At 35.7% G+C, this 576,716-nt stretch overlaps 47 protein-coding genes across 91 annotated transcripts in view; 20 read left to right on the forward strand and 27 right to left on the reverse strand.

Moving 5' to 3' along the window:
- Window positions 1-15,644, forward strand: part of LOC120782532 (trithorax group protein osa) — a 93,582-nt gene extending 77,938 nt beyond the window's left edge. The window contains exons 5-17 of one of the 10 annotated variants that reach the window (XM_040114860.1): window positions 2,233-2,389; window positions 2,498-2,998; window positions 3,108-3,854; window positions 3,949-4,127; window positions 4,193-4,447; window positions 5,808-6,024; window positions 6,645-6,875; window positions 7,419-7,598; window positions 8,851-9,010; window positions 9,209-9,413; window positions 9,486-9,567; window positions 9,648-13,364; window positions 13,426-13,576. In XM_040114860.1, coding sequence (XP_039970794.1) covers window positions 2,233-2,389; window positions 2,498-2,998; window positions 3,108-3,854; window positions 3,949-4,127; window positions 4,193-4,447; window positions 5,808-6,024; window positions 6,645-6,875; window positions 7,419-7,598; window positions 8,851-9,010; window positions 9,209-9,413; window positions 9,486-9,567; window positions 9,648-13,364; window positions 13,426-13,484 — 6,690 coding nt within the window. In that variant the 3' untranslated portion in view covers window positions 13,485-13,576. Of the gene's footprint in view, window positions 1-2,036; window positions 2,132-2,232; window positions 2,390-2,497; window positions 2,999-3,107; window positions 3,855-3,948; window positions 4,128-4,192; window positions 4,448-5,807; window positions 6,025-6,644; window positions 6,876-7,418; window positions 7,599-8,850; window positions 9,011-9,208; window positions 9,414-9,485; window positions 9,568-9,647 lie in introns of those variants that run through there. The other 9 variants (XM_040114861.1, XM_040114853.1, XM_040114856.1 and 6 more) reach the window with 9 other exon arrangements.
- Window positions 13,607-13,936, forward strand: LOC120782699 (forkhead box protein B2-like). Its single transcript, XM_040115099.1, has one exon. It carries the CDS (start codon window positions 13,607-13,609, stop codon window positions 13,934-13,936), a length of 330 nt encoding a protein of 109 aa, XP_039971033.1.
- Window positions 15,645-20,346: 4,702 nt separating the features above from the next.
- Window positions 20,347-21,215, reverse strand: LOC120766192 (protein KRTCAP2 homolog). The gene is made up of 3 exons (XM_040091553.1): window positions 21,104-21,215; window positions 20,736-21,039; window positions 20,347-20,680 (listed from the first exon to the last, which is right to left on the reverse strand). The coding sequence occupies exons 1-3, from the start codon at window positions 21,105-21,107 to the stop codon at window positions 20,557-20,559; spliced, it is 432 nt and encodes a 143-aa protein (XP_039947487.1). The 5' UTR covers window positions 21,108-21,215; the 3' UTR covers window positions 20,347-20,556.
- A 402-nt stretch (window positions 21,216-21,617) lies between these two features.
- LOC120766191 (protein kinase C) lies at window positions 21,618-31,122 on the forward strand. Of its 5 annotated transcripts, XM_040091550.1 has the most exons (15): window positions 21,618-21,765; window positions 22,886-23,622; window positions 23,694-23,892; window positions 24,206-24,399; window positions 24,462-24,519; window positions 24,579-24,691; window positions 24,839-24,912; window positions 25,592-25,623; window positions 27,966-28,036; window positions 28,116-28,403; window positions 28,474-28,887; window positions 29,525-29,752; window positions 29,862-30,114; window positions 30,171-30,310; window positions 30,388-31,122. In XM_040091550.1, exons 3-15 carry the CDS (start codon window positions 23,739-23,741, stop codon window positions 30,547-30,549), a joined length of 2,181 nt encoding a protein of 726 aa, XP_039947484.1. In that variant the 5' UTR covers window positions 21,618-21,765; window positions 22,886-23,622; window positions 23,694-23,738; the 3' UTR covers window positions 30,550-31,122. The 5 variants fall into 5 exon arrangements, with proteins under 5 accessions (XP_039947484.1, XP_039947482.1, XP_039947483.1 ...); XM_040091548.1 differs by having other exon boundaries at window positions 22,886-23,892; XM_040091549.1 differs by lacking the exon at window positions 21,618-21,765 and adding an exon at window positions 21,793-21,810 and having other exon boundaries at window positions 22,886-23,892.
- A 7,560-nt stretch (window positions 31,123-38,682) lies between these two features.
- On the forward strand, window positions 38,683-40,200 carry LOC120778012 (ras-related GTP-binding protein A). Its single transcript, XM_040109682.1, has 5 exons — window positions 38,683-38,767; window positions 38,832-38,980; window positions 39,052-39,269; window positions 39,325-39,491; window positions 39,559-40,200. Exons 2-5 carry the CDS (start codon window positions 38,869-38,871, stop codon window positions 39,989-39,991), a joined length of 930 nt encoding a protein of 309 aa, XP_039965616.1. The 5' UTR covers window positions 38,683-38,767; window positions 38,832-38,868; the 3' UTR covers window positions 39,992-40,200.
- Window positions 40,201-40,392: 192 nt separating this feature from the next.
- On the reverse strand, window positions 40,393-45,155 carry LOC120778019 (beta carbonic anhydrase 1). The gene is made up of 4 exons (XM_040109695.1): window positions 44,078-45,155; window positions 41,767-41,851; window positions 41,448-41,635; window positions 40,393-41,383 (listed from the first exon to the last, which is right to left on the reverse strand). Exons 1-4 carry the CDS (start codon window positions 44,168-44,170, stop codon window positions 40,982-40,984), a joined length of 768 nt encoding a protein of 255 aa, XP_039965629.1. The 5' UTR covers window positions 44,171-45,155; the 3' UTR covers window positions 40,393-40,981.
- A 1,531-nt stretch (window positions 45,156-46,686) lies between these two features.
- LOC120774309 (F-box/WD repeat-containing protein 11) lies at window positions 46,687-55,586 on the reverse strand. The gene is made up of 8 exons (XM_040103844.1): window positions 55,530-55,586; window positions 53,619-53,841; window positions 49,133-49,404; window positions 48,894-49,073; window positions 48,368-48,822; window positions 48,107-48,296; window positions 47,633-47,768; window positions 46,687-47,549 (listed from the first exon to the last, which is right to left on the reverse strand). Exons 1-8 carry the CDS (start codon window positions 55,584-55,586, stop codon window positions 47,524-47,526), a joined length of 1,539 nt encoding a protein of 512 aa, XP_039959778.1. The 3' UTR covers window positions 46,687-47,523.
- A 1,055-nt stretch (window positions 55,587-56,641) lies between these two features.
- Window positions 56,642-57,329, reverse strand: LOC120782144 (acylphosphatase-2). Its single transcript, XM_040114285.1, has 4 exons — window positions 57,171-57,329; window positions 57,104-57,120; window positions 56,885-56,994; window positions 56,642-56,822 (listed from the first exon to the last, which is right to left on the reverse strand). The coding sequence occupies exons 1-4, from the start codon at window positions 57,217-57,219 to the stop codon at window positions 56,708-56,710; spliced, it is 291 nt and encodes a 96-aa protein (XP_039970219.1). The 5' UTR covers window positions 57,220-57,329; the 3' UTR covers window positions 56,642-56,707.
- A 265-nt stretch (window positions 57,330-57,594) lies between these two features.
- On the forward strand, window positions 57,595-59,198 carry LOC120775793. Of its 2 annotated transcripts, none has more exons than XM_040106146.1 (3): window positions 57,595-57,832; window positions 57,939-58,358; window positions 58,420-59,198. In XM_040106146.1, exons 1-3 carry the CDS (start codon window positions 57,691-57,693, stop codon window positions 59,043-59,045), a joined length of 1,188 nt encoding a protein of 395 aa, XP_039962080.1. In that variant the 5' UTR covers window positions 57,595-57,690; the 3' UTR covers window positions 59,046-59,198. The 2 variants fall into 2 exon arrangements, with proteins under 2 accessions (XP_039962080.1, XP_039962072.1); XM_040106138.1 differs by having other exon boundaries at window positions 57,596-57,832; window positions 58,414-59,198.
- LOC120775786 (ubiquitin-associated protein 1) lies at window positions 59,186-61,571 on the reverse strand. Its single transcript, XM_040106127.1, has 4 exons — window positions 61,449-61,571; window positions 59,899-61,375; window positions 59,672-59,844; window positions 59,186-59,609 (listed from the first exon to the last, which is right to left on the reverse strand). The coding sequence occupies exons 2-4, from the start codon at window positions 61,352-61,354 to the stop codon at window positions 59,484-59,486; spliced, it is 1,755 nt and encodes a 584-aa protein (XP_039962061.1). The 5' UTR covers window positions 61,355-61,375; window positions 61,449-61,571; the 3' UTR covers window positions 59,186-59,483.
- An 865-nt stretch (window positions 61,572-62,436) lies between these two features.
- Window positions 62,437-64,122, reverse strand: LOC120770197 (KH domain-containing, RNA-binding, signal transduction-associated protein 2-like). Its single transcript, XM_040097442.1, has 6 exons — window positions 63,860-64,122; window positions 63,657-63,778; window positions 63,249-63,592; window positions 63,102-63,191; window positions 62,929-63,008; window positions 62,437-62,686 (listed from the first exon to the last, which is right to left on the reverse strand). The coding sequence occupies exons 1-6, from the start codon at window positions 64,017-64,019 to the stop codon at window positions 62,544-62,546; spliced, it is 939 nt and encodes a 312-aa protein (XP_039953376.1). The 5' UTR covers window positions 64,020-64,122; the 3' UTR covers window positions 62,437-62,543.
- Window positions 64,123-64,353: 231 nt separating this feature from the next.
- Window positions 64,354-66,102, forward strand: LOC120770182 (KH domain-containing, RNA-binding, signal transduction-associated protein 2-like). Of its 3 annotated transcripts, XM_040097429.1 has the most exons (8): window positions 64,354-64,469; window positions 64,530-64,710; window positions 64,771-64,892; window positions 64,960-64,993; window positions 65,048-65,303; window positions 65,372-65,461; window positions 65,613-65,695; window positions 65,916-66,102. In XM_040097429.1, the coding sequence occupies exons 1-8, from the start codon at window positions 64,395-64,397 to the stop codon at window positions 66,044-66,046; spliced, it is 972 nt and encodes a 323-aa protein (XP_039953363.1). In that variant the 5' UTR covers window positions 64,354-64,394; the 3' UTR covers window positions 66,047-66,102. The 3 variants fall into 3 exon arrangements, with proteins under 3 accessions (XP_039953363.1, XP_039953345.1, XP_039953354.1); XM_040097411.1 differs by having other exon boundaries at window positions 64,358-64,469; window positions 64,960-65,303; XM_040097420.1 differs by having other exon boundaries at window positions 64,359-64,469; window positions 64,960-65,303; window positions 65,931-66,102.
- Window positions 66,103-67,946: 1,844 nt separating this feature from the next.
- On the forward strand, window positions 67,947-71,465 carry LOC120770161. 3 transcript variants are annotated; one of them, XM_040097387.1, is made up of 6 exons: window positions 68,072-68,089; window positions 68,160-68,228; window positions 68,297-68,638; window positions 68,850-69,408; window positions 69,468-70,823; window positions 70,884-71,465. In XM_040097387.1, the coding sequence occupies exons 1-6, from the start codon at window positions 68,075-68,077 to the stop codon at window positions 71,180-71,182; spliced, it is 2,640 nt and encodes an 879-aa protein (XP_039953321.1). In that variant the 5' UTR covers window positions 68,072-68,074; the 3' UTR covers window positions 71,183-71,465. The 3 variants fall into 3 exon arrangements, with proteins under 3 accessions (XP_039953312.1, XP_039953305.1, XP_039953321.1); XM_040097378.1 differs by having other exon boundaries at window positions 67,947-68,089; window positions 68,160-68,638; window positions 70,887-71,465; XM_040097371.1 differs by having other exon boundaries at window positions 67,948-68,089; window positions 68,160-68,638.
- A 350-nt stretch (window positions 71,466-71,815) lies between these two features.
- On the reverse strand, window positions 71,816-96,995 carry LOC120770139 (HEAT repeat-containing protein 5B). 5 transcript variants are annotated; one of them, XM_040097357.1, is made up of 11 exons: window positions 96,813-96,995; window positions 82,370-82,783; window positions 82,007-82,154; window positions 80,434-81,908; window positions 80,064-80,337; window positions 79,017-79,049; window positions 77,513-78,388; window positions 76,475-77,443; window positions 74,440-76,405; window positions 74,000-74,014; window positions 71,816-72,915 (listed from the first exon to the last, which is right to left on the reverse strand). In XM_040097357.1, the coding sequence occupies exons 2-11, from the start codon at window positions 82,705-82,707 to the stop codon at window positions 72,587-72,589; spliced, it is 6,423 nt and encodes a 2,140-aa protein (XP_039953291.1). In that variant the 5' UTR covers window positions 82,708-82,783; window positions 96,813-96,995; the 3' UTR covers window positions 71,816-72,586. The 5 variants fall into 5 exon arrangements, with proteins under 5 accessions (XP_039953291.1, XP_039953282.1, XP_039953269.1 ...); XM_040097348.1 differs by lacking the exon at window positions 96,813-96,995 and adding an exon at window positions 88,819-89,743; XM_040097335.1 differs by lacking the exons at window positions 79,017-79,049; window positions 96,813-96,995 and adding an exon at window positions 88,819-89,084.
- LOC120770178 lies at window positions 91,644-93,039 on the reverse strand. The gene has a single exon (XM_040097397.1). It carries the CDS (start codon window positions 92,796-92,798, stop codon window positions 91,725-91,727), a length of 1,074 nt encoding a protein of 357 aa, XP_039953331.1. The 5' UTR covers window positions 92,799-93,039; the 3' UTR covers window positions 91,644-91,724.
- Window positions 96,996-97,360: 365 nt separating the features above from the next.
- Window positions 97,361-99,877, forward strand: LOC120779092 (vacuolar protein sorting-associated protein 45). Its single transcript, XM_040111257.1, has 4 exons — window positions 97,361-97,553; window positions 97,619-97,817; window positions 97,876-98,957; window positions 99,022-99,877. Exons 1-4 carry the CDS (start codon window positions 97,461-97,463, stop codon window positions 99,373-99,375), a joined length of 1,728 nt encoding a protein of 575 aa, XP_039967191.1. The 5' UTR covers window positions 97,361-97,460; the 3' UTR covers window positions 99,376-99,877.
- Window positions 99,681-104,525, reverse strand: LOC120779081 (nuclear pore complex protein DDB_G0274915). Its single transcript, XM_040111232.1, has 5 exons — window positions 104,155-104,525; window positions 103,949-104,098; window positions 103,674-103,876; window positions 103,413-103,612; window positions 99,681-103,356 (listed from the first exon to the last, which is right to left on the reverse strand). The coding sequence occupies exons 1-5, from the start codon at window positions 104,277-104,279 to the stop codon at window positions 99,946-99,948; spliced, it is 4,089 nt and encodes a 1,362-aa protein (XP_039967166.1). The 5' UTR covers window positions 104,280-104,525; the 3' UTR covers window positions 99,681-99,945.
- A 691-nt stretch (window positions 104,526-105,216) lies between these two features.
- LOC120779108 (3-ketodihydrosphingosine reductase) lies at window positions 105,217-106,949 on the reverse strand. The gene is made up of 4 exons (XM_040111292.1): window positions 106,674-106,949; window positions 106,379-106,600; window positions 105,714-106,282; window positions 105,217-105,648 (listed from the first exon to the last, which is right to left on the reverse strand). The coding sequence occupies exons 2-4, from the start codon at window positions 106,593-106,595 to the stop codon at window positions 105,451-105,453; spliced, it is 984 nt and encodes a 327-aa protein (XP_039967226.1). The 5' UTR covers window positions 106,596-106,600; window positions 106,674-106,949; the 3' UTR covers window positions 105,217-105,450.
- Window positions 106,950-107,238: 289 nt separating this feature from the next.
- Window positions 107,239-109,389, forward strand: LOC120779098 (methyl-CpG-binding domain protein 2). 2 transcript variants are annotated; one of them, XM_040111269.1, is made up of 3 exons: window positions 107,239-107,458; window positions 107,710-108,225; window positions 108,710-109,389. In XM_040111269.1, exons 1-3 carry the CDS (start codon window positions 107,331-107,333, stop codon window positions 109,197-109,199), a joined length of 1,134 nt encoding a protein of 377 aa, XP_039967203.1. In that variant the 5' UTR covers window positions 107,239-107,330; the 3' UTR covers window positions 109,200-109,389. The 2 variants fall into 2 exon arrangements, with proteins under 2 accessions (XP_039967203.1, XP_039967211.1); XM_040111277.1 differs by lacking the exon at window positions 107,710-108,225.
- A 128-nt stretch (window positions 109,390-109,517) lies between these two features.
- On the reverse strand, window positions 109,518-111,778 carry LOC120779115 (metaxin-1 homolog). Its single transcript, XM_040111306.1, has 5 exons — window positions 111,545-111,778; window positions 111,182-111,328; window positions 110,333-110,608; window positions 109,869-110,264; window positions 109,518-109,793 (listed from the first exon to the last, which is right to left on the reverse strand). The coding sequence occupies exons 1-5, from the start codon at window positions 111,623-111,625 to the stop codon at window positions 109,716-109,718; spliced, it is 978 nt and encodes a 325-aa protein (XP_039967240.1). The 5' UTR covers window positions 111,626-111,778; the 3' UTR covers window positions 109,518-109,715.
- A 143-nt stretch (window positions 111,779-111,921) lies between these two features.
- LOC120779120 (U6 snRNA phosphodiesterase) lies at window positions 111,922-113,482 on the forward strand. Of its 2 annotated transcripts, none has more exons than XM_040111317.1 (6): window positions 111,922-112,178; window positions 112,239-112,390; window positions 112,455-112,635; window positions 112,701-112,863; window positions 112,919-113,107; window positions 113,211-113,482. In XM_040111317.1, exons 1-5 carry the CDS (start codon window positions 112,039-112,041, stop codon window positions 113,102-113,104), a joined length of 822 nt encoding a protein of 273 aa, XP_039967251.1. In that variant the 5' UTR covers window positions 111,922-112,038; the 3' UTR covers window positions 113,105-113,107; window positions 113,211-113,482. The 2 variants fall into 2 exon arrangements, with proteins under 2 accessions (XP_039967251.1, XP_039967260.1); XM_040111326.1 differs by having other exon boundaries at window positions 113,234-113,482.
- LOC120779088 (dynein regulatory complex protein 11) lies at window positions 113,029-116,551 on the reverse strand. The gene is made up of 7 exons (XM_040111244.1): window positions 115,484-116,551; window positions 115,184-115,409; window positions 114,771-114,954; window positions 114,549-114,702; window positions 113,725-114,479; window positions 113,483-113,653; window positions 113,029-113,321 (listed from the first exon to the last, which is right to left on the reverse strand). Exons 1-7 carry the CDS (start codon window positions 116,438-116,440, stop codon window positions 113,156-113,158), a joined length of 2,613 nt encoding a protein of 870 aa, XP_039967178.1. The 5' UTR covers window positions 116,441-116,551; the 3' UTR covers window positions 113,029-113,155.
- Window positions 116,552-120,582: 4,031 nt separating this feature from the next.
- On the reverse strand, window positions 120,583-151,511 carry LOC120768256 (serine-rich adhesin for platelets). The gene is made up of 9 exons (XM_040094853.1): window positions 149,940-151,511; window positions 124,264-125,237; window positions 123,417-124,201; window positions 122,067-122,286; window positions 121,733-122,001; window positions 121,497-121,658; window positions 121,221-121,416; window positions 121,023-121,109; window positions 120,583-120,891 (listed from the first exon to the last, which is right to left on the reverse strand). The coding sequence occupies exons 1-9, from the start codon at window positions 151,417-151,419 to the stop codon at window positions 120,712-120,714; spliced, it is 4,353 nt and encodes a 1,450-aa protein (XP_039950787.1). The 5' UTR covers window positions 151,420-151,511; the 3' UTR covers window positions 120,583-120,711.
- A 27,924-nt stretch (window positions 151,512-179,435) lies between these two features.
- LOC120782757 (putative elongator complex protein 1) lies at window positions 179,436-184,440 on the forward strand. The gene is made up of 6 exons (XM_040115211.1): window positions 179,436-180,080; window positions 180,141-181,766; window positions 181,861-182,690; window positions 182,835-183,245; window positions 183,431-183,786; window positions 183,856-184,440. Exons 1-6 carry the CDS (start codon window positions 179,514-179,516, stop codon window positions 183,918-183,920), a joined length of 3,855 nt encoding a protein of 1,284 aa, XP_039971145.1. The 5' UTR covers window positions 179,436-179,513; the 3' UTR covers window positions 183,921-184,440.
- A 6,232-nt stretch (window positions 184,441-190,672) lies between these two features.
- LOC120782756 (mucin-17) lies at window positions 190,673-248,853 on the forward strand. 3 transcript variants are annotated; one of them, XM_040115210.1, is made up of 6 exons: window positions 190,673-190,935; window positions 191,675-192,133; window positions 234,203-239,029; window positions 241,351-241,447; window positions 247,112-247,746; window positions 247,989-248,106. In XM_040115210.1, the coding sequence occupies exons 3-6, from the start codon at window positions 234,645-234,647 to the stop codon at window positions 248,020-248,022; spliced, it is 5,151 nt and encodes a 1,716-aa protein (XP_039971144.1). In that variant the 5' UTR covers window positions 190,673-190,935; window positions 191,675-192,133; window positions 234,203-234,644; the 3' UTR covers window positions 248,023-248,106. The 3 variants fall into 3 exon arrangements, with proteins under 3 accessions (XP_039971144.1, XP_039971143.1, XP_039971141.1); XM_040115209.1 differs by lacking the exon at window positions 191,675-192,133 and having other exon boundaries at window positions 247,963-248,853; XM_040115207.1 differs by lacking the exon at window positions 190,673-190,935 and having other exon boundaries at window positions 247,963-248,853.
- A 1,796-nt stretch (window positions 248,854-250,649) lies between these two features.
- On the forward strand, window positions 250,650-251,332 carry LOC120766226 (peptidyl-prolyl cis-trans isomerase FKBP2). The gene is made up of 2 exons (XM_040091602.1): window positions 250,650-250,931; window positions 250,989-251,332. The coding sequence occupies exons 1-2, from the start codon at window positions 250,773-250,775 to the stop codon at window positions 251,247-251,249; spliced, it is 420 nt and encodes a 139-aa protein (XP_039947536.1). The 5' UTR covers window positions 250,650-250,772; the 3' UTR covers window positions 251,250-251,332.
- A 28-nt stretch (window positions 251,333-251,360) lies between these two features.
- On the reverse strand, window positions 251,361-252,621 carry LOC120766227 (transcription initiation factor TFIID subunit 12). Of its 3 annotated transcripts, none has more exons than XM_040091603.1 (3): window positions 252,509-252,612; window positions 251,803-252,383; window positions 251,361-251,731 (listed from the first exon to the last, which is right to left on the reverse strand). In XM_040091603.1, exons 2-3 carry the CDS (start codon window positions 252,055-252,057, stop codon window positions 251,411-251,413), a joined length of 576 nt encoding a protein of 191 aa, XP_039947537.1. In that variant the 5' UTR covers window positions 252,058-252,383; window positions 252,509-252,612; the 3' UTR covers window positions 251,361-251,410. The 3 variants fall into 3 exon arrangements, with proteins under 3 accessions (XP_039947537.1, XP_039947539.1, XP_039947538.1); XM_040091605.1 differs by having other exon boundaries at window positions 251,362-251,731; window positions 251,803-252,028; window positions 252,536-252,621; XM_040091604.1 differs by having other exon boundaries at window positions 251,362-251,731; window positions 251,803-252,028; window positions 252,509-252,618.
- Window positions 252,622-253,120: 499 nt separating this feature from the next.
- On the reverse strand, window positions 253,121-254,411 carry LOC120766515 (heme oxygenase 1). Its single transcript, XM_040092080.1, has 2 exons — window positions 254,063-254,411; window positions 253,121-254,012 (listed from the first exon to the last, which is right to left on the reverse strand). The coding sequence occupies exons 1-2, from the start codon at window positions 254,235-254,237 to the stop codon at window positions 253,312-253,314; spliced, it is 876 nt and encodes a 291-aa protein (XP_039948014.1). The 5' UTR covers window positions 254,238-254,411; the 3' UTR covers window positions 253,121-253,311.
- Window positions 254,412-255,152: 741 nt separating this feature from the next.
- LOC120779183 (dihydrofolate reductase-like) lies at window positions 255,153-255,969 on the reverse strand. 2 transcript variants are annotated; one of them, XM_040111435.1, is made up of 2 exons: window positions 255,778-255,969; window positions 255,153-255,691 (listed from the first exon to the last, which is right to left on the reverse strand). In XM_040111435.1, the coding sequence occupies exons 1-2, from the start codon at window positions 255,855-255,857 to the stop codon at window positions 255,220-255,222; spliced, it is 552 nt and encodes a 183-aa protein (XP_039967369.1). In that variant the 5' UTR covers window positions 255,858-255,969; the 3' UTR covers window positions 255,153-255,219. The 2 variants fall into 2 exon arrangements, 1 of the variants encoding a protein (XP_039967369.1); XR_005705611.1 differs by having other exon boundaries at window positions 255,599-255,691; window positions 255,774-255,969.
- A 608-nt stretch (window positions 255,970-256,577) lies between these two features.
- LOC120781310 lies at window positions 256,578-257,480 on the forward strand. Of its 3 annotated transcripts, none has more exons than XM_040113524.1 (2): window positions 256,578-256,822; window positions 256,889-257,480. In XM_040113524.1, the coding sequence occupies exons 1-2, from the start codon at window positions 256,810-256,812 to the stop codon at window positions 257,416-257,418; spliced, it is 543 nt and encodes a 180-aa protein (XP_039969458.1). In that variant the 5' UTR covers window positions 256,578-256,809; the 3' UTR covers window positions 257,419-257,480. The 3 variants fall into 3 exon arrangements, with proteins under 3 accessions (XP_039969458.1, XP_039969454.1, XP_039969448.1); XM_040113520.1 differs by having other exon boundaries at window positions 256,578-256,734; window positions 256,823-257,480; XM_040113514.1 differs by having other exon boundaries at window positions 256,578-256,706; window positions 256,823-257,480.
- An 877-nt stretch (window positions 257,481-258,357) lies between these two features.
- Window positions 258,358-261,546, reverse strand: LOC120782562 (structure-specific endonuclease subunit SLX1 homolog). Its single transcript, XM_040114896.1, has 4 exons — window positions 261,471-261,546; window positions 259,304-259,537; window positions 259,040-259,234; window positions 258,358-258,960 (listed from the first exon to the last, which is right to left on the reverse strand). The coding sequence occupies exons 2-4, from the start codon at window positions 259,526-259,528 to the stop codon at window positions 258,412-258,414; spliced, it is 969 nt and encodes a 322-aa protein (XP_039970830.1). The 5' UTR covers window positions 259,529-259,537; window positions 261,471-261,546; the 3' UTR covers window positions 258,358-258,411.
- LOC120782563 (mediator of RNA polymerase II transcription subunit 31) lies at window positions 259,677-261,560 on the reverse strand. Of its 4 annotated transcripts, none has more exons than XM_040114897.1 (4): window positions 261,471-261,560; window positions 260,692-261,071; window positions 260,372-260,461; window positions 259,677-260,312 (listed from the first exon to the last, which is right to left on the reverse strand). In XM_040114897.1, the coding sequence occupies exons 2-4, from the start codon at window positions 260,717-260,719 to the stop codon at window positions 259,780-259,782; spliced, it is 651 nt and encodes a 216-aa protein (XP_039970831.1). In that variant the 5' UTR covers window positions 260,720-261,071; window positions 261,471-261,560; the 3' UTR covers window positions 259,677-259,779. The 4 variants fall into 4 exon arrangements, with proteins under 4 accessions (XP_039970831.1, XP_039970832.1, XP_039970833.1 ...); XM_040114898.1 differs by having other exon boundaries at window positions 260,692-261,010; window positions 261,471-261,549; XM_040114899.1 differs by having other exon boundaries at window positions 260,692-261,042; window positions 261,471-261,546.
- Window positions 261,561-262,072: 512 nt separating this feature from the next.
- LOC120769105 (DDB1- and CUL4-associated factor 12) lies at window positions 262,073-264,644 on the forward strand. Its single transcript, XM_040095970.1, has 6 exons — window positions 262,073-262,912; window positions 262,975-263,127; window positions 263,187-263,588; window positions 263,654-263,869; window positions 263,940-264,128; window positions 264,204-264,644. The coding sequence occupies exons 1-6, from the start codon at window positions 262,616-262,618 to the stop codon at window positions 264,354-264,356; spliced, it is 1,410 nt and encodes a 469-aa protein (XP_039951904.1). The 5' UTR covers window positions 262,073-262,615; the 3' UTR covers window positions 264,357-264,644.
- A 190-nt stretch (window positions 264,645-264,834) lies between these two features.
- On the reverse strand, window positions 264,835-269,701 carry LOC120769095 (GRIP and coiled-coil domain-containing protein 2). The gene is made up of 6 exons (XM_040095958.1): window positions 269,524-269,701; window positions 269,359-269,452; window positions 268,956-269,251; window positions 265,659-268,898; window positions 265,478-265,595; window positions 264,835-265,407 (listed from the first exon to the last, which is right to left on the reverse strand). The coding sequence occupies exons 1-6, from the start codon at window positions 269,557-269,559 to the stop codon at window positions 265,337-265,339; spliced, it is 3,855 nt and encodes a 1,284-aa protein (XP_039951892.1). The 5' UTR covers window positions 269,560-269,701; the 3' UTR covers window positions 264,835-265,336.
- A 372-nt stretch (window positions 269,702-270,073) lies between these two features.
- Window positions 270,074-276,323, forward strand: LOC120773855 (SWI/SNF nucleosome remodeling complex component). Its single transcript, XM_040103003.1, has 3 exons — window positions 270,074-270,430; window positions 270,507-274,824; window positions 274,972-276,323. Exons 1-3 carry the CDS (start codon window positions 270,144-270,146, stop codon window positions 276,118-276,120), a joined length of 5,754 nt encoding a protein of 1,917 aa, XP_039958937.1. The 5' UTR covers window positions 270,074-270,143; the 3' UTR covers window positions 276,121-276,323.
- Window positions 276,324-276,417: 94 nt separating this feature from the next.
- Window positions 276,418-277,646, reverse strand: LOC120766667. 2 transcript variants are annotated; one of them, XM_040092301.1, is made up of 3 exons: window positions 277,411-277,646; window positions 276,952-277,350; window positions 276,418-276,888 (listed from the first exon to the last, which is right to left on the reverse strand). In XM_040092301.1, the coding sequence occupies exons 1-3, from the start codon at window positions 277,541-277,543 to the stop codon at window positions 276,431-276,433; spliced, it is 990 nt and encodes a 329-aa protein (XP_039948235.1). In that variant the 5' UTR covers window positions 277,544-277,646; the 3' UTR covers window positions 276,418-276,430. The 2 variants fall into 2 exon arrangements, with proteins under 2 accessions (XP_039948235.1, XP_039948234.1); XM_040092300.1 differs by having other exon boundaries at window positions 276,952-277,645.
- A 346-nt stretch (window positions 277,647-277,992) lies between these two features.
- Window positions 277,993-279,802, forward strand: LOC120766916 (pickpocket protein 28). The gene is made up of 2 exons (XM_040092662.1): window positions 277,993-278,389; window positions 278,454-279,802. The coding sequence occupies exons 1-2, from the start codon at window positions 278,014-278,016 to the stop codon at window positions 279,761-279,763; spliced, it is 1,686 nt and encodes a 561-aa protein (XP_039948596.1). The 5' UTR covers window positions 277,993-278,013; the 3' UTR covers window positions 279,764-279,802.
- Window positions 279,803-280,151: 349 nt separating this feature from the next.
- Window positions 280,152-286,864, forward strand: LOC120766818 (importin-5). Its single transcript, XM_040092533.1, has 8 exons — window positions 280,152-280,461; window positions 281,849-281,998; window positions 282,928-284,022; window positions 284,119-284,749; window positions 284,951-285,670; window positions 285,736-285,860; window positions 286,008-286,195; window positions 286,253-286,864. Exons 1-8 carry the CDS (start codon window positions 280,381-280,383, stop codon window positions 286,581-286,583), a joined length of 3,321 nt encoding a protein of 1,106 aa, XP_039948467.1. The 5' UTR covers window positions 280,152-280,380; the 3' UTR covers window positions 286,584-286,864.
- Window positions 286,865-287,354: 490 nt separating this feature from the next.
- LOC120766829 (uncharacterized protein C11D3.03c-like) lies at window positions 287,355-288,423 on the reverse strand. Its single transcript, XM_040092544.1, has 2 exons — window positions 287,690-288,423; window positions 287,355-287,603 (listed from the first exon to the last, which is right to left on the reverse strand). The coding sequence occupies exons 1-2, from the start codon at window positions 288,305-288,307 to the stop codon at window positions 287,412-287,414; spliced, it is 810 nt and encodes a 269-aa protein (XP_039948478.1). The 5' UTR covers window positions 288,308-288,423; the 3' UTR covers window positions 287,355-287,411.
- A 1,773-nt stretch (window positions 288,424-290,196) lies between these two features.
- Window positions 290,197-291,604, reverse strand: LOC120779726 (uncharacterized protein C11D3.03c-like). Of its 2 annotated transcripts, none has more exons than XM_040112101.1 (2): window positions 290,520-291,604; window positions 290,197-290,469 (listed from the first exon to the last, which is right to left on the reverse strand). In XM_040112101.1, exons 1-2 carry the CDS (start codon window positions 291,114-291,116, stop codon window positions 290,236-290,238), a joined length of 831 nt encoding a protein of 276 aa, XP_039968035.1. In that variant the 5' UTR covers window positions 291,117-291,604; the 3' UTR covers window positions 290,197-290,235. The 2 variants fall into 2 exon arrangements, with proteins under 2 accessions (XP_039968035.1, XP_039968041.1); XM_040112107.1 differs by having other exon boundaries at window positions 290,197-290,433; window positions 290,520-291,600.
- A 1,486-nt stretch (window positions 291,605-293,090) lies between these two features.
- Window positions 293,091-305,555, forward strand: LOC120766216 (annexin B9). Of its 5 annotated transcripts, XR_005704585.1 has the most exons (7): window positions 293,091-293,325; window positions 293,386-293,492; window positions 293,554-293,741; window positions 293,824-293,952; window positions 294,052-294,240; window positions 294,296-294,382; window positions 300,344-300,424. XR_005704585.1 is itself a non-coding variant. In XM_040091613.1 (6 exons), exons 2-6 carry the CDS (start codon window positions 300,395-300,397, stop codon window positions 303,135-303,137), a joined length of 975 nt encoding a protein of 324 aa, XP_039947547.1. In that variant the 5' UTR covers window positions 294,795-294,816; window positions 300,344-300,394; the 3' UTR covers window positions 303,138-303,618. The 5 variants fall into 5 exon arrangements, 4 of the variants coding, with proteins under 4 accessions (XP_039947547.1, XP_039947533.1, XP_039947541.1 ...); XM_040091613.1 differs by lacking the exons at window positions 293,091-293,325; window positions 293,386-293,492; window positions 293,554-293,741; ... (1 more) ...; window positions 294,052-294,240; window positions 294,296-294,382 and adding exons at window positions 294,795-294,816; window positions 301,196-301,678; window positions 301,746-301,971; window positions 302,027-302,208; window positions 303,084-303,618; XM_040091599.1 differs by lacking the exons at window positions 293,091-293,325; window positions 293,386-293,492; window positions 293,554-293,741; ... (1 more) ...; window positions 294,052-294,240; window positions 294,296-294,382 and adding exons at window positions 295,797-295,905; window positions 301,196-301,678; window positions 301,746-301,971; window positions 302,027-302,208; window positions 305,339-305,555.
- A 292-nt stretch (window positions 305,556-305,847) lies between these two features.
- Window positions 305,848-308,475, reverse strand: LOC120766207 (uridine 5'-monophosphate synthase). Its single transcript, XM_040091578.1, has 3 exons — window positions 308,041-308,475; window positions 307,477-307,984; window positions 305,848-306,753 (listed from the first exon to the last, which is right to left on the reverse strand). The coding sequence occupies exons 1-3, from the start codon at window positions 308,179-308,181 to the stop codon at window positions 305,939-305,941; spliced, it is 1,464 nt and encodes a 487-aa protein (XP_039947512.1). The 5' UTR covers window positions 308,182-308,475; the 3' UTR covers window positions 305,848-305,938.
- Window positions 308,476-319,182: 10,707 nt separating this feature from the next.
- LOC120766886 (zinc finger protein 84) lies at window positions 319,183-347,935 on the reverse strand. Of its 2 annotated transcripts, XM_040092632.1 has the most exons (6): window positions 347,869-347,935; window positions 340,405-340,952; window positions 329,104-329,244; window positions 320,677-321,530; window positions 320,510-320,606; window positions 319,183-319,858 (listed from the first exon to the last, which is right to left on the reverse strand). In XM_040092632.1, the coding sequence occupies exons 2-6, from the start codon at window positions 340,604-340,606 to the stop codon at window positions 319,716-319,718; spliced, it is 1,437 nt and encodes a 478-aa protein (XP_039948566.1). In that variant the 5' UTR covers window positions 340,607-340,952; window positions 347,869-347,935; the 3' UTR covers window positions 319,183-319,715. The 2 variants fall into 2 exon arrangements, with proteins under 2 accessions (XP_039948566.1, XP_039948567.1); XM_040092633.1 differs by lacking the exons at window positions 340,405-340,952; window positions 347,869-347,935 and adding an exon at window positions 329,443-329,598.
- A 1,195-nt stretch (window positions 347,936-349,130) lies between these two features.
- Window positions 349,131-358,130, reverse strand: LOC120768610. Of its 2 annotated transcripts, none has more exons than XM_040095381.1 (10): window positions 357,970-358,130; window positions 356,358-357,497; window positions 355,017-356,081; window positions 353,891-354,912; window positions 353,640-353,792; window positions 353,189-353,580; window positions 352,910-353,123; window positions 352,631-352,843; window positions 351,790-352,260; window positions 349,131-351,733 (listed from the first exon to the last, which is right to left on the reverse strand). In XM_040095381.1, the coding sequence occupies exons 1-10, from the start codon at window positions 357,992-357,994 to the stop codon at window positions 351,605-351,607; spliced, it is 4,824 nt and encodes a 1,607-aa protein (XP_039951315.1). In that variant the 5' UTR covers window positions 357,995-358,130; the 3' UTR covers window positions 349,131-351,604. The 2 variants fall into 2 exon arrangements, with proteins under 2 accessions (XP_039951315.1, XP_039951319.1); XM_040095385.1 differs by having other exon boundaries at window positions 356,358-357,644.
- A 298-nt stretch (window positions 358,131-358,428) lies between these two features.
- Window positions 358,429-359,816, forward strand: LOC120767039 (probable 39S ribosomal protein L45, mitochondrial). Its single transcript, XM_040092886.1, has 2 exons — window positions 358,429-358,593; window positions 358,687-359,816. The coding sequence occupies exons 1-2, from the start codon at window positions 358,549-358,551 to the stop codon at window positions 359,719-359,721; spliced, it is 1,080 nt and encodes a 359-aa protein (XP_039948820.1). The 5' UTR covers window positions 358,429-358,548; the 3' UTR covers window positions 359,722-359,816.
- Window positions 359,817-360,145: 329 nt separating this feature from the next.
- On the reverse strand, window positions 360,146-414,335 carry LOC120767038 (regulator of G-protein signaling loco). Of its 2 annotated transcripts, XM_040092883.1 has the most exons (6): window positions 413,573-414,335; window positions 411,022-413,510; window positions 362,925-363,839; window positions 361,859-362,854; window positions 361,517-361,793; window positions 360,146-361,452 (listed from the first exon to the last, which is right to left on the reverse strand). In XM_040092883.1, exons 2-6 carry the CDS (start codon window positions 413,494-413,496, stop codon window positions 360,659-360,661), a joined length of 5,457 nt encoding a protein of 1,818 aa, XP_039948817.1. In that variant the 5' UTR covers window positions 413,497-413,510; window positions 413,573-414,335; the 3' UTR covers window positions 360,146-360,658. The 2 variants fall into 2 exon arrangements, with proteins under 2 accessions (XP_039948817.1, XP_039948818.1); XM_040092884.1 differs by lacking the exons at window positions 411,022-413,510; window positions 413,573-414,335 and adding an exon at window positions 386,120-387,861.
- Window positions 414,336-419,866: 5,531 nt separating this feature from the next.
- On the reverse strand, window positions 419,867-486,112 carry LOC120777663 (protein tincar). 2 transcript variants are annotated; one of them, XM_040109120.1, is made up of 7 exons: window positions 485,100-486,112; window positions 482,828-482,943; window positions 464,948-465,182; window positions 439,157-441,721; window positions 436,251-436,671; window positions 429,048-429,882; window positions 419,867-421,236 (listed from the first exon to the last, which is right to left on the reverse strand). In XM_040109120.1, exons 1-7 carry the CDS (start codon window positions 485,521-485,523, stop codon window positions 420,274-420,276), a joined length of 5,559 nt encoding a protein of 1,852 aa, XP_039965054.1. In that variant the 5' UTR covers window positions 485,524-486,112; the 3' UTR covers window positions 419,867-420,273. The 2 variants fall into 2 exon arrangements, with proteins under 2 accessions (XP_039965054.1, XP_039965063.1); XM_040109129.1 differs by lacking the exon at window positions 419,867-421,236 and having other exon boundaries at window positions 429,720-429,882; window positions 436,306-436,671.
- Between the last annotated feature and the right edge of the window lie 90,604 nt (window positions 486,113-576,716).

A 576,716-nucleotide genomic window follows, 5' to 3' on the forward strand; every position in this document is an offset into this window, starting at 1 on the left:
AAAATTATCGCTGCGTTGTAGTATGCGTGCTCGTATATTTAAGTCGCCGCTTGCCTAACGATATCTTCGACGACGGTGAGCTTACAACGGAAAACAAAGAAAATCGAGTCAGTTTCAGCCCAGTTAGCATATCAACAGTCGGCATTCTTTTTACTTACACTGTTAAATTGTCGCCAGCACGTGTGTGTTTCGTTTTCTATATACATAGTCGTTACTCATTCGATACTCGCATTTCATTCGTTAGTAAGTGGACCACATACTCAGCCGGCACAGCTTATTTCCCTATATACATACATGCAGTTTTTGTCAATTTCACCAAAATCACTGTATTTATTATTTATTTTGAGTAACTACTACACTACGTATTTATATAATACCTTTTGAATAGACTTTGTAAATTTTTAAGTTTTCTCTAATGTAACTTTAACTGTTATTTGACAAATAACTTCTTCATCGCAAAACATCATTTTTTATGTCGGGCAATTCAAACTGTTCATCCGTCCAACTGCTCACTGATTTTACATATTTTTTATTGTCGATATATTTCCTGTGACGTCATCAGCGTCTTTTGCCGTTTATTCATGTTGTTGCTCTGCATTCCTTGTTATGATTTATGACTCGACGAAAGTAACAACCACCATACTAAGTGACATATCAGCCAGAACTGTCGAAGTCATGGTCACATCGAGATGGAAAAACCAAACAATCAAATAGTTTGATTGACTTAGCGCACCTCTCGGATACCTCAGACACATTGCCATTGCATGAATGACATACATACATATGTTATACATACATATGTATGTATGTACATAATATTTTCACTACCACTGATGCTTACTTTTGCGAATATTACATCTATGCTTTTCTAGTCTTTGTAATTAATTGCCTTGTAATAATTGACTCCGACGTGCTTTCAAATACTTTTATGATGTCCGTTTTTCTCTCATCCGAGGCTGGTTATACCTATTCACCGTTTTTACAGTTTGCTTACACATTACTTTGACCATTTTGGTTCGGAGATACTTACGAGTATATGGTGCTTATTTGGCATACGTAAATACTTGTAAATCTAATTATAATGCAAAAACGTCAGGAAAAAAATACAGCTTGTGCCGGCCGGCATTTTTATCTGAATGTTACGCGATTTAATGTTTCTTTTTTTAGGTATTTTTGAATAAATGAATTTGTGTTTGTGTGTTCTTTATATCTGTTCCAAACGCAAATTATATCTGATTGATTTTGATTATAAATTGCTCTCTCACTGCTTGAACTTGAAGAGAAGCTAACAATTGTTGATTTTACGAAATCACTTGTATTGCTTTTACTATGTTTGTAGTTGTTAGAGTTCGTATGCATATCAGTTTAATTAGTGAAAAAAGTGGGTTGTAAGAAATACAAAGAAAACCAATTGAATTTTATATGTTTATACATATGCATACGGAAACATATGTATGTACTTGCAAATATCTTTATTTACTATTTTTTATTATTTTTATTGTTGTTTTGTTTGTGTACTGTCGGCTTCTATTGACTTTCGGCCGTTATATAAACCGTTCTTACTAATATAATTCCGTAATCTTCTCAAAATTGTAAATTAAGCAACTAGATAATTGTGCGCCAAAAGCATCTAAGCAACTGACTCGTTTTCGGTTTTTTTGTGCCTGAGTTTATAGTTTGAACAATCAATTTTTATTTAATTGAAACATAAGTTTGTGATTATCGGTGTACACATGTATGTGCATATGACCAACCTATGTTACTCATTAATAAAGCCCTCATCGCTATTATGTATGTCGGTGCATAATATTGCCGTTGTAACCACTTGTTTCTATAATTTTCACTTTGTAGCAAAATAGTTTCTATGAAAATGAATTTTTTTAATCCAAAATTTTATATGAAATGACAGCAATGAAATACGGCTTTCGGGCGAAAAATCAATTTGAGAAAAAAACTATTATTCTGAATAAGAATTGTTGACAAAAACAAAACTCAATAAAAAATACATAGAAAAAGAATAAACCTACGATACAACACAATACATATATATAAAAATAAAAAAATAGAATAAAACGCGTGGAGAAACATGAATAAAATTCTGCCTTGGGAACATTTCGAAAGTTTGTACAAAGTATAGTATCCGTTTCATGTTGCAAATCTTTGTTACTCACCTTTAAAATATACACAAACTACTTCACCAATAATATTTTATTAATGTTTATTCTTTCACAGGAATTGATCGGCCAGAATAGCAACGATAGTTCTAGTGGCGGCGGGCACAGCGGCATGGGTTCGGGGCCGCCGGGAACACCCAATTCACAGCAAGTAATGCGTCCCACACCTTCACCAACAGGCTCTTCAGGTTCGCGTTCCATGTCACCAGCAGTGGGTAAGTGTAACACGGAAGACATAGAACATTCTTAAATACATATATGCATATGTATGTACATGTATGATCAACGTTACTAATGAAAACTTTTCTCTTATTATTGTGTAGCACAAAATCATCCAATTTCACGACCTTCTAGTAATCAATCGAGTAGTGGTCCGATGCAACAGCCTGGCGCTTCTGGACCTCCACCACCCCCGCCCCATATGCAAGCGGCGCAAGGTGGCGGTGGTCCACAGCAACAACAACAGCAGCAGCAAATGCCTGCACAATCGCAATCTCAGCAACAGCCTATAGGTGGACCTGGTGGTGTGCACAGCTCACCATCTGGTGTTGGTGGCTCGCAACAACAAGTTGGTGGTCTACCGCCAGGTGGTCCTGGCGCTCCTACAGGTCCGCAACAACAACAACTTCCGCCAAATCAAAGCTTGAACAGTATGTCAACACCACCTCCGCAAGGGGCGGGTGGTGGTGCGGGCGGTTACCCACCACCGCCACATATGCATGGTGTCTATAAAATGGGTGGTCCAGGGCAGAGTCCGGGACCAGGACCGCAAGGTTTACCGACTGGCTACCCACCTCCACAACAGTCCCAACAATATTCTCAAGGTAAGCAAGAAAAAAGTTTTTGGAATATATATTTTTTATTATAGATTTGATTTGGATTTTGAAAACTTATTAATATTGTTTATCGTCTCTCCAACCACTTTAACGATAGGATCTTACCCGCCTCGTCCGCAATACACACCCAGCGGTTACGCGCCCTCTCAACCGCCTTCAAATCAACCAACCTCCGCCAATAGTATGCCTCCCGGTGGCGGTCCTCAATATCCCGGTCGGCCAATGCCAAATCATACTGGTTCCGGTGGTCCACATGCGCAGTATCCACCCTATCAGAATTGGGTGCCACCATCACCACAAGGTGGTCCCGGAGGTGGCGGCTCACCAGGCGGTGCCGGTGCTGCGGGCATGGGCAATCATGTACAAGGCAAAGGAACACCTCCACCCGGCGGTCCACCACAGCCACCCGGAGGCGGCTCACCGCGCCCGCTCAACTATTTGAAACAGCATTTACAACATAAGGGCGGCTATGGCAGCGGTCCAGCGCCGCAGCAGGGCTATGGTAATGGTCCAGGCATGCATCCGGGTATGCCAATGGGACCACCTCACCACATGGGACCGCCACACGGACCTACAAACATGGGCCCACCAACAAGTACCCCGCCACAATCGATGGGTGGGGTTGGCCCTATTGGCAGTATGGTGGGTGTGAGCGGAAATGTTGGTAGCGGAGTAGTGTTGTCCGGTGACGGCGAACACATTTCACAGGATAACGGCATTAGTTCGTCGGGCTCATCCACAGCATCGGGACCACATCCGGTCACTTCAGTGGTGACAACTGGACCAGATGGCACACCCATAGACGAAGTTAGCCAACAAAGTACGCTATCAAATGCATCAGCAGGTGAGCGAAGTCACAGGAAAAAGTGCATGAATTCAATTGCTTTAAAATAACTATTTCAAATAATTGTTAATGAAATTATTATTGTAACTTACAGCTTCTGGTGAAGATCCACAATGCACAACACCAAAATCTCGTAAAAACGATCCATATAGCCAAAGTCATTTAGCGCCACCAAGCACATCGCCGGTTGGTCATCCCGGACATCCAGTTGGGCCCAGTGAAGAATATGAAATGAATTCACCCCCAAATTGGACGCGACCACCAGTAAGTCCTGTAAGTTGCTGCCTACTTTAAGAATCAAACAATTTCTAATGGTATTTATTATTAAATATTTACAGCAAGTTTTCAATAGCCATGGACCGCCACAAGAGACTTTTCGTACATCGTCTACGAAAAAATCCGATAGCCTGTGCAAACTATACGAAATGGATGATAATCCGGAGAGACGAAGTTGGCTTGATAAACTGCGTGCGTTCATGGAAGAGCGACGTACACCCATCACCGCCTGTCCAACAATATCGAAACAACCGCTCGATTTATATAGGTTATATATTTATGTAAAAGAACGTGGAGGATTCGTCGAGGTATGCAAGGTGCCGTAGTAATTCCTTTTACTAACTTCTTTTTAGATTCACTACCATTACTGCCTTCTAGTAGTACTACCAAATAGCAAAACTACCCACCACCACTAGTACCACTATTACTGTTTTGTACAACAACCCACAAAATTAGCATCTGTTAAATACTCGAAAACTAATACTAAAAACGAAAATTATGCATTGTGACAAATAATCACCAACATTTAGCTCTTTGCGAACTATTAGCAATAATCATCATATCCCAGCAATCATTGCCAACAACATCAACAACCCCCCTTTGCATTAGTCAAGTGTGTTGTGATTGTAATACTTAAAAAAACACATTTCATCTTATGGACAGGCTTATTAGACTAAAAAATGTCAGCCCATACATTCCAGCATTTAGAATATCACATATAACCTCAAATTTAAATAATAATGAACAGAGTCCTGGGCTTAAGGTGTACATATTATCTTTCTCTTTTTAAATCCTTTTAAATAAGCATGATTTTAAGCCTAAACTAAAAAAAAAACTTGTTCCAAATTTTGGTTTTTGCTTAACTGCCTAGAGAGTGCATGCAAACTGTCTAGTTTTCTTTTCTTTTTGCTAAATTATATGTTGATGTTTGTAAGTAAATGTTTTGCACAATTTTTGATGCACATACTTCTTCACTTGCTTCTTTTATTTAAAATTTCATAATGAATCTTCATCCAGTTAGTATTTAAAACGTTCGGTTATATGATCGAAAAACAATAACATTTTATCAATTTTACGTTTCAACTTTTCATATTGCTTTGTTATAATTTTTTTTCTAGAACCTCAGTGCTTTTCAGTATAGTGTCATAACACGTAAAAATGTCCATTATGCATCTCTCAAATCACTTTTAACTTACATAATTATATGCCATCCACAAATCCCCTTTCCTTCCTACTTAGTGTTGTAAAAAACTGATGAGTGTTGATTGATTTCATTTCCCACGGTATGTAAGTAGCAGTGATATTATTTTCTGCGTTCCATTAAAATCTCTAAATCTCCACGTAGTTTTTTCCATATATTTTTATAGTTTCTACTCTTTTGTATTTTCCAATATACCTTTTTTCGAACTATCTTACTAAAAACATATATTTTAAGTTATAATGATTATAGAACATATATTTTAAAAAGAGAAGCAGCTGTTTGTGTCAATGATCTATCATTGTTTGCTTGCAATTCTTTTTTTAAACCAATTTTGAATTTACATTTGTTATATTACATATTTTATATAGGTTATGTTTTCAATTATACTAACTATATATTTCTCCTTTGTTCTATAAATAAAAACTTCAACTTGTTATGTTACATTTCGGCAAATACTGAAACAAACAACACAAAAGGTTACGAAAAGTAAAACATGGAAAGATATCGCCGGTTTATTGGGCATAGGTGCCAGCAGTAGTGCTGCTTACACCCTACGCAAACACTATACAAAGAATTTGTTGACCTTCGAGTGTCACTTCGATCGGGGCGACATAGACCCGTTGCCCATCATTCAGCAGGTGGAAGCCGGCACAAAAAAGAAATCGACCAAAGCCGCTTCTGTACCATCGCCAGGTAAGAGAGTGAACATTTTAGACCATTTATGTAAACTGAAGAGCTGGATATAATTTATTAAAGCAAACTATTTTAGTATGTATGTATAATTTATTAGATATATTTAACTCAAAAGTATTGGGTAGTCGAAAAAGTATTTTCGTATTTCTAATTAAATTTTAACTTATTTTTTTTTTTTTAATTTAAAATAATAAATAAATAAACAAATATATATTGCCATTTTTCCGTTAGAGACATTATTCCATTAGTGTAAATCTTTCATCTTCGTTATTTTCACTAATTTTTGAACAGCTGTAACTTTTTTTTCAACTTTTTTGGTTAAATGAAGCTTAAAATCTCACCTTTCCCACACTATATGGTGTGACACAATGTCGTTGGTAGCACTGGAGATATATGACTGCAACGATATCTATTGACAAAATACGAACAGACTTTTTCGACTACCCAATATATATATATTCCTTATTAATTTCACTCTAACGAATATTTTATATAGTTTAGCTATAGAAATATTTAGAATAGAAATAGTTATCAATTTCATTAGTTTTACCGTTGTGCATTGTTTTAATTATAAATTTATCAATATTTTTCTTCTAAAAAAACCACAAATGAAAAAATTGGCGGTGCAATTGCGCTTGAAAATACAAATGCATCAACAATGTCAGCAGGTTCCTCAAATTCTCAAGATTCATTCCCTGCACCGGGCGCAGCCGCTAATGCATCGATTGATGGTTATCCAGGTTATCCGAGTGGTTATCCCGGCACAGCAGGGCCACAGCCAGACTATGGTGCGGGTGGTGGTCAAATGCAACGACCACCCTCGCAAAGCAACGCACAAACCCCACATGCAGGTAAATACAAACACTCTAATTTTTCGTGAATATTTAAGACCGTTATCAGTACCGTGCAAATACGCAATAATTTTTTGCACCACAACTTTTATACAAGTATCAGTTATAACTACCTCGTCATAACCAATAACAAAAAAAAATTGTAACTAACATTTCATTTTCCAACAAAAAGTATGTACAATCAACACGGGTCAAACTTAAATCAATTTCAATTAGCTATTTAAGGCAACAAGCACCAGCAATCCTTAAGTTCATGTAAAGCGTTTATAATTTATTTATTTTATATATTTTGTGGTAAAACTAAAAACAAAAGTTGACCGATTTTTTCTTTAATTTTTTATTCTTATTTTGCTAATCTCTAAAAACTTTCCTACTCATCACCAATCATCAAAATCATCATCACATCACCAAACCCACCATCACAATGAACATCTTTTTTTCTTTGAATACCATCCACATAAACACCTGCAACAACGAAAAAACAATAACCAAACCAAAATCATTGAATCATCACAACAATTCATCTCCATCACGCATCCATAGGTAATACTCAAACAGCAGCAGTTGGTGATAATATTAGTGTGAGCAATCCTTTTGACGATCCGGTTGTGGGTGGCGGTGGTAGTGGCAATAGTAGCGTCAGCAATGCGCCACCGCCGCCCCGTGCCTCCCCTTATCAACAGGGCGTTGGCAATGCTTACACGCCGGTGTCTAGAACGCCAGGTATTAATTTTTTCGATTATTTTTTTATTTTCTTGTGTAGTTTTCTAAAATTAGTTGCTTTTTGTTTTGCATTGTCCTTCTGTTGGAAAACAATTTTGATTATACAAAAATTTCGTACAATTTGAATATACACTCTCTACGAATTACTTTCATAATTTTGTATATAACTATTTTTTGTGTTTTTCCTTCAACTTCATATCATTGTTGGTCTCTTCAAAAAATATTATTTTATTTTCTTCTCCTTGTTATATATCGCTGTTCTAATATTAACTATTCATTATAATTGATACATGCATACCTATTGGCTTTTAGAAATTTTTCAGAAACGATATACACGTATATATGTATGTATATAACAGCTAGCACAAAACGTTAGATTACTTTATTATACTCGTAAGAAATACCCCAAACGAAAGAGAGAAAAACAGATTTCAAAAATTAAATTGTTAAAAAGATCCATAAATTTCCATAAATAGTTTCAATATTGCATGTTCTCCCCCCTCAAAAAAACATAAATAAATAAAAAAAGGAAGAAAATACATTAATATCCGTATCAACGAAGCTATAATATTTTCCATACAAGGCGTTTTGATCAGTTTTCATGGCAGCAATTTGGAATGGTGATTCGATATCGGCGGTTCCGAAAAATGAACAGAAAAAGACTTCTGCAAAATTTCAAATAGATATCTGAAAATTTATTGGACTAGTTGGTATGTTCAGACAGACAGGCGGACATGGCTAAATCAACTCAGCTCTTCGCGCTGATTTATTATTGTTATTACACCTTATAGGTTCTCCGACATTTCTTTCTGTGACTAACTTAATATATCATGTTCAGGGTATAAATATATACATATATATACTATATACGTGTTTAATATCGTTATTAAATCAAATCGACAACTCCCATCATTCTTTTAAAATTAAATTAAAACAAACTCTCGTGAATATTCCATTAAAACTAACTAACATACTGCAACATATAAATCGGACTAATAATTTATCAATTAGATTAATGAAACTAGAGTAAACAAATCATATGCATTTATAAGTGTTCCTTACATGGATTATTTATCATTCTATGTTTTCATATATTCTTTAATTGCACTTACATTTTCTCTTAAGCCATGTCTTATATTATATTATTAAATACATATATTCGAAAATTTGTACTACATCCAAATATCTCCATTGTATACCGCTTATTTACTTTTATTAAAAATAGTTTCCATATGTTCCTTCTTATTCGCAGGTTCCCCATATCCGGGTCAACCAGGTGCTTACGGTCAATATGGTTCAAGTGATCAATACAATGCCACTGGTCCACCGGGCCAGTTTGGTCAGAGCCAAGGACCACAATTTCCACCACAAAATCGAAACATGTACCCTCCTTATGGACCAGAGGGGGAAGCGTGAGTGCTATTTTCTCTACTTCTCCATACATTGATACCTAATAGCCCATATCTTGTTAACTACATAACAGATCAGTTATTACAAAAGTATTGTTTTCTAACACATTATCCAGAATAACTGGCTAACTAATTATTAGAATTTAATTGATTGTTCCGCATTATATGTATTGATTTCATTTCCCCCTTCCTACCTTTTAGTCCTCCACCTGGTGCAAATCAATATGGCCCTTATGGTAATCGTTCGTATAGTCAACCGCCACCGGGTAGCTCTCAAACACCTACACCGCCTGGTTCGGCGGTAGGTGGAACTGCTGGTCCACCGACTGGTGGTCCGCAAGCGCCAGGCGGCGGTTATCCGCCAGTTGCTCCAACTCAACAGGATTATTATAGGCCGCCCGATCAGGTGGGTTACGAAGTTTTGTTTGATATCAAAACGTATGTTATTGATTTTACATTTACTTTATTTTCACATTAGACGCCGCAACCACGTCGACATCCGGATTTTGTGAAAGATTCTCAACCCTATCCAGGTTATAACACCAGACCTCAATTATATGGTAAGTTCACTATTCTACTGATCTGTCAATACCCTTATTGTAAATCATAACTGATTATATTTTTATATTATAATAAATAGGGGGTTGGAGCGGTTCAACTCAATACCGTGGGCAATATCCTTCTGCACCCTCGCCACAAGGTTGGGGTAGTGCACCACCACGCACAGCCGCACCGCCTGGTGGCGGTCCACTAGGACCTCCAAATCAACAGTCATCTGCCGCAGTGCAATGGGAACAGCATCGTTATGGCCCCCAACAGCCTCCACCTCCGCCACAACAGCAGCCACCATACCAACAACAAGGTCAGCAGCAACAGCCACCACCACCACAGTGGGCACAAATGGCAGGCACTGCACAGCCACCACCCCAAGCGAGTGCACCTGGCACAGCGTTGAGGCCATCTAGCGGAGGTCCACAGCAGCCACCACAACAACGGCCCGGTATGCCACCACCACCCGCCCAGCAACTGCCTGTTGGCCCGACGTCCAGTCAAAACATGACAAAGCCACCTTTTGTGATGCCACCGCCACCTCAAGTTGGCGGCACAGGTTCTCCTACTTGCGGTCCACCACCATCTATAGCACCACCCAGCACAGTTAATGCGATGCCGTCAGTTATGGGCGCGCCTGTTGCTGGTGTGTCCAAGCCACCGGTCTCCGCCGTAAACGCTGTACCACAAGTCGGCTCTCCCGGCCTACCACAATTACCAGCACAACAGCAGCCCCTGCATGCTCAGCCACAGCAACAGTTTCCAACTCCTGCTGGTACCCAGATCATTAAAAAGGAGATTATTTTTCCGACGGATAGCGTTGAAGCCACCACACCCGTGTTGTATAGACGCAAACGTTTGGCTAAAACCGATGTTTGTCCGGTGGATCCATGGCGCATATTTATGGCAATGCGCTCCGGTCTATTAACAGAGTGCACCTGGGCGTTAGATGTATTAAATGTGTTGCTCTTCGATGACACAACGGTACAGTACTTTGGGCTGGCGCACTTGCCTGGCCTGTTAACTCTCCTTTTGGAGCACTTCCAAAAGAATCTCGCAGAGATGTTCAACGATAGCGACACGGACCTTGATCATCATAGGGGCGGCAGTCGAAATGCACGTATAGTACAAATCTACAACCGCAAACAAAAACATCAACAACATGGCATCAACGAAGTCGTCGAGTGTAACAACGATTACGACAAATACAAGTCGTTTCAAATGTCAATAGTCGATGATGAAGATGAGGGCATTGATTTAGGCCAGATACGTGTGCTACCAAATCCTGAAGAGAGAATAATGTTGCTTTCGCACACACCCAACTACACAATGATGTCGCGTAAGGGCTTGCCAGTACGTCTGCAACCGGCGGAAGAAGATATTTTCGTATCGAACAGACAGAAGGACTGGGATTCGGAGGAGGAGCCCATCTATGAGCAGACAAATGTGACTGAACCCACTGGTTGGAGTTGGACGTATGGTTTTGCGGATCGCAATGCCAAAGATGGCATTATCGACGTGTTCAAGTCGGAAATTATAAACATTCCATTCGCGCGTTTCATACGTGGCAGCAACGAAAAGAGCTGTAGTAACAGTATAGGTGCGACCAAGTCGTCAATGAAAACTAATGCAGAAGATGCGAATAATGCTGGAACCTGCGAAACAAGCAGTAAAATTGTGAAAAGCGAGCAAACGGAAGACGGAAGCTGCCCAGAGGATAGTAGAGTGGAGCATGCGTTTAACAAAAAGCGACGATTATTCAACAACAGCAACAGTAATAACAGCAGCAAATACGGTGGCTGCGATGGTAGCGGTGCAAAGAGATCTAAATTGAATGACGATGAAATTGCATTTGCGCAACCTGGTCTCATCAAAAAGGAACCCTCAGACGCTGCGCTCGTAGAGAATTCATCAACAGCAACTGATAGCGACTGCCGCGAGGTCGATATGGAAATTGAGTTACTGCCCCAACAACGTCTAGGTAATTGCGGCGGTGCTAGCGTGCCGAAAAACTTTGATCCAATATCGACAGTGCGAGATGCAGCACAGGTGTTGCAGCGACGGCGTGCATCTACGGTAGAAGAAGAGTGCTATACACGTGACGAAGCCAGTCTTTACCTGGTTAGTGAGTGTCAAGATGCGCTGGCGCGTCGCTGTATCTGCCTATCAAACATCTTCCGCAACCTGACATTTGTGCCCGGCAACGAAACTCTCTTAGCTAAATCGCGCCGCTTCCTCGCTATCCTTGGTCGCTTGCTGCTGCTCAACCACGAACACTTACAGCGAACGCCAAAAACGCGTAATTATGATCGCGAGGAGGACACTGATTTTTCAGATTCATGCAGTTCACTACAGGGAGAACGCGAATGGTGGTGGGATTATCTAGTTCACATACGCGAAAATATGCTCGTCGCCTTGGCGAATATTGCCGGCCATTTAGAATTGTCACGCTACGATGAACTCATCGCACGGCCACTGATCGACGGCCTCCTGCATTGGGCTGTGTGTCCAAGTGCGCATGGTCAAGATCCATTCCCATCTTGTGGTCCAAATTCTGCGCTTTCGCCGCAACGGCTAGCGCTCGAAGCACTCTGTAAACTTTGCGTTACAGATGCCAATGTCGATCTCGTTATAGCAACACCACCGCATTCAAGGCTGGAAAAGTTATGCGCCGTGTTGACACGTCACCTGTGTCGCAATGAGGATCAAGTATTGCGGGAGTTTTCCGTTAATCTGCTGCATTATTTAGCCGCTGCGGATAGTGCTATGGCACGAACAGTGGCGTTACAATCTCCTTGCATCTCATATCTTGTGGCGTTCATCGAACAAGCAGAGCAAACAGCTTTAGGCGTGGCCAACCAGCACGGAATCAACTATCTGCGCGAAAATCCCGACTCGATGGGAACTAGTTTGGACATGCTACGACGTGCTGCCGGCACGTTACTACATCTGGCCAAACATCCGGACAACCGATCGCTATTCATGCACCAAGAACAACGTCTGCTCGGTTTGGTGATGTCAAATATACTCGACCAACAGGTAGCACTGATTATATCCCGTGTATTATTTCAAGTTTCGCGTGGCACTGGTGTAGGGGGACCGTCGATGATGCCGTCACTGGAATATCGCTTCCAACAACGGCAAACTGAGGAGAAAATCACCGCAGGCGAAAAGCACAACGCTTCCGGTAGTATTGGCAGCAATGATGTAAAAGTGGAAAATAAAGTGGAAACAGCATCGACTGCCGCTACAGTAACAACAAATCCGCCACAATCTGCAGCAAATGCGGCAACAGCACACACCACACCTCATGTAGTAATAAGCGATATTAAAAGTGAGGAACTACCAGCAACTTCCAACGACTTGAACGATGCCAGCACCATCAACGCAAATGGTAACAACAGCACCAGCAGTGCGAGCAACCACAACACCAGCGACAATAGCAACGATCCAGCGTTCACGCACAAGTTGCCAGCAGCAGCATCTACGCCTACAGTGATGAGCAAGTCTCAAAACGCTTGTACCACTGTCGATGATAATAGTAATAGTAGTAACGCTCTGGCGCCCGCAGCGGCTTTGTTGAACGATGTCAGCAATAGCAGTACCAACAGTAACAGCTGCGGCACAGTAAGCAGTAACAGCAATAGTAACAGTATAAGCAGCGGCAACAACAACACCAACAGCAATATGCACATAAAAAATGCGATTGAGAACGCCAACGTGAATGCGCTAGGAGCAATGGCTCCTATGCTGGCCAGCAGTGAAACGAGTCATTTGCAGCCAAATCTGCTGAGCAGTAATGGCAGTGGTAAGAATGTGATCAGCGCACCTATACCCACTATTAATGCAGCACCACTTACGAATACCAGCAACAACAATGGTAATGGGACGGACAGTCGAACCAATGCGCAGGCATCCGCAGCGTTAACGGGTGCGCCGACGCGATCGCCACCTCCGCCACCACCACCAACGGCAAACGCAGCAGCAGCCGCGGCACCATCCGCACCCACAGCTCCACCAGCAACTACAACAGCAGCAGTTGCGTAGTACATGACGATGTTGCCGACGTTAGCAGCTGTGCCGGCAGTGTCAGTGCAACAGCAGCAGCAGCAGCAGCAACAAGAACACTTGCATATACATGAACAACAGCATCTTGGTGTGGATCATCATCATCTGCACCACCAGCAGCAACATCACTATGCCCAGCTGGATGGGCATTATCAACAGCAAACGGCGACGCCACCACCACCACCACCACAAACATCTCCGCAGCCACACTACCATCTGCCGCCATACCACTATCACTGGAGCAAGCAGCAATCACCTCTGCAGCCACCAACAGCACATCCTCAACCTCATCAGCCGGAAGATGCACACTAGATGTCTCTATAAGCGTGATTCGTCATTTATTACAACAGAACAACGTAGCATTCGTAGCGAAGTAGAACTAAGGTATAACGGTTATGACGTATATGAGCAAAGTCATGCTATAGTTCAATACAAAATGCGGAGATGACTTAGTTGTCACAGCGACGTTTAAGTAAAAAAAAAAAAAAACATTTACCATCCTCGCGTCGCTGCATCTCTCTCCGCCTACAGTTGTATATGCCTAGAGGAAATAGCAAATAAATTAAATATATACATATATATGATAATGGTGATCAACCTTGTAGATATAGTAACATGAGTAGTATTTAGTTTGTGTAAAGAAAAGTATGTCTCACTTTTTGTATTTTTATTATTATTAATATTATTTTTGTAATATTTTAAGATACTTCTAATTTCATACCTATGCTGGGATATAGAGTTAATAGAAAGAAATATCAAACAAACATTTGACAAAAACATAAACAAATATGCATTACTAACACATGACATAAAGCGACTTAAAGCAAGCTCTACGCTAATGCTAAAAGGAAAAGGAAAGTGGATTCAAGAGAACCAGACGTTATAACATAATGTATACAGAACCGTTGAAATCGAATAAAATTGTAAAGGCTTTCTTGTTGGAACGCATCCAAAGACCAACTATAGCGGTCCTGCATATCAAAAGCGCCGCGCTTTCGTTATAAAATATTTGCAAAATTTTTAATACATATTCGCAGTTTGTTTAGTGTTCGAATTATCAATTAATAGCAGCATTAATTTCGCTAAGGATGTACACATGTAAATAGCTCAAAATTATTGCTCTGACTCAAATCTAGTATTAAAAATCTGTAATAATTGCATATTTTCGATAGGTTTCCTTTTTTTCGTTTTTTTTTTTTGTTAATTTTAATCGTTTCTCGTTTCTCTGCAATTTGTATTTCGAATCACACATGTGATTGGGCGAAAAATACCTTCGTATGCTGTCTCGCACTGCGCACTCCCCCACAATAAAATTATCAAATCTAAGAAGCGGCATTGAGATAAAACTGCTCTAGTTATTGAAGGAAACTAATTAATAACACAATATTTCCATTATTTATTACAAAAATCTGAAAGTAACGGTATTAAGTGTGCACAGAACGCTACTAGCTAATGGTAATCTACGCATGTCAATCAAAATAAGAAATTTAACATTGTTTTATCTTTTTTCATTTTTTTTTTCTATTATTTCTTTTTTTATTTTTTGCACGTCTTGTTTCTGTTGTAAAATGTTTGTTATTGTAAACTAGAAAGTAAATTAATTTAAAATTTTAAATTGTCCATTTGGGGTACACTTTTCTCTTAAACCTGTAAATATGGTTTCTAAAAATGTTTCTCTTCTTAATTTCGCTTACAAACTGTGGCCCAGTCACAATCCCATCATATGAACAAGCGCACATGCCCTAACGAAATATCTTATATGTATGTTACTGAGAGCAAATTAAAGATTATACAAAATGCATTTCCTCAATATTGAGAACCAATGCAATTTAGAAAATTAATTTCTTTCATATTTATTGATGCTATTTTTAAAATATGATTCGTGTATAAATAGTGTGCATATACATATATACATATAGTATATATATATATGCAAGTATTTTTTGCATATTAACGAGCAAATGGAACTCCACACAAAATGTGCATGTAACATAATAATAAAGGAATAAATCTACAAAAACAATGAAAAAGAAATGCAAATGTAAAACTGTGCTTAATATGCAACATAAATGATAGGAAGAAAATTAAGTTAATTTCTATAGCTATGTCTAGCTTTTAACTTATTAAATTATATACTACTGTAAAACTACTAAAAAATGTATTGCAACACATAATAAGAGTAAACGATGAAAATAACAAAAACAAAACACTGCAATTTCAGCATTAAAAAAAATTATCCATATATATGAAAAATGCTTAAAAAATTAACCATAAAACAATTAATGTTAGATATGTATACAAGTAAATATATATAATTGTATATGTAGTAACGTACGTAGCTGTAAATCAATATTGCTTACAACTGATATAAATAAAACTAATATTAAATATTAATTGGATTTAAAAAAAAAACTGAAATGAAATCGGAAACGGAAACGGAAGCGTGATAGACGGTGTATAGTGTGTGGTCTAGTGCAATCAGCTTGCAAAATAAAAATGTATACATATGTATATATATACATAAATGTGAAAACGATAGATTGACAATTGCGGACGTGCGCTATTTGATTATACCGACACAAACTTACCAGAACTTTCATTATTAGGCTGAGTACAAGCGCAATTCGTTGGAGACTTTCATGTTGAATGAAAAGTGACTATTATTTGAGGGCTTTAGCTGTTTCATCGATCCAATGCGTCAAGTTGCTACAAACTCAACAGCATAAATACGTTAAGGCGGGATTTAAACAAATAAAACGGCTAGCGTTAACATTGATTGGTAGATTGTTGTTGTAAATGATAACTGTCGGTGGCTTAGTTTATAATATTTAAGATACATATGTACATACCATACATACAAACAAACGTAGGGAGTAAAACTACAAGCAAAAGAGCTGTTTGATTGAGTAAATGAACAAGAAAAATATGAACGCATGTAAGCGTGTAAGAAGCAGCAGCAGCTAAGCAACATAAACCTATAAGTTACCGAAGTACGCGCTTAAGAAAAATAAACGAAAACAAAAAAAAAAATATGATGTTATATAAAAATTGCAAATGAGAAAATAAATGAACTATGATATCAAGTAACTTATTAGTATTAATAATAAAATACAATAAAAGCATGAATGTGTTAGCATTAGTGAAAGGACTGCTGACTGCATACAGGTGTTGTTGGGTCAGTAGTTCATTGTGTTAGTAATACCTATGTGGATATATACAAACAAACAAGTAAGAAACATGTAATTCATGTAAAAAAGAACTACAACAACAAACAAAACAAAATACATATACTAATTCAACTAAATTTACTGGAACTAGAATTTGCGAATGAACGTATTTGTTGTTTAATGCACAAATGCGTGTTATATATACATTTATATATATCTATATATATATATAGTGCATACAAACTTACATAAATACAAAATATTAATAACTTCAACTTAATTTAAAATAAAAGCTGTAAATGTAATGATTTATTGTCAATATTTTTTTTAATAATTTATATTTTAAGTTATAATTTGTAAATGTTTAGCAGTAACATATTAACTTACATACATAAACTACATGTATTGTAATACACAATAAAATTAAATGATTAAATGCAAAATACAAAATACAAAACAAAAAAAAAACACGAATATTTATATACATTTAAAAGTACGTTTGATTAGTTATTGAGAAAATGGCGTGTAAAATCTTAACACAATAAACTACATACTTATGTGTAAAAAAAAACTAATTTTCTTACACTCAAGCTCTACAGACATACATACCCAAATAGCTACCAAAAAAGACAACTCCCGTTATACGATACACATGTATGTGCACCAAAATAAAATTATAACTCGAATACATTAAAATATGTACATGAATCCATATAAGTGCGTGTGTGTTGTAAATACTTTTTTGTATGTACATATGGATTTATGATAGCGCGCAGCAGCCGCTGTTTGTCATTCGTTTACGGAACAAACAACGAATGAAGTCTGATCCGTTTGCTGTACGAAGAGTTAGCAGATAGAAGTCTACACTCGTAATTGGAACCAACCCATATTTGTATTTTTTATTGATATTTTGAAAGTAATGTCTAACTAGATTTATGCTTTCTGCGTTGCTTCTTTGACGGACAATAACAACGGTTTTTGTTCGCTCGTTGAATGCAACAAATTGTTGGGGTAAAAGCTCTTTTTTTTACAATCAGAAATATTCTTTAAAATATTAAATAAATTCATTTTAGCTTTTCTGAACATGGCGCGGAGTGAGTAAAAGAGGATGTCACTGAAAGATCTGCACTAATGTTGAAATATGTAAATGAATCTCTGTGCTGCACTATATTTCTTAAAAATAATTATTTTTTTTAACTATGATGATAATGATATGATACTATATGTCTAGTGTGGTTAGGGAGATGTATGAAATTGATTCGTCATAATTGCGTAATATATTTTTTTCATCATCTCAACATTTCTGTGTGGGCGTTTGGTACTCTGAATGGTAAGCTAAATTTTATTATATTTTCATTATTGACAGGTGTAACAAAGTACATAAATACAATTAAAAAGTCGATTTTGTTGTTTATTGTTTAAAAAATGGCATATGTTTTCTTAATACTTGAATTGAATTAAATAATTGTTTTCTACTTTTTACTTATTTTTATAATATGCATTTTATTTTACAGTGTTTTTTGATTTTTAAATTTTTTTAGTTATTTTTTTTTTGGACTAAGGCTCGATTTGATGCTAACCGCGGTAACCGACTCGTGGAAACACTACCTAAAAAGTAGTAGCGTGGATGTGGTAACCGTTTATAAGTCGTGTTTTAATAATTAAAGAAATCAGCTGTAAAAATGTAAAGTATTAAAAACACTTACTTATAGTAATTATAAAACAAATTGAGTGTTAAAATGTTTGTATGTGTATTTTAAGAATATGTAATATAATAAATGTATAAAATGCATACGCAGATGTACACAATATATTTTTTATTAAAACACTTATTGAATTTAATTTATAATTGCGGCAACTTGGACGAAGTGCATTGATATTTATAACTTCTTCGAATTGTTAATTGATGACTATAAAGATTAAGGCGAGCGTAATAATATGCTTATGTAGCTGCATAAAAATTGATAAAAGGATATTATTGCATTTATATATTCGAATATGTTTATGAATATATGTAAATACATATGTACATGCATACATGAATAAATATATGTACTTACGAATTACCTAAACAAATATAGGCATTTGCTGTGGATGTGCCTCCTGACAAGCCACAACCAAAAGTATACAAAGCAAATTAAAAGTTAAATTGCGCATACGATGAGACAACAATATTTATAGCACTATAACACAAAAATATAAAATTGAAAAATATATACACATTAATACTCATACACATATGAGTAAGAACCAATAATTACTTTTAGTTATTTCAATATAATTGATTGATGTATTTTGCATAAATAGAATATTGTTAGTTTGTAAATCTATAAGAAAAAAAAAATAAATTTTAAATTAGATTATATAAAATAAGAAATATGAATTGGTAAGTCCAATACATTAGACAGACATATTCAACACTTGCTTGGAGAAGTACCTCCAATGGGCTTGATGTGAAAAGCTGAGCACTGGTCGTTATGGAGAAATGTTCTCAAGTGGTGTGTAATTTAATGCAGATATAAAAAAAAATAAATTACACAAACATTAAAAGCAGATTGAAGCCGAAGGAAATTTGACTAAATCAGATTGTGGCGATTGTATTTAGATGTAGTGGTTAGTGTTTTTAGTATTGTAATTGAATGTCACAGGAGAAAACACATGACAAAAGAAAATTTAACGAAAATTATGCTAATACATAATAATATTAAAATAAATAATTCACAAATCTTAATACATATATTCAAAATTCAAAATATGTAAACAAATAAATAAACAAAATATGCATTAACTGCTAAAAAACGAAACGCAGAAAGAATAATATTAATACAAATATTGTTAATAAAATTCGAGCATTCAAATACGAAGAAAATAAACAAAAATTTGAATGGTCTTAAAACTGAAATAAAAAAAAACTATTAAGTATACTAAGTATTAACGAGAGTAAACTAAACGATTATTAAAAGATGCTGGCATACTAATAAGTGCAGGATATACATACATACTTAATTAAATTAATGAAAAGTAAAATTAAAAAATACTTAATAAACTTAATTATAAAATTACAAGAAAAAAATAATATTACAAAATAAATTTGTTATCATTTATTAAACACCAGAAAGAGGTAAAAGTAATTATATAATGAAACTTAAGCAGCATGAGCAACACCATATTTAAGGGATATATGTATACATTTAAATCCAGCTACACCTTAGATGCTTGGTCGAGCGATATTTTCCGGGCAATGCAGGGTTCTCTGAGAGATCAGTTGCTTCAAACAGTTTTTAAATATTTGGGCGTTTTTATGACAAGGAGACCCTCGAGGATTTGCCGTTGCCTAACGAAATAAACCGTCATTCTAATTGTATATACCGTTCCCACGGCAGTGGGGTTTACTTAACCGGAACGGATTCGGATTTTTTTATCCAGCAAAGGACTGTCAACGCGGCACAATTCTGCCGCTACAACTAATTGAATATAAGTTAAGTCATATTCCATTAGAAGCAGCTGATTACACAAAGTAGAATACGTGATTTCCTAAATAAAAGATTTTATATGTCCATGAATGCCTTTTTTATATATATTTATTTAAATACAGAGCTAAAGAGCAATCGATAAATAAGATAATTCATTTCGGATTAAAAATATGTATCTGGATTTGCGCACAGTTCGAGTAGGGTGATAAAATCATTGCTCATATACACAAATTTATACATTTATAAATCATTGCATAATATTTCGAATTATTCTGGGATTTGTGGCCAACACTTATTTGTTTTTTTTGCCTCCACCACGTCGAATGGGAATTTGATCCGTTGCAATTGAGCCTTTGTTGTGGTATTTGTTTGAAATGCGATTTACAAAATATAAAGCACAGATGCAGAAGAAAACACTGAAATTTTAATAATATAAATGTTTGTCATATAATAATTAGCGTGAATACATACCAAGTAGTAGCACAAACACGATGAACCACACCGGATGCAACAGTCGCCAAAGTAAGGCAAGTAACAATTTCTGGTATAAATTTTGCTTGAAAATCATTACCAAATACAAGCATTTCCATATTCGAAACAGCCGTTAGGGCAAAGACAAAAAGCCACGAACCAATGAAGCCCCCAACGATTGTATTCATTTGAGTAGCTGTGATCCAACTGGAGTAAAAGCGCATAGTTGCAAATATCACCAAACTCAGTATACAGGAAATCACGGTCGAAACGAGATTACTGCTCCCACTCTTTGTTTCCGCACCTGATTTAGTGAGTATAAGGAAAAAAATTAACATCAGCAATAATTTAATGTTTAAAGGGCTTACTCATTTTTGTAATTATATTTGAACTTTTATTAATTCTTGAGAGTAGAACAGAAAATGTCTACGTTGAAATTTACCAAAAGCCGACACAAATTCCACTAAAAAATCAACAAACCACAGGGATGTATTTGCAGAAGCAGAATGTGGACCGCATTACATATGTCCGACAGAGTCCGTATAACAAAATTTGGTTTCCTCTTGTGCAAGTAATGACCCATAAAATCATACCTCGTTACATTATGCTTTAGAATGATATTAAATAAATATTTAAATTCATTTAAAATGGGTGGTACTTAAAGTTGCTCATCATATCTATATTTACATAATGAGATATGGTAAATAAATTAAATATTAATTATGTAGTCGAGATGTTGAAATAATAATATACATTTTTCGATATGCAATGTGGCAGCATTCAATTAATACAGGTAAACAGATGTTTGTTGCATAGAAAGCTCCACATGCATACCTGTTATAAGCTCCAATTCAATGGAAATATCAATTCCATTCATTGTGCTTTACTACACATTCGTTGAAAATCCAAAATCCATAGATGTGAAGAAAATTTGTGTATTTCATATTCAAAATTAAGTTTGTAGAGTGTCATAGAAACTAATATATACAAAAATAAGCACAAGTCCCTCATTAAGTGAAATACCAATGAGGTAATAAACTTTTGAATGAATTGTGCTGATAGTTGTGTTGAAAATGTGAAAATTTTTAGACAAATTTTATCAAGATATTTGCCATTTTCTGCTTCTTTCTGTACCCATTTTCCTCATATCGTGTATACCCCTCTCTTTGTGCAAATAATAAGAAGAAAAAGTTCTCCGTTGGAAAAGTCTTCCATTGCGAATTATAAAATTTGCGCTGGAATTTGTATTTGTGTGAAAAGGCAGCAGAAGTGAGCTAAATAAGAGATGTTGAGAAAATAAGAGTAAGATGAGATGATAATATAATTTCATACTACCAAAACTTGAAATTTACTTAAAATTTAAAAAACACTCACAAAAAATATATTTAATGTGAAAAAATGTTTAATGTGTGTATAGGAAAATATTTAAATATTATTAGTGGAAGAAAAATAGATGAAACCGTGAAGTTGAAAAATTAAATTATTTAAACTAGTATAGTACCATTTATTACTGTGGGATTTGTTTCAAATGTGCAAACTATCAATATGATAATAAATATTGAGTAAGGGAATGTGTGAGTAAATCACTACGCGCGTAAATAGGATGGGGAATTGGAAGTACGAGTATAATTCCTTCCGTTCTTTTTTCACTATGCTACCTATTGCTTTCTAATATACCAACAATAGAAACACCAAAGAAGAAGAACGTCAAAACTTTTAGAAGGCAGCTAATAAAGCAGAAAGAAAACTTACTACATGAATATCTAGTTCTCAGTCAATCAAGTTATCAAGAGCAAAAATAAGGCCAACAAACAAGACACCAAAGTATATGATAAAATGTAGAGACTGAGAAATACTAAGTATAGCAAATCTGGCTACAAAAGATCGAAGGAACACATGTACACACATATCTATAAACAATATACATTGGAATTTAGTTCTTTAGCAAATAGGTCCCAGACTCAAGAAAGAATTACAATTAACAATATTAAAATCAAAAATGCAATAACAAAAACACAGTAGCGAAAAATCCATTAAACGGAAGTTAATTTTTTTATTAAAAAAAGTCACTTCAGATTTATGCACAGAGAGAGGAATATGCTAAAACCCAACAGTTCACTAATTAATATGTATGTACATATGTCTTTTAGCAAATTCGAACTACAGCAACAATAATTGTGTATCAAAACACCATGATTTAATTCATTCATAACTACATAACAGAAAAAAAAATTATTAAAATATTTATACGAGAAGTGTTGCGAAAGGCGAACTTGAATTGACATTAAATGGGCGAAGTGCGCAACAATAGCACAAACGAACTGAAGCAACAACGACGACAGTATCATCAGCTGCAGAGGCATAAACATAAATGTGTAATTAGTTGAATTACACACACACGCACACAATAGAAAAATAAAATAATTTTTAAAAATTTAATGTTTTTGGAAGTTAACAGGACTACTATTTAAAGTGAATAAGCAAAAAGTGCATAATAAAGTAAAAGCGAAACATTTACCGCAACAAAAAAGTAGTTAAAAGCATTCATTTCAGGAAAATAGTATAATTTAGTAAATTTTGCAGACCGAAAAACGTTGAATAAACATTGTTGATCGTGTACCCAAAGGCGCACGCGCCCACTAATTTACACGTTAACAGCTAAATATTATTGCAAGTGTGCGTGTGTGTGTTTATATAGAAAGCTGTTCGAGCACACATTGGATTTCCGTCTCAGCTATAGTCATCTGTACAATCGCATAATCAGTTGCAAGAGTGACCAATTTCAAAATCCATACTACGTATTAATTTATGACGAAATATGCGTTATATTTAAAAAAAAATTTAACCAAATCATTTTGGAAGTGAACAAACGCGTCTTCTAGTCAAAGTGAGCAGAGTCCCAAAATTTTCGTTTCGACATCAACACCGTTCCCTCACTAACGCATAAATCTTCTACAGTCCATTTATCCTTACTGAAGCATTTGAATTAATATTACACACGCGATGTTTACTGGAAAATTACAACTAAAAGTGTGTGAGGCGATCGGTTTGCGACCAACCGACTTTCAAAAGCGCCACAATTTGACATTTGGAAAATTAGCAGATGATCAACCAATCGATCCTTATATTTCCATTGATGTTGATGATAATCATTTTGGTAAGAGTAATATAGTAATTTAGTTTCTACAAGCATTTGTTGTGGATTTTTTATTTAAGTTACATATTTAACCCGCAATATTTATTATATTTTTTTCTGCATTAAGTTTTAGTGCTCTGAAAAAGAAATTATTATCTCTTAGTCATTATATAATATATAATCGTAATATAAATCGCAATTGAAATAAAAAAAAAAAAACAGAACGAAAAAGTAGTAGTTAAAAACAATGAAAGAAGTATTTTTTTTTTTTAATAAATTGTTTGATTTTAACCTACAATTAAAACATCAATTTTATATTTTGAATTTTTGTTAGATCGCTCGACAACGCGGCCGAAAACATTTGATCCGATATGGAATGAACAATTCATACACGATGTGACTAATGCAAAGAACATTAACTTGACGGTATTTCACGATGCAGCACTTCCACCTGATGACTTTGTTGCCAATTGCCAAATACCTTTCGAAGATATTATGCAAAATGAAGCAGGTGTGCTTGATCTATGGGTAAGCATTATTATGCGTGCAACTATCTTTTCTTATTTAGTTTAACTATATTTACATTACAGGTGAACTTAGAGCCACAGGGTAAACTACATATTATAATCGAATTGAAGGACCGAGTTGGTATGTATTTTGCCAATTTATTTAATTAATTATTACTATTTTAATAGATATAATAATAGATTCGAATAAAGATGTGGCTGAAGTGGTTCAGGCGGTCACCCAAAACAAGGAATTCAAAGAACGCGCTGGATTCAATCGTCGACGCGGTGCAATGAGGCGACGTGTTCATCAGGTTAGAAGCAATAGAACAAGATAGAAGTGTTATTAGTTTTATTTTTTATAGTTGTTGTAAAGAAAGATTCACTAATTACGAAGTTGAAAATTTAATTGTTCAGCTAAAATAAATTAAATTATTTGTATATATACATATATTTATTAGGTAAATGGACATAAATTTATGGCAACTTTTCTGCGACAGCCGACTTTTTGTTCACATTGCCGCGAATTTATTTGGTAAGTGTATATGCTTAGCTTGATAAAAATAAAATCGAAATATTCAAAATCACACAATCATCCTGCTACAACTCTCATACCTTTTTATTTGTATATTCATACCAGTGAATAACTATATTGCTCTTACTTTTCACATTTTGGTTATTGAAGTATCATTGATAATTTAATTTGATCACTTTACCTTTAATATTTTTTATTATCCTCTTTTCACAACTATTTAGTATGTTAGAATGTATTTTGGGTAAAATTAGGAAATACTTTGAATAATTACATTTATATTTTAGTTGGTATTCTTATATTAAATGTTTTATGTTTTATTTGTTTGGTGAGAACATTTATATATGCATTTGGGTGTACTTTGGAGCAGATATACAAATTTATGAGTTTCGCTTCTAGTGACATATAATAGTTCATTCTCTGCTTTTTCATTTTTTCATCCGGTTGCAGAGTAATAATTTGTACCTTATTTTTAATGACGGGAAATATGAACTGCTTAATTGATATACATATATATTTTTTCAGTATTTACTTTCACTTCTGATTTAATACTGCGGGTTTTGCGTTTATGGCTCATTTTATCTATTTGATCAGTTTTTTTTTTTTTATTTTTGTACATCATCTCTTAATATTAATCTATATTCACATATATACAAGCTACGGAAATTTTTTGCCTTTGCAGGGGAATTGGTAAACAAGGCTATCAATGTCAAGGTATGTGTTCACATGCAGCAACAACAACAACTACATACCCGGTATTCGTACTCGTAATTGCATTTGTACTCGTTTTCCAAACTTTAAACAAAAATAACCAAAAGGAATCATTCGTTGAGTCTCGAAAAAATTCTCACATAGAACTTACATCTTACATCGTCACACACAAATATGAACATACATACAAGCAATAAATACTTAAATTCACTTATAAACACGTATTTACAAAAAAAATAGATAAATAAAAGTTGCCTTGCATTTCTAGTTGATAACTAATTATGTACGTATGTATGTGTTTGCTACATTCAAGCATAACAATCAGCTATTACACAAACATCTCATGCCCATATTCCTACATAAATACTACATATCCTTTACATGCATAATATTTTAGGCCACTCTACTCAAATTGAATGTTGATGGTGTTGATTTTCATTGTTCGCTGCTCAAGCTAGCTATATAAAAATCCGTTGCTTTCTACTTATTATTATTTGTATATATGTACATACATACGCACATAAATTGTAAATTTCACCTGTTATTGCTTTTGCATTTTTGCAACTCTTACTATTTTCCTGTTGACACTTTTGTTTTTTGATCCACCTGCTGAGTGACCTGCACTGTTGTCTAGGCATATTGTTGTTGTTGCTATAGTCGGTGTAGTTTTGCATTCAATCAATTTAATCATTAACCAACAGTCAATCAAACAACCAAACGTGCCAATCAACTAAGAAAACAAATGATAAACCACCATTTATTTATTAGATCCCAATGGCTTCATCTACCCCTGTCTCTATGTATATTTATTTTCATTTATTACATATATTTTAGTTGCACTTTCATTGATGTTTCTTATAAACGTTTCTATTATTATGTAAATGCATATTGCTTTGTTTTATAAAATTAATTTATTCTACAAACATAATAAAATTGCTTTAATGTCGTGTCCTATTCATATAATCACATTTTTTTATATATATAGTATGTACACACATTTTTATTTCTAATTAAATACAGACATAAAATCATATAGCTTAATTTGTGCTTGTTTATTGATAACTTGATAAGAAAATAACGTCTTAAACAATGTCATTTACTGTAAAATTTATTGAAATTGAAATTTTATACAATTAAATTATTGTGTTGTTATAGGAAAATATGTACAATAGTAAAAAAATGTTATGCGCCTGCAGGTATGCTCTATTTTGTTCATTGCAAAAGAGTCATGTCTCAGAGCCGATATTACTGTTATATGAAACGTTATGCAGTTAAATGTTTTATAAGGCATTGCTACATAACATAACGTTCTAAGCTATCCAAGGGAGACTCCTTTTAGGATCGACCTCTGTACCTAACCTCAACTGTACCTCAGAAAAGTTTTGGAAAGCTGTATACATTTTTGCCTGTTAGAATTGAGTTGGAAAGCAGGAATGGCATTATTTTTAATGCATCGTGTTTTTTAAGCAAGCAGACTCCTGAGTGTAATGCACTTTTATCACTGACAACAGTAGTTCATAGTGCGTTGCTTTTCAAGTCCTTTTTGATACAATTAATAAAATGTATATACTTACATATAGATGTTATAGAACCGAATTGTTTACACATCATTTTGCAAAGTTAAGTGTTTGCATTTTATAGTTTTAAATTTTCGCTCGTTTTTACTAACAAAATACATACATATACTTATGTGCAGTAATAATGCAGCTCACACATTTTTGCATATATGTAAGTGGTAAATTTTGTGTTTTAAATGTATAATGGTTGTTTTACCATATATAACGGTTGTAATTTATCAAGCCACAAATGGAAAATAAACTTAGCACAAAACAAATTAACAATATTACTTGAAAATTGTTTTTATCTACTACATCAGCACACATATTAAAATAAAAGTGTTAAAAGAACCCAACTAGGCTGTAAATTGGAAATCACAATATTAATAAAAACTAAGCATAAAAAATATATATTTTAATGAAATTATTAATTGAATTTTTGCTAAAAAAAACAAAAACTTTCACATTTTGTAATTACTATCAAAAATAATACTAATATTTCATAATAATAAATTGAAGGCATTCCAAATTTATGTTTACCTATGGAGGCTTTGTTAAATGCCTTTCAAAAAGAGAATAAAGCAGCCTTTTTGCGTGTTTTTGTAATCGAATCGATTAATTACTATAAATAGCAAAATGTGTGTAATATGTACAAAAAGTGTCCGATAACAACTACTCATAAATGTACAATATAGTTTTGTCATCATATCTCCTCCAATTTAACCTATACATTAAGCATTTTCTTTAAAGTTATTACTATATATATTTTTATTGCATTCACCATTTTAGTGTGCACCTGTGTTGTACATAAGAGATGCCATAGCTCCGTGGTCACCAAATGTCCAGGCATGCGCGAAGAGGTAATTAATAAAATTCCATCCGATTTTCTAAATACACAGCAATCTTATCACTAACGCATTTTCTTGATGACTTCTACAGCAAAACACCATGGAAATGGCACCAGCTGGTCAACGTTTCAATGTGAATGTGCCGCATCGCTTTTTAATGCATAATTATAAACGTTTTACTTTTTGCGATCACTGCGGTTCACTCTTGTATGGTCTGATTAAGCAGGGTCTACAGTGTACCCAATGTAATATGAATGTGCATAAGCGCTGCCAAAAGAATGTGGCCAATACCTGTGGCATAAATACAAAAGAAATGGCCGAAATACTCAGTTCGTTGGGCATTTCGCCGGATAAGCAGGGGCAACCACGCCGTTCCAAGGTCTGTGATGCATTCTAGTTGCACACAAATATTTATAAATAATACTTTTGTTTTTTTTTTTTTTTTGCAGTATTTAAATCAACCAGGCGGTGATGATAATTATAGTTTGAGCGATCGTAGCGATCAGGGTACGGAAAGCAGCACTTCCACACGAAGTTCGATGATATCGGAACGTTCGGTTTCAAGCGCTTCGACTGCCATGACCGGACTCAGCGCCATTACAGGGCAATATTTTGATTCTCGTCCAGGAAAGACTTCATTGTCGGATTTTAATTTCATCAAGGTATTGGGTAAAGGCTCATTCGGCAAAGTAATGCTGGCCGAAAAAAAGGACACCGAAGAGATTTATGCGATTAAGGTGTTGAAAAAAGATGCCATTATACAAGACGACGATGTTGATTGCACAATGACGGAGAAACGTATACTGGCATTGGCCGCCAATCATCCATTTTTGACAGCATTACACTCCTGTTTTCAGACTAAGGTGCGTACCTGAAAATCCCCGGGCTTTTAATAAGTATTTGCTAACTACAAAAAAATTGTAAATATTAGGCAAAAAATAATGTGACTATGTTCGAAAGGATAATTTATCTGTAAGAGAACGAAATGAATATATACACAAAACAAAAATCGTTTTACGTATAAAGAAACAGTTTCCAAAGATATTTATATTATAATAAGGGCTGCAAAGCACTACAAATTCAATGGTTCGAACCACACAGAAAATACTCTTACCAGTTCGAGAACTGATTTATGAGTATCTCTGAACCACGGCCATCGATTTTGTTCACGGTTCGGTTTAAAATCTGTAAAAAGAGGTGGTTCAGTTTAATTTAATCAATATATTAAATAGAACCCATCTCTTTGGATAATTTTAAAAATTTACTATAATACGTACTTCACAAGGTTAAGGTATTCTATCTGCATATTTCCTGCATATATATTTTCATGTTTTTTTTTTTATTATAATATCAAAAGCAGCCGTTCCAATGAGCTTTTCAGAAGGGAGGCTGCGAATAAAAGGCGGCTTTAATAATTGCACTAGCATTTTTTCTGTTGTCCTTTGAAAGTTTAGTCTTATTATATATTTATACACATTCGATATTTTATTGCGTTTTCAGGATCGTCTATTCTTCGTTATGGAGTATGTGAATGGTGGTGATTTGATGTTTCAAATACAGAAGGCACGCCGCTTCGAGGCCGCTCGTGCTGCTTTCTATGCCGCTGAAGTAACATTGGCTCTCCAATTTTTACACTCCCATGGTGTTATTTATCGCGATTTAAAACTGGATAATATCCTTTTAGATCAGGAGGGGCACTGCAAACTGGCCGATTTCGGCATGTGCAAGGTAATTCGCTTGAATTCCAGTTTCACTAACGTCCGATATTCATTTGAATTATATAATTATTGTAATAATTGTTGCAAACAATTAATTTTATATAACCTTTCATATGTAGGAGGGTATTATGAATGGTGTTTTAACAACCACATTTTGTGGCACTCCCGATTATATCGCGCCTGAGATACTAAAAGAGCAAGAATATGGAGCGTCCGTCGATTGGTGGGCGCTCGGTGTGCTCATGTACGAAATGATGGCCGGTCAACCACCGTTCGAGGCTGACAACGAGGATGAATTATTCGATTCAATTATGCACGACGACGTATTGTATCCGGTTTGGTTGTCTAGAGAAGCTGTATCCATTTTAAAAGGTATTAATTGAGCAAAATAGCTGGATTATGTTTTTTTTTATAAATTTTTTTCCAAGGATTTCTAACGAAAAACCCCGAAACCCGTCTGGGGTGCTCTGGCGATGAGAACGAGATACGTAGACATCCATTTTTTGGTAAATTAGATTGGGATGAACTAGAAAAGCGTAATATTAAACCACCTTTTAGACCAAAAATGGTATACAACAATTGAAAAATGTTCTAAAATTTTTTTTATAATTGCAATTTGTTTTTGTTTATATCTCACTAAAATAGAAAAATCCTCGGGATGCCACCAATTTCGACACAGAGTTCACGAAAGAGGAACCAGTACTCACACCGGTTCCCAACGATGTTATACGCTGCATTAACCAAGATGAATTTGCTGGATTCTCATTTGTCAATCCGAAATTTGGACCAGAGCGTAAAGTATTTTAAGTCGGTTTTTTAATGGGCACGCGCCCGAAGGGTTAAACTTTTATGGGAAAAAGCTAAGAAACAATGCAAAACTCTTGCAAATTCAAGAAAGCGACGAAAACTACTACTACTATTGTGTTTGTTCTTTTTTTATAATGTGTACGTATACACTCGAACATACACACATGTACACAGAATGTCACACACAGGGCCGCCAGTTGGAACAAATTTATTTATTTTTTTACTTTAATTATTTTTAATTTATGACGACATGGATTGCATGAGAAAAATGTATATGTGTGAATACCTGTGTGCTATATTGTTTATGCTGTTAATTAATGTGCAGCTACGATTTTTAAAATTGAAATTCGCGAAAAGTGAAGTAAAATGAAAAACAAATATGCTTATATTGTTAACGCAACAAACTCTACTCGTAGTATTCGTTAGGCAAATAATTAAATCTAATAACCAATAACCTTAGGACATTTGGTTGAAAATAACAAAAACAATACAATAACGAGCAGGAAACAGTGGTATGTAGAAAATATGAAAACAAATAACCAGGAAATAACTGATAACAAACAAAAAAAAATATTAACAATTTGCTAACTTGTGTTTAGACATCATTGAATATAAAGCGTGATACTAACATTGTATTATTTTTAAAATTACTGGCCATCAAAGGATTGTAAATAAAAATACTTCCTTTTTAAGAATAAAGTCACAGCTTAAGCATTAGCAAAAAGAAGCACTTTTCGTTTAGCCAACTGAAACCACTTAAGCTTCCACCAAAGATTTTAAAAATTGTTGCGGTTTTTCATGCTCATTGGCTAATGGATACATACTAGCATTACTGCTAATGTGTAGATTGTGTATTATTTAAATATTGCTTAAATTAAAGGAAGCAAAAAAGAGATCACATTTTCCAATCGAATTACTAACGTCAAATATTTTTTATTTCCATAAATTTAATCTACAAAATTTTGTGTAACCTGTTATGCTCTTGAAACATTTTGTAGAGAGTATTAATAAAAATGTTATGCTTTGAATTTATATATTTTTTTGTTTCAACAAAAGGAGAGGTCTATTTTTCCAATGTTCATAAACGATTTTCGATGACGAATAATTTTAAAATTATTAATGAAAACGCGTTCTAATTCCATAAATTTTTTTGTTTTTTATAAAACGTCTTCATTTCAATTGAATTGAATTGGCCAACGGTGGTTGAAATAAAAATTAAATAGATAATCATATATTTTTTCAGATAAATATAAAAATTCGCAATTAGCCACATGTTTTTAGTGCAAGTTTGTTTTTATACATCCATACATTCATATCTGTATATATATATGTATATTTTGTACTTAAATGTATATATGTATGTATATGTATGAATGCATGTATAACGACGTATTGAGAATTCGCTAACAAATAATGAGCATAAGCTGCTTGCCTTGCATTATAATATTGGTTACGTTCATGCTTATGTGTTGATAAACATTCAACGAAATGCATTTTAGTTAATGTAATTATTTTGTTTTACTTATTATTGTTAATTGATGTTGTTTTCAATTCTATAAAACATCGAATGTTAAGTATCATTCATCAATCTAGTCAAAATGAGTTTAAAAACGTACGCACATAGTAACACACAAAAACATGCATAAATGAGTAGATAATAATTGTTATGTAAATGCATTTGAAAAACCTACATATTAGTTGAACAATTTAATTTATAATTTTAGTTCTTAAAATTGCAAAGATGAATTTAGTTTAGCTTATTATTATTATTTTTTTTTTTTATTATAAGTATTTCCATTGCTTTAAAAGCCATATGAACCAGTAGAATTTTTTTCATTAGTATTCTCAATTTATTACAACAACTTGTATTGCAAGAATATAGTGTACAACTGCAAACGTGACGAACGAAATTTGGTGAAATAAACTGCTTATCTCGAACATTTACTACTCTTTCTTATCGTAACATTGTAAATCTCAAAACGCGTGTCAAAATTCAACAAAATAATTATTTGTTGCCCCATAAGTTTACGCATAAATAAACGAAGAGTGTTGCAAACAGTCGAATTTATATGTATTTTATGCTTTTATTTCGTGCCATGGCGAAACACTCTCCGTCAATCAGTTTAAAAGCCTGCAAGTACTAAATTTGTTCAACTTTGAAATCAAAGATATGCAATTTTGTCAAATATTGTGTGAAAAATGTTTATTTGAGAATTGTTAGGGACGGCTTCTGCCTCGTTTATTATTTAAAAGCATTATTTAATCCGCAGCGTTTTTTGCGTTTATTTGTTGTTTTTACCTACAATTTGCTTTTTAATTAAAAGTAAGTAATTACTTTACAGTGGAATAGTTGGCAGCGCAATGTATTTTTTCAACTACATATATTTTAATGTAAATACGCACAAATATAAAATGAGTTGAATTTAAAAAAAAAGTATTAAAATGATATTATCAATTGTTTGTTATCTTTTGGTGTATTTATAAAATACGGGCTAACAGTTTTTACCTAGTTTATTTTGTATATTCTAAGTACAATAAATAAAATTAAATATAAACTTTCAATTTTCCTCGCTTGCAAAGTCATTTATAACTTTTTGTTGTAAAATGTAATCAAAATTATTTTAAAATTTGGTATGTATTGTAAAAATTACATTTGTATATTGTCCTTTAATTGGAGACAGCGAAACGAAATAGTATCACGGATAGCAAATTGTAATGCCAATAATAACAATGCTATTAATAGTTTAAATAAAGTTTGTGAACTGCAAATAACTCAATAAGTTTGCATGAAAAAAATAGTAAAAATAATATTAAAAGGTAAAAAGATAAAGATAAAAAACAAATAATGCAAAAAATATATTTAATTTTATATACGAAGCATTGTGTATTATACAAAATTCTCAAGAAAACGGTTCCAGCAAAACAAATATCATTATATAATATAACATAATGAAAGTGTTTTAAAAGCTATAGCTATGTTATTGAACATAATAAAAATGTATGCATAGACAACCACACTTATGCGTGTATATGTATATACATGCATATATCCATGTGCAAATATTTTAGCTGAGACAGAAAACAACCATTTAGAACCATTGTGTATGTTGCGTCAGCACCTACATTACACATTTATATGCCTATATAGAATAAAAACCAAACCGCAACAAAAAACTATTAAATGTTATGCAAAGAAACACTATTGGGCAGTTGAATTGAAACGCAACAAACCAAAAATTATAATGTATGTTATCTAATCAAAAACCTGTTTAACTAAAAACCGCCGTTTAGCGGTTATGAATTTTAGGTTTTAAAGAAAAAGTAAAACAAAATAAGTTAATGCTAATCAATAATATGATAATAAAATAACAAAAACCGACATAAACACAGCTAACAAGCGTGTGCGACGTATGGAAAACTGTATCTTCAAACGTCAAAAATGCATCAAAACAGAATATGTATAATTTAAAACCAAAGACTCAAAATAAATACAACAACTACTTGCATACACATTTAATTATATAATTTTATGTACAACATAGCAACATTATTGATAACATATAAATAAATAAAGAAAAATAGATTTACAAAAAATAAGTACTAAAAACAGAACAAAACCATTACTTCGCACATAAGCGGGTGGCGCAAATGTATTTCTACATTATATATATATGTATATAATTTATATATATGTATGTACTTATATATTTGCACTGATTCAGGTATGATACAGCATCTTAGGCATTGCAACGCTCTGCAAAGAATTTGCAATGGTTCAGGGATAATGCTATGGCATGATAGCATAAAAATTGTATATGTATATATATTTTTATTTTTATTTCATTACTCCAAATTTAGTTTCAATGCATAAAACCATAATCAGTTTAATAGATTTGGCATTTTAACGAACGCAGTGTATGTTATGTATATTGTGAGCGCAGTTCATTAATATTTCTATCAGTTGTTTTCGTGTACTTGGTGAGGGAGTTATACAGGTTATGACTATGTAGAGATATCACAAAAGATTGAAAGCTTTCTAAGCGCTTGTAAAATTCAAAAATAAAAACGGCATCATAATGAAGTGTTAGCAAAAAATAATAGTAATTAATGAGCCTAGCAGCATAGTAAGCCATTCTGAAAAGCGGAAATAAATACTAAAAATGCTCGAAATGATAAAAAAACAAAGTTAGCAACATTTGTGTGCTAAAACTTAACACACGCACATACACAAGTAATTCATATGTTATATGTATATGCTAAAAGAACCAACCAAATATATGTAATAAGAAAAAATTAAGTTAAACGGTAATTGCGTAGATTGAACATATAGCCACGCTGAAAAGCAAAACAACAAAACAAAAATCTTAACAACCGATACTAGTAAATATAACATATACATACATACAAATATATGTGGTTTGAGGCAGTGAAAATTTGTAAAAATTCAATAAAAATGTAATGCATATGAAACTCAATTGAAAAATGTTAAATAATTAGATTATTAGGTAGATAAAATGTGTTGATCGAAACAATATAAATAATTAACAATGAAAGTGAGAAAATCGTAAACAATTGTCATTGCCGCTTTCTATGTTTGACAATTATCTAAAAAAAATCGAGAAAAACCTGAAGCTTGAAAAACTTCTGCGCGCCGAAATGTATGCAAACATGATATTTTTTATGTATGTTTTCTATTGATTGCCTTTGAGTAATAAAATTCTATATTTTCAGAATTTAACACATTTCTAAATATGCTACATATGTACATATATAAGTCAGATGATTTGAAACTTGTTGCTCCGTTTTTTGCGAAACACTTTTGTTAATCACATTCAATGAAAAAACAAAAAAAACAGTAAATTTATTTACTTCGAAATAGTTTTAGTTTGTTTTGGCAACACACAAACAATTTTAGCGAAAAGTTTTACAAACTCCGCCCTATTTCTATACGATAACATATCGCGTCAATATTATTAAATACATACATAAATAAATTTATACAAAGGTACCTTACATTAGCGATAGGGAAATATTAAACTGCGTTTTTTCGATACTCTGGGTTTGCTTTAAATAACAATAAAAGTAACGGTGGAAATCAAAGAAAATTAATATCGCTTCTTGAAAAAAATTACAATGTTGTGTATTAGTTTCAAAAGCGGGTTCTTTATCGTTTCTGTGATAAAGGAGAATAAACAACTTTTGAATTGCCCCAAAGATAAAGTTTGACTAAGCGATAATTTTTCATTGCGGCAAATGGAGCAGATTTTTTTAATAAATCAAAAAACAATTTTCCCTTTTATTTTTTATAAACAAACTCCACGGACACTGTCAAACCAAAGTTGACGTTTTAAAATCCACCTTCCAGCAAATAACACATTTTTTAAATTTATTGCATTTTTTTACTTTTATGTTTTGTACATCATTCCAATTTGATTCTTCAATTAGAGTGACGACATCATTTTGAACAAACCTCAAAAACGACATTATCGGTTGCTGTTTGTGTATTGTGCTAAATCTGGACATCAAACATTTTCCGTAAAATAACATAATTTCTATTTAGTGTTTTAAAAGATTGTTTGGATTTTTAACACAACAGTGCGCATTTGTGAGAAACTACATATACTAAAAAACATTTTGTACACACATACCTAAAAATTTTAACACATTTATTTTTGTACGCTCAGCTATGAAACTCTAAAACAAAATTGAGGGAATCAAGCAAGTTTAGTTAATTATTAGTTTTTCAAAAAAAAAAAATCGCTTATTACTCAAAAATTAACAATTGATTCAGAGAAAAGTTGGAAATTTACTGACGAAACAGAATAAATGATAAAAAAGGAAAAAATGTAAAACTTTCAAAAAATAATTAAAATAATTAAAAAAAAAACTAAAAAAATCTTGCTGTTATATACTTAATTTCTATTATTTATTTGCATACATTTTAATATCTAGCTAAGAAGTCTGAGTGCAGACGTGAAAACTTTTGTTGGTCGTCATCGGCAACTTCTCTTTTGTCTTGCTCATTGTATTCATATGAGCAACTTATTGTAAATATTAATTCCGCACCGAGCACATGGTTGTGAACCATGGAAAAAATTTCAAAATGAAAATGAATGCCGAATTGCGTAACAGCGAACTGTTACGAATAAGTACACAAAACGTGCCGCCCGAGCCCGAGTAACTCGGTGTCATTCGTCTCTTCTCGTTGCCCCTCCAAAGCCCCTCCTACAAACTACGAGTTTCGGCAACAGAAGTCTCCTCGTATGAACCAGTTCTAACATAATACATACATATTTACTTAACTATAAGCGCTATCATGTGCAAATAATTGCGAAAGTCACTTACTTTTCTATCACCAAAGCAGCATCAAAAATTTTTCATGTACCTTTGCCAACTGAAACAAAGAAACAATTAAGAAATATATAGAAAACTCGTACTATCCACTACTAAGAGTAAATACAATGCAACAAAGTAAAACAAAATTAAAAAAATAATAAGTGCAATATAGAAAAAAAATTATAAATAAAGAACAAATAACATAGCAAAGTAACTTAGCCAACTGAGAAAATATATAATAAATATAAAACGTAATAATATAAACAGATACATACAAACATATATTTGAAGCAACCAGCTACACCGATACATTAAACGCGTATTCAATACGATCGAAAACAAAAATAACAAATTGAAAAACTAACTAGAACATAATAAACAACTAGGCAAATAAAATTTACGTAATTAAAAAAACATTGATTTAAAGCAAAGTAAACAGTATTCTATCAAAATGGGGCAATGCAAAGTAATACGCTTAATTATTTTCACAAATATCGTAACAGTTACACCATAACCATAAATTATTTTAAATATTCTTAATAATATTTTTTTGTTAAACTCAAAGTAAGTGCTTAATTAAACTACAATACGTCCACTTTTACGAAATTTACCCAGTCCTTCCAACATTCTTCCGCTTTTGTGAATTATTGAGTTATTATTAATTTTTTGTTTTGCTTTGACGCGACGTATTCGTTCATACATACAAAAATGTATTTTAACACAATGGTTTTTTTTATATCATAGCTAATTTGCATTGCCCAAAAAAGCTTGAATATAGAAATACTTATTGAAAGCATACTTACATATTTATAAAACATATAGTAAAATTATTGTATGTGAAGTATGACAAGCAAAATATAAATATAATTATAAAGTTAATGTTAAATTAAAATAGTCGAAAGTCAACAGTTGGTACATATGTAAAAAACATTAATGCAAAAAACCATATGCAGAGAGACACGTAAGACAAACATAATAATTAACAGAAACTGAATTATAACATGAATATGAAAATGACTACAAATAAAATATATAAAAATAAAAATACATGCATACGTATGTACTTGTGTATTCTTGTGATGAAAGGGAGAGAAGAAGTTAAAATCATCAAAATAAGAGGCGTTTTAAAAGACCACCAACTTTTTTGTCAATTAAAATCTCATTTCTAACTCTGTGCCTATTGGGGTAAAAATGTTAAATAACTCGCTTTCTTCCAGCGGTTTTAATGCACCAAACACCTTAAAAACGTAAAGACCTTTTGTTGACGAAATTGTTAAAAAGTCAAAATTTTACAACTCGTAAACTGCGTTATGCCGTTATTTAAACCGGAACAGTGCTGCACAATTTTAGCATTCTTTGCCGTAATCATTTAGAAAAAAAAATAAGTTGCCTATTTATAGGCGCGTTTTTTTCATATTCATATAGAATTTCGTATTAAACATTTATTTCAGGAATTAAAAATAGAAATTGATAGATTGATTCGATGTTCCATACTACTATTCTCTACGAATATTGATCCTGAAAGCCAACTATTTATTAAATCACATATGAATTGCCCGACAGCGCTACCAGAGATTTCTGTTAAAATTTATATTGGTTTTACGAATGGACAAAACTAGCCGAAACCCTTATATGTAAGGACAGCATAATCCTTTTTCAGTCATGTGGTTATTTAGTTACAACCTGTTTCCATGAAAACTATTTCAATGTGTTATACTTTCGGGTAGCCTTCACTTTCTGCAAAGAATATTTACGTTCCAAACTTCAAAAATATAACGTCTGAAATAAATTCCAATCAGCTGTTTAGGTGTGCAGCTGTCAAAACAAGTACCAAACATTTATCAGACCATTATCAGTGTAATTGGGCAATTTTGACAATTTGGTAAGTTTATTTATGGTATTAGTAACTATATTTGCAAAATAAGTTGTTTTTGTCTTCACCAAAGGTATATTCGTTCATAAAAGCTAAAAAAATAATTCAAAATGAAGAAAAAGGTACTGCTTATGGGCAAAAGCGGCTCAGGCAAAACCAGTATGCGTTCCATTATATTTGCAAACTACATAGCTCGAGACACGACGCGTTTGGGTGCGACCAGTAAGTAAAATGAACAGATGCCAGTAACAATTTGCAACTAATAAAAAGATGTTACAATATTCTACTTAAAGTTGACGTTGAGCACTCCCATGTACGGTTTCTGGGAAATCTCGTACTTAATTTATGGGATTGTGGCGGTCAGGAGGGCTTCATGCAGCAATACTTCGCATCACAGAGAGATAACATTTTCCGAAATGTTGAAGTTCTCATATATGTATTTGATGTAGAGAGTCGTAACTTGGAACTAGATGTGCACTACTATCAATCATGTTTGGAAGCATTGTTACAGGTAGGCAGCTTGGATTTTGAAATAATCTCATTCGAAAAATATTGTTTTATTGAAGAATTCGCCGGAAGCAAAAATATTTTGTTTGATACATAAAATGGATTTAGTCGCTGAAGAACAACGAGAATCTTTGTTCAAAGAGCGCGAAGAGGATCTCATTAAGCTATCCAAACCGGGAAATGTTACCTGTTTCCGTACCAGTATTTGGGATGAAACATTATACAGGTAATATTAAACAGTAATTCAGTTTAAACTCAAATAACTTTAATATATATGGCATATTTATACATAGAGCTTGGTCCAGTATCGTCACCATGCTTATACCCAATGTGGCCGTATTGGAGAACTCTTTAACGCATTTCGCAAATGTTATTGAGGCCGACGAAGTGTTACTTTTCGAAAAGGCCACTTTTCTGGTTATTTCACATTGTCAGAGCAAAAAGAACCGCGATTCCCATCGTTTTGAGAAAGTCTCCAATATAATAAAACAATTTAAACTAAGCTGTTCGAAATTGGGCGCCAAGTTTCAATCGATGGAGGTACGTAATAGCGCCTTTGCAGCTTTCATAGATACCTTTACCAGCAATACATACGTAATGGTTGTCATGTCTGATCCAACAATACCTTCTGAAGCGACTTTAGTTAACATACGTAATGCGCGCAAATCTTTTGAAGAATTAGAGAATCCAAATAGCAACGCAATGAATCATCATCAGTATCACTGATATAGGATGTAAGTGCACTGCACTGTTAACGAGAGGATTTGAAATTGGGGCAAACAAGTGTGCAAATATGTACATTTTTTGTGATTTTCCTTCATGGTAGAGAAAAGAAGTTTTGAAATTTAGATTTGTAAACATTTATAATAAAGCTTGATTCGTATTGGAGCTTAAATTAAGTGTATAGAATTGGATAGAATTGTACATAAAATAAATATGCGAAAGTTATTGAAGAATAGTAAAACGTTTTGCTTTGAAGATAAATTATGCATAAGGTAAAATGTTTATACAATAAATAGTAACTACATAAAATATTTTCTTACATTGAAAACACAATTTAAGCTCCAAGACTGAAGAAGGTGTATAAATAGTTCTTTTTTAAAAACAATTTTAAGAATGTAATCATTTACCATCTAAAACAACGCAGCTCAGCTTATTTCGTTCTCTCGATTTTCAGTACATATTTTTTATAGTTATTAATTGTTGCTTATTGAAATTTAAAAAAAATTTGAACGCTTTTTATTATATAAATTTAAAGTTTACAGTACAGAAATATCTTTATACATACATACATATATGCCGCATATTTTTATAGTTACAATAATGGTGTGTAAAGCTATTATAATATGCTATCTTTACATTAATATAAGCGGTTAATAAATCATTTTTACAACTACACGACTTATTGTTATTATTTTTAATTAGTAATAGCATATATTTGAACAATATATATGTACTTTAGATGTAATTTCTGATCTATTCGGAATTAATTTCATAATGCATTTACACTTACATACTTACATATACGCATTTATGATACAGTAAAGAAAATTAAAAATTTGTAAATTCAAAAATTTGGCTAGTATTTGGTGCTGCATTTAAATACAACTTATTCAGATTCCTATCACAGTCAACTTACATTTGTTGATAACTATATGTATTTACGCTACCCACCTACATGCATATGGGCATTATATTATCTTATTATTACGGTCGTCATGAGTAATAGCGACGCACTTCTTCGGTCAACTTTCCAACTGTACTCTCATCGACCGGAATGAAACGTTTAGCACCGCGGCTAAAATAATAAACGTCACCAGTGTAAATGTCAAACCATAAAGCATGAATATGGAGATCATGTGATTCAAGTCGCGGCTTCAAGAAGCCATATGAAGCCACATTCGATAACTGCTGTAACGTATTGATCTGCGACAATTTATCTTCTAAGGCAAATTTATTTTCCGGATCAATATAAGCCACAAAGCGACGTAAAGGTGTTTCAGAAGAGAATATCAAAGGACCTTGCATGCCTTCCTTTTTCCAAGCTTTGAAATGATCAAGACTGCTGCTAGCGTGTGTCCACATCCAAGATCGTAACGGCGACAGACGTCTATTTAACTACACAAATTGGCAAATTGGTAGACAGTCACACATTAACAACTTCGGGCCAATATTAACTTACTTGTGATGAGTATTCTTCATCCTGTAGTTTATATAATAGATTCATTGCCTTACAATCGCTATGACCGCACACAATAATATGACGTATATCATTGATGACACAGCCCAATTCCAATGCAGCCGGCTCGCAGCTGAAGTATTCATCCTGAAAGTGTTGGGCATGCGGTATCACATTTCCTGCGTTACGTACTGTAGGGCAGATATGAGAAGAATGATAAAAAAGTAAATTAATGATATCGCAAAATACGCTTATATATATTTATATGGGTATAAAAAGCATTTATCGAAGGACTGTAATATATGTATTTTGTTGTACACACCTACAAACATATCGCCGACGTGCGTATCTGTGTAGCGGGTTGGTATCATACGACTGTCCATGCAAGTGAAGAAAACTGCCTTGGGCTATGTTTGACCCATGTGATATAAAAATAAAATAATTTAAAATAAATTGAAGTATTATTACATACTTACACCATTAAATATATCTTTAACTATATTAACTTGCAGACATACATATGTACATCTGTGGAAGTAATTTAGTTAATAAGTAGCTAAATTAAATTTCCTATGTACAAATATGTGCAAATATAATTATTTATTTCAAAATTGCTAAAAATGCAATTAAAAAATTATGTGTGGGAAAATTTAGCCGAACTACGAATTTCTAAATTGTATACTTTATAAATGTATTGCTTCGACTGGTAATTCATCAATTTTTAATTGCTACTTATGGTGTCATTTTTAAATTCTCACTTACATTACTTAAATGAAAAAACCTGTAATAACTAACTCCAACCGTCATAATTGGAAAAAAAAAACATTTTCCCCAATATGTAATTAATTCGTGCCGATTTGAGCGTGGAAGTTTAAAACCCTCAATATCAACTACATTTAACATAAACTTATAGTCTTATGATAATATTCAGTGTATTATTTTGAGAACTTTGTATAAAAACTGAAGGTGTGTAATAGCTACGGTACTCTTATACTATATATGCGACTTCTAATTAATTCATAGACCAGAAAATATTTGAAGATATAAATATTTTAATTCAACGTCTACCGGTTTTATCAATTTATTATTTAGTATTAATTTTACGTATGTACCTACATATTTATGCTATGATATCCAGCCAGATAATAAATTTGATACGGATATGGTGTTAAATAGATTAATATAGGCACATTGTCAGACGTATACATACATATTTCTACATTAACTACGTATGTATATGTACATACATATGTATGTATGTGCTAAGCGAAGATAACAAAAATAAGGGGTTATAAATCTTTTCCTGCTAAATTTTTTATACTTGAATCAGTGATTTTAATAAATTTTTAGTCTAGCGGTTTGCGTGCTGAAGATGAACACTTTTAAAAAATTGATGTCTATTTGTTGTCAAATATTATTCCCAACAACTTACCGAAGATGAAAAATTTTAGAACAAAGTTAATGTAGATATTATTAATTACTATCCACATGTACACAAAGAAATACATAACCGCATGTACAATAGATTTACTAACATAGGTGTATTTATTTCACGAATTGGTGCAATTTTGGTCTTACTTATCTACATACTAATGTATTTCTAATTAGGAATAATTAAGAACTGGACTCAGTTTTACACTTTCCAAAAGAATATACTTACAGTTTTTTATAGTATCCATTATATCTTTTGAGTATTTTCCAACAAAAATGACGGAATATCGACCAATTTGCCCTGTTTAATAAGTGCTTTGCGGCATACATACATATGTATGTACATATAATAAAAGATATTGAAACATTTTACCAACATCAAGTTAATCAAAACTCGCGTCTTATAAAATAACAACCAAACAATTGAAATAATATCTTTAGAAAAGTCTAAATTGTCCTTACAACATAATTAAACCACTTACTGATGTAAATACATATGTATGTATGTACGCATTTTGTATAAAGAAAAATATTTATCTAGCAATCATTTATGAAAACCGGATATTATTTACTTATTTTATTTCTTTAAAAAATTAAATATCTTTTCTTTTCAACTTAATGAAAATACGTGTATATATAAATATGTATATATATGTTATACCTACGTATAAACATAAGCAATATGTTAAGCATTGATAACATAAAATGCTCAAAACTTTCCAAAACGAACTTACATATTATATGTGAACATTCATACATACTATCTCATAAGACAACAAAAAAATTAAAAAGAAACTGATTTGATTGTGCTAGGTTCGAAAAATTATTGTTAATTTTTATTATAATCGAATTTTATTAACCATTCAAATCAGAACGGAAAATTTGCAAAAGAGATTATAATAAAAAACATGCTAGAATCGAATATATAAAACATATGTAAATATAACTATGTATATAAGTTATAACATGTTTGGTTTGGTAGAGGTCATGTTGCCTTCACATGCAAAATCATTTTGTTTATTAATACATTTATAGCTACACACAAATTATTGCAAACATTAATATCATTAATTTGTATGTATAAAAATATTGCGTTCACGTGCGACCAGCTGTGTATATGCATATACATACATATGTATGCCTGAACACGGTGTGTCTATAAAAATGAATTCATCTATGCTATGTACGATATTTATACATACCTCAGGATGATCACGAACTTTTTGGAATTCCTTTACCATCTGTTCGCGTGTCGTATTCCGATAACGCATAATGCCACGCAATATTCGCTCCATATTCAAACTATTTGATTCGACCTTTTCACCTTTTCACCAACTTCTACACATATATCCTTCAACACAGGTAATGGATAAACACACAAATTCACACATGCATATGTACATACAGTGTGGGTATATATGTATGTATAAATAATTCCTGTTTTCGTTGTTAGTTATTTACATTTACTTATTTTTTCGCCGCACTAAATTTATTTCGGTACTAATACGCCTTGTCATAAATATGTAGCAGAAAAGTTCGAATACTTTATCAGAAATTAATGCACTCGAACCTTTTGCGACACTTTCATAAAGCTAACTGAACTGTTGGACGCGTAGTCGCGATTCTCCGGCCTCGCGAGACGCTCATCATATTTGGTTTTGTTGTGTTTTCCAATTTCTGCACTCGACTGTTCGTTCTAAACGTTAACACTTTTTACTCGCTAGACTTCTTTCTACATTTTTATTTACTTCCATTTTTTCGTTTAGTAACGTCTGGAGAACAAGTTTTGCGTTGAAAGTTTAATGCTTTCTTTTCATTAATGTCTAGCAACTGTGAGAGTAATCGCATGTTTTGTTCACTACTACATTTCGCGGCCAGTCCACATTAATCTTGAGCAACTGTTCGCTTAAAGTTCACTCGTTGCGCATTTAGCGGCAAACTTGTACTCCTACAGACACAGCCACTAAGTTTAAATACTCGTTACCGATTCTAAACTAAACGGGCTGGGGTTGACACTCTTATACATACATACGTATGTATGGATGTGTTTAACTACGAGTGCAAAAGCTACAAAACAATACCGTGAGATAGTGAGAGCACTCTTTAACATTATCTAACTTAGCTCTGGTCAACAGGCATATACTTGTTCTCCAAACTCAGACGTCTAACAGAGCTTTTTATGCCATGCACAACAATTACAGTTACAATGTGAAATTCGCTAATTCGTCTAAAAACATTGTGTTCAAAATACTATTATTATATATTAGAACAAATAGTATAGATTAGATTAAATTTTGATAAATATTCTTTACAGATCAAAGCTTATGACTTAAGCTAGCCATGGTAGCCATAATAAGCCATAATAAGTAGCCATAGATTAAGGCATCAGATTTTCTAATTAATTTAATAAGAATCCAAGAAATATTTTTTGTTTTGCATTACTCGAAAAGAATGTATAGATTTTGCCAAACTATTCATTAAATATAACTAAGCAAAATTAGTTATAATGTAACAGCTAATTGCGAATATAAAAATAGAAATGAATATATCCGATTCAACAAGAACAACAAAATTGGAAAAGCCAAGCATCGACATTATAATTTTGATGTAAATTACTAATATCTCTGGGATCTCCATTGATTTAATTTGGTGTTGTTTTAATATAAAATTCCAAAAAAATTTGAAAATTCCAATTTTATAAAAAAAAAAAACAAAAGAATACACGTTTAACATATTCTGTATCACGTTTGAGCCTAAGCTAAAATCGAAACTAATCTCTGCAAAATGCGTTTGGCAAATCCGAAATTCATATATAACACAATGGAATAATTTCAATGTTAATACTATTTACTATAATCTCTTTAAGGGGTCAGTAGGGTAATCTGGCCTGTTTTTTTTTGACATTTTTTTTCATAGAAATTTTTATTCTGCAGTAGAACTTTTTTCACATATCATGAGCTATTATATCGTGGAGTGTGTAAACAATTTTTTTCGGAATTTTTCGATGACATCTGTCGGAGAAATCGCTGGGTGAATGAGATGCGTTTTTTCACTGGAGGGCACGATTTCTCATGTCTGGATTATCTGAAACACAAAAACCCAATTTATTCTTAAAAAGTACGTGAATGGTTATCGTCCCTACTAGAATCATGAAAAAATGTTGATAAATAAAAAAGTAATTAAAGTTTTTTTTTTTAATTTTTCCACATGTCTTTTTACATAAATTTTGTCAATAAATTATAAAAAAAAAAAATAAAGAGACGTTAGCCAGGCGTTTTGTGAACACTAAAAAAAAATTAAGCAAATCGGTTGAGTAGTTCGACCGGAATCAATCATGTCCTCTTCAAAAAAGTGTGTTTTGAGAAAAACGCGTTTCAAGTTTGAGGTGTGCACTCCGAGTGCTCCGAACGTCGAGCGGTATTATTATTTTTGGGCCTTTTTTGAAACCTTCCAATGGTAAAGTGAGTTTCTACATTAATTCTAAGGGTATAAGGGAACAGAAAAATCAAAACCAAATTTTTTTAAAAAGATTACCATACTGACCCTTTAAATAAAATAATAATAAAAAAATAAATAATAAATAAATTGAATAAATAACAAATTTAGAAAGAAATAAACAATAAAATAATAAATAATAAAAAACATATTCTAAGAAACTTCTATTCAAAATTTATATTCAAATTACGATTCTTTCCATTTTGCTTTAGAGCTAAGGTTAGATCGCAATTCACAAGATCGTGAATTAACCTATGCATAAGTAGTCCTATATCATCATTCGAATATTTTTCAATAAATTTGCAATTCGAAAAAGTATAGTATGTCTTAGTTCATACATTCAATTTATTTATTTCCTTTCTCTCTGCAATTTCTCGATATAATTGGATTTTTTGTATGTATTTTGTTCAACATTTCTACGCTAATTACAAATTAAAATTGTTTTACTTGTGTATGCTTCAGCTTAAATGATGATGTTGATGATGATGATGACGTCCATCTCCTTTACTTTTCTCCTGAGTAGCTAACGCACTCATCCGTTCGCCCATCGTTTCCACATCAACGTAACTTACAGTGCACTTTCGATTCGATTTTGTAATTTTACAACGCCTAAATGTCAATTTATTATAATAATTTTGTTAACATTTACCCAATAAATGATATTTTTATCAGTTGCTTCTCTTTTTCTCAATAATACTAAGCGTTTTAATAATGGTTATGTGTCAGCTGATGCACATATAAGCACATATTCATACATTATATATGTTCACTTCACTTTTAAGATCAACGACTTGTTTTATGCAATCTCTTATTTTTCTTCGCCTCAGTGGAACGCGTTTAATGTATTTTCTTTATATTTTTACGTATGAATTATTTTTTCTTGTAATCCTTTTGGAGATCAGCTGCCGCGGCAAGCAAACGACGATATTGTGTGTTTTGTTTGTAATTTATTCAGATTTTTTTGTCTACAGTTTCAATGTTACTGCAATGTACTCGGTTAAATTTAACACAATTAACATTTTGCTATGTTTTGATAATATGTTATAATGTTTGCATTAAATGTGCCCTTTATGATCACTTTAGCGTAAATTTGTCATACGTCAATTGCCTTATTGTTTTGGGTGTTATTCAAATTATAGACTAATGCGAAACGTTAATGTTCCATTAGTGTAAGTGCAGCTAAAATAAGAAGAAAGATAAACCATTGGTTAGCAAAATACTTGCTAGGAATGAATAATACACGCTCCAGAGGTGATTCTTACGTGAAGGTGGGCGACATGATGCATTTTCATTAGGTTGGAAGTTCAAAAAATCCCATATGAGAATGGTGTCATCGTGCGAACTGCTGACAATCTGGAATTCATCGAATTGCAAGCGGAAAACACGGCCAGTGTGCTCCTGAAAATTTAAAAAAAAAAACAAAAAACATTGTATTAAATACGTTAAAGAAAAGAATAATTAGAAATAGATGTACGTTCTACTATTACAAAAAAAAAAATATTTTTAATTTAATGGGTTTTTTATTTTTCACAAAATATCTAAGCTTCATTGTTATTCTTATTTATTTATATCATAGCCAAAAATATTCATTGTCCACAGCACTTTTCAGGAATGCCGACAAGGACGCGATAAGCAAGAAAATTTTTGTCATTCTTGTAATTTGTTGTAATCATTAACAATTTGCTGCCAGGCAATGAAGTGCTCAGCTATTTTCTTTCTAGGATATTTACACTTACCACCAAGGTATTCAAGCAAAGTGTGTTTGCCTGTGCGCGCGGATCTAACGCCGCAACCAAGTCCCAAACTTTTATTTTACCGTCATATGCGCCACTGACAATCCGTTTCGAATCGAAACGAATGCAACGTACCAGTTCATCATGACCCTCCAACACACGCAAACAAGCACCACATTCAATATCCCAAAGTCTGAAATAAAACAAAAATTAAAGAAATTTTACTAAATCGAAAAAGTATAACAGTATTGACTTCTAACACACCTGATTGAGTTATCAGAACTACCACTGACCACTAAGCGATCTCTATATTGCAGACACGCGATGCCGCGCTTATGTCCATTCAATGTGCGCACAAATTCACAGCTTGATGTTGACCACACTTTAATGGTGCGATCACCGCTGGCCGATACAATGTACTTCTCATCGAAATCCACCACATTAACGGCGGCGCGATGACCGACCAATACACGTCGCAAGGTGATTTCGCTGGGCGAAGTCATATCCCACACAGCAATCGAACGATCCTTCGAGCAGGTTACCATCATGCCATTATTGAAACGTAAATGAAGCACAGCTTCACAATGATGAATCAACGTGTTAACCATTTCGCCGGTGTTGACATCCCAAACTCGTACCGTCGAATCTGACGAACCGCTAATAATGACTTTATCGTCATACTGAAGACACAAAACTGAACCGGTGTGACCAGTCAAAGTCTATATTGAAATATATGTATAAATAATTATATAAAAATTTAAATAATTTGCATTTTATATTTAGAAGCTACCTTAACACACTGCAAGTCCGTGCGGTCCCATATTTTAATGGTATTATCACGCAGACCAGAAACAATCTTCTGATCGTCATACTGCAGACAATAAACACCCTTTGAATTCTCAGAACGGCAATTAATGCGACGTAACATGTGACGACCGCTACGCCAATTGTTCTCTATGCTCTCGATATCCTATTTAATAAAAAAAATACAATAGGTATGTGTTATACAGTAAAAGAGAGTAAACCCACCTTCATTATAGTGGGATATAGTTCGCGATAGAAAGAGTGTGGCCGGTGAGTAGTGCCTGGACGCGGCTTGAAGAGATATTGCATCCAACCTCGACGCTCTGCCAAGCCACGCCATAAAGAATCGGTGCGTGCTTTGCGCTCGATCAGCTTCTTCCAGAGCATACCTTCGGAGATAACACGCAGCCATTCTTTACATACCAATTCGGCGGACTTGAGCGAATCTGCATCCAAATAGGTGAGTATGTTTTCGGCAATGTGATCAAGCCCTTTCTCTATATTTAGCAGAGTAAAAAAATAGATATTTTAATTTAATATTAAATATAGCAATAGGGGTTAGGATTTTAAGAATTATAAGAATATTTTTACGTATGAGTTTTGTAAACCTTCGGTGATTACAAAAATTTAAATATGGCAATGTGCTTAATTCGCCTAGTTTCAGTATCAACGATGATTTCCCGTTTCACTTATTTACACATGCACAATTTGTATCACAAAGGTAGTAAGTAATGAAAATTACTATTATGCACTATAAACAGCAAAGGCAATAGGTGGCAATATGTAGTTGCATATACTACACATGTTGTACAGACTTGTTTGTGTGTATATCTTCCTATAAACTGTGCCGTATATGTGAAACACGTTAACCTAAAATTATACATATTGTGGAGAATATCTACATGTGGAGCAGCATTTCACCAATTTTACTCACACATACATTTCTACATAAAGTTAGACATCCAGACAGTGAACCGAAAACAGTGAATAACCAAGAAACTAAAGAGTAGACTTGACGCACCGTGCCTTCAGTCACATCACGTTTAACCCAATTCCATCTTTACACTTAGCTGTGCACTTTTTACTTTGTTAAGAGTCAGTTCATTAAATACGAATAAGATGTGAAAGTAAACCATACAAAGCTAAGATATATAGATGTTGGGGCTAAAAATTATATTTTCATTTTGTGATTAAAAATAGAAAATTGAAAATTATATTTTTGAATATGAATGAAGTACACAAACGCGAAAAAATATTAATTCTAAAACAATTTATGTTTTTTAATGCATAATTATTTGCTTGGAGTTAAAATTTTCCTTTTTTAATTGCATTATTTTTTTTAAATCCGATTTGTGGGATTAAAATTTTTAATTTTTTATTCCGGTATGTGAGATTATATTTTTTTAACCCCATATTTGCGATTACAAAATAAAAAAAATTAATTCAATTATTTTTTAATTCATTTTTGGCAACCCTGTGCTAAAATTGAACAAGAAATAAAACATTTCATAAATTTGTTTTTATGTATGCAGTTATCGTGAATACTTTATCACATCTGATTCATTCGCTTTTCATTACATGTGGTTTAAAAATATGCGCCAACAATACAATATAAAAGCGTCATCGACTGAGATATTCCATTTTTTTCATCATCACATAACATTTCAACTGTTATAATGCAAATATTTATATTTATTTAGAGTAACTGTTTAGAACTGTAGGCGAAAATTTGAGTAAGCCAATAATACACTGAAAGTCGTATGTCAAATTAGAGATTTTTTTCATAATTTATTAAGCAGAAAACAGTTTTAAAAAAATATGCAAATTGAACGAATGATGCTGTCCCTACATCGCAGTCTTACCAAATGTATGAGCGCCTAAATTAAATATGAATGACTGTTGGGGATATTGAAAAATCAAATTTTCCAATTTTTTGGATTAATTCATATTCAATATATGTACATTATAAAAATATATGAAACACAAAATCGCAATAAGAAAACGACACGAACATTGGATAGTTTAGAAGAGAAATCATTATAGACACATAGAAATTGAATTTAAAATATATGTAGGCTATGTAAATGTAGATTATCAGTTTGTGGTACGTTGCGTTGCAAATATTATTTTTGTATGCGAAAGTGAAGTGAAATTAAGATTACATCATCTACAGAAAAGTGAAAATATGATATGTAACACACACACACATACACACCTGCAGATACATACATATATGTATGATCATATGTATGTATATGTATATGTAGTATGTATGTACATATGTACATTTATATGTAGTATACGAGCATTTATGCAGATGACCACTAGAAGTGATAACGCAAAAAGTCATTGTCTGCGCATCCGGGTAAACTAGAGCTGATGTTGCTCAAAACTTTAAGCTACCGGTACAGACTCTATGCATGTCCGTTATATTCTGCACAACTCGGATGACTAGAGAAGCTTTTTAGCTTGATATTAGCAAAATGTAAGAGAAAGAATAAACCTGCAGTCCGTCCCCTACTCCCAATATAACCGAAAAGCTGGCCAAAATTACTCTTTTTCTTTTTTTTACCGGCTACCGGTACAGACTCTATGCATGTCCGTTATATTCTGCACAACTCGGATGACTAGAGAAGCTTTTTAGCTTGATATTAGCAAAATGTAAGAGAAAGAATAAACCTGCAGTCCGTCCCCTACTCCCAATATAACCGAAAAGCTGGCCAAAATTACTCTTTTTCTTTTTTTTCTTATTAACGTATTTTTTTTTACTTTTGATAAGGCACCTTTTTACCGAGAGTCTACCGGAAATGACGTCCTAATGGCGGAGTTTTAAATATTTACAATAACATTACTATTTCACAAAATCTTTTTAAAATACGTAATATTAGAATAATAAAAAGTTTTAATAAAATATTTAATTTTTTATATGGAAAAATATTAATTAAAATATGCCGTTTTTTGCATGACGAAACCCAAGTGACCCCGTATTTAAATTATTGTCAACACCTGAAAATATTTCACCGCTTTTGAACCTCACAAATTGGAAGAGTAATACCTTTACTCATTGCATTATTGGTTATAAGTACTTAATGTGAACATATGTATATGCATGTTCATATACATACTTATGTGCACATATCATGTACCCAATATTAAATACGTTCACATATACATACATAAATATGTATACATAAGTATACTTCATGAGTTTAATTACACAGCGTTAAGTTTGAAGTTTACTTTTTCTTCCTCCATTCGTTTTGTATTTCAAGGTAGCTATTATGAATTTTTCAGCGGAACAATGAACGATTTCCAAGTATAGAAATCTTTACTCATTGCATATACAAATGTACACAAAAGTTTATTTTTTATATACATATGTACATATGTATGTATAAATCAAATAACAATTCGGATCACTGACTAAATGCCATCAGTATATGAATAAAAATAACAACGACTTGCTAGAGGATCATTTAATGATGTAAACCCATTTGGAACCTGTTATTGCATACGAGAATAAAAGAAAGTATCACACTGAGAATATTTTCAGTACTTAGAAAGCAAATGAAAAAAAGAAAACTACGCAAAGGAAAAAGGTTGACTTTGGGTATGCGGAAGGCACAATAACTTTGCATTTTAAAGCATATTTATACAAATATCAGTACAACATATTCCCAATTATTTAGCTAAAAACTTCGGTTACATAGTTCTTGAGTTAAAACTCAATATTTTCTTTGTTATAGCGTTAGATTCAGTTGCACTCGAGCTGCATACGTATGTACCATATACATATATTGTACATACAAGAAGATCGATTGCAACAAGCAATAAATATATGTTATAATAAAGAGTATGTTACAAATGCGACTTAATCTATAATTGATTTTATATGAAGAGATATTCAGGACCAATTCTTGTTCTTGGTAAACAAAAGTTTGCTTGTAAATCTGGTAGTTGCGAATTGTTACTAGTGTATAAACGAAAATAGAAGATACATACATATGTATGTATGTACATCAGAAAACATTGCAATGCTAAACAAATTACAAAGCCCCAAGGTAAGTGGCATACGCGCACGCACACACACATTATAGGCACTTCACAATGAACGTGTTGCGTCAGTGGTTGCGGTACTTTTAGCAGATAGTTAAAGAGAGTGTTTTTATTCAAAATTTATATTAGAATTAAAAATAAATAAATGTTAAAAAAATATTACGTTTTTTAATATTGCTTTAATTCTGATTCATACATGTATATAAATCGATTAAGTCCGCATACTCTTGCGGTGCAAAATGTATATCATTGGTCCCTTTCTTTTTAAATAAGAAGCAATTTAGATTACAAACACTGCAAAAAGAACTTATGGGTACTGATTAGTTTCTTTCAATAAAACATTTCATTGATTTACTTGATCAAAACCCTTGACCTTGACTTACTTACTATATATGTATGTATATTTGTGAATAATGCACGATTTCTAAAAACTTCAGATTTTCCAAATATTAATCTAAACTGTTATTTTCAATTATTTCATTATTTATTTATTTTCTGAATTTCGATGTAATGTGCGCCATCTTAAATAAAGAAACTCTATTGCTCAACATATGTACATACATATGTATATAAATAAATTTCCTACATACATGGACATGGATTTGTGCATTGGTATATATCTTTAGTTTTTATAGTAATATCGGTATGCACTTACTCGGCAGTAATGTGATGAAATCACGCTGCAACATCGGTTTAAGGAACGCATTTATGTGTCCATGTTGGTAGTGGCACATGCGCGCAAGAAGCTGTTCCACGAATTCAACCTGATCCGCTTCGTTCCATTGCGAGAAGTAGGTTAAGCAGGTCTCACGTTCATTTTGAAATATTTGCGTTGATTCTTTCTTACGGACGGGATCATACAGCATTGTTGATGTGAACTATCATGATGTTTATAATTTTGTATGAAGATGTATGAAAATAGCCGTAATAAATTATCGTAGTCATTGATGAGCAGTAGGCAGTAGTTACCAAAGACAGTAAAACAATCAAATGTGATTTGCAAATAAAAAAGGGAAAATTTGGTTTTAGAAAATATCAAATAAAACTGAATGCACTAAGTAATTGTGTAAATTTTTACATTTTTATTTCACTATAAAATATAGAATTTAAATTTAAATATAGTATAAATATACGTACATATATATATTCTATATCTACATGCAAACATACTTATAGATTTCATTTGCAATCTTGCGACAAAAAAATACTAGATTAGTATATGTATGTATACAACTTTTTTATGAATAAATGTAAGGTATTAAACATATGGTACAACTGAACTCTTGTAACCTTTACCTTTTTAAGATTTTACAATATCCTCTAAATTTTATTTATTTACGTATATCATATTTATAAAATATATATACTTTTAATCAGTTTAAAATAATTAATCACATTTAAAAAAATATTAAAAAAAGTTCAACTCTAAGCTATAAGAAAATTTTAGAAAAATTAGCTCTTGTAAACTAATTGGGTTTCAGGTAGATACATATATTAAAAAATATAGCAAAATATATGAACCAATTGTAACTACATAAAATTAATATTCAGCAAGAAAAATTATATGTTCCTATCTATTAATTTTTCTTAAACATTGATGTCTAATTTAAGAACTTTTAAAGACTTTATTCTGTTTTTTTTAAGATATCATAACATCTGACATATAAAGTTGGCCGAAAAATGTCATACACCATTGAATTGAGATGAAAACGTGACATATTGTATACATCTGTATAATTTATTAAGGAAATTTCAATTTCATACTGTAAATAATGATATTTTAAAATAAATTAGATTTTTACTTATGACTGAATCTCTTAAAAAATACTGGTTTAATCTAATACCCGGATCAAAAAAGTCTATATAGCAGATTAACTAATAATGATAAAATTAAATGCATTACTATTATATGCATAAGCTAGTTTGGTTGGTTGAAGAAACAATATATTGGTAAACCAAATATTCTTATTGCTTACGACTTTGTCTAAATTATCGAATTTCTTAGGACCTATAATTTCAAATTTTATCATTACTTAGAGAGATATTGAACGAAAGTCAGGTATGAAAATAAATTAAAAAACATGTCACATTCCATAGTCCATTTACGATTTAAACTGTAGAATAAACTTAATACACAATAAGTTCTAGTAGCAACAGATGCACAAATCCCATTTTTGAACATAAATTGCAGAAAACATTGTATAGATTTTGAACATTTAAACCGAAATGATTTATGACTCCCTGCTTATTAACATAAAGTACACGCGTATATAACGAATAAGATGAATTTCAATAGACTTGAATTACTTGTGATCAATAAATAAGAGCAGCTTGATGGCTGTGTCATAAGCTAAATATATAATATTCACTATTTAATATGAATACAAATATATTAAAAAGGTTTCTACAATTAATGATTGTTAAATCAAAGTTTATACACAATATAATCACATATGTACATGCAATACAAGTTTATATATTATAGACAATATTAATAGTCAAAAGAACAAGAAATCAAATTTGTAAAATGTTTATATAAAATTAAAAGTGGTTAAAAAAAACTTACAGCTTGCGAATTTGAGTTGGTCTCGTCCATAATTTTGTCAGTCTCCATTTTAATCATTATTTCCTTTATAAATTTTTCAAAATCCTTTTGTTTTATATTTTTATTTTTGACACAGACACACACACATATGACTGTCGACGTTATTCCTCTTTCTTTTTATTTTCCATATGCAATAATAAGCAACGGGTAACGAGGACAGATAATTCAATTCCTACAATCCCAGCAAAAATTCGTTCACGAAATCCAAATATTATAAAAACACATGCGCACTCTTTACAACGTCTGCTTGTTTCACTCCCGCTTGTGACTATAACAAACCACACTAAATGTATTAATGCCTTTCGTCCGCTCTAACGCAGTTACAATTGACGCGTAGCACACAAAGTACTCGCTCAGATCCTTTGTTTGCGTTCACGAACGCACGTTTGTTAAGTGCACACGTACACCAGGAAACACAGCTAGCTCTCCCGTTTAAGCAAGCATTCAAGGTTTTTACCTATGCAGCCATTATTGAATGGGTTTACAACTTGCTCTTTCTCACTTGCACAAGCGCAAGTCATTTAGCAAAGTGAAGAAAACTTTGCGAGTAATCAATTCCGTTTTCGTATTTCTTGTTAATATAAATAAAGAAATAACTCACACTTAGTTCAACGTTTGATTTTACTTTCTTTCACTCACTTAAAGTGAGATTACAGAAATAAATATAATTACTCCTACTTCTCAAATTTTTTTTACGAAGCAGCAAAGAATAAGTGATGATTGCTCGCAATAAACGACACGACTGAAAAATTTACGTGAATGAAAATTGTAACCAACTTCGCTGCAAAGAAAGAAACATTCACAATAACTAAAGTAACTTAAAAATTATAAATGAACGTATTGTACTGTAAAAATGGATTTGTTATTTTCATACTTTTTTTTTAAATACAGCATTTTTAATATTGAATAGATCTTAATTTAAACTATGTGGACATTATGGCTTAAATATCTCTTGGACTGTCATTGTCAATAGTATCTTAAAAAATTATACTCCACAAAGTTGTGAATGGTCTGTAATAGTATTCCTCCGGCAGAAGCATAAATGCGTTATTTTTTTTAAATGACAAGATTTATTTTAATAACGAATGCAAATTTTTGCAATGCTTTAATTTCTAACCATTACATATATAACAATTGAATTAGTGACGAATTGAAAAATTTGTAAATGTGTAGTCCGGTAGTTTTTTCGGTTCACTGAAATCAACCTTTTCTATGCGACATGTCGGGCTTCCAGTTTTTTGTAACCAAACTTTCCTAATGAAGCCAATTTAAAAATTATAGGAATATACCACAAAATTGTAATGGTTTAAACTTACATTTGCTCAAAGGCTTCAGGGCTCCCTTCGATTTGTCCCTTAACGGTATCATGTGGCGTATTCATACACCATCCTTTCACTCCAAGAGATCTGGCTTGCCTTTCAGTATACTGCAATATACATACAATTTAAGCCTGGGATATAACTTCAAATGATAATGCTATTTTGGTGGTCACAGCGATTACGAGAATGATTCATTGCTCCATAACATTAACTTACCATTCGAAATGAAACACCTGAAACAAACAATAGTAACCATTACGTTCAAATTAAATCCATCAATTACCTTGAACTATGCCGTGAACTTCGAAATCACAACTCATTATTTCTGGCATTTTCAGATTTTCAGGAAGTTCAATGAAACGCAAATATAAAACTACTATAAATAGTTAATTTATTTTTCTTTTGGTTTTGTTTTGATCCGTTCGATTGTCAATTGTCTTTTATTGGCGCTTGCGCACTGTAATGCCAAACTTTTTAATTCAAATAAAAGGATTTGTAAGACAAATTATGAACGCTATTTTTTATTTCTTGTTGATTTTTAATTTGGATTAAAAATATATTTTATTTAGAAAAATTACAAAAATTCGAATGGTATTTAAGATTTCTTAATGATTTTTTCTAACATAATGGGGTATTTTCTATTTTTCATGCAAAATTTTTTAAACGGCAACTCTTTGGCCATGACATTTCAAAATAAAGCATATCCACAATTTTGCTATAGCTGAGGATTCGCCTATTATCAACAATTATTAACAGCATTGCGGAAAACTCCTACCGTTTTTATAAATATTCGAATATTTAAAATGCCTTCACTTTTTGCTGGCATATATTTACAAGATAAACCAAATGAATTTCTACCTTTAGATGATATCGACTTCGATCGTAATGTGAATTATTTAAAAGAAGAAATTGCTAAAAAGGTGCAATGCGATGCAACAAATTTGGGTAAGTATGTACATACTTACTATATACGAGCAACATTTCTGCCGATGTGCACATATGCTTATGATTTGTAATATATATGTACTATATACATATTAAAAAATTGCAGAGTTAATATACAAAGGTTTAGCTTTAAAAGATGAAAATAAATTATTGGAAATTATTTGTCCTAACGGAACGGTGCATTGTTTCAACAAGACAAAGCAACATTCGCCGTACGTTCCTCCAGAAGATGTGTCAACACCTGCGAATATCACACGTATTCACGAGCTTTTTAATGTAATTGCACACACTCAAATAAATGTTAATTCACGTGTCAATATCCTTCAAAAGGTATTGGCAAAGTATCCAGAATTTCGTCATAATTTAGGAGCGCAAGCTCTTATTAGAGATTCAGTCCTTTTTAATACACTTCATCATCCAGAAGTAGTTAAAAACATTTCTGAAACCTACCCGATTATTTGTGAAGCAGCTCCATTTATGGTAGATACTATTAAGAAAGAATTGGCTCGGAGCTCATCGACTACACGTAAGTGAAATATGTCTTATATTAATCTCTATACATATCAACTTCTATCATATAGTTTCAGAGCCGGCAACTGATTCAACCAATTCATCTGAGGAAGAAAATTCAATGGGTGCCAGCACTAGTAACGACCGACCTACATCAGGTTCGCAATCGGAGAATTCACGAATACGTATGATAAGCCGCCAGCAATTACAAGCTGCACTTGCCAGAATCGGCGTCGGTTCGGTAAATTCATTGTCCAACATTGCTCAGAGAAATAGTGATAACGTAAATGTAACACCGGCCACGGGTACAACATCAGAAGCCGCTGCTGAAACATCTGCATCCATACCCAATTCAACTAGTGGGGAGCGTATTTCATCAACAATGTTTCGATCAGAGTTGCAACGAGCTTTACAATCTTTGGGTCAACGGGTCAGTCAAGTTAGTGGTTCTGGTAGTGGTAATACTGATCAAGGCAGGGATTCACAACGAATGGACACAACAGAAACATCTCCTACTGGTCCTATTACGGGAGACGACAGTGACGAATTACCGCCCCAGTATCGCACGCATCAATATGCTAATGAATTGCGTACTATGGTTCAAATGGGTTTACTCAATTACGATGACAATCTAGTATATTTGACTATAGCAAATGGTAATATTGATGTTGCTATTAACCTCCTAATGGGGGCAATGAATTAATGATTTAAAAATAGATGAGAATTAAGATGTTTTTAGTTGCGTAATAATTAACACAAAACAACAACATTCTACTGCGAAAACAAAAGGAATATGTCATCCTATGTCAATGATATGTAGACTGCAAAATAAAATATTGTATGTATATTCATGTATTTGTATCTCTTTGTTTATTTATAGGAATACTCAATTACATTTGCGTTATTTATCGTTAATATTTTCGGTAAAAAATATAACGAATATATCATATCAGTGTGATTTTCGTTTTTTTTTTACATTTTGATGAAGTTTCTACTTTGTATGTACATTGAAAGCGGTTGATGTTTCTTAGTTCTCTCAATTATTCATACGTTTTAAATAATAATACATTACACACATAAACTGCATTTTAATACTAATATATATAGATGTATAATATAGGACCCTACAGGGCACGTGCAATTATGAAATTAAATATTCCAAGGCTTTCTCTTTATTGTTATTGAATTTAAATAGAGCCTCGGAGATTTTCGCTTCGTCGAAACCCAGATCCATCAATTCACTAAGTGGTATTAGATGTTCAATGATCTGTAATTATTACTTAATTAAATTATTATATCATATTGTATAACTCATTAAGCGTTATTTACCTTTTTATCATCCGTACCGAAAATTGTGGAAATTTTAGCCACTCGCTCCAACGGAAAGCCCATAGAACTAATATTTGTAACTAGTCGTTGTGCAGGCAGAGGCAATTTGTCAAAATGATTTGTCTCTTGTGATGAGTGTGTTACTTTCACAGGTGACTGCTTTGGAGTTATATCTGCTTCACATAAATATTTTTAACTTATTTTTATTAGAATATCTATATACCCACCTTCATTAAAATCCTTGACTTCAGTTTGTTTTTCTTCTTCAGAATTAAAACTATAGTAACGGGACCTACGTATTTCTGAGTTTCGAACCTCGTCACTTAACTCTTCCATTATATCTGGAACGCTCCTGGATTTTGAATCTATGTAATTGCTGGTGCTTAAAAATTGTTGATTCTGCAAATGTGATTCATTGCTGACATAAATCGGTTTTACATAGTTATTGGCATTGTTGCCAATACAGTGTGTAGAATTAACGTCAGCTGGATGATTTAGTAAATGCCTGGGACTACCGTAAACCGAAGCGCTACTATTATAATTGTGGGTATATAGGTAATTGTGATTGCCCAAAATTGCCGAAGAGTTTTCAGTTTGGGCATTAAAATTCAAATACTTCTGCGCAATTTCTTCACCATTATATAATGTATTGTAAGACGTTTGATAGGACTTTTGTTGAGTATGCTGTGCAGGATTAATAAGTGAATTGTATGGATGAAGCGCTGTGTTGCTATTATTACTTATACAATTCGTAGCATTAGTCATACTGTTATTTGCAATCATTGGATTTGGAATGTTTTCATTGCGCCAAGCCTGGTGATTTAATTTATCAAAGTCAACCTTTTTAAGTTCAACCCTATTGTTCTCTGCTGTAATATTTTTGTGAGTATTATCTTTGGTTGTTAGCTCAGATTTAATTTCTACTTCAATTTTCTCCATTTTTTCTTCGTGCGAAAATTGTTTTTCTTTATCCTCTATTTCCTTATTTTGGACATGCAATTGCGTGTTATGAAGCACTTGCGCTAATATATCTAAATCATTAATTGTTTTTAACTCAATATTATCAAAAGGTGATGATGTATCTTCTTCGAAGTCTTTATAATTAAATGCATTTACTTCTTTTGCACCGCTACAATTTTTTCCGGCCTTAGCATGTGTTTGCAAATAAGATGCTGTTATGCCATTTAATTTTTTGGAATTTTCACAAGTACTGGAAACAATAGTTGGTTGTAGTATGTTATGAAAACTGCTTATTTGCGGGGGTAAAATTAATCTCTCTTCTGTATCAGACTCATTTTTTTCTCTTCCAACATTATTTGTTTGCTTGTAATCTGTCTCATTATCCGAACCAGACAGATCATCGGTACTCGGATAATTTACCGCGCCTAGCATACGTTTATTTCTGGCTTCCAACTCTTGCAAACGTTCTTGCTCTCTTTGATCCTTTCGTTCACGGCGTGCCTCTCGCTCCTGCTGCTTTAAACGTCGCCACTCAGGCATTTTGGCAAGAACCTTTTTTTCCAACTGGAAGTCATAACAATATTGTGGAGCTTCATTATAATGCTCCGCTGGTAATTGCAATTTATGAACTATTGATTGAGGCAATTGATACAACCTGGGAGGTGGTTTAAAACTTTCCGATATTTTAACAGGAACTCTGTCCATATAGTTGAAATTGGACATTTTCCTCCTTAAATACTTTGTCTGAAAAGCAAAATACACATACATATATACCATATTTCAATAATAGCTCTTTGTTTTTCTTTTCTATTTGTACCTTATTATTGACATTTGAGAAATTGTTGAAATATATTCTATTTATACTGTTTTATTACTAATTATTATAAAAAACTTTTCCAAGTTAAGAAATTATTCGTTTTCTCGGAATAATCTTCGCGAAAGTGAATAAAACGAAAACAATGACAATTTTTTGACAATATGTCAGATGACTAGGACAGGGTTTACAACTTCGTAATACTAATTTGTTTTTTTTTTTTCAACTGAGGAATTTCTGCGTAAAGAAAAAAGTCCCATATTATTTTAAGCCAGTTAATTTGAGCTTGAATATTAAATATAAATTTCTCAATGATTCACACTTAAAATTGAATTGGAACTCCGAAATCTTTCCATTAGAACAGTTAAATCAAACAAATTATATAATTTTTATTATTTATTTGCAAAAAATAATACTGGCAAAATCTTTTATTTAAAAATATGTTAATATGTATAATATTCATAGGTACGTGAGGAAAAAAGCATTCAAATGGTATGTTTATTGTAATAATACTCCGTTAAAAACAAAACATTTTTTGTTATATAAAAATATATTTTTGTCTTTTTATAAGGTAAAGTGTTTCATGTTACCATATTACTTAATAGATCAATCAAAGCTTTAACTAGAATTTTTAATTTTGTATAGTTTATAAAAGTTTCGTATACAACCATATAGCTCATAATGGCTCTCTGCTTTTTATAGTTCAGTTTTATGAAAGGGAGAAGTTAACAATTGCTTTAAGTTATTGGTTTGTGTTTAAATGCTTTTAACCATTTTGGTAAATGAATTCACGTTTTATTTTATTGGACAATATTTGATTTATTTATTATTGTTTTACAATTGAACAATAATCTCTGTGCACTTTGAATATGCGTAAATATGTATTTTTTTATATTATATATATATATGTTTTACAGATTTGAAATATGGAGCATCAATAGCAACCAGATCTAATCTATTCTTACTTACAGTTTTGTCATATATTTAAAAAAAATTTATTTTATATATTATTACGATACTTTTTGATGACATATGATAAGTTAAATGTTATTAATTATGCTGTATATTTAATTCAATGAAAACTTGTTATACTGTTATTTATTTATATCTCTTTAATACTCCATGTGCAACGGGTCTTATTGCTGGTCTAACTGGAGCTTCGCGGAAACGTTTCATTTGAGTTCCGTATATAGAGGCAGTTGGTGGACGTTTATATGGCAAAGTTGTTGGCACAATTTTTGCTAAAATATTCATTAATTAATTTTTTATAAGTTATCTATTATATTATCGAAATTTTACATTGAAATGTTTCGTATAATTTATTAAAAAGTTATGTTAGTTTATTTTTTATATTATTTATTTTCTTTTATTAAAAGTTCTTGGATTTAAATTTATTGGAGATTCTAATCAACTAATTATATATATTACTAATAAAGTTTTGACTGCAATCACGATAATAATAAATAATAAACTGATATCTTACCTCGGGTATATTCGTAAGCCGGAACGATTGTACGTTTAGGAATACGAGTTTCATAATACTCCTCTTCTGATTCCTCCTCTCTGTGAAAGTATTCAAATTATACATTAATTCTGTTCAGATAGATATTTTACAAAACAAAATTAAAATCTCTTTAAAATATTGTTTATACTTACTTAGATGGATCAATCTGATATGCATATTGTTTTACAAAATTCAAATACTTGGATGGACCACTTGATACTATTTTGTTTTCATATATTGATCTGAAATTAACCAAATTAAATATAGTATTATTACATTATATACCTAAGTTCGGTTACTTAGAAAACTGCTTTGCGGTTTTGGGATCGATTTCCATAAGTTCACGAAGTTGTTCTTGCGCAACGTCGTCATTTTTGTCAGGAACTAGATATTTTCGTATTTCAGCAAGAGCGTATGCCACACGAGCGTAAGCTTCTGCGGGTGTTGCGACGGTGCTTATCTCAACAAATAAATCTTTGTTTAAATGAGAGTGTCGTGGATCGCCCGAATTACGCATTTCTTCTTCCTTAGCTCGATCGCGTATGGAATTCCGTCCCTTGATGACAATGCGACACTGAGTCTCTTCTTGCAAACGACGAAGTGAATTGCCTTTAGGGCCTAATATTTTTCCAGTAAAGTTGAACTAGTGAATTTAATGAATTTACATAAATGATGTACACAAACTATTTTTTATATTTGAACTATACCTTTGGGTATTGTTTAATTGGGACAAATACTTTTTGAACCAATTTGATAGGCTTTTGTTTGTAAACATCAGCATAATATTCTCTGCCAGGAATTCGGCCTGTAGTGCACACTCTTTCAATAGCTACGCGAAGACAATGTTTCAATTTAATGTTCCGAAACTATTTACGAAAATTTTATAAAAATGCATTGGAATACAACTAACCTTCCTCTATAAGCAACGCACACAATGGAAACTCATTGCTCAGTCTATCACGTTCCTCATTTAATTCATCCAAAAATTTTTGGGCAAAATTATTTATCCTTGGTCCATCGATCTCACCATCTTTTGTAACTTGGCTGACCTCATCTGAATGTTCCGACATTTTTCTAAATTAACACAATTTAAATTCAATTGAATGCTTAAAAACAAAATGAATTTATTGCTCCACTATGATTAAAATTGCTGTCAAATCTAAATTTTTGGAATTAAAATGGCGGATACGTTCCAAAAACAAAAGACAAGTGCTAACAATTCGTAAAACAACAACAGAGAACGTAAAATATTTTACGTTAAAAACGTTCTCGTTATGATGAACGTTCTCTGGCATTACTATTCAAAACAATATAAATTTTTCGATAAACACAAATTGATTTCCTTTAATTATAATAAAATTTTATAAAAAAAATAGTAAAATTCTTCTCTATTGACTTAATCCTAATTTCCAGTAGATTTTATTTAACAGAAACACTGTTAAAGTATGGAGAAGTCTGGCAGCATACCCAAATTGCCTCATTCTGATTACACTTGCACTACAAAAATATCCTTTCTAAAGGTACGTAGACAATTTTTCTCTAATATAATTTTGTATTGCAAAAAATTGTTTTTATAAAAGTTTTTAAGAAAAGAACAAGACATGGCTGAACATGTACATGAGACTAATAATGCACCAAAGGAAGAAGAAAATGAAACACCACGAATAAATAATTTTGCCCAAAAATTTCTAGCTGACTTGGATGAGGAACGTGAACGACTTGGTGCAGATTTTCCTTTGTGCGCTTTATTAATTGACGAAGGTAACTTCTTTGAAATCGTCTTGACATCCAAGTATTGAAAATTATTTTTGAATATTTCAGCGTTTGAAAGGGTTTACTCTACAGGACGTATACCAGGTAGAGAATATTATGCAGATGTATACCAACAAAAACCCATAAAAGTCACACAGAAAGTTTTCGTTCCTGTCAAGCAATTTCCTAAGGTACATTTGTCATTAAAAATTCGTGAAAATACTATTGATATTTTCTGTTTACCATATATTCTCATAGTTTAATTTCACCGGGAAAATTCTTGGACCCAAAGGTAATTCTTTAAGAAGATTACAAGAAGAAACTCAATGTAAAATTGTAATAAAAGGACGAAACTCAATACGAGATCGCACTAAGGAGGAAGAAATGCGCGAATCAGGAGATCCACGTTTCGCACATTTGAATCGAAGTTTATATGTGGAAATTAGTACAATAGCAGCACCGGCGGAATGCTACGCTCGTATTGCATACGCCTTAGCTGAGATCCGCAAGTATCTTGTTCCAGATAAAAATGATGATGTGTCACATGAGCAACTCTTAGAATTAATGGAAATAGATCCTAAGTCGGCAAAACAGTATTCGAGGTAAAATTATTTCAAAATTAAAAAAAGTGGATATATTTATAACGCTTAAATCTCTTTTCAATTCTCAGATCTATCCTCGACAAAAAGATGATGACTGGTCCTAGCTCATCTAAATTTTATAATCTTGCCCGTCATGGGGATCAACAGGGAATGTATCAGTAAGTATTATCTATTAAATTCGTTATCTTCAATTAATTAAAATTAAAAAAAAAAATAGTAAACACAGCCGTAAGGGTTATATTATACATATTTGAAAATCATATAGTTTTTTTAATTTACTACTTGTTACGATAAAAAATTAATTCGCAGAAATGAATCTGATGAGGAAGTTTACGAAACTAAAGTACATACTCGTTTAGTGACTCCCATCCATAATTATGGGTATGTTAAGGGTAAGTACGTTTTCAGAAGCACTTTTTCCATAAATGATTTTGTTACTAACATTTTAATATCTTACCATGGCCACTACTTATATATTGCGCTATAAATTATCTTATAATGTTTAATATCTATATTTTATTACTTATGACTGTGACAAAACATATAAAATTATATTATAATAATAAAAGCATTAATATTTATAAACGATACAAAATATAAAATAATTTAAAGTTATCCCATCAACAGCACCTTATAAACGTCCACCTACCGCCATATATGGAACTGAATTAAAACGTACTCGCGACACAACTATAAAATCATATAAACCACCATCATTTGGAATAATTAAGAAATATAAATAAAGTGTCTTAATAATATAATGTTTATAAAATGTGTTGCAAAACTCAAATTTCAAAACTATAACATGTAATATATATAATATATGCTTATGTTCGAAAAATAACTCAAAATACAAAAAAGAACATAATATATACTATTTGAAGTTAACTAACGTACATCTAACAGAACAAGGTAACATTATATCAATATAAACAATGTAAAATGAGGGAGATTATAATAGTTACACAACCTTTGAAAGAAAAAAATAAAATAATCAATTATTACCATGAAATAACATAACTTCGTAAAATTATCCTTAAAAAACTTAAATGTTTAATTTCGTTTTCTTTTACATGTTATTGTAAGTATTAATCACTTGATTTTGTTACAGAAATTTCAAATAAAACTCATTTGAACGTAAAGACAGTGTTTTATCTATTTTTGTCTACACTTTGAATTAGAAACCCCCAAAGTCAAGGTAAAGATGCTGTGTAAATACCGATATAGTTTTCTATTAACATATACGTGAAGCTTTTAAGAATTTTGTATTTAAAATAAAAGAAGTAAGGAAGAGCTAAGATTGGGTACAAGCGAACACCTGGAAGTTCGAAATTCTTTATATTAGGTATATGGGGGCTAAGGAAAGTATTGACCCAATTCAACATATTTGCAACATAGAGACATACTACTATCAGGAAAGGAAATTTCAAGTTTCAATTATATATTTCACATATTGACCGATATTTTCAGTAAAAAGATCTAAGTATAGGTACTGGGATTCCCATATTCGGCACCTAGAGGCTTGTCCAAGTTGGGTTCGATTTGGACAATTGTTGGTCATAAGGTAAAATACTTCAAAGGCACTTTTTGTTCAAAACTTTATTTCGTTATATTAAGTGCTTCTTTATTTATGCCACCCATTGTCCGATTTCGAGCCCTCTCGTTCCTTCTCGTGAGTAAAATTTATTGTATCTGGCGCGCTTTTAGTATTTTAAAATAAACCGTTATATGGGGAGTGGGCGGGGTTATCATCCAATTTTTTTTTAATTTGTCCACAGGTGCCTTATTCTACTGCGACACCCTGTGCCAATTTACAGTTCTGTATCTTAATTTAGTGTTTAGTTATGGCACTTTATAGGTTTTCGTTTAATGGCGTTTGGTAAGCGTGGCAGTAGTATATATTATCAATCATTATTATATATTGATCAATCAAGGTGATGAAAATTTAAAATCCGAGTGACTGTCTGTCTATCTATCCGTCTGCGCAAAAGATATTAAGATATCTTGATGAAACCTGGTACAAGTGGTTCTTGTTAAAAAAGTGAAGACAAGTTCGTAGATGAGATGTTATATATGATATATATATATATATATATATATATATATATATATATATATATTTATTATTATATATATATATATGTATATATTGTGAGGTTATACAAACAACCGTTAGGTGAACAAAACTATTATACTCTGTAGCGACATGTTGCAAGAGTATAAAATATTCGAAACTAGTACATTGAAAAAATTAATATTATTGCCACATCTTAGAAATTATAGACAAAGGATTTTGCGAATTTATAATTTTTAAATGAGCTAATCTTGTCAGCTAATTAGCAATTTAATAACATTAATACATTTTCAAATTAAAGGAATATGTATTGTATATAACAAAAGGCTGGGATTTAGAAAAGAAAATAGCTTTAATTCAACATTGATGTCGGTGTAGGTACTCGCTTAAGATTGTTCAGCTGTCGAATTTTTTATTATGTTCGCAAATGTGAAGGTTATTATGTTTTTTTCATTTAATATGCAAATATGCATATCATAATAAAAATGAAAAAAAAGAACACTTGTCTAAACGCAGTCTAAAGGAAATCTATTACTGTTGTTGTGAATTGCTTTCGATAACAAAACTTATCAGTTATTACTTAGGTGAATAAACAAAACTATAAACTTTTCCCTATAGTTTAAAAACGTTTATGATTAAAAGCATTGCAATAAAATAGTTATGATATCAATTAATGTTGAAAACTCTGCCTCTGAAGATGGTAGCGTTGAAGGTAAATTTAAAGTAATAATGTTGCAAAAATCGACAAATTCTCATGACAATTTCATATTATTTGTATATAGATTGGTCGGATTCTGAAATGGAGGAGGAATCCAGCGCCGACTATGCGGCATTCAGTGCCAGATACATGGGTGAGATAACAAACTTACTGGGTGTTCGCAGCCAAGTTAATTGTGAAAATGCATTAATATTGAACCAGGAGATGCAGCAACGTCTGCAAGAAGTGCGAAAACGTTTGCAGGTCTTATTACAAGTTGTTCAACAGCGATACCTTTCAAACGAGCAACGACTGAAAATGAATTTGTGCAAAAAAGAACGGGGATTTGGAATGCGCGGTGCCTACCTTAAAGGAGGCACTTTCTTTTTTAAAGGAAATATGTTTTTTAAAGACCTTAAATGTCGGAACTGTCCAAACAATCAAGATTACGAATATCGTAAGAATGTGGAAAACGAAATGTTCCCAATGGACTTTGAGTTATGTAGCCGCCATGTTTGGTCATTATTGGACAAAAAAGCTGTGGTCCAAGCAGTGAAAGAACAGGTAAGAATGTAAAATAAATAGTCCCTACACGATTGAAAAATAAAATACTTTTTTGAGTTCTAAACACACAATCGTGAACTTAGAGCTAAGAGTTTTTATTTTGAATAAAAATACCGGCTATCGGATTTAACTCATATCTATTTTGTACTTCATTGTTTTCTATATATGTATTTTGTTAAATACATTTTGAAAAGATTTTATCTATTTACAGGTAGTGGACTACTTAGCAGATCACCAAATTCGAGACAAAAGTAATAAATCGAAAAAACTCACACTAGATATAAGAGTTCACACAGAGAAGTTGGCAAATCTTTTAACACAAGTAGATGAAAAATTCCAGGTTGATTGGGTACAAGTGTCTGCACATAACTTAAACTATCGACATTCACCGAGCAGTTGTAAGACAATGTGGCAAGTATACTTGCATCCATCGCTTAAACGTAGCGCTTGGTCTGAAGAAGAAAATAAACGACTCTTACATGTAGCGCAAATTCATAATTATCAAAATTGGGACAAAATCGCCAAATCAGTTTCGAAACGTTCTGATTATCAATGCTTTATACAATATCAAACGGCCGTTTGTTTTATGGACACTCAACGTTGGGGTCGTTGGGATAAACGTGATGATATTAAGTTACTAAAATTAATAGAGAAAAAGTCCATAAACGGAGTAATCGATTGGAATGTAGTGGCGTCTTATTTTCCCCACAAACCGAAAAAATCATTACATCAACGTTATATATATTATTTGGATCCAAAGATTAGTCATGGTAAAATTCGTAATATATTATGTTTTCACAATTTTACAATAATCTTTGCATGCTTTCAGAACCATTTTCCCCTGAAGAAGACCTCATATTGTTGGCAGCGGTTAAAGAATATGGAGAAAAATTTGCATTATTTCCACGTACACTTTTTCCAAATCGCTCTATAACACAGCTTCGTATGCGTTACAGAAATACATTACAAACTCGTCATAAGCTAACACCCTGGTCTGTAGAGGATGATAAGAAACTTATGGAGTTTATAGCTGAGTATGGTACATCTGCTTGGCTTCGTTGTGCTGGAGCTCTTGGAAACCACAATCGTATTAGCTGTCGAACACGTTTCCTTACTATAAAGAAGTTTTTTGCCAAAAATCCAGAGGCTACACTTGAAGACATACCCAGAAAAAAGACATGTACAATGAAGAATAGCGTTATTACAACCCAAAATTGGGTCGAAAAAGTCGCAGAATTGCGAGAAAATCCCGACACTGTGCTTGTACCAACAAATCAGAAAATTAAGAAACTTAAAGAAAAGGTTGATAAGTTTGAAGAAGTGCTCAAAACTAAAGACCCTCCAAAATGCGAAGTGCAATCGTTGAGAAAAATTGGGAAAAAAGTACGGAAAATATCATATGTGGAACGTTTGCGTGCTGTTGAACAAATGCTCTATCATTTCTTTAAATATTCTTATAATTTTAGTTTAGGTGCTGATGTATGTATTAAACAACCAAATGAATTATTACGTTTTGTGGCAACATCACTCGATTTTAAGACGGACTCTCCACAGCCATATATTGCGAACAGTTCGCTATTACCGCATATTGAACGCCGTTGCGCATTTTATCTATATCCGAAAAACCAAATTGCAAACGAATCTGTATGTGAGTCCTTCAACTATATATTTCCACCAAGTTGGTCGACAGCAATGGCCTTCCGAGCACTATGCGTGCAATCGGCTCAGGTGCAATTAGAGGGATGTAAATCTGTAGATAACAGCTATGACCGCAAACCAAGTGAAAATGAGAAAAATATAGCGATACAGAAATTTCGTAAACGCATGCGTGCATTACTCTATCAAACAGCCCTATTAAGTCGTTTACAACCAACTCGATTTACCGAACTAATGAGTATCAGCACACCGCCTGTAACATTAACAGAAATAACGCCTGCAGATTTCAGAGATGATACCGCCACAAGTACAATTGCAACTTTAGCAAGTCAGCCGGCGTTGGATTTAACTTGTGTGAAAAACGAGTGTTCATCTGAATTTTTGGGTAATCCGGAACACTTTTCGGAGGCATTGTACAAACGTACTTCACTGGATGAGGTTTCGAAAAGTGAGAAAAAACCACGACGAACGTCGAAACCGGTTGGTCGAAAAAGAAAGTTACAAACAACACCATCTGAAACCACAACAGGTAAAAATAGAACCAAAATTATTAATGATTAATTATTAATGTCCAATTAAATATTTGCAGCAGTAATGGCGGTGGCCGAGAAAACTATGTTGTTAGACGTTGAATTTTCAGAAAGTGGTAATGCGTTTGCTTCTAAAGCAGCAAATATACAACCAGTTCTTTATGATATTAAACAAGAGCATCAAACTTGTGCTGCAGCGGCATCTAACCAAGGTTTAAACTCGTGCATTATGACACGAAATGGCAAATTTTCAGAAAGTCCGTCTTCAGAGCCGGCGGGGAAACGAATTCTAATTGATGCAAAACGTGATAAATCAGATTTCGTTGAGCCTAATATCAAAACTGAGCTGGAGCTATAGCAATACATAAATCACTAAGGACAAGGCGCATTTTCGGGTTTTGAACAGAATATTTGACTGAAGAAACTATGTTTTGATGAAATTTAAGATATATTCACAGATTAATATAATATTTTGCGTCTGTATAAGTTCTCATATGAAAATAATGTAATATTTTATAAAAGTCATTAAAATTGGCGCTTGGATTGAGATGTTTAAGTTTACGAATTGCTTTATATTTAAAATTCTGCTAAAGATTCAAGAAGTTGTGTTTTGCATACAACAAATATAAAAATTGAGAAGATGACTGTGTGTGTTATTTCTGATAGTATCGAAATTATTTTTTGTTCTTAATTAAAGACTAAGCTATTTGTATGGCTAACAAGGCCTCTCATACTACAAACTTTCTTAACAACCGATGGTAATTTTTATTGGCTCATCTAATTTTAGCATCGAAGGTGTTCCAAAAAATAGCACAATAAGTAATAAATAATAAACGGTTTTAAACTTATTTGGGTCATCTTCAAATTACGATCATATACAAGTTCTTAAAAATATAGAAACAATCAACCACTGATAAATCAGAACGGACATGTACAAGTACATATCTATTTGTAAAATACTAAAATTCCTACATTAAAAGTAATCGAACAATTAGTTATATATAGTTTATACTTTATTTAACTTTGTTATATGTTAATAATTGTTAAATATTCACATACCATTCATTTTGAATTTACAACTCTTATCGATGTGGGTTGCTTAATATCAATTAAGTTCTTTCCTTTCCATTTTTTCACTTTTATACAATACTTTTACACTTCTTTTGTTTAATAGTAATATTATTATGACGCTTCACCAAGAAGACAAAGAAAAAAAAAATAAACATAAATTAATAAAGTAGGATAGTACCTATTTTATATTGTATACTGCAGTATATGTATGTACGTATGTCTGAGTAAATGTATATTCGTACAAAAAAACTTGTGACGAGTTGTTTAGTGAAGTAGACGTTCAGGTGTTAGTTTGTATTTTAAAACTCATAACATTTAATCGAATATACATTTGTAAAATTTAAATATTTTAACTGACTAATATTTAATAAATTACTAAGACAAATTAATACAAGATTTTCGCTCGATTTCCACCGAACAAACATATATGTAATGGGCTCTTTTAGCTCTTTTAAATTTATTATGTGCTAATTTATTGTGCTAATACAAATGCCTATGCAATTAAATTTCGACATTCTTTAGCCAATCCCATATCCATGAGTCTGTTTAAATAAATTATATTTTCCAATATATGTATGTATGTATGAAAAAATATGCACATACAGTAAAGATGTAAAGGTTAGTTGATTTCAAGGCTGTAACTGTAATAGCAGAAAAACTTTCCCAAGAGTATATATATTGATTTACTTTTTTACTGGAAATTGCTGAAATCAGTTTTCAATTTAATAGTTGGCTTCTGCGGCTTGGCAAGACCGCCGCGCATCTGCAATTCGTTTGCTTTGTTGGCAATGTTAATAGACTGCTGCTGACTGCGAATGGCAGCTTCAAGTTTCTGGCGTAGTTCCAATGTTTGACCCATTAAAGTTTTGAACTCCTGCGGGTATTTGGGACCGATCTTCATCAGCCATTGCAACGCTTGCTCGTGCAAGTGCCGTTGATATTTCGGCAATGTTCGCAGTTTTGCCGGCTCTGCCAAGTAGTTTATGAGTACAGGAACCAGTAGTGTTAACATTTGTATGCCTGTAAGATGCATTAATATATAAATTAAAAGCAGTTAAAATAAATCACATTCTGATTGTATTGTAGCATTTATGTACCATAATTGTGTAAAATAGAATGATGCGTAGAGGAAAAGTGCTGTGATCAAGAGAGATTATTTACTAATAGTTGGTTTTATTTTTATTAAAAGGAAAATAAATAATATAAAAAAAAAAATAAAAGTTGGTTGTTGATCAACGTTAAATAAGTTTAAAGATCATGCGGGAGTGTCTTCAACTTGAACAAGAACTATGTATATAGATCATTAAAAAAATATAGTTTGATTGGCAAACTAATTGATATAGACATATACACGTTTTAGAAAACCACTCCTTTTATCAACAATTACACATGCGTATATGTATGTAAATATTACATTTTTTATTGATTTCGGAAACATAAAATGAACAGGAAATGAATCAAGGAATAGAGGGCATAAGTATTACTCAAGATTTGAAATATATTGTTTTCAATATGTGCGAGATTCTAATAGATTAAAAACATTTGTAGTTTGCTTCTATGAGTTGTTTTGCTAAGCAGCAAGTATTCGGCATTTTCTTTTATTTATAAAAAAATAGTGTTTTTCGTTTTGCTTACTGTTTAAATTTTGGATAAACGTAATTGTTAAATCAATGACAATATACATATAAAATAAGCGTAAAGAAAAATTCAATGTCATATAATTATTTCACTTTGTTGAATTCACTTTGGTTTTTACAATCTATTTACATGCAAACTGTGAAATAAGTGTATGCAGAAAACATAAAAAAACTAATAATAATAAATATTAAAGAAATACTAAGTTGAGTGTCAGTGCTGAAGGAAATCGAGATAGAGATATAGATAGAAGAGTACATGGGTGTTTTTAGCGCGTATCCAATTTAGTTTTGATGGAGCGGTTGTCAACTAAATATCGATAGTGTAAAATGGCGAAAACAAGTAGACATGTTTTTATTGTATTTGTACGAATATGCGGACCTTAAGCCTTATAAGTAAACATACAAAGCGATTTGAGGTGTGTGTGTGCATTGTTTTATTGAGCTTTTGATTAATGTATGGTAATTACCTTGCATCAAGTTTCCTATAGATTTTTAAACAAAAGTTACAACGGAATAACGGGATGTTTGTTTATATATATATATTTTTTTCAATTTCAATGGGAAATGGTTGAGAAATTTTGTTTTGCGTTTTCGAAGGGATAAATAGAAAAAGAAAGACATTTTTTATTTAATACAATGATATTTTCATAAGACATATTGAGGGCGATAGTGACTAATTACGAATGTTTCGGAAAAATTATTTAAATTTTTTTGGAAAGTGGAAGGGTCAAAAAGAATAAAAAAACAACAAACTCGGTGGCTTTGAACTAACAAGAAACTAAAATAACAAACTATTTGCTCAATCATGAGAAATCTCATTCGAATTTTCAGTAATTGAGGCCAACTAAAACAATTACAAGTACAAATCAAAGAAAAAATGTCATAAAAAGCATGCCAAGTCACTTACGATTCTGCGGTTCCGCCAATTCAATCAACGTTTCCACGGTCAATATACTTTCGAGCGTTATCTGCAGGTCCATGTCGGTGCGAGGCGTCTTCGCCGCATCCGCGTATAAGCCCTCAATTATGCGTGGAGCCAGTGCATGGATGTAGGGTGTAGATATTTTAAGATCAGCTTTTGCGAAAATTGAACGTGTTGTTTGTAAGCACTTTAACTTGACAGATAAATGCTCAGACTGCATGCATTGTCGGAAGTGATTAATACATGGATATTGCAGTGATGGTGTGGACACCACCGAAGCGGGTGTGTGCAATATAAAGACAGCAATGGCCAATAACATGGTGACCTCATCCACCTTACGTTCTTCCTCATCACCAGCAGTTTTCGTCATATCTATAACAGTAGCTAATGCGCTTTGTAATATTGTCATCCATTCGGCAGAAATCAACTCATGATTTGCCCAACGGTCGGTGCATACCGATTTGAGAGTGTGCAACGCCGCTTGTACAGATCCCGTATTCGCTAGTATCGTTGTATCGATGGCTGATTTATTGGCAATTTCTCGCATTATCGATGTGGTCATAAAGACAATGGTTGGCAAAATTGTGAGTGCACCTTTGGGTGAGCACAGCGCGGTTAGATCCTCGACACATTGCAGGCCACTAGCCACAAGCATACCATTATCTTCTGCCAATACTGAGAAGAATGATTGTGATGTATTACTTTTGGCGGCTAACTCTTGTTTGAATTGAATTGTGCTAAGTTTGCTGGCGACACTGGGATTCATTGAGGGTATTTGACGTACAAACACACATAAACAAACTTCCAGCACAGCATAGACGTGCGATGTACCCGGCGTGATTTCTCCGGATTCTCCACCTTCGCCCAAATTTTCAATTTCTGTCTGCAGTTGCGCATTATCCGTGTTTTCATTGTTTTTATTTTGAGTAAGGTTCTGATCACGTTTCAACTGGAGATCATCCCTGGCCGCATGTATCGTTTGTTTTAGTATTTCCATGCAGAGTAGCTGGACCAGCAGTTCATCGCGCGTTAATATTTGCCGATGCAAAACATTACAGAGTTCAATCGTCAATGTTTTGTTCTTAATCAATTGTTTGCGTGCCCAATCAGAATCGAAAATCGTGTAAAGTGATTGCAAACAACTGATGACATTCTTCGGCTTTTCCGAGGTACGGGTGCTGCATAAAGCTTCCATGCAAATACCGAAAATCATATGAAAACGATCGGCCGAGAGTGAACCGTGTGAAATGTTGTTATTGGTCTCATAAGCGGCGCCATCAACACCAGTGGCATTTGTATTTACATATGTAGCGAAACCTTCGTCCTTCAGCCACAATGAAGCCGCATACAATATGGGCGGCCAGGAGGACAAATAATGTGGCTTGGACGAGTTGATCGTATCAGTGGTGTAGAATGCGCCCCCATCGTGAGGCAATTGACTTTGAAATTCTGCAGGTAACAATAAGAGGGCGTGATCTTTCATAGCCGCTAGCCAATGTGTGGATAAGTTGCCCAATTCAGGTTTAACTAAATTAAGCAGGCTTTCGCCACGACTTTCAAAATCACCAAAATCACCACCTGCCGCCTCAGTACCATCTAGATCTATACCACTTGTAAGCGGTGTTATCGTATTCGATGAGGTGAGTTTTTTTTGTAGCAAAGAAGCTGGCGCAGAACCATTGCCAATCATAGCAACGATGTATACTTCAGCCCAAGCCTTTAAAATACTTAATTTCTCCAGTGTTGCCATTGATTCATTGTATAACTGAGTACTGTTTGTTTTCGTATGTAATTTATCTAGAGAGGAAACGAGTAAGTGATGTACACGTCGCAAATCGTTGAGGTCGCGTGCAACACCGGAACCAATCCAAGCAGAACAAACCTCACAAGCGGCTGCTGTAACATGTGAAGGGGTGTCTGGTGAAAATGCAGGACGGAGAGCAGCACCAACCTGAAATAACGTAAATTAATGTTTTTAGAATAGGTAGCAGTAATTATCGGATTTTAAATTAGTACTCACTTGTGCCTGGAATTGTTCTAATAGTAAATGACCAGGAAACTCTGGTTCTGGTACATTCGCAAAACGATCTATTATCTCCTGTAAAGTTCGTAAACCTTCCAAACGCAATTGATCAGAGTCTGAAGTAGCCGCCATGAATGACATACGTATCAACTCAGACAAATGCAGTATCAAATAATCGCCACGTGATTTTATCATTTGCATCTCCTTGGCTTGTATTAGATCAAGGTGTATGGGATTGGCTGCCTCACAGGTGGCTATAATTTTGCGTACGCATTGCGCCGCGAAAACGCGTGTTGGCCAACGTGGTTGTACGGCAGGATGAGTAGAGGTATTTTCCTCAGCGTGATACTCAGTCACATCATCATAATCTTCTTCCTCGTCATCGTCATCCCTTTCACTTTTATTAGCATTATCACTACTGCCGCTAGATTTGCTATTGATTGCCTCACTCTTCACACCGCTCGCTTCGTCCTGCAACGAGGTTCCTTCAACGGCTACGGTTAACACGTTTTTACACAAGCTCAACCAAGAACTTAAATTATCGGAAGCCAACATTTGTAGCATGGACGTTAATGTGTCATGTATATTTTTCAACATCTCGGCATCAGTTTCGGTGTCCAGCATTGCAAAAAGTACACCAGGCAGTCCATATTCAGTGATGATAATCTCTGGGCATTGCTCCTGTGTCATGTTTAGCGCAAGTTCGCACACTTCCTTGGCCTCGCGTTGCGAAAGTTGTCGTAAACAAGACACAGCAGCTTTGCGCAACATTAAATAATTGCTCGACAGAGTCTTCACCAGTGTCGGTACTAAAGAACTCAAATTAACATATTTTGGCCCGAAAAGGTGTAACTGTTGTAAGCAACCGGTTGCCTCGGCTTGTACCAATGGGTCCGTGTGTGCCTGCATGATGGCAGCGGCGCAAAGGAAGGAAGAACGCATTGCTCCTATGGTGCTGTTATTACTCTATTAAGAAAAAAATAGTAATACAAACAGTGATCTAAAGAAATATGCATGATTTATTTCGGCACACACCTGCAGCTCCGGACCAACCGTTGTTATGAGAGCATTCAAAACACGTCCTACACATTGATGTACATCCATATTTGACTGCGGCACGGTGAGTAATAATTTCAAGCACAAAGATAGTGTCGCCTCTACATAACCACGGAACATTGGTCCACCTGAGTCGGCTATTAGCGCCAGTGCATAAAGCGACCAAACTTGAACCACCGGCGATGAAGTATCCTGTGCTAATGCTAGCAATATGGAAACACTTGTGTTCAGATGATGTGACGAGCCCATGCCGCCAACGTAGCGATGTAAGCAACCCAAAGCGAGCGAGTGACCAGTTCGGGTGACAACATCACGTGCCGATTTCAATTTATCAAAAGAGTTTTGTGCCAATTCGGCGGTAAAGCGGGAGTCACCGACTACTTGTGCCATACGACCGATAGCCTCGCTAGCCGCACAACGCAATGTCGAATTCGAGCTAACCAAAGCAGCAATAACCAGGTTAGTAGAACTCTTCTTCACATCTTCCTGACCAATACCGCTTTTGCTGTCTGTGAGGCCCTTCAAACCGCTTAACAATGCGGTGAAAATATTCATCTGTACCGCTTCTTGACGACTACTCTTCGCTTGACGTATACATTCGGCAAAATGCTCAAGCATTTGCAAACGATGCTTATTAGCCACCTTTGGGAAAATTAAACCGAACAACGTAACGGACATATCGATAACAGCGACGCCCAATGGCAGAGGTCCAGGACACTGATCGACTTTGTTTCCTTGTATATTAGCAACAGCGGCAATTGCAGCTGTGCCTAGCAAACCACTAATTGGTGGACGATATAAGCAGCAGGGATCATGTTCTAAAGCACCTGAACCGGCAGCGCTGTTAGGTTGTAGCTGTAGGGACAAAATAACACAACTTGTTATAACGGTATAACATAAAGGAGATTTTTACAAAAAAGTTTTGTTCAAAAGAAACCTAAAAAATTTTTGTAAATGGGTTGATTATATTTAAATATGACTATAATTCAACAAAAACGATCAAACTTGAAGGTCAAGAATTTTTTTTTGTTGCTTTTAGACGCCAATTGATAAAAAAAAAAATACTCTTAAAGCAAGAAAAAATCTCTCTGGCAAATGGCCAAACAAGACGCTCCAGTGAAAAACACGTGACTAGAAAGAACTTAAAAATGTTTATACATTGCTGAAACAAACTATGCTGACAAATAAAGCGGGATTGGTAAATAATAATATATGTACATATGTAAATATTTGTTCATATGGACAAACTTAAAAGGATTTTGTGTTAATTAAAAGATGTATCACAAAACAACATAAAAGTATTACTAAACCTATCGAAAATATGAATATACATATGTACATATATGTGAAGATAAGACAAAATTAAGAAGGTTCCAAACAGTAAGAAAAGATATTCAAATTCATTCTACGCAAAGGATCTTAACTTTTATAGTTGCATATAGCGACATGAACGTTTAACAACAACAAAAATAACGACACTTACATGCTCGCCGTCGGATTTACGATTAGGTTCCATCTATTTTGTAAGATTAACACATAAATGATGGCGTACAGAGGCAGTTGTTGGTAGCAGTTGCATTATAATTGATATTGGTATTGGTGACGACGATAGGATTGTTAAATTGGTTGGTCGGTTGTTTATGCGTTGGTGACAGCAGTGTAAAGGAGGTGGAAGTAGTTATCGGTTGTTAGAAAATTGTGGTTATTTAACACGTAATTTCAAGGTGTTTTGCTTATTTGAAGCGTTGTTTTTGATTTTGTTTTAGTAAATTGTCTATTTACTTATATATGTGTATATGCATGTGTATGTGTAGGTGAGAGATGAATTTACGATATCACAAACAAATTCACATAGTATATATGCTTATTCATACACATGTACGTAGAAGTAAGTACAGGTTATTTTTTATTGCTTTTTAAACTGTGCTTAGGAAACTTTTCATTTGGTTTTTGTATACTACTTAATATTTACAACAATTCCTGTTAAGTCCTGTGTAAGTCGTAAGTCTTCCAAATTTTTTTGCAAAAAATATTTAATTAAATACTGCATTTGATTACTTTTCGGCCTAAAATTCTTTTATAATTTTGTTTACTTTTCTCTTGCACGTAGAAAATACTGAACATTATAGAAGTGGAATTAATCAAAACAAGAAAAACGTTAACTTCGGCTGCACTGACGCTATAAATTCCTTCATCGGTTTAGTTTTCTTTACAAGAACTTTATTTTTATATTATCCTGATCTGGATGATTTCTTCAGAGGTTGTAAAAAAAAACTGGGGACTGGTTCGCGTAAATGGACTCAGCAACACGTTTCGATCTGTGCGTTACAAACTTAATATACCCTGTTCAGGGTACAATTAAAACTAACTTTATGATTTCCATGTAAATTTTTATAATTTTTGTGTAAATCTTCATTTTCGAATAAAAATTTATAACCACAACAATTAATGGGAAAATAATAGCGGAAATAACTTTCGAGCCCAACCATTTTAAATGATATATATTTGCAAACAATATTAAATTAATCACCTGATCCTCAATAGTTCGATGATCTGTTTCTTGTAGCCAGGTGCCCAAGATTATGGAGTCATCACCATGACAGAGAGCCCGTAGTAAAGAGTTCGTTGTATTGGCTGGATTTTCGGAGAGTGTGAACTCGGCCACAAGCATGCGCAACAGATGTGTGTATGACGATTCCAAAGCATTTGGTGGCAGAAGAGAGAGCGTCTCATATAAGCGCAGACGCACCATAGCTGCGGACGCTTTCAATTGTGTACCATAACTTTTCAAAACAGACGAGAGACTACGTGTGCAGAATTAAAAAAAAAAGTATATATAATTTTAATTAGTTATCAACAATAGTATATAATTAATTGTATGCTTGTTAATATTTACTCACTTAACTAGCATTGCGAGAGCACTTTCGATGGGCGTTAATAGACGCCTTGTTATATCTTCTGTAACTAAATCTGGACAGTTCAGCAAGAAGCTGTGCATAACAGAGAGCGCACCAGCGCGTCCCTCCAAAGTAACCTGCCAGGTAAAAGCATCTCCACGTGCTTTTTCCGACTCGAGCTCCTTGTTTGAACGCGGGAATGAGTTGCGCCACAATAACAACATGCGCGGAAGCAAACCTTTCACTACTGGCGAACCAAGCGTCATTATAGCACCAATCAACAGCCAGCCCGCTTGCGTACGATTCAGTGACATGCGACTATTTTGCGATGCCGAGCGTAATAGCTCTTCAGCTGTGTTGAATACCACTTTTCCTTTGGTGTGTGGAATGCCAAGGGGTGAGTAGCGTACGCTGCCTAAAGTTGCAGCTAAAGCTGCACTATAACCGGCAATTGCCTCAGGTGAGGAGCGCATCTGTTCGATGGCGTCGACAAAACGATCGATGAGCGGCGTTATTTGGCTCGGCACCGCCACACAGAAACAGCGTAAACACCATGCTGCAGCCAGACGAGCCGCGGCACATGGGTGTACGAGCACTGCGCAAGTTGCATCAATAGAATTTAATGCATGATCATGTAAGAGACTCTGTGCTGTAGTGCCTAAGCCGAGTACAAGCGATCCCAACTCTTGTAGCGCACACACTAGTAAATGTTGGCTAAAAAGGGTCTCTTGATTGGAATCCTTTGCATTTTCCGGATTGAAATCGATCGAGTTCATTTGTTTGGCTATAATGTGAATAAGTTCCTTGCAGGCAGATGTCTGGGCTTTTTCGCCTAGCATTTTACCGATAATCGAACGAAGTATGAAGTTAATACATTTACGCGAATACACAGCATCGACGTGTGAGGAAGCGGCTTTGGGATTTGCCACCAAATCCAGTGCATGCATTAGAAATGTGCTTAGGTTTCGCTCCAACCAGACACTGCCCATGAATTGCACAAAAACAACGTAAGAATGTGTGACGCCAACACGCACTTCTCGATTAACGCTCGAACTTCCTTTAATAATTTCTCCTGTGCCCTTTAGGAAGGAAACACCTCCACGCAGAAAACCCGACATTAATATACCCAAAGCTTCATCAAGTGAGACATTCCGTGCCTGATTCTTTGTTGATATCGGTTGGCCTGGTTTTTTGTTTGCACCTTCTGGTGGTTGTTGCGTAAAAGCCAGCAGCGTTCCCAATAATTTAGCGACCGCGCAACGTACTTCATAATTGCTGCCATCAAAAGCGCGAAAACATAGCGTAGCTAAACTTTCGAGTTCGGTCTGGTAGAGGAATGGTGCGTGATTGATCATCTCTAGCACACATTTAGCAGCCGCGACACGAACGGCCATCACGCGATCTGTTAAGCAATGCTTAGTCGCTTTATAAATATCTTTGTGGACGTTCGAAATGGCCGTTCCCATACCAGCGCAAACCTATATAATTTGATTTGGTAAAAGGGGATAATACATTATTGGCAATTTAAAAGTAATAATGTCATTATTGAATATGCGTAGTACAAAGTGTTGCCTACCTTTTCCAATGTAATCATAATTTCTGCACGCGCTTGCGATTCTGCATTGCGTAGAGTGCGTATTAGTATTTGAACCGTCTCCTCGTAAGAACGACCCATCATACGACCGAGCTTCTCATACATGGAACCCAATACGCAAATAGCGGCACTAAGGAAGAAGTAGGATAGATTTTTCAAAACAAATAGAAACGATAAGTAAAAAAAGATGAATGATCAAGTGGGCGAAAGTCAACTATAAAAGACATATTTATTTAAGAAGATTCGATTTTTCTACGATAAAATTCCCATAAAATCAGATCTACACTTAAAACTTTCCAATCAACTCTAATTTCATTCAAATAATCACATTTTATAAGAACTCACAGTTTAGTGGGTAGATAGCTCGGTGAGTCGTCCTTGTTCTTTAATATGTCATTGCAAGCATTCACCGTATCGAACAGCATGAAGGTATCGCCCACCGAGAAGAGTGTCGCCAAGCAGCTGGCTATCAATTTGCGGGTCGGTGGACCTGGTGAGCCCTGAATGTGTTCGGTCAATTGTTGAACCAACTTCTTTTGACATGATTTTATGTCCGATTTTTGTGCAACCGGCAGCACTTTCTCCAAGTAGCGCAGCCATTCGAAAATGAAGACAGGGCGTTTCTGTTCTGGCAACTGTTTTAACGCTTCCTCATTGAGTGTGAGACTATGTGAGAGTTCCATTTCATCAATGTATGCTTCGGTACTGTTCTCACTATCAGCCTCGTTGTTGTACGTATCGTCGTTGCGAATAAAAGACCTGCAAATAAATAAAATAAGAGAAACACAAATTAATTATAATAAATAGCGTTAATTAATTAGAATATGAGAAAAAACTATAGCATTCTAGAATAATCAACTACAGATCAGAGCTGGTTTGTGCGCATACCATTCTTTCTACTCTACATGTATTGTAATCATATGTGTCTGTTGATCAGTGCTAAAAGAGGGATGATGTTGTGGTGTTGGCATTGCCAAGGCTGGGTTATCAATGTCTCGACAAGCATTGTTCATTCCGAAAACAAGACGTAAGTCATACAATACAGTTCTGTTTAATTTAAATTGTGATGCCAATTAAATGTGCTCGTATGTGTGTACACACATATGTACATATTCCATATGACTTCCATTTAGTCAGTTTGACCATATTTCGAATGAAAACTTATATGAATCATTGAAAGTGCGAATGAAATGAGACCAGAGTGAAACAATTTCGTATTCCATACATACAAATAAAATATATATCAATACTAGGAGCATAAATAAACACAATTGTATGTATATGGAGGTCCACCTCATTTTTTAAATTATTTTATAAGTTTACTTGAAAGAAAGTGAACTTAGCTGAGAATAAAAAACCGATTGTAACTTGAGATCTTTAGAAGGGCTGATACCAGACATTTCGAAAAAAATACATACATACATATGTATATTCATTTTGCTACTATTTTTCGTGATCTAATCACTTATTCACAGAACTGATGAAACACTTATCAAGTTTGAACGTAAAGCTGATGAAAAATTATTTTTTCGTTAAATTTTGTTAATAATAATAAACAAATCGCGCAATGTCTCTTTGATGAGTTTTTAAACGCGTCGCGGCTAGACACTTAGCATTTACAATTGTCGTCCTAGAACAAAATAAAAAAGTTGATTTGCATTATTGATTCCTAAATTATAGGCATTTGAACAGAAAATTAAATTTTTAGCCAATAATTTCGCAAGGAATTAGCCAAAAAATTTTTTTCAATCAATGGAAATTTCTCTACGGACTTCTATGCAAAATCCAATTCTAAAGATAATCTCAAAATTTTAACATACATATTTATCTTGCCAAATAGAAAAAAGTTGTTTCGAGGAAAACGCGTTTTAAGTTTTAGAGGTGGAAGAGAAGGTGGGCTTACTATGTATACATATACGCTTAAAGCCGTTTGAAAATATTATCCTCATTAAAAATCAACTTGAAACTTATTTTTATGACTATGAGGCATAGTACAAGCGAAAAAAAAAAACAAAAACTATTTTTAAAAATTCTACAGTGGCCATACACCTTAATCTTAATCTTAAACGCATTTTTCTGGAAACTGTGTTTCCAGGGTCAGTTGTCTACATTTCTCGCGAACAACTCAACCGGTCTTATGAAATTTTACACAAGTCTTCGAGATATACTTTACCAGGACGAAGGATTTTTAATTACAACTATTTGAAAAAAATCGAGAAATCATCATCAAAATTTGCATTTTTTTGTAAAAACGTCTGCCAAAAATAGTTTTCACTACTTCTACTGTCAACTAGAAGACACCTTTTTCGAGGGGCTGCAACGTCGTGATGGCGGAGTTTTGAATATTTTCCTTCGAAAATTTTTGAAAATCTTTGTAAAATTTGTTTAAATAAATCATTTCATTAAAGTCAATTAAATTTCTGTTTAGCAACTTCACACTATGTGTCATTAGTGCTCAATAGGGTTTAAATAGGGCGAGTTCAATCCAGTCAGGTCAATCCAATCGTTGAATTCTTAGATCGTTAAATGTATTGGCAAACTAAAAATAAAAATTCGAGGATCATATACGCCAGTATTGTATAGATGTTTTATACAAGATTTATATCCAATCTAAACTTAGCCATTTTGCACGATGGCATAGCGCTGAGTCATCCTGGAAGATTAGGTGATCCGTATAAGAATAATGCTCTTCAATTGGAGGTAACCACTGCCGCATATTTTTGTGTATTCCCAAATCGTTTGTCTTGAGGAAACTTAATTTTCCTTACTACACATTTATCTTGGAATTTCTCACTACCTGAACTTTTGTGAGCTTAGCAAATTTAATTTGCTTTCGTCAGACCACATAATCTGTTGCCAATCATTTTGATCCCAATTGTGAACCCCTTGTCGTGCAGCCTTAATTTTTTGTGTATAATGGCTTTTTGGCATGGCGGCTTCCATATAAACCCACATCTCTAAGCCGCCGACGTATGGTTTGGACACTTAAATCAGCTATGTGAACATTTTGTATTTCCGCTATTATAGAAAATGCACTTTTAAAGCAGTCGCTTAAACTTAACCTTCGAATAAGTTGTCTGTTCTCTCGGTTGATTTTTGAAGATGACCTGAACTCTTTTTATGCTCAAAACCATCACTTTTTTTTGGAAAAGGCGAACAACAGTTAAATGGCTATAACCAATCGATGGCAAAAAACCATGAATCGGGCTTCGAATTGCTTCCGCATCCACCTCCATATTTGGCCCCCAGCGACTATTTGCTGTTCTCATGCTCGCTGGGAAAAAATTTTCGTCAAATGAAGAGGTGATCGCCGAAATTGATGCCTAATTTGATGGAAAGTAGAAATCGTACTAGAAAAATAGTGTCGAAAAGTTGAAGGGTCACGATAATCAGTGTATAACCCTTGAAGGGAACTTCTTCTTGTTTACTGGTGTAGCGGTTATAGCCGAGTTAACAACAGCGCGCCAGTTTCTCCTTTTTGCTACGTGGTTCCAATCGGATATTCCAATCGAAACCAGGTCCTTCTCCACCTGGTCTTTCCAACGGAGTGGATGTCTTTCTCTTCCTCTATTTTCCCTGGCGGGTACTGTGCCGAAAACTTTCAGAGGTGGAGTATTTTCGTCCATTCGAACGACATGACCTAGCCAGGGTAGCCGCTGTCTTTTAATTCGCTGAACTATGTCAATGTCGTCGTATAACTCGTACAGTTCATCGTTCCATCGAATGCGATATTCCCCGTGGCCAACGCGCAAATATCATAAATCTTTCGCAGAACCTTTCTCTCGAATACTCTTAACGTCGACTCATCAGATGTTGTCATCGTCCATGCCTCTGCACCATAAAGCAGGACGAGAATAAAGAGTGACTTATAGAGTTTGGTTTATATTCGTCGAGAGCGGACTTTACTTCTCAAATGCCTACTCAGTCCGAAGTAGCACCTTTTTGCAAGATTTGTTCTGAGGTGGATTTCGAGGCTGACATTATTTTAGGTGTTGATACTGGTTCCAAGATAGACGAAATTATCTACGACTTCGAAGTTATGACTCTCAACAGTGACGTGGGACCCTAGTTGGGTGCGCGACGACTGTTTGTTTGATGACAGGAGATATTTCGTCTTGCTCTCGTTCACTACCGGACCCTGGAAAATGGAGTCATGTGTAGAAGTTCATACAAGGGTGGAGTGGCCAGAATCGATTATTTTACATATGGCTAAAGCAGTTCACGACTTCCGGTCCTAGACCAAGTATCCTCTGAGTAGCCAAAGAACATCCGTTTGAATGCGAGTTAAAGTGAGAAGGCGAAACTTACCCACTACAGGGTTGTGCGCTAGATTTGGGACCCACCACGTAAAAAACGTCCCCAAAGAAAAATTACCAACAGTCTCGGATGAGAGACTCCCCTTGAAGGGAACTATGTTGGATAAATAACAAGCAAATTTTGTCAATAAAAAATGTTGACTATGGTAGGCCGGGAACTTTTCAGTTGATTTGTTACATCAATTATTGCACATAAAGCGGTATATCACTTTCCCACATTCTTTTTTATACACACTAACAACCGAAACTAGAAACTAAAGTCCACTTTACCAACACCACACACTCGTAAAAACATCGAAATTGTTATGGATTTTATGATGTGTTAATATCCATATAATTATTCTTGTATTTGTATATAATTGTCTGATTATGAAAAAAAACATCTTGAAATGGAATTATGTCACTCACTTAGAAATGCTGATAAGAATTTTGAACTAAAAACCTTTTAAAAGTTGAACATGTCCTACTCACGTTAGCACAAGTAGGTGTTTATTGCATGCTAGTGCCCGCAGTTACATGCTTTTGAGCACATAAAGTGTTGACCTTTGACATGAGTAGTATTCAAGTACCCTTATGTACATATACATATGTAGAGTATATAGCCGAATGCATTATATATTAGGAAGCAACTCATTTAAAAAGAAACAACACCCTCGGAGACGAACACGTTGCAGCAACAACTGACTTTGCCATCAACTACCACTACAGCTTTTTCTGGGAGGGCAACATACAAAAAATAATAATAATGAAATAAATTTTAGTGAAAATCAACCCTAACTAACCATTGCAGAGTCCAAAACCTTTTGAGGCCAACATCAGTGCACGAACATGATAACAAGAATGTGGACGTAAACTGAGTGCTGTTGTATATAGGGCGGAGCATTAACAAAATTATCATTGCAAATGGTAAAGAAAACTACATGGGTAAAGAAATGCTAGAATAATTAATATAATTTTAAATTTAGGTTAGTCTGGTAGGCTAATGAGCCACGCATAGACCTGTTTTGGTTCTTTATGATAGCAGATGGTATACTCTGTGGCCTCACTATCGACATCTCTTCTGGTGCCTCATACCGTGGGGTCCACAAATGTTTAAAACGTAGTCTAGCCCATGCGGGACAAGTACACAAGAGACGCTTCATTGTTTCCCTGGTGCTTTGCTCTTGACATTTTTTGCAGTCTTCTCGATATCTCAGCTTCATTCAGCAGACTTGTGCCGCCATAACACAGTGTCCAGTGAATATTCCGATCATCTTCATACAGTGCCTTTTATCGACTGCCAGTGGGAATTTTGTACATTTCTGATCCACCGTTCCACACATAATTTTTGCAGTTTTGCACCCATTGCTTCAGAAATGTACAGAAATGGTACAAGGGCGTATTTCTTATATTAAAGAGTTCTTTTAATATTAAATATGAGTGTATGGAGTGTAGATTCTACCGATCTGTATTTTGTGTACGTATGTTGCGCTTTGGACAAGCTTCGATGAGGCGCTGCGGCACTTCCAAGATTTTCTCTAACGTTTTCAGAAGGAAGGAAGTTAAGTTTATAGGCCTAAACTCTTTCTCATGTTAATCTACAAGTATTAATAATTAAGCCGAATCTTTATGGTTATGCCACACTGGATCTCTAAATATTTGAGAAGGACTGAAAAAACACATTTTCCGTATTTTAATATAAATCTTTGTTATTGAATAAGCCAATACAAACATGCCAATGTATATTCCCTTAGTATAAGCAACATCTGGGATGGCCATCACTGCCGTTAGCGGATTTTGTTTTTTTTTTGGTTTCGGCTCATTTTTGGAGCGCCATTCACTAGATTGTTTGACAGCATCTCTTGTGCGACTTCTACTTTTTGCAAAAGATTCCGGTCTTTTGCGACGAGTCTAACATTGACACGCTTTACACCCAAAGCATTAACCAGCATCTAAAAGATGTAAAGATCTTCTGCAGACACGACGATTTTCAAGCACTTTCTTCAACTTTTTCGATGTTATTAATAAAGTCGGATGGACGGATTAGGAAAGTTTTCGATGGCTTAACGACATTCGCTGAATGCTTTGTAGCACTTAGTAAATGTCCCAACACATTTATGCAACATTTTGAACGATTCGGTGGTCGTAATTCTATTGGGAACAATAAATTTTAAGCAAACTAATTGTTTAATTTTTTTCATGGCCAAAGTTTTCGAGTAGTGAGCAAACAGCTGCCAAACACACACTAATTCGCAGATCGAGATCAAACTTCCCACAAACATAAAAAAGCAGAATTAATCTAAGAAAAAAAAATTTGTATCGATTTGGTTTGCAGTTTAAAATAACCTGTCCGGGACCAATTTGATCAGATTATATATACGTTTTTATGTTTACCTACCATATACTGTATAATACATCTACATTATTTGTGCAATATTTATATGCATATACTATAGATATGTAAATAATCAAATTTAATCTAATGTAGAAGTTCTGTACCTTCTTGCTTCGTTTATGACTTTGCGCAAAAATTGTGGCGTGCGGGCGAAATTCTGTAAATTCTCCATTTTCGCTGAACTACTGCAGATTTTGTATAAGATTTGATTTATATTAGATTTGATGGGTGTTGGCAAAGTAAAAATTTTCAATGTGCATTTTTTCACTTTATCACTCAATTCAACACTGATGGAAGTGTTTGTTTCAATCGATTTAAATTTGTTTACTTTATATACATACTTCCACTTAATGATTTTTGCCGTACCGTTCTATCAATATAATTTTGAAAATATAAATTAAGTGCTTAAAAATGGTCGAAGACTTTGTGGAAGACTTGAGCAAAAATTATATATGTATGTATGTATTTATTGCTTGCACAATAGCACACAGGCCGACACTGATTCACGGTCCATCAACTGCTTGTGTTTAGTCTCGACCATAAGCCCATACAAAAATGCATGCTATGTACATATGAATTCGGCTGGCACTGCAACTCGGACCATAACAATAACAATGACTGGAACGATGTTGGCGTAAATATTCTTTTTGTCGCAATCTCTTCGCTGTTCGTCTTTGAAATTTCACATTTTCTTTTCCAATGCTTACGAAGAAATCAATAATTAGAAACTATGGCGATTCACATGTAAAATGAAAATAAAAGTGCATTCGCGCACAAGAAGCATACAATATTGATAAATATTCAGTGAAATATTTGGTGTCTCATTTATATATGTACGTATGTAGGTTGCATATAAGAAGAAGGCTAAATTACGCACGGAAAACAATATTATTTATTTTTCACAAACTAAAATGCTTTTCATTGTTTTCCACACACTATATTTTCACTAAGTTTTTTTTTAACTACATTGGCACAAAACATAAACGCGATTTATTATTCCGATTCAACCGTCCGTTGCCTCTTGCATTGAAAAAATGACTGTCTCGCATTGGTTGCCTGTTTCGCGTAGCTACTTCGCTGTCCACTGTGTTCATTTGCTCGCCAACAAATGTGAGAGATTGCAAGGAAATATAGGTGGTGCGATGCCACCATTCCTTTCCGGGGCAATAGCTGCGGTACCATGCTCACACAGATATATGGTATAAGTATGTACGATCAAATATAGATAGCCTTGTATGTACATCTACATAGTTTATTTGTATATTATTGTCGCTAAAACCACTTCACATGTTCGACGATGCGAGTGTCGACAAAAAGTCAACCTATGTATGTATGAACACAAACATCAACGCCAACGTAGAATGTAATGTTTCTGATTATGTTCCACAAAACTATTTACATTCATAAAAGATTTAGGAGGCGGCGGCTGGTGCAGTATGGTGGTAATCTAACTTACATATTATGGTTTGGCAATGGCGCAACGCGGTGGTGTTGGTGGTGAGCGCGATGAGTGCGGTGAATGTGTTTTCCTCTCATGAGTGCTGGCATACTTTTGTGGAGCTTAAAAAGTACGGAGCGGCGAATGTCGGCAACTCAACGGCATCCGAAGGAAACATATCAAAGAAACAAAACACATCCGAACAAAGTGTTACTACAATTTTGTGTGTCATGCATTTGGGAAATTTCTCAATTCGTTCACCAAAATTTACCCAGTTGTAAAATATTTTATATTATGATGGAAACTAGACGTACGAGATATGTTATGACTCCGGCTGCTAATTCTATTAGCTTCATGTGCATTGGTTCTAGGAACATTTGGGAGGCAGTAGAAATGATTCAAATGAAGGTTCCTTTATTTTGAGAGAGTTACAACGCTCTTAAGGAAATTAGTATTACAGCAAACTAGATTAGTTGTTTCGTGTAACCGAGTCGAACTAATTTCAAACTACTTTATTGTCTTGCTGGGTGACCTACAGAATTGTAAATACGAATAAATATGCACCAATGTGTTTATTTAACACCGCGTCAACCTTTTATGGCATTTCTTCTTGTTTCCATTATACTCTTACATTTTCCAGTCCTTTTGCATTCCTGCTGCACAAGTTGTTATTGTTTTTGTTTGCTTTCATCTTTTGTTACCTTTTCTAGAGCAAAATGATTCAGAATATTATATGTGTGTATAAACACATACATATGTACATATATGCATACACTTAGGAGCGAAATTTTATTGCTTCTCCTTGAATTCAATTGCTGATAGCGGGATCGCACTCAAATATTTATTGTTATATTATTATATTATATTTATATTTTATAATAAAAAGCTTGACTTCCACAGAACATCGAGAAAGTGAACGAAATGTTTTTTAAATCTTCTCAAAATCGGTCACAGTTTTGAACACAATTCTAAGAAAATCAACAGAAAAATTAAAAATATACACAGCTAATGTCAAAGCGAACAAGACACACTTTAATTGACATATAAAGATCAAACCTCACACGAACAAAAACAGTTTACACAAATCGAACCAAAAATGTTTATTAGCTTCGATTTGTACTTTATATGTACCAAGTCAAATTTCATTTTGAGTATAAACTAATCCTCAGCCAACAAAGGATAATACTCAAATAAAAAGGTAATGTTAGAATGTATACATACAAGCCGAATCTGGACCAGAAAACCAGTACTGACAGTTTTGAATATTTCAAAACTATAATCTCAAACAAGATAATCATTTAATACTAAACAAAATTAATAAATAGCCCCCTGTTGGGCTGACCTTTACTTCCTAAGCAAATTTCTATTTAGAGGGCAATGTCCCTGCAGACGGTATGTGGATTTTTATAAGATACATCTATGCAGTTTAAACAGTAAAATTCCTTTTCTATATAAAAATAGATTCCATATTCAAATAACTTTAAACACATATACATAGGTTTACAGCCAATATTCCTTTAGGGAAATTTATTGATTTTATTGAATTATACATTAATGTTCTGCCCTTGACAATCAAGGCACAAATGGCATGGCTGGAATGTAGCGCAACTCCTTTGCAGTGACACTTTGGGGGTTAGCTAAATCCTTCATTATTCCTTGTAAACGAGAGACGACGTCACTACGTTGTACATCACCGCGATCGATCATACGCTTGAAAAGCGTATACAGTTGACGTTCCGCCGAAGCACTAGACAAATCGTGTAAGTCCCTTAACAATTCTTCCGAATAACCCTCGTATTTGCTAAGGTTAGCGGCTTTTGCATCGCGTTTTAGCAAATCATAAACCAGCAAAAATTCTACGTATGGTTTGGTTGGCGGTACACGTTTTTTACCTGCAGTCGACGTGGTTGACCAACGATCCACAGCATTGTCGCTATCGAATGCGGCTCGTCCGTAGTTGTCATCGTAAAGGCGCAAAAAATTGTCCAAAGACTCTACGTCGTTGGTAAATTCATCATGTTCTGCCTCTGTTTGTATATCGCGTATCAGTGCCAATGTCAATTTGTCGAAACCTTCAGTGTTATCACCAATTTCGTCAAATACCTCATAACCGACGCGTTTTTCAGGTTGCGGCTTGATTAGTGGTGATTTTATAGGTGCATACAAACCGGGTCTATGTGTGGGTGTTGGCGGCACTGTAGGTTTTGTAGGAGCTGCTGTCGTAGGATGCCACCAAATAGGCGGTTTCCACCAGCCAGAACCCGTGGTACTAACACCTTGTGACGGTCTGCTGGTAGTGCTGATCCAAGTTGGTCGGCTAGTTGTTGAGAGCCAGGTAGATGGCTGCTTGTTCGTGGATAACGTAGTGGTTGTTGTACGCATTGGTAGCGGTGTGGACGTGGGTAAAGCATTAAATATATTAGTTAATTCATCATCGTTCACTCTAAACGGCGGTTCGACAGTTGTCGATGATATTGGCTCGTACTGCAAATAGTCGATGTAGTAAGCGAGCGCTTGCATGGAAGCTGGCAAATAACTGGTGAGTAGATGTGGCGCAGCCCAAGTGCATGGCAAAATAACGTAGCTGACTAAAAGAAAGCACAACATCTGACTGAAAGATGACTTTTCCGAATACACTTGTTGCATACTTAGTTACATAAATTAACCGCTTTCGTGTTACTCGGTAATTTCATTCATTTTTAATGATTGACAGCTAAGTACGACGAAGAAAGAAATATTTAAAATTTCAAATTTTAAATGTTCGATTTTAATCTTATTAAATTATGGCGCGTCCGAAAAGTTCCAAGTACGAGTATCCGAAAGCAGTTTACCAACCAGACTGAGCTCTGATATTGCCGTTTGACGCACGAACAGAGGTAAAATGCGTCGCTCAAGTTCAAAACCTCTTTTGTCACTACAACTACTTGTATTAAGGTGAATGTTTAAATATTCACACACACATATGTATATAAATCTGTATGGAGTATAATTTCGTGGAAGTTAGGCGCAGATGAGAAAGGTGAATTTTTGATAATCGCTTTGTTCTTGTGTACTGATTCTCTTAGAAAGTCTGCAAAAGGCTGCTACAATCAGCGTATTGACTGACCAAACCAGTTAATGCGTATGTTTTAAAGTTTATTTTAAATTGAAAGTTTTAAGGGCCCTTTTGTGTGTTTTACGACATGGATATTAATCGCATGCTCAGTTTTATAGAATTTATTAATATATATTTTAGTAATAACTTTCAAAATCATATATCGTTACTAATTTTTGTCAATAGATTAAAATTGCATCATTCGATGGTCTGAATGAAGAAGAAACGCACTAAGTAAGTATTAATAAAACTTTATATTTTTCGGCCATTTGGTGATTCAAATTATCATATTATCAAATCAGTATAGCTTAAAAACTTATACTGTACATTAATACAAAACGACTTAAGTCGATATGCCAAAAATATTAAAAAATATTCTTAATATTTTTATTCAAAGGTTAAAATACTCTCTTTTTATGTCTTCATATTTGCGAATATACATACATATGTATATATACAAGTATGTTTGGATATTGAAAAACTTGCCAGCATCACAAAGGAAAATAAAGAATAAACATTAACAACAAATTTTGAATATTCAGACGAAGCAAAATAAAAAATTCTTTATTCAATGGATATCAGTAAGATTTAATATACAATTGGGGTACTCACAACCCGTCGTAAAGCATCGTAAAATTATACATTTTTACACTTGTTTAAAAAAATTGTTGCTGGATTTCGTACAAAAATGAGTTTACACTTACAATTCTTTCTATTTTCAGAATTACACCTACTATTTACCGATATATGTTGTAGTATTAAATTAACCGGAAGTGCAAAAATTTCTATAATAGGTATGAATTTGGGAGCAAGGGGAAGTATTGGCTAATTTTACTCACTTTTGACACAAGGTAATGTTGTAATCGGCCAAAGGATTCTCTTCATTTTTCGATAATATGTCTCACAGATCAACCAATATTTTCGGTAAAAATAAAAATTCAGCCATAAGCAATGGTAGACATAAGAAGTATATATATAGAGCCTAAAAAGTTATGGTTCGATTTCAACACTTTTTAGACCTGTGAGGGAATATCTTTAAAACAATATTCGTGCAAAGTTTTATTTCGATAACTTCATTGATTATCGATTTATATGCTGTAAATTCTAATGAAATTTAAAATTATATATCTGGGAAGTAAGAATGGTGGTTCTGTATTTATTTAGTAAATAATCCTCCTTCTTGAACTAACTGCCGGTTCTGCGACTTGGAGCCTGAAACACCGGAACACCTGCTGATCGACTGCACATCAGTGTGTAGACGCAGGATTAAGGCCCTCGGATCCATGTTTCCGGACAGGGATTGCATCGACTCACTAGCACCCGATAGAATATTGGACTTCATCAATGTGCTGGGGCTAGATGAGGTCATGTGATTTAGGAGAGGGCACAATAGACCTAAGGTCGCGGTGCATTCCTCATCAATAAATCTAGTCTAAATAATCCTATTTTTATCGTACATTATCTTATAGTATACAGTGTAATAAACATTATCTCAAATTTTTAAATCGAAATTCAAATTATTACGGTCGCTACAGCGTTTCTTGCAGAAAGGGAACAGAGTGGGGAACGCTACAACTCCAATCTTATCGTTTTTCTCGGAATGGTGTTTTTTAAAACGGTCTCTACTCTCAAAGGAAGAGTTTTGAAGATATTTAGTTTCGATTTAGAGAGAACATTTTTAACGTTCTTCGCTATCGCGGTCTCTACTCTCAAAGGAAGAGTTTTGAAGATATTTAGTTCCGATTTAGAGAGAACATTTTTAACGTCCTTCGCTATGGAAAGCTTTTTTTTAATCTTCTTATTTTATATAAAAACCGTCGAAAAAAGGCTAAATTCGATAGTTTTTGTTACAACCAACCGTTAAGTGAACAAAACTACTATACTCTTTTTAACATTGTGCGAGAGTAAGAATACATAGCGAAGGCATAGTTGTCGAGGTATTAGGCTACTATAATTTGTTCACGTAAGTCATCATTGAAATTCATCTTAGACTATTCTATTGTGTTGCGCATAATTTTTTCACTTTTATTTGATGACCGAAAAACACGCGATAACTATTTTACTAATGTATGTATGTATGAAGTTACCGACTGGGTGGATATGCCTACTGCAGTATACATTACGTTAACTAAGTAAAAGCAAAACATAAGATATGTGAACACACGAACCAGTCAGGTAACCATGTTATTTAATGCTAGTCTTTGTTCTGGCTGAAAAGCATTCACACCACTATATACATATACACGCACGCATGTAGCATACATGAATATATTGCCTACAAATGGGTAAATAGGTCACTAGACAAATATCTATTTTTGTACCCTGAACAGGGTATATCAAGTTTGCCAAGAATTTTGTATCAACCGGAAGGAAACACCGGGTATCCTTTAAAATATGTATCACATATTTGGTCTATCTTTTATTACCATATACATATACGCCTGCCATACAAACTGAACTATTAAAATCATATTCTCGTATGGAAAATGTTTGTATTTAACTAGGTATCTTCACGAAATTTGGTATGAAGAAATGGTTTAGATCGGACAATTATAGCATATACCAAGTTGGCATACAAATTGACCGATCAAAATCAAGTTTTTGTATGGAATATTTTGTAATTGTGAAAGGTATTATATGTAACTTCGGCGCAACCAAAATTAGCGATTTCATTAAATTTCAATATTATATGCATAGAATTGCATGTAACCGAGGTTGTGTTGTATAATTAAATATTCTAGAATTAAATAAGGTCTTATTGGTTTCATTTACAATGACAAAAATATTGAGTGTGTTTATATAATTATTGTGACTCTATGGTAAATATTGTGCTATAAGATATTTAATGATCATTTGCTACTGACAAAAGTTTATTCAACCCTGATGATTCAAATGATTTAGAGACTGGTTTAATGAGTTGCGCAACCTACTTTTTATTATAACTTTAAACATTGAATATTTGGTGCTACTTGGACCTGTTACATTGTGGAGAACTAATTAATGAATATATTTACTTCATTTTTAAGTTTCTTCCTTTGCAATCACCTAGCAATTTCTGGCTTTAAATAAGTGGTGGATTGAAAAAGGTCTTACACTTTTTTATACAATTTCAAGTATACTACTGTAATTAAAATTAAAACTCACCCATTTTTCTATTATTACTGGTTTTGATAAATTGTTAACATTTATTAATATCATGTCTACTTAAGATTTTTAAAGTTATAATTAATTGCCGTAAACAATTATAGGAGTGACATGCTTCTTATAATTTGTGTATGCATTTCTTTAGAAATCTAATTCACATCTTTATTTTACACATGGTTCTAAATATATAATAGATGACGATAGGATGCGATTTTTTTATTTATATACAATTTATCAGCTGCTTGAAAGCGTCAGACCATAAAATATGTGGGGGAGCTCGTTGAATACATACTTATGAATGTTACGGCCTATTGTAATCCTATACAGCATACAATCTTTGATATTGATTTATATACCATTAAGGGTAATATATAACATACAATCGATTTTATTATATTTGTAAACACAAAAGCTAAACTTACGTTGTTTTACTCCGTGATAGAATTTGTTATGGTACACTTTCCCTGCTGTTATTTGTATTCACTATTAACCTGCCAGCACGGCACTATATCAATCACTCTTGTATATACATTTAATTAAGTATTAACGTTACATCCTTCATACGTTATTAAAATGTGACTTTATATTTTCTATTTAAACAAAGGTTAATTTCTTTTTGCAAGTTAATAAAATAACTAATATATTAATTTATAATAAAATGAGTTTATGATAGACACAATTAAGTTGGCAGCAATGTTTGTTGACATTCAGAGATATACAACTATAATTATGGTCGATTTGTTGAAACTGACAGCTGTTTCAGCGTGTTGCCATTTTTTCCTTTTCAACTCAAATACTGGAAAAAAATATTTCTATAAAAAATATTAAAAGTTGATTGAAGTGAAAGTAAAGTTATTAAAGTGACGATTCTCTTGCCTTCATACTTTACTAATGTGATGAGAGCAACGTTAAAATTTGTTTTGTATTAATTTTATTTCAATATGATTTCATTGGTCTGGTAATATTTACAGATAAGATTTGTGTTATTTAGCAAGGAACATTCTTTGTACATCTGAGAAAAAATTAAAATTTACGGATTAAATTTGCATTTGAACAGAATCTTTGCAATAATGAATTTAATTACAGCCATCAAATTGTACGTGGAAAAAATGTGTAATGAATCAGGGCCGGGAATGAAGACTATTTTGCTGGACAAAGAGACGGTATGTAATTGCAGATTGGTGATACTCAATAATTTTCATAAAATTTATAACTTAAATATCTGTAGACAAGTATAATATCAATGGCTTTCAGCCAATCGGACATGCTGCAACGTGAGGTCTATTTATTCGAACGTCTTGATTCAGGTCGTTCTAATGAGCGCATGAAAAATCTTAAATGCATTGTATTTATTAGGCCTACTAAACAAAACATACAGCTGTTAGCCGATGAACTCCGCAGTCCCAAATATGGTGCATATTTTATTTGTAAGTAATGACATTGTATAACTTATTTGGCTTCGACTCATATAAACTCAATCAATAGATTTCAGTAACATCATTCCACGCACCGACATTAAATATTTAGCCGAGTGCGATGAAAGTGAATCAGTACGCGAAGTGAAAGAAGTATACGCAGACTATCTGTGTGTAAACCCAAATTTGTTTTCACTCAACATTAATAGTAGTATGCATCGTCTAAATTGGCTGCCCGACGCGCTTGGTCGCACAGTACAAGGCGTGTTAGCCGTATTATTATCTCTTAAACTCAATCCGGTTATACGATATCGCGCTGGTTCAGCTGTATCGCAAACATTGGCAAAGCAAATATATGAGCAAATTTGCAAGGAGTCGAGTCTTTTTGATTTTTCACGCACCCATGAGAATGGTGCAGCACCACCATTACTGCTTATATTGGATCGCCGTGACGATCCTGTTACGCCATTGTTGCATCAATGGACCTATCAAGCAATGGTCCATGAACTATTAAATATACATAACAACCGCGTTGATCTCTCCAACATACCGGGTATACCGAAAGATTATAGAGAGCTCGTTTTATCCGGTGATCAGGATGAGTTTTACGGCAATAATATGTACGCAAATTTCGGTGAAATAGGTTCTACAATCAAAAACTTAATGGAGGAGTTTCAGCGTAAAGCTAAGGATCATAAAAAAGTGGAGAGTATAGCTGACATGAAGAATTTCATTGAAACATATCCACAGTTCAAGAAAATGTCTGGTACGGTACAAAAACATCTCTGCATAATGGGTGAATTGTCAGCACTTACTACTAAACGGAACCTTTTCGAAGTATCCGAATTGGAGCAGGAAGTTGCCTGTAAAGCGGAACATTCGGCACAGTTACAGCGTATACGCAAAATTATAGCCGATGAACGCATATCAGTCGATGATGCTATCAAATTAGTGGCGCTTTATGCATTGCGTTATGAACGACACGCCAATTGTGATACATCTAGCTTATTGCAAATTATTAAAACACGTGGTGGGAAAACAGCAATCGTGCCTAGTTTAATTGAATATGCTGGTACGCATATGAGGCAAGGAGAAATATTCAACTTGGTGCGCATATCTGATGCCGTCAAACTAACCCGAAATTTAATTAAGGTTGTAGGCAATAATTTCGAAAACAAATAACAATTTGTAATGTTACTTTTATTTCTTTATGTAGGGCCTAAAGGGCGTGGAAAACGTTTTCACACAACATACACCACTGCTCAAAGAAACTTTGGAGGAAGTTTTCAAGGGTCGTGAACTAGATCCTATGTACCCCGCCATTAATTCTGAACTTGTGCCATTTCGTCGTCCACCGCAAGAGGTGGTGGTGTTCATCATTGGCGGCGCAACTTATGAAGAAGCCCTTGCAGTACATCAGCTTAATAATGCCGGTTACAAAGTGATTTTGGGTGGCACCACAATACACAATTCAGAAAGTTTCATAAATGAGGTTTTGAACGCCACCGATGGTATGCAATTTAAACACACGAAAACAATGTTAAAATACATTTCCAGTGATAACTATTAAATTATGTTGTTGGACCCTCCAAAAGGCTGTATATAATTATGTTCTATGTATGTATGTACAAGCATATGTAAACATGTATTTATTAATTCTATAATATTCCTGTATATGCTATATACAATTTACATCTGTATGACTTGTAATCTTATTAGTTATTCGTATTATTTATTAACCTACTATAAGATTGATCGTTAAAATTGGCACCTTTAAAAAGTAACCACAAATTTCCAATGAATGGTGAATTTAGTTAGAAGCTACACTAATTATTCTCCCTAAAAATTTTCAGTCATTCCCATGAAACAACAATATTTTTATTTAGAAGTTGTATATAGTCGCATTTATTGAGTTTCCTTGAGCTTTGCTTTTGCTTGCCTTCATATTTTTGAACAATCTTGCTGTAACGAACGTATGTGACTCTTATATTTTTAACTTATATACCATTAATAACAAATGTTTTCCAAAATATGTATTATTCAATTATTTAAATAAATATAAGTAACCGTTATTTTTAGCTATGGGATGATAACATTAATCCTTTTGTCAATTACGAAGTCAAAACTGTTCTTATAGTTACTAAGTTTTCTGCAGCCGACGTGTAGCGCGACGTATGGGACGATCTGTTGCTGCAGCACCGCCAGCAATCTGACCTGCTCCAGCAGGTGCGGCGGGCGGCGCAAATATATTTGTCACAGTTGAAGGTGCAGTAGGAGCTGATGCACCCGCTGAGAAACCAAAGGTCGTTGCGGAAGATTGCAGTGCACCGCCGAAAATGCTACTTGCATTTGCTGCTGGCGGCGCTGGGGCATTACCGGAGCTGCCGAAAGAGAATGTTTTGCTAGCTGGCGCTCCTCCCGTGCTGCTGCCGAAACTAAACGGTGCTGCGGTGGCGGTAGCAGTTGTACCGCCGTTTGTTGATCCACCACCGAATGCGAAGGGTGTGGCATTAGATGATACTGCTGGCTTATTTCCCATTGTACTAGTGCCGAAAGAAAAGCCTCCGGCTGACGGCTTGTTGCCGGCAGCGGCGAATAGATTCGATGAAGTGTTGTTGTTATTGACCGTTGTAGTGCCGCCGAAGCTAAATGTTTTATTCGTTTGATTGCTATTAGCACCAGTGACCGCACCAAACGCATTGTTGCTGCTGGCGACGTTTGTGTTGCCGCTCGTTGCACTGCCACCAAATATAGATTTTGCGGTATCACTGGTACTTGCGGTTGCACTACCAAAATTAAATGGGGTCTTCGCAATGCTGGTGCCGGCTGCAGACGCTGATGTTGCTGCACCGAATATATTGGTAGATGATGTGTTGCTGCCATTGATTGCACCAGCATTGGACGCTCCAAAATTAAAGCCTCCAGCGGAGGCATTGTTTGTGCCTCCTGTTGAGGATGTCGGTGTTGATTTATTGGCATTGCTGCCACCAAATGCAAAAGGAGTAGATGCTGCCGTTGTTGTAGTGGAGCCGAATGCAGGTTTCGAAGTTGCTGCACTGCTAACGCCACCGAATGTTGGAGTCGCACCAAAAGTAAATGCGGCCTGCTGAATTGGGTGGGCGCTTGCTGGTTGTAAATTGTTAGCACCCGCAATGTTGTTGTTGCCAAATATCTTGTTATCGCCCGTTTTTGATGAACCACCAAATGCAAAAAGATTACCGTTCGAAGAATTTGTGTTGATTGCGCCACTCTTTTCTTCGCCACCGAAGTTGAAAGCCGACTTATTGACGTTGCCGTTTATTGTACTTGTAGTAGAGGTTGTTGTGGCCGCTATTTGATTGTTACCACCAAAAGAGAAGGGAGTGCTTGCAGTAGTGGTCACAGCAGTTGACTTTTGACCTCCAAAAGCGAAAAGATTAGAGGCAGTTGCAGCATGAGCTCCGGTGTTTGCTGTGGTAACAGCAGCGCCACCAAAGGAAAAAGACGGTTGTGTTGTTGGCGGAGAAGTGTTTTGTGCGGTACTAGTGGTTGTGGCAAAAGCGAAGGGTTTGGCCGCATCTGTTGGACCTTTAAATGTATTACTCGTTGCATTACTACCAAATATACTTCCTGATTGCGCTGTAGACACAGTTGGTTGGACTACCATCGATTGTGCCGAAGTGGTCGTTGCATTAGTTGCGGCGCCAAAGGTATATGTGCCAGTGCCGATAGGGTTGAAAGCAGTTGCAGATGTCGTACTTGCAGTTAGGGCTGGTGCTGCAATGCTGCCACCAAAATTAAATGTGGGTTTGACAACTGTTGCGCTTGTACTAATAGCGTTTGCTCCAAAAGTTATTGCTGGTTTTGCTGCTTCTGAAGAAACTGGCGTTGCTGTTGTTGTCATAGAGTTTCCAAAGTTGCCAAATGCGGATGCATTTGTAGCTCTTGCTACCGTTGTTGAAACTTCTGGTTTCGTTGTTAATCCAAATTTAAATCCGCCAACACTAACCGACGAGGTAACAACAGCAGTTGATGTTACTGGTGCTACAGTTGTTGAAGTGGGCTTAGTGGGGGCTCCAAATGAAAATCCCTGAAGTTGGGGCAAAGTAGCGGAAGCTGTCGTGGTGGTTGCGGTTGCGTCATTTAAATTAAATGTAGGCGCGGATGAGCTTACACTGCTACCAAAATTATTCGTAGGTTTTTGCGGAGTTAATTTTAGACCTACCAGTGGGGATGCTGTTTTTGTAGCGGTACTTGTTGTACTTATTATTGGGGACGCATTTGTTGAAGCTAAGCTACTGCTTTTAGCTGGTGCCGGTGCCAATTTGAAATCGCCAAGTATTGAAGTTGTTGTTGTAGCTGTCGGCATAGGTAAGCTTGGTGTGGAACTGCTTAATGAGACCTCAACAGTGGATGTTAAGGCAGTACTTTTTGTAGTATTATCAGATGCCGACATAGGTGGAATCAATACACTTGTCAATGTTTTAGTAGATTTATCTGGATTTTTCATAGTGAAATTAGCCGCAGTATGTGTCGAGATTGCTGTTGCCGTAGAAGCCATTGGTGTCATCTCTTTACTGACGGATACATCTTTTTTTATTGGGGTATTTGTTGTGCTACCTGAATTCTTATTGGATAATTTGTCTACCTCATCGTACCCCTCTTCGCCTTGGTAAATTTCTCCACGCAAACCACTTAGCATCATAGCTAGTTTTGACTTTTGGGTGCGTTCTATCAGTGGATTTTTCTTGTTTACTATAGAAGAAATTTTTTTTGGTTTCACGAATTGTATATCAGCACATTCGTCATCATCTACAGTAACAGTATTCTCTATTATTTCTCCACTATTACCATCTGATTTGATAAGTTTTGTCGATTCATTGTAGTTACGATTGAATAATGTTACTTTCCTTTTTTGGGTTTGATTATTTAGCAACAACGGTGGTTCTGACACAGTCCGTTTGACTGTACCTCCACTTTCCGTCAATCTGTCAGTACCGTTTTCTATAATATTATGTACAGGCGCAACGCTATTACTTTGAGATGAAGGTGTCGTTGGTATAGGCGTTATTGGTGTATTACAACTCAAGCTCTGCGTTAATTGATGGAATCGCAGATCGGATTGTTGACGATGCATTTTCGATTTTTGTGTCTCATACTCTTCTGTACCAGATGGTGGTGACCGTTGTTTGTTTGAACGTTGTTGCTCATAAAATTTTCGTTTATTTGCATGTATGAGACTTGAACTCAGAGAACTGGTTATATCGTTATTCAAACTACACAATCGTTTCTTTGCTAATTGTTCTGGCGAATGTTGAGTTTGTAATGGTAAACGTACACTTGAAAATGTAGTTCCACAAGCGCTATTCATGTTTTGAGTATGGGATGAAGGAATCACTATATGCTCACGCTGCCTTTTAAAACTTTGTGATGGAACGTGAATTGATTGAGGATTCATGTTATGCATTCCCACGCCACGAACTCCAAGAGAAGCACTTAAGGGATCGTACGACGTATCGTTACTTTCGCGGCTACAGTATTTTTTATTAACGTCATGTATTCCATCAGAATCCTGGAATAAATATACTTAATATTGTGAGTTAGGTAAGTTTTAATGTATAGGCTTACATCACTATTTATACGTTTGCGTGAGATCTCTTTCAGAACATCTAAAACACTGCGAGTTGGTGCCAGCTCACTCTCTGTTGGAGGTGGATGCAAAATAGGTCGGTTTTCGCTTGATATTTCTTCATCGCTTTTTTGAACACTAATCACAGAATTCGATCGAAGTAAACTTGACAGTGTGTTGCCATAAAAAATTGATTTTTCTAAAAGCAAATATACAATTTTATTAGCCTCTATTAATTTGAATTACGGAAAAAATCATACTTGGTGGGGCAATCCGTGTCATTGCTACATTTTGCTGTGTTGCGCGGTAAGGTAAATCAGTTTTCTGAAGTGGAGCTATTGAATATTGGCCAGATTTGCTGCACAGATTACTGGTCGACTTACTCCGATTCAGACGCGAGCTACTTTCGTGATATTGTATAATACGAGACACCAACCCACGACTTTGAACGTCTGCATATGTTCTAGAATTGCAAGAGTACAATGAATAAAATAAGTAGTATTGAACGTATAACATTATTAACAAGAATTTTTACCTTGGATCAATTTTACTCAGGTTCAGTCTAGCTCTCTGTGGGCTGGTTGCTGTACTTTTGTTTGCACTACTGCTGTTTAAACATATGCTTGAATTACTACGATTTTTTTGACTAATAGGACTACCTCCCCAGCGAAATTGATTTATAGTGCTGTAGGATAAAATATACCATTAAATAGTTGTATTGAAAATGCTTACATTTCTTACCTATTTCTCTCAGTAATAGCACTTGTGGTGCCATTCAAGTTTACACATGTTGATTCTGCAATTGGATTGGGTAAAGTTGACATATTTAAACTGAAACGCCTGTCCATTGCTCCATTCTTGTCCATGACGCACTCGTAAAACTAGTTTTTAATTTTTCTCTAAAAATAGTTTGAGGCGCGCAATACTCGCGCAAAAGAAAACATACACAATACACGATTTTTTTATATTGGAAATATTTCACTAACGCCAATAATGTGTAAAATTTAATTGTATTAAACTCCTTGCACAAATTTCGCAAAAATTCGAAAATTCGTCTTGCAACGTGATGATCTTAACAGAGAACGTGAATTATAATATACGTTCTCTGGTCTTAATTCCAAAACGTCAAGGAGGCAAAGGCGTCTGGCATTGCCAACAATACAATTTAAATGAACTCGTATTATTTTCCCAATTTGTTCAGAGAACGTAAATTATGATATACGTTCTCTGGTCCGCTCATGGAGTTGCCAGCTTATCAAAATTATTCACGCAATGCAGATTCATGGCCTTGAGTTAATCCGGATTAACTGCGCACTTAATCAGATCCAAATTTGAAGGTGACAGACGGCAGCAATGCGAGTTTGAATCTCTCGTAAACAGCTGGTTGTTACTTTTATAACATTTTCAATGAAAATGGATAGAAGATAAACACTGCGGTTGTGAGCGGACCAATTTAAAAAAAAAAAAACATTTTTTATTTAAAAAAATGTCAACGCCTTATTTTTAAAACTGCACCATAATATAAAACTTCTTGTTTTATTATTAAAAATTTGAAACAACTGTTGCTTGTTTTTCATTCACAATGCAACATTTTTTTTTTTAATAATTTTGGCAACGACATGCAATTAACTCTCTAAAATTTTGCGGATTAAATGGGAGTTAGCAACGGAGTTATCCTTCCCTAACTCCTGAATTAATCTATTAGACGAATCGGGCGTTGCATAACAAATATTTACGATGAGTTTTTATAGTTTATTATTCTATATTTTATTTTGATTGGATTTGTAAAACGGATAATAAATTATAAGATTTCATTCTTTGGCTTATATTATAATATTGTTATAAAAATCGTGTTTTTAATAATTTGTATAATTGCAGAAATGGATAACGTAAATGATGAATTTTGTTTTTTTCGAACTGTCTTTATAAAGGCACTGTACAGTTGTAACTAATTAAGCGTAATCTTAAGTATGTTGAATTAGTTAATAAATGCATGTATGTTAAAAATAAATATTAATAATGTCAATAATGGAATCATCAGTCTTTTTTATCCTTTGCACAATTCTTAATTACCCGTTCGAAGTGCAAGTGTAAAAAGCAACCGACAATACGTAGGGGTCCCAATAATAAGGCATGAATTAGATTTTGAAAAAATCCACCCCAACGGAAAAGACCGCCTCCCAGTAATGTAAGGAACCAACTCTCAGCCCCTAAAATCGAAATGAAGTTACCGCGCTAAAAAGAAAATAAAAAATAATAATGAAATGATAAAGCGCAAAATGTGGTTCTTTCGAATTTACCAAGGCATCATTAAGAATTTGTTTCGCCACTTGTTGTGGTTCCGCCAAGCCTCCACCACCTGATATTATTTTCGTTTCTTTCGGTTTTGTTTTCTCCTCGTTTTCAAAACCAGGTGTATTAGTATCTGCAGGCAAAGCTAATGTTACCAAAATGCCCAGATGACGCGTTTCCATTGCAATGGTTTCAGCCATACCACGCACAGCATATTTTGAAGCCGTGTAGGGTCCGTAGCCGTAAATACCGAAAAGAGCTGCTAATGAGGACGTAAATACAATGATACCCTCTCGTGATTTCTTCATTTTAGGCAGGACATAACGCGTGCAGTTATAGCTGCCCCAATAATTGATATCCATAAGTTTTCGCGCATCGTCCACTGATATATCCTCATACACACCACAAATAGCCATACCAGCGCAATTAACCAACATATATATATCTCCTAAGCCCTCCTCAACTTCTCTAAGAGTATTTGCTACATCGTCATAATTTGAAGCAATATCTAGGCAACGATACTGAAATTTTTGATCTGGCACTTGGCGTATTACTTCCATTAGCGCCACTGCGCCACCTAACAAGATAAGATAAAAATTATTATACCTTGTAATATGTGTCTCTATATATAGATTAAACCAATAACTTCTACGGATAGTATAATTAAACCTACTGAGTAATTTTTGGTCACGAGCAATTACGGTTACATTAGCTCCTTTCATTGCACATTCCACAGCTAAGCATAGTCCAATGCCTCGAGAGCCTCCAGTTATAACCACATGACGTCCCACCAGCATTTTTGGTCGTTTACGCATGACGAACACATATACACCAACATGCGCCAAAACGGCAAGTGATATCCACAACCATATTTCCAAACTTAATTCCATATTGTCTAAAAAATAATTCACAAGTAATTCACGTGATAATGTCGTTAAATAAAAAATTATTAAATAGTTTTTATTCACCTTTAGATCTTTGTATTTAACCTTAGGAAAGGAAGTGAAAATGTGAAAACACTCTCCTCAGAAATTAGAAAGTTGTTGATTTCGTTTTTAGCATTTACTTCGTTTTCTGCTGCGGGTAGCTTGCCAACAGGCTAGCATTGAAATATCGCTGAGGAATAAGAGAAACTTATATGTTAACTCAAATCTTTCCACTGTATATATCTTTCATATCGAAATTGATAAAAAAATAAAGTTAATTGGAAAGCAATAGGAAGTTGTTCTGGTTTTCACTATGAGGGTAGAGGCGTTGCCACATACTGTTTAAAGCTATAATATTAATATTGAAATCACTCTATGCTAACTTAATTAAGGTGAACGATTTGACATTTGTGTAAATCTATGAGAGAAATGAAATTCTTAATATAAATTCCATTTTGTAACTAAATTGTTACAAAAAATTATAGCTTTGATTTATTTATTTAAAATCCTTCTTTAGTGTCAAGTCACTCTGTATTTGGAAAAATCACAACCAACTTAACTGAATTTTCGCTCTGTATATTTCATAAGAGAGAAAAAATAGAATAATTTTGACAACTTGAGGGGAATTTTTCGCAGACGCTTTTATTGCTAATCGAATTTGTAGATTTGTTTTATAAACATTGAAAGCATTTGGTATCAATGAATTCGAGTATTACAATTGAACGTAAGCGCGTAGATTGCAACTCGTTGCCAAAAGGTTGGCAAAGAGAGGAAGTTCTTCGCAAGTCTGGTATATCAGCTGGCAAAGTCGACGTCTACTATTACAGGTAATATAGAAAAGTTTACATTTTGTAATTAGTTCAGTAAAAAATGGTCTAAAATAATTTATTGTATCTAATTATCACCAAATCTCATCAACCCTCAATTCACCCTCTACACCTGTGCAATGCACGTCCCTCTGCGCTTATACACTAAAACAAAATATTCAACAAAAATCATGTATACAAATAAAATCCCGCACGCATTTCACATCCCATTAATGCCTCGTTGTCCTCATTGATAATGTGTTAATAAGCAGCCCGACCGGTAAAAAAATTGAAAGCAAGCCACAATTAGCACGATGTCTGGGTGATGCCATTGACATTGGAGCATTTGATTTTCAAAGCGGCAAATTCGTACGTCATATGCCACCACCATCTATTTCGCTTTTCCGTTGCAGTAGCACAAGCAATCATAGCAGCGGACCTAGTGGCGGTGCAAGTGGAAATGATAATACTTCAATGCCGCCACCGCCACCACAATACAGTGGCGGTAACACTTTATCCCTATCCGTATGTTCCTCTCCAAATTCTTCACAATCAACTATTACAAATGCCAACATACTACAACCACTAATGCCAACAACAACATCTCATACATTAAAGCGCAAATTCAAAGCGCAGTCCCAATCCCAATCTCAAATTCAGAACCAGTCACAGACCCATCAGTTACAAGGCATGCCTTCAAATGTCATTAGTAGCGGTTGTGCCCCATCGAGCGCATGTGGTGCTGCAACTACATCAGCAGCGAATTCACGCCAGCAATTAGAATTCAGGTAGTGCCGAAAAGTAATTTTTTTTATTTAATATGATTGAAGATGAATATGAAATTGTTATCCGTGTTGAAGTTGATTAAAAAATCGCGTAGTACTGCATGTTCATTATGTGTATTCTTTTGTAATAAGTGTTATTAATTTTGATTGTTCGCCAATCTGCCGGTATTGACAAAGTCTGAGAAGAAAATCTAAATTGAAACAATAAATTGGATACAATTTTAAAATTTAATTTTATTGGCAGTTTTTTACGAAGTTATGTCCTCACCCTTCGCTGCTAGGGTGCTTTTATCTGGTTCGCTGCTAATATTTGCATTATAGTTTAAGTGTTTTTGTTATATTGTTTATGATGCATTCTCTTATTGCATGAACCTAGTCAAATTACTCTGTGAAATTGATTTTTACTCTGTGTACAGATATCTAAGCATCCATATGGACTAAAAACACACAAGTTTCAGTAAAACTAATGTTCTACTTTTTTATATAGTCGCACACCACGCACAGATGCCTCTCTGGTGCCACCTATACGACAGACTGCATCGATTTTCAAACAGCCAGTTACTGTAATTCGAAATCATGAGCCTACTAAAGTCCGTAATGACAACACTAAACAGGCAAGCGGCCAAGAGAAACCAAAGCAAATGTTTTGGGAGAAAAGATTGGAAGGTTTACGTGCATGCCATCCTTCCGGTGAAGAGTTTGATGATATTGTCCTACCGAAGAGTATACGCACCATCGGACCGAATGTTAATGAGCAAACAGTGCTACAATCATTGGCTACAGCTCTTCATGTGCTTAATGTACCAGTAATGGGTCAAGCATCCACAAAGACTGAGATGAATAAAAATGCAACAGCATTTTTGAATCCTGAACAACCGCTTATGCAAGCAGTTTTAGTGTCGGATGACGACATACGGCGACAAGAGGACCGAGTTAATGTGGCTAGAAAGAAATTGCAGGATGCGCTTAAAGCTTGAATTAACTGTTCCGAATAGTAAATCTTGCTCCCACACATACATACATAAGTATAAACTAGAATAGTTTTACTAAGTTAACGAAGTAGAATTTTAAGCGGTATCTCGTAAGACGTATTTAAATTATGCGCTGAAGCGTTCAAACTATGTCTTCGTATAATAACATCATATAAAGAACTTTTTACAAATCTAATTGCTTCCTTTTTCTTTTTCGAAGTTAGGTGAATAACAAGGACTTTTTGAAAGCAGTTATGATATTCATACTCAAGTATATCCTTCAATACTTTTGTGGATTTTAAAAAATTTAACAAACATTAAAACTACTTATAGAATACATCTTCCTATTCTTTTATTAAACTAAAACTTAAAAAGACTATATTGTATAACAGTTGGCGGTACTTAAATGTTTTCGGTAGAATGAGCTGGAGAAATCTTACTGAACATACTTTATCATAGAAATTTGGTAGGTGCACGCATATTTGCTTTTTGGAAGGCAATTTTTTTCTAATAACTTCATTATTAATCCATTTCATCGTCTTCCAATGCTTCATCATCCTCATATTCTAAGCCATCGTAATAACGCCGGGAATTCGAAAACTAAATTAGAAAAATTGAATATTTGTATTGGCATTAATGCGCATATAAAGACAGTAATGAAATTAAAGAAGATACCTGCTTATAAACGCCACGCCAAGCGGCAAAAGTACCCATAGCCACGACTGCACCAATTGCTGCCAAGACCTTGGTTTTCTTTTCGGACTCCAAGAAATGCCGTTCTGTTGCTGTTAGTAGGGGATCATTGGATGATTGACTTTTAAAGGCTTTCAGTGAATTGAATCCTTCATTTTTGAAAATGTCTTTTGTTATGCGATTAATAAAATTCACTAAATTTTGACACCCTTTTATGTGATTTTGTAGTGGATTATTGGGCAGTGTGGCTTTAAAAAGTACCGATAAGTACGAATAAACGATAGCATCGAATTCACTAAAGACATCACCGAAAAACCATACTTTCTTTCCTAATTTTTTCGAAAGCAGATTGACACACTTTTTCGCATTTGTGATGAGCTGTGAAAAAAAGTAAAATTCAAAGATTGTAGCTTTTTTCATAATAAAACTATTAATGGCATACATACATAGTCCCCATCATGATTTTCCAGCTTATCGCGCGGGTCAAAACCACCCATCACCATAACAATATCACAGGCCTCCCTCTGATAACTGCTTGGGTAAAAGAAATTGAAAGGAAACATTGTTCTTTTTGCATACAGACTGCGCGTAGTATCAAAGTTGTTGGGTTCACCGAACATAAAATAATAGTAGTATGAATGAAGGTTGGTGAAAACCCAATTGGCATAAGCGGGTGAAAGCAACTTGTGGTTTTCTTGCAGATTGGCATCTATCGGGTAGCCCTATTGTGAGTAAAAAATTGCTTTTAAAATATTCAAATAAGTTTAAAAAATATCAAACGGACATATTATTAAATATACATTATTACTCTGTTCAAAGTTTTCGATAATTCCAATTATATTATTAATTTATAAATTGATTTTGGCGAAATTGTAATACCACAAAGGATTTTACTGTATTCAACGTGAAAGAATTTTAATGCGTGTATAGGGCTATAATTAGCATTGTAAAAATTTAAGAGCACCTGTTAGAGATCAATGATCGAATGTATTTAAAAATATGTGCCGAGATTTTGTTTTTAATTTTACTCATATAACCAGAATTTCTTCGCTTTATTGATATTATTATTTCATTACAATATTTAAAATAAACATTAATTTTAACAATGTTTATTACAATATTTGTAACATTTCCATATATTTGAGTCAATATGACTACAAACAATGAACAAAACAATGTATATTTTGGCGCCATATATTCTAAAACACCAACTTTCCACTTATGCTAACACTTAACACATTGCTTACTCTTAATCACTGCTACTTTTTGTTTGCTTTCTGCTACCCACAGCTTACCTCTTTATCCAAAAGCTTCTTGATTTCTCTGTAGCCACAGAACCTTTTGTTTCCAATCTGTAAGTACGGTAATTTACCCGTGCTAGAGCGTATGGGATTAGCATTTGTTTCGATTTGCAGTGGGCATCGTGTGAATTTAACTAAACACTAGAAAATAACAAGTAAAACATATGCAAGAAAGTTATATACATTCATTCATATATAAAATGAAACTATATTGAAATATTTGCTAACTTCTAGCGATTGCTTGGTAAAAGTTAGAAAAAAGCACAACGCTTCGGTGTATAGTCAAGGTGATGCAACTTTTTCAAACTTAAAAGCAATGGAGTGATTGTCTGTGGGCGCCGCTGTTATATTTCTTACCAGAGCACGTAGGCAATCAAAGTCAATGGACGGCAGACCCCACTCTCCTTTATAAACATATAAAACACCTCCTAAGTGCATATCGCAAATTGTCTAACACACGCCAACCCTTTGATAATGCATTTACGATTGGAAATATATATAAATTTTTTAAATTGCTATCACTAAACAGCTAAATAAAGAATTTGATTGGTAACTTGTCTTGTAATCGTACGCGATTGGATGAGTACCGAAAATTTTGCTAGGTTAAGACGAAACGATATCAGCTGATTTTAATCAAAAAGAAAACGGAATGAAGAACAGTGTTGGAAAATGCGAGTTTTTTGCAATATTGCTGTATCCACAATTCGTAAACATCCGTGACATAGAATATATATTGAGATGTATGTATAAATCTACATTTTCTGCAAAAGTGAACACCAAATGTGAAAATTTATTAAATTTGTACTTTTAAGGAATTTAAATATAACTTACTTCGTGACCTACTTTGAATAATGGCATTAGTAAATTATGATAGCAGTTGCTCATCTGACGAGAGTAATGATGATTGCCACAAAACATCGAATCGGATAGAAGAAATCACAGGACCAAAATCAAAGATAGCTAGATTGACGCAGCCTACCGAACTAAAGAGGTAAGCTTTTCGGTTATTTATAATTATTGTAATTACAACCTTAAGTATTTTTTTACATAGAACTTTACCTTGTGCACTGTCCTTGTTAGGTGTAAAGCCTGCAAACTCTGTGCCAAAGGAAGCACATTTAGATAATCCAGAAAAGCACAATGGACGCATACGTAGTTTCAAACATGAACGTGGGAATTGGGCGACCTATGTGCATATACCAGGCAACCAATATTCAATGATATTTCACCGTACAATGGATAACAATTTAAATTTTAATTGCTCTAGTGCGGTCCGAACAGTTGGAAGATATCCAGGAAGTAAGTCAAGACGTATTGGCTGATGTCATAAAAGATTTACATGCAATAGAAGATCTACATATAAGCTTAAGTCGGACGGTTGTGCTACAACATCATCACATCGATTCATTCGTCGAGTCGCTAAAAACAACATTAGAAATTAATGCGAGGTAGTTTAGAAGAATTTTAAGCGGATTGGATGTAAGCTAAGTTATTTTAATTTTAAATTTTTAAGATTTTCTATCAGTTTGCGCCGCTTACACTTTTACACCAACGCTGAACGTACACGTACATTTATTGCACTTAAAGTTGATAATATGCACTACGATAAAGTTCATAAGCTAATGGAGAAAGTGGATGTTGTAATGACAGAATACAGACTTCAACGCTTCTATGAAGTAAGTGGGTATTTAATCGAGTATACATGGTATAATCATCAAGAAACTTTTGTAGGAACCGTCGTTTCACATTAGCTTTTTGTGGTGTCTTGGCGATAAAGTCTCCGTGCTAAATGAATACTTGGATACTCTAGAGTCAGCTATAAATGTGGTGTTGGGTGAAAGTAATGTATTCAGTTTATTTATTAAAGAAATCATTTGCAAAAGTGGTAATAAGGAGTTCATTTTTAAGCTTAAGTGAAAGGTAAGTAGAAATAAATATAACTGTATAAAAATATTTTACTTTTCTTGTTCACTTTTTCTTGCCATTACTGCTTTGTTTGGCATTTTTTTCCTCTTCTTCCAAGCGCGCTTCCTCCTCCATCTCCAGCGCACGTTCATAGCGTCGTCCAAGTGGTGTTTTAGACCACCAGTTGTCAAAGGCTTCTTCCTCTTCGCGGTATACTGGATCACGCATACTGAAAAATGCAAGTTCTTTAAAAAATGTAATTTATTAACTATTTACATATACATATATATTCATATTTATAAATTCGTTTATGTGAATGAATAAAAATATGTAGATGAATTGAATATTTAATTTTGTACGCTCTGAAATATTGAAGTACAGAATAATAACCTCAAAGTGTTTATTATTTCGGCATGCGTTAGAGGTTGCGTACGAAGTTGCAGTTTCCGCTTACACGTTAAGACTTCCTTTAAGCACGAATCAATAGCGCCAATCGTATAGCCATCAGAGATCTTTGCCAAAACACTGTAATCCAAAGTAGATAAGCCGCCTGTGTATTCACTAAACCCCACGTAAACATAAATATCAATTAACTTCGTATTGATAAAATCTTGCATTCTCAACACACTCACTTGCCTAGCGCCTTCCAAGCACTCGATCTTGCGCCATAGTCAGGTCGAGGTATATAAATGAAACGATTGTAAGTTTGTTGTAGGAGTTTTTGGTCCGCTTCCCAGGGTAGATTCGATGTGCCCACGAATAGTACACGATCCTCTGGAGCAATAGTCTTTATTAAACGTGGTAAATCTTTCTTTAAGCGCTTAGGGTCTGTACGATCCGTTTTGGGCACTTTTTTCATGAATGGACGCTCTGCATCGCCCATATATATAACTGCTGGTTGCAGCAAACGCGATACCTTCGAAACCAAATGTATGAGCATTATTAGACCGGATTTTCCTGGGTATTTGCCCACTATATTGGCGGGTGTTAGATCAAACAGTACAGCACCGACTTCAGTGCAGATAGCATGCAGCAGCGCTTTCTTGCCCGAGCCACGTGGACCAGCTAGTAAAATCGAACGTATGAGTGGGCAGGAATTGCGTATAGGCTCTGAACCCAGTGGCAGTATACAGTATTCGATGAGAATTTGACGAATATCTCCAGCGGATGGGTTCGTACCGGAGCGTTCACTCAAAGCCTTATCGCCTATATATTGACTGAGACGGACTTCTGGATATTTGCGTATAATGCCGTTAGTTACCAGCTCCTCGTAAAGTGATTCAGTCGTACGATCAGGGGTAAGATCTTTTTCCTTTTTCTTTTTACTTTTTTTACCTGAACGCCGAGTCTTTTTGCTGCTCTTTTTGGCCTTTTTGCCAATGGCAGTCTGAATGATAAATTAGTACAATTGAAAAATGTAACTGCTTTTTAAACAAAATATTCGTATTTTATGTACCTGCAATAATTCCAATTCCTGTCGAATTAGCTCATCGACAGTGCGTCGACACTCTAATTCTATTTCTAAATATTTTTCATTGTAAATCATATCATCGTATTGAGACTGTGAGAGATTGCCGCTCTCATCTTTGTTTCGCCAAACTTCATTGAACCTAGTTAATATTTTTAAGGCAAACAGTTTTTCACGGTATATTTTTTATTAACTTAATGTTGGACCTACTCTTCAATTGTAGTTTTTATATCTGCGAGAAACACAGATTGTCCTGGATGAAAGTTTTCTCCATCCGCTTGAGTGTCATTAAAATTCAAGTCGCCGCTACGAGCCGGTGATTTCGATTTATCCTTAGTTTTACGTGACTCCTTCGAAGAACGCGCCGAGGAACGACTTAGCTCGCTTTCTGTACCTATCGTAAGCCAGTAAAAAATACACAGAAAATAAAAGGGTTTAAGAAGCTTTAATCTAATCCGTTAGTGTTTCAAGTAACCGGATTTTAAGAGAGGTGGTTACAGACGCAAGGCCGGCATGCATCGGTGCTAAATGCACTCTTCCGGGAGTGCCATAAATAACCAACCTCTTAAACTCGTCCACTATTGGCTTTGGTTGGGATTATATTTTGTCCTCAATATCCGTACCTGGTCGACTAAATATATGCAGTGATCCTCCTTGTTCTTCACTCGGGAATTCAGGCAATTTTCCTGTTTTTTCATAGCATTCCTTTATCCAGGTTCGTAATTCATCGGTTATATCTTCGGTAATTACAGCGCCCTGCTTACATTTGATTTCCTCTCGCACGGTGACTAGAGACGACTCGAGCTGTTGTTTATAAGCTGATTGCGTTGCATAGCGACGTTCATAAATCTAAGCGAAAAGAAATGTTCAAATTCAAACCTACAACCCATTTTTGACAACAGCAACACTTTTGTTTGTTATACCTCATTTAACTTTTCTTCCTTTTCTGCTCGTTTTTTTAGCATTGCCGCTGTGGGTGGTACCATGCCGATCAAAATCATTTCTTCCTGCTTTCGTCGACGCGTTATACGTCTCGCCGTATGGCCTCGCCATACTTTTTGTATTTTCATTGCAGCTAATAATCCCAAATCACTGCGCTCTTTTCCCTTCTCCTCAGTCTTACCTTTATCTTTTAGCATTCGTATCTCTTTCATGAAATGTGCCCGAAGTCGACCCTGACGTGCTCGCTCATGCATCTGCAATAACCGTATGGCTTCGATTTCGGTTAGTTTCTCATCACTGGGATGCTCCTCTAGCCAACCCAACTTGACAAGAATTTCGTGCATGATACGATTGCGTTGCTCGATCTCTTGACGACGCTCTCGTAGAAAATACCGTGGAATATGCAATTGGGTATCGTCAGGTGTTAATTGAAGTCGTAGGACAACTTCATCATTGTAACTGAACTCCATTAAATCAATATTTACGAGATCGTGCTTGAGCTCGATAACGCGTCCCAAACAAGAGTCGAGTAGCTTACGCACTAAGAGGCGTTTTTGTGGCTGTATCATCTTGTCATAGATATCCTCTAGTCGATTGGCGATACCAATGTAACGTAAATAGAACTCAAAGACTGTGGTTTGTATGAGTTTCTTTGGCTCGGTCACAGTTTCCACATCCGGCAGTGTTGATGCCAATGCGGCCAGTGCAGTCTCGAAATTCTGACCTTGTTGTTCGTCGGCAACTGCCAGAAGATCAATTTCATGATGCGTTTGATGCCAAAGTTCATTATAATAGTGATTGGACATGGCGCGCGTTAAGAAGATAAAATCGATACTTGAAACGTTGTACAGCACAGTTTGAAATGTAATGATTATGAAAAACTTAACGCCGCTAAAAGTCGAACTTGTTTGGTAACTAAAACGACTGCAAACGTCCATGACAACGATGATAACTAAGGGACTTGACGTTCATTAATATAGGGTAGATAATGCTTTTTCCTTGCCGAAATCGGATGGGTTGTAAATAGAACTTCATCCATGTACTTTAGTATCCTTGTCTAATTAACAAAGCTTTCTTAAATCTAACTATTTTTATCTTTAGATATCATACATAATATTTGGGATTACAAAAAGTCCAACTAAACTGATAGGATCCAATCGTTGCAGTTTTTACATCTAACCGTGCAGACTTCCGGGCAATAAACTTTCGAAGAGGCGGCAGTAGCCAGTACGGTATAAAGCCTTTATGATCGCTGAAAACCTATCTTCTTGTGTACATATATAAACAAAACATTTATCCACTTTTCTCCCAGATTTGTTTCACAGTACCCTTACAAGGTAATTTTTCTAAAAATTCGCATTAAATGGGTAATTTCGACAATATGGCGAAAAACAAAAATTTTTAGTATTGACCGCTGAGCGCGACGATCGAGACTTGGAAAGAAAAAAATCCTGGCATGTAGTACGACCCACTGCTTGGGTCTTTTGTATACGCTCAGTAAGTTACTATCAATAGTGCAAACTTCCGCCTATATGTAGAAGAAGAGGCAAATTTTAATCATTTTTGTTTGTTTTAATTTATTTGAATTTTTCACATTGTCACTGTCATCATATTGAATATAGTTATTATTTTGTGTATTATTGTTTTAGTTGTATAATCTAAGCAATTAATTTAATATTAATTAAACAATTAGTGAATTATTATGATAGTGTATGTAGGTATGTATATATGTGTATGTATATAGATACTTGTAATTTATGTATTTATAAATGTCTATGTACTTCTACGTACTCATGTAGGTTTGTATTAATTATTATTTATGTATTACACAAATGTTTTATATCATATATTATATGTATATATGCATGGGTATATAATTATTGTTTATGCAATGTTCTCTTTATTTTTACTGTGATATTTACTTATGTATCTCTTTATTTGTTTTTCATGCGCATTTTGTTTGCTATTCCCTCACCGTACTACACACATTCTCTAAAGTAATATTGTACGGATGCTTACATACATATATTTGGTATGTGAACATGTTTTATTTTTGCTTTGTAATCCAATTTTTCCACAGTTCAACTGGAAAATATTTAAAGATTCCGTTTGCTTTAAGAGTGCTAATGAATTAAGAGATTTTTCAGATAGTAAATAGTTTTAGTTTAGTTTTTGGGAACAGATGCAATTGATTGTCGTAATTATTATTGTAAAATATAATAATTAAAGAGAGTCGAACGGTTTCGGCGTTTATATTTACAAGCACAGAAGGAGAGAGTGGGGGAGTTCGGGAACAATTCAAGGCAGGCCTGGAGCTCTCGCAGGGCCCGGTGCTCAGCAAAAATTTTTTGCCAATTATTTTCTCCAGTAATTTTCTACAATTGCTATAATTTCATAACAATAGTTGCATTTATTATAATTTAAAATTATGCTCCTCCAGAGCTCTCACAAGTCAACATCAATTAAAAAATAAAATTTATCAGATCTGCATCAATGTTTCTTCTGGATGCTTTACCCGATCATTATCAAGTTATAATTTTCTCGCATGTACCATCAACAAAAAATAGATCTATGGTAAATTAAAAAAAAAAAATTTCTCTAGATAAACAAAACATGAAGTCCTCCCTAGACTCCGATTTTCTCTCTACGGTCTATTAGACCTTTTACCAAAATATAGTTTTTGTTTAATGTAATCCAAAAGCGTACAAAAACTTTAATATCTAATGTAAATTTAAAAAAAAAAACAGTATCTGAAAGGTAAAAATTAAAGAAACTTTAATTTTATCGCACAGAACTCATTTTTCGCCTAACTTAACTGAGAGCTGCTCAGCCATAAGATCAGATATATATTTATACATACATATGGTATTAGTGTTTATGTTACCGATTTTTAAAGATTTAATGCTGAATCAAAGATTTTATACACATTTAAGATGCAATGGAATAAAGCTATGGAGTAATTATCATTCATAAAATAAATTATAAGACAGTGGGTATAACATCAATTAATAATGTAATGCTCGAAAGAGCAAATATGAAATCCGTTAGTTGTAAATCATAGTATACATCCATATATAATTATATATTTGTTTAAATCAACTGCATTTGTTCCAAACAAAACGTTTAGTGTTACTGAGAACACAACTTTTAGTTTGTATTGTAATTGTGTAGAACGTTACGGAATCTTGAGAAGTGCAAATTTTATGTAACGCTATTAGTTAGTTGTAAATAGTTTAATTTTGACTTTTAAATGTTTTCTGTAATTATTTAAACTGATAATTTTGAAATGCACTTCTGTTATGTTGTCTGAGAAACTAATCTTATGTGGAGAGTGTATCATTGTTTGTATGTGGTATGAAATATCTTGTTATAATACCTTTCCAAATAGTTAGAATAGTAGTAAGTGTAAGTTATGTAGATGCTGCCAGCAATGCCTTCTGTTGTCCAAACAATGACTTGAAACACTAAATTACTGAATTTAAACTTTCGTAAAAACAATTCAACAAATACGTGCACCTAAGTGAAATGTGTTATGTACATAGTTTGTATAATTATACTCTTAACACGTATAATTACATAAATGTTTTAAATTAATTAATGTTAAATGAGTAGTTTGTATGATCATGATATGGGGATGAGTTGTAAGCAAATATGTATATTTGTGTGGTTTTTGCCGTCGTTGGAAACTCTTTACATAATGTAAATATATTTTTCTTAACTATATTCATATAAACTGAGTTAAATTATGTTTTAAATAGTTTCTCACTTTGCTTGTTTCACAAGCAACGCATTAATACAAAATAGCAGAGTTATACGAGTATAACTTGAGCGAAGAGACAAGACAATTGAGAAAGAATACGTTTTTTTTTTTTAATAATATTAGTAGTAACTCCAAGCAGATGAATTTATAAACAGCTGGGTAGCGATCAGCAGCAGTTCGAAACAAATTGTTGAGTACATAAATTGAAATCAGAGAAAAGGTTTCGAAGTTTGAAATGGTTTTGCGTTGTTTACACAGCTATCTAATTGTAATTTAATATAAAATGTTGTTTATCGTTTCGTTTAAAATTCAAATTGGCGTATAATTATAACAGTTGAGCAATATATGTATGTATTTCTATATAGAATCAAATTTTTTTATGTCAAAGATTATTAAAATAAACTTTAGTTGATGTGATTTATAGTCCTTCCTTAAATTTGTATATAATTTATTTCTTCTTATTTTGAATTATGAAAAAATTCTGTAGTATTTGTTTAGACTTTTGTGTGCCTGTCATGTGCGAATATTTGAGTCATCATATACCTGTAATTCTTTAATTTTACGTGAACTGCTTGTTAGCTCATTTCCTGTTGTCACTTCAAGTTCTCACATATTCTCTTCAAACAATAAGTTTTATGCAAATTAACATTTTATTACATTCATGTCCACAGGTTCACATTAATATTATATATTTATAAAAAAAAATATGGATTAAACAAATAGTGTATGTGTGTGTGTTTGCTAATGTGTCTTCGTATAAATAACGTAAGTAAACTTAACATACAATTGTCGTAGCAGCAGTGTTAAATAGTAATATAGTAGTAGTAAATAGTGTTGTAGTACAACATAGTTATTGTAATTAGAAACTAAAAACAAATATACGCATATAAATAATCATAAAAACTAGGCAAATTTTTATATTTATGTTCTATATTATTATTTTTCGATTTAGTTTTTAAATTTATGTTTTAACTCACATTTAATTTGTCAATTAGCTGCTATCGTTCAATTTTCACCGGGTACGCACGTGCATTGGCGAATCGAGCGCCATCATTTGCCTTTTATTACACATTAGGTATTTATTACAATGCCGTTCAAAAGTGCGCTACCCAGCTTATTCTTACATTTTCAACTTAATTAAATTGCAAATATATTTACTTAAAACAATACAAATAAAAACAAATAAATTGATGAAATCTAACATTTTACAATTTTATGCTTACCAATAAATGTCCCTTTCTTTTAATTTTTAACCTGCCTTAGTGTTTCTAACCTTAAATAATATTAATCATAATTCATAAATATATATGTATGTGTGTGTGTGTGTGTGTTTATTACTTGGTAATTTAAGTTGCTCACTTCGATTGGATTGGATTGTTTTAAATGTTTGCTGTTTGCAGTTTGTTTGACTGTCACACCCTACACTCGTAGTGCATTGCAATTATGCTCTCACGCTGGTGTAGTATTCTTCAGGTGCAGCAATTTAACTTTCAGTTCAGAAAATGTTGGACGTTTCGAGGGATTCAAGTCCCACGCCTGCCGCATCATCTCGTAGATTTCTGGTGGACAACCCTCGGGTGCCTCCATTTTATAGCCAACTTCAACGTGTTTGACGACGTCGTTGAGGGGCTAGGTTACAAAGAAAAAAAAATAAATAAACATTAAACAACTCTTAATATTTGAAATAACACATGATTTAGGTTTTTAGCTTAATTTTGTTTTGGAAAAAACCTTGAATAAGTTAAATCATTAATACTTACTATGCGGGGGTAAGGAACTCGACCGAATGAATAGATTTCCCATAACAAAATACCAAAACTCCACATATCGGATTTGTTGGAGAAACGCTAAAAGTACAAATGAGAAAATTGTGTGAATGCTTGTACATGTTGAATGTTACTTAAAATAGACAAATCTCATTCACATATTACTTAATAAAATAAATAATTTTTACTTACACCATTCTTGAGCGCTTCAGGCGCCGTCCATTTTATGGGCAATTTGCCCACATCTAGATTATAGCATTCTTCGCGCGCCAAACCGAAATCGGACACTTTGGCAACGCACTCTTCGGAAATTAGTACGTTGCGTGCGGCCAAATCGCGATGCACGACTTTTTTAGCTTCCAAATATTCCATGCCGGAGGCGGTATCGCTGCGCAGAAAAAGAAAATTGTATATTAATAATATAGCTATGTGAATGATGAACATATATGACATGCATTGCATACTCACTAGGCAAAATTGATTTGATCCTTTTTCGTAATATGCTGCCGTCCACGCGAACGTAGATAATCGACCAGCGAACCTTTGCTCATATACTCCGTTACCAAGTAGATGTGTTTGCTTGTAAACACCAATCCTATGAATTTTACCAAGTTTTCGTGCTCTAATGTACTGTTGAGTGGAAAAAAATGAAATAGTTTCGTGTTAGAGGCAAACACCAGCATTTAATTTTTTTATAGACATACGTCATAACAGAAGCTTCCGCTAAAAACTTTTGAACAGCGCCCTCATCTTTAAGCATCTTAACGGCGACTTTTTCACTGCGCAGTATACCCAACATCACATCGCCGAATTCGCCTTTGCCAATGCTTTCGCGTAGCTGCAAATCAGCCTCCGGTATGACCCATCCCTTATCAAGGAAATCTTTTGAATTAATGCAGAACTCCTGTCTTCCTTGTTTGGGTAAACATTTGATGAGTTGTGTGCACAAGCCATCGGCATCAGCTTCATAATGCTACAATTTTGGACAAATAGTCAGTGCGTAAAATTGAAGTGAGTTAATTCAAATGTCTGTCTTACCGCAACTAATTGCCCCAGATTCTCAAAATACTCTTCATCGTCGATGGTTAGTTTATTGCCCAAATATTTGACACGATAATGTTCCACTTTGCCCTGAAAGCAGACGCATAGCGTATAGTCGCCCGGGAAGTTCGTCGATTCACGCACCAGAAAGAGGCCGTCTTCGCGTGGTTGCAACAGATGTTCGGCTTCGTCGCGTGTTATGCTGCCATGGAACCAACTGATCGAAGCATATAATTAAGTATTCGAAAAAAAAACACATTTTTTATAAACAAATTTATGCTGGGGGAAAGAAATTAGGAGTAGGAATTTCTATAACACTAGTAGCAACAGTAGTTAATAAGGTAAATGTTGCTACAACAAAGACAACACTACCATAGATTTGGCTTACATACGGGAAGACAATTAACAGCGATTCTTGTTGCCTTTTATCGCGTTTTAGGTATTTTCTTACTTTTGACTTGGACATTTTGGTATTCTACCCTACCAAAGAGGGAGCTGAAGCTTAAATGCTAAACAGAAACGATATTACACTATATACATATGTACATGATTTTACGTTTGCGTATGCCATTATTAGTGATAAGATACAGAGATAGTATCTGAATAGGAAAGTGTTGTAGTTGCTGTACAAAAACTTTTCAAATATATGACGGTCCTGCTATCAACTTCCCAGCACCAGGGGTTGTTGTTGTTGGTAAGAAGTCATGCCCACCAATTATATTTAATGCGATGCATTTTATGCCATTAACAGGGTATATTAAGTTTGTCACGAATTTTGTAACACTCAGAAAAAAGCCTCGGATACCATATAAAAAATATATATTAAATGATCAGCACGAGCTGATTCGATTTAGCTATGTACATATGTCCGTCTGTCTGTATATAGTCCATCAGCTTTTAATATTTCGATCTGAGATTTTGCACAATGTGATGTTTAGATACACAGGATCCTTGGCTTGCTATCTAAATTTTGATTATGTATGTATATATAAATACATACTTACATAACTATATATTGAACAAAGCCAATAAAATACATATGTGCATAATGATTGCACAATAATACAGATAAAAAAGAGATAAGCGGATGACGTCCACTTTATAGGTATTCAAATTTAGTTAATATCATATTAATAAACGAGCGTTATTAGAGATTTGTGAGTAGAGGGGTTTTCGAGGTTTATCTTAACGTGCCTTTATAATAGTACTCTCCGAATAGCCAATCATTTTGCTTATCGCTACAATAAAATTATAATTAACTTATATTTTATTTATTGAAGCTCTACCGCTCATTTCAATAGCAATAATAATGAGCCTAAGTCGATTGCCTTGCATTGCATTACTTACGGCATTGCGTTCAGTTTAACCTCACATTTGCGTTGAGGTTGTAAATGATGTTGATTCCCGCCTCCTAAAGCGTTAGTGGGTGAGTGCAAAGCTGCCGCTGCCACGTTAGCATTACTTGCCCAGGCATTGCCCGCCGAACTGCCACTATCAAAACTGTGCAAAGATGTGGACATGCTTGTACCAGTTAAGCTACCGCTACCAGCAGCCACACCACCAGTACTACTACTCCCGCCAGCTGTGTTCAGCGATATCGCCGATTGCGTTTGTTGTTGGCTGCTCGAAAGCGATGTGGGCGCTTGTGTTTGATGCAATAGCATATTGCTACTGTGCAAACCGACGCCCAAACCGGCCACATGGGCGCCACTTTTTGGTGGTAAGCCGCGCTCATGTAACGATAAGGCGGCACTATGCTGCGCCGCATTCAATGAGGACGACATCAGATTATTGTTACTATTGCTGGAAGCATTCGCCAGCAACTGCAAGTGCTGCTGTTGCTGTTGTTGTGTGACGGCGGCCACCGCGGCGGCTGTCACACCACCCGTGGGCGCACAATTACCAGTAGTTGGTGCAAAGGTGGATAAAACGTGTGCATGTGCATGCGGCTGTGTCGTCGGGCCGGTCAATTGTGCCGTCTGCTGTTGTTGTTGCTGCTGATGATGATGATGCTGCTGCTGTTGTTGTTGATTGGGTGATTTTGGTGAATGATTGCTACCAACCGCGGTCGATATTAAATTATGACTATTAAGTGCATGCGAGGACAAATGGATTGCGTTGTGATGTTGACTCTGAAAAGTATAAACAAAAACAAATTACAATAATTCACACTAATATTTGCTACAATAATTACCACATTGTTGTGATGATGCGGCGGAATATTCGGCGGTACAATGTGAGGCTGCGATTGACTCAGCTGCTGTTGATGCAACAAATTGGCACCAACACCGCTAGAGTTCGCCAAACCGATGCTCCCCGCACCAGCAATGCCGCCCCCGCCTGTTCCCACGCCAACGCCAATTCCTAGGCCAGCGCCACCCACACTGTTACTGTGATTGGGTTGCGGCGCGGGTCGTTTATTATGTCGCAAAGGCGCTGTCGGCGGCATTTGATGCCCGGTGGATTGTAAAAACCATGGATCGCCTGCTGAATTGGCCGCCACTGTCACAGATGGTTGCGAAAAGCCGCGATGATGACCAACCACTGTTGTTTGTCCGCTATGCTGGGTCGCCGTGGCGTGACTGTGCATCACTTTTTTATTGCTCGCTTTTGGCGAGGTTGTGAACGCAGACGACGACGCCGGCGTGACAGCCGTTGACGTCGCTGGCGTTGGCACTACACCAGTTGTTGTACGTATGCACGCTAATCCAGTTGCCGCAGTGGCGCTACCAACGAGTGTAGCGGAATTCTTTGAAGTTGGCGCTTCACTGCAAACGTCGGCGCTGTTGTGGTGATATTCTAACGCAGCAGTATTATGTTTGCTATTATTGTGACTGCTATTGCGGCCACTCAGTTGCTGCCCCTGTTTAAGCTGTTGCACTGTCTGTTGTTTGATTTGAGGTGTGTTTGGCTTTTGCTGAGTTGCTGAGGTTACTTTGGTCGTTGGTGTTCTACTGTTTGTTGGAATTGGGGTGTTTGCGGCAGTCGCTGTTACTTCGTTAGTGCTACGGCGGGAATTTGAAACTGCTGCTGCTGCGCTGGTGAGCTTTAAGCTAGTTATAGGCGATTGCTGTTGTTCTGTCTGCGCCTGCAGTTCCTTAAACGAGTGCTGACTTTTACTATTGCTTTTTGGGTGACGATTTTCTTTCGAAATTAAAGCGTCCTCGTCTGCAAATATAAAATAGAAGATAAAATTTTCAAGGGCTGTACAAATAGTTATTAGTTTTTTGTTGGCTTAAAATGCTGAATGATTATCCGATATTTGTAAACACTTTATAAGTCGTCTAACATCGTCGAAGGTAAAGCTAACCACACACTCTTTGTTGATTGTTTATTTTACATTTTCGTTGAAATATACTTCTATTATATTAATTTACCACAAAGAAAAATAAAAGCCTACAACAACAATATTATACGTATTACGTAAAAAGCACGGAAATTAAAACACACTCCCAACTGGTGGCTTCTCGTCGTTCGACTGCCGTCCCACAGCCGCGCTAATAGCAATGTGATAATAAAATTTCAAGTTCAAATGCGAATTCTCTGCGCTTTTGATATGCTACTGTTATTCTCATGTATGATTATTTTTTTATTTGCAATTTAATTTCAATTTGATTCACAATTTTAAATGAATTCAAATTAATGCGGCAGCTGGAATTCTATTTACGCGACTTATTAGCTGAAAGCGTAGCATTGTTAATGGGTCGACTGTCACGCGGCCAGCCAGACAGATTGTAACGATGTGAAGCATCGTAGTTATTTGTGTACGACGGACAGCTAGGTGGTATACTCATATATACGTGTATGTAAAATAAATGAATGAGTAGTTTAGAAAATTGTTTGCGAACGTTGATTTTTTAGCATTTTGTGCGGAGCATACATTATTGGTTTTAGCAATTAATTTTATTTAGTCCTTCTATCACAGTGGCTGATAATTAAGTACCAAAAATTAATAATTTGAATTCTAATTGTTATTTGAAAAGTTTATTAATCAATTTGTCCCTTAATCCCTTACCCAAGCTTAAATTGAATCGTGGTCTTTCTAGATATAATTGTGCGCTTTTACGCACCTGGGGTGGATCCGGACAGGTAATATTGATTAACAATCACATATGTATAGTTTTGGATTAAAAAATAACTTTAAACTCCTACATATTTAAGATCACCATTATAACTAATTTATCTATTTCACAGGACCAGTCCGAGTCATATTTGATCACAGTATGCTTATTAGTATGAGTTTGGCAGCTGATAAAAAATAGAACAACGAGTTTGCTTGAAATTTTGTGTTTTCAGTGGAATCACAAGTCGTTGAAAATGTTACAGAATAAGTATACTTTATCACAAAAAGTATTTGAGTGTCACAAAGTATTCAGTGAAGGCCGTGAAGTAATCGATAGCTTGCCTCATGCAAGTCCTCCATCAACCTCTGTCAATGACGTTAACATCGAAAAAGTTAAAGGAATGGAGCTTGAAAATCGCCCTCCTGTCATTATAGATATAGCAGAGGATTTCAACATTAGTTATGAATCGATTGAACACATGCTGCTATGGGTGTTTTGGGTATGAAGCGTGTCAATGCTAGACTCATCCCAAAAGATATGCATTTTTTCAGTAACGACGTCTGGTCGAGGTCCCAAAATAGAGGCTTGTCAACGAATTTCTGGCAACGGGACGTGGGTTTATGAATATGATGTTCAAACTGTACACCAATTGAGCAATGGCGCACCGAAAATGAGTCAAAAGCGAAAAATTCTAAATTCACTGAAAGGAAAGGCCATCCAAACCGAACCTATTTACTACTGTATATATAAAAGTGTAGAGAAAATTTGATTAAGCGTTAGCATGTTCAGAACTATACATATTTAACCGATATTAAAAATTTTATTTAAAATGGAGGTTAGAGCTAGTCCGTCCGTTCTCTATATGAACCATATCCGCTAATATGATTATCTTATATGTGCCAATTAAAGAGTGAACAAAAGTTTTAATAATGAAATGTGCAGCTTAGGTCATTGTATTTTATTGCCTTCAACTAAATTACTAGAAATATGACTCATATTCCCTTCAGACACTGATAACATTAACCGCTTTAGCGAATATACGTATAAAAACAAAAATAACGAGAGAACTTAGTCAGTAAGAAGATTCATATTAACTCAAATAATTATAATAAACTACAGCCACATAAACAAAGATAGCACATCTCTACAAAGTGTAATAATACTAAAGTTATGTCATTCATATTCTATACTCAACGCATATGAAACACTCATCCATCTTATTGTTGCCGCGTACATGCATACTCATTGTCGTGTTTAACTTGTTAAATTAACGCCAGCGCATGCGTCCAGTGTACGAAGTCAAGGTCAGATGCTGACAATTCTCAAGTGATTAATTGCATTAAATGCACAACAAAGTGGATAAGTGTTAGCCAATGAAACAGGCAAAGTGTGCCCATACTATTTTTTTTCACATTTATTTACGTATTTTGCTCCGCCATCACAGAACACATTTTACGAGTGCGCTGTGTATTGTTTATCACGGAGTTTTTGTTATTGTAGCAAGTCCCTACTAGAAGCTGTCTTTGTCCAATTACGATTATACATATATAGATTCAGTTCAGCAAAAAAAGAAAAGGGCTAAATCAAAGTGAGAGTAGAAAGGATATGTAGATCATTCTGATTAATTAATTTTCTAGATAAATTTTCTCGTAACCGCTTAATCAGAAAAATTTTTTCACTTGTAGATAATTCTAAAAAAATTTAATAATAAAATATCTTAACATAATTTTCGGAAAGTTGAAAGTCGTATTTAAAAACAAAAAGAGGCTTAAAGTATGGGTATCACACTGTAAGAACACTCATAAGACTAATTGCATGTGCAAAATTTGTACGGTGAGCAAGTGCATATGCTTTTCAAAATAGCTGTCGGTAAAAAATGTACTTTTGAGAATGTTGACTCAGCTTGAAAAGACGAGCAGATGCTGATGTATGTATGTATATTGTATTACAATATTCTTATCTGAAGTAAGTCTTACACATTTTACGAAGTCAGCATATTATTACGAAAAAAGTAAATTAATTGCAGATAATAATCATGAATATAATGATTAAGTATAGTATTTAGTAAACAGATACCAAGTAAAGAAGCTGAGCCTTTGAGAGACACTGAGCTGCTAGTTCCAAAATAACCCAGGAAATTTGAGAGATAATTAAAAAAAAATAAAAATAAATAAAAAAAATAAAAATAATAATAAAAAAATAAAATAAAATAAAATAAATAAATAAAACTTGAAATATTTACAATTTTAAATAATAACTAATTCATATAATTTTATTAATATACATTCAGAAATTAAAAAAAAAAATTAAATGAAATTAATGCTAAATAATTACTGAAAGGGTATAAAAAGATCTTTATACTGATTTTAATCGGTTATTTTATATACCATGGCAAATTTCGTGAAGATATCTTGTCAAATAAAAAAGTTTTTCATACAATCACTTGAGGACTAAGTTCCCGTAAAATAAACAGACGAGCATGGTAAATCGACTCAGCTATCGCTCTGATCATTTACATGTACAGTGGTTAGTTTAGAAAAAGTGTATATATTTTACCAATAACCTTTGCAAACCGTCGATTGGATATGAAATTATAAAAATTTGGTATTTTTACTTTTATTTAACGTTTTTAAACAAAAAAATTTCATTCATAAAAAAAAAATAAGAATACCATTTTGATTTCAACTCTAAAATTACGTGGACAAAACATATGCAACTTTTTGGAAACAATGGTAAATAATAGGATTTACTAATATTTTGTTCCAAATCCATAGTTTTTTTATCACTTCCGCACATCTTCTCGAGATTGCGGCAATTAAATTATCTATGATTTTCATCAGAATCGATTTCCAAGCTTCTTGAAGTCCTTTAAAAAGTTCATTGCTATTTTTAAGATTAGTCCTATCTACGCGCCTGTTAACCAGCTCCGTTAAGTTCTTAATAGGGTTGAGGTCTGGTGAATGTGGTGGCCTTTTCATAACATTAACGTTGTTTGCTTCAAACCAAGACTTATACTACTTTAGCCGAGTGCTTTGGGTCATTGTCCAGTTGGAAGTCTCAACGGAATGGCATTTCCCATCTAGCATAGGGCAATAATATACACTCTAAAATACATTTGAAGTCGTATTGATTCAAAATTCCATTAATCTTATATAATGGCTCGATTCTGTTAGCAGAAAAGCAGCCCCACACCATTTCATTTCCTCCACCATGCCTTACTGCTGTCTTGCAATGACGAGGATCATATTTTTTATTTACTGGCCTTCACACATAAGACATTCTATCACTGCCTATTAAGTTAAACATTGACTCATCACCGAATAGAACCGTTTTCCACTTACTAATTGGCCAACTTAGATGCCCTTTAGCGAATTTCAAACGCTTAGCTTTTTTTTACCGAAACCGTCGATTTGTACTAGAGACAACCGCCTCTTAGGGAAGCTTTTAAGAGGCGCCTACGTGCACTTCTTGTGGATATTTGCAAATATAAATCTTTAATTATTTGTGGTGAGACAATTTCAGGATTTTTTTCGCTAGTTTTACTATTGAATTGTCTGTCCTTTGGCTCGTTTTGCGAACGCGACCGCCTCGGTGTATAACAAAAACTTCTTTTGTTGTAACGATTTTTTGATTTTTCGTGAAATTGTGCTTTTGTGCATTTCATATTTTATAGCAATGTTTTTTTTTGTGCCATTCCTTTCTCAAATTCAGAAATAATTCACTTCCAAAGTACAATTCCAAAATTGTCTCTCGCCATTTTCAATAAACAAAAACCACGTTTCTTTGGCGGAATTAACAAAATAATTCATTTACAAAAACTAACGATATTCCATTATTTATAATGTGGAGCCACAATGGTAACAGAAAAATACCGCTATAATAGTGTTACTTGAACTCAAACTCGGAGTTGCATATGTTTTGTCCACGTAATTTTAGAGTTGAAATCAAAATGGTATTCTTATTTTTTTTTTATGAATGAAATTTTTTTGTTTAAAAACGTTAAATAAAAGTAAAAATACCAAATTTTAATAATTTCATATCCAATCGACGGTTTGCAAAGGTTATTGGTAAAATATATACACTTTTTCTAAACTAATGTATTAGTTGCATATGTTATGGCCACCACTGTATGTATGTATACTCTATAGGGGTTTATCAGAATTTTGCTAACCACGCGGCAAACTTAATATACCCGCTTCAGGATTTAATACAGTAAACTTAAAATAATTTCAAAAAAAACCAACACTTTCCCACAATAGAGTAAGAATAAAAGAACAAAAAAAATAAATAGTTTATATATATATATTTTTTTTGTTTTTAATTACAGCGCTTCCGCTTCCGTTTTTCTCTACTTTAACAGCATAAAATGAATGAATTAATTATTAATGATAAATTAGTAATATCGAATGTATACATACATATATGTATATACATACATATGTACATATGTAAATTAGAGCAAAAATATATAAAATCGATTTAAAAATTTTTTACATCAATTCTATTAACACCATAATATATTTAATAACAGTAAATAGCAAAGAAATTGAGATGTAAAACTCTTTAAACGACGCTCTCATAAGAAGAGGCACTTCAGCTTACGAAGCGCCAGCAGTTGATTCCTATGCAGTGTCATTCGCCTGTCGCTTACATTCTGCTTGCTTGGTGCTACAAAGCTTTGCTGGCGTTTAAACACAGCTTTGTTGTTGGCTTTGAGTAACTCGCTGACTAGTTGGATGACTGCTTGGTTGGCTGGTTACTCGTTTGCTTGGTTAGTTAGTTAGGTAGGCTGCCTTGCGCTGTGTTGTGAACTTCCGCTTCGTTGACTTCCCTTTGTATGGGAATTTGAATTTAAATGAAGTTTTCGCCCAAACCAGGCAGTTTATACTGCCCATGTACCCATATACATACATACATATGTACGTAAAGGTGTTTATATGCATGTATTACAGTGTTTTAATGAGTTAATCCAAAAGTTAAAGTGCTGTTGGGTTGACTTTTACACCAAAATAAACGTGATGTGCGAAAAGCAACTAAGAAAAAGGTTTCCGCCCGAATTATGTCATTTTCATAAAATTCAATTTGAGCGTTCTCATGATAAAACATATTTCAAACATTTTTATACCCTGAATTGTGTATGTCAAGTTTGCCCAGAAGTTTGTAACCCTCAGAAGAAAGCGTTAAAGATCCTATAGAGTATATTATATCATTGCTACGAATTGAATCTATTAAGCCGTGTCCGTCTGTCTGTCTGTATATCGCGAACTAGCCATTCAGTTTTGAGATATCGATCAGTAATTAAGCATATGTCTGTTTCTCCCCAAGAAGCTATATTATATTATTTGGTGCGCAACTAAGTTCTCACTGTTTTTTTTAATGAAAACGAAATTTTATTGTAAGGAAATGGTTGCAAATGAATTATTCGAGGTATTGCTCATTGTTGGTCACAATTTTTCCCATCTTTCTGGTAAAGTTCGAATACCATTACATTAAAACTCTTCATCTTGTAATGCTATCGAAGAATCAAGCTATTTTTCGATGTCGTCTTGTGAGTACAATTGCTTCTGAGCCAGACCATATGCCATCGAACGGAATAATTAATAATCGGACGGTGCAATATCTTGGGAATAAAGTGAGTGGGGTAGGGCTATTTAAACGTTTGAACGAGTTTGGCAATGTCAGGCCGAGCGTTGTCGTACAGAAGAATCACTTTTCATTCCTCTCCTGGTTGAGGTAATAGGGAAAAACAGTTTTTTTGTTTCTGAATCATTTCCAGTGCATGCAGTCCCTTTTAAATGGCTTGCGTGTGACTCCCAATACTATAGTAAGCTTTTCTTGCGCTTGACACGGATCCTCATAGAGCAACGTCGTCAATTAACCGTCTTCGAAGGATTTTGTGTTCATAAACTTTTTGTAGTTGGTGTGCTTCAGGCGCCAATTCCTTTGACTGAATGAAAAAAATCAGCACTTCCCGCAAATGTCGATTGTTTTGCAAAAAATCGGACACTTTCGCACAACCAAAAGTATATGACACAGAAACAAAGTCACTAATGTGGAGGCAGTTTATTTTTCAAATATCTACTCTAGTAGGTCAAGTTTATGACGTTTAGAATATATCAAAATCATCACCATCATCACCACTAACTGATCGCGCAATCAATTAACTTAGTTTCGTACCTCATACTACATACATATAGCATATAGTTGCCACTGAATTTTCAAATTTTAGTTCTTGTATGGAAAAATTTTTTAAATGACAAGGTGTAGTCCAAGGCAACAGTATAATCTCTGGACAAACTGTTCGGATTGAAACTGTATGGCATATAACTGCCATACACAATGAACGTTCAAAATTAAATTCTTGTATGGAAAGGTCTTTTATTTGCAACCGATGTTAAATTTTTTCTCGTTTTTTACTTACTCCGTGAGAGAAATATAAAAAAAATTGTTAATTATTTTTGTTCAAATTTTATTTATAATTCAACGACAAATTATTTTGTTTATTTCCATTCAGATACACAAATATCGTAAACATGTGATGAGTCAGAATCGTTGACGGAGTCAAAGCCATTGTTAGAGCCGTGTATTTACAAGTAAGAGTCAGTCAGGCAGCGCCATATTTTAAGTGTGCGAGTACAATAAATAACATTCGCACGTACATCATGAAGTGTGACTTTAAGCTCGACGCTTTTCGGGAGCGACGCATATACACAGGTACATGGTGCAATCGGTAGAGGCAGTTAAGGTGTGAGTACACGCAAAAAAAATTCACGAATGTCGCAGTTAATTCAATTGAGTCTGCAAATCGAACTCAAAAGTCATGACATTGGAATTTATTGAAAACAAAAATTCATAGTTGGATAATTAGAACAGAAAAATTTGCATTAAAAAAATTAGCAATTTCGATCCAAGTGAAGAAATATAAACCTAATGATTTTAGCAACTTTATTAGTTGTTATTCTCCAGCAATCGAACTACGAACAGATGTTCAACAAACGGAGAGCACTTGTGGTGCAGTCCTGCGCTAATAACATGTTTTCCGACGCATGCCCAATATTGTTATCATTCTTTCTTAGTTAGAAGTTTTTTTTCGTGTTAAAAAAGTTGCAGTAATCAGTACTATAATTGATTTTAAGTCTTTTAGTTTTAAAAATAAAAGAAAAAAGATATTTGTATTTTTATTTGTCATTTGAACCATTCACAATAGAAAAACGGACCTTAAATGTCCAAAATAAAACTTGGTAGCATTGAAATTAACGGATAATCGACTTTAATGATGTATCCACAAACTGTCTTGAACGAATTCAACTCGGTAACTCGTTGCTTTTACTTGTGATTTGTATGACAAAAGAACGTAAGCGAGCAGAGAAATGGCGAATCAAAGACAGCTATTATGAAATATTCTACATAAATTTTATTATTTGAATTTCATTACATGATGTTCTTGAGAATTGTTTACGCATGGACTTTTGTACTTAAGGGGTTACATGAATTTACGGGTTTCAAAAAATCTAATTTCTTTATTGTCTTATTAAATTCTACAACACCTCTAGAATATTGTCCTAAATCAAGTTGATCCGTGTAATAGTTTCAGAGATACTGCCTTGAGAACTTGTGCGCTCGAAGCTAGCTAGGCTAATACCATGTTCAGACCGACACTTAATCACACGATTTCGGCTGTTGAATGGATTATCCCACTAATCTTAAAAATTTATCAAGACTTCGCCATACAAAAATTACAGTTCCAAATCACTTCATTGAAATGATTTGAAACTGATCCACGCTAAATCTCTCTGAGCGACTCTGATTTTGCGCAATCTACTTGTCAGCACTGGCAGTCTGTTACATTATCACAGCTGATTTAGACACTGCAAAGGGAAAAAAATGTAAACAAACAAATTTTTTTTAAAGCAATGAATCTAATTTCATCTGAAAATCGACTTAACAAATGAAAAAATGCATCCATTACTTCTATTATATGGAAAATATTAAAAAAAAGTCGTATTTTTATTTCAAAATACTGTATGACAATCTTTTCTTTTGATAAATATTAAGCGATGTGGATACTTGAATGACAATAACAGCTGTTTTTTGATCTTTCTAACGCCAGTGAGAACACTGTTGGGTTATGAAATGCTTAAATATAATCTAATCTTTTAAATTTTCGGTCTGAACATGGTATAAGTGTGCCGCTTTTAAACGCGTTTTCTCGAAACTGTATTTTTGAAATCGGTTGAAAAATTTTCCAAAAACTACTCACCGATCATCATGAAATTTTACACAGGTCCTTGAGATACAATTCTTAAAGACTTGGACGAAGAGTTTTTCTCGATTCCAACTATTTGAAAAAAAATGTCGCGAAATTTTCTTTTATTTTTGTAAAAATGTGTGCCAAAAATCCAATTTTAATTTTTTTTCTTCGTCCAAGTTCTAAGTTAAGGTTTTAACTAAAACACGTATTTTTTCACTTTAGATGATCCTGTAAGGAGTTATTCTGCCAACGCGGGCGCATCTTTTTTACGAGGGGTCACTGGAAATGGCGTCGCAATGGTCGAGTTTAAAGTATTTAAAAAAAAAATTGTTAAAAAAGGCTGTTTTTTACCCGAGGAAACCCATCGAACCGCTTAAGGAAGAAGAAATGTTGATCCGTTGAAAATATTTATAAAATTTATACTCCATACAATGAACTAATACTTATTTAGTCGAAGAAGTGATGCTAAATTGGATTTTTTTCCAAAATATTTGGATGCTATTTTAAAATTATTACGACAAAATCAACTATGTTTCAAAATTAATAACAATGACAGTTTTCGTGTTAAAGTGCATTTGCAATTTAGTGTTGACTCATCAACTCAGTCCATAATTAAAATTGAAAAATTAAATTCAATACACCGACATGCATATAAGCACACATACATATAAACGTATCTGCATCATTTTGTATGGCCCTTCATTGTCATATTTTCGCTAGAAAGGCTGTTACGACAGCGATATACTATAAACTCGTATGATAATGTGTGTGCCGCTCCACACGCTCCACGATTTTGCAATCTCGTACTTCTAAATATGGTGAAAACTAATTTGCATGCAAAAGCGATCGCCGCAAATTCAAGCACAGTAGCCACCATTGTTGTTTTTATTGTATTTTTATTTTTGTTGTTGCTCAATTATTGTTGCGCTTTGCATTCATTTAGAATTTTAATTAGAAATTTGATCGAATCACTGCTTCTCTTTGATGAAGGCACATTTACATATGTAAATACATATATGTACATCTTATAGCTACTGTGCAACGCAACATGAAAATGAGCTGTAACATCTTAACTTAATGACTTGAACACTGACAGGCGGCGAGTGCCTTGCGGTATTATCGATCATATTCCTCTTGGGCGCAAGTGTTAAGTGATTGTAACTCAACCACTCTTGATATATGGAAAATGAAGAGACAGAAATTAATTCTGCAAGCATATTAAAAACAGACATTCTTAATTTAAATTTTTAATTGATTTTTCGTAAGATGGAATTGCACATATTTTTATTTTGAATACGCATTTGCTTATAAATTGTTTCTCATAAGTGTGTTATTCTAAAAATATAGAGTGCTGAATAAAAGGTAAATCATTCATGTTGATGCCCTAGTACCATTTGATCAAATTTGATACGGACTGGCCCATAAAAATTGCGCGCTGAAACGATTCGATAAAAAATCGTTTTCTTCATTCGTAAAACGATTTCTTATATCTCTTCTTCTTAATTGGCGTAGAAACCGCTTAAGCGATTATAGCCGAGTTAACAACAGCGCGCCAGTCGTTTCTTCTTTTCGCTACGTGGCGCCAATTGGATATTCCAAGCGAAGCCAGGTCCTTCTCCACTTGGTCCTTCCAACGGAGTGGAGGTCTTCCTCTTCCTCTGCTTACCCCGACGGGTACTGCGTCGAATATTTTCAGAGCTGGAGTGTTTTCGTCCATCCGGACAACATGACCTAGCCAGCGTAGCCGCTGTCTTTTAATTCGCTGAACTATGTCGATGTCGTCATATATCTCGTACAGCTCATCATTCCATCGAATGCGGAATTCGCCGTGGCTAACGCGCAAAGGACCATAAATCTTTCGCAGAACTTTTCTCTCGAAAACTCGCAACGCCGACTCATCCGTTGTTGACATCGTCCAAGACTCTGCACCATACAGCAGGACGGGAATTATGAGTGACTTATAGAGTTTGGTTTTTGTTTGTCGAGAGAGGACTTTGCTTCTCAATTGCCTACTCAGTCCGAAGTAGCACCTTTTTGCAAGAGTTATCTAGGCTGACGTTGTTGGTGGTGTTTACGCTGGTTCCAAGATAGACGAAATTATCTACGACTTCAAAGTTATGACTGTCAACAGTGACGTGAGTTCCAAGTCGCGAGTGCGACAACTGTTTGTTTTTGATGACAGGAGATATTTCGTGTTGCCCTCGTTCACTGCCAGAGCCATTTGTTTTGCTTCCTTGTCCAGTCTGGAGAAAGCAGAACTAACGGCGCGGGTGTTAAGGCCGATGATATCAATATCTACTGCTATCTTAATGGCTCCAATCTCGGCCTGGAAGATATTGTCCCTTTTCTCCAACGGCTTGTTCCCACCCACAACTCCCTCGGTATATGGATAGAGGAGGAGCCGCCAGAGTTCGGTTTAGCGACTCCATGATCCAAGTTATCAGACCCGTGCATTTCTAGGAATTCAGCAGCCTATTCTTTTACAAAGTCTAACAATAACTAAGAAGAAATGGCAACATCTGCAGGACCCAGAAGCTTTAATTCCAGCAGACTGTTATTACTTTTATGATAATATACCTTTTGAATAATTAGTTATTTCATAAATAATAATTAAACATTATCCTCATTTTTTAGCTTGAAATATTTACATTTTTTCTAGTACTTATGTACATATTAATAATAAAAATTACATGAAATATGAAAAATTTGCAACTGTTTTTATTTAAAATTAAAAAAAAGTATTAATATTCAAATTTTTAATTTTATACAAATTTAGATTGATCATACGTTATTTTGTTTCAGAAATGAAAATTCAAAATAACGTAAGACACCTACTATAAAATTTGCTTAATTTTTTCATTATTTTTTTCTAAAATATACTTATAGGTTCATGTTAATTCAGATTTGAAAATTTTGTTTCAATATCTCAAGTGGTTTTCTTTTTATACGGTTTTTTGCTTCTCCTGTAAACCTACGAAAAGTGATGTTACGTTATTTTGCATTTCAGGCGACGATATACATATGTATCTACCCCAATATCCATAATAGACTTACAGGCCTGCAAACTTTAATTTTTTTTGTGTTTAAAAAGTCTACAATGCGTGATTCTTATTTCTGAAAATTGCAAGCGATTTTTGGAAAACTGTTACGTGCGATCGTGCTTGTTGTGTTTTCTTTTGCAAGTGTGTATGTACATATATTAGTTTTGTGAGGTGAGGAACATTTGGCAAGAATTACATTTGCTGTTGACATATTTGATATACATATGTATAACCTTATTAGGAAGTTGCCACTTTTTCTCATTATTGCTTGCTTACAATTAGCTCAAATTATTCACCCTTTAAACCTTTCCGAGTCTCACGGAAACACACATTACAACGCTGTCGTGTTCAGTACTACACTTAATGATTACTTACATATATATATATTTACATATAAACACTATTACTTATGAGGAAGCCCCTACAAATACACCAGAAGCGACTGTAATGAGTTGTGTGAAATTCGTAAAAATAAAAACAAAATTAATTCATTCGTTTCTTGTCAAATTTATGCACCGCAAGTGAATCTGCATTAAATCGAAATAAGGAAGAAAGAGCAAAAATAGCATATAATACAATTAATATGTACTTTTTGCATTATGTTTGCTTATATGCAATGAAAAACAACAAAAACAACAACGCACATATGTACATAAGTTTAACGGCTTTAGGTAGCGAAACATTCTGCCGCCAAGCCGAGCACCGTTGCACACCGTTGCATACCAACCGGAAGAAGAGTGGTGAGCGAAAACATTTTTTGCAACAGTGAACAGACGAGAACGTGAGAACCTTTGACAGCAAATGCAACAATACGAAACACAAGCAACACAACAATAGCGTGCCTATATACACAGTGGTGGTCATATATTTGTGGATATTCGAAATCTATGCTCCTAAAATTATTTATTATACCCTGCACAGGGTATATTAAGTTTGCCACGAAGTTTATAACACCATGAAAGATTTCGGACTTCGGAAAAAAATCTGCATGACGAGCTAAGACGATTATATACGCGACTAGTGCCTCAGTTTTTGAGATATCGATCTGAAATTTTGCACACGTTCTTTTCTCCGTAATAAGTTGCTCGTGCTCGGAATCGCCGATGTCGAAACTCTATAGAATATATCTGCCATACAGACTGTTCGATTAAAATCAAGCCCTTGTTTCGAAAACCGTTTTTTTATTTGTTAGGTTATCTTCTTAATATCAGAAGGAATTGTTCAAATTGATTCACTAAAGCATTTAGCTGCCATATACATAAATTGATCGATCAAATTCAATATAAATATATTTTTAAACCCTTTTTTGCTGTAAAAAATTCAAGACTTTTCTTGTTTTTTTTTTATAAAATTTTATGAAAATATATGTTTTTATTGTTCAAGTTTTATTGTACAAGTTTCACTCAATGATGCAAAGATTAAAAAAATTGTCTTGTGAAATAATTATTACATCTCGACGTATTTACTGGTGTTCCTGAATATATTAACGCAACTGTTCCGTCCACATTTTTCTGTATGTGTGCCACAAAGGCAACATTTGCTTTTCTTGTCATGTTGTTGTTGCCCTTTAAATTAAAATGTTGTAGACTTACCAGTGGTATGGAACCACAGGTATTTACACAAAATGTGCGGAAAAGCTTCTGCCGCCGGGAAGCTAGGTGATGTGGAAAGTTGCAGCGCAGCAACGTGGCAGCTCATAAAGTTCAAACAATATCTGCATTTTCTTATTGCTCTAGATGTGATTAGTTTTTCCTTTCCAAATACGCCTAGCTTTTTCCACAGCAGCTACCTTATGACCGCGAACACCAAGTTGCACATTTTTCAAGAAAGTTGTGAGGAAAATCAGTTTCACTTTGAGTGCAAAAAAAAAAAGGTTGGAATAATAAAGACCATGCAATACTATATAAAATGAATGAATGAATTTAATTGTATGGTGAAATGGAACAGAAAATTGAAAAAGGGCCGTGCCGTTGTACGCCTCAGCTGATGCATGCGATTTCAATGAAATGTTGCGATTACTTGCACATTATACCACTTTCAATGTTCTTTGTTCACTTATAGTTGTTGTATTGTTAACGTTTTTTTAGTGTAACGCCTAACCACAAGAATAACCGCTAAGCTAAGCGAATACCTACCACAAAGAACGGATGATGTTATTAAGACTAATTATCGCATGCATGATGTGGTAGCTTTTATTGCTGTTTTTACTTGACAATTGTAGATTCTGAGTATTAACTTTTACTATTTAAATGAATAAAAACTAAAAGTGATACAGCCACTTTTATTCAGTGAGAAATATTTATATGATGATATATTATAATTATTTGGAACGCGGGACCGACAGCTAATAATATACTGATAGATACAATTACCCTATATTGTCAAAAGTATTTTCAATATTTTACAAAAGGTCCGAATAAAATTACTCAATCCATACTTAAGAAATAAATTCGCAAAAAAAGTAATTTTTTTTTACCATGAAAATGTTAAACATTTTGATTTCTTGAACGGTATTATTTTTATTCAAAAGTATGCGGATCTTTTTTGCAATTTGTTGAAATTTACTTATATCAGCAATTTTAAATGGAAATGCCGTTTTTCTTTCAAAATTTGTCATTTATTTAAATTCCGTGCGTGTGTATATACTTCATTTTTTAATTTTTAAACAATTCATTTTAAAAATAAATTCTAGCCTCTACTCATTTCCTAGAAATTTTGTAAGTTTATTAATTAACAATAATCAGCCAACTTAAATTTTTAATGCGCGAAACAATTTTAGCTAATAATAAAAACACACAACCGCTGTTGATGGATTGCGAAATTAAAACTTTTCGTTTTTGCGTAGATAATTGTTACGGAATCTAATTTGATCTGCTAGCCTATTGAGATCATGCGGGTGTTATTAATTTTTACGGGCGTAATGGTGTCAGAGGGGCTTGGAAAAAATAAGATAAAATAAAAAGCAATAAGTGTATGCATTAAAAAATTAAAAACTCATTTGAGAATTTAAAGAAAAAAATAGGAATTCGTGTGATTTTTCAATATTTCGTAAGTTAAAATTGGGGAAAAAAAAGGTAAAAATGAAAAGCAACCAATTGCTATGTAACGAATTGGCACTTATGTATTCAAGTCTTTCGCACACCATATTAAAATCAGCGCCCAACGCTCACTCTCTACCCCCGCTTCAACGCTATCGCCTGCTCTACGTATTAAACATGTAGCTAAATGATAGGCTATTACACGAGTGACCGTACAAAAACAACAATACACATAGTACATATAAATATATTTGTTAACAATTCATTCGCGGTATTGCGAATGAGCGCCCAACAATTCCCTATCCTACAATTTACTCCACGCACAGCGGCGTAATTTGATTGCTAAATCAAATAACTTATAAGCAACAAACCAGCAAACACCACCCGACTTGGTCGAACGGTACAATCAACCGTTCATTGGCATTCGCGTAGAGTAGTCAGCGCGCGGTATATAACTCAGCGGCTGAGGTGGATTGCTTGCGAAACAGCAGCATTTATGTGCGTCCATTGGGTGCTACCTTACGTGTTGCCAGTTTGTTTACATTCATAAATTTGAGTTTATGTGCGTGCACAGTTGTTCAGCCTTTTTATTTCTTGCTTTAATTTATTTACACTTTTTACTATTAGTGTTTTCTTAAGTTTTCTGTTTTATTTTTATGGCCCGCCCGGCATTTTTTCCCATTTTACGTTCGATTTTCGAAATGTTACAATGGTTTCACATTAAGTATTTGCTGCCGCAAGTGATCTTCAAATAGATAATAATGATAATTATTTGTATATATGTATGTACACATGTGCTCATGTGTGCAGGTGCCTGTGTGCAAAAGTAATAAAAATTTCGTGTAAGCATTATTCTCTATCAATCAATCTTCTATGGTGGCGATTAACGCTAAAATTGTAAAGCTGGCAGTACTGGATAGGCGTGTTGGCGATGTTAATAAGTGAACATAGAAAGATCTTAGACAAAATTGATTGCAATGGCTTTGATGAATCAAAAAAAATATTGAAGGATGGCAAAAAATATTTCATAAGTCGTTTTGCGCTTTGCGTTATCGGTGATAGTTGCCTTTGCTAACCATGTCTCAAAAATATGTACATATTTATAGTATATGTATAATAGTGGATCCGACCACTCGTTACTGTGGTATACATTTGATACTATTATTCATATAATAAACTATTCAATACAGTAAAAAAATTTATTTACGAATAAAAGCGAAAACATATTATTGTCGGTATAAGAATCCAAAGGATTGTACTTGAGTTTTAATTTTGAATATGTTCATACAAATAAAATTCATTGGAAAAAATAACGAATTCAAGACTACTTTTTCAATGTCTGGTTACCAGCCTTTCTGTTCAGTTAACAGCGTTATCCGCTTAATAGATTGTGCTTCAATAAACATTAATAATGTGTGTTAATAGAGATGCCCGCTTAATAGAGCGTCCTTATAATAGAGCTTTCACTGTATTTTTTATTTTTGAATTATTCTTACTATCCTATCTTCTAAGTGTGCTAAATTTTACTAAAATCGGTTCAGTAGTTTAGGAGTCCATCGCGGACAAACACCGTGACTTAGAAATACACAATTTCAAGCAATTTCTTCAATTTTGTTTTTCTATATAAGAAATGATGATATTGATATCATCGGCCTCAACACCCGCGCCGTTAGTTCTGCTTTCTCCAGGCTGGACAAGGAAGCACAGAAAATGGGTCTGGCAGTGAACGAGGGCAAGACGAAATATCTCCTGTCATCAAACAAACAGTCGTCGCATTCGCGACTTGGCTCTCACGTCACTGTTGACAGTCATAACTTTGAAGTCGTAGATAATTTCGTCTATCTTGGAACCAGCGTAAACACCACCAACAATGTCAGCCTAGAAATCCAACGCAGGATAACTCTTGCCAACAGGTGCTACTTCGGACTGAGTAGGCAATTGAGAAGCAAAGTCCTCTCTCGACAAACAAAAACCAAACTCTATAAGTCACTCATAATTCCCGTCCTGCTATATGGTGCAGAGGCTTGGACGATGTCAACAACTGATGAATCGACGTTGCGAGCTTTCGAGAGAAAAGTTCTGCGAAAGATTTATGGTCCTTTGCGCGTTGGCCACGGCGAATATCGCATTCGATGGAACGATGAGCTGTACGAGATATAGTATGCGACGACATTTCGGGACATAGTTCAGCGAATTAAAAGACAGCGGCTACGCTGGCTAGGTCATGTTGTCCGAATGGACGGAAACACTCCAGCTCTGAAAGTATTCGACGCTGTACCCGCCGGAAGAGGAAGACCTCCACTCCGTTGGAAGGACCAGGTGGAGAAGGACCTGGCTACGCTTGGAATATCCAATTGGCGCCACGTAGCGAAAAGAAGAAACGACTGGCGCGCTGTTGTTAACTCGGCTATAATCGCGTAAGCGGTGTGATAAGAATGATATGAGTGCCAGACCACAGCGGAATCGCAGGAAACATGAGCTAGCAAGAAGAGGCACCCTAGAACCGTTATCGGTAGAATGGGATCGGATCTGTGCTCCCGTGTCCTGTTCTATTACTGCTGGGCCACAATTTTTACATACGCTGTTGAAAAGGTCTTTTGTCCCAAGATCGTTCGCATGAGATCTAGTGATCTCTTTGCCCTCAGTAAGGCAGCCTTTCCCTAGTTTTGGGGCTTGTAACACGCCATTGCCCTATTGGCTTCCACGCAGTAAGGCTGGGAATCCTACCAGACGCCATCTGCAGATGCTGTATGGAAGAAGATTAGGTGGAAACAACTCAACACTTCCTTCTTGGCTGTCTTGCGTTAGGGAGGTCAGGACTTAATCACTTGGGGGCGCATACCTTCAGACATCCCACCGAACTAGCGGGAAGCGTTTTGTTAATTTATAAGTTCGACCACAGGAGTTCTTCTTTTCTATGGTCTCACAAAGGACTAAATACTATATATGTATATAGTAGTCCACGTTCGATCAACGATGTAGCCTAAACTAACCAACGCACATTGAACTTAATCACTAAAAATAAACATAAACAATAAATGAAGGCTAGATATAAAAAAACACTCTATTATATTTACATACATACTTGAGTGACGATACGTTATTTTGTTTAACGAAATCAAGCACTTGATGATACGTTTTTTTTTGAATTTTTAATATAGCTTGGGTATTTTTGATCGCAGAAGCTTAAAATTTGCGACACTTATGTAGTATGATGTGGTGAATCGTAATCAGTAAAAAACTCATTTTTGAATTTTTTGATGATACGTTATTTTGCATTCAGGTTATTTCAAAGATATTTCAACTATATGTATTTATACATAACAGGTCAATTCAAAAAACTGCTGGCCTGACACATAACACATAATACTAGGAGATGGCGAACCCTTTCCCAATCGATAATGATGGAGCGGACGTTCTATTGACCGACCATGAAGAAGGTGGAATGTCGTTACCCGTCTGAAAAACAAAAAAGCGGCGAGGAACTGATAAAGAGCATTCATCAGCTTCTTTGTAGAATATGGTCGCACGAAAGCTTACCCGACGATTGGAATTTAAGTGTGCTCTGCCCAAACCACAAAAAAGGAAACTCCACAATCTGCGACAACTATCGTAGGATAAGCCTCCTAAACATCGCATATAAGGTTCTATCGAGCTTATTGTGTCAAAGATTAAAGTCCACCGTCAACAAACTGATTGGACCTTATCAGTGTGGCTTTAGACCTGGAAAATCAACAACCGATCAGATATTCACAGTGCGGCTTCTTCAATCTGCTTGTGGAGAAAATAATTCGAGTTGCAGAAGCAGCTGCTCGCGTACCCGATGATATCGATATCATTTTCCTCAACAATCGCGCCCTTAGTTCTGCCTTTTCCAGAATGGGTAAAGAAGCAAAGCAAATGGGTCTGGCAGTGAACGAGGGCAAGACCAAATATCTCCTGCCAGCAAACAAACAGTTGTCGCACTTGCGAGGCATGGATGGTGACAACATCTGATGAGTCGCAGTAACGAGTTTTCGAGAGAAAGGTTTTGCGGAAGATTTATGGTCCTTTGCGCGTTAGCCACAGCTAATATCGCATTCAATGGAACGATGAGCTATATGAGATATACGGCGCCATTGACATAGTTCAGAGAATTAACAGACAGCGGCTCCGCTAGCTAGGTCAGGTCGTCAGAATGGACGAAAACATTCAAGCTCTGAAAGTATTTGACCCTGTACCCGCCGGGGGGAGCAGAGGAAGAAAAGGACCTCCACTCCGTTGGAAAGACCAGTTGGAGGAGCGTCTGACTTCGCTTGGAATCTCCAATTGGCACCACATTGCGAAAAGAAGAAACGATTGGCGTGCTGGGGGCCTATTCTGTAACTCGATTCGAAAATCAATTTACTCGAATTCGGATTTTTTATATTCTGTAACTCGATTTTCGGATTTTCAAGCCAATTTTCGAATAAAATATTCGTTAGCTTTTGAGTTGTAGAAAGCAAAAACGAATATTGTACGTATTTTTTCTGGCACAGGGTGGTACAACTTTCGCATAATGATAAAGTAGATCCGAATTTCGAATAGAATACATTTTCGAATCGAGTTCAGAATAGACCCCCTGTTGTTAACTCGACTATGACCGCGTAAGCGGTGTCTAGGCCAGTAAAGAAGAAGAAATTCATATTAATACATACCAATAACTATAAATTAGTAAATTTCTTAGATTTTACATTTCTCTCAATTGCTTACCTGTAAAGAAAAGAAAGTAAAAAGAAAATTTATAAATAATGTTCGAAAATTCTATTAACTAGTATTATAGTTCATATTTTATTAACATATACATATGTAAATATATATATACATACATATACAATATATCATGCAAGATTGTGCCATTTTTAGTTAATGGCGAGTATTAAGATCTTCATTCACAAGAAATAGTTTAGTTTGGTGAAAAAACGGTAGTTTTGATCGAACGACGAAGACAAAATATTCATTAATTTGAATTCCGAATTCAAGTACAACAGTACTTACACAATTTTTTTGAAACGACTTAATAGGTCAAATGAAACGGTCATCTATTGAGGATACTTTGAAAAAAATAAAATAAAAACTATGAGTTTTATATAAAAGTTCTGTAAATATTTACAAAACTATTAACACAAGTTTTTCTTACATCATGACATTAATTCCAACGTTCTCCGAGACAATATTTTTACTCTAATAGTTAGTGATCTATACCCTTTAGATCAAATAATGTGGAATTTTATAACAACTATTGTGTATTATTAAACATACTATATACTATATATACATACTATATTTTTTGCATAATAATTGTAGTCAGTAGGTGGCATATAACACATAACAATTGACGATTCGCACTGTTGCACAACTAAGTCAAGTCAAATCAGCGACAGATCAAAGAAAGAATCATAACGCTTAATATATGCGTATGCACATATGTATGTATGTATATAGTATGAACATATTACTAAATCTCGAGCAATGATATGCGATATGACGGTGTAATTGAAGAAGTCACTAGTCATAACTGGGTAAACAACTAAGTCATTTTAATAGTAGCAGGGAGGTGATTGGCTTCTCTTGCAACAGCAACTGCAGAAATACAAACAGCGGCTGTATATATGTATGTAAATATAATACTATATGTATATGTACATATTTATGGTAACTACCATATGGCAATAGATCTACAGTAAATAAAGCAACAACAACTATGTCGATGATATCGATGATGAAGCCATCAAACCAACAAAGCCAATGAACTGCAAATAATAACGAAACAATGCACATACACACACACACACATGGAGATGTGCATAGAACTGCATGCGAGTTGGCATAACATTATAAATGTTACAGAGACATCCATAGCACCGCTTGTGGTGACGAGTGCGTACAGAAAAAATGTAAGTTTTGCATTGCGTACAATTTTATATGACAATTATTGTGGCATGCGAGTCAACTGTTGCCACTTGTGTGCTGCTTTGTTGTTTCTCCTCTTTTGTTCATTGCAAGAGTGTGTCAAACGATACTAAATTGACGCAAAAACTGTCACACATGTGAGTAATAAAAGCATAAATACCTACATAAGATGCAAAAATCACCTAGTTGTATAAAATTTATATATGTATATCAGTATGTACTATATGCGCGTATGAACGCATATTTTTATAAGTACCGGTGATGCTTTGGGGTTTACAAAAATAGTTTGGTGGTGTTCACTGGCTGCATCTGTGCAGTATAGCGGTGCGTATACACTACTATGAGAAAAAAAAATAGTAAGACTTTCCTCATAATTTTAAAATGCTTTACTAATTCTTCAAAATCTATGACATGCCCCTCAAAGTAGTCACCCAAAACACTTGTGACAGCCTTTAACGCGCGTAGAGTTTCACGTTTAATGTCTTCAATTGACGGTTTCCCCGGAACGGTCGTTTGAGTTTGCCGAATATCCAGAAGTCACAAGGAGCAAAATGAAGCGAATACGATGGTTACGGCAGGATGCGAAGGTGCATTATCGTTCTGAAAAAATCCAAGAGTTGTCGGGCCATAATTCCGGCCTCCTTCCAGCTTCGCGCAAAGTACGTATAATACACAAATAGTATTTCCTGTTGACAGTTTGGCTAATCGGAAGGAATTTGGAGTGCATTACACCTCGATAGTCGAAGAAAACTGTACATAACCTTGATTTTTCACCTGCTTTGGCGTGGTTTTTTCCGATTTCGGCTCACCTTTGCCACGATATTCGGCCGATTGATCCTCTGTTTTCGGGTCGTAAGCATAGATTCAAAACTCATCGCCAGTAATAATACGTTTCATGACATCTTGGTAGTCGGAAAGCATTGTTTCAAAGACGTTAACGCAACTCTGTTTTTCGAAAAAATTGAGTGATATTGGAATCAATCGTGCTTTCACTTTTCTACGCCCAAATGATATTTGGAAATGGTTTTCACTGATTCTTCCGATATTACAACGATGCCAGTAAGATCTCTGACTGTTAATCGTCGATTCTCAAGCGCCAGTTCCTTTATTTTATTGACGTTTTGATCATCAGTTGCTATTGATCCTGGACGTGGTTCGTCGTCAACGCGTTTTCGACTCTCTTTGATTAATTTGTACCAATCAAAAACCCTGCTCTCGACAACAATTATCGCCGAAGGCCTTTTTGAACACTTCGAACGTTTCGACATCAGAAATTTGAATCCTCACCCAAAATTTAATGAAACTTCTTTGTTGAATAATTTCACTCATCGAAAAAATTGCCGAACGCACTTTATGTACCTCAGAAAAATCATTTGAGATAATGTTTATTTTGATATGACATGAAGCACAGAAAGTCTTACTATTTTTTGCCCACAGGTTAAGGTTTGCTATATAGGCAATCTTTTAAAGCAGTTATTGAGCTAATTAATCTTGATATGAACTATGATAACATATCAAATAACGATTCGAAATTTCTGCGAACAACCTGACTACCAGTTATGTTCTATAGTGTTCTTTGAAGAAGGTCTCACCACGTAAAAAAAACCCTATGAAAAATTTTCAACAGTCTCGGATGAGAGACCCCCCCTTTTGATGACGACCATGGTAAACGAAAAAAATGGATATTATTCATATGTATATAATATATTTTGAATAGATAATGAGAAGAAAACAATAGTTTTATGTCTCCGAACTATGACAACATAACATACATATGATATATGTTTCGCGATTTTAAATTCAAGAAAATTGTATAGACGATTTTTTTTAGAAAATATAAGTTTTTTTAACTTTAATACTTTCATAACCATGAGACTTTCTTAATGAACTCGCAAATGACAAAAAATAACTGCTTTCTGCTTATGAATAATTACGGTATGGTATTTGCGTGTGTTATGGCACAATAATTAGCTGGAGTTGTACAAGTATAAACCATTTGCTTGGAGGCAAAATTAAAATTAATAGTCAGACCACTGATGGGAAGTATGATGGAATGAGTGACGTGTGTGATGGCATTACATAACATCGGTTTTTACGATGCATATTTCAACGACATGCAGTTGCGTTGCATTTTTAGGACAAGCATACACACGCATATAAATATATAAACTAGTTTGGTATAAATAAGATAAAAATGTTACTATTTACAAACAGTTATAAGTTAACTGTTATATGAGTTATATTACAAGTTCTATTACGAAAATATTTCACCTCCATAAGTCAGTGTGTAATGTAATTCCCAAATAATCGGTATTAAGAATTTCCGAAGAGAAAAGTACTATAATACTGAATTGAAATCTATGATTGAAATTTAATTTTGTTTTTTTGTCGATACTTGCGTATCTGTTCAAGTCGTGAGAATTTCATTCGATATTAAGTATCCATAAAAAGTAATTTTTAGTGAATTTTTCTGACAATAGGTAATTTGATTTTAAAGAACATATTATCGGTTGCGTGTTTGAATTTTTTTTTTTTAATTTTAAAGAAACATGAAAAGTCGATCAATACTAACATTGTTTTCTTTTTTCAAAAAAATGTACAAAATGTTGCATTTATTCTGCCCTATGCCCGGGCTGTGGCAGTAGCGTGTTCTTTTCTCAGAATATTGCCTTTTATTAAGATAAAGTGCAACGTTTTATAACTTAAGAGTGAGAGTTGGCCAGGCGTTGTTTATTTATCGTTATTGTTAGTTTTTTTAAACAAGTTTTTCTACTAATTATAATAAATTAGTCAGTTTTGTTAAGAGCAATAATGTATATTCGATTTTTTTGTTCATTTGTCACGTAAAGCTGTAACATTTATAAAATGTTGACATATAGTGAGGCAGCGGTATAAAGTTAACTGGGAATTCGAAAATACATATTTCTATTATGGGGACTAAAGTAATTATTGATCCGATTCAACCCATTTTCGACATATTATTATTAGAAAAGGATTTTCTCCGAATTTCTAAAATATATCTTTCAGATTGACCGATATTTTCTATAAAAAATTTCTCAAATGGAACTTTGATCCACATATTCGGTATCTAGAGATGGTATTCGGATCCTGATACATTCATTGGCTTGATTTGCAGTCTGGAAAGTGAAAGAATTAGATGGAATTTAAAATTCGGTTAAATAGGAAGTAGGCGTGGTTGTTGTCTGATATAGTTTGTTTTCGCATTGAAACATAGGATTGTGAAGGGAACATTATATACCAAAATTTGGTCGATATTATTCGAGTAGGTTCTGAGATATGACTTTTTACCGAAACATAAATTGCTCTTATATCATCCAAGACGTGAAATTTTAATGCTTCTCGTGTTTTTAGTAGTTTATAATGGAACCGTTATATAGGGAGTGGGCGGGGTTATCACTCGATTTCATCCGATTTCGCAGAGTCGGTTGGAGTACTTAAGAGATTAGAGACATAATCTTTGAAAGCTAAAATATAGATGCAAACGTATAGATTGTTAACACATTGAAATAATTAATAATACTAACCAAACCAATCGTCACTCAAAGGTCCGGTTATTTGGCTTAAAGCATCAGCTGATGACTTATTATAATCTGCAAACTCCAGCCGATCATTTATGGCCGCCAAAGAAGAACGACGCTTAAGCGGCTCTGACTGCTGCTGTTGCGCACACCCACCATCCACTATATCAGCGGAATTTTGACTACCATCTACCAGATCACCATTTGCGGCACTACGATAAAATTTACGCGCTGCACGTAGGAAATTAAAGAGCCGTGTTGTATCGGCGGACGACACACTACCGTTGGGCGATACGCGTTTCGTTGACACACATTTCACATGCGCCTTCGGCTTGGAGTTCGCATTTGAATTCCGCGACGTAGTGCAGTCGGGCATAGAACTTGAAGAAGAACTCACTTTGGCAGTATACACGCTGCAGTTAGCGCTTTTATTTTTTTGGTTGATTTTTCTGTTGTTGTCACTTTGCCTTGCTACGGCTTTCACTGGAGTGTCATCACCACCGTCACCGTTAACATGAGTGTCTTCATTATTGCTATTATTTACTGGTGGTTTGTTGGCGCTATAATAAAGGTCTGTGTGCGCCTTTTCGCAGACGGCAACCGCAAGTGATGTGTCACGGTTACTGTTTTTATTGCTTTTTTGGTTGTCATTTTTGTCGCCGTCCGACGGTTGTTCATTGCTTTCTCGTCGCACCGCTACCACCTTGGCCACACCTGCCGCTGTCGCTGCTGTTGTTGATGGGGGCGCGTTTCGAAACTCTTTATGGGGCGTAATACTACTGGCGCTCCGGGTCAACGTAACGTGTTCAGCAGTATGTGCGCGACGCTTCTGTGCGCTATTAGCATGCTCATAACTGCCAACGCTGCCTTTACCACTGCTGCCGATGAGGGCCTGTTTGCACCAATAAATGTTGCTGTTGCTGCTGCCAGCGACGCTGGCGCCTGTGCCACTGTAATAGTAACGGCGACGCGAATCTATCGCTTTGCCGTGGGGTATCGACTTAACAGTTTCAGGCGTAATGTATTTGAATGAATCGCGTGGACTGGTTGAATTACTGCGCCGCTGACGTCGTTGGCGCTGCGTTGCGTTGGAGTTCTGTGAGTTGCTGGATGAATGCGACGAGGATGAGGATGTGTTGGAGGAGTAGGAGTTAAATGCAGTGTTGTTGTGTATGTTGTTGCAGCTGCTAATTGTCGCCGATATGAGTGCGACTTTCGGTGAGTTTGTTTGCCTGAAACTCTGCCGCAATCGGTGTTCACACTCGTTGGAACTAGTGTCCGAGTTGCTTTGATCGTCGCTGCAAATGGCGAACGATGTTGCAGTCGTTGTTGTTGGTAGCGATGTTGGAGACGTGGGCAAATGTTGCGCAATATTGTTTGTATGCGTACGATGATGCGCAACAGCGTTGCCAGACGCTGTAGGCGTAAGATACGAATTGGATTGTATGAATACACCGTCACAAGTGATTTTTATTGTTGTCACCATGTTTTAAGCGGCATAATTAAGAAAGTTAGCGAAAATACGGCGAATTAACTGCAACACAGACCTTTTATATATGTATAAAATAGTAAAGCTTGCAGCTTGTTAAGCAAGTTATTTCATTTAAACTTTTTTTCAAAAAATAATAAGAAATTGTAAATTCTAACACTTTTAAGACGTACCCTAATGAAAAGCCATAATTTCGCTTCACTTCATACATATGTATATGCCAATAATATTGCTGGTGTCAATTAAATTTTTTATTTCTGTCACATTTTCATTCTTGATTAGCGGCACAATATAAGAAGCAAACTCTACAACAATTACAAAAAAATATTAGCAGCAATTCACTAAATTAAGGTCAACAGCCGATTGTAGGCGGAAACCGCAAACTAAATGGACTGCTACAATTCTGACGACGGAAAATTGCCAAAAAAAAATGCACCGTTAAATACGAAATGTTATGCTCTGCGCATTAGCGTTTATTATTATTACTACTTCTGTTTTTTATTTTCTTTTACGAGTATATTAATCTTTTCAACCTCAAGGCACATACTTCGATTTGGAATTTCATTTACAGATTTATGTTTTTGTTGTCATATCCCTTCGATTTGTTACTGCAGCATTTTGTGCAAATTGTGCTAAGAATATGCGAACAAAAAATATAACACGAGTACAGTTTTATAAGTCCGAAATTTTTTCAACTGATCCAAGAATAATTTTGATTGCAATTTCTGTTAATTATTCTCTCCTATAGTAGACAGTAAGCTAATACTTCAAAATACCAAATACCTCTAGCGATTTCAATTCTCTTAAAGGGTTTCACTCAGCTTAAGTTGTATGGCTAAGTACAGATACTCCAATAACAATTCCGGGAAGAATAAAATATTATATTTTGGAACCAAAAATATATTATAATATAATATAATTATAGATATATATTTTTATGAATCGTTTAGAAATACTTCTCAGAATTTGCTGACGTTATGCGTTATCTGCACATAGTTTATTCATATATACAGTACATATCGTAAGCAGTGTTTAACAAAAATAATTAAGGTATCCCCTGAACCCACTGTTAGCGGACATCTATAATTTATCTTTAAGCCTGATCGGAGTACCGCTAGTATAACACCACCCATCTGCTGTAATTTAAACTAAGCTAAACCAACTGTTTAAGTATAAAATGTTTACTATTTTACTAATTTTTAAAACATGCTTGCTTTTATTCAACTATAACTACATAAGCTTGTGAGTTATCAAAGAATTTGAAGAAAATCTGCCTCAAGTCATACTTTTATGAACTTAAACAAAACAAATACTTTCTCGTCGAGAAAAATATCACCTATGTGTCGAGCTGTACTCGTAACAAATTCAAAAAACGAGCAGAAAAGCCTTTAATTAACGCAAATAAAGAGATTTTTAACCGCAAATAGCCATTGAAGCCAAAGCATAAAGCGACCGTAAAATAAAAGTCATCACAATGCATTTAATTGAGGTTTTAACGAAAGAAAAACAAGAATACACACATGCATATGTGTATGCATAGTCAGAACTCCCACACATGGTCAGCAAAAATTTTCGTTACAACAGAGCAGAGCAACATTTATAGTGCGCCAATTAGTGACAATTCTATTTCAACGCCACTTCCACTACTATTTTCATTATTTGCAGTGATTCTGCAAAAATAGAAATAAAAAGGCAAAAAGAAATAAAACGCCAAATTCAATTTCTATAAGTTTGTAACTAAAATAGAATCACAGAGAAACATGATGGCAAGCCTAGAGAAATGTACGAACTTTACAATGACGACAAATGAACCAATCGACGAATAAAAAGGTTTATTATGAGAATAGTTTGTTCCACATACGCCCTGGCGTACAGACGCTATAGCAAGTGCATGCCTAGGTATTTTTGGATGTGTGTGTATATAGTAAATATATACGACTTTTTGGCAATAAAAGCACGGGCACTGAACAAAGGCATGAACTAATTTATTTTTGCTTTCCGTACACATACACATATACATAAATATATGTACATATATGCACAGTTTACTATATGATAAAATTCCAAATTCAAAATCTACTGAATTATAGTAAAAGTAAAGGAAATCAAGCAAAGCAAACAACATTTACAGCAGAGTGAAGCGTAGTAAGTGCAAACATACATATGTATGTATATACATATGTAGCGAGAAAAATATATGCAGTAAATACGTAGTATAAATATGCCTTTCATTTTTTATACAAAAGCATTTAAAATAAAAAAAATTTACTCGCAAAAACATTATTTTAGTAGAAATATTCTCAAATAATTATTTATTTTACAGCCGAGTCTAATGTCTTATAGTGCAAAAAGACTTTTTCCAAGTCTAATGCTGCTAGAGTTGAATTTCGTAGCAATTTCTTTCCTCTGCTCAACTATTTGTCGTTACTGTATATTAGTAAAATATGTATGTGAGCAAAATTTGAAATTCTCTTTTAATTACAGAGATTCCGTCGAACGTTGGATTACATGCAATTCGTTCAAACAAATACATATATATACATAAAACAAAAATCCAACTACAAACGCATACATATAAATAAAGCAAGTCTGTCTGCCAATTACTATGTGAGTTTTAGCCTATTCAAGTCAGCCAACGAGTCACCCAACCAATGCTTTCGTCTTTTTGGTATTCATGTGATCATGCGCAATTGTTATACATACACAGGCGCATATATAAATATATACATATGTATGTATATATTATTATTCATTCAAATTACGCTTCAAAATAGTATTGCATTACTAGCGTTAGGATGATACCCACCCAAGTCTGGGTTGATTTTCATGCCAGAGCGTTTTGGAACACCTAAGATGGCAAAATAAACACGTTGTATGTATGTACGCATATGAATGTGTATATAAAATATTTGAATCCACACGTATATACTTGTAAATACATATGTAATTGCATTACAATTGAAAATTCAGGTGCAGTACGTGTTGGATTTGGATATTTTCCGTTTTTCTAGGTTGGGAAAACACGATTCTATCGACGTTGTAAATTGTGTAAAGAGTATAATTAAAAATGAGAACATTGCCACTGGCGTAGAATGTAAAAGAGTGCACAAAGTACACATTATATTGATATACATATTGTATATAGGTATTAGGGTGGGTAAAAAAAGCAAATGTTCTTTTCGCGTTGTATTCAGGAAATATGGGTTGATAGACTACTCTAAAAAGGCTTTCCAAGTATGAGCTCTTGATTGTAACGCGAACCATTTTCTTTTTTCTTTCTCATTATCAACCGCTTCCAACCGCTGGAAAAATTTTTTCGTTTCATAGATTTCATAGGTAATTGAATGCTCGACATTTTTTTCGTAAACTTAACTGTTTCAAAGACATTAACGGTTGAAGTTTGACTATTTTAAAACAAATTTGTTTTTGTCTTTTGAATTTTATAACTCAATGAAAAAAAAAAAAATTTATTGCAAAGCTCATAGCCTTCTGCTCTACAAATCTGGCCACTTATTTTTTATTTTTTGTTTATATAATTTATTTTTTATTTTGCGCTTTTTTTTTTGATTTTTGACGAGACGATGAATATAACGTAAGCGCTTAACTTAATCGAAAAATTATACAGACCATTTTATTTTACTTGGAGACCCTTTTTTAGAGGTGTCTATCAACTAATTTTTCAGAATACCAAGCGAAAAAAATAATCGCTTTTTTTGACCCACCCTAATATACACGCTTTAAGCATACATACAAGTACATTAATATGTATTTTATTCGATGCGTGCATTTTTTGGCACGGAAGTCAATGGGAATCGGGCTTGCCTTCAAATTCAATGGAAACGTCACAAGCAAACTAAATCAGTTTGTGGGAAATTCTTTTGCAAAACGAATGTTATAAATAAATTAAGATTAGCGTTAACAATGTTTGATCACAGAGAAAACTTCATTGTCTTTATTTTTCTCATTTCGCTCTGGTCACGAATAATGGAACAAAATGTGCTTTCTAAATTAGCACATAATAAATCTTGAATCATATTTTGGAATTCTGTATTTTTACCACATTTAACCTCATTGTCAAAAACCTACGAAGCTTTGGAAGGAAAAATGTTAGGAATTTCAAAAATTGTCTGATTTTATGGCTCTACATCATGTTCAAAACTAATTATCTCTTCACTTTTGAATTATAAATACGGCAGTTGTTATTTTTCAAAACATTCTACATGCAAAGCCGCAATGACAGCCTTTTTTTGCAGAACGCACAGAAATTTCATATATTATGCAAGGATTAAGTGTAAAGTAAATACACTCCATAAGAATATAAGTAAATTATCCCATTCATGACTTTTAATTATATGGAAGAATTCGAGTAAAATTGCACGAAAATTATGAAAATCAAAAATATGCATTCAAAAAGGTAGTTATTTTCCAAGAAATTCCTCACATATGTACATACATATATATTTCAGGTGTAATGTATATATTAATCAAATTTGCCAATTGTAAATATTTATGCAAGATTGCCTAAAGGTATAAAAAAACAATGCATAAATTCAAACATAGCACAAGCACTAAAGTAAGTGAAGATAACTTGTATGTAGGCACATAAAATTAAGACAGGTAAAAAATTACGAGCAGTCATAATATACCGTTAAAAGCGAAAAACTTTACTCCAAAGCAACGCATATTAAAAGCTGCTACGTTAATTACCGTAATTGAATCATGAACAACTTTACATTTTTCTTAGTTGAAGTGATGTTAAAACTATATTCAAAGGTTTTCGATTGTCTTCTTTTTTAGTAAAAAAATTTCCTTCTGGACTAATTTCACAAATTCAAAATAAATTTTGTATCAATTAATAATAACTTTCAAAAACATTTTTTAATTTTTTAATATTGAAAATGGCAACGGAGAAAAAATTTAAAGCCAAGTAGCTCGTATGCAAAATTTCGGTCATTTTTGTATATATAATACAAAAAAAGGCAAATTTGACCCGGACTGCAAACTGATACAATTATCTTGCAACATTGGTACAACTTTGTTTAAAGTTTGATCTTGATCTCCACCTGCCAATTAGTGTGTGTCAGCTGTTTGTATATTATGATGCAAAATGTTTGTCCAGCGATTTTTTGCTTGAAATTTTGTGTTTCCAATGGAATCTTCGCAAATTGTTTAAGAGAGTCTACTTTATCAAGAACACATGTATTTCAGTGGCGCAAAGCAACGAGTGAAGTTTGTGAAGTCAACGAAAACTTGCCTCATGGGAGTCGTCCATAAACCTGTGTTAAAATATGCGGCGATAACAACGAAAATTAAAGAAAAAGTTCTTGAAAACCGCTGTTTTGACATTAGAGAGATAGCAATCGATCTCGACGTCTGCAATGGATCGACTTAAGACATTTTAGTTAACGTTTTAGGTATAAAACGTGGCAATGCTAAAAATCATACTAAAACACCTGAATCTTTTGTAAAACCGACGACGAGTAGAGGTCGCAATAGAGATACCTGACAAAGGAGCTGAGGACTCTACAGTTGCCAAACGTATTATTATTGATGGCGAGACGTGGGTTTATTAATATAACGTCGAAACTGTCTAACAATCCAGCAAATTACACAAAATTGTCATCGAAACAAAATTGAGGCAAAATTTGCTGAAGGCATTAAATCCCAATCGAGTCAAGTCAAAACAACAGCCGAGACTTATAACATGTATATCGATTGTGTTGGCTCAGAAGTCTATACTGTAGTCGATAATAAATATTTGTATTAAAAAACTGTAAATGTGTTTTATTTCTCAGTCCGGGTAAATTTTGATCAGACGTTAATTTTGAACATACATATACATTTTGTGCTTATTAAAGGAAGTTTATTCGGATAAGGATATTAATATTAGAAAAAAGAACGCAATTTCCGGCAGCCGGTGTACATACAATATAACGTGCAACGCCCACTTAGTGTAACGTGGAAATATTGCATAATCAGTACAAGAGATTTTCAGGTTTAGCAATAAGTTCCGGTGCGTGGTTAAGTTTTTACAATAATTTTTCAGTAGAAGTGGGAAAATATTATATTTTTAACAACTCTAACAAATGCATGACAAGAAACAATTATTTAAAATTTATTTCGACACACAACGAGCGAACAAACAAGGTAGACGGGCTTGAAACCGATTAAATAACAAGGAAAGAAATATACCAAAAGCGAAAAACAGAGGTAAAGAGTGAAATACGAAGCGAAAGATATGAAAAAAATAAACAAGCAGTGATAATTAATCAAAAGTGAATAATCAGAAAGGCATAAAAGTGACCAGAAGGTGGAGATTATTAAATAGCACGAGTTAGCAAAAATTTAGCATGTGAAAAAAACAGACGACTACAAAAAAGCGTTGGGTGTGAAATGGACGGACATGTTGGGATCGTGGAAATAATAACAATAGTGATGTGAAAATGTAAAAAAATACAATAACAAATGGCCAGTGTGAAGTTGGAGTAGCGGAAAAGCAAAAAGAAGACCAACTGGTTAGTTGTTGCCGGAGGATATGTGCAGCCTACACTATATTTCATTAAGAAAACGTACTATTATGCATATGTAACGTTTGCGCATGCGCATTCGTACGTTACTAGTTTTCTCCGATTTCATTTGTTGAATTGTTATCTTTTTTTCCCGGCTGAAACAGTTTTTCGTTTTGACGAACGTCTGGCTGTCAGCTGAGCAGTCCGCTGGAACAGTGAAAGTATTGTTGCAGGCACGACAAAATTAAATTTACGTCTGTATGTTAAAAAGTTAACTTTTGCAAAATAAAATTATTTGATTTTTATAAAAAAAAGTCAGCTTCTGACTTCCAAATCACATCACAACGCGGCGTCAGAGTCACCTAAGCACTGGTCAGGCACGAAGCCTGCCTTCTTTTTTTCCTCTGAAGTCAGCTTCTGACTTCCAAATCGCATTACAAAGCGCCGTCAGAGTCACCTAAGCACTGCTCAGACACGATGCTTGCCTTTTTTTTTAATAAAGCCAGTTGGCAGCCAACTTAATCTGAAGTCAGCTTCTGACTTCCAAATCACAACAGAACGCGGCGTTAGAGCAACCTAAGCATTGGTCAGGCACGATGCCTGCCTTCTTTTATAGGGCCAGCTGGAAGTCAGCTTCCCCTGAAATCAGCTTCTGCCTTTCAAATCACATCACAACGCGGCGTCAGAGTCACCTAAGCACTGGTCAGGCACGATGCCTGCCTTCTTTTTTTCCTCTGAAGTCAGCTTCTGACTTCCAAATCGCATTACAAAGCGCCGTCAGAGTCACCCAAGCACTGCTCAGACACGATGCTTGCCTTTCTTTTAATAAAGCCAGTTGGCAGCCAACTTAACCTGAAGTCAGCTTCTGACTTCCAAATCACATCAGAACGCGGCGTTAGAGCAACCTAAGCATTGGTCAGGCACGATGCCTGCCTTCTTTTATAGGGCCAGCTGGCAGCCAGCTTCCCCTGAAGTCAGCTTCTGACTTCCAAATCACATTACAAATCGCCGTCATAGTCACCTAAGCACTGCTCAGACACGATGCTTGCCTTTCTTTTAATAAAGCCAGTTGACAGCCAACTTAACCTGAAGTCAGCTTCTCACTTACAAATCACATCAGTACGCGGTGTTAGAGCAACCTAAGCATTGGTCAAGCACGATGCCTGCCTTCTTTTATAGGGCCAGCTGGAAGTCAGCTTCCCCTGAAATCAGCTTCTGACTTCCAAATCACATTACAAAGCGCCGTCAGAGTCACCTAAGCACTGCTCAGACACGATGCTTGCCTTTTTTTTTAATAAAGCCAGTTGGCAGCCAACTTAATCTGAAGTCAGCTTCTGACTTCCAAATCACAACAGAACGCGGCGTTAGAGCAACCTAAGCATTGGTCAGGCACGATGCCTGCCTTCTTTTATAGGGCCAGCTGGAAGTCAGCTTCCCCTGAAATCAGCTTCTGCCTTTCTAATCACATTACATCGCGCCGTCAGAGTCACCTAAGTACTGGTCAGGCACGAAGCCTGCCTTCTTTTATAAGGCCAGCTGGCAGCCAGCTTCCCCTGAAGTCAGCTTCTGACTTCCAAATCACATTACAAAGCGCCGTCAGAGTCACCTAAGCACTGGTCAGGCACGATGCCTGCCTTCTTTTATAAGGCCAGCTGAAAGTCAGCTTTTGACTTCCAAATCACATTACAACGCGTGGTCAGAGTCACCTAAGCACTGCTCAGGTACGATGCCTGTCTTTTTTATAGAGCCAACTGGCAGCCAGCTTCCCTGAAGTCACTATGTGACTTCCACATCACATCACAATGCGGCGTCAGAGTCACCTAAGCATGATTTATAGAAGTTGTACTGAGGAAGCTCTCTTACTAAATGTACTTTTCGATGCCAGCCCATTGTAAGTATAAGACAAAAAAACAGTTGATTAAAGTCTAAGCAGTTGAGTAAAGATTAAGGATCGAACACAAGGGAGAAAATTGCCTTGCGTAATATTTTTTAGACGATGATAGCTAGCATCTTACATAACCGTTCAAAGAAAATCAGACACTCTTACCTTCGAATCTTCCAGTCCGTCTTAAGGACCATTCGAAACATATTCTCTTTTTTAGAAAGAAAATCGCAACTAAGCCCTGAATTGTTTTTCTTCATGTCAAATGAAATGTGTGTTAAATGTCTATGATATGCAGGAAAATAAGATTTTCATTTCATTTAAAGAGCCAATCACTGTTGTTTTATGCATTGATAGACTTTCCGCATTATTGGCTATATAATAAGATAATTGCTCGCTAAATCTATGACAGATAAGTATGACAAAACAATCGAAAGCAATGGCGCAAATTCAAGATGACACGCAAACCGAAAACGCTGCCAACCCAACGGCGATTGCGGCAAATGGTAGAGTCACAGCGCAAAGCCACTGCAGACGATCATTAGCAGCAAACATTCAAACAAAAAGCGTTTAGAGTAAGAAAAACATATTTAAAATGCTCGGCGCATAGTTGGCGCTGCAAATTGTTTATTAAACTGTTGGTGGTGGCGCCGCCGCAAAAGCCTACATTTATAACTACCAGATTCGTATACATACATATAGTATGTGTGTGTGTGTATGCAAATATGTAATTGAAAAACAAAAAGCTTTGCGGGAACGTAGCTTGAAGCCTCTGACCGCTGAGGCACAATGTAAAATTCGTGTAACTCCCCTCTACCGATTGTTGCTTTGGCAAAGTGAAGAAATCAAAAAAAAGTATTGGAAGAAATTCATTGAATACTACAAAATGCACAGCGCAGTAATATCGACGTTGAAGGCATGCCAAAGTCCATAATGATTGCTAGACTTTCACTTGCCGCTAAAAATGGCGGGGTGCAATGAGTGTTGCATTCAAACACATAGCGAGCTCACGGCAAATGCTGCTGAGGATTTCATTCGTATTTCTTTGTTTTTTTACGACTAATATTAATTTTTTTCAGTTTTTTCGTTTGGAAAGCAACAAATTTGTCAAGAGTTAGCTGTAATTGCTAGCGCAACGTGACGTGCAACAACTGTGGCTGTGGCCACAAGAAAGTTGCAACAAGAAAAGTTGAGAGGTGAGTTGCAAAAAAAAAACAAAATAGTTGTACAAAGCTGGAAGCTCGGAAAAGGTGGAGAGTGCGCGCAAAGGGGAGGTGTATAACTGGAAAAGTGGTGGGCCATCAGGTAACAGCTGGTGAAAACCCGTTTGCTTCGTTGTTGTTTGCAAAAAACGATATATTAACAAAAAAAAAAAAGAACACGCCACAAAAGTATGAGAATGACTAATCCAAGCGTGGTAAAACTATAACGGCAACTTGAAAATAAATTAAATAAATAAATAAAGGAATATACACACATACCATACATATGTATGTGTATATACTATACCATATGGAGTAAATATAAGGAAGAAGGAATTAATTTTAAATAGTATCGGAATATTTTTTTTGATATAAATAATTAATATTTTTCTGAGGTGTTGAAGAATAAAAAAATCGATTCGAATAATACAGGGTGTCCGAAAATTATTGTAAGGTAAGAAAAACATTTTTTGCGTATTTATTTCTTAAATATGGATTGAGTATTTTATTCGGACCTTTTGTACATTATAGAATAAACTTTTGACAAACTAGGGTAATTTTTTCATGCAGAAATATTGAAGCATAAGCCGGTAAGAAAGCTTCTCGCAGAACGTCTTGAGAAAAAACACCGGCGTTCACCATAACTCGGCTGGAAATTATCCGAAAATAAAAAGTCAAGAAAAAAATTAGTCAAATTATAATCAAATCTTCCCCCATCGTTCCCAGATATTTTTTTTTTTTTTTTTCATTTAAAAAATTTTGGCGACCTATTTGTAAAAAGGCAAAAATTAAAAAAATGGGGGGAGGTATTTTCTATGTCAAAAATATGTACAAAGTTTGAAAGGTCCGAATAAAATTACTCAATCCATATTTAAGAAGTACTATTAATTCGCAAAAAAGACCATTTTTTTACCATGAAAACCTTTCTCCCCCTTAATATTTGAAGTATTACTAAAAAAAATGTAAAAAATAGTACATTTTCATCACGATTTTTTTTAACATTGGGAAGAAAAATACATATGTATGTATAAATACAGTCAAGCCGGTATAATACCCCAAAAATTATATAGCGATTATTTAAGTGAGAACAAAAACGGCACATTGTTGGAGAAATCCAATCAAATCTAGATAAGTTTCAATTCATTTTAATGTAATTTGGGTCTATTAACTCAGCTGAAATTGTCTATAGTTTTTTAAACTTGGACCGGAATATCTTTAACCGTTACAGATTCATCGCGATTGCTTATTTTTTATATATTGAGATTGTGAGTTTGTTTCTATTTTTACGTCCCGAAGAAACGACGCCATGCACTTGTAAAATATATTAATTTCAATGGTATAAAATTTTAGTCGAATATTTTTCACTACATTTGACCAAAACTCAAGATGAATTTAGTTTTAGGTCACAAAAACAACTCTAATTATATAGTCAATTGATAAGTGATGAGATGAACTAGAATATATGTATGTACATACACAAAAAAAAAAAAAAATACACAAGCAAAGCAAAAAAGACTTTACTCCACAAACAAAGAGAATCTTTTTCTCCAGTCCCTACAACCTTAAATAATCGTCGCTGTTAAAAAACAAGTGAAACAATCATTAGAAATGTAACAAAAACCGGTGCAGTTGAGAATATTCCCTTTGCAGTTGTTATCGAAAAGCGAATTTCGATTTTATATTTCCAGAAATCTTTGAACTCTACACAGCGCATATTCTTGACACAATTTGTACAAAATAGTGTCAAAATTTTCGTAATAATTTTCGGTTTTTCAAATATGACTAACTTCACACATTTCATCTACACATATTTTCACGCGCAACATACGATCATTTCCAAATCGGTTTAATTGAAGCGCATTGTAGTTTCAATTTCATATATTTTTTAGCACTTGACGCCTATAAAACCATAATTATAGTACTCATACAATTAGTTTGAGTGCAACACTTCAGTTGTTTGCTGTAATTGCGTTCCGTTTGCGAATGCAATACTATCGCGACGCGCACGAGCTTCAAAATCGACTGAGACTTAAACAGTAACCGAAATAAGCAAGCAACCAACCAAATAGCTAACCAAGGCGTCCAGTACGGCAGCGCACCTTTCGAGTTAGCAAGCAAAGTCTAAAGCTAAACCACCAGCATAACAACCGGTCGGTTGGCACTCTCAAATGCCGCTAAATGACCGACCGACCAACCTACCGATCGATCAGCCGCGCCGCACACATGTAGAGCGAACGATCAACCTACCGGCGGCGGAGCATTTGACCGATCAGCTCAGACGAGTGACTCAAATCTTACCTTTTACGTGCAGCCATCTCGAAACTCGAACTCAACAACGCGAGTCTGGCAAGCGAACGCTACCTACAGTAAACTATAAATGGAAGTGGAAGTAAAGTAGAGTAAAATGTTTACTTTTTCAACAAGCAAGCAATAGCAAAACATCACAAATGCGCTCTTGCGCTCAGCGCTCCACAATGAGTAATGCATATTTGGTTTGACAGCGCTCGCTTACATTTTATTAGTCGACCATTGCAGTCACTTGGCTCTTTGAGTGTGCGGCGCCTTGAAGTATATGAGGAGGCAGACCGGCGGCGGTGTCTTTAGGGATGGCTTAGTCGGCGAAGATGTGCTTACTAAGAGTGCAAAGCTCGTGCTGTATGTCAGTTAATGAGTTATCTTACATCTCAGGGTTGTGGCAAAGAGCTCGGTAGATGACGGTAAGCAACTGAGCAAGGTGTGATGTTTTTATATTGCGAGAGCATTGTTGTGCTCGAGTATCAATATTTCTATTTTCCCCCGCTTTTTGTTTTTTTTTTTCAATTTTCGCTTAAATGTCTTTGACTCAGTTTCAGTTTGCTGCAACTGGTTGACAAACAATACGAGTTGTCGATCATTTTAAATGTGCAAAATTTTACATCGTAATGGTGTCATACCAAAAAAAGACGCGACGAATTGTTGCGCTCCTGTAATATCCCAAAAAAAGCCACTTCAAGTTTAGTGAAAACATTTTGCGGGCAAAATGTGGCGGCTTTATTCGATCGCTGAATTAATTATGGCTGAACGCTGGTTAATTGCTTGCTTGTGAACGCGCAATGAATGCTCAGAAATAGGTCAGAGGCAGAGGCCGAAAATAGTGATAGAAGTATAGCATCGGAAGCTGGTTTTGTTCCAAAAGTATCGTACTTAGCTCAAAGAGATGTGAAGAGATCCAGTTCTTGTCGATGTAAATTTAAAAGTGGACTGTGATAACATCGTTGAGAGAACACCTCAAACGTCAAAGTTATGTTCAATTTTGTTTGTATTTTATTTGATGACAACAAAACATGAGATTATTAAAAAAGTTTTTTTGCAATATTCCGCTTGTCAAACATTGATTAGATTACAAATAACGATCACAAAATGAACATATGCTTTAATGCGAAAACGTGAAACCATGCATCCGTAGATAAAAAAAAAATGTATGAGATAGAGTGAGAAGTTTTGTGAATCGTATGTTTTTATGTCCCAAAGAACTTTAAGCAATATCTGCGTATATTTCGCCCACACTATTTAATAGTCATAAGGCAGTTATTTATACACATTAATACAATATTAATGAAATTTACAATTAATCTCTTGATTTATGCATAATTTTTAACTCACTTATATTATTATTTATAATTTACAAATTATTATAGCTGCTGCTGGCGCAAAATTGCGTCGGAAATTAAGAGATAAAAGTGTAGGCGGCTGTAAATATGAGAGTAAACAATTATTGACTCATAAATGACGCAGAATTCGATTGCGAAATGACGCATATGTCGCCGGTAATAATTTTATCGGCAATTATTAAAATTTTATTCCATTGTTTTCTGTTTTCCATCAATAAATAAATTGAATGAGAGCAAATAAACGAATTAATAGTAAAAATATGTAAAGCAAGCAAGTTCAAAGGCGAATTAGCTTTGTAAAAAAGCGTAATGTATTTGTATGTAGTATGTATGTATGTATATTGACATTTTTATTGAAATATTTTTAGGTTCAACTTTCAGCAGACACAAAAATCTGCCAAATTAAATTGCATGCAACTATTCAAATTCATTTAAGCTACAACAAAAATTGTTGTTGCTTTATACAAATAGTTGTCAAACTAAGCATTTCCCATTGGCCTAGTCAATAAAGTGCCATATTTTATTCACTTTTCAACTTTTTTACGTCTGATTGGAATTTCGGCTACATTGCCAAGTGAGGCGTAACACAGTGCGTCAACCAAAGACTGCTATATAGACTCACAATTGATTTACCATATTGACAGATGTAACGGCGTAACTAAATGCTATGTATATATATGCATATGTACATACATATTTGCTTAAAAGTGGATTTGTGAAAAGTTTTGATTAAAAACTGTGCTCTAACGCCAAATGTGTGACGGATGTACATATGTTGAAGATTCACAGCAAACATATACACTTGTGAATATGTGTGTGTGAAAATTGCTGACTATGCGAAAAAGAACAAAAATAGCGTATATACGGTGGGCTGAGGCAATAGCAGACAGTATTTTCAATTTGCGCCAGTGCCAGAAGCAAGGCGGCGTTCCACAGTTATTGGCGCAAAAGTACGCTAACAGATGAATATCAAATCAAACAAGCGACTGATAGAAATGCTTAAAACATTTTCATTGAAAAAATGTATGTTATTAAATACGAGATTACATATCGCCACTAAAGGGCAAAATAACGTAACATCACTTTTCATAAGTTTACAAGCGAAGGAAAAACTATATCATACAAACCACTAATATTGAAACAAAATTTGAGTTTTGGTTATAAAATCGTTATATATTGGTTATCATACACTCATTTTGAAATAAATTAGTGTTTTCGTTATAAAATGGTTATATATATTTATATATGTACATATATATATTATTATTATTTATATACATATGTATATATGTATATTATTATATCTGATTACGACTTTCAATTTTTTTAATGATATCTTTTCTCATATCTGGAGACTCTAGCAACCAAATCAAATTTGCTTCAAAAAGTGCTTATATCCCCGTTTATCATTTATTAAAGTTGCTGAATGAATGAACATATAAAAATACTGCTAATATTGTAAACTAAGTTTATAAAAAAAAACCAAAAAAATATTATTTAGACGAGTTGAAATAATACACTAACCGAAATGAATCAAACTGAATTATTACAATCAAAAAAAAAAAACAAAAACTCGAACAACACACGCAAAATGTTCCTCAGACAACATGTATGAACATGGCTTTAAAATTTCAAAGTAAATTTTATATATTTTTTTTGCCTTTTCGTATATTATATTAAGCATGCAAAGTGAGTTTAGTTTCTACCAGCCAGCCGCCAGTGCATAGCTAAGTTATTAGTTAAATTACCAGACACGCGCTATGAGTAAATATTTAATTTATTTGCGTAGGCCTCGTGCCTCACTCCCTCCAATTGCGGGTGGTGGTGTGACAGCCAACGCCTTAAATGCAGTAATTTTGCAATGACGAATAGGAATAATTAAACAATATTCAAATAGAGCGCGGGACTCAATGGGAGGACGACAGCAGTTGACCAAGCGGTCAGCGCATTTTTGTTGTAAGTTTTTGTACATATGAAACGGATAGTGTTAAAAACTAGCGTTGTTTGCACTGCACTATTTGTGTTTGGTTTTCCCCACTTTTATTAAAAGCAATGAGCTTTCGCATAGACAGACCTCAAAACTGCATTTTTAGATTATAAAGGCATTTAGTGCGAGTATCTAAATATGTGTAATAAATGCAAGCATATGTGTATGTATGTATGGATGTATGTATGTAATTGCCGGTGAAATTAATATCAAAGTAGTTTGGGCGGGTCTGTTGTGCCGCTTGGTCGGTTGGAACTGACGACAGTCTGCCGTGACGGCAATTTGATGCGTTGTTCGTGATTTTTTCATTATGATAGCGGCTTCAGCTATGCCGCAAATAAAGTTTCCTTTTTTTACATTTTTAATATGATCTTTTTTCTAAGAAAATTTGTGCGACAACAACGTGCAAAAGTTAAAGTGAATGATCAAATATGGCGTGATGTTAATTAGTAGTTGCACATCGACTATGAGCACATACATAGGTATGTGTGTACATTGGGGCGGGTAAAAAAATACGAATGCTTTTTTTTCGCTTGGTACCCTGAAAAATTGGTTTTAATTATTATTTCTTTTTGATTTTTTTATTACTTTTTGTTTTTTCATTGATTTTCGACGATGGATAGCTTGCAAATGCTTAACTTAATCGAAAAATTATGTAGACCAAATTTGTAGAGCAATAAATTTTCAACAATATAGTACTACTACTTTCTATTAAATATTTATATAGACAACAATATACTTTTTCTTACAAATAGGAAATTTAATTGTGGAGAGTTGATTTTTATTCGTACTCCCATCTGATCGAGTTTAACTCGGATTGATCCACATAAATTGCGCGCGCAAACCGAATTGATAAATATTTTTTTCCTAGCTTAATTCAACTTTTTTATGCGTCCGTGGTTTGGTCTTTACATGTCAATTAGAGAGTGTTTGACAGCTGTTTGCTAATGACACGGAAAGTTTGTCTCACGATTTTACAATGGAAAATTTGAACAACGAGTTGTTTGTAATATTTGTGCTTCGAATGGTATCACGGCTAAGGAATGACTGAAAATGTTGCAGAAGTATTTTGGAAAGAATAACTTATCAGGAATGCAAATATTTGAGTAGCGCAAAAAATTCAGTGAAGCTCCTGAAGTCATCGAAAACCGCTTCATGAAAATTATACATCTACCTCTGTTAATAACAGTAACATTGAAAAGATATAGATTAAACAAGCCTGAAAATCGCCGGGTTGGCTTCAGAGAGACAGCAAGGATCTCAACATCAACTATGGATCGAATCAACAAATGTTGGTTAATGTTTGTATGATGCGGATTAATGTTGTGCGCACCGAAATACCAGAACCTATTACAAACACGACCTCGAGTAGAGTAGAGAGAGATGCTTGACAATACAACTAACCATCCTACATTCATCAAGCGCATCATGACTGATAATGAGACCTAAACTGAGTGAAAATTAAAAAAAAACCGGTAAAAATCAAGATAATGTCCATTGCTTCCTTTGGTTACACATTGTCAGGTTAATGCTTCAAAATCGACGGCAAAGTTATGCAAACGAAAATATGAAATTCGCAAAAATAAAAAAAAAAATATTTAAAAAAAATATAAAAAATATTTAAAAAAATACAAAAACATAAACAAATGAATCATATTACTGCATGAATTTAAAAATAAATGCATGCTGAAGCAGAATTATGTGACAACTCTGACAGCAGTTGCCAAAAATAACAACACGATAAAAGCAAGCTATAGCAACAAGGCAACCAGCCAGAGAATGGAAATAGCCAGATAAAACAAGCAGATCAGGAACAGAAAAAAGTCTTAAATACTGAACCACTGACGTCACTAAAAATACTCACGGCTCCCAAAAGCAACAGCAATAACAACAGCATCAGCGGCAAAAGCCATCGCTGCGAAACTATAAGGAAACCGCCAACAGCACTTAAAAATGCCAACAACGACAACAACAACAAAGGAGGTAAACAACAAAGAGCATACAAAAATCGTATCCATTATGGGTGAGATGAAAAATGGAAAAGGAATCGTTAAATGAGAACGGGAGCAAACAGTCACGCTCCCCAAGCAGGAGCTATTCCTATACTATGTAGCACAAAAACACAAACACCACTATTAATGGAATACGAAAAGAAAAAATGCAAAGTGCCACTAGCGCTGATCACTAACATACATATTTACGAATGTTTGGATGTGAGTACAATCGGAAAGCCGTAAGACAAGTTAAAACCAAGCAACAACAAAATAAACTAAATAGGAAGAGGCAAAGGAATTCGTGGAGGAATTCAAAATGGAGCACGTAAACGAAAATAGCGCAACGTTGGGAGAGTCTATTGGCGTATACTATGGAGAAAGGGTCAAAAATTTGCGTGGAATGTAATATATTTGGTTGTGCATATATGACAGCTTTAAAAAAATTTAAATTTTTAAATATTATATAATATAATATCAGCAGTACTTTTATTTTTTTTTTTAATGTCTAGAAAATGGTAAATTTGAAGGTAAGGTGATAATGTAAAATTCAAAGCTTTTAGTGAGTTATAGTACACTTTATAAGCAGAGGTTGGAAGAGTTGGAATTATATAATATAAAAATTCATCGCATTATTTTTAAATGATCGAATTCTAAATTTTAAGATATTTTAAAAGAACGTATGAAGAATATATAATATAAAAATTGAGATATTTTGATGAAACCTGGTATGCGCGTTCTTTGGCAACAAAACGTATACATATGTTCGTAAATAGGCGTAAACAGAACACTGCCACGCCGATTAAACGCCAATAACCGGCGTATCCACGCTCTCTAATAAGTTTAATCTGGTGAAAATTCGCCTTAAATCCCATATAACTACCTAAAGGTACTTCGCTGGCTTTAATCCTTACAAACTGCAAGAGCATGAAATGTTCGTTTATACCCGAACTTACCTCTTCCCTACTTGTTAGTTAGTATCTATAATTTAATACTAAGAAAAAAAACAAAAGGAAAGTTTACTGATTGCCATTCATTGGGAGTAGCCAGAAACCATTCTTTTACATATGGGTCAAGCAGCTCACTACTTCCGGTCTTAGACTATGTATTTTCTGGGTAGGCAACGAACATCCGTTTGAAGGCAAGTTAAAGTGAGAAGGCGATCCATACCTAGCCAGGGTTGTGCGCTGGGTTTGGGAGCCGCCACTTTAAAAACGCCCCCAATGAAAAGCAATAAACAACATCGGAATAGAAACCCCCCTTTTGATGACGGCCATGGCAAACGCATTAAGGATAACGATTTAAGGGCATGCGCCTGGAATGTCCGGTCCTTTAATTGAGAAGGTGCCGCTGCCCAGCTGGTTGAAGTGCTCGTAAAAATAAGGCTGACATCACCGCCGTCCAAGATGTGAGATCAACAGGACAAGGACTAAAACGAGTAGGTCCGAATGGACGAAAACACTCCAGCTCTGCAAGTATTCGACACAATACCCGCCGGGGGAAACAGAGGAAGAGGAAGACCTCCACTTCGTTGGAAAGACCAGGAGGAGAGGGACCTGCCTTCGATTGTAATCTCCAATTGGCGCCACCTTGGGAAAAGAAGAAACGACTGGCGCGCTTTTGTTAACTCGGCTATAACTGTGTAAGCGTGTCTACGCCAGTAAAGAAGAAGAAGAAAAGATACAAAACATATTTTTCAGAAATCTTATTTATCTGGCAGCTTATAACAAATGTATATAAAATAATAATAAAAATTAACCCTTCAGTACAAGTTTACGCTTATAGCATACAAGGAGTTTTGACCTAGGGGACAACAGGTGTTAGAAAAATATGTCTACCATAAACACACACATGTCTTAAGGCTCTTCCAAACTTCAAGGCATAAAGGCAACAATTTACTCAAATCGACGATGTGCCACATCGGATTTTTACGCCCGCCACTGTAGAAATATTTAAGGTCATGGATACATACTCGCTTAGTAAATACTTATTTAATAGAAACAAATATTACAGAATAATTGAAAATCGTTATTTAAAAAGAAATTCTCATCATCATTAAATATAGTCAAACGCCCTCTCTTGGCTATTGCAGGTCATTAAGGAGCTACCAATAACAACATGTAATCACACACATCTCCGTTGAAGGCGATGGCAGCCAGGCAGGCAGCCAGCAATCGGTATGAAGGAATGGGCAAGCGCAAATATTTAAATGTGACGGCTGCCTCATTCGTGAGGCTAAAAATAGAATTTTCAATAATGAACAAGAGGAGGAAGAAAAAAGAAGAATGCAAAAAATGCCAAGTATAAAACGAAAAGGTTAAAAAACATTTTCAGAAAATAACATAAAAAATGTACAGCACAACTCGTGAACTTAAAGTACGAAAGAAGGGAAAGTGGACAGACACAACAACCGGTGTAAACAGAAATATTGGCCGCATTGGTTGGGTGACAGGTAAAGCATAGTATCGGGTGATTTTTTAAGAGCTTGATAACTTTTTTTAAAAAAAAAACGCATAAAATTTGCAAAATCTCATCGGTTCTTTATTTGAAACGTTAGATTGGTTCATGACATTTACTTTTTGAAGATAATTTCATTTAAATGTTGACCGCGGCTGCGTCTTAGGTGGTCCATTCGGAAAGTCCAATTTTGGGCAACTTTTTCGAACATTTCGGCCGGAATAGCCCGAATTTCTTCGGAAATGTTGTCTTCCAAAGCTGGAATAGTTGCTGGCTTATTTCTGTAGACTTTAGACTTGACGTAGCCCCACAAAAAATAGTCTAAAGGCGTTAAATCGCATGATCTTGGTGGCCAACTTACGGGTCCATTTCTTGAGATGAATTGTTCTCCGAAGTTTTTATCTCAAAATGGCCATAGAATCGCGAGCTGTGTGGCATGTAGCGCCATCTTGTTGAAACCACATGTCAACCAAGTTCAGTTCTTCCATTTTTGGCAACAAAAGTTTGTTAGCATCGAACGATAGCGATCGCCATTCACCGTAACGTTGCGTCCAACAGCATCTTTGAAAAATACGGTCCAATGATTCCACCAGCGTACAAACCACACCAAACAGTGCATTTTTCGGGATGCATGGGCAGTTGGCCACCAAGATCATGCGATTTAACGCCTTTAGACTATTTTTTGTGGGGCTACGTCAAGTCTAAAGTCTACAGAAATAAGCCAGCAACTATTCCAGCTTTGGAAGACAACAATCCCGAAGAACTTCGGGCTATTCCGGCCGAAATGCTCGAAAAAGTTGCCCAAAATTGGACTTTCCGAATGGACCACCTAAGACGCAGCCGCGGTCAACATTTAAATGAAATTATCTTCAAAAAGTAAATGTCATGAACCAATCTAACGTTTCAAATAAAGAACCGATGAGATTTTGCAAATTTTATGCGTTTTTTTTTTTAAAAAGTTATCAAGCTCTTAAAAAATCACCCGATACATACTTCGGCGATGTGGCGTTGTTGTCAATATGCAGGCGAAGTATGTAAATGCGGCGGGTAATAAAAAGGTAAGTCGAAAATAAACACACGCATATACATACATACATGCATTGTAGACTTATTTGTAAATATATATGTACATATGTACATATGTATATGATTGTACCTTTCTGAATAAATGTGAGAGAAAGAGTTCAATTTCCAATGTGACCTGCAAAAAGGTAAACGAGCCGCCGCACACTGGACCAAAATATATAAAATAATATAATAATTTTATTCAAACAAAAAAATTAAATTATTTCATTATTTCTCATTGTGGGAAGTAGATGACAATATAAATGGAAATCCGATAATAAAATGTTTTTGTTTTGTGACAATAATTTCAAATAAAATTTAAAACTTAATATTAATTGTTTTACAATTTTTTTACTTTAATGACTCTGCAAATATTTTTAATATGATCAATAAATTGTCACAAAAATAATATTACCGAAGTATCCATATTTCTTTTATTGACAAATATCCTTTATCTTAAATATTATTTTTCATTTTATTTTTGTTTTCTTTACAAAAATATAATTATCAGTTTCCGCTTTTACTAACATTTGGCCCACTATGCGTTAGCTTCGCAGAGAGGGAAGTTGTGCGACAAATTTGCACGCCCTAAAAGCTCTTCAGAAAAGACACCAGCAGCAGTAGCAACCAACGGCAACATTGTTGCGGGGCGCACCGGTTGTAAGTTGTCGGTCAACGGACGCTGAAAGCCGGCTGTTGGATGCCGGTTGTTGTTAATGATGCACGCTTGGACGAACGGACGAGTGGTTGGACTGTGGAAAAGTAGACTACCAGACAATTTGGCAGACGTTATAGTAAACACACTCACACATGCACATATGTATATATACATATATGCATATAAAATATCAATACATATGTACATATATAAATAGACATACATACATGCAAACATATACATATATAGATCATGTATGTAGTTGGTTGAAAGAGGGTGAGGGCCAGAAGCTAGTGATAGTGACTAGGACGAACATAAGGCTCAGTTCGTCGCATGCTTTAATGCACACATACTACCTACATATGTGCATATGTATGCACAAAAGTAGGTGTGTGCGTCAAAGGTGCCGATTGAGTTGCATTGATGGCCCGACTGCTGTTGGTTGTGTCGATTGTTTTGCTTTGTGTTGTAATTATTTTTCTTAATTTTTTCGTCGCTTGCTGCCAACAAAATGTTGCACGTTGCTCTCTGGCTTTATTTAAGAGGTGCTATTTAATGTTTAGTTGCTTAAAATGTGTAAAATTATATTTCTACTATTTTTGACTGCGATGTGGGTGAAAAGGAAGCTACTTTTAGTGTGAATTGCAAAGATACGAGTGTCTATATAAGAAATGGATTAGATATTTTTAAACACCATCATCACTAACTCGGAAACACGTCAACGGAACGGTTGAAAATGTTACAGAAGTATTTTGGGCACACTACTTTAACACGAACTCCAATATTGGGTGGCAGCAATCTAAAAATTGTCTCATGTGAGTTGTCCATCAACCTCTGTTACAATATACGATGATAACATTGAGAAAATAAAAGAAACGGCGCTTGAAAATCGAGTTGATGGCATTAGAGAGATAGCAGAGGATTCTAACATCTCCTATGAATTGATTCAACACTCTTTAGTTAAGGTTTTTAGCAAGAAGCGTAGCAAAAACCCTGAATCTTTGGTAAAAACGACGTCGAGTAGGGATCGCATAGCAGATGCTCAACAACGTCGCAGAGGACTCTTTATTCATCAAGCGTTTCATTACTCTTGACGACAAGTGGGGTTATGAATATGACACCGAAACTGTTCAACAATCTAGGAAATGGCGCTTCAAAAATTAGCCGAAACCGAAAAGAAACCTCAAAACAGGTGTTTGAAAAATTGGTTTAAGCGTTACATTGGCTCAGGAGTCTATTTTGAAGGCGATAATAAGTATATTCCTCAAAATACCTGAATATTTAGTTTTTTCCGGCTCAAATTTGATCAGATGGTACACACTTCTCAAATGAAAAATATATATATAATTAAAGTGACGTAAAAGAAGAAGAAAAGATAAAATACATACAAATTCGTAGAACATGAGAATAAAATTAAAAAAGAAAGCAGAGAAATTAAAATAGAAATAACCAAAAATGAGCAACAAAACCAACGCACAAAAAGTGGTGAAACGCTTAACACCTTAGGTCTAGGAAGCGCATAGGAAAAATTATGAACCTTTGAATTATCAAACAAACAACATAAACACCAAGAATACGAGCGTTCAGATCAAGATAAGTGGGTGTCATAAAAGAAATTACCCTGCAAGCACACGACCAAGGTGGTAAGTTATTCGACAGCTGTTTGGTTGGATGGAGCAAGTGGCAGGAGCTCTATATTAAAAATACTTACGACTTTAATGTGCACAATCCAAATTTAATCAAGTTGTCACTTCGCACATACATATATGTACATACAATATATACATGTTAATGTGTGTGACAGATATTTAGCGAGTGGCAAAATGGCAGCAGCGACATTTTTCTAGGCTGTCTTTATGAAGTGCCCAAGATATGCTCACAAACATCATACTTGCACTTATACATGCGTATTTGAATATTTACGACCTGTATATTAAATGCATCGTTTGCAAGGTAATTTTAATAAAGTCATGCATACATATGTATGCATGTATGAAAGAAACAAACGAAGCGTAACTATGAGTTGACATGAAAGCTGCAGTATTATATTTGAACAGAAATGCCCAGATCATGAGTATAAAATTAAAACAAAAAACCATCCGAAACACGTTTTCATACATTAGCTTGATTTTGATCGTTCAGTTTGTACGACAGGTAGTCCGAATTGAACAATATGTTCGAAATTTCAATATTCTGATCCAAATTTCGGGAAGTTATTTGGCATAATGAGAAAATCGCTTGTATACAGACGGATGGCTAAGCGGACATGTCTAAATCGCCTCAGCTTATCACGCTGCTCCGGCCTCCGTCTTCTTATCCTTCTGGGTGTTGAACTGCATGGTATAATATTAATACACCCTATGCGGGGTGTAAATAAACTTTTTAGACAAAATATATATTTCGATAGTTTTTTACATGTCGAATTGCCGGTTCTGTCTGAAACACTAGAACAGCTAAATGACTGCACAGCGGTCTGTAGGCGTAGGATAAAGGCCTTTGGATCCATGTTTCAAAATATCAGATCGACTCAATAGCACCTAGCAATATTGGAATTTATCAACTTGCAAGGGCTAGGTGAGACGTTGTGACTTAGGAGAGGGCACAATAGACCCTAGGTCGGGGTGCAACCTAATTTACTTCTCTTATATAATCTAGCTGATACCAACAACACACATCTGAAAATTTGAATTTATGCAATGAGTCAAAAAGACTGTATTTTTAAAGTTGTTAAAATAATTTTTTTATAATCCACTGTTTACAAATACTAACTGAAACATAAAGATGCAGTGATTTAAAATTGTGCATGTTTTATTTGCTTTTTCATGCCTCTTTGTTTGTATCGTTCTGAGCTATGTGTTTTTGTGTTTAACACCATTCATGGGCAGGTGTATAAGCCGAGCTGGTTTTGTTGCGGTGTTTACACTTTTCCATACATACAAAATATACACACACAAGCTTGTTATTATTATTTTTGTATGCCACCATCTCTGCAGTTATTTTATAAAAATTGCACACATATTTCATTACGATTGTGAAACGTAGCGAATATCAAAAACAAATTTCCAACATTTGGTTGTCGGTAATAACTGTTAAATAAAGGAAATATTAAAACGAAAATATTTTTACGAAACGTATTTGATATGAAAACTACAAACCAAAACAACATTTGTAATACAAATTTATTTTATATGAACCGGCTGAACAATGAGTTCACACATACTTTTCACAAATGTGTAAGAATATTCATAAATTAGTCCATATAGTTTATCTATATTTATTTTTTTGAACATACATATTACGCACAATTACTACTGGGTTCATGTGGTCAAATACGAGCGTTACTACTACATTGTATGTGATTTTTGTTGCAGTTGATAGTTGCCGGTCTGCTAGGTGTGTATATTTTCTGTTGTGAATAGTAAAAACAAAGCTGAAAGTACTATTTACTAAGGAAATACTTAAATACTAGTATATAAAACTCCAATGTGTGTGTTGATGAGCGGTTAACTGCTGTTCAATGGATATGAATTTGTATAGTCGATTTACAAAAAAAATTTAAAAATTCATAGCATCAAATTAGGGTAGTCAAAGAACAATCAATCACCATCATAATCATTACAGCCAACCAAAATTTGGTATTCACTATTCAGTCATAATCTACGTACAAATAAATGAATGAATATATGTATGTATGTGTGTTCACTTACATTACATATGTGTATGTACATATGTATGTTTATGGTACAACTTCTTTGTATTCACTTTTGCTTTTTGTTAAAAAATTTTTATTTTTGTTCAACATGAATACTATTTCGTTAAAGTCCACACTATATGCTTAAATATGTTATTGTTGTTTTAAAGTAGAAAAACAGTGGGTATTTAGTATAAGTTAGTGAATGGGACACTAAAAGATTTTGACAACGCCAGCACTCGGCGAACAATAATCACAACATCTTAAGTGATCAGTAGCATTTGAGCTCATTAACACGAAGAAGCTGTTAAGCGAACTGGTTAGACAACTTTTTTACTATTTGTGAAACATTTATTTCCAAATTTTTTTTTGTCTTATAAAAAGTCACTTGACCATATTGGCACAACCTCATTTATTTTTGGTTACATTTGATTTTATATTCGTCTTTTACTTTAAGTCAATTATTATTTGTCTTCATAGGCAATAAAATAAAATCTAGATGACCTTAGAAAATACCATCCAGTTTTTCTGAATTAAACCATTGAATCATAATAATAATAAATACAAATTTGCATATACATACATACATATAATATGCTATATAAACACATAAATAATAAAGAAGTTTATTTTACACAATAACGAGAGCTTAATATTTATATATGTATACATAAATACAATAAATCCCTATATTATTAAATATCAATGTATATTTATTATTAGCTAATAAAACTTTTTATATTGTTTCGGTGAAATGTTTGTAAATATTGGTTATATGGTATCTATAGCATTAAAATGCAAAAATACAAAAATAAAATAATTTAAAGCACTTTTTGAAACAAAAACAAAATATAATAAATGTATATAAAGTTACCGAAACACGAAAAGTATAACAAATTTTTATGGACAATGTCAGAAACCAAAATGCCATAGGCGCGGCGCACCCAGGAAAACATACAAACATACTTATGTACAAATGTTATGAAAAAAAGGAAAAGCAATTGCGCACAGAGCTATACGCACTTTCCCTTCAGTACCATATTTCGTACGTATTCACTATATACTACATCCTGGATACACTGCCTGCCACCCAAGAGCACATGAACGATATTTCCGTCGTCAGTGCGTAAGCAGACGAAGATGTAATGGTTAAAAACAAAAAAATCTACTGAATATTCTTACAATCCACTACGAAGCTTTCGTCGTTATAGCATCCTGTATTGAGCTGTTATGACTGTTGTTGTTTTGTGGCGAAGCCACATTTCGAAACTATGCAATTTTAAATGTACATAAGTATGTATCTTGGCTTTAATAATCGTATGTCACTGACTCTAATGAATGAGTCCCGACGAAGTTCATCGATTACTATACACCTTGCACATAACTATTGGGTCAATTTGTGAACTTATATATAGGATACGCTGTTATTATAATTAATTTGATTTTAATATCCTGCTTCCAAGAGAACTAGTTACATCTTTAACCATATGGAGGTTTTTTTATTAATGTCACTAGAAGTGATTTTTACACAGCCCGAGCATTAGGCAGATGTTAGTTCGAGTACTTTCACCATATGTAGGGTTTTTCTCGAACTTTTCAACGCGCTAAAATATAGAATTCTTCAGGAATATTTGGTAATATTTGAGTTGTTTCTGTCGCATATTATATTCTTTGTTAATATCTTAATACTACTGAACTTACCTTATTGCTTATTTGGTGTTATGATTTTGGCAACAATTAATAATTTCCCTGTAAATTTTTTCTTGGTTGACAGTAGACCTTTAAAATATTCTTATTGGCAATTTATATTTTGTTCGCACTAGTGCTTATATATTTTAACAATTAGAAAACACTTTTCCAACACACTTTTTACACTTACACTGAATTGCTTTCGCTGTAAAACTTTTGCGTATCTTTTGCACTTATCATTAAATTTTTTGCTGTCGTTGTGGAATTTTTCACATAATTTATTTTTTACTTTTTTTACTTTTGCATTCGCGTTACCGTCTCGTTTTTCTCGTTTATTCGCTCTACTCTTCACGTCTTCATTGCTGCACACCTTACAACCACGGATAATTACAAGTGGAAAAATAAGGTAAAAGAAATTGACAAATACTAGGCAAAAGACGGCCCACAGAAATTCTTGGTGCCACCTTCTACTTGGAATTTAACAAATATATTTAGAGATTTCACACTTCGCTATGAAATTGTCGATATTTACAATTTATAGTTTAGGCAACACAACACATTAAATCACAATTTTATTTTATTTTCGTGGCGTTATTGCGTTCATAAATTCACAGAAACAAATATTTTAGTGCCGTTTTTGGGGAAAATACTTACACGCCTCCAGTATTACCAACCATACAATATAACCCACCACCTATCCATTGGATCATTGGATCCAATTTGGTAAAATGAAAGAATATAAAGTGGATGGTGGAGAAGGTTTATGTATGAGCTGAATATAACTTCCACAAACGGGACTAATAAAAATATTTGAAAATTTTGAATTGTAAATAAAATTTAAAAAAAAATTAAAAGTCAAATCTTACAACGAAATCAACTAAATAATAAAAAAGGTCTTTGTAATTTTTAGAACTGGGAAAATCTGCAATAAATTGTCAGAATAAATTATATAAATATGCCGATATTAATGAAAAAGTTAAAAATGTAGAGATTACTAAGGTTCACAAAAAACTATAAATTTTTATTATTAAATGAACTTAAATGTATTAAAATAATTAAACAAAATAACTTTAATTGATATATGAACAAAGATTAATCTTGGCAATTATGTAAGCAACTACTTCCCAGTAGATGCTGCAGTGTGTAAAGCTGTCAAACACCTGATGTTGACAGCTGTGCACGTTTCGGTCATGGTAAATATCTGTGCAATGTTTTTGGCGGCCATTATTCGTCTTACTACATTTATGCCAATATATTAAGTTATTGTTTTTCCAAATAATTTATAATTAATTTAATAATTTGTGTTAAAAATGCGTAATCTGAAGTTGAAATCGTGCAAACAATTGAGTGCCAAGGTGCACAATGTTAAACATATTTTATTGAATCCAAATATAAGCCGGAAGGAAACTGATGAAGTCGTCCATGTACTTTCCGACGATAAGCTTTATGAGATAAAAACAGTCACAGGTGATATAAAGGAGATCGCCGCAGTTCCTGGAATTGTAGGGGCGGAGTACTTAGCGCTAAATGATGAAATATGTCTGGCCACAGAAGCGGGTGAAGTGCTGGCTGTATCGCCCAGCTCTGGTGCTATTAACGAATGTACATTTTGTGATGTTGGCTTGGAGAAGATGTCATGGAGCCCAGATCAAGAAGTTGGCGTTTTTATAACAAAGGCAAATACACTTGTTGTTATGACGTGCACTTATGACGTCATAAATGAACATAAGTTTAAAGAAAATTGTGATCCTGAAAGTCAGTTTGTTAACGTTGGTTGGGGTAAAAAAGAAACGCAGTTTCATGGAAGCGAAGGTAAAGCTGCAGCTAAGCAAAAAAGCGATTTTAAACCACCGGAAAATGTAGAGGAGCTATCGAAGGTTTGTAATCATTAAAATTTCAGATAGTTAAATATTAATTTGATGTTTTTCTACTTGAAGAATGTTGAAATTACTTGGCGCGCTGACAGTAGTTATTTTGTAGTATCCTTTGTCAATAATGAAGTTGGACGTATGTTTAAAATTTTCAAAAAGGAGGGAGAATTAGCATACATTTCGGAACGTTTACAAGGTTTGCAATATCCGGTAGCTTGGCGACCATCAGGTAATTGGATCGCAATGCCACAGATACTGCCCAATAAAAGTACTATCTCGCTTTTCGAGAAAAATGGTTTGCGGCATCGTGAAATTACACTACCATTCGAAATTGATGAAGAACCCATACAGTCTTTACGCTGGAGTAACGATTCAGATATTTTATCTGTTGAAACATTAGATGCGACCACCGGAAAAAATTATATATATCTCTATACCATTGGCAATTATCATTGGTATCTGAAGCAGGTACTTACTTTTGAGCAAACGGACCGCATTTCACACCACTGTTGGGACCAGCGTATAGGCGAGGAAAAGACTTTGCACATTTGGCTAGAAAATGGTCGTTATCTTATTTATCGTTGGCATTTCGATTTCGATCGCTTTGAACGAAGCGGTCTTGTAATTGTAATAGACGGTCCAAAACTACTGTTTACCGACTTCTCGAAAGCGATTCCACCACCGCCGATGTGTAGCAAAGAATTTTACGCAGACGCTTATATCAATGCTGTTGCCATAACGGAAACCCACGATGAAGAATTGCAATTGTACGTTTACGACGCCAAAGAGCAAATTCAAGTGTTTCATGTGATCAACGGCACTTATACAATTTCCTTAGAAAGGATCTGCTTTTTGCAAAGATCAGAACCGAAACTTGAGAGACACTGGTCACCACCGATTGAGCTTGGTAATTTCTTTGTGCTAGACGAAAAACATCTCGTAGCTACGGCAAATATTGCTGAAAAGAGCAAAGTGTTTCTGCTTCAGTTATCGATTGAGACGAAATCGTACAAGACGATTAGCACCTTAAAGTTGAACAGCGGAGCTGTTTGTAGTTGCATGGGCTTTGATACTTTGGAACAATTCTTTGTGCAAACACTAAATGGTAAAGTGCACCAAATATCGATACACAATGAGTCTACACTAAAGCTTGACAAGGTTTACCAACAATTGGACCATGGTGCATTGGCCATGGAATGGTATCAAACACAGTCGGCGCAAGCAGATTGTCTCATTTCATTGTTGCATAATCAGCGTTTGTATATTGACAACGAATTGATAGCCGGCGATGTGACTTCCTTCTGCTTGGCCGGCAATTACTTGGCCTATACAAAGTTAACCGAGTTGAATTTCATATTGCTCGCTACACGCCAACATGCCTATAAACGTAATATGGAGCGTGGTGGCAGACTGGTGACCACTATAGCGAATGATGCGCGCGTCGTGCTACAAATGCCACGTGGCAATTTGGAAGTCATTTGCCCACGTGTGCTCGCCCTGGAGATCATCGGTCAAATGCTCGATAAACAGCGCTATCGTGAAGCGTTCAACATGCTGCGCAAGCAACGCATAAATTTGAATATTATTTGTGATCACAATATGATTAACTTTGTGAAAAATGTGGACGTTTTCTTGAAGCAGATAACAAATCCGCAATGGCTAAATCTTTTCCTAACGGATCTGCAGAATGAGGTATGTTTATTTGTTATTTCTTTGTATTTGTAAACTAATCCAGTTTGTAAACTCATGTATTAAATATATGTTTATTTTCGCTTCAACCCCCAAGGACTTCTCCAAAACAATGTACGCCAGCAATTATACCGCAGCACAACAAACATACCCAGAAGACTTCAAAATAACATCCAAGGTGAATTATATCTGCACGTTATTGTACAAATATATGTCAGAAAACGACCAGGAACGTTTTCGCTTGCCCATTATTACGGGCTTTGTGAAAATAGGTAAGATTGAGGAAGCACTGCTGCTGGTTTGGGAAGCTAAGAAGCAACAAAATTTACACGCCGCCAAATATGTCGATAATTCCATGCTGGGCTCGGCCGAAGAGGCGCTCAAACATCTGCTCTACTTAGTTGATGTAAACGAATTATACAATGTTGCATTGGGCACATACGATTTCGGTTTGGTGCTTTATGTGGCGCAAAAGTCGCAAAAAGACCCCAAAGAATTTCTACCTTTCCTTAACGAACTGAAGCAGTTGGAAATGAATTATCGTCATTACAAAATCGATCTGCATCTGAAGCGTTACGAAAAGGCATTGGAGAATATCGCTAAATGCGGATTTGAGAAATTCGACGAAGCCTTGGAATTTTTGGACCGCCATCGTCTCTACAAAGAAGCTTTTAAATACTATAACTTGGAAAATGGAGATGATTTGACTGAGCCAGAAAAGGAAAGTCTACGTAACTGTCATATGCGCATCTGCTTGGCCTATGCGGATCACTTGCGCGCAGAGAACGATCTCGCTAGTGCGAGTGTTATGTACGAGCGCGGCGGCAATCTTGCGCAGGCGTTGCTCTGTTCCAAGCACATATTGGAATGGCGACGTGTGCTGATGTTGGCGCAAAAGAATGCAAATGATTTAGGCACAGTGGCGCTGTAAGTAGTTAATTATAAACAATTATTTTCTATTATAATAGTATTATTCATTATTGATAATTATATATTTTTATAAATATTTTATATATTTTTTTAATAAATATTTTATATTTTTTATAATATATAAAATATTCGTACACCTAGTTCTATGTTGCCAGCCCTACTTGAACACGGGCAATATCAGGTTGCGCATGAGCTACAAAAGACTTATGGCACAAACTTTAAAGAAGCAATCAAATACCTCCTGAAGGGTCATCTCTACTTCCAAGCGATTGTTGAAGTGAATTTGAATAGCGGAGAAATTTCATTATTAGAGGAATATGTCAAGCCAGAGTTACTCGCATACGTCAAGCAACTACAACAGCAGTTGTCGGATGATGAAACCGTGTTCATTGCACACAAGGAACGTTTGTGTGAGGTTCGCGTGCTTGCGCAACAAAGGCGCGATGGCCTCTTTAATGGCCATGAAGTGGCTGCTATTGACGAAGCCGACTTACTCTCCGACACTACTAGTATGCGCTCATCGCGCTACACTGGAAGCTCTCAAGGCACCGGGTGAGTTTTCAACTGAATTACAAACACTTTTCTCGTTTTTAATTTCATTTTCATGAAATTAATTATTGTTCAAAGCTGCAATGCGCAACATGATTAAGTTTTCGTTTCATAGATCATATTTTTATAATCAGTACAAGCACATTATCTTTTAATTTATATTAATTTTTCTTATTTTTTTCCTTCAGCAAAACATTCCGTTCGGCCAAAAATCGCCGTAAGCACGAACGTAAATTGCTTAGCTTGAAGCCCGGCAATCCATTCGAAGACATCGCACTCATTGATGCGCTGCACAATGAAGTCATGAAGTTGGTCAATCAGCAGGAACAGGTGCGTGACACATGCAAAGCCTTAATGGAATTACAAATGGACGAGCCGGCATCGTCGTTACAAAAGCAATATGCACAAATGCTCACACTGCTGCAAGACTCCTTCGATACGATATGGACTGAAGAAATGGCCAGTGTACATACTATGCAGTACAAGCCATCACCAACCACCGATTACACACAGTTGCAAAATGAACAACGCTACGCATTGTTGGGTAAGTGCGCCAGAGATGCAAAGTTGTGTTTTATTTCAAAATAAATAACAAATTTCTGTCTACTCACAGCTCCGCAAAAACGTTTTAAGCCGCAAATAGACATTATCGATTGGATGTGTAAAATACTTGCTTAGACATATACATACATACATATACCTTACTACTGCATAAATTATAATCTCAATAATAATAATAATTATAATATAGTAAAACACATTTAAGCTGCATGCACACTATGTCTGGCCGGGCAGCGTGTAATCGCCTGCCTAGTGTGAAAAAGCGTAAAATCTTTAGCAATTAATCAAATATGTATTTACAAGCAAAATTTGTATGTAACAACATCAATCAAAAGCATTCAATTATTGAAAAGGTATGTATACTCATGCATATGTTTGTAGTATTTGCCTTATATTTTGTACATATATTGTTAATAAAAACCGAAAGTGAAATTTTCTTTAGCTAAATGCAAAAATTTATGCAAACAAATTTATTTTTCAACGAAACACTTTTACACTTTTGTGTAAACTTAACTCACATTGATAGAGTGCGCCATGCGAGTTTAATTATTCAACCGTGAAAAGTGTTTTCAGTAAGTGGTAGATAACACATTACTTTTAAAAAGTGGTAACACTTTATCAAACCCACCTCAAAAGCACTTTCACCAATTCAATGGACATTTATATCGTTTTTGAATAAAAAAAAAGAATACCCAGTGTTGTTGTGACAGCAATTATTCCATTTTTTATTAGTGGTAATATGTATATGTTGTTATCTGAGGAGAGCTCCAGGAAAAAGGGTCATCGTTGGGTCTGAAACAGAGGAGAAGTAGTGTTAGGTGGAAAGTAAATTTCTTTGCTTGGCTAATTTTTACGGGTGTAATCTTGTTCAGCGTGAATCCGATAAAAGTAAACAACTTATTTGTCTCCAACAGGTTCTTAGTTCATCCTTCCATCTTTCATAGTTAAAATATAATTTTAAACAGTTTGTTGTAAAGACGTCCCTTTAAACAACAAATAAGCGAAGTAATTGGTTGAAAATTTATTAAAATTAATACCATCTAAAAGAGGATACTACAAATTCTACCCTTGAGGATATAAAAAGACGAAATGAGTTCTTTGGTCTATTATCCAAAGATTTGTTCATTACATAGAATGTATGTAGACCATTGACATGACAAGGCATTTGGTAACTCTATTAACCCTTTCCGATATATCGGCTCTGGCACTTTTCGCAAGTACAGATGGGACTAAAAGGGTTGCATTTTCTACATGTTTTCCTCACTATATCTACAATACATACCGGGCTTTCCGGGATTTTTAGTTTTTTTTTATCCAAAATGGACTTGATAATTTTAGAGTTGCAGCCTTACCCCGCCCAATTCCTCGAAGAGACTTTATAGGTTGTCAAATCCTAAGTGATGTAAATTTTTGTCCATTTTCTTCTTTATTGGCGTACACACCGCTCACGCGCTTTTAGACGAGTTTACAACTTTGACGCCAATTCGAGATACCAAGTGCAGTCAGGTTCTTCTCCACCTGGTCTTTCCAACGGAGTGGAGGTTTTCCTCTTCCTCTGCTTCCCCCGGCGAATACTTTCGGAGCATTTAATCCATTCGGATGACATGACGTAGCCAGCATAGCCGCTGTCTCTTAATTCACTGAACTATGTCAATGTCGTCGTATAACTCGTACAGTTCATCGTTCCATCGAATGCGATATTCGCAGTTGTCAATGCGAAAAGGACCATAAATCTTCCGCAGAACCTTTCTGAGTGATGAGTGACTTGCAGAATTTGGTCTTTGTTCGTCGAGAGAGAGAGAGAGACTTTACTTTTCAATTGCCTACTCATTCCGAACTGGCACCTGTTGGCAAGAGTTATTCTGCGTTGAATTTCGAGCTGACGTTGTTGTTGGTGTTAATGCTGGTCCAAAATACACGAAATTATCTATGACTTCGAAGTTATGACTGTCAACACTGACGTGGCAGCCTAGTCACGAGTACGACAACTGGGTTTGTAGAACCCCAGCGGATGTCTGAGTTCAGTTAGTGCAAATGATCTCGTTTACAAAGTAAAGTTGCTGGGTATTACAACGGTATCAACGTAAATTTTGACTACTATTTACATTTTTTTTAAGTTTAAGAAAGTTTATATAAAGGTCGGTATATGATTTCACCGTTGTGTTCAAAATATATCACCTAAACATATTTTAATATAGGAAAAAGTCTAAAATTTGTAGCTGAAATCTCGAAAGTTTATTCTCTAAACTTCCTGCCTTCACCATACTCTCAAGACATAATCAAGATAAAAACTGTTTCGAAAGCAGAATACATAGATTTCATTTTCTCCCATACAACTCTCTCTATTTTTAGGAAAAACTTATACTTATGTACTTATGTATATCTACTAAAAAAAAAAAATGTAACCAACCAATTTTATAGGTGTTAGGCCTTCAGAACCTCCACTTCCTACCATTTCGTCTCGAGAAGTAATTTTTAGATTTACAAACTCTATACCAAGCGTTTACCGACAAAGTTTTAAAATATATAAATATTTATTTCCACTCGCTAATTCGCGTTTAATGCACACTGCTAAGCACCCAAGCACCCCGCCTGTGGCCGCTGGAAAAAAGGGAGGCGGGTGAAATCACTGTAAATGCAATTATATTTCTATTAATTGTGAAGCATTGAAAACACAAAATCTCTTTCACGGTAACACACTGGCTTTTCAATAGAAATTCACTTACATACATACATATGTACGTGCCATCATTATCAGTTTGCACTTACATACACAACATACATGATATTTTCATATGTACAAACAAATATCTGTGCATCGCTATATAAATAATAATAACTTTTAATCATGGAACAATTAAATGGTTTGATTCGAATGAAGGGGCGTCAAAGCGTGATTAAGCAATGGAAGAAAAAAACGCCCTCTAAATTCGTTTACATTGTTTCGTGGTTTAGTTACTGTCGATTTTTGCCTATATTAAAAGAGAAATTTAGTAAAATACTAATTTTACTATTTAAATTCAATTATTTTAACTTACATATGATGTTGCCAATTTACCGCAAAAAATGGCAGGAGAAGTTATCTAAGGAGATGCTTACAATTCTATTGTAAAATGTTCACCTCATCATTGATATGCCGTTAGTGGGGATCTCTGAGTTTATTTGTTGCATGCGTCTTTACATTATCTCCAAAATGTGTAATGATGAATTTCATATTGAATATTTGAATCAACGTTCCTCAAAATATTACTTGGTGATTCGAGTCCACAAGCTACAACCATAGTTTTGTACATGGGTTCGATGGCATGTGCTCAAAAGTAAACTGCTATCTTTCCTCGCTGCGCGGAACTTAACACTCTCTACCACTAAATCCACAGCGACCATATTTACAAACTGGACGAATGAGTACGGTCTTGACCTTAATATTGCAGTCGATGGCGTTAAGATTCTGACTGTCAATAAACCTAAAATTTTAGGTGTGACTTTCGAGAGTCAGTGCTCCTTCACTCCTCATACGTCCGCGATTATGGCCAAAGTACATAGCCGCAAAAGAAACCCCAAGTCGCTAGCCGGCAGTACATGGAGAAAGCACAAAGAAACGTTGTTGGCAACATACAAGGCTATCGGCCTAATTACGCCGCACCAATTTCGTTGTAGCGGCGGAATTCTGCCGAGTTGACAGTCCTTGGCCGGATAAAAATCCGGGTCCGTTCCGCTTACGTAGAGCCGACTGTCGTGGGAACGAACCAATATCGTCGCTTGAATGCAGTGAAACGCAGACGAAGAAGCTCCAAACTTGTCAGAAAACTGCACTCCGGACTACGACAGGATGCCTCTTGATGTCTCCCAAAAAAGGGAAGAAAACTTTCTCTTTAAAGGTAAATGCTCTAGCAAATATAACCGATGCTCAATGCAGAATATGAAACCTTCTTAATTTATAAAGGCTTTTTTGTGGCTAACAAAGAAAGGTTTCATCATTTTTTTTATCTTATATAAAGTCTTTAATATTAGATTCAACCTTACTGAGATTTAAGGTACATAACTGACCTTTGGCGTATGCCGACGATATTGATATCATCGGCCTCAACACCCGCGCCGTTAGTTCTGCTTTCTCCAGGCTGGACAAGGAAGCACAGAAAATGGGTCTGGTAGTGAACGAGGGCAAAACTCCTGTCATCAAACAAACAGTCGTCGCACTCGCGACTTGGCTCTCACGTCACTGTTGACAGTCATAACTTTGAAGTTGTAGATAATTTCGTCTATTTAGGAACCATCATTAACACCACCAATAATGCCAGCCTGGAAATCCAACGCAGGATTGCTCTTGCCAACAGGTGCTACTTCGGACTGAGTAGGCAATTGAAAAGTAAAGTCCTCTCTCGACGAACAAAAGCTAAACTCTATAAGTCGCTCATAATTCCCGTCCTGCTATATGGTGCAGAGGCTTGGGCGATGACAGCAACCGATGAGTCGACGTTACGAGTTTTCGAGAGAAAAATTCTGCGAAAGATTTATGGTCCTTTGCGCATTGGCCACGGCGAATATCGAATTCGATGGAATGATGATCTGTACGAGATATATGACGACATTGACATAGTTCAGCGAATTAAAAGACAGCGGCTACGCTGGCTAGGTCATGTTGTCCGGATGGATGAAAACACTCCAGCTCTGAAAGTATTCGACGCAGTACCCGCCGGGGGAAGCAGAGGAAGAGGAAGACCTCCACTCCGTTGGAAGGACCAGGTGGAGAAGGACCTGGCTTCGCTTGCCACGTAGCCACGTAGCGAAAAGAAGAAACGACTGGCGCGCTGTTGTTAACTCGGCTATAATAGCGTTAGCAGTGTCTACGCCAATTAAGAAGAAGAAGAAGAACTGACCTCTCACCAAACTGTATAATAGAAGTAAAATTTTCATAAGTAAAATATCGTTTCGAGTAATGTAACGTATTCATAATCAGTATTATCTTGAAACAACAACCTGTTCATTCATTTAGCTGGGCTCTGTATGATTGCTCAGCCCAACTATGCATGAAATTATCTTAGATACAGTGCGGATCATAAAAATAGTATTTATAAACCTCGCGGTTCCTGCCTAAAAAATCTAGAAGGGCAACATTTTGGACGTTCAGTTTGTATCGGCATCTCGATGTGAGAAAATGAAATGAGAAAGTTTTCCATACAAGTACTTAATTCCGATCATTAAATTTGTATGGCAGCTATATGCTATAGTAATCCGATCTGAACAATTTCTTCGGAGATTGCGCCATATCTTTAGACAATACCCCATTTCAAGTTTCGTAAAGATATCTCGTCAAATGAAAAAGCTTTCGATCCAAGTACTTGATTACGATTATTCAGTTGGTAGGACAACAGGTTATATAATGGTCCGACATCGGCGTTTCCGACAAATGAACAGCTTTTTGAAAAGAAAGGCAGTGTACAAAATTTCAGGTGGATATCTCAAAATCTGAGAAACTAGTTCACGTATATACAGGCGGACAGGCAGACAGACGGATATGACTAAATCGACTCAGCTCGCAGACATGTAGGTACTTATGTATGTATATTGAACTTATTTATACACATTTGCATTTAAACTGGTTTCAGTACTTTTCGCGAATGCACATCTCATTCCACCTTTAATCTGGGCGTTTGTTTGCTCACACAGCGTCCGCTCACATGGAATTTCCTTTTTTCACCGGATTTGGTTTTTCACAGTATGACACTCAAGAGCCCTTTCTGATGTGCCATAGTAGTGGTGTCAATTGTCACCTGTTGAAGGAAAATTTCAGTGAGGAGTGAGATTTTAAAAGACATATCAACATACATATGTATGTATATAACTGTTGTTTGTTTTTTTTTTCGAGAGACCGCTAAATGGAGTCCCACTTAGCACACAGCAGTGCAAGTCGAGTGTTGAATTTTGGGCTATATTTTTAATTTTTTCTTCCACAGGAAGCTTGGCTTCGACTTGTCTCGAACAATTGTCAGAGTTAACAATAAATACTCTTCTAGAACAGTCAAAATTGCTAAATGTCTATAACAACATGTCCACTTGGTTTTGGGTCTGCCTGACCGGCCATCTTTCTCTTAATTTATCTGTTTTGCTGCCGTTGCTTTAGATAGGCACCATCCGACAGCTCAGCGTTTGGTCTTTTGACGCTTCAATCAATTCAATTAGTACACTGATCCGAGTATTGCCAAAGTTTCTTCCAGTTTAAAAATGGTCAACGAGACTAAGATCACTAAAATATGGCCTTTATCGTTATACTAATTATGAATCGACACAGAAAGAAAAGCCTAGTCCTGCCAAAGAAAAATTCAAAATAATCAAAAACTATCATCGTACGGGGTTTTGAAAGTTTTGAAAGTTTCAACCCCAGATGGCGATCATAATATTACTTTTTGATAAATTCTATACACACCGGAAGCACTTTCCCTTTTCCTGCAGTCAACCCTCTAATATCACACAATTTTTAGACGAATTAACTTTGGATAACTTGCAATTGCAAATTGCTCCACTGTATTGGGCATTACAGCCAGCAAACACTTTTCAGCGTATTTGCTGGGCGATCAAACAAAAAAGCACGTAAACAAACAAATTGCTCCAAGATGGAGCACTGCAGCCCGTTGCAAAGTTGTTCGACACGCTCTCGCCCATCAATATCAAACACGGCAAACTAACAACAACAATAACACACAGAAATCAAATTTTGGAGCCATAAACAAACCGCTCAGCAATTGGCGCTGAGTTGACGTGTGAGCGAAATGAGCGTCAAGTGGTGTACGCGCCGACCGCTTTGACTGCGTCTACCTTGGATATCAGCGACGTTTTGGCCTCAGCAAATCATTTGAGTGTGAACATCGGAGTTGAGCGGTTGTGTTTACTTGCGGTTGCGCGCGCGTTTGCAATTTTCAATACTCTACTATTTTCGAAATAAAACCAAATCAAGCAACAGACACCAACAAACACGCATAGGTGCAGTGTATGTGTTTTTCTAAAAGAGGTTAAAACAGAAAAACTGCCGATTTGCGAGTTGCGGTGTTTATTTTCGAAACGAAATCGAAAGCGAAGTGTAGTGCGCTTACAAAATAAGAAGAAAACGTGTGGAATTTGTTGTTCATTGGAAAAGGTAAAAATCAAAGATCACATGCGTTCGCACTTAGGTGTGAAAATGCGGGAAATCTTGCGATCTAGCAAAATATCGCCGTTGAAGTGCGAAAAGTGTTGAGCAATTCCAAAAGCTGCATGTTTACATGTGAGAATCTACGGCCAGTTTCGCGAGTTTGTGTTAAAAATCATTTGAGCAATCACAAAATACTAATTGTAATGCTCATAGAAATGCAATTAAGTATAAATTGCAATAGCGTTATGAAGTGTTTGTAAGAAGTTTGGATTTCGCACTTATTTTTTTTTATTTTTATTATCATTATTTCTTTTTGTGTGAATAATTTTTGTATTTGCGCTCGCTATTGTTGCTTAATATTATTATTATAATATTGTGAGTTTTGTTTTCCACAGCGAACGTGTTAATCAAGCAAATATTGTCATTTCACAATTCGCTGGATTCGTCGATTTTTCTAAGCTTCCTTTTTTTTTGTTTATGGTTGGTCTATAGAAAGCTAATGTGAGCTTTTCAATCTAACAATTTCATGTAGTTTTGTGCTCGATTTCATTGTAATTTTTATTTTCACTTTGCATTGAAACGTTTTCTTTGTGTTGAACGCGTTTTAGAACACAAATTTTACTTCTTTATATATTTTGTCGAAAGAGTAAAATTTTTACTGTTATAAAAAAACGTATTGAATAAGCAAAAAATTAGAACAACAAAAAATAAGAATAAAAATAAAAATGAAAAAATAAATACAAAGTCACACACGACAATGAAATGAGTTGAAATGCGTACAAACAAACCGAAAATGGAAAGTGTCAATTATTAACGTTTTTGGCTAATATTGTAACCGTTTAAAGCGGTGCTTGCGTTACTTACACACGCATGTAGGGCAACATTATGCTGCGAAAATAGCATTGAAAATAAATAAAGTAAAATACAAGAAAAATAAGAAAATAACGGAAAACCGCAGGTTATGAAAGAGATTTTATTGCACAAAAGTTTTACTGTAAAAATATCAAAGTTATTAATTTTTACATAATCAAACAACTTCAAGCTGCAAAACACTTTACGAATTAAACTTAATTGTCAACAAATAATCAATCTTTAAACAACTGTTTTATTTCAACACATTTGTGCACGGATTCAATATTTAAGCAGCAATTCAATCGCTCAAATCGACATATGCGAATTTTGATAGCATTTTCCTACGAAATTGGTGAGTTTAGGTTTTGAAAAACTCGCCTTTCTTTATATTACTATTTATGTTATCGATTTGTAATTAAATTTTGTATTAAATTTCGTAATTTCTTAGTGTACATACATGATAAGAATAGCAATCAATATATGGATTATGCCATTTTAATTCTTCTTAAGTTCTTTTATACGGTTTAATAAGGCGTATAGAAGAGTTTATACGGCTTAATAAGTCGTATAGAAGAGTTTAAGCCTAATCCGAAAAAATATTGAATTTTTTAAAATAAATTTGCTTGTTGATAGCTGAGAAGACAAAAAAAATTTCGAAGTTAGGTTCAAATATTTATAAACAATTTTAAGTAATTCAGACTCAAAAATATTAACCATAAAAGATATTAAGGGGTTACATGGGTTTACGACTTTCAATAATCGCTTTTTTTATTATCTTATTAAATTCTACAACGCCTCTAGAATATTATTTTAAATTTTCAAGTTGATCCGATTAATAGTTTCGGAGATACAGCCTTGAGAACTTGTGCTAGCTACGCTAAGTTCGCTCTCTTTAAACGCGTTTTTCTCGGAACTGTGTTTTTGAAGTCGATTGGCAAGATTTCTCGAGAACTACTCAACCGATCTTCTTGTAATTTTACACAGGTCTTTGAGATACAATTCTTAAAGATTTGGACGAAGGATTTTTTTCCATTACAACTATTTGAAGAAAGAAAATGTCTCGAAGTTTTCACTGAAATTTTAATTTTTTGTAAAAATGTCTGCCGAATATCCAATTTTAATTTTTTTTTTCTTCGTCCATGGTTTTAACTAAGTCACGTATTTTTTCAATTTAGATGATCCTGCTAACGCTGGCGCATCTTTTTCCGAGGAATCACCGATATGAAATATATCTGAAATATTTTTTTCTAAAAATTTCAGAGCTTCTTTGTTGATAGTGTATGTTTGCAACATTAAAAAATTCCAAGAAAATATTTCACTTTTTGTATGAGAAAAACATTGTTGAAAATAGGCTGTTTTTATCCGAGGAAACCCATGTAACTCCTTCAGAGTCTCAACTAATTTTAGACGTTGATTTCTGTATACAATCTCCTGTAATTTTGATTGGCCATCCAAACATGGCACTCAATATCCATGCTTTTGAACATATCCGGCAGTTTTTTAACGTTTTAAAATGACTGCTTGAGTTACTGCCGAATATTCTGCCTGCGCTTCTTGAGCTTGTCTACACTGTAGACTCTACAGCCTCTACCGAGTAATGGCTGCCAGTTCCTCATATGCAAACATTTTTGGCCGCCCAGAACATCGACTTTAAAGCCAAATTCATCACTTTTAAATCGTGCAAACCACTTTATTAAAATAATGAAGATGTAAAATCTTCTATCCGTAAAAACACTTTTCCAGGCACAAAGTTCGACATATTTGAATGAAAAATAGTTATTGTCGTTTACGTTTCTAGTGAGTGATAAATGCTGAAAAAGACGTACAAGGACAGTAGAAATTTACTAATAATCAAGTTACGCTCCCCCTCTCTTGGCAAACCGCGCGAATACACCTATTTATAGACCCAACATTTCAATTAAAACTTTTTTGTCTAGCGCTGCGAACCCGTCCATTATGATTGACACCTTAAATTTTCAATCACCACAAGCTTCCTCTTATACTTAAAAGTTTTTGCCATTTCTTTTTAACCTGTAATAATTCTAAACTATTTATCTGAAACTAGAATTTTTAGTAGTTTTCGAATAAATAGCACTAAAACCCCTTTTAACACAATGAATTTGAAAAAAATATTTATAATTTCATACGAAATGGCAAAAATTATAAGTGTGCGTTTGAAACATGTTTTTTATGTCTTTACACCCTTGCCCACTAACTCCCGGCCATATAAGTGAATGTCGCTCTCTTGGAATTGTTGCGCGTTCGGCTTGACTTCACTCTGACGCTTGTTGGCTGTCAAACTGGCAAAACGACTTTCAACATCACTGGCATTTGCAGACCTCAACATGTTGAATATTTATTTATGCATTGTTATTGTTTCTTACTGGTTTTTCTATTAAGCTTGTATTGTTTTTGCTTTTATTATTTAAGCGTTAGTATAATTTATTTTCCTAGTTTTTTCTTGGTTTTGAGGGTTTCTCGTTTGTTTTTACTTCGATGCCGTTTACTTTGTTATATTTGTTATATTTGTTGTCTTATTAGCCGTTTCTTTTTGCAAGCAAAATGTGGTTGTTTCTTCGCCATTTACCATGCTTGGTGGCGGTGAATTTGTATTGGAATTATAAACGATTTGCGAGTAGGAAGTTAGAAATTATTTAAAACGTTTAACTGGCGCAGAATTGATTTATGGTAATATTATTATGGTCTAGTGAAATCTTATGGTACGTTTGAATAACGTTTCTTTGTGTTGCACAATGGAAGTTAATAATAAAATGAGCGAAATGTCGCTGATTTATTTAAACAAAGTCTGAGAAAATTTGCTTTTATGAAATTTCAAACATATTTTTATAACTTTCATATTAACCTACCTTAATTCAAGTTACTCCACATCTAACTTTTGGAAAACTTATCTTACATATACATTAACATTATCTATCACTTTTTAAGTAGAAAAAATGTCGACGCACGGCAGTCATGGCTACGTAGCCGGAAAGAACCCGGATTTTTATCCGGCCCGGTATCAACTCGGCAGCATTCTTTCAAATTACTTCAGAGATGTTTTCTGTTGCTACACCAACGTCAAACTGATGTTTAAGCAGCCTCTGTTTGAAGTTCCAAACATTAAAATTGTTAAGCCTTTTTCTTTCCTCAAAAAATAAAAAAAATAAAATAAAATAAATAAATAATATAAAAAATACCATTATCTTATACTCTATATTTTCGTCACAGAATTATTATTAAATTAGGTTTTAATTACGCTGTAAAGGGTAATCGTATGAAAAGCTGCCTTTTTTGGTTTAAAAACGCATAATTTTTAACTAAATACAGAATCTCAAAGTTATTTAATTTAGCCTGAACGCATTTAATACATAAGGCATATGGAAACAATGGAAAATTATTTAAAATTCTGTAGTTCGAATCATCTGACGTCTGATAAACGTTTATATTTTTATTTTGACAATAATTTTTCCTTACAACCTTCTTTTTAATACTAAATTCTGCAACAAATTGACGACGAAGTACGTTCAGGAGGGCCATCAACACCAACTGATGAGCAACACGTCAATAAAATGAAGGAATTGGTGCTTCAGAATCGACGATTAACAGTAAGAGATCTTACTGGCATCGTTGGAATAGCGGAAGGATAAGTGAAAATCATTTTGAAAAGTGAAAGCACGATTGGTTCCGAAATCACTCATTTTTTTCGAAAAAACAGCGTTAACGTCTGTGAAATAATGCTTGTCGACCACCAGCATGTCATTAAACGTATTATTACCGGCAATCAGTCTTGGATCTGCGTTTACGACCCGGAAACAGACTACCAATCAGTCGTATATCGTGGCAAAGATGAGCCGAAGTAAAAAAACACTTCAAAGAAGGATATGGTGCACTCCGAATTCCATCCGATCGGCCAAACTGTCAATAAGAAATACTATTTGAGTGTTATGTATTCGTAAAAAGATGTCGGAATTATGGGCCAACAACTCTTGGTTTTTCAATTGAGAACTTTAAGTTATTAAGAAGTTATTCCGGAATTGACTTTAACAACTTTTTCGAGGACTGGAAAAAACGTTGGCACAAGTGTATTGAGGCCAAAGGACATAGATTTTGAAAAATACAAGATGTGTTCTAAAGTAAACAGGACTTTTTGAATCTAACGCCCCATCTATATGGCGACTGGTACGTTAGAATCTGCTATCTTTATCGATTGCCCAGTGAGAATTTCATGACATTTAATCGATTGGAAGTGAAGTTATTGCGTTTTAAATGTGTTATCGGTGCGAAAATGAGCTTCGAACAAAGAGCCAACATTAAATTTTGTTTTAAAATTGGTAAAAGTTTTACCGAAACGTTTCAATTGATGAAATAAGTTTATGGCGATGATTGCCTATCCCGTAACAGAGTGCACGACTGGTTTCAACGTTTTCAAAGTCGTCGTGAGGATATAAATGACGATCAACATGTGGGCCAATCAAAATCCAGAATCACCGGAAATTCCATCGAAACTGTGCGTGAATTCATAAAAAATCAGCCGAAATCATTGTTGAAATTCATGGAAATGGAATTGAACATCTCCAAAACATCGATTTATCGCATTATGACCCAACATTTGGGCTTTCGAAAGGTGTGTGCACGGTTTGTTCCGCACAAATTGACTGACGACCAAAAATTGCTCAGAATCCAACATTCGACGCTTGTGACCGATTATTTGACCAAAAATCACATTTTAACCATTAACCACTCCCCGTATTCACCTGATATGGCACTTCGCGACTTCTTCCTTTCCGGAAAAATGCATTTACTCGTGAAAGGGAAGCGTTATGCAGACGTAGAGGCTATTCAAAAGGCTTGCACCGGCATACTGACGGCCATACCGGCCAACGAGCTAAAACCCTCGTTCGACATGCTTTTGAACGTGCAAAAAGCTTTATTGAAGCAGAAGGAGACTATTTTGAGTAAAATAAATTGATTTTGCCGAAAAAACCATTTGTTTTTTTTTAACCCCTGTTTACTTTGGAACCCACCATGTAAATTAAGAATTTTATAAATTTTTAACAAAGTCTTACTATTTTGTGCTCATAGTAGTATGCAACGTCAATATCATAGTGCCAAGCTGCTGAGAGCATGAGTAAGCTTTTCTTTATGTTTTTCTATGTTTTTTTTCTCTTTCATTGTAATTCTTTTATGGCTTGAACGTGTTTTGAATAGTAGTGTCCATTCGTTGAAACAACTTTACGTTTCCTCTTACACTCGAGCCACCAGTGATTGGCTGAGTCATCGCAACATGACTACCAACACAAACAAATAGCGCACAAAGGTACATGTAATATTCTACCTGATCTTTGAGTGCGTATGTATGTATATAGTGATCTATGCACCTATGATCTTCGCACTTAAATGCCTTATGGACTTTTTCTGCTAAAGATTATTAGAATATTTTCATAATTTTGGTAATAACTTTTTTGGCTGTTTTCTGATAATAATGTAACTCGAAGATGAACATTATTTGCTATTTAAGATCTCATTTATTTATTTGTATTTGTTAGGAAAATTAACTATTTGAGCTGAGTAAGATATTTATATTTTCTTTTCTTCGATTTTTCTACCAAAGTCATCTGTTGTTTAGAATTTAAGCGAATTCTTGAAAAGGGTAGATTTTTAAAAGCATTTACTTTGTTTATTCTTCATTTGAAAATAATCCTGCAAGGTAATTAAAATTCTGCTTTGACTAAGCTTTTATCGAAGCATTTGTCAAGTGATCTTTAACGCGCATAACTGCCGACAGTGTTGCCGTTTGCATTTAATTCTATCTATGTGATTAATTAAAACCATATACAGTTAGGCACACATTTTTCTTAACAGAAAACCAAATCAATTGAATTTACCAAGATCTTAATAGTTTTGATTTAAATTTAATGACTTAACATTGATTAAGTAACGTGTCTACGTGCTTCCACGCTTCATTAACCGTTTGAATTGAAACCGCAGGGATTCATTCGCTTTGTTTTTTTTTGTTGATCTTGAAATTCCTGTTCATTTATCATATTTGCTTTTGCATTAATTTTTTTTTATTTTTGGTTCGACAGATCCGGGTATTTTTTTTAGCTATTTTAGGTTTGCGATTTAAGAATTCTAAATTAATTAATTTTACTATCTTTTATTTTCTCTGATTCCATTTGTGCTATTAATTGCATCGTTGCTTGTGATGTTTTTTAAATTTATTTTCCTTTTGATATTTTCAAAAAATTATTTTTAATATTTTTTTATGAACCGGTTCTCAAAGTCTGCAGAATTACTAATTTCTATTTAAAGAAGAAGAAAGAAGAAAGAGTTTGTGCTTAATATATGTATGTTATGTTTTTAATATATACATTTTTTCTAGAATTAAAATTGTGGAAAATGGGATTTTTTCAAACTTGTGAGCAATTATGCGAGTTTAGATTTTTTCTTTTGGTAGTTAAATTAAATTTTTTCATTTGTCACTTTCTCTGCTTCAACGTTTTCAAAATTGAAAATGTCCAAAATGCTATTGAAATTGAAACATGAAAAAATACACAATACAAAAGATTCTTTCTTCTTCTCTTTCTTCTTTATTGTCGTAGACACCGCTTACACAGTTATAGCCGCTCCAGTCGTTCTTCCTTTTTGCTGTTTGGCGCCAATTGTAGATTCTAAGTTTTTTTCCACCTGGTCTTTTCAACGGAGTGGAGGTCTTTCTCTTTCTCTGCTTCTCCCGGCGGATACTGCGTCGAATACTTTTAGAGCTGGAGTGTTTCCGTTCATACGTACGTCCCTTAATTCTTCATAGTCATAGACGGAAGACACGTCGGCAGTGTTTTAGACTTGCGTACGCTCCGAGATCCTAACATCGACTCGGACCACTATCTTGTTGCAAAAGATTCTTTACAAGAACTTTATTTTGAATCTGAACTATTTCTACGGAGATAGTACCATTACTTTAGACAATAATCGTTATACAATTTTTCGAAGATATCTCGTCAAATGAAAAAGTTTTCAGGATGTAAAAAGGTCAATACGAATGAAATGTACATTTGAACAAGTAAGGAAGCGCTAAGTTCGGGTGTCACCGAACATTTTATACTCTCGCATGATAAAGTGATAATCGAGATTTCATTATCCGTCATTTACATATTTTTCAAATACCGTATTTATATAAAGTTTTATTCCGCTTTCATCATTGGTTCCTAATGTATATACTATTATACAGAGAAGGCATCAGATGGAATTCAAAATAGCGTTATATTGGAAGACGGCGTGGTTGTAAACCGATTTCAGCCATATTTCGTACATGTCATCAGGGTGTTAAGAAAATATTATATACCGAATTTCATTGAAATCGGTAGAGTAGTTCCTGAGATATGGTTTTTGGTCCATAAGTGGGCGAGGCCACGCCCATTTTCAATTTTTAAAAAAAGCCTGGGTGCAGCTTCCTTCTGCAATTTCTTCCGTAAAATTTAGTGTTTCTGACGTTTTTTGTTAGTCGGTTAACGCACTTTTAGTGATTTTCAACATAACCTTTGTATGGGAGGTGGGCGTGTTTATTATCCGATTTCTTCCATTTTTGAACTGTATATGGAAATGCCTGAAGGAAACGACTCTATAGAGTTTGGTTGACATAACTATAGTAGTTTCCGAGATATGTACAAAAAACTTAGTAGGGGGCGGGGCAACGCCCACTTTTCCAAAAAAATACGTCCAAATATGCCCCTCCCTAATGCGATCCTTTGTGCCAAATTTCACTTTAATATCTTTATTTATGGCTTAGTTATGACACTTTATAGATTTTCGGTTTTCGCCATTTTGTGGGCGTGGCAGTGGGCCGATTTTGCCCATCTTCGAACTTAACCTTCTTATGGAGCCAAGAAATGTACCAAGTTTCATCAAGATATCTCAATTTTTACTCAAGTTACAGCTTGCACGGACGGACGGACAGACAGACGGACGGACAGACAGACATCCGGATTTCAACTCTACTCGTCACCTTGATCACTTTGGTATATATAACCCTATATCTGACTCTTTTAGTTTTAGGACTTACAAACAACCGTTATGTGAACAAAACTATAATATTCTCCTAAGCAACTTTGTTGCGAGAGTATAAGAACAAAACTATAATACTCTCCTTAGCAACTTTGTTGCGAGAGTATAAAAAGAAAAATATGAAAATGTACGAAATTGCGAAAAAGTTAAAATGATTTTTTTTACTTTTTATCTCAAATTTTACAGCTAAAGCGTTTAAAAATCGAGACAAATTCAAAAATTTTCAAATTGCTGATATTTTCTCTATACATACACATACATACATATGTATGTGAAAATAAAAAAACACTTCTTAAATTGCTCAGCTTCGTGCCAAAATGACACCTCGACCAAAAGTTCCAAGCGTTTTTGTGTATATGTGTACTTCCTTTACCTGAATTCTTACGAATCGCGCTTTATTCTTTTATACAGAAGTGACCACAAACACACTGCAATTAAGAAGAATAAATAAAACGAAAAAAAACGATTAAGGTAATGTTAGCATCTGTGTTTGGCGCTACTACCAACCTGTGGACCTCACCTTTGCACGCGTTTATTTCACATAATTTATGGCATGGCGAGCGACTACTTGTATGTGTGGCTTATAGTTTGGTTGTTCTGTTGACTAGTATTTGCTGCTGTAGTCTGACTTGTCGGTATTTTAGTTTCGTCTACTTATTACTACTTTTCGTCTTGGACCAAGCTACATTTTATTGCTGCCTACTTAGCTATATTCCACTATTCAGTCAGCTCCGCAGCTTAGGTATCTGTTGTGCTTTGTTTCAATCTCTTTCTTTGCTTCGCATTTAAATATTCTCGTTATTTTTTTGCAGAAATATCAAATTCGTTTGTTTTTATGCCATGGTTTCTAGGTTGATCTCTTTTTTTATTTGTTTGTTGTGTTTTAGCGCTGAGTTTTGCAAAATTCCTCCCTCGTTTGTTGTTTTACAATTTTCTTTATAGTATTTCCTTTTAGTTTAGGCATTAGTTAGTGTTTATTAGCAGTTAAAAAAAATTATCGAATGAGCAAAAAATACAAAGTTTTACAAGTGAAAAAAAACGCAAATTGTTTTTGCTTAACACTAGCATTCATGTTGATTTTACTATTTTCCAATGAGTATACGTTCTTGTCCTCACTTTCTTTTTAAAAGTTGTTTAAAAATGTGAGTACTGGAGAAGGTATTTGACTCAAGATTATATACTTTGATTATATTGAATTTTATTGTAGGAAATTTCTGGCAGATGATCGCTATCACTCGCTGCGATTAGTTTCTTTTGCATAAAGACATTATTCACAACTCGTTATTTCTATTATGCCAAACATCATTGCTGAGCAACGCACCACTCAGATGATTTTCTTAAAAAAATCGTTATCGTTTTCAAGTTGTTCCAAAGTAAAATCAGACAGTGGTCCAATGGCTTCAGTTTTTGCAAGTTCAGCTTCAGTGCAGCAAGTTCAAATCCTTTCTCAAAATCCCGCAGGTTGAGACAGTCCCAACTCTTGAGAACGTCTTGTCGTCGCAGAATCTTTGCAGAAACGTGTTTTATTTTAATTGTAATTATTCAAAAGAATTTTATTTGTAATGAGTACTAATAGTACTAACTAAAGTTTCTAAGCCTGTTTGGTACTTATGTACATATATGTATGTACATAGTATGTATTCAGTTTGAATTAAAAGTACACACATATGTATAACACACTCCAAACGTAATCGCTTCCGTTACCAGGAAATAAATGAACTATCAGGTTACAAACTGACATATACATACATATGTATGTATGATAATAGCAGAGAAAACACTTTAGACAATATTTTTGTTTTTACACAATAAATGTTGTCGCCACTGCCGACTTGGCATATATTTAACAAAAGTTTCCATGTCAATCGTTAATTTAATTAAATTCAATCAGTGTAAGTATTACTTGAGTCCATTCAAAAGTTGAGGCTGCAGTTTTTCGTGCGATGTCCAATAAGAGCAACATGTCCACACATAAGCAAACGAGTAATCTTAGGTCAGGGCACCTATGCGTACATGAAAAATATGGAGCAAATAGCGAAGAAAAAATCCAAAATTCAATTTTAACAACTTGTCTTGCAGTGTCGAGCAATTGAATTAATTTGTTACTCAATTTTATTGTACAATACTATTGTGTTTTATACATGTATCATTTTACCAAAGCTATAAGCTATTTTTGTGAAGTCTGCAAATTTTTAGTGTGTCTATTTGTGTTTATTTACTGTCGTATGTATAAACTAAAATCAATTGTCATCAGACCCACTGTCTACGGGAGATGTAAATAAGCGTACATACATTATATATATACATGCATATGTACAAGCAATTTGTGTCTCTGCAAAGTCCAAATCATGATTACCCAACGACTAATGCGCTTAAAGTGCCCCTTTCAAAAATTAATAACCTCAAATTAGTTTACAACCCTGCATGGACATGTTAATTGTGAATACTGCTGTCAATTTAGTTTGTTTTCATTGCAGCAGCGATGAAAACTAAGCATCAAAAAGCAATTTTAAATGCCAATTGAATTGCCACAATTTGCCAACCTTTCAATTAAATTGCATTCAAAATGAGAGAAAAAACACAACAATACTACTAAAAATGCTAACATACTTACATACATATGTACATATGTATGCTGTTTTCTGTGCTGATGGTAAACCAATAATGACTTCGAAAAACCTTTTTCTTACATCTTTTTTTGCAGCAATGATAATAAAAGTGAAGCAAAAATAAGTGTGATAAATATGAAAGTTTAGCCACTGACGGATCGCAAGTCAGGATATAACATCCATTATTTGTGGGGTTACCTTTTTCAAGACTTTTCTGAATGTTTCGGCCTTTATCTGATGATAAGATTTTCCCTTTTTTATCCTAGAGTCCTTATCTGTTAATAGATTGCTTATAAAAGCCACACCAAAAGCTTCGTCAGGATCGGGAAGGACCTCTCCGAGCCGTTCGATACCAAACGAGGTTTCAGACAAGGCGACTCCCTATCGTGCGACTTCTTCAACCTGCTGCTGATGATATTGATATCATCGGCTTCAACACTACTTTCTCCAGACTGGACAAGGAAGCAAAACAAATGGGTCTGGCAGTGAACGAGGGCAAGACGAAATATCTCCTGTCATCAAACAAACAGTCGTCGCACTCGCGACTTAGCACTCACGTCACTGTTGGCAGTCATAACTTTGAGGTTTTAGAAAGTTTCGTATATTTGGGAACCAGTGTAAACACCACCAACAATGTCAGCCTAGAAATCCAACGCAGGATAACTCTTGCCAACAGGTGCTACTTCGGATTGAGTAGGCAATTGAAAAGTAAAGTCCTCTCTCGACGAACAAAAACCAAACTCTATAAGTCACTCATAATTCCCGTCCTGCTATATGGTGCAGAGTCTTGGACGATGACAACAACTGATGAGTCGACGTTGCGAGTTTTCGAGAGAAAAGTTCTGCGAAAGATTTATGGTTCCTTGCGCGTTGGCCACGGCGAATATCGCATTCGATGGAACGATGAGCTGTACGAGATATACGACGACATTGACATAGTTCAGCGAATTAAAAAACAACGGCTACGCTGGCTAGGTCATGTTGTCCGGATGGACGAAAACACTCCAGCTCTGAAAGTATTCGACGCAGTACCCGCCGGGTGAAGCAGAGGAAGAGGAAGACCTCCACTACGTTGGAGAGATCAGGTGTAGAAGAACCTGGCTACGCTTGGCGCCACGTAGCGAAAAGAAGAAACGACCGGCGCGCTGTTGTTGACTCGGCTATAATCGCGTAAGCGGTGCCTACGTATACGTCTATAGTATTGCTTATAAAATAATATTGAACACCGTCAATGATCCACCGACACTAGATAACCGTTACAGGCAACAATCCTACAAAAGTCGGGTCTAAGTAACCGAACGGAGCAGTATTTTTATCTGCTCAAGGACTCTAAACTCTGCCCCATTCCTCGAAATTGCTTCAGGAATGTTTTCTGCCGCTACAACAACAACCGTCAAATTGCAGTTTCGATAGGGTTAACTGACACAACCAGAGTAGGAGATAACACGCACAGTTGGTTCTATGTACATTGTGACATAAAAGTATCCAAAAATTGTAAATAAATTGCAAAATATTTAATTAGTCGAGTCGAGCAAAAACGCGTTTCATACCCACACTACCCACCAAAATAATTCGAACGAGCTCGCGAAAGATCCTCTCAAGCATCTCTCTCTTGTACTTACCTGACGATTTTTAGCACCATATCGTTCACTTTTTAATATTTTCATCAGCTGAAGAGGTCGAAGGTTGTCTGAAAACGAGACATGTCTTCAACGACCGTCTTTGAAGGCTTTTACCGCTCGTAGACTTGTGTTTTTGATTAAACTGAATCACCATAAGCCTTTTTCTCAACAATCGCATCGATTCCGCACACGAAATTTGGTTAGAAATACAAAGTTTGAGACAAATTCTTTTGTTCGATATTTTATCCATTGTAAAAATCACAACGCACCACTGAAGTGCACCGACTCGAGCAGCTGCTAAAAACAAACTGGTTGACAGAGTGCGCTCATACTATTTGGTATAGTAATGAAGGAAAGTCCTACTTTTTAAATATCATTTATTCGAGGAATTTTATTAAAATTTCCGGGCGTTTTTAGACTTAATGTATATGTGTCTTTCACCGAAATGACTTTTCCAGTTGTAACTACTTGGAGAGAAGAATTGGCAATGATGCTCTGAAATCAACACTATTTATTGATTTTTTGCGAAAGATTGCTTACTCGAAACTCGTTGCACGTTTTTCAGTCTTGCTTGATGAAAATATATATTGTTTTTCCAAATAGAATCACTGATTGGAATATATACATATATCGTCACTTAAAATGCAAAATAACGTATGACCTAAAATTCAAAATTGGGTGTTTCATTGATTACGATCCACTACTTCAAATTAAATACAGTGGACCAATAAAGTTCACATACACCTAGTTCTATTACATTACGACAAGTTTATTTGTTATAAAATGAATAAATTTTGTGGTTTTTTCCATTCCATTTCAAAATATGTATATTTAACATTAAATTTAGCATATCAAAATTTTTTTTTTTACACAAGTTATGGTTTGGGTATATATGGTATCATCTGAGATTGGACAATTGGACTTTATTAGTAAAAAAATAAATAAGCATATGTATCTGAACATTTTTAGAAAAAAATTTAAATTTTAAGTATGCCTAAATCGGCTGTTAATAGCGGCCATTTCTATTTACAACAGGATAACGACCCAAAACACCCGTCTTATCTTGTACGTGCAGGGTTGTTACGGAATTAAAAATAACTCCATAGGTCCCGCAATCGCCATACATTAATCCTATTCAAAATATCTGTAACTTTTTGAAAAATCGTATTCGAAAACATCGAATTTCATCAAAATAAGGCCAAAAACCTGGATCATGGACTTAGTGAGTCAAAATATCCGGAAATAATACTAGAAATTGAGTGGGGAGCATACATCGATGTCTTGGGACAATAATAGCAACAAAATGTAGGCAAAAAACTATTGTAATTACTTTTGATTTATATAAATAATCATTAGCGTACGTAAACTTTTTTGATATAAATATGCCCATTTTTAGCTTTAGCATTAATTTTTTTTATTTGTGTAAAAAAAAAAAATATTTTGATATGCTAAATTTAATGTTAAATATACATCTTTTGAAATGGATAAAAAAAAACACAAAATTTATTCATTTTATAACAAATAAACGTGTCGTAATTTAATAGAACTAGGTGTATGTAAACTTTATTGGTCCACTGTACATATTGTATAAGTACATACATATGTCCAACATTTTAAGCTTCTGCTCTCAAATATAACTGAGTTTTAACCAATATTTAAATTTAGTTTCATTCATGTTCTATTTTATAACGTGTTTCATTCTTTCGGCTGTAAATTTCAGAAAATGTTGTTACTTTATTTTGCGTTTCTGCCGAAACTCCCAGCTGAAAAGTTGCCCCTGTCAATTGTATATTATTTTAAGAACTATTTTATCAACACTAACCGTCCACTTCAGAAACGGATCGTTTTTATTGCGTTTCAGCAGCGACTCGCAGACAGGAATTCCGTGAAGTTCTGTTAGCTCGTGTGGCATCCATACATCAAGCTTCCTTCTTTATAAAGCCGTATTCAAATGGTTCCAAAATTTCTGAAAATAAAGACTAAAATGAATTTCGTGTTATTTTTTAACAAATTTTTTCATAGAAAATTTTCGCTTAAAAAGCCACCAACGAAGATAAATGATAAATGAAAATCACATCTTCGGTTCAATCGAAAATCAATCATTACTTATGCATACATATATACATATGTATGTATGATGACTACATCCATTTATGCACATGATGGAATGCATAAAACATAATTTGGGTGTAAACCACAGCAGATTTGCCTTGGAAATGATGCAGCGCTTACACACACCCTAAACATGCCATGCATACCAAGCATAACTTGGCCAACAACAATCGAACGCTTTGGGCCAATTTGAATACGAAATTGAGCGAAGGTTGGTTTCTAAAAAAATAATTTACCTTTGTGAGTATGTGTCGTGCATGTACATACATATGTATGTGTGTTCAATACTTCTTCTCTATAGAATGGTTTTCAACAGGTTTGGTTTTGGAGAACTTCAACATGATTCAACCTTCTTAGCGGTAATCCATCACAGATTGCCAGTTCTTTTGAAGTATTTTTATTTACTTTTTTTCCAACCTGTTCATTTGCTTTGTTATTGTTTCGTGTTGCATACTGAAAATAAACAGAAATGTGCATTTCTATTATGACAACAACAACAGTCAAATATAATGAGAAAAGTTAGCTTTGATTGCCGCGGTTCGGGATCCCGATATGTCAGCAATTGATTCAAATGCAAATATAATACTCGTACAAAAATTGACGTATGTACGTGTGTTGCAGATATTTATCTGAGCCAAACAACGAATTGTATGGAAATCACACTTGAACTTGCTGATTGCCCCTTTTATTACAATCTATGTACACACATACATACATACATACATACATATATGTATATATTTAAATGTTTATATCGCATGTTTGTGTGCTGAACCCCAAAAGGCACCCTGGCACCCTGCGCACACGTGCTTTATAATTATCACCATTAACTGGGTGGGAGACTAATTTTACGTGTTGTTTTTAACAATTTGCATATAAGCATTTGCCATAAACATACTTATGTTCATATGTATATGTATGTACATGTTTATCACTAATACTTTATTTTGTCTATATTTATAGATATAAACATTTATACTCGTATAGTACATGTGTGCAAATAAAACCTTTTCCATATAAAGTATATTTAATTTTTACATTTAATCACCTATTAATCGGCTTGGCGTTATATGCTGCTTGCCTTATTGCTGACACTTTAACACCATGTGTAGGTGGGTGTGGAGCTTGACTATATGTTATGCTATGTTATTGTTTACAAAAATTCGCGGCAGCTGTCAATTTAGTGTTTCAGTTCCTTGTTGTATGCTTATAACAATTACTGCTGCTCGTTAATAAATACGAGTATACTTATTATATATATACATACATAAACTACATAGTACATATGTATGTTTACTTCACTTGCATGAACATATGGCTTACGTGTCTGTACTCTCTTTTGCATTGACAGTTCGACAATAATGTGGGTGCGTACATTGCACCGACCCGTTTGGCGATTGCTGGAGACGCTGTTGTAGTGCTTGAAAAGCGCCTTTCGTTTATTGAACGGCAGCTTCCTTAGCTGATTCATAGGCTTGTAGATGGCAAGTGCTCCATATTTCCAGCAACTGTTTTAAAAAACGAAAATTCGTTGCTTACAGCTCATTTTAATAAAAAATATTTAACAGCACTTGAGATTCTTTCAGCTTTGTATTGAACGTTGATAGTTTCCGGCTTAATTATATATAAAATTTTAGGATTTTTTTTTACTCTTTGATTAACGAAGGGAAGATAAAAATATTCTAAATTGTGTTCATATAAAATAAAAATATGAATACTCACTTAAGCGAAGCGCTAGTTCGCTACGTTATGTTTTACCATTTCCTTTTGTTCGCACGTGGTTTGTAATCACATTTTGTTTTTGTTCTCGAATTCCACTGTTGCTACCGGAAAAGTTGTTGTTATAGATGTATATATATAAATACCTATATTTCGATTTTGTTTATAAAAACACCAACAATTTGTGGCTATAAAACTTCTCTTTGCACAAAAGCAATTTGTTTACAGTAAGTTAAGTGTGTCGGCGGCATCACATCTCGCGAGGTTGTTGAATAAATATGGAGGGAAATGGACTTTTTGTGCAAGCGGAGCATTTCGAAATGAATTAAATGTTTTCCCAGTGCGAAATATACATACATATTAGGGTGCTTCAAAAAATTTTTTTTAAATTTTTTTTTTCAACTCTTACCCCCTCAAATGTTAATGATTGACAAACAAAAAATCCTCCCTCAAGCCAGGCGCTGTAGCTTAACTTTAAGGGGTCGCTATTTTTGTTTTTAGGTTCCCATACATTTAACATAGGAATTTTCGTTTTTTTTCGTTTTCATTCAAACTAAAATTTCACCAACTAATTTTCGTTTCTCAAAAATAACGATCACATATTCAAACTTTAAAAATTATCTCAAATAGCCGATTAAACATAGTGATTTGAAATTTAGAATTTTTTCAATAAAAAAAAAAGTTTCTGAGAATAATAATTTTGTCGCGGGAATTTACAATAGCGACCTCTTAGAGTTAAGTCAATCACTAACATTTAAGGGGGTAAGAGTTGAAAAAAAAATTTAAAAAAATTTTTTGAAGCACCATAATACATATGCATATGTTATAGAGTATTTATACTTATACCTTGAACAGGGTATATTAAATTGTAATTTGGTAAGGTGGTAGGACTGTCCTTTATTACGGTGCCAAATATGAGCGTGATCTGTCAACCAGTTTGTTTACAGCAGTTGCTTAAATTGGTATACCTCAGTAGTGTGTTGCGATTTTTAAAATAGATAAAAAATATCGAACAAAGAATTTATTTAAAATTTTGTATTTCTAACCAAATTTAGTGTACGGAAACTTTGCAAGGGTTGGAAGAGGGTTACGATGATTCAAAAACATAAGCTTAGTGTTAGAAAGATGTCAAGAGAGCTCGGCCCTGCCAAAAAGTGTTTATGAAAATTGTTTCGAGGACTGGAAAAATCGTTTCGTAAAACGGTACTATCTTTCCGAAGTTTTTCAGAACGGACCACTATATCTTAGCTGCCATTTAAACTGACCGATCAATATCAAGGCAAAGTTCTTTATGTACCATTTTATGCTAATGCACTTAATGTATCATCATAACTTCGGTGCAGCCGAAGTTAAGGTATTTTCTTGTTTTGTTACAATTCGTAGTTTGCTGAATTAAAAAACCATTTTCCATTCTAAGCGCCAAATTTGATTGATGAATATATGACAAGATAAAATATAGACAGTATTATTTACAATATTTTCTTATGCGCGGCTACTGCTATCATAATCATATTCAAAACACGTTCCATCTTATGGGTTTTGCTTTCTGTAATCACATGTTTCGCTTGAATTGGCTTTTATATGCATATTCACACATATGTATATCGAGTGTATAATATTGCATTTCAACAAGTGCTTCTCAAATATGCAAATCGCTGATATTGTGGAAAAGATATACCCATACGCCAACCACATGATATTTTAGGTTATGTAAATAATTTGTGTAATATTTTTCTACCTGCGCTTTTCTATAGCAATACGTACCCGTACTCGTGAGCACTTAAGCTTAAGCTTCCGATTGCTTCGAATGTGCATATTAACAGTTGCATGTACATATGTATATACATGCATACATACATATGGTGTGTACATATGTATATACGGCTGATATGCATAAATGCACAATGAGTTGCATATTCAATCAATTTCTATCTCAGGCGCAATCATAATTCAATTTATATTATTGACCACATACTACATGTGTATGTATATGTATACATATGCGCAATATGTTTCTTTTGTATATTTTTGTTTTAGTGTATTTTGCATTTTCCTATTAAATTATTAAATAACAAAATGGTAAAAGTAATTACGAGTCGTGACGCTGTCAATCAGTAGTTACATACATACCTATGTATGTTTGTATGTAAATAACATTATTCATTCAAAATAAGCAATTTTGCACCTTATTATACATTTATATTATCTTATTGGCGTATAAAATAAGTTTTCCTGATGTTCAGGCATCGAACTGCAAATCGAATATTTTTTCAATTGACATTTTTTTAAATATTTTTTATGCCTTTTTATATGCCTCTGTAACATACCCTTCACAATTATTTCCTTAAATATTTCAGGCTTATTATATTAATAGAACTGAATAGTAAGTCATCTATTTTAAAGAACCTACTTCAAAACACATATTTTACCGAACCAAGCAAAGCAAATACATATGTGAAATGAGACAAAATTCAAAAATATACCATTAATTAATAAAAAATCGTTTAATTTAATCGTTTAAATTTTCTTTAATTTTTTATGTTTAATGCTTTTGGAATAATTGTCTGTACAAAAAAATTAAATTTGCTCAAATTAGCTTTAGTTTTTCTACAACACGTTTTCCACCTCAAATTTATTATCTCGGACCTGCGACAATATACTTGTACATATGTATACCAAGACTTGCTTGACGTTTTCATTAAAATCACATCGCTGATAAAAATAATCCGGTATGTACCAATTTTGATAGTTGCAATAGGTTTGGTTTGTTTAACAGGTTAGAAGCAATTCCTTGCAACATACCAAACACTTTCGAATATAGCGCCTTCTTAAATACAAAAGTTTTCTATATGAGGATTGAAGTTTGATCGGTCAGTTTGTATGGCTGCTATATCCTGTACCGGTCCGATATCGGCGGTTCCAAAAAATGAGCAGTTTCATGGAAAGAAAAGGACATGTGAAAATTATTAGATCGATATCTTAAAAACTGAGGGCTAGTTGCGAATATACAAAAAGACGTGGTTAAGTCAACTCAGCTGGTCATGCTGATCATTTATATGAGTACATTTTTTTTCCTATAAAATCACATATGAGAGAAATGTTCTACGGATCATTCTGAACAACTTTGTCCAAGAGACTATAAGTCTAAAACTTCTTCGACGATTCCTTCTGAGTGTTACAAACTTCGTGGCAAAATAAATTTACCTTTTTCGGAACATAAAAATACAAATATTTGTATTATTTCTCTATTCAAGGTCAACATATCTATTATTACAAGTATATACCAAAATTTAAAAAAAACGACGACTTCCTTTCTCTTCCATTTTCACATTTTCACATCTACGACTATTGCTGCTCATATTTAACCGAATATATCTCATTATTTCACAAACCTTAAGATATGCTTGTGCAAAAATATGTACATATGTACATATGTATGTATTTTTTAGCTTATTTTGCTACTTATTGTGCGCCTTTCATGAACAAACATATAATATAATAAAATTACTACTACATACATATGTATATAATTGGACAAAGTTGCTCACTATCCTTTCATCTTATTTCGCTGGTCATTAACCAGCGCTAGGTCAGAGTCTATTTTAGTCTTAATTCACATTTAAAGTATTTTTTATATGATTTTAAATGATATAATTTGAAGCGTAGTTTAACGTTAGCCTAGCTAAACGTTATAAGTTTTGAGAATTAAAACGCCACAAAAAAGGTTTTAGTGCGTAAAGCCCACTTTAGTACTTTTTGTGAACTCATAGATAGTTAAAAAATGAAATAATTCGAAGTATTTAAACCAATGGTATTACTGTATTTTAAAGAGAATTAGTCTCTTCAGTGATGGTTGTGTGAAAAATTAAAGCCGGCCGTCAACTGATTGTAGCTCATCAGTGTGGCTTTAGGCCTGAAAAATCAACAATTGATCAGATATTCACCATGCGCCAATGACAGAAAATATCTGATTCCATTAAAATATTTAGTGTGTTTCTTTTTTGTCAAAAAATATTCCAAATTTTCGAGCTTTTTGAAATAGAAATTTTGACAACCATGCTTTAAATTTATGTTCCAAATTAGTTTTCCAAAAAATGATTTGATGGACCACAAAACGCATTTATATCCGTTCACAAATTAGCAACTACGTGCTATACTATATATGTATATACATATGTATGTGTATTTGTGCACGCTGGAAGAAAATTGCCGAATTTTGCGTGCAATTCAGAGTCTGAAGAATTTTGTAATAATATTGCGCATTCTCCACTTGTAAAATACCCATTTTACAGTTTTATTGTGTTATTTTCCATTTAAATTCACTTCATATAGACTTTGTATGTATAATTTTTCTTTTAATTGCATAGTAAATATTAAAAAATATATAATTTGCAAAAAACCCCAACGAAGATTTACTGCGAATGCGCCTTGAAATACTAAAAGAAATACATATATTATTTCAACTATGGCATGGCGATATGGTAACAATGGGTTTGGAGCAGAGCATGACGAACGAAAATAAATAAGTATACATATACATATGTATGTAGGTACATAGATATGTACCCAAAAGTGTCACGATGTTGACGAGCTAACTAACTAACTAAAATCCAGCGCAAATTGGTAATCAGATTTATAGTGGCGTGGTGCGCATGCGCAGCCAAACTACTGCTGCCCTCACATGCAGATACACTATTTTTATATAACAGCAATGTGCAGAAATAAAGCAGCAATAATTATATCAAGTTAAATTTCATTAAAACCATTTTTTTTTTTATTAAAGCAGATACATATGTCTCTGGATTAAAACACTTCTATGATAAGGGCGCACAGCCCTTTTTTGTTCAAAATTTATTTTTCCACAACTTTTTCTTTGAAAGTTGTTCGATAAAACCAAATGTTTGCTCAATTTTTCATCTTTTTAATAAGTGAAAAACAAGAAAAATCAAAAAAGCAGTACTTAAAGTCAAAATTAAGGGCTCAATTTTTCAGAAATTTATTTTTTTAACATAAAAAACAAAATATTCATTTATCTGGAAAGAAAGGAATAATATAAAAAGTTTTAAATGAAATATTCTAATACATACAAATCTATGTATACAAGGTGCGTTCCATAGTAAACAGGACTTTTTGAATCTAGCGCCCCCTGGTGGCGCCATCTATATGTCGACTGGTGCGTTAGAATCTGCTATATTATCGATTGTCCAGTGAGAATTTCATGACATTTCATTGATTGGTTGGGAAGTTATTGCGTTTTAAGTGTCAGTATGTTTGTGTTATCGGTGCGAAAATGAGCTTCGAACAAAGAGCCAACATAAAATTTTGGTTTTAAATTTAGTAAAACTTTTACCGAAACGTTTTGATTGATGAAACAAGTTTATGGCGATGATTGCCTATCCCGTAGCGGAGTGCACGAGTGTTTTCAGCGTTTTCACAGTGGTCGTGAGGACGTAAATGATGATCAACATGTGGGCCAATCAAAATCTATGATCACCGGAAATTCTATCGAAACTGTGCGTGAATTCATAAAAAATCAGCCGAAATCATTATTGAAATTCATGAAAATGGAATTGAACATCTCCAAAACATCGATTTATCACATTTCGACCCAACATTTGGGCTTGCGAAAGGTGTGCGCACGGTTAGTTCCGCACAAATTGACTGACGACCAAAAACTGCTCAGAATCCAACATTCGATCGACGCTTGTGACCGATTATTTGACCAAAAATCACATTTTAACCATTAACCACTCTTCGTATTCACCTGATATGGCACCGTGCGACTTCTTCCTTTTCGGAAAAATGCATTTGCCCATGAAAGGAAAGCGTTATGCAGACGTAGAGGCCATTCAAAAGGCTTGCACCGGCATACTGACTGCCGTACTGGCCAACGAGCTAAAACACTCGTTCGACATGCTTTTGGACCGTGCAAAAAGCTGTTTTGAAGCAGAAGGAGACTATTTGGAATAAAATAAATTGATTTTGCCGAAAAACCATTTGCTCTGTTTTTTTTAAGTCCTGTTTACTTTGGAACTCACCTTGTATAATACCATATAAGTATACCAGTTGGATAATACTATTTGACTCAAACCTCATATATTATAGAAACATGAATGTTTTCTCATTTTCTGAGACGTTAAAAATATCTTTGCTCATAACTGTATATTATTCGTTTACCTTTGCATTTGTTTTGCAAGCCGTCCGTCGAACTTACCGTTCAAATGTCAGTGTAGTCAAGAGTCAAAGATACTGTCGAGGGAATGAATGAGTCATCGGCGTGTCTCTTTTAAATAGTTTTGTTGTCTCACAGACAGCATACACATTAAGTGACGGTTCGCATGCGCATACGGAGATTACGTAAATTTCGTAACAAACAAATGAAATACTTTAAAATAGAGACGAAGTAATACGAAGTGGTGCACTATACATACTGAGTTTGAGTTAAGCGTCGAGCATAAAATAGCTTCACAATAGCAACCACAACAACAACATTACATTAACAGTGACGCGCACGCTTGTAAATTATAAATCGACTTATAAGTAATTTTATAAAGCCAACTGCAGCTTTTGCTGCGTGTGTGTATGTGTGTAGTACCCGTGTACCGTGCATTTACTAATGTACATACATACATTTGTAGTTATGGATGTGGCGGCGAGTGTTGCTGCGCCGACTTTTGGTGTTTTTGGTCGCCCAATCCCATGTTCGTTCATATATTTTGAGATTGTTTTTGTTGTTTTATGCATGTTTGCATATCGAAATTAGCGGAAAATTGCACTATTTATAAGCCACATCAGTGCTGGAGGCACATAAAAGTAAAAGTAAAAAAAATATGTATATAAATGTATTCAAACCGTATGGAAAAAAAATAATTCAACTCAAAAGCCAATGACTCATTTTTGTTGAGTATCTGTGCACGCAACAGCTGATCTCCGTCTGCTCTTTACACGTTTTATTTGGTTTGTTTAGGGCATTGGCTTGCGCAGGCGCGACTGACACGACGAACTCTTGAATTAAGCATATCGGTAGTTTGAGAGGTAAATGTGCTCAGTGTTACCTTGACTATTTTCGGTAGATTATGAGCGAAATATTAAAAATGAAATGCCCACAATTGGAGAAGTACTTCCGTCTTGCCAATTTATTTCTTTTGTATGCGTTTTTGTTTTGTTTTGTTGTTTACAACTTCTAGGTAAAAAGCCGACTTTTATTTTGAGTGATTTAAGCTTGATTTTCCCCAAAGCCGAACATTTTTAGTTGTAATAGTTTTACGTTAGATATCAAAAGAGTTCTATGGACGATTAATATTCGACTTAGAGGCTGACTTTTCTGATTTGTATTTTATATTGTGAAGAGAATACTCAGAGATTAGTTTATCTCCTGCCTGAATCTTACTCTAAACTTACACTTTTTTTACATTTATATCAGTAATTTTTTAGGGGGTTACAAGGATTTACGGGTTTAAAAAAATCGAATTTCTTTATTGTCTTATTAAATTCTACAACACATCTAGAATATTGTCCTAAACTTTCAAGTTGATCTGTTGAGAACTTGTACGCTCGAGGCTAGCTAGGCTAAGTGCGCCGTCCTTAAACGCGTTTTTCTCGAAACTGTATTTTTGAAGTCGGTTCTCGAGAACCACTCAACCGATCTTCATGAAATTTTACGCAGGTCTTTGAGATACAATCTTAAAGACTTGGACGAGGGATTTTTTTTTCAACTACAATTATTTGGAAAAAATGTCGCGAAATTTTCACTGAAATTTTCTTTTTTTTTTTGTAAAAATGTCTGCCAATACAATTTTCAGTTTTGTTTTTCCTTCGTCCAAGTTCTAAGTTAAGGTTTTAACTAAAACACGTATTTTTTCACTTCAGATGATTTTATAGGGAGTTATCCTGCCAACGTGGGCGCATCTTTTCTCCGAGGGGTCACTGGAAATAGCATCGCAAAGGGCGAGTTTAAAATACTTTTTCCCAAAAATTTCAGAACTTCTTTGTTAATAGTGCATGTTAAAAACAATAAAAAATTCGAATAAAATATTTAATTTTTTATGTGAGAAAAAATTGTTAAAAAAATGCTGTTTTTTACTCGAGGAAGCCCATGTAACCCCTTAAAAGGCGATAAGACATTTTTTTTTATTTTATACGACCACGCACCACCTGGAATCGGATCTACTAGGAGCATATTACTATTTTTCAAACCTCAAATTGTTTGCGGTTTTTATTATCAAAAATTGATGACCTCATCTAGGTTATTAAAAAAACAGCAAGTATAACTTTATAAACCAATAAAAATATATATTATTGTTTCTTCCGTATCCGAGGAATCCAACAACAAGTAATAAGCTCTAATAGTTCTAAAGCTTCATTTTCTTAACAGCAATCATATATTTCAATGACTTTCTAAAACACAACACTGTGTGGTATCTGTTGTCATTGCTTCAAACCGACGTGCTGCATACGACTGAACTTAGAGGTGAATGTATGCATGTGTGTGTAGAAGTGAATGCACCAATTGCGGGTTTGTCTATCTATTATGCTGGCTGTGCGGTAATAAGATGCCATCACAAACACTTTTACTTTCAGCAAGCGGCATCTGTTTTCATTCGAGCACCAACAGTCACTTCTCGCCGGAGAAAATCTGCAGTTTCAACTGCAATTGTTACTTGACTCAGACAGCAGACAGGAGACAGCAGGCGATGTGGAAATTTTTCTTCTAAATAAATAACACCGAAAGTGTGTTTTCACATCACATCACATCACTTTACTTGCCACGGGCATACATTCACACAATATATGTATTCATATGTAGGTATGTTTGTGCGTGCAAGTGGTGAGTGCCCCTAGTTTACTGGTTCATTGTTTGATAATGTTTTGAAACTCATGCTCAATGTCTTCGCCGCCATAATCCGCTTTTGCACTTGTTGTACATGTTATGTGTTTCTAATTCACCAACAATTCAACGTTCTCACCCTTCCGTCAACTATGTATATGTATGTATATAATTGTAGTTGTTGTTTAGTTTCAATTGCGTGCAAAGACTTCTTTTGTTGTTACCCCATCTTGACGGCGATGCTGATGCTGCAAATTATTACCGGCTTTGAGAAGCTCCACAAGCTCTTGGACTCTTGTAGACATTCTTGGCACTTTTGTACATGCCTATGTTAGTATATGTGTCTGTGGCTTTAATATTTACTGCTGATGTTGGCATCCGCCGTGTGGATCGTATCTTCAATCCGGGCAATTAGCATCGGGTTTTTGCGGCAAAGTTGTTGTCTTGAGAATTGTTTGTGGTGTAAAGTTAATGCGGTCACAGGTGATTCATAATCATTTACGGAAATTAAGAGATTGCGTCGGTGAAATACGTGCAGTTTTGTTTTTATAATATTGTGGGAGTTTCATTTTGCTTCAGAAAGTGATTATCTGCTTGGGCAAAAAGACTAAATAGAACAACTAGTTGGAGGTAGATTGAAGAATAAATGATTCTATCATATCAAGTATGAACTAGCTTTTGCGTGGAGAATGATATAATTTTACAAAAAGTTTTTGGCGATTTTTATCATGTCAAATTCAATCACTCATCATCAATTGATAACACCATTTCTATATACAGTGAAATTTCTCATTACGGACAGTATTTACATCCGAACACCTCCCATAACCGGATTTCATAAACATAATGTTTTCATTAATTTTCATACAAAACAAATTCTTATAACCGGACATTAAAACCTTCCAATGGCCGGAGACTATATTTCGTTCAAATTATCCCTGATAAACGGACTAAATTTCCAAACAGGTGTAAAAAAATTTGTATACAATTTGTGGCTCCCGTTTTTTTATTTCTTATTAATTTATGAAGTCCTGCCACAATTTTTTAAAGAACAATACGCAAAATGATCATGGCAAACATATTGACTTGAGCTGGTAGCGTGTGCTTCGCGGTGGCTCAACAGAAACTAACTGGATAATTGTGATTCATTCACTCCTGCATGACATTAGCTCGCATTCATTAGTTTAATAGATAAATATATAATTCTGAGTTACAGCTTCTAACTGTACGAATATATTTTAAACTCTCTCTTTTGCCACGTCCCCATATGTGGACAGCTCGCATAACCGGACAAAAACAATTCGCCGATAATACCAGACTTTTTCAAAAGTTCATAAAGGAAATTGTTTTTTTTTATCATGTGCTGTAGTTATCGCGAATTTAGAATCGCATGATTCTTCCGGTCGTGAAAATTCACATATGAATATCTGTGGTAGCAACAATCTAGAAACAAGTCGTGCTAAGTATACAAAATTATAATATTAGTAGCAGAAAAAATAGACACGTATGTATATAAAAAGCTTGCATAAAAATCAAGTTTTACAAGCGTTGCTAGAAGGTTATTCTACAGAAAACTTCCTCTTCAATAAAACAAAAAAAAAATTATTCCAGAAAGCCAACAAACAGTTTTGCGAATTTTCTGAAGTTTCAAAATTTTTCTGTTGTCAGAACTTTTAAATTATTTAATTTTGCATATTCTATAAAACGCATTCCAGTCGGTGGAAGCGGTTTTTATTAAAGTTTTCCAGGTAGAGCAGACTAAAAAAATATTGGTAGTCGAAAAAGTCTTTTCGTATTTTGTCAATAGGTGTTGTTGCACTCGTATATCTCCAGTGCTACCAATCACATTGTGTCATACCACATATAGTGAAAGGTGAAATATTAAGCTTCATTTCACCAAAAATAATTAAAAAAAAATTACAGCTGTTCAAAAGTTAGTGAAAATCATGGGGAAAATTTTGAAATTTTTGTATAAAAAAGGGAAGAATGCCCTGCAAGCCAGCAATGAAATCTGTTAACTTTCCGGAGACGATGCTGTATCAGCTCATGTAGCACAAAAAATGGTTCGCTCGCTCCCGTTTTGATTTACACTGATGGAATAATGTCTCTAGCGGAAAAATGTCGACCAAAGTGGTATATATTTGTTTGTTTATTATTTATTTATTAAGATAAATATAAAAAAATAAGTTGAATTTTTTTTAGAAATACGAAAAGACTTTTTCGACTACCCAAAATATGAATGAATGTTAAGTGCCGGTTCGCGTTACGCGGCATCAATAGACTAGCTAAGCATATTTAAGTGTTTTATATTTTATATGAAGAATTCTCATCTCTAACTCTTTTTAATTAATTGATTATATGTATATGAGAGTAAATTGCTTAAATTTCGTGTTCGAATATTCGCCACTTAAACAATAAAATTTCAATTTCAAGGGATCTTTAACGTGCGCTAATCAAATGGATTTCTAAACATAAGTGCAGACATGCTGCATCACCCTTTCTTTCCCAACCACTTAAGAGATTGTTTCCAGCTCCCACATAAAAGTCTCTTGAGTTTTCATTGTTCTAAACGCTAAACGCTAAAGTGCAGTTCCATTAAAGACCGCAGACAAGTGCTCTTAAATTGTCAGTAATAATAGGCTTTTCCCTTTCGTAGAAGTAATTTCTTATGCGCCAACGTTTTTCCCACGCATATTATTTCCATTCTCAAGCATCTGTAACGAATACATGTGGGTGATAATGTTTTGACACTTTGCTTTTGACACCTTCCGTTGCTTCCGTATGAGCGGGTCTCTGTTTTGTGTAAATTCATTGTTTTATCAGAAAAAAAGGTGTGAAGTTGTTAAATGCCATTGAAAGTGAATGTCAGTGACTTATTTTTTTATATTTGTTTATATTATGTATAGCGTGGAAAAGATACAATTTAATGCTGTGAGAGTTCATGAAGTGATCCAGATAAGATCAAATTTGCAAGGGATTTCAGTAGAAGGTGAAATTACATACATAATTAACAATTAGATATAGTTATTAAATATATCGATAATTTTGACACAAGCTTATCAAATAACATCATCGTATAATAAGCAAGCAAAAAAGAAAAGGTCTATTGAATTTGCAAGACTTAACTTTATTGAACACAAAATATTTTTTATCAAATATTTTCTAAATTTCCCAAATATAATAATACTTTACATTATTTATGAATTTGTTTATTTTTATCTATTTTCAGGTAAGCGATCCAATACTGTTCATACTATGTATTGGTTTTTAGGAAAATATACATATGTATATACATACATAACTACTTATATGACATTTACTGCACTGTAATTACGGAAGTAAAATCTTTGTGGAATAATATCCCGAAAATACTAACCGAGGTAAGGAGTAAATTATCTATTTTTCTAATAGCAAAAGTGGTCTCCCTACATAAAATGGCTGATAAATTTGAAAATGCGCTAGCCATTCGGTGAGTGCTTAATATATTATACATACAAGGTGCGTTCCATAGTAAACAGGACTTTTGAATCTAGCGCCCCCTGGTGGCGCCATCTATATGTCGACTGGTGCGTTAGAATCTGCTATATTATCGATTGTCCAGTGAGAATTTCATGACATTTCATTGATTGGTAGGGAAGTTATTGCGTTTTAAGTGTCAGTATGTTTGTGTTATCGGTGCGAAAATGAGCTTCGAACAAAGAGCCAACATTAAATTTTGTTTTAAATTTGGTAAAAGTTTTACCGAAACGTGTCGATTGATGAAACAAGTTTAGGCGATGATTGCCTATCCCGTAGCAGAGTGCACGAGTGGTTTCAACGTTTTCAAAATGGTCGTGAGAACATAAATGACACGTTCGGCTTGCTTTTGGACCGTGCAAAAAGCTGTTTTAAAGCAGAAGGAGACTATTTTCAAAAAACCATTTGTTCTTTTTTCCCCCTTGTATATGTATGTATATATTTGTGGATCATTACAGGTGCAGAGTGAGAACCTCGTTAATATGCAATGGTACATAATAAGCGCCATATTATTATGTACTATTTATGTACATCAAACAAGTTTATTTTCGTTTGCGTTAATATTTTTTCACTTATTTTTTCGGAAATGTGAGTACTTATGTATGTACATTTAAAAAAATTATTATTAGTCCTAACTCGACTGTCGTTAATTTGACATTTCGTTGGAATTGCTATGCTAAATGTTTTTGTGCGGAATTTTCATGCTTTTATTTTCACCTCTCTATACATAACATTGCAACACAATAACAAATAATTGCTCGAAATGACTAATTATGTTAGAACCAGGTCAAGGTTTTTCTATACATATGTAGGACATTCGTACTCTGCATAGATGAGCAGCTATTTCCTCAGCGCTTCCACAATCAAGAGCTCTAATGTTGTCAAAATTTCAAAATAATACTGGTACTATGGTTATCGATAAAATTAAATAATAAAATAAGTGAACCAAAGGCTACGCTTATATTTGAGACGTACATATATATTAATATCTAAAAAAACAAAAATAAGGAAGAGCAAAGTGCGGGTGTAACTGAAAATTTTATACTTTTGCAACTTACATGCAGCACAGTCGGGTAAATACCTTCAGGTGTTGGCAATAGTATATAAAATTGGTCCGAGTATGCCCATCTACGAACTCGACAACGTTGCACAGATGGATAGACAGGATTTCAACTCGACTCGTCATTCTGATCATTTATATATACTTGTAACCCTACATATATACCGATTAGTTTTAGGTGATACATTCAACCGTTAGGTTAACAAAACATACTCTGTAGAAACATGTAAAAAAAAATCGAGAGCTGACATTTTAAGCTTACTAAAAATGGAGCCTTACACCATAAAAAGTTTGTGCGTGGAGACACTTTGTCAATTAAAAAATGGTTTCCATAAAGGAACTTGATTTTCATCGGTCAGTTTGTATGACAGCTATATCCTATAGTGGTCCGGGCGGTGTTTCCGAGAAAAGGGCGTGTGTAACATGTCAGATCAATATTTTAAAAATTGAGTGACTAGTACACCTATGTATATACAGGTAGAGAGATAGACGGACATGGCTGAATCGACACTGCTCGTCACTGTTCAGGGTACAAATACTAAATATATGAATACTGTTAGCTCAAAGATGATAAAATTATGTCTGCCTTGCTTTTAACTCTTACCTTAAGGGATATTAAAGCCATGTTCGCCAATAATTAGCAGTTTTCCATTTATTATTATTTTTAAAATACTCCTAGCATTCACATTCAATATTATATTATTGTAGTGTAACAAACTTATGTAATAATTGATTAAGTCGGTGTGCGAGCTTGAGGTCGGAAATTCCGCAGGAAAACCGCAAACATTTAACATTCATGTACATAAAATACCAGATAAAATATTGCGAGCAGAACAATAAAGATTTATCCAAAAATACCATTGAAATGTACAAAAATTATTTCAAACATTAAAAATCAGAAACCCACACAAAAAATTACCATTTCCGGCAATGTTTTAATATCCATAAGAACTTTTCACATCAAATTTAAATGAGCGATTTTGTTAAACGTCCTTATCAGCTCCGAAAATATACATATGTAAGTATATATACCACAAACTTACAAATAAACAAATATACTGCTAAACCCTCACACGCTTCAAAAAATGTAGTTTCAACTATGCATGAAACTCGAAAACGACAATTTATTAAATAAAACTTTTAATTACTGATTATACCGGGTTTTGCAATAGAGATGATAGTTTTCTAAGTGTCATTTCGGCCATTTTGGTTATGTCATGATCTGTAATTTTTTTTTTCATTATATTCACTAATGTTTACGATTTCATCATGGAAACATATACGCAATAACAACGTTTACAGATCATTCAATTTTATTATCAAAGTAATCGTTCTCTAATTGCAAGTTTCGTGCGCATTTGCCATTTTATGGTCATAATAATCTTCCACCTGTGCTCGCTATTCGTCGAATTGTTGAAAATTCTGAGCATATATTTTCTTTATATTAGCCAAATGCCAATAAGATAAAGAACGGCTCGAAGTAATAAAATATTGCTGCCGTTCAGGCAAGTGTTGCTGAAGACCGCAAGTTGTCGATTCCAAAACGTTCTTAAGAATTGGAACTGTCTCAACCACAACCTGGCAGATTTTCAGAAAGAATTCGGACTTGTAATCGTATATCAAAATGGCACATCAAGTGTTAATTGAGCCCGATAGGGCTGCACTCCTACCTGTAATCGTATAAATTGTTTTCACTCAAGAATGGAAGCCATTGGACCACCTTAAACGTCGTAATTTTGCTGATTTTGAACAACATGATCAACATGAAAACGATAACGATTTTTTTAGGAAAATCATCTCTGATGAGGCTCACTTTCACCTGAGTGGTGCGTAGATAAACAAAACTGTCCACTCTGGTGCGAAGAAAATACACAAATTATTCATGAACAACCATTACATTCACCTAAATTGATTGGATTCATCGATTACCGTTACTGTCAATGCACGTACAATAAGAGAAATATTTTGAGAAAAGTTTGGAGTTTCGATTATTTCAAGAAATTGTGACATTGAATGGCTTCTAAGTCCAGTAGATTACATCGTCTGTGATTATTTGAAGTCATTGGTCTTTGGCATTAAACCAGACTCTGTTCAAGCTATTCTATTTATGACAACATTTGGATTTCCTTGACAATTAGTGAATTTTTCTTATTTAAACGAATCATAGCACTATTAGTGGTAAACTCTGTGCATGCTGAGATCATAGGCGGTCTAGCAATAATACGCTCTCAGATGTTGTAAGTGACGCCTCTACTTCGTCGATGGTTACCAACACAAATTGATAGACAGCCAATCAGCTCAGACTGAAGGCATCACAAAAGATCGAGTGTTTTATATCCTGCATGAAGTGTTGGGCAGTAGAAAGAGAAATGGTTGCAGAAAAGAGTATCACTCAAATTTTTCTCTTGTAGGATTAGATTAGATTTATCAATGAGGAATGCACCGCGACCTTAGGTCTATTGTGCCCTCTCTTAAATCACAAAGACTCACTTAGCCCCAGCACATTGATGAAGTCCAATATTCTTCCGGGTGCTAGTGAGGCGATGCGATCCCTATCAGGAAACATGGATCTAAGGGCCTTAATCCTGCGTCTACAGACTGCTGTGCAGTCGATCAGCAGGTGTTCCGGTATTTCAGGCTCCCTGTCGCAGAACCGGCAGTTAGTGCAAGAAGATAGGCCCATGTTATACAAATGCCTATTTAGCTTGCAGTGGGCAATATAAAGGCTGTAGGCTTAGTACTTATCGGACCTCTTTTCCATATAATGCAGTGATGTCATATTAATATTTTATTAACCTTAATATCCTCTCACCTGACAAATTGCTTATTCTTTGCGTAGCACCCAACTCATTATTTAGCTGCTTAAAATACGGAAAACTCTGACCATCCCTAAACTCTACCATCAATATACTCTTTTTATCGCATGCCATTAATAGTTGCGTGGAAATATTAGTTTCCTGTTTGTGATAAAATGAAACTCTATTATTAACCTATAGTATATTTCTATATTTCGTGAAAGTTGACCAATATCTATATTATGTTGTTATTTATTGTAAAGACTGCTTTATTAGAATAGAGTTAATGTTAATCATCTGTTCTCACGTCAGCTAAATTTGTTTTATCTGTGGAAAATGTATGGATGTGCGTATATGTGCGGTTTTGATTTTTGTGAATGCGTATTAAGTAGGTCAATTGGCCAATGACTATCCCAAACATTTGTTATAAATTAGCAATATTAAATGAAGAAAGGGTTTTACTTCCGCACACACACATACCGACTATAATAAAATAATTCTATAACTACTATATTAAGAGTTAATTCTCAACCCAAAAATATGCTAATCGCAGGACATAAAAAGAACATAATTAATTATGTGTTCTAAACTTATCATAATGACATAGCATGATTACATGCATACCCATAATAAAATATGTTCTGAATATCATAATAATATGTCACTTATTATTATTATTACCAAAAGGTCTTCAAGTTTTTTTACACTTTTTTCCAGATATCGTAGAAAAAATGAAGTTCTAAATCACTCCATTTGGACTCCTCCTAATCTCTCGAAAAAGCAGTTTAATTCTGATTCTTTAAACTGTAGTAAATCTATTATGTGTATGTTTCTTGTGCAATCAATTATTTGCTAGATTTGTTTAGATGCATGACTCATAGACAAACGAATACCCATTAACCCACCTAAAAAGGTAGAAAAAATATGGTACTTGTTGCATTTAGCGCGCAACTGAAATCAAGAGTCAACTCACACACTGCACGCATGTGCAAAGTGGGCAAAAAAGCAAATTTACTGCATAAAGAATCGCCAAGAATACATAGTGGGGAAGAGAATTCGGTTGAAGAATGAAAACAAAACAGAGAATGATCTTGGCTTTAGTTGTTTGACGCAGGTATACCCTACAAAATAAATTTAATTTAGGCTAGCGCTGAATTAAGTACTAATGCCTTTAGAAACGGTATATTTGTTTAAATTTTTTACATTTCATAAGTTATATGCTGAATCTGTTTAAAGTTGAGCAATTCTTTCGAAAGATATGCAAGTATTTCCTTCATGGTTAAAGTTTACAACGCGACTAATTTTCCTCATTCGTCCCTTTTGGTGATTCTGTAATGGTTTTCTCATAGTATCCACTCGATTATATAATTTAATAACTAACTCTATAATCAGTACACCTTAAATACCCTACAAATCTCTTAGCACAGCAATAGCAAATTTTTTATTCAGATTTTTTGAGTAGTGTTATAATTCCATCCACCTCAAACTTATCTGTTAGTTATTTTAAAAAATATTTTCTTAAAAAAAAACATTTCCTAAAAATAACGTACATACATATATGGCAAACAACGTTTACTTGCTCAGCTATTAATTTGTATAAAAATTGTTTCGAAACTATTAACCTTCCTTACTGGCTAGTATTGTAGATCGGTACTTTAAGGCTTTATGCTCATTATGTGCTATTACAATAGCTCTTTGCCAGTTTAAGCATATAATTATACGAACACACTCGCTCATATGTATGTACACACTCATAGCTCATACACTTTACAAACACACTTTTTTGCTACACTTGATGACCACGTTTGCTAAAATGACGCCACACTAATACAGTTGAAACTGCAATCAAATTCATTCCACTCCACTCCATTCTACTACTCCACTTTTCGCGTTCCAATTAAGATGATTTCATTTAGAATTAAGCGCGCTAAGCATACCAGCAAAACTCTACATATTGTACCATGGCTCAGAGCATAATAAAAAATAATAACAGTTGTAGCTGCAAAAACAAAAACCATAATATCTACAGTAGATACATACTCGTACATACATAAGTACATACTTATGCATAATAACAAATTGTTCCGTGATTGCTGGAAAATAAAGTTAAACTCCATGCTTCAGCCAGTCACTCGGATATTCAATGAATATTTGTATAGATTTGTGCGGAATCATCGCAATATTTATGGACGGAATCAAGAGAGGGTACAGAGCAAATCCACTGAACGAACACCACATAATCTGTAGATCATAATAAAGTATATACAAACATACATACATATACTTATGTACATGTTCATGTATGCATACAGCAATTTTGCAGCCTGCATATGGCCGACATCGAGATCAAGATCAGCTGCATTGTGAAGCAGAATGTCGCTGAATGTGACGATGCGAAAAACATACAAATGCAATGTGCTATACATACTTACATATGAATGTATGTAAATGTTTGATAGCTAATGTGTGATTTCACTTGATGCGTCACCAATAGCGCAAATGCTAATTCGAGGAGACAATTCATGTACATACATACATGTGTATGTTGAATTTATTGCAGAAAATTTGGCTTATTTTCACACTGAAGTGATATTTCAAGTTATCTATACTTGTATATTTTTATACCTTTAATAAATTAAGTTTGCCACAAAGTTTGTAACACCCAGAAGGTAACGTCGGAGACTCTATAAGATACTATATACATATGTTTATACTCAATGACCAGCTTGACGAGCTGAATCGATTAAGCCATGTCCGTCTGTTTCTAGGCGAATTTGTCCCTCCAAGAGCCAAGTTGCTCATTTGCGGGAACCGCCAATATTAAACCACTAAAAGATATACTTAGCTAACATTCAAACTGATCGAACAAAATCGATATAAAGATATTCATAAAATTTTTCTTGTTAAGTAACCTTAATTTGATCTGAAAGTTCTTTATACGAAACAACGTGGCTAGAAAGAATTACATATGCTAGCACAATGTTTTTAGTTTTCCGATTTTTTCTTGCTTTCATAAACGTTTAATCAATTGAGTACATATCTCTATTTAGTGTACACACATGAAACACGTAAAACTCAGTTGCAAACTATAGCGTTAACCAAGTACAAACTATACAAATTTGTACACCATACATACATACATACATGTGCATAAGTAAATACTTGTAAACATATTTAAGTTTTTGACTCCAGTTGTGACTTTTGTCGTTATGGTAGGCAGCTTATTAGAGAGAGACATTGTGCCTAACTTCCAGAATTTCTTGTGGTTGTTGAACTAAATCAAAACAAAAACCGTTAAACCGCATCGTACGCACTGCCGGTGAAAATCACACACAAGTTTAACAGCTGAGAGACATCGTGCAAGTATATTGCGTGAAACACGTAAATAATGAAAATCAGTTAGGCCCGCCATTTCAATGACATCGTGTCCAGAAAGTGGTATTTTTTCAACAGTGTCCATCCAAAATAAATTTCCTTGGAATTCTACCAAAAGACCCCTCCGTTTAAAAAGTAGAGAAATTACCCTGGTTTTGAAGGTTCAGCAATGCTATAAAGGGTACCTGATTTCACTTGCACTTCAATGTTTCGCTTCCAAAATATATATATCTTCTATTTCAACATAAACTCAAGAGAAAAAAGCAATTCTTATTTATTCACATAGGCCTTTAATGATTTATTCCATACATTTTATTTTCAGATAAGAATTTTCGTTATTTTTAAGATTTTAAACGTCGGTGATTGATTTATATTTACTTACATCTTCTTCTTTATTGGCGTAGACTTCGCTTACGCAGTTATAGCCGAGTTTAAAACTGCGCGCCAGTCGTTCTTCCTTTTCGGTGTTTAGCGCCAATTGGTTCAAAATGTAGCCAGGTCTTTCTCTACCTGATCCCTCCAATGGAGTGGAGGTCTTCCTCTTCCTTTGCTTCCCTCGGCGGGAATAACTTAGCCAGCGTAGCCACTGTCTCTTAATTCGCTGAAGTATGTCAATGTCGCACAGATCATCGTCCCAACGAATGCGATATTCGTTCCAACGAATGCGATATTCGCCGTTGCCAATGTGCAAAGCATCATAAATCTTCCCCAGAACCTCTCGACTTGAAAACTCGTAACGTGAACTGATGGCCAGATGTTGTCGTCGTCCATGCCTCTGCACCACATAGCAGGACGGGAATAATGAATGACTTATAGAGATTTGTTTTTGTTCGTCGAGAGAGGACTTTACTTCTACAACTTCTTCTTACAATTATAGCAATATCATCGGCGTACGCCAACACTCTTATAAAAGACTGTGCCTTCTCGTTTCAGCTCTGCATTCAAAAGGGGAATCTCTCATCCAAGGCTGTTGTTTCCTTTTCATTGGAGGCGTTTTTTACCCAGCGTAAAAACTTACTTTACCCTGGGGAGGAATGGTTCGCCTTTTCACTTTAGCTTGCCTTCAAACGGATGTTTTTTGGATACCCAGAGGATACTTGGTCTAAGACCGGAAGTCGTGGGCTGCTTGAACCATATGTAAAAGAGTCGTTTCTGACCATTCCCAAATTAAAGCCGCTCAGAGAACTTTCCTTACTTACTTTCGTGGGCGAGAGAGCATAATTCAACTCATAATCCTTTGTAAAGTACCTACCGAAACTCGAATATCGTAACTCAGATAGTTTGACTAAGAACTGTCATTGACAACAACTGTCATCAGAACCATTTTATGTAAACATTTAATTTTTTGATAGCTCACTTGGTACTCCTTACGGTATTGAGTCAAGCTTGCAAACTACAAACTCTATCTGTGTAAGTTGTCATATATTTAAAAAGAAATGTCAACTCCGACTAAACACCTTCAAATAGAGATTTCTGGTGCTCACCAAATTGCTGTACTTCAAGATCGGAAAGAAAGAGTAATGTTGTCCTAGACCACTTTTCATACACTTTACTATAATTTTGACAGTTTCCGTAGAAGAAAATCTAGCTCGCATTTTGTCAGTATCTCTAGACCTATGGTTGATGTAATATTCTTACATGTAATAGTTGTATCATACGAGTAGATTAGTATGCATTTTGCACGTACATATGTACATACGTGTGTACATATACATATATAGCATTGCACAACCACTTTAACTCTCAAACGAATTGCAAGTGCAGACGTTATGCTATGCAACATTGAGTGGAACTAATGGCAGGTTGAAGGTATAATGAGCATAAACAAAAACAAAAAAAATTGAGTTGCAAAAAAGTCAACGAGAGCTGAGTTACTTTTTTAAATTGTAACAGTCATGTGCCAAATATTGGCAGCTCTAACATGTGAGCATAGAAATGCTAAGCGCCTCGAGCATTGCTCACTTTATAACGATTTTAAGAGGTCCAGATGGCAGAAGAAAAAATAGTGTTGTTTACTCAATTCATCATTTAAATGTAATAGATAACAAATCATTTAATAATGACAACAATTTAAGGCGCATCTGTTTTCAGGTGGTAAATTACTTTAAAAAATCTAGAAAATCTACTTTAAATAATACTACGAAAGCGTACCCTATCGTATAACTAATATGTATATGTTATAAAAGCCTAAAAATCCAACAATTTTTTTTAGTATCATATTCACTCAATCGTCAATCGAGAAAATTGTAAGAAAAACCTTGTCGATCAGATAATCAATCATTATAAGTATTACACCGATTTCGATGAAATTTCCTAAACGTGTGAGAGAAAGAGACAACAATAAGCTGCTCTCTTTAAAAGGTGCATCCCTTTTCAGTTTATTCTATTAGCCAAAATAATACTTCCAAAAAAACTTAATCACAATTTTTAGCCTTTAAAATCACCGGATGCTAAATCGAACACAGAGCAATCATCGTTCAGCCGTTACAATAACAAAGTGCACGTTTCATAAGTTCAAATTTTCCAGTAGGGAAGAAAAGTGTATTATAATATAATCGCATGTGTGTGTGTGCCTAAATAAATGCTTGAACACGATCGTTCATAAACCGCTCGATTTTGTTTAAGCCTAAAAGTATGCTACAAGCTTGTGAAGTTTAATTTCTCACACAAATAACATTCATTCTTTATGAACGTTCACTTTCTTAAGGCCAATGCCAAACATATTGTGCAAATTAACAAAAAAAAGTCAAGCTAAAAGCAAATGTATTTGTATGTGTGGAAACGATAAATGACTGGCTAAATATTGAAAGTGTTCCTTATCAATAGTAAATATGTTGTAGATAAGAAAATGAAATAAATAGCTTATAAAAGTTTATTAAAGAATTCCTTCAGTGAAATTAACAAAAGTTAATATTAATTACCTGAATTATTATCAGAATGCGTGAATCCACGTAATTTTTTCAGCCTTCTTCAATCATATATTTATGAAAATATGTAACGTTTTAAATACATACATATGTGTACATATGATGTCTGCATCAAGCTTATGTATGTATGTATGTATTTATGCACTTACCACTTACTTATTACACGCATTCTATTTAGTTTATATTTTTGCTGTAATATTTTTCGAACTTTATACAATTTAGTTCATTAACCCACGGTTCACTCAACTTTGAACTATGCTCATTGTTCTAAACTAAATGAGGAAGGGTCAAAGTGATAAAATGCATATGTTCTGACGATATCTAATAATATTTTGTAGGAAATGTCATTGTCATTTATCCGTGTATGCATGTCCATTTTGCATGCATTTTTAATAACAAATTACATACATTCATTTCCGTTTTCATGTTTATCTTTGGTTAGTATCTTCGCTGAAAACGCGAGCGGCTAAAAGTAGGAATTATTCAAACTATAACAAATATGTTTTCAGCCATTAATTTCATGTCAATACATTCATACATATCTGTATGCATTCGAATGGCGTCAAGCGGGCTTGTCACGTAGCTACACACAGACACAGCAGTATGTACGATGTGCATGTTTTTGGTATTTTCCTGGCATTTCATTCTTGATCACCACTACCGGCGAGGCATTAATGGGTGGATATACTTTTACACATTTCTATTGGCATGTGTATTTTACTCTTTAGTTATAACTTGCTTCATGTCAATCAAATTTTATACCACTATAACGATGTACATATACATACATACTTATGTATAAAATCTAATGCACTCGCTATCGCAGTTCATTGGCGTCATCATCATTACATATCATTGCCACCCCTCCATAGTCTCTATAGTTAATCAAATGCATATCATTCCTAATAAAAAAATATTGCTCTCTTTTGTGTTCGTTTACATTTGGCAGGCAATAGACTAAATGGCGCCTGCAGTGTTGAGTGTATAAGGCAAATTTTCCTAAAGGCTCACGCAAATCTTTCTTTCACTCAAATACTAATATGTACACTCATACACTTTAAATATGTGTGTCCTGAATAAGGTGTAAATTGTGTGCATAGTAATCAAAGAACCAATAACTTAATGCTTTATTTTAACGCTTCACTCTGTCTATATATCCATAATATTTGAGATATGATAATGAAAATCTTAATGTTGAAAATTTAAATATCTATTTCTTACCGAGATTTGTATCATTTTGACTCTGTTCACTGTCACACCTATTCACCTACCTTTTTATTTACTACTATATTTTGATTACTAGCACAGTATTACCAAAAAATACGAAACCATTTAGCAATGAAATATAAATATTTCCTTTTTACATTCAATGTTGTGATTTCGAAATGAAGCACCCTTTTTATTTGTGTGTAAAGTTGGGGCATTAAATACCGCTGATGAAGGTAGCCAGATAACACTCCTGCTCGTGTTTGGGTTTTGCCACACCGAAGAAACATTGGCATAAACAAATATTAGGCTAATGAACCCAGTCGATTGGCTTTGCAGTTACCTAGATATGAGTATATATTTACATATGTATCTACAATGGTAACTGTAAAAATTTGAAAAATATACTATATTTAGAATTGAATAAGGGCATGTGTATAAATTTGTCTATAAGACATTCAAAAAATGATAAAAAAATGGAAAATTTCTCTGCATAAAGCCTTAAAGAGATTTTGTTAGTTTAGAGGCATAAATTTGAGGTACTTATATATTTTTGACATATTTCTCTATTCGTTATTTATTAACATTACAAGAATACAGGAAAAAGTAAAAAAAGTTACAAATTTCAAAATTAGCAGTTGATAAACTAAGGAGTCCGCAGCTCAGCTCCTGGCAATCTGAAGCAAACAAAAAAAATATTAATCTATAATAGAATGTCTCAATGTGGCAACAAAGGAAAAGTTTGAAAAAGTTTTTTTTTCACAATATAGCGACTGCTTGATGGTTGTAGAAAAGTCTATTAAAAAAAATATCAGAAAAATTGGTCCAGTAGAACCTATCGTTTTGAGAAAGATAGTTTCGAAAAATACGCGTTTAAGGGTTCAGTTCCGTCCGTTATCTCCGCAAATAATTTGATTTTTGAAAAATCCTCTTGTAGTCATATTCTTAAAAAGGGTGATCCATTTCTAGATTCCCTACTTTTTTAAAGAAAAACACTGAAAATTCAAACTTAATGGGGAATGTTTATTATTATTTGAAATAACATACATTGGCATTTATTTTTTGAAGATTATCTGTTTCAAATGTTGGCCGTGGCTACGTCTCAGATCCATCCGTTGAGTCCAATTTTCGATGACTCGTTCGAGCTTTTCTACTGGTAACTGGCGAATGACACGCGTGATCTTTTGCTCCAAGGCGTGAATCGAAGCGGGCTTGTCCACATACACTTTTGACTTTACATATCCTCACAAGAAAAAATCTAATGGTGTGATATCACACGATCTTGGTGGCCCATCGACCAGTCCAAAACGTGAAATTATCTGCTCACCGAAGTGTTCTCTCATTAAATTCAATAATATAATATCGCCGATATCACGATTTTCAATTTCAGGCATCAAATAGTCGGTTATCATGGCGTAATAACGGTCGCTATTGACGGTTACGTTCTCAACGGCATCATTCTTGAAGAAAGCTGGACCAATGATTCCACTGGACCCACAAACCACACCAAACCATTGGTTTTTGTAGATGAAATGGCAGCCCTTGAATCTCTTCAGGTTGCTCTTCATCCCAAATGCGGCAATTTTGCTTGTTTACATACCTATTGAGCCAGAAATGGGCCTCATCGCATAGAACAAAATTTGGCTCGAAAACGACGGATCTTCTTGGAACTTCTCAAGATCTATGGGCGAAGCGATGTCGCTTGGGTAGATCGAACGGCTTCAGTTCTTGCACAAACTGTATTTTGTACGTTTTCAATTTATTATCTCGACGTAAAATGCGCCAAGTCGTTTCATACATCAGTCCTAGTAGATGTGAACGGTGCCGAAGCGACTCTTCGTGTACACTATCAACTACGGCTACTATATTTACTTCACTGCGTGCTGTACGTAGTCTATTCGGTCGAATATTATCCAATAGTACTCCTATTATATTGACCATAAGTTGACCGCAGCGTGAAACACTTTCTTTACAGAACGCGAATTTTCATAACATAGTTGAACGATTCGTAAACGTTGTTCAGACGTAAGTCTTTCTTTAATGAAATGCCAAACAATACCGAACAAAAATAACATGACAGCTTCACATGACTCACGCGTGATCTGTCAAAAAAAGGCTATTAAAAAAGTAGCTCTATTAGGACCACTGTTAGATAAACTTAAAAAATATACAAAAAAAAATATTTTTTTTTTATTGCTGGACTATAATACCTCTTAAATATCGCGGGCATAGTAAAACATTTAGAATTTTAGAATGTAGTATGGCTAAATCTATAATTTTATAGTGAAAGTCATGTCGTACTTTTTATTAGCTTACACAGTACGTTCTTCTGATAAATGGAGCTTTCGTATATTATGTAATGGTATAATACAAAAGAGTTTTAGATGTTTATTATATTGGTCCTCAACATGCGAAATGATTTTTTGGATCAGGTCCTCGTCTTGAGTGTGCAATCATTTATCATCAGCTCATACCAACTTAAATATTTTTCCATTACTTAAATATTTTTCCAAACTTATAGTTAATATTATGTTTTGTGTAATCCACCTTTTCACCCATTAAATTAAAATAACTGTTTTCTTTTATTCACAGTCACCATAAAGGCCAAAGCGTTTTAAAGCTTTTAATGAGGCAAATTCGAAATTAATTGGAAGAAACGGCAGCCAAAACTGCGAAGCGCATGCGCAGTCAGACTTCAACGCCGCGCTTCGGTCTACAAACCGGCAAGTGAACAGCCAAAATGGGAGCATGGAATGTCAGCAGGCAATTGCGAAACACTCAAAGTCAACTACAACAAAAGCGGTAAAAAACCAACTGTAAATAGAGGGTAATCAACAATAACAAAAACAATAGAAAGAAATATAAACACACATTTTTCGAAACTAGCAGCGCGGGTGGAAGAACAAGCAAACGAAAATTGTACTTGAAGATTTAGTTAAAGCGAGTTTAAGTTACTCGCTTGAACTTCATTACAAACTTAATAACCATCATTAGCACGTTGCTTCGAAAAAAAAATATAACAACAATAACAAAAATGATAACAAATTCGACAAACATACTTTATGAGGCGCTCATTTTGGCATTGATTGCACAAACCTTCGCAGGCGTTCTGCCACACACACCACTGCGGCGACACTTGAGTCGACGTGCAATCGATGACGCCACGCGAAGTGTGGAATTCACTACGAGTGACCATGACATTGCAGCGACAGCCGTTACTGATCCGAGTGATCCGAACACGACGAGCATAAGCGGCGATGAAGTAGGCTTGATTAGCAAATCAGCAGAGGGCGAGAGTGGCAACGTGAACGCAAACGCAAGTGCCAGCGTCAGCGCCTTCGAAACCGCCGGTAGTGAAAGTGAAAATATACAATCGGTGAAAAGCACAAAGTTGCTGCCCGCGTTGGGTAATCACGATGCGAGCACAGGTGAGCACAAGTCAGGCGAAACCTTGGTGCTAAATCGAGTGGAAAGTCATGAAGCGGAGAACACTAAGGAGGTGATGAAAGAGAGTATGATAAAGGTGAAAGAAGGGATCGCTAATGATTCCACAGGGCATCATACTGCAAGTGAGGTCACAAATAAACCAGCGGACACGCGAGAGTTGAGCGAAGAACAGCAAGAGTTGAATACCGGGCGTGCAAAGCACGTTTTCAGCCAAGCTGATAAGTGGTTGGGTAAACCGATGCCAACTGTAAACTTAGAAAAGCATATCAAAAATGGTTTGGATGAAATGACGTTACGGGAGAATGAGGAACGACAGGTCAACGCTGTATCTATAGATGATAAAACTGAGCAGCCAGCAACAACTGAAGAAATCTTAAAAGATTTAGAAGATATAGCTGTAAAGCTTAACATGCCAACTACGCATCGCACTGAAAATGTCAACAGCATGTTGAAAAGTAAAGTTGAGGGTGGGCACGATGCTTTTGGTTTGGAAGAATCGATGGGTCGTTCAATGGGAGCTGTGCATAGTAGCGAAAATAAATTAGAAGTAGCTTTTGGTGAAAAGCGTATGGGCGACGAAATTGAAGCAACAAAAACTTCAATGTTACAAACGAAAACAAATGTGGAAGGAAATACAAAAGTTTCTGAACAGAGTGACAGTGATGTGCATTCCAATCAACAAAGAACGGAGGCAGAAATAACTAAAAATCCAATAGAAGTTAACATTAAAACAAATGAAGCCTCAGAGGCTGAAACTGAATCTCTTGTTGGTATAGTAACGAAACCTACAGTGACAAAGGAAGAATCTCAGATAAATTTGCATATCAATAACACTTCTTCAGCCGAGAAACGGGCAAAATTCTTTAATGACAATACAACTAGCTCTCAAATGAATCTACCGGACGGACCAGAGGTTTGGTCCTTGGCGGGCATGAGAATGGTGCCCAAAGCACCGAATATCAATGGTACTCCTTTGTTAGACAATAAAAGCACAGACCTTCGTTGGCAAGCAAATGAAATTTTAACCACCGAACGAACGATGAATGTGAGCGATTACAGTGAGAAAAATTTGTTAGATTGGACCAAAGTAATGGGAATGCGCAGCGAATTGGAATCAGAGGGTACAGTAGGAAAAAATCTGCTGACAGGAAACGCGTTAGAAGAGGATAAAATTGATTCAGTGAAGAGCCCAAAGATAGAATTACCTCTTCAAATGGCTGAAAAATGGTTAACAGATGGACCTTCTAAGATCAACGCTAGCGTAGAGAATGTAATTGCAACTCATCAAACTACCGAAGGGTTTGCGATGTTGAATGTCGGGCACGAATTTAGTGCCACGCAAACAATGAATGAAATTGATACCACTCACACAGTAACAAAAACAACAGCGATACCTACAATTACCACCAACCCGCCCACCACACAAACAACACTTTCAAGTGACTCCCCCTTATCAATTGATAATAATGATAAACGCGCTGATTTCACGAGTACCGTTGTGACAGCAGGCATTAGAGAGCCGTTGAATGAGTTTTCGACGATGGCAACTGAAACATCTGCACCGCGCACAAATGCTGAGATGGCAGGTGCGGAAAAAATTAACGCGACTGAGTTGAGTACACAACGGCAGCCAAGCGAAGATTTCAATTTCATTATTACGTCAACGACGCCAGGGGCAATGTTGGACGTAGCTGCTGGCGTAGCGACTGAAATGCCAATATCAAATGAAACAACTACAAAACAAACATCAACCGCTACAGCAATGTTAGCGGCGCTCCCAGTTGAGCAGTCAACCTCGACGACGACGACGACGACGACACCACCCCCGAGCGACGTCAGCGAAGCACCAACGCGTTGGGATAATGCAACAGCACTGGAAGCGCAACCTGAGACGACAGAAGCTACGCTGCTGAGTAATGTTGATGCAGGCGTTAGCAGTACAAATGTTGATATGAGCAGCGGTGATGGCATGCACAATGTTACACTTGAGCAGCAGTTGAAACGAGAACCCGAAACTGTAACCGAGACTGCGAATGCGACCGAGGAGCAAGCTACATTGCTAACAGTTAGTGAGCAATCGACTAGCGAAGTGAACGGACCGACAAGTGCAAGCGAGAAAACATCGTCCGTAAACGCGAGTGCGAGTACGGAGACGGTTGAGGGTATTGCGACGCAAAACGAAATCCCAAGCGTTACCACGGTAACTACCACAGAAAGTAGTCATATTACAGAAACAGCACCAAATACTTTAATAAACACGGAATTGTCAACCGATTTGGTAGAAACAAATGCCAATGCAAAAACAAGTGAAGTGCTTGCCGTAACAACAGCGGCAACAACAACGGAAGCTAGCCATATTGGTAATGAAGTGGAATTAGAAGTACGCACTGAGCACATTACGGACGCAGCGGAGGGACCCACCGACGCAACGTCAGCTACGACGTTGAATAGCGATACAGGTTCAAGTACAATTGAAAAGCTAGAAGAGACGGTGACGAACATCAACGAGACAAACACAACAGCAAAAACTGTGCCGTCCATAAATGAGTTATTAGTGCCAGTGAACAAAACAACAACAACATCGCCAAGCACAACGGAATTGCCAATTACGACGCCACCAACGCAATTTGCAGTGGAACCAGTTTTGTATGCGGCAACAACCCTTAAAAGCGACGAAAACGTAAACGAAGAAACGACAACGACCGTAATCCCACTGGAAATAACAACAGTACGAGTACAAGCAAGTGGGCCAGTGCTCGAGAATAGCACTACTACCACCAACACGTTAACACCTGTCGATTTTCGAAATCACACAACAGTTGCGGAGGGTACACATGACACAGAAAGTTCAATTGAAACGAATGTCATCGATCAACTCGACAAGACGACAGTGAAAATAACTAGCACAGCTACCCTAGCACCAACCACTGTTACCGATTTAGGGGTCGCCAAAGTGGACGGCGGTGAAAAAAACTCAACTGAAGCGTCTCACGTTGTGTCAGTATTTGATGTGAGCAATGCAACGACATTGCCCAGTGTGCAGGAGGGAGAAACAGCAACAGCTATCCGTACAAGCAGCACCACTATGGCTACGATAGCCATAAACCCGGATAGCACGTCAATGCCATCAATAACTGGAGTGACCAACACAAGTAATGTCAGTACAACCACCGAACCACCGCTAATAAATCTGCTCGATGAATCGACGACGGCGGCGTCTACCACCCAAATTTCTATATTAAATCAACCGCCAACAATTACCTCCAGTATTGCTGTTAATCCGCAAGAAGTGTACACAGTATACTCCACTACCGAAGCATCCACCAGCACCAGCACCAGTACTGCCGCTATATCTCCACTAGTGCCAATAATAACCACCACAAGTAGCCCTAGTCCTCCTGTGGACTCCTCCACAAATGCATATATTCCCAAAGTGGCCAGTACGATTGCCACTCTCACAACAACGATGTTACCTCCCACATTGCACGCCGCCATTGGTGGTGGAAACAGCGGCAGCACTCCTAGTCATGTGCCGGGTATGATTAATTCCGATATGCGTCCTAACTCCAGCGAAGCCAATGAGACGGATGTGAATGTCATCATTGCCATTACGGTCAGCATAATCGGGGTTGTGGCGCTAATATTACTTGTCGCTTTCCTCTATTTAATGCGTAAGCGCCAGAAGCAAATGTCCTATGGTCAACGTTGCCGACCGGTTAGTTTAGACGCCTACAGTCTGGACAATGTCTCTGTTTTGGGCAGCGTTCGACGTAAGGGTGCACTGCGCGCCTCAAAACGCTCCTATGGCAATATTGCATTCGATGATCCTTCACTGCGGCATAATGCGCTAAGCGCCAGTGAATTAGGCAAGTTTATAGAGCGTCGATCTAGCATATTTGAAGAATTCAGGGATGTACCACAAATTATTGCGCGCGCAGATGAAGTACCAGCGGGCTGTGAAGATAAAAATCGGTAAGTTACTTTCGTCTCATGACGGTGCTAGAATTCTCTCACATACACATATTTAAATAGCCGATATGTGTTCTATAGTTTTACATATGATATGTATACCTATGTCACATGTGTACTTTAGGAATCTTATCATTTTAACATTGAAGATAAGAATTAATTTTTAACTTTTGGTCAGATATTACTCAACTGTGACATTGATCGTTGCGTAGCCCAAAGTTAAGAGAGAAGGTTAATTGCTTTAAGGAAGTGAATTTTGAAATATAATTGGAGTTATGTATATGTAGTTTGGAGAATTCAAGTTGGCGTAAAATTACAGTAAAGGGCTTGGTAAGCTTTTTCAAAGCTTCAGAAAAGTTTCGTGATAGAATAGAAAAGATTACATTCTATTAAATTTGTTGATTTTAAGAACATCAAAAATTTCTAACTCAATCTTTATACTTGAAATCTTATCTGTGCCAGAATATTTATCCAGGCGAGTAGATCAGTATATGGTGGCAAAGAACTATTTACTCTAGGAAACTTTAAATTCTGTCGAGAAGTATCCGCTCGCTCTCAAATGGGGAGTTGTTTGTATCAGATTTACAACTCCATCTCCGTAAATTTTAATATTCTATCTTTCCCCATTACTGAAGTATCACGCACCCGTTAGCTAATAGTTCACTGAGCAATTTCGTGGCTGTCGTTCAAGTATTCAGGTAGTAATACTTCACAAACGTCATAGCCATATGGTTCCATAAATTTAAATTTCCCCCAGTATAGTACGAACCCTAGTGTAGCTAAATCAACCGACAGTTACTGAGGTCACTCCATGTCTACTTACTTTCACGAACATTTGTGCATTCACTCCTATGCAAATACAAATAATATTTATAAACTCAGCTATGTTCACAACTTCAGAGCGTTGTTAATCGAGTACATAATAATTTCATACAAACTGCTCGAGCTCACATTCTACAAATGTTTTCACGCCACATTTAAGCTCGTATAATCTAATAATATTTGTATGTGCTATATGTACCATATAAGGGTGCTCATGAGTGGGTGTATCATAATTAGGGTGTGTCGTAATTTTTTGGGGCTATGTTTGGGTATTACCGAACATTTCATACTGTTGCAACTTACCAAGATCAAAGCCAGGCAAATACCTTAAGATGCAAAACGTCAGCCAAGAGGATCTGGGTCCAACCAATTTTATACTATACAACTCATACACTGACCGCCATAATCGGATTGTTAGAGTAACGAAGATAATTTTATGTAATAACATGGTCATTTTGGTAATTCGTAGACCAATTTCACATATTTTTGGCAATAAAAATTTATCCAACGTTAAGTTAATTTTGACGAAAGTTTGAAGATCTTATGTTAGGTATATAAGAGATATAATTGATCCCAACGTTTCATCAAAGTTCCTAATATTATGTAGGCTAGGCCAAGTTTTCGCGGAATTTTATCCATTTTAGGCAAAAAAAAAATACACTGTTATGAGTAAAACACGTTCTCTCAATTATACTACTATAACTAACAGGCCGATATATGCGGCTTAAAGTCACCCAAAAGTTCGAAAATGTTTATAAGGAATAAAGGTACTAAAGTCGAGCAGGTCCCGAGACTTCACCTAAAAGAAGGCGGTGCCACGCCCATTTTTCAACTGTCTCATACCATCTCGGTGGTAAAATTTAATGTCTGGAGTTTTTGGTTATTGACTTATCGCGCTTTTAGTAATTTTCAACAGTACCGTTATTTGGGGAGTGAGCGGGGTTATGATCCGATTTCATTTATTCGCACGCTGTCAATTGGGGATCTTATATTGGGCGAGTTTGGTTATTTTGGTTTGATATGTTTGAGAGATATGTACATTAAACCTATTAGAGCGGGGCCACGACCACTTTTTCAAATTTTTAGCACTGATACCCCTTGCTGCGATCTTTTGTGCCAAATAACAGCTCTTTATCTTAATTTGGGGCTTAATCTAACTCGATTAGTTTTATACCTTTAGTTGAACAAAACTATTAAACTCTGTAGCAACATGTTGCAAGACTATAAAACATAGAAATTACATATTTCGCTACGCCCTAATATATACACATACATATACTTAATGTGCACGTAGCTCGGTATAGCACCGTCTTGAGTCATCACAGTGTTTTTTCGTGATTTTAAGCAGTTAATTAATTAATTGAGTTTCCTTGATATCATTGCCAAGTGTTCTAATGATTATTGTTTTCTCTCTTTGTCTTTCTCGTTCTCGTTCTTGTTTTCTAATTTCTCTGTGCTGGTTGACTGTCTGTGCATTCAATTAAACAACGCAACGCTTTTAGATATGCCAATGTAACACCGCTTCCTGAGACGCGTGTCGTACTTCAGCAGCTTGGAGATGATGATAAAACGGAATATATCAATGCAAATTATGTCAGAGTAAGTAAAAAATTATGATTAACTATCAGCAGCATACATCTAGTCAGACAAATTTACTATATGGTCTGATATCTGCATACTTACATACACATATTGAATGTCAAAAGACGTCACTTTACTTTTACATTTGAGGAAATAGAAATAAAACAGATTTAAATGTAATATAAATGAACTAAAATTGATATTACGAATCTGAAATATTTTGTATTATAAATAATTTAATAAAATATGCTATTTTATGTAACTCGTTTACAATATTAGAATGAAATGAAAGGGAAACTTTGGAAATGAGAAGCTAAATAACGATTTCATTTCACTCAGGTAGACCCTGGCGTATGCCTTGGTGGCGCTTTCAAGTTCTAATCATAAGTGGCTTGCTTGATATTTGCCTTATTTATTCGGTTCTTTATGGCACCACAGAACGTCACTTCTCGGCGTCAATTCACGCCTCGAGCTGACGAATTGATATTACCGAGATGGTTGATAATACAATATAATTATCAAACTTTGTCGCCTTGCGAAATCAACAGTCTATTAAATCATACGTTAATTACCAGAGAGCCCAATCAGATATTTCTCCTCAAGTTTCTATGAGTTTCTTAAGACTAACCTAACAAAAGTACTTGCAACTCTTTTAGACGTGTGCTCGGTCATTAGTTTATTATTCATCTTATGCATATGAATACATACATACATATGTATTAGTTTCCATAAAAATTCTTTCATTTTATTGGAATTTCAGGAAGAGGGTACTTATTGGGGCAATATTCCGATATACAAACTTGTTTTGAAGGCTCAAAGTTGTATATATAAAAGTATGTTTTTATGAATAAGAATATGCAAGTAAAGAAAAACACGTACAATTTTTTGATTTATATTATACAGGGTTTGTCCGGAAAGCAATAGGATTGAGTCGATTTAAAAAAAATGTATTGAATCAATCGTTACAATTCTTTAAAAACTTTCAAAATAGGCACCTTCAGCATCGATCCAGAGCTGCCAACGCGATTTCCAAGCATTGAAGGCTTCACGAAAGGCATTTACTGGAATAGCCTTATCAGGCAAGGAAACAAAAGAAAGTCCGGGGGGGGCTATATCTGAGCTGTAGGACGGCTGCGAAAGCGTTGGGATTCAGGCCTTGCTTAGGTAGTTGTTCACAAGAAAGGCGCTGTGAGCCGGGGCGTTGTCGTGGTGGAATATCCAATCGGCTGCGATGTCTTGTCGGACCCGATGGACCCTTCGTTTGAGTCTCTTGAGAACTTCTACGTAAAACTTGCCGTTGACGGATTGTCCAGGAGAAACAAATTCATGGTAGACGATGCCTTTGATGTCGAAAAAGACAATGAGCATCGTTTTCACTTTGGATTTGCTCAAGACTGCTTAATCATATCAAACGTCTCTGTCGCAGATTTACCGGGTTTCACACAGAATTTAATCGCGTACCTCTGCTCTAATGAGCACTGCATTTTCGGCTCGCACCACCCACAGAAACACGTCGCGCGAAAATGTTTGTCCTGACTCTGCAGGTACTCGGAGACAACTGACCAGCCGCTCGTTCGTTAGCTAGAAACGCCCTATACCGAATCCACCGGTGCGCGCACGTTTCGAAGTACAGTTGCGGTGGAAGAAAATCAGTCCTATTACTTTCCGGACAAACCTGTATAACACGATTATACACCAAATCTTGTAGACGATTTTGGGTATTATACATATGTATGTATTTCAAAATCCATAAAGCATAAAACAGATATCTCTCTCTCTCTTTTAACTTATTAGTGTTTTGGATGTTTATAAAGTCAGAGAGTAAATATAACATGCATGTTCCAGAACGGTTTGATTTTGTTGCGGAAAGCACGAACAGTCAGAGGTAAAACTGTTCTAGACTCTAAAAAAGATTGTTAATATGAAATTTCGGGTTCTTGATATACATATCTAATCAAATTTGGCTCGACCCGTTTACACTGCCGAATCGATAAAAAATATACGAAACTGAAAAACTTCGGGGAACGCGTCATGTGTCAATTGATCCAATATATAAATATGAGTATCGTCGGACAAATTGTTATCGTTGTAAACAAACAGCTGCAAAGAACACTAACAGCCATATGGAGATCAAATTTCACACGAACATATTATAAAATATCTAGGAAATTTTTTTTATCGATTCGGTGGGAGCGCGCAGTTTACATATGTATGCATTTGGGCCAATCCGGGTCAAATATGATCTAGAGTGAATATGTACTTTTGCTAGGAAAAAATTTAAGCGAATTATTGTTTATATGTACATGTACATACATACATATACATATAATCAAACATTTCTCTTTTGAAGGGGGATCGCTGTGCAGGCACTGAAGAGAATGTAGTTTGTAATCTTAGTCCATAATTTACAGTTTTATGATAACGATTTATAGTCTTTGTTACACTTGCTTGTACATATGTATGTATGTACTTACAACGAGCATTTCGTTTACTTTTGCATGGTACACTCGTTATCTTCGTGCACACTGTCTGCTCATACATTGCTACATACATATATAATTATGACTTTGTGCGTCGAGAATGTCTGTTGTTTGTTGTTATTGTAGTTTAAATTTTACCTTGTGTATTATTGCTTTTGTGATTATAAAAAGCAGTAACCGCAAAATTACGCGATCATTTGATGTTCCAATTGTATTTCTTTTTCTTTCTTTCCTTTTTTACACAAGCTCTAACATACCTATGGGACGTACATACAGAAATATATTACAGCATACGTTATGCTCATTTTAGGAGATTGCTTTTTATTTATTTCATCTTAATGCACCTAGTTGGTAATATTTTTATTTATACATACATACATATATACGGTGACAATCTAAGCTTAAAATATAATTTGAAGTGCGTTAACTTACTTACACAACTTCCTCTGTTTGCTGTGAGTGCCAAATTCGGAGCTTAATCAAAGGAGGGAAAGATGAAAGATAAAACCTCGCAATGGACTCAGTGTAAAACTTGAATGAATCGAAGGCGAATAGTGCAAAGCTTGGATGAATCAAAGTCGATGAGTGCTAACAAGTCGCAGTTTTTTTCCCAATGCTTAATCCAATTTTCCATACCGAATTTAGTTTTCTTCGGTTTCGGCTCATTTTTGGAACACCATTTACTAGATTGTTGGACAGTGTCGACGTCAGATTTATGAACCCATGATGAGTCATCAGTAATAATCCGTTTGATATATGTATGTAGACTTCTCGGCTTCGCCGTTTTCGACCTCTACTCGACGTCTTTCTGAAATGATTCAGCCTTTTGGTATGAGTTAAGCATTGATACGTTTTTCACGCAAAACATTAACCAAACTGGTTTGAGTCGATCCATAAAAATTTTTGAGGTCTCATATAAATTTTTCGATGTTATCGTCATTCCCAAAAGTGAATTCACAACTCGCAAGAGGCAAGTTTTCGCTGACTTCACGATCTTCACTGCATGCTTTGTGGCACTCAACTAATTGTGCTCGTGATAAAGTAGACTCTCCAAAACACTTTTGCACATTTTCAACATTTTCATATAATTAAATTAACATCGGAAGAATCAGTTTAAACTATTTTGAAGAAAAGTGAAAGCACGATTAGTGCCCAAATCACTAAATTTTTCGAAAAACAGCATCACATTAACGTCTGTGAAACAATGCTTTCCGACTACCAGGATGTCATCAAACGTATTATTACTGGTGATAAGTCTTGGCTTACGACCCGGCAACAGACGATCAATCGAATGTCTTTCCAAAGGTGGTATTTTGACAGTTTTCTTCGATTATCGAGATGTGGTGCACTCCGTATTCCTTTCGACCAACCAAGCTGTCAATAAGAAATACAATTTGAGTGTTATGCATTCTTTTCGCGAAGCTATTCGTGAAAAGAGCCCGGAATTATGGGCCGACAACTCTTGGTTTTTGTACCACGATAATGCAACGTCGCATTCTGCATTAATTCTTCGTGAGTTTATCGCCAAACTTTGAACCAATATTGTGCCGTAACCACCGTATTCGCCTGCTTCAGCTCCTTGTAACTTCTGACTATTCAGCAAACTCAAACTACCGCTCTGAGCAAACCGTTTTAAGTCAATGGAAGCCATTAACGTGAATCGATACGAGCATTGAAGGCTTTCCGGAAATTGACTTAAGCAACTGTTCCGAAGATTGGAAAAAAGGTTGGCACAAGTGTATTAGGGACAAGGGAAATGACATAGATTTTGAAGAATTAATTAAGAATTTTATAATTATGAACACAGTCTTACTTTTTTTTGCTCACAGTAGTATGGTATGTTCGTAAATTTGTCGTAAGATCAGTAGTCGGACTCACAAACAAAAACAAACTTAATTGACTTATTGAGTGATACGAAGTAGTTATACATACATATGTTCGCATGCCAAAAGGTCAACGTACAAAAAGGTGTAGTGATTTGGCCGGAAAATGTGGGTGTCTTTGAATGCATTTTCATAGAGCAGTAATTTTTCAGCGTATTTCCACGCATAGAAAACATTTAATACTAATACTTAAGTAATTTATAAATTAATTTTTTTTTTTTAACAATTGCACATAAATATATAGTTTGCAGAATTAAAGGGCGTTGATTAATCAGCTCTAATGTCAGTGATTGTTCATTGGCGTTTGTGTATTTGTCGCACTTTTGGTTTAAAAACCTCTGACAAATGTGACTAAAAATGGCGTATCTTTTCAATTTACATTTACTTTAAAAATACAACAACACATGAATGAATCATTCGTTTTTATAACTGGAAATCTGTTTATAATATTTAAGACATGTACACATACAACATATTAAATGTGCACATGTGTTGGCTTATATTTTGATTTCAGTTGAAAAAGAGTTCAATGTAATCAGACGTTAATTATTCGGTTGAAATTTGTGACATAAACAACAAAGATGATCGAAAAATATTATTCGCCAGTTATGAAAGTTAATCAATTATTTTATTAAACGAACTTGTTGCATTAATTAAAACGTATTAAACACACATGTAAATTCAAATTCCAGGTTATTCCACTTTTTCTTTCTGTCTATTATATTGAACGGTAAAGATAATAAACACATGAAATAAAAAAATTCGGTTCAGTTTCATGATTTATACCGCTGTTAGATGATAATTGTTTAAGCTTAATTGAGTCCATTTGAGCAACATTATGATTAGTATTGGGTACATCATCTAATTGATCTGTCAATCACACAATCACTCTTCCAAATTCTTTTCGACATAGTTATTTTTTCCCAAAATCCCCTTTTTATATTTAATCTTTTGTCTGCCGAGATATGGCCGCACAGAGAAAAGCATCCACAATTTTTTGAATAATATTGCTATGAATATTATTGCTATACCAAAAAATGAAGGGTCAGATCAAATATTCATGAGTGTGATATACATAAATAAGGATATGAGGTTCAGTGGTCATAATATACAAAGATGTCGAATTGATAACATCTATAGTAATAAGTAAAAGCATTGGAAAGCAGTTTTTTTATGATGTTTCGACGATTTATTTCAAATAACTGCTTAATTTCGCACTATTATATTTATTGTTACTTCTTAAACTCTCTAGTATGAATTTATAATATAATATATTATTATAACTAAATACCAAACAAATATATTATCTCAATCTGCAGGGCCCTAAAGACTCACCCAATTACTACATAGCCACGCAAGCGCCGCTGGAAACAACAGTTGCCGACTTCTGGCGCATGATTTGGGAGCAACAATCGCGTGTAATTATACAAGCAACCGATCTCTATGAGAATGGTATCGAGAAGTGTGCCGAATACCTGCCACCATCTGTCACTTTAGACAATCACACAACATACGGCGATTTCCAAATAACACTTAAACATCGCGAAGTCAAAGATAAATATGCCATTTCAACACTGATGCTTAAGAATACAGCCGAGAATATGAGTCGTGAACTCACGCATTACTGGTACAAGTGGCCGGAAGCAGGTGTACCCAACGAGGAGGCACCCATTATAGCAATGTTATTAGAGGCGCGCTCATCTCTCAAAGGTTACGTGAACGAAGCGAGAGAGAAAAACTCGAATGCAACACTTAATGTAGATGGTAACGGTCATGGTGATATAGTCCATAATGGCAATGGTACCACGGTTATCACGGTAGACGATGATGTACCGAACAAATTGGGAACGGAACGTGTAAGTGGCGAAGGAAAAGAAAGTGGCGGCAATGTTGAAATAAATGGCAATGTTTCGGGTGTGGATAAAATGAAAGGCACAACGTTGAAGAATCAAGGGTACGTTTGTTATCTATGTCCATGTATTTAATAATTGACTGGTTGCGTGTGTTGTGTTAACAATATTTATGTTTAGCAAAAAGTTTAACAGGAACATTTGTTGTGTCCCGCCATAGCAGAGTTTTAGCAGCCTCAGTTTATTTTTATATTTGTTAATGTTTCGTGTTCGTTTTGTACTACATGTTTGTTTTCTACTTTATTTTTTTCTACTTTTAGTCCCTTAACGATTCACTGCTCTCCAGGTACTGGACGCACCGGCACAATTATCGCCTGTGACATGGCCATACGCAGTCTGGAGACACCGAAGCGTTCGGTTGACATTCCACAAATCGTTTATTATGTGCGACGCGGGCGTGCGAGCGCCGTTCAAACCAAGGAACAATACGAATTTATTTACAAGGTGGCGCATATGTATGCGACAAAGATCACAAATCTATCAAATGATAATTGAGATCGCCAGTAGCCGATTTATGTATATCATCGGCTATATAAATCATCGTCCGATATAAATGCATAAACTATATAGTAAATACATATACTCGTACATTGAAATTTACATCTGATATTCTAAGTGAATAGTCGCATTACGCTGCGAATTTAAATATACTTGGTGGGTGGTCTGTCACTACTCTAGTACCCCCAATAGTCAAAAGATCTAATACTATATGTATGTACTATTAATATATTTGTATAGAAACATATCTGGTATAAGTATGCCAATCAAAGTATTTAAATACTGCTGTTGTATGTGTTGTGGATATGTATGGATATTTAAGTATCTTGGTATATACCATTCATATCTACATAGCTTTCTCCACCTAGTGAATTTAATTTCTTGCACTTTTACTCCGCTTCTTTATCCATAAATTTGTATTACTTTTGTATGTATGTATATCTTTTTTTAAAGAAAATTATGTACAATTTATTTTTATTTATGGTATGTAAATGCGTGCATCGCCTTAACTAATAATAATGCTATTGAAAATATTCCTCTATTATTGTGATATAAACATACATTTTAATTATTGTAAATTATGTTTTGTTTAATTAGGTTGTAAATAAATATTAAATACGATTATGTGAAAACGCAGTTAAATAACTGCAGAATCAAATGTAAAAAGTAATAAAACTAATTATATATATTGAGATATTATCTAAAAGAAGTTATAAATAAAATCATATGAATATTTCTGAGAATTGCAATTATTTTTATTTTTAACGGTCAAAATACCGAATTCATAAGTATTATAATTGTAGAAATTTTCATTTGTCAAACGTTCGACCAAGTTTTTCCTACTTTCCCTACCGATGTTATTGTTGTTGCTGTAGCGGTTAAAAACATTCCTGAAGTAATTTCGATACATAGTGCCCAATCGACAGTCCTTGGCTGTATAAAAATTCCGTTCTGTTCCCCTTACTTAGACCCGATTGTTGTGGGAAAAGGCGTGAATACCGATTCTACATGGCGATCATAGTTATCTACACTACAAAACTAATTCCCACAACAGTATTTTCTAGGGGCCGGAATTGACACGGATTTTATGTGGCCTAGAGTTGATGTATTCAAAATCTAACCCTGTATCAGTAAGTAAAAAAAATTCTACATAACTAAAAAGAGTAGATGTGTAAAAGTTTTCAGTAAATGTTTTTTGTATAGTTTTTGGACTATTTTGGCAATTGGTATTCGCAGAAACTATGAACTTACCATGCTATTTGAATAGACATGAAAGCTCGAGTAAGCATCTAGGTGTCACGAAAGTTTAAATCTTATTATATGGAATGAGCATATATACATACTTACATACATATGTATGTATGTACCCTACCAGACAACGATTTCAAAAGGAGAAAGTAGTTACATATATAGTAAATAAATAAATAACATTGTTGCGAGAGTATAAAAAATGGAAAAGGATATACATATGTATGTATATAACGAAATTTAAGGGTTCGGATATTGTTATACCTTATAAAAAAATTTCGTTATGCAGAGAAGACGTATAACGGCTAACTTAGTAGGTGTACTTCAATACTAATTTATTTCACAAAACATAATTTTAATGAAATACATACAATAAAATATACGAAGCGTTTTAAAAAGTCATAATCAGTTAACTCACCTTATTAAATAAAAAAATCGAATAACTCATTTAATTGTCTACATGTACATATGTATGTATGTATATAAATCAACAAATGCTGGCCACATAATACTTAAAAAATATTTTTATAAGGTGGAAATGAAATAATAAAATTATTCACATAAATAGTCTAGATCGCCAAATTGGATGTAACTCCTTCCGACATCGCATCAAACAGGGATAAATTTATCTCAGACATCAAATATAACATAGTAAAAGGAATCTCTTGCTCTTGCAAGATGGCAGATTGCAAAAAACCTATACCGAAATGTACAAGGCACGAGAGCCCCATTGCAGAATCTAGTGTTGTATGAACGGCTGATTCGGTCAATTTATTGTAAATGACTATTGTGCATGACTATTGTGAATTGGCGCACCTTCTGCATTCATTCTTAACAAAAAAAAAACTGTAACAAATCTTTATAATTTAAATAGAAATCATAAAATCTATTTAAAATTTACCTTCCTCAACAATTTAACGTCAAAATATGTATTTAAGTAAAACACAGGGTTGCAATTATTTTTTTACGTGTCATTGCACGAGAATAAACATGGGTTTTGGTCTGGCATATTTCACAGCCATTGCAAATAATTTTCTGCGTGTGTTTGTTGTTGTGCCGGTGCAAGGGTTTTACAAGAGCAAGAGAATACCCCTAGTGTAATTCAGGGATGCATTCATATTTTGCGCTACCATATCACACTACTTTGGCGGTTTTAAAAATGGCAGCACTACTAATTTGTTTATCAGCTGTCAAAATTCTTATCTACTACAAATAACTACAAATCAGCATCTGCTGCGTGGAACAATTTACTTGCTATATCTATATATTTTACAATAATACAATATTCATAAGTAATTAACATTATAATAACATTCAACTAAAAATGAAGTTTTTCTTAATATTACTTACATTAACTGTAATAACCCTGAACGCTTTTTCCAAGGAAGATTCGAAACCCACGATAAAAATTGGTATTAAAAAGAGGGCGGAAAATTGCGAAGTAAAAGCCCGTAAGGGAGATACTATTCACGTTCATTATAGGGTACGTTAATATAATTATGTAGACTTTAACTTCTCTTTAACATGCGTATGTTTGTAGGGTACGTTAAAAGATGGTACCGAATTCGACAATAGTTATGATCGTAATAAAGCGTTTTCTGTGAGACTTGGAGCCGGTCAAGTGATAAAAGGATGGGACCAAGGGCTGTTGGGCATGTGCGAAGGTGAAAAACGTCGTTTGGTCATACCGCCTGAATTGGGTTATGGCAAAGCAGGAGCTGGTGACAAAATACCCCCAGATGCAACATTGGTATTTGAGGTTGAATTAGAAAAGATTGATAGACCAAAAGTTGATCTATAAAATCACTATTAGCTGAATTTAAATTATCTTAATAAAATACTATCTTTCGAATAAAATCAGTTTTTATACTAGTATGAACAAAATTTGAAATGTATTTTCATAAAAAAACTTAAAAACTATTTTATGTATTTAAATAAAGATTGAAAAGTTCAACACTCATTTTAATACTTTTTAATTGTTTTACGTATAAGTGCTAATCGTTGTTTATGTGCCTCTGTAATAGCTGCACGTTTATAGGGCCGCAACTCATCTGTACCGAATCCAGGTATCCACATGTTCCATTTTCGTTCTAAATGTAGTTGAACATCACGCACTTCCACTTTTGAAACCTTTCTGTGTTTCGCAAACGCACAAGTTGCCTTTACTGCGTCCTCCACAAAATCATCTGCAATTTGTAGCAAGAGTTCTTCAACATCTTCATCAAGTTGTGCGGTGACATCAACTTCACGCACTAGTTCAAGTAATCGCGGTTTCGTTAAAATCTGTTGTCAATTAAAATTATTATTAAGGTTTTCTATAATAAACTTATTTTATTCCCAAACAATTTACTTACGGGTTGATTTTCCGTTCCTCCACTTGTCTTTCCTCCACCACCCCCACTGCCACCAGCTGTTCCATTAGTAACTGAATTTCCAGAATTCGCATTTTGTGTGCTACCGCTGCCACCACTTGCCGCATTATTAATAGAAGTACTTCCAACAGAATTAGAGTTTGTCAAAGGACTACTTTGAGAGGGAGATGCCATAATGAAGTCCTGCGAGTCGTCGTAAGCGCCGTTGCTATCGAAATTTGTAAAAATATCCGACATTGTATGTTTTGATTTTTTTTACCAATGTATCGGATATGAGGTAAGACAATATGGAATTACCAGAAACCAGTCCAGTATTGAGGGGAAAGCTGGACTAGTGTTTTTAGTACTTGGATAGGCAGTTTACAGGAATTTTCATTGACAGGAGTGCATAGAGTAAAATATAAAGGTAAAACAGTTCTGTGACAAAATTAAGATGCTTTGTTCCAAATATGTGGTTGTTTTAAATTTTGTGTCCAAGAAGTTTTCAGTGAAGTAATCAGTTGAAACGTGTGTAACTTCGTTTGTAGTTTTGGTTTTAAAAAAATGTGCTAATTATAGGCACGCTATATTATAAAATTAAAATTTATATTAAATTAAAATAATAATAATAGTAGATAGACTAATGGGAGGGAGCTTTAGGAAATAAACTATATTATTCCTTGTGTATTTTTTTTATTTGGCCACTTACTTCACTAATATTTCTCAAAATGCTCACCACAATAATATTTTTTTTATTAAAAATGTGTTTACTACGAGTTATTACATTCTTCACAGAGAACTAAATTGTTTTCTATTGTACTGTCAAAATATAGTTCAGATAATTAGTTATCTTGATATCAATATAGTCCACAAAAGGTTGCCAGATTTTGAATGGCTCATATCTAAATAAACGCGGTGGCCACATTGAGGGTTGAAAAATTCGATTTTGACAGCACGTTAAGAATAAATTTTGCTTAAAAATTTATTTACTCACGATGTTTAGTTCGTGAACAAAAAGGTATAATTAATAAATTAATTCGTTTTAAAATTTATTTCCTTCGTACTAATTTTACAATTTAAGGGAGTCTTTGGCGTAAAGTTGATACTTTATTTAGGGATGCCGCGTCGGTGTAACGCGTAGCTCAACGCTTTTGAGTATGCGAGTAAGATATGTATATCATATGCACTAAATATTTATATGACTTGCGAAATTTTAACATATGTATTTACACCGTTAAAAAAAAAGCGATTATCATATATGAATACCCATATATCCTATTTAAAATAATTACACAGAAATAAGTTTAACAGGTTCTTGTTATTCAAGATAAAGTCGAGAACGTTTATTATTATATATATTATCTATATAAAGTAGGGTTACATAATTAAAATTTAAATTTTTAAGGGACAGTTAACACCTACTATTTTTTATGGTTATTTTGTATTTTGGAGCACTAAACTATATACATACATATTTTTTATCTTTACCAGTCTATACAATTAGTCCAGCTTCTAACGTTTAGCTAGTTTTAAAGCGAAATATACACCCATCACAAAAACTAAAACCATTGCTAATTTTCGTAAATTTGCACGGTTAACACCCTTTATAGAACGAACAACATCGCCGTTGTAAATAAAAACATTACGGCTCTCTTCTATAAATTCGGCACGTAGGTCGTCATTAAAATTTCCATAATTATCATTGAGTACTTGTCGTAATTTATCCTTCAAAACTGAAATTTTCTCTGGAAAATATGTTGCAGCACATCCCTCTGGGCAAATGGTAACTTGGCTAGGCATTGGACGGTTCTCTAAATCGTCAACTTCCGGGTTTGAATTAGGTAATTTCACTTCTTCCTGTTCCTCCTCAGCTTGTTTACCAAACCAAAGTTTTCTCTTAATCATTCGTTTCTTTTGTAGTAATTGACCGCCAGACATTAAAGCCATATACATTTGATAAGCGTACGCAAACAAGAGTAATTTATTTTTTGCATTGACTTCTTCTAAATGATCGATATATTTTTTAACACTCTCCCTTGGTTCGTAATTATCTTTCCAATTTTGGCCAAGGAAATACGCCAAATCTTGTTCAAAAGCTGATTTGCGATGAAGTTCTTTGGGAAGTAAGTTTTCAGGAAGATTTTCCTCCAAGAATTTATAAACTTCATAAAATGCTAATAAACCATCAAACCAAACAGCATCGTCCGATAGCGCTGAAACAAAACATTTTATAACAAAGGCTACTTCATCCTATGAGACTTACCTAAAGCAAATTTTGCATTCACGAGCACATCACTAATTTTATGCACGTCTTTCGTGGCTTTACGCAATTCCTTCGTAAAAGTCATATCTACAACAGGCTTTGTAGCAACATCGGCATTTGTTTCATCTGGTGTTAGTTTTTGTTCTGAAGAAACTGTTTGCGACGCAGATTCCATAATTATTTGATTGCTCGATTTGCTTTTGATAACACACTTCTAACGTAATCTTATACAGTCGTTTTTGAAAAACAAGCAAATTTATTGAAATTATTTTCTCCAAAAATTAATTGATAGATAAGGAAGAACAGGAATAAACACATTAATCAAAATACTTCACCATCTGTGTTTTATAAGCACTTTGCAAGTGCTGCCGGGCAAATTAAATTTACTTACACAAATAATATTGAAAGTCATGTACATGTTAAATTGTTTAATTTTAACAATAATAGTAGGTTTGATAATAAAAAAACAGGAAGATTAACGTTATTAAAAATCTCAAAAATTAATTATCTTACTCTTAATATGCAGTGGCACATCATATTAAGAAATTAATTTTTCAAGTTTTATTATATGAAGGTTCCGGATACTTTACAACACCATGTATTGGCAACGCTGTTGGTGAATCTTTTCTAGGGTGAATAACCGGCAACTTACAATATTTGTTGACATATTATTTTTATAAATGGGCCAACATAGATAGTATTGAACATATACGTATAAAATTAAGTTATAAATATTTAGTAACGTTTTTGCAAAGACGCTAAATAAAATGATGCAAAATAATGCACTCTTTAACTTGTCGCGGAAAAGGAAATTTCAACTTGTTGTTGCCTTAAGTTTGATTTCAAAGTTTCCCCTTCCTTTTCAGGAAATAATATAAAGGTATTGTTTAATATTATGCTCATTACTTTGCATTTGTTTTTAAATTATTTCTAACCAAAGGTGGCAGACTACGAAATACTGCAATTAGTCTACAACAGAAAGATACTTTTGAACATTATTTTTCTCAAATCAAAAGATACTCGTTTTTTTTGTTCCATAGCTCTGTTAGCTTATATGTATATTGTTAACAAATTAGAAAAACACACTTAATTTTTATTCATTATCAATTATTATTGCTATCAAACTTAAAATATACATTTTTAATTAACTGTAAGGATTACTTTTGGTAAATTTTGTATTCATATTGCACACCATTTTCCTCCTGTACACCTAATGGCGTCTCCGGATCCGGTCCTATTTCTTTGAAACTATTTGGTATGTTAGGGAAAAATATATCACAGTTAAACTTTTGTTTAATGTTTGTTATATAGAGACGATGACAGCGCGGTGAAGACATAGCTTCTCTGTAAACCCCACTTCCGCCAACTATCCAAACATTTTCAATTCGTTCTCGCAAATCTCTTTGTTCCAATCGTTTCATTGCTGACTCTAGATTAGGAAATAAAAGCACATTTGTTGGCAGATCGGTTGGCGATAAAGTTGTACTTAAAACAACATTAAAGCGGTCTGCAAGCGGTCGTTCGTGTTCGGGTATACTTAAATAAGTAAGCCGTCCCATTATAACAACATTATGCTTTGTGATATCACATCGTCGTTTTGTTGTTTGTGTAAAATATTCATATTCCGACCTTGAATGTATAAAACAAAGTACATGAAACTTGTTAATAATTGCTTTTAAATATATAATAGAAAAGAAATATATGCACATACACACTTTAAACTCCATGGCAAATCACCGTTTAAACCTATACCTGAGTTCTCGCAAACAGCGGCGATCAAATTAAAATTCAACATTTCAATTAAAATTTGTATTTTCCTGATGTTATACTTATAAAGCAGTTAAATATTGCTTTAGTAATAAAGTGATTTTGCGAACTAATCACTTGTAACAACCGTTCACTTCAAGTTCCTGCTGACGAATAAGCTTAGCTTTTGATATTTTAGAAATAAATAATACACGATAAGTCATTCTAAAAAACATGTTTTAGAATTCATGGCCAGTTAGAACAACAATTGCAAACTATGTGAGAACCCCAGCAGGAAATTCAAATTTTACTATAAATACATATAGCTTGGCGAAATTGGCTATAATAAATTTTTGTAAATAGTTTACTTTGGGGGAAAGTAGGGTTAATCGTGCGAAACAAGGTTTTTTTCGACAGCAATCACTCTGGAGCGTTTCGAAAAAAATCTCGATGGATTTTGAAATAAAAAAATAAAAATTATAAAAATATAATCGCTTTCCCTACTACCTCCTACTTTAAAAACCGTTATTTTAATCCTGTAATGTCAAACATTTGTATGTAATACATTCATATCTGTATGTATAAAATTAATTTACAAGAATTTTGAGTTAATTCATTTAACTTCATGAAAAGTGGATACTGATTACGTGGCAAATTTTAAACAATAATAATGTATATTTTTTATTATTATTCCTACTTTGTATGTATTTATCGCTTTCAAGTCTCAAAAGTTAAAAAATATTGAAATTTTAAATTTCTAATTCTCATTTTGACAAAAGTTGTAAGAAAATGGAACAAACTATATTTACATAATATCCGGAACAAAACATATTAACATTTAGCAACTAAATTTCGCGTACACTTTTGTTGTTGGCGACTAATCCATCACAACGCTGCTGTAAGCTCTTTCATTAAACTAAATGCAAGTTAGAGGATTATATTCAACTATTCAGTCATTCTTAAATAATAAATATATTTCTATTCTTTGAATTATTGCGGTTATGATAACAAAAGGTGCATAACTCAAAATTGCTTACCCATCGAAAATGTGTTCTAAACGGTGCAAACATTCCTTTAAAGATCGATTACCCACTTGTGGCATAGAGCGCAAAGCACACGAATGTCCAATACCATTACCTGCGTGCATATTACAGAAAGATGACGCTGTTGACTGTGATAAGTGCAGGCCACCGAATGGTGCACATCAGCATATATGCTTGTGCAAACCAGATCAGCCAGGGTCAAAACATTCAAGTCAACATGAAACGTCGACTATATCAGAATCTCAGTCGCCACAACAACAAAGTAGCGTAGAATTTCAGCAATCAATTGAAAATACGAATAATGAGCCTCTTAACGGAACTAGCAGTCGTGAAAATACAAACAATCCGCTGTCTACTATAAGTTATAACAAGCAAGAGAAGATTTCTCCAGCACATATAAGATACATGGACGAATGGGAGGCAATGGGCGTTATGTTGGCAACAAATGGTCGTGTTTGGGGGTTAGAAGATAAGGGATTTGCACGACAATACAAGGCGGCCTTAAGCGCGGTAAATACTAAATTTGAAGAGGAAGCTGCCAATATGGCTGGACGTTCAACTTATTAATGTCAATTATAGTAATATTATATCGTGAACTTAAGAGATTCGATATCTTATTGCTTGTGCTTCGATGAATATTACCTGATAAAGTAAACATTAATATAGCCAATATTTAGTAATCCTTTGGAATATGGAGTATAAAAAAATATAAAAATAGCAAAACTTGGAGCTGATTTAGAGAATAATTTTAAATTTGGCTGAAAAACTCCCGTTTGAAATAAAACTTTATTGTAGGAGAGTGCAGTTATAATTTTTTGGAAGAAAATCACAATAAAAGCAAGGCTAAGAACCCACAATACATAAAATATTGATTTACGGAGGAAATAAGAATTTCAATTTGTTTCGATTTTTTTACTGAATATTTATGATTCCATTAAGATATCCAAAGTGACGAGCCCCTCATAGCTTCAAAACTACTGCACTGATCGTTTTGAAGTTTTGAAGACTCTTTTTATACGTAATACGCTACGAGGTAAGGCTGGAGAGTTTTTTTTTTTCAAACCTGTTAATATTTTTTTATTACACATTACAATAACTAATTAACCGATTTTTTTTTCTTCAAAGGGTTCTCAGAAAGTAAAAAATAGAAATTTAAAAAAACAGTTTAGCGTTACTTGGAAAAAGCGATTATCTAACGATATAATTTAGAGATCTTATTGTCGTATGTTTTGATATTTCTCCATGACAATTTTACAGAATATTCTTCAAATATTGTACTACAATGTGCCATTACTTTTTAGAAATAATTTTAACTGTTTCATAAAAATAATCATATAAATGTGCTTTGTTTAGACGAATTAACCCTACTCTATATTTTTGTGTATATATTTATAACTTTATATGAGTACATATAAAGTAGATATATGTATGTGTGTGTAAATATAAATTTATGGTTAATTCAGTCTTTTCGAGGCTAAATAATGGTGTGATTGAAATAAAAATGTACGTGTTTTGAAATTTAAAAAACATCGCTTTATTTTCCATTCAATTAAAAATTCATCAGTCGCTCAATTCATATATTTCATCTTGATCGCCACTTATATTTTGTATATTTGCTCCCTCAAGAACGGGAGTTTCCATAAAATCAAACTTATCGAATTCAGTATTTTTTTTAGATTCAGCACTTTCACTCTCACTATCAGATTTACTTACACTAATATCACTATCATCATCATATTCATCGTCCTCTTCAATATGTTCCACACCACTTTGTTGAATCTTACGCTTACGCTGTAGTAAAGCGACCCAAGTAAATTTCTCCTCGCACAACGGACATTCACCCGCAATAGGTATGTAATGTCCACGATTGTTTTCATCGGAAGATAATATATAATTGGCTAAGCAAATAATGTGACAAGTGAGCTTGCATAATGAATTAATGCATCCAATACGGGAACGGTCAGGGTCCTCAATGCGATGCATACACAAGTGGCATTCGGTTGCCCAAATAGCCTTTGGTGGTTCCTCGTCATTTTTAGGTCGGGTGGCTTGAGATTTTGGTAGTTGAACGTGGCCGCTTTCAATTTCCATATGAAGCGGTGGTTTAAGCTAGTAAAGAAAATTATTATTATTTTTTATTTTCACTCGTTATGCTATATAATTGAAATAAAATTGTGTGCGTACTTACTATGAAATCACATTCGTATTCTCTTTCTAACCAACGAATTGTGAGTGGTAATCGATTCCATGGGCCCACATTTAACATACGGCTCAATATTCGAAAATTGTACTGGAAATGACTTTCTTTTGGATATTTACGTCGCAACTCCGAATATTGTTTAAGCCGTGTAGAAAGTGCCGGTTGCTGCCACGCCCACTCAAACTGTAAATGATTGTAGCATCGGTTTTTTTTATTTATATTTATATGGTTAAATTTGACATTAATATTCACCTGCAATGCTGAAATATTATTTGGAAAACCATGTACTATCATAACCATGCGCCAGGGTCCTTTGTTACTGGTGCGTTTGGCACCACCAAAATCTTTACCACGATTATGCTGGTTTATACGGCGTTTGGGGTTTACGGTGAAACCAATATAGCAGCGTCCATTGTAGCGTTTTTCAGCACTTTGACTGCAAAGCAAATACACCCCATAGAAAAACGAGTTACTCATGCTGAATAACTAAAATAAAAAAAAAAAATAAAAACGGGCCGATCTAAAACAATAGTAAACATTCTCGACATTAAATTTCTTTCGTTCTTTTTTCGTTTCAAAGTTATTAGGTACAAAAAAGTATGGGATACAATAAAACAATCACACGTAAATGTTTTAGATAGTAAAGCTTTCTATATTATTTAAAGTTTACAATGACTAAATAAATTACTAACTAATGAGAGGAAAACTATGGAAATCTAGAAGCGATTTCAGTTATTACTATTAGCGGCGGTATTATTTCCATTTGGTATGCCCATTACTGCATTGCCAACACTTTGCTGTTGTTGTGCTTGCTGGGGTGGCTGCTGTTGTTGTTGTGGGAGTTGCGCATTATTCACCAAGCCATTTTGTAAGCCTGCATGCGCGTTACCAGCTCCCTGCTGCTGTTGCCCCGCTTGTTGCTGTTGCTGATTCTGTTGATTTTGCTGCGCATTTTGCTGCTGTGCATCCATTGCAGCCAAATCGGCAGCATTCATTTGCCCGATACCATTGACACTATTAAACATTTTAATACGCTTACGAGTATAATGTTGCCACTGCAATATAGCTTGATCATCGATGAATTTGCAACATTGCGAATTGACAATCTCACGGCGAAAGTGTTCGTATTGCAATAGATCAAGAAAATACAAACACATCGGGTACATTAGATATTTGGCATACTCGGGTTCTTTCCAATACTGCAGGTATTTAAGATAATTGATAAATGCTTGATCCTTAAAGTAACCTCGTTGAGCTAAAACTACAAGCGAAATTTTATTGTTATTAATGTCTTCATCAGAATGAAATGCATTTACTTACAGTTTAAATAATTGGGATTAGCCAGGCACTGTACGAATTCAAGTTCAACTTGCCATCGTAATTTTTGTTGATCCTCTGATTCAATAGCCGCTAAAAGGGTTAAGAAAAATTAATATTTTTTACAATCATTTTCGGAAACTTTCAATAAAATATATATATGTATATAGTGTAGATATGAGGGTTAAGATGTTATTCCAAAAGTTATTGTGTTGACATTTTTCGATTTACTAATTGTCAAATCAATGCGAATCTCAAAATATGTATGTTTTTGTTAAAATTATTAATTTGTATATGTAATAAAAAATTAGCAATTTACTTACTCTTACCCTTTCCATACATCTTGGCCATGGTGCATGGAAGGGCTCGGTTCTGTTTCTTAATGGTGTTGTTTCTAAATGTCAACTGTAGAAGCGCCTTTATTAAGACGCAAACATAAAGTAACCTTGACCGGAAAGTTATATTTGGTTGTGGCGTTGGTGGAAGTTGTAGTAGCAGTTGTTATATTTGGGTGGTGGTGGTGTTGGAGAATGGTGACAAGTGATAATTGTTGTGGTACTGTTGGGCGTAGGTGTGTGAACGTGGCGATGAAAATGCGATAGTAATGTTGGTTGGTCGGGTGTAATGTTCTCGAACACAAATCTATTTATATCAAGTTTTTGAGCTGTATTTTCCTAAAAGTGTATATCTCCTACTCGACTAACTGCACGCACAATTAACGCATATACAAGTGTATTATGTGGAAAACAAATTAAACATATATATATACAATAAATAATTTAAATTCAAAGGTTTTAGACCGATATTGCTTTAGCTAGACTTAACCCAAGCAGGGGTCATTACATACTTATAACGCGTTAGCCAATGTAATAGTATTATATTTACACTCACTCTGAAGAGTTATGAAAATTGGGTAATATCAATAAAATCAATTCAAACATTAACTCTTACAGTAAAAGGTATAAGATAAATACAGGAAATGTAAATGAAAAGCACAGAATTGGCGGCGAGATACAAAGTAACTCTCGCCATTTATATGAAACAACTACTAATTTATCAAATTATCCACAAAATTACACTTTGAATTTTTAATTTTACAAACCGTATGCGTTCATTGCCCAAATGCAGCAAAATTGTTTTAAAATTCCTTCCCTCCTCAATATACAATTAAATATTTTTCGACGGAATGTAAAAAAATCGTAGAACTGCCGAAAACTAATATCAACAGGAAAAAACTAAAGTTTTGTCAGAGGTAATTTTGGAAGTTGCCAGATTGCATTTTAAATCTACATGTCTTAAACATGAAGAGGGCTTATAGCCCTGACAGACGAGCAAAATTAATGCGCCTTAAGCAACACTAATGCGCATTGAAATTTTATGGTGACAGACGGCAGACTTGTGCATGTAGACAGCTGATAGTGAAATTTGTTCATTTAATAAAAAAAATAGTGAAATAAAAGTGTGCGAAAAAGTTAAGAATATTGGAAATGTGGATAGCAAACTGTGCGTTGTTTATTTTCTGCCATCTAAAAATATTAAAATTTGTTTTGGTTAATATACTTGCACATAATTAGCAATATAAAAACTGTTTACCTCTGAAGCTGTAAACGCAAACAAGGCGGCAGATTTCAAGCGACATCTGTCAAAAAATAACAAAAATCGGCCATTTTTGAGCAGTGTTGCCAACTTAAATTTGGTAAATTCAGCTAAATGCACGGAATTCTTGTGCATTAAATGTAAACTAAGCCCGCTAATGTATATTAGCGCTGTCGTCTGTCAGAGCTATTACAGAGTTTCGAAAAAAATTAAATTTGCTAAACAATATCTGAACCAAATTCAATATTTTGTAAACTAGTTTAGTTATGTGATAAAAACAATGAACAATAAAATTTTTGTAGAGCAGGAATAAAAATAATATCACGCCGTGTAAAATTTATGAATTTGAACCAGTTTACAAGACTGTAAGCGTGGCATTATGTCAAACTTTTTCAATTACATTACCCTTTATCGTTTTCATTACACACTGACATTCGTTTTTCATTGTCGCAGAGAAAAAGTATCATACAGAGATTTTTACAGCGACCGTGGTAAACAAAAAATATATTTTTTATTTCGAAAACTTTAATGTGTTTCCGTTGTTTGAGTGTTAAAAAAAGTATATATAGATAGCGCTCAAGCACTATTTCTGTCTGCTGCTACCAGAAGGGTTCAAAAGTCATACGGTGTGGTATAGTAACGACAGCAAAAATGTTTGAGATACGTAACAAAAACACTATGGTCTTTAGTTCCATGGTTAAAACTGTGCGACATAGTGTAGTAGGTACCCATCCTTCTTGTCATGTACCAGCACGTCTGGAAGAGCGACGTGCTAAGGCGCGAGCCCTACGCCAAGAACGACGCCGAAAACCCGACAAACCTGACGATTTCGTTACTTACGACGATTCTGGTAGTGATGAAGAGAGTCCACAGCAACAAGAAGAGGTGTTGAATACCTCATTCAATCTATGCGATTATTTACGTAGCAGAGAGACAGGCTTAAAAGAGGTTTGAAATGAAATACACAGAGTTTATCTGAGAAAGACATTCATAATATTTTATATATTCAGCAACGCAGTTTCAACTTTGAGAATACTAGCCGCTATGTGTTGACGCATGATATGCTACGAGAAACGCAGATACATTTAGGTTATATCAATAAGGTGTTTTGCTCCAAATGGTTAAGTAATCGTCAAGTTGTTTTTGGCACCAAGTGCAATAAGGTGAGTAACTGCTAAGAAATTACATACTTGAGTCCTCATTAATTTGTATGAATTTGTAGTTACTGGTCTACGATGTAAATATGCGCCGTGTGGATGCGATTCCAACGCTTTCCAATAATCGTGCAAATCACCCTGAGGTCCAAGGTGGTTTACATGCTATCGAAATCAATCCAAGTCGATCATTCCTCGCCACAGGCGCACGCAACTCGGCCGATATAGCAGTTTATCGCTTGCCGACACTAGACCCAGTTTGTGTGGGAGAAAACGGACATCGGGATTTAATAATGGGCATGTGTTGGTTAGATGATCAATTTTTGGTGTCTGGCTCTAAAGATTCACGTCTGTCATTATGGCGTATAAACGAAGATCTCATGGATTTTCCGGATGGCGGTAAGGAAGCATGTCCTACCTTCGCCACCATTAATCCATTATGTGTAAAAGACGTACGCACAGCACAACGGGTATAAACAAATGCAATTAAAAATACGTTCATACGAACATATAAATAAATTGTAGTATTTTTCAGATTCGTTCACTGTGTTTCAACAAAGAATTCAAAGAAATTGCAGCTCTTTCTCTCAACGGTTATATACATATTTTCAATGCTGAAACATTCAAACAAAAGTTATCACGTAAACTGCCGAATTGCCAGGATAATGTGAGCATAGCTTATCACAGTGATGGGCTCTATGCTGTCGGCTGTCGCTCATACACCATTCTGCTAGACGCACGAACACTACAGGTGAATTTCAACAACACAGTTTCATATTTATTTATGTCTTTAAATAAATACTTTTATATATTTGTATTAGACAATCAAGAAGATCACTTCACGGTACAATGGATGTGGCATACGTGCCACCACATTCGAAGGCAATCTCCTAACAGTTGGTACCGGTTTGGGTATGCTGTTATTCTATGATATTCGTGCTGGTAAATATTTGGAAAGCAGCGTCAATGCTTCACGAACAGTGGCGCTCAAATGTAGTAAAGGTATTGTGGTGAGTAGATTTTTTGTATATTCGAGTCATGTACTACATTTATACATATACATATGTCAAATTTATATTGTTTAGTATCCTGAAGATGAAATGGATGGCTTCCAACAGGTGAAATATGTGCCAGCTATTTATACGCATTGTTACGATAGCACAGGCATGCGACTATTTGCTGCTGGTGGTCCCCTGCCTGCTACACTTGTCGGCAATTATGCAGGTGTTTGGCAGTAATTCCGTAAAGCAAACAAAATATTTAGCTGTAACTTAGCTTAAATGTTCAGATACTCGTATCTGTGTGTGATTTTTGGAAGTATTTCCACATTTATTTTAGAGAATATTTTTAAGATGCGATTTGCAACCACTAGGCCAATATTTTATTATTGCAATCGAGTGTTTTACTTTCAGCAATCAATAAACCTAAGTCCTATCATTTAGCATTAGGTTTTCTTAAAAATGCTCGGATTAGTAAAAACTTTTGCTTATAAAAAAATAATAAATAAAACTATATACAATTTATTTTAAATTTATTTATTTATTTTTTTCATACTATCATTGCACTATTATAACTCTGAAATGCGTAAATAAATGGAGCCCATCCACAATATAAATTTTAATTGTTTTTATTGACGTAATAACATGTTTATTTCTGTCCATTACTATATACACATATTCACTACTTTCTAAAAAAAGTTTAAATAACGTTTAATAATTTAACACTTTATTTACATTTGGTACATTTATTTAATTTTCAATCTATTGGAATAATGTTTGGTTGGGTCTTTTGATTTTTAGCAATATTTTCGAAAAATAATACGTTATACAATTTGTAAGGTTCTTCGCTTTTATATGTACATGCATGCATGTAAATAATAAAAGTATTGTTGCTTAAAGTATTTACATTGATAATTCCCTAGGATAAATACATTTCTTTAGTATGGCATAATAATTTTGCGTATACCTCTACATATTTAAAATATAAAAAATTGCATTTATAGACACTGACACAGAGTAATGGAAATGAAAACAAAAATACTTTGAAAGCAAATAAAAATGGCTTCAATAATTATGAAAACATCAAACTTGTGGTCGTCAACAATGTTTTGTGTAGGTATTTACTGTCTTCCGATATTTTGCATCCTTATATTAATTCAAAGCCCGCAATACAAATTATGCTCGAATACTTAAAAATATACTGTACAGTTTTTTCGATTTCAATTATTTCCACCGCCTCCGAAAAGTGGTAGAAAACTTCCCCAACCACGTCCTTGTGTTTCAGTGGGCACTGAAAATGATGCGTTAACATATTTATGTAAGTAATTTGAAATGCTTATATATGCATATAATTTACTTACATTTTTGTCCTTTGGCCACGCAGTTCAAAACGTCTTTTTCTTCGCGACTAAGTTTTAATATGGTTTGAAGTACCGGAACTAGACGTACACGCTCGTCATTATTAGTCAGCGTAAGGAACTGTAAGAGAGATTTTAACAATATGAAAATTACAACTGTAAGCAAACCTATAAATGCACTTACCTTCAGCACGACGTTCTTCAAATATTCCGCATTGTGCATATGCTGTTCACGTTCGACGGCTCGTTCTTGTCGCCGCAACTCTTCCTTTAACATATCATTCATCTGTGTTAATTTTGCCAAATCTTGTTCATTCTCAGCTAAAAGCGCTGTAAGATGGCGCACACTACTCTCTTGCATCGCCAGCAATTCTCGAGTTAAATGTAGTTCCCCCTGTAAGTTCTCAGCATTGTTATTGCCGGAATTTAGTTCGTTCCAGCCCAGGCTGTTGCTGCCAATCGTGGTAACGGTGTCCGTTTGGAAGGCATGCATTGGTGTGTTAAGCAATTCGTCTAGCGGCATAAAATCGTGTTGGGAGCGTCGTGAGCTGCTGGAAATCTTTCGTAGTGCTTGAACTTTACTGCTAGTGATAGCTATATTGGCCTCCTCCGAGCCCTCTGCATCCTCACGTTCGGCAAGCATTAGCAACTGATTTGAACTCGATTCGATGTGTGTGGGTGTATGCATGGAGGATGCATTTACGTTTGATAATGTAGCTGCACCTACAGTGGGCGGTACACGCACTGTTTGGCTCTGTACTGCTCGAAGCTCGTCGATTTGCTGTTGATACTTTGTTTGCATATCTTGCATTTGCTGTGCGTGACACTCATGTGCTGTTTCCAATTGCAGCCGATGTGTGCGTAGGGTCTCCTGATGTTTTTGCAATTGCAAACGTTGCTCTTGCACTAGATGGTCATTTTGCTGACGCAACTCGTCCTCCAAAGCGCTTAGCGCACGGGTACGGCTCTGCAGATTCTCGTTGTCTAAATACAAGTCTGCTATTTGTTGTTCTAGTTCGACTAGTTTTTTAGTTTGCGCCGTGATCGTCTGTCGCTGTTGCTCTTCGATGGCTCGCGCATGCGTTAGCTCCTCTGCTAGTTCACGCTCACGTGTGGTGTCGGTATTCTGTTGTTTTCGCAAAACGGCTTGTGCCTTTTGTTTATATTCAGCATGTTCGGTACGCAAACTATTCAATGAGCCTTCGACGTTTTGCAACTTAATTTGTGTTTCTTTAAGATTCACTTCAGTTTGGTGTAGGCGGTGCTCCAATTTCTCCTTTTCATTTTGCGTTAATAACAAGGCGGCGGAGCTCTCAGCAGAGCATTGTGATATTTCTAGCTTGATCTGTTCGAGTTCCTGTTTTAAACTTTCTTGTGACAGTTCCAGCTGCTTTCTGGCCTCACCCGAGACCTGCTTGGCATGTACCGCATCCTTCAGTTGCTCCTGCAATAGGTCAACTTGTTCCTTTAGTTCCTTCGCATGTAAGGCTTCAGCATCTTTTGCTGACTCAACAATTGCTATTTCCTTGCGTAATTGTGTAATGGTATGTTCTTTGTTGGATAGCAGCGCATTGAGCGTCTCTAGTTCACCGGTTTTAGTTGCAAGTTTTGTGGTTGCTTCCATAAGCGATTTCTCTGCTGCTTCAATTTCTAAATTAAGTACATTCGCTTGCTTGCGGGATGACTTCAACTTTTGATTCTCCGTTTTTAGTGACTCGATATTTTTTTGTTGTTCTTCATGCTCTCGTTGCAAAAGTTTTAGTTGCTTATGCGCCTCCTCCAATTCCGATTTCTTCGCAACATGCACGGACTGCTGTTGCTCCATTTCTGCCAATTGTCCAGTTTGTTCCTGCAATCTTTTCTTTAGTTTAACGGCAAGACCACGCATTTTATTGTACTTGTCTTCGAAACTATCGTCGATTTCGCGCAATCGCGAGAGCTCTTCGGCTCGTGAAATGGTCGATGTAGAGAGTACTTCGCTTTGTGCATCAGCGTTGCTGCGCAGTGATTGCAATTCCTCATTGAGTGCTCGCAGCTGCTCGTCGCTCCGGCTGCTAGCAACTTCGAGTTCATGTGTTTGTTGGCGAGTCAAATCGATTTCTCGTGTTATTTCACGTACTTGCGCCTCCTTTTCTGCTATGGCTACATCCTTTTGCAATAGTTTCTCATCAATTTGCTTCAACTTTGTGTTGGTTTTTCTCAGCTCATTTGTTAGCTCCTGTTGCTTTTCTTGTTGACGCGAAATGACATCACCGCGAGCTTTCAATGCTTCATTTAATTCGCGCATTTCGCATAGTAAATCAGCGTGTTCACGCTCCATTTGTGAATATCGTTTTTGAAGTTCTATATAATTTTCTTCGGTGAATTTAGTTGACTCTTCTGACTTATGCTTTTCACTTTCTTGTTGTTGTAATTGTTCTAATAGCGAAATTTTTTCCTCTTCAAGCTGTTTTAGTACGTCTCGAGTTTGCTGTAAATCCTTATGAACTTGCGTAGTTTCACTTAATTTTTTATTCAAATTATCAACTTCGATCTGCAAGCGCTGCTTGTCCGATTGCAGTTCCTCTATTCTTTTGCACTCCTCAATTAAAGAGTTTCGCTCAGCTTCTAAAGTATCCAAGCGCACTAATAAATCATTATGCAAGGTATTAACTTCACCAGCCTCTAAACGAGGTTCACATTTCTGCCACTGGGTTTTTAAGTCAGAAATCTCTTGATTAAACCATTTTACTTCTGTTTCGTGTTCCTCCTTTTGTCTGTCATTATCTTGGTCTTTTATTTTGTCATTTAGTGAAACAATCATATCCTTTAATTCCTTCTCTTTCAATTGTGCCTTTGACAAAAGCTTGTCCTTTGCCATTGAATCCTGACGCACACGTTCGCATAGCTTTTCTAATTCTTGCAATTTTGTGTGGAACGGTTCGACACTAAAATAATCCGCCGATGATAGCTTAGTTGTAGACTCATAATTCAATACATTATTTGATTTTAATTGTTGTCGAAAATCTTCATTCTCTTTTTGCAGTATATTAACTTGAGCGAATATAAGTTTGGAAGCCTCCACTATCTCGATTTGCCACTTTGATACAGCTTCAGCGTATTCGTGTTGTGTTTCCAGCAGTACGCGTTTACATTCCTTTAGATTTTTCAACTTACGATGAATTTCTACAAAACGATCCTTCAAAGCATTAAACTTAAGCCGCTGTTCCGCGTTGATTTCTTTGGCTCGTCTGTACTTGCGAGAGAGTTCCTCTAACGACAGTGTAACACTATTTTCGTGCTCTTTGAGTGCTTTATTTTCTTCTTGGGTAGCGGATACTGTACTCTGTAAAGCGGTGTTAATACTTTCTGCTTCCTTCAACTTATTTACCTCAAGTTCAAGCAATCCCAAATGCTTTTTTTGTTCCATCCCCAAAATATTTACCTATGTTACAATTGCATGAAATTTGGTATAAGATTTCAGTAGTTTACTTCAACTTACTTGCTTTAGTTGATCCTCCATGCGGTCAATATCCTTCAAAAGCGATTCATTATCTTCATTAAGTCTATTCAACTGTCGCTGCAGTGACTCGTTTTCGATTCGTAATTTGGTTACGACCTCCTCGTCTGCTGTACTTTTCTTTTGAAGATCACAGAGCTCGCTTGTTAGCTTTAGTTTTTGTTCCGTAAATTGCTCGAGCGTCTCTTTCATAATCAGAATCGACTTCTTGTCAGCCTCTTTTTGAGTTTCACTTTCCATCAGCGCTTCTTTCAATTTACGATTTTCTTCCGCAAACTCTGTGAAATAAAAATGATGACGTAGTTTTTATTTGTGCGACGAGAGCCACATCATATAAAAAATATAATAATTAGCCCATGACAATATTTGTTCGCTGTGTACCAACCATCTTTGGCTTGTTTGGCTTTTTTGGCGATTCCTAGAAGTCCCTTATATTTATGAATCAATTCTTCTTTACTCAGGGCATCAATGGGATTCTTCTATTTTGCGTAGAAAGGAAGATAAACAAAAATTTATTGAAAATTACAACTACAATTGTATGTTGACATACCGACTGCCCAGGAGAGATTACAACCTTTTCTTCCATTGCCAGGATATGTAACGATATCGAAGCCGATTTTGTGAATTTTTTATCTTTTGGCTTAATATTTTGATAGCCGTTTAAGCAATTGTAAACTTCATTGCCCAATGATAAATTTGGTAATTTCTAAAAGCAAAACTAAAGTCATTTTTGCTACTTCTAAAATGTCATTAACAGAGGGTTACCAAGCCTAAGATTAACGTATATTAAATAGTGTTTCCGCAGCTAATAAAATATGTTATAATTCAGTCATTTTTAAAATAAATACATTTACTGTATGAATTTCTCTTTTTATATAGAGTATTTCGACGATTTTAAAGAAAATTAAAAAAATCGTGCATAAATATGTGTGTGAACGTCGTGTTAGGTAATGTAGTTTGTGTGTAAAATTTGATTTCTTGTGGAAAAATACATCCCTATGGCTTCTTCGAACAGTTGATAGTGATTAGTTGGCAACGCTATTAATTGAGAAAATATATCTTGTTTAATTTTTCCGCGTTCGTAGTTTTATTGATATATTTTTTAAAAATATTGTTTATAAAACAATTTATGTGTTACACCATTACTATTTCTGAACGATAATATCAACTATGTCTGTACAAGAATCGTTGAAAGGTTCAGTGCTTGTAGGGAATGACGCCAACAACGCACCGGCAACAATTGCAAATGCAGTCCCAAATGCATGTCCTGCTAATAATGGAACACCTTTACGTATAAAAAGTTTTCATATAATGGGTACACCAGCAACAAATATTGATGCAGCTGTGTCAGTAAATCCAATTAATACCCCTAATAACATACTTCCCAAGGGGAAAACTTTACCCAAAGCTCCAGACGAATTTTATCGTGACCTACAACAATTTCATGAGAGGCGTGCGTAAGTACATTTTTGGCAAACCAGGCAACAATTATATCTCTTACAATAATAATAACATTTTTTTTTTAAATTTTAGTACACCAATTATGTACACGCCGAAAATTAGTGGGCGTGAAATAGATCTCCATCGACTTTACAGTGAAGTGACTGAACGCGGTGGTTTCAACAAGGTGAATCAAAGAGATGAATGGGATGAAGTCTTGCCAGTATTAGAAATTCGCGATAAATGCGTAAATGCTACTGCCGCAGTGAAGTATATATACAGACGGTGTCTGGAAAAATATGAGAGGCAGAACTTTTTCGGCGAAGATCCAGATAAAATGGAAGCACTAGAATCTGCAGATGCGATGGAAGGTGGTGGTCGTTCACGAAGTCGTTATCCGGCGTCTATTTATTCAAGCAATAACGTTAATACCAACGTCAATGCAGTTCCAATGGCTTACAATTATAGGCAACATATTGTTAATATGGATAGACGTCGTACTTATAAATTCTCTACCGATCTTCATAAACAGTCACCTTATGAGAAGCTTATGCTTTCTCTAATTTCACCGCTTCCTAATGAGCAAGATTTTGCAATAAATGTTTGCTCATTAATGTCAAATGAAAATAAACACACACTAAAGTTGAACGAATATCCAAAACTTTTGGATGTGCTTCTGGCTCATACGGGAGTGTTTCCAGATTACACTTTGCGCAAATTGTTTCAACATGTATACACACAAGTACGCGAGCATTCACTTTTCAAATTTTGGCGCGACTTATTACGTGACAAACCACAAATTTTAGATTTGTATTCTGATGAACAAGCAATGCGTGATGCTGGACTAATAAATGAAGAAGATACCGAAAAGGTAAAAAAAATTGACGACGATATGGATTTGGATTTCTTAAATTTGGGACCCGGTGAAGGCACACAAGAGTATGTAGGCCAACGTATCCAGCAAATTGTTGCAATATTTCGAAATCTTAGCTTTTTTGAGGAAAATATCAATGTATTTGCAAAAAATCGATCATTTATGCGTTTCATAGTGATGGGTGCCAATATACGCTGGGGTAATTTACATAACCAGATATTGGATATAGCCGGCAATATCGCCACTGAAATAGAACTGTTAGATCCATCGACGGACGACGTCTCGCGCAATTTATTAGTTACACTCTGTAATGGCATTGAAAGTATGGATCGCGGTGTAATCATAAACAGTTTAGAGACACTTTACAAACTCTGTCAAACCGATGGCAATGAGGAGCACATTAACAAGTGTTTAAATCTTAAGTTTTATGAAAGCATTTGTCAATTTCTTTGTTTAAATGATATCATGCTTTTAATATTTACACTTGAAACGATATACGCGCTAACTTCTTTGGGGACACGGTCATGTCATCTTATAATGCAGGTACGAGGTATTGTAGACCAGTTAGTGTCTTTGGTCACTGTCGAAGCTCAATCATATGGGCCAGATGGTTGTATTTTGATGCGAGTTGTAGAAACAGTGCCAGGTAATATGTTGCCAATGGTTGCTCAAAACATCGCGAATCTGCAAAATGTCACAGTTTTACAGAAACCACCACATGTGCTTGTGCCAACATCTCAATTGCCAGCACCACAAGCACCCGTACCTATGCAAGTGATGTCAACACAAATGCAACCTTCACATCCGCAACTGACTACTGTGAAAGTGCCACAAGTTGGAACTGATTCCTCCCAAAATCCACAATCCATGTTGGTGGATCAGACAACTACGATGCAAACAGCAACGACTGTACAGCAACAGGAAGCATCGACAGTACAGCAGAACGTAACGAATATAGCTCAAGTACCAACTGGTCCGACCCAAAATTTTACACACGAGGATGAACAATATGCTTTGGCATGGCTAGGCGCTACTTTTGAGCGAGTAACAACATCAGATAGTCACGTGGAGCAACAAGAACTCTATCGCATGTACTTAGCTCATTGCCAGAAGTTCGGTAAACACTCTGTTGTTAATCATTTACAATTTCCTCGTCTTGTACGCTTGATATATACGAACAATGTGGGTCCCATGTCGGCGCGTCGTAGTGATGGTACGGAATTGTCAGGTTTTTACTACGTTGGTATACGATTGCGCGCTCAGCCATTACCAATACAATCCACCAAGTTACCTCAAAATCAGACTCCAACGGCTGGAACAACGCCTGCACGCAAACTGAAGAAAAAACCCAAATTGCAACATGAACCCGATGTTACATCTGCGGATGTTACAACTCCTACACTGACTTCGACTAATATAACCACATCAGCTATCCAAGAGCTATCTGATTCCCAACCTAAAATTGTTGAAGAAACTACTACATCTACTGCATCGTCTGAAACCACATCCACCAGCTCTACTGGGGACACAACTTTGTTAGTAGTGCCGACATCAACTTGTTCTACATCACCATCGTTGTCTTTGCAAAACTCCTCAGATTCAGCAGTGCAACCTTCTTCTTCACTGATTAAAAGTTTATTGGCCAGCAAGGTGACACAACGTCAGCAAAAAAATCAGAAGGAAATAAATACTGGCGCCAACAGTAGCCAGATGTCGTCGATTACTTCGACAAATGGCTCAGTGAACGCTCTTACGCAACAACCAATAAAAGTTGCCAGTACGGCTATTAGCGCTTTAGTGAATAATCCTCTAATGCAGAATACTCCCGTGAAAGTTGGGCAGACTACCATTAAGCCGCTGAATCCCCAAGTGCCCTTGGAAAAAATGCCATTGCTTGAATCAACACCACCACCATTGGCACCACTTAGTGGCAATAATGTTGCAAAGGATGCAAGTGGACGTCCAGTAATTATTGCCAATCAAATGCTGGTAGAAATACTTGATAAAAAAGGTGGAGAACCACCAATGCCCAGCACAATTATTAAACGTAAAATGGAGGAGGGTTCAGAACCAGCAAAACGAATAGCTTTGGAACCTATAAACTCCAAAGAGGATCCCCAAGTAACACCATCAAAGAACGCCGCTAATTTATACGCAGAGATGGCTGCGTCCATATTAGAAGACGAGGATTTAGAAGACATACCACCACTACCAGCTGCAACAACGACTTCATCAACATCTACTATCTCAACGCAATCAAAATTGAATGAATCTATTCAACAGCAACAAATGCTAATTCCAGCCAAAATTCAACAGGCTAACCTGCCAGGTGTTCAGCGTCAGCTAGTCTTTCAATCAAGTCAGCCACCTCAGTTAAAGCTGACCGCCCACGGCGGTGTTGCGCCTTCTAATCAGCTGCCCACAGCTATGGCCACCATAAAAACAGATCAAGGATTACAAACAGTACCGGTTATTTTACAACAAAAGCCACTAGAACAGGCACAACCCCAACAGTTGATACAGCAAGTAATCACACAAAATATACCGCAAGCAGCACCGCAGCAACAACCAACTCAGTATGTGCTTGCCACAAATCAACAAGGTCAGACATATCTTGTGGCACAACAACCGCAGCCACAACCACCACCGCCACAACAAACGGTGTTAGTCACTCAAACGCCGCAACAACAATCGGCTGGTACAAAAACAATTATTATTCTTCAGCAGCAAACGATGCCCGGTCAGCAAACACATCCTCCGCAACCGCAGCTCATAACAGGTGGTTCACCAAAGATGATCATGAGAACGCCACAGGGTCAAGTGTTAGTAGCACAGCGCCCTCAACCGTCGCTGCCCGCATCAACAACACAGCAGTATTTCATAAATCCACAAACGGGCACTGCCACACATATTCATGTCCCGGTTACCGGTAGTGCCATTACTGCCAATGTTTCGAGCAGTAATCAGTTTCTACAACGCAATCAAATATTGTCAACCTCTCAAGCAACTACTATCGCCCCAACGCAAACGAGCTCTGGACAGATTTCACCGTCGTTACTTTCACAGCTGAACCACATTCCAGCTACGATTAAACTTCATCAACCACACATGCCGACAACAACTGTACCCTCAGTAAATCAACACCAGCCAGCAACCATTTCGCGTATAGGTAAAACAGTTTCCATTGTGCAGTCTACACCAGGCTTGACAGTATCACCTTCGCCCATACAAATACCGCAATTGCAACAGCATCAATCTATTATACAACAACACATAATATCCGGACCATCGGAAAAACGTCAAATGATACTTGGTGGACGAGCTATTGAAATTAAGGAGACAGTAATTACGCAAGCACCACCACCTGCGCAACAGAGTCAATTGAACTCTCAAACGATTATAACGAAACAAGTACTACCACAACAACAACAGCAACAGACGCCACAACAAATCCAACCAATACGCACAGTTGTTGAACAACAGCAGCATCCATCAATTATTCAACAGAAGTTGTGTTTGCAACAACAGCCACAAAAGGTAACATCGATTTACATATATATGTACGTGTATGTGTTTCAGCCGAAAAAATTAAATGCCATCTCATAATATATTGCTAATCAAGCTTATTTGTATTTAATTTTAATCAATCATTTTTAATTTCCGCAAAATATATATTATTTTCAGGCTGGTGAACAAACCAATATAATGCACTCTTTGCCAATCAAATCGCCGACTGCATCTCAAAGTGTCGTCCAACAATCAGCATCACAGTCGCCGCAACCATCCAGTAATGTAACTGTTGTGCAACAAATCAAAGCGCACACACAACAGCAAATTGCACCATCAGTTGTTAACAATAAAATGGTTGCTTCGGAGCCACCCCCTCTAACTCAGACTGCACGCACAACCAATACTAACCAACCGCAACCAAAGGAAGTTTCCAAACCCAATGAAGTATCAAATAATTCTGGCCATACAACAACCACAGTGGCAACAGTTACACCAACAGCACAAGCTGTGTCAACTTCAAGTACAACACCACCAGCAACTACTGTTCCAACGCCATTGCCGAAACCCACACTTCCGATGCCCCAACTGCCGCAAGTTCAGTTGCCACCTGGTGTGGCAGCGGCCGCTGCAGCCAATGCAACACCACCTTTAGATCCCAACTGGTTATATGTTTGCGATTGGCGCAACTGTCCGCGCCGTAAATACAAATCTAGTAATGATTTGCAGCATCATGCCTTTACAGTGCATTGCCCGGATCATCTGGATCCGGCTGCGGAAATTTTCTGCCAGTGGGGTGTGGGTCCAGGTCTTTGCGATGGCATACCACGCAAACGTTATTCACTTATGACACACATAATAGATCGTCACTTAACGCCCGATTGTTTACATGCCGCTGCTCAACGACGAGTAGCAACAGGCACAGTCAATTTGCAGCCGACTCAATCACCGGTAACTATAGTTCGGAATGTTGAGGCGGCACAAGCGCAGGCGCAACGTAACAATACCGCCTCGCCGGCGCCATCGACATCATCGTCCTCATCTGGTTCACAACTGTATGGAATCGGAGTCGCCACTAGTTCAGCTATGAATGCTATCAAGCGGCATACAGCGGATTACGTCAAGGAGGTAATGGATGAAAATGAAGGTCCGGTAACGAAAAGCATAAGGTTAACCGCCGCATTGATATTAAGAAATTTGGTTACCTATACCAGCACAGCGAAGCGCAATTTACGGCGTTATGAACCGCATCTATCCAATATAGCGTTGAGTAATGTGGAGTCAAGTGGCGCGATTTCGCACATTCTTTTCGAGTTAAATAATTAACCCTATATATGTATATCCACTGTAATAGAGTTAGTTCTACATAACAATCTTTTACATACATACACAAATACCAAACATATTCGAATATTATTTTTTTATATTTTAATATTTAATATATGGTGAAATGATATTTCTGTTTATAATCAATGTAAACATAATGGAAACATTTAGCCTTCCTCAAAGTAAAAACTATAATAAATTACATAAATTCTTTATTATTTGTTAAAATAAAGAAACAAAATAAAATATTTTGTAAGGCTTAAATTGAAACTACAATATATTTAAATAAAATCTTATCTCCGAATTTTTTTTATGACAAATCCAAATCAAGTAAGTTTTGTTTAAATGTTCGTAAAATATTTTCATAATTATTCAATTTCTCCATAAGTTCCACTTTTTCCTGTATGTAATACTCCTTAGGCATTTGTACGTATTCTTCACCCTTAAAAATGAAACATGTGACAGCTCCCGAATTCACCATGGATTCCGAGTTTATTTTTGGAGAGTCTTGTTGTGTTTCATTTTCTTTTCGGATTTTTGATTTAACACATTTGTTAGTATCCTCACTTCTTTTGTTTATTTTGCGTTTGGAAGCTTTTATACCATTATCGTTAGTGTTGTTAAAGTTATTAAACTTGGATGTGATAACTTTAGAGCTAGAGGGTTCTTGGGTTTCATCGGTGCTCGAATTTGTTATGCGCCTTTTGATACTATTTGGTTTTAAACCCTTGAAGGAAATCTCTTTTTGTCCTGGATGTCTTATTGTACCTATAATAAATACAAATTACAATATTGACTGATTTGAATTTTTTTTTTATTAAATTAATTTACCTGATAAATGTTCCTCTTCATATACTCTATCCACTAAAAATATGTCTTTCACTTCTGTCTGTACATCATCAGCATCCTTCATTGTTGTTGTGGATTCAACACAGTATTCTGCTTCTAAGTTATGATCTACTCTGTCATACTCCAGCAATCCATCTTCATCATCATCCTCACAACCACTTTCTTTAACTCTAATGAGAGTAGAACTATCATTTAAGTCACCATGTATTGAAAACACCATTTCTGTGTCTAAGGCATCAGCTACTTTCACCAGCCCAACTTCACATTCCCTTTCGATATTATCCTCGCCTTCCTCCATATCAGCGATTTCTTCGTGATACGGAAGTGGCACCGCTGTGTTTGTCAACATTGTTCGCCGGGCGTTTCTTACAATATATTTTCCTTCAAAATGATCGGAACACATTAGCATTTGTGTTTCCGGCAATCCATCGGTAACTTTACCTCTTTTCATCCATTGTTCATATCGAGCGGGTTCTTTTGGGAATCGAAAAAGGGTAAATTTTTTATTGCCACAAGGAGCGCAATCATATGTGTAATTTTCGCAGCCTTTATAAACACAAGCTTTGTAGGGCATTATAGTAGAAATATTTTTACCTCCGAAATTCTTTTGCAAAATACTAAACTGAATTATTTGACAATTCACAGATGATAAACAAACACTTTGATCTCGTCGCTCTCTATTTTGTAGAATTTTTTGCCTTGCCAACTTCGCTAAACGTCATAAATATTATACAGCGAATGTTTTGCCATATTTACACAGTTAAAAATATTTAGCTTATTAAACTTGTCGCCCTTTACTTTTATTTATCGTAATAATCGAAATTAACAAAGATAAAATTTGGATCTTGTTTAGCAATATACAAAAAAAAGTTTATTTCGCATGAAAAAAAACAAACACATCTTCAGTGGGAGCTTCCTGCACAAGAACAGATAAAAATTTAGTTTGGGCACTCTATGGCAGAGATTATGTGTTTGTTTTATACCGTTACCGTTCATTTTAATAATTATTTTTATTTTTTCATGTCGTAAATTTTATGTTTTAAAATGAGCCTTATGAACATAAATAATAACAAAACGCCTACACTAGATTCAAAAGGAATAGATTCGGATCGACAAATACCACATTATGAAAAACTTGGGAGAAGTATTAAACAAATATACTTCGAGTACTGTTCTAACACATCTATTCATGGCATACAATACTTTGGAGAACGTCGTCCTTTAATAGAGAAATTTTTCTGGTTTTGCGTTTTTTTGGCTTCAATATACTGTTGTTCAAATTTAATACACAGTATTTATGTAAAATGGAACGAAACTCCAGTGATAGTTAGTTTCTCTGAAAAATCGACACCTATTTGGAGCATTCCATTTCCGGCGATTACTATATGCTCTGAAACCAAAAGGGTTCCCAGGAAAGAGGGTTTGTAGTAAATTTCTTTAATTCTATAGTAATCGAACGATGATGATTTTTATTTTTGTTATAGGAGTAACTTATGGCGAGTTCTTAAAAAGCTTTCGGGAATACGTAAAGGCTCGGCGTTATTTTATACCAAAAAATATTAGCCGTTCGGATTTGGAAGAATTCCGCACACTTCTTCATATCTGCAATCCTCAATTAGTAGAACACGGTACTCCAAAAATTTCAACTGATCTTATAGACTACTTCAGAGTTTTGGAAAATATGCAACCGGAGTTCAATAGATATTTTTACTATTGTAAATGGTTTAGTCATTTCGGTGAATGTGATGAACTTTTTACACCTACTTATACAAATGAGGGCATATGTTATACATTTAATGGTCTCAACGCAACAGATTTGTATCGGGAAGATACTTTTCAATATCAGCGAGTTGGATTTAAAAACTTTTCTGAGCATAATCTAATTCTAAAGCGACCCCTAAAGTGGTCCTTGCAAAATGGATATGCAATTGATAGTGGGATTAAAACGTATCCGGCACGAGTTTTAGGAGCAGGAGCGCGAGCTGGATTTTTTATTGCATTGCAGAGTTTTCGTCAAGAGGTAGATTATACGTGCCGTGGTCCAATACAAGGCTTCAAAGTATCACTACACTCACCCGATGACGTTCCACAAGTTTCAAATCAGTTCGTGCGCATTCCTATGGGAAAAGAAGTGGTAATTGCTGTTAAACCAAATATGATCACAACGTCGGCAGGTATTGCAGAATATCCCCCACAAAGACGTCAATGCTTTTTAGAACATGAGCGTACACTGAGATTCTTTAAAGTGTATACACAAAATAATTGTGTATTGGAATGTTTAACAAATTTAACCCTGGCCAATTGTGGGTGTGTGAAGTTTTCGATGCCTCGCACTTTAGAAATGCCAGTATGTGCGGAGAATAAAATCTCCTGTTACGATAGAGCCGAAGATGTATTGCTTTTACGGGAATTTCGACAAGGTCTTAAAGAATCCCGTTTAAATTATTTAGGCGCCACACAATGTAATTGTTTGCCGGCTTGCACTTCACTTGCTTACAATACTGAAATATCACATGGAAATTTCGACCTAGAAGATATGTTAAAAGCAACTGGTGATACTTCATTCTTTGAAGATTTTCCTGGATCACAAATGTCTCGTCTCTCTATATACTTTAAAGAGCATCAGTTTATAACATCGAAGCGATCTGAATTGTATGGTGTAACTGATTTCTTGGCTAATTGCGGAGGTATTTTTGGTTTATTTATGGGCTTCTCTATACTAAGTTTGGTTGAACTCTTGTATCATATATCACTACGTTTATGGAGTAATATGCAACTTTTAACAGCATCATAATGTCGTAATTTTTTGTTTTTATTTTAGTAATGTTGTTTATTTACGTCATTATTATTACGTTTTAATAACATTTACATTTCTTTTTATTTATGTAATATTATTTATTTATTTGCCTTCAAATTATTATTAAGTTTTATTAACTTTTACATTTAATAAAGCAATACCAAAAATGAACTAAATTTAGTTTTTTAAGAATAAATATATGTATGTACAGTGAAAATATTTTAATTTTCTTTGTTGAAAAGGTTCGAATTATCTACACACTTATGTATATATTAATTTTGACACGGCAACTCCTACATGTAACGAATGAATTGAATTTTTCGCGCTCGTTTTCCAAAGCACAACATACGAACGAGCGGGCAATTTGTGAATTCGTCGTTTCTTTTCACCATTCGTGCGCTGTAGTGTGCGGTTCTGTGCGTGCTTTTAATGAGATTTTATAATAAATAAAGGAAGGAAACAGTTTTCCAAGTGAAAAAAAATTATTTCCAGTCCTGATATATTGTTATTGAATATCAGAAATCGTTGCTTTACAGGACTTTAAGTTTTCGATCAGATTTCAAAGTTTACATAGTGTCAGTGAATAGAAGGAATCTTGTAAACGGAATTGAGTCATGGCCGCCGACCAAGTGCAATTTCAGCAACTCTTAAATTCGTTGTTGTCCACGGACAATGATGTGCGCCAGCAAGCCGAGGTGGGTACAATAAATTACATTAATAATTTCTTGACTACCATATATGTAAGTCTAGAAACATTTCTACTCGCTAATAATTGTTAACACGAGGTACATGTGAAATTAATAAAAATTCTCGTTATTATTTATTGCGCAGTGTGGCGCTTCCTATAAATTGAGGAAAAGTGGAATCAAATAATTTGCACCGATCAATGCTAATATACTTATATACATACATATATATAATACATTCACATATACTCCTTGCGCTTGTAATGTGCATATTGTCATTTACAAACATACGTTATGCTGGAAAATATATATACAAATATGCATTTGGAATATACACGCATATGCCTCGGGTTTTTTAAATTTGCACTTTGCAGTCTCTAGCGTATATCATCCGCTGCAACGACCACGACAACGAACGAGTGTTAAAAAGGAGACAATTTAGCAAAACGTGTTTTCATTATGCTACACATGTTTTCGTTATTTTGGTTATATTGTTCTTTCCTTCTCTTCTACTTATTTAAATATTTTCCTAAAATACATAAGTATGTAGTTTGGTTTACGGGTTTCAAAATCCTTAGGATATGAGTGTACCATTTCGTAATTGAGAATATTGGGAAAGGCAATAAAAGTGTAGATTAAATAGGAACATATAATATCTATTTGGTCAGAATAGTTATTTTTTTTACGTATTGCTTTAGATGGCAAATTCGTGAAAAATGGATTACACATACAGGTACATTCTATTTTTGACAATTGAATATGCGCAAAAATTTGCAATAAGTGAAGAACGGAAGAAAAAGCAATACAGACAACCAATCATAAAGGTGGTAGTGATATATTTGCAATATTGGTGACTAGGATGAATGACGAGGGCTTATGGCATGAATTAGAATCTAGCGATTATATGAACAAATTTCATTTATTTTTAATACATGTGCCAACGCCCATTTTAACCATAAACTGAGATAGGAATCTGAATAAGTATATTGCGTCTCCTATATATATGCTTATTATTTTTGAATATTTTCATAGACACGTTAAAATTTAATGCCTATAATATTAGTAAAAGTGGCTGCAGCCGTCGAATGTCTAATGGCAAAATTGCTTATTGCTTGATTAAGCTATGACCTTGAAAAATGCTCTGGGTTGTCGGAGAGGCTGGTGTGCTTAAACGGATTTCACACGACATTGTTTGTACATCGCATTACTTATTTTGTTGCAGTAGTTACAATCTAGGACAATACATACCCTTGTGACCTCCTTTATACTAAATGCATAATTTAGGTACTTAACTTTAATTTTTTCAGCAAGTTAAATTATTACAATAATAAATTAAATTATTTGCGTGGTTTTTATATACATTTTTAAATTACTTAATAATTTTTTTTATAAATAGGATGCTTATAACAATTTGCCATGCGATGTCAAAGTAACACATCTTTTGGGTACAATCCACAATGGCCAACAATCGGAAGAAGCACGTCAAATGGCGGCAGTACTTTTGCGTAGATTATTTACATCTGAATTTACGGAATTCTACAAAGAGGTGAGTTATTCAATATCGAAGAACTACTTAAGCTCTTGCTTTTATTATTGACTTACGTTGGGATTTTGATGAAATGATTGGTGTGACAAACTATTTATCTATGTAAACATACACCTGGCGATATGGATATGATAATTTATATATGAATAATTGTATTTGCATGCATACTCATACCTAATTTTAAATGAACAGGTGATATATGTAAAAAAATGTAATGTAATTGATGCTTATATTTTTGTTAAATATTCGATCATAGTTTTTCTCTCCATGCACCACTGTAGGCTTTGTTATCCAATAACTATAGGGTAGTAAAGTTTTAATCCTTTTACAAACGGATGAAGACAAGCTTTTATGTTCGAAATAAAATTGGAAGTTCCACAGTTCATTTGGTTAGATAACCGAATGGCAGCCATCGGCTGCTTAAAATAGGTAAATTTAATTAATGTTTGACCAAAGGCTGTGCAAAAAAAGTCCTGCATTGTATACAGAATAGATCCATCTTAATATTTCTACTACACCTATCTATATAATCGGAGGATAATTGGTTTCAAACAAAATTGCATCTTTATTTTACTAACGGACAACATAATACGTCGGGGCTTAGATCATCAGAAGGTAGAAGGTCACTAGAAATATAGTTTCAGATTATTATAATTCTTTCAGGTGTGCGCTCAATTAATAAATACATAGTAGGTGATAACAATATAGCTATTACAACTATATACCTACACATATATGTATTTACGATCATACTTAGTATATGAATTGAAAAATAACTTAAGGCGACGTGTCAGTTTTGTTATTAAATTTAACTTTGTATGGTATAGGAACTCCCGACTATATAATTTAAAATGAATATTGCCTGTACAATGTTTATTTATTTATTAGTTTTTAGTTGAATAACCTTTTTTCCATTCCACTGTACATAGTTGCCGCAAGAATCGCAGGCTCAGCTGTTGCAGCAGATTTTGTTAGCAGTGCAGCAAGAAGTTACACCGAATTTGCGCCGCAAAATCTGCGAACTGGTTGCCGAAGTCGCACGTAGTCTTACCGATGAAGATGGAAACAATCAATGGACGGATATCTTGCAATTTCTGTTCCAGTGTGCTAATTCACCTTCGGCCCAATTACAAGAATCGGCTTTGCGAATTTTCGCAAGTGTTCCATCCATCTTTGGCAATCAAGAGGCACAATATTTAGATTTGATCAAGCAAATGTTGGCCAAGAGTTTGGAGCCTACAGCTGATGTGGAAGTACGCTTTCAAGCTGTACGAGCCATTTGTGCTTTCATACTGCACCATAGCAAGGATGGGGAATCTAATGTATTTAAGCATTTCTCAGATTTATTGCCACGCATGATTATGATCACTGCTGAGAGTATTGAAGCACAAGATGATCAGAGTTTGTTGAAGTTACTTATCGATATGACCGAAACATGCCCGAAATTTTTGCGTCCCCAATTGGAGAACATCTTCGAGATGTGTATGAAAGTTTTTGGTGCAACAGATGTAGAAGATAGTTGGCGTCATTTAGTTTTGGAAGTAATGGTATCTTTGTCGGAGAATGCACCAGCTATGGTACGCAAGCGTGCTGATAAGTACGTCTTAGCATTAATTCCGTTGGTATTGCAAATGATGACCGATTTGGACGATGATAAGGAGTGGGCCACATCCGATGTGGTAACCGATGACGACAATAGTGATAACAATGTCATTGCGGAGTCATCTTTGGATCGCTTGGCTTGCGGATTGGGCGGCAAAACAGTGTTGCCTCATGTCATGAATGCATTGCCGAATATGTTGGGACACGCCGATTGGAAGCAGCGCTATGCCGCACTTATGGCAATTTCGGCCATTGGTGAAGGTTGTCATAAGCAAATGGAGGCCATGCTGGACCAAATCATGGCAGGCGTATTGAATTTCTTGCGCGATCCTCATCCACGTGTTCGTTACGCTGCTTGCAATGCCATTGGTCAGATGTCTACAGATTTCGCACCCACATTTGAAAAGAAATTCCACGACCAGGTGAGTGCATTAACAATCAATCGCAAAAACTTTGTTTTGAAAAAAGAATTTGTAAATGAAAAAAAATATCGGTTAATTTAATCTTATTTTGTGTAGGTGGTGCCGGGATTGTTATCTTTGCTCGACGATGTGGAAAATCCTCGAGTACAAGCACATGCTGGCGCCGCTTTGGTTAACTTCTCAGAAGATTGTCCAAAACACATTTTGACTCGTTACTTGAATGGAATTATGTCGAAGTTGGAGACAATTTTGAATTCCAAGTTCAAAGAGCTGGTAGAGAAAGGCAACAAATTGGTGTTGGAACAAGTTGTCACCACTATCGCATCAGTCGCAGATACTTGCGAGAAGGAGTTTGTCACTTACTATGATCGTCTTATGCCATGCCTGAAGTTCATCATACAAAATGCCAAGTCCGAGGATTTGCGTATGTTGCGTGGCAAAACCATTGAATGTGTCAGTTTGATTGGTTTGGCAGTAGGCCGTGAAAAATTCATCACCGACGCTGGTGATGTTATGGATATGTTGTTGAAAACACACACCGAAGGCGATTTGCCTGACGATGACCCACAAACATCTTACCTAATAACCGCTTGGGCTCGCATGTGCAAGATTTTGGGCAAACAATTCGAACAGTATTTGCCGTTGGTAATGGGACCCGTAATGCACACCGCAGCTATGAAACCAGAAGTAGCTCTACTGGACAATGACGAGGTGGAGGACATTGAAGGTTGGTGCGGTTTCTTTACCCCTACGATATGGGTTCGGTCTTCGATTTTTCATTTATCTAAGAGTCTGAAATCAAATTTCAGCAGAATAAAAATTTTAAATGTATATTTATAACAATTTAAATTTGATTTTGAATTATTATATTTTTCTTAACAACTAATAAAACCAATCAACTACCATTTTTATCTATTGATTCTCTCAGATGATGCCGAATGGTCGTTTATTAATTTGGGTGAACAGCAAAACTTTGCTATTCGCACTGCTGGCATGGAGGATAAGGCATCAGCCTGTGAGATGTTGGTTTGTTATGCACGTGAATTGAAGGAAGGTTTCGCTGACTACGCCGAAGAGGTGGTGCGCTTGATGGTCCCAATGTTGAAATTCTATTTCCACGATGGCGTACGTACTGCGGCGGCCGAATCATTACCATATTTGTTGGATTGTGCTAAGATCAAGGGTCCCCAATACCTAGAGGGTATGTGGCTCTATATTTGCCCCGAATTGCTGAAAGTTATAGGCACAGAACCGGAAGCGGATGTACAATCAGAGTTACTTAATTCATTGGCTAAATGCATAGAAACATTGGGTCCAAATTGTTTAAATGATGAATCAATGACACAAGTATTGGAAATTATTACAAAATACATGGGTGAGCACTTTGAACGTGCCGACAAACGTTTGCAAGCCCGTAACGAGGAGGACTACGACGATGGTGTGGAAGAGGAGTTGGCTGAACAAGACGATACCGATACATATATACTTTCAAAGGTGGTGGATATATCGCACGCACTTTTCCTGACCAACAAAGCACAATTTTTACCCAATTTCGAGCGTATTGCACCGCACTTTATAAAGCTGCTTGAACCGAATCGCTCATGGTCCGATAGGCAGTGGGGCGTTTGTGCATTTGACGATGTCATTGGTAAGTGTTGATTATATTTATTGTGAGTACAATGCTCTATAAGTATTTTTCCATTGTTTGTGCAGAGTTTTGCGGTCCAGCATGTGCTGCTTATCAACAGATTTTCACACCGGCCTTGTTACAATATGTTACCGACAAATCAGCCGAAGTCCGCCAAGCAGCCGCCTACGGTTGCGGTGTATTGGGACAGGTAAAATGCAACACCGTTTTTAGTAATGAGTACGGAGTAAAAACTGAATTACTGAATTTTTAAAAACAAAAAAATTTAAACTTGGCATTGCAACTTTTTTAAACCAACTTTATAAACAAAAAAATTTTAACTTTTTTTTTTCCTCAGTTTGGTGGTGAACAGTTTGCTGTTACATGTGCTCAAATCATTCCGTTATTGGTGCAAGTTATATCTGATCCAAAAAGCCGTGACCACGAGAATATCAATCCCACAGAGAACGCTATTGCCGCAGTTTCAAAGATCCTGAAATATAACAGTAGCGCCATACCCAATGTGAACGAGATTATTAATGTTTGGTAAGCATTTTCATAGATATATATGAAAAATATTTAAAATTATTTTTATTGTAATAGGTTCTCTTGGCTGCCCGTAACAGAGGATGCCGATGAAGCTCCACACATTTATGGCTACATGTGCGATCTAATCCAGGCCAATCACCCCATCATATTAGGAAACAATAATAGCAATTTGCCACGAATTGTATCAATAATAGCCCAAGCATTTGTTACAAAAGTTGTGGCGCCGTTGAGCGATATCGGCACACGTATGCTGGGCATAGTGAAACAAGTGGAGTCCAATCCAGAAGTATTCCAGGCATGTGCTAGTATATTGACACCTGAGCAACAATACGCCCTGCAGGATGCCTACCGGGAATTGGCTGGTGGTGCACCAGCAACTGCATAAAGACAAACAATTACGGCAAATCTATTGACATCTGCTGCTGATGCTGTAGATAAGTTCACAGTTATGTATGTGTAATCAAAATAGAAGCAAAAAAGAAATGAGTAACAACTCACATTATATATAACATATGAAATCGGAATTCAACAAAAAACAACTATTCACATAACAGTTAAAAACTTGACCTGTATGACATCAGACGTAAATTTGCGGTTTTGAATTTAGTTACGAAAATCACATAAAGCTTGAGAAAGTGGCAAGTCCGCTTTCAATGAAACGTTAAATACTTATTAATTAATTTTTTGAAACAACAAAAATCATAATATAAATACGACTTTATTATGTATGTATGTATATGTGTATTAAAATATAAATAAATATACAACTATGTATATATACATATATATAAATATATACAATAATTGCTGTAAAATTTCTTTTACTGATTGTACGTCTGAAGTTTTAAACATTGTTTCCATTTTTTTCGTTACCGAAAATTAATGGGCTCTTCACAGCTAGGCGACTTGTATGTTACCGGACTCTTCGTGAAAACTTCAGGCCCGGGGAGAATTGTCCTCGATCTCCTCCACTCTCTCCTCTTATCAAACCGCCGTATCTATTATAAATGATCGAAATTGAATTCCCTTTGTATAAGTAAGCACGCATTAACTACATTGAGTTAACGTGTATCATTTGGCTCAAAATAAATTCCTGCTGATAGATGCACTTTTATTGAGATAATTTTATTTAATAAGAATTAAAATCACCAAAGCGTTTTTTGGAATGATAACAATTTTTTTTATTAAACTTTTGTAAGACATTTTTGCAAAACTATTGCTTTTTGCGAAAAACTTCGACCTTTAGCGGATGGCAGACATCATCAGGCACCTCTTCGCCAACCGTTATAGATACATCACCTTGCGGGCAAGCACTTAATGCAACCAAAAGATTCATATCAGCAATAAATTCAATATAATCTCCTTTACGGGCTGGACTGGGCTTACAGAAATATTGTTGAGTATCCTGAAAATTATGATAAAAAAGTAAATATTTGAACGGCTATCATATGCAAGAAAGCATTGCTTGTAACAAAACTGTTCTATACTCACTCTCGTGAAACCTGTGCACATAAAAATGTTCCATACATCATGCACATCCTCCTCTTTCAAGTCACGTTCCTCGATCACCGCTTTCGTTAGCGAACTGTGACAGCTGCCCACACGATCATTGCCAGTGATCAATTTGTATGTATAATCATCACAGCGCGTACCAATCACATCATGCAATGAACCACCATCCTCATCAATTCCATAGGCTGCCAACGAGTCATAAACGAAAGTGGCCATTGGCCTTAAATAAGGTAAATTGCTCCACAAGCGATCGTAAACTTTGAGATGTGTGCTGTGTAATTGACGTGTTTTGCCCGAATAGAAACGTTCTTTGGTATTATCCAAGTTCCAGAAATTCACATCGCCCACCTGTGAGCCCTCGCTCACAGTAATGCGACATAAATCGCCGGCCTGCATGGTCCATGTGCGCGCACTGCGCTTTGGGACGACCACCGTCTCCACAATCTCGCCAGTGAGCGCCTCAAAACGTTTGTCGTCGTACAGCGTTTTATCGACCTGTGCCGATGCAGGTTTATTATAACATATCAAAGGTGAGTGTTTAGGAAAAGTACGGTGTTTAAAACCGCGTCCACACCAACCACCATTGTTCGCCGCCATATTTGGGAATAATATGTCCACTATACCTCAAGCAATTAATTACTTAGCAATATATGTATTCTACGCGCAACTTTAGCGATCAAATAGAACTGCGAATTCTAATCAGTAAATGCTAGATTTTATTCATTTATAAGCAAAATTCAAAGAGAGCAACTTATTTAACAAGTGAGTGTTAGATTTTATTCATTTATAAAAAACTTGAAAGAGAGCAGCTTATTTAACCAGTGAATATAAGTTTGAGCATAGTCGGAGTTGATAAGATAAGATACATACATATGTATGTAGATAACAACTGTACCGCGACATTAGGTCTATTATGCCCTCTCCTAAATCGTAAAGACCCACCTTGGTCCAGCATATTAACAAATTCTAATGCCTGGGATAACAGAGTACGAAACTTAAATTATTGTAGTATTTATTTATTCGAATATATAGTTACATATATACATTGGGACAAAAAAGCACCCGGAAATTGTAAATAAATTCCCCAGGTAAATGATATTTCAAGAAAATGTATTTTGCTAAGGTGGTGGGACTATCTAATTATAATGGGTTTGATTCTTAAAATGAATAAAAATATTGAACAAAGAATTTGTCTACAATTTTGTATTTCTACCCAAATTTCGTGTGCGGAATCAATAAAAAAAGTATGACCGGTACAAAACCTTCAAAGACGGTCCAGAGATCGTTGAAGACATGTCTCGTTCAGGACGACCTTTGAAAAAGTAAAGAATATTGTGCTTGAAAATCGCAAGAGAGCTTCACATCTCTTGCGAGTTCGTTTAAATGATTTTGGTGGATACTTTGAAATGTCCCGATAATGTCGCTTTTTTTCAAAAAGAGTACGATTGTGACCGAATTTACAGCCAAAAACGCAATAAATACCATCGATCTACCACCGTTTTTCCCAGATTAGACTCGAAGTGAATTTTTCTTGTTCCTCAAACGAAAAATGCCGCGTTTCCCCATTTTCAATGGATCGAAGAGATAAAACAAAATTCGCTGAAGAAGCTGAAAGCCATCGCGAAAAGTGGTTCGATAACTGATCGTTGCCATAAGTGTATTAGATCTGGTGGGGATTACTTTGAAGGCGACAAAATAAATATTGATGAATAATTAAATATTTTGCGTTTTATTTACAAATTTTTTGGGTACTTTTTTGTCGTAATATATGTATATACCATATGTATATATGGAGGTATATACATACATACATATGTACGCGGATTGTTTATTAAACAGAAAGCTACTATATAAACTGGTATGCCTTGTTGAATACACAAACAGCATTGGACAGCTATGAAATTCAATTGGTAATTACGAAATATGATAGAGATCGACTAACTGATCCTAGATTGTATTTATAAACATACATATGTATACTATAAATATGTGTATAAATGTACATGCATACGTCTTTACGAATTGGATAGATTTTATGGAACTGTGTGATTGAATTGTAACTTCTGAAGTCATCTATAAAGTAAAGGATAATCCAAAAATAATATATAAAATTAATAAATGATATTACACATATTTAAAAAAATACCGCTTTTACATATTTGAGCTACCTCGTTCTTACTTATGTTGTTCTGATAGTTTTCACCTTTTCACAACATGAAACAGCTTTTGCATCAATTGATCTTTACAAATCTATACTTTGGCAAGAAGAGAATAACCAGTTTTTATGATGAAATTACTACGAAATGGCTTTAATTTGGTTTGAATAGTATATCAAAAACAAAAAAAAGCAACTATGTACGTTCGCAGAAAATGCTTTATTCTAAAATGTATGTAAAAACATATTTTATATAATTTTTGTGCTAAGCAGGTATCTAGAGTGTATTTTTTAAAATATATGTACATACATACATATATTCCAACATATGAACATACATACATATGTACGTCTAAATGGAAGTAAATTGTTAATTATTATTACTTTTGCGAAAAATTTCAACTTTCAGTGGATGGCATATTTCATCAGGTACTTCCTCACCGACCACTACTGAAACATCACCTTGTGGGCAGGCACTTAGCGCAATCAATAGATTAATTTCGGCAATAAACTCGAGATAGTCCCCTTTACGTGCTGGGCTGGGCTTGCAAAAATATTGTTGAGTATCCTGAAATTTTTGACAAAATACCAATGATTTGAACGGCTATCATATACAAGAAAACATTGCATGTAACATAACTGTTTTATACTCACTCTCGTGAAACCTGTGCACATAAAAATATTCCATACGTCATGCACATCTTCCTCTTTCATACCACGCTCCTGGATCACCGCATTCGTTAGTGAACTGTGACAGCTGCCCACACGATCTTTACCGGTAATCAATTTGTATGTATAATCATCACAACGCGTACCAACTACATCGTGCAGCGCACCACCATGCTCGTCGATGCCATAATCTGCTAAGGTGTCGTGGACGAGTGTGGCCATTGGTCTCAAATAGGGGAAATTACTCCATAAGCGATCGTAAACCTTGAGATGTGTACTATGCAACTGACGTGTCTTGCCCGAGTAGAAGTGTTCCTTGTTATTGTCCAAATTCCAGAAATTCATATCACCCACCTGTGAACCTTCACATACAGTAATGCGACACAAATCGCCAGCCTGCATTGTCCATGTGCGAGCGGTGCGCTTTGGTACGATCAGTGTTTCGACGATCTCACCTGAAAGTGTTTCAAGCCGTTTGCTGTCATACTCTGTTGGATCAACTTGTGCTGAAGGCGGCTTATTGTAACAAATTGTTGGTTCATACTGTTTAAAGAGGCGTTTTTCCTTCGAAGTACCAACCATTTTTTTGATTTTTCAAAATGTCTTTAAAATTATAACGGCTACTTTCGTAAACACACACAGAAGTTGTTTAACGTACAAACACTTCTTTTCTATGAACACGAAACTTGGACGGTCTCTATTTATACCTTGTTTAGGTATAATGCCGTTATGTATTTTCCCGGATTTATGTAGTTCAACATGAGAGTATTTGATAAAACTATTTACTGATAAAAGCAATCTCGTGAGCGGTGTCATAAATATTAGCACTTGAAATAATACGCTCCAAATTATAGAGGGGACAATAGAGAGGTGCCAATTTGATTCTCTGCAAGTTGTAATTGTATATGTATATAAACCTTCAAGAAAGCGCATGCATACACTATTCTACAATGGAAGTGTCATCGAGCCGTGTCGTGGTCCGATCTGAACGGTTTCATGGAAGATTGTACCGCAATAATATGTGTAAATGGAAGATTGGTCTAAGTAATCGGAATGGATCCGGATTTTTATCCTTGAAATTATACAAATTTCGTGAAGATACCTCATCAAATAAAAAAGTTTCAATACAAAGACTTAATTCCGATAGTTCAGTTTGTATGGTAGCTATATGCAGTATTGGTCCGCTACCGACTGTCGTGGGAACGGACTGTCCACTTTGCAGAATTCTGCTGCTACATCAACAAAATTTTAAAATTTGAGATCGACATGGCTAAATCGACTCAGCTGGTCACACTGATAATTTTTATATATATTTTATAGGGTTCCAAAAGTTTCCTTCTGGGTGTTATAAACTTCATGGCATATTTAATATTATGTATCCTGTCCATGGTAGAAAAACTGATACGTGATATTGATCCAGAAGCGTGAATAATAATGTTGTGTGATGTATGGAATTTTTTCACGTGTACAAATTTTGCTATTGTTTTGCCCGAATTTTCGTGAATACTTAATTACTCATCAGTATTTTTGGTCCAGTTCAGCACGTAAAGGATACTGCCTTGAGTTTATTGACGAAATTAATCTATTGACTGCGCTGAATGTCTGCTCACAAGGTGATGTATCGATAGTGGTTGGTCCGTTTCAATTTAGTTAATTTTTGATACTGAATTTCTAGGTTCCATCTAATATTGAGATTATATCCTTCTGGCATAGTTTCAATCTCATCATTCGTCAGTAATAATTCTTTGCCACTGTTGTCCTTCATCCTTCAAATGAAATTTCCTAAGATAAGTAATTACAAAAAAAAATTGTAGACAAATGAAGTGGAATTAAGAAAATAACGGTAGTCGCACTAAGGAAAAAATAATTTCCTTTGTGTAATTCAACGTATGACAACATGTGAAGTTGCTATTGCTATTTTAGAATATTTTTGATAAACACTAAGATTGGATTACCGAATAACTTATAAATAAATCATCCAAATACAGAATATTATGCACATATATATATGTAAATATATGTTTATTAGACCGCAAGAAAACTAAAATTATAACCTGCACATTTCCGGACATTTTATCACATATTTGTAAATATTTTAAAAGTTATTGGAAGGCAATGTTACCAGTTCGACAATAAATGAAATTTGTGCTTTGTATATTTACTTTATGGACAAATAAATTATTATTATATAAAAATCACCAAAAAAATAGGAAATCACCAGGAAAACGTTAATGGAAGAATAATTGTCGGAATCGGAAACAAAAGCACAGAGTTGTATTAAAACCAATATATGCGTGAAAAATTGGCAACATGTTAGTGAAAACTAGTATATGTTTCTGATTATTCCTTTTTTATTATTCTTTGCTTCCTTCCTATTTATAAATATTTCCGATTTTTGCATTTATTTATTAAGAAATGAAAATTTTTACAAGTTAAACATTTGCTTTAATATCATTACGATTCGATTACGTTATGCGCTTTATTCCAATCCAAGTATAATAATATTAAAAAGCTTTACAACACTGTTGTTGCAATCAGCTGATCATAAAACGCAAACAAACCGGCACCCACCAATTGTAAATAAAACCGCCAATTTTCACAATATAAATTTTCTTTAAAAGTAAAATACGATGTTTAAAATAAGTTGTTTTGAGATATGGCGACAAGAGAAAGAAATGCCACGCATTATAACTCTTTGTAAAAAATTAGATGATATTTTAGAAGGTGGCCTTGCAGCTGGTTTGATTAATGAATTTTGCGGTGGACCAGGTTGTGGAAAAACACAAATGTGGTAATATTATTTATATAATTTGTATTCGAAAATCGACAAATTAATGATTATAATAAACAGTTTGCAGCTTTGTATCAATGTGCAATTTCCACGAAGGGTGGGTGGTCTTCAGGGCCAAGCTGTGTATTTGGATACAAATCAAGATTTCAGTCCTAATCGTTTGCGAGGTAAAGAAAGCTTAGGTTATTGTTTGTCATCTTATCGTTACTAAATAAAAAATTAATTCAGAAATTGCGTACTGTGCCGAAAAACGCTTCATTCGTGCCTTACCCAGAACTGGGGTTGACTTAGGCACGCAATATCCTTTTACAGTTAATTCAATACTGGCAGGAGTAACTTATATGTACTGCAAAAATCATATAGTATTACAAACAGCAGTCGAGAGTCTACGTGAAATGCTAATTAATAATAATGAGGTGCAAATAATTATTTCCATATTCTTAAACATATTTAAGTTTATGAAATTATATATTATACATATGTATATAATTTTGATAGATAAAGCTGATCATCATTGATTCGTTCTCCTTCCCTTTGCGCTTAATTGAAGATGTGGCAGAACGTACTGGAGTAGTTTATAATTTATTATCTCAGCTACAGCAGTTAGCGACAGAATATAAAGTAGTAGTAAGTGTCAAAATTTAATAAAAAAAAACAAGGAATTCAACCAATATTGTTATGCATATATGCTTAATATCTTCAATATAAAGATTTATTTTATTGCAGGTGGTTATAACAAATGAGTTAACAACGCGTGTTACTGGCAATGATTGGAACATATTTCCAGCATTAGGCGACAGCCACGGTCATAAAATTAATCAGCGCATCATTCTTAGTAAATGTATTCAAGAAAATTGTTTCGTTGCATTGATAGAAAAGTCGAATATAGTACCAAAAGTAGCTCTACCTTTTGTGGTAATTTGTCGTTTTTAAAAATTCGTACGTTAAACTAAAGATTTTTTACTTTTAGATTAAACAAAATGGAATTCGTGATGTATCATAAACAGCAAACAATTTTTAACTCTAGCTAGCTATAATCTATTATTTTTGCAAAGTGGTAAGTGTACTAGCACCCATCATATGATTATTTTTACCTTCATGATTAATTGCTGTGACGTTATGAAAGTCAATTACTCTATAGAATTCCATAAGTGTATCATTGTAATTTAATGTAAAGCGTTTTAGTTGAATTCCAAAACGTCTTTGTAAACACTAACAGCGTATTCAATGTTTATTGAGATTTAAAGTTTGTGTGAGTACGAAACTATTGAGAGACGCGCTCTCTATTAGTTTAAAAGGCAATTTATTCTCAAGCTTATTTTAATGGTTATGATTCATCCATAGCGAGTACACATTTTTTAAATTAAACTTAGTAAATCATTATAGTTGTAAGAATTTTTTCAAGTGATTTAACGGCGGAAATAACGAGGAAGTCTGAGTTAGACTTACAATAATAACTATCAGTAAGTTTCTAACATTGGCTAATCTCAGGTAAAATAAGATATGCTTGACGTATATTTCACATATATACATATATATGTATATTTCAGAATTTTAAGATATTGCTTATAAAAAAATTTAGAATAATTTAAACACTATTTTAAAATTTGCCATTGTTTTGAAATGTGTATATTAAAGCCGTTTCTGCAAGTATGACATATTGCTCGATTTTTGATTTTCTCAAAATATATTTCAAAAACAGGCATTTTTAAACAAACAATAATAATAAATATAATAAACAAACTACCAAGAATTAATTTATTTGCATACATTTATCCATACATGTACACTATGTATGTATGTATTCATAAAATTGGCGCCAAGAATGAAATACAAAACATGAATTTTATCTTTAATATTTCAGTATTCGGGAATGTTTTTAAAATACAAATCTTAAAAACGCACATTCATTAATAATTATCTCTTTTAGTCTTGCACAATTCAATCTCTATGGGATACACTATTTGTATTATCTACATATGTATGTTTATTGGTGTTGTCATTAGTCATATTGTTATTGTTTTTATATTTGTTTTTTGTTGATTCACCATGGCTTTATTGCATGACGTTCTTATGGAAACAATCGTGTTGTGAATATGTGCGCTTAAATTTAAGCCAAGTATATGACGTTATTTAGAACAAAGCTTCTAATTATTAGAAAGCTCTCGATATTTTGCGCAACAACAAAAAATAAAAGATGTTGTGCCTTTGTTATAGCCGGCGTTTGGAAATGTTGCTCTCTTTCAGTCAAAGAAGTTGAAATATTCAATTGGAAGAGCATAATAGGTGCGAGAGAGAAACTGTAGAGAAAGAGGGTATCCTCCACTCTGAAAATCATTTACAAATTAGCATTTGCTGTACATGTCAAACATTCAAAGCCGGTAGTGGTTTGTTGTTAGTGCAGAGCTTATTGACTCTTGTTAGCTTACGCTCCCCCAACTGATATTCACCTACTTTTGTGCACTTCCAATGCTCGCGCGAATAAAAGTAATTACATTTGTGCGGCGCATTTCAGTCTACGTTGAGGCGTTGAAGCAGAGAGTGTACACAATTGGCAGTACAAAAATACATTCGCTTGTGGTAAATAGAAATTTATTAAAAATAGTTTAATGTTCAACTTTCACTTTGTGTAAATATACGTATTTATTTATTTATTTGTGTGCTTTTTTTAATTCTTACACACAAATTACGTCTGCAGTGCATTTAAAATGTGTGAAATGAGAGAAAAAGTGTAGTGAATAACTGTGGTTTTGCGGAGAATATAAAGTTTTACTTCAAGATTAACAAAACTGGGCGCGGTTTTTGATTATTTGTAGAAAGTAATTTTATTCTCCAACTGTTAGTTTTTCTATATTTTTATTTATTTTTTGTTAAAAAAGAGTAAATTAATTCTTTTTTTCCGAAATTATATATATATTTCCCATTGGAATGAATAAAATCAAGCGCTCTACCAGCAGCTGATGACATCATCATTCCAACTAAACACCAACATCATCACCGCCAACATTTGTAAATAACAACAACAAAGTGTCTGAATACAAAGGTTAGCAATATGATAATTGCTAAACAAAACAAACTAACGATGTAATTACAATGAATCAACTGAAAACATACTCACTGTATAAAACAATATCAATTAAAAAAAAAAATATTCGTTCATATACTTGCACCTAAAACCTACATACATCCATAAAAACAGAAATATGCATATGTATGTATGTATATGTGATTGTATACTTAAGAATCACTAAAATAAGTATGCAAGAAGATTTCTTCTGGCAGTATTTGCCAACGGGGCAGTGCTGTTTGCTGTCTATAGATAAATAATGTATTAAAAAAGGCTATAGAAAGTTCGATGTGCATAGTACATGTATTTCAGATATGTGTCTACACAAGTGTATATGTAGGGGTATACATTTACACATAGACAACTTAAATTATAGCTTTTATAAAGCGGCATCTGTTTAAGATCGTGTGGCTAAACAAAATGTACTCGGCATACTTTTGCCTATAGAGCTTAGCTGAAGAGCGTTTTGATCGCCGCAAATGAGAAAAAATATTGCTGGGCACGTCATATATGTACATATGTACATACGTATATACATACCGAGTAAATGCAACGGATGTGAGTAATAAAGCGGAAATCGAAAGTCACAAGTTCATTATTATATATTATATTATAAATGAACAATTTAAATAACAACATAAATTGCATTTTTTAAACCTTCTCTCCTCAAACTTTCAACGCTTGTAAGATGATTAATGTCCATAGTATTTAATAATCGAGCTTGTTATAATTTAATGCATTTTTAGTATTGAATATACATACTATACATATTATATACATACGTATATTTATATACATAGTTCTGTTAGTTCAGGTGAATGCTTTTTACAGATTTATTCACTTCCACGAATATTTTCGTTGATCATATGACTCAGTGCAGCGCAATGAAGTATTTCTGTACATACATATATACACATTTATATATGTATGTATATGTGCATACCTGTGTATATACATACATATGTATGTGTGCATGCATATTCATGTTTGTTTGTCAATGATTCATTATAACAATGTACACATATGTATGTATAGTCATCGATCTTACTGAGAACTACGATAGTCCTCAGTAAAATATTATGTGGTGTTAATTTTAGTTGTTGTGTTAAATTACAAAAAAAAAAAAAATGCTAAAAAGCTATATCAAATTATTTACAAAGTTTAAAAGCTACAAAGATACGAAAAAACATGATTTTAATTTATTTTTGAAATGCTTTTTGACGGTAAGACAACAATCAAACTTTCGCTAAAAAGTTTTACCATTTCTCCTCCTCTTTCTAAATAATCTTAATTGAATAACTCGCAATTTAATTATTAATTATTAATGCAGTTACTGCTATTTTTTAACACATATATTAATTCTAATCTTGATTTTCGTTACTGCCTTATTGGCGAATTTTGTGCAAAAATATTCCATACACAAACATTCTAATTAACAAAGCGAATACATAACATTCATATGTACTTGCATAAATACCTGTATGCAAATTCACTTGAATATATTACTAAATAGCTGCGTCAATTGCCAATGGCTTGTTCGCTCTAAAAAGCTCACTTGGATGATTTTTACTAAAATTTTGTATTCTATATTTGCTTTTCTGCTTCAAATTTCATTACAGTTATCTAGCTTAAATATCACACCTATGTGATCTTTCTTAGGCAGAGCATTATCTGACCATCATGGTGGTTTGCCCTTACGATCAAATATCCCGCTTCATGTGCGCGGTCACAATTGTTGCAATCAAATGTGAAAACAGGGTTTTGTTTTTTCAGTAGCTCAATCCAAATATTTATAAGTATATAGATCTATACATATGTGCATATGCAAGTACCTATACAATTTGCCGGCTGTGAAAGATTTTGTTGCTTCGCATTTTGAGCGCTTCATTCTACTACACGTATGTACATATATACTTTCACATGTGCAATACACATAGTATATAAATATATATACAATGCTCGCCTTAGAAATGCAAACCAGTTTTGAAATCAAAGCATAAAAATTTACAAGCAGCAAGCTTCTTCGTCAGCCACGTCATTGCAAGCTTTATTCTTGTTAGCTTTTATTTTAACTTTCGTATATGCTTTTTGTATTTATGGTGTTTTTTCACATCTACATACATATGTATATTTTTATAATTTCTTTAAGGCTTAGTATTCAAATCTCAAAACCCACTTGTCTGCATTCAAAAGGCAATTCCAATTTTTTCTTCGGTTGCTTTCGACGCACATTCTTCTTCAAGTTTGCTCTCTGGGCGTGATTTATTTTGCTAAATTGCTTATAAAGCGCAGCGTCAAGAATTTTAATGACGTGTTCACGAATAGAGCCTCTTAACAGTCTCTTAACAAAATGACCTCAAAATTAATTCGTTTCGCTAGAATAATGGCTTTTATTGTCGCTCATGACAGTCTTTTGAGTATGATCCGTCCACCCACGTTAGTACCCCTCCTCTTATAATAATAAATATAATTGCACATGTACATACATATATACATATGTATGTATGTACATATATAAAAAAACATACACCTTACTTATTTGCTGGTTGTTTAGTCGAGCGCCTCTCCCAAGTTTGAAGGCGCCAATGTATTTTTGATAAGTTTTTGTGAGAGTTTTTTCAAGGCTACTTTCTGGTATTCCTATGTCTGTCGGAAAATATATATAAGGATGTGTTACATGTCTACCGAGATTTCAATTATCCAGACTGTCGCCGCAAACCGACGTATGCGACATTTCACTCATTACACGCCCATAGATGGACGCGGTGTCCTATGTACTCGTTTATGAATATATTTGTATACCTATCTGGTACTACATAATATTAACCTACAATTATACAATTTGAATGTTAGTTCATGCTTAAGCAAGTATATAGTCTGCCCAGCCCATATATACACACATACGCTGCTTGTATATATGTATAAATTCTGTATACTGACCCGAAAAAACTTTCACTTTCAACTTTGAGTCCCTATTACAATGGCTGAGCAATGCAAGTTTGATGTTTGACCAACTTTTTACTAATTCCAGAAAAAAAATATACATACATAATAAATAAATACTCATGGTCGTCAAGTGACTGCGGTTTGGCGCCATCATTGGAAGCAAGTGCGATTTGTTTTTGGCACTCAAAGGACAGATTGCGACGCAAGTTAAATATAATTTATTGTGTCTAAAGTAGCGTGTCCTTGTTGAATGAGGGTGTGTTCAATTGGCTGTACGCGAAATATTAAGTTACTGGCTTACATAGATCGGTGTGTATGTTACATAATTCTTGTTTTTCTAAGCCGTATTCTGCCACTTTTTGGTTTTAGTTTCTGTTTTTGAATGGCGTCATCGTTTTGTGTACACAACAATTTTTCTGAAATATTATGCGTATAGGTACATACATACGAGTATGTTTGTACTGTTTCAAATGCCATGGCGTAACACGCTAAAGCTAATAAAAAAGTGCGGTCAGGTAAAATGTATGTATGTATGTATATAAGGGTTTATGTTTAATAACATACATATGTACATACATATGTATGTACATATTCCTGATTAGATTAATAAAGCTGATGTTTTTTTTTATTTTTAGTTTACAATATTTTTAGCATTTTTAGTCAAAATGACACATTTCTTTGTCTATTTTTTGTTTTTTTTTTAATTCGGTTTTCAAGAAGGAATTGTTTAGAAATCAATTTTAATAGTACAAAAAAAAATTATTTATTCTGACGTTTCGAAGTTATATTGAACAAAACGTTCAGAAGGTGTTTTGGTTACGTGCTAATTACTTTATTACAGTAACTTATATTGAACAAAACATCTTCTGAACGGCGGCGTCATTGGGTCGCAACACCATCTGAACGTTTTGTTCAATGTAAGTTACTATAGTAATTAGCATATAACCTCAAATATATAGTCTTATGATATTTTAATAAATGATTTTATTTTCTATTTCATTTCAGCGTGATTTATTACATTTTTAAGTAACTAAATAAACTAAGAAACCAAACAAAATGAGCTCCGCTGAATATTATCCATTCAAGGTGAGTTTATGATTTACTAAATTTATTGTATGAGTCATAAATTAATTTTTATTATATACACGCAATTTTGAGTGTACTGAGTAATTGTTTAGCAAAGGTTATTTATCGTAAATTTTTTATGTTAGGGTATACAAATATTGTACAAGGTTTTTTTATGAAGATTATCATACATTTTATAAAAGTTGTGATTTCGAAGCATAAATTGCAATTTTATCGGATGAGAAATCTTTGCATATTTGACTGCACGCACAAACGTAGAAAAAAAATATATATATTTCTTATTGGTATATGTGTGTATATAAATCTGTAGGTATACCAAAATATTTCGACTTTCATTTCGAAATCCACGTAACTGTAATAATAAAAATTTTCGTAAATATCTATACAAGTTTAAGGCTCTTCTTAAATTATACTTCTATTATATTAATAATGAAATTTCGCTAACAAAATAAATAATGTGAAACTGTTATTATATCCAATTGTCAGATTGTAATTGAAATGGATGAAATATGTTTTCACAACTTTATGATAATCTAATCAGTTAGTTTGACGACAAAGCCTGTTAAATATTTGCAAAATGATAAATCCGCGCAGTTAATTATTATCTCTTTTGTTTAATAAATTTGTCTTATCATACCGCAACGATAATTATACATATATTGTACATATGTATGTTTATGTATGTCTATGAATAAAATACTTATTGACTGATTAAATTATGATAGAAGAGTGTTGTAATATTATTAAAACTTTCTCAATTTTCTTTTATAGTGCACACCCACCGTCTACCCCGCTGATCCTTTCGATCCCGTCGAAGATGCAGCCATTCTACGCAAAGCCATGAAGGGTTTTGGCACCGACGAGAAGTCCATCATCGAAATCTTGGCACGTCGCGGCATCGTGCAACGTTTGGAAATCGCTGAAGCTTTTAAAACTTCCTACGGCAAAGATTTGCTTTCCGAACTGAAATCAGAATTAAGCGGCAAATTCGAGAATGTTATCGTCGCATTGATGACACCATTGCCACAATTCTATGCCAATGAATTGCATGACGCCATTTCGGGGTTGGGTACCGATGAGGAGGCAATCATTGAAATTCTCTGCACACTTTCCAATTATGGTATTAAGACCATTGCACAGTTCTATGAACAGAGCTTTGGTCGTTCATTGGAGTCCGACTTGAAGGGTGATACCAGCGGACACTTCAAACGCTTGTGCGTATCGCTGGTGCAGGGTAACCGCGATGAAAACCAGGTAAGTTATAATTTTATTTAGAACGTGATGTTTATATATGTATACACGTTTCCCAAATTTCTTTTAGGGTGTTGATGAAGCCGCCGCTGTTGCGGATGCACAAGCTTTGCATGAAGCCGGCGAAGGTCAATGGGGTACCGATGAGTCCACATTCAATTCAATTTTGATCACACGTTCGTACCAGCAGTTGCGACAGATCTTCCTCGAATACGAAAATATCTCTGGTAACGATATTGAGAAGGCGATTAAGCGCGAATTCAGCGGCTCCGTGGAGCGGGGCTTCCTCGCAATCGGTAAGTGAGGTGTTGCAGTAAAATCTTATGATTGCAATAATATTTGTTATTGCAGTGAAATGTTGCAAGTCGAAGGTTGACTACTTCGCCGAACGTTTATACGAGTCCATGCATGGTATGGGTACCAAGGACAAGACGCTGATCCGTATTGTGGTCAGTCGTTCGGAAATCGATTTGGGAGATATTAAGGAAGCATTCCAAAATAAATATGGCAAGAGCTTGGAGTCTTGGATCAAGGTAAATGAAATGTTTTTATATCTATTTCTTTAATTTATTAGTGAAGCTAGGACTTTGCAGTGCTTGATTAAAAAAAAATATATATATTATTTTGTACATAAGTGTAAATATTAGCATATCACTGCAAAGTCCGGTTTATTTAAATTTATTTTTTAAATAGTTTTTTGATTTTACTAATGGGTTCTATTACTTTTAAATCAATCGGTGTTTGTATGACTTTTTCATGTTTTGGTTATGCGGAATCAAGATTGCATGCTTACTTTTTTATTATTATTTCTCACTCATATTTCATATTTCCTAGTGGCTCTGATAGGCAGAAAGCTTCTTGTATAAAAGAAGTTGCAATGCAAATGAGAATATACATATAACTTTTTTCAATGAAAAATTTAGGTACAAAGTCAGTTGCGTCATACCATAGCAATTTGTGAAAACATTACTGCAATCCTATAACCTTAAAAAATTAAAACATCTTTCGAAATTTTTGCGCTATCAAATAACTTAAAATATTTTGTACAAGTGTATACTAATTTGTGCTTAAATTTGTTATGCTTGACTTCCTTTTTTGAGTAGGTTGTTGTTTTTTTTTGCTTGTTGACATTAATGCCTAATTTTCTAAAAAAAAACTAAAAAGATCTTATAAAATTTTGTTAAATGCTTGCTAGTTGACTTCTCTTTAATGTGTGTGATTGCAAATTATTTAAAATCTATATTTTTTGTGTAACTCTGCCCATTTTCACGGTGATAAGAAGATAGCGTAGAGAAAAGATTTCTGGTTCAACACACCACAAAGAAAACCCGTTTTTAATCTTAATTATTTATTCGTTTCTGTTCAAAATCCGAATTGAAATTAAATTAAAAACATTCGACTTTTTCAGGGCGACACCTCTGGCGATTACAAACGTGCCCTATTGGCTATTGTCGGATTCTAAGACCGAAAATAGACTTTCAAAGAAAACAAATAAAACTGAATGTATTTTTAATTTACTAAAAGTACCTAATGATGAAAGAAATATTGTATAAACAACGGAAGTCAAACAAGCGAAATGCAAATGGCGGTGCTGTTCACCGTTTATCTCCTAAAAATATGCCTTATAAATGCACGTCAAAGCGCACATAAACTTACTCGTTCATACATATAAAATCTCAAGAAAACATTCTCAACTCAACTACCTATTTATCTACAACTTAATCTGCCTATAAATATACAATACCGTTGAAGTTTGAATAATTGTTGACTTTTGTAAAGAAAATAGCAAAAAGTGCCTGTTTAGGCATTAAATGTTATTCTACTAGTGTACCATTCACACTTTTTTACGTCGAATATTATTGTGTTATGCATCAAATCTCAATTGTTATTTTTATTTATATATTATTCCACATTAAAGAAACATATTTTATATATGAAAATCATTTGCGCTCGGTTTTCCTTATATATATACTTAAATTTACATATGTAGTTGAAACAAATGCTTATGAATAAATGTGCATTTCATATACAAACGAAGTGAGAACTATTTATTTATCTCCAACATACCACATTGCAATTGACGCTATCAATGCTAAACTTTATCATGCTTATCTAATCAGATCGTAAATTAAAGAAGAGTCGCTAGCTTAATAGTCTGGTGGAAATGATAGAAAACGGGCTAATAAGCACAAGGTACTCAAAGGTGGATTTATAGAAGCGATACAATTAAGCGAGCGTGGATTAAGAAAAATTAATCGTCAGAATACTAATATATATCGGGAATTATTTTGCCTATTGCATATTATATATCTAGTTAAGTAAAAATTTTCACCCCTTTTTAACAAAGTCATTCAAACAAAATATTAAAATGCGTTTAATCGGGAGTAAAGTCTAAACTAACACCATTCTTTTTTGGCATAACTATATACATATAACTGGGTACATATAATATTTACTACATACGTGCATAGGTATATTACAAAAATATTTCCAAAGTGGAATGTATTCGAAAAAAACATATAACAAGCAAACTACATTTAAATCATATTTGACTTTCCATAAAAATTATCGTGATATATATTAGTAACCTGCATTAATTTTTTCTGAAGACTGCAAAATATTAAGAACAATAATTTAATCAATTACTGACAGCAAATTTAATACATATATGATCGTAACTAGGGCTGTTGTAAATACTAAACACTGCCATTAACATTTAATAGTTGGTTATTCAGATCATTTTGGCAAACATCAAATTTCGTATACTTTTTCAAATTATCAAATTTATAATTCACAACACTTTTTAAATTTTTGCTTGCGTTGAGCAAACAAACGCACCCGCTCATAATTATTAACAAAATTCACCCAAACTCTAATTAACTTATATAATTATTTTAAGCAACCTTGTAACTGTTTACAACCTTGAACAAATATTTAAAAACTTCTCTTTGCTTCTGTCTCTTCTTCTCTCTATTAACTGTCTTTTTGAAAACACTTCATCCCACCAAATCCACACTAATCTGCAACGTTGTGTGCTTTGCAGGAGGATTCACAGTCCGAGATCGGTTTTGCGCTTGTCACTATGGTTGCCTGGTAGAATGCTTGATGTTTACTGTAGAACTACATACTTACATATGTAAAAGACAAGGCGAAGAAAGCAGCATAGTGCAGCTCGAAGAAGGCTTTGCATTTAAGATTATCTGATAAGCAAAAAAAAAATGCCAAAACGCCTTTATTGATATTAACAAGCTTGTGATTTTAAATATCTTGAAACAAAAAATACGAACAAAGTTCGACCAAAATATGCTTTAACTACTTATAAAAGTTTTCAAAATTATTTCTTGTATGTATAAAACATATTGCTTTTGTATTGAGGACTTTGCATAGAAATGTCCTTCTTTTGGAGGTATATGTAGATAAAATGTAAAGCTTAAAGTATTGTTTTAAAATTTTCGACGAATACCTTACATTTTTATGTTGTATGTATTAACTCATTATTTCAAACTTTTTTACTAAAAATATATTTAGTATATTTGAAAACTATATTTTCAAGTGCAATAACCGGTTTCATCAAATAAAGTATTATTCGTGAACAAATAAATAGACTTTTAATTAATGTACAATTTTGAACATTTGTCATGTTTCTTCTTTTAATCTTTACAGGATGACGTGAATGGTGATAGTGGCTATGCTTTAAGCACTTTGGCGTCTTATTAACATGTGCCCTAACATATTTAACTAGTGGATTAATTTTCCTATGGAGAAGTACTTCTACTCATCAAACAAACCTATTTAAACATATTAGTAAAAACTCGGATACGTATTGTAATATTATTATTGTGCTTCCCTTTAAATTGAACAAAGAAGTATTTGCCCAATAGCCTTTCTGTGTTTTATTGTAACAAATCAATCATTTTGGGTGAAAGATTTGCCTAACTTAAGAGCACTCTTTACACGTTTTTTTGGAAATGATTGCACTTTCAAAATCCGCAGTCATCATTGGATCGGTTTTATATAATTTTAATAACTTTTACTTTAAAATTTTCCATAATTTTTAATATTGTAACATAAAATTCCTATAAATTTATGATTTAGACGTTTAAACACTATCATTAGTGCAAAACCAAATACTTGAATTTCCCATCTAACAAAAATCATAATTAAAAGACAGATTTATCAGATTTTAATTAATAATTATTTGTACCCTCGTCATAATTATAAAAGGTAAGACAAATATTTAATATAGAATGCATTAATATGATACTATTTCGCTATGCGATCAGTATATGCTGCCCAAAGCCGATCACGGTATAGAGCTGCTGCTTTTTCAACACACTTAGCTTGTAAAATTCCACGTCCCACCACACCGATATCGGCACCACGTTCCTGCACTACATGCTCGGGTGTTTGATATTGCTGCCCCAGCTGGTCGACAGTATCATCGATTTTTACACCCGGTGTAAGTTGAACTAAACCAGGGAAATGGAAGCAGCTGGCCGATTGACACACAACACCAGCAACAAAATCAATGTCTGCGCCTTCAGTTGCAATCTTACTAGCCGCTTCGGAATACTTAGCATCGATTAAACTGCCTGAATTAGACAATTCGGCAAGTAAAAATACGCCATGTTTTCTTCCATCTGATGCACTGTCAGCAAGACCGGCTTTGAGTCCTTGCAATATGCTACGACCTGAAAGTGCGTGCGCTGTAACTAAATCCGCCCAGTTCGCTATTTTATATACGCCTTTGCCATATTGAAGGGACACCGTATTTCCAATATCGGCAAATTTGCGATCTTCCATTATTAAGAAATTGTGTTTATCAGCCAAGCAGCGTAACTTCTGTATAAATGCTTCATCAAAATCCTCTACGATGTCAATGTGTGTTTTAAGCACGCAAATATAAGGCCCACAAATTTCAGCAATATTAAGAATTTCATCAGATTTAGTGAGATCAGCGGCAAGGCAAAGGTTTGTCTTTTTGCTAGCCATCAGATGGAAAAGCTGCTTGGCTAGCTCAGATTTCGCTAAGGTGGCGCGATGCTCGAATGAAAGCTTAGTCTTTGAGAATTCATTAGCTGAAAGTAAGAAAAGGGAAAAATCATAGTAAAAATATTTTGAAATAGTAATACATACATTTTTAATAAAAACTCTTTAGCAGTGTTAGTAGTTAACGTTACCAGAACGAAAGAGCATTTTACCTGATCAAGAACAATCATCACTGCAGCATTCCGCAAACAAATAACGGTTATTAGATACAATGACGATATCAACCAAAATTGCTTCGAAACAATTAACCAAATATTCTAAATCTAATTAAATTTTGCAAAGTATTAACTCATCAATCAGTAAATATCTGAGCGCTACTAATAAATAAATATTATCATGATAATAAAATATATATCCAACAATTGTGATAAGTTATATCAATATATGATGGTGATGATGATAGACATACATATGTATGTATTTTGGTTTTTTCACGGCTATAGTAAAATTACTGATAATTTTTTATATTGAGATTAATTTATGTATATATCGTATATTAATGATGCGCAAACGTTTTATTATATTTTGTTGGCTATGCTTTCAATACTAAATTGATATTAATAAAACCCTTTGATATCTTAACAATCTGGCATATAATTTAATGAAACAAATTGTAAAAAAACAAAATTGCTATTAAAAGGATCTACCCAAATAATCAAATATATACACAATTTACCAACCGATTATATCAATACAACAATAAATAACCATTTTTTATTTGAATGATTTACTTTTTCTGTATGTTTACTCACCAACTTTACTCTGTGGATTTACAAACGATCCATCCCCTTTAATTTGATATGCAGCAATATATTTTGCAACTGCATCCACAGTGTCGCGTTGAATCTTTCCTGCATCGAGCAACGTGTTAAGAAGAAAGGACAGCGTAAATAAAGAGTGCATGCGCACTTGCTGTTTTGCGATATTCATCGCTCCCCCTTGCTCTCGATCAACAACCACGACGGCATCGGTGACAACAATACCTTCTTTTTGCAAATCGCGTACTGTATCCAAAACACTTGAACCAGATGTTACGACATCTTCAACAATTAGACACGTGTCTCCTGCATTGTAGAGACCTTCGATAAGCTTTTTGGTGCCATAATCTTTTGCTTCCTTACGTCGCACCAGCATAGGGGTACCTTGCTGTACGGAGACCAAAGTGGCCAATGGAAGAGCTGTATATGGGACACCACAAACGTGTTTCGCCGTCAATTGGTGCTCTTTGATGTGGGCGGCAATTAAATCCGAAACTGTTTTCTATAAACAAAATAGAGGAAGTTATCCGAATGAATGTATATTTAAATAGAACCTACCATCACTTCCGGATAGCTAACAATTACGCGTAAATCAAAGTAAACAGGTGAATTAATGCCCACTTTCATTTTGAAATCGCCGAATTTGAAAGCATTGATTTCATATAATTTTATTGCGAGAGCCTTTCGTTCATCAGCCATTTTAGTGAATTTTTTTAACAGGTGTTGAAATATAATTGCTTAATATTAGTCGCTTTTTAAAGCTATCACAAATGCACGTTTTTGGAATGGTTGAAATCACGCTGCCGCTGCGATATCTAATAACGTATTGACGACTCTTATGAGCGGTGGCAAACAACTGTGAGATGATGTTTCCAACCGGCCTGTAAAGCTAGCATGAGTAGGGTTGACATTCCTCAACAATAGTTGCAGACCAATTTCGTAAGTATTTTTTATAACTAATGTATAATTATTTAAAACTGTATTGCGCTTTGTCTGTTTGTTATAACACGGTTTATTAAAGTATTTTCTTTACTAATTTGTTTAAATAAAAATCCACTATCTCCAATATAAAAAGATGATTTGGTAACTCTGTCTTGTTATCAAGGTGTTGTCAGATTAAACACTCAATGTGTTCGTAAAGTTAGGCGAATTTAATTACAACAGTGTTAGTAAAACTGTTTAAATTTTAAATTTCGTGAGCTGTTCTTCATGATGTATCAGCTTAATCGAGAAAAAAAAACTTTAAGTTTAGTACTGTTGTGTTATCTTCAATTTTCAATTTTCTACGGATTCAGCTTATAAATCTGTTAATACTTCCTGTTTGGCTATTTGTTTCGGTTCTGGCTAATTTTTACTGTTTTTACTGAGTTGTTGTTTTTTTTCAAGATATGATACGCGCCTTTTCCAACAAATCTTTATTTCTATTTGGGGAAGTATAATTTGGAATTATTATATAAACGTCTATAATTTCAAATTCCATTTAGTGATTAGTGAGTGTTTAAAATTAAGTGTTCAAAAAGCCGCTTCAAATGTTTCTTTAAAGCGCTTTGAGATTTTTATTCCTTGAGCAGTATATATTAAGTTTGCTACGAAGTTATTAATATCAAGAAAGAAACACCGTGTCCCATGTAAGTCACCTTGTGACTTCAAAATTAAATCACATTGAGGCATGACGCCTGCTTTACTTAGTATATAGCGACAGAAGTAGCCAGTTTCTCCTGAAGCCAACGTATCGCTTGCCAATCAAATCACAGCGATACGCGAGAATCACCTAAGCACTGACCAGGCACGGCGCCTGCTTTACTTATATAGCGGCAGATGGCAGCCAGCCTCTCCTGAAGCCAACGTGTCGCTTGCCAATCAAATCACATCGATGCGCGAGATTCACCTAAGCACTGACCAGGCACGGCGCCTGCTTTACTTATATAGCGGCAGATGGCAGCCAGCCTCTCCTGAAGCCAACGTGTCGCTTACAAATCACAGCGATACGCGAGAATCACCTAAGCACTGACCAGGCACGGCGCCTGCTTTACTTATATAGCGACAGAAGCAGCCAGTTTCTCCTGAAGCCAATGTGTCGCTTGCCAATCAAATCACTTCGATGCGCGAGAACCACCTAAGCATTGACTAGGCACAGCGCCTGCTTTACTTATATAGCGACAGATGCAGTTAGCTTCTCCTGAAGCCAACGCGTCGCTTACAAACCAAATCACATCGATGCGCGATAATCACCTAAGCACTGACCAGGCACGGCGCCTGCTTTACTTATATAGCGACAGAAGCAGCCAGTTTCTCCTGAAGCCAACGTGTCGCTTACAAATCAAATCACAACGATACGCGAGAATCACCTAAGCACTGACCAGGCACGGCGCCTGCTTTACTTATATAGCGACAGATGGCAGCCAGCCTCTCCTGAAGCCAACGTGTCGCTTACAAATCAAATCACATCGATGCGCGAGAATCACCTAAGCACTGACCAGGCACGGCGCCTGCTTTACTTATATAGCGGCAGATGGCAGCCAGCCTCTCCTGAAGCCAACGTGTCGCTTTCAAATCAAACCAATCGATGCGCGAGAATCACCTAAGCACTGACCAGGCACGGCGCCTGCTTTACTTATATAGCGACAGATGCAGCCAGCTTCTCCTGAAGCCAACGTGTCGCTTTCAAATCAAACCAATCGATGCGCGAGAATCACCTAAGCATTGACTAGGCACGGCGCCTGCTTTACTTATATAGCGGCAGATGGCAGCCAGCCTCTCCTGAAGCCAACGTGACGCTTTCAAATCAAATTGCATCCATGCGCGAGACTCACCTAAGCACTGACCAGGCACGGCGCCTGCTTTACTTATATAGCGACAGCTTCAGCTCGAAACAGTTAAAGTCTATTTGAAAGAACTAATGGTAGATTATAATATGGCATTTGAATAATATTCTGTTAAATTTTAAAGGGGAAATTAAAAAAAAAATGGCAAAAATTATTCTAGGGCGTCTCGAATTTGAATTGCGGTGCAGCTCATAGCTCGGTGTTGGATCATTTAAAATCAAAATTATATTGTTAGATAAGCGCTTTGCCACTGGGTCCTTTGAAGGAAAACCTAATTTTGTGCGATTAAATTGGTTAAAATGTTAATATATACAAATATTAAAGAAATAGTGTTTTGAATTGCAGTAGTTATTAAGTTATGAGGGGCACCGACTTTGAAAACGTGAGTTTTTGTTTTTTAAAAACGCTTTAAAAGTTTGAAATCTGATGCGAAAAGTTCATAAGTCAGGCATCAAAATAGCAATAGTAGTATATAAAAAAAGTAACTTCGTCAGTTTTGCTTGAATCGACTTTAACACAATCTTCTTGAGATATTATGCTCACTTAAGACAATTCGAAACCCTACTCCACCCTTGAGTGTTAACATTTATCTACTTAACTCCTTCAAATGTCGATTTCTGACACATTCTTATATAACTAAAAAATGTATCAAGCGTTGAATTGTCAATGAATTGTCAACAGCTTTTCTGGAAATAAAAACGCCTGGCATATATTTGAATTGAAATGATTATATTTTATTTGAATATCTTGACTTAAGTTTAAATAAAATATTAATTCAAGTACAAAGTTATTCATAATTTAGTACAATACCGCACATTAGCTTGTTTCGCTCAATTCTTTTGTGTAATTATTTATATGCTCATTATTATATCATTTGCCTTACATTATACACACCTTTCATTTTTATGAAATACTTTGAAGTAATTTGTTAAGTTAATAAGTTTAAGAATTATAATATATGCATCATCCTAAACATATTTCAGTATCCTCATTGCTGTCAAATAAATACGCGCCTTCCGTTTACTTGCTTGTATGCAAGTCTGCTTACTTCCTCATAATTTCTAATTACTATGCTTCATAAACGTTGCTGGTTTTTCTGAGTGAGTCCAATTGAAGAATTTATTATGTAATTGTTGCTACACCAATACTATATCACCATTGTCGTAAACTATCTTTTATAATATTAAATTTTTTTCAAAATTTTCATTTCTAATTTAATAAGTGAAAAACAGCTGCTGTAAAGTGAATTTAATTTTTATATTTTTCGTGAATATTCATTTAACCAATGTACTTATGTACTCGTATGCATGCATTTCTTTACAATAATACAAGTATTTCATATGCTCACTGGTTTTCCTAGTGGCGAGCATCTAATATTTCATTCTTCCATATCGTTTGATTTTACAGTCCATATTTTCATAAAAATAGTTTTGTTTTAATCCTACTACGTACTACCAAGTCGTCTTTTGTTCGCAGCTTACTATTACATACCTACATATATATTAATATTTGAAAACCTGATCAAGGTCATGACGCACTCGCCATACGCTACACCCTATATCTTTCTGCATATAAAAATAAACTACTCATTTCAGGTCGTTTACAAAAATATTATCTTTCATACCGATTGTTATCAATTTTGCCATCCAACTACTTTCTAACCTTACAACTGTTTGCTCAAACGTAAAAATTATTTAAACTACTTTATATTATAGCAAGTAGGAGAGTAAAATTAATGCAAACAAAATTATAGATATTTTGTAAAGTCTAAACATTCCTAACACAATATGTGTAGACATTATCTTAAAGGTGTCTTATTTAACGCTGAAATCAGCGTATTATAACCAAAAACCAAAATTAAAAGTTATTGAAGGCAACTAATGGACTAGCAGTATGGTGTAAAAGCATTTTTAAACCTAAAATTGTACATTTAAAATATTGACATATTTTTGTCAAATAATAGTTTACAATATAAACGTGAAAAAAGCTAAAAAAGCAACAAGCATGGTATATGTATTGTGTTAGTCCAATGACCTAAGCATTCATACAAGTGATTTATGTATACATTCTGTGTCACTCATACGACATGGTGCACCGTATGAATTTATGTATACATTCTGTGTCGCTCATACGACATGGTGTACTAACTTAACTGCGTATAACTTTTAAAGAAATGGTTTCACAAAAAATTAATGAGACCTTTTTGAAGAAGTTTTCAGAATGGAAAATATTGTATGAAAATATCATTCTCTGTAGGTTTATTTGCCAAAAAATATTGCAAAAGATCAAAAAATTAAATGTTTGATAAAAATAAAATAGCTTAGCCAACGTTCATATTGAAAATAAAGAGCTTTGTTTGGTTTTTAGAGCAAATGCTGAAGCTTCAGGGAGCGTTTGTAAAAAAAAAGAAAATCAACTAGGGTAATAACGGTTACCGTAATATGTATTTATAATCATCACTGAAACCTACTAGGCTTACTAACGGCAATGCTGCCACTGCTTTATGTAGTATTTCTTATACCTCAATATTTTAAGTTGCAGGTGGCACATAGTTATGCATGATTAAAGTAAACTGCACTACTACTGTCATTCAGCAACAGCAACAAAAACCGTAAACACCTTGCAAAATTCTATCGTATCACTTTTAAGCCCCAAACACAAACTTCTACAACTTATTTTTTGTTTTTGGTTCCTATCCGAATATATACCAAAAGAGTTAAGTTACATATAGTAGTTATACGAATGTATACATACATTATCTATTTTATCACAAAAAATTGAAAATATTTTAAAGCAAAACAAGATTTGTAGTTCAAATTACAATAAATTTGCTTTATCTTTTTTTTAAGTTTTTTGTTTGCCATACAAGAGTACATAAATTATTTAATAAGTATTGTGCAAAATTTTGTGTGTGTGAAATTGTTTAAAATGTTTTAATTTCATATGTAAGCTTTGTTCGCATTTTGTTTGACGCTTTCAAATATGCTTGAGTTGTTTTTTTTACTTTTAAGTTCTATCTGCTTACTACATATTTAAAGTTTTATATCAATTAAATGGTTTTATAGTTTCTTCCGGTGCTTTCAGTTTTTCTTTTTGAATTTTTACGTTTTGTTATTTCAAGTATTTTAGACATATATTTTCATTCTCGTTAAAATTTGTTAAATTTAAAATTTCGTATAAGCAATTATTATATTTTTGTTTTGGTTTTTGTTTTTTTTCCTTTGTTTTTTGCTAAAATATTGCATGTCTTTTATTTATTAAATTTTTGGAGGCTCTATCCCTGAGTTCATTTAATTTCTTTGTTGTTGTTTACTTTAATTTTATTTTATTTTTAGATTACATTTTCGCTTAATTATTTTATATTAGTTACACATCAATCAAATACAAATGAAAATGATTCCGTTTGATGAGCGTGCTTACGAAAACAGTGTCTAGTGTGCTTGCTTGATTCGATATTGTGTGAAACTCAGGTTTTAGGCAACTCACCGTATTTATTTGAGAACATATTAAAATATTTGTTACGGTTTTAAAAAGTGGTAAAATTAGTGATTAATTAATTCAAATGATCTTTGTTCCGCTGAGATCGCTGGGTAGCTCAAGAAGCGAAGGAAATGTAAGTAGTAGTTTTTTATCTATAGTAAGTATATTATATTTAGATGAGTCACGCATTGAAAAGTTTTAAAGATCAGTTTCAAGCAAAATGCAGGTAATGAAATTGATGAAAGATGTCTAAAAAAGTAAGTGCATTTTATATTAAAAAGTTGTTGTGAAGAACCTACGCATGTGTATGGCAAGTTGTTATAAAGGAATGCAAGTGTTATTATTTTGTTTCACGAAAGTTTAAATGGAAGCGCCTAGAAGCTTTTATTTTCCATTTTCTTTCCAGTCGCTAGCTGATTCAAGGTGAAATATGTATAGCGTGTATGATTTGAGCGTATGTAATGTATGTAAGTCCATGGCCAGCAATAAATCATTTTGTTGTAAACTTTAACTATTTTCAGTGAACAAACTTCTTTTTTATATTCTTTCTGGTTTTTCTAAATAGTGATTACATCAATTTAATGCACAATTTGTACTTTTCGCATGAATTTGCCTTCGTACATCTAAACGTTTTCGAATTTCATGGTTTTCTATTTCGCTAACGTCTTTATGTTTTTATATGTAATTAAAGGGAGGTTCACACTGTATTGCTGTGCAATTTATTTCTTGAATCATAAAAACCATGATTCAATTATTCAAGGCTGCGTCGATAGCCTAAAAACAACAAATTGTCAAAAATAATTGGATCCATAATGTCAAAATCAGCCGTTTGTTTTTGTATTGTTTTTTGTTTTTTATGCTTAAGAAATAATTTTTTTTTTAATTTTCAACCAATGAAAAGGCCTTTATTGAGTGATAACTGAATGCGAATAGATTGTAAATTACCCAAAAGTATCAAATTCTGAAAAATCATGAGAAGGGCAAAAAACAACTAATTTTGATATTATAAATACAATCATTGCTGTCGTAAGAGGAAGCACGCTCCATATCGACGTAACTTTCTATAATTGATTCATGGTAAAGACAGAACAATACAAAAGAAAACGGCTGATTTTGACATTATGGTTCCAATTAATTTTCACAAATTGTTGTTTTTGGGCTATTGACACAACCTTCTGGTTGGAGCGTTGAAAAACTTATTTTCGAATTATAAAAACAAAGCAAACACTGATTTTGACATTTTTAGTTAAAACATTTCTGAGAAATTCTTATTTTTGGGCTATCACCACAACTTTTGCTATATTATTGAATCATGGTTTAACTAGTTCTCGATTATTTCATGACACTTTGAAAGCTTCAAAATTAAGATAAAAGAAATTTATTTTTATGTAGTTTTATGAAAAGTTATGTTAATAGATGATTTGCTCGCAAAAAAGTTTGAAATTTTATCCCTCCTAAAAAAGTATTATTTATGATACTGAAAAACTGCTATTATAAAAAAAAGTTCCCTTAAATGTTTATACCTTTGTATTTTTAGGATTGACTCTATTAGTTACGTTATATATAAAAATTGTCTGTTATATTGGTTATTATTCAGTGATCTATCAGTTAATCGTATTTATTGTAGTTATACCTCAGTATACTGAAATACGCTTGATTATTTGTTGACCACGAATATGATTTTGCTAACTCTTTGCAAGGAGTAGGCTTTTACGAAGTCTATAAATGTATTTATTTGCAGCATTTGTAACTTATTAGTGTGTTAGTGTTTTATTTTATTGTTATACGAGTACAAGTTAATTATGAGCGCTGCTGAGTCAAATGCAATTAATTTGAACAAATCTTTGCTGTCACTTGAAATAAGTGTTTGAACTTTAATTCGCATTTTGTTATATGCATGTATGTATGTAAGTCTGTTATGTATTATTAATTATATAGTTTGATGGCTCTCTTACATGGAAACAACAACACGTTCGGCACTTTGAAGCGCATTTATTCATGACCGTGTGTTGTTTTTTATGAAATTTCCACAGCACAAACATACAAACACTTATATAGTATGTACTTAGTCGTTTGTGCTCAGTACACTCTTGACAAAATTTTACATTATAGACTATTTTGTTTATTCACGGTTTGCACGTTTGTTAGTAGAAAAATAATCGCCGTAAATTTGGTGATGTTTTACAAGTTTCATTTATATATTTTTTTACTGAATTAATTTGTTTGTATTTGGGAATTTTTTAGCTTAGTTTTTTGTATAAATACGGCTTAGCTGGCTAACTTACAAAAAATAGATCTTTATACGCTCATTTGATTAAGTTATAAATATGTAGTTGATCTTACATTTCTATACTTTGTATGAACTTGAATTGAACTATATGTTTACTGCAAAATTTGTATTTCAAGTATTGTTTGTTGTATTTGCTTCTTATTGTTTATTGTTCAGTGGTTATTTATTTATGATGTGCTTAACTGTATTAATGGCAATGTTTGTATAGCTTATTTATTTTAATCTATTTTATATATGTATGTATATAAATTTGTATCTTATTTATTGTATATGTATGCATGGATTTAGTTGAATTTGAAAATTTGTTAGTACTTGTCTTGTGGTTGGCAAGTCGAAATACATTTAATTTGAATGGTAAATTGAATTTGGTCGGTAAATACTACTTTTATTGGAGTTGTCAGTTTTCTTGTCAAATTTAATACCGTTGGAGCAGTCAGATTGATTACGATGAACAAAATATAACATGTGTTGATAAAATGAAGATTTTGTGTGGCTCGGCTTGTTAAAAACAATTTGTGCCAGCGAAAAGTGTTTTTACTGGAATAACTATTGCAGCTGCTGCCCCAGTGCTTGCTCAATATGATTACTTTGCGTACAAAGTTTTTGTAATTGTAGTCGAAGAAAATCTTGATTTGTCGAAAGCGCTGTAAATGTTTGGTTTAGCGCACGACAAAGTCGTAGAGGCAATTATGTTTATCATTCCAAACTTCAAGCTTTAAAATATCCATTTTTTTTGGAAGAATCGTCTGCAGTAGTCTTATAAGAATTAAAATACATGAATACATAACAAGTGGATCAGGATTCTGAACAAATAGTGGCCAAAGAATAATGAATCAAGAAAAAATGTTACTGTGCCAGTGAGATAAAGAAGTGCCCATAGTGTCGAGGATATTGCTGCCGCTAGCTCATCAATTGAGGAAGACACAAATTAGCCTCTCACACGCCGTTCTCAAGCGTTGGGCATCTCTGTGACGTCGTTGTAACGAATTTTGCGAACATATTCTTAAAAGATCAGATTGACGCAAGAACTGAGACCACTTGACCACCAGAATCGTCATATGTTCGTGAATTGAGCTGAGCAGAAACTTGAAAATGGCCTGGATTTTCATCGAAAAATCATCTTCAGCGATGTGGTTCATTTCTGGCTGAATGACTTCGTCAATAAACAAAATATGCCTTATTAGTCAGGCAGCAACCCACACGTACTCCATGAGTCATAATGCAATCCGAAAAAATGACGATTTGGTACTGTTTATCACTTATTCCGTGATGATCAAGACCGGAACGTTACTGTGAACGGGAATTGCTACCGCTCAATGATAACCGATTATTTTTGGTTCGAATTGGATGATATGGACTTGGGCAATATGTGGTTTTAACAGGACGGCGCCACAAGCTAGACAGCGACTGTCATAATCGATTGGCCGCCTCGGTCGCGCGGTTTGACGCCGTTAGACTATTTCCTTTGGGGCTACGTCAAATCTATGGTCTATGCCAAGAAGCCAGCCATGATTGATGAACTTCGTACGAATATCGAACTTGAAATTGCAGCAGTATCGTCCGATTTATGTTTGTCGTTAATGGGTTCAGCGTCTGGACTTCTGCAAGCAAGATCGTGGTGGCCATGCAAAAGAAATCGAGTTCCATACATAATGGCATCGAATATTTCTTTTGTAGCGCTCTTATTGAAAAACCTGTTCAGGGTATAAATATAAAATAGGCAAGTCCGTGTAGGCACGTACATATATATTTTCGGTGTACCGGTATGAAATGAGCTTTAAGATTCAAATATGTTAGTAGGGAACATTTGTTTTGGATGAACACTAACTTTTTCCCGTTTGCTTGGCATGACATCTGTCAAACACATTCAATAACCTTACAGTCATTGAACAAACAACATCAAATTTTTTCATTGAAGGTACGTACATACTTGCTATAATTGAATCTAATGTGAGTCTTGCTTAAATAAAACTTAGAATGTTAACTGTCCTATATGTAGGTATGTATGTTTCGATATTTGGTTTGGTGTGTGGAGCTCCAGCAGTCAGTCGGTCAGGGTGTAATTGCGTGGCTCGAAAAATAATGTTTTAAATTTTTAAAATTTTTTTCTTCAATTAAGCTGTTCATAAAAAATCCTAAACTAGAAATATAGTAATTTTATATGTTTCAATTGTATGCGCGTATGTACTATATACATAATAAATGCCGTAGATACTTGACTGTGTTACATATTTTAATGCTTATTTACATTAAATTTTTGTATGTATGTGTATATATGTATATGTACATCCATTTACATGTGTACTATACATACATACGTAAATGTTTAGATTAATTGTTGTGCCGTACAGTGTAAGTCTTAGCAGTTCTAATACAATTTTTAACTCAATTACAAATTGTTTGCAAATATGTATGTATGTATGTATTTGTGTATACTTAATATGTATATATATATATACTTATGTTTAACCCAAAGTACTTACTTCGCGTTTTTTTTATTTTTTTACTTAATACTTAATTAATACTTGATTAAATATGGAAAAACTTGAACAGAACAAAAATTAGGTACAACAGAATTGAAAACAAAATACAAAAAATATACAATAAATTAAATTGCACGTGATTTATTTTTTTATTTGTAATACAAAAACTAATAATATTTGCTTCAGTTTTTATATTATTTTTACTTATGTATGCACATAAGTGTGTCTACTAGCTATTATGTAATATTACAATTGTAATTTTTATACTCACTCTCACTTATAATTGTATTTATTATTAGCGATCGTTTGTTGTCTTGTCTTTTATTCATTTTTTATAGCCAAAAAAGATCACAGATCCTCAAAAATAAAACAAACAAAATTATTCACTATCATAAAATTAATTTAGTTTTTTGCTTTTTCTTTTTTCTACATACATATGTATGTGTGAATAAATGCGCGTACAATTAAGCACACATGTACCTATACATATATGGTACATATGTATGTCTGTAATTATTTGCGCGTTCTTCACCATGAGTTGCTATTCGTCTCGTTAAAATATTGTTTAATAATATTTTTTACTTTTTTCAGCAAAAATAATATTTTTGTTTTTAGTTTTCAGTGTGTTTTTTTTTTGTCTTCCTAATATCAGTATATATTTTAAATAAATATTTTGTACATCGAAATTGCTATTTAACGGTTTCAGTTATTACTAGTTGTTGTTATTATTGGCGTTCAATTGCAAATGCGACGCCGTGTTCTACTTTATACATATCCATATGTATGTATGTAGCTTTGTGCGATTGTGAACGTTATTATTCTTTTGCACAACTTCTCTTTCTAACATTCTTCAACCTTTTACCAAAATAGTTGTAAATTAAAATAAAAAACACTACCTTCTCATGATTAATTAGAAAAAAATTCACTTTCTTTCGCATACTTGCTACTATCTTTCAGCTTCTTTTTACATCGTTTAAGGCTCAGCAGGACAATTGATAAACATTCAGAGAAACTTCACACTACACACACATTGACTGCACCCACTAACATGAGACGCGGTTTTGTATAAGCGCGGTCATGGCAGTTGATGCCTTCAACATGCTGTAGCACGAGTGAAGTTTTTTTGAAGATTTACCAAAAGTCCTTGTACGAACCTCAGGAGCCTTGTATCGTGTTGTTTTGAGCAGTGTTTCCGGTGCCACTGCCGCCATTTACATTCTGCGCTGATACTTCCGACTTAACGCGACGTGCAATGTGCGATCGTGTATGCTTGCGCAGATGATCTTTACGGTAGAAGCCTGCAATGAAGTGTGAAAAGAACATATAAACGTACATTAGATTGGGTTAGGTTAGATGGCTGAACAAAGATCGCATGTGGACTACTATATGTAGTCCTTTGTGAGGCCTTAGAAAAGAAGAAGTCGAACTATATATTAGCAAAACGCTTAGTAGGCAGTACAAATTTGCACATGCGTTTAATATCGATTCCTGCCAGCTCTGTGGGATAGCAGAATGTATGCGCTCCCAAGTATCTTGACCTCCCGAACACGGGACAGTCAAGAAGGAAGAGTTTTAGGTTAACATAAATTATTTTATTTTGCGGAAGCTTCAATAATTTTAGTATTTAGTATTAGTGTTCAGGAACTTCAGTATACTCGATTCGACAATACGAAATGCTGATTGAATTTTGGTGTAATTAAAATACGATCAGCACTTTGGTGAGATTCGTTCTTCAATAATTATATCTGCTGAGGGAAATCGCCAGACCATTCAAATAAATGTGCGTTTTGCTGACTTTTTATTGTTTGAGAGTTTCTAATATATTGTCCTCTTACTACGTGGACTCATTGAGTTGTCGAATTACAAAAACTCTAGCACATACTTAACATTATAGTTTCTAATTTAAATATATAGTTTTTATTTTTTTTCGAATATGCATTTTTCCTTACCTTTGCCACACTCGACGCAAACATGTTTCTTTTCCCCGGAATGTATGACAATGTGCAGTGTTAATTGCTCCTTACGCTTGAATGACTTCATGCAAATCTATTGCGTGTGAAAAATTCACAAAATTAAATACAATATTTTAATAAAGATCTTTCTCAAATACACTTACATTGCAAACATGTGGTCTATCCGGTATGTGCGATAGCTTGTGACGGGTCAAATGATCTTTACGCTTCAATGCTGCATTGCAGATGTCGCAAACGAACCGCCGCTCTACGGCATGTGAGATAACATGTTGTTCGATTAAACTACGATCGGGATAGGCCATCTGACATTCGGGGCAGCAATAGAGCGTAGAACCATCCAAAGCTTTAATCTCACGTATCTCACCCGGTTTCGGGCGTGGCTTCTTCTCCTTTGGTGGCTTCTTCTTTCGGGTTTTCTTGCCAGTGGTCGTTGTAGTACCACCGGTTGAGGTAGTCGTGGTGCCAGCCGGTGCAGTGCTCGTAACCGTGTTACCATTCGTAACCGTACCATTAGTGGTGGGTTGACCATTGTTTGCTTGTCCATTGACATTTGGATTTGGTACATTGCCATTAACAGCCTGATGTAGAGATGCACCATTATTTGTATTATCTGTCATATTGGTCATATGGCCAGTATGATCCATGCCAACAATACCGCCATTGTGATGTGTAGCGCCATTTGCTTGCTGATTGGACGGTGGAGCGAGTGCGACACCGCCGAGTGCCAGACTCAAATTCGTGCCATTCTTGAGAACATCACCCTTAAAACCCGATGGTGATGTATCCAGATTGCTCAAATTTAAATTCCCTGAGTTGATTTGAGAGCCGACAATACCTGAGGATTCCTTCTTTATTGTTTCGGAATATTTGAGGAAGTGTTGTATTGAGATTGGCAGTGTTGCGGATAGCAAATGAGACGAGTAATCAACGGTGTTGGCAGTATTGGCCAATGTTTGCCACGACTGATTGACATTTTGCAAAATTTGTTGATTTAAAACTGGAAAATTGGCGCAAGGAGATGAAACATATAATTAAATGTTTGTTAATGAGACGATTCTTTATTATTAAATAACGAAATTACATAAAGCATATTTAAAACAATAACTTTGAATAATAATCAGTTTTCTCCGCCATTCGATGAGCAAAGTTTAAATCTTGAAGACACGAAAATTATCAATCCCTTAAAAAATTACATCAGATATATAGCTGGACTCGAATCAAAAGACCTACTAAATCGTTTACAAAAATGACTTTGAGTAGAGTTTGCAAAAGAGACGCTTGACAATATAGCTAGCGCAACGAATAACGTTTTATAAATATGAAGGTGTGACTGTCAAACAATCTAGAAAATGGTGCATCAAAAATGAGCCGAAACCGAAAAATTCAAAATTCATCGAACACACTGAAGGCCATACCGCGAGGCTTATAACAAGTGTTTTTCTTCGTAGATTTAAAAGCTGCTTTTCACAGCATAAATGGGACCTGACTTTATGCCACTATATCTGAATTTGGTATCCTCGCAGAACTAATACGGCTGTCTACCAAAAGCTCAGTCAGTATTGAGAAGGACCTATCCGAGTCGTTCTATACCAAACGATGTTTCAGAGAAGGCGACTCTCTATCGTGCGACTTCTTCAATCTACTGCTGGAAAAATATATTCGAGTTGCAGAGTTTAATCGAGCAGGTAGAATCTTCTATAAGAGTGTACAGATGCTGGCGTACGCCGATGATATTGATATCATAGGCCTCAACATCCGCGCTGTTAAATCTAGGGGTCTTGTAGTGAATGAGGGCAAGACGAAATATCCACTGTCGCTTGGCTCCCACGTCACTTTTGACAGTCATAACTTCGAAGTCGTTGATAATTTCGTCCATATTGGAACCAATATTAACACCAACAACGATGCCATCTTCGAAATCCAATGCAGAATAACTCTTGCCAACAGCGAAGTAACACCTGGGTAGGCAATTGAGAAGTAATGCCCTCTCTCGACGATCAAAGGCCAAACTCTATAAGTCACTCATTATTCCCGTCCTACTATATGGTGCAGAGGCATGGACGATGACAACATCTGATGAGTCGAAGTTACGAGTTTTCGAGAGAAAAGTTCTGCGGAAGGCGGTGCATTGCACATTGTCAACGGCCAATATCGCATTCGATGGAATAATAGACTGTACGAGTTATACGACGATATCGAGAGCGAATTGAGAGACAGCGGCTACGCTGGCTAGGTTACGTCGTACCAATGGAAAAAAACTCTCCCGCTCTGAATGTAATTGACGCAGTTCTCGCCGGGGGAAGCCGAGGAAGACCAGGTGGAGAAGGACCTGACTTCGCTGGGAATCTCCAATTGGCGCCACGTTGCGCAAGAAAGAAACGACTGGCGCGGTGTTGTTAACTTGGCTATAATCACGTAAGCGGTGTCTACGCCAATAAGGAAGAAGAAGAAGTTTAACCTTATGGCATTTTGCCAATTTAAGGGGCTATACCAGTGTGACACTTTCAAAATTTTTTTTTTTTGCTTTTTCGATAGTTTATATATTCAAAAATATCCTGTGAAATCGGCGAGGTCGTATCTTAAACAGTTTTTGAATGGCAGCGTTCTAAATAGCGACCGCTCAGAGGTGCAAACATATATAAGTGAAACTTTAAACGCGTTTTTCTCGAAACGACATTTTTCAAAATTGCTGACATTATAACTCAACGAGAAATTGACCGATCGACTTCAAATTAAAACTGGATATAGTTGAATACATTTGCTATACAATAGACTACGATCTTTTTGATTGGTTGAAAATTGTCAATTTGGCATTAAAAAAACGACCATTTTTTTCGTAAAAAAAAACGATTTTTTTTTTTCAAAATTACGCCATTTTCTTAATTTTTGATATTTTCCAAAGATCGTAGTTCATTGTATAGAAAATATATTTAAGTTTAATAAACATTTTGAATTTTTTTGTTTCAGCTACTCAATCGACCGGAATCATGCCAGCAGTTGAGGCACTTTTTTTTCGGCACTTCCGCAGACAGCACATAACTCCGTTATTTTTCAATATTTTTGTAAAAAAAAAATTTAATATAGCTAAAAATATACCTTATTACGTCCATAGAATGTCGAAACATTCAATCTAGTACTTTCTTTTAAAAAAATTCACGAAAATCGGCTAATTTTTCATGCGTCACACTGGTATGGCCCCTTAAACCTTTCTAAGCTGTTTTTTTTCTAAAAATTTCTCAAGTTGTTTTAGTCTGAAAGTTATATGGAAAACAATAAAGCATTATGTTTGGCTTAAAAACACTGAGATCCCTCATTCATGCCGGTTATAATTATTCATTTACTATAAGGAACAATCATTAAGCCGTAGTTAAAAATATAGAGTAGATTTTTAATTGAATAACAACAACAAAGGTGCATCTAATACGGGCTTCATTCAATAAGCCTTACGAAGTATTTTCCAACATATACGAAGGTATAAACAGGATGCAGCAAATGTGAATAACTTCTATGACACTTACAGATTCATATCGATTATTTATTCCCACCCAATACCACACCAAACAAATGGTTATTATCCAACTTTGGAATAAGTCAATGCAAAAGCGAAACGAAGTATTACGAAAAAGGACAAACAAAATTTAAAGGGCCATACAATTATTTGGGCAACCTACCCCAACAAAGAAAGGCTGTGGGGTTTTTATTCGCCTACAAGCATAAGTCGCTACACGTGTATGCGTACAAATGGCTACCCAGACTGCTGACGCTGCTAAATTGGTTTGGCACAGCGAGGATTTTTTCCAGGGTATTCAATGCAGCCATGCTTTCAATATGTAGGACGCATGTAAGCAAGAAAAATCTATATATAAATAGCACTTTTTATGGTCGAAAACTTATCAACCCTAAAACCAACGTAAGCAAGTCAGGATATACAGAAATAATTTAATAATTTGGGATGTATATTTAATAGAAATTTTCTCTTTGGACAGATATGGTTGGTACATTGTTTAGCAGTAAAAATATGTCATATTATATTACAGTAAAACGCAGCGGTTCGAGCAAATGGAAATGGAAATTCAGCATATATGTATGGTATTAAATACCATAATAAGGATTAAAGTAAGGCAGCAACAGAATGCGAGTACAAGAAATATATTTTACTCATTCCGTTGTGTCTGGTGCATACCGTTACATACGATTGTAGATCAAGAGGTCAGACATAAAAAATTGCTGGTTTTTAATGGAAATGTAAACGGCCACAAATAAAGTGTGTCAGAAATGTTAAATACGCAAGCAGACAAACGCTTATATATATACATACATACAAAAATAGATATATGTATATGTAAAATGTGTCCGCAAACAAACATTCCATCTTTATGCTTTTGTATAAAAGATGGTGTGAAATCATATGTAAAAGCAATTTACTGGCACAGCTACAACTCCGTTAGCATGTAAATGGCCAAAACCCCACTTTAATGGATTTCGTCTCTATTTAATAGCCACCTAGGCAAAAGGCGACAGGAATCGAGAACCAAAATTCCTACCGACCGACAATACCGCATTGGATTTGAACCATTTTGCAGGCGGCCGAAAAACGAATGCTTTTTGTTTAATGAATAACGGACTTGGCTGCGGCTGTGGTGTCGGGGGCAGTAATGTCTCCGGCGATTCAGCTACTACTTATATATATGTACATATGTATATGTAAGTACACATACACCCATTTATACACTCATGTAGGCGCTGCTGAACGAAATCCGAGCCATAGCAACTGTTGGGCAAGTTCTGCACTGTTGTTGGGCAGCCTTGTGGCGAATATGCCATTAGGCATTTTCGGTAACTGGCAGGCGGGCTTAAAGTAATATTTAAAAATAAATGAATAACGATAACGTGCGGCCTTGAAGTTTTTCTCTTATTGCATACAGTAGATCAACGAGATGTTTGGGTGGAAACGGAAATGGTTTGTTATAGGGAATTCGTAATAATAATTCTTAGAAATTTTCAAATAACCTTATTAAAAGGTGTTTGTTGTTGTGAAAGTCTTTTGATTTCATTTTCAGTATGTTTACGGAAATAAAAAACTCATTAGTAAAATTCTAATAAAGTTATAAGCTCTGCTCTGAAAACTTGTTAGACTATAATAGTACGAGTATAAGACGCCTGTGAAAATGTTGAAAAAAGAAAGAAATTCATCGTAGCATGAAACCCAACGGAAACGAAAGGCAAAATAACAAACATTAAAGAAAAAATAGCTTATGAACGATTTCAGGTCGGGAAAAGGAAGAGGTTTTAAGGTTTGAAAACGGTTTATCTCGATTTCCGGAAGAACTGCAAATCCTGTAGAAAAATATTATATGACAATGCTGGAGGTGAAGAAAATATCTATAACTCTGGTATATAGATTTTTTCAAAAAACCCCACTACTTTTGTGAAAAGTTTAAATAACCAAGATTTAGATTTTTTATCTTTATATGTGATGTAAGCTATCGAGTACCTACATATGTACCAAATTTACTGTATTTTTTTGTTTTTTTATTGAGAATGAAACCTTATATCGGCTTAAAATTGAAAAAACCCTTATTTTCAATGAAAAATTTGTAAGTCAAAATTTCTTTATGTTGGCTTTATGTTTACGGAAGTCTTTACTTTCTGGTAATATAAAATTATATACATACATTATATTCCTCAGAAAATTAAAAAGTATCGCCCTTTTGGTTTTCAAAAATTATCTACCCTAGTCTAAGTCGGATAAAACTTTCCATATACTATATGTTTGTGGTGCCGTTAAAGTAGAAAATAAAACAAGTAAGGAAGGGCTAAGTTCGGGTGTCACCGAACATTTTATACTCTCGCATGGTAAAGTGATAATCGAGATTTCATTATCCGTCATTTACATATTTTTCAAATACCGTATTTTTGTAAAGTTTTATTCCGCTATCATCATTGGTTCCTAATGTATATACTAATTATACAGAAAAGGCATCAGATGGAATTCAAAATAGCGTTATATTGGAAGAAGGCGTGGTTGCGAACCGATTTCACCCATATTTCGTACATGTAATCAGGGTGTTAAGAAAATATTATATGCCGAATTTCATTGAAATCGGTCTAGTAGTTCCTGAGATATGGTTTTTGGTCCATAAGTGGGCGAGGCCACGCCCATTTTCAATTTTTAAAAAAAGCCTGGGATCAGCTTCCTTCTGCAATTTCTTCCGTAAAATTTAGTGTTTCTGACGTTTTTTGTTAGTCCGTTAACGCACTTTTAGTGATTTTCAACAAACCTTTGTATGGGAGGTGGGCGTGGTTATTATCCGATTTCTTCCATTTTTGAACTGTATATGGGAATGCCTGAAGAAAACGACTCTGTAGAGTTTGGTTGACATAGCTATAGTAGTTTCCGAGATATGTACAAAAAACTTAGTAGGGGCGGGGCCACGCCCACTTTTCCAAAAAATTGCGTCCAAATATGCCCCTCCTTAATGCGATCCCTTGTGCCAAATTTCACTTTAATATCTTTATTTATGGCTTAGTTATGACACTTTATAGGTTTTCGGTTTCCGCCATTTTGTACCATCTTCGAACTTAACATTCTTATGGAGCCAAGGAATACGTGTACCAAGTTTCATCATGATATCTCAATTTTTAATCAAAGTTACAGCTTGCACGGACGGACGGACGGACAGACAGACATCCGGATTTCGACTCTACTCGTCACCCTGATCACTTTGGTATATATAACCCTATATCTGAGTTTAGGACTTACAAACAACCGTTATGTGAACAAAACTATAATACTCTCCTTAGCAACATTGTAGCGAGAGTATAATTATATAATGAAGAGGAAAAAATTTTAAGAAATCCATGTCCAACGTGTATGAAATGTTTTAATCTGCTGCTAGCAATCGAGTGCGAGAATTATGGGAGATGAGTTTGAAAAAGTGGTCTAACGATGCCAAATCAGAGACCTATTCACGGACAGATTTCTTGATAAACGGTCACAATCATTTCGATTCCGTAAAGTGATCGTTTCACGTCTGAATCAACGGTAACTTTATTGTCATCTTACGTTTTGAAGGGTATGCAAGAGAGAACATGAATGCTTTCGAGATCCAAACAATAAATTTGTAGCAGAAGGCGAGTTTTTGAAATAAATTTTCATCACTTTTAACGTTTATTCGGCATTAGTGTTTAGAATCTCAACTACAAACTCTCTCAAAAATGAAATACCTCTAAAAAATATACGCGGATTCAGCTCAAAAAAATATATACCTTTACATTCCAATAATATCTCGTTTGTCTATATATATATCTTTAAAAAGTTGAAAATAAAAACTTTACTGCTGATATGTTCTCATTCGCTTGTAAAAATTGTTAGAATTAGTTCAGTACCTAATAGGTCGACAGATAAAATCGGTCAATTTTGTTAAAGTTCGAAAAGCAGATTTGTTGTTATTTGATATCTCTCAGCTTTTCATCCCGAATAGCCATTTTTAATATCAGTTTTGTATGGAGATATTATAGGTATTATTTCTATCTTTTCATATGTATGTATATGTACTACACATATACCAACACTTTGCATATATTTGCACAAATATATATACATACATATAGATAATATGGTTTCGGTGCAGAATTCACGAGATTGTTATTTTATTATGCATGTTTTAATTGTGAAACAGAATATTTTCCTGATTGAAATGCAGCGGTGAAGACTTGACATAGGTTTTATATTTAGGGATAGACTTGCTGGTTAAAAGTAAAAATTTATTTGAGCGTTTATGCACTATAATTATTGGGTAGTCGAAAAAGTCCTTTCGTATTTCTAATCAAACTTCAACTTATTTTTTTATATTTATGACAATAAATAAATAAACAAATATGTACCATTTTGGTCGACCACTTTTTGCTATTTTTCCGCTGGAGACATTATTCCATCAGTGTAAAACTTTCATCAGTGTAAATCAAAATTTCCAAATTTCCAGAACGGCAGCGAGTGAATCATTGTTGTGCTACACGAACTGACACAGCATCCTCTACGTAAATTTCACAAATTTCATTGGTGGCTTGTATGGCATTCTTCTTTTTTTATACAAAAATTTCAAAATATAGCGAATTTCTTCATTATTTTCACTAATTTTTGAAAAGCTGTAACTTTTTCCAACTTTCTCGAATTTAATTTTTTTTGGTTAAATCTCAATTTTCCAACACTATATGGTAAGACACAATATGATTGGTAGCGCTGGAGATATACGACTGCAACGACATATATTTAAAATATACGAAAAAACTTTTTCGACTACCAATGTTTAAAAAAAACTGGATATTTCGCTTTTTTCGGTCTTCTAACTCTATATGACCCCTTAAGCTTTTTACTTTTTTTACTTTAAACTTTTTTTAAGAAAATATTGCCAGATTTTCAAAATTTTTTGCAACCCAGCAGCAATTAATTTCCATAGTTACTATAATTGTCAAATATTCGCATCATCTGTTTCATTTCCTTTGAATTTAATTATTTATCCTAGATATAGAGTTGCTTGCACTATGTGTGTATTGAGTAAATGGATTACCTTCTTCGCGGTCGCGTTCGATTTTCGGATGTATCTTCCCTTTATGGTCCGTGGAGTTGAGAAAATTCAAATCAGTTTGCGGCTGTGAATATGGTATGGATATATTTTGTCCGTATTGCATTGTGTTATTGGCGGCCGAGACTGCAAGTAGAAATAAATAACAGGAAAAAATCGCATTAGTTAAAGATAACGATAAATGAATTTGCAAACAAAAATGACACAAATGAGAAATGGAACAACATTATAATAGTAAAATAGAAAACTTCAAAGGGCGCGGTGTAAAAGTAAAAAGTGCTACAGCACTACACATACAACAAAGTAATACTTGTATTTTCTCACACATTTTATATATAATATTTTATTGATGAATTTTGCCGTGCGCTTATATCGAATTGATTACTTTATTACCAGCAAAGAAATTAAATTTTAATTTAACTAGTAAATTTAACTATATCTTTATACTATATTTGATCACAAAGTGAGTTTTATTATGCGAAGCATTCACAGTTGAGTCTATGCGTGTGATTTTAAGCACCAGCACCACCGTTCGGCGAATGACTGACTGGCTGTGTGAGCGGCTGGTTGGTTCGTTGTTTGGCTGGCTGCCAGGCTGATTGTCTAAGGCTCGCCAAATATAATATTACACACAACTGCTGTGGCTGCACAACGCGATTACGCCCCTATGCCTACAGTTCCTACAAAGCCTCAAACTTCCTACTTCACCGTTTATCTGCTGCCGCTTGACGAACGACTGTACGACATGGGAGACGAAGCAGACATAGTCGTTGAAGTAGAGGTCGAGACATATACCAATATAACATGGGATAGAAACGTGCATCCCTGATGCTACGGGTTGCCAACAGTCTGAGACGCTTAAATGGGGCGCTATGACGAACGCCTTTGCAGTGAAAGTTCAGCTGTTGCGGTACGGGCCCCCAAACTCAAAAACTGAATACATTTTCCTCTGTACGTATGTATATCTGCTCACACGTAGGTGCAAATACATATAGTGGCAGCCACGTGTGCTGATACCATTTTACGTACATATTTATTGTGTTAAGAGATACGTGAGTGCGTGCGCCTCGTTTTTCGGCAGCCTAAATTCAGTCGATAACAACAACGATGACGAGAGCGAAGTCGAGTACGACGCGTCGTATCGCAGTCACGAAATATTTAACCGAAATCCCATACGCTCCCTCATTGCCGGCGACAATTCGTAGAGCACAGACAGCCGCCTACAACTTTGTTGTTGCACTTCAAGGCAAGCTATCAGCTGCCGCCCTATACCGGAACCAAGGTTTGGCAGGAACCGATCGGGCATGTTGACGGCGCATACACATATCGCATAGTACAAGTCGAACATATGTGTTGTACAGCCGATTTCGGCTGCTTTATATCTGCATATACATGATTTTCTGTATCGGCTGCTTGGCGGCATGTTTTTTAACGTACACACATACATACATGTGTATAATCTATACGAATGCTTGTATGTATTCACAATATTTATGTGACTCGCTGTGACAGCCAAGGCCATTCGGGCAGTTGACGCGTGTCTGCTTACAGATAAGAGTCAGTGTGTTTGTGTGTGTGTGTGTAAGTGAAAGCGTGGCACCTATCAACAGCGCTGACCCGAACTGGCAGTTCGACGGCAGTTGGGTAGCAAATGTCGCTCGTCCATAGGCACATAATATATACTATGTATGTACATATGTATATGTTTGTTCAGTGTCTGCCAGAGCGTCCCAGTGCTTTTTTAGCGTTTGTAGCTGAAAAACTGAAATGTGTGTATAATTCCATCAATGTACATATGTGTGTGTGTGTTAATATTTTTGCATGAATGTTGCAGAATTACCGTTAGTATATAGTATATTAGAGGAAAAAGGAAATGAAAAAGCCGGCTGTTTGGCGCAGACGTCGGCGAGGAGCCGATATCTAGGCACTGCTGTGTGTACCGTTTCAACGAATGTTACGTATACGCATTGTGGTACAAGCGACGATGTTCACAGTGCCAACGCGCTCGGCTTTCGGGCGGTTATACGTCTGTATGGTGATGCCATTCATTTAGCAGCTATGCGTAGACCTTGCTTTTCATTATATTTTTTGCCAATTTTGATATTTTCCGGTATTGCTCAAGCTGCTGTTGCCAATTGCAGATATTGCTTGGCGTTTGAATTTTCAGAAATATATAGGGAAGTATGCTTATGTACAGAAAACGTGTCGCCGCACACATGCTGATATACACAAACTTTTATACTCCTGGGTTGCATAGACATAGATTTATACACACACTGGTATAAATGTATAATTTATGTATCTTGAGATGTCGCGTCGGCTCATATGTTTCACGGAAGTTTTTAATATTTCATTAGCAGCTGTAATTTTGGTGCAGGGTTGCTTTTTATCCTTAAATAGCACAAAATATCCTTGTATTACAATAATTCAATAACCTGTCGGTAGTGTCGCAACGTTATACAATTCATTCCTAATTACATAGATAAAACAACAAATACAAATTTCGTAAATATAGAAGGCTGGAAAAACACGAATATTTAATTCAGCGTTTTCAATTGATTTATAGGTGCGTGTATGTAGTTATGTGAATATTATTTATGAATAACTTTATCTGTTCTCTATTATATAACGTAAACGAATGGCAGCCAAGGTATCGAAAATTGATTGCTTTTATTAAAATTTTATTTTTAAATCTGTGATATGCCTAGTTAGTCGCAAGAAAAAAACAATAATTTTTTAGAATTCATCACAGTGAAATTTAAGATCAATGAATGTTAGAAAAACTATGTAGTTGGACAGCAATCATGCTCATAATTTTTATAATGATCATACTAATTTCTCCACCCTAATAAGGCAAGTTAGTTATATGTGGTCTAGTGCTAGTTTTCATCCGATTTTATTCATTCTATGAATATGCATCGTTATAAGAAAAACCCGCTTTCTCAATTTTATTAAGATAACTCACATATTGGCCAATATATGCGGTATAAGGTCACACGGAAGTTCGAAAATCTTTTTATTAGTTTTGTGGGGCTACAGGAAGTATTGACTCCATTTAACCTATTTGTAGCACACAGACATACTACTATCAGAAAAGGACTCTCTCTGAATTTCAATTATAAATCTGACACATTGATCAATATTTTCGGTAAAAATTCCACTATAGGTACTGCGGGCCAAATATTCCGTACTTAGCGGCTTCAACAGTTTTTGTTGGATCTGAACAATTTTTTCTCATAAGGTAGCATACACTAAAGGTATTATTTGTGAAAAGTTGTATCCCGTTATACTAATTGCTTCTTGATTTGTACGCTCGAAAAAATCAGATGGAATTTAAAATTGTTTTAAATGGGAAGTAGACGTGGCTGTGACTTGCCGATTTCGCCCATCTTCACTGTAACATAAGAATGTCACGTACCAAATTTAGTTCAAATCGGTCGGTTTTCACATAAAAGTGGACGGTGCCACGCCCATCGTCCAATTTTTCTTGCTACGCTATCACCTGTGCTAAATTACAGTTCTAAACCGTAATTTAGTGCTTCGTTATGACACTTTATGGGTTTTCGGTGAATAGCGTTTTGTGGGCGTGGCTATGATCTGATTACACCCATCTACGAATCGTAATGTTTTTGCCAAGGAACGCGCATACCAAGTTTTATTAAAATATCTCAATTTTTACTCAGGTTACAGCTTGCACGGAGGGACCGACGGACGGACGGACGGAGATACCCGAATTTCATCTTGTCTTTTCATCCTGATCATTTATATATACATAACTCTATATTTGTCGATCTATATTGTCAACGGCTTGGAGGGAAATGCTGTTGATTCAGTCCTTGACTTCGAGGCAGCTTCGGTTAACTAGATCCTATTGTCATGAGAACGAAGTGTTATGCCAATATATTAAAGTTAAGTAGATAATGACTGGCGCGCTGTTGTTAATTCGGCTATAATCACGTAAGCGCTGTCTACGCCAATTAGGAAGAAGAAGAAGATGTTTACTTTGTATTAGTGAAATTATGAGACCTTTCAGAACTTTTAGTACCAATACCTATCAGATACTGAATTTTAAAGTGTTGTTTATTATTATGATAATAACAAATATCTACTCTGAGTCAACTGAAGAACACTTTAGGGTTTTAAAACATTATGTAATTGGTAGAATGGGAAAACAAAAGTTTTCCTTCGATTTTAATCCCATTCCGCTATAGTGCCGAAGCGTTCGGATCAGCCACCTTCAGCACGCAAAACTTTAAACGAGTGTTTTTTCGAAACTGAATTTTTCAAAGCGGACGGATTTTAGAGCGCTCTAAACTAGTTTAAACTCCTTTATATAAATTATTTTGAACAAACTTCATCTTATGAATATAAGTTTAAGTCATTATACAGAAGAGGTAAATTTTTTGAGAATGGACATACATTTGTGCTCAATGCATGCAATGTTATATGTTCTATCGATGATAATTACGAAACAATGCTGATAAGAAAACATAATAAATCAAAGGTGAAGATAACTAAAAAATGTGTGCCACAAATGCAATTACAAATCACTGAAAGGACACGCGCACAAAAACAGCGAAGACATTAAATAAATTGTGTGTCAAAATGTGTAAGTGTTGGACAGAGAATATATGTAAATCGAGTTAGGATCAAACCAAAAGACTATCAACGGATACAGAAACAAACACGTAAATATAAACACACTTCTCAAGAATATCTACATATCAATTTTGGCCAACTTTATTTAAAATATGTAAAGTGCGAAATTAAATGTCTGCGCGAAAACAAAAGTTTTCACTTGTTTACACATTGCCGCATATGAACCAATAAAAGTAGTGTCAAACAAACAAACATTGAAGACATACTGTCCCGTCTTTGCCAGACAACAACAGGAATGTGAATTTTCCAAATACGAGTACGGGTACTAGTACGAATACGAATACAGATACGGGTATACGATTCTGCGTACGAACTCTGAAACGCTACTCTACTTACGGAACGGAGTCATCGGCTTTGGCATAGTGGAGCAGCAAAAGCAAAAGCAACAAAACCAACTCCCATTTGGATGACATGCAAACTAGTAGCTTTTCACTTTTCACTTCACTTTCACCAAACATACTCGTACGAGTGACAAATCGCCACTCTCCCTTTGCTGACTCGATAACTGTGCATCATGATGAGCACAAAAAGCGCGCAAACGCTCACTCTCCAACAAGTGTAAGCGCTGGTCACATTATCAGAATGAGTGACAAAGTGAGTGATGTGTAGAGAAAGAGAAAGAGCGCGCATAGAAAGTGAGTGAAGGTACGTGCGCTTAGCCTATATATCAAATTACGAATATATAGAGGAGGAGATAACTCGGTGAAATGTGCTGAATAAAAGTTTTGCATTCAGCAGAAATGAGTATATGCGGAAAGTAAGAGTATTTTCGTGTGTGAGTATCGTGTTAAGAGAGTTTGAGTATTATACACATGCATAGGGGTGATTGCGTGTGAGGAGCTAGTTGTATTAGCCACCCCACACGATTTCATGACGAATAAATTAAACTCTTCTCGGTAAATTTCCAGTTTGAGTGAAAGTAGAAATTAGTAAGGGTAGCAGCACAAAGATAGTGGCAATGCAGATAAGAGAGGGATTATTAATACTTAGAGTAAGAGTCATGTAGGGAAAATGTGGAAAAGAGTATATGAGTAAGGTGAAAAAGAGTGAGAGTGCGAATAGCGAGTGTGATTAGTGAAGGTGCAAAAAATAGCGGGTGGTTGAGGTAAAGAGAGTAAGAGTGAACGAGTAGTTTGGAGTTTGAGTGATTTCACGGGAATGGTGCTTTCCTGTAGGGGTAGCTGATGTGCGCGGACAATTTTATACTACAAACACATACATGTGTACACAATACATATATGTATATTCATACATACATCGTGAATGTTTGATTATAGTATGCAAACAAGTACTCATACAATTACACACTACGCTGAAACGAATACAAGGAGGGAGCACGTGTGTGCGTATATGTGAAAAATTTGATGTATGTATAACACAACCCTCGATATATGTAGTTGGGGTTGATATGTAAAGCCGGCCGGTTGGCACGCGCCACATAAAATCGCAAGACGTGAAAAGTTAAAGCTGAACACAATCGAATGGTGCAGCGCCCGAATGTATGTTAAAATAAAATTAATTTAGCAAGATAATATAATTGCACAATTAGTTTTTGGTGCCATTGCCAATGTTCTTAGGTGAAAATTACAAAAAAAAAATATTTATTTTCACACAGCTGCATATGTATATGTATGTATATGTCATATTAAGTTATAAGGTAACATATAATGTAGCAAACATAAAGTTTTCATATAATGCTAATATTTATCAAATAATATTTTTAAATATGTATACAAATTTTAATTTATTTTTTTTTTGAAATCCTAAAATACACTAATGTATTGAATACAAATGATTCAAAACTTATTTGATGTTGAAAAAAATCAAGTTAAAGAGTATTCACTTTTATGGCCTTCGTCTCGAATTCATCCATTTATTTGCTTCTACTCAGACATTTCAGCCTAGACTATCAACTTTAATGGTTTTCGCAAAAACAAAAACTTGTTTGGGGAGGAAGCATATGTGTGTATACACATGTTTGTATGTATGATGACTCAAACTTACCAAAGCATATACTATTTAAAAATGTATGTATACATATGTATATCTACTCATATGCAAGGAAAATATACAAGCCTACAAACAGAAGCACCATCATCATGATCTAAGTGATAATCATTTTCCCAGCCCTTCACTTGTACCTCGTTGGCGTAGTGAGAGCTCCAACGGAAATGGGGCTCCATCGCTGCAGCCAATGGCTGCATTGTGGGTTGGCTGCGTAAGCATACACATACACATACACAAACACATATGTATACAGCGCAGACTAGCAGCGACGCTGCTAAAACGTCAAAAGCGGTGGTGTGTTTTCGCTTTTTCTCTTTTGTCTTCCTACCACCCTATATAGTTGCTTTTGTAGGAACTTTTTCTTCGCTCAACTGCTGCTTTTTGTTTATGTTGTTTATGTGTGCATTGCAACGGTTTGCCAGCGTTTTGGGAGAGGTCGATCGCCTCGCATGCAAGCGTTGTGCTTTTACTCACTACCCCACCACCCCCTTAGGTTAGTAGCAGCGGTCGTGCACTTCGCTTGCCTCCTTCTTGCTTTTGCACAGCTGACTCTCCAACTTCTTTAAGCTGCATAAAAGTAGAAGCGAGCACTAAACAAAACTGAGCTCGTCTTAATTTTTCATACTGGCGTACGAATTTTTGTTTTTGTTATATTTGTTATACAAAATTGTATTATCAGCATAGTGCATAGTTGTAATGATAATTGTGTGTACACAAGCGCAACAAAAACAACAACCAATCACCACAAACACCGTCGCCTGCAATTAATGTATGCCTAACCCTCATCTCGAAAACTGTCTCCAACCCCAATGTCGTAGTCATTGCCGACATCGCCATCATCGTCGTCGTCATCGTCATCGCCGGCAGTAACGAAAAATCAATAAAAACTCCATTAGTTTAGTACTTCAAAATGAATTTGTCGGCGCTGTTGCTACCATTTATAATCTTTTACTCAATTCTTTACTGTTTTCCATGTTCTGGTAGAGATTTTATCATATGGCCGAGTGTCACCTTTAGTGAAAGCTGAGTTTAAAAACAAAATATGGTTGGAAGTAGAAGTTCTTGTGTGTGAGCGTGAAATATTTTTAACACAAAAATTTGAATGAAATTAATTTGATGTACATATATTCCTCGGCTATAACCGCGTAAGCGGTGCCTACGCCAGTAAATAAGATATTTATTAAAATTTGAGTGAGTTAAAAGAAAATATAGTGATTATAAATACCATTTATTTACTAGGTACTCCTACTATATACTTTCACAATCAAAACAAGAATTGATGTTGACTTCAGTTTTACTGAAGCCAGAATACCCTTCCCAAATAAAAGAGTTTCCATACAAGAACTTGATTTTGTTCATTAATTTTTGTGAAGATAATGAAATAAAAGTTTTCCACAGATATACTACGTCAGAGCGATATCTCAAAAACTGAGGGACTTGCATATATACTATAGACAATGCACAACCTGCCAAAGTCGGCCTAACCTCACGGTGCTTTTTTAAAGCACATAGATCAATACAATGCGTTGGTCTGCGCCCCAAATAATACAAAATGTTTTTGCACACATTTTTTGGTTCCAATTGGTCGGGTGGAAGGGACACCTTTTCCACCTTGGTCGGGTTCAAGGCCGATCTAAAACCTTTGGCGTGCTGTGGGTTCGGCACCCGGCCACAGTGCCACTCCACACTGAATTGAATTTTTCAACTCTACCTGCCTTAAGGTTTAACACAGCCAATACGAGTCTCACCAAAAGGCCAAACCCCATGAGCAGATTGGTGCGAACTCCAAATGCTAACTGCTTCCCGTGGTACCAGATTTAAGTCCCCGTTTAGACCTTGTAGCTTTTGCCACTACTAGTTGAGCACCTATCAAACTCAGTGACTGGTGGCATTTGTCGCTTGAACTTCAAATGTCTTTTCATTAGAAGGAATCTCATTCAAAGTCTTAAATATCAGTTCGAGCTGGTATTATAGCACTATTTCTGACAAAGCCTATGCTGAAATTTCGAGACAAACCAAAAACTACAAATATAGTGCATATGGATTTTTATCGCCATTTAAGACAGGCATAGCTTACTGCGGGCAAATTCTACCCCCTGCTCGCTGGGTTAACAGACAATTGACAGACAATTGGACGGACGGACATGGCTAAATCGATCCAGCTCATCACGCTGAACATTTGTACATAGTACATGTGTATACTTTATATGGTCACCAACCTTTGCTCTAGGTGTTATAAACTACGTGGTAAGCTTAATCTACGCTGTTCAGGGTATGAAAATGCACCGTACTGTTAATCACTCCTTTAAATATGCCATGGTATTTCTGCAATAATTTCTATAGAAGACATATGCATTTTATCAGGTGAAATAAGACTTCGACGGCTTCTGCTTTTGCAAATGATAATGTAATTGACAGCCCTTGGGAATTATAGCCAAAAGAAACACTAACATACCTCCACCTGAGTAAGAATAAAATATTTATTGCTCAATATGTGCAATTAATTGCCTGACAATATGCCGCATGCAGCGCGAGATCAATGAACTCTGAGCTGGGCTGTGGTGCTGGGAGCAGAGGAGTCGCAAAGCACGAAACAACTAATCGAAAGAAGGAAAGGCAAACGAAAGAAAGAATTTGTGCATATGTACGAGTGTACGGTATATTGGTCCGTGTGCATAAATTTAGCCTACACGCACATACATATGTATGTACAAACAGCTTGCGTTGCTATGACAATGAATTGAATTATGAAATAGCAGCATCCTTCAGGAAGTCACTTTCGTTTGGGGTGGTGTAGTCGAGCGCGGTGTGGGCGCACGCGAATAAGAAAGTGACTTCGTTGCAAGCGCGAAAAGCGAACCGCGTCGATTGTTGACACGGTGTGACGGGGGTGGTGCACTAGAACTTGGTGTCGTTGCAGGTGATTGACTGATTGACGATGGAGAAGCGTATGGTTGACAGTTTTGGAAGTTTGCGACGGTTTTCAGGCATGATCAATTCTTTGATCAATTATGAAAGCTGAAATGTTGTTTGAATAGAGTTGGAAAAGTATTTTTCTGTTAAACGCTTTTCAGTGGCTGTCAAAATTCGAAAGCTCAAAGACATAGCATATAGCGCAAGTGAAAAGAATAAAGGCAACTTTAACAGCTAACAAACACTGACTTTATTCCTGCACATTTTTACAAATACAAGATATATGTAAATATGTATATGTATATACACGCGAATACATAAAACTGTAAGGAAAATCAATGCCGCGGCATGGGCAAACAGATGGCAATAACCTGCATGCAGGGGTGGCAAATTGTAGTCAGGCAAAAGCGAGGGCTTTTAAAGCAGTGACAGCCGCCGTAAGGGGGCACACGCAATACTCACACACAACACCGTGTGAAACTCTGAGCTCGAACAAGCGAGGCAAACCGCGCCAATTTGTATGCAATGCAATTTCAAAAGCAACGCCGCCAAAGCGCTTTGCCGTCAAGCAACCCTGTACACAACCACAGTTCACGACAGCATGGGGGATGGTAGTAAGTGCGGCGCTGGTGGCGCTGATGAGTGCAGTGCAATGGCCGTGCCGCCTGTGTAGCTGGAGCTGGAGCTGGCTTTACAGCTGCCGCCAAATTGTGCTGCCACACTGCTGCCTGCAAAGCGCAGTTTATGGAGCGGGTTCCGGTACTGGAGCTGCCATGGAACCCTACAACGCTGTACACCTAACCGATTGACTTCTGTGCCTTTGCCGTGTTATAACTCCACTTTGCAACGTTTGAGCTGGGGTTGCGCTTACGTTGCAAGTTAGTTGGTGTTTTTTATATTTTTTTTAAATACTTTAACCACGCCAACACATATACATAATTACATGCTGATACATACATGTGTGTATGTATTATATATGTAAATGTATCAGTACATTGGCGTCGCGTTGTGCGTATTTTGTTTCTGTAGGTGTGTGCGCGCGTGTGCTTTTTTCCACTCCGTGCAGCAAACTGGCTTGGGGTGGCAAGGTAATGAGTCAAAAACACGTAAAGCGTGTATACGCGCACAACAAAAGCATAATTTATAAGCGTGCGGCCAAAAGTACTTTGTAGCGCTTGTTGGGGTGAATGTTGCCTTTTATGGGTGTTAGTGGAAATAAAAAGAAAATAATCAATATCAAAATAGCCAGCTCACATTAGTTTTGCTCGCTTAAGCGCTCACTGCGCAACCATTATTTTGCATGTGTGTTGTGTGCTTTTTAATAATTTTAATGTACATATAGTAACCTAAAATGCAAAACAACGTATCATCAAAAAAATCGAAATTGAGTTTTTATTGCTAACGATGCACAACTTCAAATTATATATATGTAGCATAAAATTTCCAGCTTCAACTGGCAGATATAACCAATATATAACCAACATATAACCATTATATAACCAATTTATAACCAAAACTCAATTGTTGTTTCAATATGAGTGGTTTCTATTATAACGCTTTTGCTTCGCCTGTAAACTTATTAAAAGTGATGTTACGTTATTTTGCATTTCAGGTGACGTAGACGTATGTACATATATACATATGCATATGTATGTACATATATACATATGTGTATGTATATAATTGCTTACTAGTAACACTACTCACCATTTGGTATATTTTGATTGAAATGATTGCCGTTGGTCTGATAGCGTTGCACATGATTATCGGCGACTCCCGCCGTTGCATTGCCATTGATACCGGTGGGCGTGGCAAAGGCGCCAGGTGGACCTTGTGTGTCGTGTCCAAATTTGGCCGCAAACTGATGTATTCCGGAGAAGGGACCACCGAACGCGGAGAAATTCATCATGACACGTTTACAGCGAGTTTGTGTCAGTGACGAAAAATGTTAATAGTGATCACTTCTTTATTTATACAGAGCTATAACTCTTTGGAAATTAATAAAAAAAAATGGCAAATGATTCGGATTGGCAAGCTTGCTTGGGTGGGTTGCGTAAATTATTGCTTATCCGTTTTGGCTTTCACTTTTCACTTTTTGCATTTCTTCCGTACTGTAATTACACAATTTTGCACATTTGTTATAATTTGAGTTTTATGATATATTATTATTATTAAGCTTTGTTTTATTTGTTTATTATCACTAAGAAATATTCGTTTTATAGCTTAGAAAATGTTCTTTTATTGCTCACTTCACACTGTGTTCGAAAAGAAAGAAAAAATCGGGCAATTTACACACAGCCTTCACTAAACATCAACATTCTGCTGCCAATTCACACACCACACCAAGTACAATTGCCTGACAGCGTTGCGGATGTCAGTGACAAGTTGGCTATTTGGCTATGCTTTGCTGCTGCTGTCGCGCCTCTACTGTTCCAACCGCTGCTTATGCTAGTGGCATATTGAAGTGCTTCAACTTTCATTTTTCGCGAGCGCACAGTTTGGCGGCGATGATTTAATCACGGCAACACTAACACTACTGTTTAAGCGGCTAAAATGGGCCGCGACTGAAGACACCATACAGACATAAACTCACATGCACATCTCTAGTGTGTATGTATGTATGTAACTCTGTCATATATTTACAAGCACATATGTAACGAAAGACATATTTACTTATGTAATTATGTACACCTACAAATTCAATGTATATGCGTATGTATGTGTATAAATGTGTATATTTTTTGTAAATGTATGATTGTGTGTGTGTGTGTGTGTCTCGCTGACAACTCAGAATAGTTAATGCGCGTCCACTGTGCGTCCGTCTGTGGCCGCAACGCACGCCCGTCTACTAAGAGCACAGTGTGAGTCAGCTGAACCTGCTGAGGTGTCTCCGCTGCCGTTTAAGGGTGAGCTGTTTGCTGTATTACTGCAGCACTTCTATTCTCCACCCCCCTCTATGCAATTATGCAAGTACACACTTACTTGTCTATGCAATCTTACGTGCGCCTGGGGGTTGGTGGGTGGCGCTGTACTTGTAGTCGCGAAGAAAATAAAAAGAAACAGAACAACAATAACAGCAACAACAAAACCACTTTTGTGTGTGTCTCTGCAGTTAAGTTTGTGCGGAAAGAAATTATATTTTTAACTTTCAATTTCTGTGAACGCCGCGCGGTGCTGTTGTGAAATTGGCAACTGAGAAGTTGACACTAAATTGCCAGTGCCACTGGTTTTGACTATGGGACTCTTTCTCTCTATACACAATGTATGTTTGTCGCTACCCAAAGAAATCGGTTCCAAACTAATACAACGAGCGCCATTTATTGCTGTATTACACGACGCAAAAGAAGTAAAAGCTGAAGGACTAACGGATACTAGCGACCAAACATGGATGTAGCACAAATCGAGACAACTAAGTAAAAGCTATCGTCAGCAGTAAACTGCTAGCTGGCGGTATACAATAGCAAGCATCGTGAAGTCAACACAAACAATATGTAGAATAGCAATAAAAAGTGGCGAGTAGTGTTGCCACCTTGGGGGTGGGAATATCGATAGCCATGCATTTGTATGTGTGTATATGTCGTTAAATGTATGTAAGTCTGTGTGTATTGGAGCTTGGTATGCCTGCAGGAAAAGAGTGCATGACTTTTTTAAAATATGATCAGAAAATCCGAGTGTCGGCTTTTTTAATGGCTCAATTCTATAATTATAGTTTTTGTTGTGGATGGTTAATAGAACGCTCAGTCCATGTCGCAACCACTCCACTGGAACAACAGAGAACAGTAAATTCTGAGAGATATACAACCATTTTTTCGCCAGTTGTTCTCCAAGAAATCAGGAAAACCAACCACCGAAGACAATGCGAGCTCTCAACCATCGGCTGAAACAATTGCTGTTTTGAGCACTCAAAACATTGGTATGATGAGTCATCCTCCATATAGTTCTAACTTGAAACCGAATGATTTCTTTTTAATCCACGTTCGTAAAAAATAAAGTAAGCCATCTGAAAAGGCGGTTGATGCGTTCAAAAGGCATTTTTTGGAGATACCTCAATCAGAGTGACAAAAGTGCGTCGACAATTTGTTCAAACGCATGCAAAAGTATAAATCTTAATGGAGAATATTTTGAAAAACAGTACAGCGATTTTCGATAATAAAAATTTGTTTTTGTACTCGAATCCCGAAGTGCTTATGTTTGTCATATGCGTATAATTCGAAAAATGGAGGGTCCCAGAAATCTGAAGTTTCTTAAAAAGCCTGTAATTACTTAGTCTCGTTTTTTCTTGAAAGTTGTTTTTTAACCCGTTCCCAAACTATACTCACTTATTGTGGTATGATTGTTCCTATGGGGTCCTTTCAACTACCACCCAGTAGACGACAATGGTTTGTTGTTTTCCTGTTTCTAATGCTTTTTCTGCGATATCGGTGCAGGGGTAGAAACATCGTGAGATGCGGTATAGACAGTGTGAATGGTAGAGTATAGAGTGTGCTTGATTTGCTATGCTTTCACTAATTTATTATGCCCTTGGTTCGGCGTTTCTAAAGTGAAAGTAATTAAATGAATAAGTCTTATGCCAACATGAGACCAAATAAATACATATGTACTTACTTATGCGATAAAGCCAAGCTTAGTTGGGTGCTAAAGAATCAAAATACATACAGATTTTATTTTACATTGATATTGTTTAGAAATTTCTAAATGTTTCAGGGAACAAATAGAGATAACCCTTAAAAAGTGCTGAGCTTGCGAATTTGAAGTTATATAAAGTGATTAGGTACCTTACAGATATTTAGCGTGACCCACTAAACTATAGCCAAGTTTACAATTAGCTAAAAATAACATTTACACAAGTTGCTCACCATTTATTCGTCGAATAACCTATAACTTCTTTCAAACTTCTTCGATCATAAGGTCATCGAGAATAAGTCCTTATATTTACGGTTTTCACAAGTCTCATAAAGTTATAAGTAATAACGATTCGAAAACTTAGCACTGAGAATTGTAAATGTGTAAACTCATTTTTGAATGGAATCCAACAACAATAAGTGTAAAAATTGATTTTACGATGCTTTACGACGGGTTGTGAGTACCCCAATTGTATAATTTTATAAAGTATTTGCTTTGAAAATTTTTAAAAATCTGTTTATTTAGTAAAGATCATAGTTTCCTTTTCATTGCAACTACGTTTGTATGTATGTATCTCTCAAATTTACCCAGTTTTCAAACCCACTTCGGAATTGTTTAACACGAGCTATGTACATATGTATAAACTAATTTAGATTCCCAAAAAGAACGGAACAGTGAAATTTATATAAAATTAGTATATTGGAAAAGGAAAAAAAGTCTTATAAACGGGAAAGTTATTGAATATGTTAGACAGATGTCATGCTAACCACACAGAAAAAAAATTAAGGCTCTTTATCCGCACATTAGTCCCGAGCCGACTGCAGTCATTCATTTGAACCCATATAAGATCAATAGAGAGCAATTTGTCGTAAATGGTATACATTTTTGGTCTACAACTTCAGGTGGCGTCGCTATTCTGCTGCTTGCTTTTACTTCCCTTACTAAATGTCGTTGTTTCTATGCAATGTTGTTGCTTTTATTGATGTCTTTTGCTGTTGTTATTTTTCTGTTTTCCATTTCGGGGGTGGAAATCGCATGTGAGGCGCAATCTACATGAAAACCTCGGTATGTATGTATGTATGTGCAAGACTAACGGGAAATGTTTCACTTTTCACTTGCTACGCTGTGTATTGCTGCTGCTGCTAAGCGGCAGCGACATGCGAGCATTTTGTGGAATGGGAAAGGGTGCGCTTACTCATTCTTCGCGATGTGGTAATTACACTGGGGTGAGACACCCATACAAACAATCATATTTGTGTGTGTAATTGCTCGTGGTGTGTGTGGGGGTTGGGGTGGCTTGCACCTATTATGTGTACCTCTATTAGTATGAGTATAGTGTGGAGACTCTTCTAAGTCATATGATTTAGTAAATATGTTTGTGTAAGTGTGCTATATGTCTCCATATATTTATAGGGCTGCTATATTTGGCTGCAGGTACGTGTAATGAATGCTCTTAGTGCTTGCGCCGAGTAACCCAGTGAGCTTTACTCGCACACTTACTCACTCACTCACTCACTTGAATTGGTGGTGAGTTAAAGAGTGAGTATGTTTGAGTGTTACTCGGCGATAGAATGAGTACATTGAGAGACTGTGTCAAATAGCTGTTATGTGGGGAGAGCAATGGGCAACAATTCTTTTACTGAAATTCCTCTGCTTGCTATTAGAGTGGTGAAAGTTTGAGCGATTTAGTGTGATGGAGAAACGAGCAAAACAAATTTGTTATGTCCACTCTTACTCTCAATGCCAAAGTGTTGCTAGGAAGTTGATAGAGATGTGTTTCTTCATTACAGATTTTTTAAAAAATAAGTTTGGTATTTTAATGCTCCGTACTTTTGGAATGGTACGAATACGAATATATTTTGTGTTTTGTTTTAAAAAAAGTGTATTTATCAAAATCTCGGCGCCAGTGAAGGAGAAAGGACGGGAGATCGGAGACAATTTCTACCGGGTCGGGAGTTCGCAGGCGGACTCGGTGCTGCAAAAAATTTTTGAACCCTTTATGCTCCTGCAGTATTTTCAGCGGTCAACATTAATTAAAAATGTTTGTTCAGATCAGCATCAATGTTTCTTATGGACTTTACTGGATTTATGATTATCAAATTATCATATTTTTTCCAGAGCACTTTTAAATTAAACTTTTCTCAAAATAAATCACATAATCAGTAAATTTATGGATCAGGGAACTCGCATCATATATCCTTCCTGGAACCGGTTTTCTCTATGTGAAGTGAAAAGTTTCGATGTTAAAAAAGTGTGCTGTCAGTAATGAAACATTGAGTTTTACATACATACATATGTATACAAGTATAGACTGATCTAGTTTAGGAGTTTCCCAAAAAGGAGGGCGTCAGAAGGAATGAATATTATGACGTTGTTGTAGCAGTAGCAACGAAAATTATCTCAAATTTATACTAAAAATTCTAATAAATGTTGATTATTTTAAAAATACAAATTAGTGTTTTTGATACTACGCTTTTAAGTACTTTATGCTTCGGCACTTCGGATCTCTACATTTCGACAAACTCGTCTTCGGTTATAAAATTATTAAGGGGTTACATGGGTTTACGGGTTTCAAAATATCGAAAAAAAATTTTTATTGTCTTATTAAATTCTACAACACCTCTAGAATATTATCCTCAAGTTTCGTAAATACAGCCTTGAGAACTGGAGCGCTCGAGGATAGCTAGACTTTTTTCGATTACCACTATTTGAAAAAAATATGTCGCGAAATTTTCACTGAAGTTTTAAATTTTATGTAAAAATTTCTGCAAAAACTCCTTTTTTTCCTTCGTCCAAGTTCTTAGTTATGGTTCTAACTAAACACGTATTTTTTCACTTAAGATGATCCTGTAAGGAATTATTCAGCCAACGAGGGCGTATCTTTTTTCCGACGGGTCACCGGAAATGGCGTCGCAATGGTCGACTTTAAAATATTTGTTTCCAAAAAATTCAGATTTTCTTTGTTAACAGTGTATGTTTGTAACAATAAAAAATTCTAATAAAATATTTAATTTTTTATATGAGAAAAAAATTGTTGATAAAGGGCTGTTTTTTACCCGAGGAAACCCATGAACACCTTAAGTTCTACTTTCGGGTTGACTCGATGTTAAGGGGTCAGTAGGATAATCTGGCCTGTTTTTTGACATTTTTTTTCATAGAAATTTTTATTCTACAATAGAACTTTTTTCACATATCATGAGGTATATCGTGGAGTGTGTAAACAAATGTTTTCGGAATTTTTTGATGACATCTGTCGGAGAAATGGCTGGGTGAATGATATGCGTTTTTTTCACTGGCGGACACGATTTTTCATGTTTGGATCAGCTGAAACATAAAAACCCAATTTATCCTTCAAAAGTACTTGAATGATTATCGTCCCTACTAGAATCATGAACAAATTTTTTTTTTTTAAATTTCCCCATGTTTTTTTTAGATAAATTTTTTCATAACATTGTCAATAAATTATAAAAAATGTAGGGACGATAGCCAGGCGTTTCGTGAACATTTAAAAAAATTAAGCAAATCGGTTGAGTAGTTCGACCGGAATCATGCCCGCTAGTTTAAAAAAGTATGTTTTGAGAAAAACGCGTTTAAAGTTAGAGGTTTCAGGTCTGAAGATATTGCTATACAAACGATCGCCTGAGTATATTCGATGAGTTATCTTAACTTAGGTAAACATAGTGGCTTTGTTAGACAAATATCTGGAGGGATCATTTAAAACTGAAGAATTTGTGCCTTGGGGGTGTAGTATTCTGCATTACTTACGAATTTTATGGGTAGATCGTCATGCCGACTTCTGATGGGGTTTATTTCTTTAAGGGGTATTGACAATGGATATTTATACTGATATATTGCACTGAGTGAAACTATGTAAATTACTCACACAAACACATTTCCGAATTTTAAACTAATAATTTTAATTTTCATATACTTTGAAGTCATTCTCGATTTAAAACAATTAATTTGTTAAATAAATAGTGGCCCAATCTTTAAAACCGAAAGTTTTTATGAAAGTAAAACCATTTCAATTAGCATTTGTACTCGGCAATGAACTCGCTAGAGAGCAGTAACAAAATACGCAGCAGGATACAGAGAGACTGCGAGAGAGCGAGTGTGTGAGTGCGTGAGTATATAATTGCCATTGAAAATGACTGGAGTTCTCGTTTTGGAGGTAGTAAGATCTAACGGTATATAATAGTATTAGTAGTTATTGTTTTTGTCTTTTCCATTTTATACACTTTTCACTTTGAAAGTTAAAGCTCGTACTAGTTGGTGTTTTTGTAATTGTTTGTGGTACGTTGTTCCCACTGACTACATATGTACATATGTATGTGTAATAGTAAATGTGCGCGTGACCCCATCGTATGTGTGTGGCGGCGCCAACGTATCCTTGTGTTTATGGATTTCTTGCCTGGAGGGTAGCTTTTCACTTTTCAGCACAAACACAGTCATGGAGACAAATGCACACACATACATATGTACAAGTATGAAATATGAATTTACATACATATGTACATACATATAGTTATGTACACACTAGTCACTTACACACTTCTCTTAGTATATACATATGAATACTGAGTTCTTGTTTAAAGCACATTTATTGTTTCTTTCCCATTTTATTTGTTGTTTTACACTTCTCTGTCATTTTAAACTTACTAATAACTATTTATTTGTAAACTATTTTAATTTTAATTTAAAAGCATTTTATCATGTCTGCAGACACGCTGATTTATTAAAAACACATTATAATTCACAACAATAGCAATAACCACATATCCGGTTGCAGTTACATCCGCTAATTGTACCGTTACGTCTTGAAATTGTTGTCGTCGAGCGTTGAATGGCAGCTGCCGCCACGTTCATGACGCTTTGTAGTGGCAATGCCAGCTTCTTGGAAACGCGTCTCTCGCTCTCACTACGTTCGACTTGCGCCTTTAGGCGACTTCGTTTTGGGTGGTGGTTGTTTACATGTTATGTTTGGCGAGCAGGTTGTTATTTTCCGCCAAACGTTGACTTTGTCAAATGGTTGTTAGGGTAGGCGATTGCGCGCATGTGCAGAGAGAAAAAGGTTCAGATATTGAAAATTAAGCTTTTAGCTAGCAAAGTTTTCAACCAAAACTATTTTATAGTAAAATTAAAATTCTACGATTTTCGAGAGTGTTTCAAATAAAAGATCGCAATCGTGAAATTGCCACAACAAATGTTATCTGATGGTTCATTAGCTTGTGTGTGTGGAAGGACATAATTCGACTTTATTATCTATAGAACATTGAAAAAGTTCGAATAGGAATTAACTGTCTGAAAAACAATAAAGCGGCGAGGCTGATGGATTACCGACCGAGTTATTCAAATACGGCGGCGAAGAACTGATAAGGAGCATGCATCAGTTTCTTTGTAGAATATGGTCGGACGATTGGAATTTAAGTGTGCTCTGCCCAATCCACAAAAAGGGAAACCCCACAATCTGCGCCAACTACCGTGGGATATGCCTGCTCAACATCACATGTAAGATTCTATCGAGCGTATTGTGTGAAAGATTAAAGCCTACCGACAACAAACTGATTGGACCTTATCAGTGTGACTTTAGACCAATCAACAACTGACCGGATATTCACCATGCGCAAAATTCGTCAGGATCGGGAAGGACCTTTCGAGCCGTTCGATACCAAACGAGGTTTCAGACAAGGTGACTGCCTTTCGTGCGACTTCTTTTACTCTTCGTGTAAAAAATTCGAGCTGGAGAACTGGTTGTATGGTCTTAGGTTGTATGCATTTCCGCAATTTTGTATATGAAATGAAAGACACAATCAATTGATACTCTTTGGTATTAACCATATTTTATTTGATACATTTGGTTTTCGCAACATTTCCTTATTGTTTTTTATAGTATGAGTTGCAGCAATGATTTTCATTTTCTACATCGTTTGTAATCATATACTTTAAAGGCAATTGAAAAGCAATTAATTTTTAGACAGAGCTGTCGCCAGCTCTACATTAGGTAAATAAATTATTAACAAAAAAGGAATACAGCTTTGTAATAAATATGCAGAAAGCTAAGGATTTTTTTTGTTGATATATGAGGATGGGTGCAATCAAAATTAATTTTTCATAACATAAATCATGATTGCTTTTGACTAAATTTTATGCAAAAATCCAAAATAATATTTTGTGCATTGCGGAAGCCAAAAACTACAAAATATATACATTTTTGAAGGAGCGTGGGGAAATACGCAACAGTGATTTTGTTTTATGTTTAAATTTCATTTTTGAACGGAAGGCAACACAGTTTGCTTGAAGCAAAATTTAAGCTAGGAATTCGAAAAAAAGTACGCATGTAATTTATAATAGACAACTCAGAAAAGCGGGAAAATTCGTCAATTAAATACTATAATTACTTTTAAAGACAAAATATGTTAAATAATTAATAAAAAAGGAAATTAGTAAGAAAATTTCAGCATATAGTAGGATAGTATGAATATTTTTTTTACGATTATATACGAAGTATGAAAACTTATAACATTTGACAAGACATATGTAAGTATGTATTTTGTATATCTGTATAATAATACCATTCATGGATGTATTGCATAGATTTGTTTTTCAATTTAGAGCTTATATAACTTATGCGGTATACATATTTATATATATATATATACGTATGTATATATAATTATACTGCGAGAAATTACGTGCAATTCAAGAATATCCGCCACATGAGTACGATAATATTATTACATAAACTTTGCATTCCCAATAACCCACTTTCTTTTTTCCTTCTTTGCTTTTGCTGTATTATACATAAATATATATTGATATATTGTGAGTTCGAGTATTCATGTATCATTTATGTATGTTTGCATGTCTTATATGCTTTGTAAGTTTGCAAGCAACCTTCGAAGAATTAAATAAAAAAAAGATACATTATACTACAATATTTGTTCGCAATAAAAATTGCCATTTGAGAATTAATTATTTCGCTAATATTTTTTGTGCGGTTTTCTACAAGTGCATTTTATACGCCCCAGCACGCCCACACACACAGTTGTGAAAAAATATACCAATTAAAAAGTTTGCTTAAGCAAATAAAAAAGAAAAAGAGAAGCACTTAAAATATACATATATTGGAAAAAATCACAATATGAAAGCATTAAAATATGTGAAAACACATCAACTGCAATTGTATGCCTAACTTATTAAATACAAAAAAAAATTATATTCATATTTTTTTTCTACATTACATATTTTATATATAGAATTCGAAATTCAAAAATATTATATTCAACAGTTTCTCAATTCAACTTACATAAAAATTACATTTATTGATTATCGATAAATTAATAAAAAAAATTAACACGCGTTTGGTGTAAATATTGTAACAAAAAATAAATATTTACGTAGGCTTAAATGAATATATCACGATTTACTATAGCATAAACTTAATTTTAATGGCGATGTTGCATGAAATGATAAAGTTTCGCTTTGACAATACGACACTAGATGTATGTATGTCTCTGATAACACATTTGCGTACCTACCACAGAGTACTTTTGATGAAGGGGAACCATAAGTTTATAAAAAAATATATATATATAATTAAAAGGGCGCGTAAAAGTCTGCGCTTTCACGAAAAAGTTCTAAGGCAGATTTAAGAAAATGTAGCCCTAAAAAAAATCCATTCAGCATTGCTCAAAAAAATTTTAAATTTTTTTAAATTTTAAAATTTTCTTGATATGCGCATTTTGCGCAGATTGACGAGAAAATTTCAAAATGTTGAAAAGTGGCATATTTCATGGTATATAGCACTTTCTAAACAAACTGCTTTATTAGTTTCCTAACAGTTAAACGAGTGCAGATAAATATTTCAATAATTAACGAAAATTATCATAAGTTAGCACTTTAAAATAATAGCAGAGTATTCAAAAACATAACCGTACATTATTTTACAATTTTCACTTGTCAATTCATCACAATTTCATAATTATTCACTTCTTAACTCACTGCATCTCCTAACTATCTTCACTTATTAGTTGCAATAACTGTCCGTTTCACTTGTGTTATTATGTGTTTGTTTTTGTATGCATGCAAATATGTAGTTCATATAGTAATTAAGTTTGAGTTAAGTTTTGAGAGTACGAAAGCTTTTATAATGCTTAACTATTATTTACTGACACCTTTTAACCTCATTCAGCTGCAAATTTGAAAAAATACTGCTCTATTTGTTCTTCTCCACATTGCAGATTGTCTGCTCCAAACTCATAATGATCGTTTTGTTTTAAACTTCTCACAAAGGATAGCCCATGGCTGCGGAGAGTAGCGGTTCCCACGCACGATTTATATCCATGTACAGCGTGGTACATTGCTCAGCTATTAAATCGTCCTCATCCAACACCGTTATTGGAAATAAATCATTCTGAAACATATGAAAATAATTTGTACGTTTTTGAAAGACTTTCTCATTCCACTTACATTCTTTGCCTGCCACAACTGCTCGAGCAGTCGTAGGAAACGTTGCATTTCCGAGCTGCTCGCAAAGAAGATCACCAAATCATCGGTGCTGTCGCGCACCTCCTGACAAGAGAACTCCAGCACACACCACCATGTGTCATTGTGCGATGGTATTTTAATGCCCGTCATTTCTTTTATATCCGCACAGGTGAGTATCTCTAGACCAGAATCCTTCCCATACACACTATACATATTGGAGTAACGCGTTTCCGTTTGCTTAGCACATTCTGTCGGCATTTGGCGTGAATAATTAGTTGTTGTGGCTAATGATGTTGCGTTCGTGGTGGTGGCATTTGTAGAAGTTGAATGTGTGGTATGGTCACCGCATGTGGTTGTAGACTGTGATAGTTGGGAAAGTTTGGTAGGCGTTGAATTCACTGATGAGCAAGATCTTGGTGCAAAACGGGTTGGTGTACTCATTGCTGAGCTTAGCTGTGAAAAATATAAAATATGTAAAGCTTTATTAAGTAGTCATATTAATTATGACTAAAATATTTAACTAAATTTGGAATTAAATTTCAAATACAACTTGGACTTTATATAAGAAAAAATGGTACACTTAAGATCTAATACTACCCGGACAGGACCATATAAACTGGACGTGCAAACAGAATTGATAACACATTTTTCCCCCAAAATTGTTAAGATCTTTTTATAATGTTCGTGTGAATTTTGATCACCATATTTAAAAAAAAATGATCAGTCCGGGGCAATTTTGATCTTGAGTGTAACTCCGTAAGCCATCTAATGAACTTATTATTGCAAATAAGTGAATATGAGAGTGATACTCAAATTTCCTTACCAGACTGCCTGTTTCGCCTGCTGTTAGACTGCATTCATCATTGACGCGAGCTATAAAATCCTTGCCAGAACTTGCTACATTTTGAGTATTCTCTGCATCAGGCTTTATTTGCTTTAAGGGCGCCGAAAAATCTTCACGCAATGTTATCAAATGATGTTGTGTCACAACTAGCGTGCAACCAAGAGTTTTATGCTTCTCCTGCATTTCGAACAGCTACAAAAACAAAATGTTCAGTGTCAGAGCAACACTTTCGAGTTAAAAGCCAAAAATTTTACTTACGCCACTCGCAGTTTGCAGCAGCGCTTGCAACCATTCCGAGGCAACATACTCATCCGGTGCGGCCAACTGCAATAGTTGGCCCTTCAGAATAATCTCGAAACAGTGTGGTCTTCCAGCTTTGAGTGAACGACGCGCACCTTGACATTCAGCGAGTGCCACAGCCCAGCTTGGTATTTTCTGTGTTGAGTCATTGAACATGTATAAAACACCAGCCCTAATAAACCAAATGAACAAAACATTTAGTAAAACAGGTGGACTAGAGACAACGCCGTAACTTACTTCAATAAGAAATAACCGGGATTCCAGATATGCCTGGCGCTATTACTCGCCTGGTGTTCTTTGATGCGTCGATGCATAAGAAAACCTTTAACGTGCGGTCCCAAGGGCTCTTGCTCATTACCTAGGACGCCAGCTGGCACATTCACCACCGCATAGTACATCCAAGTGTCTGTAGCACCAACCGATGAATTCTCACGTACAAAAGCTTGTAGTGGTGCGAGATGAGCAAACGACAATTGTCCGACAGCTGGTAACGAAGAGCCACTACGACGCGCGCACATCTCCAAATTTGCTACCAAACCATCAGCGGGATATGGGCCACCAGCCAATAATACTTGTTGCATATCGCGTGCGCTATTGCTGAGTAACACCGTATTGCCAAACGGACCCATCTGAAAGTGTGATAAAGTTTAAGTGATGTCATATTGGCTATCACAAATTTCTAACTTACTAATATCACATCCAGTTCGACATAGGCGAGCACGAATTTCGAACACAAACGATTACGCACCAAATCCGTTACATACAATGTGCGATCGGTAAGGAAAACCAAAACCGGGGTCATATAGCCTTCACGACTATAACCGGTGTATAATTTGAAGACCTGCGTATTATTTAAGAAAATATATTAGTTATTTGTGATCTATTTTATTTATTTGAATATTTGTTGTGTTTGACTGACTCGTTTTAGCGCCAACTCACCTTCATAAGTTGCTCGGCAGGATCTCTTAGTATATGTAAATAGTTTCCATTAAATATATCAATGGATATTTCACCTATACCAAGTTCAAAGCGTGCCACATCGCCCGGTAGGTTATCGATTTGTGCTAATTCATGCCGTGGCGAATTCGCACCCGACATTTCGATCTCCATCGCTATCTCCGCGTTTAAATCATCAATTAGTTCATAATTCTTTGGCTTTACACCTGGTACATATAAATTGCCAGAGAATAGTTTCTGCTCACTACGTAATTTGTCGGCAAAGAAATTATTCTTGCGTATCGAAGATTCGAGTATCTTTTTCTGTGTAACATTACGTAAGAAGCGATTAATTAACGATGTTTTCGCATTGTTTGGTTGTGGTGGCTTCAAGAGATTCGCATAGTCGCTCATCATTTGCCTGTCACTCATCTCACTTGGATAATCTACGATGACAATGTCACTCTCATTTTTATCCGTATCCGTTGTTATGGTTATAATATCATCAAATTCCTCGCTGAGTATGGTGCTTTTCGAATCGCGTCCACAACTACCGCGTACGCCTATGTAGCCACCACCACTGCCAAGAGGTGTGCTGTTTGCCAGGACCGGAGTGCTGCCTAAATTGAAGATATCCGGACTGAGCAATGTTGCTTCGGGGTGACAAAGCGCCATATTTCCATTTCCACCGCTACCAAGACTTGTGCCATAGCGTTGTGGTTGTGTGGCTAAATTTCCGCCACTTGAACGCTTCTTCAGTGGCGAGGGTAAGTGACGCTGTTGTTTTTCCACGTTGCCGCGCAAGTCTTGCCCTATAGCCAAACTATTGTTGCTGTTATTGCCTACGCTGCCGACGTTGAATGAAGAACAGGTGGTTGCTTTCGATTGAGTCTGCGGTAATGAGCATGCACTAGAATTGGTCAACTCGGATATTGTAGACGATGAGATCGTGTTTGGCAATGGATGTTTAGGGGGTTGTTTTGGTTCGGTGACTTCTTTGAATGAATTGTTTTGAATTTTAGGTGCTGGAAAAAACATGATGATTCAATTTGATTTTTTTGTGATAAGTATGTTATATAAAAAGTACGAAATGGTTCTTAAATTATAATAACAAAAAATGTGTACTTACAATAATTATCAGCGCCTGCTCTCTGTGTATCTTCCACAACGTTAGCAACATTTTTAGTCGCTGAAGCTGAAGATTTCTTAGCGTTAGGTGTTGCGGTTGAATCTTTATTAAAACTGCGAAAGAAGTTCGAAAATGTTTTTGCTATGGGCGCAGCACTGAAAGCACTACGCAAATGATCTGGCTCCGGTTGTGCAATGGGCGTTTCGCTTTCCAGTAACAAGCTCGACGCAATACTTCCAGGCGTGTTACTTGCTGTGTCCAAATCAAGCTCGAGCATTTCATTTGTGTCGTAACAATATGACACACCTGTGTGCTCGAAAACTGTGCTCTCACAATTAACAATAAATTTGTTGCGAAATTGTGACGGTTGCTCAGCAGCCGCCGGCAGCTGCTTTGTTGCGTCAAGATCTGTAGGTTTATCAACGAGTTGGTTTTGTGTGTAGATACCCTCTAGATCGGGGCGTTGGTCTGCATCGATTTCTTCCTGCCTCTGCAACACTCGACCGGGTGGCTCCGTAGTAGCTGATTTTTCTGCGCTACTTTGACGTGTCGGTGCATATATCTCTTCGTCATTCTTACGTCGCAATTGCTCGTCGACATTGTGTACGAATTTTTTGACGCCCTGCGACTTTTTAGAGCCATCAAGGCTTTTACTTAGAAAAGGTTTTTGCTTAAGTGGTGGAGAAGGCGGTGCAAAGAATGATTCAGCTAATGGTTTTGCTTTGTGCTCCGGAGTGGCTTGTTCCAATTCTGGTACGCATTCGACAACTGACTGGAGATCTTCAGAACCTTCGGGTACACCGCGCTCTGGAAGCGGCATTGTGAATATACTTTTTAATGAACCAATAATCATTTTGCTACTGTTGTCGATTAATTGATTCATATCGTGCACATTAAATTTTTTGACGCGTGTACTCAGATCCTGTTCGTAGATGATATTTGTGTTCCGTTTGGGTTTCTTTAAGCAACTTGATTTCGGTTTTTTCTCCTTGTTCCACACCGATTTTTTCGGATTATTTTCATTTAGGTTATCAATGTTCGGTTCAGAGAAGTAACAGTTATCACCTGTTGATGGATGAAAATTTTAAGTGAATTAGTTGTGTACAATGATATTTTACAAAATAAGATAAATAATCAATTTTACCGGACACGTAACATTTAATTCCCCGTTGGAAAAAAATATTTATGGGAAAGTTTTATTTTTACTTTTAGATTTAACATGAAACATAAATTTTTCTCCAATTGGCTTTTACCATGTGCGTCTGTTATATAATACATTTATGTAATTTCCGCTCAACACTACGAGTAAAGCAAATATTCTTAATCAAATTAATGACTCACCAATTATATTATTGTTCGCGTTACTCATGCCAATACAGTCGCATGAACTGCTCTTCGCTTGCCCATATTGTTGTCTATTTGAGTTTTTATCATTTTCGTCCGAGTCCAAACTGGAATTTGAGCTAGAACAAGAGCACCGATACAACACCTGTTGACCCTCAGCACCATTACCTACACCAGCACCATCAGCAGCACCGTCACGTACTTTTGGCATATATTCAAAAACACCAGAATTATCATATTGTAATGCTTTTTGCTCCTCCATATCATAAACATCCGAGTTGCCATAGTCTAGTACATCGGAACATGCATTACGATAAACCACACATCGACGTCTTTGCTCGCATCTATTTTGATCCGCTTCATCTTCATGCGCATGTGCACACAGTTCTGACTGTGCAGCTGCGCCACCTGCAGCTCCCGCATCTCCTTCCGAACACCAAGAGTAACGTCCTGATACTCCTATATGTTGTAGCGCTTTGCGGCCAGACTTATATGTAATGAAGCCATGTTCAATATGTATATTGTCGGTGCGAGTATTTTTGAGTATGTCTTCATGAAAGGATACTCGTTTTTTGGGCGCTTTAGGTGTAATGGATGTCTTGCGCGCTTTACGCCGATATACAATATTTTCAGTAGTATCAAAGGTGGAACAGGTGCTTGTAGTCATTGCATCTTCAATGGGAACATTCGCTTCTGAATCGTTCGTTGTGTCGGTTGTTGTAACATTGAAGTTTGTATCAAAGCCGGCTACAATTTCCTCAAATACTGCGCTAACGAAATGACGTTCCTTAACTGTTTGCATCGGAGCTGCAACCACAGCAACTTGTTCACGATTAGCGCTATGTTCTAGTACATTGCCTGATTTGATTTCTTCAAATTCGAAACCAGTTTGTGAGGTAATTGATTCAACCATGAATTCGCTTGATTCAGAATCCAGCAACTGCACTCCGGAATCACTTGGCGTTGTGTCATCCAAGGTGCTATTCATGCTCGAATTCATTTTGTCAAGCGTCGAAGAATTGTCGTACTTGCTGACAGATTTACTTGCTTGCCCCTTTCGATCAAGATCACCGACAGCACACAACGGCGATTCCATTACAACATCAAAAGAGGACGGTGGTCGCTCCACTAAAATTTCTATATGCAGTTTAAAAGAATAATGTACAGGAAAAATGTATACACTTGTGTATGTATATCCACTTTATTTGCGGGTTTAATAGGATGAATTTTTTTTTTGAGAGTTTTGAAAATATATCCAATTCGAGCCAATTATTGTAACATGATCTTAAATAAAAGAAAAACATAAATAGCATCATTACAAATTAAAAAAGTGATTTATTTTGGTTACAGTTGCACTTTTCGCAAAAATCAATATCAACTTGCACCACACCGGCAGCGAGTAACACACACAAACAATAACAAAGGATCTATTATTTGGGATTGTATACCCATTCTTTTCAATATAAGATTTACGTACTCCATTACAGGAACCAACAAGAATTACTATTGCTATTGTGTGCTTGGACCCACCCGCTGCCTCTAGCCCACCCACTTTTTCATTTCATTCAAGTCGATATTCACTTAGAAAGTTGCAGCCTTTGTTCTTTACCTTCCAATTGCTGTGGGAAATCCATGTTTCCGTGATGAATTTTATCTCGACAAATAAGAGTGGGTGTTTCTCTATCTTTTCACAAGAGTTTTTATTAATTTATTTATACCAATTTACAATATTTTACATTTTTCTGGAGCAACACAAATTTTATTGCTGCGTACTTGAACTGAAAATTGTGAATACGCAAATCAATAATCACCGATGCTTCATCTTGCAAATTTCAATTATTCACCGTAGATATACATATGTGCTGAACTTGAAATTTGTTTTATAAGCGTCTTGTTAAATTTCAATTTTATTTAAGTATTTTAGTAAAGAAAGGTAGACATTTTACCAATTTCTTAATATATTAAAATCTATACAATAGTGAGAACGAACTACTCATGTACGTTACAAGTACAACAATTTCAAAATATACAACACTAACCCACAGCTGATTTTGACGTCTGATATCTTGCCCAAAAGTCGAATGAGAATTGGAATTGGACGTAAAGCATATAATTGGTGTTGTGCAGTTAATTTTCTTGAATAAAAGGGGTTTTGAATTAATTATACCAACGTTGAAATAACTATATAATGGAGCTCGCAGCCTCAGCACGTTGTGGTATTAAAATGTTGCAGGTAAACAAGTGCACTTATTTTTTTATCTTTTCAAAAAACATTGTGTCATAACCCTATTTTAAACATACCTATATTTTGTTTCCTTCATAAAAGCTTGTACAACCTCCGGCTATGCAAGCATTATTGCAAATGCAGTCTCAGCAGTTGCGTCACAGGCAAACGAAACACTGGAATCCGAAATTCAAAAAGCTGCGCGCACAAAAATTTGTTAAGTTGGACTTACCTAATTTTCATGAGAAACCTGGCGATTTGACGCAAGAAGAAATACGTAGTCGTTTAAAGGAACGTGGTGTGCTACCACCTCGTCCTTGGCTCGAGCGCCCATTCCATATTAGTTGCACCGGCGGTATTTTTGAAGCTTACGTACCGCCAGAGGGTGATGGCAAAAAGTCATTCATTTCTTCAGTGGGTGCCAAACAAAAGCTTGAATTTCTCGAAAAGAAATCGAAAAGTGTTATGGCAGTACGTAAAATACGCTCATATGAAGAGGAATTCAGCACTGATGACTTCGCTAGTGAAGCGCAGGATATTTATATAGCAGCGCATAATCAAATGGCAGCGAAAAATAAACATCAGCTACGTGAATTCGTAACCGAACGTTGTTATCCAGAAATGATGCATAATGTACGTGATAAGACCATTCATTGGCGTTTCTTACAATCGTTGGAACCACCACGTCTAGTGCATGCTCGTGTTACTGATATCGTTAGCAAAGAAAATTTATATGCACAAGTTACGGTGCGTTTTCATACACAGCAAATGCTGGCTATTTACGATCGCTTTGGTCGTTTGATGCATGGTAGCGAAATATTAGCTAAGGATGTACTGGAATATGTAGTCTTTGAAAAGCATATTTCCAATGAATATGGCAAGTGGCGTTTACACGATAAAATCATACCAGATTGGTTGCCAGCAAAGGAACCGGCACCAATTACCTATCGCGTAATTGAAGAACCCGAAGAGGCAGTAGAACTTCTTGCTGAAGGTGATAAGAAATTGGAAGCAGGTGCAGAAAAACAGAATCAAGAGCATTTGGATAATATTGAATCGGCCGCACCAGTGTCGGCTGTAGAGGGTGCAAACGAAAACAAAGCGGTTAAATCGACGACGGCAAGTCCGTCCATTTGATTGTACTATTTGTTGGCAGGTTTAAGAATCAAAATGCTGGATTATCGAAAAATACAATAAAAGTGGTTACTGTACTAAAATAATGTACTAACGTATTTTTACAAAGTCTGGTGATTTCAATATAACTTGTCAACAATCCAAACAAAATCCTCAATATTTATTCGCATTGCATTGCATACTTTTAGGCGTGTAAATTCAGTTAATAAGTTCATACCACAATCGTATACAAATATCTGGCATATATTTAGGCGCTATAATTTAATACACAGCCTTTGCTGTAAATATATATATTTTTTTTGCATGTTCTCTGACTTTTGCATAAGAAATTTGAAACAAAATTATCTTAGATAATTGTATATGTGCGCATTTGCGTTCGGCTTAAATAAAAAAAAAACAAGCATTGTAAAATGAAACAGTTTATTTGTTTTTTTTTACAAATTGTGGTTTTATTCGTAATTTTGCAGTCTACATTGTTTAATTACTATTACAAAAATATTGTTGTTTATGAATTTAACCTTATATTTAATGTCTAATTAGAATTTGGGAAATAACCGTTATATACCGTTTTCAACAATTGTTAAAATATTGAATTTTGAAGTTCGTCTACATTCATAAGTAGATAATCTAATAAATATATACACATTCTATGTATATATTCCATAAATTAAAATATCATAATTTGATTATTTACAATTAATTGTAAAAATAATATCAGTGGAAATGAGAGATGCAAAATAAATAAACATTAAGTGTGCATGTTATACATAATATGTAACTACATACATATATACCCTATATAAAACTATAATATATATTATTTTATTATCACTTAAAAAACACGTGGAAAAAGGGATTGGCCAAAGGGGAGAATGGAATAGGGTGTGGAAGCCATTATATAATACATCACTTTCGCTCTCACTCTTTTTTTCGCACTTTCTCAAACGAAGCTGCTACTCGGTTCTTCTAGGTAAGCACATCGCGCCGATGTAGGCTGCTCAGCGGCGATGCTTAAATGCGTCTTGCGTGGAGCTATTTCATTTCCTGCAAAATGTTTGCTCGCAACATGTAACAGCAATGGAGCGTCTTCCGCAATGGTTGTAACGCTATTAGTCAAGCCCACTGTTGTATAGTTCTTAGGCAATGGTGTGGGTAATGTTGGTATACTCGTTGAAGGTGTTGTGGGCGTTGAAGCTGTCGATGAATTGGACATACATGTCGCAGCACCCCAATTCGATGGCTTAATGGGCAACACTTTCGGCTTAGGCGGCAATGGTGGTGGACCTTTGCAACTGTTAGTTCCCACTAATGCAGCAGCGTATTCAGATTCTAATGGCGTGGTAGTTGAATTCGCTGATAACGGCGTCGTGGGCTGGGTTTGGCGAGCCTCAACAGCGTTGAGTTGTGCAGACGCGTCTTGTTCCTGCTTTGCAGATGACACTGTTGCGTTGGCTTTCAGTTTATTTGTTATGGAAAGACGTGGTGCGGGTTGTGGACGTTCTTGCTGTGTTGGTTGTGGTGCCGTTTGTGCGGGTTGTTCCTCTGTGGCTGCAACTGACATGTGTGCGGGTGGTTTGTTTATGGGGCTGAGATTAGCGCGCGCCTTACGCAACTTCGAGGCGTTGAGATTCTCCTTATTCTTTAAAAAATCGGGCAGCTCAAAATTAATTTCAGTTCCACGTTGATCTTCTAAGCGTGCGAGTTGTGCGCGCTTCAAACCTTCGAGTAGTTCATCTAAAAAGTGTATAGAAATAGTAGTTACAAAACTAATTTCGCTTCACTTTAGATTTTTACTCACCTTGATTTTCAGCTACTCGCTCGGGCATTTGTAGTTTCACACCCGCTTTTAATTTAGCTATGATTGGCTTCTTTATGTCCAACAATGCAGCGCTCACTGCCGTAGGAGCAGCCAACTGACCATTACTAGCTGTTGTGTGGCTGCTTTGGTTGGTTTCCTCCGAATGCTGACTGCTTGTGGAGCGCTTCTTCAGCTTCAGTTTGAGGCTTTGAATATTGTTGTCACGACGACGTATGCGTTCGAAAATTGATGAAGTCTCCGAAGCGCAGTCGTCAGACTAAACAAAAAAAAAAGAATATATTATTATGAGCTTTTTACTTCGGGTTAAATTTTCTAACTCACCTTAAGCGAAGCGTGTTCGTTAACTTTGTCATTATGCGTCGTCAGTGGCTGTGTTTTTTCCGCACTGGCTGCTTCTACCTTCACTTGCATTAGTTCGGTAAATACTTTGTTGGTGATCTCATCCAAGGCACTTTGTGTGGAATGCGATACTGGTATGCTACTGCTACTAGTCGAGCGCAAGGCTCCGCCGTTTGTTTGCTTCAACGCGGTCGGAAAGGACACACTTTTTGTCGATGTTGAAGCCTTTGCTATTTTGGCCGCGCAACCATTACCATTTTGATAGTCATTGCCATGTAGTAGTGGTGGTGGCTTCAACCACACCGCTTGCAAACGCTGACCGTCCGCGTGTGTCACAGTTAGCGACAGATCAACTGGCTCCTGAGTTTCGCGCATCACCACCTGTACTGCATCTATATCATAGTTGTATTTATGCAGTATGGGACACACTACCTCTTGTAATTGTTTCTTGGGCTTACTCTTCACAGAGATTACTTTGCGATCGGGCAAATCCATTTTGAAGGCGACGCGCTGCTCAATTAGCACATCCTTGCCCACGAGTGTTTGTGATGAAGTTTGCAAATCAATCGATTTGGTAGTACCTTTCGCCACTACATCGTAATATTGATAGCTTAGACCACGTTTCTCCAACAAACGCTCGACCAGTTGGCCAACCGTTTCGTTGGCGCGTGCCTGCACCATAGTCGTGGAGGCATCACTCAAGATAACGCGACAGGTACCGGGTAATATCGATGCACCTGGCAAGCCATCGAACGAGGAGAGCGAAGAGCGGGAGCTGTGTATGTCGTGTTGCGAGTTCTGTACTGGTGCCAATTTCAAAGAATGACTGGAGAGTGGCACCAGCTTATTGGTTGTAGCTTTGCACTCAGCTGGCGCGTCGGCGTGGTCACGTGGCGCTTTGCTGCTGCTCGTTTTACGGTGCCATGGTAGTAAGCTCTTACGGCAACGATCCTCGGCATTGCTGGCCGATTTCTTGAGCTGTAAATAATAAATAAATAAACAGAATTTAATATATTTTTTGCGGCAATGAAGCTCTAAATGCGTTCACCTTCGATACGATGCTGCTCACTGTGACTGGCTGATGCGCCGGCGTTCTAAGCAATTCATCCAAATCTTCCGCTTTATACGGCAACGGTTGACGCTTCTCCTCCGCCTCTACGCAACTCTTATACATATCGGAACGTATGAAACGCTGATAGCTGTCAAATTTCATTAGATTAAAGATTTGCTTCTGTGCGGGTGCAAAAATATCCGGCTCCGCGCTCTCTAATTTCTCTTGTGTGAGGTTGCGCGCCTGTGAGTCTACATTCACTGGCTCCAAAGCGCCATTAGCCAGATGTTTTGAGAATATGGCCATTGCTTGTGTAGTGCGCCCATCGCTACTTTCCAGAGCACGATAACGCTCGCAAGCAGTCCAAAAGTATATATTCTCGGCGGAAAATTCCTTCTTCAAAAACTCGGCGAAGGTGTGCATGCCAGCAGGGTCTTCAAGCAGCCGTTCAAAAGCTGTACCCCAAGCAGTCACACCACCAACACCGTTATCTGCAGCTGGTGCCAACGTGGTCTTCAGCTGTGGTATCTTTAGCTGGTTTATGCAACTGCTAACCTTGCTGTTGCCACTATTGCTAGTGGTGTTTGTTGTTGCAAGCGTGGCGGCTGCCACTGCATTCGCATTTCGTGTGGCAACTAAGGCTGCCGCCGACGTCGCTATCTGATGCTGGCTATGCGTCTGCTTGAGCTCATCATGGCAGTCGTTGTGATGCATGGACTTGATATAGACGTCATTGTCGGATGCGGTCATCGATGAGGAGCGTCGCACTAGTGGACTGAGATGCTGATGCTGGCCGGATTGCTGTTGCAATTGCAACTGTTGGAGGGCGCGTTTGTCGGTGCGTGGCGTGCGAAAGGACGATTGACCCCAGGCCCGACGGAATGGTGAGGCATTAGCGGGGAGATTGGAATTCTACAAACATACAAAGGGTAAATCAGTTATCATTATTCGAATGGTAATATTTGAGTATATGTAGATGTGTAAATATATATGGAAATGTATGTACATATATAAAAGTCGGCGAAGATCGGTAAAGTTCATATTTTGGTTCATACTACAGGAAGTTCTTTAAGAGAATTTATTTCAACTATAATCAAAATAAATCGGTATATTTTTTGGTATGTCATCTTCATGATCATAAAATTTACAAATCGTGCGTAATACAATCGTGTTTTTCAAAGATCCCATGCTCTGCTGTCGGCAAGAAAACCAGATAAACTCTTGAACTTTGTTGGACATGTTTTTCTATTGTAAAGATGACAAAATAACAACACAACAACAGAAGAGAAGAGTGTGGTGAAAATATGTGGTAATCGCAGACAACTATAGAAAAATAGTTGGGGCCAGAGCAAATTGAGTGATATCGCGCACAAATAAAGGTGCAGCGACAAAAAATAAATGAAAATAAAAATATGAAAACAGTAAATTAGTTTGAGCTGTCAAGTGTTTGCGCAAATATGGTCATAATAATTACATACATATACACTACTACAGTGCGTTGCGAAATAACTGTAACGCAGTGAACATGCGTATATCTTTTATTTAAGCAGGCGCTTGAACTACATTTTAAATTTCAAAATCCGAAATTCTTTCAAAGAGTGGTCAACCAAAATGGTACATTTTTGTTTATTTATTTATTAATATAAAAAAAATAAGTTGAAGTTTGATTAAAAATACGAAAATACTTTTTCGACTACCTAATATTTAGATAACTTACATACTTAAAATACCTTTTTTGCAAAATTTGTAGTTCAAAAAATATGTCACTAACATTGAATATAAATTTCAATTCCACTTGCACATTTTTTGCGCAGCACTGTATTTCGTACAAAAATTTTGAAAGTTTTTTAAGCTGCGACTCATCTGTCAAGCAACGATCAACGAAAGCACAAATGGTTTTCCAAATCTAAGTACATGAAGTCAAACCATAACAACAACAAATTGTTAATATTAAAATCAAAACTATCGTTGTAAAATAGTGGAGTTAGTGCCAAAGTTTGTACATATGCATTTATATGGAGTAGCTGGGCTAATAACACGAGCGTTGCATGCAATATTCGGCAAAGCAGACCATGCAACAAGTGCTGTTTTATTGCTTTTACGGTCCAAATATCTTATGATTAAGCAAAATTGATGCGCTTATAGTATATACACACATATTTATATACATTATCACAAAAAAGTACCCGGATATTGTAAATAAAACCCAAAATTTGAATTATTCTTCAATATTTAGTTTGTCGCCTTTAAAGTAATCCCCACCAGAGGGAACAAGAAAAAATCACACGCAGCCAAATTTGGTGAATACGGTGGTTGATCGACGGTATTCATTGCGTTCTTGGCTTTAAATTCGCTCACAATAGTGGCTCGATGCGACAGTGAATTATCATCGTGTAAAATCCATGGATTGTTCTTCCACAATTTTGCTCGTTTTCGCCAGATGTTCTCACGCAAACGCCACAATTCGGACAAATACAACTCCTTATTGACCCTCTGCCCCTCCAAAAAAAAAAATCATGAAATAAAAAATTTTAGAAAAATTCTGTGTTCGATATTTTTATGCATTATAAAAATTGCAACGCACAACTAATGTGTACCGACTTAAGCAACTCTTGTAAACAAACTGGTTGACAGATCGCGCTCATATTTGGCATAGTAATTAAGAATAGTCCTACCAACTTAGCAAAATACATTTTTTTGAAACATCATTTAACCGGTGAATTTAATTACAAATTCCGGGAGCTTTTTTGTTACAATTTTATATGGTATATACATATATCTATAAATATGTAATTTCAAAAGAAACAGATGAATCGACTACATCACACCTCGTTCTCCTGCGCACTCGCATTATTATCAATAATTGTAATTCACTGCTGAAAATTCACCAGCTTTTCACTGTGAGGATTAATGGCAGATTTTTTCATAAAATCATCCACGTTTGCATGTCTGTAGTTACATACTGAAGTATGTATGCATGTAGATAACAACAATTTCTAATTTCCATTTCATGTGGTTATGCGCATCGCGTGAAGACATAATTGAAAGCAATTAAAAATAACAAAAAAAGAGTCTCACATAAATTCCTAATTGGTTTGTATAGAAATTTTAAATAAAAGAAGGCTCCGTTACACCGAATTGTCACTAGACGTTTGTTGATGTTGCAGAATGAGATTGAGATAAGCATGAATAGTATTAAAATAAAGAGTTTATGATGTCTTATCATTTTTTTATGAAACTTTTTCGGCAAATGTAAGAAACTTTTCGGAAAAAAATCGAAATTGGTAAACCACATAACCGCGTTCAAGGGCTCTCGATGAGTATATATTAATTTTCTTTGATTCAATTTGTATATCGAAGTCCTTTGATTTTTTTATATTTTGATCCGGAATTTCGCGTCCGGTTACGTTTTCAGATTTAGTGTACCAGACATACAGTTGATATAAGAAATGCGCCTGTGAAGGGTATTACACTATATACAGCCGTAATTAAGTTGTTTTCTTGTTTCAATGATGTTATTCTTATTCACACCTATTTATAGTAGCCGGAACCAAAACACAGCACAGTAATAATCGTCTGACTAATTAGTATATCATTAGCTCTGCTGGCATCCGACTGGTTTTGGACGAACTTTTCCAATTCAAACAACAATTTCGACAGTCTACTCACGAACAACACTGTTATATTTGTACCATAGTGTAGATGTTGATGCTCTGTAAAGAGTGATTTAAAGGAAATAGGTTCTGACTGACATTCACATATCAAACTCAAGCACGAATTTTCACGATTACTTTCCAAATTTTTGCTAAGTTATGTAATTTCGGCACGTAAAGATGGCTCGTACGTGTTTGTGATAACACTGCCGAATTCTACCAAAATTTTAGAGCAAACATTAGGGTGGTATATATTTTTTGTAGCTTTCTTTATTTGCGGTTAGCAGCCATATTAGGTGGTCGTGAAACTAATCTATATTAATATTATAAAGAGGACATAGATTTGAAAAATTCTTTCACCGTTAAGAAGCTACACTTTCTCGGGTGATCTTCGGCTAATTATATATTTAATTATATTTTCAAAAAGGATATGGATCTTTACTAAAACGCCCATAATGTAACCCAAAGTGTAAAAAATTACCCAAAAAATCTCGTTGTTCGTTGTTGTTGTAGCGCCAGAATTTGGTCGAGTTGACAGTTCTTGGTCAATGTCAAGTAATAAATGACAACCGGTCGTGACCGGAATGGAATATTATTATATATAACAGGTGATCCAAGTAGAGGTACTTTTTTTCAATAGCCGCTTTTGACAGAGTACGCGTGAGTCGTGTCCAGCTGTCATGTTATTTTTATTCAGTATTGTTTGGCATTTCATTATGTCTGAATAACGTTTTCAAATCGTTCAACTTTATTACGAAAATTCACGTTCTGCAAAGAATGTGTTTCACGTGCTTCGCTCAACTTATGGCCAAGATAAGCGGCCTACTGAGCGTACTATTCGCAACACCATCACCCATCTTGAGACCCAGCATTCATTATTGGATAATAATATATTAATATTATATAACGCAGTGAAGAAAATATAGCAGCCCCAGCTGAGAGTGTACACAAAGCCCGTGGAGAGTCCACTCGGCGCCGTTCGCAGCAACTCGGACTGACATATGACACGATTTGGTGCATTTTACGTCGAGATCTTAAATTGAAAGCGTACGCAATACAGCTTCTGCAAAAACTGAAGGTAATCACCTTTCCAAGCGACAGTTCCAAGAAGATCTGACGTTTTCGAGCCAAATTGTGTTCAGCCCTGAGGCCCATTTGTGGCTCAACGGGTCTGTAAACAAGCAAAATTGCCACATTTGGGACGAAAAGCAACCTGAAGAGATTCAAGAGCTGCCATTTCATCTAAAAAGAACAACGGTTTGATGTGTATTGTGGGCCGGTGGAAACATCGGTCCACATTTCTTCAAAAATGATGCCGATGAGAACGGCATCATGATCTCGGAGACATTTGGTTTCAATAAGACGTTTGAGCCTGTCGGCCTCCAAGATCGTGTGATATCACACCGTTAGATTTTTTCCTGTGGGGACATGTAAAGTCTAAAGTCTCTGCGGACAAGCCTTGGAGCAATCATTCGCCAGTCGAAATGCTCGAACGTGTAATCGAAAATTGGACTCAACGGATGGACCATCTGAGGCGTAGCCGCGGCCAATATTTAAAAGAGTTAATTTTCAAAAAATAAATGCCAAAGAATGTTCTTTCGAATGATATTAAGCATTCCACATTAAATTTGAAGTTTTTGTGTTTTTTCTTAAAAAAAAAAAATTAGCGAACCTCGAAATGGATCAACTCTTATTTATTGGTCAATATGTGGAAGTATCTTAATGTAATTTAGAGGGAGTCTTTTATATATTGCAGAGGGGGGTATTAAATAGACCAAAAACTGATAATTTTCTTGCTGTAGCGATCGTTCAATTCTCTTGGACGACTAAATACGTAGCCGCATCTACGTGACTCAGACACTTAACTTTCTATATAACAAAACTGAAATATATTTAACCTTGGCCTCGTAAATACAATACTTCCGGCTTTTGTTTTTATTTATTTGGCATTTGTGAAATGAAACGAAACCGAATTATTAGAGATCATTTCATCTCAATACTTTTGAGAATGAAGTACTTTGCTGACAATTATTTCTGGAAGTTTTTATTATACTTTATGGGTATACCAGTACTGGTAGTAATATCGAGAGCAAGTACACTGTAATCTCTGGAGTTAGAAACGAGTAAACTTCTTCTTCACACTTCTCAAAGTAACGATTTCGAGCAACAATATCCAGCAATTGATTGTCTGTATGTATGGAAGTGTAAGTATATACTTATTTGGGAATTTACGCTGAAGTTTCCGCTTGACACACGACCGACTCACCAAAGGGCGGTGCGCTAGTCAATTAATTGACAAATAAACGATTTTAAAATATTTGTACTGTATCTTCAATATTTAACTTTTGCATGTTTGAAGACAAAGTGGTTGAAAAGCTACAAGCCAAACTCGCTGAAATCCACGACTTTAGCGCACTTAAGCCGCTGTTCGCTGGCACGCACTCCAACTCGCTCTCCGCTGCGGCACTATCGCACGACCGACCGACAAACTAGCAGACTGACTAATACGCGAGCTTAATGCAGCATTGGGAGCGATCGCTGTCAGTACACATATATACACATTTAGTTTAGTAAAATTGTTTGTTTGGCACGGCTGAACGACTACGACGGCTTTTGCGAGCGAGCGCAATGAGTTGAGCGTCAAGTGCGCGCCGAAGGAAAGTGAACACAATTGAGGTCATACAATATTTATGTGCTAAAATATCAGTATCTGTGTGCGTTCGTGTATATGTATATGCGTGTATGTGTGCAATTGCAGTAACAACAGCGACAACACCACAATATGGCTGATGATGATCATGATGATTGTTGCTTGCTGGCGCATTGGCGCTGGGTCGGCAGAGTGGGCGGCATAGCGCAGTGAAGAGCTAGCAGCTAGCACTGTGACATTTTGAGTACATGAAAAGTGTATGAAAGTCGCGCTTAATTGAAAACGCTCAGCCATTTGAGTGCATGTTGCTTAGAAATAAGCAATTCGGTTGGATTATTGTGGAGTAGAACATACCCATACATAAATATGGGTATATATTCAGAATAATTTAAATTTGGGAGCGTCAACTACATATGTACATACAATATGTATGTGCGTGTGAGCGTGCACTAGCTAATAGGGGCGTTTGAAAATGTGTGTAAAAATGCGGCAAAGTGGAGCCAAGTCACATGCAATGAGAAAATGAAGCGAGAACATTACAAAAACAAGAATAATTCATACAACAAAACAATAAACCAAATCGCTGTGGTAATTGCAACAATTGTTCGTCGCTTTGACAACGCACAATTTGTTGTCATCAACATTATACAAGCAAGTAGTTGTAGCTGGTGCGGCTCTGAAGCAAACGCACAATTGTCAAACCATGCTAGCGGACACAACAACAACAAGCATACAGCGAATAATGGGCATAAATGCAAATGCAAAGCTCGTGTCTACGTACTGTACACGCTGGCTAATTGCTGGGAGTGTCGGAAACCTGCAATTTCGTCACAAATAACTTAAATTCAAGCAGCAAATTATTTGAGGGATGACATGTCTTTATGAGTTTCAAAAAATCTATTTTTTTTATTGTCTTATTAAATTCTACAACACCTCTAGAAAATTGTTCTAAATTTTGAAGTTGATCCGAGTAATAGTTTCGGAGATAAAGCCACGAGAACTTGCGCGCTCGAGGCTAGCTAGGCTAAGAGCGCCGTCTTTAAACGCGTTTTTCTCGAAACTGTGTTTTTGAAGTCGGTTGTCAAAATTTTTCGAGAATATACTTCACCGATCTTTATGAAATTTTGCACAGGTCTTAGAGATGAAATTCTTAAAATTGATTTTTTTTCGAATATTTTTTTTTTTTTACAAATATTTGAAAAAAAATTCTCGCGAAATTTTCACAGTAATTTTTATTTTTTGTAAAAAATTCTGGCAAAAATGCAATTTTCAGTTTCTTTTCCTTCGTCCAAGTTCTAAATTAAGGTTTTAACTAAAACGCATATTTTTCACTTTATATGATTCTGTAAGGAGTTATCCTGTCAAGGCGGGGTCATCTTTTTCCGAGGGGGTCACCGGAAATGGCGTTATAATGACCGAGTTAAAAATCTTTTTTTCCCAAAATTTCAGAATTTATTTATTAATAGTGTATGTTTGTAACAATATTTATATGAGAAAAAAATTTCTGAAAAAAGATCATGTAACCACTTAGGGTTTCCTTAGATAAAAAAACAGTGTTTTTTTAGCAAAACTTTTTTTGCTTACTGTGAGATTAAAAAAAAATATATTTTGATCGTTTCTAACTTTAAAACTAACATACTAAAATCGATATATGTATTTTGATTTGATCACTATACATTTTCCTTTATGTTCTGTGTATATTTCTTCATACAACGACCTACCAGTTTTTTGATCTGATCAGAAGTCGAACTTGGACAGGTCAAAAAATTTGATTTTTCATTAAAATCGCCAGCATTTCGGTGGTTCGAAATAGCTTTTATACCGATAGTTTCTTAAGCAAAGTCGTTCACAATGATTCGTATAAGATTACTCGCTTGCGCGATTTTATAGAAAAAACTCTGAACTAACTCTAATGTGTAGACTCATTGTGCGGACAATATTTTTTAGTAGAGAATTTTTTTAGGTTTCATCCAAGGAGAAGGCTGGAATCACTGCCTAACGCGTTGATGCAATCTCTAAAGAAATTGTCCAGATCGGTTCACTATAGTAGCATATACATACATATGTATGTATCTGCCATACAAACTGAACGATGGAGCTTCTTTAGACATTTTTTTCATTGACGAACTATCTTCATAAAATTTAGCATGGGTTATTATCCATGGCAACGGAGCACAATGCGTAGAGAAACTTATAGCTTTGGAGCAACCTAAGTTAACGTTTTATTTTATGGAAAAAATTTGAAAATATTTTTTTAAGGAGTTACATGGATTTATGAGTTTAAAAAAATTGAATTTTTTATTCTCTTATTAAATTCTACAACACCTCTAGAATATTGTCCTAAATTTTTAAGTTGATCTGAGTAATAGTTTCGGAGATACAGCCTTGAGGACTTGTCCACTTGTGTCCCATTTTTTGAAACGACCTCAAACGATCTTCATGAAATTTTACACAGGTCTTTTAGATACAATTTTAAAGACGTGGACGAAGGATTTTTTTTTCGATTACAACTTTTTGAAAAAAAAGATGTCGCAGAACCCACCACGCAGAACTCTTATTCTTGAAATCTACTATTATTTTGATTTAATTTTCAGAGCGGAAAAATTTTGTCTAATATTGACTTTTTCTATGCTAACTTTTAATTATAGTCTTCGATTTTTATTCTAAAAAAAAATATTTTTATATTCGGTATTTGTAGGTTTTTCACATTGACACCTCTTTGAAATAAATAAATATTCGTGCGAGCGGTTTTCTAGCATATTGCTTGTGAATTTTGCTGTAAGTTTGTTGGCTGTCTTAAAATAGAGGTGGTTCGCCTAGACTGAACTACCGTTTGATAAGCTTGCGTCAAAATCGAGCTTCCTTGCAGCGGAAATAGGTTACAAGTTATTACTTTAGTCGAACTCTATTTGAAAAGTCGATAGTTCAAGTGACTTTCCAATCAAGATGGATATATTCATATTAAAATAAAATTTGAGTTTTGGTTATAAAATGGTTATATATTGGTTATTATATCTGACAGCGAGTTTTATTTTTGTTTTTTGAAGATATTTTGTTTTCCATTTAAGATGACGATATACATATGTATAGCGTTTACTAATTTGCTTTCGCACAATCTACTATTCAAAACAAAATTATTTTTAATTATTATTTTAAGCTCGAGCATATAGTAAATTACGCTCGCGACTGTAGACGCATGCAAACTGGTTGTAACGCTAGTAAATTCATTTTCTATTTTATTTGAGACAGCACTTCCCGCAATTTTGAAGTTGAATGATTTCAGCCGGGCAAAGAGAAAATAAAAATATGACAAAAGTCAGCGATGAGCAAAGTCAAAGGGCAACGCGAACGCATGCGAATATTTATGCGTACTTATGTTCATACATACAGGCATATACACTTTTAGTGCGTGATGTTTTTCATATGAATGGCTCTGACTTGTTTAACCGGAAGACAAAAAGTCAGCACATAAAACATAGCGCAAAAAAAAATAAATAAATAAAGAGATGAAATTAATGCCGAATAATTAAACAGGAAAGCACGAATGTTAGCTAAATTAAGTAACTTTAAAAAAATTTTGTTAAATAGTAAGCTTGGTGGCGAAGTATGAAGAAGGAACGCACGAGGTGGTGCTAAAACTTAATATTATAGAAAAATAATTTTTTTTTTTGAGGTTAGATATTTTCGACTAATTTTACTAATAAAACAAGAAACACAGCCATAACTGCATAAATAATATTATGTTTGAGTGAGAGTGGTCAGCGACCCCAAGGTTTATTAGTTTTATTCAATAATTGAAAAGTGTTTCACTGTGCCAATAAAAGTCAATTATAATAAATGCATATATGTTTGCTATATTTCTACAGCTGCACATAACTACATATACATACATACATACATACACAAAATGACTTCTGACGCGTGTGCGTCCTATATGTATGTATGTATATGCACGGGTAAATCTATCCGACATAGAACTGATTGTGCTCGTTTGTCGCTGGTGTCCAACGGTGCCGCTGTTTAGATTTCATCCGGACAGTTATGCGTATGGCTGCTGTCGCTCAGTTGCTAACCCAATCCGGTAGGCTATTAAGAGCGTTATCATACTAGCATGGCTAACCAAGTAACTGTGCGTCGTGATTGCAAAATAATGCCGCATTTGCCACTCTCTGGTCCCTTCTCATCCGCTGCCGTGTATAAATCTGCGCGTATGTTTGTATGTGTGTGTGTACGTACGCCGGATACGCCTGAGTGGACAATGGACTGTATTGAGGTTAAACTCATTATTACTAGCATTAGCTTTGTTATTTTTTGAATTATTCGCATTTTTATACTCCGAACAGCCCATCACCCGCTTGAGACCCAGCATTCATTATTGGATAATATTCGACCGAGTAGACCACGTCCAGCACGCAATGAAGAAAATATAGCAGCCGTAGCTGAGAGTGGACACGAAGACTGTGGAGAGTCGATTCGGCGCCGTTCGTAGTAACTCGGACTGACGTATGGAACGACTTGGCGCATTTTACGTTGAGATCTTAAATTAAAAGCTTAAATTAACAGCCTATGCAAGAACTGAAACCGCTCGACCTTCCCAAGAGACATCAAAAATGATGCCGGTAGGAACGTAACCGTAAAAGGCGACCGTTACAGCGCCATGATAACCGACTATTTGATGTCTGATATTAAAGCTCATGATCTCGGCGACATTTGGTTTCAACAAGGCGGCGCCACTTTCCACACATCGCATAAGTTAATGGATTTATTGAGAGAACACTTCCGTGAGCAGATAATTTCACGTGGTCGGTCGATTGGCCACCAAGATCGTGTGATATCACACCGTTAGACTTTTACCTGTGGGTGTACGTATAGTCTAAAGGCTATGCGGACAATCCCGCTTCGATTCAGACCTTGGAGCAAAACATCATGTGTGTCATTTGTCAGTTACCAGCCCAAATGCTCGAAGGAGTCATTGAAAATTGAACTCTGGGAATGGACCATCTGAGACGTAATTGCCAAAGAATGTTTCGAATGATAATAAATATTCCCCATTAAATTTGAAGTTTCTGTTTTTGTAACTTTTACTTTCCTTATTTTCTAATTATATTTTAAAATAATGTAAACTGAAGGATAAGGCATTGCCGCCAATGCAAATAAGTGCCAAAAAAAATTAATATAAACCTTGAAGTAAAGAGAAGCATTTTTATAGTGGAAGCGCTGCTCGATCTCGTCGTGCTCGTGACATTGCGAGTGTTTCACATTTGATAGTTTTTTTAACAGCAATACACATGGACATATGTACATATATGTGTATTTACAATTATATGGTCGACAAGTTTTTCTTAAGATTGTGGGTACATGTTAGGGTGGTCCTATATTTGAGCAGACAGTCAAACTTTGCATCCAAGCGGAACTCTTGCGTTCGACATTTTCGGTTTCACTCACTATTAACACTGAATTAATGATTGACGCCTTAACACTTTCTAATCGGTAACAAATATTATTTATGTATGTATATACATGTAACTAAATACCTAAAGCAAGGTTGTGACCGAAAAAATCGCTTATCTGCTTTTTTAATGACCAGAATACAGACATATTCACAAGTCACTGAGATTTGAGACCGAAAAAAATTTGTTGAAATTACCATGAACTATCTGGATATGACTAACCAAAAGGGCTAAAAACTCAAATTTGAAAAAAAAAATTCAATTTCAGAAAAAGGCCCTTTTTTATTCCTTTCAATCCAGAATCAAGTGTGATTTTGTAACATTTTTGATATTTCATAATGCGTACGCTGCACATTTCTGCACAACAACATTTTGCTATCGAACACTTGTTGTTTGTAAGGTTTCAGTTCTCAGCGTTCGGCGGTAATTCGACGCCACAAAGCAGAGTTTGCTAAGAAGCCCATGCAAATGCACGAGTGTTATAAAACAAAGAAATGTAATTGCATGTATGTATGTGCATATATGTGAATGTGGGTAAGTTGTTTTTGTATAAATACAAAAACAATGGCAACAATAATTAATTGAAAATGTATTAAAAAGCTAGACAATATGCAACAAGTAAGCCCAACAGAAACAAAGCGCTTAAGAAATGTGTATATATATATGTGTGTGTGGCTATTCGGTGGATAAAAAATGTCTGAGAAATAAGGAAATGCGACATTGCTGGGAAAATATGTGCACCGGTAGTGAAGTGAAGCGGCATTTCTGTCTTTTTACATATCTACATATTTATGCAGATAGTAGGTTTGTGTGTTTGCAAAGCCAAAGTATTTTATGCTATGCTTTAACACCTTTCTTGTGTGGTTTTGCTAACCGATATGCCGGCTTTTTGCCAAGATGACAATCCAACAGTGGCTGCTATTATGCTGTAATTTGAGCCAAGCGACAAATTGCTATTGTACTCTGTGTATTGGTACTCTGTATCTTTAAACACATAATGTAGGTACTTTAATTAACTTTAAAGCTCATGTAATACGCTACAAGCAGTGAAAAAACAATGCTGCTTAAAATAAAGCTTATGTAATAAACATTTAGAAGATTAACTTTTGGGAGTTACTGTGCTTTCGAGTTTCAAAACTGTTATTTAGATCAGCAGTGTGGTTGAAAAATAGGTGAAATTTGTGAAAGGGTTGCAGTTTGTAGTATTTGTTGGAACATATTTTCTAAAGAAGCTCTGAGCGTCAAATTTTAGATATAAGTAAACCCTTATACATATATGTAGGTATATACTCTACAATTAATCTTTGTCCCTTCAATTAAGGTATTTATTTCTTTGTTTTGCTTTCCGAACAATAAATTGTCGTCATTATACGTTATATAAGAACATGTGTATAATAATACTTAAAATATATGTCATAAGAATATTTCTCTATAGAGGTAATTTAGTAACAAACTCTTAGGAAATAGTTGGTAGCATGTATGCATGTCACTCTCACATACTCATGTTTCATCGGCAGTTATAATGTTCTCAATGAATGTGGGATTGGAATTCGCACGATCAAGCATGTCTAAAGAAACCTGTTTACGGGACTCTTTTTAAAAAAAATTCAGCTTTATCGGCACGAGTCGAGCAAGGACGCGTTTCATACCCAAAATATCCACAAAAATCATTCGAACGGACTCGCGAGAGATGACGAGCTCTCTTGCCATCTCTCTAACACCTGCCTCACGATTTTCAAGCACCATATCCTTCACTCTTTTTTAATATTTTCATCAGGTCGAAGGTCGTTCCGAAAGAGGCATGTCTTCAACGATCTCTCGACCGTCTTTGAAGACTTTGTTTTTGATAAAACTGAGTCACCGTAAGCTTTTTCCAACATTCGCAACGATTTCGCACACGAAATTCGGTTAGAAATACAAAATTTGACACAAATTCTTCTTTCTTATTTTTTATCCATTTTAAAAATCAAACCCATTATTGAGCTGCACTACAGCAGCTGCTGTAAATAAACTGGTGGACAGATCTCGCTCATATTTGGCTTTGTAGTTAAGGACAGACCTACCAACTTAACAAAATAATTTTTTTTTTGAAATTTTTTTTGAACATTGTTTTTGAAATATCATTTAATCGCGAAATTTAATTACCATTTCAGGGGCCCTTTTTATCACAATGTAAAATATCAAACTTTACAATGTGTTTTCGGCAACAAACAAACACATTGTAAAGTTTGATAAATATAGTTTAAAAACACAGAACAAGTAAAAAACTTTTGTATACAAAAAACCCGTACTGACACACTTGGTTTTCGAAGGATGATTGACACCGCTTCTTACAAAATTCTCACTGTTATTATTTTTTACAAAATTCATAGTTTTGGTGTCTTTTACAAAATCCAAATTGAGGGATCTCTTTGCAAAATTGTACATATTTATTTATTTATTAGTATAAATATAAAAAAATTAAATTGAAATTTGATTACAAAAACGAAAAGACTTTTCGACTACCAAATATAATTGAACAAATTTTTCAGTGACTATAATAACTTATAAATATAAATATGCATGTATGTGTATACCGATGCAATATTATTTTAGTAACGGTCAATTTTGTTATAAAGATCCAACTGAGATCAGATACCCACGCCTGTGTGCGAGAATGACACACACAGGCTCCCATAAACGCCAAAAAGGCGACAAGAGCAAGGCAAGGCAAGGTTTAGCTATACTTAGGCATAATACTACACACACATAAGTATGTATGTATGTACATAAATGCATATATGTAGATACTGGTGAACCGTTCCCACCTTGGAGCACAGGCTATTTGCCGGCTGTCGGTTGCCTGTCGCTAATTTCTATTTATTTCGCAGACCACTGAAGATTTGAGTTGCAGTTTATATTTACAAGTTTATATACATACATTCATATGTATGCGTGTATTTGTGTAGATACATACATATGTATGTGTACATTTAGTTGTATATCGCCTTTTTGATTTTTATTACTTATTTCAGTGTTATTGTGTATTTAAATGTTTCGCACGCTGATGAAATGCAAAATGAGTGGTTACGCAAAGTCTTTATGAGAATTGATGACTGACTGAGTACTAAACTGACTGAATGCCTCAACGATTGTGGAGGATCGCCGTTAACGCACACCAACCCATTTACATTTGTGTGTAAGAATTTTGTCGGCACCGAATGACGCCGCTGCTAAGTCATTGACGATTGACGTGAATGAGCAGTTAACTTAAGGACAGTGTCTATTAGTTCTTCATTACATTCTTTCTGCATTTCAAGAACTGCAAGTTGGCCAGAATTATACGCATACGTAATGTAATGCAAGTATTTAGTATGTAAATAACTGCTCATGTATAAAATATTGTAAAATAAATAAACAATGAACTTTTCTTTATTTCTCAGTATTGCATATGGATTGTTATTGTTATTGTGGGCTTCTTAGAAATAAACTGAAAACGATTTGCTCAGTGCCAAGTAAATGCTGATAGCCATGAAATTGCCTAGCGAGACCATTGACGTTTGGGGGTAACAAGAAGTGGCATAGTGCCTCAACTCGGCAGTGTCTTGTCGTGTTAGGTCCCATAGGTACCTCTATTTTAAGATTTATTACTCTGAGGTTTAGGTAGTTGCGACATTAGCCCACTAGACGTTTCTGCTGAGTGTCACCCCAGCATACTCAGTTGGCAGAATATCGCAACCGCCGGCCCAGGGTTCTACCGAAATCCAAAACGCTAATTCCTTATCAAAATTTCACATCAAAGCTATAATCCATCCAATGCAGGAGTTTGTAAGACCGTGAATGTCGCTGGTCAGCGTTATCCAGATCATTTTTGAATGTATGAACTCGGAGACGTGTATAGAAGAACTTTTGAAATTTCTATTCGAATTTTAGAATTTTTTTCTTTTAAAATTTATTTTATTTTGAATAGAGCGCAGATGAACTGGTAAAAGACTTAGTTTACATAATTGGTTTCAATGTCACATTAATGCCATTATTTTCATTTTATAAAAAAAAAACTTATTTAGAACTCATACATTTTCTGAGAAAAATTGCAAGTCTCATGTTTAACGGTTTGCGCGAGTAAACAAAAAATATGTTTGCAAACGACTAAAAACCCCAGACGTGTCATAAACCACATTTAAAAACTTATTTATTTACTTTTTTTTTTTGAAAATTTTGGAAAAAAAAATTATTTGTGTGATTTCTGTGGCACTTCATGACAAATATACTTTATACTTATTTTTTTTTATCAGCAGATTTTAGAACTTAAATTTTGAAACACTAAAAAATTAATAAAAAAAAAACGAAAAATGTAGATGAGAAATAAAATATACATAATTTTTTGTTTATGCAAATTCATAGCATACAAACATTTCTTTATTTTTTGCGATTTAATGTTAATTTGCACGTACCAGCGAATTCTCAGAAGAGCCGATTTTGTTGTTTAACTTCTTCACTGCTATATATTTTTTAATAATCAAGCACTATTTGTATGATTTTTTTGTTTAACAAATAAAAACAATATTTTCCTCTTTCAGCAGTGATAAAATATTATAGTCGACAAGCAACGACAAATAACGACAGCGAAACACAAATTGCAAGGAAAAACAATTAAAACAATATTAAAAGAATCAGCAGTTAATAATATTCAACTAAAAAAATATGAAAATCATAAAATAAGCGTTGCGGCGATACTAGCGATGCTCGTGGTACGTGTCGTAAGTATGTATGCACTATTTGTATATACTCATATACTGTGGAACGGTTCCACTTGACGTAGCACACTGCGAGCCGCACTTTTAATAACGTCGACGATCAAATAACAAAGCTGACTTGGCGAGCGAGTACGAGACCGAACGAAACCCAACTGCCGGGCGATAACTGACTGGCTGGCTGACTTCACAAATAAACTCGCCACGCATAAGCCAGTAAGTAAGTAAAGTCAATCTTTTGTATTTGCCAGCTGTGCGCTCCAAACGCCACAAAAAGTGAGTTGGAAAAGTAAACAAACGCAAAAGAAAAGCAAAAAATAAAAACAGAAGCAAAGCAAAACAAATGCAGAATGAATGGGCTTCGGCAGAAGCATGAGCAAAATGTTTTTGGAAAATAAATATGGAAAATAATTATTAAAGCGGCACAGACAGTTACTCAGTTAACTATGAGAAACGCTCTTACAGCATGTTGAGCCGGAGAGTCATGTTGACAATGAGAGGAGCAGCAAGTAGAGTAGAAGGTATGGAAGCAATATTTCATTGTACTCGTAGTTAGGTATAATAAATATAGAAAAGTAAAATATAATAAAATAATGATGATATACATACATATGTAGATATGTACATGGGTTTCTAAACAGAATATTTTCAATTACTGAAAATAAGAAAAAACCATAGTTGGATGAAACGGAAACGTAAGTTAAAATAACAAACATCAAAGGAAAAATAATTTTCTGTTGATCTGAGGTCGGTAAATGGAATGAGAGGGGCTCGGTTGAATTTTTAAAGGTTAAAAACAGAACCACGAGTTCTATAGAAAAAATAAAAAATAGTAATTTTGTGTTTTGATTTTTTACAAATACTGTCAAAATTTATGTAAAAAAATTAAATAATTAAGTTTGGATTTTTTTATTTTTATCTCTTACAAACCTTTTTTTTTGCGAAATTTAATTTTCAAACAAAAATTCTTACGTCAAAATTTCTTAAATTTTTTTTTTTTAAATACGCAAGCTTTTTCTTTATTGAAATCTTTACTTGTTAAAAAAAAAACCCAAAACTTGGTTATTTGAATTTTTCAAAAAAATTTTGAGGTTATGTGAAATAAAGTTTATATACAAAATTGTTAAATTTTTTCATTACCCTCAATATTGCCATATACATTTTTCCTTGAGCACTCTTAGTTTTGTTGGAAATACAGATAACCTGTTTTCAATCCTACCTCGGAAACTGTGCTGTCCTTTCTTTTCTCGACCTCAGCTCGTATTATGTATTAGTAAAATATATTAAAAAAAGCTAGCGATACTTCGTTTTGGTAATTATTTGGTTCACCCTCGCAAATTTTAATGTATATATGATGAGAAAAAGTACACGCTCTTATAAGAGAACTGTCAATACGGTTTTTTTGAAGTAAGAAAAGAGCGTAAACTAACATTCATTAAGAATTAATATATTTTAATTGCTTTTAATTGATTTTATATATTGCAAATTGTAGCTGACAATGTTACAAAGTAACTTTTCAAAATCGAAAGCATAGAAAATTTTAACTAGGGGTATAGTGGAAGTTGACGGAGGAACTCTTAACAACTAAATCAGCATTAAAAAAATAAAAATATTTTGTAAAATGTGTGTCTTTAACTTTTTGTGCATTTTTATCGCTTTTCATATGGCTGTCATATGTATTAAGAGCATATACCCTCTCTTAGGTGAACTATATTTTTCCAAAATTCTCTTAGCATTTCTCTTTTTTTTTGATTTAGAGAAACGTTGCAGTTGTTTATCTATATGCTCTTTTATCGTCGAACATGTCTCTTTTGAATTGTATATCATTTTATTATTTATTAAAGATCACATGGAAGTTCAGCTGATAATTGAGAGACATGAAAAACCTACTACATATAAATATGTTTGTGAGAATGTGCCTCTTTTACGGTGCTTTAGTTTGAAAGTGTTGCATTTTTTGCCGGCTGCCGCCTTTATTTATGCGCTTGATTACTTGCAGCTGGAGATATATGTAATATGTACTTACATATGTAAATGTGAGGGCGTGTGTGGTTGAATTTATGTGACCAGACGCTCTGTTTATTGTTTTACTTATTTATAGTTTTATTTTGATATTTATGCTCAGGGTGAGCAGGGTGTATTAACTTTTGCCACGAAGTTTATAACAGTCTGTTTGCTATTTACATATACGCAAACAACTCTCTCAGGTTTTGAGATATCGATCTGAAATTTTGCATAAGCACTTTTCTATCCAAGAAATTGCTCATCCGCCGGCATCGTGGATAACGGACCACTACCGGAGATGGCTGCCAAACAAATTGATCGTTTTAAATCAAGTCCATGTATGGAAAGCTTTTATTTATTTATTGTCCAAAAGCAACGCTAAAATTTCTAAAAGAATTGTTTTGAACGAAGCACTATAGCATAGGTACATATTACTGCCATTCAACTGATCAATCAAAATCAAGAAAAAGTCTTCGTAAAACATTTTTTTCCTCATTAAGGGACTATACCAGTGTGACACTTTCAAAAAAATTTTTTTTTTGCTTTTTCGTTTATATGTATGTATATTCAAAAATATCCTGTGAAATCGGCAAGGTCGTAACTTGAATAGTTTTTGAATGGCAGCGTTCTAAACAGCGACCGCTCAGTGGTGCAAAATTCTCAATTTGGCATTAAAAAACGACCATTTTTTTTCGTAAAAAAACGATTTTTTTTCAAAATTACGCCATTTTTTTAATTTTTGATATTTTTCAAAGATCGTAATTCATTGTATAGAAAATATATTTCAGTTTAATAAACATTTTGAATTTTTTTGTTTCAGCTACTCATTCGACCGGAATCATGCCAGCAGTTGAGGAACTTTTTTTCGGCACTTCCGCAGACAGCACATAACTCCGTTATTTTTCAATATTTTTGTAAAAAAAAAAATTTTAATATAGCTAAATATATACTTTATTACGTTCATAGAACGTCGAAACATTCAATCTAGTACTTTCTTTTCAAAAAATTCACAAAAGTCGCATAATTTTTCATGCGTCACACTGGTATAGCCCCTTAAGTGAACCTACATAATTCAACTTGAAGGCAAATTATATCAAAAAACTTTGCCAGAAAGAACTAGGAAAAAATGTTTTGTTGGATGCAACCCGTGGGTATACATACATATGTTCATATAAATTATGTAGTTGCGCCGTCTCTAAACGCGTTTTTCTCGAAACTGTGTTTTTGAAGTCGGTTGACACAATCTTCATGAAATTTTACATAGGTCTTGGTGATACAATTTTTAAAGACTTGGACGAAGGATTTCGTTTTTTTTTCGATTACAACTATTTGAAAAAAAATGTAGCGAAATTGTCACTGAGATTTTAATTTTTTTGTAAAAATGTCTGCTAAGACTCCAATTTTTTTCCGAGGGGTCACCGGAAATAGTGTCGCAACGACCGAGTTTAAAATATATATATTTTTTTCAAAAATTTCAGAATTTCTTTGTTAATAACAATTAAAACAATTCCAATAAAATATTTAATTTTTTATATGAGAAAAAAATTGTTGAAAAAGGCTGTTTTTTACCCGAGGAAACTCATGTAACCTCTTAAACCAATGTGTGCTTGTTGATGAGCTCTGTTACTGATTTTTATATTTTTTGATTAGGGATCGGAAAGACAATAACATATTAATTATTTACCAAGCCAAAACAAATGAAAACTAATAAGAATGTGGGGAAGTTAGGAAGTAAATATTCAATTTATATATCTACATTTATTTGAGTAATAAAAACAATAATCCAATGTTGAAAAATTAAAAATAAATGGATTTCAATTGACAGAAATAGCGCTGGGCATGCGAATCACACATGAAGAGCTATGTAAATTAAAAATAATAAAATGGAAGATTTGTGAGCGTGGTCGAGACTTGCATTGTCTAGTGAATGTCGTAAAGGCATTTTGCAATAAGACAATAGCGCAATAAGTGCAATTCTTACTAATTGATTTGCCAAGATCTTATCAGCGTTGTGTTTACAATTGAGATGACAATAAAATTAATTAAGAGGAATTCAAGTGCAAGGCGTGCGACATAAAGCGGAAAAATTTATGAATATTTGAAAATATTAATCGAAATTAGCAACACAGTTTAGCAGGCTGAGATAACATAAAATAAGCAATTACTACAAAAAACCATAAATTATTCGTGAAATTTTTTTTCTAGCTTGTCAGTGACATCTGTGCTAAATGTTAGACCAAAATAATCATTAGTGTTCAGTATACGCTTGTTTTTCTGAAGTATATAAAGTGCAAGTGAAGTTTCATTAAATTTTGAGGTTCGCCCACGTCCAGGACGGTCATCATCATCAATTGATGATAAACACGTCAATAAAATAAAGGAATTGGTGCTTGAGAATCGACGACTAACAGTCAGAGATCTTATTGGTATCGTTGGAATATTGGAAGGATCAGTGAAAAAACATTTTGAAAGATTATTTGGGCAATTTGGACAAATGAAATTTTTTCGAAAAGCAGCGTCCCTACAACGCCTGTTAACCAATGCTTTCCGACCACCAGGATGTCATGAAACATATTATTACTGGCGACGAGTCTTGGAGCCTTGGAAAAAGAAGCCTTAATTATGGGCCGACAATTCTTGGTTTTTGCACCACGATAATACACCGTTGCATACTGCATTGATTTTTCGTGAGTTTTTCGCCAAATTTTCAATCAATATCGTGCCGCAATCACCGTATTCGCCTGATTTAGCTCCGTGTGACTTCTGGCTATTCAGCAAACACAAACGACTGCTCCGGGGAAAGTTATATTATACAAGTATAGTCAATACAATACAACATATTTTTTATAAAGTTTAAAAGAAATTTGCAAGTAAGTTATTAATGTAAGTTGGCTTAATATATATTTTTAATAGTCAATATTTTTTTTTAATTTCCTGTGACACGCGTTTACATAATATTTATTTAATAAATTTATAATCAAAAAGCGTTAGCTCCCAAGTAAGAAATTCACTAAAGCCAAATTTGTATGAAACGCTAAACGTTTGGACTTGCGTGCCATATTCGAAAGTCAGATATCGCGTTATTTGAATCGAAAGTGGTAGAAAAAAGCACATTGCTGTGGAATATTAAGTAGTTAAATGAGGTGGAGCAAAACAAAATAAAATCGATATACTTGCTTGTGCAGAGCGATAATTTTAAACGGAATATATTGATGTTTATAAAACTTCGACTTAAAAACAGATGTAAATTTTCTACTCTAGAACCAGTGTACAATTAAACAATTCCAACTGGCGATCCTGCTAAAAATATCGATAAAGCTAAACATCGGTTATTAGAAGTTGCTTCGGCCGTGAACTGTATAGTGCTAAGTTGGCGTTATTTTCGTTGGAAGACTACAAGTATATGTAGAATACTAGTTAGGAAAATGGTTTTTGTAACTCTCTTGATATGGACCAATATTTTTATGAGAATATTATTGATTATTACAACGAAAGATGATGTTTTCAACCGTATGGAATCCGCCAGCTTATATTGAAAAATTTATTTTAATTTTTATAAGGGAAACACATCAAACATAACGAAAAAAAAATGTGTACACTTGATAATTTGAAATGAAATTTTTACAAAAAAAATTGAACGAAAATCAGGAAAATTCAGAAAACCAAAATTATCGTCTCTCAGTTGATAGATCCAATAGTAAAGTGAAGTGGCCACTTTCAGACCATAGAAACCATAGAACAACTAATTAAATTTTAAACGAGCAAGCAATCAGTTGATAAAATGAATTTAACTGAAGACGTAACACACTCAACCGCATTACAGAGACAATCCATAGTTTCTAGTCGACAATAGTACTTTCAATAAATTATCGGTGTGCCATGCATCGCTCAGCCAGCGAGCAATCATGCGCAAAGTACTAAAAAGTTTTCTCCAAATGGTTTATTAAAGGAAGCAGAAACTACTCGCTTGCTGTTGATCTAAAAGTATTGCGTCATGTGAGAGAATTTCGATGAATTTAAAAAACCATTAATATTTATATGAATCAAGAACAGCTGTTGTTGTATCCATAATTTTAACAAATGTTTATTTAGATATTAGAATTTAAGCAATTCTAGAGAAAAGCTTAAATTTCTGTGAAATTTATAAATCTCATACGACTAACACACTTACACTTTGCTTACAAACTTATACACTTAAAGGTATTTTAATTACTAGAGTATTTGTATTATTTGTTGAAGTCAATATCAGAAAAAGCAGCTAGCAATGCACGCAGGCTTATGTACTATGTATGTATATGTAATAATGACTGTACGACACCATATGGGGCGGCGTGTCGCGTGGCATAATCGTTACACTAATGCATACGTATACCGTTATTTGGAAAATTTCATATTTCCTATTATCAAATTACAACAAAACAAACTTAATTATAGTAGAGTAAACCGATATGCGCCAATAATAAATTAACAAATATGTCCATATGTTGGTGTGCGTAGGGGAAAATGGAAAATACGGCATTGTGGCTTCTGGTGCACGCCTCCAACCCATTTTAGTTGACAACTATGTAAGTCGTAAAACCTTAAAAGTTGAACAATACTATGCACAATAGAACTAGTATATGGCACATAACGGGTTTAGGGGTGTATGCAGGAGAGTGGTATTGTGGGAGTAGAAGTAGATGAGTTGTTAGATGTGACTCACGCGTATGGTCTGTGCTGACTCGGCGGCTAAGTTTGCTATTTCCGCTGATTTTACACCTTTTATGGTTTGGTTGTTGCTGTTGCTGCTGTTTTTACGGCGTTGACATGTCGGCGGTTGCGTAAAATCAATTTGTTCAAATGTATCGGGATCACTGATGGAGCGCCGCAACTTCGTAACTGAGGCGCGTTTGGCATGGAAGGAGCCGCGCAGGAAGCGCGCCAATTCATAGGCGGGATTGCGACAACCTTTGGTGTGCTGTGGCGGTGTGACCTTGAAGGTGGGCACCAGCGGTGAGTGCAATTCAAATGAGGAGTCTGGTGTGTGATTCTGACTGCGACCGCTGGATTGTGTGATATTCGAGCTGGCCGAAGAAATACCGTCATCATGCTCATCTTGCTCTTGCTGTGCCGCCGCTATATCAGCAAGCACAACATCATTATCATCATAGTCTTCAACATGTACGCCCTCAAAGTAGTAGTCGTCTTCGACATTGTCTTCCACATCGGATTGCGGTAGCGGTTGACAGCCGAGCGCTGTTGCGCGTAACGGTAGTGGTGACGACGACGACATAACTGTTGTTGCAGCAACCGCTTTCGTTTTATTTGATTTGCACTTCTTTTTGCCGGAGAAAAACTGCAATACTTTGACCGCTGAACGATAGCTGGAGCGTTCGGATTGTGAGCGCTGAAAATGGCTGCAACATTTAGACTTTTGCGCCTTTGGCGCTGGCATTAACTCTGCAGCAGCCAGTTCATCCAAGTGCGTTTGACTATCGGCCGAACCCAAATCGGAGTGTGTAGATTGTGTGTCTGGTGTGTTGGCGCCGCGCAGCCACGGTGAATTACTACGACTGCTTTGCTGACTCGTATTGCCGCCGTTGAAGACATTCTGGTAGAGCGCTTTTGCTTTGCGACACAGATATGGGGAACTCTTTGGTGTTGTGCGCGCGCTACTGCTGTTGCGGCGGCACGTATTCTGTGTTTGCGTCTGTTCTTGTTGATCTTGCTGTTGCACCTGCTGTTGGTGGTGTTGTTGGCGCGCCTCAAAGTTACGTACGAAGCGTGCAAGGCTCTCACGATCCACTTCGGTGACACAGCGATGCCGCAGCAGACGTTGTGGTGTCTCCGGCAGGTGTTTGATCTCGAAGCTGGCATCGAAGACAGCCGAATCATTAATTTGACTGAGTGTTTCAACAAACCGTTCGACCATATTGGCAATGTTGTTGGGCTTTGTTGTTGGTGTGTGTTTGAGTAGTTTCTCGTGGAGTTTTTGGTTTTGTTGCACGTTTTGTATATGTTGTTGTTTGTTATTATTATTTTCTAATTTCTCTGTTATTGTTTCTTGAGAGTTAATATGATTTTTATTATTCTTTGTTATAGTTTCTTGAGAGTTGATATTATTTTTATTATGCTTTGTTTTTGTAGCGTTTTTTAATGCAGTATTTTTGCAATGTCTTTGGTGTTTTGAATCTTTAGGCTCGTGTTTTGAAACGATCTCTAAATTTTTGCACAATTTACCGTTTTCAAATCCGTCATTTTTAACTTCAAGCTGATTTGTCTCAAACATAGTTTATATTGTGTATTTCGTGGCTGTTTTAAGAATTTAATTTCAATTATTTTGTGAGTTGTATTTTGTAATAAGTTGCTATGGCAACTATTGTATAACTTTTAATTTGCAATAAATTCGTTCAAGTACTGCTACTTTTTTAGGTTTTAAGATTATTTATCAGTTTTCCGCTCTGCAAAGTTTTGCTATGTTACGCACGCACTGCTCGCCAGCATTAAACTGAATTCTTTGCTGCTGCACAGCAATTTAAGTAAATTCTCCGGCTGGTTACCTGCCCCCTAGCATCTACACACACCGGCCTACCAATCCAATGAACACGAAAGCTCAACAGATCGCTCGATTGGATCGTTCCTCACTAGGAATTTGCTTCACACCTTTCTCCGAAATCAGGTGGAGATCGGCGCCGCAATTGTGTACGGGTATTTACAATAAATTCCAATAAGTGCCTAGGTTATGGCGTATATTGTTATGTGATTATGTTCATATTAGCCGTAATTAGAAAAAAAAAAAACAGAACGATACTCAAGAAATTAATTGCTTTGCAAATGAATTACGTTGAAAATCAGAATAATAACGCTGGAATATGGGCATAGAAGTGTAAATCCTCAAGAGTAAAAGCAAACACTTTTTCCCTTTTAAAGGGTTTTTCAATGCCGCACTACAAAAGTAAATCGATAGGGACAGCAAACGATGCCAAATTTTTTCCCGTCTTTTAGACATTTCTCTTCCGTAAGTTTTGCTATTTCATTATGGAAAGATATACGATCTACCAACGAGTCGCGAATATTAAAATTCACTTCTGAAATTCGAAGTCAGTGGCCTCGCCTTTTTTAATAAAAAACAAACGGTTTAGGATATCAATGAAATTTTTTATTCATGAGCCACCATTAATTCCGAAAAAATACGGTTTGGTGCAGTTTATGGGCCGGCGGCGTTATTGGGCCGTACTTCTTCCGTGAAGACTAAGACCGGTACGTTACTGTAAATAGGAATCGCTACCGCTCAATGATAACCGAATATTTTTGGCCCGAATTGAATGATATAGACAATATGTGGTTCCAACAGGACGACGCCACAAGCCACACAGCTAATGTCACAATCGAACAAAGTTTGGTGAACGTGTTATCTCACGAAATGGCCCAGTCAGTTGGCCGCCTCGGTCGTGCGATTTGACGCCGTTAGACTATTTTCTGTGGGGTTACGTCAAGTCTATGGTCTATGCCAACAAGCCAGCGACGATTGATTAACTTCATAAGAATATCGAACGTGAAATTGTAGCAGTATCGGCCGATTTATGCTTGAAAATCGTCGAAAATTTGGTTCGGCGTCTGGACTTCTGCAAGTGTACCTGTGGTGGCCATGCAAAATCAAAAGAAATCGAGTTCCATATATAATGGCATCGAATGCTTCTTTTTAGCGCTCTTATTGAAAAACCCTATATATTTGTAAGACTTTAAGCCTGTGCATATACATACGTATGTGTATGATACACACCCGCTAGGGATACGTGATCTGCATAAACTGCAGTTTTAAGTTCATTTCACCCATTAACTGCACTGTGTAGTAGTAGCATTTGTAGAGGAGAGCAAACGTGCTTTTCAGCACGATCTTCACCGATCATGCATCACTATATATGATCGTATTTATTTGTCACTTCAAAACTTAGTCATACTGGTGCCATATGAATTTCAAGCATGAATGCGTAAAATCAAGAATTTTATGATCTTATTTTGAATATCCATAAAGAGATAGCTAAGTAATAAGAAATCACACTAGTCGTAATTACGAGTGTATAACAAAGAAAATTGCTTTGATATTTTACCACAATCTGGCTTATTCCCTGCTTGATATATGATTTCGTAATAATATAATACAAATCAACGAATCAATACATCCAGTTGGGTCTTAATACCAACTTTACACACTAATTTTCTAATTCAATCCCCTGTTGCTACAACAATGTTCGGCAGCAGTTGGAGCGTAAGCGAACAGCTGTCTGTATTTACATTCTCGAAAAATTATGCATAATTCAATTATTATTCCGAAATGTTTAACAAAAGACGCAAATTATCGTTAAAACAAATTTTCAATATGTATAGATTCAATGAATTTTCATTTATTGCTATTCTATGAATGAAAATTTAGCAAATTGGAAAAAATCTTAAACGGAAAACCACCGTGCAATTCTGAGAAGCGCAGCTGAGTAGTAGAGATTGTTACAACTGGAAAGTTTAGATAAATGTAGATCATTTTATGTATGTATGTATGTACTCTTACTACTATGAGCAAAGACTTTGTTCATTGTTTTCTTCAAAATTTATGTCGTCCCCCTCAATGTAATGCCCCCTGGTCCCAAAAGACCAACGTTTCTTCCTATTCTCGAAACAGATGTTAAAGTCAATTTCCGGAATGGCCTTCAATGCGTGGAGCGATTTATGTTTAAAGGCTCCAATTTACTAAAAACGGTTTCCCGGGAGTAGTCGTTTCAGTTTGCTGTATAGCCAGAATTCACGTAGAGCTAAAACAGGCGAATACGGTGGTTGGGGCACGAAATTGGTTGAAAATTTCGCGAAAAACTCACGAAGAATCAATGCAGTATGCAACGGTGTATTATCGTGGTGCAAAAACCAAGAGTTGTCAGCCTATTATTCTGGCCTTTTTTTACGAATAGGCTAGCAAAAATGACGCATAATGAGTGCATCACACTTCGATAATCGAAGAAAACTGTGAACTTAACCATAATTTTCGGCTGATTCATTGTCTGTTTTCGGGTCGTAGTATTGATCCAAGACTCATCGCCAGTAATAATATGTTTTATGACATCATGGTAGTCGGAAAGCATTGTTTACCCATCGTTATCGGGACGATGTTTGTTGAAAAAAGTGTGACATTTTGGAACCAATCGTGTTTTCACTTTTCTTAGGCACAAATGAACTTTCAAAATGGTTTTCACTGATCCTTCCGATATTCCAATGGTTCCGGTAAGATCTCTGATTATTAAATCGTCGATTCTTAAGCACAAATTTATTTTATTTTATTGACAGTCATACCAAGCTACAAAAAAAAAATATTTCGACGAATGGACTTTCGCGCGTAATTTAAAAATAAAAAGTCTTACTATTTTTTTCTCACAATAATATATATACCAATGATATTCAAAAATCTTTAGGACAGCAGCTATCGGCTCCATAAAGCTGCTGCCGACTAAATACAATTATATAACTAGAACTAGATCATTCGGTGTGGATCAAAGATTATTTCCTTAAGAGATCGTATAAAACTTTACTTTTTCGCGGATGAGCCAAAGCTGGGTGGGAAGATTGATTTTTTCAATCAGAAGTGGTTGCTATTAAGATGCCGATAGACGTACTGCTGTGAACTGCAGCCTCTCTTTTAGGGTGGAGACTATTCATTCCGACAGCAGAGCGGCAATACTAGCGCTGGCTCGCTAACTGTGCGCCTAAAGTTAGTCAAGGAATGTTTATCCACAGTAGAAAAAGCATCAAGCTACTTTATCATCAGACTCATTTTGGGTGCCGGATCATAGCTAAATTGTTGGCTGCAGTTGCCAGCCGATCGGAATGGGACCGAGTTGGATCTGCGTTCGCTTAGCAGGCGCTGGTTGACGACCAGCTCCTGTGCGACTGCGAGATCCTTTTGGCCAAGAGTACAACGCAAGAGATCGCCTGAACTAATTGCCTTTAGCGGAGTTAATTTAGTCGCAATCGTACGGGTCCTTACTGGATACTGTCCAATAGCCATTCACTCAAAAAGTTTTGATTGAAGGTAACGCATCGCTTGTTCCTAGAGATCTAATCTTTTGCAACAGTGGCGTGACGACGATCTATTTGCCATTTTGCAGTTTTCGAAACACAAATAAGCGAGAAAAGATGCATAGTAGAATATAAAAATAGATCGAAATCTTATGTTGGTATTAATATTTTAAAGTCCCTCAATCGCAACAATATTAGTCGATTTTTAAAAATAGAACAATTGTATAAAAGCTTCATTATGGCATGCGAAAATAATATACGCAAATAGCGTCAAGTTCATTCATATCAAAGCAAAGCTTATCTAAATCAACAAATAACAAACTAAATAAATAAATGCGCATTTTTCATTGACTACAAACGAATTATGGAAAATATTTTCTCAATTACTTGGTTATCGTGACAGTGAAATTTAGGCACCCATATGTGTACAAACACACATAATATAAATAATATACATACAAAGGTCTAGAACATACGTTTTACATATGTATGTACATAGCAGAGTTTTGTTTTCTTGACATTCAGATGTTAGGCCCCGTGCAGGTGGCAGAAGGTGTCAGGCGACATTACGCAGTGCCAGTGACATACATACAAACTTACATAGTACATTGCAAAAGCCGTTGATGGCATATGGCAACACACAAAAATGAATGACGAATCGCTGAAACGTCAGGAACGAAGTCGTGCCCAGTTCTTACTGATCGTGCAGGTAAATGGGGTTTACTTGATGCCTGTAGTAACAAGAAACAGGTTTGGAAATACTAAAAGCTAATGCAATTTACGTCACGAATAATTGTTAAGCGTGGGTGTGTGCATGTGTAAAAAAAACCCTTTATGACAGTTGAAATGTCTAAGAAAATTGAGTAGGAATACATAATAAAATGTTACAACTATAAGTAAGTGGATAAGCAACTTGTCAGTCGTAAAGGAAGAAGCGACCAGTGCAAGCTTACAGTGACTTGAATAAATTAAAAATTTCCATTTTTTGATTACGAAAGTGACAATTAATGCACAACAGCACGTTCGGGGCATAGCTCGGGAGGTGAAACAGCGTGGAGGCATAACGAAAAAATGGTGTGTCAATAAATGTGACTAATTTCCAGGCTACTATGTATGTATGTAACCATGTATGTTTGCATGTAAATAAATAGATACACATTGACAAACAACTGCAAATACTAGGCGTCAGACTATGTTTGCTGAATTGTTAGTTTCCATGCCCATACATACATATGTATATATACGAGTACACATGCGCTTGTATAATAATTAAGTAGATAATGTGTTGTTGATTGTATTGCATCATATGCTTTGGCAGGCAATTCTGTGAAATTCGGAAATTATCAATATAATACCGGGAATTTCTTTACGTTTAAGCGAAAATCAACGATCTTATGGCTATAAACTTATTATTTGCTAAAAAAAAATTGGCGAAAAAAAATTAATTCGGCTACATCGAAGCTATAAATACCCTTCACAGGCGCATTTATTACAGTAACACGAGGTGTAGCGGTATGAAGTGAGAGACAAATGTGTTGGTAGTGAACATTTGTTGCGTGCTTTTGGCGTGACATCAGTCAACATTCATTGAATAAACATTTTCATATTTTTTATTGTATTGAAAATGTCAAATTTTGTAACGAAAAGTGATGATTTGCGGAAACCAATAATTTATTGTTTCCATTTGAAGAAAAGTGCTGCAAATGCTTGACGAGGCATATGGTGATCATGCTATATCAGAAGCGACATGCAAAAGATGGTTGCAACGGTTCAGAGATAATAATTTTAATATAAGAAATGAAGAACGTGGAAGATCGCCAAAAAAATTTTAAGATGATGGTGAAGGTGAAGATGATACTTTTGAGTCAAAAGCAAAAGACAGCCATGTTAAATGTAGCACAACCAACAATTTCAGGCCGTTTGAAAGCTAAGGGTAAGATCCAAAAGTGTGGCAAATGAGTGTCACATGAATTGAATGCAAGACAAATGGAAAACCGAAAAAAACACTTGTGAAATTTTGTTCAAAGGCATGAAAGAAAATCAGTTTTGTATCGAATAATCACTGGCTATGAAAAATTGATTTATTTTAAGAATCCTAAGCGGTAAAAATCATAGGTTAATCCGCGACAACCAGCAACAACGAATGCAAAAACAGATCGATTCGGTAGGAAGGCAACGCTCTGTGTTTGGTTGGATCAGAAGGCATGTTGGTATATCATGAGCTTCTAAAACCTCGTGAAACTGCGAATACTAATCGCTACAAACAACAAATGATCAATTTGAGCCGTGCATTGATCGAAAAATGTCCAGAATAATGGGCCAGAAGACACAGCAGAGTAATTTTGTTACACGACAATACACTTGCACACAAAGCAAAATCGGTTCAGGTTACATTAAAAGTACTTGGCCGTTCCCACGACATATTCCGCCGTAACCGGAACGCACCCGGTTTGTTTTACCCGCCAAGGACTGTCAACTCGGCAGAATTCTGCCGCTATCACAACAACTGGGAGCTGCCACACCACACGCGTATTCAACAGACTTGGCCCCTTTCCGATTACCCTTTGTTTTCATCGATGGGACACGCATTGCCTGAACAGCACTTCGATTTCTACGCAGAAGTCGAAAATTGGGTGTCTGATTGATTTGCTTCAAAAGGCGAACATTTTTATTGGCATGGTATCCACAAATTCCCAGAAAGGTGCTCAAGATGTGCAAAAAGCTAATACTTAATTCTTTCAACAATATTTTTTTTTTTTACTTTTTTAATGAAAATTAGTATTTCATTTTGATAAAAAACGCATAACTATTCGCTAGATTTTAGTGTTATCTTGGACAATAATCTATGCCAAATTTATAGATATTAAATAAAAAAGTTTTCCTTACACGAACACGATCAGTTTGTATGATAGCTATATCTTATAGTGCTCCGATATCGCCGGTTTCAAGAAATAAAGAGCTGCTTGCGGAAAAAAGGACATATGCAAAACTTCAGGTCAATATCTCAAAAACTTATGGACGAGTTCGCGCATATACAGACCCCCTCGTGTCGACGAAATCGACTTAGCTTGCCACCTTTATCATTCATACTTGTATATATATAAACTTTATAGTGTCTTCGACGTGTTTACATGGGTGTTACAAACTTCGTGGTCAACTTAATACGCCCTGTTCATGGCAGAAAAAGGCTGCAGCGAATACTTTTACTTTAAAAAACCTTTGCACATGAAATTTTCATTACATATTTAAGAGGGTATTCTAGTCTTAAAAAAATCGTGTTTTTTTTTGTTTTCAAAGTGTAACTATTAAAAAATATGTCTACAAAAAGATTTCTCCAAATTTAAATTATTTTCGGAGATGTAGGTATTTTTCTGGATCGGCCAACCAAACTGGTTCGGCTTTCCGCGAAACTTTAAACGCGTTTTGCTCGAAATTGTCTTTTTTAAAACATATACATATGTAGTACCACACGATAGCCTTCTCTGGAGCTATCCATAACCCAAAATTTCAATTAAAAAAAAAGTGGTCGACCAAAATGGTACTTATTTATTTATTAGTATAAATATAAAAAAATTAAGTTAAAATTTGATTAGAAATACGAAAATACTTTTTCGACTACACAATATGAATTTGTTTTTTTCCAGCACATAATAATAATTTTTAACTTTGAATATTTGCAATGAAAGAATTTGAAAAAGATTACCGCATTCGGAACATCATTGAAAAAAAAAAACAAAAGCAAAAACAACAAGTAAGGAAGGACTAAGTTCGGGTGTCACCGAACATTTTATACTCTCGCATGATAAAGTGATAATCGAGATTTCATTATCCGTCATTTACATATTTTTCAAATATCGTATTTTTGTAAAGTTTTATTCCGCTATCATCATTGGTTCCTAATGTATATATTATACAGAGAAGGCATCAGATGGAATTCAAAATAGCGTTATATTGTGAACCGATTTCACACATATTTCGTACATGTCATCAGGGTGTTAAGGAAATATTATATACCGAATTTCATTGAAATCGGTGGAGTAGTTCCTGAGATATGGTTTTTGGTCCATAAGTGGGCGACGCCACCACCATATTTAATTTAAAAAAAAACCTGGATGCAGCTTCCTTCTGCAATTTCTTCCGTAAAATTTAGTGTTTCTGACGTTTTTTGTTAGTCGGTTAAAGCACTTTTAGTGATTTTCAACATAACCTTTGTATGGGAGGTGGGCGTGGTTATTATGCGATTTCTTCCATTTAACTGAACTGTATATGGAGATGCCTGAAGGAAATGACTCTATAGAGTTTGGTTGACATAGCTATAGTAGTTTCCGAGATATGTACAAAAAACTTAGTAGGGGGCGGGGCCACGCCCACTTTTCCAAACAAAATTACGTCCAAATATGCCCCTCCCTAATGCAATCCTTTGTGCCAAATTTCAGTTTAATATCTTTATTTATGGCTTAGTTATGACACTTTATAGGGCTTCGCCATTTTGTGGGCGTGGCAGTGGGCCGATTTTGCCCATCTTCGAACTTAACCTCTTATGGAGCCAAGAAATACGTGTACCAAGTTCCATCATGATATCTCAATTTTTACTCAAGTTACAGCTTGCACGGACGGCAGGCGGGCAGACAGACATCCGGATTTCAACTCTACTCGTCACCCTGATCACTTTGGTATATATAACCCTATATCTGACTCTTTTAGTTTTAGGACTTACAAACAACCGTTATGTGAACAAAACTACTCGTATAATACTCTCCACTCTCCTTAGCAACTTTGTTGCGAGAGTATAAAAACAAAATTTTCATAAAATTTGCGATTAATAAGTGAGCTGAAAATAAACCACACATTCATGCTGGGCATTGCTGTACAGCCGCATACATACAAGTATGTATATATGTATGTACTTATGTACATATGTGTGCAGCTGCAAGGCTGATTGAATGTGTATTTATGTCCGTACTTATTGAGCACCCACACTACACTTAAATACGTCTAATTGCAATGTTGATGCAGAATTTTTCTCAATTGAAATGCTCAACTGACCCTCGAACGCGCATAACTGACTGCCTAAATCTTTTGGGCGATTGCATATAATTTCATTTAATTGCACATTGGAAATGCTTCCCGCCAGCCATAGCCATGACATGCAAGAAAATTTTCCAAACAAAATTATTTTTTCGAAGAAAAAAAATTTTTTTTTTTAAATGCTATAAAATAAAAGATTCAACAAAACATAATTAAAATCCAATGGAATTCGAAGAATTTTTGACAGACGCGTTGCGTGGTGCGTGGCGTAGCCGTAACGATTTTACGTTCAAGCGTTGAGCGTTTACGCGAATTTATTGCAAATTTATGTTATGGTTTTCTTGTATATGCATGTGTGTGCGTTTGTTTGTTTTTAGGCGTCTATGTTATCACTATTTATGTAGTTGGTGTATTTTGAGTTTATTTTTAAATCGTTTTCACTTTTTAATAGCCGTTGAGTGTTGTTTATTGACAACAAATGAGGAAGCGTTGTGTTTTGATAGACGCCGCTCCTCATCGGCACATAAGGCGCTTTATTTTATAAAAAAAACGTATTAAAGGAAAATCGAGGAAGTGCGTTTCAAAACATAGTATGTATGTGCAGATGTCATTTTTTGCAACTAGCAAAATAAATGTATATATTAAATATATGTGTACTTATATGTCTTCGTTTTTTATTTTTTGCGCTTTTCAAAATGATTTTCACTTTCAACACTCGCGTAAATTTGCGCGCTCGTTCGCCTGTATCTTTATTTACTTTTCGTAAATGTTTTTTTGGGAAATATTTTACACCTGCCTTTTGAGTATTTGTTATTCTGCACTCCGTTTTTGGTATTTTTGGAATGTCTATGCTGCGTGCTGTTACCGAACCACAAAATCAAAATAAATAAATATTAGCCCACGTTTGTAGCGCACTCATTGTTTATGACCGCTAATATACTAATCGGTGCTAATTATCACCAGAGCATCGGTGTTGCGTTGGTGGCATTACCCAGGGCATCACGCCGGGCATCAGTGTTCTAGCAACAACGATTGTGCGTTTTTGCACATTCCACAACTAAATATGCAGCAGTGTTTGTGATTTTGGTATTAAGCAGAAATCGTTTCTCATTCAACTATTTTCATTCGCACAATAAAACATAAGGAATTCATTGAAAAATATTGTGATTTTTATTTAATTATTAACGGAGAATTATGTGTGTGTAGGATCCCGTGATGCATAGTTTTTCCGTTGAGCAATTAATGTGCCAACGTCACGGTTTGCGCAATATTTGTAATGCAATTTTTCATTACAAGATTTTGTACACAATTTGGTTTGCTTATAATTTTTCAGTTATTGTTGCAACGAAGTGTTTATTCGAAGAAATATTTTGTGGTAGTTGCATTGGAATTCTTTTGAATTATGAATGGTATTATTGATTGAAAATATTTCGTATATAGGTAATATTAATTTATTGTTGCAATTTCAATAAATCTTAATATCAATTCCATAATTAAGGTAAATTACCGTTAGTTATAACATTCTGTATAAAACAATTAAAGATCGAAGAATACATATATTTTTCATTCCATCATTTGACTGATTTTATTATTAGTTTTTTAAATTTTTTATTAGTTTTTTTAGTCTATTAATCAAAAAATATCGATAATTTATAATCAAAAATATTGATGTCAACCAGTACAAATATGTAAACGAAGAAATTAAAAATTACGATTATTAATTTAATGAATCTAAAATTTTTTGCAATTACAAAAATCAATCGAATATGATTGAGGAGTTTAAACTTACTAATAACGGCTAATTGCCGAATATTGATAAAAATCATTTTTAATATATTTAAATTTTAATACTGAAAAGCATATATTTGTGTAAAATTATCGATATAAAACGATTATTTAAAATCGAAAAATGTGATGTTAAAAATATCGAAAAATAATCGATTATTTGTAATCGAAAGTATTGATATGTCAAAAAACACAATTACAAAATTGGAAAAAATTCCAAATTCCGATTATTATTTTGAACCGGATATGAATCTGAATTTTTTTCACAAATACAAAAATAAATCGAATATGATTGAGGAATTTAAACTTACTAATAATGGCTAATTGCCGAATATTGATAAAAATCAATTATGATAAATTTAAATCTTAATATAGAAAAGCATATATTTGCGATAAAATTATCGATACAAAACGCTTAGTTAAAATCGATAAATTTTATGTTAAAAAATATCGATAAATAATCGATTATTTATAATTGAAAATATTGATATGCCAAAAAATACAAATATTAAATCGAAAAAATTCAAAATTACGATTATTATTTTTAACCGGATATGAACTTGGAATTTTTTCCCAAATACAAAAATAAATTTAATATGATTGTGGAATTTAAACTTACTAATAAAAGCTAATTGCCGAATATTGACAAAAATCATTTTTAAATGTATAAAATTTAATAGTGAAAAGCATATATTTGTGTAAAATTATCGATATAAAACGATTATTTAAAATCGATAAATTTGATGTCAAAAAATAGTCGAAAAAAATGCAAAATCACCATTATCAGATTTAAACGCATATAAGTCTGAATTTCTTTTTTTGCAATTACAAAAAACTGGCAACTAAATTCGATAATTTTGAAGAGTTTATATTAAACAATAACGACAAAGTGCCAAATATCGATAAACGACAAAAATTATTGTATATAAAAGAAAAATATATATATCTGTGTTAAAACTATTGATAAAACTATCGATATAAAACAATTATTTAAAATCGATAAATTTGTGCATGTCAAATATAGATGGTTAAAAAGTTTTTATTTAATATTTGTTGTTTTATTGTAATTTTAGGTCCAGCTTATGAAGGCAATGTCGTGGAAAACACGAGCCCATTTTTTTTAAGTGTTAATGTTAAAGATTTTGCGCAGCGCCAAACAGTTTTAAAAAAATATGTATATAAAAATATTTATATTATTTTTTTTGTATATTAATTTTTTATTTTTATTTTTTATTAGAAAACGCTGTTGTTATCTGCATATTGTGGTATTTTTTTTTTTTTTAATTTTTTAGCAAAAGTGCCAGGGCGAAGCACATAACTTAATGCACTCGTAAGCGTGATTAATCATATAAATATGTTTTGTGTTAGCTTGTATTATGGCATTAGAACTACGTGTTCATTTTTAACACATTAGACGAAGCAAAAAATAGAAACACTTATTTCTTTTTGATAAAATTAAACTTACACATTCATTTTTTTTTTTCTTTTTTTAAATTTAAATATTCTTGTGATATTTCAATTATTATATTTTTTGAAAAAGAAATTCTTCTCTTTTGTTATATTTAAATATATTTTTAATTAAGAAAAAACTATTTTCAAACAGTCAGTTAAATTTTCTCACTATTTTAACCACATTTCTCATAGCAGTTTTTAAATAATTCACACATTAAATTTTCTTGTTTGCTTTGCACGCAATTTCACATTTGTGCGCATGCGTTCCGTTCGGAATATTTAAATAATTTATCGTTGTTAACTTGCGTTACGCGCGATTTGCTTTCTTCCGCGTTGTCGCTACGCATGTACTATCGCCGAAGACCGCTATGTAAGTACTACCACGTTTGGGCCACGTTTAGAGACTGATTCGGTGTTGCGGCTTACACACGGCTCAAACGAATTGTTGAATGTTAACAACCACCAGCGCGAGTTAATGCTGAACAACCACCAACCCGCAGCCGCTAAATGACTAACGATAAAAACCGCGACAACAACAATAACATGGGAAAGTCAATTATACCAAACAAATGACAGCAGCGATGCAGTAAAAAAAAATAAAAAATAACAACAAATATATATTTTTTTTATAAAATACTATATGTATATAGAAAAGTAGTAAAATTGAAATTGAAATAACGTAGCAAGTTTTATTGACTGCCGATGCATATACATATGTAGGTACATACTCGAATAATATATATGTGCATATACATACATATACATATGTGTGTAAGTATATATTTCAATATATTTTATAAGCGCGTCTGAACCAACTTTGTAAGCCTGAAATTCAGTAACAATGCTAGCAGCTCGTTGTTGCAAAACAACAATAACTATTCTTTAATTATTTATAGGATAACGACAAAATACAAACTGTTTCAAAAAATTTAAAATTAATAATTTTTAACAGATATTTTATTTGAAATAACAAATAAAAAAAAGCGGAATTTTATCATTTAATGAACACAGTGCGCCGGTGGTGGTATTTCGTGTGTAGTGGTTGGTCGTTGTGATTACTCATCGTATAGCTTCATGCATGCTTTTGAACATTGCATGAAAAAGTTATGAAATATCAAAAAAAGAATAATTTTAAAATGAAAATTTAATATTTCAATATTTTCGAATGAATACTTCGACGAAATATAGGATTGCCATCGAACCCGACTTATAATGTGTAACTGTTTTTTTTTTAACTGAACAGAAAAGTAGAACGGCCTTACATATATTTTGGACAATGAAGAGATTATAGCAAAACGAAAAACATAAAATTTAGATATTGGGAAAAGTTATTATTTGGAAGTAAGGAAAGTAAAAATTGAAATTATTCTGGACTTATTGTAAGTTCAAGATGAAATGACGCTTTCCTGGATCACTTTCTTAATATGAAATTTATTTGCCAAATAAAAAATATATGAGCGATATCTCTCAAATATAAAATAATGCGTTAAATAATCTAAAATTATAAAATTATGAGAATTGCTTGTGAGCCCACAAATTGGCATACTAAAAATTATTGGTATACACGACATTTTTGTGTAAATAGGGAACACAGATAAGATTATAGGCGCAAATTGAAGTTGATAAGGACAGTTTTGCAAGTTTTACACATTTTATTTGTTATTCTGACGTCAGTAAACGATACGAATTGAATGGACAAAGATCGAATTTGCAGAAATACCTATATATTTTAAGAACAGTATATATACATTGTGACAAAAAAGCACCCGGAAATTGTAATTAAATTCCTCGGGTGTCAAAAAATTATATTTGGCGAAATTGGTAGGAAATATGAGCGCGATTCGTCAACCAGTCTGCTTAAGTCGGTACACCTCGGTGGTGCCTTGCGATTCTTACAATGGATAAAAATATCGAACAAAGAATTTGTCTTAAATTTTGTATAACAAGTATTAACCAAATTTCATGCGAATTTTGGAAAAGGTTATTCAAAAACATAAGCCTACGAGTGATACAAAGCCTTTGAAGACGGTCGAGAGATCGTTGAAGACATGCCTAGTTCTGGACGACCTTCGACCTTTTCAACTGGTAAAGAGATGGCTAGAGAGCTCGACATCTGTCGCGAGTCCTTTTGATTTTGGGGCATATTTTGGGCATGAAATGCGTTCTTGCTCGATTCGTCCCGATAAAGTTGAATTTTTTTCAAAAAGAGTACCGTAAACAGGTCTCTTTGGACATGCTTGATCGTGCGAAATCTGATCCCAGATTCATGGAGAGCATTATAATTGCCATGTGACATTGGTTGATGAGTTTGACATACAAACAAGTCAACGATCATCGGAGTGGAACCCGTTAAAGTCGAGGAAGAGATAAACAAAATTCGCTGGAGGAGCTGAAGGCCAACCCAAAAAGTGCTTTTGAAAAATGTTTCGAGGACTTTAAAAATCGTTAGCACAAGTGTAATACAATGCATCTGATGGGGATTACTTTCGAAGGCGACAAAATAAATATTGATGAATAATTAAATATTTTGCGTTTTATTTACAATTTCTGCGTATTTTTATGTCATAATGTATAATATATAGTATATAAAAGAACACTGGTCAACTGTTTTGGATATGTTTTTGTTTGCGATTTATTTACGTTTTTTTTTGTTAACCTGTGTTACTATTTTATAACAAAAATCCGAAAAACATGAAACAATATAACAGATATGTAAATAAATGTTGTCTTTTTATGAACTTTGTTTTATATATTTCCAGTCGACAACATTTTTTAAGGACCATCAGTGATCTGCCATCATGTGAAGAGCCCATCAATCTCGATACTTTTGTTCTTCACTTTTAGAACCTGGTGGATTCAGACTCATATTTGCTGCTAGAGTCCCAAAGAGTTTGTCAGCTTATTTTCCACAAGTTGATGTTTTATGGCTGCCTACGAAAATTTCGATTAATCGAAACTTTTCAAAGTTTCAATTTCCGGAACAGTCATATTTTTTATTAATTTTTTATTAATTGCAGTATTAGAGGAAGCTTTCCACCCTTTTGTCACAGATGTTTTATCTTCCCGCGCACTTTCACTGATAGGCACAAGCGATTTTTGGAAATTCGATGACATCATTGTTTCTGAGGGCATGGAAATTACTTTGGAAAAACAAATGCAGATTTTAATTAAATAAATTAGCACATTTTGTAGGCTGTACTTCTAGATATCTCCATGTTTGATTTGTATTAAACCTTCTGCATAATTTTTTGAATATTTTCGGCAACAAAGCTGAGAGTGGGGTCGTGTGATGGTTGTATGTGCGAAAAATGGGCGTAGAACTCTAATCATGACTGGAAAGTTACATTTTATTACCAAAAGCCGTCAGCAAACTTTAGAATGTGCAATTTTTATAAAAAAAAAAAAAAAAATCATGAGTAAATTCGTTATTTAGGCACTTGAAACCATCAAGATTTGCTAAACATCCAAAAGATTTTTTTTTGTAGAGCTGTCAATAAGTTGTATAAGTATTTCTTGTTCCATGAATTTGAAATTAATAATTTATCACTTTTAGCAAGGAGATGCTAAGCAACGAATGAATAATAATTATGAAAAGTGATATTATTTCGTAGAAAAATTAATCGTGTTATAATAATACTAACATATGACAGCTGTTAGAAACAATATTATGCCGAACATTAAACAACGCGCCAATTTAGTAGCTGAAAACTAGAAAGAGAATTTAACCGCCAAACCAGCTGCATTGACATGCATCTGCGCGAGTGCATGCGCCATTTCAGGATAACAGGTTGCAACCTGTGCTCCCGCGCTTTACAACAGAAAACACCCCAATATTACGGCAGATTATGTGTGCAGTGACCGTGGCGCATGCCAACAGACCCTGACAGGTGTAAGTGCACGAACATTAATGCGCCAGCAAGTGCAGTGGCAACAGGATCTAACCACCGACGGTGAAATGCCAACACATGCATGCCTTATGTGCTACAACAACAAAATGAACAAAACTATGTATGTATGTATAGTGCGTGTGTGTGCATATAAATATGCTTCATATTTACGAAAACAGAAGTTAATTTTGATTGTGGAACACATGTATGTACATATATACCATATTTATGTATATACTCCTGCACATATGTATGCACTAATGCCGCAAAAATACGTTACATTTTGGCCATGCTACGCGCACTTTGGCCCTAAATTTTCTCATCTGAATTTTAGAAGTACTCGGTGGAGTGTAAAGGGTTCAGTGCTGGCATTTTTCATGGGAACCACCGCACAAATTCAAAGTTCGTAATAATAATTGACTCCACTTGTCACAATTTGACTTTAGTAGTGTGCATAATAAATTCGAAAAAATATGCTTTATTCCACACTTGTATTACACGATTATACATACCTACATAGGTATGAAAATACTTTTGTCCGCATGGTTGTGTGCAAGAAAGGTTATGCGTTCCGGTCAAGTTAATTTTCATCGTTAAAAAATATGTAAATTTGAAATTTAGTATAGTGGTTTACCGTTTTTTGGTTGGTTTGGTTGTTTTAAAACAAAATCTAATGTATCGTAATGTGTTGATCAGTGATAAATCTTTAACGGTCAATATGAATTTTGTATTTTGCGAAAGTTGGGCTTTATATGAAAATGTACAGAGACACGATCTAAGGCTTTTGCTCGTTCCAGCTTAGACTGTGGGCAAAAATTAGTAAGTCTTTTTAACTTAAATTTCGCGCGAAAACCCATTCGTCGAAAAATTATTTTTTCTAGGTTTCTAAGTTCTAGGTATGACTGTCACAGACATCTGTGCCAAATGTCACATCAAAATAATCATTAGTGTTTAGTATACGCTTGCCTTTCTGAAGTACATATAGTGCATTCGGTGATTTTTACGATAAGTGAAATTATTGAACAAAGAAGTACCATTAAATTTTGTGTGCAGAATCAAAAAATAAATAATTATTTCTGGCGCCGAAACGTTCAGAATGTTGGAAAAGGTCTTCGGTGATCATTTTTTTTTGGCGCGAGCAAGTGGTTTGATTGGTACAAATTATTTCAAGAGGGTGGATGAGGAGCCACGTCCAAGACTGCCATCACCATCAACTGATGATCAATACGTCAATAAAATAAAGGAATTGGTGCTTGAAAAACGACGATTAACAGTCAGAGATCTTACTGGCATCATTGGAATATGAAGGACCAGTGCAAAGCATTTTAATAGTTCATTTGAGCGTAAGAAATGAGAAAGCACGATTGGTTCTAAAATCATTTAATTTTTTGGAAAAACAGCGTTGCGTTAACGTCTGTAGATCAATGCTTTCCGACTACCGGGATGTCATGAAACGTATTATTATTGGCGCTGAATCTTGGATCTATGCTTACGACTCGGAAACAGATGATCAATCAGCCGAAAGTCGTGGCAAAGGTGAGCCGAACCGAAGCAACCATGTCAAAACAGGTCAAAATTCAAGGTTATGTTAACAGTTTCCTTCGAATATCGATGTGTGGTGCACTCCGAATTTTTCCGACTAGCTAAACTGTCAACAAGGAATGCTATTCGAGTGTTATGGGACAGCTATTCGTAAGAAGAGACCGGAATTATGGGCCGACGATTTTTGTTTTTTCAACAAATTGCAAATTACAAAATCATATCAACTTTGAAAATGTTAAATTCCTTTCAGACCGCAGCTTTTGTGAGTTGAAGAGGAGCATTTGAGCTGTAGGTAAATATTGGGCAAGATTTTGAAACTTCAAAGTGTAGATTTGATAAATTATTTACATTATTATATTTCAGCATTTCAGCAGATATTATCAAACACATGCATTTCGACTTACCGGCTCATTCTCCTCGGAATATAAACCGCAGACAAGTTCCAGCATACTGTTCATTGTCCATTCAAATGAGTGAACGTGTCATTCGAAACATTTCGCAGGAATTAAATATGTATGAGCGTATATCACTTGTATACACACTTATCTGGCATACGTTTAATTGCAGAATGTACAGACACGGAGCGTCACATGAACACGTTCGGCCTAGTGGGCGGGCTGAAGTTTATTACAGCGTTTTGTTTACAAATCTAAAGTCGATAAACTCATCAACGGAGGCGACAAAAACACAAAGCATCCGAAACACAATACAAAAGGCGCAGCGTCGCAGTTAGTGGGGTGCTGCGTTGAAACTTTAATTTAACAATTCAATTTACAAATAACACAAAAGCAGCGATCGGTAAGAAGACTTTTCACTGAAGCGAATTCACGGCGAAAGCAAACATTTTTTTGCACATTTAATTAATAGCACTACTTGTAGTTTACAGTCATTTTGCGACTGGTATGTTAGAGATTTGGGTTGCTGAAACTGAAAATGATAGTAAAAACTTCCCAACACGTAATATTTTTTGTGTTGTAGTCAAGGGGTGCAGGGGTCAGACAACAACAATTTACTAAAATTGCAAAAATAGCTGTACGTATTGGAAAATGTTTGAATTGAAATTCGAAATCAGTACACCTCAAATACCACACAGACCACATAGCACATAAGGAGTAATATTTTACTTCAGATTTGTTGACTAGTGTAATTTAAAGACGTTTGTGCGCGTAATTGAACGAACACGATTTCGACGAATTAAAAATAGCATTGATTTTGGATTTTATTTTTTATTTGATGCATAAAGAAGCCAGACAGATATGGAAATAAAAATATTGGCAACTTTGAGTGTGAGGTTTTTCGTTATGTACATATGTATGTAAGTATGTATGCGGAAATTTGCATAAGAAACTTTAATTTTCACATTACACGTTGATTTAATCTAATATTTTTGTCATATTTTATTATTTTGTATTATAAGGTACTATATAAAGAAACACTTTTTTTCGGAAAATTTTTGTATATGCCAACTTTAAAAAATAATCAGCAAATTAGATTACATAATATTAAAAATATCGTAAAATTTATTAAATATTTTATTTTTTTTTACTGTGTGCCGTAATTTTTGTTAAAAAAATATAACTTTTTATTAAAAGTTTTTATTATTTTTTCAATTTTTTTTAAATTAATTTTTTTATTATTATTTTTTAATTAATTTTATTAAATTAATTTTTATAATTTTTTTCTGAATTTTTTTATTAATTTTTTTCTGAATTTTTTTAATTAATTTTTTTGTAATTAATTTTTTTATTAATTTTTGTAATTAATTTTATTCATATTTTTTTTAAATTAATTTTTATTAATTTTTTTTTAAATTAATTTTTATTAATTTTGTTTCTGAAAATTTTTTTTATTATTATCTTTTTAATTTTTATAACTTTTTCTCACCAGCAGGCAAATAATTTTGTATTTTTAAAGTCGCGCGAGGGGTTTTATTTTTTGACAACAATACTTCTTACACTTCATTGGAGATAAACATTTTTTAATTGCAAATCAATAGCAATAAATTTACATTGAGGAAGCGTTTAAAAATTAAATTCGTCGCGACGAAATTTTTTTAACACACATCGTACATACATATGTATGTACATAAATACAAGTATTTAATTAAATTATGGGCGTGATGATTATGCACTAATTAGCACAGCTGGACTTGCCAGCTGACCGGCGCGTCGATATCGATATTTTAAATATGGGTTTTGGCAACTGCTCTTTATATATTTATTTTGTTTAGCAATTCACTTCACTTTTTATCAGCGAAAACGCTGCGGAATCCGCGTAGAATATCGGCCTGTCCGCACAAAGCAAAAGCGATGTTAGTAACTGAGCGCAAAGATTTTTTTCAGTGACAAAAGAAAATCACAAACACTTGTACTACACACGATCAGAGGCGCAACACGAAAGCATATATGTACAATAACAACATGCAATTATGGCATGCAATAGCAGTCGAAACGCCGATGACTAGTCGAGAAAGGAGCAACAAATTGACAAAAGGTCATTCAAGCAATTCGAGAACAATAACAAAAACTATTAAGCGCACACACACAGGCACAACACGCTGCAATATCACCAAAGCACTTAAGTGAACTTAACGACTTTTGTCAGTCAAGTGACCGACGGGAGCTTAAACATTCGCATGTATGTGTGTATGTATGTGTATATGATTGAATTTACAAATATTAATTGGTCGAAATTAAATTGAAGCAATTAAAGTCTATGCATACATATGTACATACAATGACGGTTGTGCTACGGAGTAGTCACATTAGAGCAATGAAATTAATAAAAACAACAACAAAACAGAAAATACGCGTCACAACCTAACAAATAATAACACTAACAAAAACAAGAAATATGAAAAAAGTTACAAAACAAAAAGAAAACTGCAATGCAATCAAATTCGATGACGTAAGCGCGACTTGTCAACATGAAATTGCACTATTTGCCATGTTTTCAGTTCGATAAACACAACGGAAGCCTGCGGTTGCCTATAAGAATTTGCTATAAACATTTATACACACATATAAACGATATGGTTTTGTGATTTAAGAGAACTTTTCGCAATAATGCTTCACAAACTCCCACAAAGCGTTTATAGGGCGCATCGTAGTACTACACCCACCGATTTGCTTATGCCTAATGCAGCTAAAAAGGCTCCGACATAGAGTTATGGCAGCGCGGAACGAAAGTCGTGATTCAAATGAATTTATTTAATTTCTCCTCAAGAAATCTTAGTAGACGCGTAGCTACTACGAGCACTGTAGGGCACATGTATCGCAAGCGGCGCATAAATGGCTTTCGTTCACGTTCTGTGATGACCGCAACCCCATCGAGCGCCCGCGCAAAGCTCACGAGGAGTCTTCACTTATTTATTCTGCTTGTTTTAGCGCGCACAAATCTTTAAATTCACCACATTTGCATACACAATTAGTTCCTTTATCAGCGTAATGCACAATTTACATATTTTCATAAGTACATAAGATATATAATAATTTGCCTCAATTAATGGCGGACAGCAGAGCTTAAAAGACCGCCTGCTCAAATATTTTTAATACGATTTTTTTTTGCTTTTTTCGCGACACACACCGCAGCTCTAATTCGCATATGTATATTCCTGTCGAAAAGTTAGCGCACTACTGCCGGCACTCATACTCAGCCAATACTTTTCTAACGCTCGGCATGAAAAAATGTCACAAATTGTGGGGCAAATTTGCTGATAGCGATAACAGTGTCTTTCGAAACATAAGTATACTACCAGTTCTTAAAGAGCTTACATATACAAAAGTAAAAATGCTTCTTTCGTCGTAAGACAATTCACGTAAGTACCATAATATACTACGTACTATAGTAAAGCTCCCTTAAAGAAAATAGTTTTTCTCGGATGAATTGAATGGCTGGTTGGCGATTATTAAAAAAAAGAGTCCAAAACTTCTTCATGTCGAAACTTACGAATTTGACTGAAATTTTAAGAGAAATTGTCTAACAAAATATACTATAGATAGCCCAGTGATAATAGTTGCAGCATTGGGCGGTGAGGCTATCGGACCGCACTCATATGATAGGGTATATTAAGTTTTCCATGGTGTTTTTAACACCCAAAAGGAAATGTCAGAGACTATATAAAGTATATATATGATCAGCCTGACGAGCTGAGTGCCATGTCCATCTGTCCGTCTGTATAAACGACAACTCGTCTCTCAGACTTTGAGATATTGGTCTGAAATTTTGCAGACGTCCTTTTCTCACCAAGAAGCTGCTCATTCGTCGGAATCTATAGTGTTTAGCTGCCTTAAAAATTGATTGATAGGAATCAAGAGCTTGGATGGGAAACCATTTTCATTTAACGAGTTATTTTTAAAATATTGGGCAGGGATTATTATCTAAGGCATCGTCACAATCTTGAAAGAAATTGTTCAGAACGCACTACTATAGCATATACATAGCTGCCATACAAACTGAACGATCGGAATCAAGTGCTTGCTTTAGAAAACTCTTTCATTTGACGAGGTATTTTTAAAAAATTTTGGCAGAGGTTATTATCCAAGGTATGTTGTTGTTGTTGTTTTAGCGGGCACCTAGTCTCTCTTAGGATGGTAAGTTGTCGTCGACGTCATCTAACGCAAGGCTCAAGAAGCGTGCTGTTTCGACGGAGTCGGACCAAACGGAGAAGGGTGTCTCAGATTAGTGGGGTTGGTGGAGCATGCAAAGAGGTGGCCAATGTCATGCGGAGACTCATTGCACGCAGGACATATATTGGATATGTCGGGGTTTACTCTGGATAGGTAGGAGTTTAACCTGCTACAGTATCCGGAACGAAGCTATTACCCGAGGTATCGTCTGATGCTGTAAAAAATATACCTGTGAAGGTGCTTAGGTGCAGCCGAAATTAACGTTTTTTTTCTTGTTTTTTACTTTTATACGTCTAAAGATTGCCAAGTCGCCAGCATTCCTCGAAATGTTTTGAAAAATATCTTGTTCCCCGAACATTTGGGTTATAGGTTATGTAGGCTATTTGACAAAAACAAAAACTGGTATGTTTTCGAGTGTGCTCATTTGAAGTATTGAGTAATTTACTTTGTTTATCAGTTTGTTTCTACTGATAACAATATTGAGAAAGATTGTATGGTAAACGCAAATAATAAATGATAAATGCCGACATAAGCAACAATAATCATCAAATAACTTTTTACACTTACATATGTACATATATTGAATAAATAAGTATGCCTAAAAAATCGATTACTGATAAATTATTTAGTTATAACGGTATGTATTTTTAAAATTTGGCATGCATTTTATGGGTTGGTTTGTGTGTGTATGTTCAAGAGAAATTGATAATGACAGATAATTAACCTTTTAAGAATCTTTGCGGTCGGATCTTTGAACCAAAATAAGCTATTGGTGAGGATAGTGTGATCTTAGGGGACTTTCCTCATGAGACTTTTATATTTCCGGCAATAAATTCAAAACAATGATAGTCCTTTACGAATAAATTGCGCTCGATATTCTCCGTGTAGAGATTGTAGTGAAAGGAAAGGGCCTCAACATCTGCTTTGTGTCAATTTAATACATTTTTAATTCATATTTTCGATATGGATCACATCCTTGCTAGACTCTGACTGAAGAAACCAGTTTCCAGTCCAGATCTACAACAAACAGCATGGCTATTTGGACGACTAAGAAAAATATTTGTATTTGAAAATATGATTTTGTTTATTGATATACATTTGTATGTATGCATTGAAATTGATATTGAGCGGATGAAAGCAACGAAAGTAACACAAAGTTTTTATATTTTTATTATAATATTTGGAATGATAGAAGTTGGCTATTATACAAATAAATTATAAATAGTTCGCTTTCAACTTACCAGTAGATCCGGTTCACTATTGATACCATCTGGTGTGTGTGGCGCAAGCAATTCCTCATTTTCACGCAAGTCTTGTAAACTCTTCCACATGTTGGTCTCGAAAGTGCCAACATTGAGTGCTGACACAGGCGGCGTAATATCCGATGCCTCAAAATCAATCGAGTGACGTTTAGCTGGTGCAGCAGCAGCACCAGTCGAACTGCCGTTTTGTGAATTCGGTGTGTTAGCTAAGCCATCGGTGGTTGTATGTGCTGATGGTAATGATTGACGTGCATTACGTGCGCGTGAAAGACAATCCTGCAGCAACGCGTACACTTGACTAGCGGTGGGACGTTGCTTTTGATGTTGCATAGCCAACATGCAAGCGGCTGGATGTAAAAAGAGATGTTCATCGGCAGCAGAACAACTCATGGTAGACGCTGAGGGAGCGCTCGAGTGTAGAGATATATCATCCATAGACGCATGTGGTGCGATGAGAGATTGTTGATCTAAAGCGGCGGTTTCGCCGTCATCTGCGCTGCGTTCGACCAAAGCCAGTACATCGTCACAGGAACGCGTTGTCTGCAGCGAAGTGGCTGGACTTTTGATGAGATTGAAATTAGCCAGAAGGTTTGGTCTTGAATTCGCGCAATGTGCATTGCTTGTGGATGCCACATTGACGTTTTGTGGCGGAGAATTCTCTTCTGGCACTGCACGGACGGTTGGTGGTCGCTTATCGGTGACATTATCAAAATTATTGAATATACCCATGGGGCGTGCGCCCATCGGTCGCATGCGCAGCTCAGGCGCCCCAGGAAAATCCACTACCAGTATGCGATCAGAGATATTATTGCAATCATTGTGGAATCCGATGCCAGAATCGGAATTTGATGTAGTCGTTGAGATTTCGCTGTGATTACTAGGTTGAGGAGAATGCGCCGCAGCTGCAGGACCACCAGCAACAACACCTCCGTAACCATTTACAATATCTTCGGCGGCATGGTGCCTGACCATTGGTGGCATTATGCGCATTGTGTACATGCTGCGTATGAGATTCACCACGTATTCTGAATTATTTGGAAACTCCAGACACAAACTGGATATGGGATCGCGTGTACAGTGAATACGAAATTCGGCTGCACGCGGCACATGCGCCTGATGTTCGCATAGTTTTGTGTCCACTACAAACACATGACAACTATTTGAGATGCTAACGTGCGCATTGCCGTTATTGCCCGGAACGCCACCGACACCCACTACTCCTTGGCCGTTACGAACATTGGCTGCTTCAATGTCGTCGTCATCTTCATCGTCTTCGTCCATTTGCGACGTGTGTACAGCGCTAGTGACCAAACCAAAAAACCGATTCTCACTCTCCGATGATGAGCTCACATAGTTTAAGCGTTCGGAAGCGTAACTCGCCAGTGTATTGCCATTAGCTGCTTGTAGCCGGAGGCAATCGGGTAATATTGTCATTAAAACCATGTTAGGTTGACGTTTTTCCTGACGCAATTTGCGTATACATGAGCGTACCGTCTGCAATTTGGAGCTGTGCGAAATTTGCTTCGGCATTTCGATAGTACCTAGATAACCGACAATGGCACGATATTCTAAAGCGGCTGCCGGTGCACGCGCCATTGCATTTACGTTTGCTAATTCTGCAGCAGAGTTTGATGCGGCTGCGACACCAACTGTTGGTTCTTTTGGTGCACTAGCGCTGGGTGCAACATAAGCAGAGCTGTTGGCCGGTAGCGGCAGATCTTCGATGAGTGGACGTAGTTTTTGTAATTCCATTGGTTTTAGAGCAGACACACATTTCGACAGTTGCTCCGCACGTGCCAGCTGTTGTTGTTGCTGCAAAGTCACCGTACGCTTCTTTTGCGGCGAATTTCGTAGACGATGCATCTTCGCTTTGTGATGCAAGTAACGGGGTTTAGCCCGCGCGCCACCCACGCATAAGCCGAATTGATTGGTGAGCACACTATTCATTCCCGACACCGCTGTTTGTTGTTGTAACATAAGCGCCGCATTCTCTTCATCCGAGCTGTCTGAATAATAGTTCTCAGCTATTTGCATGCGTATGCTACCAAACGAATTTCCAATTAGTTGTACGACCGTTTCGTGGGGTAACTTTGATACGTTTAAACCATTGACTGAAATCAGGAAATCACCAGCGCGTAATCCTGCTTGATCAGCGGGCGAATTAGTGACAATGCATGATAGGCGACAAGGTTGCTGACCAGATATGGTAAAGCCGAATCCATTATAACCACGACGCACCTCTACGGTACGCGTACCATAATTCGGACGTTTTTTTCGGCGTCGGTGTTGTACATGCGATGTTCCGACGGTAGTACTTGAATTGTTTACAATGGCAGTGCCAATTCCGGCATTAATGCTGCCAACATTTGGCAGTGCGGGTACCGATGCACCGTTGCTTGCTGAAGCGCCGCCGGTGTTTGATTGTGTTGGTGCCAGTGGATGATGATGATGCATATTGAATGTGTTCACTGAAAATACGTTGTTTTATATTTTATTTATATAAAAGTATAAAATAATTAGAAGTACATACCTTTAATAGTACTCTATTTGTGCAGAGAGCGGATAGTCTTTTGTGTATTTTAATATTATTTTCCGCTTTCTCAGCGTTTTGGTTGTGGTTGCTATTTTTAATAATAATTTTAACGTTTCTATACTGCTCTATCATAGGCAAAGAAAATTTATGCGCAGCCGCAACTCTTGTAATATGAAATGCAAGTGATATTGTATATCAATGAGACAGCAAAGGGAGGCAGGCAAAAATCAAGTTTGCTCCACGCCAACTGAAGTAATCCGCTTACACCTTTGGCTGCTGTTACTTGTTGTTTTTACACTTTGTCTTTAGCCCACTATTTTTTATATGTTTTTATTTTTAATAACTCTGCGCTGATGTAGCTGTAATAGCTAAAGCGTATACACATATACACTTTTATTTGTATTGGCCGTGGTTAGCTCGAACCGCATACACCATTGAACTAACCAGTCCAGTTTTCATTGAGAAAAAATGTCAAATTACCAAATTGGGGAGATTGTGGATCGGTTACAAAATTCCTTTGTTGAAATTTAGCTATTATATACAAATGCTTTGAATCTTATTACACAAATGCCATTACCGCTTTTTAATTTTTCTATTGTTATAATATGATTGTGATGTAAATATTTCCAATATAGATAAATCATAATTCGGGTTCACAATTATTTGTAGTTAATTTCGCGTCCTTGGCAAGTGTTTGCCATCCGACCATATGCCATGTTCATATCACTTTGTTCGTTATATATACTAATTATTTATCTATTTTTTATTTATTTATTTCACTAACAGCAATTTGCGGCTTTTTTGTTTGAATATTAATTAATTTGTTAAACAATAAACAGCGCAAACGCGACGATCTCAGACAGATTGGCATTTTTCACAAATTAGCTGTCAAATATGGAAAATGGCGAGAATGGAGGAATGCTTACTGTGCACAGGGTTGCAAAGCGAAACAAATATGTTACATCATGCGTGAACGCATCTTGGAGATAAGGAGGCTGCGCACATTGCTACATAACGACAAAAACCATTTACTTATTTTTTTTAGTGTGTTTATTTAATTATAAAATAATTTATAGTTTAGTTACATATAAAGTTCAGTGTGATTTGCGAACGAAAAAAATTTGGAAACAAAAGTAATAAATAAAAAAATTATATATAAAATAAGAAAAACTAATAAAAGGGTTATAAAATACTACTTTAATTAGATATTAAGCATATAATGAAAATTTGAGGTTAGAAAGTTTGTAAATAATTTTTTTTTTATTAAGTAGTAATATAAATTCTTATATTTCAAATTAAATTATATTTATTAACTTACATATGTAATAATGTGTTAGTGTGTGGTGTTGTTAATAAATACATATATTATAATTAAATTAGTGATATACGGTCTAGCGCGTGACATTTACATATGCTAATTAAGCACTTTCATGGCGAATTTAATTGCTAGTAAAATCGGACAGCTACACAAACAAAAATCAATTTATAATGAAATAAATTAATTTTGCACCAGAAAAATATTTTTCTGACAGCTAACAGCTGAATTAATTCCTTTCTCGTTACTTTTTTGTGTTTGGCTTTTGTGTCGTTTTTTTTAGTTGTTCCCTTTATTATTTTTTTGTTGAGCAGCTCACATTTGTCCAGTTAATCAATTATATAAATTTAATTCTCTCTAAATGTGCTATTAAATTACCGCAAACCAATTTGCATGTTTGCGGAACGCTTGGCACATACATACGTATGTACATATACATATATAAAAATAAAGAAGAAATAGTAAATGGCAAATTTTGCAATTAAAATGCAAATCATTTTCAATAATATTGTGTTAAAAGTGATAATTTTTTTTGCGCTTTTTTGTTGTTGGTAAAATTAGTTTGCCTGTATCAAATGCTTTCCACGCAAATTGTTGTTGGCGGTGTCATATTTGACTTATGAACGTCAACTATGCAACTGGAAACATTGCAAGAAAAAACATTGACTACACATCAGCTGCACCGAAATTATATGTAGTATCCTTCAATGGTAAAAAGAATTTGTTGTTGATCGTTCAGTTTGTATGGCAGCTATAGTGTTCTGATATCGGCGTTTCCGACAAATTAGCTGCTTTTTGTGATATTCTCTCCAAACGTGTGCAAAGTAACAGATCGATATCATTTTATATATATTTTATAGGGCCACTGACGTTCCTGCTCTGTACTAAAAACTTAAGGGATCGCCTCAGTATAAAATGATTGAAAAATTTATTTTTTTCGTTGCATTATCGGATAATGTACACTGTAATAAACCTTCTCTCAAATTTTGAAATCGAAATTCAAATTATTACGGCTGCTACTGGTTTTCTTGTAGAAAGAAAACCGAGTGGGAAACGCTCCAATTCCAATCTTTAAGCGCGTTTTTCTCAGAAAAGTGTTTTTCAAAGCGGTTTCTACTCTCATAGGAAGTGTTTTGAAGGTAACTTGTTCCGCTATGGAAGCTTTTTTTTTGAAATCTTCCTATTTTTTCTAGGAAAAACTGTCGAAAAAAGGCTCGATACTTTTTGTTTAAACACCCGCCATGTTTTCAAATTAAAAAAAAAAAAAAACTCCCCATAGCGCGATAGCAACTTTCCTACCGATTAATAAACTTTTCGAAACTTTTGTTTTAGATAAAAATTGCGGCTGCAATCGTGTACATCGTACAAGACCCTTTTTTACGTGTCATTTTAGCTATTATACAACCAATAAATAAACATAAACAAATCATTTTGTATTCGTCATGAATGTATTTCTTTATAAAAAAGAATTGGACGAATTAGTTAATTAAAAAAAAATTGCGAAAATCTGGGATTTTTCGGAGGGTCACACTGAGACAATCCCTTAATATACTCTGTTCCGTGTATAAAACAATAAAACAACTGTTTTGAATTCATATTCATAGTAAGTTTATTAATTGTCACAAATTCTTGGAAAAAGTTGCGTTTACAGTATTCGAATAAGTCTTTAAGTGATTTGATAGACATTAATAATGTAGACTTCAGTACAGAAAAGCTATGTATTTTCACTTTTAGGCCAATCTATATGCTTCGCACTCAACGAGTTTCACATTAGTCCCAACGCTAACAGCACAGCAATATGTATAAAAATTGAATTCATTTCAGTTAGACTTGACAATAAAAATTGCAATTTATTTCCAAGAAAAAACATTTATTTTTGTGTTATAAAAATTAAGTTTCAAATAAGTAAAAAAAAAACGTTTTTATTGTATATCAAAATTTTTAATGCCAATTTTGAGTGAATAGTTTCATGTATGGTACTTATACAATATGATATTTTTGCTGTTAGCACATTTGCTTTTACATAATTAAATTGTCATATTTATATGTATTGTAGTACGTGTTTTACATGCACGTTCACACGCACACACATGCACAATTGTGCCTGTATGCATTTTTGTACGCATGTATTTAATTGTAATTAGCTTAATCAATCTAATGACGTCTAAAAAAGCTTACTACTTATGTATGTATGCAATGTTAACAAAAATACATATGTATGTACGAAAGCTATAATCAACACAACACACCAAAATATATGTTTATGTATAAATATATTTATCCACTTATACGCAGTTTATTATTATATTTTTTTTTGTGCTTAAACACTAAGTATATATATATATGTGTATATATATAAGTATGCATGTACTTATGTAAATGCAGTACATTTACAGAAAATATAATTAATTCTAAAACTAAAAAATGCGAGTCATTGAACGGTTAATGCTAATTAGCATTAATTTAGTAGTGATGCGTTTAGTATTATTTACTATGCGTATTAACATTTAAAAGCAGCCATTTATAAATATACGTGTATATGTATGTTTGAATTTATGTATGTATGTATATTGTCATGCATACATAAAGACTTATAGATATATAAGCATTGTTGTTGCTGTCAATTGTTTTATTTTAGTAATTTATTTATTTATTTTTGTTATTTTTTATTATAATTATTATTTATTAAATAGTATTATCAATTTAATCACTTATTCATATATATTTATATGTATGTATGCTTATATGTATATGTTGTTGTAAATATAAAATATTGTTATTGGAAGTAGTTTACAATAAGTAGCGTACGAGTTCTGCCCGTATATGTATGTATGTATATGTAAGGGTATTTGGCGTGCTTACTATGACGCCTAAAAGCATGCTAAATAAATGAGACGCGGACGTGGGTTAGGAAATGTTGTATGCGTGTAATTTATTTTAGGTTTTTCTCTCTCTTTACTTCACACACAGACAAATGTATATGCAAGTGCCGTTATTTGCATACTCGCACAAGTTTTTCTTTACTCGTACATACAAATGCTAGACTTTGTTGTTGCTTTTCAATAGTTATCGCTTAATTTCTGCTTTAACTTAGCACATCTTAAATTTAGCTTGCTGTTTCTTAATACTTTAATTATTTATTTTATTATTATATTTTATTTTGAATGTAGTTTAATATAAACTTAAAGTGCGCATTGCTAAAAAATAGTCTAATCTTATTTGTATTCATTATGAATAGTTTATACAATAGGCGGGGAGAGATGCGAGTGCCACCATGGCATATTTATTTTTTATTTTTTATGTATATATAAATGTATATAGCTGTTTTATAGTATTCAATTATTATAAATTATTTCACTTAATTAATTTTTTATATAATTTGTGTGGTTTTCAGTTACAGTATATGGCCGCTTTTAATAATTTATTTTGCGTGAGTTCTATGAAATGAGGAAAACATAAAATATGTTTTATAAATCGGCCATGATTTTCATGCTGACTCGTTTTCTAAATAGCACTTAAATCGATTTTTTTTTGCTTTAAAGTTTTCAGCTAATGAATGCTATAGTGATAACAAGAAATGTATGTAGCTTGTGAACTTCAAAGTATTTTGCGCCGAAATGTATGTTTCGGCAGTTAGATCTTATAAGCGTTTATCCGAAACACGATAAGCCCGTCTTTAACCCGGGATTCGGGCTGAATTCTTCAATATAAGACAGAGAGTTGTCAAGCGCAATTAAAAAAAAAGGTTATTTTCGAATAAAATATTAAACTAATAAGTGAAATATTGGGTAGTCAAAAGCGTCTTTTCGTATATCTGATCAAACTTCAACTTATTTTTTTTATATTTATAATGAACTTTAATGAACCAAATATGTATTATTTTGACGACCACTTTTTACCATTTTTCTGCTAGAGACATTATTTCATCAGTGTAAAACTTTTCTGGTTTCTCGTCGAAAAACTGTGACAAGTAATTTTCACAGGCTTCTCTTGAAGCTAACTTTACTCCATTAAGAGAGTTCTGCTTTGACCGAAACAAATGATAGTCCGATAGTGCAAGGCGGCTATATGGTGGATGCATCAAAATTTCCCACCTAAGCTTTCTCAGTATCAGTATTGCAGAATCATCAAAGATGTTTGTGGTCTAGCGTTGATCAGTTCTGGCCGTTTTTTTTCGATTGCTTGATTCAAACTCATCAGTTGTTGACAGTGCAATGTAGAGTGAATCGTTCGACCAGGCTGGAGCTCTCATGATTTCTTTCCAATCCCGCCAAACACTCAGCATAACCTTTCGTGGCGTCAATCCTGGCTTTGCGACCATTTGTTGAGCTTCACCACGTTTGGTCCATGATCTTTTTCACAAATTATTGTCTAATTTGATTTACTTTTCGTCTCCTGTTACGATTCGCTTTCATTTCGTTTCAGCAAAGAATCGCAGATGTTAATTCGGTCCATTAACTTTTTTACACACAATTCATGTGGTACCCAAACATCGAGCTTCTCTTTGTAGCCAACCTTTTTTAAATGGTTCAAAATCGTTTGATGATGAATGTTAAGTTCCTTAGCGATATCACGGTTGTTAACTTGACGGTCCTGGGCAATCTTTTCCATAATTTCATCGAATTTTTCAACGATAGATCGACTAGAGCGAGGTGCATCTTTTACATTGAAATTTCCAGAACGTAAGCGAGCGAACTATTTTTTATACAAAAATTGAAAAATATAGCGAATTTCTTCATTATTTTCACTCAATTTTGAACAGCTGTAACTTTTTTTCAACTTCCCCGAATTTAACTTTTTTTTAACTTACTTAAACTTAAAATCTCACCTTCTAACACTATATGGTATGACACAATGTGATTGGTAGCACTGGAGATATACGACTGCAGCGACATTCATTGACGAAATACGAAAATACTTTTTCGACTACCCAATATTTATTATATTGTATTTCCACTGCAAAAGCAACCAAATTTGTGAAAAAAATGCAAGCAAATTGGTGTCTGAGTCTGAGCAAATTTATATTTTTGTTTTGAAATTTGAATTAATTTCGGTCGAAGTATGCCGAAATTAGCACTAATGATGAAGTGTTAGCGTGTTAAACTATAAAATGTCATAATCATTAAAATTTCTTCTTTTATAATTGTTTTCCCCACCGCATGAGCAAACAAACACATTTTATTCTTTACCCATTTCGAAACTTTAGTTAGTCACAATTCGTGATAATATTTGCTTAACGCGCCTGCTCTTTATATTAAATAACTTTTAGTCGTTATCAAAATCGAATAGTCAAAATATCAAGGTATATATGTATGAATAACCAGTTGAGCTGCAGCTGCAATGACTTCGCCCGCTCGACAAAAATCGCTTACGCAATACTGCTTTAGTTGTAGGACTCCGCAGTTGCATACAAATTACCGCAGTCTTGTTCCGAAGACATCGAGTAGTTGGCCGAGTCACGATCTTCGGGTATGGCTGTATTGACTAGACTGTGTTGTAGTGGATCCTGCAGTAGTTTGGAGAAGGTATGATGGCCGGCACCCAATCCCAAATGTCCATATGGCGATTCAGCCGCTTTGGTGACATGCGGCAGACGGCGCAGGAAATGCGGATTTGAATAACGCACGCCGTTCGGCAGTGTGGTGTGCATGCCGACGGGCGGTGGTGGCGGCGGTGGTGATATTGACTGTGGCGCTGAGTACTGTTGCTGCGTTTCATGTTGTTGATGTTGTTGCATGCGCGCTACATTCACACCGGCCATTGCCACCGCTGAGTTGGCATATTGCGAACGAAAACTGCTTAGGCCGCTTTGCTGTGGTGGCGGCGGCGGCGGCAGCGGCAGCGGTGGTTGTGAATGCATCGAGTATGCAGATGTGGTCATGCCGTAGTTACCGCTGCCGCGTACAGCCTGCGTCGCTTGCTGTTGACTGTGACAAGCCGCCGGTAATGGCATTGTGCTGCAATGATTGGCATAATCGAATTTCTGTTCGGGCACCGAGCGTGTCAGTGGCAGGGTGGCGCTGTTGAGTGCGCGGCCAGCCGCTCCGATTGCATCGCCACCAAAGCTGGACATACGCATGTTGGTACAACGTCCGTAGGGTTCCTCTTGTATGGGCGGTTGTGGCGGCTTGGGTGGTGGCTTGCAGGCGGAACGTGGTCGTATGACCACTTCGACGTCACGTTCCTCGCCCGAATGCACACCACTCGACGATTCGGATGGTGCGCGTTCGGGCGGTGATGTGGTGCTCTCTGTGGTGGAGGTGGTGTCGCTGCGCGGTGTGAGCGCTTCATTTGGTACACCCGAATCGGCACGACGCAAGCAACGCGGTGTCGAACTGGAGGCGATCTGGAAGAGAAATTCATTTAAAAAATAGGAAATAAGACTTTTTTTAGAAGTTATTAATCAGACTGTAGCTATCACAATTCAAAAGCTTTATAAATACATGGCGAGGGAATTGTGTTATAATACATTAATGACTTAGAAGTGAAGTCGCTTATATGGACTTTACGTCTTGTTCCCCTTCTACAAGAGTAAGACCGCCTCTGCCGAGCTTCTTCTTAATTTGGAGAAGGGCGGCTATGGCGTGGCTTTAGTCCAGGAACCATGGATTGCATCGGGTCGGGTCGGGTCGCTGGGCTGAAGTCATAAAACTGCACGACATACACCCAAAGCGTAATTAACAAGGTAAGATCAACGATGTTGGTGAAGAAAAGTTTATTTTCCCATATTAATTTCAGCCTTTCCACAGATGAACTGACGGTTGTGGCAGTGAAGGGTGCCAAGGATGAATCTCTACTCCTTGCATCCTGCTATATGCCATACGATTGCCGTAGCCCCCTTGGTGGAACAAGCAGCTTGCATCTTGCAGACGCAAAGTACGGGAATGCTTCAACTGTGCCCGGCTAGCAGAATGCTAGGACTGTTGGAACGAATATAGAGATCTTCTAAGGAAATACAAGAAGTTGGTGCACAGGACAAAGCGAAAATCTTGGAAAAACTTTTGTAGTGGGTTTGAAAAGATTCACTGTGGCGAGACTTAGAAGACTATTATCCAAACGCCACCGGTCTAATTCGCGGTAAATAATAGCGGAGAGTGGACGGACAACTGCCAGAACTTATTGGACCACCTAGTCAGTGTGCACTTTCTAGACTATACGGACGCGGTAAATCCTAGTTACGAAGGGAGTACGGAGAATAAAATAGCATAGGCAATCCGCTCATTCGACCCATAAAAATCTCCTGGAATGGATGAAATCATTCCGACAATGCTACAGAATGCGCTCTGTCTATTCGTGCCATGGCTAAAAGCGATTTTTAGAGGTTGCATTACGTTCAGCTATTCAGCAGTGTGCCACATTCATCGAGAGGGGTTAGGGTGGTTTTCATACCGAAGGCAGGTAGAAACAACCCAACCTACTCAAAAGGCTATATATAGAGAGAGGTGCTTAACTTCCTTCTGCTGAAAACGCAAGAGAAAATCTTAGACGGGTACATTAGGGCCGCAGCGCCTCCTAGAAGCTGGACCAAGGTGCAGAACGCCTACACGAAGGGCTGATCAAAACCGCAAAAGTCATTTGCAAAACGATAGATCGGATGTACACAAAATTCCTATTGGCACTCGATAGGAGAGACTGTAGGAATATGATGGGAGTACTAACTGGCCACTGTCTGTTTGCGGCACACGTCCGCAAGATGGGGCTGAGAGAACGACAAGACTGCAGGAAATGTCTAGAACAGAGCACCAGGGGAACAATGGAGCATCTCTTGTGCACTTGTCCCGCATTGACAAGACTACGCTGGAAGCATCTGGGGTCCCCACGGTATGATCCACTGGAAGAGGTATCGATAGTGAGGCTGTAGAGTCTGTAAAATTCGCGTCAAGCACAGGCATCCAAAATGACTACTTCTCTTGAACCTAGCAACTGAACTTCATCTGGTATCGCAAAAGACGAAAACTGGTCTACGCTTGGTGTATTGGCCAACAGATTCACCTAGCCTAACCTAACCTTGTTAATAAATAACTAATAGAAAGTGGATAGTAAAATTATAGTCTATTTTACGACACCTAAAAATTATCTGAAATACATGATATGACTACATACTCTTGAATAGAAAACCCTCTTTATCAGTCTTCTTACTCGCTTGCTGGGTCATCTACTTTATGACCTTGAATCTGACGAGTTCAAGAAAATACTTCGCTTAAGTGAAGCTTAAATACTTCTAACCTAATACTATCAGTTGTCACAACTCAAGGTTAAACGCACATATGTACATGTATTCATGCTGGGGTATATATAATAAATGGCACACCTTGAAGCAATTTATTCGTTGCCAATTTGTTTTGTAAACAAACAACAAAACACCATTCACATTTCCATTTACGCAATTACTTGTGAGCGAACTAATTCGGAAGCAAACTTTAATTACCACAGCAAAGGCACCGTTTATTACTTTGAGTGGCAGTGAATGTTAATCATACGCCCCGGTGGCACTTACCAATGTCCACAAATATAGTTTACGTGCAATTTCGGCATTAGTCTACACATATGCTGTGCATTTAGGCTATGAGCGCAGGGCAAGGGTGAGCCAAAGTTTTTTTATTGTAGCTTAATTCTTATTGAAAGTGAAAAATAAACATGAAATGTTGGAAATTAAAAAAAATAAAGATGAGAGAAATATGAAACTTGGAAGCATTCGAATTTTAACTGTTTCCTCGACTAATTTTAGTGAATTTCATTTTTATGAGAAAATATTTACCTTTGAAAATACTTTTCAAATCACTCAAAAACCTTTACTAAGCTGAGCTCACTTCAATTATGCACATTAAAATTAGGCATAAAACTGAATTGTATACGAAACTCCAACCTTGACCGATTTATTCGTAGCGTGCTTCTGGCATCTATGCACTCAACTTCTCAGTACCTCGTCTCACCGTCACACTATGCGTTTAGCCTTAGGCAGCCCTCTACGAACAAATCTTGCAATTCGATTAGGCATTAATTAGACAAACATTCCGCTGCCTATCTGTCTGCAAAATACACACAATCTGCTAGGCAAAGCAATTTGCGCTCTCTAGCCCGCACATACACACACATTTGTGCATCAAGGACAGAAGTAGATTTGAACAATTATTGCAAGAGTTTCGTGCTGCAGCAACAAATCAATGTTGCTACGATTTAATTGAAATCAAATCACCGATAATAAATGTAGGCATAGGCAAGAAGCAGCAAGCAGCTACCAATAAATATTTTGATTGCCCACATTACTGCAACGTGATGTTGTGTATCGTCTGCCACTACGAGTACATATTTTTGTGGCATGCCCCACACTTTGTTGCAATTACCTCATCACTGGCGCTGTCATTGCTGTGATAAATGTGCATTGAACGTGTCGAATGCTTCGCCACCACAAGCACAGACGTAATAAATCCTTAAGCCTCCGTGCGGTGGGTTGTCGGTTGTCGCATGCAAATCGTATGGGCTGGCCTGTCTCTATGGCTGTGTGTCTGTGCAACTTTTTTGCATAAATAAATTTGCTGGCACATACAAATGCAGCTATGTATTTATTAAAGTTTTTTTTTCCTCCGCTTGTTCGTGTCGAAATTGCATTTTACAGGCTCAAAATCGTTTGCCGCCATCAGACGTCTGATCAACACATGCTTCAAGCCTCCCCTGACAAACATATGCACTCCGCAATCATCGGTTGTCACAAATCGCAACACTTACCATTTCTGTTATGAAAAGTAAATTGGAAAAAATTGTCCGTGGCTATGAGGAAGTGTTAATTGATGGACTTGTTGCGAGAAATGGCGTTAATAAAAGCGCTCAATTTCATAATTTCCGTTATTGTTTTGCGTGCTTTTTTACACTTAACGGTTCGTTATTAAGTTGTGGCTTTTTTAGTGAAAAGAGTGACGAAAGCTGAAAGCTCTATGAACGCTACAGTTAAGCTCTTTACTCGTGGGATGCCAAAATGAATCACGGTCTGGGTTTTCACAGTTTTCCATGAAAGCCCTTGATTCCGATCATTCAGTTTGTATGGCAGCTATATGCTATAGTTAACCGATCTGAACAATTTCTTCCGATATTACATTATTTCTGCGAACAATAACTCATACAAAATTTCGTGAAGATAATAGGTTGTCAAAAAAGTCTTGCGGTATTTTCGCTAGTTGGCGCTGAAAGCGCGTAGTTCTAGTTTTATTCGTCGAATCGGGTCATGCTATACGAGTACCTTTTTGGAAAGCTCATTTAACGCGCTAACACGTGTTTGATTGATTGTCGTTTCTTTTAAGTCGTTCGTGAGTTATAACGTCGCAAACATGGAGCAAAATAAAGCGAAAATACGGCATATTTTACAGTACTACTACGATAAAGGCAAAAATGCATCTCAAGCCGCCAATAAAATTTGTGCAGTTTATGGACCCGATACAGTTTCCATTTCCACCGCACAACGATGGTTTCAACCTTTTCGTTCTGGTGTAGAGGTGGTCGAAGATGCGCAACGCTCCGGAAGGCCTGTCGTCGAAAATTGCGATAAAATCGCTCAATTGGTCGAAAGAGACCGGCATAGTAGCAGCCGTGGCATCGGTCAAGAGCTAGGCATGAGTCATCAAAAACTCATTTCAATTTCAATAAAAATACCGCAAGACTTTTTTGACAGCCATTATATCGTCAAATGAGGAAGTGTTCCATACAAGGACTTTTTTCCGATCGTGAACAATTTCTTCGGAGATTACATAATTGCCTTAGAAAATAATCTGTACCAAATTTCGTGAAGATACTTTGTCAAATGTGAAAGTTTTCCATACAAGAACTTTATTCTGATCGTTCAGTTTATATGGCAGCTATATTTTATAGTGGTCCGATATCGGCCGTTCCGACAAATGAGCAGCTTTTTGAAGAGAAAATGACGTTTGCAAAATTTCAAAACGATATCTTAGAAACTGAGGGACAAGTTCGTATATATACAGACGGACAGACAGATGGACAGACAACCAGACAGACGGACATGGCTAAATCGACTCAGCTCAACATACTGATCATTTATATACATATTTTATAGGGGCTCCGACGCTTCCTTCTGTGTGTTACAAACTTCTTGACAAACTGTCATAACAGGGTATGTCTGTATACCCTGTTCAGGGTATAATTATGGATTCGCAGATAATTTAAAATATTGTTTTCCAAAGTTTTGTAATGCAAAAATGAAGTCAGGAATATGACTTTGGTTCAAAGTGATGAATTTTTACAAGAAAATACATTTTCACAAGATCATGATTTGGAATCTGTATTTAGTAACATCTAGAGTAAGCTTAGGATGGAGCCTTGTGTAGAAGTACACGCAAGTGAAGTGAGTTCTCTGAGTGCTATTCACTTGGGCGTGGCCAGAAACGATTCTTTTACATATGGTTCAAGCAGCTCACCATTTTGGTCTTAAACCAAGTATTCGAAGGCGAAACATTCTTCCCCAGGGTTGTGCGCTGAATTCGGGATCCGCCATGTAAAAAACAGCATCGGTTGAGATACCACGATATCGATATAGTGCAGTGAATTAAGAGACAGCGGCTATTCTGGCTGAGTCATGTCGTCCGAATGGATGAAAACACTACAGCTTTGACTGTATTCGACGCAGTATCCGTCGGTGAAAACAGAGACAGACCTACGCTTCGTTGATAAGACCAGGTGGGGAAGGGCCTGGTTACACTTGGAATCTACAATCGGCGCCAAACAGCGAAAAGGATGAACGACTGGCGCGAGTCAAGGAACGTACAAGTATTCCTCATAATAGTAACAAACATCAAAACAACCTTTTGCTTCAGTAAACAGAATGCATCAAAACAACCTTGAGTTGGAACAATTGAAATGCACTATAACTACTACAAACAATCCTAAACAAACAAGTATCAAAACAACATTGAGTTTGAATACCACAACAACCTTATCTTAAAACAAAGCAAATGTATCTAAGCAAACAACATATATGCAAACAAACCTAAACAAATAATATAATCCGTATCTAAACAAACTATCAACTAGTAATAAGTAAACATACTATTACAGTTAGTATAAATAGAAATAAGAACCAAGTAATAAGTTAGTCTTAAGAGTATTAATAAAGAGTACACATTTCGGTGCAGCTCAAAATATATACTTTTAACTCATTTTTACTTCTGGTAAAAATTAATTCGCGCTGTTGTAAAATCGGCTGTAATCGCGTAAGCGGTGTCAACGCCAATAAAGAAGAAGGAGAGTACGTTTACGTTGATTTAAAGGGTCCACATGTTATTGTAACTTTTTCAGCCGGTGGCGAAAATTAAAGACTGCCTTACGAGTACAGAGCTGTAGCTTGCAGGTGAAAAAACAGAGGCAGCGCTCATCACCAGCAGAAAAAGGCAAGAAACGGTCACCTTGAACATTGATGGCTATAACGTTGTAATGGAAAACTCATTAAGGTACCTTGGCGTTATGATTGATACGAGGCTTAGTTTCAAAGCGCACATTGAAAAAGCCTGTGGTAAGACTGCTACAGTGACTGCGGTTCTGTCGAGAATAATGGCATACATTAGTGGCCCAAGCCAAAGTAGGAGAGCTCTGCTGGCTAAAGTTAGCCAGTCAATGCTTATGTAGGCAGCTCCGATATGGGGGACAGCCGCGTAAAAAACATGTGTCAATAACGCAAAGGCTGTGTCCAGGTTATGCGCCCTTAGAGTTGCCTGTGCGTTTAGAACGATGTCGCACGAGGCGATTGCTATCATATCTGGTCTTATGCCACCGGATATAATGACCTCTGAGTTAAGTAGAGTCTACTGTAAAACAAAAGCCATGAATAGCTGCCTAACGACCGACGAGCGTAAAAAGGAGAGGAAGACAAGTCTCGATGAGTGGCAAAAGCAATGGAATGCGGCAGATAAAGGAAAGTAGACATATAGACTAATTAAGAATGTACCGACCTGGACTGACGGACAACACGGTGAATACCTGCAAAAATTTAGTCACGATGATGAAACACAATGTTCCTTCTGCGGAAGTAGTAGACAGAACCACAATAGAAAAGCTAACAAATGAAAGGATAAAACCCGACAACCTAGTGAGTTACATGCTGCGATCACAGCTGGTGTGGGCTAAAAAAAATGAGTGGACCGCAAAGCGCTCCGAGAACTAATAAAAGAAAGGCGGCGGAGAAGCATAAGACCATATGAATTACCCTGAAGGTAAGATGTGAAGAGGCATTTATCGCCCAGTTTGACCCTGCGAAGTAGTGCTTAACGGCGGTCTCGCTGTACAAGCTACAGTAGGCGGAGTTAAGGGTTTTAGGCATACTGTTTTGCAAGTCCCGCATTGTTATTTAATACTGTCTGGGCGTGGTACCGAAAGAGGTGTGCTCTAGCGGGCAATATGAATCGTACATGCTGGTAGTCTCTGGCAGTATCTTTAGAAGATTTCACTTTCGGAACTAAAAAAAAAAAAGTTGTTGACTGACTTTTTTCAAAGTTTGGAGGCTCGTTAATTTTTAGAAAAGGCTCAGTCAAATGGTCGCCAAGATCATTTAATTTAACGCCTGTAGATTCTTCTCTCTGGTTTACGCCAATGAACCAGCAACGTTCGAGCAGCTTGACGACAACATTCAGCCCACTGTAGCCGAAATTCCAGCCGTAGTGTTGTACCGGGTCATCGAAACGGAACCGTAGTGCCAATTTTATGCAAATCATAAATGGCGTAAAACTATATGATAATACAACAAAAAAGCAGAAAGCTTTTAACATTTGTTTTATTTCATTTTAACATCACGTCGCTCTCGTTGGTATACCCTTTAGATACGTAAGTGGGAATTAGGAATGTGTGTGGTTGTGCTAAAATCGGATTACATCGATTTTTTTTTATAATTTCTTGCTTAACGCGGCATAACATTAATTGCGCGATTATTGCGCTTTGCTATTATAAGCTAGCAATTGTGCTTAATCTCAATTAAAGTTGATTGGAAAATACCATAGCACCATACTATCACTCGCTTGTAGTCACAGCAATAATAATAGCATTATTTAGCTCTACAATTCACAAATTATCTCACATAATCCATATATGTATGTATGTATGTGCGTTTTACAAGTGTAAATATTATTCTAGTTATATAATTAGTTATAAATATGTACTCACATGTGCTTCGTTAGTGTGCACCGTGACCGTCACCGGTGCCAATGGGCTGACTAGATGCTCCGGCGACGAAGACAATTGCATATTCTCCGGTATAGCTTGGGGAGCACGGCCTGCCATGGCAGTAGTAGCGACATCACTACCACCACCAGCACCGCCATCACTCCTATTCATCTCTGCTAAACCATTAGCGATATTGGTGTTCATATTAGCACAGCCCGTGCCGATGAGCTGCTGATCTGTGGCATGCTTTGGTGGCGGTGGTGGCGGCAGTGTAGTTGCCGTTGGCGGCTCCAAATCGCGAGTCGATGCATATGTCACGCTATCATCACGCACACAAGCCAATAGTTTGCCCTCCTCCGAGGCGCTGTCATCACCGAAGCTACCACTGCCGGCAGTGTTGTTATAGTTACCACCGTCAGGGTCAGTGACAACAACACCACCACCACCACCACTAACGTAGTTGGTATAATTTGCACGAACGGCTGTTGAGTGATTGCCACCACTAGTTGGCATTAGTTGTGGTGGTGGCGGTGGCAGCTCATCGTATTCGCTGAGTTGTAAAAGTTTCATGCCATGCGCACCGGTGGGAGTTGTGCTGTGTTTGTTGGTGAGGCCGCCGACATGTGTCTCATTGCCACAGCCGATCGTCATGATGGGGTCAATGTTGCTCTTGCCTGTTGTTTTGCTGTGGCTGGTGCTGCTGCTGCTGTTCATACTGGTAACGGTGATGCCTGCCATGGTGGCAGCGCTGGCAGTTCTTAGTGTCGCATATTCTCCGTCGTCAATTTCCCCCGCAACACTGGCAAAACATATCGCGGTTCCACGGGGCGAATGGCTGCAGTGCCGCAGTTCATATTTCACAGTTCACATTTCGTATTTTCCGTGGAACAGTCGGTTGGTTGGTCGCAGAGTGCAGCCAAGGGTTAAATGGTTGGCAAAGTGGAGAAAAGAAAGTGCATTTTTCATAATTTATTACTGTAAAGGTTAGAAATTAAATTGCACTACAGACATATGTGTATGTATACATGTAACGTTACTATAGAATATATATTATATAACTAGGGAAGTATGTATATAGGTTTTGAATGAGTGTAAAAACATGTTCCTCACAGTGGCAGCAACAATAGTTGACTTGGTTCAACTATAGAAACTACTTTCATATGTATGTGTAAATATGTTTATTATATCACTCTTCTTGATATCATTCACACAATCCTTTATGATCTCACAGACATATGTACATATGTATGTCGATTCAAACACCGGATGTTAAGTTCAGTAAACACATTAAATAATTTCTATGTGCATGCGTAATTCTATTCATCGGATTGCTTCCTATGTTATTACATACATATAACTGTTTATTTCACCAATGTATGTTATTCCTTTATGAATATTCATTCATTCATAATTCCACCTTGACTTTGATGTTGACTTTGATTAATATTAACATAACAGTCCTTGGCAGTCATAATTATAATTACGTAAGATGCGGAATAAGGTCGCTAACCTCACCTTTCTGAGGTTACATATGTTTAGTAAGCTGTTGCATTGCTATCTATCTTTACAATAAGCAGAATATTTCTATAAGTCAGGGCTCGAGGAACGAGGCTGTCGGGTAAGAGCTTACGCTGAGCACGTTGGTCAGAAAATTTTATAAATACCATCTACGAGCTAACCGAAGGGTACCTCAATGTGATATCCAACTGGGGTATCCAAAGTGGCTTAGCCGTCAACCCAGGTAAAACAGAAATGTTTTCATTCACTAGGAGGTTTAAAATCCCAAACGTTCCTCTCCACTCTGTTAGAGGTACATGTCTTTAACTTGTTGATAAGGTGAAATACCTCGGGCTTATTTTTAATATAAAGCCTTCATGAAGGTGAAATATTGAAGATACGGTAAAGGAGGGAGCATCAACACCACCAACAATATCAGCATTGAAATCAAACACAGAGTCACTCTTACCAGGTGCTACTTTGGACTGAGTAGGCAGTTGAAAAATGAAGTCCTCTCTTGACGAACAAACACCAAACTCTATAACTCCTTCCTTATTCCTGCACTGCTAGATGCGGCGCAGGCATGAACTATGACATCATCATCTGATGAGTCAGCCTCGAAAGCAAGTTTTTGCGGAACAGCTGCGCTGTGCGTATGGATGAAAACACTCCAGCTCAGAAAGTATTCGATGCAGTACCAGCGGGGGCAAGCAGAGGAAGAGTAAGACCTCCACTCCGTTGGAAAAATCAAGTGGAGAAAGACCTGGCTGCTCTTGGTAACTCGAAAAGAAGAAACGATTGTCTACGCCAGTAAAGAAGTAGAAGAATAAGAGTAAGAGCGGCATCGGTTGCCTTTTATTGCAGTAGAGGAGTTATAGGGAAAAGGTTGGGAACTGCCACAAATCCGAAATTCTCTCCTCTGCGTAGCAGAAGCCACTTGTTGCGGTTTTTTTATTATCATATACCAACGAGGAATAAGTGGATGGGGAGAAGTCGCTGAAGAAGCCGCGTAGTAAGCTTTTTCGCTGATGGGTCAAAGCTAGGAAGGTTGGAGAAAGAGTTTTCTGTAGGTAGCTCTCTGTCAATCTTAGCTTTAGGCTACCGGAACGGGTTTTCAGGCAGAAGTGGCTTCTATTTGGGTAGATGTTAGAAGATGTATGTACATTTACTCCGACAACAGAGCGGCTGAGCTCGCTAACTGCGTTTTAAATTAGAAATAACATCAAGCTACTTTATCATCAGACTCCTTTGGTTGCGGGGTCTTAGCGGAATTGCTAGCAATTGCAAACCCGATGAGCAAGCCAGAAGAGGCACTTTTGTCCCGCTCACATCGGAATGGGACCGAGTTGGATTGCCGTTGGCGTTTTGTGTTCTGGCACTGCACCAATGGACCTTGGCGTTTCACCTTCGGCGGACCAGGAGACATAACCGAAACTGATATTGGACATCTTAACAAATTTGTCGATTTGTAAGGATCTTATGTTCCATTATATAGGAGTCTTAAGTACCACAACGGACCGGTGCAAAAGCAGAGATTGGTGTTAGGATCGACCGCTTAAGCTAACTTAACCTAGTTTGAAGGCGGTTTAAACAAGTTTTAGGTGAATCAGGCAAAATTATTCGCCGGAAAAAGGTATTTGTTTGCATAATTGACTATGGAGGGTTTGAAAAAGAAACACAATATATGTAGTAGTCTTGGAGAGCATATTAAGTGATTAAATCTAGCAACTTGCAGATATTTTTGTTTTTCTCAATTATCACATGTCGTGTCTAGACAAAGAGTGGAGAACGAGCTTAGCGTTTTGATGCAAAAACGGAGGTGTTAGGAAATAGAAGAAGAAGTTTTTGAGATATCGATCTTAAATATTGCAAACGTACTTTTCTTCCAAGAAGTTTCTTTTGTCGGAACTGTTGATATCGGATTTCTATAGCACATAGCTTAAGATATATTGTGCAGTGGTCAAATTGGAAGGTGAAATTTGTCCATTTCATCTCCTTGAAAGTAATCCCCTTCCCCTGCAATACACTTATGCCAACGAATTTGCCAGTCATCATAGCACTTGGAAAAATTCTCCGTTGTGATGGCCATCATACATAGCCTTCTTCGATTCAGCTTTTATATCCTTAATTGAGTCAAAACGGTGTCCTCGTAGTGATCTTGTGAATTCGCTGAATAGCCAGAAGTTACTCGAAGGTAAATCAGGCGAATACGGTGGTTGCGGCATGATATTAGTTGAAAATGTGGAGAAATGATCACGAATAACCAATGCACTATGAGATGGTGCATTGACGCACTTCTTTGTTCAATAAATTCAGACATAGTAGAAATCGAAGAATTCACTTTTAGAGCCTCACAAAACGACACATATCCCAAATAGTAATGAATATTTTGACGTGAAATTTAGCATAGCTTTCAATAGTATTTATATGGCATATATGTAAGCTGAACGATCAAAAACAAGTTCTTGTAAGGAGGCTGTGGTGCAGTCAAAGTGAACGTTTTCTCATGTTTTTAATACATTTTGGTTAACTAGTTTGCTACTGCCACACATATATATTCATATACATACATATAAACATACATACATACTACAAATGCATATGAGTACATACATACATATAAGGTATACTATATGAAAATGTATTAAACAATCATAACTATGTTAGTAAACATTTGCATACATATCACTGAACTACAAACCATTTGATGCTAAATAACATTATTAGTAACAATAGTTAAATACATACATACATACATACATATGCATAAAAGTACGCATTTATATAATATACATAAAAATTGTTAAATAAAAAGTTCGTAGTTTATATATAAGTAAATTTTAATTAAAAACAGGCGACAAGCGGAACAAAAATAGTTTCTTATTGTCAATGTGACCAATACTCTTACAAAAGTGTGTGTCTGTCTGCGGTGTCGTTTAATCAATTTCCAAATGCATTTGACTATTTTGCATACAGATGAACAAGCTCTATCGAAAAAGTGCGCAAAATTCACAAAACAATAAATTTATATAATTTTAATTATATTTTTTTTCTAAATTTAATGAATGCAAAATACCAAAATATGCGCGTTTGTAGGCATATTGAGGTGCTACGGTGAATAAATGAAAATATGAGTGATTAACAAAAGCTGATGTGCGCGAAAACTAAAACAAAATAAATAGTAAAAAATATTCAATTTGCTTATTTTGCAACAACAAAAAATATTTTGAAAGCAAATATCACTTTCGAAATAATAACACTTTCAACACATGTGCTTTAATCATAAATAATCGAACAAAAACAGATATTCAATAAACAAAATGAGCGAAAATATTTGATGCGGTTAAATATTAGTGACACAAACAAAAACAAAAAACAAACAAACTGGTGACGTGCATTGATTTTAAAACCTTTATTTATTAATGTGAAGTGAAACTGAATACGAAAAAAAAAAAAAAAATTAAAGCAAAAACAAAAATGTACACATTTATATATTTTAAAGTCCTGTTTCAGAAATATTGATGAATTTCGCCAAACAGAGCAATTGTTTGCTCAACTTATTAAATGAAATGCAGCAAATGAAATTTGAAATGCGCTAGAATGCTCTGCTCGTGAGTGGCTCGTGAAGGTAGGTGGCTCAACTATAGACAGTTATATTTTCTACGGGTGTTTTGTAGCATATAAGGTTCTATTGAGTGTATTGTGGGAACAAACTGTTTAAACCTTATCAGTGTGGCTTTAGAAAAGACCCGTGAAAAGAGGATCCATACACACCACCTGTTCGTCGATTTCAAAGCTGCTTTTAACAGCACGAAAATGAGCTGCCTTTATGCCGCGATGTCTGAATTTGGTATACCCGCAAAACTAATCCGGCTGTGTAAACTGAGGGTGAGCATTACCAAAAGCTCTGTCAGGATCGGGAAGGACTTCTCGGATCCGTTTAATGCTAAACAAGCTTCAGACTAGCCGACACCCTATCGTGCGACTTTCTCAAACTACTGCTGGAGAAAATAATTCGAGCTGCAGACCTAAAGCGAGCAGCTACAATCTTCTATAAGAATGTACAGCTGCTTGGCCTCAAAAACTGCGCCGATTTTTCTGCTTTCACCAGACTGGATAAAGAAGCGAAGCAAATGGGTCTGTTAGTGAACGAGGGTAAGACGAAATATCTCCTGTTATCAAACAATCAGTCGTCGTACTTGCGACTTGGTTTCCACGTCACTGTTGACAGTCATAACTTTAACTATCTTGGAACCAGTATTAACACCAACAACAATATCGGCCTCGAAATCCAATGCAGAATAACTCTTGCCAACAGGTGCTACTTCGAACTGGGTAGGCACTTGAGAAGTAAAATCCTCTCTCGACGAATAAAGACCAAACTCTATGCTTTATGGCGACGACATTGACATAGTTCAGCGAATTAAGAGACAGCAACTAAGCTGACTAGGTCATGTCGTTCGTACGGATAAAAACAGTCTGAAAGTATTTGACACAGTACCCGTCGGGTGAAGCAAAGGAAGAGGAAGACCTACACTCCGTTGGAGAGATCAGGTGGAGAAAAACCTGAGTGCGCCTACGACAATAAAGAAGAAGTTTTGTAGCTCATAAAATATATTAGATTTTAATGTGTGCTAATATAAAGGGTATTTTTTTAGATGTGAAAAAATAATTGTACAGTTTGTTCAGCTTTGGACCGCACTTACGCAAATTGTGGCATCTGCAGTGATGGTAATACACAATTTCTGTTGAGAGACGCCGTTGCATCCTCAAAAAATGAGTGTTTGATGTGCTCTTTGAACAGAGGGAATCATTGGTCAACAAAGGGGAACGCTATGGAGTCATGATTAATGATTTTTTTTGCTTGTGTTGGAGGATGTTAATGTGGACGACTTTTCGTTCCAACAAGACATCTACATGCCATACAGCCAACGAAACAATCAATTTATTGAAGGAAACTTTTGGCGAACGCATTAACTCCCGTTGTAGGCCTGTGGCATAGCCTCCAAGACCTTGCGATTTAAAACCACTGTACTTTTTTTTTTTGTGGGATTATGTGAAGTTGCTTGTTTACGCAGTTAAGCCAGAGACGAATGATGCCTTGGAACCGAACATACAACGGGTTACCTACTGACTTACGGCCTCAATTGCTGGAAAGTGTGTTCGAATATTGCCTCTCGCCTGGAATTTATTCGATACACATATTTTAAGTGGAATTGAAAGCATCTGTGAAGTCGTCTCTGTTACATAGTTCGATTTGAAGAAGCCAGAAATTCATAAATATTTGAGCAAGACTCGAAGTAGAGATTAAATTCAGTGAGGAAGTAATAATTCTGTATCGTTTTGAAGAATTTTGTAAGTTCTTGATTTTTTCACTACGATATTATCAAACTCTGACTTATCCAGTGATATGCAATGACTTAACGCTCACAACAACAACGATTAAGTCGTAATAATACCAATTATTTTCTTCAAAAATAACGCTACATATTTCTCCGAATATCTTCGTGAGCACCACTCTCGACCAATTGAGCAGAAATAATAAAAACTAAAAAAAAAAACAAATTTAGTTTTAAATTAAAGAATAATGTTGCAGTGCTTTTTAAAACTCGTGTGTACTATTTTTTTTTTGTAGTTGTAGGTAGTATTCATTTCTGATTCATTCAATTTAATTTTTGTTTAGTTTTAAAGAAAACGATTTTTTACCGCTTGCCATCGTTTTGTTCATGGTCACCAATTAGTAGGACATCATCTGACGTACTCGGTACTTCATTGAAGGTAACCTTCAATTTTGGTGAACTTGGTGTCAATTTTGGCCAGTATACATCATCGCCGCCGCCATCGGTGCTGGACTCAGTGCTCAATTTGCCACCACGACCACCACCCATTCCACCGCTACTCATCATGGATGAGCTCTTCTGCTCCGAGCTGCCTATATTACTGCCACTGCCGCTAACGCTGCCAGCGCTGGGCAAACTACTGCGATTCGCCATCAATAACGGTTGTGTCGTAGCTTTTGTGATACCATAGGCATCCATTGGTGGCAACTTGAAGGTCCAACGACGTTTGGCCGTTAAGCCCAGCCAAATGACAATCCACAGTAAGAGATGTACGACGCTGATGAGAGCTGGAAAGATAAAGTCAGAGAAGAATATGAAGAAAGTTTAAAGTCGACTTTTTAGTATTTAGAAATTGTAGTGTAGAGCTTTCAGGGCATGTATGAAGTTTGTGTCAACGGAAAGCTCAAATTATCAAGTGCCAAAAAATATGCCTATAACACTTTTATTTATGTTTGTTTGGGCTAGTAATTTGACATCTGAGCAATCTACCTTTAAGTATAGTATCCTATCTCTATTTATTAAGTCTCAAAAGTACTCTTAATTCCCCTTTTAAAGTAAAAAAAAAATTGCTGATTCCATACTACCATAACATTGTCTTAACTGCTATACAATTTGAAAGGCTGATCTATTTTTTATAAGTTTAATTACGTACTGGTGATAGTGAGGTTATGTATGAATGGAATCTATTATAAAAAATTGATACTATTTTACTTTTTAAAGCATTGAGTTTTAGAGAATTCGGCGTACTATTCGCAATCCCATCACCACTTTTCACACCCAGCATTTATTATTGGATAATATTGGATCAATTAGAACATGTCAAGCACGCAATGAAGAAAATAAAACAGCCGTAGCAGAGTGTACACGAAGACCGTGGAGAGTCGATTCGTCGCCGTTCGCAGCAACTCGGACAGACGTATGGAACGACTTGGCGCATTTTACGGCGAGATCCTAAATTAAAAGCTTAAATTAACAGCCTATGTAAGAACTGATGCCGCTCGACCTTCCCAAGCGACATCGCTTCGATTTATGTGATCTTGAAAAGTTGCAAGAAGATCTGACGTTTCCGAGCTAAATTTTGTTCAGCGATGAGGGCAATTTCTAGCTCAATGGGTATGTAAACAAGCAAGATAGCCGCATTTAGGATGAATCTGAATCTGAAGAGATTCAAGGGCTGCCGATGGAATCATCTGTCCATATTTCTTCAAAAATGATGTCGGTGAGAAGATAACCGTCAATGGCGACTGTTAACGCGCCATGATAACCGGCTATTTGATGTCTGAAATTGAAGCTCGTGATATCGGCGATATTTGGTTTCAAAAGATGGCTCCACATCCCACACATCGTATAAATCTATGGATTTATTGAGAGAACACTTTGGTGAGCAGATGATTTCACGTTTTTGGCCGATCAATTGGCCACCAAGATTGTGTGATATCACACCGTTAAACTTTTTCCTTTAGGGATATGTCTAAGGTCTATGCTGACAATCCCGTTTCGATTGAGGCCTCGGCAAAACATCACTCGTGTTATTCGTCAGCTACACGTCGAAAAATGCTTGAACGAATCATCGAAAATTGAACTTAACGAATGGACCATCTGAGACGTAGCCGTGGCTAACATTTGAAATAGAAAATGTTCTTTCGAATAAACATTCCACAATAAATTTGAAGTTTAAGAAAGTAGTTAACCTCGAAATGGATCACCCTTTAGAACTGTCGCCTTGGAATATTTTCTGCTCAAATATAATAAAAGTCTGTGTCTTTTGACAGTTAACGAACTCGAGTATCGATCTCAGTTTATTACTATTATCTCTTAAGCAAGACTACTTGAGGAACTTGAAAGGTAGACGTCTCGGATGGGTGTCTTTCTCTTAAAATAATACATGGAAATTCCAAAATAAGTATTAAAGGTAAAACTCTTTTGAAGCAAAGCTATAAGTGGTAGCTTTAAAGTAAAAGCTCGCTAGACTTGCTTAGTTAAAAAACTGCGTTTACCAATGCATGTTTGTTGTATAAAGATATTTCAACATTTTAGTTTCTTTAAATATTTTCGTACAGTGGAGTTTGCGCGTACCCATTGGCAACCCTACACTTAACCAGACTACAAAGTTTTACTGTCTTTTGCGCGCTGTTGGCGTTGACCAATGCGATTTAATATCAATTCTACTTAGTACTGGTATTTGTTTGTATTTTTTGTGATTTTCATTTTCATTTCAATTGGCTTCTGTCTTTGCTTATTTCACGTTTTGTACAGCTAATTGGATTTGACGCGTCATCAACGGGTTCAAGTGCTGTCTTTTGCTCTTTCAATTTCTCATGTCAAAACACATATTGATGAAAAATGATGATGATAAAAAAAGGGAAGCTTAAACATCTTCCTTTAAAGACCAAAGTCAAGAAAATATTTATGGGTTTAAAATTAATTAATTCTGAAAACATTGTCACCATTGTAAGCAAGCTCTGTTCGCAGAAATCTCTAAGTCCCTTAAAAGGAAATGACCTTCCTTTATAGGTCCTTTATATAAAATCTCAGTAAAATGTTAAAGAATACATCAACTATGTATTACATCAATTCACTACACAGCTTCAACCTTAAGAAAGCATGTGATGAATATTGCTGCTTATACTTTTATATCACTTTTCTTCAAAATTGCGTGGATCTATAATATTTAATCTAATAATGAGTTCATCTACTGTCTATCAACCATACCTTGTCTTGAGTCCATCGTGTTTGAACTAACCATGTATGTGTTGCACCATGTGTACTCACCTGAAAAAAATGTCGGGCAGTGTAAGTTATTCCTATACGTGACACTGAGGTCATTCAAAAGTGGCGCCTTCACCACAGCTAGGGCCAAAACGTAGCAGAGCGACGCACAGTGCGCAAAATAAATCCACGTTTCACTCGATTTCATGGTGATTAATGAGCGATCACGCATTTTCGCCGCCAACCTGCCGTGCCCATACAAATACATAATCATCGATGAGGCAATCATCAGCACGGACGACAGTAGAAACAGTGCCAACGTTACCACACCGTTCAAAATGAGGCCGGAGTTTTGGATGGGCATAGCCTCGCTGTACACCTGCAATTTGTATAAGTTGGCAGCGCCAATGTAGCTAAATGTGATATCTAAAGCGACAGCAATCATTTGTATGCTAAAGATGGTCGCGAATGATTTCGTTGTCGTCCAAAAGACAGCCGGATAACGTACACACCAGACAAGCAGCGCAAAGACAAGATTCACAAACTCCGCGCTTGGCGGGTGGTCGAACACCGACATATCGATGGGCTTTTCAATGCCGAAGAAGATTTGTAGCATGCCGGCGAAACCATCGAGGCGTACCAGACTCGTTTGTGGTGGCTGCTGTGCGGTTGCGATGCTGCTGCCAGCTGATGACTTAGAAGATATTGCAGATGTAGCGGAACCGGCTACTGATGAGGGTGCTGCCATATACTCGCTCGAATCATTGCCAGCTAATTCACCCACCAGGTATTCTGGTTCGATTTCCACCTGCATCTCCTCGTCGGCCATACGCTTGATACGCTTCACAATATTACTGTTACTGGCACTTTTGCTGCCGCTGCCGCTGCCGCTTTTGGTTTTGATTTCGATAATTTTCGAATTGCTTGTTAATGGCGTGGAGGGTATAATCTCCGGCAACTTCTCGGGCTTAACAATATGAATGTTGCTGTCACGTGTTGTCGTGCTAATGGTTGCTGTTGATTTGCCGTAGTTGCGGCGTGCGTCGTAATCGAGCGCATCTGTTTCAAAAGATGCCGCTGAATCGCCGCGGTTTTGTCCGCGTGGCAAATTTATGGACTGCTCAAAGTTTGTGCTCGCAGACAAATCCAACTCATCGAGCCGATTTAAATCGATATCTGTTGCTGCCGCTCTGTTGTTGCCGTACGCGTTTGAAGGTCGCAAATCGACAGCGGCACGACCTGTGTCGAGGCGTGAGGTGCGTGTTGCGGTCGACTCACTGGAACGTCCGCCAGCGGTGTTGGTGTGGTGGCGCCGATTGTGTTGTTGTCCGCCGCGTTGACGATGATGTTGCCGATTGTGGCCGTGATGTTTACGCGATGATTTTGTCGAATGTGTGCTGTTGTGGTGGGCTTGTTGTGGTTGTTCCTTATGGTTATGGTGATGGTGCGTGCGTGTGGGTTGGGTGTGTGCCACTGGTGGGGCAGCTGTTGTGGTGGAACTTCCGGCAACTAATATATCTTCATTATCATTATCATTGTCATTGTAGTTGTTTTTGTTGTTGCTTTTCTTGCTCCCGCTGGTGGTTTGTGTTGTTGTTGTTGTTGTAAATTTCGTGTTACTTGTTCCCTCCGCCACACTGCTTAAGTATTTTATGGTTGCTGCTGTTGTTGTAGCGCCAGCAGTGGTTCCAAGTGTTTCGTCCAAGCCGCGTCCTATTGTCTTTCCAAGTTCATTGGATGCATTTGTAGTTGTTGTTTTCGGTTGCACACTGCTGGAAATTTTGACAGATGAGTTTGGTTCTTGGCTATTAGTAGTTGTTGTTGTTTTAATTGTTGTCAGTGCTGCCTCAATGTCCGACGCCGCAACGTCAAGGCTGTTTGACTTGCCAAGCGTGCCCAACTTGTCCCACATTTGATCATAATTCTTGTTGTTATTGTTGTTGCTCTTCTCGGCTATCAAATTTACCGAATTCCTTACAGTTGTTGTTGTGCTGGTTTTTGCGGTGCCCGTTTGTGGTATGTCAACAGCTTTACCACTCCAAATATCCTTTGTATCGAAATGTTCAACGAAAATGCGTCCTTCGCTCTCGCCCTCACCATCACCACCGCCTGCGAAAACGCCACCTCCTTCGGCACCTCTACCATCATAAATATCAGTTCCTTCATTCAAGTCAAATTTATTGTTGTTCTTGCGGTTTGCATCAACATCAGCAACACCATCGTCATTATTATTTGCTTCCTCTTGGTCTCTTCGCTCTTCCTTGCTGTTCTGATTAATTAAATCGGGCACTTCAAAATATCTTGTCTTCCCGCCATCACGGAAATCCACTCCTATATTGTTGCTACTCTTCGCTTTTGCTTCCGCCTTCCGATTGCCGAATTTAACTTGCTTCGAACTCGTGAGCATGTCGAACATATTATTGTTTATGTCGGTTCCTGCAGCGCCAGCACCGACAGCCGTAAACATCGTATCGTTGTAGTAGTCATCGTCTTGGTCGTCCTCCAGACTGTTGCTGACGTCGCCGTGGATGCCTGTACCATTTTGGTAGGGTGCTGTAACCACCGAAAGCACAACTAAATTACGACGATTGACCGCAATAAAGTCGAGCTCCGTTTGCCAAATATTCTCTGTAAGTGGGAAAAGGAAAAAAGGACAAAATTTAGTTTGATTAAAAAGTGTGATGTTAGTTGCTGGCTTTCGCTAGCAGAAAGAAAATGTTTAATGTGTAAGCCTTTATTCCAGTAGTTGCTGAAAACTTTTTATGAGATCAATTTAATTCTGGAGACCTTAGGAGTCTTTGAATGCAATCACACCTCACTTGGAACTGTCTAGCAGACAGTTTTATGTGAGCTTTGCATATTTTTGTCAGTTTGATGAGCTTGCTAGGTATTCTTACCCCAATTTCATCTGACTGGAAGCCTGTCGGTTATCCGAAGTCCCCTTGCGCTCTAGCGCTGGACCTATAAACCTCCAATGAACTTGACAAGCGCTGGTCAACAGCCAGAACTTGTGCGACTGCGATTCTGGCCCAAGCTAAGCCGTAAGAGCAGCTGCACTTAGCATAGTCAATATCACAGCTATTGCAGGGGTTCTGACTGGACACTGTTCAATAAGTACGTACGCGATACGACTTAATATTTTGTCGGACTACTCTTGCCAAAACTGTAAGGAGGAAGGCTAGGTGGACTCATCTTGTCTTCTTTAGCCCAGCTTTTACATGGCTGAGATTGTAAAACTGTGGGGAACCAAGCAAAGTGATTGGGATTAATATTAGTCGATTAATTTTTGGTAAGCTTAAAACCCTTCGTTGATCTATGAGGTCATGCACTTTGAGAACTTTTTGGTTAACAAAACGAACAAATACTTGTCCAAGTGAGATCCATTGATTTTGGATTAACCTAACCTACGACCTAACTTAGGAAAACATCTACCGAATATGACCTTTTTTTCAGAAAGCTGGGCTTATGAGCTGAATCTTTATGACTAAAAGTGGGTTGTTAGTTATTTCACGATGTCTACATATGCTCATATAAAATCAGTATATAGTAGTTTTCAAAATGAGTTCCTGAAAGTGGTTAGCAGTATGTCTACTAGACAGCAATAGCTCACACACATTTCAATGATCACCATCTTCCGTACACTCACTTTTGCAATTGAAACTCTCATTTCGATAACCTCATCTCTTGTGTATAAGTATGCTATCAGAGCACACTCAGTCCTGCAATCGCATATACACGAAACCTACATATGGATCGTTCGCTTTTAAAGTCATCCAACGCCAGCACCAGCTTAGCTCCTTTTAACGATAAGTACTCGCCCGCTTTCAACGTTCAACTCAGTTTTAGCTGCTATTTAGCATGCATGAGTTGCTCTCGCATTTGTTCATTAGACATGAAACACTTGATTGATTGATGGCAAGTGTTTGGGCCGAAGTTTCAATGCAAACAGACCATAAACGCCTGTTGAGATAAGTGAAAGCCACCCACTAACTCATTAAACGGTATATTTACGCACCTGTCTGGAAAGAGGCAACACCTCTACGCGCAAGAGCTTTCAATCAGGCTATGCAATCGTATAGCGAACTACGCCTACTTCAGAGTAATGATACATCGCGCAAAGCAACAGCAACAGCTACGCTTTGTAAAACTTTAGACCTACTGCTGTTGTTGCTAAAAGCATCCACAAGCGATTAGAAGGAGTGGTAGGCAGTCGTCAATATGTCTGTGCGACAGTCAAAAGCGAATGCCGTTTAGTTAAGCATTTCACTTTTCTCATTATCCTGCCGCTCGGTGTCTTTACACAAAATGAGTTTGCAAGTAGTCTGCGGATGTCGATTGTTGGTTTATATTTGTAACAGTTCATTTGTACTTGGCTTAACGGTTTCTTCGTGCTAAATAGATTCCTTCATGTTAAATACGAAATCAACATTGCGCAGAGTTATGCTTAATTAAACGCGCCATTGAAGCGCATGACTGCACACCCAACAAATAAACAACATTTACTACATACATACATATTATACATACATGCATTTATTTGTATAGCATACATAACTACTTATTTACTTATATACACGTAAATTAGCGGGCTTCCAGCTTTCTGTGCGTTTTAATAGACAATTTCGCCGTCTGCTTTAGAAGAGTTAATAAATACTTGTGCGATGCCAGCACACTCACGCCCACATACAGACACACACACACTCTGGATGCGTACTTTTCTTTTTAATTCTACACCCTTTTCATCTTTCAAGTGAAATCTAAGCTGTGTCAATATTTGCGAAATTAAATCAGTTCATTATATAATGTTTGTAATAAGTACTTTTTAATTGCAGCTAAAAAGCAGAGAGTATAATTGTGCATGAGTTGGAGTTGAGCGTTTTCGGTTAATTGGTTCGAAGGCGCTTGAGGGATTATGCATGAAATGCTACAAAGGTTGAACTGATATTAACTTAATTAAAATGCTAAGTAGCTTATTATAAAGCTGAGTAATTTTCATATCGTCACCTAAAAGGAAGGAAAAAATGCAAAACAACGTATCATCAAAAAAATCGCAATTGAGTTTTTATTAGTTACGATTCACTACATCATATTACATATATGTAGCATTAAATTTTCAGCTTCAAGTGTCAGATATAACCAATATATACCCATTATATAACTAATATATAACCAATTTATAACCAAAACTCAAATTTTGTTTCAATATGTGTGGTTTCTATTATAACATTTTTCCTTCGACTGAAAACTTATGAAAAGTGATGTTACGTTATTTTGCATTTTAGGTGACGGTATAATGAATTTTTAGACTTTAATTCTTTCTTTCTTACTTAAATGCTTTCTGGAGAGTAAAACCTAGATGTCTAAAAATTTGGAGAAAATTTAAAAAATCTGTTGTGTGTACCCATTAAAAATGTCGACAATCTCTGTCATTCATTTCTATAATGTTGATACGACGATTTATTTTTTGCACTACCAATATTATTGTAGTTGCTGACTGGAGAACTCGTGATATACATATTCCCATGTATAAAGACTTCCTGCAATATATTGCATCATAAAGTAAAACTACCTATATATCACAAACAAAAAAAATACCATAAAAATACATCATATGAACTGTTATCATATAGAAACATATCACATCATAACACATGATATGACATCACATCAACTTAACAACATTTTCTGTGGGTTTTTCTTCCACGCAAGCTATCTTATTTACTAATAAAATTTAGTGCAATATTATGCGTCATCACTTCATAATATACTACATCATATCATTTTGTATGACATTATGTCACTTCACATCTCAGCCACCACAGCATATTATTATATAATTCTATCATATTATTATTTGCAAATCCAACGTCTTCTCTTAATAGTGTTTGCGCTTCGCATCGCTATTTTATTTTATATCCAATCATATGATATTACATCATATCAAAGATTTGTATTGAAAATGGTAATTTTAGCATATATTTGTCCGAAGAGTAGTAGTTGCGTCCACTCAGTATACATTTTTTTGCCATACTTTTGTTTCTTTCCTCTTTTTTTTGCTGCAGTAGACGTCTCTGATAAATTATACATTCGCGCGAATTCGTCTCGTCGTCTTCGTTTGATATGGTTCTGGAAGCACTTATCACGCGATATCTTTTCTTCAATTTTCCTGGTGCTTATTAGCAAGACTTCTTTTTTCTGCCCTCCAGCTCCGGACTCATGGTAGCAAACTATCGGCGCAAACCATTCATGCAGCTATTGCATTTGATCCGAAAGTTATCCAGATGTTTAGTCACTGCTACCACTTTGAGCTCATCCGCATATGTGATTGTTTTCATGTTTTAAGGTTGCGCTATTTTTAACACCTCGTCGCACATCAGGTTCTATAGTAGTGTACCTAAAACCGAGCCTTGCGGTACTCCACTGGAGGTAGTGTAGCTCTAAGTGCCCTCGGTTGTGTCGCATAACAATCTCCTATTTTGATATTAACTCATTTTAATATTTATCAGATAATGTGAAGCGCGTATTTCGTATAGAGCCTTTATTATATTTGCCCACTTTGCGGAGTTGAACGCATTCTTCATATCCACGGTTATTAGCGCTTAGTATTTGTTTCACCTTTCCATCTTTTAACATTTATTGCACACTTCGCTGTATCAACTACTTCTCTTAGTACGTCAATAGTGGATCTCTTTTTCTATAAAATCGTATTGTTACTCTGATAACACCGTGGAACATTTTTGGGATTCTTTTTTACCATAAAAAAAAAACTGACACATACGAACGCCAAACCCTTTGAGGGTTTTACTATACTGACCTAGTACCATCACCCTGACTTGGAATTTCTCACCTCCCAGATTAGCTGTTGTACTGTGTAATCGGCTTTTTGGATTGCTAACTCCAAGCGATTTTTTACAATGCTTTCGTACACTTTACCAATCGTGTCGAGCATGTACAAAAGTGGATATAATGAGTGTTCTTCTGGTGGCTTTTTTGATTTGGGAGTAGAACCAGACGCCAGACGGATTATCAGCATGACGAGCTGCCTCGACTTAGCTATGTCTGTATATAAGCGATCTAGTTTCTCAGTTTTAGTTTTGTGCATATTTTCAAATATCAAAAGCTTCCGATTTCACTGTCATTGCTCAAATATTGTTCTTCCACTACAACAAATAAAATTTCGGTTTATTTACTACAGTGTTTATCCAATTGTTATGGCAACTGCGTTCGCATGAAACAAAATAAGCCCTTTTGATAGATGAAGCACTTCATTGCCAAAAAAAAACAATCAAAAACACTTCACTTTGACAAATTCCATAAGCTGACAAACTAAACATGAGTTTTGATAAGTGAATTGACAATTCCGTGAATACATAACTGCACTTACTCAAGCTACTCATTGCTTATGAAATAAATGACAATTGAAAAAATATCTAACTAAGAGGAACCACCTATAGAAAATTATGAAGAATACAAAAATATGCTGCATTTTACAGAGTCTTTTGCGCTCGGCGCTTGTTTGTCTGTGATTACAAATATAGTCTAGTGACTGTCCTCAAAGCATCAGCTAAACAACAATATCAAACAAGCTTAGCAGCCGCACAAAGATTTAGGTAAGCATCGAGCAGAAGATTGGCAATCATTTTACTCTTACCCACCAACAAACATACAAACATAGTGTGCTGGTGACTGGCCAGAGCTGCTTTTAGAAAGCCGACAAGACAAATTTTAACAAATCATCATCATTTGTTGTATCACATGAAATGCTTTGAGACAAACTGGAGGATATGCAGTGAAGAGTGAAGAGCGATTGGAGGAGAGCAGAAAGGAAGGGCAAAGTGTAAGTGTAGTACGCACGTCATATCCAACCACATAGCTGCAGATATTCGTGGCTGTGATAGCAACTTTAGTAATAATATCAGAGTCTCAGCTTATCCCGGATCATAATACATGAAGCCAAGCGTTGACCAAAAGCAATCATTGGACGACAGCTGTGGCGACTAATACAACAAGAAGCAGCAAATATGCACAAGCCATAGTGGTGTGTAGGCAGTTCCATTGGGAAAATTTTCCATTAGATGGCGCTTATCATGACAAACATAATATACCTAAATATATAAAATATTTACCCAACTAAGATGCTGTGCGTGGGCAGGGTAGTGTTTAAAATTGTGAACATTATAGCTAGTGTGGAGTAAATGTGTTTATAAATTCATACATATACATACGTACGTACGTATTAATAAATGATACAATAAAAATGTTGTTTCACAATTTTTTTTCAATTGAAGTTTTAAATGCAAATTTTTCAAAAAGTACTGTGAAGTCACTTGAAATGCATTTAAAATTGATTTTCGAAAGTAGCAATTTATATGTAAGTGAAAAAATTTATTCGTAAATATGTATATTGACATATGTTTCATTCAAATACAATATTAAATTTTTTTTAAACAAATTTTGAATTATATAAATGTTATGGCAAACAAGAAAATCATATAAAATTTCAAGTGATAAATCAATTTTTAAGAACTTGATTATTTTAGTAAAGTTTTCAAACTCAACTGAGCAAGTATGCGTGGATTACATTTAGATTAACTACACTTATAACAAAAAAATAATTAAATAAATAAAAAAATCAATAAAATAAAATTTTGTCTAAATTTTAAATAATAAACAATTAAGTTATCTTTTTGTTGTTTTATAAGATGATTTTTCATAACCTCAATTAAATATGCTCCTATTATAGATATTGCACTAAGACTGTCTGAAATTTTTAAAATCGATTACATTCTTTGAAATGAATTTTACAACTTCTTGCATAGAAATTAATTTATCAAAATAATATTCCATACATACATATATAAAGTATATACACAATATACTTATTTCTTTAGACTTTTATATGTCTCTCTCTATATACATATCTAATTCATTAATGGCTGTCAACTAAATCTGGTTATTTAACACAAAATACTAATTTAAGAATAGGTAAAAGACCCTAGCAAAAGCCAACCAAAGTTATATTTGGCAATAGTGTTACTCATACGCACTGCACGTTGCTTTACGCACATTACAGCTGACTCAATACTTATACCTATATGTTTTTTTGTATAGTATGAAGAAGCATGGAAAGCCGAAGTGCGAGGCTTTATTCCGCTAAACCTAATCTACTCCCATCTCATGTCACTGCCACAGTACCACCGAACAAAGTATTACTTTATGGGAAAGAAGAAGACAATATTGTACGGACTGACTGACGCCTAATCTGTTGTAAATGTCTCAATCTTGTCATAATTAGAGCTACCGCTTTGCTGACAGCTTTCCATTATACAGAGGAATCGCACATAAGTGCAGTAACCCATGGGACTACCTCCAAGTGTGGTTTTCAGCTCTTCCCTTATAATTGAAAACAGAGGGCAATGATAGAGTACGTGTTCAGAGTCTTGTAAACATTCTATACACGTCAGAAAATATGGACTAAAGTCATGTTTATATTTGTATAGGTAGCTTCTAAAGCACACATGGCCACTAAATATTTGGGTCAGGTGGAATTTCAGGTCTAAATGTTGTCTATCTATCCACGAACCAGTCTGTGAGTCCACCGTCCACCATCCTTTTGATGGCAATGTTACCATATTGTGATGCTTTTGATTCTCTCCTCTCTTTTTGCTGCGGTAGACGTCTCTGATAAGTTATAAATTCGCGCGAACTCGTCAACCTGGATGTCAATTGGCACCACACTGCCTAATACCAACGTAATTTGATATGGTTCAGAAAGCACTTATCACGCGTATTGCAGAAATTTTATGTACTGCGTTAATTAATCCATATTAGAGCCGCATACAGTTTAACAGAACTCATTACTTTAGCTGTCGTCCACTGGAACGCACACAGGCTTTATTTGCCATCATTCTAGATAAAGTATTCTAGTTTTTATTTGCTTTATGTGTGTTTTCCAAGTGTTCCTTGAATTTGAGTCTTGAGTCCACTATTACACCAAGGTACTTCAACTGTGGCTGTGAAGTAATCTCACATTCTCCTATGGTGAGCGATATTTTTACTTTAATTTTCCTAGAACTTATGACCAAAAACCAAAGTTATATTTGTTAATAATATTACTCATACGCACTGCACGACGCTTTTAGCACACTGCAACTGATTCAATACTAATACTTTTATATATGTATGTTAGAATTTAGTTCGAATAAAGCTACACCTACGTATGTAATAAGATCAATGCAATGTTCAATAAGACCACCGACATAAAATCTATTATTAATTGCATAAAAGGAACGATCTGTGTTGGAATAAGTATGGATTTGACTGAAAATATTAGCAAAATTCTTTCGAAAATCATTGAAAATAGCAATGTCTACCTTTGATGCATATACATACATACTCACAAAATAAATATCAACGCAAAGCAACACATTTAAAAATCTTTTTGTTGCCTTCGCTAAGTAGCATTGTGTAGCTTCAACAAATATTTAATTTAATACAATTTAAGTGATGAGAATTTGGTTATTTTTGTCTATTCATAATAGGATAATGTAAGTATAGGAAAATTTGTTACTATATAAAAAGTCTATTTCTTCTACTAGTGCATCATTTCTCGAAGCTAAGAGAATTATTTATATAATATGATAATATATATGTATATTTTATTGTAGTAGATTGAGCAATTTGCTGGACTTAAGTGGGGAGCCTGCTTTATAAGCTTCAAAAAATCGATTTTTTTTTGCTTAAATCTCTTTAAAAATAATCTAAGAATACGTCCCCAAAGTTATAGATGGGAATTCGAAATATTTTCGAAGCTAGAAGGGAAAGGCCGGCAGGATGGAAAAAAAACTAAATGTAGTATGGAAATGGACCAAAGTTTATTATCTTTGACATTAAATTATCTTCTATTTAAACTAAAAAAAACTAAGAAAAGTCAACATATTTGAACATATTTTTAAACAACATAAAGTAAAAATTTTTTGGTTAAAAACCACTTTTTTAATTTATAAAAAAAATTTAAAATTTAAAATTTTAAAACTTTTTTTGGATTTTTTTAGTTTAACTAGAAGATAAATTATTAAAAAATAAGAATCTCTGAATTTTTTGTTTCCGACAGAAATTGCGACCTGCATCCTGTCCGCCGTCCGACAAATGCATCGGCCAATTGCTTCCCAAAGGCAGAATATCAAAGATTTCGTATCCAAAAAATTTATGAATAATGTTTAAACATATGACAATAAACCCTAGAAATTTCGCTTTAATCAATTATTTCTTTCCCTTCCAAAAAACTCCTCAAAAAAATCGAATTTTTTAAACTTCAAAGCAGGCTCCCCCTTAAGCGAATGAATGACGTTTGAACCTTCGATTTACATTGAGGTTTTTTTGGTTTAAAGTTTGAAATACAAAAATTCTTTTAAATTGTATGAATAAGCAATAAGATTTTTCGCTCGTTTATTATGAAATTTTTAATAATGGGAATGGACTCTTCGAAATATTTATATAAGACGCAACCTCTATACCAATTCCATCTACTTTTGTGAATTAAAATGGAATTTCTTAAACCAAAGTTATTTTATTAAGTCTCGAAGAATTAGTGAAATCCTAGTGCGACCGACAAAAAAGACCATTTTTGGAAATCAAAAAAATATTTATCAATTGTTTTAAAATTCAAGAGTTTATTTATAGATATTTTCAAAATACACATCAAAACTGTTGAAGGAAAAAATTAAAAAAATATTTATCAATTGTTTTAAAATTCAAGAGTTTATTTATAGATATTTTCAAAATACACATCAAAACTGTTGAAGGAAAAAATTAAATATTTTTCAAGTTATCACGTACGTCCGACGGCGCCAAGAAAAAATCAATAAAAAGTTAACTGTTTCATGCAATATTTAAATCGAATATCGACAGTAAATTCCTTGGGAACAGTTTACAATATTCCTCAGATATTTCTGTATATTTTTTCATGCTTATACTTGCTATTTGTTTACAGTATGCGCCTGTGAATGTATAAATGTTAACATAGCACATATTGCAACATTTTCGGTCCATGAGGTCCGTTAAAAAATCTTTTAAAAACAATCGTAAATAATTTACATTGAAACACCATCAACACCGTTTTGATATTCCCCTTACTTTTTATGCGTTTTCATTTTATGACGCGAGGCAGTGTTTTACGATCGCAAATATGAATTGATGAGGTAACAGTACACAATATGCACACAAATTTACATATATATGTTGTGAGTATATATGAGCGCATAGGGCGTTCCTCACAAGTGTTTATAGTTGCATACATTTGCGTATAGGGTTGCCATTTATGTTTCAATTTCATAAAGTATACGAAATTACCGCTTTTTGCAGAAGAACACATTTATGTCACATTATCTAACCGCTCTAAATGTTCGCGTATCTCCATTATATATTTTAATCACTGAAAGTTTGAAAATATTTGTATTTAATAATGGCTACCAATATATGTATAGTGTCAGGGTTCAGCCAAACCCTTTATATGCTAACAAAACCGAATCTAGCAGCCAAAAAACAATATGACTGGCGAAGCAGTTTTAATCTATGCTGCATTTTCAATTATTTGATTTTCAATATCACTTCTGGAGTAAAACTGTTGCTTTTTGGTGATAGCATATATAATAAAGGGTGATCCATTTTGAGGTCACTGAAACTTCAAATCTAATGAGGAATACTTTTTACCATTGGAAAGAACATTCTTTGGCATTTCTTTTTTGAAGAATATCTCTTTCAAATGTTGGCTGCGGCTACGTCACAGATGGTCCATCGGGAGAGACTTATTTTCAATGACTCATTCGAACTTTCCGACTGGTAACTGGCGAATGACACGCGTGGTGTTTTGCTCTAAGGTCTCAATCGAAGTGAGATTGTCTGCATAGACTCTATACTTTACGCGATAACGGTCGCCGACATCATGTTTAAAGAAATGTGGGCCGATGATTCCACACCAAATTTTTATTTCTGGATGAAATGACAGCTCTTGAATCTCTTCGGGTTGCTCTTCGTCACAAATGCGGCAACTTTGTTTATTTACATACCCAGAAATGGGTCTCATCGCTGAACAAATTTGCCTCGAAAACGTCGGATCTTCTTGGAGCTTTTCAAGAGCCCATAGAGCGAAGCGATGTCGCTTGGGTAGGACGAGCGGCTTCAATTCTTATACAAACTGTATTTTGTATGCTTTCAATTTCAGATATGCGGCTCTCGCGTGATTTGTCAAAAAAGGCCATAGAAAAAAGTACCTCGACTTGAATCGCCCGTTACATACGGTTTCGCGGGCATTACGAGATATTTACTACGCTGAATTTCTTCTCCTTGTAAAGTCACTCTTATCAAGTGCCTTGTGGTGCTATCGAAATGCGTCCACCGAACGCCGCCCTGATGTTATTACAATGATGATGATGACACTAATAGCCAGATGATAAAAGTAAAGGCGAATTCGACAACAACATACAAGTCCAACAAGCCCACCGAGAGCGCCACCACATGCAACTTCAGCCACTCCGTGTAGGTCCTTCCAATAGACCATTGCACGGCTGTGCCACCCACACCGCAATGATAAACGATGTTGCCGCTGTGGCAGCCACTCTGTTTGCTAGCAATTTTCATTTTTACTCTTTATTTTCCATGCATTTCTCTGCTTTGTTTTTGCACTTTGTCTGCACCGCCCGTTTGTTGTTGAATTAAAAATGGCATAGTATGGCAGGGCTGGCAATGGCGTAGCAAGTTGTATGCGCATTTTTTACTTTTATTTTTATAATGCGAAGCTGAAAGCCGCAATAAACCCCACAGAGCGCAGCTGTGCCGGCAGATTGTGATTTCTTTGCAATGATTACTGGCAGCCGTCGATGTCTGGCATCCCCGCAACGGCTGCCAATTATCAGTGTTGCCACGATAAGTTGTTGCTATTGGCATTGAAAGGAAGTTGAGTTGAGCGTTGATGGCAAGCGCGCGTCACCAGCCTCACACCTATTATCCTTCACAAACATCGCCCTCTTGCAATCACACTTGCAGGCCAAACTAAGTACTCTTCACTTCACTTTAACGCAGTTCCATTACTTTTGTGCTTTTTCTTAAATTGTGTGTTTCCACTGGTTTTATTATGATTCTTGTTTCTTATTTTTAATGCCATTAACGGTTGCCTGTTGTCTTGATTTTGTGGTGCCCTTTGGCTGCTCACGCTGAAATTGCTGCAGCTTGTTGTAAGCAGGACTACCGCAAGCTGGCTTGGTTGTTTTTGTTTTTTGCCTTGCACATCATCTCTCTTTCTGCGTGTGCCAACGCTTAGCTGCTTGTTATACCCGGAATGCGCATACCAATATATTGCCGATGTAATTTCTCCGCGTGACCGGCATACCTATTATAACTGCATGTACATGGGCGTGTGTGTGCATTTTCCTTTCATTGCCACATGCAGCGTGGTACTCGTAAATTGCATGTTTTCTCTTAACATTGCTTATTTCTATTATTTCAGATTTTTTCTCACTTTATGTTTGCTGTTGCTTTATTGTACATTCCAGCTCACACTTTCCTATGCACAAACACTTATTGATTTGTTTTATTTTTTATTTTTTGTTTTTCTTTTACACTTTCCATGCTGCTTCTTTATATTTCCGGCTTCAAGTTATCCGGCAGCTGCATATTTTTCATTCATATTGGATTCAAATCAATAAAACCGTGGGCATAACTCTTTCGTTAACAGATAGGACAACGGCCTTTAACCCTTGCGTTGCAATTGCGGCACGAGAGCCGTAAAACTTTGATTATGGTAAAGATACGTCGCAAGATAAAAACTTATTATTTTTGCTGTTAGAGAGAGAGAGAGAGACACAGATAGAGAGTAATGAGCAAGAAATATCTAGTGTCGTGACTAACCCTTGTGTTGCAACTGGGGCATGGGAGCCCCAAAGTGATTTGAACGGATACCGAAAAGATAAAAACTTATTACTTTTGCTGTTAGAGAAAGAGAGAGTGAGTGATGAGCTAGATAAATCTGTTGTCGTGAACATATGAGCTCTATCCACTTAAAGATTTACTAATTTTTGATAAAGGGGTTACTTGGGTTTATGGGTTTCAAAAAATCGAATTTTTTTTATTGTCTTATTAAATTCTACAAGACCTTGTCCTAAATATTCAAGTTGATCCGAGTGATAGTTTCGGAGATACAACATTGAGAATATCTGCGCTCGAGGCTAGCTAGGCTAAGTGCGCTGTCATTAAACGAATTTTTCTCGAAACTGTGTTTTGGAAGTCGGTTGGCAAGATTTCTCGAGAACTACTCAACCGATCTTCATGAAATTTTAAACAGGTCTTTCTGATTTAATTCTTAAAGACTTGAACGAATGATTTTTTTGTCGATTACAATTATTTGAAAAAAAATGTTGCGAAATTTTCGCTGAAAATTTTATTTTTTTTTGTAAAAATGTCTGCCAAAAATCCAATTTTCAGTTGTTTTCTTCGTTCAAGTTCTAAGTTAAGGTTTTAACTAAAATACGTATTTTTTCACTTCAGATGTTCCTGTAATTAGTTGTCTTGCTAACGCGGGCGCATCTTTTTCCGAGGGGTCTCTTGAAATGGCGCAGCAATATACGAGTTTAAAATATATTTTTTTTTTAATTCAGAATTTGTTTGTTTGTTTGTAATAATAAAAGATTCTCATAAAATATTTCTTTTTTATGTGAGAAAATATTTTTTGAAAAAAGCTGTTTTTAACCCGAGGAAATCCATTTAATCTCTAACAATCTGTCAAAATAGAGCTAACTGCTGCTTTGAGCTGATCGAAGTTGAATCTAAACATATTTTTGTTCGAATGTCTAACAGTGTCTTTCAAGGAATGATCGTTACTTAATGGTACATTTAAAAAAATTCAGTTCCTTCGGCTATGTGTACACATATTTAACACAAATTAGTTAGAAATAAGGAATAAGAAAAAGTAATAGAGAAATAAATTTTATGACTGCCTTATCAGCCCACACAGCTCAAATGAAATCGCGTTGCATAGGAAAGATCCCCTGCCAAAAATGTTTCAAAAACAATAATAATCCAGAGAAAATGAAAGAGCGTGATATTATTTTTGAATTTATAGTATAGAAAATATTAAAAATAAAAAAACTGTTTTGCATGAAAACCAATATAATATAATTCCAATATATAACGATAAATGCAAATCCAAGGGTTAACACGCGCCCACCGATGACCAGCCAGCAACGCACACCGGTCATAGTCAGCCGTTCGGCTAACCACTGCATTCTTTCAAGTTAAATCAATTTCTGACTTCACCGCCTGCTTGCTAAAACTCATATTTTATTTTTCACACAAACATTTACTCTTGTTTATGCATTTCACATTTTTATGATTCGAAATACCGCCCAAGTTGCATACCACCAAATCGTTTACTTCCTTTTCTTTTTCACTGCTCCGACAATTTTACTTCATTTTCAGTTTAATACCTTTTCATCATTAAATCGTGCGCAAATCCCATATAATATGGGTAAAACTTCCGCCAAAGCTCTCAGCACAGCAACCGCCACAGCTGGTACCCGACTACTTGTGCGACTTTTTTTCTCGCCTGCTCTAGCAAGTCTAGCGATTTCAGCCGTTAACTTTGAGTGGCACTTTTTCAAGCGCTACTTGTCGCTCCGAACGACAAGTGAAAATATTCAATTTGCTTTAATATGAGTACATAATAAAATCCATTGAAATTTATGTACTACAAGTAGTGCTTGCAGACTTAAAATTTTTTTTATGAATTGCGGATGATAAAATAAATGCACTTGGAAAATATCGTTTCGCTTATGGAATCTTATAGATTACTAAGTAGTAGTATTGGGTGGCCTGGCAAAGGCAATGAAATAGTGTACGATATTGCTAAGAATGGTGATCAACATTGGGAAACCCATGCATTGTCTATAGGAAGATCTGGACAAAAGCATGGTAAAGAAAATCAAAGCCCGATGAAACGAGGGACCTGGGTACAGGGTGATTACAGATAGGGATAACTGCAGGAAGTGCCTATGGCAAAGCACCAGAGAAACAGTGGTACATGTCATATGCAGTAGTCCTGAATTGGCAAGACTACGCTGTAAACATCTGTGGTACCCACGGTATGATACACTGGAGGAAATATCGACAATGAGGCCGCAAAGTCTGTTAAAATTCGCGTCAAGCGCAGGCAACCTAAAAGATAACTACTCCACATGGACCTAACAACTGAATTCCATCTGGTATCGCAAAGGACCAAAACTGGTCTATGCGTGGCTTATTGGTCTACCCGATTAACCTAATCTAACCTAACCTAACTAGGAAACTTTTCAATTTTTATGGATAGTTACGCAAAGATAAATCATTCCAGAAAGCTTGAAAGTTCACAAGACTGTTGTTGCTATTTGATAAAGTACAGTTTGACATGTTTTACCTTAAAGTGGAGAGAGTAGTAATTAAGAGTATTATTTTGCTTTTAAGAACTTTTTCCCTCTATAGATATCTATCTCCTCAATCTTTACAAGAAATTATTACCTAGAAACATTGATAAACATATATTTATGTAAAAATTAATTTCCAGTTGATCCCTTTTACAATTCATGGCAAAATTACATAAGATGGAGCCCACACATTCTTGCCAAATCACTCAGTTATTAGCTTAATTGCTTTAAGCAAATAATAAATAAAGTTGCACCGCCCATTTAACCCAATCTCAAGCAATTATCGCGCAATTTGAGGACTAACACAAAAACCGAAAATTGTTTGTAATTTCTTTTAATTGTAGACAAGAAGCAAACGACGTGGAAAAACAAAGCTTTGGGAGCGTTTACCCTCACAAGCGACTTAGTGAGCAGGATAAATTGTAAAGGCACGTCAAGAATTGTCTATAAACCTCATGAATAATAATAATTTCGGTTTTATATACACGAAAATGCGTTGAACTAAATAAAACGAAAAAAGTTAACAACACAAAAATAAACATAATCAGTAAGAAACCAAACAAAAAGAGCTCAACATTATGAGTAATGAAAAGGCGGTGCAAAACATTAGCCTATCCCCAAAGAAACGATAAGCGAATAAAGTGCGGGCGGGCACAAAAAGGCCGTCAATAATGCAATTGCTTTATGCAGAAGTTGGGTAAAAGGCTGAATAAAACAAAATACTAAGTTGCTTATCTTAAGACGCGCATGGCCTAACTTATTTAAGCAAAAACGTCGAGACTTCAGTGTTGAGTGTGGCTTAGATACCACTTACTCGTACATACATATATCCTAAGGTGCTGAGAGGACAAAGAAACATGAAAAAAACGTTAACTTCAACTGCACCGAAGCTAGAATATGTTTCAAAAATAAATAAGTTTCCATATGAGTGTGCTGAACTGGGAAATATGTTCAGAGATTATAGCGATTCCTTTGATAAAAATTCATGCCAATCTGGTGAAAATAACGTGTCAAATAGTCTGCCGAAAATCCAATTTTCAGTTTTTTTCTTCGTCCATGTTCTATCTTAGGGTTTTAACACGTATTTTTTCACTTTAGATGATCCTGTAAGGAGTTATCCTGCCAACGCGATTTCATCATTTTTCCGAGGGGTCACCGGAAATGACATCGGAATGGTCGAGTTTAAAACATTTTTTTCCAAAACTTTCAGTATTTTTTTGTAATAGTGTATGTTTGTAACAATAAAAAATTCTAATAAAATACTTAATATTTAATATGAGAAAAAAATTGTTGAAAAAAGGCTGTTTTTTACTCGAGGAGACCCATGTAACTCCTTAACGGACTCTTGATGATCACGAAAACGAATTATTTTATAGAAAGAATACCGGCAAATATTCAATGCAAAGAAAAAGGAGTTCGGATCATCAAACCCTATATTTTTCACTAAATTTATTACTATTAAATATTGGGTGTATCTGAAACAAAAACACAAAAAAAATACAAAATATTTCTATAAGCTTTACTTTTATTAAAAAAAGCAATAAAACAAAGCACGAAAAGTGGTGAACCGCAAATAATTGGAGCATGGAACTTAAACGCTTCTCAAAACAAAACACTAATAGCAGGTTAGCCATTAAGTCAGAGAAAAGAGTAAACCAAAATATTAAATGGTAAAAACAAGGAGAATGAAGAAACCGGATATTTGAAATCAAAGCCAGCGAGAAAACACTACCGCTTGAGAAAGAAATGTCGAAAATGTGGAAACCTAACGAAGTGAAATCAAGTGTGCCACTAAAATTAAGCAGCAGTCAGAAAGCAGCAAGGAATGGAAAAAATATTTAAGCAACTAAAAGCAAAAAAAAAAAAACATAAGAAGCTTTAACTATTAGAGGGTTAAATGTAAAGAGCGAACTGTTAAGAGCGACGCTGGCAAATGGCACGGAAAACCGTCAAATCGCTATGGATCAGCACAAAACAAAGAAAAAAGCCGCATGTTGAATTAACAAGGATAAGAAAAGGAGTAAAGTGATAGGGTGACAAGCCAACAAAGGAAATAACGCACACACACACATCTTCAAATACTTACATATATATACATAAATTCTTTTGCCAGTGTATGTAATTGACAACAGAACGTCAAGCTGTAGAAGACGAGACGTTGAATATTTGGAGAAATTCCTAAACTGTCACACACACATACATACATACATATTTATATGTGTGTGTGCTAGGTATATTTGGCTTATTGCTTAAGAAAATCGCAAAAGCAACGCTGCTGTGCGGCTGACGCAGGTCGTGGCAACCGGAGAAAAGTTAAATGTGTGCGCGAACAAACTCGTTAAGTCTTTAGCATGAATAATGATAAGAGTTTTATTATATTTGCACAAGCTCAGGCTGTACGGCATAAACTGCGGTGCGTACCCCCCGCCGCGCAACACCTACACCGCCTTAATTTGCCATGAAGTGCTTGCTTTTCTGCTGGAATTTTAGAAAATCTTTGTGATTTCCTGAGTTTCTTTGCATTTTAGGCGCTACGCTTTTCTGTGTATGTATGTATATGAGTGCGCTTGTATGTATGTATGTGTGTGTTTGTGTGCTACTAATGTTGGCATAACTGTTTTATGTCTACCAAACGACGTTTTTCCCATTACGCTGTGCTGCTTTCGCTGAAAATGGGCCAAAATTAATTATTTATTACTGCTTCAATGGCTGAAGTGGGCACTTAATTTGTTATTTTCTTCCTCCATGAACAAGAATTCGTTCGTTTAACTGCAGTTGAGTGTCTTCTTTAAGTGGTGTTTCTTCAATTTGATTATTGGCTCATAAACTTAATGGATTTGGGAAATCTAAAGTGGCTAAAGACGAAGCATAGTCAATGGGATAATGCATTTTAATCTGCGTGTACTCGTATCTATACATACATATATAAGATTAGTGGTCAAGAATGTTATACTTGACTCATTTGAAGAGGAAAGATCGTGAATTTGGTTAGAATAACTAGTATTCAAAGCCGTATGCCTTAGAAACCTCAAACAGCAGAAGCAAACAAATATTTTTTTTATTTAATTTATTGCTTTGTTTTGTTTACAGTAACTTGTAATATTCATGTCGCCCAAAAAATTTAAATTAAACCGGTACGGTGAATTCAATAAAGGTCGTAGATCACTCCAATAAGAATTTCCTGACGGACACGCAAATCAGTTTTTGTTTTGTTTTGTCAAACTATTGATGCTGTGCGCATATCGATATTGAAAGAACGGCATGAGATCTATCGTGAAAATGAGATAACTATTGACATTTGTGGTATTACCATTAATATTGCATGAACATTTGACCGTAAAAAATTTATTTACGTTGAAGCTCTCACAATTTGTCCATCGATCAACAAAAAAAAAAACGCTCGTGTCGATTGGTCGAGAGAAATGTAATAAAATACGATGGCGTACTACGAAACATGTCTATGACAACGTGACAGGGATTGAATTTGCGCATATGCCCCAGAAAGTAAGCAGCAGCAGTCGACTTTAAGTGTGTTTCCAAATGAGCTGAATCCAACCAAAGTGGTTCACGACTGACGCACTTCCAAGCAAATGGTAGCCTGTTTTTTTGGAAAAACTGGACGTGTCATAACTGTCTTGTTGAAACCAAATTCGCCGAGATCACGAGCTTCAATTTCAGGCATCAAATAGTCGGTTATCATGGTGCGATAACCGACGCCATAGACGGTTACGTTCTCAACGACATCATTTTTGAAGAAATATAGACCGATGATTCCACCGGCCCACAAGCTGAACCAAACTGTTTTTTCCGGATGAAATTACAGTTTTGGAATCTCTTCTGGTTGCTCTTCGTCCCAAATGTGGCAATTTTGTTTGTTTACATACTTATTGAGCCAGAAATATGTCTCGTCGCTGAACAAAATTTGACGCGAAAACGTCGGAACTTCTTGGAACTTTTCAAGAACCCAAAGAACGAAGCGATGTCGCTTGGGAAGGTCGAGCGGCTTCTTGCACAAGCTATATTTTGTGCGCTTTCAATTTAAGATGCCGTCGTCAAATGCGTAAAGTTGTTCCATACGTCAGTCCGAGTTGCGGCAAACGGCGCCAAATCGACTCTAAATGGTCTTCGTGTACACTCTCAGCTACGGCTGTTAACTTGTCATCTCTTCGTGCTGAACGTGGTCTATTCGGTCGAATACTATCCAATAATGAATGCTGGGTCTCAAGATGGAAGATGTTGTACGCTCAGTAGGCCGATTATGTCAACCATAAGTTGAGCGAAGCACAGAAAACATATTCTTTACAGAACGTGAGTTTTCGTAATAAAATTGAACGATTTGAAAACGTTGCTGAGGCGTCTTGAAGTCTTTTCATGAGGAGAAGCCAAACTATACTGAACATTACAACTTGACATGACTCACGTACGATCTGTCAAAAAAATGTTATTGAAAAAAGTACCTCTACTTGGATCACCCGTTATATATATTATCTTATTTAAGATTTTAATCATTTAAATTTATTACATTGCATATTTGAAGTTTGAATACAAATTCCATTAGCGCCACAACAATTTTCTGGACGCTTGATCGATAAATATTCAAACAATTGAATTTACAAGCGAGCGATCAAAGCAAACCACAATTTGGCGCTTCACTGGCTGCTAATTTCATTGTCGTTTTTTAACTTCGTGGCAGTGTTATAAATCAATTGGCTAATCAAATTAAGAGGCGGGGAAATCGAATGTGATGAGCGTGTGTCTAATACATCGCTGGTTGATGGTTTCAATTGCAGTTGTGATTAAAAAGAAGAAAAATATTATTGAAAATATAGGCGACCAATGGACTTTAATGAATGACCCCTTGTAGGTCAGCAACAATATGCTCGACAAAAATCGAATAACAACGTCGGCCAAACATCCAGCAATAGCAATTCAAGCATTTTATTAATATTATCAAATTCACTTTTACATAAAATTGCATTTCAATATTAAATCTGCTGATATTTTGTAAAAATATGCAAGCATTAACTGACAGCTCGTAATTGAAATGAAAGGTATTTGCTAGTAAATTTGATTTAATAGAGTGTATAAGCCAAAGCCAAGCCAACAAACGCACATGAATAGCGGCAAGGCAAAAAATAAAGAATAATTAAAATTAATTATTTAAACCGCGCAAAACGTACAACAATCTGGCAACAATAATATTCATGTTAAATCGACGTTAAAGAGTACACAATTTCACAAAAATTATGAGAAAAGCGCCATCGCGGTTCACAAACAAAACTGCTAAAGTCGTGTTGAAACACAAATACATACATAGTTAGATAAACTATAATGGCAGCAGTGGCACTTTTGAGTTACCGAAATTAAAGCATTTGGAATTAAAAAGTAAATGTTTGCCTCTAAACTGCGCAACATCGAGTTTTGCTTTTATGCTTGGTGTGCAGAAAATTAAAAAAAAAAATTATGAATAAAAAACTAAAAAACGTTAACACTGCACTGAGGCTATTATAAACTTCACAGGTGCATTTCTTAGAGCAGAGAAAGGTATAAAAAGATATTCATCTTAAGTATAATCGGTCAGTGCGTCAAATTTCAAATCAATATCTCAAAACCTGCAGGACTAGGTCGCATATATACACTTAAAGAGTTTCCATAATTTCCTTTTAAATATTACAAACTATATCCCTTTCAGGGTATAACAATAATTATAATTATAACAAGAGGAAGCCACAACCGCAATCGCAATACACAATAAATAAATTTATTATCGAGCGGAAAGCACATACCCTTGCACATACAGTCAAAAGCGAGTTTAATTAAAACGCTATTAAAATTACCGAACAATTGATGAAGCGAATAAAAGTGCAAAAATTATACAAAATTCATTTCAATTTAAAAAGAATTAAATATTGAACTACTGAAGGCGCTTAAATACATACACTGTGAGTATCTATCACGCTTTCGTATGTTTAACATTAAAGTTTGATTTTTAGCAAATATTTTTTTTTTAAAGGAAGCAAAGTTTATGATATGTTTGGTTCATATTATGTGTGATGCTTCATTAACACTTTGTTTTTGGAAATTCTCAAAGACACAAAAAGTTTCCTCTCTCATATGCAAAATATTATAAAATAAACCACCTCGTATTAGATGGTCATGATTGGGCTTGGAAAAGTAAGAATATGAAGTTACGGTCGCACCACGTTAAGCCTACACTGAACTACTAATGGTATTGGAGGACTAGTTAGAATTGCGGCAGATGTCAATATAAAAGACAGTCTGCATAAGCTTTTAGTAACCTTTGTGGAAGATTTGGGTGCAGGTGTTTCAGACATCGTTTTCCCAACAGGACAATGTTCCGAAGCACACGGCGCGGAAAATTAAAAACTGGTTTCAAAACAATGGATTTAAAACGCACAATAGGCCACCACAGTAAAGAGATTTGCGGGATTTACGGGTAAAACTATCCAGCTTAATGAATTATGGAACCAGGTAAAAATGCGTTGCGTTCTGTTGCACCAGAAACCTGTGAAATACTAGTTGATAATATGCCGAGAGGCATAAAAGCAGTCATTTGATGCCAAAGAAGACTATACAAAATATTAATATATGTCACTTCCTAAAGAAATATTTGCTTAGACACAGAATTAATCACAATGCACTGTTTTGATTGTTTCCTCTAACTGCTTTAAACCCAGCTGATGACGATGGAGGAGACGTTCCATTGCCCGACCATAAAAAAGTTCGAATAGCAATTACCAGTCTGAAGTACAAGAAAGCTGCTTTGGAAAGCTTCTACGGCGGCGGAGAACTGATAAGGAGCATGCATGCATCAGCTTATTTGTGTATAAGTCCTGACGATTGGAATTTAGGTGTGCTCTGTCCAATCCTTCAAAAGAGACCCTACAATATGCGTCAACTATCGTGGGATAAACCTCCTCAACATCGCATATAAAGCTCTATCGAGCGTATGGTGTGAAAGATTAAAGCCCACCGTCAACCAACTGATTGAACCTGGAAACTCAACAACTGATCAGATATTTACCATGCGCCAAATCTTGGAAAGGATCCGTGAAAAGAGGGTCGACGCACACCACCTCTTCGTCGATTTCAAAGCTGCGTTTGACAGCACGAAAAGAAGCTGTCTTTTTTGCCACTATGTATGTATGTCTGAATTTGATATCCCCGCAAAACTTGAGCAATACCAAAAGCTCCGTCGGGATCGGGAAAGACCGCTCCGAGCCGTTCGATAACAAACGAGGTTTCAGATTCCCTTTAGTGCGTCTTTTTCAATATACTGCTGGAGAAAGTAATTCGAGGTATGCAACCTTAATCCAGCAGATACAATCTTCTATAAGAGTGTACAGCTGCTGGCGTACGCCGATCATATTAATATTATTGGCCACAACCACCGTGCCGTTAGTTTCGCCAGACTGGATAAGGAAGCGAAGCAAATGGCTCTGGTAGTGAACGAGGGCAAGACGAAATATTTCCTGTAAACCGTCGTCGTACTTGCGACTTGGCTCCCACGTCATTGTTGACAGTCATTACTTCGAAGTCGTAGATAATTCCTTCAGCTCTTAAAGTATTCGACACAGTACCCGCAGGGTGAAGCAGATGAAGAGGAAGACCTCCACTTCGTTGGAAAGACCAGGCGGAGAAGGTCCTGGATACACTTGGAATCTGCAATACGCACCAAACGGCAAAAAGAAAGAGCGACTGGGGCTCTGTTGTAAACTGGGCTATAACCGCGTAAGCGGTGCCTATGCCAATAAGGCAGAAGAATAAATACCTTAAGCGTGATCAAATATGTAATTCACTGCACATATACATTTATATGAGACGAGTATTACCGACTGTTGCCGATGTGGTAGCAGTTATGATAGCTTTTGGACTAACAGAAAGAAAGATCAGAAAATATTATAAAGAATGTATGGGAATGTGGAATATTTTTTGTGTACTCATATAATCTCATTATACTAAGCATAATCTATATTTTTAACCATAAGCGCATGATAAAGTAGCTAAACAGGCAGTTATTTGAAACCACGTAGGTTTATCGCCCGTATTTCTAACATATTCAGTATATTGTATTTATGTTGCTTTAAAGGCATTTTTGAAAGAATTTCACGCCTTTTCATTTCCCTTGACATCCTATGCATGCAGAGCACATATGTAGATATAGATGTATCTATAGTGTCCGCATAAGTTCGTATGTGCCTATATTAGCTAAACAAATCAGTTGGCCGGATAGTCCGTCTACCTGTCACCAACCACCAATCACCAGTCAACAGTCAACAGTCGTTGACGTGACAACATTTACACTTTGGTTTTGGGGGTTTTGGTTTTTGGCTTCGTTTGATTTGAGCGGCGTTGTGCCGAAGTTGGTTAGTTGTGTAATTACCTCTTGGCAGTAGTCCGTTTTCAATTATTCTAGCCTCCAAGAGCAGACGCGGCAACAGCAAACACACAGCGATCACGATGTGTACAAAAGCCGATGTTGGGCCGCCATGTGTCCACAGTGCGCGTAGAGTACCACCGCGTGCCTCCTCCTCTAGTCCGTCATGTGGTGATATGGAGCAGCGGCGCTCTTTCGAACCAGTCGCCAATTTGATGCCATCGTTAGCCAAGTTGCCCACCTGAAATTGAACAAACACAAAGAAATATGTAATTAAAACTGCTACATACAAAGTGGTGGGCGTAAAAGTCTATACTCCTACACATATGCACCTATAACATATACATACATAGGTATGTATATGTAGGTGTGAGCGATTGAGCCACTCTAGTAGAAGAAGTTGTTGACACTTCGGCTGAAAGCCCAGCGCCAAAGTATTAAAATTGCATAATAAAGCTGTCGACCACGTGCAGTATGCGTATGTGTGTGTGTAAAACTTCCCTTACCTTTACACTTGCAAAGCTGTGCGCTTGGTCATTTATGCTTTATAAAGAAGTGTTTGCTCTGCTGTATACACTGACTGCCATTATTGTGTGATATTGAAAAAATTTGTAATTCATATTTATTTCGATCAAGAACAACGAGAGTAATAATGCAAAGTTTATCGGTTTAAAGGTGTTTTTGATTGCCAGCTCATACAATGCATACGCATACATTTCTCATATAATTGTTTATTGTATTATGCTGAAGATTTAATTAAAGACAGTAAATATAAATAGAAGTATAAGGCAACAATATGAAAACAAAGTTGAAATAATGCCGATGTACATATAGTATAGTACAGTAAGACCCAACTTAAAAGGTTACGTGGGTTTTGACGAACGAAAAAATGCCTATTTTCACAAAATTTTTTTGTTCATATAGTAAAAGAAGTAATTTATTAGAACTATTGCGCATGTCAAAGAGCAAAATTTGTATAATATTTTGTAAACGTTTCATAAAGAATTTTTGGAAATCCAGAGGCACCGCCCAAAGGCATTTCCTCGCGGTGGGCGAAGGATTCATATAAATTCAAAAAAATTTTATGGGGTTACGTGCGTTAACGGGTTTCAAAAATTCGATTTTTTTATTATATATTAAATTCTACAACGCCCCTAGAATATTGTCCTGAATTTTCAAGTTGATTGGTGTAATAGTTTCGGAGATACAGTCTTGAGAACTTGTACGCTCGAGGCTAGCTAGGCCAAATGTGCCGTCTTCAAACGAGTTTTTCTGAAACTGTGTTTTGAAGTCGGTTGGCAAGGTTTCTCGAGAACTGCTCAACCAATATTTATATAAAATAGCGAAATTTTCACTAAAATTTTTATTTATTTTTTAAAAATGTCAGCCAAAAATCCAATTTTCAGTTTTTTCCCCTTCGTCCAAGTTCTAAGTTAAGCTTTAACTAAAACACGTATTTTATTTCATTTTAGATTTAAGAAGTTCAACTGCCAACGCGGGCGCATCTTTTTTCCGAGGGGTTACCGGAAGTGGCGACGCAATGGCAGAGTATAAAATATTTTTTTCCAAAAATTTTAAAATTTCTTTGTTAATAGTGTATGTTTGTAATAATAAAAAATTCGAATAAAATAATTCATTTTTTATATGAAAAAGTTCTTGGAAAAAGACTGTTTTTTAAAACGAGGAAACCCATGTAACCTCTTATACTGCTCTTGCCGTGAAACTTTGAAAAAAAATTCTAGACAAAAAAAAAAAAAAAAAAAACGATTTTTTGAAATTTAAAAAACTCACGTAACTCCTTAACGCTGTTTCGGTTTCTTTTATTTCAACCCGGTGATTCTCCGATATCTGAGTACCACCACAATCCAACCAACAGACCAAGGCTTTAATGCTTACTACTTCCGGCAAACATTGAAGCAGATGTTTGAAAAAATAGACAGAGAAGAAAAACAATCAATAAGAGTTTTGGAAATACATACTACAATATCATAAACGCTTTAGAAAACATAAGCCTTTCTAGGAATTAGATAACAGAAAGCTCATTGAAAAGATTATGGAAGAACATTTGACCATATGGTGGAACTATCAAAACGAACCGGTTTAGGTAAGGTAAATTTGGAAAAGAAACAACAATTAGTTTTTCTAATGTTGAGCTCAGGAAATTAACCGTGCAAGAGACCAAAAACAGTGACCTGCTTTGATGAAGTGAATTTGGAATACGAAGGAAAATATCAGGAAACAGCAGTTAGTATTTCTAATGATGAGCTCATGGAATTAGCTGGCAAAAATATTGAGTAATGATTTCGAATAAGGTAAAAAAGAACTTGCGATTGCGTTTGTAAAAAAAGAGTTTGACTTCTACATCAAAAATTATGGGTCAATTTACTGAAAATTATACCAATTTTGATAAGAGTTCAAAAGCAAGACCGGGTCTTATAGATATTTTGTCCAGTTATCAGCAACTTCGATCAGAAAGCAAAAGGAAAAAGAAAAGGTTAACTGCATTAGATGGCTTCATGACAAAAATGGAGAAAATTCTAAGAATTAGCAAATACAAGAATATTCTTAAAATCTTAAGTGTAAAAAGGGTTTGAAATGCCAGACACCGACAAAACTTTGCTGGCTAACAAAAATATACAAAAAACTATTTATTTTCTTTTTTACATTTTCTATACATAGCAGTATTGTATAAAATATTTTGCAACAAACTTGCTTTCATTAAATTAAACTTTTTTATCTGCTAGTTCTTGCACGTGACTTCACACATAACACTAAGCAATTCAATAAAGCACAGCGTCACATACCAAAGCTTTGTATGCTGCGCTAACCTTGCTTTGGCATTTCTTCGAGTGTTAGAAGATGCTCGAGCAGCTGAGAGAAGGAATTAAAACTTTTCCAAATGAGTACGAAGAGGTATTAGAAAACGAAGAAACAAGACGAGTTTGTCGCATTTATTGAAAGTGGAATTCCTTTGCTCAATAGAATACCCTTATATTGGCGGCAAATACCCGTAAACAAGCTGTATGAAGAGGATTGGAAGAGAGGATGCGTTCGCTGTTGGTGTGCGTCAGTATAACAGGAAGGGCAAGATAGATGATATTTAAATCGAAAATAAAGTAAATAAGTTTGTTTAAGCGCACAAAGTATGCGATGAATGCGAACCCAAGTATATTAAAGAATGTGAGCAAAGTAATAAATATTTGCGTTTACATTTTTGAATTTGTGCTGAAATTTTCATTGTCTTTAGTCGGTGCAAAGAGTGAAATGGAATATTATGTCACTTTGAGAGCGTAATTTGCAAGTTTTTATGGGATTCTACAATTGAGCTTGAGATTTCATCCTACATAGTAGTTCAATTGTGCCTTAAGTTCGAAATTTACCTGCGAGTTTCTACTAGAAACCAAGGCAAAAAGATCTGATAAAGTAATGTAATGTAAATGTCAAGTAAAGAAATGTAATGAAATTCTAACGGTTGTATGTATCACCTAAAACTAATCCAGATAGATGTAGTGTTAAGTACATATATATAAATGATCAAGATGACGAGAAAAGTTGACTGTCTGTCTGTCCGTCGGTCCGTTTGTCCATCCGTTCGTCCATGCAAGATGTAACTCGAGTAAGAATTGAGATATCTTGATGAAATTTGGTCCCTTGTTCACAGTAGAAAAGGGCGCTCTTGGACAAACATTTTTGCAAAAGTGGGCGTGGCCCCGCCCTCATATAAGTCGCTAGCAACATTAAATTTTACCTTCGAAATGGTATAAGAGGATTTTATGAGAGCCGGTGTGATATATGGACGATGGGTGTGGCACCGCCTACTTTTTGGAATAATCCCATATCTCAGGACCCGACTGACCAATTTCGATAAAATTTGGTAAGTGACATTCTTCTCATATTTCACATTGAAAATCGGACAATAACGCCTTCTTCCCATATAACACAATTTTGAATTCCACATGATTTTTACTTTCCAGTGCACAATTCAACAAGAAATTAATATAACGAGATAAAACTTTGCACTAATAATGCCTCTAGAGTATACCACTCTATGGCCAAAAATTGTTCAAATCCAACGAAAAATGTTCCAGCCCCTAGGAACCGAATGTTTGGAGCCCTGGACATATAGTTGAAATTTGATCGAAATAACGATCAATTAGTGAGATATGTTATTTAAATTAAGGGATAATCCCTCTCGGATATTGATATGTCTGTATGTCAAAAATTACTTAAATCGGGATATACTTCCATTACCTCTCCGTATACCTAATATAAAGATTTTCGAACTTTCGAGTGACTTGTTTACATATATGGGCCAATATGTGAGTTATCACAATGAAAATGAGAGAGCGTGTTTTAATCATAACAGTGTAAATATGTGCCTAAAATAGATAAATTTCATCGAAAACTTGACCTAACTCCTATGTAACTACAACTAATAGAGTTTACTCTATATGATTGTTTGTTTAGTATGTGGGATGTTAATAGTATGTAGTATTGCTAAAAAAGATAAACTCTACACTACCCTAACACCCATATACTACAATACATTTAAAGGTTTTCGTTACAAACATTATGTGTCTGTCAGTGTATGAGTTATATATATATCCCTGAACATTAACACACTTGCTCCAACGATTCTCCAATCTGTGGATCCCATCCCTGAAGAGAGAATCCGGAAGGTCTGCAAAATTCGTTTCAACAGCCATTATACCTTCTTCATTTGATGAAAAACACTTGGCACGCATAAATTTTTGAGTTCTGGAAATAAATTGAAGTCGCTGGGGGCCAAATCTGGTGAATACGGTGGATGTTACAACAATCCGAACTTTAATTCATGGTCAAAATGCTCTTGTGACACGGTGCATTGTCCTGATGAAAAATAATTTTTTTTCTGCAAACCGTGTTTTTTTCACGATTTTTTCCCCTCAACTGGTCCAAAAGGTTGTAATAACATTCAAAATTAAATGTTTTACCAGTTTGCAAGTAATCCACGAACAAAATTCCTCTCGCATTTCAAAAAACGGATGCCATAACCGTGCTGGCCGATTTCCGGACACGAACTCGTATAGAAGCCGAACACTCTTTAGCCTCTTGTTTTGATTTAGGATCATTGTGATAGCTCCAAGTCTCATCCATAGTGATGAATTGATGCACAAAATCGACTTTATCCTTTTTAAAACGCTCCAAATGTTGCTGAGAAAGTCGCATTCGAATGTGTTTCATTGCACTGTGGAACATGTGGATGTGTGGAAAACGTAGTTTTTTTTCAAAATGTTACAACTAAGCGAAAAAACATCAAGATAAGGAAAAAATTTAAAAGGTCAAAAAAACGGACACATACGAACGCCAAACCCTTTGAGGGTTTTACTATACTGACCTAGTACCATCACCCTGACTTGGAATTTCTCACCCCCCAGATTAGCTGTTGTACTGTGTTGTTAGCGAATGTGGCACCCTTTGTGCACACAGCATTCTAAAACCCAAAATTTCACTTAAAATATGGCTCACACTGCCTAATGAGATGTGTAGAGCCTCTAATAAATCTCTCTCTGTCAATCGACGATCTTCCAAACCATATCCTGTATTGTGGCTATGATTTCTGGTGTTGATGCACTTGTTGGACTGGACGTCCTTCACGTGGATCGTCTTCAAGGCTTGTAGGATCACGTTTAAATTCAGCAAGTCATCTTTCTACTGTTCAAATTGTAGCTGAACAATCATTAAATACACATATTACATTATACGCATAATCTATTAAACAACTATATATGTATATATAAAATTGCTTGGATTCCGATCCTCTGATTGACGTTTTACACCTTAAAGTATTTCCCTGGCTTTTATTTTTGCAAGTTGCAAGAGTATAAAATGTTCGGTTGCCCCCAAACTTAGTCCTTCCTTACTTGTTATAGCATAAAATGGTATAAAAAGATCTTTATCTTAAATCTTTTCGAATAAGGATTTAATTCTGAGAGGTCATTTTAAATGGCTGCTATATCCCTAAGTGGTGCGATATCTGCGTTTCCGGCAAAAAAGGCAACCTCTTGAAAAGAAATGAATGTGTGCAAATTTTCAAATCGGACGAACGACAGACAGACGGATTTCTGATTAGGAGTGCAATTTGGCGCACAATTTTTCATGAGTTAGATTTTTCCAGAAAACATTAAAATAGAGGTAATCCCTCAAGTTTCTTCGACTTTTCATTTAATCAAAAACTTTTCCCGCTTAAATGCGAGCCGTTAAAAGCGATTATACAAACAACCGTCCAAATAAGCCGTCCTCGTCTATTGAATATTTGTGCCGTTTTCCACATATTAGTTTTTCTTGAGATTCTCATGCTATTTTATAAAAAGGGAAATGCAAACAAGTCAACTAAAAAAAATAGTTATGCAAAACTTGGGCGATTTTACTACATATGCGCATATCCAGTACTTGACTAAGCTACCCACACATACATATTTACCTTGCCTGAGCCCAGCACACAATCGACACACTCACCTGTAAGACACTCATATTTTATGAAGCGAAAAAGTAGTGCAACAACAAACAGAAAAGTAAAAAGTAAAAATAAAATTGAAAAAAATACAAACAAAAACAACAATATTCAACTTGAAAGTATGTAAGTAGAGCTAATGTTAGTGTAAAAGTATTATAGTCTGCGTGCTGGGGCTTGAAAAACTGTGTTACAAGCCAAACTAGGAGATGGCAGTGCTGCTGGGGGTGAGCACAGCGAAAAGTTCAACGTTGGCCATACACTCATGCACACACACACATATCCATATATGTATGTATGTTTAAGCATATTGAAAGTATGGCATTCGACAGCCGTTGCCTTATTACTAGTGCCACCAACGATATATGGTCCTCTTAGAGACTTGTGAGATTTTGCTTATGTGTGTGTGTGTGCGTGCATGAATATGCGAGTGGCAGGCTGTAATATTGAGTGACACAAAGAAAGTTGTGCATTTTGCTGCTGTGCACTTTTATGCAACCAATTGAAGTGCACTTGAGCGCAAGCGTAAAAACCCACTGAAAAAATTGCGCAAATTCACAAACTTTTATAAGCGTATGCATGCGCGCTCATAGTTGTTGCATAGTAATGCAGATACTTTCAGACATATGCATGTACATTAGGGTGTCCGTTATACTCCTAGTTGATTTTTTCTGCAAATGCACCCAGAAGATTCAATTTTTACAATAAAAACAAGACACCAATGTAAACGAGCTGTTTATTTTCAAATTAAATCGCGTCTCAATCATCTCACTTTTTCTTTTATTTTATATAAAAATTTGCAATAAACTTTTTGAAAAAGTGAAATTCTAATACAAAATATTTCGCATACAAAAAACATCGTATTGATTTTTCCATAAAAATATTGCTTTACAAATTATACCCAGTTAAAGCTTTGCATCAAAAGTACTTAATTCACATAGTACACCATAACGTATGAGCAACACAGAATGTATAAATCACTTGCATTAATGCTCAGGTCATTTGATGTTTAACTTTGACTGCGTATATCTTTTGAAACATGTTTTTTATGGAGAAAATTAATAAGGCGTTAGATCCTTGGTTTTAGTGAAAAATCGATTCTTCAAGCGGAGTTTGCAAAAAAGCAACGCCCTAATGAACACATGAACACATGTATGTATTTCAGAAGCATGGATATATGGATGTTGTTGTGTGCCTCCATATTTTTGCGTAAGCATAATTATGTATGTGTTTGAATATTTGATGGGCACGCAAGCGGTACATTCAAGTGTATGTAGAACTATTCTTATAAACATTTGTATGTGTGAGTGCTTGAGTACTCACAGGTGCACCGCTACGCAGTCATTGGCAGCGTGCGTTGAATGATGCAACACAAGGCTACCAAGTTTCAGAAAATGCTTAAAAAAAAACAAAACAAAAACAAAAAAAAAAAAAAAAACAAAAAAGCAAAAAAAAAATAAACAAATTAACCAAATAAATTAAAATTTTTTTTCTATAATTTTTGGTAGACAATGTCAGTGTTCGGCAAATTTTAGTTAAGTTAAATATTACCACAGCTTTTGTTATTACACATGGCAAAAATTTGTACATTTTTGACAAATTTGAATTTAAAAAAATTTAAATTTTTATAAAGTTTTTAAATAATATATTATATGCTATAGAAAAAAAATTTCGATCTTAAAGAAGTAAAAGGCAATTATAATAATTCCGCTGCTGAAGTACGAATTTCCATCAGCATTAAGCACATACATATACTATTATCCATACGCCCCGGTGTACTTACATGCTTCTTCGCTTTAAAAACTCATTACAAAAGATTCCAGCTTTGAAAGAGCATACGTTTTGGTGGCTTGACAGTGTTTATCAAAGTATGTTAAATTTAAATTTCTCAGAGATTCCTGTTAAAAATAATTCATACAAGACCATAAAATAATAAAAAAAATAAAATTCTTATTTTCTCCTTTTCCTTTAATGGCGTAGACACCGCTTACGCGATTATAGCCAAGCTCTCTTTTCACATAATAAATAATCACTTATGCTCATCTACACAAAACTCATAGTTAATGGGTACATTTTTTATTTGGCCGGTTAGTGCACGGTTTCTAGACAGACAAAGGGTCATTAGGGCTTTTTCCAACAGGAATTTTAGCTGCAAGCTAGCCAAAGAATGCCAATTGGGAGATTCGGAACTTATCTACCATGGTATTCATAAATATCCCTAAGAAAGAAACTAGCGTTTCATAGGTGCGGACGCGAACTGAAGGCACGGGGTCTCGGGAAACTCCGATATAATTTGTAGTGAAGATCTCTATACTAAGAACAGGGGAAACTCCCCCCTTTTGTTAGGGAAGAAGTTTTTGATGATAACTGAAGGGATAATTCTTAATTATCATTTCTTCTCTGATCACAGCTATATTAGTTTTAACTGGTCAAAAAGGTTCGGTCCGAGAACCATATAGATACTTTACAAACACTCATAGGTACCTTTACGGCTGGAAACTTCGATTAGCTCTTAGTTCGAAACTGAAGGCTATCTGCCAGCGCAATCGATGAGTATGCGAGGTGTTCAGTTCTATTTGTAGCTCTGTCATTGAAAGCTCCTGTCCTCTAAAAACTCAGAAAGAAAGCGGCGCTCTTCTTGATTTTTTGCTTGCATCTCTTCCAACTTAGATACCTACGATGCAGTGGTATAATCCTTTCCTAACGGTTTTTTTTCAGCTCACACACCTCAGAGGAACTTGTGGGCGGGTTGAAGCCTTTGGAGAAGAGGTGTCGTGAGCTTTTTGGATGGCAGCCATAGATATGCGCCAAAGCGCAGCTTCCTTCTGAGAGGTGTGCATTCACTTCGGCTGACTGTGCTTTCAAAACTAGTAAAAGAGTGCATGACCTTATTAGCAATAGCTTCAAGCTGCTTCCATATTAGACTCATATGGATGAGTTACTAGAAACTGCAAAGCTGATGAGCTGACTACGCATCCTTACTTCAATTTCATACGTATGTACATAGTTAAGTCGGTTCTCCGATAACTGCTTCTGTTCTGGCGTTGGACCTTTGGACCTCTAATGAGCTCAGCAGGCTCAGAGTGAACTGTAAGAGGGCATCCGCACTTAGCAGGTCATCTCGCCACAATTATTGGTGTTCTGACTAGACACTCTTCAATAGGTTTACATGCGGTGCAAGTAGACTTTCCCTCACACGTTCTTTGCGAAAAATGTTTGGAAGAGGGTTAGGGGGAATCATCCTGTCACGTCCTTCTCTATTGCCAGCTTTTGCCAGATTGAGATTGAAATATTTCGGTAAACACACATTTTGTGAACGTATAGAATTTACAGGCATTGATATTAACCGTCTTAATAAATTTGTGGTAAGCGGAAAACGCTTCATCGATGAATGAGCCAACTATAAGGCGTTTATGGGTAACACAAAAGAGAACATCTGCGAGACTCAAAGGTTTTGAATTAATCTTTCAACCTAACTTAACCTATATGCTATGGTGGTCTGATATCGGCGAATTCGACATATGAGTCTCTGACTATACCTTTTACCATGATATACTCTGTTCATGGTATAAAAAAGAACAAAAAATTAAAAAAAAACTTTCTGCATATCTAAATCCATCGACAGTGCAACCACAGACTCAGCATGCTTGAATTGAGCACAAGCATTGCACACATAAGCACATAATTGTCACCTCCACAAAAACCCAACCACAGAATACCATTAAGCTTTGTGGTTTTCTGGCAAAGTAGAGGCTTATTGTTGGAAAATGAAATTTAAATATTGTCAGTTGCATGCAAATACGTAGAAAAATATAGATGCATACATACAAACATTTTCATAGAATTTAATATTTTTACATACGGCTGCTGTGTTGTTGCGCAAATCCGGTAAAACCGTTGAACTACAATGAACCGACACTTTCGATATAAAAACATTTTAGAAAAACTGATGAGTGCTCATACACGAGTGTACTATAGTTAACTATTCGGATTGTACGTAATTTCCTCGTACATATGTATGTATATAATATACATAAGAGCATATGACCTTTATGGAGTTCATCAAGCATTTTGTAATAATAATTGCAACTATCAGGACCACACATAAGTGAGCAGGAAAACAAACACGAAGTTTTGTCACATTACTAACATTTTCATTGTTATTGTGGGTTATTAAGAGAATATGGCGTTTATATGGGGAAAAATAAATCAATGCCCCTATAGATAGGCTACAATTTTAATACAAAAGCGCGTTCAGTCTACTATCGTTGACCGCATTCATAAACTGCTGACTGCCACACTGTTGATATTTTGAATTAAAATCGGAATTTTACCCAAAAACGACGCACACACGCACAAGAGCCCACGGTTGAGGACAGGAAGTAGCTGTTGCTGCTCCGCACTATTCAAAGAGGCTAGATAGAGAACACTGTAATGCAGACTAGCAGAATGTGGCTATTCACACACTTACATATCCACACACATACACATACAAGTGCAGACATAAAGGCAATCAGTCGGCAGGCTAGAGGCACATACACTTCATAAAGTTATAGAGCAACTGTCTGGCCGCTGCACAACAAATGGACAATAGCTATGTCAATGCGGCCATCAAAAGTCTGGCAGCTCTCGGTGAATCCGAAAATTCTATGTTATCGCTCAGCATTTTAGCGCATTTGTGGCTTTGGACTATATATATGTTTGTGTTTGTTTGTACTGTATATAGGTGTGTGTGGCTGTGTGCCTCGCATAAATGCAGAGTTATAGGCCTTTGTTTATGCTCAGCTACCTTTGAACACATTTAGAATGACAACAACAACACAAATGGTGCAATTTATAAGTGCAAGTATGGTAAATACCGTCAACTCCCCACAATTTCCGGCTTTTCCCATCAAACTCTGAAACAGCACGTTCTCTCTCACCCATCCGCACAGATTTTTGGCATCCATTTAATTTGCACTGCAACCAATATTCATTGCTCAGTCAGGCGGCAAGCATGCTTAGCCGGTTGCTGTTGTAGTTGTTCGTGTGGTTGCTCTTTCACTGCACGGCTATGATTTAAAGTCTGGCTTTTGAAGTTCTGCAGTATTTTTGGTTTATCTTTTTTGTTGTTGCTACGATTTTACAATATTTTTTTTAATTTCTTATGGTTAAAGAAAAATTTCTAAATACGGTCCACGAGCTAGCCGCAGTACGTGGTATCCAAATAGGTGAAGGTGAACATAGCACCCGGGACGTCGCCGACAGTTGTATTACTGCGAAGTACGCTTTAAAGTTCAGAGGAGATTGGAGGAGTCAGCACAAGCACACACCTCCTCTATGAACTGAGCTCCTGAAAACTTGGATCACAGCGCCGCTGAGGGCTCTGTTGGCGGTTCATTCTCTGCTACCATACTTACGAGGGATATGTAGATGGGGAAAAGTCTCAGTGAACTTTTCCACGATAGAGTTGAAACTAGGAGGTGAAGTTTTTTCTATAAGAAGTTCTCCATTATTAGATTTGTTGTACCGGATCATTATAGTTTTTTTCAGACATCAGTGGCAGCTATTTAGGTGGCGGTAGACATACTGCTACGAAGTACACGTCTTTCGACAGCAGAGTGACAATACTGTCTTGTCGGATCAGAGTGTAGTCGCTCTGACAACCGCAAATCTGATGAACTAGCCAGGGATCACATCAAAATGGAACCGAGTTGGATCTGAACCAATGGATCTCGCGTTCACTTAGCAAGCTTTGGTCGACGACCAACACCTGTGCGACTTCGAGATCCATTTGGCTTAGAGTAGAACCCGCGAAATTTACTGAACTATTTTTTCTTAGCAAGGTTCATATTGCCGAAATCGTAGGAGTTTTACATTATGTTCATAATATTAGCTGTCTCAAAACATGTGTGACAGGCTCAAAGCACTTTAACGATTTGTAAGGGTTTTATGATCTTTGATTTAGAAATTTTAAGGTACCACGGTGTAACGTCACTCTAAGGTGTCCAAGTAAGATCTCTGTTAGGATCGACCTCTTAACCTAACCTATCTTACAGGGTTTGTCCGGAAAGTAATATGACTGATTTTCTTCCGCCGCGACTTTACTTCGGAGCGCGCACCTACTGGATTCGACAGAGGGCGGTGCTAGCTAAAGAACGAGCGGCTGATGAGTTGTCCGAGCACCTGGAGAGTCACGACAAACATTTCGTTAGAGCAGAGGTACGCGACTAAATTCAGGTGAAACTCGGTAAATCTGCGACAGAGACGTTTGATGTGAACGAGTAGGCTTCTTACCCTGATGTTGCTTTAACAAGAAGTGGTGTGTTTCGGTGGCACCAAGCCTTCTTTGAGGGCCGGGAAGAGGTCGCTGATGAAGACTGTGCTGGGAGACCTGCGACTTCGACGAACACCGACAATGTGACTCGTGTGTTTTGAACTCAGACTCAGACTCAGCATTGACGCAGAAGAAACCTATTTTGAAAGTTTTTAAAGAATTGTAACGATTGGTTCAATCAATTTTTTTTAATTGACTAGTCCTATTACTTTCCGGACAAATCCTGTATAACTTCTCTTTACCGACAAACATATTATTATTTGAGTTTAAGATCATCAAGTAACAAATGATTACGGATGAAAATGGTATGAAACAGTCATCGCAAATTTATGACCAAATAGAGAATATTCTTGAAAGTCAGCTATAGGTAGATCAGACAGAGATATGGTCCAGTTTTAATCATCTATAAACCATCAGCGAATTTTGTGGCAAAATGCGAGAGTAATGCATCTTTGTGATAGAACCGAATAGCGCTCAAAATCTAGTAAAGGAATTTTGTGCAGATGAAGTGATGTAATAATTGAAGCCACTACGATGTATGATTAGATAATAACACAGTGAGAGCAATGAAGAAATAGCTATGACCTGTGATTTTCGGCAGCAGACAGCGTATGAATTCATCGCAATGCAGCCAAAGAACGTACTAAAAGATAAACTTCATGTAACGAAAACTCATCGAAGAGGCTGATGGTGCCTCGAAGTGCCATTGTCAAGAGAATTAAAATATTTACTTGTATTTATAAAAAATTGTCTGCAAATATTACTCTACTGACTAATGATTGTATAAACTCCAGAAAAAGCGAATGCAAAAGCGGAAAATATTGTAAAATGTTTGCGAAATTCTATAATTCAGAATGAGGCAGCGATTTTGCTCAAACAGCTCGCATTAAATTATTTAGAAATATAATACGTTATTAATACGTAAATTTGAACATGAACTGCTTATATCAATATGATTTCATTCATTATAAATATATCAGAAAAATAACAAAAATTTGTATAATTTTTGCTACAAATTTCGAATACATGATTTTTGCAAGAAGTTTCGTAAAGCATGATGGAACTGCTTAAATAAGTAGTTAGTTTACACACACATACAAAAAAATCTTTAAAAATCATTGGTTAGACATTACTATATATACATACAGGTATACATATGTAAGTGCATGAGTCACAGCGGTTTTTCACAAAGAACTACACAATGACTTCCCTCCAAAAAGCACTATTTTTTGTCTTCAAAAAATGGTGCTGTAAAAAATTGCTATAAATGTACATATGTATGTGTATATATTACGCTGGCAGTACCACCTATACATATGCAATCAAGTCGCGGCACAGACAATAAACAAAAGGCGGAATATGAAAAACCCATAATTGCATTTATTATCCTGATAAAAAGCGGTGCCACATCGCGAGAGTATTCGTTCTGGCCACAGAGGAAAACACCGATATACAAACAAATGAAAGCACCTACAAACTGACGCAACCATACATACATACATATTTGTATATGGCTATGAGCGCTTGTTTGAATGTAAAAGCCGGCGAAGCATGAAGGCAGTGCGCTTAAAGTGCCGTTAGTGGAGGACGCGAAGGCTTTTGCAAGCGCAATAGTGTTGCCTACGCGAATTTTCCACCAGCAACACTTTTACATATATGAATATGTGTATATACATGCACACATACAGCTTTCTAGTTGTTGCGCCACGTTGTTGTTGTGTTCGTATTGGCTGAGTGCAGTCATTATGTTTTTGCCAACTCTTGTTCTTGCGGCACTTCATTATGATTTCACCGTACGTTTCGCCAGTGTATACAAACACACACATAAATATATATATATATATATACATATATATACATATATATGTATATACCACATATTAATATGTATGCATGTATGTGTGTGAGTGCCATTGCTTTTGTTACGTATGCGCCTTCAATGTATAAATTGCGCTTTGTTACGATCCGGACAGTTGTCGGTACAACAGGAAAGGCAGTAGTGAAGGCATGCCGCCGTCAGCAAAGTGCTCTGATTTTTGTGTAATTATACCCTGAACATGGAATACTGATAGTGAGGTTGCCAAGGACCTGTAACTGAAGTCGAACTGAGTCGATTTAGCCATAGCCGGCTGTCTGTATATAACACACAGTTCCACAGTTTCTGGTATACCGATCTGATATTTGGCGCATGTTATTTTCTCCCTAAGAAGCTGCTCACTTAACGGTACGGCCGATTTTGAGCCACTATAGCATATAACTGCCAAATAAATTGAACGAAAGGCATCAAGTGCTTGTATGGAAAACTTTTTTTATTTGACGAAGTAGCTTCACGAAATTTGACACAGGTTTTTATCGATTTTCGAAGATATTGTGAAGATCAATTCACTATAGCATATAGCTGCCATACAAACTGATAGATTAAAATCGAGTTAAGCACCTTTTTATGCCGTTCCATGCTATAAAAAATGCACCTGTGTAGGGTATTTCAGCTTCAGTGCAGTCGAAGTGATAGTTTTGTTGTTTTTGTTGTTGTTTCTACTATTGCGACTGTTGTAGCCTGTATTCTGCGGCACTATCAACATATGGCCTGCTACTGTATACATTTAATAATAATTGTTGGTGTATAAAACACAGCAAAGCAAAGCAATGGGAAATTTAGTGCCTTTGTAAACAACAACAATAATAACAATAACGGCGAAAGCAAAATAGTATACAAATAAACATGCTGATTGAAGTGTGCGCAAAAAAATTAAATTATCCCAATTTGGTGGCAGTTAATTTCGTTACATTCAGCTGCAGTTGCGGCATATTGCAACAGTTGCCATGTAGTGCAGTATTTATGTAGCGGCTACACAAACATTTATGCATATCTACACATATGTATGTAGTACGACGAATTACATTCGAACGACTCGATGTTGTAGGCTTGCTGTAGTCATTTGGACTTGTTTGTATCTATTTGGTAAGTTGCTTGGTACTCAGTCACTAATGCTAAGCAGTCATAATAACAATAATAAAAGTTAAGAGGTTACATGGGTTTCACGGCCTCAAAAAATCGATTTTTTAATTATAATATAATCATATTTTTTTACCTGTTATTTATGTTTATAATAAAATAAAATCTTGCTTTTTATTTAGACAGAATTTCTTCGCAGTATTTTTAATCTAATTATTCGAATCCAATATTTTTTTACTCCCCTTATCAGTTATATAGTATATTATAGGAGTTTTCAATAGGCACACTACAAAAGTAGAGTAAAAAGGACAGCAAACGTCGCCATAATTTTTCCCGCTCTTTTGACAATTCTTTCAGTAATGTTTACCATTTCATCATGAGAAGATATAAGAAATTATAAAAATTTTCCAGCGAAATTCAGAGTCAGTGGCCTCAACTTTAAGAGTACTATGTCCAATTTATGGTCGTCATAATAGTCCTGTCAGATCTACAATTGAACGTCTAGTGAAAAAATCTGTATCCACATGCACAGTACAAAATCTTCCCGTGCCAGATAAATAAAGAAGTGCCCGTAGTGTCGAGAATATTGCTGCCGCTAACGCATCAATTGAGGAAGACCCAAATCAGTCTACCACACGTCGTTCTCAAGCGTTCGGCATCTCTGTGACGTCGTTGTGGCGAATTTTGCGAAAAGATCTTGACTAACATCCTTACAAGATTCAATTGACGTAAGAACTGAAGCCAACTGACCACAAAGATCGGCGTATGTTCGTGAGTTGGGCTGAGCGGCAACTTGAAAACGATCCGGATTTATATCGAAAAATAATATTAAGCAATAAGTTTCGTCAATAAGCAAAATATACGTTATTAGTCAGGCAGCAATCCACACATACTCCATGAATCACCATTGTATCCCGAGATAATTACGGTTTGGTGCGGTTTATGGGCCGGCGGCGTCATTAGGCCGTACTTCTAATGCGAAGTTCACATTACTGTGAATGGAAATCGTACCGCTCAATGATAAACGCATATTTTTTGCCCGAATTGAGTGATATAGACTTGGACAATATGTGGTTTCAACAGGAAGGCGACACAAGCCACATAGCGAATGTCACAATCTATTTATTTAAAATCAAGTTTGGTGAACATGTTATCTCACGGAATGGCCTCGGTCGTACGATTCGACGCCGTTAGACTATATCCTGTGGGGCTACATCAAGTCTATGGTCGTAGGAATATCGAAACTAAAATTGCAGCAGTATTAGCTGATTTATGCTTGAAAACCGTCGAAAATTGGGTTCAGCACTTGGTCCGCTGCAAGCGTGCCAGTGGTGGCCATGCAAAAGAAATCGAATCACAGGAATAAAGAATTTCATTGATATCCCAAACCGTTTTGGATTTATTTAGAAACTTTTGTAACGTTCTTAGTAAAAAAACCGTTTAGTAATACTTAAATATTTATATAAGGTCTTCCTCTTCCTCTGCTTCCCTCGGCGGGTACTGCGTCGAATACGCTATCTTTAAATTCGCTGAACTACTTATGTCGATGTCGTCGTACATCTCGTCCAGCTCATCATTCCATCGAATGCGATATTCGCCGTGGCCAACGCGCAAAGGACCATAAATCTTTCGCAGAACTTTTCCCTCGAAAACTCGCAACGTCGACTCATCCGTTGTTGACATCGTCGAAGCTTTTGACTGACTTATAGATTTTGGTTTTTGTTTGTCGAGAGACGACTTTGCTTCTCAATTGCCTACTCAGTCCGAAGTAGCACCTGTTGGCAAGAGTTATTCTGCGTTGGATTTCCAGGCTGACATTGTTGTTGGTGTTAATGCTGGTTCCTAAATAGACGAAATTATCTACAACTTCAAAGTTATGACTGTCAACAGTGACGTGAGTGCTAAGTCGCGAGTGCGACGACTGTTTGTTTGATGACAGGATATATTTCGTCTTGCCCTCGTTCACTGCCAGACCCATTTCTTTTGTTTCCTTGTCCAGCCCGGATAAAGCAAGATGGTAAATTTCCATACTTTTATTAAATTTACACCAATTCATAAACCAGAAAGTATGCACCATACAACCACTTACATACTTTATACTCGCCCACGGTATAAACTTACCTTAAAAACAGCCGAAGCAAAGAAGAACGGCAGCAAAATGAAGACAACGCCGGAAAGCACAATTTGCAGATTCAATTCAGCGACCGGCTCAATTTTCCACGTTATCAGCGAACATCCTGGTCGGCAGAAGTAATGAACCATGAACATAAGAAGTGATGGTGGAGAATGGTGTAAGTACATAGAAAGAAAACAAAATTTTGCAACATTACATTGTCTGTATGAAATGCCTAAGTACAAGTATGAAAATTTTAAGTAATCATATTACAACTACTAAATACTTTCTAGCTTACATAAATACACAGGGAATTAGAGAATTTCTTGCAACAACCAGGTTCAGAAAAGACATATTCGGCCAACCCAATACAAGAACCACGGAGATAGGAGAAAGGCGGGATTATATTGCGGATGCGCGATTATACACTACGCCCAATCTTTTAACAGTCTCCCTAAACGACAATATACATATGTATGTATTTATAATGAACGAAATCATATCATTCTATAAAAAAAATCAACAAAACATGTGCACATGAATACAACAACATGTTCCAATTATATTTTAGAATTGTATTTCATACTGAAAGTTGTGTATCTTGTAGGCGGTGATCCACGTAGAGGTACTTTTTTGAATAGCCTTTCTTTGACAGATGACGCGTGAGTCGTGTCAACCTGTCATGTTATTTTTGTTGAGTATTACTTGGCATTTCATCATGATAAAGACTTACGCCTGAACAATGTTTACAAATTGTTTCATTTTATTACTAAAATTCACGATCTTTAAAGAATGTGTTTCGCGCCCTCCGCTCAATTTATGGTCAACATCATTGTTCTACGAAGCGTACTATTCGCAACGCACCATGAGGCCCAGCATTTATTATTGGATAATGTTCGACCGAATAGACGACGTTCAACACACAGTGAAGAAAATAAAGCAGCCGTAGCTGAGAGTGTGTACGAAGACCGTGGAGAGTCGATTCGACGCCGTTCGCAGCAGCTTGGACTGACATATGAAACGTAAATTGTAAGGGTACAAAATACAGCTTTTGCAAGAACTGAAGCCGTTCGACCTTCCAAAATTCCAAGAAGTTCCGACATTTTCGAGCCAAATTTTGTTTGGCACTGAGGCTGATTTCTGGCTGAATGAGTATGTAAAGAAGCAAATTTGCCGCATTTGGGACGAAAACCAACTAAAAAGATTCAAGAGCTGCCATTTCATTTAGAAAAAACAATTTGGTGTGGAACCATTGGTCCATATTTCTTCTAAAATGGTACCAGCGAGTAACCGCCAATGGCGACCATTATCACGACCCGACTAGCTGATATCACACACACTTTTTCTTGTGGGGATTTGTAAAGTCTAAAGTCGATGCGGACAATCTCGCATTCAGGCCATGGAGCAAAGATCACACATGTCATTCGTCAGTTACAAATTGAAAAATGCTAGAACGAGTCATGTCATCGAAAATTGGACTCAACGGATGGAACATATGAGACGTAATCGCGGCCAACATTTGAAAGAGGTAATCTTCAAAAAGGCATAAAAAAATTCTTTCGAATAAAAATAATAAATATTCCACATTAAATTTGAAGTTTCTGTGTTTTTTCCTTAAGGGGGTATTCTCATGTAATCACTTAGAAAAATCGATTTTTTTTTTTATTTTGACAGTAAAACCTATTGAAAACATGCTGTGAAAAATGCAGACCGAAATTCACAGTATTTGATAAGTTACAGCTCATAATCGCCGACGTGTCGTAAGCGACTGTCTACCAGGCGCCATGACAAGTCTGCATTTTTCTCGAATCATCATTTTCTGAAACTGACATGGTCTTAAAAAAAGTAGTCAACCGATTGCTTTAAAATTTACATATGTTCTTCTACTCATTTATAGTTATCGTCCCTACTAGAATTGTTTATTTTCGAAAATATTTTCATTTTGTTTTTAAACGATTTTTAATGAAAAAAACGAGATTTTCGTGACTTTTTTTTGAAGTTCGACATTTTTTTTTTATGAAATTGGTTATATTTCGTAGGGATGATAGCCGCAGAACTACTGAATAATAATCCATTCGATTTTTTTTATTTCAGACAACATGAACAGCCGCTATCACCAAGACCAGTGAACTACTTTTTTTCGTTGGGGACTACTTTGATTTAAAAAAAAAAATATATTAAAAATGTAAAAAACCTAAAAAGTGGTAAAATGTATGCACATGAGAGTACCCCCTTAAAAAAGTTGGGAACCTCGACTTGCATCAGCCTTTAATTACTTACCGAGAAATCGATAGGCACCATGCACGGCCAAATAGCCCTGAAATAGCGTGAGCAAAACACCATACCAGATGGACCACAACGAATTCAAATGCAAGTAATTGTTGTGATCCAGATGTGCGCCCGGATGCATCAGCATGTTGTGGTAATTGTTGGCATGTTTACGCTTCGAATTCATGTATTTCTGTGGAAAACGTTGTTGTTGCTGTTGCTGCTGCTGTTGATGCTGATGCTGTTGCGGTGGTATCGGTTGCGGCGGTGGTGGTGGTGGCAGCGGCACAGACTGATGATGATGCTGATGGTGGTGTTGTTGGTGTTGTTGCTGTTGGTGTTGCTGGTGATGATGGTTGTGGTTGCTGCTCGCATTCGTTATGACAGAGTTCGAGATGCTCGAATTAAGGCTGGGCGTAGGACACGTCTTACCCATCGAAGTGTTGGCTGCGGTATGTATGGCTCAGTGTTTTTTGCCCAGTTTATTAAATTGAGTTTGTAGCAAACGCTGTTGTTGCCCCTATTGTAGGCCACTACAATGCTTGCAGGCAACAATAAGTTATAAAAAATATTCGAGAACTCTGATGAATCATCGAGTGCAGGTTTGATGTGCGCCCGAGGTTTCTGTGGGCAGTGATATGTGTTCCAAGCCACCTAACCTTCAAATAGACGCCCCAGTTAGTACTTAACGTCTCAGCATGTGTGTTAGCATGCTAGCGCAATTTTGCCCTATTTTGTTTTATTTTTATTTTTGTTTTGTTAGTTTTATTTCTTATGTAGTTGTTTTTGTGTTTAAAAGCAGCATTCTCTGTGGATTTTCAATTAAAATGTTTTGCTGTCAATCCTCTTGTTATATGTGGTTTTGTTGCTATGTGCAACTGCATTTGACATCTTGTCATTACTATAATAGTGATTGTGAATTGCATTGGTCTTTTCTGCGTCTTATTATTCTTTGCCTTCTTCTTCCTTGTTTTCGTAATATTCTACTCCTCCTCACACACAGTAGTCAGTTGTTCTTGCGCAACACTGCTAATATATAACGGCTCACTGAAATTTAATAAGAGAATTAGAAATTAATCAATTAAATATAAAAGTAAGAAAAACAATAAATGTGTTAAAATCTTTACGGATATTTTAAACTCGGTAGATTTCTTTTTTCACGAAGTCGTTTTCAACTTCAGCAAATAACATTTTATAGGATTAGCCTCAACTACAAGCGTGAGGTTTGAGGTTTCTTTCTCGATAATACATTGTTTCTTCATAATTATAGAGCTTATATAGCTTGGTAAGTTCGTCTGATCTGTGGATATGCTAGCAACAGTTATCGGTAAAAAAGAGTTGATCGAGTATACAACAATAAAGAGTTTTACAAATTTTAAGCTCTCTTCGTAAGGCTGTTTGATTTTATGTGAATATTTTATATGTTACAAACACCTCAGAAAGTTAGATTAGATGGCTGATCCCTCTACAGTTCGGGGGATCACACATAGACTGTTATGTTCCGTTCTATGTGAAGCCAGGTGTCCTAACTCTTTAAGTTAAATATTAACTATCGGCAAGACGTCCCGAAATATGTTCAATCTTAGCGCATGAATTCCGATAGGACAGCGTACAATTAGAACTTCTACAATCATTAAAAAGTGGACCTTGCTAAAAGTTCCGAAACCTCTTCCGATTTACGCTGCTTGTAGTTAACTAACGCTTGCTGAGCTGATCTGAGACCCAGCAGTCAGGCAGTAAACCAGAGGAAGCCAACGGTGCTTATACCTCTTCCAATTTCGCATTTATCGAGACTAAAGTACCAGCCCTAGTACCAGTTTACAATTTCCTGCAATACCACTGTGTCCAAACACCCAAAACAGTGTAGTCATAATATAGCTCGATGTAAGCGATAAGGAGTTTAGACATCCCTTCACTAGGCTTGAGCATACAGTAAACGAACTGAGAGCTAATATAGCTGCCATACTATATATCTAAGTCACGCAGTTGGAATTAAAGCCCAGTGACAAAACTGGCTATATTCATGAATATTTTAATTCTAAACTGCAATCTTTCAACGCCGAAATTTTAGTATGAAATTGAAGTTTACTAGACTCCTGCACTTGCAAAAATCATCCATGAACTCCATTTAGATTTTAAATGCATTTTTGACAAGCACAGCACATATACACATATAACTTAATGTATGTATTTATGCATGTGCGTCCTTTAAACAATTATTAAAAAAAGTAAGGAAGAGCTAAGTTCGGATGCAACCAAGCATTTTATACTCTTGCAACTTGCAGGAATCAAAGGCAGGGAAATATCTTAAGATATAAAAAGTCAACCAGAGGATCGAAATCCACGAAATTTTATGTATACATATACTATACAAGCATATACACATATGCCTTGATGACACGTAACGAATAGAGCGGCGAGACAGTGACTCGGCCGAGTGCTCGTTACGACACTACTACGACAAATTTTCACCCAATTTTAAGCACAAAGATAGACTATCTGAGTATAACACGTTTTATAATTTTCATTGAGATCATCAAATATTGACCAATATGTCCAGCACAAAGTCACATGGAAGTTCAAAAACTATTTTATTAGGTAGATGAAGGCTCAGTGAAGTATTTACATGATTTAACCCATTTTTGATACACAGAGTTAGTATTGACAGGAAAGGACTCTGCCTGAATTTCAATTGCATATCCCACACATTGACCAATATTTTCGTTCAAAAGTCAACAGACAGTCAACCGGATTTTCTCGTCATCCTGATCATATACATATATACAAGTATATATAATACATATGTCGACTAGGTTTAGGTGATACGTACAATCATAAGGCGAACAAAACTATTATACTCTGCAGCAACATGTTGCAAGTGTATAATTAACAGATAAACTTGATATTTCATTATTCACGCATTATCATTTAATTAATATTTAAGCGGTAATTGACTGGAATTTAGATAATATTTTCATCTATGTGTATGTGTGTGTGTAGACGTTAGTGTGCATTTGCCTCACAAGCAATGAAAAGTGCAGCGGCCTAAAATGAATTTTAATATATGTCTGTATATTTTATATGATATTTTTAGTTATTTGATAATGCTTAGATAATGACGATAATTAAAATATTTGGCGATAAAAAATATTTTTATTTTTAATAACTAAATTACCAAAATTCCTGAAATAACTGTAGCGCAAGTGATATTCATAATTTGATGCGAATATTAAATTTGAGGCCACAAATGACAATATTTAAAACACAATTTATTATAGGCACATAAAAGCGTCTTAGTATAGTTGTATAGTTTTTCAAATGTTAATATTTGTTTCACAGAAAATGCATCATTAAAATGCTGAATATGTGTATTTACATACATTATTATTTATAATTAAATGTTAGTATAAATAATAGTACAAATATTTTGCATATTTATTACTTTTCATCATTTCAGATAGTCAAATTTCTTTATTGTAAAATTTTAATTGACTAAAATATATTAATTTATATTAATTAATATGACTTTGAATGTTAGGCAGGTCAAAAATAAGCACAGCTTTCATACTTCATAAAGGCGAGTTTTGGTTATATGTTGCTTAAAATAATTTGATTTACTGGATTATCAATCAAAAAAGAAACTAAAAAAATGTATTCTCGTAATTGGCAAGGGTTGAAGGCAGTGAGATATTTCTATTTTTTCTTGACAGAACTTTATAAATTAAAAGTGCATTTGCATGTATAAGAATTTGAAATGCAATATTCGACGAACTTTCGATTGGATTGGACATATTGATACATATGCGAAACATTTATTTTAAGATCAGTAGATTATCAGTACATTAAATCTAATGAAATGGCTTGAGCAGTTCGAAAAATATCCAACTGCGGAAAATAGAATTTAAAAAAGTGAAGGATTGTGAGCATTATGGAAGAAATAAAGAGAGAAAAAGCAGCAAAAATAGCCAACAATTAAGGAAAGAAGGTAACAAGTCAAGAAAAAGAAAAAACGGAAGCAAAAAATGGTAAGAATTAACATAAGATGAAGCAAAGGATAAAGGGAAAGCATGCCTCGAGAAGAATGGTCATGCAAATCACACACAAACAGTTGTGTTTATGTTCTTGCTATTGTGAGTGCTTCTGAGTTCAACTTATTTGAATACCAATTCATTGCCAAGAAGCTAGCTGTTGGCTAATTCTACCGTTATATCCAGCTATGTCTGCTATTTCTTCTCTTTTGTAATTTTTTACTCATAACAGTGATGGATGTAACTATCACCAATGACGATGCAGTTGTAACAGCAACAATGCTATTGTTAGAATTATGAGCGAAATCGTTATCAATTTTGCCATAAAGTTTGTAACAGGCCCTATAAAATATATTTGCATATAAATAATCAGTTGAATCAATTTAATCATGCCCGTCTGTTTGTATATATGCGAACTAGCACTCAGTTTTTGAGAAATCGATTTGAACTTTTGCATACGATGGTTTTTAACAAGCCGCTTATTTGTTGGAATGGCTGATATTAGACAAATATAGCGTATAGGTTGTTCTATAAGTTTTGTTTGTAAGACCCGGATTGCAGAAGAAAAAAATCCTTTTTCATCAGGACAATGCACCGTGTCACAAGAGCATTTTGACAAAGGCTAAAATCCATGAATTAAAGTTCGAATTGCTGGAGCATCCACCGTATTCACCAGATTTGGGCACCAGCGACTTCCATTTGTTTCCAGAACTCAAAAGAGGGATGAGATCCACAGTTTGGAGGATCGTTGGAGCAAGTGTATTAATGTTCAGGGAGATTATACTGAATAACAAAATGTATTTCAAACCATAAAATTGTGTTTTTCTTATCGAACGACAAAACTTTTTGAACAACCTGGTAGCTGCCATACAAATTGAAAAACTATCAAAATTCAACAATTGTATGAAAAACTTTTTTATTTGACACGATATCTTCAAGAAATTCGGGATGGGTTATTGCTCAAGACAGCGCTGTAATCGTCGAAGAAATTGTTAACATCGGTTGACTTTAATATATAGCGGTCTGATGGGAATCTAGTGGTTGTTTGGAAAACTTTTTCATTTGGCCAATATCTTCATGAAATATGGCATGACTTTTGTCTAACATAATGGTGCAATCTCTGAAGAAATTGCTTAGATCGGATTACTATAGCAAATAGCTGCCATACAAACTGGTCGATCAATATCAAGTTCTTGTAGGAAATCATTCTTTTATGAAGCGTATTATATTTAGTTTCGGTGCAAACTAAGTTAACATTTTTTCTTGTTTTTACTTTCTTACACTGTTATATGTAAACACGAATACAATCAACAACAAATTTCAGGCAATAAACAGATTTAATATTTATTTCATTCCTAACTCTTTCTCTCAACAATTCAAAAAAAAAAAAAACACAAATATCGTGACTAAAGCTCTATCCTTTCGCAGCTAAGCCGGTCAAATCGCCAAGCAATTCATAATACACGAAATTCCCGCGAATTTGTGGCTTTTGTTGCTGTCACTTTGGCTGCAAACCGCAAGCGTAATAATTCGTGTGCTTGTAGTCTTTAGTAAACGCGCTATTATTGTTGGCAGCGCGCCAATATCAGCGTGTGTGCGTATGCTCGCTGGCCCACTAGGATGCAACAGATTTACACTTGCCGCAACGAGTGGCCGCAAAACGTGCAGCAAGGATGTGTTTTGGTTAGCCAAAGCGGCGAAATGCCCAGATAGTTATTGAGCTGGTTGACCAGTTGGTGGCGAGCAATCGATTTTCGGCGTCTTTTTGTGTCACACAATGAACCGCAATTGGCGTGAACCGGGGCAAAGTGCCACTCAGTGCTCGTAGTCCACGGGTTGGTGTGTGTGTGTGTGTGTGTGTGTGTATGGGTGTAATGGTACTATTTGCATTTGTGCCAAATGAAGCATAATATTTCTTTTTTCTGTCATGACAACGATGTGGCGAAAAAGTTTTGAAACTTTTAAATTGCATATAGTAATTTATGCATAAGCAGAAGGTTCAACAAGCACAAAAGTGATTGCAATTGTTGGCCGATTTATGTAGCAATAAAGCGAATTGAAAACTTTAGTAAAAGTAAGAAAAAAACAATTAGTAGTTTAGTGTAGGCATATGCTAATATTTCAGGATGGAGCCATGTGTAGAAGCGCTATTCACTTGGCAGTGACCAGAAACGATTTTTTTCCATATGGCTTAAGCAGCACACGACTTCCGGTCTTAGACCAAATATCCTCTGGGTAACCAAAAAACATCCGTTTGAAGGCGAGCTAAAGTGAGAAGGCGCATCATCCCTCTCCTGCCTCTCCAGGGTTATACGCTGGGTTTGAAAACAACACAACAACCTCGGATGAGAGAGATCCCTTTTGATGTCGACGACTGCGAACGTGTTAAGAATTACGATTTAAAGGCATGCACCTGGAATGCCAGGTCCCTTAAATCGGAAGGTTTCGCTGTCCAGCTGATCGATGTCCTCGTAAGAGTAAAGACTGACATCAGTTCCGTCCAAGAGTGCGATGGACGTGGCAAGAACTGAGAGGAGTAGGTACTTGTGGCATTTACAACAGTGGCCATATAAAGGTGCGTAAATTCGGTATGGGATTTTTGGTGGGAGAGAGACTGTGTCACCGAATTCCGGCATTCACACCGCCCAAATGGAAAGAGAAGGATGATGTGACCAAAGACGTCTTCTATGAGCGCTTGAAGAGCATCTTTTAAAGCTGCCTCTGCCACTGTGTCAAAATCGTGCCTGGTGACTTTAACGCCAGGGTGGGCTAAGAAGATATCTCACAAGGAAAGTTCGACGTCGAAAAGATGCAATCACAACAGACCGCCGAACGATTTTCTGCTCGCCTTGCACGCCTACTCTCTGAGAGCACTCATCAACAACTCGGTATGAGGGAACTCTGGAACGGCAGGAGGAGGAGAACCGCGTCGCGTTGGAGAGAAAACAGACTGCTTACCTTGCAACGTTACAATCGGCCACAACACGTGCGGAACGGGATAGATACCGAGAGTTGGAGCGAGAAACATTTGCAGACAAAAAAAGAAAGAGGCCGAAATGCGTGAGTACGAAGAGCTTGACAAGCTGTCCGACAGGGGTGATGCTCGAAAATTCTACGAAAAGATGCGGTGACTAGCAGAAGATTTCACGACCAGAGCATTATCATGTAGAACCCCCCTAGAAGATCTAGTGACTGATGCCCAGAGCATACTAAAATTATGCAGGGAACACTTTTCCGGCCCACTGAATGGCATTGAAAGCAAAATATCAAGAGAAGGTGAACCCGATTCCCTAATCGATGACGATGGAGCAGACGTTCCATTGCCCGACCATGAAGAAGTTCGAATTGCAATTACGCGTCTGAAGAACAACAAAGCGGCGAGGGCCGAGCTATTCAAATACGGGGGCTAAGAACTGATAAGAGGCATGCATCAGCTTTTTTGTAGAATATGGTCGGACGATTGGCAATTGAGAAGTAAGGTCCTCCCTCGACGTACAGAGACCAAACTCTATAAGTCACTCATTATTCCCGTCCTGCTAAATGGTGCAGAGGCAGGGAGGATTACAACATCTGATGAGTAGACATTACGAGTTTTCGACAGAAAAGTTCTGCAGATGTTGTATCACGCCTAATTGAAGCATGAAATTTAATTATTGCACACAAAGTGTAAGTGCAAGTTTGAGCAAAACCACCCCCTTTTTTAATATGAAGATATACACTAGTCACAAAGCCTCAGCTAAATTTTGTGCATTGTTGCATGCGTATTTTCCAATTTGTTTAATAGTGTTGCAACAAGCGCCATTTCTTAATTTCGATTTGACAGCCTCAAATCGCTTTAGACACGCTTTTAGCATGCCACCGGCTGTACCACAGCATATATTCATACATACCGACAAATACAAAAAAAAAACTTCAAAGCGTAACTTCAGACGAAAAATTGCACATAAAAAGATTATAAGGCCGCAAAGTGGGACGAAATAAAGTTTATTTAGATTAGAAGGAGAAGAAATTAAATCTTTAACAGTTGTTGCTACTTTACTTCTTCTGTCAAAATATTAATCTAAACATGGTTCTCACCGTTTTACATTCAATGCAATATAAACTTTTGTTTTCTGAAGGATTTTTTTACAAAACAAGCCAGCGCTTATCGATGGATTTGGTTTTAGGGGTCATATGGGTTTACAAGTTTCAAAAAAATATGATTTTTTTTATCTTAATAAATTCTACAACACCTTTAGAAAATTGTCCTAAATTTTGAAGTTGATCCGAGTTATAGTTTCGGAGATACAGCCTTGAGAACTTGTACGCTCGAGGCTAGCTAGGCCAAGTGTGCCGTCTTTAAACGCAGTTTTCTCGAAACCGTGTTTTTGAAGCTGTTTGGCAAGATTTTTCGAGAACTGCTCAACCGATCTACATGAAATTTTACACAGGTCTTTGTGATACAATTTTTAAAGACTTGTCCGAAGGATTTTTTCGATTACAACTATTTGAAGAAAGAAAATGTCGCGAAATTTTTTTGTTTTTTGGAAAATGTCCGCCAAAAATCCAATTTTCAGTTTTTCTTTCATTTGTCCCAGGTCTAAATTAAGGTTTCAACTAAAACACGTATTTTTTCACTTTAGATGATGTTGTAAGCAATTATCCTGCAAATCATTTTTTTCCAAAACTATCATAATTTTTTTACTTATAGTGTATGTTTGTAACAATGAAAAATTCTAATAAAATATTTATATTTTTTTTTTTCAGAAAAAAATTGTTGAAAAATTACTTTTCTTTATCCGATGAAACCCATGTAACCCCTTAAGCCGAATTGGTACGAAAAAACGTTTTAAAGTTTTTTTCTAGAATGGCATGAAATAAGAAAGTATTTTTGAAATTAACGCACAATTTTACTTGATGTTCTTGCATGTTCTTCTTCTTTATTGGCGTTTTACGAGGTTATAGTCGAGTACAACAGTCCGCCAATCGTTCTTCGTTTTCGCTGTTTGACGAAAATTAGAGCTTTCAAGTGCAGCCATTTTACTATTTCAAATATATTTGAATCGAATTTGTTCGAAAAAAATCGTTTATAAATTTTGTAAATATTTATTCATTAAAATAAAAAACAAACCTCTATTTTTATCATTATTCACCCCACTGTACGCTGGCTGCAGCCACTCAATGTAGCTGAAAAAAACCGAAGATGCCTTTTTATTTGGCGAACTAGACTTAAAAATGTGTGCGTGTGTGTCTGGCCACCCTTTGGCGCTGTTCAATTTGCCAACTCAGAGGCATGCCTCCACCAACTAATGGGTGTAAAACGCGGTTAGGCCAAACGTGCCTGAAGCTAGCGACCGAAAGGGGAATTTGAGTGAGGTAACAGTGGCAAGTGGTGACTGCTTTTGTTTTGGGTTATTTGTTTTGCATTTATATTCGCATACACATACACACACATGTAAATATATTTGGGTATTTTTCTACGCTTGCGGCTGAGTGACGAAGAGCGCGCGCAGTCAGGCATCTAACGAGAAATGCCGCCATTTATTGTTATTAGATGAATTTGAGCGTATTTTTAAGTTGCCGTTATTTATTGTGGCAGCCGTAACCCCAACAAGCGTATACGCACACATATTCGTATACACATATGAACTTAGTTCAACGCTGCCACACTTTGTTTGCCTTCAACATTTGCAACAAATCCAATCAAAAGCAACTAAATCAAAGGCTGAAATGCTTAAATGGTTTTTAGATTTAAGAAAATCGATAACAAACAACCGTCGTCTAACGGACTTGCCAACAGTGCAGTGTTGATTAAAGTGTGGCATGCCACATTCAGTTGAATGTGAAAATGGAGAAAAATTCAATACAGTGTTCGTGTGTATGGCAGCTTGGGGGATTCGTACACAAAGCAAATCAAGCCAACGCGCCAGGGGAGCATTAAACTTTAGTCGCAGTATTTCTTTTTTCTTTTCAAATTTCTCTATATTCTAGCCATTCACTTCGGGAACTTGTTGTTGTCTACGTAGAGCAAAACAAAATGTTCACGCACCCCAAAGCGTAGCGCAAATCCTGTAAGTGAAGAGAAAGCCAAAACAAACCTAACGATTCACAGCACTCCGGTACCATCTACACTTATAGAGGCAATAGAGAATCCAAGCTCAGCAAAAATAAGCGCGAAGAATGCCCAAAAATTTAAGTGAAAAAGGTTAAAAATCGCCGTAAAAACTAACAACTTCACTACGATGTACGAATCCTTTGTTGTCGTTTTGACTGTCATGCCGTCAGTTAGCTGACCTGGCAATCAGCCTTGGCCATGCGGCTTGGAAAATAAGCTAGTTTATGCCGCTTTCAATGGTTTCAGCTAATATTGTGGCTTTTGGCGGAAAAGTCAAAAATGCGGTGGAAGCTGCTAGTGAAAGTCCTTGTACCCTTTGTTCGCACCTGCTGCACTGTAAATATTTTTTTTCTAGAAAAAAAAAACGCAATTGGAAGTGTTTGAGAATTTACAGATTAATACAGTAGAGCTACTGTTACTGTATTGAAGGCGAGTTCAAGTTGGTTATGTGTTTTCGCTTCACATTCGATAGTTTCAAATTCGAGTTTTTATTTCACAAAGTTTACTAAACTCTTCCCCTTAACACGCTCTAAACAAAATATTTTGGGATTTATGAGAAGTTTTGGAGATTCCGATTGAAGCTAGGTCCTTTTTCTGATTCCCCCGGCGGGTACTCTCGAGCTTGAGTGTTTTCTTCCATTCGGACGACATGACCCGAAAATAACTTCCCAGCGAGCATTCTTTGAGAACTGAGGATAGAAAAAAGTCACTGGTGGCCAGATCTGGGGAATAGGAGGATGCGGAAACCAATCGAAGCCTAATTCATCAATTTTTGCCTTCGTTTTCACTGGCTTCTGACATGGTGCATTGGCTTGTTGAAACAGCACTTTCTTTTTCTTCAAATGCTGTCGATTTTCGGTAATTTCGATCTTTAAACGGTACAATAACTGACTGTTGCTTTTTTCCACGCTTTGGAACAGGCTCATCGTGGTGAGTGTCGCTGAGATTTTATTACGCTTGAATATCTCCAAAGGCTGCTCCGAATCATCAATCCGTCGCTGTTTTTAGTCAAAAGTAAGTTTGCGCGGCACCCTCTTTGTACAGAGAGCTTTCTCACACCCAAATATTCGTGAATGATAAGACGTATACGCTCAGTTGATATCTTTAGAGTACCTGCTATCTCGAACAACTTCACTTCACTGTCATCCTATGAATTGGTTGAAAAAAATTAAAGCCTGGGTTCATAGGTAGAACATTTTTAATTTCGTAATTATCCTAGTTTTAAAATAAATCATGAATTACTTTACAACTCTGCTTCTTCTTTGACACTTATATTCACTGAGGAACTTTGTTACTTAACTCAGAACCTTGTTTTTCCTTGTTTAAGTATGCAGTTTGGGTGAAGAGGAGCTAGGGTGTATGCTAAGTATTAAAGTCGATGTTAAACTTCCGTCTGGTAATAATTCAATTTAGCAAAAATTCAATAATTGAGTGAAGATTCTCACAATTCATTTTATTAATAGCGGTATTAACATTTTCCTGTCTTTTAATTATTATATTTTCAACGCGAGTATTAAATTTTCCATTGCCAATTCCAGCAACTTGCAGTAGCTCTGTGGTAAGCGCGGCTTTTTCTCTTCTTTGTGCTTCACAATTTTTTTTACGCTTTTTCAAATTTTCCAATTCCAATAGTTTTGCATTTCTATTGCATGAATACATTTTTCCTACTTATTTTCGCATTCGCAGTGACATGCAAAAAGCATCCATTTGTATTTGCTGCTAGCAGGGAAAAGGCCCAAGAATGGAATCATGTACCACGAGCAGAATGCGTGCGAAAAGGGGAGTAAAATGTAATGTAATGGTCCATAGTAACATGACTCCAACTCGTTGGCAGTAGCGCGAGCTTTTAAAATGCCAGGTAATTTTTTTCATTTTACATTTTTGTTTGCGAAATGCACTTGGTAATGCCATTGTTGGGGAGTTTGTAGCGTGGCGCCTAACTCTAAGCTATAGAAACTCTGTAAGAAATAATTTAGTGAAATTTTTCGGTTTCGTGAGGATAGGTACTAGTCCACGAATAATCTCTCTTTTATAGAATAAACTGCTAAAGCTATAGGCCTGACAACGCTAATGCCCTCATGAAGCCGTTTTTAAACTAGTATTCACCTAATTACCATTTAAGAAGCAGGATCTTATCGAAAGTATTTCGAGCTATTGTTATAGCTAAAATAAACAATCTTTATCGAATATGAATGAAGTGCTGGTCCTCGCGTAGTTCAAACCAATTTAGCCATAAAAATTGTTTGCTTTGGCGAAATCTTTTTAGGAAACAGAAAATTATGTCAAGGGAAATGGATTTATCGAATAAAAACAGTTCAATGTCAAAACTTATGAAAGAATTAAACAGTTTTTTTGTTTCTGATGTAAAAAATTTTAATAAGCAAAACGATAAAACAAGTAAAAATCTCCGGAGATGCAGAATATGCCATTCCACGGGTTCAACGTGGTCACCTCCAGCTGTAATGGTTTGGTGGAGAGTTTCCACTGAACCTTAACTATCCTCTAAGCCGCATCTAATAACATTCACTTCTGTGAAAAGGGCATTAAAACTGAGGCAAAAGTGTACCAGAAGGATGTTTTAGAAGACGTGATAAAGGAATCAAGCAATACTTTCCTTGATGAGAGAATTATATCTTCCAGCAAGATTCTGGCACAGCACGCAAGGCAAAACCATCCAGCAGCAGCTTAAAGGCAATACCGGTTAGCTGCAGGTAATTGGCCGTCTGGAAGTCCAGATTTAAATCCATTGTACTACAGTTTGTGCTGAGAATTGGAGAACATGGCCTATCAATACCCCACAAAAATTTGAAGAGTTTGAATTAATCTTTAGTTCGAACAGTGTCGTCAAAACCAATAAAAACTGTGCGCGCTGCCATTGTTCAATAGCTGAATCGTTTTAGAAAAATGTATTATTGTTTTATTTTTATAACGGCCTGAAGTTGTAACAGAACTTATGGCAATACTAGGTATATTTCGTGAACTCAGTCCAGACCGACCCTCGGTTGTAATGTCAAAGTAGAAGAAGAAATATTTGTGAACTGGTCTACGAAAAGGGGGCTAACGTGCGAAAACTAGTTTTCTGGGAAAAGCTGTTAAAAATAATCTTCAGTTCTCGTTATCTCATTAATTGTTCTCCTTTTTTTGACACCTAAGCCCCCTTTTCGTAGACCAGGACACATATATATAAAAATAAGCAGCAAATGCTAAATATTAGAAAAGCTCTCTCTCTTCAAAACTTTCTATGAATATATTTCACTCACAGATATGTACTATTCATTTCAAGTAATTTTATTTTTTTACGCTAGAAATAATTTTTTTTCATTTGTAAAAATTTTTATAGTACTATAAATGTTTATGTGTACAGTTAAGAGTTTTCCTAGTGGGTATGTGCGATCGCACGAAGCCAGCAAGTCAGCATGCCAACAACGTACAAATTTCGTAGTCGTAGTCGGTGCGGATTGCTAGCCAATTGAAACGAGCTGTAGCAGTGCATCTCACAGCGGCGGCAGTCAAGTCATCCAGCTAACAATGGATGCCGCCAAGCATTGAGTTGTTAATAAAAGCGGCAATCGGTTTGTACATTTCGCCTAAGTGGGTCAATATAACGTGTGTAGTATCCCCTCGGATTCCTCATACACAGCGGAAGAGATATTAATATATGGAAGTATGTAGGTATTTTTGTATGTACATATGTGCATATGTAAGAATTTGCCTGCACTCAGGATTGTGTGGCTATTATTGTCTAAGCGAGACCCTAACTGGGTATATAAGCAGCTAACCAACAAACCAGCCAATCAACCGACCAACCAACAAACCGAACAATAGTGCAGCCACCGAGACAACTAACCCACCAGTCAACCAAAGAAACCAATCCAACGTTGATGGCAACTATTTTAATACATCGGTGTTTTTGTATACTTATGTTTTTTATATTTCAATTTCTCTTTGTTTGCATAATTAAAGCAGTCGGCTGCGCTTTTATTTGCACAAATACTCACACATGCAAGGCGCTATTTAAAAAATTTAATCAAGCGAGCATGTGAATTACTACAGTCTAATGACCCACTTTCTAACAAACCAAATACACCATGAATCGCAAGTAAAAATTAAAATTAAAGTAGGAAGCTTCAAGTGGTTCAGTTCTTGCGCCCAAAAATATGCTTGTAATTGTGCTTCTTGCTTTGCTTGTTTCCGATACATAAGCAAATATTGCAAAAAAAATCTCTTTTCCAAAAAATCCAAAAAAATTGTACAAACTCTTTTTTCGGTGAGCAGCCAAAATGAATCTACAGATAAAAAATCAGACAGAATTACATTTAAAGAATATTTCGATCCTAGCGCCACCTAGAGAAATATTTTTTCTCAGTATATTTCGACTATAAAGTCGAATTATAACTACAAAGTGGTGACATGACTTGATAACATTCAAAAATACCAAAACAATTAGTTTTCAAGGAACAAGGAAAAGGATCAAGGAAAAAAGTGTTGGTAGGAAATATATGTCAAAGGTCGCAGTGTTACCACCAACATTAATCTAATAGTGTTTGTATCATTATTTCTTCTTTGAGAAGGTTAATCAAAGGTTAAAATCAAAATTGGAAAAATTTTATATAATATGAGAGATCGATACAATAATCTGTACTCCTAACAATTAATGCTATTTTAATACCCAAATTGTATTACCGCGAAGCTATGCCAGATTGAGTTATAAATCACATATGTGTACATACATACTTTCACATCGGCATAGACACATAAAATAATCGATAAATGCGTCGAAATGCGAGCCGCTTTGCACAGGCGAGGTCAGCAATCAGATTTTGATGCATTATAGTTATATTCACTTGCCATATTCATAGAGAAATTCAAGATTTATGAAGCAATAAAGCCAGGAAAGGAAAAGCCACACACTATGCCGTTATAATGAATGAGCGTGAGTAAATAGTAATATTGAAAATGAGTATAATAAATATGAAAACGTAAGGTCAAAAATAAAAATAAAAACTTTAACCGAACAAAGTTGCGATACCGACGATGTCAGCCTAGAAATACAATGCAGGATAACTCTTGCCAACAGGTGCTACTTCGGACTGAGTAGTCAATTGAGAAGCAAAGTCCTCTCTCGACAAACAAAAACCAAACTCTATAAGTCACTCACGGAGAGCCGAAATCGCAATTGGCGTATAATATAAATTTATTTATTTATTATTGTTCTTAACACTCACTTTTACGCCTTTCCAACATCGTCACAACATCGAACAAATATTTGTAGCATATTTATAGTAGCATACCACCAGGCGCATGCAATATTTCGTGACGAAAGAATATTTCCCTTATAATTTTTATAACTCAATAAAAAACCAATTTTAATGATATAAGGCCGCTTACTATTGTTGTTGCACTGTTAGTCGCAGTGCAACAATCGAAATTGAATCAGTAAATATAATCATGCGATTACTTTTTTCACATACTTTATGTGTAGAAAATTTTCGAAATAGGATTTTTTCCTCAATTTTCAAAATTCCTCCAAGTATATTTATTATAGTAAAATACTTCTTCTTCCAAATCAGTATGCTCTGTACTATACTGAAGCCACACCAAAGCAAATTTGATACCCTATCGCCGTGGCGCCTTGTGTGCTTTTTATACTTTGTATTGGCACTATAAAGTTACTTGTTTATTCGCTTATGTTTTTCTACGAATTTCAGCAAGCGCAGCAACGTGCTGCCAGCTGGCAATACATTATACTTATACAATTTATGTACCTCGTCCATATCCGTTACCACACCAACAACTACAACTGGCGGCAGCGAATCATTGCAAAGCATTAGTTAGTCAATTCGGACGTCCGCCCGTCCATCGTTCTGTGTGTTTCAACTTACTATATTTCGCTTGAAAATTGTTTCCATAAAAACATTAAAAAAAAAAAAAGAAATGAAAAACGACTTGTTATTGCCTCGGTATACGTATTCGTTGTTGTTCGCCATTAGTCTTATTTGCTCATAATCCTTTCTTATTGAAAAGTTTGCTGCCTTTATTTATATTTCGCAAGTATATATAGTACTTATGGCAAGTTTTGTGCTCAACTCCGTGCGGTAGTGAGAGCTTATTTCCACGATTTCGACTTTTTACCAAGGGCGATGGAGAAAAATGCTTGCCTGGCTGGTATGTAGATATGTAGATTACTGCAAAGCAACGCGCCACATATGGAAAATTTAAAAAGAAAATATGTATAAAATTTTAACTTTTCTTTTTTGCTAAAATTTTAATAAACTTTTCCGTTTTATACATATTGGGTAGTCGAAAAAGTCTTTTCGTATTTCTAATCAAACTTCAACTTATTTTTTTTTTTATTTAAAAATGACTTTTAGTGAACCAAATATGTACCATTTTGGCCGACCACTTTTTGCCATTTTCCCGCTAGAGATATTATTCCATCAGTATAAAACTTTTCTGGTTTCTCGGCGAAAAACTGTGACAAGTAATTTTCACAGGCTTCTCTTGAAGCTAACTTTACTCCATTAAGGGAGTTCTGCTTTGACCGAAACAAATGATAGTCCGATAGTGCAAGGCCAGGGCTATATGGTGGATGCATCAACATTTCCCAGCTAAGCTTTCTCAGTTTTTGCAGAATCATCAAAGATATGTGTGGTCTAGCGTTGATCAGTTCTGGCCGTTTTTTTCGATTGCTTGATTCAAACTCATCAGTTGTTGACAGTAAAATGTAGAGTGAATCGTTCGACCAGGCTGGAGCTCTCATGACTCCTTTCCAATCCCGCCAAACACTCAGCATAATCTTTCGTGGCGTCAATCCTGGCTTTGCGACCATTTGTTGAGCTTCACCACGTTTGGACCATGATCTTTTTCACAAATTATTGTCTAATTTGATCTACTTTTCGTCTCCTGTTACGATTCGCTTCGGAAATGGTTCGATTTCATTTTGTTTCAGCAAAGAATCGCAGATGTTAATTCGGTCCATTAACTTTTTTACAGACAATTCATGTGGTACCCAAACATCGAGCTTCTCTTTGTAGCTAACCTTTTTTAAATGGTTCAAAATCGTTTGATGATGAATATTAAGTTCCTTAGCGATATCATGGCTGCTAATTTGACGGTCCTGGGCAATCTTTTCCATAATTTCATCGACTTTTTCAACGATAGATCGACTAGAGCGAGGTGCATTTTTTCGAAATTTCCTAAGAGGAAGCGAGCGAACCATACTGTGCTGTACGAACTGATACAGCATCCTCTCCGTAATCTTTACAAATGTCATTGGTGGCTTACGTAGTATTATTCCCTTTTTTATACAAAAATTTCAAAATATAGCGATTTTCTTCATTTTGCATTTCACTCATTTTTGAACAGCTGTAACTTTTTTCAACTTCCCCGAATTCAATTTCTTTTTGGTTTAATGAAGCTTAAAATCTCAGCTTTCCAACACAATATGATTGGTAGCACTGGAGATATGTATATGACTACAACGACATCTATTGACAATATACGAAAGGACTACCCAATATTAAGTGTATGGGGACTAAGTGAAATATCGGTCCAATTCAACCCATTCGTGACACACAGCCATATTACTATCAGGAAAAGATTATCCCTGAATTATAACTATATATCTCACATATTGATCGACTTCAGCTATACACGGTGGAGTCCACATATTCGTAATGCGGGGGCACAGCTATGGTCTGATTTTGATAATTTTGGACTCGATATAGCATACTTGGCAGATACTAATTGTGCAAAGTTTTATCCGAATATATTAATTGGCGTTTAAAATGTGTACTGGTGCTGTGCTATGTGGAAGTAGGCGTCGGGATAATGTTATATACTGAATTTCGTTGAAATTGGTAGAATAAGTTCGGAGATATGTTATTTCACCTAAATGTGGGCGGTGTTACGCGCATCGTCCACTTTTAATCTCGGCCCCTATAAAGCGCTCTTGCGTCTCACGCATTTGAGTTATGTTATGTAGTGAGAGAGCGGGTTTATAATCCGATTTCATCTATTTTCAAAACCCTGTACCAAATTACAGGTTAAATATTAATTTAATGCTTCGTTATAGCCTTTGATGGGTTTTCGACTAACAGTATTTTGTAAGTGTGGCAGTGGTCTCATCCTCACTTTTTTGCCAAGGTCGCGTGTACCAAGTTTCATTAAAATATCTCAATTTTTACTCAATTTACAGCATGCTTGGACGGACGGAAGGACGGACGGCCGCTAGGATTTCAATGAGTCTAATCATCTTGATCATTTTAATACAGAGCAACTTCCCAAATTTATTACAAATACAAAAAGTATTTTCGTTTTCACTTAGCCTGTTCTTTACTTTTCGAAACAAATTTATAGCTTTGCTATTTTGAGTTGCCTCACCGAAAGACACTTGAAGGCAGACAAGAGCGACAAATTGAAAATTAAATACGAGACCGCAGTGTATATAAAGTGATACCTGAAATTGCGATTATCTCTTTCACAAGAGCACACATACATACATACATACGTGTGAACCAAATTTAAGCAATTTCATAAAATTTAATCAAAGCCGTTGAAAATAAATGTAGTGCACACGACCGTAGTACAATTGAAAATTATGAAAATTAATTAAATGTTTGTGAAAACAATTAGTCACCAAGTTTTCAGTTTATAAATTTATAAATAATTAAACAAAAATTATGAATTTAATTTAATTAGTTTTGTTACTTTTTTGCAGAGCAATTAAAGCAGCCACTCATCAATGCAAATAAACAAGCTTGTGCACCTATAAGAGCGCACCAACACGCACGCATGTTGCCAACTAATTTGAAGTTCTTACATTAATTTATTTCTAATTAAAGTTGCCAACGAGCCAAAAACATGACTGTAATAATGGTTGAAATCAGGAAACCAAAAAGTGTGGCAACAAAAATGTTTTACAGCAAAACGTGCAGCATGTGCAGCAAGTAAGAGAGCAGTGTGCTTGCTTCTTCTTCTTAGCTGCGGCAAAGTTGCTTCTTCATATTTTGTTGCTGTTGCATTTCAAGTGGCAAAAAAATTAAATAGTTTATTGCGGCAGTAGGTTGAGCGAATATGTGGCTTGTGATTTTCTTTATTTTTTCTTCAGAAGTTGCGATTGCTTTGGTCTGATTACAAGTATCTATTAGCTGATACAACGGTTGGGTGGAACACAAGTGCTGTGGCAAGTGGAATCCGAAGTGGAATTAAAATCTCAAGTGGATGTGGATGGAAATAAGAGTATAAAAATGTTAATAAAAGTTTTCAACAGCAGAACTGCATCTGTTTTATATACGGAAATTATATAATTGTACATTGGGACAACAAAGCGCCCGGAAATTGTAATTAAGTTCACCGGAAAATAATATTTCAAAACTATATATTTTGCTAAGTTGGTAGTACTGTCCTTAATTTCTATGTCAAATATGAACTGTCTGTCAACCAGTTTGTGTACAGCAGCTGTTTAAGTCGGTACACCTCACTGGTTCTTTGCGATTTTTACAATAGATATCCGCAAAAATATCGAACAAAGCATTTGTCTCAAAATTTGTATTTCTGACCAAATTTCGTGCGCGAAATCGTGGTGAGTGTTGGAAAAGGCTTACGGTGATTAAATTTTATCAAAAACACAAGCCTGCGAGTGGAACAAAGTCGTCAAATACGGTCGAGAGATAGTTGAAGATATGTCTCGTTCTGGATGACATCAGGCAAGAGTTAAATAGATAGCAAGAAAGCTCGATTCTATCGCGTATCAGCTCGACTCGTCCCGATAAAGCTGAATTTTTTTCTAAAAGAGTACCGTAAACAAGTCTCTTTGTACATGCTTGACCGATCCCACATTCATGAAGAGCATTATAACTGCCGATAAGACGTGAATTTATGAGTTTCATATGCAAACGAATCAACAATCATCGGAATGGAGGAAAAAACGAGCCGAAACCAAAAAAACCATGCCAAAGCTGTTCAATAACCAAGGTGATGCTCATTGTTTTTTTCGATATTCGTTGTTTGGTGCATCATAAATTTGTTCCGGAGGGACAGACGGTCAATAAGGAGTTCTATTTGGCCGTAATGAGGCGTTTGCATGCGAACATCCATCGAACGCGATCGGAATTGTGGAAGAACAACCTGATTTTAATCATTCAGTTTCTATGGCAGCTGTGTCTTGTAGAAGTCCGATATTAGCAATTCCGACAAATATGAAACCTTTCACGAAGAAAAGGACAAATACAAAGTTTTAAAAAGATCTCCCAAAACTGAAAGACTCATGATCATTCATATATTTGCTATACGAGTATAGGGAAACACAACATTTCCATCTGGGTATTAAACTAATATACCCTGTTCAGCATATAAAACTTATGTAGATGCTTCAAAAACCTAAAACACTGCATGGTAAGTACTCAGCACATGCTTCTTGGTAGAACAACAAAAAATATGTATGAAATGAGTGCATAGGTATGTATTACAGATGTTGCTCATACGCCCTGTCATCGGTAAAGTGCTACGCATAATGCAGTTTATACCAATAAAATTGTCTGCCAATAAGTGATTTATGGAAACAAAGCGAACAACAAAATGAACAGTGTGTATATGTGTAAGAAGTACTAACGTTACTACACACACACACACATAGAGAGATAAACAAACTACCACATATATATGTAGTACATTTCCTATGAGTTAAGCCGAGTTGGTAGAGCAGGCGACAAAGGATTTTAGCACACACCATAAGACTAAAATTGCGACCACATTGCTAATGTTATGCCTTCATATGTGTATGTAAATGTGTAGTTGTGAATATGTATTGCTCTTTGTAGCCTAAGCCGATCTTTCATGTATGCTTTTAGCTCTTGCTCACTCAGACATACAAAATGAGACAGAAATTAATTGCATTGCCACTGATGTGGTACATCAAAACAATTTGAGACTGCTTATGTAGTTAAAGTTGGGTTTGTGTTGCAAAGCAATTTCATATATGTATATACATATATAGTATATATAACAGTGTGACAAGTTTATGAAAAGATAAATTATCGATGTATAAAACTTGTTTAAAAAAAAAGTTATGGATTTCTTTTTGAAACATTTTAAACCTAATTTTTAAGTTTTAATGTAGATACTGAGTAGTGTTGTAAATATTTTAATTAATTTTTTTTTGGATTTTTTAGTTAAAAAATTTTGGATTAAAAATTGAAGATTTAATTACGCAAGCGCGAAAAAATAATTTCAATTTTTTATTTATTTTGTGTAAGCTTGGGTTTAACATTTTTTTTAATCGGAAGATTTTTGTTCACCGATAAATATTTTTTATAAACAATTTAAGACCGAAATTGTGGTCAAAAACCGATTTTTTTTAATTACAATTTTGTCAAAAATAAATTTTTTCCCATTATATTTACCTTTAGACCTTTTTGTTTAAAAATTTTTTTGCTACTATTGTAATATTCGGTAGTCGGAAAAGTATTTTCGTATTTTGTCAATAGATGAGGAAATACGAAAATACTTTTTCGACTACCAAAATAGATTTTGTTGAAACAATTTTTCTACTACTTTAATATATTGCTTAATTTTATTTAACATTTTTTTGTTAATCCATTATTTACGAAATAAACTTATTTTTTAAAAATTTACAAAACTTTATAAGAATTCAAAAGAAGCGCTAACTAAAATTATTATGTACGCAACTACATTTTCTTACTACTGGACTTGCTACATCACGTATACGCCCCGCAGCATGTTTTAACACTCCAATTTCCTACACATAATTAGTTGCGGCACTATGCCGCTTGTGGTTTCCGCCTACCACATTTCTGCGTTAACATAATTACATATGTACGTGTATATGCATAAATAGAGGTAACCACCTTAACCGACTAGCGTTCACATATAGACACAAAGTAATCGTATAAGCACAAGAATGATTGCATGAATGAATGAGTGGAAGTACTTGCATACCAATTTTCACCAGTCAAATAGACTGACAATTTCGAAAACATTTACCAGCAGCAGCGTCGATTTATTTTGTTTCAAAGCATCATTGCTGACGACAAGTCTCGCAATACAACGCCGGCAGACCAGTTTGTCTAAGCGGCTGTCTGCTCGCCGCAACGCACACCCACACATAAACACATTTATAAGAGCGGTAATGTGTATGTAAGTGGAAATATGCAATTTGCATGCTTGTCTAACTGCCACTTTGTGCTGTGCGCCACAGATGCATATGCAAAATTTTCCACTTCATCTAATGCCACTTTACTGCTGCCGACGTTGCTGCTGTGCCTGCTGCAACTGTTGATTGGAGACTTGCGGTGTCTTGTTGCAGTTTTCGTTTGTTGAAACTTGTCGGTCATATATATATTTGTGTGTGTGTATGTGTGCATACGCTCAGCTTGTGTTGTTCTGTCTATTATTATTTGTACTTCTCTCTAGTCACTTCACATGCCCGCATAATCCTAGATATTTGCGCCCCTTCGCTGTCTTTATTGCCGCTGCATGTAGCTGAGTTCCTTGTTTCTCTTTCCCCTTTACTTTCGCTATCTTACTTCCACTTCAATAGACTATGAACTGCTATTTGTATGTGTGTGTCTACTTTTCTTCATTGGCTGCAACCGACTGCAAAAACAAATACTTTGAGCCAATGATGTTGCACTTTGCAATTACAGTTCGACTCTAAAGAGCTTTCATGCACACAAATTCACATACTCAGCCCTAGTACTTAGTTTACATAGATCCATCGTAGATAAGAGTCTCCAAAGGCCCATCAAAAAAACTATCCCGCACTTAGCAATTTTTATTTAATAAATTGCCATATATGGTTATGGTTATTACATTTTCAGCATTTCCTAGGTTGTACATATTCCCATAAGTACTTGTACTTGCTTGTAGTAAACTCCGTTTAAAGTGTAAAGTCTTACTGTAATTCTCGAAAAAATTTCTAACCTCACATTATCAGCTGTGAAAAATTCTTATGTTCAGCTCAGCAGTGCTAGATATAAAATTATCTCAAATAACTGCTTAATAAATCTGTAATCATTATAAATTAATTAATATTGGTGCATACTCTTGGAGAACCCTCAGTGGTGATGTAGCATACTAAAATTATGAGGGAAACACTTCTCCAGCCTACTGAACGGCAGCGAAAGCGTAACACCAGGAGATGGTGATCACGATTCCCCAATCGATGGAGCGGTCGTTCTATTACCCGACCATGAAGAATTTCGAATAGTAATTACCCGTCTGAAGAAGAACAAAGCGGCGGAGGTCAATGTCGTCAATGTCGGCCGAGCTATTCAAACACGACGGTGAAGAACTGATAAGAAGTATACATAAGCTTCTTTGTAGAATATGGTCGAACGAAAGCAAGCACAATCCACAAGAAGGGAAACTCCACAATCTGCGCCAACAAGCGTGGGATAAGCCTCCTCAACATTGCATTTAAAGTTCTATCGAGTGTACTGTGTGAAAGAATAAGGTACACCGTCAACAAATTAATTGGACCTCATCAGTGTGACATTAGACCTGGAAAATGTACAACTGTCCAGATACTCACCATGCACCAAATCTTGGAAAAGTCCATTGAAACTACGATCGACACACACCACCACTTCTTTGATTTCAAAGCTACTTTTGACAGTATGAAAAAAACTGCCTTGGACCTGTGACTGGATTTAGTAATAATACGCCTGTGTAAACTGACGTTGAGCAATACCAAATGCTGCGTCAGAATCGGGACGGACCTCTTCGAACCGTTCAATATCAAACGAGATTTCAGGCTAGATGATTCCCTATCTTGCGACTTCTTCGATCTTCTGCACAAACTTTTATAAGAGTGTACAGCTTTTGGCGTACGCCCATGATATCGATATCATTGGCCTCAACAACCGCATCGTTACTTCTGATTTCTCCAGAATGGATAAGACAGCGCAGGAAATGGGTCTATTCCTGAACGAGGAAAAGACTCGGCACTTGGCTCCCACGTCACTGTTGACAGTCATAACTTCAAAGTCGGAGATAATTTCGTCTCTCTTGGAACCAGTATTAACTGCAATAACAATGTCAGCCTCGAAACTCAACGCAGAATAACTCTTGCCAAACGGTTCTACTTCGGACTGAGTAGGCAATTGAGAAGTAAAGTCCTCTCTCGACGAACAAAGACCAAACTCTATAAGCCACTTATTATTCCGTCCTGCTATATGGCGCAAAGGCATGGACGATGACAACATCTAATGAGCGGCCTTTACGAGTTTTCGAGAGAAGAAGATTGATTGTCCTTTGCGCATTGGCCACGGCGAATATCGCATTCGATGGAACGATGAGCTGTATGAGATATATGACGACATTGACATAGTTCAGGGAATTAAGAGGCAACGGATACGCTGGCTGGGCCGCGACGTCCGTATGGATGAAAAGACTTCAGCTCAGAAAGTATTCGACGCAGTACACGCAAGGGGTAGCAGAAGTAGACGAAGACCTCAACTCCATTTGAGAGTTCAGGTGAAAAAGGACCTGGCGGCATTTGGTATCTCGAATTGAGGCCAAATTGTGAACAGAAGAAACGAGTGGCGCGCTGTTGTTAGCTCGGCTATAACCGCGTAAGCGGTGTCTACGCCAATAAAGAAGAATAAGAATGGCATATATGTAGCTGCGTACAATTGTCCAGACCAAATCATTGTATGGAAAACTTTCTCTTTTGATAAGATATCTTCACGAAATAATAACTGTAACGCAATCTCCAAAGAAATAATTGTTCGGATCGGACCACTATAGCATATGGATGACATACAAACTCAACGATCGGAATCATGTTATTGTAAAACATCTTTGGTATTTGCGGAGAGGCAACCGATGTGAACGTTTCTTCATGTTAGAAGCTAAGAACACTATAACGAATATCATCTTTCGCACAACGAGTTTGAGAGAAATTGTACCGCATCTAAAAGAAGTAGGAGGCAAATGCAAAAAACAATAACGTCAGCCGCACTATTTGACCTAGTATCGAGTAAATTAAGCAATAAGCGGTAATTGGCAACACGGCATACAGGAAATATAATTAAGAAATGTAATTAAATAACAAATTGACATGAAAATAGCATTAACGGAAAAGGAGGACTCAAATGCAATGAAAAGCAGGAATCGAAAAGTAAACAAAGCTTTGTGTAACGTGTGCTTCCGCTGCAGCTTTATTGAGCACAATATTACACAACAGACTTCCATGTTAAGTTGAGAAAAGTAATACAAAATAAAAAGCTGCTCCTGGCAGAGCAAAACGGTAACAACTTTATACAGAAGAATATGTTCAATTTAACTGGAGGTTACAATCCAATTACGACACAAGAGCGAGCGCCGTGCAATATTCACGGAAAAATGCTATTTTTGTTTTTTTTTCTTCAAGTGGAAATATTATGTCTCAAATTCCGAGCAGAAACTCAAATCATTTTTTTTACAAAAAAACATAAACAACAAGTAAGGAAGGGCTAAGTTCGGGTGTCACCGAACATTTTATACTCTCGCATGATAAAGTGATAATAATTTACATATTTTTTACTTTGCTGTAAAATTAATTAGATTAGATCAATTTGTGTACTTTGAGCATTGAATTGTATTTTCATTTCCTAATGTATATATAATATTATACAGAGAAGGCATCAGATGGAATTCAAAATAGCGTTATATTGGAAGAAGGCGTGGTTATGAACCGATTTCACCCATATTTCGTACATGTCATTAGGGTGTTAAGGAAATATTATATACCGAATTTCATTGAAATCGGTAGAGTATTTCCTGAAATATGGTTTTTGGTCCATAAGTGGGCGACGCCACGCCCATTTTCAATTTTTAAAAAAAGCCTGGGTGCAGCTTCCTTCTGCCACTTCTTCCGTAAAATTTAGTGTTTCTGAAGTTTTTTGTTAGTCGGTTAACGCACTTTTAGTGATTTTCAACATAACCTTTGTATGGGAGGTGGGCGTGGTTATTATCTGATTTCTTCCATTTTTGAACTGTATATGGAAATGCCTGAAGGAAACGACTCTATAAAGTTTGGTTAACATAGCTATAGTAGTTTCCGAGATATGTACAAAAAACATAGTAGGGGCGGGGCCAGGCCCACTTTTACAAAAAAATTACGTCCGAATATGTCCCTCCCTAATGCGATACTTTGTGCCAAATTTCACGATATCTTTATTTATGGCTTAGTTATGACACTTTATAGGTTTTCGGTTTCCGTCATTTTGTGGGCGTGAAAGTGTTCCGATTTTTCCCATCTTCGAACTTAACCTTCTTATGGAGCCAAGAAATACGTGTACCAAGTTTCATCATGATATCTCAATTCTTACTCAAGTTACAGCTTGCACGGACGGACGGACGGACGGATTTCAACTCTACTCGTTACTCTGATCACTTTGGTATATATAACCCTATATCTGACTCTTTCAGTTTTAGGACTTACAAACAACCGTTATGTGAACAAAACTATAATACTCATCTTACCAACTTTGTTGCGAGAGTATAAAAATGGTTAACTTGCATTACCTCAAAGATATGTTCTCGGCTTCACAGGAAGCTAGCGTTATGACAGAAATGTTGCTGAATAAATATGTATGTGAGTGTGGTAATCCAACTGGTGCGCTCTCATCAACTGCTATTTATTTTGCATAAACAAGGCGTTATAATGAAATTTGCAAATTTTCTAAAAACAAGTCAACGGCGCACCTACAAACACACATACAATCATACAGCTATGATTGTGTGTAAATAAGTTGATTGACGGTGCGCGGCTGCGGTGCAAAAGGATGCCACAAAAACAGCCTAAAGTGACAGGAAATAAGAAATCAGCAGGCATTTCAAATTTGTTAGGATGCGGAAGGCGCTGCAGAAACTGACAGCCGTAACCGGGGAGGTGCGAAGCCACCTAAAGCAAATAAAGTACCAAAACCACACAAACAAATAGACAAAAAGGCAAACAGCAGCCGGCAGTAAGCTTGCAAATACGAAAGTCAACGCGCCGCGCCGCCTGATGCCGTCGCCTGTGCTGCTGCGAAACATTCCCTACTACTTTGCTGTTCTGCACAAAATTATTCCGAACGTTACGCGGCGACGACGACATTTTGCAATTTCTGCCTACTATACTTTACATTACTTTACCGTTGCGCCTCTAACGTGACAAGCATAAATAATCGCGTTTTTTGCTTTGGCACTTTTTGCAATTTCACTCGCAAAATGCTGCTGAAGTTGCCGCGTCAAAATTCACATGCGTAGTAGCACTCGTATGAGGGCGTAGAAGAAAAACTATGCAAACAAAATTTCGGCAAACAGCAGCAAAAATAAAATGGAATATTTTGAAAAATTGCACAAATATAAATATCGCTTGTCACGCAGCAGCAGCCAAAATAGAAAGCAATAAGCCTAGACAAACAAAGTAGAAAACGAATGGTCGTCCGCATGCAGGAGGCAACGTTTAACAGGTCAATTGAACAGTCCCCGGGTTACCATGGTAAAACACATTTTTTTGGCAAAATTCGTTTTTCTTTATTCAACATAGTTCCTTTTAAGGGTCATATACTGATTATAGGGACCCTCCAACTTTTCGAAACCATTTTTGAAGCACGATTTGTTTTTTGCTTCAAAAGAGGCCTCAGTTCTGGCGATCACCTCTTCATTTGACGAAAATCTCTTCTTAGCTGACATTCTTTTAAGATCCTAGAGCAGGAAATAGTTGCTTGAAAATATGGTGGCGAACGATGCAAATTGAAGCTCAATTCATGGATTTTTGCCATCGTTTTCACTGACATGTGATACGTTGCATTGGCTTGGTGAAACAGCACTTTCTTTGTTTTCAAATGCGACCATTTTTCGGCGATTTCGTCTTTCAAACAATCCAATAATGCTATGTAACAGTTGCTGTTGATGATCCATACTTTTTCAAGGTAGTCATTAAAAATTATTGGATGCGCATCTCAAAATATAGATCGTTGTTATGATCTACACGTTCAGTTGATATCTTTAGAGTATCTGCTATCTCGAACAACTTCACTTTACCGTCATCCAGAACATTTTGAGCACTTTCGGTGCTCATTTCACCACGTCTACACTTAGTATACCAATCCTTGATGGTTGATTTTCCTGGGGCAATGTCTGAAAACTCGTGATCAAGCCAAGTTTTTGCTTCAGCTGTATTTTTTCCATTCAAAAGCAATATTTTATCTATCCGCTAAATTCCTTTTTATCCATTTTTTTACAATAACAAAAATTGTTTCACTCAAAATGATATTATTAACAAACTTATAATCCGACTTCTGTCAAATTTAAATACGCGACTTTTGAACTTTAGGGCTAACTCGAAATCATGTGGATTTAATTATAGTAGCACGGACTGTGTGCCAGGCCGTGGACTTTTCAATTGAGCTGTTATGCTTGGTTTAGTGCGGTGACCTTTGTGGCACCTACGAGTACCCTTGTGGTAGCCTAAAGGCACTGAAAATTTAAATTTTAATTTTAAGCAGATGCTATCTATAGTATGTTGTTTTTAAACGTAATTTGAAGAAAGGGTACTTATAGCTGGGAGCAAATAATAGCTAAAATAAGTAGAAACGTTAACTTCGGTTACATCAAAGCTATACTACCCTACACATGTGCATTTCTTGTGGGTTTTCATGGCAGCTATATGCCACAGTTATCCAATCTGAATCATATGCGTGGAGATTATAGCGTTACCATGGAGGAAATATGGGTAGTCGAAAAAGTATTTTCGTATTTGGTCAATAGAGGTCGTTGAAGTCGTATATCTCCAGTGCTACCAATCACATTGACATATAGTGTTGGAAAGGTGAGATTTTAAGCTTCATTAAACAAAAAATTAAATTCGCGGAAGTTGAAAAAAGTTACAGCTGCTCAAAAATGAGTGAAAATAATGAAGAAATTTGCTATATTTTGAAATTTTTGTATAAAAAAGGGAAGAACGCCACGCAAGTCACCAATGAAATCTGTGAAGTTTACGGAGACGATGCTGTATCATTCGTGTAGTACAACAATGGTTCGCTCGTTTCTATTCTGGAAATTTCGATGTGAAAGATGAACCTCGCTCTGGTCGACCAATCGTTGAAATAATGGAAAAGATTGACCAGGACCGTCACATTTAAAAAAGGTTGGCTACAAAAACAGCTCCATGTTTGGGTACCACATGAATTGGGTGAAGCTCAGCAAATGGTTGCAAAGCCCGTATTGACGCCTCGAAAGGTTATGCTGAGTGTTTGGTGGGATTGAAAAGAAATCATCTACTATTAGCTGCTCGAGCCTGGTCGAAAACTTGATTCTACATTTTACTGTCAACAAGTGATGAAATTTAAGCGAGCAATCGAAAAAAACGGCTTCGTCATTCATTAGGGCAACGCAAGACCACGCACATCTTTGATGACTCAGCAAAACCCGGGAGAGCTTGGCTGGAAAGTTTCGATGTATCCACTGTATAGCCCTGACCTTTCACCATCGGAATACCATTTGTTTTGGTCAATGCAAAACTTCTTTAATGGAGAAAACTTGGCTTCAAGAGAAGCCTGTGAAAATCACTTTTTTTTAGTTCTTCGCCGAGAAATCACAAAATTTGTACACTGATGGAATAATGTCTCTAGCAAACAAATGGCAAAAAGTGGTCCACCTAAATGGTACATATTTGGTTCATTAAAGCTCATTATAAAAAAAAAAAAATAAGTTAAAGAAATACTAAAACACTTTTTCAACTAACTTATAGTAACCTGTTAGGCGAAGGACCTTCCCGTTATAACTAACAGCTTATAGTTAGAGAGATTTTTTTAGAACCTATTACTCAGAATATCAAGCAAAAAAAATATTCGTTTCTATAACCCACCGTAATACACATAAACATATTTACACACCCAAATTTATACAAAGGGTTCATAAATCCTTCAACAATAAAAACCAGTGTTGCAGTGTAGGTGGTTAAGACGCATAAAAGAGGATTAATTTGATGTGTGAAGAATATACCGAAAAAAATGTAAAAATCGCAAGGCAAATTTGAAAATAAGTCTACACTTTATACCAACAGAAATATTTGTAAATATGTAAAAAAGCGCAAAAGTCACGTCTAACTGAGAAACGCAAAACAAAATCGGAATATGTCAATACAACAACAAATAAATATAAATACCTCAATAAACAATTCAGAGGGTATTTGAAGGGATTTGTCTCATCAAATATGCCAAAACACTCGACAATAAGGTGTTAAGGTCAACAGCACAAGGTCTGTGGATACTCAAAAGTAGTCAAAACTCACAGCTTGAAAGTGCACCCGGTGTGTTGTTGTTGGTGTTATTGGTGTGCAAATGAAAATTTATGATTGTCAATTAATCAAGATTTTCAGCAGAACATCCGTCTGCTGGTGAGCCACGAACCACAAGCCACGAGACACATGCCATGCAACACACAAAATAAATGAGTTTCTAAATGAGCAGCAACTGAATGAAGCTAATGATGCTTGAAAAGCTGGGCAAAAGCACGCTGCCATGTGGTAAAGATGATGGTGAAAATGGTGCAATATGAAACCATCTAGGCTACCTATATAGCATAATAAATTCATAAGTGCACTAGCCATATATAATATATATGTACTGCAAGTAGGTGTATTGTGGGAGAAAGAGTAATTGATATAACAAATAGTGTTATTAAACCCGACCACCGAACGCTGTCAACAAATGGTCCATTGAACTGTGAACCAAACGTTGACCGGTTGAGCGCTTGTGGCACCTATTTATGTCATCATTACTCCAACGAAATCAGTTTGAGCTTTTGTTCTAAAATGTGGTGGAGAGAAAGAGTACAGAAGATATAAGTAAATTAATAATGTGACCAGGCTTTGGTTATTGAGTAGTCGTCTATTTGCAGTTTCCGGTTACTAATTGCATTTATTATGTAATTATATCTCATTTCATTTTCTGCTTCAGAGGTGCTGTAAAATAATCTACTTACATTATATAAGTTATAGAGCGGCAAGCAAGTGGCTGATATTGCTCAATAGAGTATTTTGCTTTAGTCCTTGGTTGTGTGTGTATATTTACGAAGATATGTGTATGTGACGTTGGTGAACTGACAATATATTACCAACATAAAATAAAACATTAAATAACAGTGGTTAATGAGCCATAAGTGCTTTTTGTATATGGATTATACTGGGTTTTGGCTGTCAAGAGGTTACATGGGGTTCACGCCGTAAAAAATCGATTTTTTATTGTCTTATTAAATTATATAAGATCCATAGAAAATTAAGGGGACTGCCGGAAGCGACGTCGTAATGAACTAGTTTTGAGTATTTTCTTTTGGTTACTTTCCTTACACAAAATCATTGTCAAATATGTATCTTCGGAATAATACAAAATTTGAATAAAATGCAAAATTTGAATAAAATATTTAATTTTTCATATGGAAAAAAAAATATTACAAATAGGTCGTTTTCGCTCGAGGAAACTCATGTAACCCATTGATTGGAGTTGAATTTTATATGGCTCTTGCTCAAAAATCATTAGAATATTTGTTGAGAGCATAACAACACCAGCCTTAACACTTGACATCTTGAGAATATATGTTAACATATTTATATATATTATGACAAAAAAGTACCAGGAAATTACAAATAAAACGCAAAATATTTAATTATGCATCAAATATTTATTTTGTCGCCTTTAAAGTAATCCCCGCCAGATGTAATACACGTATGCCAACGAGTTTTACAGTCCTCGAAACACTTTTATGAAGCACTGCGATGCATTATCATCGTGTAAAATCCATGAATTGTTCTTCATGTTTCACTTTTTGGCCCAAAAAACTATTCAACATAAGCAAATACTTTATTTTATATTTTATTTTAAAATTTTTGATATTTTGCATTGAGCAAGTAAACCTAATACTTTGAAAAGTTGGTATTCGAACACAAAAATTTCCACTCTATAGCAAAGTCGCGCTGATTTTGTTTATAAAACCATATCTTAGTTATATGTAGCCAAAGTTATACATCAAATGAGCATTCATACAATTCTCTTATAAATTTTATGTTACTCATACGCCACGGCACTGTATGGATGAGTAATACATTTACTGTAAAACTTTAACTGCGTTGGACTATTAAAGAAATATGTATACACTGAACAGGGTATATTAAGTTTGTCACGAAGTTTGTAACACCAAGAAGGAAGCGTCGGAGACCCTATAAAGTATATATGTGACCTGGTCTACGGAAAGGGGGTTTAGGTCGAAGAAAAGGAGAACAATTAGTGAGATAACGAGAAACTGACGATTATTTTTAACAGCTTTTCCCAGAAAACTAGTTTTCGCACGTTAGCTCCCTTTTCGTAGACCAGGTCACATATATATAAATGATCAGTATGTTGAGCTGAGTCGATTTAGCCATGTCCGTCTGTATATATACGAACTAGTCCCTCAGTTTTTAGAATATCGCTTTGAAATTTTGCAAACGTCATTTTCTCTTCAATAAGCTGCTCATTTGTCGGAACTGCCGCTATCGGACCACTATAACATATAGCTGCCATACAAACTGAACGATCGGAATCAAGTTCTTGTATGGAAAACTTTCACATTTGACAATGTATCTTCACAAAAGTTGGCACAGATTATTTTCTAAGATAATAATGTTATATGTGAAGAAATTGTTCAGATCGGTTAACTATGGCATATAGCTGCCATACAAACTGAACGATCGGAAAAAAGTTCTTGTATGGAAAACTTTCGCATTTGACGATATATCTTCACGAAATTTGGTATGTGTTATTCTTTGTAGAAATAATGTAATATCGAAAGAAATTGTTCAGATCGGCTCACTATAACGTATAGCTGCCATACAAACCGAACGATCAGAATCAAGGGCTTGTATGGAAAACTTTCGCATTTGACGTGGTAACTTCACCAAATTTGGCATGGATTACTGCTTAAGGTAGTAACATAATCTCAGAAAAAAATTTTCAGATCGGATTACTATAGCATATAGCTTCCATTCAAACTGGACACATAGTTACTAAAAGAAATGCACCAATGAAGGGTATATTAGCTTCTGCGCAGCCGAAGTTAACGTTTTTTTTTTGTTTTAAGAAAAAAAAAGATGAACTTTGTTGTAAATCGGAAACATTATTGTTAGAATTTCATCTTTGTTGTTGAATTTGTGGATAGTTTTTTAGTTTATTATTTTTGAAGATAAAAAGTTTATTGCAAAAAATCCCATCTTAACTATTTATTTTTTATATATTTATAATTTATATTTATTTTTTATATTTATAATAATAAATAAATAAACAAATATGTACCATTTTGATCGACCACTTTTTGCCATTTTTCCGCTAGAGACATTATTCCATCAGTGTAAATCGAAATTTCGTAATTTCCAGAACGGAACCATTGTTGTGCTACACGAACTGATACAGCATTGTCTCCCTACACCTCAAAAATATCATCGTTGGCTTGGGTGACATTCTTCCATATTTTCTACAAAACTTTAGAATACTATTTAGCGAATTTCATCATTATGTTCACTCATTTTTGAACAGCTGTATCTTTTTTTCCACTTCCCCGAATTTAATTTTCTTTTGGTTAAATGAAGCTTAACACCTCATCTTTCCAACAATATATGATATGACACAATGTAATTTGTAGCACTGGAGATATGCGACTGCAACGACACATATTGACAAAATACGAAAGGACTTTTTCGACTATCAGAAATAACAAATATATAATCATTTTATAACCAAAATTCAAATTTTGTTTCAATATGAGTGGTTTCTACATATTATGTCGTTTTTCCTTCGCCTTTGAAAAGTGATGTTACGTTATTTTGTATTTTAGGTGACGATATATAACCTTTATATTAAGCGCAATTCGCTTTGGCACCCATATCGCAATATCTCACTTATTTTATTGATTGAATATCGGTTTGCTTTATGAAGCTTAAAAAGTTGTACGAACAACTCCTAATCGAACTTTTTTTTTCAAGAAACCGCTTTTGCCTTATTAATACTCTTAAGAAAACCTTATTTGTTTCAGTCTCTCTCTCACACCTTCTCTCTGACAATAAGCAGTGACCTAGCGTTGCCCTACTGAGTCACTATCATATGGTAGCTTGGAATCTTAACATTACGAGAACAACATCGCACTACCGGCAATATCAAAACTCTCATTAATAAACAACATCATGACAATCCACCGATCGTACTATGACCATTTAAATCCAGTAAAATCCATTATCTGTACTTGCAAAGTCAAAATAGACAGAGCAGAAACTCGGATACATGCATAAGTTCCTTTATATATTGCCTTCTCCCTGGTACACATAGGTATAGAAATGACAATAAGAGCGCTTATTGCGTATAGAATGTAATGCAAAGAAAAATGCTTTATTATACGAATGAGAAATGCCAATACTTGCATAAAGTTAACAGGATTTACTAAACAAAGCAATTCTAAAAAGGGAACTCACATACAAAGCTTAACTACACCCTTTAACGCTTCTTCTTGCTTTTGTTCGGTTGCCTACTGAATTTTTCAGTGTGTCGATTTCAAGTAAAATTTCTGCAGCAAATTCTTTTCTAATTCGAGCTTCAGGCAAAAAAAAAAAAAACAAAAAAAAAGAGAACAAAGTCCAAGATTGAAATAATAATAATAATAATAATAGAGAGGAGAATAATTTAAATAAAAGGAAACTACATTAAACAAGGAAACTATTTTGCAAGACAGCACACAATGGAAAAGAAGTAGCACGTAAATGCGAGGAAATAGTGAGGATATGAAATAGAATTCAACTGGAAATAGCATAGCGTTGGATGCGAATGAAAATCTGAAGGTAGACAATAAACAAAAAATCCAAAAAAAATTGGCAGCAGGAGTTGACAAAGCTTTTGCCAACGGAGGCACTCACGCACGCACATACACACGGGTGTGGGTGTAGCTATGTGTGTCGAAAAGGAAGAGCACAGCGACAGTAGCGGAAATCAAATATTTAAGAGCCTCGCATGTCAAAGCGCGACAGGAAGCAGCGTGCGCACGTACATATGGTAACTGGATATGTGTGCTTATGTTTTGGGGTTTTAGCTGCGTTGCGAAAAGTTTACGGAAAAAGATTTGGCATACATAAAACGAAAGTTTTGCGTAAAAATCGTCAAAGTATAATGAGCACTAACAAGAAAATAGCGAGGTGACTATAGGGATCACTCTTCAGTACGACAATGGGAGCACTCATATATCGATTGCATTTTGGAGCACTCAAAACATCGTTTAGATGACTTTAAGAATTAGCACTGAATGACTTATTTATATTCCTCTACTTAAACAATAAACTAAGAAGTTAACGTTTTTCGACATTTGATGAGGTAGTTGATGCGTTCAGAATATCAACAGTTGTCCCTTTTACCAAGCGAGATCTCTTCCGGGCTTGAGGCCGCTAACACTAGATAGCAGGGAGCTGGAGCTGTCTAAAGAGGTCAAATTTCTTGGCCTAACATTAGACTCAACCTTACGGTAGAGTATGCATGTGGATTTAACACTGTCCAAAGTCACCAAGGCCCTCATGATATGCAAACGCCTCGACGGCAGGTCCTGGGGCTGTAAGCCAGGTATCATAAGATGGCTGTATACCATGATCGTAAGGCCTATTGTCATTTCTTAAGCGGTTGCAATGCAGTCTTCGGTAGGCCTTCACCTATCGAAGCTGCAAAAGCTTGACTGAAGGCATTGGAGCAGGCATTTCGGGACCACATACCAAATTATTAATCCCAATGGGACTTTTTCCAAACGGAAGTCTTTGCTATAAGTCAGCGTGCAGAAATCAATCTCCACCGCAACTATCGCAACCAGCGTATCGCTTTACCTAGCGATAGTCAAACGACACTAAAGGCGATTTACAGCGCGACTTGGAACCGGAAACCCCAAAACACCTGATTCTGGATTCCACAGCAATTTGCAGAAGCACGCTGAAGGTTCCATCTACGTGGACAGAGATCACATCACCTCAGCCCCGCCCAGCCGGCTGCTGGAATTGTTCAGGATGCTGGGCCTTGGTAACCATATATGATATAGGTCGCAATGCAAAAAATATTTTCTATCTAAATATCTATCTATCTATCTCTATATAATATGTATATGAGGAACCTCATCGCTTAAAGGGAAGTCTGAGTGCAGGGAGCAAAAGCACTCAAAACTAGACCAACAACATTTAAAAAAAAAAGCTACTAAAAATCGAACTACGCTAAAATAAGCGGGATTTGGAACAGCTAAAGAAAAGGAAAAAAATTAGGGTAAGTGATGGCAACGGCTTAGCGGCGAAGTGGAAGCAACACACTTAAGATTAGTGGGATGGACAAGTGAAAGCGTCCCCTACTATGTATGTATGCGAAAGCTTAAGTGCAAGAAAACAATAAATACACTTAAATAAATGAACAATGCGAGCATGGAAACGTAAAAGAACAAATAAAAGAAAATAAAAAGGTGAAATACAAAAGGAAAGCGAAAGTTATGCAATATAAGAACTATATATAGAACACATACAATAAAAGGAGCAAAGAAAATGTGAACACGTCAGCAAAAATTTCAGGCCAAAATAAGTACAGGCTTGTTCACAAAATCAGTAGTAACAAGTTTTACTCAGGCAAAATAAATTCCGGTATCGTTATCGATACTAGAGTCGATGAACAATTGTGAAAAAGATAGACAACTGCCGCAGCACTAACTTTCGTAATTGTTTTTAATGAGAAACAATGTAACGAAATAATTTTATGGCAATGCCTGTTCAGCACCCTACTCTCCCGTAGGGAAACTGCACTTTCGCTCACTTGGCGCACGCATTCATACCAAGCAAATACACAAATTACGCAGTTTTAATGCCGTCCATTGTATGTTGCAACAAAAATGGAACAAAAACCCCATAAAAATTGAAATCCACCCTCAAAACACTTGCTGCACGCGCATATGTATAACAGATGAGGGGCCAGGCGAGCAAGTTGTTGTTGCCAAATGTTGTTTGGTCGAATGCTCCAATGAATCTCCATACATAAAAGTCTTGCATACTGCAATTCGGTTCTTGTGAAGACGTACACTTAAATGCATATAGGCCCACTCTTGTGCAATGGAAAGTGTATTTGAATTACACTTACACTAGAAATGGACGCTTGGTGCACTTGTATACATGGTATTTAGGCTTGTGATCAGCCCAACTGCTTCAATTATAATATGATATTATAATTATAGAAGTATTTATGTATTGAAGGGGAAAGGTTTCCATGGTATACAAATAGTTAATTGGATTAGATAAGAAAAGCAATGCATCATAAGTTGGTTGAGCCTAACTGTTAATTTGTGAAACATATTAAGTTTACCACAGCCAGAAAGAATGATCGAAGACCTTATAAATATACACAAAACTAATTGAAAGAAAATGAACGTCGGCTTAGCCATTTCCATCTTTTCATCTGTTTGTCTCTATATACCGTCCTAGATACCGAGAGTTGAAGAAGAAAGCAAGAAGCATTTACAGACAGAAAAGGAGAGAGACCGGAATGCGTGAGTATGAAGAGCTTGATAAGCTGGCCGACAAGGGTAATGCCGGTCGAGCTATTCAAACACGGCGGCGAAGAACTGATAAGGAGCATGCATCAGCTCTTTGTAAAATAATTTAAGTGTGCTCTGCACAATCCACAAAAAGGGAGACCCCACAATCTGCGCCAACTACCGAGAAATAAGTCTCTTAAACATAGCATACCTAGCTATAAGGTTCACTCGAGCTTTTGTGTGCCCAAAGATTAAAGCCCACCCAACAAACTGATTGAACCTTATCAGTGTGGCTTTAGGCTGGGCAAATCAGCAACCGACCAGATATTCACCATGCGCCAATCTTGGAAAAAACCCGCGAAAAGAGAATCGACACACACCACATCTTTGTCGATTTCAAAACTGCTTTTGACAGCACGAAAATTAGCTGCCTTTATGCCGCGATGTCTGAATTTGGTATCCCCATAAAACTAATACGGCTGTGTAAACTGAGGGTGAGCAATACCAAAAGCTCTGTCAGGATCGGGAAGGACTTCTCGGATCCGTTTAATGCTAAACAAGCTTCAGACAAGCCGACTCCCTATCGTGCGACTTTCTCAAACTACTGCTGGAGAAAATAAATCAAGCTGCAGAACTTAATCGAGCAGGTACAACCTTTTATAAGAGTGCACAGCTGCTGGCGTACGCCGATGATATTGATATCATTGGCCTCAACAGCCTCGCCGTTAGTTCTGCTTTCTCCAAAATGAATAAGGCAGCGAAGCAAGTGTGTCTGGTGGTGAACAAGGGCAAGACGAAATATCTCCTGTCATCAAACAAACAGTCGTCGCACTCGCGACTTCACTGTTAACAACGTGTGATTGTGTTTAACGTGAGATCCTGCTGTCGACAGCTTGACAATGAGCAGACTGGAGCGAACTCCAGGGGCTACTGCTCCCCGTGGTACCAGGTTAAAGTCTTTGGAATGACCTTGTAGCCGAAGCTACGACCAGTTGAGCTTCCATACTACTCTGGACTGGTGGCCAGGATCTTAGTCGTCTCTAACGACAGGCATGCCTTACCGCGGGTATATTCGGTTTCCCCCCCGAACCCTGAGGGGGTCCCCCCGTACTCGCAGGGGTACTTCATAACTTTGAAGTCGTAGATAATTTCCTCTATCTTGGAACCACTATCAACACCAACAACAATGACAGCCTCGAAATCCAACGCAGAATAACTCTTGCCAACAGGTGCTACTTTGGACTGAGTAGGCAATAGAGAAATAAAGTTCTCTCTGGACGAACAAAAATCAAACCGTATGAGTCACTCATTATCCCCATTATTATACGAGTTTTCGAGAGAAAGGTTCTGCGAAAGATTTATGGTCCTTTGCGCGTTGGCCATGGCGAATATCGCATTCGATGAAACGATGAGCTGTATGAGATATTCGACGACATTGACATAGTTCAGCGAATTAAGAGACAGCGGCTACGCTGGCTAGGTCATGTTGTCCGGATGGACGAAAACACTCCAGCTCTGAAAGTATCCGAAGCAGTACCCGCCGGGGGAAGCAGACGAAGAGGAAAACCTCCAGTCCGTTGGACCAGGTGAAGAAGAACCTGGCTTCGCTTGGAATCTCCAAACATTGCTTAAATTTCAAGTCCATCCGCAACGCACTTAAATGGAATGAGTCTATTCATGAAATATGATAAAAATCGTTGTAAATGTATTTTACAGAGATGTCATAAATCTAACCAAGATTTTGTGTCCTAAAAGATCAACGGTTTTCTTCGTTCACTCAAACTTTACACAAATGTCGAAGGAGTTTGTATTGACCTATCCAGAGCGAGCTAATCAACATGATGATATCAGCAAATAAACGGCTTAAGCTGAGAAATCAAGCTAGCCATGTTCCGCTCCTCTCCTTTATACATCTCTAACAGCACCCTCATTTATAGCTTGCAGCAAAAGTAAAAAAAGGCGAAACTAATAACAAATAGTGGCGTGGAAGAAAGTAATTGAATTCCAAACTTTGCGACCCCTTGCAAAGGCACCTTGTCCCATTAAAAAGTAGCAAAATGGTTTAACAAGCTGACAGCCTTCAAGTTTTGTCCCATACTTGCATACACACTGACACATGCACTAACAAAAGCACGCCAGCAAGCAGCAATTGTAATGGAGCAGCACATAGCTTAGAAATATTTAGCGTACACAGCCCCAAATTGCTTGTACACATTTTACACATTGCTTTCATTGCAGTGGATTTTGAAATTACAACACTTTTGGCGCACGTTGCCAAGCGCCGCGCTATGCCTGCCGTCGCTGTGTTTTATTGCCGCGCAATGGAAAAGAAAGCTTGTCGTAAAAATAAATGCTACACTGTACCTACATATGTATATCAATGTCTGTGTGTGTGTTTGTGAGCGAGAGCCCAAGCGGAAACGAAATATTCGTTGCGGTCGTGTTGGCATTTGTTTTATTTCAATTTCCGTTTCCCCTATACCACACCATGCGCCAGCCGCCCCTCCTCCTTCTCGGGCTGACATAACCTCACACCCCACCATTCACTCATAGATTTTTGCAGCTTTGCAGTTCCTTCACGCGCACCAGCTGTGATTGCTTGCTGCTTAATTGTCCAGTCCGAAATGTCAGGATTACTTCCATTAAGAGCAATTAAAGTGCTATTTGAAAGGAAAGCAATACAATGTTACAATTTCCATGCCTTGCTGATTCGGAGTAGTCACTTCAAAGTGCGAAATGAGTGTTATCTGCGAGTCTGGCACAAAAGCATTCTTAAATAAATTAGTTTCGACCAATATTTGAAGCAAAGCTACGTACTATTTATTTCTAGTACAAAATACGTTGTTGCATTTTATATATATTTTTTCCACGAATTTTGGCGTTTAGAGTTTTCCACACTTTCGCCTTGCAGCCATGAATTAATAGTTCGGTATTATTTTCTGAAGTTTGCTGGAAGTAATACTGCGACTTATAGCACAATTTGAGCAACTTTCTACCTCGCATTTATTTCAGCTGTCAAAATGTCTCTGTCAAATTCAGTAATCATTTTTTCGAGAAACCGCCAGGAATCGCTTATCTATTTTCTGATACCCGAACTCTATATATTATACTTTTACTAGCCGTTATTATTAACACTAGGAGATGGCGAACCCGATTCCCCAATCGATGACGATAGAGCAGACGTTCCATTGTCCGATCACGAAGAAGTTCGAATAGCAATTACCCGTCTGAAGCACAATAAAGCGACAGGGGACGATGGATTGCCGGCTGAGCTATTCAATCACGGCTCCGAAGAACTAATAATGAGCATGCATCAGCGTCTTTGTAAAATATAGTCGGAGGAAAGCATGCCCGACGATTGGAATTTAAGTGTGCTCTGTCCAACCCACAAAAAGGGAGACTCCACAATCTGCGCCAACTACCGTGAGATAAGCCTCCTCAACATCGCATATAAGGTTCAATCGAGCGTATTGTGTGAAAGATTAAAACCCACCGTCAAAAAACTGATTGGACCTTATTAGTGTGGCTTTAGGCCTGGCAAATCAGCAACTGACCATGCGCCAAATCTTGGAAAAGACTCCTGAAAAGAGAATCGAGACACAACACCCGTACGTCGATTTTAAAACTGCTTTTGACAGCATGACATTTACGCCGCAATGTCTGAACTTGGTATCCCCGCAAAACAAATACAACTGTGTAAACTGACTTTGAGGAATACCAAAAGCTTCGTCATGATCGGGAGGGATCTCTCCGAGCCATTCAATACTAAACAAGGTTTCGGACAAGGCGACTTGCTATTGTGCGATTTCTTCAATCTACTGCTGGATAAAATTATTCGAGCTGCAGAACTTAATCGAGCAAGTACAATCTTCTATAAGAGTGTACAGCTGCTGGCGTATGCCGATGATATTGATACCATTGGCCTCAATACTCGCGCTCTTAGTTCCGCTTTCTTCAGACTGGATAGGTAAGCGAAGTAAATGGGTCTGACAGTGAACGAGGGCAAGACGAAATATCTCTTGTCATCAAACAAACAGTCGTAGCACTCGCGACTTGGTACCCTCGTCACTGTTGACAATCATAACTTCGAAGTCGTAGATAATTTCGTCTATCTTGGAACCAGTATTAACAGAAACAATAATGCCACCCTCGAAATCCAACGCAGAATAACTTTTGCCAACAGGTGTTACCTCGGACTGAGTAGGCAATTGAGAAATAAAGTCGTCTCTCGACGAACAACGTCCTGCTATATGGTGCAGAGGTTTATACGGCGACAACATCTGATTAGTCGACATTACGAGTTTTCGAGGGAAAGGTTCTGCGAAAGATTTATGGTATTTTGTGCATTGGCAACGGCGAATATCGCACTCGATGGAACGATGAGCTAAACGAGTTATACGACGACATTGACATAGTTCAGCGAATTAAGAGACAGCGGCTATGCTGTCTAGGTTATATCGTGCGAATGGATGAATACACTCTGGCTCTGGAAGTATTCGACGCTGTGCCCGCCGGAGGAAACAGAGAAAGAGGAACATCTCCACTCCGTTGGAAAGACCAAGTGTAGAAGAACCCAGCTTCGCTTGGAATCTCCAATTGGCGCCAAGCAGCGAAAGGGAAGATCGTCAGCTTTAACCGCGTCAACGGTGTCTGCGCCAGTTAAGAAGATGAGTTATGAAAGTTCTGATGATTTCGGTTAGGTAGAGTTAAAGCGAGGTTCGGGTGGTTATCCTTAAGGATATATTAACATAATCATAACGCTCGAAACAGCTGTTGTGTGGAATGTAGCGCTCTACTGCTTAAATCTCATAACGTCTACAATTAAGGCATTACAATGTGACTTAAATTGATCGATTCTTCATACGCTTTAATCTCTTGCTAATAACAACTTAAATCAATGGACAAATTGTTTTAGTTTTTTTTATTCAACGAAACCCAGCGCTTTTTTGCAAAAACTTTAAAAAAAATTCTGTTTCGTGTGGCCCAACTTGTACCATAAACAATTGCGAAAATCTCTTTGCAACTTCAGCGCTCGAATTTTTAATTTCTTTTTTTTTTTTTTGTTTTGTCAAATCTCTCAAGCCCAAACCTGCTAGTACTAACCCTTCCTCAAAATAACGTGCTTTATTACATTATTGCCTTAGCAACATTGCGCGTACCAGTATTATTTTCATTTTTTTTCTTTCTTCTGGTTTTGACGCAGTTATTAAATTTTTTCGTTGACATTCTTACATGACCGAAACTTTTAAATCTCGCAGAAACTTTCGCCACCTCAACACAGCCGCAGTCCCTGCGCACTACGCACACAACGACCAAATTCTTCTGTACACATACATACAAACACAAATATACAGAGGCGCTGAGTACTAACCAAAAATTATCTTCATTTCCTTGTCAAGCAGTAGCCAAAGCCTTATTGTCTATTTCCACTACTTTTTCCCTCCTTTGCCGTCGACAAAGTTCTACTTTCGTAATTGCGCTCCGCATTTTGGACAGGCAAGTGCATATTTCATTCAAGTAAGACTTATTAGATGCAGCAGCAGCAAGCAAACAGCCGCTGGTGCCTATGGGCCCCAAGTAACTCCAGTAGGTCGCACAGCTTGCCGTGCTAAGGTGAAGAGGACGAAAAAATTTGCAGTTGTGGTAAATGTTGTGCAAGCTGTGGTCCTGCTGTCATTTTTTGTTTCTGTAATTGTTGTTGCAACAACAAATTTTGTTTTTCGTTAGGTTATCGTTTTAAGTTCAGATTATTCTCGTATCAAAATATTGTTTGTTTTCACAGTTATTTTACGTACAAACAAACAAGTTCTCTGCAAAAATTTATCAAATGAGTTTCGCCTTTGAGTTACGCTAGATAACGAGTCTACTTTTACAAGTCAACGTCATTTACAGTGCAGCTTATGCGTAATTTAATGTAGTAGCTGATTATATAAGTGATTTTCTACTGCTTTGCACCTCAACGCCAGCTTTTGTTTTCACCTAAATATTGGTAGTCGAAAAAGTATTTTCGTATTTTGTCAATAGATGTTGCAATCATATATCTCCAGTGCTACCTGTCACATTGTGTCATACTATATAGTGTTGGAAAGGTGAGATTATAGGCTTAATTTAACCAAAAAATATTGAATTCGGGGAAGTTGGAAAAAAAAAGTTGCAGCTGTTCAAAAATTAGTGAAAATAATATAGAAATTCGCTATATTTAGAAATTTTTGTATAAAAAAGGAAAGAATGCCACGCAAGCCACCAATGAAATTTGTGAAGTTTACGGAGACGATGCTGTATCAGTTCGTGTAGCAAAAACAATGGTTTGTTCGCTTCCGTTCTGGAAAATTCGTTGTGAAAGATGCACCTCGCTGAAAAACTCGATGAAATTATGGAAAAGATTGACCAGGACTGTCACATAAGCGGCCATCACATCGCTAAAGAACTTAGCATTCATCATCAAATGGTTTTGAACCATTTAAAAAAGGCTGACTATAAAAAGAAACTTGATGTTTTGGGTATCACATGAATTGTCTGTGAAAAATTTAATAGACCGAATTAACATCTGCGATTCTTTGTAGAAACGAAATGAAATCGAACGATTTCTGAAGCGAATGGAAGCGAGATGGACCGAGTTAACATCTGCGATTCTTTGTTGAAACGAAATGAAATCGAACGATTTCTGAAGCGAATGGCAACAGGAGACGAACAGTGTATCAAATATGACAATAATGTGTGAAAAAGATTATGGTTCAAGCGTTGTGAAGTTCCAAAAATGGTGGCAAAGCCAGAATTGTTGCATCGAAAGGTTATGCTGAGTGTTTGATGGGATTGAAAAAGAAACATCCACTATGAGCAATCGAAAAAAAACGGCCAGAACTGATCAACAGAAGTGGCTTCGTCTTCCAGCAGGACAACGCTAAACCTCACACATCTTTGATGACTTGGCAAAACATGGGAGAACTTGGCTGGGAAGTTTTGATGCATTCACCATATAGCCCTGACCTTGCACCAACGAACTACTATTGGTTTTGGTCAATGCTGAACACCTTTAATTGAGTAAAGTTGGCTTCAAGAGAAACCTGTAAAAATTACTTGTCGCAGTTTTTCGCCGTGAAACCAGAAAAAATTTACACTGATGGAATAATATCTCTAGCGAAAAAATGGAAAATGGTACATATTTGGTTCGTTAAAGTTCATTATAAATATAAAAAAAAATAATTTGAATGACTGGTTGTCGGTTTCCTAGTGTTAAGCATAGATCTATAACTAATGGTCAGTAATAATACATTTAGAGACATCCCGGTAGTCAGAAAGCATTATTTCACAGACGTTAACGTGACGCAACTTTCTGAAAAAATTTAGTGATTTAGTGAGGGACCAATCGTGCTGTTACTTTTCGAATAATCTTTCAAAATGATTAAAACTGTTAATCGTCGATTCAAGCACCAAATTCTTCATTTTATTAACGTGTTGATCATCAGTTGACGTTGATGGCCGCTCTGGACTTGGTTCGTCGTCGTAACTTTGTAACTATCAAAACACTTGTTCGCTGTTTTCTGAACGTTTCAGCACCGGAAATCTGATTCCGCAGACAAAATTTAATGAAACTTCTTTGTGGAATAATTTTACTCATCGCAAAAATCGCCGAATGCACTTTATGCATTTCAGAGAGACAAGCGTATACTAAACGGTAATGATTAGTTTGATGTGGTATTTTGCACAGATGTCACTAATAGTCATATCAACCAAGAAAAAAAATATATCAACGAATGGATCTTCGTGCGAAATTTAAATTAAGAAGTCTTACTATTTCCTGCCCATAGTAGTATACTATTATATATACATTATTTTTAAAAATAACTGTTTGAAAAAGAAAAAAACCTGTTAATGAATGTTAGTAAAAGTTTCATTCATATGTATTTTGATTTTATGTGAAAATTCCGTTCTGAAATTCACAACGATTTATTAAATACATACCTACATAGTGCTTTATGCAGCTTGTTAGTCAAATTAATAAACATTTTCTTAATTCAAGCAAATAAATATCAATTTTATAAAACTATTTGCAGGTATTTAGGTATATATGTATGTATGTGTATATCTGAAAAGTCTTTGCGGTAGTTATGTATAATATATATATATATATATACATATATGTATATTAGGGTGATTCAAAATTTTTTATTTTTATTTTTTTTCAATTGGTACTCGCAAAAATAGGTTCCTAGACACCTCTAAGAAAGCCTCTCCAAATATGAGTTTTTAATTGTAACGGGAAGGTCCTCCGCCTAACGGTTTTTCTAATTTTTCTTATTATCAGATAGAAAAATTTATATCTCACTTCCAACTACTTGAAAAAATATCTTGTTAATTAGGTTTTGTAGGAAATTGAATGCTCTAAAATATGGTCCTTATGATTTTTTCATAAACCCAACCGTTTAAAAGATACTAACGGTTGAAATTTGACTATTTTTGGAAAAATTTTGTATTTCTTATGAATTTTATAACTCAATGAAAAAAAATTATTATGAATAGATTTTTGGAGAGGCTTTCTAAGAGGTGTCTAGGAACCTATTTTTCAGAGTACCAAAAGAAAAAAAAAATTTTTTTTTTTGATCCACCCTAATATGCATTGATGTTTGACGATGAATATCTCCTAAACGCTTAACTTAATCGAAATATCATCGTAGACCATTTTTATAGAGCAGTAAATTTCCTACAAAACTATGTGTTTCATCATTCATAATAATTTTTTTTCATTGAGTTATAAAATTAATAAGAAATAAAGAATTTTTCCAAAAATAGTCAAATTTCAACCGTTAATATCTTTTAAACGGTTGGGTTTATGAAAAAATCATAAGGGACCATATTTTAGAGCATTCAATTTCCTACAAAACCTAATTAACAAGATATTTTTTCAAGTAGTTGGAAGCGAGATATACATTTTTCTATCTGATAATAAGAAAAATTAGAAAACCGTTAGGCGGAGGACCTTACCGTTACAATTAAAAACTCATATTTGGAGAGGCTTTCTTAGAGGTGTCTAGGAACCTATTTTTGCGAGTACCAATTGAAAAAAAAAAAAAAAATATTTTTGAATCACCCTAATGTACATACTATATACATATATATTTACATTTGCATTTGTGTAGGAAAATATTTTAATGAAATTATAAAGTCCTTTCTTTTTGAAATAATAATCAGTCATACATATCATCAATAATAATTTCAGTACTTTACTGTACTTTTATTACTCTCAGGCTAAAAAGTTGTGAATGTATGCCATCGAATCGACATTTATCAGAAAGGAACTATACCTAAAACTAACTCAACTTTCAGTTATATGAAGGTTACTTTTATATTTCGTGATTTGGCAATCCCATTGTTGAAATATGGCAACTCACAACTTTATCGTAAAGTTTGACATTTTTGATGTTATCAGGGCACTACAAAAGTAGACCGATAGGGACAGCAAACGGCGCCATATTTTTTCCTGCTATTTTGACATTTCTCTTCAGTAAGTTTTGTCATTTCAGCATGGAAAGATATACGATCCAACAACGAGTCGAAATTATTAAAATTTACAATCAAATTCGAAATCAGTGGCCTCAATTTAAAGAGTGCTACGTCCAATTTATGGTCGTCATAATAGTACTGTCAAATCTACAATTGAACGTCTAGTGGAAAAATTTGTATCCACATGCACACTACAAAATCTTCCCGTGCCAGAGAAATAAAGAAGTGCCCGTAGTGTTGAGAATATTGCTGGCGCTAGCGCATCAATTGAGGAAGACCCAAAAAATTCTATTACACGTCGTTCTCAAGCGTTGGGCATCTCTGTGACGTCGTTGTGGCGAATTTTGCGAACATATCTTGACCTAAATCCTTACAAGATCAACTTGACGCAAGAACTGAAGCCGCTTGACCACCAGAATCGTCGTATGTTTGTGAATTGTCTGAGCAACAGCTTGAATATGATCCGGATTTTCATCGAAAAATCAGCTTCATCGTTAAAGCTAATTTCTGGTGCTCTTCATGGCGGCCGTACTTCTTCCGAGATGATCAAGACCAGCACGTTACTGTGAATGGGAATCGCTACCACTCAATGATAACCGAATATTTTTGGACCGAATTGAATGATATGGACTTGGACAATATGTGGTTTCAACAGGACGGCGCCACAAGCCACATAGCGAATGTCACAATTAATTAATTGAGAATCAAGTTTACGTCAACGTCAACGTGTTATCTCACGAAATGGATTAGTCAATTGGCCGCCTCGGTCGTGCGATTTGACGCCATTAGGCTATTGCCTGTGGGGCTATGTCAAGTCTATGGTCTAGTATCAGTCGATTTATGTATGCTTGAAAACCGTCAAAAATTAGGTTCAGCGTCAGGACTTCTGCAAGCGTGCCTCTTATGACCATGCAAAAAAAATCGAGTTCCATATATAATGGCATCGAATGTAATTGCATTGATATCCCAAACCGTAGCGCTCTTGTTGAAAACTCCGTTAGATCGTGGCAGTTGATGAAGCGTGAATTTACGCATAACAGCCTGAAGTAAACAGTTTTTTTTTGGAAAAAACAAACGCCGAAAACGGATCACCCCGACAGTGCGAGCTCTCACACATCGACTCAAACAACTGCATTTTTAATTTTGAAGAAGGAAGAACCCAGGGCATATTCTTCTGATGATATTTAGTTTATTTTACGACACCAAACTCGCTGCGAGATTGTGGCAGTTGTGCTTCGAGGCAAAATTAACCGTATACAAGCAAGTCTAAAATTGCTCACATCCAAGCGAAGCCAACGCCATTCCAATTTTCCTTTTAACAAATATTTACAACAAATCCATAAAATCTAAATTAAAAGAAAAGACAATGAAAGTGCATAGGCAAATTCTCTATTCAGTTTTATAATCCACCAACATATTTTAGGAAAAACGTTACTTTCTCTTCGTTATCTCTTCTAACTTTCTTCAAAAAAATAAACACCATGAGTAAAAACAAGAATTCAGTAAATAAATATTCTTTTATATGGTTTATACAGAAAACTGCAAATTTATGAAATAATCAACATTTTTATTGACTTTATGCAGCGCCAAATTGGCAACTTAATCCCCACAAGCGCAAGATTTCCTGACTCACAGTCATGTACAATAGTGAATACGAAGATTTAAAAAGCATGGCATGAATGCTTAGCCATACGAGATGCGAGATGCGAGCAAATACAAACAAAGCAATAAATATTGGGTTTCCAGTGAGAAAACGTGCGGGCGCCACATAATAAAAATGAAAGCCCGCACACACATATGCAATTGGGTCACTCAGCGAATCGCACAATGCCCGAGGCAATACAAAATCAAATTATACATAAAATATATATTACGAGTCGAAAATTTTCTAAAGCGCGCTTCGCTCAGTATAAGCTCGACTGAGTATAGCCCTTTCGGAGGCAATAAAATGAATTTCTTGACATCGGCAGCAAAGTGGAAAATCTAACAACATTATTCTAAGAAATTGATTTATTTGCCATAATAAATGAACAATGCTGTCAGAGAGTGCCAACAAACGTCATGGGAAAGCGCTAAAACCAGTGGTGTAGTAGGAATTCTTAGAGCACAAGTAGCAAGTCGCTTTAACTGCGACCGAAATACGAGTACGAAGCGTTCTGAAGAACTCAAATCTATCAGCTGTAAAAACACACAGAGTGCGATGGTGGCTTGCAGCACTCATCACACTTCCTAGAACATACTCAACAAACGTCAAACTTCGAGATACGCATTAACAGTATCTACACGGGGCAATCATTTTGGAAAAATTCAAAAAAAGACAACACTCAGCAAATTGAAAATGATCGACGAAACGACGAAACTATTAATGTGTAATAAAAACTGACTAACAAAGCAGAAGTGAACCGTAAAGTTGGCACCCGCTGCAGCGGACGATGTTAAATTAAACTTCGTGGGAATACAAATGTTCATGAAGAAAAACTTAAAAGCACTTAATGTATCCTGACTGCTGACAGCGAGTTGATTATAATGATTGACAGGCGAAAATACGAGCGTGAAAATAGCACAAAATCACTTTTTTACTCAAATGGTAACGTACAGCGCTCGTCAGATTAATAATTACGTGCTATATATAAAGCATGTCTTTAAAATACAACTATTCCTTCATTAAGGGGAATACAGAGGATGTATGACAATGAAATTACGCAAGTTTGACTAGAACGGAATACGGACTGAAAACGACGAATGTCTTATAAAAGGTATATTTAAGGTATGTTTCTAAAAATACTATACAACCCAAAAATTTTAGTTCCTACGGAGAAAAGTAAAGCAATTTTCTTAATATTCTTAACAACGAGTGATCCATCCATTTTACAGCATTTTTTTACAGCTCACGTCATGTCAAGTTGTCGTGTTATTTTTGTTAAATATTATTTGGCATTTCATCATGGAAAGTCTTACGCCTGAGCAATGTTTACAAATCGTTCAACTTAATTACGAAAGAGCACGTTCATCTTGAGACCCAGCATTCATTATTCGATAATATTCGACTAAACGGAGCAAGTCCAGTGAAGAAAATATAGCGGCCGTAGACCGCGGAGAGTCCATTCGGCGCCGTTCGTAGCAACTCGGACCGACGTGTGAAACAACTTAACGTATTTTAAGTCGAGAGCTTAAATTAAAACCGTACAAAACACTGCTGGTGCAAAAACTAAGCCGCACGACCTTCCCAAACAACAGCGCCTCGCTCTGTGGGCTCTTCAAAAGTTCGAAGAAGATCATTTTCGAGCCGAATTTTGTTTAGCAATGAGTCTCTTTTCTGGCTCAATGGGTGTATAAACAAGCAAAATTACGGATTTTGGGACGAAGAGCAACCTGAACAGATTCAAGAGATGCCATTTCATCTAGAAACAATAACGGTTTGGTGTGGTTTGTAGTCCGGTGGAAACATCGGTACATATTTCTTCAAAAATGATGCCGGTGAGAACGTAACCGTCAATTGCGACCGTTATCGCGCCATGATAACCGACTATTTGATGGCTGAAATTGAAGCTCGTAATCTTGGCAACATTTGGTTTCAACAAGACGGCGCCAATTCGCACAAATCGCATCAATCAATGGATTTATTGAGAGAACACTTCGATGACCACCAAGATCCTATGATGTCACACCGTTATACTTCTTCCTTTGGGCATATGTAAAGTCCAAGGTCTATGTGCACAAACCGGCTTCGATTGAGGCCCTTGAGCAAAACATCACCCATGTCCTTCACCAGTTACCAATCGAAATGCTCGAACGAGTCATCGAAAATTGGACTTAACGGAAGGACCAACTGAGATCTAGCCACGGCCAACATTTGAAAGACATAATTTTCAAAAAATATAAGGCAAAGATTGTTCTTTCGTATGATAATAAAAATTCCCCCTTTAAATTCGAAGTTTCTGTGTTTTTTCTTTAAAAAAGTGGGAAACATCGAAATGGATCACACTTTATTATCATAGCAGCTAAAGTTTACAAATTGATATTGAGCGATTGGGTAGTTAAATTAGTTTGCGAAATGATGATTATGTGCGATTTGAAAAACGACAATATTTCGGTTGCTCCATCGTCGGAATATTTTCATCTTATTTTCTTCCTACATATATCAAAGAGTACAGAGCGTTTTGTAGGACAGCGTAGTACAGAAAAGCTTTACAGCTCAATAAGGGAATACATTTTAAAGTTTATTTTGATGAATTCGGCATTTGTTGTCTCAGCGCCACCTAACGGACTATTTGAGAGCCAAAATAGAAACAATTATTATATACAATTATTATTATATTAACAATAGTACTTAATATTTTGACGACATGTGTATATTTTTTTCACAGCAAACTATAAAGTTGCGCTGTCAACGCTCTTGCATAAAATTGACTTTATTGGGGTGTTTTTGTCAATATTCACACTGCTGACGCTGACTACACAAACACATATCTACTTGAACTGATACAAACAGATGCACGCAGCAATTGAAGAAGTGAGAGCGCACACAAATTTTGAAAGAATGTCACAAAGAACGCGAAAAAAAACTTTTGAAAATTAAAAGAGAAAATTCAAGAGGACCGATTGTCAATTTGTAGCAAATAACAATTTCGAGTGCTGACAAAAGTTAGCAAACAATCAGAATGTAAAGCAGGAAATCTATAAATTAGAGTAGGCTTCCTTTAGCTACCATATTTTAGCACAAATAATTCGTTTATATCATTTTGTCCTCTGCGTACGAACTGGATTTGAACGCCATCATTTCTGACTTACGAAAACTAGCGGACACATATCTCGCAGGCTACGTTACAGCTGAGCTCCTGTTTTGATCAGAGAATAAAAATATCAGCTGAGCAAATGAAAAACAAAATGTGGTACTACTAAAAGTATGAATAAACTTTATACTCGTACTGCATGTACTCTACTTGTATTAATATACTTTCATTGTCAGAAACCATTGTCGTGCCATATGGCACTAACGAACCCTCTGCTTAGTTAGAATGTCACGGTTTTCGGAGGAAAACGTCGTTTTGGCATTTAATATCCTCGTGTGACTATGTGTGTACACAATCATATACTATATACATATGCCGGCATGGCCTTTGTATTTGTATTTGTAGTTGAAAGATTGATAGCTTGAATTCCAAATGGAAAACATGCTCAAATCCAACAGTCGTAATAGAATTACAAGCAACTGCTTTTGCTGCGCTGTTGACAAAAACTCCCGAGCCACCACAAGTTGCCACGCTGTCTAACTGCTGTCAGCTGCCAGCTGTCAATAATGATAAGTCGCTACCGAAATTTAGTTTAGTCATTTACCAACACTCCGATACAATCTCGTACAGAGCGGGCATTGCGGTAATGGTGGCTTAATACATTGGGTCGTTCACTAAGCAATTCCGGTTTTTTGTGCAATTTTAACACATTTTTTTTTATTGTGTAAAATATTTTATGAAATCATATACATATACACCATTTGGATACATTGCCGTTTGGATACAATACCTGTTTTCGGGCAAGACATTCATTCCACGCTCATAAAATTGTTGATCTTTGTAGGCAAAAAATTGGTTGAAATGGTTTTTGACGTCCTGATTTAGAGTGAAGGTTCTCCCACCCCAAAAATATTGCAGAGACCGAAAAAAGTCATAATCCGTAGGTGCCAAGTCTGCAAATTATGGCGGGTGTGGTAGTACATCCCATTCGAGCTGTAAAAGCTTGATTTAATATTTATACTCTCGCAATAAAGTTGCTAAGGAGAGTATTATAGTTTTGTTCAGAAGTAGAGTTGAAATCCGGATGTCTGTCTGTCCGTCCGTCCGTCTGTACGTCCGTCCGTCTGTCCGTCCGTCCGTCCGTGCAAGCTGTAATTTGAGTAAAAATTGAGATATCATGATTAAATTTTTTACACGTATTTCTTGGCTCCATAAGAAGGATAAGTTCGAAGACGGGCAAAATCGGTCCACTGCCACGCCCACAAAATGGCGAAAACCGAAAACCTATAAAGTGTCATAACTAAGCCATAAATAAAGATATTAAAGTGAAATTTGGCACAAGGGGCGTGGCCCCGCCCCTATTAAGTTTTTGATACATATCTCGGAAACTACTATAGCTATGTCAACCAAACTTTATAGAGTCGTTTTCTTCAGGCATTTCCATATACAGTTCAAAAATGGAAGAAATCGGATAATAACCACGCCCACCTCCCATACAAAGGTTATGTTGAAAATCACTAAAAGTGCGTTAACCGACTAACAAAAAACGTCAGAAACATTAAATTTTAGGCAAGAAATTGCAAAAGGAAGCTGCACCCAGGCTTTTTTTAAAAATTGAAAATGGGCGTGGCCTCGCCCACTTATGGACCAAAAACCATATCTCAGGAACTACTTCGCCGATTTCAATAAAATTCGGTATATAATATTTTCTTAACACCCTGATGACATGTACGAAATATGGGTGAAATCGGTTAATAACCACGCCTTCTTCCAATATAACGCTATTTTGAATTCCATCTGATGCCTTCTGTTTAATATATACATTAGGAAGCAAGGATGATAGCGGAATAAAACTTTACACAAATACGGTATTTGAAAAATATGTAAATGACGGATAATGAAATCTCGATTATCACTTTATCATGCGAGAGTATAAAATGTTCGGTGACACCCGAACTTAGCCCTTCCTTACTTGTTTTTAATCTATCCACAACGGCTTCAGGACGTGGTGCATACTCAAGATTAAAATTACCAGAACGAAATTTGGAAAACCAATTGTGACATTGGTGTTTGGTCCACACATCTTCTCAGTTCACCGCACATAATTTTCACCTTGCTTGAACTGCATTTTTACCCTTTAGATAGTAAAACAGTAAAATATGTCGAAAATGCTGTTTTCGATCGGACACCAAACAAAAACTAGTCCAAAAATTTTAAAACATTTTTTTAAAAACACGCCCTTACTAGATCAGCTGCTCAAATATATATAAAAGTAAAGCAATTAAGCATGAAATTGGCTGCGAAAAATTCAATAAGATCAGCTGTTGTCATCAAACGAAATTACTTACTGAACGATCCAATAATAAAAAACTGTTGTCTCAACAGCAAACATCAACGCCAGAAATGGAAAAGTCAAGAGTTATTGTATTACAGATATGTTAAGATTAACATGCTCTCTATATATATACTTGTAGAACCACCTTTTACGAGCCCTAACAGTAAAATAGGAAAAAACAATGCCGATCTAAGTTATCAAACATGATTCAAGAACTATTTTTTAAAGTGCGTGCGAGAAAAAGACGTGTGATAAATTTCATATCGATTTTTAAAAAACTGAAAACTAAATCGCGTATATACAGGCGGCTGAACATGGCCAAATCGACACAGCTCATCATGAAGAACACGTTTCCTGCTGAGTGTTATAAACTTTGTGACAAACGTAATATACCCTGTTTAAGGTAGAAATATGTATCAAATTTTCTGCCATTTTATACACATTTGCTGCAGAGCATCGCTAATAGGACGTCACGTAATTTTTGTTTGCTTTTACAATATCCAAGAGGTTAAGCTTAATTAATAACGACATTAAAAACATAGTCCCTAATCATAAGTAACATCCACTTACACAGTGCTCGAAATTTTGAGTTGCTGAGTCAAATGTATTTGATGATATAGATAACATTGGCATCAACTACCGCGCCGTTAGTTCTGCTTTCTCCAGAATGGATAAGGCAGCGAAGCAAATGACTCTGGTAGTGAAGGACGGCAAGACGAAGTATCTCCTGTTATCAAACAAACAGTCGTCGCGCTCGCGACTTGGCTCTCACGGCAATGTTGACAGTCAGCTTCGAAATCCAACGCAGAATAACTCTTGCCAACAGGTGCTACTTCGGACTGAGTAAGCAATTGAGAAGTAAAGTCCTCTCTCGACGTATAAACACCATACTATATTAATCCCTCATTATTCGCGTCCTGCTATATGATGCAGAGGCATGGGCAATGGCATTATCTAATGAGTCGACGTTACGAGTTTTCGAGAGAAAATTTCTGCGAAAGATTTATGGTTCTTTGCGCATTGGCCACGGCGAATATCGCATTCGAAGGAACGATGAGCTGTACGAGATATACGACGACATTGACATAGTTCAGCGAATTAAAAGACAGCGGCTACGCTGGCTAGGTCATGTTGTCCGGATGGATGCAAACACTCCAGCTCTGAAAGTATTCGACGCAGTACTCGCCAGGGGAGGCAAAGAAAGAAGAAGACCTCCACTCCGTTGGAAAAACCATGTGGAGAAGAACCTGGCTTCGCTTAGAATCTCTAATTGGCCCCTATTTGCGAAAAGAAGAAATAACTGACGGTTAAGCGGAGTCTTGCCAGTAAAGAATAAGAAGAGGGTCAAGTGTAATTTTGGATCCGACGAAAAAATACTTTTCAAAATAATATAAGTAGTAACCGAATAGGGTGTAAAATAGTCTGCATAACAGTACGTTTACATCAACGACGTCACTTATCTCTAGACTGTAAAAGAAGAATATCTAAAATACATATACTATTGTAACCTTGTGCAATCTTTGCAACAGAGTATTTGTAACTTGGACAACTCAATTATGTTTCAAAGTAAGAATAACGGTTGTTTTCAACCCCTTCTTGCATTTCCAACTTACTTAGAAATTAAGTTCGTAACTTACCGTTTAAAGCGACGGAAATGCAAAATAACAAACCGTCAAAGCCATTAAGTTTTGAGATTTTTGGATATGTATATACGTACGTCAAGCCGATAGGTAGCTGCAATCAGAAGAAAGGTAAACAATGTAAATTAATTTGAGACTTAGAAATAAATTTTACTAAACTTCTAAGAGGATTGTGGACACATATGAGTATAAATTGCAGCTTACAACAACATTTCAGTTTAAGTTAAAAACGCATAGTGTGCGCCACAAATTGATTAATTACGAAGATTTGTTAGACGCTTAAGCTGCAGAAGGGTTCTTTGGCGCTACACAAGTAACCCTACAAAAACACAGTTTACTTCTGGTATTAGTGGCCATTAATTCACACACACATATACTTATGCATTTGCTTTTAAGCACGCAAGCTTGTTTAAATTTTGCTTAAGTTGCTATTTCTCCTTGACTGCCGCTCACTCTCCGCTTCGTTTTAACTAACCGCCGTCAGCCATTGACCGCATAAAGTGTGGACTTGACTTTTCGCACATCAAGCGCCCACACCCGACACACACATACATACGAGCGGGAACATAGATTTCCTTTTCTGCTGTGTGTTCTATGGTTTCGCTGTGACTTCCTGCTGCTGCAACATTATTTACCTGTCGTGTGGCTGAGTATATATATATATATATGTGTGTGTGTGCGGTAGTTAAGTATACGCTTAAGTCCATTTAAGTAATTTACATTATTTTTTACTTTTTTTCATTTGTTTTTCGAAAACCGCATGAACTAACGAACTTTTGCAACGCCGAGCACCGAACTCCGAACCACGCACCTCGAACCTCGAAAGAGAATGCACTTTTCAAGCGACTAGAGCGGGCTGGAGTGCAGGCGCCAGTGTAGAGCAGGCAACTAGCATTGTGTTTGCATCTAGGGTATTTTTTGGTTTCGAACTGGGAACTTAATGTTCAAATCCGACACGTATTTTGACCTCATAGCCACAGTTTGCGTGTTTCATTGTCATTAATTAAGGCGTAAGCGGCGAAGAAGACTGCAAAGCCAGTCTAGCGCCGTGTAGGCGGGCAAGCAGTAGTGTGAGTGTGTCGATGTTTTATTGGTTCTTGCACTAACTTAACCATAAAGAATTTAGCGCCGTAATCCCACGAAGCACCGTGGTACAGTTTTTTATATAAATGAATGGAAAAAAAAATGTTTTTTTTTTAATTCCTGTTTTTTTAACTATGCACCAAAGAATTTTTTAGTTATCATAGTGCTTTCTAACAATGAAAATTAATTGATCTCGATAGTTTTAGGTATGAGTAGTCTACGTATTATTGAAAGAACACAGCTCGGTAATGACCAATATCTTTCTTTATAAATATAACTGTTGGAGGGTCGCTGTCATGAAGTTAAGACAGCGTTCCTAGCTAACGAACGTGCGGCTGGTCAGTTGTCTCCGATCACCTGGAGAGTCAGGACAAACATTTTCACGCGACGTGTTTCTCTGAGTATTACAAGCCGAAAATGAACCGTTCGTTAGAGTAGAGGTAGGTGTGAAACTTAGTAAATCTGCGACAGAAACGTCAAGCAGGCTTGCTCACATGTTGCTTTAGCAAGAAGTGGTGTGTTTCGCTGGCACCAGGCCTTTTTGGTGGCCCGGGAAGAGGTCGCTGATGAAGACCGGAAGAATGAACAAATCCAAAGTGAAAACGATGCTCATTGTCTCTTTTGACATCAAAGGCATCGTCTACCATGAATTTCTTTCTCCTGGACAAACCGTCAATGCCAAGTTTTACGTGGAAGTCCTCAAGAGACTCAATCGAAGGGTCAACCGGGTTCGACAAGACATCGCAGCCGATTGGAATTTGCACCACGACAACGCCCCGGCTCACACCGCCTTTCTTGTGAACAGCTACCTAACCATGGCCGGCATCCCAACGCTTCCCCAGATGTGGCCCCCCGGACTTTTGTGTTTCCTTGCCTGAAAAGGTCGTTGAAAGGCAAGCATTTTGAGACGACAGAGGGGATCCAAGTAGCATGACCTTGGCTATCAAGGCTATTCCGGAAAATGCCTTCCGTGATGAATTCCACGCTTGGAAATTGCGCTGGTAGCGCTGCATCGATGCAGAAGTAGTCTATTTTGAAAGTTTTTAAAGCATTGTAACGATTGGTTCAATAAATTATTTTAAATTGACTAGTCCTATTACTTTCCGGACAAACCCTGTAAGGGACGAGTGCACATGGCTAAATGAAGACGTATTCACAGCAACTTTTAAAACCCATCTCAAGCAAAGAGAACTTTGAAAACCAGATTAGATAACCGACCTTACACACCTGTACACACCCGTCTAGCGTCATCTAGAAAAAGTTGTCGGGCACCTTTTGCGCGCCATTCAGGTATGTGAACGGCCCACCGTGCACGAGCTTGTTAAATTAATTCGTTTATTTTTTTATATTTCCTTTTTTCCTTCCAAGTATTACTAGCTTAAGTTGGTTTCGTTTGAGCGAACGCCTAGCCCGACAACCCGACAACCCAATAACTAGCCAAAGACGCCGACGCGATAGCTCAACTAAAGCTAAAACTTTTAATTGGATTGAACACATTAAGCGTCTTTTGGCTTTCCGGACGTGTTGCTACCAACAGACATAACCCGTACGAATAAAAATCAATATTAAAACTAAAACTAAAGCTAAGCAGAAGAAGAAGCGCAGCACAACGCCTAATAAGCACCGCTCTCGATCCTCTTACGTGCAATGGGAAAATAAAAGCAAATCAAAAAAAAAGAATTAAAACAAAAGAAACTAATTTTCACTCTAAGCCGAAGCAGAGGCAAAAGCAAAGTCTCCACCACCACAAATTGCCGCACTCGTCAGCTGCTTGAGATAAGGACAATTGTGGCTGCATTTGCTCTACTATAGCCTTTGTTGTTATGTATTTAACGCTTGGCGTGCAATGGTAATTAAGCCGTTGTGCAAAGTTTTAAAAAGCAATATAAAAGCTCGTTTCGCATGGCTCTAAGTTGTTGTTGTTATTTTTTATGACAAAAGATTGCGTGGGTTTAATGTGTGTACAAAAATTTAAATATCTTTAGAGCATCATATTATCAGGCTATTATTTGCATAAACACATTGAGATATATAACAGTTATAATTCGAGTGTCGGAAGTCTTCCTTTTGTTGTTATGGTGTAGGGTGTTTATTAGGGTGCTTGAAAAAAAAATTTTTCCTGACAGAGCTTTTTGTATTGCCCAAGTTTTTTTGGGAATACCAAATTCAGACATAAAGGCATAAAGGCAGCTCCTTCTTCTACTGTCAAAAAGAAGCTTTGAAATCGACGAAGAGGTGGTGTGTGTCGATCTCTTATCACGGATCTTCCCCAAGATTCGGCGCACGGTGAATATCTGGTCGGTTGTGGATTTGCCAGGTCTAAAGCCACACTGATAAGGTCCAATCAGTTGTTGATGGTGAGCTTTAGCGATAGAACCTTACATATATGCGATGTTGAGGAGGCTTATCCCACTATAGTTGGCGTAGATTGTTGGGATTGGTCAGAGCACACTTAAATTCTAGTCGTCGGGCATGCTTTCGTCCGACCATATTCTACAAAGAAGCTGTTGCATGGTCCTTATCAGTTCTTCGCCGCCGTATTTGAATAGCGGATAAGTATAGATTGTGACTAATCGAAGCATTTGAAAAAAAATTTACTTGAAAAAATTAGTTTTACGTAAGGGAACTATCCCGTAGTTGCTACTGTTCTTCCTATGACAGGAATGCCGGATCTGTTAAGGAGCTATTGAATGTGTTTCAGTTTTCTGGAGTGTGTCGGTTGCATGTTTGTTGACAGTGCTCTCAGAGAGTTAAAATGAGAGGCGACGCAAAATATGCAGTACTCGATTTTCGAGATTAAAGATTACAAACGTCAACCCGATCGCAGTCTCTACTTGACAGTAACATAACCGTTCACAAATGGATCGACTTTGGTGTATAACTGCGGAACGTGCCTACTTCAATTACAAATTTGTCGAACCAATTTACAAGGTAAGTAGAAGACATTAAATCTCCATGGATTGCAATTGTAATCCACATTAATATCCAGAACACACTATATACACTAATAATCCATGTAAATGGCGGTGTTAACTTTTATTCTGATTTTTGGTCATAAAAGAACGGCCACCAGGTGATTGTTACACATTTCCACATCCGGCAATGTTAAGTTTTACTACCACAAGTTTACATAATTTCAGTGTAAAATGTAACAAAGTGTTGTGTTGAAGTTGTTGTTGTTGTTCTCAATGTAATATGCTTGAAAGGAAACTATAAAATCGCAGCAGCACCTCACAACCGACCCGATAATAACATTAGCCAGAAGAATACCTTACCACCAAGCCACTCCTTCAAATGCCTGCGACTCATAATCAGCGATTATGTAAGAAACAATTATGTACAGACATGAGTCCTTCATTGGGTATATGTTTTAGGGCGCCGTTGTAGTTCAGTTGTAGCAACAACAAAGTTGTAAACATTTGTCTTTTTTAATTTATGGAGCATGTATGTATGTATATAGGGGGTATGTATTTGGTTTGAAAGTTTTTCGAAGTTGAAATGTGTCTATGGTTGTTTTAAGGAATATGATGGCTATGTGGTTTTATTTAAAGCATGTTTACATGAAAATCACTTAATTATATGCCGTAAGTGAAGGAATTTCTAAGTGAAAATATATGGAAGAAAAGATGCGCACATGGTTAAGGGGTTACATGCGTTTTCTCATATAAAAAAATTAAATATTTTATTAGAATATTTTATTGTTACAAACATACAGTATTAACAAAGAAATTCTGAAATTTTTGGAAACAAATATTTTAAACTGCGACATTGCGACGCCATTTCCGGTGACCCCTCCGAAAAATGGTGCCCCCGCGTTGGCAGGATAACTCCTTAGAGGAACATCTAAAGTGAAAAAATACGTGCTTTAGTTAAAACCTTATCCTAGAACTTGGACGAAGGAGAAAAAACGAAAAATTAGATTTTTGATAGACAGGGGCCATCAGGCCATCATTAGGTCCATTAAGCTTCCGGGCGTTAACCAAATTAAGCCTTATTAAGCAACTCACTGCATTTGTAGTATTAGTGAAATATGTTCTGTCTAATCCCGCTGAAAGCTGGACATTCGTACAGATAATGTTCCAGCGTCTCATCAACTAAAGAGTAAATGCTCTGTAATGACCCCAACTATGTTACTTATCTCCGTTTTACCTTGAAGTAGGGGCTTTTTGATCTGTCCACCATCAACATTATCCCAAAATAACTTTATGTTATGTCCTGTGTTGTTACTCTAGGGTTCATTGCTTCAAACAACTCTTAAAGCAACTGCGGAACAGCTTGTCTGTCTTTTTATTTCCCTCTATTCCGATATGACCGAGTACCCGGATGAGATTAACCGAGTTACTTACTGAGACTCTAGTTATAGCATAATATAACGCATAAAGACGTAATAATGGCGCTGCTTTATGAACTTGCTGGTTCGGGCAGTAGGCCATTTGGCACCTTCTATTATACCCAAAATTTCGGCTTATGAATTGTAATGATTTAGTTTGAAGCTAGCTTCTGAATTACTGAAGAAGAAGCCTGCACCTGTTCCTATTTCATCCTTTGATACGTCGATGAATATGTAGATTTCGCCGTTGGAACTATCGATAACAGAACCATTGGCCCAACATTATCTATTTAGGAATGGTAACATTGTTTTTACTTTCTTAAGCATCTCCTTTTTGCGGTCGTATTGTCAAATTAGTCCCAGTTCGCTAACAAAATCGAATATGATAGATACCATGCCCGTGCTGACGCCGAATCTGATTCCAATAGCTTAAAATCATAAGCCGGCTCGCCGTAAACATTGCCTTATACTACTTGACTTGTATATGAATTGGCCGAATATCAAGGATAACTCCAGAGGCTTAGTTGACATAACCCGTAATTCCCAGCAAGCCGGCCTATTACACCTGTTCCTGGGGCTTAATTAGGCACTTTTTCGATAATACCATCCACCACCGCACCATACGTTAGCCACCGACACTTTTATTGAGTCAATGGGCCATGTGTGGTCACAAGTCCCATATTGGGACAATAACTCTTCTGCAGCAGTGCCAGATTCGAAAGGTTTTGGAAGCCCTGCCCTCAATGTGTTTTTTCCGAGTTTTCAGTCGGAATCAGTGTTGCAGTAGATGATGCTTTAGCGCCATCGGAGATTGCATGTAACTCGAAAACTATGAAAGAGAAAAATACGTTTCTTTTTCCTTCTAGAATAAGCGATCATAGGACTAACCTCGGACTGTAGGAATCCAACGGGTTAAAAAATTATCAAGGGAAAAAATAAGCTTAAAAAACCTCCGATTTTAGCTTTAGCTAGCTTCTCAAGAAAAACACTTAAATAAATATTTTATCCATTTGGTACGTTTTAAGAAAAACAAATCCAAAAAAAATTTCAAGCTTAGCTCTATTAAAGCTTACCGTTATTACGATCCCACATATGCACAAAACGAAGGAAAAACTTTGCCGCCACTCAGATTTTTGGCGCGACACTCACTGCCTTTCTTTATATACATGCACTCATATCGAGGTATCTACACATGTGCATATGGAAGTGTTACCACCCGTGGGTCAGCGGTCGACAAAAAAAGTCGAAAATGACCAACAAACGTTTAAGCTAAAGTGGCCAGTTTGTGGAGTTTTAGGATATTCTTCATGAATATTTAATAGAGTTCAAATTAAATGGCGGTTGCTGACTAACGGGGTATGTGTTACGGCGCAAAGTTATTGCACTTTATTATTGCTGAAATTACTAAATGGACTTTCGCAATAGATGTTCTAAGTTTAAGGTTAGCATAAAAAAAAAGTAAGTTTTAGTGGCTCTCCGCGAATCTACGCCAGCATATTTTACTAATTGCTAATACTTGATATTTTAGAAATAAATGTTAGAGTTGACGTATTCCTAATGAAGATTGTATAATATCGTGCTGAAATCGATTTTATCAGCCTTTACACGTGTTTTCAAATAGTTCTAATAACTTTAAGCCTTTTGAGGTTCCTAAACTCCATCATTAAAACATAAAAATTGGTTTATGCATCTAATTTTATTTTACTGTTTTTATTTTTTCAATTTTTCCATAATAATATAATTTTTGTATCAGGCCCTCAAATCATCTTTGAAATATTTCTTAAGGGGGTATTCTACTCTGAATTTTGAAAAATTCGATTTTTTTTTCATATATTTAAAGTTTAGACCCTTAAGAACATATCCTCCAAAGGATTTTTAAAAATTAAAATTATTTTAAGAGCTACAGTTACTTTAGTGACGCAGTACCTAGCCCGGTTCGGCCGTATCGAATTTTTTAAACGCGTTTTTCTCGAAACTACTTTTTTCCACACGGTACCGGCATTATCTCAAGTTCTATACAACCGATTTACTTGAAATTTTGTGTGAACCTTCTTTATATAATCCTTTATCGTTCCTATAAGCATCGTGTCAAAATTTTTGTTTTTAATATTTTAAAAAAATTCAGGAATTTCAAAAAAAAAGCGTAAAAAATGATTTTTATTTTCAGGCAGTCGCCATTTTTCAAAAAAAAATTTGTTCGTGTTCCCTGAGGTAGGGACTATAACAGCATCCTTACTGATTAAGAATTTCTTTTGATTTTTTTTTCAGACCACCAGGAGAGTCAGTATCAATGTCACCAGGATGCGCCATTTTTTTTTACACCTGTCTCTCCCCCCCTTCTAATGATTTTAGTTTTTAATATTGTTTTGTAAAATTTCTTTTCTGTATTCTTAAGATATCAATAAAACCACCATAAAAAAATGGATAATAAAAATATTAATTGCCTTTAAAAATTCCCTGAAATTCATGCTTCTAGAGTAGAATACACCCTTAACCGAAATATTTATATAAACCAAACTTATTTCAATGATTAATTATATAGTTGGCAACTCTATCAGAAAATTCATCTAGAGAATTTATAATACTTTCTCATTGTTGGTCACATTGTAAAATGTGATTTTAATTAATTGTTCATTCAAATTATTAAACGGGTTGCCAACTTTTATTTATTTTCGTTAGTTTCTCCAATATCATTTTTAGTGGTTACATAGGTTTACGGGTTTAAAAAAAAATCGATTTTTTGTCTTATTAAATCTTAATATCTTTAGAATAATGTCCTAAATTTTCAAGTTGATCCGAGTAATAATTTCGGAGATACAGCCTTGAGAACTTGTGCGCTCTTTAAACTCGTTTTTCTCGAAACTGTGTTTTTGAAGTCGGTTGGCATCTCGAGAACTACCCAACTGATCTTCATAAAATTTGACATGGGTCTTTGTGATACAATTCGTAAAAACTTGGACGAAATGTTTTTTTCGATTACACCCATTTGAAAAAAAAATCGCGAAATTTTAATTTTTTTGTAAAAATGTGTGCCAAAAATCCAATTTAAATTTGTTTCCCTTCATCCAAGTTAAGGTTTTAACTAAAACAAGTATTTTTTTTACTTTAAATAATTCTGTAAGGAGTTATCCTGCCAACGCAGGCGCATCTTTTTTCCGAGAGGTCACCGGAAATGGCGTCACAATTGCCGAGTTTAATATATATTTTTCAAAATTTCAGAATTTCTCTGTTAATAGTGTGTGTTTGTAACAATAAAAAATTCTAAGAAAATATTTCGTTTTTATATGAGAGGAGAATTGTTGAAAAAAGGCTGTTTTTTACCCAAGGAAACCAATGTAACCCTTAAAAATAAAACATCAAAAAAAATTGTATGTTTATAAATCAGAACTTTATTTACATATTTAAATTCTGTGATTTTTAGATAAGTGGCAGCTTTTTAAAAAACTTTTTTTTTAATCAATTTAACGATAATTTCCATAACCTTATACCATGTTCAGACCGACACTTAATCACACGATTTCGGCTGTTGAATGGATTGTCCCACTAATCTTAAAAATTTATCAAGATTTCGCCATACAAAAATGACAGTTCCAAATCACTTCATTGAAATGATTTGAAACTGATCCACGCTAAATCTCTCTGTGCGACTCTGATTTTGCGCAATCTACTTGTCAGCACTGGAAATCTGTTACATTATCACAGCTGATTTAGATGACTACAAAGGGGAAAAAATGTAAACAAACACATTTTTTTTAAAGCAATGAATCTAATTTCATCTAAAAATCGACTTAACAAATGAAAAAATGCATCCATTATTTCTATTATATGGAAAATATTAAAAAAACCGTCTTTTTATTTCAAAATACTATATGACAATCTTTTCTTTTGATAAATATTAAGCGATGTGAATTCTTGAATGACTATAACAGCTGTTTTTGATCTTTCCAACGGCAGTGGGAACACTGTTGGGTTATGAATTGCTTAAATATAATCTAATCTATATTAAATTTTCGGTCTGAACATGGTATTACCGATATACTCAAAAAACAGGTAATTCCTACGGAATTCTTTATTAGTTTTTCTTTTTGAGCTATATTTATATTTATATTTATATTTATCTTTCATTTTTCAATTTACTTTTAATACTGTGTTTGACTTTAATGACAGTTAATAAACTTTGACCCCTGAACCGTTATCAATTACATGTGTACACAGAAACACGCACACTTTGCCAACCAGCATATAAAATTTCATTAAAATTTTTGTATTTTGCTGCTGACAAGGGCTTAGCAAAGGCAAAGTGAAGAAAGGAAAACTTTCGATTTCTTAAGCAACTATCTTCTACTTCGTTAATCATCATAATCGTTTGTTTAAACGGCATGGCGCTGACAAGCATTCTTAAATTACATTAAGGTTCACCGGAGCCAAGGGTATTGTCTTTATAAAATACAAGTATATGCGCCTGAACTATTTTATAAGTATTTGTTATGGATAGCAAAAATCGAAGAGCTTGTCAGATGTTCATGTGCAGCGTACAGGGTGTTCTGGAAGATATTTTAGATTAATTTAACTAAATAAGCATTGTGATGGTGTGAGATAATTTATAAACTTATTTAGTGACCATTTTATATAATTTTTTTTTTGCATAATTCATAAATTTTGAAAGGAAATTATTAAATTATATATTGGGCTCAAACTATTAACTATTAAATCACTTTTTTATACGTACTTACATTACGCACTGTATATGTTAATTTCAACAAGTCTCTCCCATACACTCTATCACTCTTAAAATACAGAAGAGATACATTAATAGCAATTTGAGCCATCCAGGCGATAATTTATGCAAAATGCGAACAAAATATATAACCGCTGATTTCATAATATCACAAGTACATTGAAATATATTTTGGCACTCTGGAGAGCTGAACGCTTTGGCAGTGTCACAATTCGATACGCGAATGAGTATAATTCATTGACACTCATGCTGGAAAATTATTAATCTCGATTGGGCATCAGTGTCGGTCGCAGAGGAATACAAAACATATGAAGCAATAAATTTAAGTAGACAACAGCTGCAGATGGTACTTTAACTAAAATTGGCCTTATTTTACATATATACATACATACATAAAGCACTTACACATTACACTTTCCATACACACACATACATATGAACAACATTTCCATAAACTCTGTTTGAGGTAGCAGACCAGAGGTTTGACCAGCTACAATGTCTCTCAGTTCGTTATCCTGCCTCACAATCAGTAACTGTAGGTGAATCATATATAAAACAAAGTACCGTTAAGACAGGCTATTTGTGAGTGTTTCCATATCGGTAAATTAGGGTGTTTCTATGGCAACACTTTTGACCAAGTAGACAAGTAAAACATTCTCGCTTGAAACTAGCACAGAATGCCACTCATGTGCTGGACACAAAAACCATGAGGCAGTAATGCGTAGTACAACCGTAAATGGGAACATTAATGCATAATAGATAGTAGCTAGTAACTAACACTAGCACCAACCCTAAGTAGATAGAACGTATTGATATTAAAGGCGCCAGCTGACATGTGGCATGGCATGTGGCAGGCGCGCTTGTAGGTATAATATGTATTCAACGTACGTGGGACAGAAAGGTCACACCTAATTGAATGTGTGTGAAATAACATGTTTTATGAATTTTATAGCTATGGCTATGGATTATAAGCCGTTTAAAGCTTCGTAGATTGCTAATTAACTTGAAAAGCTTATTTTGTTAACTATGAAACTGCAGGGTGACTCATATAAATCTCGAAAATGAACAAGATGTTAAAATTCCAGTTTTTGTAGAGCTTACACGTCTCTAACCTTGGATTTAAACAATAAAAAAAAAAACTCAGTAAATTTATTTCGAAAAAAAATGCAACCTCTAACGGCTTCGGAAGCCGAAAGAAATTTCATGGAACAGTTAACGTATGTAGGTTAGTCCTCCACGTTAGATAAATAAGTAAACTAAATTTACATGGTGATCGAAAAAACGGGCATAACTTAGAAATTACAGCACTTTCGTCTACGAAGAAACCGGAAATAATAACTAAAATAGATTATGAAGCACTAAAGATGATGTCAGAAGAAAGCTAAATACTTCTTAAGCTTATGAAATGCAAAATGGCAAACAATTGGGCGACTTTTTGAAACTCTCATAACACATGTCTAGCAGAAACGAGAAACCTGTTCGAGAATCTCACAGCCAATCGTACAATATTATACAATATCAATTTTAAAACTATCCAAAAAATTTAATGTACTCAAGTTTATCGAGCTCTTTTAGCAGTTTTCGTCAAAAGAAAATATTAAAATTCATTTCACTTCTGAATGTCGTACAACTTCCAACTAAACAAAGACTAAGAGATATATTTTCCATTTCCTAAGAGATCTATTACCACCAAACTTTAACAAATTTTTATGCATACAACAACAATGCAGCCAAACATATTTACATAAATTCATCCTGTTCTGTCGTTCTCTTTCTATGTTTGACGTTAAGGTGCGAAAATGAAATCTCAAGTGTACGCACGGCGAAGCTAACTTATACGAACTTGTTGTCAACGATTTTTTATTTCCAATTTTTTTTTCTTTCTAGTCCCATTATTTTGCGCTTTTTATGCCATTCCGCTCAGCGGATACCGAATATCTGGCATAATGGTGGGAGTATAGTGAAATGATGAAGCGCAAGTAGTGTTATTCTCGCATTGTTGTTGCAGCATCCGCTTTGTACATATGCAAGTATTTAAAGTTTTAGCACGTTAGTAAGTTAAGACAAAGATATGGCGAGTAGAAGAGCCAAGGGCAGCACACCGGTGACAACTGCTGACTTTGTACGCATCATATTGTCTGCCAACATTACTTATGCACAAAGTTTGTCGCTCGGCAGACGTCGCCTTTACTACGTCAATATGTGCCAAGAACAGTTTGAAGAGGCATTAATTCACAAATCCTAAACAGAACAGTCAATGCATGGCAGTAAAACAGTATATATAAAAGTTATAAATTATCTACCATTTGGTAGATGATCCTGAATATAGGGTCTTCTTAGTAGAAACCACTAGCTACCCCATTAAGTTGTCTTCTTACCAAAAAGGTCTTTAACCAAATTTCCAAAAGAAAGACAAACCCTATTCTTCACACTTCTTTGAATGTGCGATGATCTCCGACTAATGAAAGACTCTATTACTGTGGGCAAAAAATAGTAAGACTTTTTAATTTAAATTTCGCGCGAAAATCCACATGTCGAAAAATTTTTTTTTAGGTATATTAAAGTTTTGGTTTTTTCTGTGCCAATCATTAGTGTTAGTATACACTTGTTTTTCCGAAGTACACAAATTGCATGGCTGAGTGAAATTATTCAACAAAGAAGTTTCATTAAATTTTGTGTGTGGAACCAAATTTCTGCTGCCGAAACGTTCAGAATGTTGGAAAAAACCTACGGCGATAATTGTTTGTTGCGAGCAAGTATTTCTGATTGCTACAAACTATTCAAAGGGAGTCGAAAGCGTGACAACGGCGGACCACGTCCAGCATGGCCATCAACATCAACTGATAATCAATACGTCAATAAAATAAAGGAATTGGTGCTTGCGAGTCGACGATTAACAGTCAGAGATCTTATCGGCATATCGGCATATATCGGAAGGATCAGTGAAAACCTTTTTATAAGATCAGTTGGGCCTGAGAAAAGTGGTTCCAAAATCACTAAATTTTTTCAAAAATAGCGTCGAACAAAGATTTCCGACAACCAGGATCTCATGAAGCATAGTATTACTGGCGATGAGTCTTGGATCTATGCTTACAACTCAAAAGTCAAAGTTATGTTGAGAGTTTGAAGGTTATGCGTCGTTTGCGCGAAGCTATTCGTAAAAATAGGCCGTAATTATGGGCTGACAGTTATTGGCTTTTGCACCACGTAATGCACTGTCGCATACTGTACTGATTCTTCGTGAGTTTTTCAACAAATTTACAACCAATGTCGTACAGCAACTACCATATTCGACTAACTTAGCTCCGTGAGACTTCTGGTTATTTAACGAACTCAAACGACCGCTCCGGGGAACCATTTGGAGTCAATTGAAGACATTAAACGTGAATCGCTCCGAGCATAGAAGGTTATTCCGGAAATTGACTTTAACAACTGTTTCGAGGATTGGAAAAAAACGTTGGCACAAGTGTATTGGGACCAAGGGAGACTACCTTTAGGGGGACGACTTAGATTTTGAAGAATAAATTAAGAATTTTAGAATTATGAACAAAGTCTTACTAATTTTTGCCCATAGTAGTATAGCACCTTCTATTTGGAAAGTTCACATGTACCTCCACAAATATACATATGTATATAGAAATGTGAAAACGAGACAATTTCGTTAAGCCACAAAGTAAAAACAGGATAGTCTCTGAAGTCCTAAGCAATCCATTTAAACCGATTATTAAAACCGTCTCACGCGCTAAGCACAGACAAAACTTGTCATTGGAAATGTGATGGTTCAAGCAACTTTTACGTTGCTGCACCGTCTTCGAGTACCGGCAACTGCTGCTCAAATAAACGGTAGCTAGACGCATAAGAGCACAGGACATTTTCATTACATAAGAGTGGGTTAATACTACTTAGCATTTGCTGTTGGCGACATCTACTTCGCATTACTAAACTCGCTCAACATTTTTGTTTACACCCCTGCAGACATCTGCTGATAGATTGCAAATGTAAGTAGACATGAGTATACTACATATACATATATGTATGTATATACGCATATATACATATATAAGACATAGCTGTCACAAACTTGTCACACACAGCTCAACTCTGCACTCTTGTCTCAACAATTTCTCATACAGTCACTACTTCACTCCACTAAGTAAAAGTACTTGCCTTTACCCAATGATATAACTGTCCCCACATGCATACAAGAGTACTCGTACACCTTCCGAAATGCTACAAAAATTAATGGGTTGGAAAGTGTTGTGATTAATCATGGTGGGACTTACCTAAGTACACTGCGCTAAAATGAAAAGGGAACTTGCTGGTATTGCTTCGACTTTGGTGCTCGAGCTTTATTGCAGGAAAAATGGCTCATATTTTACGTGGTCGTTCAGTTGGAGAAGATCTGGCATACAAATACACACATATTAAGCGTAACACTTTTTGCGAGAATAAAATGTGTACAGTTGCCACTGCATTTGTGTGAGGTGTGGTGAAAGGTGACTATCTATTTAAAAACTAGTAAGTATTGTAAAATTTTACTGAATTTATGTAAATTGTGAGATTAAGTTAACAAAAAATTTTATTAACTGCACAAGAAATACAGTTGTTGAGAAGCAGTGTCAAGTCAGTGGACAAGCAATGCCATAATTTGTGGTAGGATTAATGCGTTTTTCGCAGAGATTTGTGCCAACACCGGAAAATGTGTCACTTTTTCAGATTTGGAATATAAGGTTGATATTGATTTTGGAAAACAAAGTCGATAAACGAATTGGTAAGCAAATCTTTAAACATCTGCCACAGCGAAAGCGAAAAACGCACGGACGCTTTATGAAATTTAGTAATCTATTTTTTCCAGATAACATTTCAACAAGCACATTTTACCAGTATTTAAAAATTCCTCTCAAATCATTTCTGCAAACTTAAGTAATGAGAACTGTTCCTTAGGTCTCATTCATTTTATTCCAGTTTTATTGTAACTTGCTTCCCTCTCAGCTTTATCAACGCTTTCTCCGTTTGGAAATAAGATTGTTGGATTCCCTTTTGCTGCTCTTGCACACTCTAAGTGCATGCAATCCTTACACATTTCATAGCTGTATGCTAACTTAGAATATATACATATTGAGAGTACTATACATATATGAAAATCTATCTATCTATATGAGAAGTAGTATCTGCTACCCTTTTAAAGTTTTCATGTCATCCCTTTTGATTTCTTGAATGCCTGGAGATAGATAAGCTTTGCAGAGACCGCAAACCAAGGCGATTATCAGCATTTTTATTTTTAAAATTCATCACAAAAATTCATTCAACAAAAGAGGGCAACCACACAATGACAAGCAATAAAAATGCAACTTTAGTGTGAATAATTCCGTCATTAAACGCTGAGAGAGATATAATCGAATGTGATGAATACGCACTCTTCGTTCTCACACGACGTCAACTAGTCTTGCCGTTAAACTCTACAATACTTCTAAACTCTGTCAACCAATCATTTAAGGAAGGTATAAAAAATATTACAGTGAGAAGAAAATAAGTAAGACTTTTTAATTTAAATTTCTCGCGAAAACCCGTTCGTCGAAATATTGTTTTCTAAGTTGGTATGACTGCCAGTAACATCTGTGCATAATGTCACATCAAAATAATCATTAATGTTTAGTATACGCTTGTCTCTCAGAAGTACAAAAAGTGCATTCGGCGATTTTTACAATGACGGAAATTATTCAACAAAGAAGTTCTACCAAATTAGGTGTGCGGAACTTCAAATTTCTGGTGTGGCAACGTTCAGGAAATTGGAAAAGGCCTGCGGTGATAATTGTTTGTCGCAAACAAGTGTTCTTGATTGGTACAAATTATTAAGAGGATTGAGAATGCGTTGACGACGAACCTCACCCAGGACGGCCATCAACGCCAACTGTTGAACAACACGTCAATAAAATAAAAGGATTGATCAGAATCGATGATTAACATCGTTGAACTATCGGAAGGATAAGTAAAAACCAGTTCGAAAGATCATTTGAGCCAAAAAAACTGGTTCCAAAATCACTACATTTTTTTTTTGAAAAACAACGTCGCGTTAACGTCTATGAAACAATGCTTTCCGACTATCAGGATGTCATAAAATGCATTATTACTGGCAGAGGAGAGCCGAAGCCAAAAAACCACGTCACAGCAGGTCAAAAATCAAGGTTATATTGACCATTTTCTTTGACTATTGAGGTGTGGTTCACTGTCAATTTCTTCCGACCGCTCAAACTGTCAAGAAGGAATACTATTTAAATCTTATGCGTCGTTTGCGCGAAGTTATTCGTAAAAAGAGGCCGATATTATGGGCCGACAACACTGGATTTTTGCACCACGATAATGCACCGTCGCATACTGCATTGACTCAAAAAACTCAAACGACCTCTCCGGGGAAACTGTTTTGAGTAAATTGAAGACATTTAACGTGAATCGGTACTGGCATTGAAGGCTATTCCGGAAATTGACTTTAACAATTGTTTCGATGGATTGGAAAGACTTACCTAAGTACACTGCGCTAAAATGAAAAAGGGAACTTGCTGGTATTGCTTTCCGACTTTGGTAAGCTCGAGCTTTATTGCAGGAAAAATGGCTCATATTTTACGTGGTCGTTCAGTTGGAGAAGATCTGCGCCACAAATACACACATATTAAGCTGCCAACACTTTTTGCGAGAATAAAATGTGTACAGTTGCCACCATTTGTGTGAGGTGTGGTGAAAGGTGACTATCTATTTAAAAACTAGTAAGTATTGTAAAATTTTACTGAATTTATGTAAATTGTGAGATTAAGTTAACAAAAAATTTTATTAACTGCACAAGAAATACAGTTGTTGAGAAGCAGTGTCAAGTCAGTGGACAAGTACGCCATAATTTGTGGTAGGATTATGCGTTTTTCGCAGAGATTTGGCCAACACCGGAAAATGTGTCACTTTTCGGATTTGGAATATAAGGTTGATATTGATTTTGGAAAACAAAGTCGATAAACGAATTGGTAAGCAAATCTTTAAACATCTGCCACAGCGAAAGCGAAAAACGCACGGACGCTTTATGAAATTTAGTAATCTATTTTTTCCAGATAACATTTCAACAAGCACATTTTACCAGTATTTAAAAATTCCTCTCAAATCATTTCGCAAACTTAAGTAATGAGAACTGTTCCTTAGGTCTCATTCATTTTTATTCCAGTTTTATTGTAACTTGCTTCCCTCTCAGCTTTTATCAACGCTTTCTCCGTCTGGAAATAAGATTGTTGGATTCCCTTTTGCTGCTCTTGCACACTCTAAGTGCATGCAATCCTTACACATTTCATAGCTGTATGCTAACTTAGAATATATACATACGAGTACTATACATATATGAAAATCTATCTATCTATATGAGAAGTAGTATCTGCTACCCTTTTAAAGTTTTCATGTCATCCCTTTTGATTTCTTGAATGCCTGGAGATAGATAAGCTTTTGCAGAGACCGCAAACCAAGGCGATTATCAGCATTTTTATTTTTAAAATTCATCACAAAAATTCATTCAACAAAAAGAGGGCAACCACACAATGACAAGCAATAAAAATGCAACTTTAGTGTGAATAATTCCGTCATTAAACGCTGAGAGAGATATAATCGAATGTGATGAATACGCATCTTCGTTCACACGACGTCAACTAGTCTTGCCGTTAAACTCACAATACTTCTAAACTCTGTCAACCAATCATTTAAGGAAGGTATAAAATATTACAGTGAGAAGAAAATAGTAAGACTTTTTAATTTAAATTTCGCGCGAAAACCCATTCGTCGAAATATTTTTTTTTAGTTGGTACGAGTATAACTGTCAGTGTCATCTGCGCCAAATGTCACATCAAAATAATCATTAATGTTTAGTATACGTTTGTCTTTCTGAAGTGCAAAAAGTGCATTCGGCGATTTTTACAATGACGGAAATTATCCAACAAAGAAGTTCTACCAAATTAGGTGTGCGGAACTTCAAACTTCTGGTGTGGAAACGTTCAGGAAATTGGAAAAGGCCTGCGGTAATAATTGTTTGTCGCAAATAAGTGTTCTTGATTGGTACAAATTATTAAGAGGATCGAGAATGCGTTGACGACGAGCCACACCCAGGACGGCCATCAACGCCAACTGTTGAACAACACGTCAATAAAATAAAAGGATTGATCAGAATCGATGATTAACATCGTTGAACTATCGGAAGGATAAGTAAAAACCAGTTCGAAAGATCATTTGAGCCAAAAAAAACTGGTTACAAAATCACTAAATTTTTTTGAAAAACAAAGTCTCGTTAACGTCTATGAAACAATGCTTTCCGACTATCAGGATGTCATAAAATGCATTATTACTGGCAGAGGAGAGCCGAAGCCAAAAACCTACGCCACAGCAGGTCAAAAATCAAGGTTATATTGACCGTTTTCTTTGACTATTGAGGTGTGGTTCACTGTCAATTTCTTCCGACCGCTCAAACTGTCAAGAAGGAACACTATTTAAATCTTATGCGTCGTTTGCGCGAAGTTATTCGTAAAAAGAGGCCGAATTATGGGCCGACAACACTTGATTTTTACACCACAATAATGCACCGTCGCATACTGCATTGATTCTTCGTGAGATTTTCGCCAAATTTTATACCAATATCGTGCCGCAACTACCATATTCAACTGATTTAACTCCATGTGACTTCTGCATACTCAAAAAACTCAAACGACCTCTCCGGCGAAACTGTTTTGAGTAAATTGAAGACATTTAACGTGAATCGGTACTGGCATTGAAGGCTATTCCGGAAATTGACTTTAACAATTGTTTCGAGGATTGGAAAGAACGTTGACACAAGTGTATTGGGGCCAAGGTGGATTACTTCTAGGGGGACGACATAGATTTTGATGAAGAAATTAAGAATTTTTAAATGAACAAAGTTCTACGATTTTTTGCTCATAGTAGTAAACCCTTCAGATTGGTCTCGTTAATAAATACGTGCGAGTATCAAGTTTTCATAAGCTTTTAAACTACACACATCTTTCCAAAAAGTATATAATATGTATATGAATAACAGTAATTTGGGGTGTGAATATATATATCTATATTTGCAAGATATATCCTGATCCCCTTTTGATACAAAATCTGCGAACTGTTGCGAATTGAACATTAATGAAACACAAATGCAGAATAATCTCTAAAAGGGAACATGCCATTATTTCTTTTAAGCCAACTGAGCTTTCGTCAATGTTACAAAACACTGAAACTCTTAAGTCCGTTGAACAGCAACAAAACGGGAGCAAACACTACATACACTTATATATACAAATGTGTAATGGGCAACACATTATAACAAACGAGTCAACTGCAACATGAATAAAAAGCGGCTGCACAAGCACAGTCACGTGACGAACGGGAACACTCCATGCCACACAAAATGGGGAGCTCGTGGAGTGAGAGTCTACGGCTATGAGGCGTTCAGTTGCTCACGCGCTCAATTCAATGAGCAATGAATGCAGGTGAAAGGAACATGTTAATAAGGAACAAAACACAAAAAAGCTTAAAAAAAAAATGCAACCATTACGAGGGATGTTGTTGGCGCCCTCGATGTGACCAAGTTGAATGGGACTCAATGGATTAGTGCGACCAAAGCGTGTACTATAATAAGTGCTTTTCTAAACGAACTGCTCTCTTCTGAAACGCCCGCACACGCACACAGTTGTTACCATTTCACTTCACATGAGATTGTGACACGGTTTTTGCAACGAAATCAGATCATTTTATGGAACACCCACTTATTTTCATAACAAACACCCACCACCCGGCCCATTCATTCGCATACTCGCTCAAGTCGGCACATAAAGGGAGTTATTATTCTACGGACCAGGAGCGAAATGCTGCTGACATAGTTTGGACAATTTTGGACAACACTAAGCGTGGCAGGTGCCCTCTTCATATCTCCTTGCTTGTGGGCTGCATTGGCTATGCAACTGACATTGAGAACAACGACCGAACATCAACGTTGACATACGGTACATATGAAGTCGAGCATTCGTCAGCGCTGCGGTTAGGATGATGTTGACGACGACTGTTGTTTTTGATGTCATCAGTTTATATGAATGACAGTTTACTCGTTTAGTGATGGGACACTGAGAACATAACAACGTTTACGACAAGTTGCCGTACAGTTATTGCAGTCGTTTTCGTCATTTTTATGCGGTAGCTTTTCGTTTCAAAAGCGTCCAGCGCAGCTGTAAAGTGTTTGTGGTTTTCGGATTTTTCGCAACAACAAAGGTAATAACAGTTTCTGCGACATTATTGTATACAATTTGTGCATAAAAGCGCAGAAATTTCATTTGATTTTGATAATAATATTGCCGACATTACACTTCTTTAATAAAAAATATCAGCGGGCTAGTTATTGGTTAGTTGGGTTAGCTCTAGGAATCACAGACATTACTTTGCAATTTTTTTTTATACTGAAAGATTTCAAACTGTTAACGTTACATACCGCGGGTGCTCTTTGAGACTCGCTAACTCTCTCTTGATTCTAGATCATCTCGAATTCAGCTGTCAGCTTTAATCAAATCAGAAATGTTAAACCATACACTAAGCCCACAAAGCGTATAAAATATCAAATCGAAAGGCTTTATCAATGAACTTATGGTATAGAGAGAGATACAGGGTTTGTCCGTAAAGTAATAGGGCTGATTTTCTTTCGCCGCGACTGTACTATGGAGCATGCGAGCACCGACGGGATTCGGTAGAGGGCGTTCTTAGCTAACGAACGAGCGGGGGTTGACACTCTCTCACTCACTGGTGACCAGAAATTGCGATTGAAAACGATGCTCCTTGTCTTTTTTGACATCAAAGGCGTCGTTCACCATAAATTTGTTCCTTCTGGACAAACCGTTAACGCCAACTTTTGCGTGGAAGTCCTCAAAAGACTCAAACGAAGGGTTAAACGGGTCCGACAAGACATCCCAGCCGATTGGAAGTTGCACCACAACAACGACCCGGCTCACAAGCCTACTATAAGAGTATTCAAAGGGGCTCTAGTGGATTTTAGTTAAGTTTAGTCTCTATCTCCATTGGAAAACCCAAAAGGTGCGAAGTATCGTCTCAGATGACATTGCCAATTTATGCCAATCTTCGAAAACTCGAATTAATAGAAGGTGAGCCAAATAGCTTGCTGCTGGCTACAAAGCCAGGAAACCCTGAATGCCAGGAGAGTAGAAACTGATCTGCAATAGGTCCATCCGGGAAACATTGCCCTCAAGTAATGCAAAAGCGGTCCCGAGGGGTAAAGTGGGTACACCACTCACGTAGATTAAGTTCTCCTAACGGCCTAAAAAACGGGATTATTTAAATAAACAAAATGACATTCCAAATTTACCGAATAACGGCAGGGAATTCAGAGATATTTAGTAATTGCATGGTCAGGGTTTCCCAAACATGTTTGAGTCACAATTTAATTGTATTTCGTAGTATTTAAAGACAAATAATTTTATAAATTTTAAATAAAATTTGTTTTTAAAAGATTTTTGTTCAACTTACCTCAATTATACTAAGTGTAAAAAGAATTTTGATATGTGCGTTTCCACTTCTCTGAAAGCGCTTCTTTTGAGAGCACAGTTAATTACAATCTGCAATAAAAATAACAAAAATAGCATTTAAGTTATTTCAGAAAGTAATTGAAAAAATGCATATTAAAATCTTAGTCAATCAATCTAATCCTCCTATATTTCTTTCCATGATAATTATTCAAAATTCAGTCCAACATTATGAAAGACTTCACGATAATGCCACTGATCCTTCTTCTTCCCTCAAATTTCCAAAGTTTTCGAAGCGGCAAGCGTCCACTCTCTGCTCAAGCTCATTATTTCAAGTCATATTGAAACTTACTAAAGACACAAACTGAAGCACTGTGAAGTCGTACTATAATGTTCTTACTTTAAACTAAAATTTCCCATACCACATAATTACAACAACTACATAATTACGTGTTAATCGATTTTGTGTGTCTTGTCATGGTCCATTAGGCGCGCAAAAACTTTTCTGCGCACAAATTTCAAATAAATATCCATTAAATTGAAAATGACGCCTTGAGTGGCACGAACTCGACACCTCCAAAAGCTGCGCTGCCACTGTCACTCCCACTGCCATTTTTAACTAAATGCTTTCGCTACATCCCTACACTGCAATTACTCATTTCCACAAACTGAGTCCAAAACTGAGTACTCACTACTTCACTGCTCATTAAATTGTGAATACAGTTCAAGTGCCACTGGACGCTCACATTTTCAATGAAATTATTTCAAAATATACACACTCGTACATAAATATTCGGGTATACGTCTATTAGTATTTGTTTAAGAATGTGTTTGCTTTTTAGGCACATAGTTTCAGCTTGATTGTTTGCTGGAAGAGAGATTCATATTGGCTTCGGTCGGCACTGATGCCATAACTACGTTAGACAAAGAGAGTTGCCACGCAGAAATATACAGTATTCGAGGAAACAACTTATTATAATAATTGGGTGCCTATTGAAGTTGTATAAGCCGGAATGGTATTTACATTACTATCCGGAATTACTGTAATTCGACAAATGTGAAAATTTTAAAGGACCGAATTAACATCTGCGATTCTTTGCTGAAACGAAATGAAATCGAACCATTTTTGAAGCGAATGGTAACAGGAGATGAAAAGTGGATCAAATACGACAATAATATGCGAAAAAGATCATGGTCCAAGCGTGCTGAAGCTCAACAAATGGTCGCATAGAAAGGTTCTGCTGAGTGTTTGGTGGGATTGGAAAAGAACCATCCACTATGAGCTGCTCCAGCCTGGTCGAACGATTGGTTCTATATTTTACTGTTAACAACCGATGAGATTGAAGCAAGCAATCGTAAAAACGGCCAGAACTGATCAACAAAAAGGGATTCGTCTTCCATCAGGACAACGCTAGACCACAAACATCTTTGATGACTCGACAAAAACTGGGAAAGTTTGGTTGAGAAGTTTTGATGCATTCACCATAAAGCCCTTACCTTACACCATCGGACTGCCATTTGTTTCGGTCAATGCAGAACTTCCTTAATAGAGTAAAGTTGGCTTCCAGAGAAGCCTGTGAAAATAACTTGCCGCAGTTTTTGCCGAGAAACCAGAAAAGCGTTATCAAACTATATACTATACCAGCTATTTTAACTAAGTTGGCAACTCTATGCTACCGATAAACTGTTATTCAAATACAATTTCATATAAATATATGTATATATAGGTATAAGTTAAAAATGTTCGTGTAAGAATACGAATACAAATGAGAAACTTGAGGACAAATCAACTTTATTTTGGCGCACTCGTCTGAGGGGCAGCATTGCATTTTTGTTGTCAAATTGTAAGAATTTGCTCGGAAATTTCGGCCAAATCTGGCACTGCAAGTAAACAAAATCAAATTCGACGAATGGAAATTTCAGCACGCTCGCAAATATTGGGGAAACGCTTGCAAATAGAAAAAGAAAAAACACTCAAAATTGAGAAAAAAATAAAAAAGGAGAGCAAAAAGACGAATACACAAAATGGGAGGTCGAATAGAAAAGTGAATTACGTGCTGGCATATCGAGTTCAAGAAATTGTACAGAAAATAGCAAAATGCGAAGGCTGCCGCTAGGCCGTAGTAGGCTTAGAGAGGCAGCACATTGAATGGCATTTGAGTAACACCACTTGACTGGAAGCACTCGAGAGTTTCGAGAGTTTTAAAGTGCAAATGAGAAAAGTATGCGTTGACAGCAAGAGTATGACGTGGCTTGTTGGACAGCTGTCTATCAGCAGCGCTACCGCAGGTCAACTATTTTGGCCCAAGGAAATGCAAAAAAAAAAAACAAAAATATTTTCCTGTAGTTGCTATGTTATTGTAGATTTGTAGATTAGTTGCAGCAGCTTTATGATCCTTCCGCTATTTCGAGTACCTGACAATGACAAATTACGACTCAATCAAGTGCTTTACATGAAAAATTGTGATTGCGGCTTGACAAAGGCAGTGAAAAAGCAATTTGCCGTAAATACTAGGAAAATGGTATAACAACTTTGGCGGCTAAGAAGCAAGTCTTAAGCTTGATAACTCAGCCGCTAAGCGCTGAGGAGTGCTTTTGTTAATAAAAATTTGTTTTTATCAGTAATAAAATAGAATATAACTTGATCAGAGTAGGCTTTTTCCTAGAAGCCACTTGAAGTTGGCTGTAACTCCACACTACAAGCAGCAGTACAGCAAAGAAAGTTTCAACTGCAAATACAAATATGCTGCCATAAAAAAGGGAACGAATTTAAAGGAAAATATTAGATAAAATGATGTAACTCCTCTGACGACACATAAAAAACGTGGAATTAAAGAAGGCACTGATTCCTGTCATAGGAAACAGAGAGTGAGTGTGTCCTACAAAGCCATCTTTTCAAATATCCCAATGACCTATTAAACGAACTTTAGGTTCGCGTATGTATGAATGTTCAACAACAACAGTGCACTCCTATCATAGTTGATAAATTAAACTGTTTTATACGCAAAAGCTTCTAACAAAGAAATGATATAAATAACAAGTAAGGAAGGGCTAAGTTCGGGTGTCACCGAACATCTTATACTCTCGCATGATAAAGTGATAATCGAGATTTCATTATCCGTCATTTACATATTTTTCAAATACCGTATTTGTGTAAAGTTTTATTCCGCTATCATCATTGGTTCCTAATGTATATATTATACTGAGAAGGCATCAGATGGAATTCAAAATAGCGTTATATTGGAAGAAGGCGTGGTTGTGAACCGATTTCACCCATATTTCGTACATGTCATCAGGGTGTTAAGAAAATATTATATACTGAATTTCATTGAAATCGGTCTATTAGTTCCTGAGATATGGTTTTTGGTCTATAAGTGGGCGAGGCCACGCCCATTTGCAATTTTAAAAAAAGCCTGGGTGCAGCTTCCTTTTGCCATTTCTTCCGTAAAATTTAGTGTTTCTGACGTTTTTTGTTAGTCGGTTAACGCACTTTTAGTGATTTTCAACATAACCTTTTTATGGGAGGTGGGAGTGGTTATTATCCGATTTCTTCCATTTTTGAACTGTATATGTAAATGCCCGAAGGAAATGACTCTATAGAGTTTGGTTGACATAGCTATAGTAGTATCCGAGATATGTACAAAAAACTTAGTAGGGGGCGGGGCCACGCCCACTTTTCCAAAAAAATTACTTCCAAATATGCCCATCTCTAATGCGATCCTTTGTGCCAAATTTCACTTTAATATCTTTTTATTTATGGCTTAGTTATGACACTTTATAGGTTTTCGGTTTTCGCCATTTTGTGGGCGTGACAGTGGGCCGATTTTGCCCATCTTCGAACTTAACCTTCTTATGGAGCCAAGAAATACGTGTACCAATTTTTATAATAATATCTCAATTTTTACTCAAGTAACAGCTTGCACGGACGGACGGACGGACAGACGGACGGACAGACAGTTGCTACTCTCCTTAGCAACTTTGTTGCGAGAGTATAAAAAGAAAGAATATGCAGTCATATTTCAAGACGACAGTAAGCAAATAAGATTTTTAAGCAAATAAAGATTGTGACAAGAAAAAAAGTTAACTCCGATCACAATGAAGCTGTAATACCTTTCACAGAAGCATTTCTTAGAGCAGAATGTACAGAAAAACGAACATAAAATTTTTATCTGGATTTTGATCGGCCAGTTTTGTATGGCAACTATATGGTATAGTGTTAGAGCAAGAGTATAGTGGCTTTTGATCATGATCCATGACATGAAGATTTCGTGTTAAATAAAAAATGTTCCATTCAAAAACTTTAGTTTACCGGCGACTCCAACAAATGAACAGCTTTTTGGGGAGAGTGAAAATGTTCAAATCGATTTCTCAAAAACTGAGGGACTAGTTCGCGTATACAGAGTTTGTTCGGAAATTAATAGGAGTGAGTCGATTTAAAAAAAAATTATTAGAACCAATCGTTACAATTCTTTAAAAACATGCAAAATAGGCCCTTTCTGCGTCGATGCAGCGCTGCCAGCGGAAGGCATTTTCCGGAATAGCCTTTAGAGCCCAAGTGCATGCTGCTTGGAACCCCTCTGTCGCCTCAAAATGCGTGCATTTCATCGGCCTTTTCAGGCAAGGAAACAAAAAGTACGGAGGCCACATATGGGCTGAAGGGCGCGCTGCGGAAGTGTTGGGATGTCGGCCTTGGTTAGGTAGCTGTTAACAAGAAAGGTGGTGTGAGTCGGGGCGTTGTCGTGGTGCAACTTCCAATAAGCTGCCATTTTTTTCGCGCACACCTTGCAATAAAACGAATACTTAGTCGACAGGACTGAGTTCAAAACTTTGCGCACATGAGTCTCATTGTCGGTGTTTGTAGAAGTCGCAAGTCTCCCAGCACGGTCTTCATCAGCGACCTCTTCCCGGCCTTCTAAAGAAGGCCTGGTGCCACCGAAACACACCATTTCTCGCTAAAGCAATATCTGGGTAAACATGCTTGATCACATCAAACGTCTCTGTCGCAGATTTACCGAGTTTCACATAGAATTTAATCGTGTACCGCTGCTCTAACGAATGCTACATTTTCGGCTTGCACCACTCACAGAAACACGTCGCGCGCAAATGTTTGTCCTGACTCTCCATTCGTTAGCTAGGAATGCCCTCTACCAAATCCGAATACAGTCGGTGCGCGCATCCGAAGTCGCGGCGGAAGATAATTAGTCATATTACTTTCCGGACAAACCCTGTATATGCTCCACAAGGTGTCCGAAAGTTTCTTCTGCCTGATAAAAACTTTTGGCTTAATATACTTTTTTCAGTGTAATTACTAAAAAAGTTGGTGAGCAACAGTATTCGAAAATTGTTAAGCCGATTAGTCTCAAATTTTAACATGAATTTAAAAAGCTCGAAACTTTGAAAATACCATTTTGAGAAAAATGCGTTTAAAGTTTGGTCTTGTACTTTCAAGCATTCTGACACGCCTTTTCAAATTTGGTGTTACTTCGAAAACTTCCGACGTGGATTATCACGACGTGAATATCACGCACAAAGAGTGCATCGATGAACTAAAAATCTTTGTATGGCTATGAAGCACCATCCTATAGCATCAGAAAACTGGTACAACGAATTCAATCGTGGCCGACGCTCGCTCAAAGACGAAACGTGAAGGTCGTCCAAAAACAGCCGTTGTGCCAGAAAACATCGATGCTGTACGTGAACTGATAATGCAAGACCGTCATGTAACATACCTTTCAGATAGAGGCATGCTCTATGCATTTCTCCCACCAGCATACATTCGATATTGCATGAACACCTGGCCGTAAAAAAGGTTTGTTCTCGTTGATCCCGCACAATTTGACAATCGCTCAAAAAAGGCTCGTGTGGATTGGTGTAAAGAAATGCTGAAAAATACGATCGCGGTGCTTCAAAAGACGTTTATAAGATCGTCACAGGTGACGAATCATGGATCTATGCGTATGAGCCCGAAACAAAACAGCAATCGACCGTGTGGGTCTTCCAAGACGAGCCAAATCCAACGAAAGTTGTTCGTGGAAGAAGCACTTCGAAGCAAATGGTCGCCTGTTTCTTCGGCAAAACTGGTCATGTGGCGACTGTTCCGCTTGAGCAACGTAGGACGGTCAATTCCTGAGTGGTACACCACCATTTGTTTGCCTGAAGTCTTCGGAGAAATTCGAAAAACGAACAAGAGAAGACGAATCATTGTGCACCATGACAATGCGAGCTCTCACACATCGGCTCAAACCAGCGCCTTTTTGACCGGCCAAAACGTCGAATTGATGGGTCATCCGCCGTACAGCCCTGACTTGGCACCCAATGACTTCTTTTTATTCCCACACATCAAGAAAATAATGCGTGGTCAACGATTTTCGTCGCCAGAAGATGCTGTTGAAGCATTCAAAAACCATGTTTTGGAGGTGTCTCAATCGGAGTGGAAAAAGTGCTTCGAAAATTGGTTAGAGCGCATGTAAAAGTGTATAAATCTTGATGGAGAATATTTTCAAAAACAATAAAACCATTTTCGTTGATAAATATTCCTATTTTCATTATTATGCCAGAAATATATATGGCAGCCCTCGTATATGTTCATTAAGAAAATAAAATTTTCTTTCAACCAAAGTGCTGTATGTTGATTTCGTTCGAACGTAACCAGTCTGTTTAGAATCAAAATCGTGAGTCATAAAACAAAATACTCGTAATATAAAATAAAAAAGCTCGATTAATCACAAAGCTAATAATATATCGTGAATATTATAGTCCTATACAATACAAAAAAAAATACCGCCAGTAAAAAAGGAGAATTAAGTAGTTCTCTTTTCACTTCCGTTTGACACACAACAAAAGAGGCAGCTGCTCATGCACTAAAAATGTAGCATAAGTGAGCAACAGCAGAAAATTCCAAGTAAATTTTCAAATACTTTGCTTAATAAACTCTGACAAATGAATAGCGCAAATAATTCCACCTTTAAAAATTGCCAAAAGCAATAAAGCCACAAAACGCCGGACTTGAACCCAAAACACAGAAGCCACAGCTCTAAAAAAAATATTATTCGAGAAAAGAAATAAAAGCATTTGCTTTAAACCAAAAATATCGAGTGGTTAAAGGGCTTAGCCATAAATTGGACAGCTTTGACTGCAAGCTGAAACTTTAATTATGTTTTTGATAGCGCCAAAAGTAAAAAAATCTTTAAGGAAAAATTAAATAGTGGCAGGCAAAGGAAACAGAACAGTATATAGTACATACTATATACTTAAGGTCAAAAGATAAATAAGCAACTGCCGAATCAAAGCACAATAAAACGTATAAGGAAGACTTAACTACGATTGCAACGTAAAATTCTTTAGCGGTGCTCGGAAAGGCATATGCGTATGAATATGAAAATTGCCGTTACATTGCTATTATATTGGCATTAGTAACCGATTTCACTAATACCTACGATCAAGTGTACCATGACCAAACTGGTATAAAACTATTGGAAGTTGCTAATGTAATAAAACAAAACCACACTGCATACCAAAATTCTCTAATATTCGTATATCTCCAGTGCTACCAATCACATTGTGTCATTCCATATAGTGTTGAAATAGTGAGATAAGCTTCATTTAACCAAAAAAAATTAAATTCGGGGAAGTTGAAAACAAGTTACAGCTGTTCAGAAGTGAGTAAAAATAATGAAGAAATGGTTCGCTCGCGTCTGTTCTGCAAATTTCGATGTGAAAGATGCACCTCGCTCTGGTCGACCTATCGTTGGAAAAGTCGATGAAATTATGGAAAATATTGACCAGGACAGTCACATAAGCAGCCATGACATCGCTAAGGAACTTAACATTCATCATAAAACGGTTTTGAACCTTTTAAAAAATGCTGGCTACTAAATGAAGCTCGGTGTTTGAGTACCACATGAATTAACTGTGAAAAATTCAATGGACCGAATTAACAGCTGCGATTCTTTGCTGAAACGAAATGAAATCAAACCATTTCTGAAGCGAATGGTAACAGAAGAAGAAACGTGGATCAAATATGACAATAATATACAAAAAAGATAATGGTCCAAGCGTGGTTAAGCTGAATAAATGGTCGCAAAGCCAGAATTGACGCCTCGAAAGGTTATACTGAAGTTTGGGGGGATTGGAGAGGAATCATCAGGAATCTATAAGCTGATGGATTGATGTAAGCAATCGAAAAAAACGGCTAGAACTGATCAGAAAGTGCTTCGTCTTCCATCAGAACAAAGCATGACCACACACATCTTTAATGACTCGGCAAAAACTGGGAAAGCTTGGCTGGGAAGTTTTGATGCATCCACCACATAGTCCGGACCTTGCACCATCGGTCTACCTTTTGTTTCGGTCAATACAGAACTCTCTTAATGGAGAAGCCTGTGAAAATTACTTGTCGCAGTTTTTCGCCAAGAAACCAGAAAAGTTTTACACTGATGGAATATTGGCAAAAAGTGGTCGACCAAAATGGTACATATTTGGTTCATTAAAGTTCATTATAAATATAAAAAAAAATAAGTTAAAGTTTGATTAGATATACGAAAAGACTTTTTCGACTACCCAATATTATAATACCTTGCATGCAATATATTACAGTTGGGTATAAATAAGCACTCGCACTCGACGAAACACAGCAGGAATACGAAACCTTTCGCAAAAATTAAGTCAATGCGAACATATGTTTGCCACAAACGATCACCCTCGCTTCCAGTCATTCAAGCAGCAACACACGCATACATTTACGTAAACTCCGTACGATCAAGTTTCCAAATTTTTGCATTTAATTTATTAATGTTTTGCTTTTTTTTATTTTTCTTCCATTTTATTGCCATTTTTGCGTATATCTGATTTAATAGCCGCTGTGTTGATGATGGCAGGTGCAAAATTTTTTACCCTCGCAAACAAAAGATTCACGCTGCTGCAGCGCTGAGTAAAAAGACAACAACAAAACAGAAGGTAAAAGTAACAGTGAGCGCACTATACCACAATCTTGCCAACAACGTTAGTTACCTGCCAGCATGATCATTGAGGATCACACTCACCAGCAGGCCAGGCAGCAGGTAGACCTGATTCACTGCACCACTTACGGCACGGCGTCTCGTGTATCTGGTGAATGCCACCTGCTTGCTTGCCTGCACTTGGTGTTTTGTTTTCTTTGTGTGCACAACTTTTACTCACCTTGTTTGTGTTCTTCTTGCGATTTCTTTATTTACCGCCTTTGCATTTGGTCAACAGAAACACGACTCATCTGTCCAAATAATTTCTACACCTTATTTTGTGGCGCGTCCGAAGAATTCCCTTACGAAACGCAAAATGTATGCACCTTTTATGTATGCGTATGTGTGTATAGTATATCTTTATTTGCCGTTGTCTGTATTTGCGTAGTCATTAAATGCGCAAGCAAATCACAGCCACAGTCCCAGAAGGTGGAATACCACCAGCGCGTAACAATTGTTTGAGTTTGGCGAGACAGCTCCTACAAGTGACCAACTACAAATTTTCATTCACTCTGTTTCCTGTGGCGATAAACAAGCATATGTACATGCATGCAAGCACAGTTCTGTATATTGGTCCCCAATGGCTCTCCTACTGTGCTGCCAACCGGCATTTCGCCTATTCTGAAAACTTTACGATTTGTTTGTATGTTATATCGCACGAACGTCGTTTAGGTTTTGTCACCTCTCCCATGTCCGGTCCCATTGCTCTATCGAACATTTTACTTGATTAAAAATAAAACAAACAACACGAATGTGCTGGCGTTCAATTATCTAGGGTATAGATGGTTGGCGATATTATTGACAGCAATTAGTGAGTGTATTGGCTACCGTCCGACGGCGTTGCAAATTGAAAGCCTCCGGTGTAATGTTGTAGCATTTAGCATGCGCATTAACGTGTAGTTTGTGGAATATGTATACAGGCTGCACACTGTTGCACAAAAGTATTCGTCAACTAGGCTTAATGTCATTACCATACTAACAATGTCACGCCTATAATTGGCGCTAACAGCTTCCCTTTATTTTATAACGTACAGACGTATTAGGGAACAGCGTTTTTCATTCGAAAGTCCACGCCAACGAACTGATTGGATCAGTGTAGCTTTAGGCCTGGCAAATCAACAACTGACCAGATATTCACCACGCGCAAAATTTTGCAAATTGCCCGTGAAAAAAGAAACGACACGCACCACCTCGTCGATTTCAAAGCTGCTTTTGACAGCACAAAAAGAACCAATACCAAAAGCTCCATCAGGATCGGAAAAAACCTCTCAAAGCCGTTCGATACCACACGAAGTTTCAGACAAGGTGAATCCTCTTCGTGCGACTTCTACTCTTGGAGAAAATAATTCGAGCTGCAGAACTACAAGTAAATAGAGAAGGTACCATTTTCTATTAGAGTGTACAGCTGCTGCTGTACGCCGATAATATTGACCTCAATAACTGCGCCGTAAGTTCTGCTTTTTCCCAAATGGCTAAGAAAGCAAAACAAATGAGTTTGGGTAGCGAACGAGGGCAAGACGAAATATCTCCTGGCGTCAAACAAACAGTCGTCGCACTCGCGACTTGAGTCACTTAACTTCAAAGTCATAATTTCGAAGTCGTAGATAATTTCGTCTATCTTGAAACCAGTATTAACACCAACAACAATATAAGCCTCGAAATCCAACGCAGAATAACTCTTACTAACAGGTGCTACTTCGGACAGAGTAGGCAATGGTGAAGTAAAGTCCTCTCTCACAAGAAGCAAACTCTATAAGTAATTCAATATTCCCGTACTGCTATATTGAGCATTGGCAACGGCGAATATCGCATTTGATGGAACGATGGGCTGTACCAGTTATACGACGACATTGACATAGTTCAACGAATTAATAGACAGCCGCTACGCTGGCTGGCTAGGTCATGACGTTCGCATGGATGAAAACATTCCAGCTCTGAAAGTATTCGACGCAGTTCCCGCCGGAGGAAGCAGAGGAAAAAAAAGACCTCTACTCCTTTGGAGAGATCAGGTGGAGATGGACCTGGCTGCTCTTAGAATCTCCAATTGAAAAGGAAGAACGACTGGCGCGCTGTTATAAACTCGTCTATAACCACGTAAGCGGTGTCTACGCCAATAAAAAAGAAGAAGAAGCTGTTTTCAAATTTATTAGAAAAATCGGTTAGCGCATTCCGCCCAAGATTCCTTCGACATGATCGCCCAGCAGAGTCGGTAATTCGAGCCACCATGGATTGGTTTCGCATCACGTTTACTCTTACGAACCAAAGGCGCTATGACTGCTTTGAATCAGACTATCGAAGAAGACCCGAATAGTCCGCCATCGCGTGCAACAATCAACGCTGTGCCCATTCACTATATGGAAGATTTTGATGAATAATCTTGTTTTGCGGGCTTACAAAATCCAAATCGGATATGAATTAAAGCCGAGCAACCATCAAGCTCGTCGCACGTTCTCTGAAAAGACCCAAAACGAGATGGTCACCAATCCCGAATTTCACAAGAAATTTTTGTTCAGCGATGAAGCTCAGTTTTGGTTGAATGGGTACGTTAATAAACAAAATTGTCGCATTCGGAGTGATGATAATAGAAAAGCCATTGTTGAGACGCCTTTACAGTCACTCTTTGGGAAAGCTGACCATAATGCTACCCGTTACAGTCAATGGGGAACGCTATAGAGCTAAGATGAATAACAATTTCGTGCCTAAATCCGATGATGTTGATGTTGATGACCTTTGCTTCTAAGAAGACGGTTTTACACGCCATAACACCAAGGAAATTGATCAATTTATCGAAGAAAACTTTTGATGAACATTTTATCCCACATCGTGCGCTTATGGCCTCTTAGATCGTACGATTTAAAATCGCTGTATTATTTTTTAGGGTTATATGAAATCCTTGTCAGATGTCTCTGTGAACTCATTTTTGCTTTTATTGCTAGATATCCAATTATTTCACACTTCTCCTTCCACCTGCTTTAGGGTTAAGATTTTATCCTACATCTGTTTGCTCATTTCGTCTACTTTTGATCTCTGATTGTGTAAAATTATATCAAAGATCTATTAAAGAGTTTTGAGATACGAACGCACTGGGTGAGTGTAATATTTGTGGTTTATAAAACTTGATTAGCAATTTTCTGAAATTTTAACATCTTTCAGTGGTTCCCAAATATTATAAGGCAATGTTTAACTAGAACCGAGTATTCATTTATAAAAATATATGAAAATCTTTTGTTAATTTATTTGAGTTGCTTATGCCCTTCAAAAAAATCTTCAGCGTATATTTCCTGATTCCTTTGGGTTTCGCCACCCCTAAATCTAATTTCAACAAGTCAACTATAAGTCCGTGTTGCTGTCTTTTGCTTTTCATTTTGTTATTTTGCTTCTATTTTTCATTTGTTTCTTTTATTTTTCTTTTCAGCTCAACTTACATTTTCCGCATTTCTTTTCTCAGCTCGAAACTATGAAATACTCGCATACCAAGCATGCTCCTGTCCTGTTTCATCATCTGTCACAGTGCCAACTCTGGCCGAAGTGCGCTTCTTACTTGCCACACTGATTGCTAGACAGAAAACACAGCCACACAACCACCCTCCCATAGCCATAAAGCTACTCGTCTAAATATTACAACACCTGCTTTCGAGTAGTATAATATGCCTTGAACTTGGCAATGCGCTGACTACACTGATGGCCATAACGACTGTGACTTCAATAAAAATAGAAAATATACGAAGGTGTGTGTATATGTATGTGTGCCTTTAAGTTTCATTGGTAGCAAGGCAGGCATGCAAGAAGTACACGTAATGCTCTTCAACACTTCTTCCCTCAGCTCAGTGGCGCCAGCGCCTCCAAATACTACTATATACATGCATTTATATATTTATAGTATATATGTATATTCACGAATATATACTTCAATGAATACTCTTCTTAATATTTTTTTATATTTACTCTTACCCGGCAAGCGGAAAGCTTGAATTGTGCGAGTGTGTCAAGGAGTTCGTCGTAGAAGCAAATGTTCGCGTTCAGGGTGGTGGCAAATTTCGCCTTGTGGGTCATTCGAATTAAATGTACAGAAAAGAAAATGTGAATGATGATAAGAATGTGTTGGTAGTTACTCGTATATACTTTACTAGCTGTGTATGTGGATGTGTATGTGATCCGTGTTTGAGGCAAATTCAATCGATAATATTGGGATTGGATTAAGTCAGAATGACTAGGAAAATGTACGCCAACCTTTTACCGCTATTTCGGGGCTGGCGTGTAGCAAATGATTTGTGAAATTCGAGGGAAACAAAGTAGTGAAGTGTATGAGTGGCGAAAGCGAATAAAAAGTGCAAGTAAGATATGGCAATTAAGAAAAAGATGCTTACGTAATCCAAAAGATTTGTGTACACAGGCTGAAGACGTCCTTTTTGAACGCTGAAAGGAGTTCGAAATTTTGCGTTTTTGGTTAAAAATTAGATTTATTTCAATTTTTATGCTTTGACATCCCAAATCAACGAATTGTCAGAAAGTAAGCATCGATTTTATAAAGGTCAATAAAATTTGATTTGAATTGAAGAACTTCATCAGCAGCACGGGATCGATGGATCGTTAAGAGACGAAATAATAGATTGAGGCGGTTTTAGAGCCGGTGATATCACAATGTCCTCCTAAAGGCCTAGCTGCGTCGTCAGAAATCCACTCTAGCAACATAGCTCTATTCATAAGGTTCATTTTTGTGTGACACCAAGACGCCAACTTCTAGATTTTTCTAACAGATATCTAGTCAACTAGCGTCCCCAAAACTGAGTTCATGACAAACTTATCAACCCATAGAATTCTCTGAAGATAGATAACTTTCTTTGCCACTGTTCTTCATACAAAGAACTCTTAAGTCACTTGCTTTACTACTTCTCTCTAAGCAGAACACACATTAACCCCAAATTCACACATTTCCAAACCACTCCAGCTTCTAACCAAGGTAATACTTATGTATATAAACAAACTTACAAGTATTTATGTGTATACTTGTATATCCAAATATATACGTCCCATTAAATGCATAGCAAGTTGA

Source organism: Bactrocera tryoni, chromosome 1, assembly GCF_016617805.1.
Source record: "Bactrocera tryoni isolate S06 chromosome 1, CSIRO_BtryS06_freeze2, whole genome shotgun sequence".
NCBI lineage: Eukaryota > Metazoa > Arthropoda > Insecta > Diptera > Tephritidae > Bactrocera > Bactrocera tryoni.

Bases quoted from the DNA above. Each gene is read 5' to 3' on its own strand.
- LOC120782699 (XM_040115099.1), top strand. From the start codon at position 13,607: ATGACGATGTTGCCGACGTTAGCAGCTGTGCCGGCAGTGTCAGTGCAA.
- LOC120766192 (XM_040091553.1), bottom strand. The intron at 20,681-20,735 runs GTATGTATTCAC...TTAAAATTTCAG, and splicing joins CGTGTTTGTGCTACTACTTG to TGTTTTCTTCTGCATCTGTG.
- LOC120766191 (XM_040091548.1), top strand. From the start codon at position 23,739: ATGTTTACTGGAAAATTACAACTAAAAGTGTGTGAGGCGATCGGTTTG. The intron at 25,624-27,965 runs GTATGTGTTCAC...TCACCATTTTAG, and splicing joins ACAAGGCTATCAATGTCAAG to TGTGCACCTGTGTTGTACAT. The intron at 29,753-29,861 runs GTAATTCGCTTG...TTTCATATGTAG, and splicing joins CCGATTTCGGCATGTGCAAG to GAGGGTATTATGAATGGTGT.
- LOC120778012 (XM_040109682.1), top strand. From the start codon at position 38,869: ATGAAGAAAAAGGTACTGCTTATGGGCAAAAGCGGCTCAGGCAAAACC. The intron at 39,270-39,324 runs GTAGGCAGCTTG...GTTTTATTGAAG, and splicing joins GTTTGGAAGCATTGTTACAG to AATTCGCCGGAAGCAAAAAT. The intron at 39,492-39,558 runs GTAATATTAAAC...ATTTATACATAG, and splicing joins TGGGATGAAACATTATACAG to AGCTTGGTCCAGTATCGTCA.
- LOC120778019 (XM_040109695.1), bottom strand. From the start codon at position 44,170: ATGGAGCGAATATTGCGTGGCATTATGCGTTATCGGAATACGACACGC. The intron at 41,852-44,077 runs GTATGTATAAAT...GGTCAAACATAG, and splicing joins AAGTTCGTGATCATCCTGAG to CCCAAGGCAGTTTTCTTCAC. The intron at 41,636-41,766 runs GTGTGTACAACA...TCTGCCCTACAG, and splicing joins CGTCGGCGATATGTTTGTAG to TACGTAACGCAGGAAATGTG.
- LOC120774309 (XM_040103844.1), bottom strand. From the start codon at position 55,586: ATGATTAAAATGGAGACTGACAAAATTATGGACGAGACCAACTCAAAT. The intron at 49,074-49,132 runs GTGGGTTTACTC...TTTATTAAATAG, and splicing joins TATATCCCACTATAATGAAG to GATATCGAGAGCATAGAGAA. The intron at 48,297-48,367 runs GTGTGTTAGAAG...GTTTTATTTCAG, and splicing joins AGTTCTGATAACTCAATCAG to ACTTTGGGATATTGAATGTG.
- LOC120782144 (XM_040114285.1), bottom strand. From the start codon at position 57,219: ATGCCAGAAATAATGAGTTGTGATTTCGAAGTTCACGGCATAGTTCAA. The intron at 56,823-56,884 runs GTAAGTTTAAAC...TGGCTTCATTAG, and splicing joins CCTGAAGCCTTTGAGCAAAT to GAAAGTTTGGTTACAAAAAA.
- LOC120775793 (XM_040106138.1), top strand. From the start codon at position 57,691: ATGCCTTCACTTTTTGCTGGCATATATTTACAAGATAAACCAAATGAA. The intron at 57,833-57,938 runs GTAAGTATGTAC...AAAAAATTGCAG, and splicing joins ATGCGATGCAACAAATTTGG to AGTTAATATACAAAGGTTTA. The intron at 58,359-58,413 runs GTAAGTGAAATA...TCTATCATATAG, and splicing joins TCGGAGCTCATCGACTACAC to TTTCAGAGCCGGCAACTGAT.
- LOC120775786 (XM_040106127.1), bottom strand. From the start codon at position 61,354: ATGTCCAATTTCAACTATATGGACAGAGTTCCTGTTAAAATATCGGAA. The intron at 59,845-59,898 runs GTGGGTATATAG...TATGTGAAGCAG, and splicing joins AGTCAAGGATTTTAATGAAG to ATATAACTCCAAAGCAGTCA. The intron at 59,610-59,671 runs GTAAATAACGCT...TAATAATTACAG, and splicing joins TCGGTACGGATGATAAAAAG to ATCATTGAACATCTAATACC.
- LOC120770197 (XM_040097442.1), bottom strand. From the start codon at position 64,019: ATGTCGGAACATTCAGATGAGGTCAGCCAAGTTACAAAAGATGGTGAG. The intron at 63,779-63,859 runs GTTAGTTGTATT...GTCTTCGCGTAG, and splicing joins TGCGTTGCTTATAGAGGAAG to CTATTGAAAGAGTGTGCACT. The intron at 63,009-63,101 runs GTAAGTATAAAC...ATACTTTCACAG, and splicing joins TATCAGATTGATCCATCTAA to AGAGGAGGAATCAGAAGAGG.
- LOC120770182 (XM_040097411.1), top strand. From the start codon at position 64,395: ATGGAGAAGTCTGGCAGCATACCCAAATTGCCTCATTCTGATTACACT. The intron at 64,711-64,770 runs GTAACTTCTTTG...TGAATATTTCAG, and splicing joins CGCTTTATTAATTGACGAAG to CGTTTGAAAGGGTTTACTCT. The intron at 65,304-65,371 runs GTAAAATTATTT...TTCAATTCTCAG, and splicing joins TCGGCAAAACAGTATTCGAG to ATCTATCCTCGACAAAAAGA.
- LOC120770161 (XM_040097371.1), top strand. From the start codon at position 68,038: ATGATATCAATTAATGTTGAAAACTCTGCCTCTGAAGATGGTAGCGTT. The intron at 68,639-68,849 runs GTAAGAATGTAA...ATCTATTTACAG, and splicing joins TCCAAGCAGTGAAAGAACAG to GTAGTGGACTACTTAGCAGA. The intron at 70,824-70,883 runs GTAAAAATAGAA...AAATATTTGCAG, and splicing joins ACCATCTGAAACCACAACAG to CAGTAATGGCGGTGGCCGAG.
- LOC120770139 (XM_040097348.1), bottom strand. From the start codon at position 88,886: ATGGAGAATTTACAGAATTTCGCCCGCACGCCACAATTTTTGCGCAAA. The intron at 82,784-88,818 runs GTACAGAACTTC...ATTTATTTGCAG, and splicing joins GTCATAAACGAAGCAAGAAG to GTCTTTTATTCGCAACGACG. The intron at 80,338-80,433 runs GTGAGTAAATAT...CTGCACACGTAG, and splicing joins GCTCTCGCAATGCTAGTTAA to TCTCTCGTCTGTTTTGAAAA.
- LOC120770178 (XM_040097397.1), bottom strand. From the start codon at position 92,798: ATGCAACAAGTGTATTCGGAAAAGTCATCTTTCAGTCAGATGTTGTGC.
- LOC120779092 (XM_040111257.1), top strand. From the start codon at position 97,461: ATGAATTTAATTACAGCCATCAAATTGTACGTGGAAAAAATGTGTAAT. The intron at 97,554-97,618 runs GTATGTAATTGC...AAATATCTGTAG, and splicing joins TTTTGCTGGACAAAGAGACG to ACAAGTATAATATCAATGGC. The intron at 97,818-97,875 runs GTAAGTAATGAC...CTCAATCAATAG, and splicing joins ATATGGTGCATATTTTATTT to ATTTCAGTAACATCATTCCA.
- LOC120779081 (XM_040111232.1), bottom strand. From the start codon at position 104,279: ATGGACAAGAATGGAGCAATGGACAGGCGTTTCAGTTTAAATATGTCA. The intron at 103,877-103,948 runs GTAAAAATTCTT...TTGCAATTCTAG, and splicing joins CTGAGTAAAATTGATCCAAG to AACATATGCAGACGTTCAAA. The intron at 103,357-103,412 runs GTAAGCCTATAC...TATTTATTCCAG, and splicing joins GCAAACGTATAAATAGTGAT to GATTCTGATGGAATACATGA.
- LOC120779108 (XM_040111292.1), bottom strand. From the start codon at position 106,595: ATGGAATTAAGTTTGGAAATATGGTTGTGGATATCACTTGCCGTTTTG. The intron at 106,283-106,378 runs GTAGGTTTAATT...TTATCTTGTTAG, and splicing joins TCGTGACCAAAAATTACTCA to GTGGCGCAGTGGCGCTAATG. The intron at 105,649-105,713 runs GTAAATTCGAAA...TTTTCTTTTTAG, and splicing joins AAATTCTTAATGATGCCTTG to CGCGGTAACTTCATTTCGAT.
- LOC120779098 (XM_040111269.1), top strand. From the start codon at position 107,331: ATGAATTCGAGTATTACAATTGAACGTAAGCGCGTAGATTGCAACTCG. The intron at 107,459-107,709 runs GTAATATAGAAA...GTTAATAAGCAG, and splicing joins GTCGACGTCTACTATTACAG to CCCGACCGGTAAAAAAATTG. The intron at 108,226-108,709 runs GTAGTGCCGAAA...TTTTTTATATAG, and splicing joins CGCCAGCAATTAGAATTCAG to TCGCACACCACGCACAGATG.
- LOC120779115 (XM_040111306.1), bottom strand. From the start codon at position 111,625: ATGCACTTAGGAGGTGTTTTATATGTTTATAAAGGAGAGTGGGGTCTG. The intron at 111,329-111,544 runs GTAAGAAATATA...GTTATTTTCTAG, and splicing joins TTGATTGCCTACGTGCTCTG to TGTTTAGTTAAATTCACACG. The intron at 109,794-109,868 runs GTATCTTCTTTA...TTTCTAATTTAG, and splicing joins GGCGTGGCGTTTATAAGCAG to TTTTCGAATTCCCGGCGTTA.
- LOC120779120 (XM_040111317.1), top strand. From the start codon at position 112,039: ATGGCATTAGTAAATTATGATAGCAGTTGCTCATCTGACGAGAGTAAT. The intron at 112,179-112,238 runs GTAAGCTTTTCG...TTTTTTACATAG, and splicing joins CAGCCTACCGAACTAAAGAG to AACTTTACCTTGTGCACTGT. The intron at 112,636-112,700 runs GTAGTTTAGAAG...TAAATTTTTAAG, and splicing joins ACATTAGAAATTAATGCGAG to ATTTTCTATCAGTTTGCGCC.
- LOC120779088 (XM_040111244.1), bottom strand. From the start codon at position 116,440: ATGGACGTTTGCAGTCGTTTTAGTTACCAAACAAGTTCGACTTTTAGC. The intron at 114,955-115,183 runs GTACGGATATTG...GGCTTACGATAG, and splicing joins GCATATATTTAGTCGACCAG to GTACAGAAAGCGAGCTAAGT. The intron at 113,654-113,724 runs GTGAGTGTGTTG...CGTGGGGTTTAG, and splicing joins GCTTGGAAGGCGCTAGGCAA to TGAATACACAGGCGGCTTAT.
- LOC120768256 (XM_040094853.1), bottom strand. From the start codon at position 151,419: ATGGTGACAACAATAAAAATCACTTGTGACGGTGTATTCATACAATCC. The intron at 125,238-149,939 runs GTTAGTATTATT...TTATATTTGCAG, and splicing joins TTTGAGTGACGATTGGTTTG to ACGAGGACGCTTTAATTTCG. The intron at 121,659-121,732 runs GTATGTCTATAA...TCCACTCAACAG, and splicing joins GCGGAAGCTTCTGTTATGAC to TACATTAGAGCACGAAAACT.
- LOC120782757 (XM_040115211.1), top strand. From the start codon at position 179,514: ATGCGTAATCTGAAGTTGAAATCGTGCAAACAATTGAGTGCCAAGGTG. The intron at 180,081-180,140 runs GTTTGTAATCAT...TTCTACTTGAAG, and splicing joins ATGTAGAGGAGCTATCGAAG to AATGTTGAAATTACTTGGCG. The intron at 183,787-183,855 runs GTAAGTGCGCCA...GTCTACTCACAG, and splicing joins ACAACGCTACGCATTGTTGG to CTCCGCAAAAACGTTTTAAG.
- LOC120782756 (XM_040115209.1), top strand. From the start codon at position 234,645: ATGATAACAAATTCGACAAACATACTTTATGAGGCGCTCATTTTGGCA. The intron at 239,030-241,350 runs GTAAGTTACTTT...CAACGCTTTTAG, and splicing joins GGCTGTGAAGATAAAAATCG to ATATGCCAATGTAACACCGC. The intron at 241,448-247,111 runs GTAAGTAAAAAA...CTCAATCTGCAG, and splicing joins TCAATGCAAATTATGTCAGA to GGCCCTAAAGACTCACCCAA.
- LOC120766226 (XM_040091602.1), top strand. From the start codon at position 250,773: ATGAAGTTTTTCTTAATATTACTTACATTAACTGTAATAACCCTGAAC. The intron at 250,932-250,988 runs GTACGTTAATAT...GTATGTTTGTAG, and splicing joins CTATTCACGTTCATTATAGG to GGTACGTTAAAAGATGGTAC.
- LOC120766227 (XM_040091603.1), bottom strand. From the start codon at position 252,057: ATGTCGGATATTTTTACAAATTTCGATAGCAACGGCGCTTACGACGAC. The intron at 251,732-251,802 runs GTAAGTAAATTG...AATTGACAACAG, and splicing joins GAGGAACGGAAAATCAACCC to ATTTTAACGAAACCGCGATT.
- LOC120766515 (XM_040092080.1), bottom strand. From the start codon at position 254,237: ATGGAATCTGCGTCGCAAACAGTTTCTTCAGAACAAAAACTAACACCA. The intron at 254,013-254,062 runs GTAAGTCTCATA...GTTTTGTTTCAG, and splicing joins GAATGCAAAATTTGCTTTAG to CGCTATCGGACGATGCTGTT.
- LOC120779183 (XM_040111435.1), bottom strand. From the start codon at position 255,857: ATGTTGAATTTTAATTTGATCGCCGCTGTTTGCGAGAACTCAGGTATA. The intron at 255,692-255,777 runs GTGTGTATGTGC...TATACATTCAAG, and splicing joins GATTTGCCATGGAGTTTAAA to GTCGGAATATGAATATTTTA.
- LOC120781310 (XM_040113520.1), top strand. From the start codon at position 256,855: ATGTGTTCTAAACGGTGCAAACATTCCTTTAAAGATCGATTACCCACT.
- LOC120782562 (XM_040114896.1), bottom strand. From the start codon at position 259,528: ATGAGTAACTCGTTTTTCTATGGGGTGTATTTGCTTTGCAGTCAAAGT. The intron at 259,235-259,303 runs GTGAATATTAAT...AATCATTTACAG, and splicing joins ATAATATTTCAGCATTGCAG to TTTGAGTGGGCGTGGCAGCA. The intron at 258,961-259,039 runs GTAAGTACGCAC...TTTCTTTACTAG, and splicing joins AATACGAATGTGATTTCATA to CTTAAACCACCGCTTCATAT.
- LOC120782563 (XM_040114897.1), bottom strand. From the start codon at position 260,719: ATGGCCAAGATGTATGGAAAGGGTAAGA. The intron at 260,462-260,691 runs GTAAGTAAATTG...TAACCCTTTTAG, and splicing joins GATGTATGGAAAGGGTAAGA to CGGCTATTGAATCAGAGGAT. The intron at 260,313-260,371 runs GTAAGTAAATGC...TTTCGCTTGTAG, and splicing joins TAATCCCAATTATTTAAACT to TTTTAGCTCAACGAGGTTAC.
- LOC120769105 (XM_040095970.1), top strand. From the start codon at position 262,616: ATGTTTGAGATACGTAACAAAAACACTATGGTCTTTAGTTCCATGGTT. The intron at 263,128-263,186 runs GTGAGTAACTGC...ATGAATTTGTAG, and splicing joins TTGGCACCAAGTGCAATAAG to TTACTGGTCTACGATGTAAA. The intron at 263,870-263,939 runs GTGAATTTCAAC...TATTTGTATTAG, and splicing joins TAGACGCACGAACACTACAG to ACAATCAAGAAGATCACTTC.
- LOC120769095 (XM_040095958.1), bottom strand. From the start codon at position 269,559: ATGGAAGAAAAGGTTGTAATCTCTCCTGGGCAGTCG. The intron at 269,453-269,523 runs GTATGTCAACAT...TACGCAAAATAG, and splicing joins TAATCTCTCCTGGGCAGTCG to AAGAATCCCATTGATGCCCT. The intron at 268,899-268,955 runs GTAAGTTGAAGT...ATTGTAACATAG, and splicing joins TGGAGGATCAACTAAAGCAA to GTAAATATTTTGGGGATGGA.
- LOC120773855 (XM_040103003.1), top strand. From the start codon at position 270,144: ATGTCTGTACAAGAATCGTTGAAAGGTTCAGTGCTTGTAGGGAATGAC. The intron at 270,431-270,506 runs GTAAGTACATTT...TTTAAATTTTAG, and splicing joins CAATTTCATGAGAGGCGTGC to TACACCAATTATGTACACGC. The intron at 274,825-274,971 runs GTAACATCGATT...TATTATTTTCAG, and splicing joins TGCAACAACAGCCACAAAAG to GCTGGTGAACAAACCAATAT.
- LOC120766667 (XM_040092300.1), bottom strand. From the start codon at position 277,543: ATGCCCTACAAAGCTTGTGTTTATAAAGGCTGCGAAAATTACACATAT. The intron at 276,889-276,951 runs GTAAATTAATTT...TATTTATTATAG, and splicing joins TGAAGAGGAACATTTATCAG to GTACAATAAGACATCCAGGA.
- LOC120766916 (XM_040092662.1), top strand. From the start codon at position 278,014: ATGAGCCTTATGAACATAAATAATAACAAAACGCCTACACTAGATTCA. The intron at 278,390-278,453 runs GTTTGTAGTAAA...TTTTTGTTATAG, and splicing joins AAGGGTTCCCAGGAAAGAGG to GAGTAACTTATGGCGAGTTC.
- LOC120766818 (XM_040092533.1), top strand. From the start codon at position 280,381: ATGGCCGCCGACCAAGTGCAATTTCAGCAACTCTTAAATTCGTTGTTG. The intron at 284,023-284,118 runs GTGAGTGCATTA...TATTTTGTGTAG, and splicing joins AAAAGAAATTCCACGACCAG to GTGGTGCCGGGATTGTTATC. The intron at 285,861-286,007 runs GTAAAATGCAAC...TTTTTTCCTCAG, and splicing joins GTTGCGGTGTATTGGGACAG to TTTGGTGGTGAACAGTTTGC.
- LOC120766829 (XM_040092544.1), bottom strand. From the start codon at position 288,307: ATGGCGGCGAACAATGGTGGTTGGTGTGGACGCGGTTTTAAACACCGT. The intron at 287,604-287,689 runs GTGAGTATAGAA...CATAATTTTCAG, and splicing joins TGTGCACAGGTTTCACGAGA to GATACTCAACAATATTTCTG.
- LOC120779726 (XM_040112101.1), bottom strand. From the start codon at position 291,116: ATGGTTGGTACTTCGAAGGAAAAACGCCTCTTTAAACAGTATGAACCA. The intron at 290,470-290,519 runs GTGAGTATAAAA...TGTATATGATAG, and splicing joins TGTGCACAGGTTTCACGAGA to CCGTTCAAATCATTGGTATT.
- LOC120766216 (XM_040091613.1), top strand. From the start codon at position 300,395: ATGAGCTCCGCTGAATATTATCCATTCAAG. The intron at 300,425-301,195 runs GTGAGTTTATGA...TTTCTTTTATAG, and splicing joins CTGAATATTATCCATTCAAG to TGCACACCCACCGTCTACCC. The intron at 301,972-302,026 runs GTAAGTGAGGTG...TTGTTATTGCAG, and splicing joins GCGGGGCTTCCTCGCAATCG to TGAAATGTTGCAAGTCGAAG.
- LOC120766207 (XM_040091578.1), bottom strand. From the start codon at position 308,181: ATGGCTGATGAACGAAAGGCTCTCGCAATAAAATTATATGAAATCAAT. The intron at 307,985-308,040 runs GTAGGTTCTATT...TTTTGTTTATAG, and splicing joins TTAGCTATCCGGAAGTGATG to AAAACAGTTTCGGATTTAAT. The intron at 306,754-307,476 runs GTGAGTAAACAT...TCTTACTTTCAG, and splicing joins AAATCCACAGAGTAAAGTTG to CTAATGAATTCTCAAAGACT.
- LOC120766886 (XM_040092632.1), bottom strand. From the start codon at position 340,606: ATGATGAATTTCTCCGCGTTCGGTGGTCCCTTCTCCGGAATACATCAG. The intron at 329,245-340,404 runs GTGAGTAGTGTT...TTCTACTTGCAG, and splicing joins CAATCAAAATATACCAAATG to TCTCGGCCGCCAATAACACA. The intron at 319,859-320,509 runs GTAAGGAAAAAT...ACTTCATTGCAG, and splicing joins TTGCGTCGAGTGTGGCAAAG to GCTTCTACCGTAAAGATCAT.
- LOC120768610 (XM_040095381.1), bottom strand. From the start codon at position 357,994: ATGGATTTCCCACAGCAATTGGAAG. The intron at 354,913-355,016 runs GTAAGTACACAT...TGTTTTTTCCAG, and splicing joins AGCAGGCGCTGATAATTATT to CACCTAAAATTCAAAACAAT. The intron at 352,844-352,909 runs GTAAGTAAAATT...TTGTTTTTGTAG, and splicing joins TGCTGCAAACTGCGAGTGGC to CTGTTCGAAATGCAGGAGAA.
- LOC120767039 (XM_040092886.1), top strand. From the start codon at position 358,549: ATGGAGCTCGCAGCCTCAGCACGTTGTGGTATTAAAATGTTGCAG. The intron at 358,594-358,686 runs GTAAACAAGTGC...CCTTCATAAAAG, and splicing joins GTGGTATTAAAATGTTGCAG to CTTGTACAACCTCCGGCTAT.
- LOC120767038 (XM_040092883.1), bottom strand. From the start codon at position 413,496: ATGCATCATCATCATCCACTGGCACCAACACAATCAAACACCGGCGGC. The intron at 363,840-411,021 runs GTAAGTTGAAAG...GTATGTTTGTAG, and splicing joins ATAGTGAACCGGATCTACTG to AATTCCAATCTCCCCGCTAA. The intron at 361,453-361,516 runs GTGAGTAAAAAT...TACACTTTTTAG, and splicing joins GCGAGTAGCTGAAAATCAAG to ATGAACTACTCGAAGGTTTG.
- LOC120777663 (XM_040109120.1), bottom strand. From the start codon at position 485,523: ATGGGTAAGACGTGTCCTACGCCCAGCCTTAATTCGAGCATCTCGAAC. The intron at 465,183-482,827 runs GTAAGTTTATAC...GTTCAATTTCAG, and splicing joins TTGCTTCGGCTGTTTTTAAG to GTGGGCAACTTGGCTAACGA. The intron at 421,237-429,047 runs GTGAGTACATAT...TTTCTCTTCCAG, and splicing joins TGCACACTAACGAAGCACAT to ATCGCCTCCAGTTCGACACC.